Source organism: Bos mutus, chromosome 20 (assembly GCF_027580195.1).
Source record: "Bos mutus isolate GX-2022 chromosome 20, NWIPB_WYAK_1.1, whole genome shotgun sequence".
Taxonomy (NCBI): Eukaryota; Metazoa; Chordata; class Mammalia; order Artiodactyla; family Bovidae; genus Bos; species Bos mutus.
The window spans coordinates 52,701,700-53,278,415 of record NC_091636.1 but is presented as its reverse complement, the minus strand read 5'-3'; positions in this window follow the sequence as shown (position 1 = coordinate 53,278,415).

Sequence of the window (576,716 nt, the reverse complement as noted above, 5' to 3'; positions counted from 1 at the left end):
CATGTTTCATTGCCATTCTCCCAAATCTTCCCACCCTCTCCCTCTCCCACAGAGTCCATAAGACTGTTCTATACATCAGTGTCTCTTTTGCTGTCTCGTACACACGGTTATTGTTACCATCTTTCTAAATTCCATATATAGTATACTGTATTTATGTTTTTCCTTCTGGCTTACTTCACTCTGTATAATAGGCTCCAGTTTCATCCACCTCATTAGAACTGATTCAAATGTATTCTGTTTAATGGCTGAGTAATACTCCATTGTGTATATGTACCACAGCTTTCTTATCCATTCATCTGCTGATGGACATCTAGGTTGCTTCCATGTCTTGGCTATTATAAACAGTGCTGCGATGAACATTGGGGTACACGTGTCTCTTTCCCTTCTGGTTTCCTCAGTGTGTATGCCCAGCAGTGGGGTTGCTGGATCATACGGCAGTTCTATTTCCAGTTTTTTAAGGAGTCTCCACACTGTTCTCCATAGTGGCTGTACTAGTTTGCATTCCCACCAACAGTGTAAGAGGGTTCCCTTTTCTCCACACCCTCTCCAGCATTTATTATTTGTAGACTTTTGGATCGCAGCCATTCTGACTGGTGTGAAATGGTACCTCATAGTGGTTTTGATTTGCATTTCTCTGATAATGAGTGATGTTGAGCATCTTTTCATGTGTTTGTTAGCCATCTGTATGTCTTTTTTTGAGAAATGTCTATTTAGTTCTTTGGCCCATTTTTTGATTGGGTCGTTTATTTTTCTGGAGTTGAGCTGTAGGAGTTGCTTGTATATTTTTGAGATTAGTTGTTTGTCGGTTGCTTCATTTGCTATTATTTTCTCCATTCTGAAGGCTGTCTTTTCACCTTGCTAATAGTCCTTTGATGTGCAGAAGCTTTTAAGGTTAATTAGGTCCCATTTGTTTATTTTTGCTTTTATTTCCAATATTCTGGGAGGTGGGTCATAGAGGATCCTGCTGTGATGTATGTCGGAGAGTGTTTTGCCTATGTTCTCCTCTAGGAGTTTTATAGTTTCTGGTCTTACGTTTAGATCTTTAATCCATTTTGAGTTTATTTTTGTGTATGGTGTTAGAAAGTGGTCCAGTTTCATTCTTTTACAAGTGGTTGACCAGATTTCCCAGCACCACTTGTTAAAGAGATTGTCTTTAATCCATTGTATATTCTTGCCTCCTTTGTCAAGATAAGGTGTCCATATGTTACAAATATGCCTGAAGGCACTACACGATATAATTGTTTATTCAAAACTATTATATTTAAGCAACATCCATTATGTGCCCTAAAAATTGGAAGTAGAAAATGAATCAAATAAAGACCCAGGTCTTTGGTATCTAAAGCCAAGATGGTGGGGTGAGGATAGATAATAACCCAATAACCATGTAATCAATTATTGCCCTACTGCTGCTAAGTCGCTTCAGTGGTGTCGGACTCTGTGCAACCCCATAGACGGCAAGCCTCCAGGCTCCTCTGTCCCTGGGATTCTCCAGGCAAGAATACTGGAGTGAGTTGCCATTTCCTTCTCCAATTATTGTGCTAAAATACTCTAAATTCTAGAAAGAAGGCCTGGGATAAGATATCTATCCAGAAACAGAAATGATTATCTAAACTGATACACAGGTAGCTACTAAGCAAACAGACTAGAAGCAGAGGCAAAGTTTCAGGCTGAAGACAGAGAAACTTCAAATGCCTGCAAGAATAAAGAAACTGAAAGAAGATCATTGTGGCTGCCTCTTGAGAGAGCAAATAGTCAGGGAGGGGTGAGTCAGTTGCGAATAGAAGCTAGAGACCTAAGTGGGTGTCAGCTCCAGATGAGACTCTGAATTCTTATCCCAAAAAAGTGAGACATATGGAAAGGAATTTGGTAGCTGAGTGTCATGATTAGATTTGCATTGTTTAAAAAAAAAAAAAAATCTGTTTTCTTACAGCAAGAAATAGGGAGGGGATTTAGTCCAGATAAAGCAGTATAGTGATTTGAACAAGGCTGCTGATGGTAAATACAGAGAAGGGTTAGTATATTCATTATGGACTAAATGTTTGTGTGCCTCCAAAATTCATCCCTTAAAGCTTTAACTCCAATTGTAATAATATTTGGAAGTGATACTTCAGGATATAAATTGTTTAGATGAGATCAGGAGGATGGGGCCCTCATGATGAGATTAGAGTTGCTATAAGAAGAAGAGACAGACACCAGAGTTTGCTTGGTCTCTTGACTTGTGAGGATACAGTGAGAAGGCAGATGTCTGTAATCCAGGAGGACTCTGATCAGGAACAGAGTCTGTGGCTCTTTGACTGTAGACATCCTAGTCACTGGAGCTTTAAGAAGTAAATATCTATTGTTTAAGCTATTGAATCTATAATGTGTTTTTATGGGAACCTGAGGGGGTCGCTGAGGGTCAGACACAACTGAGCGACTTCACTTTCACTTTTCACTTTCATGCATTGGAGAAGGAAATGGCAACCCACTCCAGTGTTCTTGCCTGGAGAACCCCAGGGACGGGGGCGCCTGGTGGGCTGCTGTCTACGGGGTCACACAGAGTCGGACACGACTGAAGCAACTTAGCAGCAGCAGCAGCAGCAGAGCTAAAATAATAGTCATAGAAGAGGTGAACTGAATATATAGGAAGAGGGAGTGAGTTGTCAAGGTTATTTTTAGATGACATGCTTCTGCAGTAGATACCACAAAGGAAGAAAGTCAAGGAAGAGCCTGTGTTTAGGTTGGTGGGTCTCAGGCAGTAACTATACATTCAGATGGAGAAGAACTCGAGCTGTCTTTGAAGTTTTAAGTCGGTGGGGTCATCTAAGCAGCTAGACTTACAGCCCTGGAAATCAGAGATGGCATCTGGGTTAGAGATACTCTTTGGGAGTCATTGATTCTAGATAAATAAAGGCATGTGTGAAAATACTCAAGAAGGGAACACAAAGTAAGAAAAAAAGAGACCAAGACTGCCTACGTATTAAAGACCATTAATGTTTAAAAGCTTTGTTTTCAAAGGAACAGCTGTAGGGCAAGGGGTGAGTGAGGGTGCTGTGCAGCAACTTCATATCCATTTTTCTTGAAGGAAGAGAGAAACACGTGGGTGTCAGCCTCTGAAAGATGGAGGGATAAGAAAACTGTAGAGTTTGGATTTAGTCAATAGAGGAGGACATGGTCATCTTAAATAGAACCACCATAGTGTAGGAAGGAGGCCAGATATAAACTGGAGTGGGGAAGGGATAGTGTCAAACTCGCAGAATAAATTTAAATGATTTCTGATTTAACCTAACTTAAAGATCATGTTCTGGCTTTTCTATGTCAATGTTCTCCTTCATTCCAGAAATGTTATCCCATTTACAAGTGAGGAAATAAATGCATTATTTTGCTAATAACCAATCTGTGTTATGAATTCACAGGCAGCAGATGTGGTGGAAAGATAAAATCTTTGAGTGGAAGAATGCTGGAAAATGGTATGAAGACTCACTTGTCTGTGCTGAGTCTAAAGAAGCAAAGGCATCGAGGACAGTGTGGTGGGTGAGAGGCTGACTAACAGTGCTCAGGGTAGGAGGACAGACATTTCCGACAATAAGAAGACACTAAGGCACGAGAATTCCTCAGATGGAAGACTGAACCCCGAGCCTGAGGAAGCAAATGGCAGTCAAAGGGTTTTAGAATTTCTTAGAGTGAGAAGCTTTCGAAACATTTGGTCAGGCAAGTGGCAGGAAGAAAACAAGCATTTTAAAGAAAACCAATTTCTTTTGCCCATCACTGTGGAAAGAAGGAACTGAGTGAAATGACAGAAAAGAGGCACAGATTTCTTAAAGGCAAAAATTTATGTACAGAGTACACAAGATACTTCTATATTTTATACTGGAACAGAATCAGGTTTTCATTTTGTTAGTCATTATTACAAGGATATGTAAAAATATGAATAATTGAAATGAAATAGTAAGATTAAAGGGAAGGCTAATGCTTGTCATTCTCCATATGAAAATTCTGATTCTAAAAAGAGGAAAAAATAAAAATGTATCCATTGAAATAATTATCACTCTTATGTTTTTGAGAAAGGATTATGAGAAAGAGAGGGGAAGGCAGGACATAAAAGAGGGAAGAAAGAAAGAAACAAACATTAAACTTGCAACAGAAGAATTAGAAAGACTTACTGAAAATACTAATGACTTTCCAGGATTCTGGATTTTCAGTGTCCTTGACTTTGCCCAGATTCTGGTCATTAAAAGAGATCAAAACACAATAACAAAAAACCAATGACAAAAGAAAACAAATAAACCGAAAAGCCTTCTACCATGTCAGCAACATGGATCTGAAATTACAGAACTGGTGTCAATGGCAGTGAGAAAAGGTATGAGGAAGTTAGGAGTATGAGCCTATAAGATTAGAAAGTGATTCTCAAGAGGTATTTATACATAGATAGATTAAACATGATGTCCATCTAAAAGCAAATGGATGCTGAGCTAAGACAGAGAGGAGTTCAGTTCAGTTCAGTTGCTCAGTCATGTCTGACTCTTTGTGACCCCATGGACTGCAGCAAGCCAGTCCTCCCTATCCATCACCAACTCCTGGAGTTTACTCAAACTCATGTCCATTGAGTCAGTGATGCCATCTAACCACGTCATCCTCTGTCGTCCCCTTCTCCTCCTACCTTCAATCATTCCCAGAATCGGGGTCTTTTCAAATGAGTCAGAGAGGAAACCAGCAATATAAATCTGAAATTCTAGAGAAGCAGCTGACTTAACATGTTCATTACTTTTTCCCATTCCAGTACAAGGAAACTATGCCATCACCTTCGTTGGTGGCTCTTCCTGCTCCTGAATTATATTAGGAGTTTGTAGATTTAGAGTAGGTATGGGGAATGAACTGATTGGGCTGGAGAAGGGATGCTGCTGCTGCTGCTAAGCCGCTTCAGTCGTGTCCGACTCTGTTCGACCCCATAGACGGCAGCCCACCAGGCTCCCCCATCCCTGGGATTCTCCAGGCAAGAACACTGGAGTGGACTGCCATTTCCTTCTCCAATGCATGAAAGTGAAAAGTGAAAGTGAAGTCGCTCAGTCATGTCCGACTCTAGCGACCCCATGGACTGCAGCCCACCAGGCTCCTCCATCCATGGGATTTTCCAGGCAAGAGTAACTGGAGTGGGGTGCCATTGCCTTCTCCAGGAGAAGGGATAGAAAAAAAAAAAAGAAAAACCAAAACAAAACTACCTGCATATGTACTGGAAAAAGTAGGGTAGGAAATGACACAGGGACAATTTAAACTTGTTAAAATATAGTTCTCAAAATACCAAGAACACTTCTATCATATAATAGATTATAAAATTGTGTCAAAATTTAGTAAACTCAAGAATGAGGGAAACAGATGACTAAATCAATTCAAAAGAGATGCAAAATAACATGGAATTGTATAGTTTGAAGGGAAGAAAGGAATACTGTGACACACTTCTAAGGTAAAATATCTGGTCCCAAATCAATTATATAAAGCTCTGTACTCTACCGAGTCATGCCTCATGCTCCCAAGAAAATGCAATTATCCTGATATTGATATGTTTGCTTATTTTCATATTTATATATTTTCATCTATCTAAATATATCTACATGCACAGTACTAAATCTTTTGGCATTTTTTGTGTGATTTGTTGTTGTCAAAAGCAGTTAACAACATAGATAGCTATGTTGTTAGCTATCTCCAGTACGACAGTGGAGAGTATCAGAAACAATAAAAGCAATTTGAATTTTATGCTTATTTGAGCACATAGCAATACAGGATTCCTTAGGGTTCAGGAAACACTTTTTGCCACAAGAAACAACAAATAGCAAGTCAATATTTCATAATAGCTGGAGAGAAACAATGATGCACACAAACACAATCCCATTTTCTGCCAAAAATGAGTACTACAGTAGTTGAAGATGGTCACTTAATTTTTTTCATGGTAATATTGCTGAAATTAGTTTTCTCTATTACAGTTTTAATTGCTCTTTTTTTTCCTATTTGAAGGAACTAATAAAAATCACTTATATGACCTACATAATAGAGTTCCATAAGGAAAGAAGCATCTGTTCCTATTAGGACAGTAAATATCCTCTTAGAAAATTAGTGGTAGAGAAGAGCTTTGATGCTGCTCTAAAACATATTTTCTCTTAAGGAAAAAATAAAAACTGACATTTATTTTTTTACTCAAGTCTGCCTTTGACTTCCTAGTCACTTTAGGGACTCCTTTATTTTCTTTTGAAAATTCCACTGGTCTTTCCCATCATATTTCAGTTATTGCTCTTTTCTCTCCCTCTATATCCCCATCATTAGAATTTTGGAATTAGAATTTTGGGGAGATTGGAACTGATGTCTATTCACTACTATGTATAAACTAGAAGACTAATGAGAACCTACTGTGTAGCACAGAAAACTGGACTCAGTGCTCTGTCATGACCTAAACGTGAAGGAAATCCAAAAAGGAGGGGATATGAGTATATGTACAACTGATTCACTTCTCTGTACAGCGGAAACTAACAAACGCCGTACAGCAACCACGAGGACACGCTCAGTTACTTCAATAGTGTCTGACTGTTCGACTCTAAAGCAACTATGCATGCATGATCAGTTGCTTCAGTCTTGTCCAATTCTGTGTGAGCCTACAGACTGTTGGCAATTTGAGCTCTGGTTCCTCTGCCTTTTCTAAAACCAGCTTGAACATCTGAAGTTCATGGTTCACGTATTGCTGAAGCCTGGCTTGGAGAATTTTGAGCATTACTTTACTAGCGTGTGAGATGAGTACAATTGTGCGGTAGTTTGAGCATTCTTTGGCATTGCCTTTCTTTGGGATTGGAATGAAAACTGACCTTTTCCAGTCCTGTGGCCACTGCTGAGTTTTCCAAATTTGCTGGCATATTGAGTGCAGCACTTTCACAGCATCATCTTTCAGGATTTGGAATAGCTCAACTGGAATTCCATCACCTCCACCAGCTTTGTTTGATTAAGATGATTTTCTTTTTTTTTTTAATTTTATTTTATTTTTAAACTTAACAATATTGTATTAGTTTTGCCAAATATCGAAATGAATCTGCCACAGGTATACCTGTGTTCCCCATCCTGAGCCCTCCTCCTCCTCCCTCCCCATACCCTCCCTCTGGGTGTAGTGATGCTTTCTAAGGCCCATTTGACTTCACATTCCAGGATATCTGGCTTTAGGTGAGTGATCACACCATCATCATTATCTTGGTCATGAAGATCTTTTAGGAAAAGGAGTACATCAATGCTGTATATTGTCACCCTGATTATTTAACTTATATGCAGAGTACATCATGAGAAACGCACGGCTGGAAGAAGCACAAGTTGGAATCAAGATTGGCAGGAGAAATATCAATAACCTCAGATATGTAGATGGTACCACCCTTATGGCAGAAAGTGAAGAGTAACTAAAAAGTCTCTTGATGAAAGTGAAAGAGGAGAGTGAAAAAGTTGGCTTAAAGCTCAACATTCAGAAAACTAAGATTATGGCATCTGGCCCCATCACTTCATGGGAAATAGATGGGGAAACAGTGGAAATAGTGTCAGACTTTATATTTTTGGGCTCCAAAATCACTGCAGATGGTGACTGCAGCCATGAAATTAAGACGCTTACTCCTTTGAAGGAAAGTTATGACCAACCTAGATAGCATATTCAAAAGCAGAGACATTACTTTGCCAACAAAGGTTCGTCTAGTCAAGGCTATGGTTTTTCCAGTAGTCATGTATGGATGTGAGAGTTGGACTGTGAAGAAAGCTGAGCACCAAAGAATTGATGCTTTTGAACTGTGGTGTTGGAGAAGACTCTTGAGCATCCCATGGACTGCAAGGAGATCCAACCAGTCCATTCTAAAGGATAGCAGTCCTGGGTATTCTTTGGAAGGAATGATGCTAAAGCTGAAACTCCAGTACTTTGGCCACCTCATATAAAGAAGTGACTCATTGGAAAAGACTCTGATGCTGGGAGGGATTGGGGGCAGGAAGAGAAGGGGATGACAGAGGATGAGATGGCTGGATGGCATCACCGACTCCATGGACGTGGGTTTGGGTGAACTCCGGTAGTTTGTGATGAACAGGGAGGTCGGGCATGCTGTGATTCATGGTCGCAAAGAGTCAGACACGACTGAGTGATTGAATTGAACTGAACTGTAGCCCACTAGCCTCCTCAGTTCACGGAGTCTCCAGACAGGAATACTGGAGTGGGTTGCCTACCCTTCTCCAGGGGATCTTCCCCACCCAGGGATTGAATCTGCATCTCCTTCATTGCCAGCAGATTCTTTAACCTCTGAGCCCCTGGGGAAGCCCAAAGCAACTATACTCCAATATAAATTAATTAAAAAATAATTTTGAATTTGTTTTTCTACAAAATCTGAGGCCCCAGGCTGCTTCCCTTCTATTTGCACAAGATCCACTTCATTCTTTCCTTTTTAGCAACTAAACTTGACCTATTGAGGAACTGAAATTGCCCAAAATATCGTCCTCCCTTCCTGCCCTTTTTGTTTCCCAAACTTTGTTCCTGGAACTGTCAAATGGCAAATATTGCAGTCTTTTAAATATGTGATACCTTCTGTTAGAATTGAAACAGAACTGAGACTTTTAATCGTTCTTATTAATGGGTCTGATGGTGGTTGTCAATGGTAAAATGAAATTCAAAGTGGAGGTAAAGGGTCTCAGCTTCTGGCCATGAAAAGAGGCTGCTTAAGTTGTGCCAAGGAGAAAAGGGGGATCAGGGCTGATCTATGTAGACTACACACAGTTCAAATTTTAATTTGAAAAAGGTTGACTGTGAGTTCCCAGATTATTTTCCAAATTGTTATAGTCGTGGAATATACAAGGTACTGAATACCAGTGACAGAACTTTACCAATGTAGTATAAACTCTCTCTCAGATGAAGTATCCTCTATTTAACATCTTTAGGAGTGGCATTTAATATCTGATGGGGCACTTCAAATTTTCACTGTTCCCCACTGCAACCCAGGCCATTTCTATTGGGGTGCCACTATTTATAGATATCCCAGATCTGCTTTAAATAACATCCACCCTAATAACATTTGAAAAATTGAACTTATTTTGCATTTCAATTGTTTTAAGACAGTTAACGTGACTATAAGAATCATTTTATCCATATGGGTATATGGTTTATATATGCATAGCCATGTATATACGGCTACGTAAATGTCATTTTCTTTTAACTTTCTTTCATGGATTTTTGTTTTTTCATTGGATATACTTTTAACCAAAGGAGATATTATTTAGCTGTCTGAATCAACACCTAGATTGTAGTTAGGGTTTAATAAGCATCTATTCCCTATTTCATCTATGAACAACATTTTTGTCTTTGGCTTTCATTAAGCTTACAAGTAGTAAAATGTCTTGATTTTACTCCACAAATCACTCTTTCTGTATGTTAATCTTGTGAATTATTTTATAGATGTATCCATGCTTCCCCTGTGGCTTACTTAGCTGATAAAGAATCTGCCTGCAATGTGGGAGACCTGGGTTCGATCCCTGGGTTAGGAAGATTCCCTGGAGAAGGAAAAGGCTACTCACTCCAGTATTCTGGCCTAGAGAATTCCACGGGGTCGCAAAGAGTCAGACACGACTGAGCGACTTCTACTCACTCCATATTTAATCCTTCAAGTTGCTCAGGCTAATGTACTGGAGGGAGGGGGCCTTGAATAATCTCTTTCTCATATCCTCCATTAGCTTCCTAACTATTCTCCTGCTTTCACTGTGTCCAGTCTGGTCTAATCTTCACAGAGCAGCACAGGGATCCCTTTAAATCCTAAATTCTAAAGATCACCCCTTAGCTGAAAACCATCAGAAGCCAAATGTCCTTTACGCTGGCCCACTGGGCACTACAGCATCTGAGTTCCAGTTACTTCACTGATCTTCTGTCTTGCTACAGTCCCCTTATACATCCTGGGACTCAGATCTACGTTCCTTCTCTTAAGCCCCACTTTAGGTCTTCCTCTTTTGGAAATATTTATTTTTGGATAACCACATGAATTATTTCTTCCTCTTGTCCAAACTTTTACTCAGTGCCTATCTTCTTAGTGAACTCCTCTTGCCTCTGGTATTTAATAGTTCAGCCTACAGTTCCAGAGTCACCCCTGGACTAATCTTCTTCCCCCATAATCTTCTTCACATTTCATCCTTGCACTATCACTTTTAAAATAGTGTATGGTATTTTCATTGTTGTTTTCTGTTTCTTCCAGGTAGAAAAGCAGACTCACAGTTCATGAATGTAGGGACCACTGTCCCTGTATATTACTGATGTGACCAACCTCCCTGACATAGTGGCTGAAGCTTAGACAAACAATAGCTGTTTTTTTTTTTTTTTCTAATCCAGATTTCACATTTATTCTTATACAATTTTATTTTGGTTAAGTTCTTGCAGTCATTCAAGTTTGTGTAGGGCATATGATTTTTTGATCTTATCATCCAATATATAAGATAAACCTAGCAATGCTCCTTGTTTAACTTGTATATTTTACATACAGAAATTTGCTGCTAAGAATTCTGTTTCTCACAGCCAAGGCCAAGTATAGCGCTGTGTACCATGCACATGTTAATCAAGATGGCACTGTTTCTATAAACAATTTTTATGAATATTCTATTAAAATAAAATATTTAATGATCAGTGCAATCACAGTCCACATTTCCCTAAAATATCCCTAAATTATTTTGAGACAATCCATCAGCTACATGACTGAACTCAACATGTATTATGTCTGCATTTTAATTTAATTTTACTAGGCCCATGATAACATTTATTTTTTCAGTTTGATACAACTGAATCATAGTAGCATCTAACAATTATCACTGCTTTTATTTTTAAGAGCTCACAAATGCACTGGGCATTAAGGGAAAAAAAAAAACAACTTTTGAAACACAGTGACTAGGATTCACTTTATGTGCTTTAGAAAACAGGGAATCTTATGTCAAATTCTGGGATTTTTTTTTTTTCATTCTTATTTTTTCATCATTATTTGCATGTTTTTCTCATTTCATTTTTCTTTCAGTAAGGATTTAAAAATCATATTGGCACTTTCTTTAAGAACCATGATCCTGAAGATTTAAACTACACTAAGCAAATGAAAGGCTCAGCTCCCTAACTGTGAGCTAGTCACTCAGTCATGTCTGACTCTTTGTGATCCCATGGACTGCAGCCAGGCTCCTCTGCCCATAGAATTATTGATTCAAGAATATAGGAGTGGGTAGCCATTCCCTTCTCCAGGGGATCTTCTTGACCCAGGAATTTAATCCAGGTCTCCTGCACTGCAGGCAGATTCTTTACCATCTGAGTGAGCTAGTCTAGAACAGAAAAGACTTTATCTTAAGACTTTAAAACATTTCTTTTGCATTTCCGTGTGCATGCCTAATGGCAATGAGTGTTGGAAAATGTCTCTGAGTTGCAATTTCTTTTATAAAAGACAGTCATTCAGTTTCTCTCTCATAGGTTAATAAGAGCCAATGGATACAAATGCACATTAATATATATCAGATTAAGGCAAGAATTTAGTATTATAAGTGCTTTCAAGGAAAGGTCTTATATTATTTATAGTCACATTTCCTAATTATCTGAAAATTATACAAGTAGGTAATCTAAAAACATTGGCCTAACTATAACACATCACATAATATGGTCACAATTCCATTTTTATTGTTATATCTTTGTTGCCACTCAACAAATTTGAATGAAGCCTCTATGATGGGCAAGTACTAATAACATTAATCCTTGGGTAGTAGAGAAAGAGAAGTAGATGTGAAAGAAAGACTAGTATGAGAAATTCTTCAGGAGCTTACAATTGTATAGGAAAGTAGGCAGTATCATTATTCTAGCATCATCTTTCAAAAACAGAGAACTTTATATACTAATGAAAATGTGTATATGTCTGAGGGCACACATACATTCTGCCAAAATATGCTGGTGTCACCCTGACTGCCTGATTTTAAAAATTACAACTTCAGAAAATTAATAACTTCCAGTGTGTCAATGATTTGGCTGTTGCTAGTTGATACACTCCTAGATACTATGAATCCACATCTACTCTTAAACATGACTCAGCATTTACTGATTAGATATTATTGCAATCTGTCATCACAGTTAAATACTTCATATATAAGAATTAAGGGTTTAAAACTGTTTTTGTACACAAAAACTTTGAAATAATTCATGTCACAATGATTTCTCTATAAAATAGTAAATATAATTTATCATGACATGCTTAAGTCTTACTCTAATGTATCAAGACTCACAGTCATATATCACACAGATACCAGGACTGGGATGGAAATGATGGAATAGAAGGACTTGGAGCTCACCTCCTCCCACAAATACAGACAGCATATTTGTTTGCTTAGTTGTGCATTAACAACTGCACTATATGCCTCCCCTGAAATATCAACTCCCCCCAAAATGATGGGAAATGAAAAAAAATTATGATTAAATAACTGGGCTGTGAAATTTTAGTTCTTTTTCTTTTTTATAACTACTTCATTGAAATCAGATCATTCCTTTAAAAAGTTTAAAAATACCTCAAAAGTATTATTAGTTAAGTTTCTGTCTGTGTGTTAAGCCAGTTATCCTACTTAAATTTTTGCAAATGTTAAATGGTTTGCTGGAAAATAAGACATTCATTTCTACTTTAACTATATGACTGAAGTTCTGATGCGATATGTGAAGAAAAAAAAAGTGGTATGAATATAAAGATTATTACAAAGTATGATCTTATTACTGATACTCTGGATTATGTTTTCTAACACAGAAATGGAAACAAACAAATGAACAAAGAAGTGAAAGAAGAAATAGGCCTACCAAGGACTAAGCATGTTTAAGTGCTTCTATGGTAATTATCTTCCTTTTTCTAATACATTGAGAGAATTAGCTGTTACTATATTATAAGGGAACAATAAGACTTTTTTGAATGCAGAGTTCCAAAGAATAGCAAGGAGAGATAAGAAAGCCTTCCTCAGTGATCAATGCAAAGAAACAGAGGAAAATAATAGAATGGGAAAGACGAGAGATCTCTCTTCAAGAAAAGTATAGATACCAAGGGAACATTTCATGCAAAGATGGGCACAATAGAGGACAGAAATTGTCTGGACCTAACAGAAGCAGAAGATATTAAGAAGAGGTGGCAAGAACACACAGAAGAACTATACAAAAAAAGATCTTTATAACCCAGATAACCATGATGGCCTGACATCCTGGAATGTGAAGTCAAGTGGGCCTTAGGAAGCATCACTATGAACAAAGCTAATGGAGGTAATGGAATTTAAGGTGAGCTATTTCAAATCCTAAAAGATGAAAGTGCTGCACTCAATATGACAGTAAATTTTGAGAATTCAGCAGTGGCCCCAGGACTGGAAAAGGTCAGTTTTCATTCCAATGCCAAAGAAAGTCAATGCCAAACAATGTTCAAACTAACACACAATTGCAATCATCTCACACGTTAGCAAAGTAATGCTGAAAATTCTCCAAGCCAGGCTTCAATAGTGCATGAACTCTGAACTTCCAGATGTTCAAGCCAGTTTTAGAAATGGCAGAGGAACCAAGGATCAAATTGCCAATATCTGTCGGATCATCAAAAAAGCAAGAGAGTTCCAGAAAAACATCTACTTCTGCTTTATTGACTATGCCAAAGCCTTTGACTGTGTGGATCACCACAAACTGTGGGAAACTCTTCAAGTGATGGGAATACAAGACCACCTTACCTGCCTCCTGAGAAAACTATATTCAGATCAAGAAGCAACAGTTAGAACTGGACATGGAATAACAGACTGGTTCCAAATCGGGAAAGGAATACATCAAGGCTGTATATTGTCACCCTGCTTATGTAACTTATTTGCAGGGTACATCATGAGAAATGCCAGGCTGTATGAAGCAAAAGCTGGAATCGAGATTGCTGGGAGTAATATCAATAACCTCAGATATGCAGATTATGTAACCCTTATGGCAGAAAGCAAAGAAGAACTAAATTAGAGGCTCTTGATGAAAGTGAAAGAGGAAAGTGAAAAAGTTGGCTTAAAATTTAACATTCAGAAAACTAAGACTATGGCATCTGGTCCCATCACTTTATGGCAAATACATGGGGAAACAATGGAAACAATGAGAGACTTTATTTTGGGGGGCTCCAAAATCACTGCAGATGGTGACTGCAGCCATGAAATTAAAAGACACTTGCTTTTTGGAGGAAATGCTATGACCAAACTAGACAGCATATTAAAAAGCAGAGACAGGATGCTGCCAACAGAGGTCCATCTAGTCAAAGCTTTGGTTTTTCCAGAAGTCATGTATAGGTGTGAGATTTGGACTATAAAAAAATCTGAGTGCCAACGAATTGATACTTTTGAAATGTGGTGTTGGAGAAGACTCTTGAGAGTCTCTTGGACTGCAAGGAGATCAAACCAGTCCATCCTAAGGGAAATCAGTCCTGAATGTTCATTGGAAGGACTGATGCTGAAGCTTAAACTCCAATAATTGGACACCTGATGCAGAGAACTGACTCATTGGAAAAGTTCCCCATGCTGGGAAACATTGAAGGCAGGAAGAGAAGGGGATGACAGAGGATGAGATGGTTGGATGGCATCACTGACTCGATGGACATGAATTTGAGAAAGCTTCAGGAGCTGGTGATGTGCAGAGAGGCCTGGCATACTGCAGTCCATGGGGTCGCAAAAAGTCGGACAGGACTGAACGATTGAACTGATATTGATATTTATTTTTATTACATTCTGAGAATAGTTGTTACTATAGTACAAGGAAACAATAAGGCTTAATAGAAAATACTGCATTGGCAGATCACTTTATGATTCTATTGATAATTTCTCCAAACTCATTCTAAAGTAGTTACAGACACAAAATCAGAAAATATTTTCTATACCATGATATCTGCAAGTACCATACTATAATTCTCTGGTTAAATATCTTGCTGTTTTGAAATTTGAAAGTTATGATTCATGATATCCTATTGAAAATCCTATTTTCTCTTTGATCTTCATTACATAATTGAATATCAAGAATTGCAAGCAAACTAATAATTTAATTTAAACCATTTTGAATATTCATAAATAGAAAGAGATGACTATTGAGTACCATGGAACAAGTACAGTTTATATACTGGATATTAAAAAGTATGTTTTGGACTCAGCTGTACAGTGGACTCAGCTATCACTACCACTGCTTCCTGTAAAATCACCGTTCATCCAGGGTGTATTCACAAAAATTTGTCTTTATCAAATAATACATCTTAGACAAGATATATAGCCATATTTTTCTCATCTCTGAAATTACATGGAAGAGAACAGTGCAAACACATACACACACAATCATAAGGGGATTTAGTGCAAGACTAACATATCATTTCCAAAGAAGGGGGAAGAAAAGATAAATCACTTCAAAATAATGCTTTGATAATTGGTTAGTCATCTAGTAAAGAATAAGGTTACTACCTCAAGCACGATACAAAAATAAATTCTGTAGAGATCAAAAAATTTTGTTGTTGTTGTATAGTCTCTTAAGTCATGTCCAACTCTTGTGACTCCATGGACTGTAACCCATCAGGCTCTTCTGTCAATGGGATTTTCCAGGCAAGAATACTGGAATGGGTTGCATATCCTTCTCCAGAGGATCCTTCCAACCCAGGGATTGAACCCATGTCTGTCTCCTGCATTGGCATGTGGATTCTTTACCATGGAGCCAACAGTCCAAACAAAAATTTACACATATATAGAAAGTGCACTTGACAAAACAACAGGAGGAATTTTTGTAGCTCAAAGTCAGAAATAACATAATAAATATAAACTCAAAAATATGAATGAAAATGCTGATAAATCCAAGTATATAAAAAATAAATATGCATAAAAGCAACAACAAAATAAAGTGAAAGAAAAAACACAAACCAGAGAAACATTTGCAGCTCATCTCATGGAGAAAATGTTAATTATCTTAAAACATATAAAATTCCTGGAAAAGTAAGGAAAAATTCAAAACTCAATGTAAAATTACACAAAGAATACAAAGATTTCACCACAAAATACATGCACAATCTTATGAAAAGGCATGGAACCTCAGTCATCATTAGAATAATTCAAAATTAAAATTACAGGAGATTTTACTTATTAAACTGTCAAATAAATTTTTAAAACTATGTTTGTAATAAAGTAGGAACTCCAGGAGACAGTGAAGGACAGGGAAGCCTAGCATACTGCAATCCATTGGATCTTGAAGAGTCAGACATCAATGAGCTACTGAACAACAAAATATGAAGAGAAAAATTCTCAGATAAAAATTTCTCAGTTTTACATGGAACACTGCTCAGTGTTGTGTACTAGCCTGGATGGGAGTGGGGTTTTGGGGAGAATGCTGCTGCTGCTGCTGCTGCTAAGTCGCTTCAGTCGTGTCCGACTCTGTGCGACCCCACAGACGGCAGCCCACCAGGCTCCACCGTCCCTGGGATTCTCCAGGCAAGAACACTGGAGTGGGCTGCCATTTCTTTCTCCATTTGGGGAGAATAGATACATGTATTTGTATGGCTGAGTCTCTTCACTGTTCACCTAAAACTACTACAACATTGTTAATCAGCTTTACCTCAATACAAAATCATTTTTGGTGTTAAAAAAATTAAAATAGATAAAAGAAATTCCTCAGTCTTAATTTTTAACAGGAGAAATATCATCAGATAAGGTCCATACAATGAAAAATTCTTTAGAACCTTTAATAATTTTTAGAAGTATAAAAAGATCCTAAAACCTTAACATTTAAAAACTACTGGCTAGAGTAAAGGAAGGCCCATCGCATTTATCTCTGGAGCTTGTTAAGGACAAAGATAACATCAATGATTGGTCATTTTTAGGAGTGTGTAGGTAGAAGGGGTGGATGATGGTGAGTATTGCTGAAATAACTTTTATAAATGAACTATTTTTCTCTCAGTGAATTGTCACTAGTCTCACTTTGCAAGGAGAGTGTGTCTTTTTTTTTTTCCCCAGAATAATTAATCTCATTTGTCTAATATAAAACTGCCAACAGAAATAGCTCAACAGGGGAGTATAAACAAAAACATTTCTTGTTCGTTCATTTTTCATGTGTATTCTGCCTTAGCTCGGTCAACTGAAGCACTATTAATACTTCTCTCCATCAAGTTGTGATATGGTTAAATGAGCTTGAAATTACTACAAAATGGTGCTTTTAAAAATGATCGAAATGTTCACAAATGCTAAATTTAAAAGCACCAAGCTTTTTTTCAGTTAGAGAATTTTGTGGCTATTACTGGAGATCAAGCCTGTCATAAGAATCAAATGCTATCAAGCAGCTTAGTATTATATCTTTGATCCTGGCAGATCTATGTTTTTGACATAAAAATCAAGCCAAACCTCCTCCCTTTGTCTGTTCACAAGATCCTTGTTGACTTGTGATGAAAAAAAAAAAGCAAAATCACTGAGATGCTGTGTACTACTTTGGTGAATTTACTTTTCATCTTACTTCTATACCTGGGAATTGTTCTTTCATCCCAGAGAAATCTGCTTAAACTCTTCAAACTCCCTGTGTTTAATTTTACTAGCCTTTGAAATATTTGTTTTGCTATTATTCTTCTAAAGAATACATGAATAATTATTATGGAATCAAAATTTTGAGCAAAAAAAAGTGTTATACATCTTTTTCTTTGTATCATTAAAAATATCCAAGATGCTCCTGCATTGTGAGATGGTTTTAGAAGAATAAAAAATCAATTTACCCCAAATTAATTATAAATTGTTATATTCTGAGCCATTGGTAAGCTGTTGCTGATTAGTCACTAAGCCATGTCCAACTCTTTGAGACCCCATGGACTGTAACCCACTTGTCTCCTCTGTCCATGGGATTTCCCAGGCAAGAATACTGGAGTGGGTTGCCACTTCCTCTTCCAGGGGATCTTTCCAACCCACAGATTGTACCTGCATTTCTGGTGTCTCTGATATCTCTTGCACTGGAAGGTGGATTCTTTACTACTGAGCCATCTTGGTAACTCTATTGGTAATCTATCCTTTTTCACTTTTTATTTAGATGAGTGGCAGTTTTAATATGAGTTCTGTTGCAGTTCTTCACTAGAAAAGTACTCTTCATTTGGCTCTGGATAGACTGTGGTTGCTTTGACTAATAGGGTACAGTGGAAGTTATATGCAAGTCTAGTTCTGAGAAGCCTAAGATACTTCCTCTCTGCTCTTTGAGTCCTGTGATGTTTTATAAATCCTTAGACTGCCACGTTGTAAGGAAGCCCAAGGCATATGACAAAGTACAAGCATTACAACTGACCCAAGGCCCAAATGAAACCAGCCTATGAATCTAGACTCTGGATTCTAATGAAAATCTAAGACTACAATTATGAAAAAGCTGGATCATCTTTGCTCCCTACCCTTTATCATGTATCTCCAACTTAGCTCAAAGAACTGAACTGGATAGTATATAAACTGACAATGCAGTTATTTGTAAAGTCCTAAATATTATGCACAAAACTCTTTAAAAATCTGAAACCACACTTAAAAGATGTCCTATTCTATCACAATGTATTCTTCTTAAAAGGACAGCTTGGGAAAGCTTCTGATTTAGACTGCTGAAATTTTGATAAGTGCCTAAAGCTATTGTTCACCTCTGGTGGAAACCCAGCTGAAGATCAAGTGCCACAGCAGCCCCGAGTCATACACAGGAACCGTAAGAGTTATGTTTCGTGCTGAACAAGCAAGAAGAGTGTGTTTTAAATGAAACTCTAAAATGATTATTTTCTTGGGGCCATTGCCATAGTGGTTTTACATTTTATTGTATGGAATGTAACTTTCATACACTGAGTGAAGCTATGAATACAATGCATTTTCAATCATGAATTTATATCATTTATTAACAGTAAGCATTAACAGTAAGCTGATTTCCCTTGTGTCTCAGATGGTAAAGAATTTGTATTTTGGGAGACCTGGGTTTGCTACCAAGGTGGGGAAGATCCCTTGGAGAAGGGAATGGCAACCCACTCCAGTATTCTTGCCTGAAAATTTTCATGGACAGAGGAGCCTGGTGGGCTATAATCCATGGGGTCATAAAGATTTGGACAAGACTGAGTGACTAACACTTTCACTTTCATTCAGAGTAAAAAATATCTTTAGTTGATGAAACTCCAATACTTTGGCCACCTCATGTGAAGAATTGACTCATTGGAAAAGACTCTGATGCTGGGAGGGATTGGGGGCAGGAGGAGAAGGGGACGACAGAGGATGAGATGGCTGGATGGCATCACCGACTTAATGGACATGAGTTTGGGTGAACTCCGGGAGTTGGTGATGGACAGGGAGGCCTGGCGTGCTGCGATTCATGGGGTCGCAAAGAGTTGGACACGACTGAGCTACTGAACTGAACTGAACTGAAACCATTACAGGAGAGGTAAGTTCCTAAGGTATGCTCTTTGACACTGGATTCTTTTTCCTAAATCACCAATCCGGCATATATTCTTTCCGTTCTCCCCCTACTCAGGTTTACTCTCTGTTTTCAAAATATCCCCTGGCATTGTTTACTTCCCCACCCCAACATTCTTAAAGTGAGAGCACTTTAAATTCTATCGACTGCTGCTGCTGCTACTAAGTCGCTTCAGTCGTGTCCGACTCTGTGCGACCCCATAGACGGCAACCCACCAGGCCCCTCTGTCCCTGGGATTGAACAGGCAAGAATACTGGAGTGGGTTGCCATTTCCTTCTCCATTATTGACTGCTATGAATCATCTAATACAAGGTTAAAATCCAGCTAAATATAGGAAACAAGCAACATAGATGATAGCAGCTGGGTGAGCATAAGAGAACAGAGGAGGTGACTGAAGAGAACTGAGGAGCTCTTACAGAACCTAAGAAGCTAAAAGCAAGCGGATCCAACACTCCTCACAGGGAATGCATCTCGAAAACTTGCCATATGCTCTACTTGGCTCTCTCTATTCAAAATGTATTCTGCCAAAACTTGGAGAAGCTCTAAGGACGCAGTAAATCTTTGCTCTTCATTTCATCTGAAAGATAGCTTAAATAATTTTTAAAACTACCATAAAAATACAATGTCAAAATATATTTTATACTAAGTTAGACTGAGGGCAACCATTAATTCACTGTAAATTAATTCCAAGTAAACTGACTTTTGTGCTGGCCTCAGAATAAAGCTGCTTCAACCATTCCCATTTAATTGAAAAGAATCCTGAGTTTGCTAAGTATGATCTTAAAACTTTGATGACAGGTTTGGTAATTACAATTAGCCATGTTTGGTAATCACAATTTTCTCAGTTTTGCAAAAATAGAATAAAGCAAAGTAAAAGGATACTTTGGAGCCTGAAGTTAATATAAGATAAACATTTTTGTTCATAAACTCTAGTTTTTAACTTTCTTATCAATCGTTTCATTTTTCTAATTGAATGACTATACAGATTACAGGTAATAAAACTGACTCTCAAGTATGATTTCATTGCTTTCATTTATTTTCTCTACAATGAATCTACAAAAGACTTGGTATAGCGTAAGGTTTGCCTTTGCTACCAAAATGAAAATAAGTAATTCAATTTCAAAATTTTATTTCTTTTCTTAATACTTTTGTTTGTGTGTTTTTCTTCTGGGGAAGAGATGTCTAGGGATTTCAAATTTTCATGGCTAGGAATAAAATTAATTCTTTTAAAATGATATAAAAGTAAATTTTGTTTTCAAATAGAAAACATATGCGTAAGTAAGGCCATATTTAAATAAAGGAAGCCAATGGCTAGACTATAATCTGATTAACCTAAAAACTGTTTCATTCATTAAAGAAAAACAAATATTAAATAGATTGCTACAGGATTATTTTAGTCAATTGGCATATTATTGGTCTTGAGAGTGCTCAAAATTTTAGCTTGGCATTTTATATTGAGTACTTATTGTGTAATGGCTTATTTACAGTATATAATAATAGCAATGATTACTAGTGATTATTGAGTGCTAACCATGTAATCAATAACTGAAGAGCTTAAGATTTCACACTGCTTGTAGGCTAAATCAGGGACTTCCCAGGTGACTCAGTGGTAAAGAATCCACCTGCCAATGCAGGAGACACAGGAGATTCGGGTTTAATCCCTGGGGATGGAAAATCCCCTGGAGAAGGAAATGGCAACCCACTCCAGTATTCTTGCCTGGGAAATCCCAGGGACAAAAGAGTCTGGAAAGCTACAGTTCATGGGGTAACAAAAGAGTCAGATAAGACTTTGCCACTAAATAAAAACAAAGCTAAATTAACCTACTTAAGAGTTTTTATAAAGGGTGGCATATGACATGGAATTCCTAACTCAGATGCAAGGCATTATTACTCAGCAGATGGCATCAGCTTCATGTTCACATTAGCTCTTACCCCACAGATGCCATGGGACCATGTATTTGCTGCACATACATACATATACTAAGGGACCTCAGGTTTAGAAAACCCCAGTCTTTTAAAGATTCTAGTTCCTAGGAGCGGAGAAGGCAATGGCACCCCACTCCAGTACTTTTGCCTGGAGAATCCCATGGACGGAGGAGACTGGTGGGCTGCAGTCCATGGGTCGCTAGAGTCAGACACGACTGAGAGACTTCACTTTCACTTTTCACTTTCACGCATTGGAGAAGGAAAGGCAACCCACTCCAGTGTTCTTGCCTGGACAATGAAAGGGACGGGGAAGCCTGGTGGGCTGCTGTCTATGGGGTCGCACAGAGTCGGACATGACTGAATCGACTTAGCAGCAGCCACAGCAGTTCCTAGGAGACACTGTCAGTCTTTCCCCAGGATGGAGATATCATCTTTATTATACTGCTCAGGAAATAAATCTCTTATTTGAAGAGAGATTCGGTTCTCTCTATTTTATCTCTGGTCTGTGTTTTTTATGTCGATGTCAAAGCTTTCTTGCTCAGAAGATGTAGAGAAACCCAGGAGACTCAAAGAAAATTATTTCCCCAAGTATGTTCAAGGTTGCATGCAAAACAGTTGACATGTGATAACTCAGTTCATCCCCACAAAACTGTATAACAGTTTTGACTCTTGTCCTCACTTTACCGAAAAGATTAAGTAACTTGCCCAAATCAAAAGGCTTGGTAGAGTTCAAGTTCAAGATGGGAAGTCTCTCCAGATATTAAACTCTTAACTTATATTGACTCTTTAAATACATAAATGCAGCCAATACCTTAGGAATAAAGTATTGCTTTTCACATTAAAGATACATGATTCTAAAACACAATATGAAAATGGATATAAGAAAAATTACTGACACATATTATTTTAGTAAAATCATATGTTGATGAATACCACAGCAGGATAGCTGTTTTCTAATGAAGGACAGCAATTTTGTCAAGACTGGGTGTAAAAAAGTTTTTTTCAAGGGAAAAATTACAAGTCTGATATGGGTGAAGAAATGCTTAAGACATTTATCCCTAGAATACTGAATAATTTATATGATATACACATTTTTCTATTGAGCATGTAAATATATTGTAAGCCTCTGCCCTGTCTCTGACATAGGAAACATCATGCCTTTTCTAAATTCTGCTTTATTGTGAATCTGAGCCTTTGAATAGAGAATTTGGCCACCAAGCCTATAAGACATTTCATGTCTATTAAATCGATTCTATTTTATTGTGTTTGTTTTGAGATGAAACTATTTATTTACACAACTTTCTTTTTGCTCATGCAGAGCTCCTAAGGACACAGCACAACAGGCTCTATGTTGCATGATTTATTTCCATGGAGAAGCTCAAGCAATACTCAAACACTGTGAGGAGGACAAAAGCTTGTCCAGATTACTTGTAAAGAACCCCTGTGGCTTTCAGTGGCTGCAGTCCAAAGACACTTAGACTGAATTAAATTGTGCCCAAACATTTACAACAGATATTACTGAAACTGGATTTTACTAAATACGCTGCACACCAAGAGTTTTTCGTTTGAGCTTTTTTATTTGTTTTGCTTTTTTTTTCAGCACTAGAAATTATTGATATAAATGAATTAATGTTGGTAAATACTTAGAGCCTGGCCTGCTGCAGTCCGTGGGGTCACAAAGAGTTGGACACAACTGAGCAACTGAACAACAACAAATACTTAGAGCAGAGCCTGGCACAGAAAGCTTTATGTAAAAACGATATGAGTTTGTCAAACATAATGAAAGACGGGCATCCTAGACATGGTCAAGGCTATTTCCTTTTGCATTTGGTTTAGAAATTGCCAAACACTGTATAAATTTCACATGGAAAAAATGAACTTTTTTCCTAAATGTTCTGTAGAACATGGAATGGAGTGAGCCCAGATACATGTTACTTGCATGCAAGTGATAGAATAGTTTTTAAGGAAGAAATGAATAATGGCTAAGCATAGCAAAAGAGCAAAACACTGGGAAGAGATGCAGCACTGGGCCTGGGAAGATAAGAGCCTGAAGCTGGTGTTGCAGTGAATCATCTATCAGCTGAACAGAAACCTTCCACTCAGGATCTGTTAATAAACTTACTGACTATTCACTGAGCTGCCAGGCTCTGCAGAGCTCTTCCATGAGTTCCCTGTTTAATCCTCACCACTGCCTTGTGGGTGGCACTAATGATTAAAAAAAAAAAAAACCTGCCTGCCAATGCAGGGGACGTAAGAGATGTAGGTTTGATCCCTGGGTAGGGAAGATCCCCTGGAGAATGGCATTGCAACTCATTCCAGTATTTTTGCCTGGAGAATCTCATAGACAGAGGAGCCTGGCAGGCTACAGTCCATAAAGTCACACAAAGTCAGACGTGACTGAAGCAACTTAGCATGCACACACTGCCCTGTGGATGGGAATGACTCTCCCAACTGTTTAGCAGAAGATATGTAGTCACTGGCAATTTCAGAAACTGTGTTGAAAGAGAGCCCAGCACTTGTCTTCTATTGCTTTTCAGATTTCAGTCTCACATACACCAGGAGTCCATCCTTAATGATATAGTAGAAGTGAGTATCCATAACATTCCTTGGAATGTCATTCAGCATTCTAAAGATGTTTTCTAACTCTTTATAATCAGTGGGAGTGCCTAGGCTGGCTAAGGTCACACACATTCATATTTTCTATGATCCATGGAAAAGAAAAAAAAAAAAAAACCTTTTCTGTCTTGTGACAAACACTCTCATAAGTTACCAATTTGTCTTATCAGTACTTGACAACTCAAAATACAGGTCTATGAATCAAGTTATTTACACATTTAGCTTAGTTTGGCATCAGACACAGCTCTCAATAGCACCTAAATGCTCCACGCTACATATGATCAGAGGAAGCTCCGATATACATAGACACAATAGGTGTCAAGAAAGATGACTCACACAACTGGCTCATATATTTTCTGTGGAAATGGGAACAAATGATATGAAAGGAGATAAAGTGTTAATTGTTCAGCTGTATCCAACTCTTTGCAAACCCCATGGACTGTAGCCTTCCCCAGGCAAGAATACTGGAGTAGGTTGCTATTTCATTTTCTAAAGAAAGGACATATATTTGTATAAAAGGGATCCTTGAGCATCTGTAACAAGAGGTACTGAGAGTGGAGATGAATATTTAGTTGACACCAGCCTAAAGTAGAAAGGAAGCATTACGAATGCCATTTGGCATTTTTGGGCATTCACAATTTGCTTCCCTGAACATTTTTTAATTTTGGCACATATATGTTAGCTCTCCACAAGTACACATAGGTTACTCTGTTGCAGGGAATCTATTTTTCTATCACAACTCCACTAGGGTAGGTATGTATGAGTTGCTTGCCTTTGTGTATGTGCTCAGTTGCTCAGTCATGTCCAGCTTTTTGTGACTGTAGCCCAACAGGCTCCTCTGTCCATGGGATTCTCCAGGCAAGAATCCTGGGGTGGATTGCTATTTCCTCCTGCAGGGGATCTTCCTGACCCAGGGACTGAGCCTGCATCTCTGGTGTTTCCTGCATTGGCAGGTGGACTCTTTACCACTGAGCCACCTGGGAATCCCTACAAGTTGCTTACAAAATGAATGAATGGATGAATCCATTAATTAACCTGTTCTCTTCAGATTCTCAAACTTGGAAATTGGGAATCATTTGCATGGTATATAAATGTATGATTTGCAAAGACTTTTAAATAAAGAAAGGTCCTGATATATCTGAGCTTTACATGCTGATGTGTTAATGTCACAACCTTGCAGCTGAGTTTTGTAGCCTAAGCTCTACCTCTTATTTTCATTCTTCTTATAAATCTGGAATCAGCCAAACTTATTTGTATAGGTTGAATTTTCATATTACCTCCATACATGAATGCACACTGTAGAACCAGAGTGACAACACAGGAGTAAAAGAAAAGGCAAAAAGAACAGAGAGTAGGGGATACTCAAGACTAAAAACAACAACTGCCCCCCTCCTCCAATCTGTGGAAATGTGAAAACGATAGAGAAGACCTCCTTACATTTTCTGCAGTAATATTTCCAGTACTATCAGTCAGTTCAGTTCAGTTCAGTCGCTCAGTCATGTCCGACCCTTTGAGACCCCATGAATCGCAGCATGCCAGGCCTCCCTGCCCATCACCAACTCCTGGAGTTCACTCAGACTCATGTCCATCAAGTCGGTGATGCCATCCAGCCATCTCATCCTCTGTCATCCCCTTCTTCTCCTTCCCCCAATCCCTCCCAGCATCAGAGTCTTTTCCAATGAGTCAACTCTTCGCATGAGGTGGCCAAAGTATTGGAGTTTCAGCTTTAGCATCGGTCCTTCCAAAGAACACCCAGGTCTATAGTCGTAATCAACTAAGGAAGAACTATGACCATTTGAGGGACTCCATAAATCTCCTGGGGATGTTTGTGTTTGAGAAGAGAAATAAAAGGGTAAGGTAGTAGGTGCAAATAGTTTGGAGCAGCTTGATATCAAGAGGTTTAGAGGATTGGCCATGGGAAGAAACCTCGTGGAAACCAATCATGAGTCTACCACAAAACTCCTAAAACAGGCCTTGCTTCTATCATGTCAAGATCCATCATATAGTTAAAGCCCCAGCCATCATTTTTTTTTAAGTTAAACAACTCAAAAACAAAAACCAACAAAAAATCCAGACCTAAGGGGTTTCTCTCGGAGAAGGCAATGGCAACCCATTCCAGTACTCTTTCTTGGCAAATCCCATGGACAGAGGAGCCTGGTAGGCTGCAGTCCATGGGGTCGCGAAGAGTCAGACACGACTGAGCGACTTCATTTTCACTTTTCACTTTCATGCATTGGAGAAGGAAATGGCAACCCACTCCAGTGTTCTTGCCTGGAGAATCCCAGGGAGGGGGAGCCTGGTGGGCTGCTGTCTATGGGGTCACACAGAGTCGGACATGACTGAAGCGACTTAGCAGCAGCATTATTAAACTATTCTCTAGTTTAATAACATAAACAATTCAAAACACATAAAATAGACAAATATATCTGAAAAAAAAAAAGCTAAGAATGAAAACCATATCTGAGGAGGAAAGACATATGATTAAGGCTGTTCATGTACTACATCTCAACAGATTCTGCATGCGCAAAAACTGAAATGTTAAGTAGACAAATATTATTAGACATAGCCTGGCAACAAACTCAGTTGGGGTATGGCATTTAGATAAATTACATTGCTAACATTGTTACATTTAAGAATGATTTTACAATATCATAATTCTTCACATAATGATTCCTGTTAGTTCAAATACAAGATTCTTCAATGATAATTTTATGTCTTCTCAATCTAATCTCAGTTGTGATTTCAGCTGTCAAAATAACGTCAACTTTAGTTAAAATGCTAACACACATCTACAGTCAAGTTTTATTCTCCCAGTTTTACAGGTCTGGAATGGAAGAGGAAGAAAAAACACTCCTTTCTGATGTCTCTCTTGATTCTTAACATTTTAAGGAAGACTAGTTTTTAGACCTCTTTAATTTTTTATCATCTGGGAAAAAGATCTTATGTATTCTCTTGACTTTAAGGAACAAACATATACTATTACTTCACATTTTTTTTAATCTCAAGTGTAGATCTATCCTTAAATGTTCAATTTCCAACATGTCATTTTCTATAGGTATATAAAGTAATATCTTTGACTTTGATCTTCCTCACCTCACTTCCCAAGCCTGCTAATCTCACTTTCTTCTCTATCTAACTAAGTAGTGGATTTTAAACATGTAATTCCAATTATTTCCATGAGAGCAGGGACTATTTCCCTTACTGTTAAACTCTAATCCATAGGATGTGTATGTGTGTGTGTGTGTGTGTGTGTGTGTGTGTGTGTGTGCTTAGTCACAGTGGTGTCTGACTCTTTGCAACCCCATGGACAATAGCCTGTCAGGAAAGTAGCCCGCCCGTCCTATCCATTCCTGTCCATGAAAATTTTTAGGCAAGAATACTGGAGCAGGTTGCCATTTCCTAATCCAGTGGATCTCCCTACCCAGGGATCAAATTAGTGTCTTTTGCATCTCCTGCATTGGCAGGAAGATTCTTTACCAGTGCACCACCTGAAAAGCATTGATTTTAAAAGAATGTGCTAAAAGGATGAACAAATAAAACAATGAATTTAAAAAAGAATGAATGAGTGATTTTAGGGATATCATTTAGATTATAAAGAGTTCAGTGTGTTGGACTATTTTTCCATCCTTTGTGGTGGTACAATAAGTCTGAGTTTATGTACAAACTTTAGAATGCACTTCAGATTTCTTGACTTAAACATCCCTCTTCCAAGGATGAGTTTTAACCCAGTGAGTGCCTTTTCCACTTTTCCTAAATGTTTCTATATATTTTTTGCACTAGCCTTCACTTTCTAACAGGTATTGGAAAATCATTTGCAAACAGATAGCTCCCTAAAGAATCTTTGCTAACAGTGAAGCTGGAAACATGCCAGAGGAAATGGTTAAGCATTTTTTAACTGCCTGTTTTTACTTCCACTTCATAATAACTGAAAACGGACTTTTGCATGCACCGAGAATACACACTGGAGAGACGCTGATTAGAGAAAATGTGACTGTGGATTTGATGTATGGATACAGAGGAATCATAGGCGCCCCCTCAACAGCATTTGGTAGCCACACACAGGATGCTTTTATTTACATAGGCACTGATTTTTTTCTCTAAAAAACAAATGCTTAGACCATGGAGACCATGAATTTTATTTTACTTAAGTATTTTTAACTTTGCACAGAATAATGTTAGGATGAAAAAGCTTCAGCCCCTTTAAAGTGGGTAAGTTTAGATCTTTCCTATTATATGTTATCCCAAGAAAAAGGTTTTTTCTTAAAATAATCCCAAATAAGAAGTGGGGAGGGCTTTCCAGGTGGTGTTTGTGATAAAGAACGTGCCTGCTAACACAGGAAATATAAAAGATGCAGATTTTATCCTTGGGACAGAAAGATCCCCTGGAAGAGGGCATGGCAACCCACTCCTGTCTTCTTGCTTGGACAATTCCATGGACATCTCATGTACAGAGGAGCCTGGCGAGCTACAGTCCATGAAGTTGCAGAGTCGGACACAACTGAAGGGACTTAGCACAAACACACGCAAGGAGTGGGGAAGAAAACAACAGGATCTATATTTTCATCATGAACTTACAGCATGTTTTCCCATGCATAAAGAACTTTGAAGACATAGGTAATGTGTTTTCTGGGCCTCTGAGTAGGTCTTTATCTGTAAACATCACTTGAAGTGGAGAAGCAGAAATGATGTCGTTATGCTAGGGAGTGTCCTTTTTCTATTCTTTGCCTCCAGTAGGGAACACCCTTCAGAAAAACTTTAAAAGCTCTCATAGTTCATTGGCAGAGAGGTGTTGCTGTTTAGCTCCTAAGTCATGTCTGACTCTCTTTGTAACCCCATGAACTGTAGCCCACCAGACTTCTCTGTCCATGGGATTTTCCAGGCAAGAATATTGAAGTGGGTTGCCATTTTCTCTTCCAGGGTATCTTCCCGACCCAGGGATTGAACCTGGGTCTCCTGCATTGAAGGTGGATTCTTTCCCACTGAGCCACCTGCGGAGCCCTATGTTTTCTATGCTGCCAAGTCATTTCAGTCGTGTCCGACTCTGTGCGACCCCATAGACGGCAGCCCACCAGGCTCCCCCATCCCTGCAATTCTCTAGGCAAGAACACTGGAGTGGGTTGCCATTTCCTTCTCCAATGCATGAAAGTGAAAAGTGAAAGTGAAGTCGCTCAGTCATGTCCGACTCTTAGCGACCCCATGGACTGCATCCTACCAGGCCCATGGGATTTTCCAGGCAAGAGTTAGGCTATTTAGAGAGTATATTCAACTAAGTAAAGGAAAGAATATTAATCTATCTGCTATTCCTAAACACTGAGCTAGATTTTAAGGAAAGTCAAGAACTCTCTTTATGGATGTCTTCTCTGGGCTTGTCTCTGTTGATGACTTTTTCCCCTTCTGATTGGTTTCATTTGATTGTTTAATCATGTCTGTTACCATTGCTATTCTAAATGGTATAATTGGGAGAGTTATTATTTTCCACTTTCTATAGATCACATATATCTTACATAATCACTGTGATGGAAACTCATATTTAGATGATCAATATGTACTTAGTGTGATACTACATAGTATGTCAAACCTATGACACTTTCAACTCTAGTTATGTTATTTTAGGTAACTCCCCCAAATTGCTTTTGTTCTCCATGTCAGGCAGTTCATTCAAGTTTTGCTTTAAATTTGTTTTGAGTCATTTGTTGCCTTGCTAGTTTTAAACATCTCCCCTTAGGCATAAAAACAGCAACAGATTCTTTTCCTTTTTTTTTTTTTTTAGCTTTGTTTTTCAACAAGAAATTCCAGCCAAGTGAAAGTTAAAGGGCATTTCTTTTATTTTTTAAAGGAATGAATTATATATGAGGTTTGTTTCTCTGGCTAAAAATTTGTACAAAATGTTGAAGAAAGCAATTGGGAAAATTCATACAGAAACTCTTTTAGCCTAAACTGCTGTATGAATTTTGTTTTTTAACACTATATCCCCTTATCTAAAAGTGTGGAAGTAATACAAAAACATGATTAATAAAAACATGCTCTACACTCCTGTTAAAAAATTGTCAAATAGCTACTTTAATATTTTCAGTATGATGAAGTTAATCAGTACTACACATATGCCACATATTGGATATTGCTCATTGGATATTTTATTAAGAAAAAATGGGGCTCTGGAATAATATAGATCTTTGCATTCTGGGTAAAATTGTGGGATTCTTAATGGAGTCCTTGAAATTATAAATGAAATGGCACTTAAACCACTTTTAATGCACTCCCTATTGAAATCTCCACATATATATGTTGAGTTTACTTGGCATGTAAAAGCAAAATTCCTTTCATGTTAAAAGATTTAAAAATAAAACACAGAAGCTATCAAATATGTCATCTATAACATGTTACCAATGAATACAGACATAATAATAATTGTATACCGAGACTGTGATTATTGTGATTTACCTTCAAATATACGTTTCAGAGGGTAGTACTCTAGGTATCAATAACACCATGTATGCCATTTTCAAGTAATTAAATAAACTGGAGTGGATAGCCCATCACTTCTCCAGTGGTTCTTCCCGACCCAGGAATTGAACCAGGGTCTCTTGTATTGCAGGCAGATTCTTTACCAGCTGAGCTACCAGGGAAGCCCAAAATATATTGGTATTTTACTATAAAGTGATAATTCTTTGAAAACTAAAATATCAAAATATTTTTTGGATTACTTGGTTAGTTTAAAACATCTTAGAACTTTAGAAGACCAAGGTTCTAAATGTCCACAGTTAGACTGCTGAGGAACAGAAATTTGAAGAATTAAGTGTTAGGAAGAGTCTTCTGTAATAATATAATTATAGTTACAGAAAAAGGTTAGTTCTGGACACTTATTGCTCATTTCCTTGGTTACACAGTAGTTTTCACTCTGTTTTATAATTTCCCTTGAGCACTTCCAAAGTACGAAGAACTGGCATTCTTAAAAAGAAATTAGCATGGAAGTGTGAAGGGGGCAGTGAAGTTATGATTTATCTACAAGTTTGATGTGCGTGAGGAACGATGGCTGAATGGAGTTAAACTGAATACTAATAAAAGAAAGAGAGAGTCTGAATAATGTAAGGGGCTTCCCAGGTTGGGAAGAATTTGCCTATCAATGCAGGAGACACAAAAGACATGGGTTCAGTCCCTGGGTCGGGAAGATGGCAACCCATTGCAGTAAGAAATGGAAACCCTGGAAAATTTCTTGCCTGGAAAATTTCATGGACAGAGGGGCCTGGAGTCCAATATAGGCAATATATAAATGCATATTAGAATACTGCTTTTTAATTATTTTGGTTGCAAATATGATTCTATATAGCAAGATAATATGTATAAACATAAAATCATATGTGCATGCACACTGACTGACACACACACACACTGACTGACACGCACATACTCCAGAACACATGCCCATCAAACTTCAAGGAAAATATAACCAAATCATACCTATCTTAGGGCACACTGCTTATTCAATTTTATTTTTTTTTTAAAGAGGAGTTAGAGAAATAAGACTATTTGAGATGTTATGGTTCTGAAGAACAAGAAAGTTCCAGCAGCTTTCTACATTTAAACACTGGATACTAGACCTTAATTTGGTTAGTCACTGTTTAAAAATAATTTAATGTATAGAGCATATACCATGAAGCACTGAAACACAGGTAACGTGGAACACCATGGAACACTATGACAAAAGGAAGAAAGATGTCTGAGGGACTGCCGACCAAGTAATGCTCAGTTACAGAGAACTTACTCTGTTGCCATGGTTTACTTTTATTTAGGTCGGTTGGACTGTATCCTTTCTGACTGAGAAATCAAATCTAGCTTAATAATTATTAGTAACATTATTACATCCACTATCTTAGATTAAATGTTTAATAAAAATGCCAAATTCCACTAGCTACATGCATTATCACACAATGTACTCTATGTCATAAAATATACATAATTTTATAATTCCATTTTAAGATTTAAAAATTAAATAAAAATTAGTGAAATAAACTGCAAAAATTATTTAAAAATTATGAATATTCCCTTCTACTATTCTTGTAGAATATATTTTTAAGATACCATTTTCAATACTTTAGAAAACTGAATTTTCATATAATACTTTTTTCTGAAATCATTCTCAGGGCATGGAGTGTATATCTAGGTGTCCTTAGATGGTATTGATCAAAATTTTCACTAAAAAATAAATAATCTTGTCTATTATATGCCTTTTAAATTTATAAAGATACTCTATATAAGAACATATTCTCATACAAAATTCACCAATAGATAGAAAAGATGAATTTGATTTTAATGTACTTAAATGCATTTTGAGCATGCCTTCTTTATACATTTTTAAAAAGTCAGAATTAGAATTAAAATGGGACAGCTTCTTGCTGTATATCAAGAAAGTAAATTTGTAAAGTTATTAATATTATTTTCAGGTAAAAACAAGTTCACTTAATAACTAATAATGGCAAAACCAATACAATATTGTAAAGTTAAAAATAAAAAAATAAAAAAAGAAAAGAAAACTGGAAAAAAATCATATTTTTTTGCAATGAAAATCAAAATATTTGCTAGTAAAATTTATTTGAAAAAAGTTTTTGAACAAGAATCCAAAAGTTAATTTTTCCTCTTCCCTGCTTTAGATCTACTAGCAGTAGATATCATAGCTTTAAATATGATCCATGAAATAAACATCACTCATGAAATTTAATAAAAATATTAACTTTCTTAAAATTATAAGTAACCAATAACCACTCTGTTTATTATATTTTTGTATTTAATTTGGATAGATACATCTATTTTCTTAGTTTATAACCCAGAATAACTTAGCTTCAAATCTGCCTTTACCACTGCATCAGTGATGAAAGAGTATCTAATTTTTAAAAAATTATTACTAAGCATACTGAAGTGGAGGCTTAATTTTTCATAGAATCCCCCCCAATTATATTTGTAACTATATATGCATTAATTATAAAATAAAGTAATGAGGCTAGAAAAGCACTCTGTCTTTTAAAAAGAGACTGGAACTAACATATTTTCTTTCCATCCCTGGGAAAGAATACTAATTTATATACTGAAAAGCAAAGCTGTAAAATTCAAATTATGGAATGGTATACTATTAATGATCACTTTGGTTAAATTTAGGACTATGGGAAAAAAAAAAAAAACTCACAATCTCAAACTTTCCATTAATTTGTGAACCAGAAATACTCCTATCCAGATAAAGAGGAATTTTAATAACATGAACTACTTATATTGCATTTTTCTATGATATAAAAATATATTGATTTACATCTAGTAATTTCTTCTTCTATTTATATTATATACTCCTGTTGTAGTGGCAAAAAGAATAGCTCCCAGATTTTTTACAAGTTTTGAGTGACTATGCAACAAATGCCAAAAAGTTTTTGACAGCTCCATTGTCATTTATTAAGCTGGCAATTTTCAAAATTTATTAATATGGAGGCTAGTAATCTTTGCTTTAACTTTATATAAAATAATTTTTAAAAGGATATTATTATAAATAGCTCTTGAGGATGAAAGCTCTCATTCATATGATATCCAATCAAATTAAACATGAAGCAAATATAGTAAGTGATAGTAATATGTGGTGGTGGTGGTGGTTTACTCGCTAAGTCATGTCCGACGCCTTGACCCCACCAACTATAGCTGGACAGGCTCCTCTGTCCATCGAATTCTCCAGGCAAGAATACTGGAGTGGGTTGCCATTTCCTTCTCCAGATTATATATATATATATATATATATATATATATAAGTAGTATAAAATATAGTAGCTAGTAGTGAAGACCTACAAATCTTCTAACACCAAAAAAAGAAAAAAAAGTTGTCCTTTTCTTCATAGGGGACTGGAATGCAAAAATAGGAAGTCAAGAGACATCTGGAGAAACAGGCAAGCATGACCTTTGAGTACAAAGTGAAGCAGGGCAAAGGCTAGCAGAATTTTGCAAGAGAACACACTGGTCATAGCAAACACCCTCTTCCAACAACACAAGAGGAGACTCTACACATGGCCATCACCAGATGATCAATACCAAAATCAGATTGATTATATTCTTTCCAGCCAAAAATGGAGAAGCTCTAATGAGTCCGCACAAACAAGACCAGGGGCTTACTGTGGCTCAGATGATGAACTCCTTATTGAAAAATTCAGACTTAAATTGAAGAACATAGGAAAAACAACTAGGCCATTCAAGTATGACCTAAATCAAATTCCTTATGATTATACGGTGGCGGAAGTGACAAATATATTCAAGGAATTAGATCTGATAGACACGGTGCCTGAACAACTATGGACACAGGTTCATAACATTGTATAGAAGGCAGTGATCAAAACCATCCCCAAGAAAAAGAAATGCAAAAAGGCAAAATAGTTGTCTGAGTTGTCTCTTTACAAATAGCAGATAAAAGAAGGGAAAGGCAAAGAGAAAAGGAAAAGTGAAGTCACTCAGTCGTGTCCAACTCTTTGCGACCCTATGGACTGTAGCCCACCAGGCTCCTCCATCCATGGGATTGTCCAGGCAACAGTACTGGAGTGGCTTGCCATTTCCTTCTCCAGGGATCTTCCTGACCCAGGGATCAAACCCAGGTCTCCTTCATTGTGGGCAGATGCCTTACCATCTGAGCCACCAGGGAAGCCCCAGAAAAGGAAAGATATACCCATCTGAATGCAGAGTTCCAGAAAATAGCAAGATGAGATAAGAAAGGCTTTTTAAGTGAACATTGCAAAGAAACAGAGAGGAAAAAATATAATGGGAAAAACTATAGAGATATCTTAAAGAAAATTAAAGATACCAAGAGAACATTTCATGGAAAGATGGGTTCAATAAAGGACTAAAACCGTATGGTCATAACAGAAACAGAAGATACTAAGAAGAGGTGGCAAGAATACAAAGAAGAACCATACAAAAATATTTTAGTGACACAGGAAATGACAATGACCAACCTAGACATCATATTAAATATGCTACATATGACCAAGCTAGACAACATATTAAAAAATCAGAGATATTACTTTGCCAACAAACATCTGTTTAGCCAAAGCTACGGTTTTTCCAGTAGTCATGTATGGACGTGAGAGTTGGACTATAAAGAAAGCTGAGTGCCAAAAAATTCATATTTTTGAATTGTAGTGTTAGAGAAGACTCTTGAGAGTCCCTTGGACTGCAAGGAGATCAAACCAGTCCATCCTAAAGGAAATCAGTCCGGAATATTCATTGGAAGGACTGATGCTGAAGCTGAAACTCCAATACTTTGGCCATCTGATGTGAAGAATTCACTCATTAGAAAAGATTCTGATGATGGGAAAGATTGAAGGCCGGAGGAGAAGGGGACGACAGAGGATGAGATGATTAGATGGTATCTCTGAGTCAATGGACATGAGTTTGAGTAAGTTCCGGGAGTTGGTGATGGACAGGGAAGTCTGACGTGCTGCAGTCCATGGGGTCGCAAAGAGTCAGACATGACTGAGCGACTGAACTGAACCGAAACACAATGGTGTTATCACTTATCTAGAGTCAGACATCCTGGAGTGAGAAGCCTCCTGGAGTGAGAAGTCAACTGAGCCTTAGGAAACATCACTACAAACAAAGCTAGTGAATTCCAGCTGAGCTAATACAAATCCTAAAAGATGATGCTGTGAAAGTGCTGTACTCAATATGCCAGCAAAATTGGAAACCTCAGCAGTGGCCACAGGACTGGAAAAAGTCAGTTTAATTTCAATACCAAAGAAGGGCAATGCCAAAGAATGCTCAAACTACTGTACAATTGCACTCATTTCACACACTAATAAAGTAATGCTCAAAATCCAGCAAGTCAGGCTTTAACAGTATGTGAAGTGAAAACATCCAGATGTTCAAGCTGGTTTTAGAAAAGGCAGAGGACTCAGAGATCAAACTGCCAACATCTGCTGGATCATAGACAAAGCAAGAGTATTCCAGAAAAAGCATGTATTTCTTCTTTATTGACTATGCTAAAGCCTTTGACCATGTGGATCACACTAAACTGAAAATTCTTAAAGATATGGGAATGCCAGACCACCTTACCTGCCTCCTGAGAAACTTGTACGCAGGTCAAGAAGCAACACTTAGAATCAGACATGGAACAACGGACTGGTTCCAAATTGGGAAAGGAGTATAGCAAGGCTATAGATTGTCACCCTGCTTATTTAACTTATATGCAGAGTACATCATGCAAAATGCCAGGGTTGGGTAAAGCATAAGTTGAAATCAAGACTGTGGAGAGAAGTATAGGAGCTTCAGATATGCAGATGACACTACCCTTATGGCAGAAATCGAAGAGCAACTAAACAGCCTCTTGATGATGGTGAAAGAGGAGACTGAAAAAGCTGGTTTAAAGTTTAGCAACCATAAAATGAATACTATGGTATCTGGTCTGATCACTTCATGGCAGATATATGGGGAAAAAAAGGAAATAGCAACATAATTTATTTTTCGGGGTTTCAAAATCACTCCAGAAGTGATAGAAGCCATGAAATTAAAAGACACAGGCTCCTTAGAAGAAGAGCAATGACAAATCTAGAGAGTGCATAAAAAAACTGAGACACTACTTTGTCTACAAACATGTGTATAGTCAAAGTTATTGATGTGAGATCTGGACAATAAAAACACTGAGTACCAAAGATGTGATGCCTTCAAACTATGGTGCTATAGAAGACTATTGAAAGTACCTTGGATAGCAAGGAGATCAAACCAGTCAATCCTAAAGGAAATCAAACTCTGAATATTCAATGGAAGAACTGATGCTGAAGCTGATGCTCTAATACTTTGGCCACCGTATGCAAAGAGCTGACTTGTTAGAAATGGCCCTGATGCTGGGAAAGATTGAAGGTGGAGGATAAGGGGATGACAGAGGACGAGATGGCTGGATGGCAGCCATGAAATTAAAAGATATTTGCTCCTTGGAAGAAAAGCTATGGCCAATCTAGGGAGCGTATTAAAAAGCAGAGACATTACTTTGTCAACAGAGTTCCATCTCATCAAAGCTATGCTTTTTCCAATAGTCATGTATGGATGTGAGAGACTATAAGGAAAACCGAGCACCAAAGAATTGATGCTTTTGAACTGTGGTGTTGGAGAAGACTCTTGAGAGTCCCTTGGAGTAGAAAGAAATCCAACCAGTCAATCCTAAAGGAAATCAGTCCTGAATATTTACTGGAAAGACTGATGCTGAAGCAGAAACTCCAATACTTTGGCCACCTGATGCAAAGAACTGAATCATTGGAAAAGACCCTGATGCTGGGAAAGATTGAAAGCAGAAGGGGAAGCGGATGAGAGAGGGTGAGATGGTTGGATGGCATCACCAACTCAATGGACATGAGTTTGGGCAAGCTCTGGGAGTTGGTGATGGATATGGAAGCCTGGCCTGCTGTCCATGGGGTCACAAAGAGTTGGACACAACTGAGCGATTGACCTGACCTGAACTGAACTGAACCTGACTAAAGATGTTATCAGATCAGATCAGTCCCTCAGTCGTGTCCGACTCTTTGCGACCCCATGAATCACAGCACACCAGGCCTCCCTGTCCATCACCAACTCCTGGAGTTCACTGAGACTCACGTCCATCGAGTCAGTGATGCCATCCAGCCATCTCATCCTCTGTCGTCCCCTGCTCCGCCTGCCCCCAATCCCTCCCGGCATCAGGGTCTTTTCCAATGAGTCAACTCTTCTCATGAGGTGGCCAAAGTACTGGAGTTTCAGCTTTAGCATCATTCCTTCCAAAGAAATCCCAGGGCTGATCTCCTTCAGAATGGGCTGGTTGGATCTCCTTGCAGTCCAAGGGACTCTCAAGAGTCTTCTCCAACACCACAGTTCAAAAGCATCAATTCTTCAGCACTCAGCCTTCTTCACAGTCCAACTCTTACATCCATACATGACCACAGGAAAAACCATAGCCTTGACTAGACAAACCTTTGTTGGCAAAGTAATGTCTCTGCTTTTGAATATGCTATCTAGGTTGGTCATAACTTTCCTTCCAAGGAGTAAACGTCTTTTAATTTCATGGCTGCAGTCACCATCTGCAGGGATTTTGGAGCCCAGAAAAATAAAGTCTGACGCTGTTTCCGCTGTTTCCACTGTTTCCCCATCTATTTCCCATGAAGTGGTGGGACCAGATGCCATGATCTTCGTTTTCTGAATGTTGAGCTTTAAGCCAACTTTTTCACTCTCCACTTTCACTTTCATCAAGAGGCTTTTGAGTTCCTCTTCACTTTCTGCCATAAGGGTGATGTCATCTGCATATCTGAAGTTATTGATATTTCTCCCAGCAATCTTGATTCCAGTTTGTGTTTCTTCCAGTCCAGTATTTCTCATGATGTACTCTGCATATAAGTTAAATAAACAGGGTGACAATATACAGCCTTGATGAACTCCTTTTCCTATTTGGAACCAGTCTGTTGTTCCACGTCCAGTTCTAACTGTTCCTTCCTGACCTGCATACAAATTTCTCAAGATGCAGATCAGGTGGTCTGGTATTCCCATCTCTTTCAGAATTTCCCACAGTTTATTGTGATCCACACAGTCAAAGGCTTTGGCATAGTCAATAAAGCAGAAATATATGTTTTTCTGGAACTCTCTTGCTTTTTTTATGATCCACAGGATGTTGGCAATTTGACCTCTGGTTCCTCTGCCTTTTCTAAATCCAGCTTGAACATCAGGAAGTTCACGGTTCACGTATTGCTGAAGCCTGGCTTGGAGAATTTCGAGCATTAATTTACTAGCGTGTGAGATGAGTGCAATTGTGCCGTAGTTTGAGCATTCTTTGGCATTGCCTTTCTTTGGGATTGGAATGAAAACTGACCTTTTCCAGTCCTGTGGCCACTGCTGAGTTTTCCAAATTTGCTGGCATATTGAGTGCAGCACTTTCACAGCATCATCTTTCAGGATTTGGAATAGCTCAACTGGAATTCCATCACCTCCACTAGCTTTGTTCGTAGTGATGCTTTCTAAGGCCCACTTGACTTCACATTCCAGGATGTCTGGCTCTAGGTCAGTGATCACACCATTGTGATTATCTGGGTCGTGAAGATTTTTTTGTACAGTTCTTCTGTGTACTCTTGCCTTCTCCTCTTAATATCTTCTGCTTCTGTTAGGTCCATACCATTTCTGTCCTTTATTGAGCTCATCTTTGCATGAAATGTTCCTTTGGTATCTCTGATTTTCTTGAAGAGATCCCTACTCTTTCCCATTCTGTTCTTTTCCTCTATTTCTTTGCATTGATCACTGAAGAAGGCTTTCTTATCTCTTCTTGCTATTCTTTGGAACTCTGCATTCAGATGTTTATATCTTTCCTTTTCTCCTTTGCTTTTCACTTCTCTTCTTTTCACAGCTATTTGTAAGGCATCCCCAGACAGCCATTTTGCTTTTTGCATTTCTTTTCCATGGGAATGGTCTTGATCCCTGTCTCCTGTACAATGTCACGAACCTCATTCCATAGCTCATCAGGCACTCTGTCTATCAGATCTAGGTGCTTAAATCTATTTCTCACTTCCACTGTATAATCATAAGGGATTTTATTTAGGTCATACCTGAATGGTCTAGTGGTTTTCCCTACTTTCTTCAATTTAAGTCTGAATTTGGCAATAAGGAGTTCATGGTCTGAGCCACAGTCAGCTCCTGGTCTTGTTTTTGTTGACTGTATAGAGCTTCTCCATCTTCGGCTGCAAAGAATATAATCAATCTGATTTCGGTGTTGACCATCTGGTGATGTCCATGTATAGAGTCTTCTCTTGTGTTGTTGGAAGAGGGTGTTTGTTATGACCATTGAATTTTCTTGGCAAAACTCTATTAGTCTTTGCCCTGCTTCATTCCATATTCCAAGGCTAAATTTGCCTGTTACTCCAAATGTTTCTTGACTTCCTACATTTGCATTCCAGTCCCCTATAATGAAAAGGACATCGTTTTTGGATGTTAGTTCTAAAAGGTCTTGTACTTCTTCATAGAACCGTTCAACTTCAGCTTCTTCAGCATTACTGGTTGGGGCATTACTTGGATTACTGTGATATTGAATGGTTTGCCTTGGAAACAAACAGAGATCATTCTGTAATTTTTGAGATTGCATCCAAGTACTGCATTTCGGACTCTTTTGTTGACCATGATGGCCACTCCATTTCTTCTGAGGGATTCCTGACCGCAGTAGTAGATATAATGGTCATCTGAGTTAAATTTACCCATTCCAGTCCATTTCAGTTTGCTGATTCCTAGAATGTCGACATTCACTCTTGCCATCTCTTGTTTGACCACTTCCAATTTGCCTTGATTCATGGACCTGACATTCCATGTTCCTATGCAGTATTGCTCTTTACAGCATCGGACCTTGCTTATATCACCAGTCATATCCCCAGCTGGGTATTGTTTTTGCTTTAGCTCCATCCCTTCATTCTTTCTGGAGTTATTTCTCCACTGATCTCCAGTAGCATATTGGGCACCTACTGACCTGGGGAGTTTCTCTTTCAGTATCCTATCATTTTGCCTTTTCATACTGTTCATGGGGTTCTCAAGGCAAGAATACTGAAGTGGTTTGCCATTCCCTTCTCCAGTGGACCACATTCTGTCAAATCTCTCCACCATGACCCACCCGTCTTGGGTTAGGTCATCAGATATTGCCCCCATTCCAATCTCTGCACATCAACAAGACCACTATTTTATGTGCCTGTCAAATTGTCTCACAACTCTTTTCATGGAAGGACTTATTCACTATTTGGCTTGCATAGCTCTATACAAGTGGCTCAGTCATAAAGAACCCATCTGCCAATGCAGGAATTACAGATTTGATCTCTGACTTCAGAAGATCCCCTGGAGAAGGAAATGGCAACCCACTCCAGTATTCTTGACTGGGAAATCCCATGGACAGAGGAGACTGGTGGGCCAAAGTCCATGGAGTCGCAAAAGATTCAGACACGACTTAGTGACTGAACATGAGATCTGTATAAACCAATTTCTATATACAACTCCAAATTGCTCTTATTATTTGTACCACATTCATGAAGTTTTTTTGTTTGCTTTTTAATTTCCTCAAAATGAGCAAGACTCTTATTGAAATGCACACTTACTGGCCTATGACTCTAGAAAAGCCTTTCTCTTGTTTCTTCCCAGTCTGCCTGGTGTCCCAGACTGTCTCAGAGAGGTATTCTCCTACTCCAGTACTTAGACTGAGACCTCTCCTCCAGCACCTTTTCCTTAAGAACCCGTTTATTTTCATCATAACATTTACCAACAACAAATAATCTAGAACTATTTTCTATTGCTTGCTTATCTTTCTACAAGTAGAATTCAAGATCCAGAATGTAGGGGCTATTTTTTTTTTAATTGTCTGATCACTTTTATATTTATTTTCACATATCTAATGCTTAGTGTGGGATCATTATATTAATTATATTCTCAGTATATTATTCCCATAATAAAAGGGTATAAAAGTGAAATTTAAAGTGAGTAAAAATAAATGACCCAATCAAAAAATGGGCCAAAGAACTAAATAGACATTTCTCCAAAGAAGACATACAGATGGCTAACAAACACATGAAAAGATGCTCAACATCACTCATTATCAGAGAAATGCAAATCAAAACCACTATGAGGTACCATTTCACACCAGTAGAATGGCTGTGATCCAAAAGTCTACAAATAATAAGTGCTGGAGAGGGTGTGGAGAAAAGGGAACCCTCTTACACTGTTGGTGGGAATGCAAACTAGTACAGCCACTATGGAGAACAGTGTGGAGATTCCTTAAAAACTGGAAATAGAACTGCCTTATGATCCAGCAATCCCACTGCTGGGCATACACACTGAGGAAACCAGAAGGGAAAGAGACACGTACCCCCAATGTTCATCGCAGCACTGTTTATAATAGCCAGGACATGGAAGCAACCTAGATGTCCATCAGCAGATGAATGGATAAGAAAGCTGTGGTACATATACACAATGGAGTATTACACAGCCATTAAAAAGAATACATTTGAATCAGTTCTAATGAGGTGGATGAAACTGGAGCCTATTATACAGAGTGAAGTAAGCCAGAAGGAAAAACATAAATACAGTATACTAAGGCATATATATGGAATTTAGAAAGATGGTAACAATAACCTGGTGTACGAGACAGCAAAAGAGACACTGATGTATAGAACAGTCTTATGGACTCTGTGGGAGAGGGAGAGGGTGGGAAGATTTGGGAGAGTGACATTGAAACATGTAGAATATCATGTAAGAAACGAGTTGCCAGTCCAGGTTCGATCTGCGCGATACTGGATGCTTGGGGCTGGTGCACTGGGACGACCCAGAGGGATGGTGTGGGAGGGAGGAGGGAGGAGGGTTCAGGATGGGGAACACATGTATGCCTGTGGCGGATTCATTTTGATATTTGGCAAAACTAATACAATTATGTAAAGTTTAAAAATAAAATAAAATTTAAAAAAAATAAATAAATAAAGTGAGTAAAAAATTTGACTAAGGCCATACAATAAGCATTTGGTTGAGACAGGATTAAACACAGATGGTCTCACTTCATGGCTCTTGGTCTGAACATCAACTCTGGACTGTCCCTTAATTATGTTGAAGAACTCCCTCAGCCATCCTGGCTAACTCCTCTGTCTTTCAAGTGAGGAATGAGGGTGAGTCATTGGTGTACTTGCCTAAGAATGTGTATCCAGCTTGCTGAGAAACTGCGAGTGATATGAATGACATGTCTCCCCAGTCATGCTTATTCATACCCTGTGCTGTTTCACTTCAGCCTGAACCCCTGGAGCTCCATGCCGACCTAGACATGGCAGTTGTGTTTAGGTCCAAGGCATGAGGTCATGACGAGGGAAGTGGATTTCAAATGAGAAGACTTAGAAGTCAGTTAAAGAATGGTTCAGCATTAAGAATTAGGGCAGGGATCAAGACTGTAGGACTTCCCTGGTGGCTCAGAGGGTAAAGCATCTGCCCACAATGTAGGAGACCCAGGTTCAAACCCTGGGTTGGGAATATCTCCTGGAGAAGGAAATGGCAACCCACTCCAGTATTCTTGCCTGGAAAATCCCATGGAGGGAGGAGCCTGATAGACTATACAGTCCAGGAGGTCACAAAGAGTTGGACACGACTGAGCGACTTCACTTTCACTTTTCACTGTTAATATTCGTTCAATGGTCAGAGCTCCCATGCGCCTACAGTAGTGAAATATCAGAGGGAAACACAGCTTTTTTTTGGAAGAAGAATTTGCAGAATTCAGTGAGGCCCTTTCCTCTGAATTGAGTCAAACGTGATTCTCCTTCAAGGGATTCTCATCCTTACCTGAAGTAAACTAAATCAGCCTCAAACTGCTTAAAACCTTGGCCCTTGGAAATAAGTACAATCTACTTCAGCCACTGAATCACTGACAGCCAAGAAAAACAATGCTGCCATTGAGAAGTGACCTTTGGGTCCTGGATTTATAAAGTATCTTTCTTTATTTTATGAGCTACTTTTCGATAAAGTACTCAAATTTACTACAGAAGACACATCCATTCTAAAGATCTCTAGAGGGTGACTTTGATCCTTGACTTCTGGCTTTCAATCTACCATTTTACTAATATTTTCCTGAAGCAAGTCAAATCATAAGTTGAAACCTTCCAAATGGATTCCACAAGGCTGAGAGTTATCTGCCTTTTTTTGGCCTTCTTTTTGCCTCCTTTGACCTGCCCTCCTTGAAGCCTGCTGGACACAGATTTAGGAATAACACTTTGGTTTGATATTAGGTCAAAAGCCAGGGCAAAGTTTGAGCGGAAAATAGATGTCAAGGCAGAAGGATGGGGCAAAGCACAATTGCACAGACAGGATCAAAGGAAAGCCTTGACCCTTAGGCAGCAGTAAAGGCAGAAGTTGGACCAGAAATTCTTGCTACTGATGGGGATTAATTACTAGCTCCCACCAAATTCAGGATTTGAAGATGGGACTGTGAGATCCATATCACTGATGGTAACAGTGGCTTCTGACACAATCTCTGCCAGGCGACACTATGCCTCTACAGGCTTATTTTTGGATAACTACAAGCTTATGGTAAGGAGTGCCAGACAACTGATGTTTCAAATTACAGAGTTAGAGAAACTCTTGAGAGTCCTTTGGACTGCAAGAAGATCAAATCTTTAATCCTAAAGGAAATAAATCCTGAATATTCATTGGAAGGACTGATGCTAAAGCTGAAGCTCCAATACTTTGACCACCTGATAAAAAGAGCAGACTTACTGGTAAAGATGGTAAGGCTGGGAAAGATTGAAGGCAGGAGAAGGGAGGTGACAGAGGATGAGATGATTGGATGGCATTACCCCCTCAATGGACATGAGTTTGAGCAAACTCCCAAGAGATAGTGAAGGATAGGGAAGCCTGGTGTGCTGCAGTCCATGGAGATGCAAAAGACTTCAACTTCACTTAGTGACTGAACAAAACAACAAGGGTAAGGAGATGCTTTTACAAACAATAATGATACCACAATAATTTATACAGTATGTTTACATCATCTCAGGTCATCTTTATCCTCACAAGTCCATGAAGTACACAGGGCAAGAATGATTGTAGATCTCATTTTTCACTTATGGAATGTAAGAGTAGGGGAGGTGAAAAGATTTGGCGTGCATATTTGGTTGCTAAACGGTAAAGTTCAGGTTCAAAATGTTGTGTCTTGAATCCCAATGGCATTTTCATTCCACTATACCATATCAATCTAAGTAATTCAGTTCTCCAAGTGAACTGAAAGGAAATGGAAAGCTAAATGTAATATTTCAAGGAGATATAGAACAGATCCAAACATATGAATCCAGAGATAGAGCTCAGATTGTAAATAACCAGTCTTGTCAAGATATGAAGCCATTCCAAACTCTAAACTGAGATATGACTTAAATGTCATATTTGAATAACAGTCCTGTGATCCATCATCTGTCATAAGTTTTAAGATCCAATTTTATAGAAAATGAAAACAAACAGATTAATCCTTTTTTTCATGCCAACATACAAAAACTATGTAATATCCTATGATTCTTGGAGAATCAGGACCTAAAGTTTCCAGTGAATATATTTTAAAACATTTTCGTTTATTGGTGCCTGACACTTCAGAGCATTACAGAGCTATATCTGTAATTAAATATTAATATGAAAATAATATCAAAACAAATATTTAAACCTTTATCTTAAATAAAAATATCTAATGCCATGCTATTTGTAGAAATCTTACTACTTGTTAACTTATAAAAAATAAATTCTTCAAGAAATTAAATACAGGCACTTTTTCCTAATAGCTATTCTGTATTTCTGAGAAGCAGTGGTTGCATGCATTTATTCTGACTTCAAACACTCCAACTACCACTAGGTTGTCATCAAATTTGGTTAACTAATTCTATCAGTAAAATAGAACAAAATAACATTCATTTATAATTTAAAGGTCTGAGTTGAAGTGGGGATGAAAAGACCTCTTGACATCTTTTCCTTTTCTCCTTTTCTATTTTAACATATTTCTTACACTCATGAGATGATTGTTCTGTTCTCACACTAAATCTAATAAGTAATGAAATTTCCAATATCACATTTGTTATCAAGTCTTTATTTATTTATTTTCCTGAAAGCCTAGCTGTGTCATATGTTGGTTAATGTAATGATATTTGGCTAGAAATCAAAATATCCAAAGTCCACTCATTCAAAATTAAAATTGGGAGGGGGATAACAAAATCTATACTTAATAAAATATACAACTCAGAAAAATCTGAGTCACTAAAGTCTGCATATAATTTAATAATAGTAATAGACATCATTTCTAATACTAAGATTTTGCTTTTACTGATGGCTGCTTAGTATGACTGGTTTAGCATACAGAAATATATGAATCTCAATCTCTTTCAATATTGTATAGATCTGGAAAAACATTATACTTTATGATTGTATAGTACTGTGTTTGTATAGTTCATCTTTCTGTCTTCTTCACATTTCTCTCAATATCTTTGTTAAAAATTAAATATGTATTGAAAATTAGAATATCTTTGTTGTTAAGTCTAATGGATAGTTGTATGTTAAGCTGGTGAGTTTGCTAATTCATATACAAACATGGTATACCTGTTTCTTCAATAAATATGATATATGCCAGGTCAGAAGATACATATTAACTTTTCCTGAGTACATTTTAAATTCAACTAAATAGTCAGGAATTATTCCAAAAGATAAATACAAAAGGACTCTGATGGCTAGAAAGACAAATGTGCTTGACTAGTGACTTTAAAAGTCAAGGAGTAACTAGTCATAGTGAGCTGTCTGAGTATTCTTTTTTCTACCATTAATCCAGGCTTGGGCACTAGCTGCTGCTGCTGCTGCTGCTGCTGCTAAGTCGCTTCAGTCGTGTCCGATTCTGTGAGACCCCATAGATGGCACTAGAGAGGCCTACAACTTGGAACCAACAGCAACAAATCCAGGAGTCTACCTCTCTGATCAAATGGCCAGGAAGGAAAAGCCCAATGAAAATCAAGGAGGGCAAACTCAGTCCCTTTCCACATCCTAGGCAGTGGAGCCCATCCTATCACAGTGACAGTAAGAGCCTGGTATCTTTGGGTCTCCATCTAGAGGTTGAAGGTGACCCAGGCTCAGCATCTGCTAGCCTTCTACCAGTGAAAGAGAGTGTGGTGACTTCTCCCTACACTCTGCTACCTGCAGCAGGTAGGGTAGGGCTACACCCTGTTCATGCTCCTGCCTGCATTATCACAATCGATCTAGAGATCTAGCAGCACCAGATAAATAAACAAATAATAAAATATTACAAGGGGCTTAAAAATTAAACTAGAACCATTACTTTGACCATAAAGAAGGCCAGAGCATACATTTTAAGCCTGAAAGAGAGACCGCTAAAATATTAGATTTAAATAGGATGGAGTTTCCTAACATAACATTCAAAATATCCAACATAAAATGCAATCTCTCACATCATCCCAAGCAAAAAAATAAAGATTTGATGAGAAAAGACAATCAATTAACACTAGTACTGAGGTGAATCAGATCTTAAAATTAATGACAAGAATTTTAAAGCAGCAGTCATAAAAATGTTTCAACAATCATTTCTGAATTCTCTTGAAATAAATGAAAGGGGAAAAAATCTCAGCAAATAACTAACCAGTGGAAAAAAAGCATCAAGTGGCAAAAAAACTGAAAAACATAAACTCATAAAACTGAAATACATACTATCACCACCACCACCATTCTAGATGGACTGAAAAGTAGACCTAAATAAAAAATTGCAAAGTCGCCTAAAAACACACACTGAGCACTCTTGGTTCCCCTTACTCCACTATTTTCCCATAGGCCTTATCACATTCTAATATATTATAGAATTTACTTAATCATCTGGTTTATTGTCTTTCTCTCTTAATAGAATGTAATCCTCGACTGATTTTTTCACTGACACAATCCTAGTGTCTGTAACTCAGCCTAGAACACAGATGAAGCTCAATAAATATTTGTTGAATTATTTGATGAATAAATAAATATCACAAAAAATAGTAGAGTCAAAATCACAAAAGATAGAATTGGTGAATTTTAGAACAGGTCAAAAGAATTTAATTAACATAGAGAAAGCAGCCTAAACAAAGTTAATAGAGTTCCAAGAATCTGTGGGACGATATGAAAAGATCTAATATCCATGGCATTGCAGTGGCCAAAGAGAGGAAGAAGACTGTAGGACTGAAAAATTGCTTGAATAAATAACACTGAAAACTCTCAAAATATGTAATACATAAACTTATAGATTCAAGAATCTTAGGATAAACTCACATAAGATAAATTAAAAAAAAAAATCTATACAAAGACATCAGGATCAACCAAACAAGAACTAAGAACAAGAAAGAAGGATCTTAAAAGCAATTAGAGAAAAGTGACCTCTACCTATACAAAATACCAATATGAATGACAACAGTTATCTGAAAATCATAAGGGTTTGAAGAAAGTGGCATAACATATTTTAACTGCAAAAAAGAAAGAAATGTCAACCGTGAATTCAATATTCAATGAAACTGTCCTTTCAGAGCAAAAGAGAAAGAAACCTTCTCAGGAAGGTAAACTAAGAATTTCACAAACCACATATCTCACAAAGGATTTGTGTATAAAATATCTAAAGAACTCTCAAGTTGCAAGGGTAAACAAAACAAAGCAAAATCTATCCAATTAGAAAATGGGCAACAGAAACAAACAGACTTCTCACTGAGGAAGATACATGTAAAAAATATAAGCACTTAAATTACACCCAATATCATTAGCCATTAAGGAAAGGTAAATTAAAACCACAATACAATATCACAAAACACCTCTTAGAATGACTAAGAAAAACAGGCTGACCAGGATGTGGAGAACCTTGATCCCTCAATCATTGCTAATGTTAACATAAAGTGGTACAGTCACTCATGAAAACAGGTTTACTGTTCATGAAAACATTTACCATACAAAGCAGCAATTTCACTCATGAGCAGTAATCCCTGAGTAATGAACATCTTTGTTCATGCAAAAATCTATACACAAATATTCATAGCAATGATTCATAATAATAAAAAAAGGGAAAATAACTCAAATGTCCTTTGATCCATGAACAGTTAAACAAACTGAGTTATCCATACCATGGAATACAACTCAGCAACAAAAGGTGATGAAATATTGACAAATGCAAACATTTGGAAAGACAATGCAGATACATAGCATTCTTGAAATAAAGCCATTCAGTCAGTGGTGTTGGAGAAGAAAACATATCATTGGTTGTCATATATATGAGTTTGTATTTGCAGAGTGGCTAAAACTGTAGCACTAGAGAGCCTGGATAATTGGACAGTTTTGCATCTTGACTGTTGACTGATTGATAACATTGCACAGATACACAAGCAGACACAGCATACACACACATGCAAGTGAATGCATGTATCACTGCTGACTCTGAATCTACTTTGTGGATTGTACAAATGTAAATTTCTTGATGTATTCTATTTATGCAAGCTGTTAAATTTGAGGGAGAACTGTGAAGAATCTATGGGACCTCCCTGTACTTTTTCAACTTTCTCTGAATCTAAAATTATTTCTAAATAAAGGTGTAAAGAAAATGTAGTGCCTGTGCCAAAAGTTTGCTCAAGAACTCAAGCAAGTTCAAGAAAGCAAGCAGACTATGGAATGTTTAATCCGAGTTAAAGTAGTCAACACTGCCCTTCTACATAGTACTAATTCCGAAGCAATGCATCCATGTAAGCTTTCCATCTTTACATATGATTGAATGACTGACCTACATTGTAAGCATAAGTAGGTTATGTTTAACAAATAAAAGCAAGCATAGTTACAAATGCATAATCAAAGATGACATTGGCCATAATTGTCAAATTACATTTTCTCAAGATGTCTCTCCCCTAAGCATTAAAACACACACACACACACACACACACTGTCTGTTCTTAACAACTCCCCAAAATCTCTGCCTCAGAGTGAGTTTTCCTTAGTTTGTCCTTAGATCTGAGTCTTGTATTTAGAAAAAAGAAAAGTTTTGAGGCATATGTATTATCTTCCCTTTCAAGGCTCCATAACAGAAACCCAAATAAGTATTTGACAGATGAGAGTTTATAGCCACATCCACACTTTCTGACAAAATCTCTAACACAGAGGCATATATATGTGATGTCTCAGTCCTACTTAAAGTCCTTAACAATACATAAGCTAGACCTGCACCTTCATAGCTTAATAACAGCTCAATCTTGTCTTGGAAATCATGTGTAAGTTTTGGAGTTAGACAATAATAATATTCCCCCCAAATTCCAAAACAGAATATAAGCAAGTGAGTCAAAGTATCTTTTTTCTTTAAGAATTTAGGTTGGAAATAAAATATTTAAAAACTGGCACACTATTCCTTTGTAAATGGGATTACTTTAATTTTATTGGGAAATAGAAAAAAATTATTATAAGTTTTTGGCTAAACCAGAATACATCAACTTTGCTTAATGGACAAAATAATGGGCAAAATATGGTCACATATTAATCAGTTTTAGGCTACCAACTGACGCCAGCTATGAAAGAAAAAAAAAAACAGATTTACAATAATTTTGAAAAATAATATCAAGATAATTCTATTTCCTGATGTGTATAAACTACAATTGTGACCAGAACTGTTCTCCTTGCTAATGGTAATTATTATCTTAAATCTAAGTTATCAGATATCCCATACAAAGTAATATCAAGAAATAATTTAGTGTTTTCAATCATAAAATTAAGAACTCTACCACAAATAGCTACCAAAAATAACAAATATTTTATATTTAATGCATTCTTTTACACTGCATATAAATATTAATAAATGGAAAGCAAATATTACTTTTATCATAAGGCTCAAAACAATTATCAAAAGTTTTCCAGCCCACAGACAAATATTTCTAAACCAACACTTCTCCACTAAAATCGTATCACCATTCACTAAATAAAATGAGCAAGATACATTTTCTTTGCTTGGCTTAGGTTATTTATTGCTTTGCTTCAGTGACAGTGATTGGTTATTTTAAGAATGAATCCGTTTAACTCATGCTCCTGTGCACCCAGTATATTTGATTAGATCTGGGGTGGATAGGTTTCTATTTCAGCATCTGCTTCTTTCAATTGGCTGTGGCAGCCTTGAGTACAATTTTGAGAAGAAATGTGAGGCTCAATGGGAAAGATTCAAGATATCTTCCAAGAGTGTGAGACTGTGTGTGTGCCAAGTGTCATGGCACAACAGCTAAGTATTTTTCTCTTTGGGTGAGACACGTAAATGCTATAAATATAAATGAGGATGAAAGTGTGTGTATCTTTTCCATAGTAAACCTCATCTTACTTAAAAGTAAAAGGCATAAAAACTGGAGCAAGTGCTTCTTTTAAAAACTTGCTGCAGAAGCTCCAGTCTTTGAATTTTCTCTAGTATTTATTGATGTTTTCTCTTTAAAAATACATATTACTAATTGACAACACATTTGAAATTAAGCACCTTAATTTTAATATTATTCTCAAGAATTAAAAAAAAAATGTTGGGAAGTTTAATATAGAGCTTGTTTTGTTTGCCTTGAACAACACAGGGTTGAATTATGCTGTGCAGGTCCTGTCATACGCAAATTCTTTTCAATAGTAAACACTACAGTACTGCAGGCATCACTGTTGGTTGAATCCTTGGAAGCAGACTGTGGTTATCCGCTATAAAGTTATACCGGAATTCTCCACTTCAAAGGGCTGAGCACATCTAACTCCAACTTTGTTCAAGATTCAACTGTAAAGGTAATTGGGGATTTGATAACATCAAACTGAGTTTATAATGTTACTATATCTTACACTGTGTTGAACTCTGAATTAATACATGATTCTCTCCTAGAAGTGCTAACATTACTGCATTGTAAGGACATTTTGATACTGCATAAGTGTTTATATATCTGCATTTTAGGATACTCATTGTTTTTCAATTATGTAGTGGGGGTGGGGACGGTGAGAGGCAAAGTTCCAGCTGTTTGTTGTTTTCCTACTTTGCTTTCTCACCATTCCGAAGTATCCAGATGGTTATAAATATTTAGGAATCTGAGGCATTTCAAAGTCATGAAATCTGTTACATTCTAAATACAAAAGAAACTCACTAATTCTCAGCTTGCAAATTTTAAAATCAAGAACCACAGAAGCAATATACACACACATATATGGTCATTTAGTTACTAAGTTGTGTCCAACTCTTGTGACCCCATGAGCTGTAGCCTGTCAGGCTCCACTGTCCATGGGATTTTCCAGGCAAGAATACTGGAGTGGGTTGCCATTTCCTTCTCCAGGGACCTTCCCAACCCATGGACTGAACCCACATCTACTATACATAATCTGTAACTACCTACCTATAATGACAGAAGCAATATATATACCTATGCCTATATCAATATCTATCTGAAAAAAACTTTTCTTATTGTCCTATATGATCATCTTGATGATTCAGTTTCAAACTGCAACAGAGGCTGAAATGTAGCATAGTAACTATACCTCCGAGATTAGCCTTCCAAGACTTCTGTTTTACTGAATCCTTTTGTGTATCCACCACCCTGCTAAGAATCTGAAGACAAATCACATACAAGATGCACAAACACACATCATCCCAATACATTATATGGCTCTCTCCATAATACTCTTCATTCATTATAGTACATGCAATCTCTTTGGTTTATTTCATAGAATCAGTTCAGTTCAGTTCAGTCGCTCAGTCGTGTCCAACTCTTTGAGACCCCATGAATTGCAGCACGCCAGGCCTCCCTGTCCATTACCAACTCCCAGAGTTCACTCAAACTCATGTCCATCGAGTCGGTGGTGCCATCTAGCCATCTCATCCTCTGTCGTCCCCTTTTCCTCCTGCCCCCAATCCCTCCCAGCATCAGTCTTTTCCAATGAGTCATTCATAGAATAGGCAAATGTTAATGTAAGTACCTCAAAACAAAAAGCATTTCACTGAAACAATTTGTGAAGTTGTATTTTACAGCTTGTAGTACACTTCATTTTTAAGCTGTCAGCACTTTTGCAATATATAAAACTGACCAGCACACTGCAAAGTTAGCAATTTCATGTTATATTCACAGCCCATTAATAGATTTAGCTACAAGGGAGAAATGTTGTGGGGCGGGGGCAAGGGGGTGTTCTGACATAGAGAAATGAAGATCTGTCACAACAGTGAAATTTAATTATAAGGTTGTTCAGTTGCTTGAAATTACAAGCTGCAAGACAGAAAATACATCTATACACATTTCACCATCTAAATTGAGTCACAAATACTTATTTTTCCATTTTCACTTATCTGACAAGGAAATAATATTGGTGAACACATATTTACCTAGGTTTAAAGAAAGCAATTACTTGGGTAACATTTCTAAAGAGTCATCCTCTATGAAAGTCTTTGATCTAAGCTGCTGTACTCATAAGATCTGTTGTTGGTTTCCGTGTCAGAAAGGTATACACAGTACTCACAGATTACTTTAAAATAACATAGAATCTCAGCTGTTTTTAATAATTCTAATTTCCTACAATACTTATGATTAAACACATTCAAGAATGCCTTATAGCTTATTCAGAGAGTATAGTTAAATTTAACAAAAATACAGGAAGTATATTCACAAAATATTGTGTATACTAAGATCTGAGAATAAATGGGTTTAAAACCCAAGTAAGGAAAGACTCATTAATTAATTAACTAATTAATCAGAGTATTATTTGTAATCTTGCTATTACATTATTTTGTTTAAAAAAATGGATAGTAGCAATTCTAGAATTTCCCTGGTTTTTTAATTAAGCTTCTAAATTTTTATCATAGTTCATTGATAGGCCTTGTTAGTAGGCAGAAAATTTCAACTTAAAAAGGCAAAATGATAACAGCTTAAAAACAATTACAGACAGCACCATGACTAATGAATACTGCACAGTTTTCTTTGTCAGAAAAATGAATCCACTTTGCTGTTCATCCTTAGCCTTGACATAGTGATATATAGCTTGTTTCCTGAAGTAGATTTAATGGTGTAGATTATTTTGCAGACTTGAAAATAGCATGGAAAATCAGTATATTGCTTCATGTCATACTGACATGGCTTTATGTCTTGCCACCAAAGCAGAATTGGAGCATTAGAGTATAGTCAAAATATGGAAATGCTTGACTCTTTGATTTTTGTCTCTATGGTAAGTGCAGTTGGGTAGGGTGTGAGGGGGGGTAAATGGAAAACAATCAATATAATTACTGGAGTTCTAATTATTCTTAGGAAAAGGAAAATCTTTTAAACAAAACAAGCTGAAGACGGTTTTAAAAGTAAAAAAATATTGAAATCATAGCTGTCACTTTAAAGCCTCTTTTTTTAGGAGAGGATAATCAATGAATTCATAGAATTTGACTCTACCACATCCTTGTATTCATTTCAGGCTCTACTACATTATCTGCACTTAGTAAACAGACTAAATATACCACCTAAAACTAGCATTTGAATCATTTGTGATTCTGAATGGATGTATATATATGAATGATATATATTGTTTTTCAAATAACTATCAATCATTATTTACTACACTGGTTATTTCTTAATATAATAAATTTTAGAAAAATAAGAGGTGAAAAGGCTGGAAACAGAAATAAACTGATTTGTTTTTGTTTGTTTAGTTCCATGGGTATATGTATTAGTGCTATGAAGAGAGCAGCAATTAAGATTAAAGTCCTAAAAATGTGTATCTAATATGAAAACTGAGAGAAAAGCGAGACATTTTGATCCATAATTGGGAGATGAAAGTTTATAACAGGATACAATAGAATTATGTTACATTGGGCTGTCATATTTAGCAGACAGCCCAGCACAACCATAGATAAAATTCTAGAGGTTTATACTGAATACATCCTTAATTTATAAACATGTTGGAACAACACAAAATAAGTTTGATGAATGAAACACCGCACTCAGAGCTGGTGCACTGGGACAACCCTGTGGGATGGGATGGGGGTGGTTCAGGATGGGGGACACATGTATACCCATGGCTGATTCATGTCAATGTATGGCAAAAACCACTACAATATTGTAATTAGCCTCCAATTAAAATAAATATGTTAATTAAAAAATAAAGAAAAAATATAGCAGAAAGAAGACACTAAGATGGTCAATCTGAATAGATTTCTAGAAATCAAATAGAACATATTTTAAATTCATATATATTTTTTCAATTAAAAAAAATTTTAAAACACACACACATTTGAAAATTGTATCAACTAAAACAAGAAGCATCTATTAGGAAAAGTAGTAATCTCCGTAAAAGGAACTTTGAAAATTAAAGGTATTACTGTAATATGCAGACAAGTGAAGTTTAGAGGGATAGTGAGCAAAATGGCTCCTTATGCCATGATAGTGTCAAGATGGCAAGAAATGGGGGTATCAAAACTGACTGGAACATCATGGAAAGAAGCAACAGAAGACCAAAATGCAAAACAAAATGCCTATTCAATAATTGTAATGATTCTAACAATCTCATTGTTGGGTGAAACTGGTTAGATAGTTTAAATTTTATTCACCTCTGTACTAAGAATTAATTTTAATCTGTGCTTGTGTTGATTTTATATCTATTTTAAAAATTCTAAGAGGATGGGTAAAAACGTAAGTCTTGCTCTTAAATTTAAATATGATAGCGTGGCCAGGTGAGCCTGAATACAAGAGAAGTGGCAACACATATTTTATTATGTATAATAAAATTTACCAGTTACTAAAGAACTTAACAGAAATATAGATGGTAGGAACAAAGTTGAAAAATTAGAGTAGAATAAGAGAAAATTTAAGAATTAACAGAAAAAACAACAAGACGCAAATGTCTAAAAATCCCTGAGGAGTAGCTGTATTGCAAGTAGTGCACGGTCCTGGATCTGTTCATCTAGTAAATAAATTTGCTGACCAGGATCAGTTCACTTTAGTCACTCAGTCATGTCCGACTCTCTGTGACTCCAAGGACCGCAGCACACCAGGCCTCCCTGTCCATTACCCAGTCCCAGAGTTTACTCAAACTCATGTCCACTGAGTTGGTGATGCCATCCAACCATCTCATCCTCTGTCATCCCCTTCTTCTTCTGCCTTCAGCCTTTCCCAGCATCAGGGTCTTTTCCAGTGAGTTAGCTATTCACATCAGGTGGCCAAAGTGTTGGAGTTTCAGCTTCAGCATCAGTCCTCTCAATGAATATTCAGGACTGATTTCCTTTAGGATTGACTGGTTTTATCTCCTTGCAGTCCAAGGGAATCTCAAGAGTCTTCTCCAACACCACAAGGTGCTGAACTTTTTTTATGGTCCAACTCTCACATCCATACATGACTACTGGAAAAATCATAGCTATGATTATACAGACCTTTGTCAGTAAAGTGATGTCTCTGTTTTTTAATATGCTGTCTAGGTTTCTCACAGCTTTTCTTCCAAGTAACAAGCATCTTTTAATTTCATGGTTGCAGTCACCATCCACAGTGATTCTGGAGCCCAAGAAAATAAAGTCTGTCACTATTTCCATTGTTTCCCCATCTATTTGCCATGAAGTGATGGGACTGGAGGCCATAATCTTAGTTTTTGAATGTTGGGTTTTAAGCCAACTTTTTCACTCTCCTCTTTTACTTTCATCAAGAGGCTCTTCAGATCCTCTTTGCTTTCTGCCATAAGGTTGGTATCATTTGCATATCTGAGGTTATTGATATTTCTTCCTGAAATCTTGATTCCAGCTTGTGCTTCATCCAGTCTGGCATTTGGCATGATGTACTCTGAATATAACTTAAATAAAAAAGGTGACAATATACAGCCTTGAAGAACTCCTTTCCCAGTTTGGAACTAGTCCATTGTTCCATGTCCAGTTCTAACTGTTGCTTCTAAACTTCCATACAGATTTCTCAGGAGGCAGGTAAAGTAGTCTCGTATTCCCATCTCTTTAAGAATTTTCCGCAGTTTGTTGTGGTCCACAGAGTAAAAGGCTTGAGAGTAGTCAATGAAGCAGAAATAGATGTTTTTTCCTGGAACTCTTTTGCTTTCTTGATAATCCAACAGATGTTGGCAATTTGATCTCTGATTCCTCTGCCTTTTCCAAATACCGCTTGAACATCTGAAAGTTCTCGGTTCATGTACTGTTGAAGCCTATCTTAGAGAATTTTGAGCATTACTTCTCCAGTGTGTGATATGAGTGCAATTGTGAGGCACTATGAACATTCTTTGGCATTGCCTTTCTTTGGTATTGGAATGAAAACTGATCTTTTCTAGTCCTATGGCCACTGCTGAGTTTTCCAAATTTGCTGGCATAACATTCTCCAAACAACAATATGCCAGTGGTAAAGATATATTTTTCACTACAAGTGGTAAAGATATACATTTCACTACAATAACATATGAAGCTTCAGATACCAAAGCATGGATATTCTTATTAATTTTTCTCAAAATATCAAATTCTGAACACATTAAGGGGCATTTTTACAATTAAAAACTGCGTACTCAAGCAGCATGCTATACCAGTTGAAAAATGGTTATATAATATCTTTACTTACATTACTGAGGTATACTTGTAAGGAAAAATAAGCTTTTATAAACTAGGTTTTATTTAAACTGAGAGAAAAGTATCAAAAGATATTCTTGGAAATATAGATTTCTTTCTTCAGCTGAAAGATAATCGTATGTGAGATTTAGATACCAAACTGAAATGAACCTTAGCTAACTCTTTCCATACTTACTAATACTCAGAAGGTAAAGAATCTGCCTGCAGCGAAAGAGCTGCTACTGCTGCTAAGTCACTTCAGTCGTGTCCGACTTTGTGCATCCCCATAGACGGCAGCCTAGCAGGCTCCCTGTCCCTGGGATTCTCCAGGCAAGAACACTGGAGTGGGTTGCCATTTCCTTCTCCAATGCATGAAAGTGAAAAGTGAAAGTGAAGTCGCTCAGTTGTGTCTGACTCTTAGCAACCCCATGGACTGCAGCCTAACAGGTCCCTCCATCCATGGGATTTTCCAGGCAAGAGTACTGGAGTGGGGTGCCATTGCCTTCTCCAGCAGTAAAAGAGAGGGGGGTTCAATTCCTGGGTCAAGAAGATCCCCTGGAGAAGGGAATGGCAATCCACTCCAGTATTCTTGCCTTGGAAGTCCACAGACAGAGGATTCTGGCAGGACTGTAGTCTGCTAGACTGTAAGCCTCCCTGTAAATTTCTGCACAGGATCTCCAGTAAAAGTGTCCTGCAATATTTAGTGATGGTTTATATTCAGTATTGATTGGATTTCAAGTTATGGATACTAAGAAATCATTTGGTATTAAATTATTCTCCCTTTGAACTCCTTATCAAATAGTTAACAATGTGTTTAACAAGTATTTTATAGTAGGAATAAGGAATAATTATTGTGCAAATATTTAGTGTTTAGTATAAAATATGGCATATTTTATACTTCCTTTTAGTAGAATATTTATGATTATAAGGAAGAAATATATATATATAATTTCTTTTTTTCTTCTGTGTAACCAATATATTAAAAAACTTTCAACAGTAGCTTCAACATAACAGAAAGACCAGATGCAGATATTGTTGAGTTAATCAAACAACCGCAAATTATTCAGTAGTACAAGAGGAAGTCAGGGAAGTCAGGATGCCTAGCAGAATGGTTAGTGATATTCCTCAGGACACTATTGCAAATGACCTGACAAAGTGATGCCACATGCATACTGTTTTAGAAATTTAAACAATCTTCATAAAATGCAGCAAGAAAACATAGTATAATATAGAACATCACCCATAATTTTATGTTTAACTTGTTATTCTCAGTCTCCCCAAACCTACACAAGCTAATTCAAATAAACTCCATTAAGAGTTGAGACTACCAGTGCCTTTTTTTTTTTTTTTTATTGGAGCATAATTGTGTTACAATGTTGTGTTGGTTTCTGCTGTAAAACAAAGTGAATCAGCTATGCATATACACATATCCTCTCCCTCTTGAGCCTCCCTCCAGTTCCCCACATCCCACCCCCTAGGTCATCAAAGAGCACCAAACTCAGCTCCCTGTAGTATAACAGCTTCCCACTAATTACCTATAATATTTTACACATGGTAGTGTCTACATGTTAACCCTGCTGCTGCTGCTGCTGCTAGGTCGCTTCAGTCGTGTCCAACTCTGTGGGACCCCATGGACTGCAGACTACCAGGCTTCTCCGTCCATGGGATTCTCCAGGCAAGAACACTGGAGTGGGTTGCCATTTCCTTCTCCAATGCATGAAAGTGGAAAGTGAAAGTGAAATCGCTCAGTCATGTCCGACTCTTAGTGACCCCATGGACTGCAGCCTACCAGGCTCCTCCATCCATGGGATTTTCCAGGCAAGAGTACTGGAGTGGGGTGCCATTGCCTTCTCCGCATGTTAGCCCTACTCACTTAATTTGTCCCACTCTCCCCTCCTCTGCTGTGTTCACATGTCCATTCTCTACATCTGTGTCTCTATTCCTGCCCTGGAAATAAGTTTTTGTGTACCATTTTTATTGATTCCATATATATGTTAATGGGGATTCCTAGGATCATCCTAACAGGCTCTCAATATGTTATATGCACTATTTTCATTTCTTCTACATGTTTGTCATTTTTTAATGTATTTATTCAGCTTACAAGTTCCTGGCATGTGTCAGCCATTAAGGACACAAGGGTAGCATTAAAGACCTAATCCCTAGCCTCAGGGAACTTTCAGTCTCTCTTTGAAACTTCTTGATGAAAGTTAGTAGAGCCCTTGTATTTCATTTGCAGTGCAATAGAGACCAATGCTGACAAGATATTGGGAAGTTTTTCCATATATGTTCCATATTTGGAAGTGAACCATTTTTGTCATTAAACATCATAGAGCTTCCTAACTTTAACAAATATGATAAATATTGACATAGATTTGAGAATATTGTGCAGCTTTATCCTTAGATTGTTCATGGGTATTAATTCTTCTCAGAGATTTTCACGCTTCAACTCTTCTTGTTTTGAGTTGTCATACATAATTCATTTAAGAATTTCAAGGGCAGAAAACTGTGCACTAACAATACCTTAGCAAAATCTCAAGGAATAAAGGTGGATAAAAATCTGACTTATTTGTAAAGTACATTTTACATGTATATATAGTTAACTGTACTACCCCTTTTAATTAGGTCTATTTCTACCCTAATAAGTATCTGGAATATTCTGGGTAAAAATAAAATCTGTTCCTCAGTTTGGCAAAATGTTGAGAAGTCTCTTTCTGTGTTTCTCATGCTGCAGAAATCAAGTATATTTAACTCTTTTCATGGACCATTTTAAGGAGATATCAGCACTAAAGAATCTGAATTTAACTTGATGAAGATGGAAAAGAGACTCATTGAAAATTATTTTTGTACTTTCCTAGTGATTCAGACCTCTGGGAATATATATTTGTGAAACACACCAATATATGAAATACACACATGAAACAAATACAAAATATGTGAACCATGGTATTCTATGTGAAACATGTATATACAAAAATACTTTAATGTTGGTAATTAATTTTTCTGAAACTGGACCCTTGATGTGAAGAGCTGACTCATTAAAAAGACCTGATACTGGGAAAGATTGAAGGCAAAAGGAGAAGGGGTGGCAGAGGATGAGAAGGTTAGTTAGCATCACAGACTCAATTAACATGAGTTTGAGCAAACTCCAGGAGATAGTGAAGGACAGGGGAGCCTGGAGTGCTACAGCCCATGGTGTCATAAAGAGTCAAATATGACTTAGTGACTGAACAACAACACTTTATCTGTTAAAAACACTTTCTTTATATGTGTTTATTTATATATATGTGTGTGTATATATATATATATGGCTCGATAAAGGACAGAAATGGTATGGACCTAACAGAAGCAGAAGATATTAAGAAGAGATGGCAAGAATACACAGAAGAACTGTACAAAAAAATCTTCACGACCCAGCTAATCACGATGATGTAATCACTGACCTAGAGCCAGACATCCTGGAATGTGAAGTCAAGTGGGCCTTAGAAAGCATCACTATGAACAAAGCTAGTGGACGTGATAGAATTCCAGTTGAGCTGTTCCAAATCCTGAAAGATGATGCTGTGAAAGTGCTGCACTCAATAAGCCAGCAAATTTGGAAAACTCAGCAGTGGCCACAGGACTAGAAAAGGTCAGTTTTCATTCCAATCCCAGAGAAAGGCAATGCCAAAGAATGCTCAAACTACCGCACAATTGCACTCATCTCACACGCTAGTAAAGTAATGCTCAAAATTCTCCAAGCCAGGCTTCAGCAATATGTGAACTGTGAACTGCCTGATGTTCAAGATGGTTTTAGAAAAGGCAGGGGAAACACAGATCAAATTGCCAACATCCGTTGGATCATGGAAAAAGCAAGAGAGTTCCAGAAAAGCATCATTTCTGCTTTATTGACTATGCCAAAGCCTTTGACTATGTGGATCACAATAAACTCTGGAAAATTCTGAAAGAGATGGGAATACCAGACAACCTGATCTGCCTCTTGAGAAATTTGTATGCACGTCAGGAAGCAACAGTTAGAACTCGACATGGAACAACAGGCTGGTTCCAAATAGGAAAAGGAATTCGTCATGGCTGTATATTGTCACCCTGTTTATTTAACTTATGTGCAGAGTACACCATGAGAAACGCTGGACTGGAAGAAACACAAGCTGGAATCAAGATTGCCGGGAGAAATATCAATAACCTCAGATATGCAGATGACACCTCCCTTATGGCAGAAAGTGAAGAGGAACTCAAAAGCCTCTTGATGAAAGTGAAAGTGGAGAGTGAAAAAGTTGGCTTAAAGCTCAACATTCAGAAAACTAAGATCATGGCATCTGGCCCCATCACTTCATGGGAAATAGATGGGGAAACAGTGTCAGACTTTATCTTTATGGGCTCCAAAATCACTACAGATGGTGACTGCAGCCTTGAAATTAAAAGACGCTTACTCCTTAGAAGGAAAGTTATGACCAACCTAGATAGCATATTCAAAAGCAGAGACATTACTTTGCCAACAAAGGTTCGTCTAGTTAAGGCTATGGTTTTTCCTGTGGTCATGTATGGACGTAGAGTTGGACTGTGAGGAAGGCTGAGCGCCAAAGAATTGATACTTTTGAACTGTGGTGTTGGAGAAGACTCGTGAGAGTCCCTTGGACTGCAAGGAGATCCAACCAGTCCATTCTGAAGATCAGCCCTGGGATTTCTTTGGAAGGAATGATGCTAAAGCTGAAACTCCAGTACTTTGGCCACCTCATGTGAAGAGTTGACTCATTGGAAAAGACCCTGATGCTGGGAGGGATTGGGGGCAGGAAGAGAACGGGACGACAGAGGATGAGATGGCTGGATGGCATCACTGACTCGATCGACGTGAGTCTGGGTGAACTCCGGGAGTTGGTGATGGACAGGGAGGCCTCGTGTGCTGCAGTTCATGGGGTCGCAAAGAGTTGGACACGAGTGAGTGACTGATCTGATCTGATCTGATCATGGCTTATTTAAAATCTTGACATAACTTTGCATACCCTTTTAAAAGTTTTAAATGAAGATGTCCTTTGTAGCCAGCTAAGAATTATATGTTCTTATTTAGATATAATGGGTTGTTTTAGTTATCTTTTTTTTTTAATTTGGATATCAAAGATTGGCTATACACAAAAATAGTTAACAAAACATCAATAATCCAGTATTTGATTTTTAGATAAAATCATACCTGTAATGTATTTAAGAGGTGACATCCGTATTACCTTATGCATTTGAAAATGACTATTTGTTTTTTCTTTTCTTCCATCATCTTATATAGTAAAGTGAAAGTTGCTCAGTCGTGGGATTCTTTGCGACCCCATGGACTATACAGTCCATGGAATTCTCCAGACCAGAATACTGGAGTGGGTAGCCTTTCCCTTCTCCAGGGGATCTTCCCAACCCAGGGATCCAACCCGGGTCTCCTGAATTGCAGGCTGATTCTTTACCAGCCTAGCCACAAGGGATGTCCTCTATTGTATAGAAGACTACTTATTTCCAGAGTTAAATGATATGATTTATCTGAGAAAATATAATCTTTGCTTTTATTAAGGAGATATTTTGTATTATAATGTGATCTGTGGCTAACTGAAACTGAAAAAATATTTATCAATGATTATGAGGCTTAAGCTTGTCCTTGATTAATCCATTTTAAGATAAAGGATAGTAGACATATTTTTGGTGGTAGTTTAATTACTAAATCACGTCTGACTCTTGTGGCGCTTTGCACTATAGCCTGGCAGGCTTCTCTGCCCATGGAATTTCTAAGTCAAGAATATTGCCCTGGGTTGCCATTTCCTTTTCCAGGGAATCTTCCTGACCCAGGGATTGAACCCTCAATTCCTGCATTATAGGTGGATTTTTTTTTACCACTGAGGCAGCAAGATAGCCATAGTAGATATATAAGTCTTCATAAAAATCTTTTATAAATAAGTCTTGTTCTGCTTTTCCTGGGCTCACAACTAAACTATTTTTGTCAGCTTTCTTTGCATTTAGAAATGGCCATATGATAATTTGCCAGCCCACTGCATTTTCTGTTTGGGAATATTTAATACTGTTTCTTTTCTGCTGGCTGGATAAAGACATCCAAGATGAATGAAGTCTTATGTTGACTGTGACAGAGCTTCAGGTAAGCTGAATCTCTAAATGACCAGACTAGAACAGATACTTCACCTGCTGCTGCTGCTGCTGCTAAGTCGCTTCAGTCGTGTCCGACTCTGTGCGACCCCAGAGATGACAGCCCACCAGGCTCCCCCGTCCCTGGGATTCTCCAGGCAAGAACACTGGAGTGGGTTGCCGTTCCCTTCTCCAGATACTTCACCGAGTGACCTGGAATTATGTGGAGCTATTGAATAAAGACCCTAGGTATTTACCCTGTGACTCATGACCTATCACGGGTAAGCTTCAAAGCTGGACTGTAAGCTATCTGAGGTGAGGGTTTAGGTCTTTCCAGTCTTACTCACATGCTCTTACTGCCAGACACATACCATAAACTTGAGTGGCACCAAGAAATACTGACTGAATGAATAAAAAAGAACTATGGAGGGAGGTTCATAACACTGTACAGGCAGTGGTGACCAAAACCATCCCAAAGGAAAAAAAAAATGCAACAAGGCAAAATGGTTGTCTGACGAGGCCTTACAAGTAGCTGAGAAAAGAGGAGAAGTGAAAGGCAAAGGAGAAAAGGAAAGATATACTCAACTGAATGCAGAGTTCCAAAGAATAGCAAGGAGAGATAACAAAGCCTTCTTAAATGACCAGTGCAAAGAAACAGAGGAAAACAATATAATTACAAAGACTAGAGAACTCTTCTAGAAAATTAGAGGTATCAAGGGAACATTTCATGCAAGGATGGACACAAAAAAGGACAGAAACAGTGAGGACCTAACAGAAGCAGAAGAGATTAAGAAGAGATGGCAATAATATACAGAAGAACTATATAAAAAAAGATCTTAATGACTCAGATAACCATGATGGTGTGGTCACTCAAGTAGAGCCAGATATCCTGCAGTGTGAAGTTAGGTGGCCTTGGGAAGTATTATTACGAACAAAGCTAGGATGAAATTCAGACCGAGCTATTTCAAATCCAAAAAGATGATGCTGTCAAAGTGCTGCATTCAAAATGCTAGCAAATTTGGAAAACTCAACAGTGGCACAGGACTGGACTGGACTGGATTTTCCGGGACTGGAAAATGTCAGTCTTCATTCCAGTCTCAAAGAAGGGTAATGCCAAAGAATACTCAAAATACTACACAATTGAGCCCATTTCACATACTAGCAAGGTAATGCTCAAAAGCCTTCAAGCCAGGCTTCAACAATACATGAACCAAGAACTTACAGATATTCAAGATGGATTTAGAAAAGGCAGAGAAACCAGAGATCAAATTGCTACCCTTCATGGGATCATATGTTTAACAAGATAATTCCAGGAATACATCTACTTCCCACTTCATTGACTACACTAAAGCCTTTGACTGTGTGGATCATGACAAACTGTGGAAAATTCTTAAAATGACAGGAATACCAAACCACATTATCTGCCTCCTGAGAAGTCTGTTTGCAAGTTTAGAAGCAACATTTAGAACTGGACATGGAAAAACGGATTAGTTCAAAATGGGAAAGGAGTATGTCAAGACTGTTTATTGTCACCCTGCTTATTTAATTTCTATGCGGAGTACATCATGCAAAATGCCAGGCTGAATAAATCACAGGCAGGAATCAAGATTTCCAGGAGAAATATCAACAATCCCAGATATGAAGATGACACTACCATAATGGCAAAAGGGATGAAAAACTAAAGAGCTTATTGGTGAAGGTGAAAGAGGAGAGGGGAAAAGCTGGCTTAAAACCCAGCTTTCAGAAAACTAAGAGTATGGCATCCAGTTCCATCACTTAATGACATTGATGGGGGGAAAATAGAAACAGAGATTTTATTTTCTTGGTCTCCAAAATCACTGTGGATGGTGACTGCAGCCAAGAAATTAAAAGGCAATTGTTCCTTGGAAGAAAAGTTGTAGCAAAGCTAGCCAGTATATTAAAAAGCAGACATCACTTTGCCGACAAAGGTCCATCTAGTCAAAACTATGGTTTTTCCAGTAATCATGTATGAATGTGAGAATGGACTATAAAGAAGGCTGAGCACCAAAGAATCGATGCTTTCAAATTGTGGTGCTGGAGAAATTCTTGAGTCCCTTGGACAGCAAGGAGACCAAATCAGTCAACCCTAAAGGAAATTAGTCCTGAATATTCATTGGAAGGACTGATCCTGAAGCTAAAACTCCAACACTGTGGCTACCTGATTGTGAAAAGCTGAATCACTGGAAAAAAACCTAATTCTGGGAAAGGTTGAGGGCAGAAGGAGAAGGGGGCAACAAAGAAGGAGATGGTTGGATGGAGTCATTGATTGAATGCATCTGAGTTTGCCCAAACTCCAGAAGATAGTGAAGGACAGAGAATGCTGTCCATGGAGTCACAATGAGTCAGACACGACTGAGTGACTGAACAACAACAAATTATACTCTATTTAAAATTTGCAAATATTAATTTCCCCATGTATTTTTCTGTTTGTAATGTAAGAAACCTACTTTTGAATGTGATGAAACATTTTATCTAACATTTATTTAAACAATGTGAAATAAATGTAGATTATTTTAATTGTTTAGTTATTGTAATTACATGTGCCTTAAACATATTTTCCATATTTAGGGCAGTTTCTTGGAGATGGATTTCTAGAAGTGGAGAGGATGAATAAAGAATATATGCACTGAATCACTTTTATCACATTTTGTGAAACTGCCTTCTAAATGGTTAAAACCAACAGAAAGTGCCATCATAAGAGCGTGGCCACTTCAACATATGGGTCTTCCCTGGTAAGAACCTCAGATGGTAAGAACCTGCCTGCCATGAGAAGACCAGGTTTGATTCTTTGGTTGGGAAGATCCCCTCAGAAAGGGAATGGCCATCCACTCAAGTATTCTTGCCTGGAGAATTCCATGGACAGAGGAGCCTGGAGAGCTACAGTCAATGGGATCACACAGAGTCAAACGTGACTGAGCAACTAACACACACACTTTAAGACAATGCAACTAGAGCTGGATTTTGTTTCAAATTTAAACTTGGAGAAATGATATCTCATCTTGGTATAATTTTATACCATCAATTATATGCAAGAATAGAATTCATAGTGGTTACATTCTTTGCAATTATATTCTGTTTTACTTGTTTCCTACTGTCTTTTTGATTCATTTAATATTTCTACACATTATTTATATAATAAAGTCATTTTATAATAATGATTATAGATTATGAGGTTTTCCATTTTTTTAATGATAGCATAATAAAATCGTTGGCCCTTCATTAAGACTGTAGTAAATATTTTATTAGTCTCATGTATTAATCCCTTTGAGAGTTGTTTATAGTTTTTCAAACACAACCAATCTTTTTACTCAGCAACATTTTTCTCTAAAAATTTTGTTTAATTTCCCTCCCATGGTATTATAAATATTCCATTATAATTCCATTCAGTGTTCTATGATCTATCCTTTTTGTAATTAATTCCCAGTATATTATTATTTTGTTTGAAGAGGTAAGATTTTGATTTCTCCAATACTGTCATAATTCTAGGATATACACTTTAACTTTGAATGTGAAGTCTCCTTTATTGTATGATAAATGCTATATGTGAGATTATTTATTTACATTATTTACTTATGAAATATTCTGTTACCTTTATCTGGGCTTCCCTGGTGGCTCAGAGGTTAAAGCGTCTGCCTGCAATGTGGGAGACCTGGGTTTAATCCCTGGGTTGGGAAGATTCCCTGGAGAAGGAAATGGCAACCCACTCCAGTATTCTTGCCTGGAGAATCCCATGGACAGAGGAGCCTGGTGGGCTACAGTCCACGGGCTTGCAAAGAGTCAGACATGACTGAGCGACTTCACTTCACTTTATCTGTCTCTGTGTCTTACACATAAGCATCAGATTCTAGTTTTTAAAGATGGAAATATATTTTCAAGTCACATTTGCTATTTATAAACATTTCATAAATTAATTTGAAAAGAGCATATCATATAAACCCACTTGATAATATGTATTTAATGGATAAATTAATTATACATAATTAGTAAATAGTAAATCTAGAAAATGGTAAATGCATAAGTTACAAAAAGCAAACAAAATTCATACAATTCATTTTTAAAGATATTTGATAAATATATTCTGGTGGTATCAAACTCTATGTCAAATCTTATTACTGTATATTTTCCAAGAACATCTTAAGGAGATTCCATGTAATCTGTAAGTCTCAGAGAAACACTATTTAAAGTATCCATCATACATGATCCATTCAAAATGAAATGACTTCTCCTAAATTTACCAAGGAAAGACATTCTTGAGCTTTTTATCCTCTTCCTTTTATGATTCACTATAATCACAAAGGAACACATTGTATTTCCTTGGATATTAGATTTTTACCATTTATTTTTTAAGCTTAAATTTGACCCAGATTACTGCTATTAAGAGCTATGAAAAGAGAAAAAGAACAGAGACAGCAAAAATAAGCCTTAAAAAGCACAGTTCATGTGGACAGATCAATCCCTTCATTCTTGTTCATTCACTTAGATCACATAATTCTTTGCATAAAACCATGAGTTTATGTTCATTTATGAAATTTTTAACAAACCAGTTTGTTTCTTGCACTTCTACAACATATTTTCATATGTTATTCTATGCATTTTAAAAAATAGGAGAGTAAAAATCATTAAGTGGTTTTTACTTTAATCTAATCTTTCACTTTAAGGTATAAAAGAAAGACACTGCTTGTATGAAAGACAAAGGCAGAAAGTTCCCAGAATTTTTAAGTGATTATGAAGTCTATTTTTGACTAACATTTTTTAGAGCTGTATTACAGAATATCAAAAGAGAACATATCAAGAATATTTCCATATGTTGTTTTAGAAAATGTATTCAGCCAGTTCAGTAGTTAATGACAGCACAGAATTATTTAGTCATGCAGACAAGTTGAAATTAACTTGAAAAAAATTTGTTAAGTATAATCTAGAACTATATAGATGCTTTTGAACAGTGGTGTTGGAGAAGACTCTTGAGAGTCCCTTGGACTGCAAGGAGATCCACCCAGTCCATTCTAAAGGAGATCAGTCATGGGTGGTCATTGGAGGGACTGATGCAAAAGCTGAAACTTCAATACTTTGGCCAACTCATGCGAAGAGTTGACTCATTGGAAAAGACTCTGATGCTGAGAGGGATTGGGCAGGAGGAGAAGGGGACGACAGAGGATGAGATGGCTGGATGGCATCACTGACTCGATGGACGTGAGTCTCAGTGAACTCCGGGGGTTGGTGATGGACAGGGAGGCCTGGTGTGCTGCGATTCACGGGGTCGAAAAGAGTCGGACACGACTGAGTGACTGAACTGAACTGAACTGCAGAACTATATATTTAAATCCTAAAAAATGTTGATGTGTTTTGGGTAATTTCATTATAGGAATTAAGCCAGGGAAATAACTAGAAATGCAAAAAAAAGATGAACAAAAATGACCAAAGCAATTTTGTCAATAGCAATAAACTAAAGATCCAGATGTAGTAGCTTGGATAAATGCATTTTCATACATCTCTGCAATAGACAAATACATTTAATTACATTATTTTGAAATATTTAAGGCTATTTAGAACATCGAATGATGTGTTATTTGGTGCCAAAGTACTTAAAACACATGTCAATGTGCAATATGGAACATAATAAAGTCATTTTACTTATATGTTCTTTGAAGAATACTTACATTGTTCATAGAAATTATCTTTGAGTGGTGGGCTCATAGTGCATTTTCTACACTTACCTTAAAAAATAAAATTATATTACTTTACATAAAGTTAAATATAAGTGAATAAGGTAAGCATACTTTAATGCTATATTCTATAAAAATTGAAACTTCAATCCTTTGAAAATTTACAAAAAATAACAAGTCCTATTTCAATATACGTGCTGCTGCTGCTAAGTCGCTTCAGTCGTGTCTGACTCTGTGCGACCCCATAGACAGAAGCCCACCAAGCTCCCCCGTCCCTGGGATTCTCCAGGCAAGAACACTGGAGTGGGTTGCCATTTCCTCCTCCAATGCATGAAAGTGAAAAGTGAAAGGGAAGTCGCTCAGTCATGTCCGACATTTAGTGACCCCATGGACTACAGCCTACCAGACTCCTCCATCCATGGGATTTTCCAAGCAAGAGTACTGGAGTTGGGTGCCATTGCCTTCTCCGTCAATATACATGAACAAGTGTAAAAATATCTATGTATCTTTGTGGGCATATATGGTGGGCTGACACAATGGATTTTCTCCACAATTCTGACAAGCAAGAGAAACTGTTAAACAATTAGATCTCAAGTAAACAACCTAACCTCCAGGAACTAGAAAAAGAAGAACAAATTAAGCCTAACATTAGCAAAGGGAAGGAAGTAATAAAGATCGGAGTAGAAATAAATACAAGAGATCAGATAATAATAATAGAAAGGATCAGTAGAATTAATTGGTTTTCAAAAAGATAAATTGACAAATTTTAACTAGACTAAGGGAAAAAAATAGAAGTTTCAAAGAAGTAAAGTTAGAAATTCAACAACAGACATTACAGCTGACTCTATAGACATATACAGGATCATAAGCAATTACTATGAACCATCGTATATCAACGAATGGGACAAAGTAGAAGTGTTCAAATTTCCAGAAGCAAAATCTTTTAAGACTGAATCTGGAAGAAATTCTGAACCAACCAATAAGGAGTAAAGAGAGTCAGTAATGAAAACCTTCCAATACAGAAACAAAAACAACCCCCCCAGGACCAGCTTTACTGGCTAATTGAACTTGCCATGTACACAACTTTTTTAGATTGTTTGTGGTTTTAGTATATATTTCAAATCTTATAGCAAATTCTCCTAATACAGATGAACACAATAAAAATAATTTTAATGAGACTAAAATAAACAGCACTATATACAGTAGCAGGTACTTCTCTTGTGGTTCAGATGGTAAAGAGACCGCCTGCAATGTGGGAGACCTGGGTTCAATCCCTGGGTTGGGAAGATCCCCTGGAGAAGGGAAAGGCTACCCTCTCCAGTATTCTGGCCTAGAGATTTCCATGGACTGTGTAGCCCATGACTCTCAAAGAGTCAGACACAACTGCGTGACTTTCACTTTCACTTTCATATAGCAGCGAAGGGCCTACTGAAGTTGAATCCCTGAGCTAGAATTATAGGATTGACTTTTTAGATCATTTTTACTAAGCAGATTGGTTAGTCTGTATAGGTTAGCTATAGAGGTTATCACCAATTGCACTGTTCCATAGGCTGTATTTCCCCATGTGGTTAAGTTTACAGAGAGGAAGGAAAAGAGTAAATGGCTAGAAAAAGGGAAAGGGACTACACAGCTGTGGGGAAGAGAACATTACTAGATAAAACAGAATTTCCAAATGACTTGTCTCTTCATGTCAATTAAGAGCAATATTCACCTCTGTGACATTTACACGATAAAGAAGGTGTGAGCACAGTACATGGAATACAGGGCTTTGTTTCCTTTTTGTACAATGACAGCTGCTAAGTAGCTTCAGTCATGTCCAACTCTGTGCGACCCCAGAGACGGCAGCCCACCAGGCTCCCCCATCCTTGGGATTCTCCAAGCAAGAACACTGGAGTGGGTTGCCATTTCCTTCTCCAATGCATGAAAGTGAAAAAGTGAAAGTGAAGTCGATCAGTCATGTCTGACTCTTAGCGACCCCACGACTGCAGCCTACCAGGCTCATCCACCCATGGGATTTTCCAGGCAAGAGTACTGGAGTGGGTTGCCATTGCCTTCTCCTACAATGACAGCAACCAATAGTAAATACTGAACAGATGGTATGTGGCTATCATAAAAAAAAGCAATGCGTTTTCAGGAAGGAAAATAATTTTATTTTGTGACTTTGAACTACTACATGTTCTTTGACTTATATGTGAAAGGAACGACAATAGAAATATCACTTTAGAAACTGGGTACTTTGGAAACTGGAGGTGACTGGTCATTAAAACATTATATACATATTTCTGGGCAGTTTTTCTGTTCAGATTATTTAATTTATTTGTGCTGTTGTTTAGTCATTAAGTCATTCCGACTCTGGCACCCCGTGGACTCTACCCCACCAGGCTCCTCTGTCCATTGGATTCCCCAGGTAAAAGTACTGGAGTGGGTTGCCATTTCCTTCTTCCAGTGATCTTCCTGACACTGGCAGGCAGACTGCTTCCTACTGGGCCACCACTTTATTTATGATGAGACATAAGTAATACATCAGATAATGCTCTTGCTCAGAGAAAAACATATGTCGTATATAAATATTAGTTGCTCTTATAATCTTTAATTGTTAAAAATATGGTAACTTGGGAGAAAATAAGGCTCCTCTGTCCATGAGGTTCTCCAGGCAAGAATACTGAAGTGGGTTGCCATGCCCTGATCCAGGAGATCTTTCCAACCCAGGGATCAAACTCACATCTCTTATGTCTCCTACATTGCAGGTGGATTCTTTACCCACTGAGCCACCTGGGAAGCTCTATAGACATATAACCAATAATTTAAAAAAAATGTAGACAATGCATTTAATTAGTAGCTCTGATAAGCTACATTAAAGTAGTTTCAACATATTCTCACATTTTTGAAAGAGTTGGTTTTAAAATAAAGGATATTAGAATACACCTAAAAACAAAAAAGTATAATTATATTGAGTATGCTTCAGCCCTAAATGTCAAAATGAAATTGGATTTACTAATTCCAAACCAACCAATAAAAATGTATATCATCCACATAACATATTCAAGAACAAACCAGGGAGACATGCAGGAAAAATGCATAATGTGATGTTTGCCCCCAGGCAGTTCATAGAATACTTGGTTGTAAAAGAAAAATACAATAGGTATGAAAATATAACGATAAAAGAAAAGGAGAATAAATGCTACAAAAGCTATTGTAAACCAAACAGGAGAGATTAAGAATATTAATCAGTAATAGTGAAATTTAAAAAATGGTTTTATCAAGATACATTAATGATAAAAATAATAAATTTGAAACAGATCAGAAAAGGAATATTCAACTATTATTTCAGATTTCTCACTTTACAAGAATCATGGGGTGGCCAATGTTATGCACAGAAAAATTGAATGGTTACATTGTTGGAATAGAAATGATGAAGACCCACTTTTCACTGAGCGCCTTCTCTATACTTAACACTGTGCTCTGTGCAAGAACATTTTAATCCTTTCAGCTAGTATTGTATATATTTTATACATAGAAAATTAAATAATGTGCCTGTGGTGATACAAATATTAAGGTAATCAAGCTTCAAAATAATGTCTGCCTAATTCTAAATCGCATACTTTTTATATTACATTGGTCTCAGAAAAATTTTTAAAAAAGGAAGAGCACATATTATTTATATTTAAGTTGCTGCTAAGCTGCTAAGTTGCTTCAGTTGTGTCTGACTCTGTGCGACCCCATAGACGGAAGCCCACCAGGCTCCCCCTTCCTTGGGATTCTCCAGGCAAGAACACTGGAGTGGGTTGCCATTTCATTCTCCAATGCGTGAAAGTGAAAAGTGAAAGTGAAGTCGCTCAGTCGTGTCCGACTCCTAGCGACCCCACGACTGCAGCCTACCAGGCTCCTCCGTCCATGGGATTTTCCAGGCAAAAGTACTGGAGTAGGGTGTCATTGCCTTCTCTGATATTTAAGTTATAAAGATATATATTTAAGTTATTAAGATATAAAAATGATAAAGATATTTAAGTTATAAAGATGGGCTTCCCTGATAGTTCATTTGGTAAAGAATCTGCCTGCAACGCAAGACGCCGGTTCAATTCCTGGGCCGGGAAGATACGTGGGGAAGGGATAGGCTTCCCACTCCAGTATTCTTATGCCTCCCTTGTGGCTCAGCTAATAAAGAATCCGCCTGCAATGCAGGAGACCTAGGTTTGATCCCTAGGTTGGGAAGATTCCCTGGAGAAGGCAAAGGCTTTTCACTCCAGTATTCTGGCACTTGGACACAACTGAGTGACTTTCAGTCTAAAGATAAATCAAAACTCTTGGACCACAAAAGAGGCATCCTAGTTTATAAATTAATTCCCTGTAGACTATTCTAAGTCTTTAAAAGTCTAAGTGTGTTAGATACCTAATTAGTTTGAGAGAAAGGCCCAGATCATCTGGGGGAGAAAGTCTGTTCATTGCTGGATGTAAAAGATCAGATCAAAGGTTAAAGGACAGAGTTAGATACATGGAGACATAAAATTACATGAGTGATACCCATGAAAGTTGATGAGCTGAACAAGAGACTGAGAAGACAGAAGCAAATGGTCAGTAAAAGAGCACTGGGGCACCTGAGATCCTACAGATTCAAACTGACAAGAGTTAAAGGGACTCAAAATGAGGTAGACAGGAAAAAGCAAATCAATGAACAAATAATATCGTAAACTATAAATAAGTAACAAAACCTCACAAAAGTGAAAAAGTATTTCCCTACAAATTAGTAATGTTACTATAGTCCAACAGACTTTATACTTAGAATGAATTAATAATAAATATGCATTAGAAACTGCCGTTAAATTTACCAGTAAGATAGGATGTTCTTCTGTCCCAAGATATGCTTTTCCATAAGCAGTTTCATTTAATATCATAAGTGAGAAGAAAATCCAAATTTTAAAATATAATCAAGTAAATTGGCATATAGTACAGGAAATCCTCTAATATTATTTCAAGTTTTAAATAAGTAATATACTATTTTGCCATTTAAAATGTTATGTAATTTTGTGGATAAAATGAAGCCAGCCATAAAAGAGTTAAGTGAATGAAAATTAAAACACTAAGCTCACGAGGCTCATGGGAATACACTTCATAATAAAATTTTATGAGATTCTTAGCAAGGAAAATAGTTTTTAATATTTATTCGCACTTAAAAATTTGTTTACACTGGAAATATATATTAGCATGTTAAAAATATTGTTTGCATGGCCATATAAGATCAATTTGATAATTTAAAGTAGAATGAATATAGCCCGATTAGAGTTTCCAGTGATGATAACTTGATACATACACATAAAAGAGACAACTTTTATACTGAAGAGTTAGATACACTAAACATGGATTTTTAGTGATTCTATTTTATAAGAAAATGAAACTGTTTATTAAGTTTTTACAGTGATCCCATATTCATTACTAACTGCTAGAACATAAGTCTTCCCTATTTTAACATGACAATTTTAAGATAACTCATCAAATTGAAACAAAGCATGTTTACTAATTAGATGAGTTTATCAGACAAAAATAAAATATTTGGCATTCAGCATGTATAACACAACAAATATGGAAAGTGCTTATTCATAAGTAAATACCTTACAAACACATGTTTCCTACTATAGGTACTAAACCAGTATTTCACAAGAATGGTTTGTAGTTTTTCATTTATTCCACGGCTGCTGTATAGGGATTAATTATACACATTACTCATAATCAGGGAAAGAAAAAAAGAAAAACAGTATCTGGTTGGAAGCAGAGTTTAAATATAGTCTCAGAACTTCCTTCATAAGAAAGGATGGAAAGACTACTTGGTTGTGCCCAATATTCCAGAAGTATTACAAAAGAAAATTTTAAAGGTGAAAAGAAATGCAAATATGTGCCTTTTGCATCCAAACTACCATGTTTTGGTGGTAAATAACTATCCCTATACTCATTAATAAGGGATGATACAAAAAAAGTGTTATTTATTCCTCTTGTGTCCCTATGGTGGCATTATCTACAGACAGCATTTCAAGACTGATTCATGTTTTAAAGATGATGAACAAAATGAATGAGATTGCTTATTTTTAGCATGGTCTTTGTTCTTATAATTTATACATTAGCCTCACAAGTTGCAAAGCATAATTTGTTTTTCTAGCATCCTAAATATATAGCATACTGTATTTATACTTCACCTACTTGGAAAATTGTCAAGAAAATGTTCATAGATTATCAAAATGTCCAAATCTATAAATTCAGAAAGCTTTTCTGTTTTCTATCATTAAAGGTCTGCATCTAATGCTTAGAAATTATTTTCAAATATTTAGGAAAATAAAGATGGTTAGTTATCAATAAACAAATATAGCAAGTGAAACAACTGATGAATTCACTTGTAGGGCACAAATGTTAAATGCATTATTCTTTTGCCTGTACTGTAGTTTTAAGTATTAAAAATATAGCTTGAGGTAAAACACAATGAGAATTCCCTATGTGTATGCCAGCATGTCTAAAATTAACAAGGCTAACAGTAACATTAATAAATATCATAGAATGATGCAGATGTATAAATTAGTACAACCACTTTGGAAAAGTATTTGGCTGTATTCATTAGTGGTAAACATATGCATATCCTAAAACACAGCATTCTCTATCCTGTATATACCCAATAATAGGGCACACACATGGTCTCCATAAGTCAAATATGGGAATATTCATTGCTCTTTGTTAATAGTTAATCATTGGAAACAGTCTAAATGTCCTTGAATGGTAGAATGGATAATATGATCAATGCATACAATGGAATAATCTACAGCCAAAACTTAGTAAACTATTGATTCACTCAAAAAAACGTATGTTTTTTCACAAAAGTAATGTTGAGAAAAAGCTGGTTTAAAACTCAACATTCAAAAATTAAGATCATGGCATCCGGTCCCATCACTTCAAGGCAAATAGATGGGAAAAAAAGGAAACAGTGTCAGGCTTTATTTTCTTGTGCTACAAAATCACTGCAGAAGGTGACTGCATCCATGAAATTAAAATATACTTACTCCTTGTAAGCAAAGCTATGACCAACCTAGACACTGTATTAAAAAGTAGAGACATTACTTTGCTGAAAAAGGTCCGTATAGTCAAACCTATGGTTTTTCCAGTAGTCTTGTATGGATATGAGAGTTTGACTATAAAGAAAACTGAGTACTGAAGAATTGATGTTTTAAACTGTGGTGTTGGAGAAGACTCTTGAGAGTCCCTTAGACTGCAAGGAGATCAATCCTAAAGGAAATCAGACCTGAATATTCATTGACAGGACTGATGCTGAAGCTGAAGCTCCAGTACTTTGGCCACCTGATGCAAAAAAAAATGGACTCATTGGAAAAGACTCTGATGCTGGGAAAGTTTGAAGGCAAGAGGAGAAGGGAACAACAGAGAATGAAATGGTTGGATGGCATCACCAACTCGATGGATATGAGTTTGAGCTGGCTCTGGGAGTTGGTGATGGACAGGGAAGCCAGTCGTGCTGCAGTCCATGGGGTCACAAAGAGTCGGACATGACTGAGCGAGGAACTACATTGAATGTTGAGAAGTCAAACACAATGGAATAGTACTGTGGATTTTACTTATAGAATCATGAATAGAACACATTTTTTTAATGTTAGATATATTATTATCATATCTATTTATAGAATCATAACTAGATAAAATAGACAAATTTAATCTATATTATAAGAAGTCATAAAAAATGAGGCTACATCTGTGAATGAGGAAGGACCATGACAGTACACTAGGCTGGCTTCTGGAATGTACATAATATTCTGTTTTATTTTTTTGGTAATAAATGAAGTCAACTTTATCTTTTAGACTAAATTATACTGACTCAATTTATTCTGTTTTATATAGGTAGTAGTTACCTGGATATGTTCGATTATAGCTAGCTATCTGTACATCAATTATAGTTAGTTATCTGTACACTTGGAGAAGGGCTTGGCAATCCACTCCAGTATTCATGCCTGGAGAATTCCATGGACAGAGGAGCCTGGTGGGCTACATTTCATGGGGTTGCAAAGAGTTGGACATGACTGAGTGACAAACACACAGACATCTGTACACTTATTGCTTGTATAATATTACCTCTATATGTTACATCTCAATTAATTTTCAAGCCATTTATTTTTTATAAGTCTAACTTGTTTCAATTTTAGTCTATGAATATATGTATCTTACATTTTCTTGGATATATTCTGGGCTATATGCCAGGCAATATTTTAAACACTGGGAATGCAAAGGTGAATGAGCAGAAAATTCTGTCACTAAAGTAGGGTTTACAGTCCAGTTGGAGGTGAGAAAAAAAGACAAACTCATAATATTATCATTGAGGAGCATGAGAAAATAGGCTGGCAGGACAGAGAGCTACTTTAGGGACGAGAGCATTGCTTTTAATAGGATGAGATTAAGCATGACAGATAAAGAGGGAGTGGTAAAAAAATATGAGGGAAGGACATTTCAGACAAAAGGAATAACAATACATTCAAAGGTCCTGAAGAAGGCTCAGCAGAGAAGGAAATGGCAACCCACTTCAGTATTCTTTCCTGGAGAATCCCCATGGACAGAAGAGCTTGGCAGGCTACAGTTCATGGGGTCAGAAAGAGTCAGACACGACTAAAGCGACTGAGCACACACGCATGAAGAAGGTTCCGAATACTTGAGGAGGGAAACACATGAAAGAGTAGCTTGGATGTAGAGGTGGGATCAAGCAGGAGAGGCTGGATGAGATCACATAGGATTGTAGAGACCATGGCAAAAGCTTAGTCTTTTATTATACTTAAAATTGGGATTCACTGAAAGATTTTGAAAACAAAGAATGACATCTACAGATTAATATTTCTAAGAAGTTCCTGCCAGTTGGTATCTAATTAATGATTTGAGAAGGACATTTGCTGATGCCAGCAGACCAGAGGAAACCACTCCAGATGAGATCAAGTTGATTTGAACTAGTGTGGTGGCAGCAGAGATGAAAGTAGCACACGCATTTTAAACCTGTTTTAGGAGAAGAAACCATAGAACTTGGTAGTGATGTGAAGGGCAGGGATGAGGAAAGTGGAATGGAGCTCTGTCAGTTCTGATTTGTGGAAATGGTGGTATCATTTGCTGAGATGACTGGAGTAGTTACATCTGAGCAGAGTGCAGGGTCCTGGGATGTTTTTTGAAAGATGAGAGTCACATGCATGGGAAGACCCATTAGGAAGGGGTCATTTGATGGTGCAGCCAATTAAGGGGAGAAGTTGGGAGGGTTTGGGAAAGGAATCCTGAGAGCAAGGTGTGGGTAATAGCAGGGCTTTTTCCAGTATTATAATTTCAGCAGAGTAAAGTGACTGGAATATAGATACCATTTAGTGTACAGATTTGGTGGGAGAGACTTGAGATAAAAACTGTCCCACAGATTTCAGAAATTCTAGAAGTACAATGTTAGGCAAGACCATCAGCTAAGATTAAGGGTCAAGGGGGTATTGAGGCTGGTTGGTAAAGAGGCCTGACAGATGGAAGGGGACACTCCACTCTGATTCAGTGGCTGCAAAGGCTGCTCTGTTGGGCAAGTTTGTGAAGTTGTGTAACATCAGATTACTCTTATATGAAACAAAGTTAAAAATATCTGCTCAATCTCCAGAGCTTTCAGAGAAGATTTCCAGTTAACACAACTATGCACATATAAATAAATTATGAATGGTAAATTATATAATTGAAATACATCAATAATTAAAATCTGAGCTCAAAGTATACATTAGATAATTTCTCTGAAATGCCATTTTATCTATGAAAATTATATTAAATTTGTTCTTTTTGGTCACTGAGATGTATGTACCAAAATATACTCTTATGGTCTGTTATTTTTCTGATTCACTTATCTTATAATTTATTAATTACAGAAAATGTACTAGTATTGCTGCTGCTGCTTAGTCACTGAGCTGTGTCTGGCTCTTTGCAGCTTAATGGACTTGTAGCCCATGAGGCTCCTCTGTCCATGGAATTTTCCAGGCAAGAATACTGAAATGGGTTGCCATTTCCTACTCCAGGGGATCTTCCTGACCCAGGGATAGAACCCACATCTCTTGTGTCTCCTGCACTGGCAGACGGATTCTTTACCACTAGGACTACCTGGGAAGCCTGTCTTGGTATTAGATGAAAACTTAATATGCAGAAAAGCAAACTGTGGATTTTCCAGGAGAATTTGGACTCTGATAAACATCTGAAGGTCAGGCTCTGAGTTGAGTATTTAGATAGAGCAGAGAAATCAATAACAACTAAACACAATCTGATTTGAAGCAATTGTTATTGTAAATATCATGTGTCCAGGAAAGTAAAGTTTCTTCAAAGAATGTTTTGTTGTGAATGGAGACATTAGCACGTATTAGCTAAGAATAAACTATTCTTGTAGAGTTTATTGATTTGAACAATCTAGTCTTTTCATTGAGTTAATGTGTTGCCTTTTCACTTTAAAAGGTTGGCATTTCTTTCGGTAAAAGAATGGATATATGGATGCCAACAGAGTATCCTAGTTTACTTCTTTCTGAAAGCCAGGATTTTACCCTCAGAAGAGTCAACACTTCCAGGATACTAATACCAGAATTGTGTTAAAATGTGCTTAGTCACTCAGTCATGTCCGACTCTTTGTGAACCCATGGACTGTAGCCCACCAGGCTCCTCTGTCTGTGGCTATTCTCCAGGAAAGAATACTGGAGTGGGTTACCTTGCTCTCCTCCAGGGGATCTTCTCAACCCAGGGATTGAATCCACGTCTCCTGCGTTGCAGGAGATTCTTTACCATCTGAACCACCAGTGTGTTAAAAATACTTTCTGCATACACCTGAAATCCTCCTTACATTGGTCTGGAAATGGAGTGAGATGCTTTCTCAGAGAAACCAGCTATTCCTAACTGTGACATATCTCCATAGTCACACATGAGCCTCCTTTGAAGTCAGTGAGAGCATTTCATCTGAAAGGGTGACTCATGCTTCAGCAATTTCAAACCAGGGATATTCATGTACTATGGATTCTTGCCATTTTATAATTCTTCCCTTTTATTACCAAGAAAGTACTAAATGGCTCAAAGTAATTTTTTCTTAATGCAACTTGCACAAATCCTGTTTTAAAAAATGGTTTTAAGTTTTATGTATTCTATAAATCAAGGGAAAATGGTCTTGAGATATCACAGACAAGGCAAAAGGTAAAATATCACAGTTATGTAATTACAGGAAGAATAATTAAGAAAAAATAACTCATTTTTTATAATAATATATATATATATATATATATATATATATACATACATACATACATACATATAGGATTGGCCAGAAAGTTCATTTGGGTTTTTTCACTTGGGTTTTCTTTCAAATGAATGTTTTTGCCAACCTAATATTATTCTATTATTCTGCATATAAACATTTATATAATTTCTACATTCTAAAATATGTTGTTCCATCAATTTATAGTACATTGTGAACACAGTAGTCCTGCAATAGTCATGACCTTTAAACTACCTTGAATAACCAGCTCAGGTGATAACTGTTGTGAAATGAAATAGAGATGCTGCTTCCTGGGCTCGAGTCCTAAAATTCTAACCAAGTAAAACCTAACTCTCAGCATTTAGGCTGTGCTATTTTTTTTTTTTTTTCCAGTTGACACTGCCATCAGAAACATTTCAGGAAAGGAGTGTAGAATAAGTCTATAGTACTGGAGAATTTCAAAAAATGCTATAGTATTCAGATATATTCTTTAATGGTCACATAAGGTGACCTGGCGGAGAAGGCAATGGCACCCCACTCCAGTACTCTTGCCTGGAAAATCCCATAGATGGAGGAGCCTGGAAGGCTGAAGTCCATGGGGTCCCTGAGGGTCGGACATGACTGAGCGACTTCACTTTCACTTTTCACTTTCATGCATTGGAGAAGGAAATGGCAACCCACTCCAGTGTTCTTGCCTGGAGAATCCCAGGGACAGGGGAGCCTGCTGGGCTGCCATCTATGGGGTCACACAGAGTAGGACACGACTGAAGTGACTTAGCAGCAGCAGCAGCAGCAGCAAGATGACCTGGAGAAAGAGGTGAATGAGAATTGTAGGGGACCTGAGGAGTGAATGGTAGAGTCAGGCATTGCAGAGGGAAGAAGTAGGGTGTTTGAAGTGAAGTGTTAGTTGCTCAATCATGTCCGACTATTTGTCACCCCATGGACTGTAGCCTACCAGGCTCCTCTGTCCATGGGATTCTCCAGGCAAGAATACTGGAGTGGGTTGCCATTTCCTTCTCCAGGGGATCTTCCTGACTCAGGGACTGAACCCAGGTCTCCCGCATTGGAGGCAGGTTCCTTACTATTTGAGCCACCTGTGAATCCCTAGTAGAATGTTTAGAAATATAATAACATTAATAGTTGAAAATAGGAAAACAGAAGAAGGAGCTTCTGTGGTCTGAATTGTGTGCCCCAAAAACTCTTATGTTGAAGCCCAAACCCTTAACAAAAAAGTATTTAGAGATGGGGCCTTTGGAAGGTAATTCTGTTTAAATGAGCTCATGAGAGTGAGGACTTCATGATGGGAGTAGTGACCTTGTAAGAAGAGACACCAGAGAGCTCACATGCTAGCTTGTACCTGCTCTATTCCTTTCTCTCCCTCCCTCCTTCCCTAGAAAAGTGAGGACACATCAAGAAAGTGGCAATCTGTAAGTCAGGAAGAGTAAACCAAGCATTCAGCAAGGAGTTGAATGGGCTAACACCCTGATTTTGGACTCCCTAGCCTCTAAAACTGAAAGAAACAAATTTCTATTGCTTAAGACACACAGTCCATGAATTTTGTTATGACTGCCTGAGTTAATTAATATAGGAACAAATACAAATTAGAAGGAACAAGACTGAAGATTGACAAGAGATGCAATGGGGCAGGAAATAAGAAGCAGAGCTGAAACAAACACTAAAGACAAGGGAGAATCAGATTGTTGGATTGATTTGTAGAGATTGTAATGATCTAAGGGTTAGTCGCTCAGCCACGTCTGACTGTTTGTGACCACATGGACTGCAACCCACCAGGCTCCTCTGTCCACAGGGATTCTCCAGGCAAAAATACTGGTGTGGGTTGCCATTTCCTCCACTAGCGGATCTTCCCAGCCCAGGGATCATACCTGGGTCTCCTGCTTTTCAGGTAGATTCTTTATCTTTTAGCCACTGGGGAAGCCCCTTTAATGATCTACTATCAAGTAAAAAGGTATTGTACATATGTCAATGTGTATGTCTTATAGGTGTATAGAGGAATTATAGATGCATAGAGAATTATAATTTTTTGATACATCAGCTGAGTAGAGATTGAAAAAAGCAACATGGTAGTCATAAATCTTGGTCACTTCATTGGTTACGTGGAGTACCCACCACTTAAGGAACTAAAAGAATGAATATAATGAATCAGAGAAACAAAAGACACAAAAGGAAATGTCACCTGATTATGTGACAGGGCTAGACATGTAACTCAGAGTAGCTCCTTCCTCTGGGTGCCTTTGGGAGCAGATCAGGGAACTGGGATCCAGAATTTGGAAGCTCAGAAGGACAATTTTTATTCCATGCCTCCAACATCACCAACTGCCCAGATTAGGGGAGGCTTGGCGTGCAATATGGGGCTTCCTTCCTAGCTCGGTTGGTAAAGAATCTGGCTGCAATACAGGAGACCCTGGTTCAATTCCTAGGTGGGGAATATATGCTGGAGAAGAGATAAGCTACCCACTCCAGTATTCTTGGGCTTCCCTGATGGCTCAACTGGTAAAGAATCCACCTGCAATGTGGGAGTTAAGGTTCTCCCCCTGCCCTGGTGTGGCTCCTGAGCCCCGTCATACTGCTGCTATTAGAACCACATGTTAAAAGAGGGCTTCTGTAAACTGATGTGAGCAAATGATATCCATGGACATTTTAAAGACTGAAATAAGATTGTAATCCACCAAATATTATCAGGTGATTTGCTTTACTTCATTTATTTTCTATATATTTGAAATTTGTTCAACAGTATTCTATGAACATTTACATAAATGTTATGCTTTAAACATAAGAAAGAGCCATTCAAATTGGGAAGATACTTTTTCCCTATATAACAGTTCTGAAAAGGGTAAGCAACATCCACTTACTTAAAAAGTAGATCAGAAGACCACAGGTTTCTTTTTTTTTTTTTTTCATTTTAAATCCATCCTTGTTAATTGTACCATGTTGTATCTTTTACCTTCTAAGCTATAGATTGTTCTACCTTAATTAACTTTGCCTTTTTTAAATTGCTAAACAGTTTAGTAAATATTTCCCATACTGCAAAAGTAAAAATGGGAGACGGTCATTTATCTTGCTGTAGAGTCTACATTTTACTCTATTTGTACATTTTTGTACAAAAAACATATAGTTTTTGCACTGGGTGCTAGGTAATACTTTTAAAACCATATCTGGACACAGGAATGCAAAGTCCAGTAATCTCATATTAACAGAAGCACAACATACTTACTGGGGAAAAGAAAGTATATACTTAGTTGGATACATTATTTTCTTGCAAGAGGGTTCAGGATAGGGAACACATGTATACCTGTGGCGGATTCATTTCAATATTTGGCAAAACTAATACAATATTTTAAAGTTTAAAAATAAAATAAAATTTAAAAAATAAATAAATAAAGAATTTTCACTCTTAAATTTTGTTTTAAGAAACATACTTCACGTTCAATTTCATGATCATTTAATTAGTTTAATATTGAACAGTATACTAATCTCAAATTAATAGTTATCAATATTACATATTCAGTAATATTATATATCTTTATTCTCTAAAAAATTTGCATGATGGGTCATTTACAAAAGGCGCAACTTAATATCCCTTCTAAGGTTAGCTGTATTAATTTCCTACTGGTTCTATAACAAATTAGCACCAACTTATTGGCTTCTAACAAGAAAGTTACTATCTTACAGTTCTATAGGTCAGAAGTCTGATAAAGGTCGGGTCAGGAGTCTGAAATGAGCCACAACCAAGCTAAAACTAAGGTTTCAATGTGGCTGCATTCCTCTCCAGAGGCTGTAAAGGAGAATCCTTGTGTTTTCCAGTCTCTAGACAATTCCCAAATCACTCTGTACTTGGTCTTCCTTCTCCTTGTTCCAACGAGCAATATCAGATTGATTCCTTTTCACATGTTGTCATTCTGACCTCCTGTCTGCCTACTTCTTTCTCTTTCACATTCTTTTAGGATGACATTGGGCCTACCTGATCATGATAAACCAAGATTATCTCCTTATTTCAGCACAGTTTAATTTAATTGTCCATCCTAATTTCATCTGTATGCCTCACCCTCCTTTGACATGTCATAACATACACACAGATTCCAGGAATTAGGACCTTCACTTTTGGGGACCATTTTTCTATCATCACATTAGCCTTCAGTGTAGTCACGTACAGCCCTTACACATCATTTAAACTGTTTCATGCATTGTTGCAACTTCTCTTATAAAACTGTTGCAGAAGTTATTGTTGTTCAGTCACCAAGTCCTGTCTGGCTCTTTGCGACCCCATGACTGCAGCACCCCAGACTTCCCTGTCCCTTACCACCTTCCAGAGATTGCTCAAGTCCATGTCCACTGAATCTGTGATGCCATCCAACCATCTCATCTTCTGTCATCCTCTTCTCCTACTGCCTTCAGTCTTTCCCAGCATCAGGGTCTTTTCCAATCAATCAGCTGTTTGCATTAGGTGGCCAGAGTATTGGACCTTCAGCTTCAGCATCAGCTCTTCCAAAGAGTATTCAGGGTTTCAGAAGCTACCTCACTTAATTTAGCTGAGATCATAAACATTCTAAGTGGAACTTGGTTGATAAAGTGCTAGTTAATCTAAACAAATGATCAGTTTGATTAAGAAACAGAATGTGATCCTAAAGTTATGAAGTTGTGTTTGTGTGTGTTTGTTGGAATAGCTATGTGAAAGAATGCTTTAATTGGCGTCATCATCATTGATATAATCACTAATATAGTCATCTTGCATTTTTGCTTAAAGATCAGTTTCACAACATTATAGTCACCTCATACCTGCAGCTGAAACCAAAGATTTATACCTTAGCTCTTAATATATTTCTCCCACACTTCAAAAGCTGGACATATATTACTAGTAAGATGGCAAAGTAAAAACACAGTTTCTTAATTGGAATATCAGCCACAGGAAACCCTTCATATCTATTCTTTTGTATCTCAATTTAGAATAATTTGAGTTTTCAAGAAGTAACATTTCTAGTTATCATTAGGTGAGATACATTTTATGTTGCAAATTTATCAGGTCCTGAAAGAATGCAACTCTAATATCAAAATTAAGTAAAGTGAAAGTTGCTCAGTTATGTCCGACTCTTTGCGACCCCATGGATGACACAGTCCATGGAATTCCCCAGGCCAGAATACTGGAGTAAGTAGGTGTTCCCTTCTCCAGGGGAACTTCCCAACCCAGGGATTAACCTAGGTCTCCCACATTGCAGGCGGACTCTTTACCAGCTAAGCCACAGGGAAGCCCAAAATTAAGTAAGGCTAATGAAAATATTAGAAGGACTATATTGATGAATAAAATCCACAGATAATTAAACCAATAAATTTGTGTCAATATTTGCTTTTGTGACACCAAGAAACTTTCTCCAGTTGTTTCTAACATCAGGTTCACATTGAACCTAAAATGACGCCTATAAATAGATAACTGAAAAAAGCAAACTGCTATAATTAATAAGGACTTTCAAAGAAAAACATTTTGTTTTCATTAAGGAAATGAATTCTTTATTTCTAAAATAAAACTATCCAAATGAAAAAGTTAGATTTGTGCCTATATGTGCCTGGAAGTTTATATTTCAATAATTTAAAATGTTTTCCAAAACAGTCTCTTCCTTGAAGTACATCTTCTGGATTTCAAGACCCTTTACACATGGGACTCTCTTCCTTCATCTCCAGCTACTGGTCCTCAAATACTTGTGCTGGGTTTTCTTCATTTCTCCAACCTATCGGTGTGGGGCTGCTCCACCTCCTGGTCTGTGTTTTTCATCTTTTCATCCACCTTTAGTCTCTCCACTTTAAACGCTGTCAGTGGACTCACAACTCTTGGTTTCCTACCTGAGGAGATAGATCTTCTCTGAACTCCACACCAGTGTATTCAACTGACTCCAGGACATATCCACTTGTGCATTTCAACCTAAAAATGTATAAAACTCAGCTCTTCCTATCTGCTGTCTGCCCTCCTTCCTCCACACAAATCTGTTCCGCCCATTCTTTTCCTTCTTAAGAGACAACTCCAGCCTCCTTATAGCTCAGGATATAGCAAATCAAATTTATCCTCACTGTCCACCTCCACATCTTATATAATATCAAGTCCCATCAGTTTCAATTTCAAGGTAAATCTGGAATCCAACCTCTCCTCTCCTCTTGACCTCTACTGTTACCACTCTGCTGCAAGTCATCATCTTCTCTCTTGCAATGACTGAAATAGCCCCACAACTGCCCTACTTCTATCATGCTCCCCTGTAGCCTGACTCCAATACAGCAGCATGTCTTCCTGAAATGCAGCTGATGAGTAACCTTAATCCCACCCTCACTTTTAATCCTTATTTGCCAAACAATGTAATAAACTCATCAGATCATGTTACTTTTCTGATCAGTGATATTTAATGCCAGCCAAATCTCCCAGGAAAAACCCGAGGAACTTATACCAACCCATATGATTTATGTAGAAATTCTGGTTTCCCATCTCTCTGACCAGTATCTCCTCCTCTGCTCCATTTCTGTGACTTCCCTTCTGTTATGCTGGCCTTCTTGCCATTCTGTCAATGGGTCAGGCAGGTTCCTGTCCCAGGACTTCTGTTTTTTGCTTCTCACCCTCTCTGGAATATTGTTTGTTCATATCCATATGAGAGTTGGACCATAAAAAAAGCTGAGGTCCAAAAAATTGATGCTTTCAGAATTGTACTACTGGAGAAGACTCTTGAGAGTCCCTTATCAAACCAGTCAATCCTAAAGGAAGTCAACCCTGAATTGGAAGGACTGAGGCTGAAGCTGAAGCTCCAATCCTTTGACCACCTGATGCAAAGAGCTGACTCACTGGAAAAGATCCTGATGCTGGGAAAGATTGAGGGCAGGAATTGAAGGGGGTGACAGAAGATGAGATGGTTGGATGGCATCACTGACTCAATGAACACAAGTTTGAGCAAACTGTGGGAGACAGTGAAGGACAGGGAAGCCTGGTGTGCTGCAGTCCTTGGGGTCGCAAAGAGTCAGACATGACGCAGTGACTAAACAATGATTACTTCTTCCAAGGCTTTATTCAAAGTCACCTTCTCAGTAAGGAAGGGATTCTTAGCCATTACAGCTAAAATATCAAACAACCACTCACTCATCTCTTCAAAAATTTCATTCCTCATTCCACTTCCCTCTTTCCCCTTAACAATAATCATGTTCCAGAAGTAATATAAAATATAAGTTCCCTTGTTTACCATCTCTCTTCTCAAATAGAATATAATCTCCACAAATAAATTTAATATAGTAAAAATGGAATTGAATTTGAGCTGTTTTTGTTTTTTGGTTTTTTTTTTTGCTTTAAAGATATGATAAACCTTTAAAATACAGTATTCCAGTCATCAGAATTGAAAATCCCTATTAAACAGACATTCAGAAATGGTTTAATTTTCAATCAGTACCACAAAGCTTTCTCAACTATGGTTAAGTTAAATTGTTTCACTCAGCCAATAAAAACAGATTCTACAAAAAAAAAAACAACACAACTGCATGTAACCAAAATAGCTTTTGTTTATATTTCCATGGTTTGTTCAAATTATATTGTGCATTGCAGCTGGAAGGCACTAATTACATATAATTTTTAAAATATAGATAATATAAACAATACAGAAAAGTCCAAGGGATATACATTACTGTCTTAATACAGCATCCAACTAAATGGATTTTTTTGAAATCCCTTTAAAAATCAGGATGCACATAAAATTTTGTATCTAGTTTAATATTACGTGGGTTTCCATAAACAAATCATTATTTAGATGTATTCACATTCTTAAATTACTTTTAACCTCTTGACGGATTTTTTCATTTGGGGATAGTTTGGTTCATTTGGTTCATTTGCTTCCAGAAGGTGCATGCAAGAGAATCTGCATTTTCCTTTTACTGTCAAAGGATTGCAAATTGTTTTCAAGACCGTTGTATAATCTTCACTTACACTAGGAATAACTATAAATAAGAATTTTTATCATGTGCTTGCCAGCACTGGGTTCAAAAATTTTTGTAATATGATGATTCAATAGGTTAAAATGGCATCCTGTCTTCTTTTAAATCCCATGGATAACTGTGAGTTTAATCTTCATGTACTAATTTGTTTCCACCGTGTCTGACTCTTTGTGACCCTGTGGACCATAACCTGCTAGGCTCCTCTGTCCATGGGATTTTCAGGCATGAATACTTAAGTGGGTTGCCATTTCCTGCTCTGGAGGATCTTTCTGACCCAGGAATTGAATCTGCATCTCTTCCATCTCCTACATTTACCACTAGTACCATCTAGATATTTTTATTTAAAATACTGTTGGCATCAGGTAGACTGAAATAATTAGATCAAGTGAAATTTCCAGTCACCTGGGATTGTACATAATCACATACAAGTCATATATTAATCCTAAAGGCCAAAATATGACAATAAATATCTATCTGAAGATACTTATGATCAGCTATACATAAAATGAATGGGAATCACAGTTGAATTCCTCTTTTCAGGGGAGGCATTTGCAAAGCCCAAATTCATTTTAATAGCAATTCATCTATCATATTCCATGCAGTACAAATAAAATATTAAATAATACAGTCCTGGGGAGCTCAGATAAGTGAAATATTTTCTTTTTCAAACATTTCAGTGAAGTACTTTTAGGGATCAAGTTTTGTTCATTTTATTCTCAGATTACAAACAAGTTTCTTAAATTGATGTAGTCTAGCAGTGTAGAAGTTTATATATCAGAATATTTTCTGATATCTATAGAAGCGACACCTGGGCGTGTGACAGTACAAAAGGCCAAATGTTCCTCTTCTATTAATTCCTGCTCCAACATTTCCCCGCTGTCCACTTAATTCCCCTGAAATCTGTTCTTAGAAGATGTACTGAACATAAAAGTCAAAAACTCACTAACAGCAGGATAGCAATACCAAGTTATTTAATTTGTGTTGGCTCTCTCTTTATTCTTCTCTTAAAAATAGTTATGAACTCATTGCTGAAATGAATGATACTGCATCTATGCCATAATATGCAATAGTTACAATGAATAAAAATCAATATGGCAGGAATATCAACCAGTCTGAAATTCTCCCAACCTAATAGACAAGAAAGCTGTCCACCCATGTGTATGCCTAACATTGAACTAGATTTAAACATGAGGTCTGTACACAATGGTACTCTTGTTAAATACTTATGAATTCTCTATATACTCACATGCAAGAGACAGGCTATAAAATTAGTTGGGTATTACATAAACTGTGTTTATTGTATCTAAACATATATTTTTGTACATATGCTTATACGAGTGTCTGCATCTCTATACAACTACCCTCAACTTTAAATCTGTATTAATTTCTTAATTACATATAGACATTATGTTAATCTATTCATTTAAAAATCACTTAAAATATATTTCAAACTGGTAATAACAGTATCATTGAAGAGTGGATTTCAAGGTGTATTCTATGTTTTTATATTTCTGTATTTTTAAACAAATTATAAATGTGGATTATTTAGGGAAGCCAGAAGTGCTTGTCTGACTCTTTGAGAACCCATGGTCTGTAGCCCACCAGGGTTCTTTGTCCATGGAATTCTCCAGGCAAGATTACTAGAGTAGGTTGCCATTCCTTTCTCCAGGAGTTCTTCCCCACCCATGGAACAAACCCAGTCTCCTGCACTGTAAGCAGATTCTTTACCATGTGAGCCACCAGGGAAGCCCTATATGTAAGAGAGGAAATTGAGGTTTATCCATAATATAAGTCACATATTTCAAAATGGAGATGTTCTATTTCATCCATGAAAAAAAAATTCTAAGAGCTAATACCACCATTTTGTACAGATGATTTTAACTACTCTGGAATAGCTGGAAGATTTAGTGTGCTGAGTCAGTGCTCAACAAATAACATCACAGAAGAAATTGAAAGGATGATAATTTACCAACATTGATGCACACCTTCATAAATTACAACCCATTTTGATACTTTGTATTATTTAGTTTCCATGCCTATTCATATCCCCTTTTGCAGATGAGGAAAAATGGCCTCTATGCAGGGGACATGTGACATGAGTAATCCATGCCAGGATCTAATCTTTGCCATGTCTTCAGATCATCATGCCTGGTACTTCTTTCCATCATGTTAAATGTATACCACCACCAGTGAAGAACTATGTTCTTCAAACCAAAATGCTTTCCTTTTACTTCCAGATCTTTGAGCATTATAAACTAACTCGAAGCACATGGACTTACTAGGGTAAAAACCCCCTCCTGACAGCCCAGCATACAGGTATTCAAAATACTCATCTAAAAGAAGCGAATTTTAATGAAATGTGTCTTTAAACTCAATATCTACTTCCTTTTCTCAGCTTTTATTTCTTCCTATTCCCACAAATGTTAGCATATGACAGAGAATACAACCTAGATACTCAGTTCACAGAAAATAGATAATAATACTGATAAGCTCTTCCACAGTTTTCTGTTAGGGACCCAACAAAACACCTACAAGCTGAAATCCGTTCAGAGCAAGAGAAGGATCATTGTAGAACACATAAACTGAACTATACATGGACAATTCCAATGCAAGAGGAGTGCAGTTTTGCCCCCTACTCCAGGGCAACTTCTTGAGATATTTTTGGTTGCCACAGTTTGGGGGTGCTGCTACTGGCAAACAATCTGGGGGTGCTGCTACTGGCATCTAGTGGCTAGAAAACAGAGATACTACTAGGCCCTCTACAATACACAAGAAAACTCTTCCATATTAAAATTGCATAGGCTCAAATATCAATAGCACCAGGGTTAAGAAGCTCTCATAGACATGTGTAATACAACTACAAGAAAGGCACATAATTAAGCAAACCAAGGAGTCAAAAGTCCTCTACTTATTTTTTTTTTTTTAAGAGAAAGGACACTTTACACATGCTCTATTTTAAATCTCTCAATTTCTTTCTCTCACTTTTTACTCAACTACACTGCATCAGATACATGCACTTGAGATTAGTAAATTTTTCCAGGTCAGTAAGTTCAATGTGCTCTCCTAGTTCTGCTGAAGTGTACATGCATGTTTAGATTCTAAAGGACAGTTGTATCAGGTTGCAAAATAGGTATACTTCAGTCTTCTAATCATCAAGTCAAATACAGGACAAGTGGGGCACACAAACTTGTGAACACGTGGCTTATATTTTACAAACCATAAAATGAACAAAAGCATAAGAATGATGTTTGTAAAAGCCAAATGAACAGTATTTTATATTTACTATATATAACACCCGTCACATAAAGAATTTATAAACTTGAACCAAGTGATTCATTCATTCTCATGCTTCCAATTTATCCATCCAAACAAATAGCACATCAGAAGGAATAATAATTTTCAATATGTTTTATGTATAGATTTTGATCAAGCACTGGTGGCTATCAATCATGCTTACAGTTGTTGTAGCTAATTACTTTTAACATTCCCTGAATAGAGTTTCCTGTTAGCTACTTTTACTCTACAATTATATTCCCTTTGCTACTGGGTTATCTTTAAGTGGGCATTTTTGTTGCATCTAAAATAGCAAATCCTCATTTTTCTACCTCCCATCATTGTCAACAAAGAAAATCAAACTTGGCCATTGGTATCATTTTATGTTTTCCTCCCCTTTAATTTAGCTACCTCTGTGAAAAAGCATCATCACTATGTTTTATGGCATATTCCTCTAACAAGGTCCATTAAATGAATGCCTTATTAACTGAAGAAATGGGTTGAGCTGTACTAGGTTAATTTATCTTCAGGAAGTCTGAAATTTAACCTATAACAGAAGGCTTGAAAGAAACCAGTGATGATTGGTTCCTGAAACAGAGCATTAGACTATAGAACTAATTCTCTTCCAACATCACATCCTGCCTCTCTCCTCTCAACAAGGTACATACAAGATCTAGTCTGGACCTCTAACTCTTGATTCAGAATTATGTATTTTCTCTGATAAATCCACTGAAACAGAGGCAGACAATTACTGCATAAGGAAAGCCCCCTGCTTTGAAAAATCTGTGGGTGATCCCAGAGTGGAAAATAAAGGTTCCAAAACACAGTCAGAGCCTGTAGGATTTTTTTTTTTTTGGCTGCATAATAAAATCTTTCTGTGATCTGTCTCTCTCAGCTCGAAGCAGTGATGCCATCACCTGAGCAAACCAAAAACCAGAATAATTTTAGCTAAGATTTTCACTTTAGTATTTCTACATTTTTAGCAGGGAAATAGCAAGGAGATGTACTCTTGATTAATCTGAAGTTCTTTAAATACAGCAGGCATGGATATAAGGAAATACTTTAATAATTAGCCAATACAATTTTATCTTTCACCTGTTACATGACTGATTTTCCTAGTTCCACATCTGCACGCACCACACACACACACACTCACATGCAAACGTGCATAGGGCATAATTTTACCTGGTTTTTAAGACATGAACGTTAACACGAAATAATTGTTATTTCCAAACTCAAACAAGTCAGGTTCAGGAAGTTAAGAAATGAATCAGAGTTAACAAACAAAAGGGCATGTACTAAATAAAGTGTTTTGCTGAGCACAGGAGCCTACCTAATTCCTTTTCATGCATCATTTATAGTGCCCTTTAAAAGAAAAAAGTTTCATCTTAAGCTTTAATAAGCATTTATGGAAGCATTTCATGGCGGGGGGGCGGGACGCGAGGGGGGAAAATAAAAGAGAGAAAAGAGAAAATGAGCTTTGCCCTGCTGCAGCTTCAGTGCTTAGATACTGTGTAATTTTAGAGGATACTGGAAAGGCAATAATTAAGAAGCACTATGGAAATTTCAATTTCAACGTCCCTGTTTCCGTTCTGACAACGCTTTCCCTCACTTTTACAGACAGCCATAAATGACAGCTTATTCTAATATCATCACGATTCAAATGAGCCCTGCGGAGTATCCTTCCAACTTCTTCAGGGGCAAGACTGATAACAGCACATCATCCACAGATAAACATAAACACAGACCCAGCTGGGTTATCACGCTCACATCCCATAGATAGGCTTTATGGCAACGCTCCTGGTTAAGGGGCAAAAAAAAAATTGTTTTTTTCAAATGTATACTAGCGCTAAGGCTCAGGAAGCATCATCTCCAACTTTCCCATTCGCGGCAGATCCTGTGAAAGCAACCCGGAGAGGAAGATTTCACCAAATATTGTATGGACTCAGCCCCACTGCACAAAAATCTTAATGTCACTCCATGGTAAAGTGTCATTCACGGAAGCCTTACCTTGGCTGACTTTGCCCTAAGTGGTGGAAAGGAACTTAATTTACGAGCATCATAGAGGGGACTTTGCCGGTGCTCGCGCTCGCCGCGCTGGTCCTCGGAGAGCCCCGGGCTGGCTCCGCGCTCCTGCGAGCCAGGCTCCGCGGCTCCGCGGCTGCAGCTTCCGAGCGCGCCTCTGATTGGCTGGCACAGCCTGTCCGCCTGATGCTCGGCTTCCCAGTCTCTCCTCCTTCCTCTCCTCCCAGGCTCTCGCGACCGCTGCCTTTCCCTCTGCCTCTTTTTTTATTTTTTTCCCTCCCATCGTGCATACTTTGGGGGCTGCAGAAATTCCACAGCACACAGATCGGACACCCTACAGCCCCCTCGTAGCAAGGTCGTGCGGAAAGCAGCGCATTCATGAAATAGTTTATATATATATATATATATATATTTTTTTTTTTTTTTTTTTTTTTTTTTTAAATATCCTGGACCGGCGGCATCAGCTTCAGTTCCACTGCTCTTGAAAAATGACGGCCAGGACTCCGTGACAGTTTAGACCCTCAGTTCTCCGCGGGGGAGGGGAAGTGCGGGACCAGAAGGGGTTTGACTGTCAGATGGAGTGGGAGTAGACATTGGGAGGGAACGAGAGGAAAAGCGGGCAGGGCAGGCACGGACGTGGCAGGCTGGTAATAAATTCTCCTATTTCCGTGCAAAGTCGTCACAGCTTGCTAAACATTCAACTGCTGGCTCATTCATCGGTGATCCCTAGTCCGGTGGTAGCCGTGAAATTGAGCTTGAGTGATGCCCTTTAACGCCTTACCCCAAACTACCCAAGGCGTGGAGGGTTTATATGAGTGAGAGCTTTCCCTTGGAGGTCAGCAGTATATTTGTGAAGACGAATAGGAACCGCAATCCCTTTCCTACTCTCCTTGCTTGTACCAGGAAACACACACACACACACACACACACACACACACACACACACACAACTTCTCACCTCCCATTACTCCAGAATAAATGTAAATGGTTTGTAATGTACATAGCTTTTGATAACAAGGATTTCAGGCCTGATGGGAAATGATTTCAGCCCTTTCTTCCAACACAAAGTCACCCACACTCACTCATTAAGAACATCAAGCAGCCCCATTTAAAGCCGTGTAGTAAATAAGTGTAGGAGTTTATCTAAATGGAGGGATCATTTGGCAGATACATTCATTCAGAATTACACAAGACCCTCAGTCATTCCAGCCACAAAGAGAACAGCATTACTTGCTCTGGTTAGCTGATACTATAAACGCTCCCAAGCCAGATATGTGTTAGAGGGAACAGGCCCTCTACAGGCCTGAAAACGTGGATTCAAATTCTGTCTCAGACTGTTAGGTATGTCAGAATCTGTCTAAGCTGTTTCAATTCTCTGAGACTACAGCACTTTCTCTTTAAAATCTGGAGAAAAATGCTCACTTTAGAGGATCTCTGCAAAGATTAAGTAAAATCTGTGCAATTTTATTTTATTATTTATTTATTACATTTTGGCACCCCTATGCAGCATGTGGGATCTTAGTTCCCAGACCAGGAATGGAACCTGAGCCCCCTGCAGTGGAGACACAGAGTCCAAACCATCGGACCACTAGGGAAGTCAGAAAATGTGTGCAATTTGAAGAGAGGATGTTTTGAATCAACTAGTGTTATATTTGACTACCTTTATTTGGCTTGACTGATGTGGAATGTGGAGGGATTTAATTTGTTTTGGGGCTTGGGTACAATTAAACAAACCAACAGAAACCATGAAAGCAGCACTTGGATTGGATTATCTCTAATTGTGAAAAAATTGCACATTTAAGTGCATTGTTGAGCCTAAGGAAGATGTTAGGAGTCAATTAGAATTTGAAAAACTCCAAAAATCTAAACTCTCAGGGAAAAGTTGTAGGGAAACAATAGCATCAGAAATAATGAGCCAAAGTTGTATTATGTTTTGTATATTCTCTCTCATGCAGTTTCTGATTTAAATGAGATTTCCCTGGCATAGACATAAAATTGTATTCATTTGTGGTTATTGAAAAGGATCCACTTCAAATCTTCCTGTGTTGATGAAGGCCGGGGAGGACAAAGAAAGGAATAGTTATGAAAGATAAAGAGGATAGAAAGATGAACTTTTGGTCTGTGTGGGGTCATGTAGTTTAATTTAAAAATTCCATGTGACATTCTCTAGGGAAGCCTAACTCTTTTATTTGGCTGCATCTGTGCTTGGTCATATCCAACTCTTTACAACCCCATGGACTGTAGCTCGCCAGGCTCCTCTGTCCATGTGATTTTTCAGACAAGAATACTGGAGCAGGTTGCAATTTCTTCCTCCAGGAGATCTTCCTGACCCAGAGATTGAACCTGTATTTCCTGAAGCTTCTACATTGAAGATTTTTTATCATTGAGCCATCTGGGAAGCCTTTAGCTACCTTCAGTTGAATACAATAGAATGTTTATCAGTTTGCTACAAAAGCTTTTCCTAAGACACCAGCACTGAGCATCCTAGGGACACACTTGAAACTGATGTGTTTTTGTTAGCCTTCCTTGGTGGTTTTCCCTGGATAAGATCATAAGGAACACATTGAGTGAGCAGTCATAATGGAAGCCAACAGGTACTTGGTCCTGAATGGGAAGACATGGAGAAGGATCTGTGAGCTTCACCAAAAAATACAAAATATTTCCAGGAAAAGAACCCATTCCCCGAGGGAGGATTTATATCCATGAGACAGCACTCAGATTAAAGGCTTCAGTCAGACTCTCCACAAACCCAATGATGAAACGTACAAGGGATTGAAATGGCTTCTGAAGTTTGCTATTTTGAATCCGCACTGACTTTCTCTAGCCCTAGAAAAGCCAGGCCATCAGCCACTTAGTGCGTCTCTTCTGTTTTCAGGTTAAAAAGCAGAAAGTACATGAACTTGTGTGGAACATGCTGCTTGGGGAAAGCCAGGTGGTAGGCAGGTGCTTATTTCCTCCTTATGTCAAAGATAACTTCAAGAAATTGGACAATGCATCAGTCAGCAGAATTTATTACAGAGTTAATCTCTGAAACCGAAAGCATGGACGTTTCTGATCCCGCGTCCCCACTTATGTTACCTTGGGAGAGTTATAAGAATCACTTTCGCTAGTGACAGGGAAGCATCTAACATGAGATTGATGCTAGTCAGACTAGAGAAACTCAAAAGATAAAATTGTAATGCTAAACTGTGGTGGTTCTCAGAGAGTCAGACTCAGGAAACTGTCTCCTTAGATGCCATATCATGTTTAGTTTTACCCTGGAAATTCAGGAGGCTGTGCGAAGTTTTCAAACATAAATAAAGAAGGAATGTAAATGAAATGCATAAATATCCCTTGCTATAATTCAGTGCTTAGGACAATTAACTACACAAACATGGTGCTATAATTGAATTTTAATTGAAATGATTATTGAAATTACAATAATAACGAGAAAGTGATCAGATTTCTGTGTAAAGAAAAACAGCTGGTAAAACATGAAGCAATACAGGATTTCCTTTGCAGCTATTTATTTTATGTGCTTAGGTGACTAATAGTGCATTACATATTTTTTTAAAGAATAAAGAAAATTTACATTGATAAAAAATAGTACCTCTACGAATATACTTTAAGATGACCTAATAAAGTTAACCTTTATTCATTCAGATTATAAATTGCAAAGCACTGGGGAAATACTGATGCAAAAAAATTAAAAAGAGATCAACAATATTTCAAAGTTAACTATATGTGTAATTAATTTTAAAAAAGTAGTGCCTTCCTTACTCAAAATAATATTTAAATTAATAAAAACACCTTTTTAAAGTTTTCTTCAGTGCATGTAACTATCAAAATAATGAACGTGATTTGATCCCATGCTGCTGCTGCTGCTAAGTCCCTTCAGTCCTGTCTGACTCTGTGCGACCCCATGACAGCAGCCCATCAGGCTTCCCCGTCCCTGGGATTCTCCAGGCAAGGACACTGGAGTGGGTTGCCATTTCCTTCTCCGATGCATGAGAGTGAAAAGTGAAAGTGAAGTCATTCAGTCATGTCTCACTCTTAGCGACCCCATGGACCACAGCCTACCAAGCTCCTCCGTCCATGGGATTTTCCAAGCAAGAGTACTGGAGTGGGGTGCCATTGCCTTCTCCAATTTGATCTCATGGGCAGTGTTAAAACCCTTATGAAAAAAAGTAACTACTTCAAGCTAGGGTCCACTAGTTAGTATATTTTCACTTATCTTTGAACCCAGTGTCCTTATTCTATCTCTTATATAGCTACAAGTATCTATTTTATGGAACTCAGACGTACATACTATAGAAACTAAGGTGTTTTACTTTTCCCTTTGTCAGTTTTTAACACTGATTTGATCTCATGGGCAGTGTTAAAAACTGACAAAGGGAAAAGTAAAACACCTTACTTTCTATAGTATGTACGTCTGAGTTCCATAAAATAGATACTTGTTGCTATATAAGTGATAGAATAAGGACACTGGGTTCAAAGATAAGTGAAAATATATTAACTAGTGGACCCTAGCTTGAAGTAGTTACTTTTTTTCATAAGGGTCACACAAAGAATATGCCAGGATTTTTTAAAATAGCTGAAATAATGTCAGTAAACTTGGATAATTCGGTAAAAATAAAATAGTGCAGTAAGACAAGAGATAAGAAAATATTTTCCCAACTTGCAAAAGCAGATTGAACATGGAGTCTCCAAATTAGAAATTACTGAACCAATGTGAAACCTGGCCAAGTTATCAGGTTACTTATTAAAGAGATGAATGGACTAGTAAGGCAAGAAAACAGTTAGGTCACCTGAGTCTGTATCACATTCACATAAAAGTCATTTCAAAATAACCTACTGCTTTCTATGACAGACATGTTAGGCAGGAACTCGGGGAAAGCCACATGACATGGTCTGTCTATATGTCATCATCATCTCTCACGATTTCGTTAAAGCCCACATGGAGAATTTAGTTGTGGTTATCATTCAGTTGCTATGTCATTTCTGACTCTTTGTGACCACATGGACTGCAGCACACTAGGCTTCCCTGTCCTTCACAATCTCCTGGAGCTTGCTCAAACTCATGTCCATTGAGTTGGTGATGCCATTCAACCATCTCATCCTCTGTCACCCTTTTCTCCCCCTGCCCTCAATCTTGCCTAGCATCAGGATCTTGTCCAATGAATCAGCTCTTCACATCAGGTAGACAAAGTATTGGAGCTTCAGCATCAGTCCTTCCAATGAATATTCAGAATGATTTCCTTTAGGATTGACTGGTTGGATCTCCTTGCTGTCCAAGGGGCTCTCAAGAATCTTCTCCAGCACAGTTCGAAAGTATTGATTCTTCAGTGTTCAGCCTTCTTTATGGTCCACTCTCACATCCACACATGACTACTGGAAAAACCATAGCTTTGACTATATGGACCTCTGTCAGCAAAGCAATGTCTCCTCTTCAATATGCTGTCTAGCTTTGTCATAGATTTTCTTCCAAAGAGAAAGTGTCATTTAATTTCATAGCTTCAGTCACCATCCACAGTGTTTTTGGAGTCCAAGAAAATAAAATCTCTCACTGCTTCCATATTTTCCCCATGTACATGAAGAATTTTAATACAATTATTTAGTGTAGCAACAGGCTAGGCCTCATTCTCACACATTTAGAAATGTGTGAGAGGAAAGTATCTGGTAGTAAGCTCAGAACTCTACCTGTAAACAGGATAGTGGCTTTTATCAATGGTCTGAACACTGTCATCAGCCATAGAAATTTTATACCTGAAGCTAGTGCATTTGGATCAAGAATTGGTCTTGAAAAACTTAAATGCTATCTCAAATCTAACAAAGAAGAAATACAAATATGGATCCAGATGTAGGGGTCTCTTAAAAATATGGTCGTGGAGACAATTCTTTGACTTGTGAGTAAGACTTCAGATATTTCTACTGGTGATAATTTCAGTAGAAATCAACTGCATGATATGGTCATCAAAAATGTAAACAGGCATCCTTAGAGAAAGCAAAGCCTCTATATGAGGGTGGTAAGGATCTTAACTGTAAAATATTGAGAATGTACCTGGAATTTTGCATTTTAAGAAAGCTTGGCTAACTGGAATACTTTTAAGTTGTCCTTATTTTGTGAGCTGTATCATGATACATTGATTTAGTTGACAGAACCACTATATCTACTCTCTCTCCCTCAGCCCTAGGATAGCGTTCATTTCTTTCTTTCCCTGCTTCCCTGGTGGCTCAGATAGTAAAAAATCTGCCTGCAATGTGGGAGACCCAGGTTCAATCCCTGGGTCAGGAAGACCTCCTGGAGAAGGAAATGACAACCCACTCCAATATTCTTGTTTGGAGAATTCAATGAACTGAGGAGTCTGGCAGGCTACAGTCCATGGGGTCACAAAAAGTCAGACTCTACTGAGACAGTAACACTTTCACCTTGCCCCTACTTTATCCATCCTCTAGGGGTTGGAACAAAGGTCACCTTTTCTGCATAAGCACTTAGCTACAACAGGTGTGACAAGACTCTACATTTTTTGAGGGCATAAAATATGTTTCAAAGTTTGTCAATATTGCATTTAACAAATTGTGTTACAGTTAGAGGTAACATGGCATAGTTGTTAAGAACACAGAAAAGCGAAAGTGAAAGTCGCTCAGTAGAGTTCGACTCTTTGCGACCCCATGGACTATACAGTCCATGGAATTCTCCAGACCAGAATACTGGAGTGGTAGCCTTTCCCTTCTCCAAGGGATCTTCCCAACCCAGGGACTGAACCAAGGTCTTCTGCATTGCTGCTGCTGCTGCTGCTAAGTCGCTTCATTGCCTCTGACTCTGTGTGACCCCATAGACGGGAGCCCACCAGGCTCCGCTGTCCCTGGGATTCTTCAGGCAGGAACACTGGAGTGGGTTGCCATTTCCTTCTCCAATGCATGAAAGTGAAAAGTGAAAGTGAAGTCGCTCAGCCGTGTCTGACTCTTTGCGACCACATGGACTGCAGCCTACCAGGCTCCTCCGCACATGGGGTTTTCCAGGCAAGAGTACTGGAGTGGGTTGCCATTGCCTTCTCTGCTCCTGCATTGCAGGCAGATTCTTTACCAGCTGACCCACTAGGGAAGCCCAAGAACACTAGAGTAGATAGCCTATCCCTTGTCCAGAGGATCTTCCTGACCCAGGAATTGAACCAGGGTCTCCTGCATTGCAGATGGATTCTTTCCCAACTGAGCTACCATCTGGAACCAAACTTGGGAAGCTATACAGTTATATATGCTTAGTTTCTTCTTCAATAAAAATCACATAGTTACCTATCTTTTACGCTTCAGAAGATATATTATATAAGTTATATAATGTAACATAAGATTTGCTGGTAGCTCAGTGGAAAACAACCTGCCTGCCAATGCAGGAAACATGGGTTCCATCCCTGAATCCAGAAGATCTTCTGGAAGAGGAAATAACAACCCACTCTAGTATTCTTGTCTGAAAAATCCCCAGAGACAGAGGAACCTGGTGGGCTACAGTCCATGGGGTCACAAAGATTTGGACACAACTCAGTGACTGAGCACACATGTACACATGTGTATAATGTTATATAACACTATATTATATATATATATATATAATGTACTTAAAACTGGGCACATACTAACATATATAAACTTGCTTCCTTTATCACTATGTGTTTGCATATCTGTTTGCTAATTGAATGCTAGCTAGGAATGACCATCTGGTACATCGTATATGCAAATGCAGCTTGATGTAATTGAAGTAAGTCTATATTGGAGATAGGAGACCTAGGATTAAGCCAACTATCTACAACTCATAGTAAATATACAGTTGCTTAACTAGCTTGTTTTACTCTCTCAACATGCTACCTGACTTGTAATTTTGGAGACCACCCTTATTTACATGGAACTTTTGCAATTCTTAAAGAGTTTTACCAATTAAAAAAAAAAAAAAAAGGTCTAGCACAGTCCCTGGCATATAAAAGGCTTTGAATAAAGGTTAGTTGAACCCCAGATATAAATGCTCAAATGTGTTCATTAAATACATTGTATTTGATTTCTATACTTAATTCTGTAGCAGAAAAAGGCAAATCACAAATAAGCTCTACCTAAGAATTTTTTCTTCAGATAAAATAGCTTTCATGAAGAGTACTGGGGACGACATTCACTCACTTGGTTCAACCTCCAATATGTATCTATATTTACCTCTCTCCTGTTATAGAATGGAAACTGACATTTCAGTGACCTGAATTATTGTATGATTCTTAACTATAAAGGAAATGTTATATTCCACACAGCATATACTGTTTACAATGCCAGAAAAGGGACACACACTTAAAAAACATTCTATAATCTCAATTTATAAAAACAAGAGTTATTTAAAGTTCAGTTAATTAGAACTTATCATTAACCAATCTCTGATCTTTTCAGAAGTGTATTTAATTTGCTAATGTACATTTGTGACCATCTCAGACATAACAGTGGTATATGCTCTTTTTTTTTATTCAAGTATAGTTGATTTATATCATGTTAGTTTCAGGGGTCGGAGAAGGCAATGGCAAGCCACTCCAGTACTCTTGCCTAGAAAATCCCATGGATGGAGGAGCCTGGTAGGCTGCAGTCCATGGGGTCGCTACCAGTCGGACGCGACTGAGCGACTTCACTTTCACTTTTCACTTTCACACAATGGAGAAGGCAATGGCAACCCACTCCAGTGCTCTTGCCTGGAGAATCCCAGGGACGGCAGAGCCCGGTGGGCTGCCGTCTATGGGGTCGCACAGAATCAGACACGACTGAAGCGACTTAGCAGCAGTAGCAGCAGCAGTTTCAGGGGTTCAGTAAAGTAATTTAGTTCGGCTACCTCTTAAACTTACTATTATCAATGTTTTCCCTAAGAACACCTCATGAGACACTTCGAAAATTGAATCATATATCTTATCTTTTAAATTTTAATATTCCAGAATTTTCTAATTAAAAGGACTTATTAAATATTTTCAATAAAATGCCAGTGTTATTTACAAAGCATAACCTTCTTTCGGTCATTGAAGATTGATGCTGTTTCCAAGTTTGCAATATTACAAATTATGCTTCTATGAATGCTTCTTTCCTTGGGTCTCTGACTAAGGCAACTGAATAGACATCTGCACGTAGAACTACTAAGCACATTTTGTGAATATTTCTTAAAACACATGATAATGTTATTGCTCCCAAGAACCATTAAGAAGAGTAAAAGATTAATTGGTTCCTCACTACTCTTGAGCAAGAATATCTCTTTTTCAATTTGCTTACTCAGTGGCTTAAATTATGTCATTGTTTTAATTTCTATTTGTGTGATTACTAGAATATTTATTGACTGCTTCTTTATATTCTTCTCATAACTTTCTGACCATATCTATTCTCCTAGTATGTTATTGCTAATTGAGAATATAATGGACTTAAGTTGTTTTAATGATTGGAAGACATTCAGAAAATTGAGTTCAATATGAGTTTCTATACTTCTCACATTTAGCCAAAAAAAGTCTGTGTGTACATACTTATGGACTTCTCAGATGAATCAGTGGTAAAGAATCCAGCTGCCAAAGTAGGAGACATGGATTCAATCCCTTGAACAAGGAAATGGCAACCCAAGCCAGTGTTCTTGCATGGAAAATCCCATGGACAGAGGAGTCTGGTGGGCTACAATTGTGTGGGGTTGCGAGAGCCAGATGTGACTTAGTGGGTAGACTACCACCATCATGTCTATGAACGTTAAGTGCTTGTGTGACTGGCCTGATACCATACAGAACACATTGCGTGGGGCTGCAAGAGTCAGACATGACTTAGTCAGTGAGCACACATGCATGTATGTGTTTATAAATTTATATATTTAAAACTTTGTGTTTATATATAAATAAAATAGATGTATACATACACACATATGTATATTTTTGTTGCTGTTATTTAGTCCCTAAATTCATTCGACAGTTTGTGATCCCATAGGCTCTAGCCTGCTGGGCTCCTTTGTCCATGGGATTTTCAGGCAAGAATACTGGAGTGGTTTGTCATTTCCTTTTTGAAGAAATCTTCCTGACCCAGGGATCAAACCTATATCTCCTGCACTGGCAGGGGGATTCTTTATCACTGAGCCACCTGGGAAGCCCACGTATGCATATACACAAATGCAAATATATAAATGTTCATGTGTGCATGAAGAGATTCATTCAGAAAATACATACAGAGTATCATATAGCAAGTACTGATGTAAGTTCCACTGACAGATTATAAAGAAGTAAGGCAGATTTTCTGGCTTTAGGGAAAAAAAAAAAAAAAAGAAATCATTAAACTGCAATGCAACATCATAGATCCTATAAGCTATGTATGTATGGACAACATTTTTCACATATTAAGAAATTGGTAAATTATTTTCATAACCTCTTTGGAATGAGGTTAGAGAATAGAATTGATAACATGTACACACACACACACACACACAGCTGTCCTAATAGAATCCTGATATTAGCTTTGATGTTTGTCCTCACATCATGACCAGCTGCACAATTTGAGGAAGGGTGAAGAATGAACATATCGGGATTTGTTAGAAAATATGGGGATTTGTTAAACATTAAGATTTTCAAGATGGCCATGACAACATTTAGCCAAACATGGGGCCAATCTGAATGTGGAAGCGTGTGGGATTATAGCACCTGTATGTTCATGAAGCAGCCTGCCTCATCACTACCATCAATCCAATAGATCAAGTTCAATTCATCTTACTTTATTAATAATTCACAAACCATTCACTGAACCCTATCTCAAGTTCTTCCTTTTTAAAACCTGCCATATTCCACCATCATCCCTTGCCTACACTTTTGTTATTTACACAGAAGGATGATTGTCAGTCACCATGAGTTCTGAATTTCCATGCTAGATGATGGCTTTTGCAATTTAACTGTCAAAGTAGAGAGATCAAAGCAAGTGCTCACTGTTAGGAAGGAGCTGGTCTGGCAGGGACTCTTGCCCACACTTTCGAAGACTTAATAGATAACCAAAATATACTGGCTGAATATGAGGTGGTTGATTATACCTCTGCATGCTGACTTGCAAGATGATAAAGCTTTTGGACATTTATAGCTATAATCCATAAAGATATAGTGAATGTCTTTAATTTGGTAGAAGAATGGAAAAGAGAAAGGTACATGTAATTTATTTAGAGAAATAATTAACTATACCATAATGGAGCTCAGACGGTAAAGAATCTGCCTTCAATGCAGGACACCCAGGTTCAATCCTGGGGTGGGAAAATTCCTGGAGAAGGAAATGGCAACCCACTCCAGTATCTTGCATAGAGAATTCCATAGACAGAGGAGCCTGACAAGCTACAGTCTATGGGGTCCCAAAGAGTAGGACAGGACTGAGCAACTAACATTTTCACTTTCACTTTCACTTTCACTAATGGAGCTAGGAATGAATCAGAGTTTTCAAGCTTAGTCCTGAAGAAAAAATGATGCTGTTATTAGTACGAAGAAGAAAGAAAACAGTACCTGGGTAGCAAATTATATAGACTCAGATTGAAATGATGCTGATGTTGAGGTCTTAGCTAGACACCATGAAGAGTTATACAAGAGTCACTAGACATCATCAAACTGCAGTTTGGGAAATAGCTTTAAGCGAGAGATATAATTTTTGAATCTTCTTCAGACAGTATCACTAATGATAAAAGTTGTTGCAGCCCCTAAAAGACAAGAGAAAAGTTTCTGCAGGACCAATGATAAATACATACTAGGTGGTGAGAGAAGTAGAGAGAAAAGGAGAAAGAAGGAAGGGATTGGAAAAGAGAGAAAAGAGAGATTGTATTTAAAAGGAGGCTGAAGAGATGATTAGAAAACACCAGTAAATCATAACATGATGATTTAAAAAATCACTCTTAAATAAACAACTTATCCTTGTACCTAAAGGAACTAGAAAAAGAAGAAAAAGCAAAATCTCAAATTAGTACAAAGAAACAAATCACAAAGATCAAAACAGAATTAAACAAAATTTTATATTGATGATTGATGGACAACATTTCTCGCACAATGTACAGAAGCTGGCAATGTAAAAATTGGAAACTCAAAGGTAATGTGGTCACTATGAAAAAAATGTCCAATTAAAAATAGACCAATATAACTCAGGAGAGATTTGCATAGTCCACAGCTTGCAAAACTGGATTTTTTTTTACTTTATTTTAATGTTTGAGAAGCTTGCTCTTCATTTGGAAATGTCTGATTAGTTATACTTTACCATTTCTTTGCTTATTCAGAGTTGTTTATAAAAGAATTTCCAAGTAGGATGCATGTATAATTAATCATAAAGTTAGAGAGTGTATTGAAAGCAATACATTGAAATGTGAATTCTATCATCTTCTCTTACCCTGAAGTGTAGGTGTATATGTGTTTGACTGCACAATAGTAAAGGAGGCTGATATACAATAAAGTTTTTCTATACTGCTACTTTGAGAGAAAACTTAGATTTTCTATCACAGAAAGTCTGATTATGTTTATATGTTTATAATATTTATAGAGGCCATCAACTCCATAAAGAACAGAACAAGCTAGAAGGAGAAAAGCGTCTCTGAAGTATTGACTACAAAATGGTGTCCTAAAGAAATTTCATGTAAGAGAAGTCTCTCAGTCATGTCCGACTCTTTGGATCTACATGGACTATTGCCTTCCAGACTCCTCCGTCCATGGAATTTTCCTGGTGAGCGTACTGGAGTGGGTTGCCATTTCCTTCTCCAGAGCATCTTCCCAACCCAGGAATCGATTCCTGGTCTCCTGCACTGCAGACAGACTCTACCATCTAAGACACCGTGGAAGCCTAATTTCGTATGGCCAGTGTTAATTCGGGACTCTAGGAAGACTGGTTAGATCAAAAGGGATTTCATTTTCCTGAATCTCAGTGTGCCTTATTATTCTTCTCAATTTCTACTGCAAATCAATGTTGTGTGATATGCTGAAACAATTTCTGTATAGGTCTCTTGTGCTGTGTAAGTCCAGTGTCTTGGTTACCATAGGTTGTGAGAATCACAGGACAGACTAAAGACAGCACTGAAAATCCAAGCTTTAAGTTCATTGCTTTACTCAGTGTTTGGCCCTTAAGGTAGCCACATCAAACTGTAAGTACTATTTTTATCAGAATATTGCATTCCTACTACAACATAAATATACACCACAAGTCATTGCCAGAAAGGAACTGTCATTGTGTTCCCTTGCCTATCTAAAGATTTCTTAAGCTGCTAATACTCAATAGTTGGCAGGTTTACACATATTGTCAATAAACACATGTTCTGCCCATCATTGCTAGCTAGGCATTGACATTGATGGTTTTCTTACCACATTCTTTAAATCAGGATGTCTCCTTTCTAAAGTACCCTAAATCTTTCTAGAGCATTTTGACTATGCTTAGAATTTTACTTTGCACATAAAAGAAACCCAATGATAGAAGTTTTGTATTGAAATATTGACCTCATTTAATGAACTATTTATGAATATCCCCTAGAACCTTATTGAATATATTGCACTGTAGTTGTTCTTGCTGCTGCTGCTGTTAAGTCCCTTCAGTCGTGTCCGAATCTGTGCGACCCCATAGATGGCAGCCCACCAAGCTCCCCCATCTCTGGGATTCTCCAGGCAAGAACACTGGATTGGGTTGCCATTTCCTTCTCCAATGCATGAAAGTGAAAAGCCAAAGTGAAGTCGTTAGTGTAAAATATTTATGCAATTCTTTTTTTTTTTCAAAAAAGCATAATTTTCTTGAAAACAAATGCTTAGATTTTAGATAGAGACCAACAGGTCAAATTCTGGCATTACCTATTATTTAGTGTGTTGACATTGATAAGCACTCGTTCTCAGCATATCTTTTGATGGTAAAATAGCTCATTTCTGGAGGAGAAATTGTGGTGAATACATATGTTGAAGGAGATAATTTGTGTAATTCACCTATTACAGTATCTGATAACATAGTATATACTCAATTAGCTATAAAATTAGACACAACCTTTCAGTCACTATTATCATTCTACCAAAGTCTATGCATATAAATGTCATCTTCCTAAACATTACTAAGTTAAAAGTAACTGCAACAGGAAGAAAAAAGTTACAAAAGAAAAACAGGGTATGATCTGGGGTGATAGCAATAGGGTTCACTTGTTGACATCTTGTGCTATTGAGATGCCCTGTATCTTTGAAAAGTGAAAGACAAGACTAAAGAAGGGATCTGCTGCCATCCACAATCTGTTCGGAGAAGATATAGATTTTCTCTATTTCAAATTTCCAGAGGACAAAAATCGGAGCCTGGAGATAAAGGGGATTGGTTTGCCAATCACAGAACCTGTAGAGCACAACAGTGAGTATGTGAAACAGACAAAAAGTCAGAAAAGGAACTCAAGCAAAAAGAAGCAATTCACTTATTGGGTGTGTTTCCTGCAAAGTTATTGCTACTTACATTGAAATTGATTATTGTGAACTTAATTATTTTAGGACATAATCTGTGTTGCTTCTGCCTAATTATGACTGAGTCATTTTGTCCAAAAATAAGTTTTAACAACTATACATCAGGAGGTAGAAAGAAAGATGAATGCACATTAACACCTCTGTAAAGGATTCAAATTTTTAATGTTTAAGAAGTGAAAAGGTGCCTTACGACTGCAAAAGTCATGTAAATCTGCAAACTTTTATGGAAATTACAACATATGTAAACATCAGTTAGTGGCCTTCCTTGTGTGTCTGTGTGAATGGAGGGTTGTGAGGTAGAAGAAGAAAATAAGAATTTTATAGCTTTAATCTGTTGGAGAAATATCAGACTGCTTTATAGATTATTCTGACTTTAAAACACAAATCTCAAGTGGATAAGTGACTTTACAACTACAGTAACTGTACTGTATTTCCAAACTGTTTCTTTAAAATATTCTATGATGACCATTTCTAAACATTTTATCTTTTCTTTCAGTTCAGTTCAGTTCAGTCACTCATTTGTGTCTGACTCTTTGCGAACCCATGAATTGCAGCACACCAGGTCTCCCTGTCCATCACCAAACTGGGAGTTTACACAAACTTATGTCCATTGAGTTGGTAATGCCATCCAACCATCTCATCCTCTGTCGTCCCCTTCTCCTCCTGCCCTCAATCTTTCCCAACATCAGGGTCTTTTCAAATGAGTCAGCTCTATGCATCAGGTGGCCAAAATATTGGAGTTTCAGCTTCAACATCAGTCCTTCCAGAAACACCCAGGAATGATTTCCTTTAGGAAGGACTGGTTGGATCTTCCTGCAGTCCAGGGGACTCTCAAGAGTCTTCTCCAACACCACAGTTCAAAAGCATCAATTCTTCAGCACTCAGCTTTCTTTTTAGTTCAACTCTCACATCCATACATGACTACTGGAAAAACCATAGTCTTGACTAGACGGACCTTTGTGGGCAAAGTAATGTCTCTGCTTTTTAATATGCTATCTAGCTTCGTCATAACTTTCCTTCCAAGGAGTAAGCATCTTTTAATTTCATGGCTGCAATCACCATCAGCAGTGATTTTGGAGCCCAAATAAATAAATTCTGACACTGTTTCCACTGTTTTCCCATCTATTTGCTATGAAGTGATGGGACCGGAGGCCATGATCTTAGTTTTGTGAATGTTGAGCTTTAAGCCAACTTTTTCACTCTCCTGTTTCACTATCATCAAGAGGCTCTTTAGTTCTTCTTCACTTTCTGCCATAAGAGTGATGTCATCTACATATCTGAGGTTACTGATATTTCCCCTGGCAATCTTGATTCCAGCTTGTGTTTCATCGAGCCCAGCATTTCTCATGATGTACTCTCCAGACAAGTTAAATAAGCAGGATGACAATATACAGCCTTGACATACTCCTTTTCCTATTTGGAACCAGTCTGTTTTTCCATGTCCAGTTCTAACTGTTGCTTCCTGACCTGCATTCAGGTTTCTCAAGAGGCAGATCCGGTGGTCTGGTATTCCCATCTCTTTCAGAATTTTCCACAGTTTATTGTGGTCCACACATTCAAAAGCTTTGGCATAGTTAATAAGGCAGAAATAGATGTTTTTCTCGAACTCTTCCTTTTTCCATGATCCAGCAGATGTTGGCAACTTAATCCCTGGTTCCTCTGCCTTTCTAAAACCAGCTTGAACATCTGGAAGTTCATGGTTCACATATTGCTTAAGCCTGGCTTGGAGAATTTTGAGCATTATTTTACTAGCATGTGAGATGAGTACAGTTGTGTGGTAGTTTGAGCATTCTTTGGCATTGCCTTTCTTTGGGGTTGAAATGAAAACTGACTTTATCCAGTCCTGTTGACACTGCTGATAAGGCCAATGTTTCAAATTTGCTAACATATTGAGTGCAGCACTTTAACAGCATCATCTTTCAGGATTTGAAATAGCTCAACTGGAATTGCATCACCTCCACTAGCTTTGTTCGTAGTGAAAATTCCTAAGGCCCACTTGACTTCACATTCCAGGATGTCTGGCTCTAGGTGAGTGACCACACCCACACATTATCTGGGTCATGAAGATCTTTTTTTTTTATAGTTCTTCTATGTATTCTTGCCACCTCTTCTTAATGTCTTCTGCTTCTGTTAGGTCCATACCATTTCTGTCCTTTATCGAGCCCATCTTTGCATGAAATGTTCCCTTGGTATCTCTAATGTTCTTGAAGAGATCTCTAGTCTTTCCTATTCTATTGTTTTCCTCTATTTCTTTGCATTGATCACTGAGGAAGGCATTCTTATCTCTCCTTGCTATTCTTTGAAACTCTGTATTCAAATGGGTATATCTTTCCTTTTCTCCTTTGCTTTTCACTTCTCTTCTTTTCACAGCTATTTGTAAGGCCTCCCCAGACAGCCATTTTGCTTTTTTGTCTTTCTTTTTCTTGAGGATGGTCTTGATCTCTGTCTCCTGTACAATGTCACAAACCTCTGTCCATAGTTCATCAGGTACTCTGTCTAACATATCTAGTTTCTTAAATCTATTTCTCACTTCCACTGAATAATCATAACCAATTTGATTTAGGTCATACCTGAATGGTCTAGTGGTTTTCCCTACTTTCTTCGATTTAAGTCTGAATTTGGCAATAAGGAGTTCATGATCTGAGCCACAGTCAGCTCACAGTCTTGTTTTTGCTGACTGTATAGAGCTTCTCCATCTTCCGCTGCAAAGAATATACTCAATCTGATTTCGGTGTTGACCATCTGGTGATGTCCATGTGTAGAGTCTTCTCTAGTGTTGTTGGAAGAGAGTGTTTGCTATGACCAGTGCATTCTCTTGGCAAAACTCTATTAGCCTTTACCCTTCTTCATTCTGTATTCCAAGGCCAAATTTGGCTATTACTCCAGGTATTTCTTGACTTCCCACTTTTGCATTCCAGTCTCCTATAATGAATAGGACATCTTTTTTTGGGTGTTAGTTCTAGAAGGTCTTGTAGGTCTTCATACAATCATTCAACTTCAGCTTCTTCACAGTTACTAGTCAGGGCCTAGACTTGGATTATCATGAAATTAAATGGTTTGCCTTGGAAACAAATAGAGATCATTCTGTCGTTTTTGAGATCGCATCCAAGTACTGAATTTTGGACTCTTTCACTGACAATGATGGCTACTTGATTTCTTCTAAGGGATTCTTGCCCACAGCAGTAGATATAATGGTCATCTGAGTTAAATTCACCCTTTCTAGTCCATCTTAGTTCGCTGATTCCTAGAATGTATATTAACTCTTGCCATCTCCTGTTTGACTACTTCCAATTTGCCTTGATTGATGGACCTAACATTCCTGGTTCCTATGCAATATTGCTCTTTATAGCATTGGACCTTGCTTCTATCACCAGTCACATCCACAACTGGGTGTTATTTTTGCTTTGGCTCCATCCCTTCATTCTTTCTGGAGTTATTTCTCCACTGATCTCCAGTAGCATATTGGACACCTACCGACCTGGGGAGTTCATCTTTCAGTGTCCTATCAATTCAGTATCCTATCATACTGTTCATGGGGTTCTTAAGGCAATAATACTAGAGTGGATTGCCATTCCCTTTTCCATCCACTAGAGAAGGTAATGGCAATCCACTTTAGTACTCATAAAACTAAGTTACTGATGAAAGAAACTGAAGACCAAACAAACAGATGGAAAGGTATACCATGCTCATCGATTAGAAGAATATTATTAAAATGACCATACAAGAAAGGCAATCTATAGATCCAATTCAATCTCTATCAAAATACCAGAGGCATTTTTTATGGGACTAGAGCAAATAGTTTTAAAATGTTTATGGAAACACAAAAGTCCCTGAATAATCAGAACAATCTTGAGATAGAAGAACAGACCTAGAGGTTTCATGCACTCTGATTTCAAACTATATAATACAAACTAGAGTAGTCAAAACGGTATGATACTGGCACAGAAACAGACACACAGATCAGTGGAACACTACAGACAACCCAGATATGAATCAACCACTTGTGGTCAGACCTGTGTGCATGCTCAGTTGTGTCTGCTCTTTGCAACACCATGGATTGTAACCTGATAGCAGGCCCTTCTGTCCAAGGGATTCACCAAGAAAGAATACTGGAGTAGTTACCATTTTCTTCTTCAGGGGATCTTCTTAACCCAGGAATTGAACGTGTGTCTCTTATCTCCTGCATTGGCAAGGAGATTCTTTATCAACTGTGAGCTATGATCAAAGAGACAAGAATATACAATGGAGAGAAAAGACAGCCTCTTTAATAAATGATTCTTTTGTGTGTAGCTATTCAGTTTTCCTGATACCAAACTGGACTATTCTCTTGCTGCAAACACAAAAATAAATTCAAAATGGATTAAAGACTTAAGTGTGCTGCTGCTGCTGCTGCTAAGTCGCTTCAGTCGTGTCCGACTCTGTGTGACCCCATAGATGGAAGCCTACCAGGCTCCCCCGTCCCTGAGATTCTCCAGGCAAGAACACTGGAGTGGGTTGCCATTTCCTTCTCCAATGCATGAAAGTGAAAAGAGAAAGTGAAGTCACTCAGTCGTGTCCGACTCTTAGCGACCCCATGGACTGCAGCCTACCAGGCTCCTCTGTCCGTGGGATTTTCCAGGCAAGAGTACTGGACTGGGGTGCCATTGCCTTCTCCGAAAGACTTAAGTGTAATACCTGAAATTTAAAAACTTCTTAGAAGAAAGCAGGCAATATACTCTTTGACATTGGTCTTAGCATTTTTTTTTTTTTGGATATATCTACTCAGGCAAGGAAAGTGAAGTGAAAGTTGCTCAGTTGTGTCCAACTCTTTGTGACCCATGGGCCATACAGTCCAAGGAATTCTCCAGGCCAGAATACTGGAGTGGGTAGCCTTTCCCTTCTCCAGGGTATCTTCCCAACCCAGGGATCAAACCCAAGTCTTCCACATAGCAGGAAGTTTCTTTACCAGTTGAGCCACAAACCAAATCCAAAATAAATCAATGGCACCACATCAAACTAAAAAAAGGTTCTGGGCAATGAAGGAAACTATCAACAGAACAAAAAAGCCAGCTACTTAATGGAAAATATTTACAAATAATAGACCTGATAAGGGATTAATATCCAAAATACACAAAGAACTCATACAACTTAACATCAAAAAAACCATTAACAAATGAGCAGAGGACCTGAATAGACATTTTTTTTTTCAAAGAAGATATTCAGATGGCTAACAGGCATGTGATAAAATGTTCAGTATCACTAACCACCAGAGAAATGCAAATTAATCACAATGAGATTTACCTCATGCTTGTCAGAGTGGCTACAAAAGAGAAAATAAATAAGTGTTAGTGAGGATGTGGAGAAAAGGAAACACTCATGCACTGTTGAAGGGAATGTAACTCGTTAAGCCACTGTGGAAAACAGTATGAATGTTCCTCACAAAATTAAAAATAGACTACCATACAAATTCAGCAATTCCACTCATAGATATTTTTCCAAAGAAACAAAGACACTAATTAGGAAAGACACAGGCACCCCTATATTCATTTCAATGTTATTTGTATATAATACCCAAGATATGAAGGAAACCTAGTTGGCTATTAATAAATGAACAAATAAGATGTGATACCCACCCCCCACCAACACAACTAAATAGTAATCAACCATAAAACAAGCATGAAATCTTGCCACTTGTGATAACATGGATCGACTTGTTATTATGCTAAATGAAATAAGTCAGGCAGAGAAAGACAAATACTGCATGATTTCACTTATATGTGGGATCTAAAATCTGAAGCAAATAATCAAACAAGAGACATATTTTTACATACAGAGACTAAACAAGTAGCTGCCAGAATGGAGAGGGGTGGGAGAACTAGAGAAATGAATGAGGGAGATTAAGAGGTACAAACTTCCAAGTGCAAAACAGATGAATCACAGGGATGAAATGTATAGCATGCGGAATGTAGTCAAAACATTTTCAATATCTTTGTATGGTGACAGTTGGTAAATAGGCTTATCATAGTAATCATTTTGAAAGTTATGGAAATATTGAACCACTCTCTTGTGTACCAGGGACTAATAGTGTTATAGGTCAATTATACTTCAAAACAAACCAACCCACAAAAAACAGGTTAGATTTGTAGTTACTAGACATGGAGGTGGGGGACGACGGAATTGGATGAAGGAAGGTATTCAAGAGGTATAAAGTTTCAGTTATAATATAAGTAAATATAGGGATGATCTATGGCATAAATATAATACTGTTGCATGTTATATAGGAAAGTCAAGAGAGCAAATCCTAAGAGTTCTCATGACAAAGAAAAATATACTTCTTACAGTTCTTTAATTTTTTAGCTATATGAGATGATGGATATTCAGTAACCCACTGTCGTAATCATTGCAAGATGTGTGTCAGAAAATCATTGTCATACAACTTCAGCTCATGCAGTGCCATATGTCAATTATATCTCAATAAAACTGGAAGAAAAATTCTAACTGAAAACAGTGTTTAAAAATGGACAGGAAAATTTCTGGTGAAATTTCAAAATTCCAAACTAAAGAGAAAATTCTAAAGATTTCCAGATTGAAAAAGACAATAAGGTGGATTATCTATTACTGACTGAAAATATGACTGAAATTAGATTCTTCACCAGAAACAAATATCAGCAGCCAGAAGAGCCTATTTGAAACATGTTTGAATCTAGCATTCCATAACTGGCCATATTATCACAGATAATGACAAGATAAATATATTTGAATGTGAAAAAGCGAAAAAATTTTATCCACACCTGTATATTTTAAGATCATACTATAAATAATGAAAAAAAAAAGAATGACAAATTAATAAATACACAAAAGGAAGACACTGACCGAGAAATCAAGAAATACTGGTTACAGAGTAGATGCAAAGTAAACATTTAGTTGAGCTTTCACAATTTTAAGACTAAACTTGGGACTCCCTATATCACTTACATGAGATTCCTCAAGGTAGGTACCTAGCCATCTGAATATTTAATAAGCTTCCTTAAGTGTATTCAGGCTTCCCTAGTAGCTCAGCTGGTAAAGAATCTGCCTGCCGTCTAGGAGACCCCAGTTCGATTCCTGGGTTGGGAAGATCCCCTGGAGAAGGGGTTAGGCTACCCACTCCAGTATTCTTAGACTTCCCTGGTGGGTCAGCTGGTAAAGAATCCACCTGCAACGTGGGAGACCTGTGTTCAATCCCTGGGGGAAGATCCCTGGGTTGGGAAGATCCCCAGGTTAGGAAGATCCCCTGGAGAAGGGAATGGCTACCCACTCCGTGGACTGTATAGACCATGGGCTGCAAAGAGTCAGTCACAACTGAGCGACTTTCACTCACTTATTAGTTTATCATGATTAGACAAATTTCAGAAATTACTATTAGACTTTGACACTTGGAAGATGGTTCTTTGAGAAACAGTTTCAAAGATACAGGATTTCACAAATGGACTGAAATTGTTTTGTCCTTCTAATAAAATACACAAAGCATAGAAAAACTGGATGCTAAATCAATGTATATCCAAGTAACTTATACATAAAAATAGTAATATGACTAACAAAATTGGAGAGGCAAGATGAAAGGTGGATTCATGTGTGAATTCTTTACAAAGAGCAAGACATAAACAGATACAATCTAGATTTGGGAAATCGAGGAAATTTAATTTTTTTAAGATATAAAGCACTGACTAGCTTTATCTAAAGGAAGAAATAGGTGGTTTAAGTGTGTTAAGTCCCTTATCTCTTAGCAGTGGGGAGAGGACAGGTAAATGTTTTCAGTTGTGAATATAAAATATATAATGATATCTGTTTACTAGAAAAATTAAAAATAGGGAAGTCTCTGGGGAGTGGGACTTGGAGGAAGAGCTTTTCATCCTAAACATTTTGAGCTATTAGAATTTTTTAACCATGAAAATATCTATAATTTCCCTACTAACAGCAACTAAAATATCCATTAAAATAACATTGGAAGCAAAAAGAGTTAATACATTGATGAAATATGCATTTACTTTTAATTTCTCTTCTCCTACTTCACTGTTTCTATATATTCCTCAATTAGGACATAGTATTTTATAATTGAAAAATAATTTTTAAAATTTTCTTTTTAATCATTACCATGACTTTAAAACCATAGAGTTGTTTTAGACATACTCCAAGAACACAGTACTTCGCTGCTGTATGCATGATAAATCTGTTGCATTAATGAATAATTTCATGAACACTGTACATTTAAGTACAAACATAAAATAAAATGCATTAAACAATTTTCTTTCAAAATTTCAACAAAAATATTTCATAGCTTAAAGTCAACTAAGAACAAAGCACGCCACATTTATAAAAATAAATTTAAAATTATTTAAAAGGATATAAAATATACACTTTTGATGAAAAATTAAATATGTCAATTCTCAGTTAAACACTTTGAAAACTTTATACAACTGCAACCAAATTTTGAATGGAATTTTTTTAAATCTACAGATGATATCAGTTTCATTTTGATTGATTCACTGGAGGTACCAAGACAGTTTTGAAAAATATGTCATATTGACCTATAAACAAATACATTTTGAGTGTAAATTTTAAATATAGTTTATATATAGGTAAATGATTCAATGCAGCCAAAGCAATGTGAGAAATATATACAAGATATAGAAATTAACTATATAGCCAGGTGCCATTGAAAGTTAGGAAGTCATAAGGGTCATTCAATTAATTAAAAGGGTCAGTTGTCTAACCACTTGGGAAAAACAAAAATCCTGATTCTCATCTGATATATATCAACAACTATTTCTAGGAGTAAATACTTAAAATCAGAGTGCTGATTTAGATTTCTTTTCATGAGAATACAGTATATCAGTACTAAACTGATCTGTGCATGACAAATTTGTTGAATAAATATATGATTCTATAAAAAATTGAACATATTAAAATGCTGATAAAAATACCTCTAAATATCCACAAAACTTTTGAATGTGGGAGGAATTTTTAAACATGACTCAAGATTGAGAAACAATAAAGTACGTGTTCATAGATGAAAAGAAATACTAAAGTGAATAGATCAGAATAAGCAAGCCAAAAAATGTCAGGAGCTGAGATCAAAGATGCTTATTGAATATTTGGATTGAAGTACCTAAGTGGAAATAGTGGTGTGTTTGTAGATTATTAGTCTACAAACTAAGGCTTATAAGACAAGTTAAGACTTTCACATACTTTTGCATGGTGTGTAGACTAATATTTATTTAAAGTTTTTAAATGGTTAAGAAAAATCAAATAAAGAATATTTAGTGAAATGAGACTATATAAAATTCAAATATCAGCATTGATAAATAAAGATATATTGAAACACAGACATGGCCATTTGATTACAGTCTTTGGCTGCTTTCCTCTTAGAATAGAATAGAGCAGTTTTGACAGAGACCATATGGCCCAGAAAGCTGAAAATATTTACTATCTGGCCCATTTCAAAAATAAATTTGGCTTATCCCTAATGTAGATATGTCTTCTGTGGGTTTTGCAGTCCATACCACGTTCCATCAACTTGATAAGCAAAATTTGACTAATTTGAGTATCTAAATAGTACTTTAAACTTTATATGAATTTTGGGTATACATCTTCTGTGATGAAAACACCAGTTTGCTTTGAGAACTGTGCAATATACAAGCATAACTATATTTGCTTATTAGAAAAATATGTACATGTAGAAAACCAGTGTACATGCCTTTGAGATACATAACCACATTTGCCACTTTGGAGGTTACACTGAATTTCAGAGAACAAGCTTTATTTTCCATTTTAATTAAGCTAAACATTTAATTACATTTCCAGTATTCTGTCAGCAGAACCAAATCTATAAATGTAGAGTGAAAAATTATGAGAGCTGGTCTTTAATACCCCATCACAAACAGAGCATGTTATGGGCAATCTGTTCTTTGAGGCTACATAACAACCATGCTTCCCATGAATGTTTATTTCACTAAAGCATTCAACTACAGTTTGGAACTTTTCATTTTTAGCCAATATCAGTTAAAATGAAAAATCTTGAAAGTATATCATGTTTATAATAATATCTTACCTCTCATGGTTTTAATTTTCAGCACAAGATAATTCAATAAGTAAATGGATAGGACTTATCAAATATAAAGTCTGCTGCCAAGCAAATAATGCTCTGCTCAATTTCATAGCAATAAAATTATATAAACATTTAAAATTTTTACTGTATTTTCAGTAGTCAATATGTCTAGAGCAATTTGCTAGGTGCTATGGAAAATAAATGATATCTACCTACAATTTACTTATAATAATACATTAAATGAAGACTTGAAAGTGTAAAAAATGAAATAAAAAACTCACATCCAATGAGAGACATTATTATAGAGAAGTAAATGTCATAGAATATTTTTCTGTTATAAGCTATCCTGGAGGACTACACTTCAGTATATTATATGGATTCCAGAATTTCTCCCTTCATTTGCATACAAAGAAATCTGATTCTGTAATCAACCAAGAACAAGTCAATTTCTCAAGACCAACCTGCCATTAACCAAGTTCACAAGACTGATGTGTGAAATGAGATGGGTTCATCTATAAACAGAACTATCACTGCTTAAGACCCAAATAGCAAGTCCTTACATGAATGTATCATCTCTCTTTTGAGAAATGAAAAAGTCAAATTATAATGTAATGATGGCTTTGTGAGACCAGAAGAAGGAAAAGAAATTAATAATATCACTCAAATACTTCAGATCAGATCAGATCAGTTGCTCAGTTGTGTCTGACTCTTTGCGACCCCATGAATCGCAGCACGCCAGGCCTCCCTGTCCATCACCAACCCCCGGAGTTCACTGAGACTCACGTCCATCGAGTCAGTGATGTCATCCAGCCATCTCATCCTCTGTCGTCCCCTTCTCCTCTTGCCCCCAATCCTTCCCAGCATCAGAGTCTTTTCCAATGAGTCAACTCTTCGCATGAGGTGGCCAAAGAACTGGAGTTTCAGCTTTAGCATCATTCCTTCCAAAGAAATCCCAGGGCTGAGCTCCTTCAGAATGGACTGGTTGGATCTCCTTGCAGTCCAAGGGACACTCAAGAGTCTTCTCCAACACCACAGTTCAAAAGCATCAATTCTTCAGTGCTCAGCCTTCTTCACAGTCCAACTCTCAATGGCATCCAATTAGATAAATTGATCTTTATTCAAAATATGGCAACACCTGGCCAGACCTCTTTATGAATGGATAATGCTGATATTTGCTCCTTATTCTTTGTTTCTGTGGCTTTTAATAGCCCATTTTCAAAGTTGTGTTATTTATTTTTTTTAATTTAATGAATTTATTATGGTTATATTTACATTTTTTTGGGCTGAGAACTGTTCTGTCCTCTTCTTGGGTGATGTGTCACAGAACCCTTAGATGCTTACATAAATGTAAGTTATATAACATACTTACATAAATAATCGAACAGATTGTATCCTCCATTTAACCACATAGGTTGGAAACATATACACACCAAAAAGAGTATTATAGACCTAAACAATAATCACCTTATACTCTAAATCTGGCCTTCTCCCTGTATGCTCCTGTTTTAATGGAAGATACCATTATTGATCTAGTCACACATTTCAAGGATTCAGGAACCACCTTTTATTTCTTCCTCATCTCACCCCCTTCCTGGCTTCCCTAATAGCTCAGTTGGTAAAGAATCCGCCTGCAATGGAGGAGACTGTGGTTCAATTTCTGGGTTGGGAAAATCAGCTGGAGAAGGGATAGGCTATACACTCCAGTATTCTTGTGCTTCCCTTGTGGCTCACGTGGTAAAGAATCCACCCAAAGTATGGGAGACCTGGGTTCGATACCTGGGTTGGGAAGATCCCCTGGAGAAGGGAAAGGCTACCCATTCCAGTATTCTGGCCTGGAGAATTCCATGGACTGTATAATCCATGGGGTCACAAAGAGTCGGACACAACTGGCCGACTTTTATTTTCACTTTTTTTCACCTCCTCCAAACATCAAGTGTATCCTCATACACTAGCATTTTTCCTCACAGATATCATTTCTATTGCATTCACTGCCTTCCATTTCAACAGAGATCTTTTTTGTCCTGTTTACCATTATCTCTCCTCTAAATTACAGAAATGGCTTTTTAACTGGCTTCTGTATACTGACTGTTATCCCCTTCAAACCATGCTGCTGCTGCTGCTGCTAAGTCGTTTCACTCGTGTCGGACTCTGTGTGACCCCATAGACAGCAGCCCACCAGGCTCCCCCGTCCCTGGGATTCTCCAGGCAAGAACACTGGAGTGGGTTGCCATTTCCTTCTCCAATGCATGAAAGTGAAAAGTGAAAGTGAAGTCACTCAGTCGTGTCTGACTCTTAGCGACCCCATGGACTGTAGCCCGCCAGGCTCCTCCGTCCATGGGATTTTCCAGGCAAGAGTACTGGAGTGGGGTGCCATTGCCTTCTCTGCTTCAAACCATGAGTTATTTTCAAATATAAGCCTGATACTTTTTTTCACCTCATTAACAATGAAGAGGAAAGTCCTTATCTTGACATTTAAGATAAAGTACCATTATTTAGTTATTATTTAAGAATCAAAAATGTGCTTAGGACAGTGAAAGTAAATATTTATAATTGTTTCATAAACATTAAAATCTGTCTCAGTGATATACCTTCAGAAAAGAGGATCTGTCCATCTAGTCAAAGATGTTTTTTCCAGTAGTCATGTATGATGTGAGAGTTGGACTATGAAGAAAGCTGAGAGCTAAAGAATTGATGCTTTTGAACTGTGGTGTTGGAGAAGGCTCTTGAGAAGCCCTTGGACTGCAAGGAGATCCAACCAGTCCATCTTAAAGGAGATCAGTCCTGGGTGTTCATTGGAAGGACTGATGTTGAAGCTGAAACTCCAATACTTTGACCACCTGATGAGAAGAACTGATTCCCTGGAAAAGACCCTGATGTTGGGAAAGATTGAGAGCAGGAGGAGAAGGGGACGACAGAGGATGAGATGGGTGGATGGCATCACCGACTCCATGGACATGAGCTGTGCAAGCTTCGGGAGTTGGTGATAGACAGGGAAGCCTGGTGTGCTGCAATCCGTGGGGTCACAAAGAGTCGGAGATGCTGAACGACTGTATTGAACTGATAACTACCCTGATGAAGTGAAAAAGTGAAACGTGAAAGTGTTAATTACTCAGTCATATCCGACTCTTTGCAACCCCCATAGAACTGTACCCTGCGGGCTCCTCAGTCCATGGAATTCTCCAGGCAAGTGTAACACCATGGCTAGCCATTCCCTTCTCCAAGGGATCTTTCAGACCCAGGGTTCAAACCTGGCTCTCCTGCATTGCAGGTAGATTCTTTACCACCTGAGCCACCAGGGAAGCCCTTAGTACTAAATAATGGAATCCAAAAATACTTCGAAGAAAACTTGACATAGGAAGTATTAGGAAAATATTGTTATGAAAAGCAGTAGGAGAGGATATTCTAGTCTAAGCAGGGAAACATATCAAAACTACAGTTAGCATAGGTAAATGTTTTGTTTCAACTAGGAGGGATCAAAATTGGGCATGACAACAGAAGAGTCACATTTGTAAGGTTCTTATCCTAATCATTTTCATGGTTGTCAGCAAAGCACTCCTCCTTGAAGCTAATTATTTTTGTTGCTTTGTAATGACATAACAAAATCCCTCTGTAGTGTCGATTTAGATCTCAGAATAATGGGCAAAGTAAAAAGAATTTACTTCATTCTTTTACTTGGAGGACACACCAAGAGGCTTCCCAGGGAAATTAAAATCAATTCTAAACTTCTAATTTGTGTCTTCTCCTGTAAGAGCATCTATTAACAACTCTCAGAGTAGCATTAAAGTAGATAAAAATACTTGAGTAAATACTTAATTAAAACAATGTCACAGTGACAACTAACTATTTCTGGTAGTTGTAAGAAATATCCTACAGTCCTAAAAACATACATTAAGTGCCATATTAAGTACTGTATTTCTTGTCTATGTCACTGAAGCTACACTCCAAGAGAAAAATATCTGTAATTCCTGTGAAGTTTAAGAGTGTTTGAACACTTAACTGAAATTTCAATGTTTCCAGCACCATCCATATTTGTAGAAAAAATTATTTGAAAAGGATTTTTACTGTTATTCATATTCCTTTTATCTAAGAAGATAAGGCTTGCCTTTTCTAAACAGATACAATGCAGATAAGAATTCATTCTGAATTACTTAGAAGTCTGGAGGTACCCCCTGTCAAATAAAACATTGATGTCTTAAAAAACAATCTGGAGATAATGCAAATTTAAAATTAAGTCATTAGAACTGCTATTTAAAAACACTAACCATGAGACTTAAAAAACATCAATTCTGATTTCAGATTGATTATATTCTTCATAGCCGAAGATGGAGAAGCTCTATACAGTCAGCAAAAACAAGAATGGGAGCTGTCTCTGGCTCAGATCATGAACTCTTTGCTGCCAAATTCAGATGTAAATTGAAGAAAGTAGGGGAAACCACTAGACCGTTCAGGTATGACCTAAATCAAATCCTTTATGATTATACAGTGGAAGAGACAAATAGATTCAACTGGTTAGATCTGATGGACAGAGTGCCTAAAGAAGGGACAGAGGTTTGTAAAACCATACAGGAGGAGTAGATCAAAACTATCCCCGAGAAAAAGAAATGCACAAAGGCAAATTGGCTGTGTGAGGAGGCCTTATAAATAGCTGAGAAAAAAAGAGAAGCGAAAGGCAAAGGAGAAAAGAAAGGCTATATCCATCTGAATGCAGAGTTCCAAAGAATAGCAAGAAGAGATAAGAAAGCCTTCCTCAGTGATCAGTGCAAAGAAATAGAGGAAAAGAATAGAATGAGAAAGATTAGAGACTTCTTCATGAAAATTAGAGATACCAAGGGGACGTTTCATGCAAAGATGGTCACAATAAAGGATAGGAATAATACGGACCTAACAGAAGGAAAAGATATTAAGAAGAGGTGGCAAGAATACACAGAAGAAATATACAAAAAAGATCTTCATGATGCAGGTAAACATGATGGTGTGATCACTCGCCTAGAGCCAGATGTCTTGGAGTAGAGTTAAGTGGGCCTTAGGAAGCATACTATGAACAAAGCTAATGGAGGTGATGAAATTCCAGCTGAGCTATTTAAAATCCTAAAAGATGATGCTGTGAAAGTGTTCTACTCAATATGCCAGCAAATTTGGAAAATTCAGCAGTGGCCACAGGACTGGAAAATGTCAGTTTTCATTCCAATCCAAAAGAAAGGCAATGCCAAATAATATTCAAACTACCTCACAATTGCATTCATCTCACATGTTAGCAAAGTAATGCTCAAAATTCTCTAAGTGAGGCTTCAACAATAGGTGAACCAAGAACTTCCAGATGTTCAAGCTGGGTTTAGAAAAGGCAGAGGAACCAGAGATCAAAGGCCCACATCCCGTGGATCATACAAAACGCAAGAACATTCCAGAAAAGCATCTACTTCTGCTTTTGACTACACTAAATCCTGTGACTTTGTGGATCACAACAAACTGTGGAAAATTCTTAAAGAGACCACTGACCTGCCTCCCGAGAAACCTGTATACAGGCCAAGCAGCAACAGTTAGAATGGGACATGGGACAACAGGCTGGTTACAAATTGGGAAAGGAGTACGTCAAGGCTATATATTGTCACCCTGATTATTTAACTTATATGCAGAGTACATCACGCTAAATGCCAGGCTGGATGAAACAAGCTGGAATAAAGATTACCAGGAGAAATATCAATAACCTCAGATACGCAGATGGAAACATTCTGATGGCACAAAGCAAAGAGGAACTAAAGATCCTCTTCGTGAAAGTGAAAGAAGAGAGTGAAAAAGCTGGCTTAAATCTCAACATTCCTAAAACAATGATTAGGGCATCTGGTCTTACCACTTCACGGTAAATAGATGGGGAAACAATGGAAACAGTGACAGACTTTATTTTCTTGGGCTCCAAATTCACTGCAGATGGTGACTGCAGCCATGAAATTAAAAGATGTTTACTCCTTGGAAGAAAATGAGAAACCTAGACAGCATGTTTAAAAGCAGAAACAGGATTTTGTCAATATAAGTCTGTATAGTCAATGCTATGGTTTTTCCAGTAGTCATGTATGGATGTGATAATTGGACCATAAAAAATTTGAGAGCAGAAGAATTGATACTTTTGAACTGTGGTGTTGGAGAAGACTCTTGAGAGTCTCTTGGACTGTAAGGATATCCAACCAATCCATCTTACAGAAATTAGTCCTGAATATTCATTGGAAGGACTGATGCTGAAGCTGAACCTCCAATACTTTGGTCACCTGAAGCAAAGAACTGACTCATTGGAAAAGACCCTGATGCTTGGAAAGATTGAAGGCAGGAGAAGGGGAAAACAGAGGATGAAATGTTTGAATGGCATCACCAACTCAATGGACATGAGTCTGAGCAAGCCCCAGAAGTTGATGATGGACATGGAAGCCTGGCATGCTGCACTCCACAGGGTCCCAAGGAGTCGGACATGACCAAACAACTGAACTGAACTGATCAAAGATCTACTATCAGTCAGTTGTACCTTCTTCTGTTTATGCTGTGTGATATGTGTGTGTGTGTATGTGTGTGTGTGTGTGTTTGGAAGTGCTTTATAAGGAGATGACACATTATTTTGGGGCAACAAAATCAACAACAACAAAAAACTGAAAAATCACCATTGATCATCCTACTGTCTGAAGAATGTTGACATAATATTAGTTGTTTTGTTTCCATTCTTCAAAATGACCGTTAATTCTCAATGCTGTTGATACTGTTCCCATAAAGATTGTTTATGAAGTGAATGTTTTATATAATTAGAAAATAATAGTCATTTGGAACTGCTTCTGTAGTATTCAGTTTTTTATTTTATATCACTTATCTGAATGAGTTGAATCTGAGCAAACTCCAGGAGACCGTAAATGACAGGGAAATCTGGTGTGCTACAGTCCATGGAGTAGCAAAGTCAGATATGACTTAGCGATTGACCAACAGCAATCTGAATGAAAGGGCTAAAATGCCAAATAGCTTTTGAGAATTTCTAAAAATTTTCTATGCCCATAACATTTTATAATGACGCTCAAATGTATTAATATTTACTACTACTGTCATTTTTATAAATAGATATTAAAATGGAAAACTTTAATAACTTGTCAAATTTCATATGCTGATCTTAACTTATGAGCATGTATATTATATATTGTATATTATATATTATGAATTTACTTGTAAATTGTGAAATTATAATACTGTTACTATTTCAAAAGCAATCTATGTGGGTGCAGCTCAAATGCAGTAGAATAAGTCACTGGAATCCCTGGTTCAATATGGGGAATGCTCTTCCTATTCCTGTATCTCATTGGGCTCCTTTCTTAAACGAGGTCACAGTGTTTCACTGATTTGTAGGGATTCACTACAGTGTTTCTGTAGTTCTAAAGACAACTTATATTAATGAGTTGGCAGTTATGACCCTGGTAAGTTATGTATTGAAGCTTAATAATAGGGCTTAACATATTAAATTGATGACCAACAAATTTAGAATGTCTTTAGATTCTTTTTTGTCCAGACATTAGGGATAAGAACAATTATTTGTAATGCTTTTTGGTATCTGATTCTCTATCTTTATATATTTGTATTAGAATGTTTAATATCATGATGTGTTTATAGGTGCCATCCATATCAATAATAGTTAAGACTTCTAGTCATCATTTCCTTAAATTACACAGATCTTACACAATTACCCAGATCTTACAAATAAGCCTCAGAGTACAAAAGAGATACTTAAAATTTACACCTATCAAAGTATTTTTACATACCAAATCTTAAGGGAACCAAAAATTCCTTTTGTAACTTCCTTATTATAACCATATTTTGAGACTAAAATTAGACTGTCACTTTGTTTTATGCAGCCGAGTATATTTTTGATGTGCTTTCCTCAAATGCTGTTAACAGTAAGGAAAGTTGTTTATGGTGTGATCCAAAACATTTTTAGATTATTTATTTAACTCAACAGTCACCCTGCTGCTTCATGTACCATTTTAGAGAATGTATTGCACTCTGGATGTACAAAAATACCAATGGCAGAATATTCACAAAATGTTTTCTGATACTTTGAGAGAACTGGATGTTCTCTAAATATTCCACAGAGGCAGAACCCTACCGCACTTTCAAATTAATGAGGTCAGTCAAGTCCAGTTGTGAATATTCAATTGCATTTCAACATATTCACAAGGGAAGGCTCTCTGCAAACTCTTGCCTATAATTTTAGGATGGAAAGAAGGAAAACCCATAGTCTCTGCATCTATACCATCTATGGTGTATTGGAGAAGAGAGAGAAACAGATGGTGGAGGTTTAATACTGGCAACGTGGTAAGTATTGCTATGATGGGGATAAAGTCAAGATGAGAACTCTCCAGGAAATGGCATCAAATCCAGTCTGAGAGGAATGAGAAAATCATCCCAGAGAAGATACACTATGCTGACACATGAAGGGTGGATGAGAGATGATTATGTAACAAGGGCATGAGACAGCCAGTCTTCCAAAGCAAACAACTCAGTCTAAGTTTTCACTCCTGTAATAAGAAAGTAAAGATACAAATATTTGTTTGTGTAGTTTAAAAGTCAAAGACTAAGCATAAGAAAGGTTTAGCTGTCTTCTTATGGAGTCATTTTTCTCTAACACTAGACAAGATTAAAAATGTTATGGATGTGGCTATGGAGAAGTAGTGGTGTGAATCCAGGCAGCTGGAGTCTCAGTCTGAGTAAGCACCATTTAGAAAGAGCACCAGTGTGCCAGGTAGAGGCATGTAAGCATCTTATTATTTGCTTTCTAGCCAACTAAAGAAGTATTTGATGACTGTAAACTATTCAACTATTGATCTTTCTGTCTGGAAATAAACTTGTCTGAGTTCTGATGTCTCCTTTTCATGTAGAGATTATTCCTCAATGACCCAGGAGGTATACATATTCTTCTAATGTAAAGGGAGGAATTCTAGACTTTTATAGAATTGGAGATAAGATGAAAAGAAGGAATGTGTTCTGTACGAAGAGCATCAACAAGAATAAGCACAGACTCATGTAAACTGGGGACAGTAGAAGAATGAACCAGAGCTTTTGATGGAACTTCTAAGAATGTCTCAGAATGATAGACTTGCACTTCGTGTTGGTTACAAACTCTGGTTCAGAGATGGAGATAATGCATATTTAGCCATGACATAATAGATGGTTTACCTGGATCAAGGTTCCTAGATATCCCAAACTGATAAAAGGGTGATTCAAGATTTATTCTGTGCTCTGAACTAGACAAACGAGCAAGAAACAGAACAGGCATATCTCGCAGAAGACAGAGTAATTGGGCATACACCATGGTACAAAGAACATATACTAAGCATCGAGAGCATACAAGAAGGACATCTCAGAGTAGTGAGAGAGCGTATGAGTCAAAACAGAAGCCTGGTCAACAACTGAGGTTCTAGATATAGGACAAGATAGAAAGGTTGATATTGTGCCTACATGTGTGGCAAAGAAAAATGAGGATTTAGAGTTAAATTAGGGTACTACTTCTTTGAATATCTCCAGTATTCATTGGAGATAATGAGTTTTCATTTCAACAACAGAATGATAGTTTTACTAATCAATATGTAGGTCTTTTGCCTATTTGGTGTGGTGAAAAGACAAGAGAGCAAAGGAGTTGGTAAAACTGAATGAAATTATAAGTGAATGAGGTCTTTACTCCATAAGGAGAGAGCACAGATAAGAAGGGAAGCTATTAAATAAGGGAAGATGGAAATGTGGAGGCAAAAACTGGTAGAAGTATAAAGAGAAGATACTGAACTCTCCCTGTTTAACTGAGGTTTTCTGAAAACAGATTCTTTACTTCAAATAAAACTCAACACTACTTATATTTACAGTCACTCAGAATGCTGGTTTAAGACATTAAAAGATGTAGAGACATATTTCCATTGTCCCATTTTAAGTGAACCTAGCTAGTACTGTACCCTGCCTTTGTTTCAGAAAGTATGTGTTAGTGTTATCTTTGACTTTTTGTAAATCTCTAGTCAGGGATACAGTCTGCATTAACTGATAAGCTCTACTGGTTTCTTGAATACAAATTTCCCTCTAAAGACCAGGGCCCAGTGGCTAGTAGTTTGTATGTAGTTTCCAGTTCATATTAGAATTGCCTACTGGAAAGTGAAAGTGAAAATGAAGAGTGAGTGAGAGTGTTAGATACTCAGTCATGTCCAACTCATTTGCTAACCCATGGACTGTACCCCTCCAGGCTCCTCTGTCCATGGGATTTCCTAGGCAAGAATAACTGGAGTGGGTTGCCATTTCCTACTCCAGGGGATCGTCCCAACCCAGGGATTGAACCTGGGCCTCCTGCATTGCAGGCAGATTCTTTATCATCTGAGCCACCAGGGAAACCCAATTGCAACACAGAAGACAGTAATTAATAGCTTATATGTATTATAAATCTAGGGCTTCCCTGGTGGCTCAGTGGATAAAGAATCCACCTGCAATGCAAGAGGCCCAGATTCAATCCCTGGGTTGGGAAGATCCCCTGGAGTAGGAAATGGCAACCCACTCCAGTATTCTGGCCTGGAAAATTCCACGGACAGGATAGTCCTTGGAGTTGCAGAGTCGGACACAACTGTGCAGCTTTCACTTTCATCACACTTTCATTTTAATCATAAATATAAATTTTAATAATAATGCCCTTTATTTGGTATTCTCTTTCCCACTGTCCTTTTTTCAGTTAAATGGTATTATCATACAAGACTGTCCAGATTATCAATAATTTTCAAAATTCTTTGGGGAAAGAACTTACAGATTTTTTAAAATTAAATTTTAAATAAAGATCCTTACAATATCAAATAATATTTGTGTGCTCAATGTCATTATTTTTGAAGGATTAAGTATGTACTGAAAAACTCTCAAATATTTTAGGATGCTTTTCCCTTAGAAAGTTAGCTCTTGTTAAACAAGAGGTATATTTTTCCTTAAATTCATGTATTTATATTCCCAGCTTGCTAAATTCTCTATTCTATTCAATTCAATAAAAACAGTTAATTTTGCTATTTTTGGATTGATATGCTGTTCCCTTTATTTTTTCCATTGAGACAAATGCTATTTTTATGCATAATATTAGACTAATGTCTCAATAAACCATTTGCAAAATTATTGAAAGATGAAATTTCTTTAGTGGAAAGAAAAAAATGTCACAAAAAACCTAAAATTGGGAAAATCTGCACAATATAAAGATTAAAATGTCCATTACATTTAGCAATAATTAGTAAACTTTCCATATCTTTTATAGTTTTGAGTCATTAGATTATCTTAAAATCATCTGAAAACTGTAGAGAGAGAACTAGGTGTCACATCAGTGGCTAGCAATTGGTGCAACATTTTGAAAGAACCAGTACTTTCCATATAAAAAGACTGGCAAAGAAACCACAGCTAAGAAATGCAGTTTGGAAAAAAGTGAATAAGCAAAAACAAAGTATAATTTCTTGAGTCTTAAAGCAAGAATTGGGCATCTCTCAGTAGACCTTATAATGTAAGTAAGAAAAATAAAGCAGAATAGGATATCAAGTACTGGAGAAGGAAATGGCAACCCACTCCAGTATCCTTGCCTGGAAAATCCCATGGACAGAAGAGCCTGAGAGGCCATAGTCCTTGGGATCACAAAGAGTCGGACACAACTGAGCGACTAACACACAAAACAGGATATCAGTGGATAGAAACTTTTAAATACACTGTTAAGGATTATCACTTTCCTTAGTGAACTGGAACTGGGCTCCATATGTTATCCTTTAGGGTTAGTTATATAAAAGGATATCTAGTAAATACAGGTACAGGTCTTCAGTCCCTATATCAGTTCAATGTCCTCAAGAAGATCTTGACTACAAGGACTCATTCTAAGTCAAGAGAGAGAGAAAAAGATTTAGGGGGTGAAGAGAGAGAAAAAGAGAAAGTCTTAACTAACAAGTAATGCTTATGTGTGTTTACTGTGTCAGAATATTACTAAACATTTAGAAAATTTAACATCTGATTTTCATAACAACAAGGTAAGGAAGAAACTATTATTATCCTTTGTTGTGGCTTCAACTGAGGCATTGGGTAACTGAGTAACTTACCAGTGTCGCACTGGTAAGATGTGATCCTTAGTACCCAATGAAGGCATTCTAGCCCCAAGTCTATTCACAGAAACGCTTATCCTTTTGGGTCCATGTCAAAATGACACAGGTAGAAATTCAAGGATATTTATAAGTGAAGTAAGCCCCAATATCCAACTGAAATAGACACAGAGCTTTTAGACTCCATGGCATGACTTTTTAAAATAAAACTCTGCTGTCTGAAGTAGAATAAATAGGCAAAGCATTTGCCACTTGGAGAATTTATCCTTACTGAACCTTGCTTTTGAGTAGGATGATACAGAATATAAGTATATAAAATAAAATAAAACATTTTGCCTTATAATCAATTTTTAATATTTGGGTATGAGGGTTCTTAAGAAAATAAAAAGGGATATTAATAATACATACTTTTTTTATAGAGTAGGTTTCCTAAAGCAATACTATAACATAATAGATACAATTAATAAAACACTGAATGTGAGAAGAACCAAGAGTTTTCTTTCAGAAAATGAAAATGAAGAACTAGAACATTCAGATCATGCAGAAACAAAGTTTCAGCATCTTAGAGAGAAGATCATTAAGTGAGTCATCTAAGGATAAGGCATCGGTAATGAACTTGAAGAGGTGAACAATGCCTTGGCATTTTCATGGTATTCAGCACCAAGAAAATATCACTAAACAAGGAATGAGTATTGTACTGATTATATCGAGACAATAAAATAAGAATGATAATGCCATTTGAAGCACAAAGCACAGTAAAATTAAAGAATGTTTGCTTAAAAATGACATAGAGGGATGACTCCTAAATGAATGGAGTTTATATACTTTTTAACTGATGACATATGGTAATGTATAATAGAGTAGTTATAATACCATCTCTATAAACACTTTAATTGGATGAGAATATTGCGGAGTGACATCAACTATCACTCATGGGCATTTGAAAACTCTTTTTTTTTTTTTTAGTAAGTAGCTGATAAACATTTGCCTGATAAAAATAGTGTAGTTAAGGGGATTTTATCCCCAGAAAACAACTCTTTTAGGGATATTACAAGGCAATTGATTTTTTGATACATTACATAAAGGGCAACTCTATTTTGCAAAGGAGTAACCACCAGGTGTCTATTATTTTATTTTTATTATTTATGTCTTCCTCTATTACTCACCTGTAATCTGTGCTTCTCTGAAAATCCTCTATTTTAATAACTTAAACACCACAAAGCATGCTGAATATTGACTACTCCCTTGAGTTCATATTTACAAAGGACTTGTTTCTCTGTTGCTACAATACATGTTTTCCATGTGCTAGTTTTAGTAGAATGATTTTATGATAATAACAAAGTAGTAGATAAGTCTGGGAGATAATTTGCCAGCATAAGGATTATGAAATTCATCAAATTTATAAAATCTGATAAAACTGATTTTGTTTCTACTCCAGTGTTTAGATAAATTATATTACCATCTGTTCTTGAGGAGACTCTCTGATGCACATTTTTAAAAGTATTTAATCAAGGTTTTAAATAAATATACAAGATCTGACAATAAGAATAGGACAGAAGCAAAAGATATTTCTTTTCCACATATTTTAAATAGATCCCCTTTAACCTTTACTGTAAAGGGTCCATTAGCTAACTCACCCATTCTAAATTTTTCACTTAAATTGATTTTATCATATGGAACTAACTGTTGGAAGAAATTTTTTAAAGGATTTTTAAAAATTGTTTTAAAAAACAATTGTTTTAAAAAACAAATTTTAATTGTTCATTTGAAAAGAAATTTTAATTGTTCATTTGAAAAGAGTTATAACAATTTATAACCCCATGAACAGTATGAAAAGGCAAAATGATAGGATACTGAAAGAGGAACTCCCCAGGTCAGTAGGTGCCCAATATGCCACTGGAGATCAGTGGAGAAACAATTCCAGAAAGAATGAAGGGATGGAGCCAAAGCAAAAACAATACCCAGTTGTAGATGTGACTGGTGATAGAAGCAAGGTCCGATGCTGTAAAGAGCAATATTGCATAGGAACCTGGACTGTCAGGTCCATGAATCAAGGCAAATTGGAAGTGGTCAAAAAGGAGATGGCAAGAGTGAATGTAGACATTCTAGGAATCAGCGAACTAAAATGGACTGGAATCGGTGAATTTAACTCAGATGACAATTATATCTACTACTGTGGGCAAGAATCCCTCAGAAGAAATGGAGTAGCCATCATGGTCAACAAGAGATTCTAAAATTCAGTATTTGGATGCAATCTCAAAAATGACAGAATGATCTCTGTTCGTTTCCAAGGCAAACTATTCAATATCACAGTAATCCAAGCCTATGCCCCAACCAGTAACACTGAAGAAGGTGAAGTTGAATGGTTCTATGAAGACCTAAAGACCTTTTAGAACTAACACCCAAAAAAAGATATCTTTTTCATTATAAGGGACTGGAATGCAAAAGTAGGAGTCAAGAAACACTTGGAGTAACAGGCAAATATGCAATGAAGCAGGACAAAGGCTAATAGAGTTTTGCCAAGAGAATGCACTGATCATAGCAAACACCCTCTTCCAACAACACAAGAGAAGACTCTACACATGGACATCACCAGATGGTAAACATCGAAATCAGATTGATTATATTTTTTGCAGCCAAAGATGCAGAACTTCTACACAGTCAGCAAAAACAAGACCGGGAGCTGACTGTGGCTCAGATCATGAACATCTTATTGCCAAATTCAGACTTAAATCGAAGAAAGTAGGGAAAACCACTACACCATTCAGGTATGACCTAAATCAAATCCCTTATGATTATACAGTGGAAGTGAAAAATAGATTTAAGGGCCTAGATCTGATAGAGTACCTTATGCACTTTGGACGGAGGTTCATGACATTGTACAGGAGAAAGGGATCAAGACCATTCCCATGGAAAAGAAATGCAAAAAAGCAAAATGGCTGTCTGAGGAGGCCTTACAAATAGCTGTGAAAAGAAGAGAACAGAAAACCAAAGGAGAAAAGAAAAGTATAAGCATCTGAATGCAGAGTTCCAAAGAATAGCAAGGAGATATAAGAAAGTCTTCTTCAGGGATCAATGCAAAGGAATAGAGGAAAACAACAGAATGGGAAAGACTAGAGATCTCTTCAAGAAAATTAAAGATACCAAGAGAATATTTCATCCAAAGATGGGCTTGATAAAGGACAGAAATGGTATGGACCCAACAGAAGCAGAAGACATTAAGAAGAGGTGGCAAGAATACACAGAAGAACTGTACAAAAAAGATCTTCATGACCCAGATAATCACAACGGTGTGATCACTGACCTAGAACCAGACATCCTGGAATGTGAAGTCAAGTGGGCTTTAGAAAGCATCACTACAAACAAAGCTAGTGGATGTGATGGAATTCCAGTTGACCTATTTCAAATCCTGAAAGATGATGCTGTGAAAGTGCTGTACTCATTAGGCCAGAAAATTTGGAAAACTCAGCAGTGGCCACAGGACTGGAAAAGGTCAGTTTTCATTCCAATCTCAAAGAAAGGCAATGCCAAAGAATGTTCAAATTACCACACAATTGCACTCATCTCTCATGCTAGCAAAGTAATGCTCAAAATTCTCCAAGCCAGGCTTCAGCAATACGTGAACCATGAACTTCCAGATGTTCCAGCTGGTTTTAGAAAAGGCAGAGGAACAAGAGATCAAATTGCCAACATCCGCTGGATCAAAAAAGCAAGAGAATTCCAGAAAAACATCTATTAATGCTTTATTGAGTATGCCAAAGCCTTTGACTGTGTGGATCATAATAAACTGTGGAAAATTCTGAAAGAGATGGGAATACCAGACCACCTGATCTGCCTCTTGAGAAACCTATATGCAGGTCAGGAAGCAACAGTTAGAACTGGACATGGAACAACAGACTGGTTCCAAATAGGAAAAGGAGTTCGTGTATATTGTCACCCTGATTATTTAACTTCTATGCAGAGTACTTTATGAGAAACACTGGGCTGGAAGAAGGACAAGCTGGAATCAAGATTGCTGGGAGAAATATCAATAACCTCAGATATGCAGATGACACCACGCTTATGGCAGAAAGGGAAGAGGAACTAAAAAGCCTCTTGATGAAAGCTTAAGAGGAGAGTGAAAAAGTTGGCTTAAAGCTCAACATTCAGAAAACTAAGATCATGGCATCTGGTCCCATCACTTCATGGCAAATAGATGGCGAAACAGTGGAAACAATGGCTGACTTTATTTTTCTGGGCTCCAAAATCGCTGCAGATGGTGATTGCAGCCATGAATTAAAAGACGTTTACTCCTTGGAAGGAAAGTTATGACCAACCTAGATAGCATATTCAAAAACAGAGACATTACTTTGCCACCAAAGTCCGTCCAGTCAAGGCTATTGTTTTTCTAGTGGTCATGTATGGATGTGAGAGTTGGACTGTGAAGAAAGTTGAGCACTGAAAAACTGATGCTTTTGAACTGTGGTGTTGGAGAAGACTCTTGAGAGTCCCTTGGACTGCAAGGAGATCCAACCAGTCCATTCTAAAGGAGATCAGCCCTGGGTGGGCATTGGAGGGACTGATGCTAAAGCTGAAACTCCAATACTTTGGCCACCTCATGTGCAGAGTTGAATCATTGGAAAAGACCCTGATGCTGGGAGGGATTGGGGGCAGGAAGAGAAGGGGATGACAGTGGATGAGATGGCTGGATGGAATCACTGACTCTATGGACATGAGTTTGAGTAAACTCCTGGAGTTGGTGATGTACAGGGAGGCCTGGCGTGCTGTGATTCATGGGGTTGCAAAGAGTTGGACATGACTGAGAGACTGAACTGAACTGAACTGAACTGATAACAGTTTAAACGAAACCTGAAAGAAAAAGGTTAAAAGATAAAAATTAAGAATTTAAAAAAAGAGCTCCAAAGATTTATACCAGGGATAATTTAATATATTTTATGTAGTTTGTAATATAAGAGAACTTTATGCAAGACTAATTTGAAATTAGAAAGGAAAAAATTACCATACATATGTAATTGGCTGCATTTTCCAATGGTCTGTATTTCTACTCAGGTATTGAAAATTGCTACCTTTTAACAACTTTCATAGAGTTTTCAACGTAGGAATGTTCGTAGAGAGTAAATTTATAGCAGATAGCTAAAGGATCATTTTCAACCTCTGTGGAAATAACCACATTTTCTTCCACAGAATCTATCATTAATATCTGTTATACATTATTCCCTATTTTTTAACTTTAAAACACACCCCTCCTAACAAAGTACATTTTGCCCAAATATCTGCTCCCACTTGGAATTACTTTTTTTATAAATGACATCATTCTAATCAAACATCTTCTTTTACTTCCTTTCTCCACTTTCAGTTAATCTGTAAGTCATACCTCTACTTCAAAGATGTCTCTCTAATCATGGTCTAACACCCACAGCCCTCGGCTCATCGCATCTCAACTGTGAGTAACTCTACGCACCATATAGTTTCTCTATCAATCTAATTTAATTGTTTATGTTGTTCCTTGGCCAAATTTCTTAGTTAGAGAAATATAAATCCATTATAACTAATTAAAGAAGAAAGGGACTTATTACACAGATGACACCACCATTATGGCAGAAAGTGAAGAACTAAGGAGCCTCTTGATGAAAGTAGAAGAGGAAAGTTTTTCAAAAGCTCATTTAAAACTCACCACTCAAAAAGCTAAGATCATGGCATCTGGTCCCATCACTTCATGGCAAATAGATAGGGAAACAATGGAAACAGTGACAGACTTTTTTTGGGGGGGCTTCAAAATCACTGCAGATGGTGACTGCAGCCATGACATTAAAAGACTTGTTCCTTGGAAGAAAAGTTATGACCACCCTAGACAGCATATTAAAAAGCAGTGACAATTACTTGGCTTACAAAGGTCCATCTAGTCAAAGCTGTGGTTTCTCCAGTAGTCATGTATGGATATGAGAGTTGGACCATAAAGAAAGCTGAGAGCCAAAGAATTGATGCTTTTGAACTGTGGTGTTGGAGAAGACTCTTGAGAGCCCCTTGGACAGCAAGGAGATTCAACCAGTCAATCCTAAAGGAAAACAGTCCCGAATATTTATTGGAAGGACTGATGTTGAAGCTGAAGCTCCAATACTTTGGCCATCTGATGTGAAGAACTGATTCATGGGAAAAGACCCTGATGCTGAAAAGATTGAAGTCAGGAGGAGAAAGGGCCGACAGAGGATGAGATGGTTGGATGGCATCACTGACTTGATGGACATGAGTTTGGGCAAGCTCCAGGAGTTGGTGATGGACAGGGAAGTCTGGTGTGTTATAGTCCATGAGGTCGCCAAGAGTAGGACATGACTGAGTGACTGAAATGAACTGAACTGAAGCTGTACATATAATTCAAAGAATCTTTAATGGGACTAAAAACAAGAGACTGTGCTGAGCTTCCATTCTCAAAATTGTCACAGAATTGGGCTGTCAAATGAGTAACTTTAACATGAGTATGACAGTAACCACTCCAGAATGATACTGTCCCTCATCTGAGACAACCACACACTTTGTTTTTCTCCCAATTTGTCACAACCTCCCATTAGTTCACTGATTAGAAAGTTTAATGTTCCAACTGGAACTCATAATGGAATCTGGAAAATGCAGTTTTTAGTTTTCCAATCATGATAAACCATACAAGGTGGGGACCCAGGTTTAAATGTTAAACAAATGAATTTACAACCTCCATCACATGTTGCAAACAAAATTATACTTATAAAAGCCTAATTTTATCATGAAATGACCATTCTGCCAAAATATTTTGATTAACCTATATCCAAAGGTTAAAATTCAAATGCATTACTATTTCTTTCCATACTCATTTATGTGCTCAAAAACTTGCTTTAGAGCCCAATTTTGCTTAGTCTTCTTCTAGGCCCTTATTCTAAGAAATACAATAGGGATCCTTGCTCTTAAAGAATTTAAGTCATACGTAGGGTGCTAGATAAAATATATAATAAGAAAAGTGAGCTAGGATGCTGTAATAGTGTTGAGTAAAATGTCCTATGAAACCTGAAAAAACTAAGGTGAGCTTAAAAAGGGAGAGGTGAGGAAACTGTTCACAAAGCAAGTTTTGAAACATAAAAATGAATTTTTTTCTGGTGGTCATGTGACCAGGGTTTAGACAAAGGAAGAGAAAATTTTATAGACTTTGTATAATGGAATATGAATATGGAGTATGCAAGAAAATGAAAAAGTTAGAGAATGTAAGTTTTCAGGAATAATTAAAATTTTTGTTCTCTATGTTGACATGATGAGGCAATAAGCAGATGAAAAGAAAAACAAAAAAAACCTCTCATTTGCCCTAATAAAGGGTTTGTGTCCTATAAGTGACTGAAGACTTCCCAGGTAGTGCTAGTGATGAAGAATCTGCTTGCCAGTGCAGGAGAAGGAAGGGACATGGGTTCGATCCCTGGGTGGGGAAGATCCCCTGGAGTAGGAAATGGCAACCCATTCATATATTCTTGCCTGAAAAATTCTATGGGCAGAGGAGCCTGGTGCACTACCATCCATGGGGTCACAAAGAGTCGGGCAGGACTGAGCAACTGAGAATGTGATTGAGAGCCTCTGAGGGAGTCTGAAACATAGTGGTGAATTTAAGGTTTTTCCTGTTGGTATGATGGGCATTAGAATGAAAAAGGACTTCCCTGATGGCTCAGATGGTTAAGAATCTGCCTGCAGTGTGAGAGATCCAGGTTCAGTCCCTTGGTCAGGAAGATCTCCTGGAGAAGAGAATGGCAAGCCACTCCAGTATTCTTATCTGGGAAATTCCATGGACAGAGGAGTCTGGTAGGCTATAGTCCATGGGTTCACAAAGATTTGGCCAGGACTGAGCGATTAACACTTTCATTTTTCTTTTAGGCTGAAAAATGGTAAGGCTAAACCATGAAGAACACTTAGAAGCAATTATTCTAGGGTCGGATTCAAATTCAGACAGTGACATTGAGCATTAATAGGAGACAGTGCTTTGTAAGCTAATGAGGATATATTAACATCATGACTCAGCTTGATTGTCTTTAATATTGTGGTTTATTCACTAATAATTTCCTCTATCCCCCAAGTGATTCTGAACCCGTCAGCTTTTCTTGGGCCACATTTATTGTTTCACACCTTTGTACATTCTTCTTCTCTCTGCTCAGTTTTCTATCTAAAATGATCCACCTCAAAAGGGCTTTGCTTGTGAAAATCTCCCTTCACACACTGAGTGTGTGATGGAAATTCCTTCTTTCCTGAATGGAGAATTCTGCCTTCTGTCCTAAATAAAAGTACAGATTTTATTATACTGTGTTAGTTTGTGGTCTATATTCCCACATGGCTATGTCAAAGAGATATAGACTGCGTCTTAACTTGTGGAATGTCATAGATTTGAAAAATGCAGAGAATTCATATAAATTAAGGTAAGGTGTATACATTTTCCTATGATACAAAGGGAAGCCTAAGAAAAACACCCAGATAATTGACAGTCTGAAAATGTTTCCAACTTCTCCATTCTTTTTTTATACTTAATTGGTCTTGTTTCCATTTAGAGGCTATGGATAGAAACACATAAAATAGATTCATGAATTTTCAAACTAGTGGGTGCAAAAATGACCACAGTTTAATCATCTGGTTAACTAGCAAGGCAAACAGCATTTATTTTAGTCCTTGGCCAAACCTGACCAGTTTACATTTCTTAATCTGATTTTTCTTTGTGGCTCAGATGGCAAAGAGTTCACTTGCAATGCAGGGGACCCAAGTTCGATCTCTGGATCAGGAAGATCCCCTGGAGGAGGAAATGGCCAACCACTCCAGCATTCTTGCCTAAAAAATCCCATGGACAGAGGAGTCTGGCGGGCTACAGTCCATGGAGCTGCAAAGAGTCAGGCTCCACTGAGCAACTAACACTTTCACTTTTCAACAAAACAGTGTCTAGTGAAGGCCCAGGTCATTTTTAACTACTGTAATTCCTTCTTAATTAGTTTCCTTGTCCTAGGCCCCATTTTCTTTTAATCAGTTCAGCCATTCCCCATTGTTAGTAGCAGTTCAAAATTATAACATCTAAGCTTGTTTTCTAAGGTAGGCACTCAGCAAATTCTTTCATACCACAACTTTCATCACATGCTGTGTTTCTTCCATTGCCATCCATTTGTTACTTGGTCCCTTTTCCAAAGTAATAAATTGTGCTAGGAAATATGTCTTAATAAATATCCACCAATTATCCGAAACAAACCTTATTTTTGAATCATTTCCTTCATAAAAGGAAGTCAAAGAATATTCTAAAAATGCTGGGGTTTATATTCTTACACACAAATTAAGTATACTTGTGCACCATTCGTTCTTAAGTTATTTAATATTTTTGGTTCATGGTGGTAACCTAGGGTTGTTATAAGAAAAATATTATATGAACATGGTGCCTCCCTGTAATAGGAGAATACTGATAATCTTGTATGAAAATATGTGAAGGAAGAATTTGTGATCTGGCAGATCTGATCTTTGGTGAAATCCTAATTTTACAAATTAGGTTTCTCTGTGACCACTGACAAACTACTAACAGCCTAAGCTTTAGTTTTCTCAAATCTGAAGAAAAATTGATAGTATCTTTCTTATAGAATTTCTGAGTGGTTTAGAAATAAATTAACTAAGCCTAGAAACTGTTGTCTGCGAACATTTATTGAACATAAAGCCTAAGCAATAATATACAATATTTAAAACTGTATGTACATAAGTATAGTGGTCCTAGCTTTCAATGAGGCAGCAATATATAAATGTCTGTGTTTTGTAGCTTGGGACTCTTCTTATATTTATGTAAAAAACAAACACATGTTTAAACACTTAAATGTTTAAAAAGTAAAAGCCAGGTCGACATTGAAAATAAAAAGAAAGTTCTAGCTAAAAAAAAAAAAAAATTAGCTGTACGTAATAGAAATTGGTCCTAAACATAAGAATCAACAAAACAAAATTTTCTCTACGGAAAATAATGCTAATTATCACCAGTTGTGTTTATAAATGAATGCATGCTAAGCCACGTCAGTCGTGTTCCGTTCTTTGAGACCCAATGAACTGTAGCCTGCCAGATTTCTCTATCCATGGGATTCTCCAGGCAAGAATACTGGAGTGGGTAGTCATTCCCTACTCCAGGGAATCTTCCCCACCCAGGGATCGAGTGTGCATCTCTTCCTTCTGTTGCACTGGCACGTGGGTCCTTTACCACTAGTGCCACCTTGGAAGCCTTATAAATGAAGATTCCCTTGTAGCTTAGATAGTAAACCATCTGCCTGCAATGTGGGAGACCTGGGCCAGATCCCTCGGTTAGGAAGATCTCCTGGAGGAGGGCATGACAACCCACTCCACTATTCTTGCCTGGAGAATCCCCATGGACAGAGGAGCCTAGCAGGCTCCAGTCCATGGGGCCGCAAACAGTAGGACACAACCGAGCAACTAAGCACCCACATATATTTTTATGTATGTTTAAATAATACGTTTAAGTATGAAAATAACTTCCTAATGTTCACTTGGTAGATTTTTGGATTAATATGTAATATAGAATGAGAAACAAATGTGATTAAACTACACTATTACACATACACATGTAATCTGGTAACTTGAATACATCTTGATGAAGGGTTGAATGTTTCAAGTACATTTAATGAAAAAGAAATGTTTAATGAAAAATAAAGATCAGTGGGAAATTTAGCATTTATTGAGAAATTTTACATGTCACATCTGGTGCTGGATGACTTGGATGACTTCACCTATATTATAATTGATTGGCTCTAGTGAAGCAGATACCAATTCCTCTAGTTTATACAGGAGGATGGAAGCTCTGTAAAATGAAGAAAGTTATTTCTGGCAATGTGGCATAGTTGTGGTGAAACAGATTTGACCTTGGCTGCTGGACTCCATTACATAACTCAATTTCCCTGTCATGTGGGAATTCGACTTAACTTTTATAACTTACAATGTCACTTTTAATTTTCATGTTATTGTCTTGAAAGAAAACTCAGTGGACCATCCTGACTTAAGATAGGGTTGCTAAGCATCAAGAAATATGTAAATTATATAATTAAACTTGCTTTCTCCTTTTGGGGACAGCTGGATTAATAATGGTGTACTCTTATTTTGTCAAATATTTGTATAACTAATAGACATCTATTTCAAATGTTAACAATTACTAGTTAACATTGCTTGGTCTACCTAGAAGTATTTTGAGATGCTGTAATAAACAAACAATTTTTAAAACCTTAATTTATTTTATACAAGTCATATGTGTGTGTGTGTGTGTGTGTGTGTGTGTTAGTGGCTCATTGTGTCCAACTCTTTGTGACTCCATGGACTGTAGCCTGTCAGTCTCCTCAGTCCATGAAATTCTCCAGGCAAGAATACTGGAGTGGGTTGCCAAGCCCTTCTCCAGGGGATCTTCCCAATTCAGGGATTGAACCTGGGTCTCCTGCATTGCAGGTAGATTCTTTACCATCTGAGCCATCAGGGAATCCCATATATATATATATATATATATATATATATATATATATATATATATACACACACACACACACACACACACACACATATATATTTACTAAGCCTAGTGAAAACTTAATACCAATAAATTGCTGCTGCTGCTGTTAAGTCACTTCAGTTGTGTCCGACTCTGTGGGACCCCATAGATGGCAACCCACAAGGCCCCCCTGTCCCTGGGATTCTCTAGGCAAAAACACTGGAGTGGGTTGCCATTTCCTTCTTCAATGCATGAAAGTGAAAAGTGAAAGTGAAGTCACTCAGTCATGTCTGACTCTTAGTGACCTCATGGACTGCAGCCTACCAGGCTCCTCCATCCATGGGATTTTCCAGGCAAGAGTACTGGAGTGGCTTGCCATTGCCTTCTCCACCAATAAATTAAGAGGGTAATATACATGTCTTTTATTTCTGGGGAATAATCCTTCAACTCTGTTATTAGAAGACCATTTAGCTTTTCCAGAAACATTACATAGACAATAGAATATTTAAATTAATAGAGGTAACCTAGAAATTCCATGCACCCTTTCCACTATTTTATAATTTGAGTTAATCGAATATATATGTATGTAACTCAGAAAGTAGTTTTACTATTAACTTCATATATCTACAACTTTGACTAATTTAAAATGATCTTAAATATTTATATTTAAAGAATCTGAATGGTCAGTTCAATGTCCAGTCAAGAATAACAATAGTTCTACAGCTGAGAGTGAGTTGTAAACTTCTAAACAAGAGATCTTTTTGGTGTTTCAATAATGGAATAAATGTATCAGTTTAAATTTAAGTGAAGAAGCTCTTATTTTCCTGTAACATTCTTTTCAAAAAATCATATTTTGGATCCAAATAATAGTCATTTGTTTCATTCACATATGACACTAATTTGTATGGTTTGTGGATTATATCTTGAAATCCCAAACCTCTCACCAATAACTTTTCAACACCTCAAGCATCACTAATAGTGTAGATTTGTCTGAAGGGGAAAAAAAATGCTGTATAAACAATAGGTTGTATCAGTTTATATTGGTACCCTTCATGGGAGGTGATTATTGCTAAGAGAACCTTAGTGGTGAGGGGCAGATAAATGTGTACAGAAGTGCCTACCTTTAAAAGAAGCAGGATCAGAAATGTTATCCTATGTCTACGTAGATAACTGTACATTTTTTATAATGCCACTAATTAATCTCATTCCTTTGTAACATTCTCATTAGATCATATAAGATGCTTGGCCATCCTACCAGAAGTGTTCCTATATCTAAGGTCTTGCTTTTTCATTTATGTTCAAATTTCAAAGATTACAGCAAAATGATTGAAGTTTTGCTTTGATGCTTACTTAAAACAAGAAGGTTCCACATGTGTATGAGATTTTCAGTGCTAATTATTTGTTGAAAAATGATTAATGACTAACTTTTAAAATTACTTTTCTCTGAAACAGAATATGAATTTTATAGTTTATTTTCTGGAGAGTTCAAGAAGAATAGGTTTTCTAAGTGTATCATTTCCAAACCATGAAAGAATATGACTGTTAGTTTCTATTGCTAGGTAACAAGGAACCACAACTTAGGGCTATAAAACAACACAGTTATGTAGATAAAGAATCACATTTGTGGCCTGATAGTTCTCTACTGAAAGCATCACAAGACTGAAATCAAGGTGTCTGATGGTATGAGTTCACATATGGAACCCCTGGGGGAAAATTGCTCCCAAGTTCATTCTGGTTGTATCAGAATTTAGTTCTGTGCAGTTAGAGAATTGAAATCTCTTTTTCCTCGATGCCGGTCAGCTGGGAGCTATTTTGCCTTCCTAGAAGCTGCCTACACCTTCTGCCACATGCCCCTCTCCATCTTCAGGACAGTAACAGCACACTGAATCCTTCTCTTGCTTCAAATCTATGACTTTGTCTTCTGTTCCCGGCTCAAAAAAGTCTTTATTTTAAAGGGCTTATGTAATTCGGTCAGGTCCACCTGCATTATCTCCCCACCTTAAGGTCAGCCACGTTTCATAACATAACCAGATCACAGGAGCAAAATCCATCATCTTCATAGTCCCATGTATTACACTGCACCAAGTGCAACAAAGGGATGGAAATGCTACTTCTGAGAATGAGTCATAGAGCTTATCAACTTCCACAGCTTCTTTAAAATGAGGCTTTATAATGATGTCATTTTAAAGATAAATCACTAGTGTGAGTCATTCATAAAATATATCAGTTTTGAAACTCTTTAAAAATTCCAACATAGAGTAACATGGAAATTTACAATACCCTATGTAAAATAGATACCTAATGGGAATTTGCTGTTTGACTCAGGGAACGAAAACAGGGGCTCTGTGACAATCTAGAAGGGTGGGATGGGGAGGGAGATGGGAGGGAGTTTCGAGAGGGAGGGGATATGAGTGTACCTATGGCTGATTCATGTTGATGTTTGACAGAAAATAACAAAATTCTGTAAAGCAATTATCCTTTAATTGAAAGATAAGTAAATTTTTAAAATTCCAAATGGAGATGATCATGATGATGATGATGATGTGTGTGTGTGTGTTCCACCTATATCTTTACGTGAATTTTTAATCATTGTGCAAAGAGGTACATAATTTTGGGACTTCCTGATAGTCCAGTGGTTAAAATTCCACATTTCCACTGCACGGATCTCAAGTTTGATCCCTGGGTGAGGAACTAAGATACAGCATGCTATGGGGTGTAGTCAAAAAAATTGAATATAAAAAATAAATTAAAAAACTTAAAAAGCAGGACATAATGTTAAAAATAAAATAAACACCAAAATAAAAAGTGCACATTTGTTCTGTCTTCTTAACACTTTTTAATACATTTCTAACTGAATGCTTCAATGAAATAAAAACAAAGAATGAATAACATTTTTTATTTTTTCCACTCTGATAGATTTTTTTTGGTAAGAATATATGTGGTCCTATAAATATATAAAGATATGTTTTTAAAAACAATTTTTTTTAATTTTTGCTTTTTTATTTAAGATCTCTATTTATCATCTGACTTTACAAGCCATTACATAATAGGGACCGTGACAAAGCTCTGGGTGAAAGACTTTTCCAGTCTAACAGGAGGTGCCAGACAATGACTGGCAATTAAAGAATTCCTCTGTTGGGTAGAAATGACTAGGCTCCTGTCTCACATCCATACTCTGCCATTGGTTAAGGGCCAACCAAGGAGGGTATGATAGTTCAAAAAATGAAGCACACCATTTAGTTTATAATAATAGCCAACAAAGGTCCGTCTAGTCAAGGCTATGGTTTTTCCTATGGCCATGTATGGACGTGAGAGTTGGACTGTGAAGAAGGCTGAGCACCGAAGAATTGATGCTTTTGAACTGTGGTGTTGGAGAAGACTCTTGAGTGTCCCTTGGACTGCAAGGAGATCCAACCAGTCCATTCTGAAGGAGATCAGACCTGGGATTTTTTTGGAAGGAATGATGCTAAAGCTGAAACTCCAGTACTTTGGCCACCTCATGCGAAGAGTTGACTCATTGGAAAAGACTCTGATGCTGGGAGGGATTGGGGGCAGGAGGAGAAGGGGACGACAGAGGATGAGATGGCTGGATGGCATCACTGACTCGATGGACGTGAGTCTGAGTGAACTCCGGGAGTTGGTGATGGACAGGGAGGCCTGGCGCGCTGCGATTCATGGGGTCGCAAAGAGTCGGACATGATTGAGTGACTGAATTGAACTGAACTGAATAGCTGGAGACTGTCAGCTAAATCCACTCCATAGCAAGCCTTCTGAGAGGTAGGCGATCTCAGTATGTGTCACACTCAGAGAACAAAAGTCTAACTTCCATGTACTGTGTTTACCCTAAGGCTATCTTCATAAAAGCTTTTGGACAAGAATGTAATGAGATCTGTGAAAACAGAAGCATGATCATAAGATACATACATTTGATTGCCATAGAGTTTTTTTTGTATCCCCAATAAATATTTTCTTTAGGATCAAGAGAAAATCAATACTTTAGTAAATTAAAAGAGAAGCTGGTATATTAAGCCATGTTACATTGTGAGGAAGGTGGAAAGAAGTCCTGGATCAATAGGAAAAAAGAAAAGTTGACTTACATTGTATTAATACAAACTTGTACTTAATGGATATCAGTTAAGGCTACAAGGAATACAGATGTACCGTGATGTTACTGGTCAATAGAAGAGATGGAGATAGTTTTTCATATCCCAATGAAAGCTGAATAATATTAGGGACTAGGAAATGGACTCTATTAAGTGTTCAAGACAACCTGAACACTGAATCAGCTTACAGCTACATAGACACTTAGAAAAGTAGTTATAAGAAGGTTGTATAAAAATTGTGAAATGACAAGGCTAATGTAATATAATCATGTTCTCTCTGTCAGAAGAAATATTGCTAGCAGTGTGAAGAATTATTTGAATGGAAAATTTCACACCTGACATTGGGAACCTCTATCTCCTTAATACAGTGGACATGAGTGCCTATGTATATTTCCTTTAATTACTCTAAGAGTCACAGAAGCCCACGAGAATAAAGAAGGGGCCTCAACTAAATCATCATTGTTACCTGTGTTTGAACTGCCTGAGTTTGCTCAAAGAATATTTATAGATTAAATAGTTCTGGAATTTGTAAGCTGCTCTGACCTTTATTCATTCTGGTTTACGTTGGACTTAATTTTATCTATAAAATAAAGTTCACTACAGTTGAATTACTAGGAAGACAATGACCAGAAAGATTACTTACTTATAACAAGAAGAAAAGAAGGATTTGGAAAACTAACGGTTTAAAATGCTTGTGTATTAACAAGCTTTAGAAGAGACTCTTTCATCACAGATCTCTAGGTATGGTGTCAGGCATAACAGATTGGCAAATCTAAAGTGGCAGGTAACAAAGAAGTAAGAATTCCCCAGTGATCTCATGCAATTTCTGAGAGCACTAGGGAGTTGGCTAACGACCTCACTTACACCTCATAAACTGAGACCTCAGTTTCACCCCTGCTGATCCCTTTGCTCTTGTTTCTATTTTCTTTAATTAGAAAGTCAAGTAGTGACACTGACTGTAGAGGAAATCCAAGATACTGATGCATAAACACCTCTGCTTTTTAAAACCAAAACAAAACAATGAAAAACCCTAGAGCAACAAGTCTCTTTAACCTGTATTTGATATTTGTAGAGAAATAAGATTAGGGTAATTATTTAAGGCAGAAAATATTTCATATTCCACTATTCACAACTATCTTTGCACAGAAGCAAGTGACACTGAAGGATGAGTTAGGGAAGTATATTTTTAGATACCATAGAAGAGAGATGGAGTGAATTCACTTTCCACCAAAAAATTAGACAGGTAGGGCTCATCTGCTGCTGCTGCTGCTGCTGCTACTAAGTCGCTTCAGTCGTGTCTGACTCTGTGCAACCCCATAGATGGCAGCCCACCAGGCTCCCCCATCCCTGGGATTCTCCAGGCAAGAACACTGGAGTGGGTTGCCATTTCCTTCTCCAATGCATGAAAGTGAAAAGTGAAAGTGAAGCCGCTCAGTCGTGTCTGACTCTTAGCGACCCCATGGACTGCAGACCACCAGGCTCCTCTGTCCATGGGATTTTCCAGGCAAGAGTACACTGCCAAGTGAATAGAGTGATCAACATCTGTGGGAAGGCAAGATGATGTGTGGGGAGGGTGGGTGGATGTTATTGAGAGTCGGAAAGAAAGACAGGGCAAGGCCAACCCATCAATCCACATAATGGAAGCCATTTCCCTGAGTGCTAAACTGGGAATATGAGCCCCTCCTCTCCCACCATCATTTTTTTTTTTTTCTTTAAAGAAAATCCTTACTTTTGGATCTTTAAGGAAAGGAAATGTGAATGTAGTACTTAAGGAAACCTAGTAAGTCAAATGGCTTTAGACATATACATAAAAACAAAAGTCAGGAAAGAAGAACTCAATGAATGATTTGGACAAGAGGTTCTATTGTCTTTTTCAGAAAGAATGGACAACATAGGTTTTGCAGAGGAGGTAGGGACAATACTAGCCCTAAAGAGAGGATAGAGAATTCTAACAAGCAGAGAACAAGGGAATAGTGAGTGTGATGAACAGAATAATGACCTTTCCTAAATGTTGGGCTTCACTGGTGGCTCAGACAGTAAAGAATCTGCCTGTCATATGGGAGACCCGAGTTCTATCCCAGGGTTGGGAAGATCCCCTGGAAAAGGGAATGGCAACCCACTCCAGTATTCTTGCCTGGAGAAATCCATGGACAGAGGAGCCTGGCAGGCTACAGTCCATGGGGTCGCAAGGAGTCGGACATGACTGAGAGACGAACACTTTCACTTTACCTTTATTTTCAAAACATCCATATCCTAATCTTCTAGTTAACAAATCTGTTTATGTTGAGTGTTACATTTGCTTACATATGTAAATACCCACTTCTACCCCAATCCAGCCATGTGCAAATAGTACATATAAACTCTCCAAACTTTGGTTTCTTATCAACAAGTTCCCAAGTCAGTATTTGAACCTAGGTGTGTGTGACTTCCAATCTGATCACTTTGCTGTCTTATTACCTTTATTGAATGTGCCATTTGCTGTACTGTCAATAAATATTTAAATGATCTGGTTTGTTCCACACTATACATTTACAGCTATACATAGTTCATTTTAGGTCAGAGACTAAAACTGCACCCTCTGAGGGAATTAGATTATTAAATTTGACAATCTACTTTGAAATACAAGACTTCAGTGATGTTCTTTTCTCAGAAAAATGGTTTCTTTCATTTCACCAGAATCTTAAAAGACTTCCATCTTTCAAAAGATTTTTTTTTAAAATTATATAACACCTTTATCTTATGCATAGAAGAGAAATGCATTACTTTATCTGGGTCATATAACACATTAGTGGTAAATCTGTAAAAGAGTCAGAGTTTCCTAAATCATTCTTTGGTTGTCTCTTCATTTTGTGGTATCAGTATGCTGCGATGTATTAAATAAATTTAGATGTCTAGAAAGTACCAAGGTTGAGAGGTTGGAAGGAAAAAGAGCACAAATGACATTTTCTCTTGATATTTTCCTTGCACAAGGTCTTGGAGAACAAACCTGTCACCTTTACTCAGCTCCAAAGCAGCCTTCATTTTACATTCAATGTGTGTTCAGTAACAAATTCAGAAAGAGGAAGCGATTAATGATATTTCTGTTAGTGACACAACTCTGCATCCGTCTCTTTCTGAAAAAGTGTTTCCGCTTCTACAAAGTTGATGGTTGAGGTTAAGCTAGGCAATCTCTAAAACTTTGTTATCTGAAATATCTTTGTATTGTGGACCACAGCTCTCAGAAAATATTGAAAAATTTGAAGAACAGGTGCATTTCTGATCAACCAAACTCAGACATAACCACTGGGTCTAGCTCTACCAAAATATCCAGCCCATTGCAAAATAGATTTGGGAGACTCAAATGAGATGGCAAGAATGGCTCCCCAGGAAGAAAGCCAACTGTCTGAAATCTATACTATCAGTATCTCTCTCTTTGGAATGAAATGACTTCAACACTTTGATTTTAGCATTGTTTATTCATAATGTTGCTATAGTGTTCTTTTATTTTTTCTATCCAATTTGAAGAGTTAAATCCCTTATTTTAGAAAGATGGAATATCAAAAGTCACAAAAAATGTTTTTTTGCAATATGACAATTTCTACTGGCAATCAGATACTTTATATTTTGCCACGTTTATGAGTATTTCAGTTCACATACAGACTAATCTATCACATTACTATTAATAATGCTTGTGCAACTGAAGTGTTGTCATGTAGGTTGTCCTTGGCTTGTAGACACGACTTTCTGTGAAGGTACATCTAAAATATTGACTTTGGAATTCTGAGCTCTTCATAATGATTAGGTGTCATTCTAATGAAAATATAAACATCAGTGCAGCATAAAATTTTATGTATATTCATTTTAAAACCCTTTGATCCTAGAATGGCACTACATAAAGGAAAAGATTCCTCATACAAGAACAACACAATTCTCAGAAATTATATGAAATTGAAAAGGATTTTCAGTAAAACAGATGGCTGCAGAATCAGCTGTGTGAATACCATTTCTGAAGTGTGTTAGACACATATGTGGATGGGAATGTGGAGTGTGTAGAGGGAAGAATTGTGACTGCAAATGAAAATAAGAAATTGGTGGAATTTGGGATTTTCTACCATGAGATTAAAACATGAGAGTCAGAGATTTATTTACTTTCAAGTACCTTCCTAACCATAAAATGAAGGGGAGACTTTACTCCTTTAAAAAAAACTTTTAAAATAGACTATAACACCATTCCTTTAACTGTTTATCTGAAAGCATTGTGTTGTCCAGATAATTTTGGAGTCCTGGTTTGTGATGGCTAAATTTATGATTCAATTTGACCTAGTCAAGGTGCCCTGAAAATGACTTAAATGTTATTTCTGGATGCATCAGTGTGGATGTTCTGCCAGATCCTCCTTGAGCTGTATTACTGACTTTTTTCTGCCTTCTGACTTGACTGGAACTAGACCATCAGCTCCCCTGGATCTGGACTTCTCTGACTCCATAATCATGTGAACCATTACATCTAATAATGAACCTCTTTATATAACATATCATATATATAACACATATGTATATCTGTATGTGTGTGTATGAAAATGTTAGTTGCTCAATCATGACTGACTCTTTGTGATCTCAGGGACTGTAGCCTACCAGGCTCCTTTGTCCATGAAATTCTGCAAGCAAGAATATTCGAGTGGGTTGCCATTTTCTTCTCCAGGAGATATTCCCAAACCAGGGATTGAACTCATGTCTCTTGCATTTCCTTCATTGGCAGGCAGATTCTTGACTACTAGCACCACCTGGGAAGCCCAAATATATGTATATATAAATATACACATACACATCCATTGTTTATTTATCTTTTGGAAACACCTAATACATGGTTTAACAAGTATTCTTCCTCCTTTTAGGGATTTTGTAGTAAATTTAGGAAATCAAACAAGCCACATAAGGTTGATTTGAATGGCCAATGAATGTAAGTACAATACTTGCATCATGTGGAAACCTTAAAATCTGTCACATGGTTGTGCATAACTTTTTTTTTTTTTTTTCCTATGTAAGTCATTGAACAAGCATATAGAAAGAGCTCCTGATCTGGTGGAATTTTCAGGGATGGTCAAGACTAAAAGCCCCCTACCAACTCACCTTAGGCACAAGGTTAGTCAGACATAAACTTGTGCAGTGTTAGCCCAGTAAATTTGGGAGGATTTAATGCCAGGTGGTGCTAGTGGTAAAGAATCAGCCTGCCAATACAGGAGATATAAGAGATATGGGTTTGATCCCTAGGTCCAAAGATACTCTGAAGTAGGAAATGGCAACACACTCCAGTATGCTTGCCTGGAGAATCCCATGGACAGAGGAGGTTGGTGGGCTATGGTCCACAGGGTCACAAAGATTTGGACATGACTGAAGCAACTTAGCACACACAAGAACTGCATAGAGTAGCCTATGTAGACTGCTACTTTCCTAGCATGCTTGAGTCATCTATTATATGCTGACTTTTATTTATTTTTAATAATAACCATTCAGGCATTGCATTGTTCAGAGCTTTGCAGATATTTGAACATAATTTTTATAAAGCAAATAAATCTCAGAAATGTTAAAACTTACTGAGGGCACCAAACTCAGGTTTGTCTTAAGCCTTAATTTGCCCTAATAAGTACTGTGTTATTTTTGCTCTTTCTTTTGGTTTCATTTTCGAACAGGACTGAATTCTGTGGTTGAGGATCTTTTTAAAATTTTTTGTGGTTATAGTTATTTTTGTTGAGGTTTGAGATGTGAAGAGTATTTAGTAACTTGACCCTCAAGACAGTGTATTAGAAAGTCACTAAGGCTTTGGCAAAGTCATTCATAAAATCACTATGAATATAGTAGAAAGATGTGGGCTAAGAAAGTGCAGAAAGCTAAATGCACAACGGTTTACAAAGTGTGTGCCCAAAAGTTGCTAGTCTACAACTTTCTACCTGGTGAAGTACATGATCTTTAGTGTCAAACACCCTGGGGCTGGGAAAAATGATCATCTCTCTGTATATCCACCTCTTGGTTTGCACAGCGGGAAACTGTAACTAACATGTCTATTGGTTGTGAGGATTAAATAAGATAATGTAGGGCAACTATTCAGCCCCACAGACAATACACCTTCAATAAATTATGAAATTATAGCCTAGAAAGAAGAAGAGGAGGAAAAAGGTGGAAGAGTGGGAGGAACCAAAGCTCTGTCACTGGAACTGCCTTTTTCAAAGATCTTAAATGACTAGACAGGACCCTCAAGGTGAGTCACATTATTTTGAGATGATTCCCAAATATGCACACATGTAATTTTTTTTAACAACATTTCTCTACATATTCAACTTAATAAGGATCAAAAGGAGGCATGGCTCAGAAAAACAAAAAGAAAGCATAACAAAACCAAGTGAAAACAATAACTAAATATAGCATGCTGAAAGCATTGAAAAGCCCAGAGGCAGGGAAACAAAGGCACTGATATTGGGCTTCTGATAGCACAAGTAAAATACTGCTGTATTTGAAAGGAGCTTTGAATCATAAAGCAAGTGGGCATGTAGCATTTTGGAATTTGTCATGAAGAAGGAACTAGAGATGTTTAATTTCAAAACATATTGAGAAAAGCTTCGAATTGAGCATGAATGTGGTTTTTCAAAGCATAAAAGAGATCCTGAAGAAAAGATTTTATTTCTAGCTCCAATGAACAAAAACATTTAGAAAAGTTGTTTATTGTTCATTCAAAGGGAAGATTTCTTAAATGTTGTTGTTCAGTCACTAAGTCATGTCCAACTCTTTGTGACCCCATGGACTGCAGCACGTCAGGCTTCTCTGTCCTTCACAAGCTTCTTGAGTCTGCTCAAACTCATGTGCACTGAGTCAGTGATACTATCCAACTATCTCATTATCTGTTGTCCCCTTCTCCTCCTACCCTCAATCTCGCCCAGCATCAGGGTCTTTTCTAGTGAGTCAGCTCTTCACATCAAGTGGCCAAATTAGAGTTATCTAAATGGAACCCCATGAAATACTTATTGTGAAATAGGTGGCCTCATGTCATGATAAATTACTTGTCAAGGTCAGGGTTAGCAGTTGCTCTTCTGCCCAAAAAGAGATTAGTGTCCACTGGAACACTGGGCAAGTTGATCTCTAAGGATCTTTTAAGCTATGAAATCACAAGAACAGCTATCTCTGTTCAACATTACTCATAAACTCAAGTATTAACAAAACATTATGATCTTGTGTTCTATATTCGTTCTCATTTGATTTATAAAAAAGACAATATTATCTTTTAAAACAAAGGAAAAGTGAGGTGTAGAGAATCACCAGCTATGAAATGTGGAAGTTGGTATAACACCCAAGCAACTGTATTCTAAAATTTGCGTTTTCCAGTTCATTTTCTTCTAAATTGTAAATAGTATATAAAACGTTCAGTGTTTCATCAGAAACACTGAAAGTTTTCTAGCATGGTAATGCAGTGTTACATCATATTGTTGAGTCATTATCACATGACACACCATTGGGACATAATACATATCTCTGATTCAGTGTGCCTTAGTTATTAGTATTGTATTGCCACTCTTTCTATCTTTAGGAAACCCAAGTATGAGAATTTGAGTTACTAATCTGACCTGTGAAGAAAGCTCAATGCTGAAGAATTGATGCTTTTGAACTGTGGTGTTGGAGAAGACTCTTGAGAGTCCCTTGGACTGCAGGGAGATCCAACCAGTCCATTCTGAAGGAGATCACTCTTGGGTGTTCTTTGGAAACAATGATGCTAAAGCTGAAACTCCAGTACTTTGGCCACTTCATTCGAAGAGTTGACTCATTGGAAAAGACTCTGATGCTGGGAAGGATTGGGGGCAGGAGGAAAAGGGGACAACAGAGGATGAGATGGCTGGATGACATCACCGCCTTGATGGACGTTGAGTCTGAGTGAACTCCGGGAGTTGGTGATGGACAGGGAGGCCTGGCTGTGCTGCAATTCATGGGACTGCAAAGAGTCGGACGCGACTGAGCGACTGAACTGAACTGAACTGAACTGAATCTGACCTAGGGTTTAGGAGACTTTGTTTTCAGCATCAGTAGTTATGTCTCAAAGATTGCTAGCATCTCATATTACATTCCTTTCCTGTAATTACTCAAAATTACTCAAAAATATAATTTGCCTTAAGCAATGACTAAGGCACTTCCCTTGTGGCTCAGTGGTAAAGAATCTGCCTGCAATGCAGGAGATGTGGGTTTGATCCCTGGGTTGGGATGATTCCCTGGAGGATGAAATTACAGTCCACTCCAGTAATCTTGCCTGGAGAATCCCATGGACAGAGGAACCTAGTGGGCTACAGTCCGTAGGGTCCCAAAGTGAAAGTCACTCAGTCGTGTCTGACTCTTTGTGACCAGTTGGACTATATAGTCCATGGAATTCTCCAGGCCAGAATACTGTAGTGGAGAGCCTTTCCCTTCTGCAGGGGATCTTCCCAACCCAGGTCTCCCAGCATTGTAGGCAGATTCTTTACCAGCTGAGCCACAAGGGTCCCAAAGAGTCAGACATGACTGAAGCGACTGAGAACACATGCATGCACAAGGACCAAATACTTTAGGACGTGATTTTCTTCCACTTTTCTGAGAAAGAAAAATGTACTGAATCCTCTTGGCTTATGTGATGAAAACAATGCAGATAATGTTCCTATGGAAAGGTGGAAAATGAGAACGTGAAAGTGAGGGCTCCAGTGATGATGATATTGGCACTTTGGTACTGTCTAAATGCACCGTTAAAAATTTGAAAGAACTCATTATTTTGTTTTAAACAGCAAATCTTTCTTCACTGCTAGCATAATGCTGTCATATCCTTTCTGATGAGTCAGCAGTTCCACGCCAGCGCATTAAATGGCATTTTGCTGATGAAAGAGGCAGAGTAATAATTCTGTTCAACAAACCTATGTAAGCAGTATAATGCTTGGGAACAGATCATTTGTATTATTTAGAACTAAGGATTATAAAACTTATAATCTGCCCTTGCTATTAAAACAGCAGAAAATATACTATGCATTTTAGAAATACAAATACTTAGAAATATCCAGAGTACACAGTTCTGGAGGTCTCATCTGCATTTATATATGAGTGAAGCTGTGAACCAGGTTAGCCAGGGTTCAAGACACTTGAGCATACCTCACACTTCCCTGATCCAAGGCTAAGTTAGGCTCCCTCCGGCCATGATTTTTTTTTTTTTTTTTAGTTTTGCTTAATGATCCTGATGCTTGGAAAGATTGAGGGCAGGAAGAGAAGGGGATGACAGAGAATGAGATGGTTGGATGACATCACCAACTTAATGGACATCGTTTTGGGCGGACTCTGGGAGTTGGTGATGGACAGGGAGGCCTGGCGTGCTGCGGTTCATGGGGTCGCAAAGAGTCCGACATGACTGAGCAACTGAACTGAACTGAATGATCCAGCATGAGGAGCATCCTCTTACTAAATGAAAATGAATGAAAATAAATGAAAATGAAATGAATAATAAGTGAAACTTGGGGTCAAACTGAAATAAACGGATTTTCCACAAAACTCTTATTTTAACATATATTTTGTTTATGTAGCAGACTGAACATCTTTGGATGGCATCAGTTGTGACTTTTGTATTTAGAACTTCAGAGGTCATGAAAGAGTTTTCAGTAACAATTTTATATAAATAATGAATGAAACAACAAATCAAGGGAAAAATCTCCCGTGATTTAGATTTCTTATTTGTGCAGCAATCTTGGAAAATGGCATACTTCAAACCAGATAAACCCAATGACTTTTTGAGAAAGGAAAATTTTGGAATCAGGAGACATTTCTTTTTTCTTTCAAGTAAACAAAACATTACATGGCAATTTATTGAATAGCATGAAACAATGGCTAATAAAATATTTAATTTTCTGGAAGAATAACACATCAGACAAGATGTGATTTGAGAGTTGATCTCCTTTCAGCAAACCTTCATTCCTTCTGAACTTTTATTGCCTTTGTAAATAGGGTGTTTATTCATTTAGGGTCTGGTTTCTCAACCCCAGCACTATTAACATTTTGGATTGAATAATCATTTGATGTAGGAGGCTGCAACTGCATTCTGGGATGTCTAGCAGCACCTCTGGCCTTTAGTCACTGGATTCCAGCAGCCCTTCAGTCATGACAAGCAATGATGACTGCAGACTTTACCAAATGTCCCTGGGGTGGCAGGAGGCTGGTGAGGGTGTGTGTGTGTGTGTGTTTGCATAATTCTCCCTAGTTGATAACCACTTATTTAAGGCTACATTCCTACAAGAGCTGAGACCTCCCTTTTTCTTCTTTCCCAATTACCTTTTCCCCATTCCTTGGGTCTCCACTTTACTTGGACTCATTTCTCTACCTTTATGGAGACTTAAAAACAAAATCTCTTTATAGGAATTACACAAAGGCTCCTCTTCCCCCTGCTTCCTCAGCCCCACAGTAGGACATAGAGCTTGGAGGTGGGAGGGAGGCAATGGAGGGGAGGATGGAGACGAGAGTTCCACATTACTCGCCTAGTGGACATTTGCTCTTTGGAAGAAAAGCTATGGCAAACCTTGACAGCGTATTAAAAAACAGAGACATTGCTTTGCTGACAAAGATCCATAGAGTCAAAGTTTTGGTTTTTTCCAGTAGTCATGTATGCATGGGAAGGTTGGACCATAAAGAAGGCTGAGCACTGAAGAACTGACACTTGAATTGACACTTTTGAACTATGGTGCTGGAAAAGACTCTTCAGAGTCCTTTGGATAGCAAGGAGATCAAATGAGTCATTTCTAAAGGAAATCAACCCTGAATTTTCTTTAAAAGAACTGATGCTGAAGCCGAAGGTCCAATACTTTGGCAACCTGATATGAAGAGCTGACTCCCTGGAAAAGACCCTGTTGCTGGGAAAGACTGAGGACAGGAGGAGATGTGGGCAACAGAGGATGAGATGGTTGGATGGCATCATCGACTCAATGGACAAGTGTTTGAGCAAACTCTGGGAGATAGTGAAGGAGAGGGAATGCTGGTGTGCTGCAGTCCATAGGGTCGCAAAGAGTCGGAAACAACTAAGACTGAACAGCAACAACTGTTTTCTAATATTGTAACAGGGCATTTGTAACTGAACTATGTAGAACACAGACATTAATGTCTCCATGGTAACAACAAAATAATCAGTGAGTTCCTAGGCCCATGGTTTCCCTTCTCCAGAAGATCTTTCTAACCCAGGGATCCAACCCAGGTCTCTTGCACTGCAGGTGGATTCTTTACCAGCTGAGCCATCAGGGAAGCCCAAGAATACTGGAGTGGATAGCCTATCCCTTATCCAGCAGATCTTCCTGACCCAGGAATCCAACCAGAGTCTCCTGCATTGCAGGTGGGTTCTTTGGCAGCTGAGTTACCAGGGAAGCCTCTTCAAAAGTCTATTTATCAATAAACAAGTTGAGACCTCTGAATAGCAATCTCTTCAATTCTGAGACCCAGTAATTAGAATTCACTTAGCACCATTTTAAATGAGGAGGTAAAACAGAAAGAGAGCTGATTTTCCTTCCCCTGATGCAGTTTCAATTAAAAAAAAAAAAAGTATATCAAAATGGCTTACCTTTGATACCCATACCATTAATTCAACTCCCTGAAACTTATATTTATAGAAGGTCTCTATAATCAGTTCATGTTTATTCTCCACACATGAAAACATACAATCCATGACTGTCACCACATTCAGAGAAATGTTAGTTACCAAGTGAAGGATGTGACATATAGATTCCCTGTTCATATTAGTATTAGTTTAAAAGTATTAATACACATTCATTGATTGCATACTTTCACAGTGACTTATATTTTAAAGAGATGCTTTTTGTAGCTCAGGAGTCTGTCTCTTTGCTCTTTCTAAAAAACAGTAACACATTACGGGACTTCCCCGGTGGCTCAGATGGAAAAGAATCTGCCTGCAATTTAGAAGACTCAGATTCAGTCTCTAGATGAAGAAGACCCCCAAGAGAAGGGAATGGCAACCCACTACAGTATTCTTGCCTGGACAATCCCATGGACAGAGAAGCCTGCTGGACTACAGTCCATGGGATTACAAAGAGTCATACATGACTCAGCAACTAATATACACACACATGCACACAGAACACATTAAGTGCCCAGTAGATGTAAGTCAATATACCAGATATTGCAGTAATCACTCAGATGATCAAGACATGAATTTATGCCAGTAGGAATTTTTGAAATTTGTAGGAGGATTGCTAATATAACTATTGGAATAAAATAGGTTGGTTTGAGAACATTCTTTATTAAGTTATGCCCTGTTAATTATAATAGAAATGGATTGGTATGTACATCTTTTTCACCTCCTATAGACATTTTAGTGTGACTGGCCTAATTATATGCTATTCATCCATGTATTTAGTTCTCATATGCTAATTAGGCAAAAACAGACTTGAGAAGATTAGTTTAAACAGGGAGAAATGAAGCATTTAAGCATTACATGCATTTGTTAACCCTTTCCAAAAAGCCCTCACTGAATCATCCTATGGCAACTTTGCTTGAAAATCCTCATGACTCAAGTAGGGGAAAATATTAGATGGGGGTTACATCTTCATCCCTGTAATTCAACACTATATAATATCTTTACTGTTCTCTATAATTCTGACAGAATGTGAAATAGGATTAAATATTTTATCTGAGATGCTCAGAAATTAGCTTAAGTCACCAAATTCTGGCACTTTGTTAATATTAAAAGAATTAATTTGCTTAGACATATTTTCTAATGAGAAATCAGGTGGTATAAAAGAGATTGCCTATTGTCTCCCTATAGCTACTGTCTATTTTTTAAACTTTTTGCTGAATACATGGCTCCTAGGAATATAGATTATAGTTATTATACTCGTTCAAAGCTAGGGACAGTGAAAATTCCTGGGCAACTATTTTGCAGTGTGAGTAGTATGTGGTGTATGTGGCAGGTGTCCTTAAAGAGAAGGTATGGTTTAGGTCAGTTCAGTCGCTCAGTCGTGTCTGACTCTTTGCAACCCGAAGGACTGTAGCAGGTCAGGCCTCCCTATCCATCACCAACTCCCGGGGTTTATTCAAACTCATGTCTATTGAGTCTGTGATGTCATCCAACCATCTCATCCTCTGTCATCCCCTTCTCCTCCCACCTTCAATCTTTCACAGCATCAGGGTCTTTTCCAATGAGTCAATTCTTCGCATCAGGTGGCCAAATTATTGGAATTTCAGCTTCAGCATCAGTCCTTCCAAGGAATATTCAGGACTGATTTCCTTTACGACGGACTGGTTGGATCTCCTTGCAGTCCAAGGGACTCTCAAGAGTCTTCTCCAACACCACAGTTCAAAAACATCAATTCTTCAGTGCTCAGCTTTCTTTATAGTTCAAATGCCACATCCATACATGACCACTGGAAAAACCATTGCTTTGACTTAGACGAAACTTTGTGGGCAAAGTAATATCTCTGCTTTTTAATAAGCTGTCTAGGTTAGTCATAACTTTCCCTCTAAGGAGTAAGTGTATTTTAATTTCATGGCTACAGTCACCATTTGTAGTGATTTTGGAGCCCCCAAAAATAAAGTCAGCCATTGTTTCCACTGTTTCCCCATCTATTTTCCAAGAAGTGATGGGGCCAGATGCCATGATCTTAGTTTTCTGAATGCTGAATTTTAAGCCAACTTTTTCACTCTTTCACTTTCATCAAGAGGCTCTGTAGATCTTTTCTTTCTGCCATAAGGGTGATGTCATCTGAGGTTATTGATATTTCTCCCGGCAATCTTGATTCCAGTTTGTGCTTCATCCAGCCTAGAATTTCTCATGATATTCTCTGCATATAAGTTAAATAACCAGGATGACAATATACAGCCTTGATGTACTCCTTTCCCAATTTGGAATGATCTGTTGTAGCATGTTCAGTTCTAACTGTTACCTCCTGACCTGCATACAGATTTCTCAAGAGGCAGGTCAGGTGGTCTGGTATTCCCATCTCTTTTAGAATTTTCTGCAGTTTGTTGTAATCCACACAGTCAAAGACTTTGGCATAGTCAATAAAACAGAAATGGATTTTTTTTTCTGGTACTCTCTTGCTTTTTTGATGAACCAATGGATGTTGGCAACTTGATCTCTGTCCTTCTGCCTTCCTCAATCCAGCTGTATATCTGGAAGTTCACAGTTCATGTACTGTTGAAGCCTGGCATGGAGAGTTTTGAACATTACTTTACTTGTATGAGATGAGTACAGTTTTGTGGTAGTTTGAGCATTCTTTGCCATTGCCTTTCTTTGGGATTGGAATGAAAACTGACCTTTTCAGTCCTGTAACCACTGCTGAATTTACCAGATTTGCTGGCATACTGAGGGCAGCACTTTCACAGCATCATTTTTTTTTTTTTTAGGATTTGAAATAGCTCAACAGGAATTCCATCACCTCCACTAGCTTTGTTCATAGTGATGCTCCCTAAGATCCACTTGATTTCACATTCTAGGATGTCTGGCTCTAGGTAAGTGATCATACCATTGTGATTATCTGGGTCATGAAGATTTTTTTTTATAGTTCTTCTGTGTATTCTTCTTAATCTCTTCTGCTTCTGTTAGGTCCATACAATTTCTGTCCTTTATTGTGCCCATCTTTGCATGAAATGTTCCCTTGATATCTCTATTTCTTGAAGAGATCGCTAATCTTTCCCATTATATATTGTTTCCCTCTATTTCTGTGCACTGATCCCTGAGGAAGGCTTTCTTATTTCTCTTTGATATTTAGAACTGTGCATTCAAATGGGTATATCGCTCCTTTTCTCCTTTGCCTTTAGCTTCTCTTCTTTTCACAGCTATTTGTAAGGCCTCCTCAGACAACCATTTTGCTTTTTTGTATTTCTTTCTCTTGGGGATGGTCTTAATTCCTGTCTCCTGTACAGTGTTATGAACCTCTGTCCATAGTTCTTCAGGCACTCTGTCTATCAGATCTAATTCCTTGAATCTATTTGTCAGTTCCACTGTATAATCGCAAGGGATTTGATTTGGGTCATACCTGAATAGTCTAGTGGTTTTCCCTACTTTCTTCAATTTAAGTCTGAATTTGGCAATAAAGAGTTCACGATCTGAGCCACAGTCAGGTCCTGGTCTTGTTTTTGCTGACTCGTAGAGCTTTTCCATTTTGGCTGCAAAAAATATAATCAATCTGATTTCTGTACTGACCATCTGGTGATGTCTATGTGTAGAGTCTTCTCTTGTGTTGTTGGAAGAGGGTGTTTGCTATGACCACTGTGTTCTCTCGGCAAAATGCTTTTAGCCTTTGCCCTGCTTCTTTCTGTTCCCCAATACCAAATGTGCCTCTTACTCCAGGTAATTCTTGGCTTCCTACTTTTGGATTCCAGTCCCCCATAATGAAAAGGACATATTTTGGGAGGTGTTAGTTCTAGAAGGTATAGTAGGTCTTCATAGAACCATTCAACTTCAGCTTCTTCAGCATACCTGGTCGGGGCATAGACTTGAATTATTTTAATATTGAATGGTTTGACTTGGAAATGAGCAGAGATCATTTCGTCATTTCTGAGATTGCATCCAAGTACTGCATTTTGGACTCTTTTGTTGACTATCATGGCTGCTCCATTTCTTCTAAGGGATTCTTGCCCACAATAGTATATATAATGGTCATCTGAATTAAATTTACCCATTTCAGTCCATTTTAGTTCACTGATTCCTAAAATGTAGACATTCACTCTTGCAATCTTCTGTTTGCCCACTTCCAATTTGCCTTGATTCATGGACCTAACATTCCAGGTTCCTATGCAATACTGCTCTTTGCAGCATTGGACTTTGCTTCTGTCACCAGTCACAACTACTACTGGGTGTTGTTTTTGCTTTGGCTCCTTCTCTTATTCTTTCTGGCGTTATTTCTCCATTGATCTCCAGTAGCATATTGGGCACCTACCAACCTGTGGAGTTCATCTTTCAGTGTCCAATTTTTTTTTTTTTGGCCTTTTCATTCTGTTTATGGGGTTCTCAAAGCAAGAATACTGAAGTGGTTTGCCATTCCCTTCTTCAGTGGACCACATTTTTTCAGAACTCTCCACCATGACTTGTCTGTCTTGGGTGTGATATCTCTCCCTCAATCTTTCTTAGATGCCTGTCACAACCAACCACACTGTTGGTCTATACCTTTAAATTTCTAAGCCCAAGAGTAAAGGTTGCAGGTAAGGAATAGGAACCTGGTCGAGGACTCCTTGCAGCACCATACCAGCTTGGGACTGATTAACTTTAGTTAATCAGTGCTTTTTTTTTTTTTTTTGGTGAGATTTTATGTGTTCCTTCAAGTTATGTGCTGTGCTTAGTGACTCAGTTGTGTCAAACTCTTTGTGACCCCATGGACTGTAGGCCTGCCAGGTTCCGCTGTCCATGAGCATTCTCCAGAGAAGAAAACTAGAGTAGGTTGCCATGCCCTCTTCCAGGGTATCTTCCCAGCCCAGGGATTGAACCCAATTCTCCCACATTGCAGGTGGAATCTTTACCAGCTGAGCCACTATATGTAATCATAAAAAATGTAGGAAGTTCAGTCATGAAAGAAGTAGAAATATGAGAAACAATCACATCAAATTATAAGAATTCTCTTTGGTTTAAAGTTACAAGTTTTCCTCTGAAGTGGGGAACATGCACATGTCACGGTGCAAGGGTTTTTGTTGTTCAGTTGATCAGCTGCATCTGATTCTTTGCAACCCCAAGGACTGTAGCATCCATGCCAGGCTTCTCTGTCCATCACTATCTCCCAGAGTTTGTTCAAACTCATGTCTACTGAGACAATGATGCCATCCAACCATCTCATCCTCTGTCACCTCCTTCTCCTCCTGCCTTCAGTCTTTCCCAATATCTGGGTCTTTTCCAATGAGCTGGCTCTTCACATCAGGCAGCCAAAGTACTGGAGCTTCAGCTTAATGCCACCTGTATACCTGTGCTCATTGACCTGAGTGATTGGTCTGAAAATGCTGAGATAATACCTATGAGTACAACAGACTGCTAAAGCCTAAATGTTTACTAATGCTAAATGTTAGCTGTGGAATTTATGTTTAGTCAAGTCTGTTCTAATACCCTGCAATCCTTTAACACAGATAAAATAATCTTCATTCTATAGATAAAGCAAAGGGTAAAGTTTTGAGTTAGCTGCCAAATAATGAGACAATAAAGTAAAGTGACTGTTGCTCAGTGGTATGACTTTTTCATAGTCTGTGGAAATCTCCAGAACAGAATACTGGAGTGGGTAACCTTTCCCTTCTCCAGAGGATCTTCCCAACCCAGGGATCAAACCCAGGTCTCCCACATTGCAGGTGGATTTTTTACCAGCTGAACCACAAGGAAAACTCAATGAGACAATGTGAGTACCTTAAATTCACTGAATACTCATGAAATTTCCTTCTCTAATAGCCACCACTAATGTTCGTGATATCATTAATATTTGTACCATTTACCCATGTTGTGATCACTTCAGAGTGGAAAATATTATGATCCACATTTTTTGAGAAGAGGAAACTATTCCTTAGAAAAGGTAAATTGGTGGGCTAGTTTCATAGATGCAGCTAAATATGGAGCTAGAATTCAAGGCATATAACATGATTTCACACAATACTGGAGAAGGAAATGGCAACACACTCCAGTAGTCTTGCCTGGAGAATTCCAGGGACGGAGGAGCCTGGTGGGCTGCCATGTATGGGGTTGCACAGAGTTGGACATGACTGCAGTGACGTAGCAGCAGCACACAATATTATCTTGATCCCTTCCAGATCTACTTTCCTTCTCCTCCCTCCCTTTACTTCTCATCCTATCCTCACAAATTCAGGAGGAGATATCGATGGATTAGTCTACTCTAGATAGTTTCTCTCCTCTATTTTTACAACATACTCCAGATATTATCTGTTTTACTAAAAACAAGATAATTTTAATATTCACTCACTCTCTTATTACACATTTTCTTCAATCTTTTTCATTCTTTCATAGTGTGCAGTTGTTACCCAAGACCCTTTTGGGGTGGACTGTCCAGATTTCCTCTATCAGAATTGCCCCATCTCCTACTATAAATATCTTTAACATCAGACTTCAATATTGTGTGTGTTAGTCACTCAGTCGTGTCCAACTCTTTGCAATCCCATGGACTGAGGCTCACCAGGCTCCTCTATCCATGTAATTCTCCAGACAAGAATACTGGAGTGTGTTGTGATTCTTTTCTCCAGGGAATCATCCCAACCTAGGGATCAAACCTGGGTCTCCCCCATGGCAGTCAGATTCTTTACCATCTGAGCCACCAGGGAAGCCCCCAGTATTGCTCTATCATTGTCATAATTAGCAGCTGGTTAACTCAGGTCATGGTAATAAGACTTTCTGGACATTTTAAGAAGGACTTTAATAAAACACTTCGCTGAAGCTCAAAGAAGTTAAATGCACCTGCTAACAATTTAAGTCACCGTGCCTAATTATTGATGGAGCAATCATTTTTGGTTATTGGGATTTTCAGAGCCCTTCAAGTCATGCCACATCAGTGTCTGTCCATGTGCCACCTACAGGACTCACCAGACATGAAAAAATAAAACAGCAAATACTTCATAGGGCAGACCAAATCTGATTTTATGATTTTTTGAAATTCCAATTCAAATATGTAACAGCAATGATGATAAGACTGTGTTTTAGGTCAAGGGATAGTTGTTTTGCCCAAGACATAGCCACTGAATATTTAAAAGGAGTTAATATCATGCAAAAATGGGAAACAACATTTATGACTGCAGATTATTTGATATCTAGATTTCACTGTACTTATGTTCATCAAGATGATTAATTTATTTTCCATTAGGCACTTCTTAATTTATCTGTACTAATCATAACAATAGTTCCTGCTAATAAATAACATTTTAAAAAGGGACATTAAATTCCTTCCTGTCTAAACCAACCTAAAGGTATTATAAGTTTTAATGTCATGTCATACTTAGATCCAGCATCTTCCTCGAAACTAAAAATATTTTGCAGCGTTTGCAAAATTATTGAACATTCCTTCTGTGTAACCCGCATGCTCTAAGCAATTCAATTCTCCCTTTCTCTAGTTTATCTCTAGAAGGAATCACAAAAATGACTCTTTTTAAGTTAATTTAACAGATAATTAGTCAGATAGCATCTAATGCCAGAGAATCAAATTTACAGTGTTTAGGAGAGGAATAAAACTAATATATAAACACAAATACATAATATGAAAAAATATATATAATCATATGCTCTGAAGAATCACAAAATTCTGTAGAAATCATGAAGAAAATAAAGAAAGGCTGAGTAAATATTGAGAGCTAGCTGAGGGTGATGCTTTTTAGATAATTTTGTAAATATCACCTCACCTAAGTAGAATACATTTAAACAGAGCCATGTAAAAAGAAAAGAAGTCAGTATGTAGGAAAAAACAATTAAGCCAGACCACCACAAAGGATGGAGAAGGAAATGGCAACCCACTCCAGTACTCTTGCCTCGAAAATTCAATGGATGGAGAAGCCTGGTAGGCTACAGTCCATGAAGTCACAAATAGTCGGACATGACTGAGTGACTTCACTTTCTTTCTTTCTATAGTTCCTTTTGGAGGAGGAAATGGCAACCCACTCCAGTGTTCTTTCCTGGAGAATCCCATGGACAGAGGGGCCTTGTGCACTACAGTCTATGGAGTTACACAGAGTTGGACATGACTAAGCAACTAACACACACACACACACACACACACACACACCCCAAAAGGAAAATGTAAAACCCTGAGGCAGAACCACCCTTAATATCTTTATGGAAAATCAAAGAGGCCAGAGTGGCTGGAGGAGGAATGCTGACCAGGAGGTTAAAAGATATAGTGTAGGTTCTAGGCCATTGTAGTTAAGAACACTGGCTTTGATTATGTGCACAATGAAAAGGAATTTGACAGTGCTGAACAAAGGAGGGGTAAGATTTTATTTAAATTTTTAAAAGGATCACTATGGCAACTGTGTGGAAACTAGACTATTGAGGGCAGAGGGTAGATAGGTTGGGATGCTATTTTAAAAGCCCAGGTTAGGCATTATGGTGACTAGAATTTAAAGGAAACCTGTAGCAATATCAAACAGTAGCAATATTAAAAATATTTTGAAGATAAAGCCCATGGAATTTGTTAATAGATTAATGTGATAGTTGAAAGAACAGAAACTCATGATGACATAGATTTAGTAACCAGAAAAGCAGTTTTCTCTACCAGAATTGTCCCACCCTCTGCTATAAACATTGTTAACATCAACATTGCATTATAAACATATTGCGTTTACTGAGATGAAAACCACAGAAGATGTCTATTGGGCATGAATGGGGAAAATAATTAAGTTTGGATATATTAATTTTGACCTCTCAGTGGAGATATCTAAGATCACTGGTGCATTTGAGTCCATAGTTGAGGGGGTGGAGTGGGTCAGACAGAAAGATCAGCAAGTATTTGGAAATCAAACACTGATAAAACTGACACATATCAAAGGGGATATGTGATGGAGACTGAGAGAAAAAAAAAAAAAAAGTCAAGGATGAGGAATCAACAAGTATGCCAAAGGTTGTTAAATGTCAAAGACGGTGATGATGAAGAATTGATTATTGTGTTTCACAGTGCTTTTCTAGAGCAATTTTGCTAGAATTCTTGTAAAGAAATCTGATTGGTATTTGTTCAAAAAGACTAGGAAAAGATAGATCACAGGGAGGAAAAATTATTTCAAAGAATACTGCAGTGAGGAACAGTAGAAGAAAAAATTTGAACAGGATATATAAAGAACAAACGTTTTAAAAAGGTAAGTATGACCACATATTTATACATTAAGGAGAATAATCTCCTAGAAAAGCAAATCAAAGAGGAAGAGATCAAAGTAAGAAGGGCTTAGAATCAGAAAACATTGTGTTCAACAAATGAAACAAACAAAAAGTGGCAGAGGGATATATGCAAATACATGTATGTTGATACATATTGTAATAAAAATGATCTGGTGAACATCCACAATCCTTAAGGGAAAACAATTCACCAGAAATATGTGTTTTGCATAGGAAAGACTACATAGCTAATAAATACAAGGAAATTTGTTACTTGAACTCTAAAGCACTTTAGTACTCTTTTCATTATTAAATACAAGAATAGAAAATTCTAATTGAAAGACAGTTAGGGAATCCTTGAAAGATGAGAGAAATATTATGCTTTTAAATTGCACAGTTAACTGGAACACATGTCGGAAACAAAGGTTTGCAGTCTTATTAACCCAAATTCAGTGTAATTTAAAATAGAACTGTAGCACTCAAGTGAGCAAATGTTTGCTTTCAGAGAGTCTATTGTTATAGTTTGAAAAGTGCAATCTCTTCAAACTGATTCTGAGTCTGTTCTTAATACAGAAAAGCAATTAGGAAGTAAAGTATTAGCAAGTATCACTCAGTAAATAAATATTTACTGTCAACTTTACAGATGTGAAAAATCCCTTTTCCACATATAGTTCTAATTGAATTTAAACAGCTTCTTAAGTATTCTATTAAATCTCTGATACTCTTTGAACAACTGCAATGGTACATTATATTTTTTAAGCTTTAAAAATCATTAAATGCAATTCAGGACATTCATTACCTAAAACTAAAAATATTTAGTAAGGCTTTGTTCCAAGGTCTCTTTCAGCATTAAGACATTTCAGTGTATAATTTACAAAATATTTTTCAACACTGTGGACAGTCAAAACTTGAACACTAGTAATTTTGCTTTTCCTGCTATTAAAAAGAATTCCATATATTTTTAATGTTTTATAGTCATTGTTGAGAAATTTTCATCTGAAGACTTTTTTTTTACTTAACCTTTTTCTAAAAAATAATTCCTGAAATAACTGGATGTAATATAAACAAATAATAAAATATAAATTCATCTTCTTTTTAGCATCTGAAATTGTGCTTTATTTTTAGTACCTTAGTTGCTGAAGAAAGAACCAGTCAAATGAATGCTTTCTTTACTGATGCCCTCAAAGTGCTTACATATGATTTAGTATATCATAAATCCAGTCTCAGGAACACAGCCCTATTAAGTACCTAGGTTTTGAGGGAAAATGTGGTTTGATGACAGAAAATACACATTATCTTCTTTAAGTAATAATAGTATTCAATATAAATGTTAAGTTCCCATTATGTAGCTACTATTTTTACTAGATCATTGTAAGTTTATCAAATTTACATTCCAATATAAGCTAAAAGCAGAGGTATTATTACCCACTTTTCAGATTTGGAATCTGAGTCTGAGAGTTTAAGTAGATTATCAAGAACTTCCAGGAAGTAATTAAATGACTAAGCTAGGATGTAAGTTTTAACTGGCTCTTTTTAGAGATCCACCTGGTTACTAATAGGTGATTAGTAGATAAGGGACATCTAGAATCACAAATTTCCAGTTCTTATTGTTTGTCTAGTATATACAACTTAAATAAATCTTCTGATTTATCATCTTATATGGAATACTTAGCAGTTCCCCCAAAAAGTTTGTTTGGGTTTTCCCATAAGATTTAATGGATAAAACCAAATGAACTTTTTGGTCAACCCAATAAATAACAGCATGCTTATATATTTATTTTTCTAAATATAGTCAGTAAGTTGTATATATTTAGTTTTTTCTTTCACCAGGTCCTTTTAAATACAAGATGGACATCAACAGAAAAAAATCTCAAAGTTGATTTTAAAATAAAACATTACCTGCAATATCTGCACTCTTAAAGCAAGGTATTTATATTACTTTAAAGACAATACACATCAGATAGTTTATTTACTAATGAAGTGTGAAGTTCTCAAAGCATTTTTGAAATCGGTATTATTTCGCTGTAGCTACCTTATAAGCTGATAATCATTAAGCACATTATTCACTAAATGGCAAATACGGTACTGTGACAGGAAATAAAATGATACATGTAGATAAAAAAGCAGTCACAACATAAGAGTGGAGAGAAGGATTCCTAAGAGCATGTTGGAATTAAGAGTATCCTAGAGCTAACGACCATTAGTTGCCCCCGGGTCTCGAATAAGACAATAAGGAAATAGGACCCTCTTAGAACCACCAAAAGCTTTACAAAAAAACAAATGATTCAAACCAGAGAAATGCTAAACACAGCAAGTTTTAGAATAAGTGATGGATGCTAAAAGTAACACCGTATTGCCTGTTGATCTAAGAAGGATCTCCTTTGAGAAGACATGTTATAATCATACTAATGGATCTCAGTGGATGTTAAACAATCACCTGTAAACCATGGCTGAAACTTAATTCAAGAAAGAAGGGACATGTTATCACCCTTGACATTGTGATAGGAAAGCTCTGGTTTGCCAGTTTACTAAAAGCAAGCAGGAAAGAGAACAAAGCTGGACAGAAAGCCAGGAGGCCTGACATGCTCAGACTACAGGACATCAAGAGAAAAGTACTTCTGAGAATAAGAAAAATAAATTTCATTTCATTAAAATTGTGGTTGAAAGTATAACAGGAAACACCAGAAAAATAAAGACAATGAGTAAAACTGAAATGGAGGAAAAGTGAGTGTGGCATGGGAGTCAAATCCTCCCCTATCAAAACAGGAAGTGGATAAATAGTAAGTTGATCAATCAAAAATAGAAGCATATTACTGAATATTTACAGACATGAAGGTTACTAATCCTCAACCCTCAAAATATAGAACATTTTGTTCTCTCATAGAAGTTTTGTCTCTGGGTAAATTGGGGCTTAGATATTTTTCCATATAAGGGCTACTATTGTATTTTGTCTTTGACATGTATTATTTTGATTTCTTAAAATCTTAAATGGTTATTTTGTTGCCTAGCGCTCTTTGGTGTCATCATGCTGAAGCCAGACAGCTGTGATAGTCACGGCCACTATCACTTGAAGAACACAGATGCCACACACGTACACGCACGCGCGCACACACACACACACACACACAGGCAGATTATTAGTGGCAGTTTCTCCCAACTGTACCCATGCCCTGGGTTTCTGAGCAGACTGCTGTAATCATCCTCTTTTAGGAGAGGATAAGAGATTAGTGGTTTACAACTGTTTTAGTTCACATTTTAGTTTTGAAAAGTAAATGGGTATCTTTAGGGGTTTAAATGAATCGTTAAACACACATTTATGTATTTTATGAACTAAATACCTTCTAATCCAAAATATTTCTTAATTCTGACAGAGAATTACATATTTTGCACAGATGTAAAATAATTTGAGCAGCTTCAGATTATTATATTTTTCTCCTAAGGTCAATAAAAAGGTTAATACTTAGCCATAGTCAGCTCAAGTCCACTATAATGACAGTCCCCTAGTAACCAAAATAACACAAAATAATTACAGATCCTAGCCAAGACAGTCTTATTTTTAACCTATGAATGTCAAGACATAAACTGGCTTTTAGCTCTTTGGAAACCATGCCTTTACTTTTCTGTTTTTGGTAGAAGAATCACTAGAAAGGCTTTTGCTCTCTAGAGATCACTGACTTGCAATTTATAGTGATCTATATAATTCTTGGGTAGCTCACCTGGTAAAAAAAATTGCTGCAATGGGGGGTACCTGGGTTTGAGCCCTAGTTTGGGATGATCCCCTGGAAGAGGGTATGGCAACCCACTCCAGTATTCTTGCCTAGAAAATCTCAATTGATGGAAGAGCCTGATGGGCTCCAGTCCACAGGGTCGCAATGAGTCGGACACAACCGACTAAGTACACAGATAATTTTAAAAGATCTTGGGCCAAAAAAAGGTAAAAGAGTTTTGTAACAAAAATGTACTGGGACTTTACCATACTTGATCATCTAGAAAAGATACGATATGATCAAAATATGTTACATGTCTAATTGTGGCAAGTGTTTTTGCATTTCATCAAAGGACAATAAAAACCCTTTTCTAAAACAATAGTAAATAAAATTGCTTTTCCTATTCAGGGGTTTAAGGCATAACTAAGTCTTTTAATAACAAGGGTTGTATGGTATGCTGAAACTTCCAGATCTATAATATCTACGCATTCTTACTAATTTTTCTACAATCATGTTAAAGAATATACTGGTATGTGGATGTTCTTCAGTGTACTGTGATGACATCAGAGTCTGTTTATGTGATATTTCTTTTAAATATATTTCTGCCACTGTAATATTTTCAAAGATTTTTCTAGATGATTATATACTTCTTGAGTTATGACTGTACATTTCACTCAAGCGCAGGGGGGAAGCATAAGTCAACAGGCTGGAGAGAGAGTTCAGATATTGGTTGGCATCTCATGGCTTCAAATCAGCTCTAATTTTAGACTTTTGTTAAGGGAGCCATTAACAGTAGAAAGATGTCTGTCCACTGTACACATAAATACTAGTTCCCCAGGTCAAGATGGATTAAATTGGTAGGTAACTGTCCAATAGGTCACACACAAGTTTCTGAAAGGTTGAGAGAGACAGCTAAACAGGTTTGCATTTGGAACAGTGACTAAAGTCTGTTTTCAAGTCATAGACTCAATCTATGGCTTGAAAAGTGAAGGTATATTTGACTGACTTGACTCTATAATACTAGAAAAGCAGTATCTCAAGATGGCAGTGCAAAATGAGACACAAAGTGTCCATCTGGGGGCTAAATAATGTTACTTCTACAATTCAGTCTCAACTTGAGCCCTACACTGTAGGTTTCAATGCTGGGGGGATTCAGATTTCAAAGGACAAGAATATAAGTAGAAATTGGTTTGAGTGCAGCCAAGAGCCATCTTCTAGTTCCATATGTGGTAAACCTCATTTATGTTAGATAAAAGATGCTTAAATAACAACAATAGCACTCTGGTTACCTGCACTCATATATTAGGGGATATACTTGTTTCTTTAATTCTAGAGCCTTCATAAAATTCATTCTTCAGGTGATTAGGAAGGGGTTGCTGCTGCTGCTGCTGCTGCTAAGTTGCTTCAGTCGTGTCTGACTCTGTGCGACCCCATAGATGGCAGCCTACCAGGCTCTCCCATCCCTGGGATTCTCCAGGCAAGAACACTGGAGTGGGTTGCCATTTCCTTCTCCAAGGAAGGTGTTATTAATATTCAAATCCTAGAAAAAGCTATCGAGATCTCATAAAGTTAATATCTCTTGCCTGATGATTCAGATGATAAATCAATAGTGTCTCTTATTAAACATGTTACTTAGATATAATATTTACAAAGGAGAGAGAAGGGAAAAAAAAGTCTTCCATTATCTACAAGAAATTCTAGGTTTGAATACCCTTAAAGAACAGGATGGAGAACAGAATGATTTTTAAGATAAACGTTAACTAAGATACAGCACTGTGTTGGGGGAGAAGAAGCTATGTATATATAATTAATGAAAAGATTTAACAATAACACGTGACATTTCATCTACAAGAAGAATGGATTATATAGAGCTTCTAAACCTCAACATCCAGAGAAGGCAATGGCACCCCACTCCAGTACTCTTGCCTGGAAAATCCCATGGACGGAGGAGCCTGGTAGGCTGCAGTCCGTGGGGTCGCTAAGAGTCGGACACGACTGAGTGACTTTACTTTCACTTTTCACTTTCATGCATTGGAGAAGGAAATGGCAACCCACTCCAGTGTTCTTGCCTGGAGAATCCCAGGGATGGGGGAGCCTGGTGGGCTGCCGTCTATGAGGTCGAACAGAGTCGGACACGACTGAAGTGACTTAGAGTACAGTTACAGTAAACCTCAACATCACAGTCTCCCATTAAGTCTCTAAGAAAAAACTGGGGGAAAAGCATAAGGTGATTTGGCCAATCAGAAAAGGATTCAAGCCTATTTGATTATTCTCAAACTGCTATTTTAGTTTCTGAAACATTTTTAAATTGGGAAAAATTATGTCTTTCTCATCGATCATTCCTCGCGCTTCTTTTCAGTTTCCTTCCTCTCTCACACTTTTTTTTTTTTCATAATTTCTTGGTGAGTTGATTCAACCTGGTAGTTGAAATAGCATCTACATGGTAATCAGCCCATCACCATCCTCTCTTCCCCCAAACATCCTCCCTTGTCCCAGTCTCCTGATCTCAGTTGAGGCAAATGGCATCTTTACAGTTGATCAGATTGCATATCTTGGAGTCATCTATGGTAACGTTTTCTTTTTCCATCTCACTAACACCAAAAGGAATCTCATTAGCTGTACTTCAAAATATACACAGAATCTGATAACTTCTTATTATCTCCAAAGGTACAGATATAGTCTAAACCACCATCAACTCTTACCAGCTATTACTATTCTGACAGGTCTTTTTGTTTCTACCCTTCACATTCATCTCCTCTCTTTCATTTCATTCTCAATGCTTACAGCAAAAGTGATGCTATTAGAAAAAGTTAAACCTTTTCAATACATACTCAAAATCCTGGATCATTTCAGTCTTAGTTTTGTCCCTTCTGTATGAAAGGGACATGTCATGTCATTCAACTCTTTATCTCTTTATTCAAACATCACCTACTGTGCCATCCACATTTAAATTCAGGAAAAAAAAAAATCTCCCAACTATCTGGATTCTTGTTACCCAAATCTATCTTTTATAACACTTATCATATTCCAATACACGGTTTGCATTCTATGTTCTGGCATCCAAATACCCTTGCATAATTAATTCTCCTAACTCTTTCTTTAAAAGATAAATTTATTTATTTTAATTGGAGGCTAATTACTTTACAATATTGTATTGGTTTGGCCATACATCAACATTAATCTGCCTTGGGTGTACACATATTCCCCATTCTGAATCCCCCTCCCACCTCCCTCCCTATACCATCCCTCTGGGTCATCCCAGTGCACCAGCCCCAAGCATCCTGAATCATGCATCGAACCTGGACTGGTGATTTGTTTCACATACGATATCATACATGTTTCAGTGCTATTCTCCCAAATCATCTCACCCTCAACCTCTTCCACAGAGTCCAAAAGACTGTTTCTATACATCTGTGTCTTTTGCTGTCTCGCATACAGGGTTATCGTTACCATCTTTCTAAATTCCATATATATACATTAGTATACTGTATTGGTGTTTTTCTTTCTGGCTTACTTCACTCTGTATAATAGGCTCCAGTTTCATCCACCTCATTAGAACTGATTCAAATGTATTCTTTTTTATGGCTGAGTAATACTCCATTGTGTATATGCACCACAATTTTCTTATCCATTCATCTGCTGATGGACATCTAGGTTGTTTCCATGTCCTGGCTATTATAAACAGTGTTGCGATGAACATTGGGGTACACGTGTATCTTTCAATTCTGGTTTCTTTGGTGTGTATGCCCAGAAGTGGGATTTCTGGGTCGTATGGCCATTCTATTTCCAGTTTTTAAAGGAATCTCCACAGTGTTCTCCATAGTGGCTGTACTAGTTTGCATTCCTGCCAACAGTGTAAGAGGGTTCCCTTTTCTCCACATCCTCTCCAGAATTTATTGCCTGTAGACTTTTGGATAACAGCCATTCTGACTGGAGTGAAATGGTACCTAATTGTGGTTATGATTTGCATTTCTCTGATAATGAGTGATGTTGAGCATCTTTTCATGTGTTTGTTAGCCATCTTTATGTCTTCTTTGGAGAAATGTCTGTTTAGTTCTTTGGCCCATTTTTTGATTGGGTCATTTATTTCTCTGGAATTGAGCTGCAGGTGTTGCTTGTATATTTTTGAGATTAGTTATTTGTCAGTTGCTTCATTTGCTATTATTTTCTCCCATTCTGAAGGCTGTCTTTTCACCTTGCTTATAATTTCCTTTGTTGTGCAGAAGCTTATAAGTTTAATTAGGTCCCATTTGTTTATTTTTGCTTTTATTTCCAATATTTTGGGAGGTGGGTCATAGAGGATCCTGCTGTGATCTATGTCAGAGAGTGTTTTGCCTATTTTCTCCTCTAGGAGTTTTATTGTTTCTGGCCTTACATTTAGATCTTTAATCCATTTTGAGTTTATTTTTGTGTATGGTGTTAGATAGTGTTCTAGTTTCATTGTTTTACAAGTGGTTGACCAGTTTTCCCAGCACCACTTGTTAAAGAGATTGTCTTTTCTCCATTGTATATTCTTGCCTCCTTTGTCAAAGACAAGGTGTCCATAGGTGCATGGATTTATCTCTGGGCTTTCTATTTTGTTCCATTGATCTATATTTCTGTCTTTGTGCCAGTACCATACTGTCTTGATGACTGTGGCTTTGTAGTAGAGCCTGAAGTCAGGCAGGTTGATTCCTCTGTTTTTTGTATTTCCATACAAATCGTGAAATTATTTGTTCTAGCTCTGTGAAAAATATTGTTGCTAGCTTGATAGGGATTGCATTGAATCTACAGATTGCTTTGGGTAGTATACTCATTTTTACTATATTGATTCTTTTGATACATGAACACAGTATATTGCTCCATCTATTAGTGCTCTCTTTGATTCCTTTCACCAGTGTTTTATAGTTTTCTATATATAGGTCTTTTGTTTCTTTAGGTAGATATATTCCTAAGTATTTTATTCTTTTTGTTGCAATGGTGAATGGAATTGTTTCCTTAATTTCTCTTTCTATTCTTCAATATCCACAAATCAATCAATGTAATACACCACATTAACAAACTGAAAAATAAAAGCCATATGATTATCTCAACAGATTCAGAGAAAGCCTTTGACAAAATTCAACATCCATTTATGATACAAACTCTCCAGAAAGCAGTAATAGAAGGAACATACGTCAACATAATAAAGCTATATATGACAAACCCACATCAAACTTTATCCTCAATGGTGAAAAATTGAAAGCATTTCCCCTAAAGTCAGGAACAAGACAAGGGTGCCCACTTTCACCACTACTATTCAACATAGTTTTGGAAGTTTTGGCCACAGCAATCAGAGCAGAAAAGAAATAAAAGGAATCCAAATTGGAAAAGAAGAAGTAAAACTCTCACTGTTTGCAGATGACATAATCCTCTACATAGAAAACCCTAAAGACTCCACCAGAAAATTTCTAGAGCTAATCAATGAATACAGTAAAGTTGCAGGATAGAAAATCAACACACAGAAATCCCTTGCATTCCTTCTTCTAACTCTTGAAGCTTGCACTGTCAATAGTGCTCTAATGACTTCCTCTTCAGGAACTGTCTCTAGCTAAAGAAAATAGTCTTGCCCAAGATCATTATTTCTCCCAGGAGGCAACCCACATTCCAAGGTTGGTTATGAATAGAGGGAGATAATAAAAGCTTTGACACTTCCCTCAATGTTAATTCCATACTGCAATTCAACTACTCCTCTGTCCAATCCTACCCCTTCCTTCCTGCACAGGTGTTGATCCCAAGGGAACAACTAAATAAATTTTCTACAGATGATTTTTTTTTATATTAGGGCCTATTTACCAGAGAACTGAAACTAACATATTTACTATATAATTCATGTGTCTAATATGCTTAATGTTTATGCATTGTGTGTGCATGCAGGCTAGGTTGTTTCAATTGTATCCAACATTTTGGGACCCTATAAACTGTTGCCCACCAGGCTCCTCTATACATGGGATTCTCCAGGCAAGAATATAGAGGGGGTTGCTATGCCTTACTCCAGGGGATCTTCCTGACCCAGAGATTGAAGCTGCATCTCTTATATCTACTGCATTGGAAGGTGGTTCTTTACCACTAGCACCACCTGAGAGCCCTGTTTATGCATCATCCTCCCCAAAAAATATGCTCCCTAAGGGCAACATGTTACACTCCCAAATATCAGAGAAAATAGTAAGTAGATGCTCAATCAACAGCTATCAATATGAGTTTAATGAAAGTGCTCAAAATATGAGCTGATTTGAAGAGTGAACAAATCTGCCACAAGGATGAAAGGATACAATTGTTCAAAACAGAATGGCTTGTATATAGCATTTACTGAATATTCACGTCTTTTTGCAATCTCATTTGTTTGTGTTCAAAATATAATGATCAGTAGTATGGGCAGGCAGGTCTCAAACTTGATTATTTGGGTGCAAGGATACTTCATTTCCTTGTAAAGAACTTTTGCATTAGGAGTGTGTATATTTACATGTTAGAGTCTCTTTGCCACTTGAAGATATTTTTCTTCTACTTTATATCTCTCCTTTCTCATATAGATCTTGCTGCCCTCAGCTTCTTTACCCACTAACTCAGGTACATTCACAGCTTGACTGGTTCATTTCCTTTATGATCTACCTCTGTACACATGCATGTGCATCCGCTGCTTCAGTCGTGCCGGACTCTTTGCAACTCTATGAACTGTAGCCTGCCAAGCTCCTCTGTCCATGTGATTCTCCAGGCAAGAATACTGGAGTGGGTTGCCAAACCCTCCTCCAGGGGATCTTCCCAACCCAGGGATTGAATCTGCATCTCTTATGTCTCCTGCATTGGCTGGTGGGTTCTTTACCACTAGTGCCACCTGACAAAGGGCACACATTCATACTTTCAGATATAGAATTCACTATAACCAGATCATCTCCTAATTTCTCAATTACTTAGACTTTTTGAGAAAAAAGAGGAGAGTGAAAAAGTTGGCTTAAAGCTCAACATTCAGAAAATGAAGATCATGGCATCTGGTGCCATCACTTCGTGGCAAATAGATGGGGAAACAGTGGAAACAGTGTCAGAATTTATCTTTTTGGGCTCCAAAATCACTGCAGATGGTGATTGCAGCCATGAAATTAAAAGACGCTTACTCCTTGGAAGGAAAGTTATGACCAACCAAGATAGCATATTCAAAAGCAGAGACATTAATTTGCCAACAAAGGTCTGTCTAGTCAAGGCTATGGTTTTTCCAGTAGTCATGTATGGATGTGAGAGTTGGACTGTGAAGAAAGCTGAGTGTTGAAGAATTGATGCTTTTGAACTGTGGTGTTGGAGAAGACTCTTGAGAGTCCCTTGGACTGCAAGGAGATCCAACCAGTCCATTCTCAAGGAGATCAGTCCTGGGATTTCTTTGGAAGGAATGATGCTAAAGCTGAAACTCCAATACTTTGGCCACCTCATGCGAAGATTTGACTCATTGGAAAAGACTCTGATGCTGGGAGAGATTGGGGACAGGAGGAAAAGGGAATGACAGAGAATGAGATGGCTGGATGTCATCACTGACTCGATGGACGTGAGTCTGAGTGAACTCCGGGTGTTGGTGATGGACAGGGAGGCCTGGTGTGCTGCAGTTCATGGGGTTGCAAAGAGTCGGACAAGACTGAGCGACTGAACTGAACTGAATATTCATTCCTAGCTTTTTTTTATATTTTATCAAGCATTTTATGGATTGATTGCTTTGAGTCAGGTGCTTAACTGAATCCAATCAACTGAAGTCAGATGGGGCAAGGTCAGTTTAAAACTTGACTACCTAAGGCTATTTATGAGGTCAGAGCTTTGAAAAATGGAGGGTCCCTACAAAGAGACAGCAAGTATAGCAGTTAGGCAAGTAAAATGTATAATAACACCTTTGTTTCAAAAGACTCTCCAGTGCAACAGCATCATCTATATTCTTTGAAATACAACTAACACAGGAAATATTCTGCTTTACTTTAGTTTATTTTTCCCTGTAACTTAACAAAACTGTGATTTTATTTGACATAGTCAACTACTCTACAATGAATGAGGGAATAATCATTTTAGGCACATGTAAGACCCATTTTTGACTCATCAATGAGAAATATAAAATCCCTCTTGGGATCAGTTCAAAGTTATTGGCAGGTAAACTCAAACACAAAACATTCTTCACTTATAAAATATCCTCATGTTCAAGTTTGGCAGCCACATAGACTAAGTTTAAATTCTCAAATGCTGAATTCCAAAAACATCTATTATTTTAGTCGGTTTTTTTATTGTGGAGTCAGCTTATATGAGTGTCAGCCAAATAGAGTGCACGTCTAGAAAAGATCTTTTTTTTTTTTTTTTGTCAATAGGCCAGTGAGATGAGTTCTGCAGAGATGCTTGGAAACTTTCCATAGCAAGAAAGTATATGTTATATTTTAGTCTAAGTATTTGTAATATGCACCCGTGCTCAAAGATTCAAGCTAAATGTACACTTATAAAATAAGTAAATAAAATAACCCAATGCATGACTTTCAGAAAGCACATTGTTTTTTAAGCTAATGCTCTTTCAGAGATGTAGTTCTTATGACTGAAGGAAATGAAGCGAGTGAACTTAGAGAATAATGTAGAGCATCCCTTATTGAGATAACATTTTAGATTCTTGTTTTGTTTAAAGAATCAGTTAGTATTGAATTGACATTTAGACTTTTATTTTTATCACCTGACCTGATATATAGAAGGTTCTTTATAATAATGACAGGAATGTTTAAGTGCCTACTTCTGAGATCCTTATAAGCAAGATCCCTGTTGTCTGGAAGAAAGGAACAGTTTCATTTTATTACTAAATTTACATTCCAACAGCTTCCTATATGGTCTAAATTCACAAATGTGCAATTTCACATACAAGAATGGGTGAGGTGTTTCTTAAAAAATAAATATTCTTTGGTCTTGATATAAGTTTTCACTTTATTATTGATGGTTTTGTTTTGATCCCCATTCACTTTGTCTGAAGCAAATGTAGTAACAGATTCTAAGCACATACAAGTATTCTATAGTCCTCTTTTGAAGGAAGTGAAGAAAAGAGAATTCTCCACCCAGAACTTCTGAGACAGATCAGGAACATAAAGGGAGTAACTGAGTTCCATATTCTCAAACAATAAGGCAGTGGATACCACTGGCTTCCTTGTTTCCTTGCATAGACCAAAGATGTCATCATGACAACCCCTGACTAAACTGTCAACTTCTTGAGAACAAAGACTCAACTTGTCTTGTTAATTTCTGCATCCCCAACTTTTAGCATAGTGCTCAGACAATAAAAACAAAAGAAACACTGGTTGAACATGTGGATTAAATTATAATTTACAGCTGTATCCTTTATCAATTCCTATTATGAACATTGGGCCCACATAGAACATCAAGAATTTAAAAGATTTATCATGATCTCTGGAAAGATCCTAAAATTTTTTCTTCTGTATACTTTTTGCATTGTTTATTAGGAATAATTCATGTAAACATTCTATAATTTAGACATATTTCTTTGTCCAAACTATTAATTCATGTAAGAATCAATATATACTCTCTTTATAAGCTTAGTAATTTACTCACTCACTGAGAATTCATCTAATGAATATCTTTACTAAATTAACACAACTTTTGTTTATAAGCTCTGAGCCAGATATTGTTCTGAGGCACTGAGGTTCAGTTCAGTTCAGTCGCTCAGTCATGTCCAACTCTTTGTGACCCCATGAATCGCAGTACCCCACGCCTCCCTGTCCATCATCAATTTCTGGAGTTTACTCAAACTCATGTGCATTGAGTCAGTGATGCCATCCAGCCATCTCAACCTCTGTCGTCCCCTTCTCCTGCCTTCAATCTCTCCCAGCATCAGGGACTTTTCCAATGGGTCAGTTCTTCACATCAGGTGGCCAAAGTACTGGAGTTTCAGCTTTAGCATCAGTCCTTCCAATGAATATTCAGGACTAATTTCCTTGAAAATGGACTGGTTGGATCTCCTTGCAGTCCAAGGGACTCTCAAGAGTCTTCTCCAACACCACAGTTCAAAAGCATCAATTCTTCAGCACTCAGCTTTCTTCACAGTCCAACTCTCACATCCATACATGACTACTGGAAAAACCATAGCCTTGACTAGATGGACCTTTGTTGGCAAAGTAATGTCTCTGCTTTTGAATATGCTATCTTGGTTGGTCATAACTTTCCTTCCAAGGAGTAAGCGTCTTTTAATTTCATGGCTGCAATCACCATCTGCCTTGATATAACATTATTCATATTAACTGTAATGCTTTTAAAAATTATAAAATTTGCATGAATGAAATATGAACTCAGTATAGCAAGTAATGCATTATTTAGCAAAATGCATTAGTTTTGAAGCAAAAAAGAAGGGATGTTACTTTAAAAATGAAATTATCCTTTTTAAAATAAGGTAAAAAATACTTTGGCTGTCTACTTAAACTTATATCATTTAATAGGGAGTTATATTCTACTCGGTGTTCATTTCTGTATAAATGAAAATAATTCAAATATTATTTGCATAATGTTTAAAAATATTAAAAATAGTTCTAAAATAAAATACTACAAAGCCTAGGGATATAATGTATTTGGATCAGTTTGAATTTGATAATAATTTTCTCATTAAATGAAATTAAATATTTTGTGGATGAGAACATCCTGTGAAGATTTACATGTATATCTCCCTCAATACCATGCCTTAGACAGCACTGAAGTAGTCCTATAATGAATTGCTAAAGTCAAATAACTTTAGCAAAATTAACATAATATCAAAAGTCTGATGAAAATATACAAATAGAACCCAAAGCCCGAGCACAAAAATACATAAAGGAAACATTTATAGAACTGAAGGGAGAAATAGAAAATACAACAATAGTAGGAGACTTCAGTGCTTCACTTTAAATAATGGATATATCATCCAAATAGAAATTCAATAATAAAATATGGAACTGACACATTTAAACAGATAGACTTTATGAATATTTACAGAACATTCCAACCAATAGCAGCAGAATACACATTCTTCACAAGAACCCATGGAACATTAATCAGGGAAGATCATATGTTAGGTTGCAAAGCAAGTCTTAGCAAATTTAAGAGAAGGAAATCACATCAAGCATCTTTTCCAATCACAACGGTATGAAATTAGAAATGAATCACAGGGAGAAAATGGAAATATCACACACTCATGGAGATTAAACAACATGCTATTGAGCAACCAATTTTTTTTTAATAAAAATAGACAAACTTTTAACTAGGGTAACCAAGAAAAAAAAGAAGTTTCAAGTAATCAAAAATACAAATGAAAGAAGAGAACTTGATACCATATAAATACAAAGAATGAATCAAAAGATACTACTATGAAAAATCATATAGTAGCAAACTGGACAACCTTGAAGAAACTGATAAATTTTTAGAAACATACAACCTACCAAGACTGAGTCATAAAAAACTGAAAATCTAAACACATACATTACTAGTAAGAGTACTGAATCAGTTATCAAAAAAAAAAAAAAGTATTTTATAGGCAAATGAACAAAACACCTGGGTCCAGATGGCTTCATTGGTGAATTCTAACACACATTTAAAGAAAAATTAATACCAACACTTCTGAAATTCTTCCAAAAAATAGAAGAGTCAAGAACTCTTCCAAAATCATTTTATAAAGCCAGTACTACCCTAAAACCAAAACTAGTCAAGGGCACTAAAAAGAAAATAAAATTACAGGCCAATATGTCTGATGAACATAGGCACAAAAATCCTCAACAAAATATTAGCAATCCAAATTCAACAGTACATTAAAAGGATTATGCATCATGATCAAGTGGAATTTACTTCAAGGATGCAAGGCTGTTTCAACATCTGCAAGATTAATTTGATATACCATGCTAACAGAATGAAAGATAAATTCATATGATCACCATATGCAGAAAAAACATTTGACAAAATTCAATATAATTTTGTGATAAAAAAAATCTCTCAACCAATTGAATAAACATAGAATGTACCTCAGCATAATAAAGGTGATGTATAATTATCTCACAGCATATATTTGAATGTTCTTACCACAAGTAAGAAATGCGATGGATGGCTATGATTCAGGTGTTAGATAAATCTCTGGGGCAATCATTTGTCATACATTCCTTGATCAAATCAACACTTTGCACAATTAAACTTACATAATGTTATGTCAATATATTTCAATAAAGCTAGAAAACAGTAAATACTGATAATATGAAAATAATTTTTACAAATAAAATATTAATTTAAAAAACAATGTAACTACCTTTAACTAAGAATCATAAAATGTGTATTGATATTGACAAAAGCATCAGAGCAATAATTCTACCATTGACAGATAGTGGTGTTGACTGCATGTTTATCTTCATTTTAGATTTATGAGTAATGATATTTAAAGACAGGTTTTCTTAAGTGAACTTATGCAAAAAATTAGATGTACACTCAAGAAAATACTTGGAAATAAATTTGCCAAGCATTACCATTCTAGTAAGAATGAAGAGATTACTTTCTCTTGTGTTGATAAGAAAGAAAAGTGCATACAATGGAGTATTACTCAGCCATTAAAAAGAATACATTTGAATCAGTTCTAATGAGGTGGATGAAACTGGAGCCTATTATACAAAGTGAAGTAAGCCAGAAGGAAAAACACCAATACAGTATACTAACACATATATATGGAATTTAGAAAGATGGTAACAATAACCCTGTGTACGAGACAGCAAAAGAGACACTGATGTATAGAACAGTCTTATGGACTCTGTGGGAGAGGGAGAGGGTGGGAAGATTTGGGAGAATGGCATTGAAACATGTAAAATATCATGTATGAAACGAGATGCCAGTCCAGGTTCGATGCACGATACTGGATGCTTGGGGCTGGTGCACTAGGACGACCCAGAGCGATGGTGTGGGGAGGGAGGAGGGAGGAGGGTTCAGGATGGGGAACACATGTATACCTGTGGTGGATTCATTTTGATATTTGGCAAAACTAATACAATTATGTAAAGTTTAAAAATAAAATTAAAAAAAAAAAGAAAAGTGCAGTCACTCAGTCGTGTCTGACTCTTTACGACCCCGTGGACTGTAGCCCACCAGGATCCTCTGTTCATGGGATTTTCCAGGCAAGAATAGTGGAGTAGGTAGTCATTTTTTTCTCCAGGGGATCTTCCTGACCCAGGGATAGAACCTGGGTCTCCCACAATGCAGGCAGACTCTTTACCGTCTGAGCTACCAGGGAAGCCTGTATTAATAAATTTGTTAAAAAGAATATGTAGCAAATTTGGCCTTATATTTGAGGCCAAAAATGAGAATATTAGCAAAATATATAACCACAGAATTAAAATTCTGAAGTGACTTATCCACATTCATCTTATAAAAAATGGTAAATTAACTATAGTGTTGCTTTAGTAAGTACTCATCTGACTGCTAAACAAAATCTTCCCTTAAAAACCAGTGCACCACTTATTCTTTGCTTTTATAGTGTGGTGCGAACAACAGAAAATTCTACATCTGAGAGATCATTTCATGATTTAGATCTTTATGTGGTCTGGAAACTGGGAGAGTTATCAGCATTTTCATGGTACTCGATGCATGCCAAGCACTGTTCTGAATCCACTGTTGTCCTTCATTCACTAAGTTGTGTTCAATTGTGACCCCATAGACTGCAGCATTCCAGGCTTCCCTGTCCCTCACTATCACCCAGAGTTTGCTCAAGATCATGTCCATGGAATCAGTGATACTATACAACCATTTTATCCTCTGCCACCCTCTTCTCTTTATATCGTCAATCTTTCCCAGAATTAGAGTCTTTTTCAATGAATTGGCTATTCGCATCAGGTTCAATTTTATCACAGTTTTACCATCTTTGAGCTTCCGTGTTAGCTCAGAGGGTAAAGAATCTGCCTCTGAGGCAGGAGACCTGGTTCAATCCCTGAGTCAGGAAGATACCTTAGAGAAGGAAATGACAACTTCCCTCCAGTATTCTTGCCTGGGAAATTCCTGGTGGAGCCTGGTGGCCTACAGTCCATGGGATCACAAAGAGCGGGACATAACTGAGCCATTTTTCAGTTTTCAGTCTCCCAGTTTCACCATAATTTTACAGTGATGAAGATGCTGTTATTTCCCCTATAAATTTGAGAATTCTGAGGCCCAGAGGGACTAAGTAGATTCCCTAAAGTCATATAGGTTTCCCTGGTGGCTCAGATGGTAAACAGCCTGCCTACAGTACGGGAGATTTGGGTTTGATCCCTGGGTCGGGAAGATCCTCTGGAGAAATAAATGGAACCCACTCAAGTATTTTTGCCTGGAAAATCCCATGGACGGAGGAGCCTGGCAGGCTATGGTTCACGGGGTCGCAAAGAGTCAGATATGACTGAGTAACTTCATTGTGCCTCATACAGCATGGAAGACATGGAGCTAGCACTTGAACCCAGAAATGAGGTTTAGGGCTGATCCTCTTAATTACTACCCCACACCAATACAGCAGCTGCCTTACAGACATCAATGAGATGGCAGAGTATTATTAACCTTTGATGTCAGTATGAGGTGTTAGTTATGAAGCTATTTTATTATATGCAATTATCAACATATGAGAAGATGTCTCTACCATCCTGTTTTTAAGCTAAGGGGAGATAACTGATTTGTTCCTAGATTTAATGAAGTGAGTCTTAACTGGCATGGAAACGACTGTCAAAAGGAATTGTTTTCCTATTTGTATTCCTTAAAAACACTTATTACAAAAAGAAATATCTTACACATCGAGACATTCAAAATCATTGAAATATGTTGAAATCAGACAGAATACTGAGATCAAATCCTTTAAACTATAAAATAACAGCTAAGCACATTTTGTGGAAGATAATGCACAACTGATCAAAGCTATTGTTCATTTAAATCTTATAAATTTATGTATATGTAATATAATTCACACCTTTAATCTAAATTTTCAAAAATTATATTTTGGCCCCTTTGTCAACAGTTACTTGAACTATCAGTTTTTATGAGAATTTTTCCTTTATGGATTTTTCCTAAGATATCTTGAGTCAATTTATAAATATTATAGGTCAATTTTTTCATAAAATATTTATTGAATTACATCAAAAGGAAGTATTACTCTGAGTACCATGATATTAAACAAAATCCCTGCCCAACAAACACCAAAAAGAAAAAGAAACTGGAAGCCACAATATTTACCATTTTTATGTTTTTAAATTTTAGAATAACTTAAGTACTTGTCTTACTAATGATAATGAACTTTTTATGGTTTGCATATCAGAAATTAGCTGTGATACTGGCAGACTGTGAGCAGGCCTTCATGGAGTAGGAACAAATTCTTTGCAGTATCTCCATTTACTTATTATGTTAAGTTATAGAAAACCCAAAGAACCACACTCCAAATGTGAAACATAAAGAAGAAATATTTTTGACTGAGCAAGAGTTAGTCACTCAGTTGTGTCTGGCTCTTTGCAACCCCATGGACTGTAGCCTGCCAGGCCACAGTGGGTATTGACAAATACCGCATTTTGCTGGTGAGCAATCTAACCTCAAATTTTAACAACTTGTCTAATATTTTATTTAGCTGAAAAATCATCCTGGTCATTGCTTTAGATAACTTTCCAATAATGCAAATGCGTTCATTATTTGTGACTCCCAGACGCTGTTTTGGTGTCACCCTCTGGTTGTTGTCCTTGTGCAGTCACTCAGTCTTGTCCTGCTCTGTTGTTGTTCGGTGGCTCAGTTGTGTCCCACTCTTTGTGACACCATGGACTGCAGCAAACCAGGTTTCCCTGTCCTTCACTATCTCCCAGAGTTTGCTCAAAGTCATGTCCATTGAATTGGTGATAACATCCAACCATCTTATCCTCCATCATCCCCTTCTGCTGCCTTCATTTTTCCCAGCATCAGTATCTTTTCCAATCAGTCAGTTATTTGCCTCAGGTGGCCAAAGTATTGAAGCTTAGCATAAGTCTCTCCAACGAATACTCAGGGTTGATTTCCTTTAGGATTGACTGGTTTGATCTCCTTGCAGTTCAAGGGGCTCTCAAGAGTCTTCTCTAGCACCACAGTTCAAAAGTATCAATTTTTCAGCACTCAGCCTTCCTTATGGTCCAATTCTCACATCCATACATGACTACTGGAAAAACCATAGCTTTGACTATTCAGACATTTGTTGCAAAGTGATATCTCTGCTTTTTAATATGCTCTCCAGGTTTGTCATATCTTTTCTTCCAAGGATCAAGCATCTTTTAATTTCATGGTTGCAGTCACTGTCTGCAGTGATCTGGAGCCAAAGAAAATAAATTCTATGCCCAAGCACTAATGTTGAAGAAGATGAACTTGAATGAATCTATGAAGAGCTACAAGACCCTCCAGAAAACACCGAGAAAAGATGTCCTTTTCATGACAGGGGACTAGAATGCAAAAGTAGGAAGTCAAGTGATACCTGGAGCAACAGGCAAGTTTGGCCTTCAAGTAGAAAATGAATCATGGCAAAAGGTAACAGAGTTATGTCAAGAGAATGCACTGGATATAGAAAACATCCTCTTTCAACAACCCGAGAGACCATTCAATAAATGGACATCAACAGGTGGCCAGTACTAAAATCAGACTGATTATATTCATTGCAGCCAAAGATGGAGAAGCTCCATACAGTTAGCAAAAACAAGACTGGGAGCCGACTGTGGCTCAAATCATGAACTCCTTATGATTCAAAATTCAGACTTAAATTGAAGAAAGTAGGGGAAACCACTAGGCCATTCAGGTATGACCTAAATCAAATCTCTTGTGATTATGTAGTGAAGGTGACAAATAGATTCAAGGGATTAGATTTGATAGACGCAGTGCCTGAAGAACTATGGATGGAAGTTTGTAACATAATACAGGAGGTGGTGATCAAAACCACCCCCCAGAAAAAGAAATGTGAAAAGGCAAAATGGTTGTCTGAGGAGGAATTTACAAATAGCTGAGAAAAGAAGAGAAATGAAAGGCAAAGGAGAAAAAGAAAGATATACACCCATCTGAATGCAGAGTTCCAAAGGATAGCAAAAAGAGACAAGAAAACCTTCTTAAGTAAACAGTGCAAAAAAATAGAAGCAATATAATGGCAAAGACTAGATATTTCTTTAAGCAAATTAGAGATAACAATGAACTATTTCATGCAAAGACAGGCCACCCTCTAGATAAGACACTAAATTTCCCTCTCTCTAGTAGACCTAGACATTCTGCCTCCTAAATATCTTTAGTTATAAATGTATCATGTTGATGTATGGCAAAACCAATACAATCAGTTCAGTTCAGTCACTCAGTCATGTCCAACTCTTTGCGACCCCATGAATCACAGCACGCTAGGCCTCCCTGTCCATCACCAACTCCCAGAGTTCACTCAGACTCACGTCCATTGAGTCGGTGATGCCATCCAGCCATCTCATCCTCTGCCGTCCCCTTCTCCTCCTGCCCCCAATCCCTCCCAGCATCAGAGTCTTTTCCAATGAGGCAACTCTTTGCATGAGGTGGCCAAAGTACTGGAGTTTCAGCTTCAGCATCATTCCCTCCAAAGAAATCCCAGGACTGATCTCCTTGAGAATGGACTGGTTGGATCTCCTTGCAGTCCAAGGGACTCTCAAGAGTCTTCTCCAACACCACAGTTCAAAAGCATCAATTCTTCGGCGCTCAGCCTTCACAGTCCAACTCTCACATCCATACATGACCACTGGAAAAACCATAGCCTTGACTAGATGGACCTTTGTTGGCAAAGTAATGTCTCTGCTTTTGAATATGCTATCTAGGTTGGTCATAACTTTCCTTCCAAGGAGTAAGCGTCTTTTAATTTCATGGCTGCAATCACCATCTGCAATGATTTTGGAGCCCAAAAAGATAAAGTCTGACACTGTTTCCACTGTTTCCCCATCTATTTGCCATGAAGTGATGGGACCAGATGCCATGATCTTAGTTTTCTGAATGTTGAGCTTTAAGCCAACTTTTTCACTCTTCTCTTTCACTTTCATCAAGAGGCTTTTTAGTTCCTCTTTACTTTCTGCCAATACAATATTGTAAAGTAATTAACCTCCAATTAAAATAAATAAATTTATATTTTAAAAAAATTTTTAAAAAATGTATCACAGAGACTTTTGCCTTGTAAATTCCACAAGCAGTATGAAGCTGACCCTCTTAACACTGAGTAAACGTTGTATGTACATTTGTCTGTCTCCACAAACAGATGCCCTGTTTCCCCTGGGTAGGAATGTTACTTAGCATGAAGTTTTGTGTTAAGCTCACAAATACATGGTAAGGAAAGATTGGCAATGAAGTAAAAGCATATAGTTTTAAACATGCATGTGATTTATTTGAGATAATTCCTATGTCTTCTTATAAAGTATTGTATTGTATACCCTATAAAATAATCTAGAATAACATATTTATTGTTTACCCGTGCATTATCGGCCATCACTTAAAACTTGCTCTACCATTTCAGAAAACACACTGTGCAGAAAGTGGCAGTGACAAATCATCTTTGGACTTCATAAAATAAAAACACCACGCTTGAAAGTCAGCTATTTGATTTAGAATGTAACACAAAGTCTGATGACATTTTTTCCCATTTCATATACAGATAAACTGAAGAGCAAGAGACAAATTGACTTTATCAAGAAAAATTGGCAAATAAAATGGTTCGTCACTGCTATTTATCTTGATTCTTTTGTTTTTTGTTCTTAATCGGGGGCTGTTTTAGCAGCCAAGCTTTTATTTCTTTTGAGAACAGCATGTGTCAACAACCTCAACTTCATTTATTATAATTAAGAAGTAAATTTTATCTTTTCAGTTTCTGTATGATTTTATCTGCATGTTTACAGACATAAATTTGGCGGAGTCTTTTTTTTTTTTAATTATGATTTCTATTGTTTGACTTTTCAGATACCTGTAGGCACAGCACTTAACAGAAGCCCTTGGTTTTTCTGCTGGCCAGAATGCGTACAGGCATGTGGCCTTACAATAGTCAGTTCAGTTCTGATTCTCAGCTTTCAGCATAACTGTAAAATAAAGACATTCTAATGTGTTTGGCTTAATGCATTCACTGAACTACTGTGAGAACCAGTTGGAATAACTTATCTGAAAACATCTTAGAAATTATAAAATCTACAAACCCAAAGTCTTATAAGACATAATAGAATCCCTAACAAATATAATACAGATATTTTCTATTTGTATAACTAGTTTTATAAACTAGTCTAATTGCTATTCATTATCTTTATCACTGAGAGTAACTTTTTCTGCTTAACTGTTGTGTATTTTTTGGTCCTTGTAATTAGATTTTCCTGAGAACCTAGAAATATGGACTCCTGAGATTAGCTGTGAAACCCAGTTTATTCCTCTATATGAATCCAAGTACCTACAACATGATCCTGTCCAAACCACAGTGTCTTGCTTTGACCCTAAACAATATCAAGAAAATGACAATATATTGTCCAGGCTACCTCATAGGTTTATGACTTCTAAGTTTTTGTCAGAATATTGGGAAAACTTATCTTCTTTAATTTTTTAGTTGATTTTACATTTGTTTTTCTACTAAATTTAAACTGTTTAAAAAATGGAATCTTTGCTTGAGTATCTTTACTCATTAAAAAAATAAAATTGATAATATATATAATAAAATTATACTTGGGGATGTATCATTTGTGAGGTCTCTATTTTAGGAGTTGATGTCAAGTAGATACAATTAATTTGGTATAAAAGTTCCAACACAAAAATATTATAATTATAAATAATGTTTTATATAAATGATATGTAATAAATATATAAATTATATAAATATGTGTATAAATAAATAATATAAACTAAAATTTTACTTCCTTAAATATAAGTGCCTTGAACAGTAGTTTAGATATTTATAATTTCATTATATGAAAAAATGAATAATAGAAATTACAATATTTTAATATCTTGAGACCCTAATAGAAAGATATTTAATACCATAAAGTCTATTCTTACAGTGTTTAAAATGAATTATTTATGTTTTCAAAATATATTCAAATAGCTACATGATTCACTGGAGGCAACTTTAAAATGGAGTTGTTTTTACTGACTGCATTTTCAAAGTAGGTTTATGCATTTTATAAAATATGCAAAAATGATGATTAATGCTAGAAAACCAATATCAAAAATCTGGCCAGGACGGATCTTGTAACAAAAACTGTATCAACTGAGGATAAATTCTGAAAGTTTGAAGTACAGTATAAATTGTAATTTGCTTTTTTCCCAAGTCTGTATATATTTTTCTGACTGCCTTGAATAAGAAACACAAAAAGAAATGTTTGAAAATGCAGAGCCTTGGACTCTATGCTTTCTAAGATTCTAACAGAGTTTTGCAATAAGTGCTATTAGACCTGCCCCACCTCCCTCTCTCCTCACATTTCAATGACTACAGGGATACAGTCAATGTATCTCAATGAAATATAAGTTTAAAAGATCTAATTTTGTCTTTTTTTTAAGCAATATACCCAGTGACTAAAACATGATAATATACTCTTCATACTTTACTTAAAAGCAACAGCAGTAAAATGTAAGTAAACAGATGTGACAAATGGGGAAAGAGCTATATTTGAGATGCTCAGTGAAAGTTTTCTGATTTTGCTAGAGGCAGAAAATATGATAGTGTTAACAGACAAATATGAAAAGAAAAAAAATAACCTCTAACACTCTCAAAATAAATTTGCCTTTTAAAGAACAGGTTTTACTAATACTGGCCATCAAAAAATGGGCTTAGTTTACATGTAATTGTGCAAAATTAAGAGTGTTCCTAGTTACAGTGTAATTCAATAGTACTGTGAACATTACTTTTAATTCCTTAAAGAGAAAAGAAGCAATATGATGCCTAACTAAATATCTGAATTTGTAATACATGCTTTCATGCATTTTGGACTTCTCCAATTGTTATTTACTTTTCTTCTATATTTACTTGTGTACTGTATTTTGGAACTAACATTAGAAACAACACATAAAACAAATACCGTATGATTTTACTTCAAGGTGTAATTTAAATGCAAAAATCAAGCTCATAGATAGAGAAACCAGTTTGGTGGCTGCCAGAGGTGGAGAGTGTGGGGTGGGCAAAATAAGTGAAGAGGGTCCAAAGGTACATGCTTCCAGTTATAAAATAAATTATGAGGAAGGAAAGTACAGCATGGTGACTATAGTTAATAACAATATATTGCATACTTGAAAGTTGCCAAGGGGTTAATCTTAAAAATCCTCATCACAGGAAAAACAAACTTTGTAACTATATACCGATGAATTTTAACTAGAGTTTTTGTGGTGATTTTACCAAATGTACAAATATTGAATAATTATGCTATATGTGTGTGTGAGTTAGTTGCTCAGTCATGTCCAACTCTTTGTTATCCCGTGGACTATAGTCTGCCAGGTTCCTCTGTCCATGGATTCTCCATGCAAGAATACTGGAGTGGGTTCCCATTTCCTTCTCCAGGGGATCTTCCCAACACAGGGACTGAACGGGGTCTCTTGCATTGCAAGCAGATTCTTTACCATTTGAGCCAACAGGGAAGCTCTTATTATGCTATGTACCTGAAAATAATGTTGCATGGAAATACACCTCAATAACAAAATCCATAACAAAAAGGAAAATCTCAGTGTCAAAAGCAATTCTGTAACAGTATACACACTGAATAATGCATTATAAACCAATTTATCCAAAGACTTTATTGTAAGAACATGCTAATTCTAAGAGAAATATGCATCCTAATCTTAATTGTAACATTATTTAAAAGCCAAGATTTGGAAACAGGTGTTCATTGCCGGATGGATTGATAAAGGAAGTGTAGTGTATACACACAATGGAATACTATTCAGCTATATAAAGAATATAATGAGGTGGATGAAACTGGAGCCTATTATACAAAGTGAAGTAAGCCAGAAAGGAAAACACCAATGCAGTATACTAACACATATATATGGAATTTAGAAAGATGGTAACAATAACCCTGTATACAGCAAAATAGACACTGATGTATAGAACAGTCTTTTGGACTCTGTGGGAGAGGGAGAGGGTGGGATGGTTTGGGAGAATGGCATTGAAACATGTATAATATCATATCTGAAACGAGTCACCAGTCCAGGTTGGATGCACGATACTGGATGCTTGGGGCTGGTGCACTGGGACGACCCAGAGGGATGGTACGGGGAGGGAAGTGGGAGGAGGGTTCAGGATGGGGAACACGTGTATACCTGTGGCAGATTCATGTTGATATATGGCAAAACCAATACAATATTGTAAAGTTAAAAAATAAAATAAAAAAAAAATAAATTGATCTATCATCAGATTCTCTGAAAGAAAGAAAAAAAAAAAGAATAGAGTCTTGTCCTTTGCAACATCATGAATGGACCTTAAGGGCATTACATTAAGTGAAGTAAGTCAGACAGAGAAAGACAAATGCTATGTGATTTCATTTATATGAGGAAAGTTAAAAACAAAGCAAGAAGATTGATACAGAGAACAGACTGGTGGTTTTCAGAGTGGAGGGGGAGTGTTTTGTGGAATAGAATGGGTAAAAGGGGTCAAAGGTAGAAATTTCCAGTTATAAAACAATTAAGTCATAGGATATAAAGTACAACATGGCAGTATGGTGTCCATGCTAGACAATAATACTGTACTGAATATTTAAAAATTCCTAAGAGTAAACCTTAAAACTTCTCATCACAAGGGAATATAGAAAAAAATTTATGTATGGTGACAGATTTAACGAGAATTATTATTGTGGCCATTTTGCAATAAACATTGAATCATTATGTTGTTTATCTGAAACTAACATATAGTCAATAGTCAATGGTCACTCAGTTGTATCCAACTCTTTGCGACCCCATGTACTATACAGTTCATGGAATTCTGGAATACTGGAGTGGGTAGCCTTCCCTTCTCCAGGGGATCTTCCCAAATCAAGGATCAATCCCAGGTCTCCAGCATTGCATGTGGATTCTTTACCAGCTGAGTCACAATGGAAGCCCAAGGATACTGGAGTGGGTAGCTATCTCTTCTCCAGCGGATCTTCCTGATTCAGGAATCAAACCAGGGACTCCTGCATTGCAGGCAGATCCTTTAATAAGTGAGCTATCAGGGAAGCCCAAAACTAACATAGCATTATATTAAATATACCTTCAACAAATAAAAACAGAAAACCAATACTATGGTGTTACAGATATAATGTATGTGGTAAGGGTATAAAAACATGTCCAGCAACCTCAGGATATTGGTGACTTCTAAGGAGGAAGATTTGGAGAAGGAAATGGCAACCCACTCCAGTACTCTTGCCTGGAAAATCCCATGGACAGAGGAGCCTGGTAGGCTACAGTCTATGGGGTCACAAAGAGTCAGACACGACTGAGCGACTTCACTTTCACAAGGAGGAAGATTAGGAAAATGATGCAACAATGGGCAGAGGAGTAGTTTGGTTTTATATTACTCTCTTTTCCAAGAAAAGATGCCTAAAGGATATCTGGGAAATTGCTAACTTTCTTTTTTTAAGAAGTGATAACTGGTTGTCAGTTACATTCTTTTTTGTATATGCTTACAATATTACAATTAGAAAACTAAAGATTGTCAAAGAACACTAAAATATTTTGTATATCTATTATTAAAGATAAGATAGGGTTGGGGAAATCACTTTGACTTGCTAATCAAGTTGTTGATTACAAAATTATCTCCCAAATCAGCAAATTTTGTATTGAGCACATCATTATAATAATTAAAATACATAGGTCACAAATGGATTATTTTTGTCATTCTAATAACTCATTAGAAATAGTAGTTTATTGATGTAATGGATAGTTTGGTGTTAAAACATAATAAATAAAACAGTTCAGTAAAATTTGATTACTGTAATTAACATCAATGCAAAATGTCTTACCAATATTCCTTTACTCTGAAAATGCTCCTGAACTATAAAATTCATGAGTCTTTTTGTTGTTTAGGTCCTAAGTATAATTTTTGGGACCCCATGGACAGTAACCCACCAGGCTCCTATGTCCATAGGATTTTCCAGGCTAGAATACTGGAGTGGGTTGCCATTTCTTCTCCAGAGGATCTTCCCAACCCAGGGATCCAACCCTCGTCTTCTGCATTGGCAGGTGGATTGCTTAACACTGAGCCACCAGGGAAGCCCTCAAATGAGGCTAATGAGTTAGTAGATAGGCAAAAGGGAATTTTGCTTTTTTATTCCACTCATTGCTGCTTGATTTTGTTTTAAATTTTTACTGCTTCAAGGGGTTATAAACTAGGCATTCTTAAATTAGTCATCATTCAGGCAACGAAAGCTATTTTCATTACTCAAACATGTGAAGCTCGCCACCACCCCAGGAACTTTGCACATGCTATGGTTTCTATTTAAGATGCTTTTTATGAGACTTTTAAATTAGACTGCTCTTTCTAATATATACATGAGGTTTAAGCATTATTTCTCCCTAAAAGGGCCTCTTAGTCTATGCAAAGTTATCTTTTTCCACTGACACACTGTTATTAACTCCCCAGCTTCTATTTTTTGAAATTATGTCTATGTTTATTGCTCCTTGGAAGAAAAGCGATGCCAAACGTAGATAGCATATTAAAAAGCAGAGTCATTACTTTGCCTACAAAGGTCTGTATAGTCAAAGCTGTGGTTTTTCCGGTAGTCATGTATGATTGTCAGAGCGGGCAATAAAAAAGGCTGAGTCCCAAAGTAATGATGCCTTTGAACTTGGTGCTGGAGAGGACTCTTGAGAGTCCCTTGGACAGCCAGGAGATCAAACCAGTCAATGTTAAAGAAAATCCACCCTGAATATTCATTATAAGGACTGAAGCTCCAAGACTTAGGCCACTTGATGGGAAGAGTTAACTCATTGAGAAAGACCCTGATGCTGGGAAAGACTGAAGGCAGGAGGAGAAAGGGATGACTGAGGATGAGATGGTTTTATGGTATCACTGGCTCAGTGGACATGAGTTTAAGCAAGCTCAAGGAGATGGTGAAGGACAGGGAAGCATGGTGTGCAATCCATGCAGTTGCAATGGGACAGACATGACTGTGTGACTGAACAACAACAACAATATATTTTTGTTGCCCCTTTTACCTTCCTCAGTATAAAACAAAAATAAATTTAGAGAAGAAAGTTTCTCTTGTTTACCAATATATTTCAATAATCTAGAATATATATGACATAGAAGCTGCTAAAAAATTGTGTTTTTTTGTTCAATGATATAAATGCTAACCTTAAGCAAGGTACAAACAAAATAGTAAAAGTAGGTGTTTTTGGTTAAGTTGGATAAAGATCATTTTGTTTCTTCTTGAAAATGCTTGGGTACTCCATATCTTTCATGAAAATAACAAAAAAACAGAGCTAGATAAGCTTTGGAGAAGAGAATGAGTGTCGTTTTCATCTGATGAAGCATATATTTTCAACTATTGGTCTGCAATTGGGGTTAATTAAGATGAGGGATAAAAATATTGGAGGCCCTCAAGTACAGAGGTAAGGAATAAATGGCATCACTAGAGGAGAAATGACTAAAAAGAGAAAATGGTTAAGGACAGAATTTTGATGTATATGAGAAAGTTAAGGTCATCAAATAAACTGAGGAACTGAGAGGTAAGTTGACTTTCCAGTGGTCAAAGTGAAAGACTATATTAAGGATGTGGTATTGGTCAGTTTATAGGAAAACCAACAAGGAGCTATTGGATTGGGGAAATAGATGGTCATTGGTGACCATAAAAATTGATTCTGAGTTTCAGCCAGAGTGCTATCAGTGAATATAAAACTGAAACGACTGCTAAGGACACAGGCAAAGAGTCCATAGGATTCTGCTGCTGTGCTGGGCTTAGTTGCCTCTGACTCTTTGCAACTGCAGCCCACCAGGATCCTCTGTCCATGGGGATTCTCCAGGCAAAAATACTGAAGTTGGTAGCCATGCCCTCCTCCAGGGGATCTTCCCAACCTGGGGATCAAACCCAGGTCTCCTGCACTGCAAGTGGATTCTTTACCAGCTGAGCTAACAGGGCAGCCCTTCATAGCATGCTATCTCTAAGTAATTTGATGTAAAGGAGTGTGTGCATGCTCAGTAATTTTTGACTCCCTGTCCATGGAATTTTGCAGGCAATAATACTAGAGTGGGTTGCCATTTCCTAGTTCAGGGGATCTTGCTGACCGAGGGATCAAACCTGCATCACTTGCCTCTCCTGCATTTGCAGGCAGATTCTTTACCAATGCATCAATTGGGAAGCATGCCAGCTGAGCCACAAGGGAAACCCAAGAATACTGGAGTGAGTAGCCTATCCCTTCTCCAGAGGATCTTCCCAACCCAGGAATCAAAGGGGGTGTCCTGCATTGCAGGCAGATTCTTTACCAACCGAGCTCTGAGGGAAGCCCAAGGAGAGAGGGAGAAGTAAATGACTGACTGCACCAAGGTTTTGGTGATGGGTGACTGAGTCCTCATCTCATCAATGGTGGAATAAATTCAAAAGTGTGAATAGGTTGCATAACATAAAACTTTGAACAATTGGAAGATAATTTAATACATTTTCATTTACTTCCACTTAAAACTCTTTAAATTCTATAATTTAGTATCTTAGAAGAGATGGAGCCAGAGTATATAACATATAACAATTATGATCAATAGAAAATAATTCTAATAGTGAATTCTAATTTCTGAAGAAAGATCACTCATCAGCTCATGCAAAGCTATTAAAAAATCTTTATTCCCCATTTTTCTAAAAATTTAGGTGAACAAGTTTAATGGACTCATTCATTATGGTTTGTCTAGAGAATAAAGGTGTAATAATTTATGGAGGCTATGTAAATATATCCAAAATGAAGTTGATATTTGAAGTTAAAATGAAAATTGTTCATCTCAGTCATTTGACTATATCAGATGAAATATGCCCTTTAATAAAGAACGAGGAATTACAGACAAATCAGAATTTCAAATCTGGAAAAAATCTTTAAACTTCATGTAGTTTTCTTTTCCCCTCTGTTGCTATTAAAATAATATAAAAAGTCCTGCTAAGATTTAGCTAAAGATATAACTCCCTATCCTTCCTTATGGTAGTTGAGAACACTTACAATTTCCCAAGTTAGCAAGAGAAATATGTTTGAAAGGACATAGCTAAACAAAAGAAATGAGATAAAATATGTTACTCAGTTCTGATAATTTTTATATAATTCCCCCAAATGGTTGGTTCTAACCCTTTCCCCCTACATTTTTTTTAATCAGCCCATATTTTAGGGCATGTTGATGCAACACTCGGAAATGTAAGCCAGCTACCTGAAGTATTTATTTAGAACCCAGAATTATTAAATCTGAAGCAAGGCCTGTGTGATTCAATTGCTGTTTTTCCTTTGTTAACACATGAAATGCAACAAAGTAAGTTATATCATCTTTTTGCAATACTAATATTAAATTAGATCTGAGAATCTGATAGCTGTTAAATATATAAAGTGCAAGATAATACAATCTGCTTCCTTGTTCCTATTTTCTTCTATTTGGAAAATCAGAGTGTTAAAAACTGAATTTGGAAATTGCCCACCCATGTGCCATACATGTCTTTGAAATCTTTTTTTTTTTTTAATCTCATCTACAGTAACATGCTATCTTTGCAACATACCTCTAAGTATCTGAGATCTGAGTTTCACTCTCTGAGAATGTAGATATATTTCTCCCTGTGCGTGCATATGTGTGCTAAGTCGCTTCAGTCATGTTGGACTCTTTCTGACCTTGTGGACTGTAGCTCACCAGGCTCCTCTGTCCATGGGATTCTCCAGGCAATAGAGTGGGTTGCCATTTCCTCCTCCAGAAGATCTTCCTTACCCAGAAATCAAGCTAGCATCTCTTATATCTCCTGCATCGGCAGGTTCTTTACCACTAGCACCACCTTTGAAGCCCCAGTATATTTCTCCATGTGTGTGTGCTTAGTCGCTCAGTCATGTCCGACTCTTTGCGACCCCATGCCCAACTTAGTCCTCTGTCCATGGGGATTCTCCAGGCAAGAACACTGGAGTAGATTGCCATACCCTTGTTGCGGGTATGGCAACCCTTCTCCAGGGGATCTTCCCAATTGACCAGGGATGAATTGGTTGACCCAATTGGTCAATCAATCAATTGATTGACCCAGGGATCAATCCCAGGTCTCCCACATTTCAGTCAGATTCTTTATCATCTGTGCCACCAGGGAAGCCCATATTTCTCCCTACTATAAGCCAAAGGAAGTCATTTTCTACCTTGGAGGTCTACACCTTAGATAAGAGCATCCTCAGAAAATAAGTCCTAGCTAATAATTCTCCTTATTCAGCTTGTATTTTTAAGCAAAACTAATATAAGATAATTAATTTGGGAAATAACAGTTTCCACAATTCTCACAACTTTTGCTTTTATCACTGTTTCCTTTAGTACTATATCCCATCTTAGATCTTAATGTAAATCTGGGGAACAATGAAGCAACTATAAGATCCTGGAGGAGAACTATAAGATAATTGAAAACTGAGTTGAGACATGGATCTTAGGGAATCACTTGGAAGAAAAAGTAGCCTTCACCACATTAAATGAATTTATCTTCCTATGTTTCTTTTGCCCAATTAAAAGAGGATTACTCTACTCCACAGTGTATTGGGGATTAAAATTGCTTGATACACTCAGTTACTTTGAAGATACTGTGCGAAAAAACCGCATGAAATTTTTTAAAGTAGGGAAGATTAAACATTTGCATTTTGGAAATACTCCTTGAGACTTTAGTGGTGGTGACCACTGAAACAGAGGTTTCAGAAACACCCAGAAAAGGAGAGAAAAATAGTATAATCATAGACAAATGATGCTTTAATACAAATCAATGCTCTTGAATCAAAAGGAAATATCCCCCACAAATTCTACAGTGAAGGTAGAATGCTCAGGTTAAGAGTTCACAATTGTTTTGAAAAGATCTGTGACTCCAGAGCACTCAGTATTTTTAAAAATTCAAACAGGATCATTTCTTGTAATATATGGCAAATTTGAGAAGGTTGCCTATGATTATTACAAATTAATCTAGTGTTTTTGATTGGGATACATATTTCCATGAAATACTGGCAGAAAGGATTTAACATATTTTCATGTATCAGTAGGCAGTTACAGCTGAAAAAACATTAGAGATCATCTAACTTCTTGTTTTACAGATGATAGGTCAGGAAATGATGTTTACATTTTTATTAATATGAGGATGACAGAAATTGAGTCATTAGCTCTTAAGTATATATTTTTTCAATGTTATTCTCCTTATTAAAGCTATTAGGAAAAGTGTACATCAAAAAACTTTGGAGTCATTTACCAACTTTAGAATGCTCAGACGTGTGGTACAATTAGTAAGATTATTATTTGAATTAAGCATTTTTAGATGAAGGTAGATCCAAAGGTCAGTGTTTACCTGTTTATGACCTATGTAGCTCTTCTCCTGTGTGTTCTGACACTAATGAATACATATAATTTCATCTCAGTGCATTTACATTTCCAGAGCACAACTTTCATATGTTCATCTTTTGAAAGGTCAGTTAAATCTTTTATTAAATCTACCCTAGCATCAAAATTACACTCACACTCAACTGAACTGAGGGAATTATTCTTACGTGAAGGCAACATTTTTATATTTTGCTAACTATAAAACAAACTATGGGATCTCACCTAATAGTTCTCATTTGTTTCTCTGAAATATTTTTTCATTCTCTTTTTATTGTGTCTTTCTCTTTTTTCCACCAGGAAGTAGGGACGAAATACACTGTCTTACTATGCATACCAAGAAGTCCTCATTTATTTTGCATGCATTTCCCCTGAGGACAATTCAAAACATTCCCCTTGAAAAGTCACTGTGGTTTGAACTAAACTTTTTTTCTTTTTTTTCCAATAGAGAGAATTTGCTGATGGTGGTGCTGAATCAGTGGACTCCTGCTTAGTAATGGATGTTTGTGTAATTTTCCTTGATAAAATATATGATTGTGAAATGTTCAGAATAAGGGAGAAAAGTCATATACACTAATATAGTCTAGATTATATTAGACACAGTAATACTTGTACCAGAATATCCGTGCTTCTAGTATATAGTATTTGTTGCAAACAGAAAAAATAAAGGACAAGAAAATGAAAGTAACAACAACAAAAAATGAGAAAATAAAAAGAATGAGGAAAAAAATAAAGTGATGATGAGAAAATAAGTGTTAATGAACTTCCTTATCTCATTGCTTTCAGGGGCATCTGTGTGTCTACTGTTGTTTTTGTTCAGCTGTCAAGTTGCATCCAACTGTGTGACTTCATGGGCTGTAGCACACCAGGCCTCCCTATCCCTCACCATCTCCCAAATTTGGCCCATGTGTCCACTGAAATGGTATTTACTCTGAGATTTAGTGGATGCCTGGGTAATCCTATCATTTGTATTGAGAACATATCACCTCATGTAAAATCACTTTCTTATTTAGTTGTGATGCAGTTCTGAAGGATCTATGCTCCAGAATGACCATTGGTTTTGGACTGCATTGGCCTACAGACAATTCAGAAATCAGAAATGGGGTATCACAAACTCTGCCTCAAGTATTAGAATCAGTTTTTGTTTGGGTAAATTATACTAAAATATTCCAATTATGATAATTAGCTGGAAGCTTATCAGGCCCTCTTTCAGGTAATGACTGAGGTAATAGTAGTAATACTAATAATAATAGCAATAATTAACTTTTATATAGAAAAACAATTGGACTTTCCTGGGAGATCAGATGGTGAAGAATCCACCTGCAGTGAAGGAGACTCAGGTATGGTCCCTGGATCCTGGATCTGGGAAATCCTCTAGAGAAGGGAATGGCTACCCACTCGTATTTTTGCCTAAAAAATTCCATGGACTGAGGAGCCTGGCAGGCTACAGCCCATGGGGTCACAAAGAGTTGGACGCAACTGAGCAACTAACACTTACTTTCTCTCATACAGTGGGGACATGAATCCCACACATGGAAGCAGTATCTGTTACTGCAATATCTACATTCTTATATGTGCATAATTATCATATGTTCTATCTCTTGCATTTATATTTGAGTGTACTGACTTTTTTTAATAGCTCAGAATCACACTTATACACAATATAGTTTTTAAGTTGATTGTTGACCCACTATTGACTACTTCTTGAAAACAATGTCTTGTGCATAGATTTGCAAATAATTGCTTTGGGCTTCTGGGACAAAATAGCTAAATAAATGTCTGAATACTCCTTGAAGTAAGTAAGGCAAATAATGAAGTAACATTCCAAATTAACAGATACAAAATAACACATTTGCATTTAAAATATACTTTAAATGACAGGAGAGACCTGCAGAATAAAAATCAATAAAGACTCATACTCTCATTTCTCTTTAGATAACCCATGATGGTAATATCTGTGCTTTCCAAATTTAGTAGAAATATTAAAGTAAAAAGTCAAAGTGTTCTTTCACTTTTATTCTCCAGGAAAGAACACTGAGTAGGTTGCCATTCCCTTCTCAAGGGGACCTTCTCAACCCAAGGATGGAATGTGGGTCTCCCGCATTGCAGGCAGATTCTTTACCATCTGAGCCATGAACCTATAAGAAGAAGAGACTATGTACACTGCCACATGAGAATGTTTAAATAGGTTTTTATGCAGTATGTTTATGTCTATAAGGTTGTCAATTTCTTATTTTATGTACAACTTCTATACAAAGATATTGTGAAGGCTATGATTATTTCAACATTAAAATAGAAGAGCCATACTGGTTATACTTGTAAATTGCTTAGACAATGTATTATTTTGATACATATTAACTATATGAATCACTTTTAGGGAAAGTAAAATACCTATATTTTTTGTCTGTACTTATTTTCATTATTGGCAAAGTGACAGTGACTTTTATTTTAACTTATTTATACTGATCCTGAACCTATGTAGATTTATATCTCCTGGAATGGGGAACGGAATTGGGGGCAGGGGGATAAGCTAAAGAAGTAAATCACTCGTGACAGTCTGCAGAGAGTGCATAACCCCTGACTGTTGAATTCTACAGGTCTCTTCTGATAATGACTAAGCTTTTGTAGGCCAAGCCAAAAAAAAAAACTCACATATGACCAATTTCCCATTAACTCCATGGGCCTCACTGACTAGAAGCGGCATTAAGCCTTGAAAAGTGGCACAACCTTATAATGACAAAGTTCAGACATGAGAGAGGATCCCAAGTATTTTAAGTAAGGATAGAAAACTGAAAACTTAAAGATAAAAAGGAGTTAGAATGTTGTTCAGTTTCTTTCCTCTTCACATAGGAGAAGGCTAAGTGATTTGTACTCAATTCAAGGTGGGACAGTCAAAATATAACCCTGCTCTATTTCTGCATCCAAAAAAATCTGTGATCTTTCTAACAAAATTATTTTTCTGCGTTGATGACAATTAAGGTGAGATCACAAAGGGATTTTTTAAAATTAACTTTTGTCACAGGGCATGTGGGATCTTAGTTCCCCAACCAGGGATTGAACCTGTGCCCCTTGAAGTGGAAGCACAGAGTCCTAACCACTGGACGACCAGGGAAGCCCCTCTCTTTATTTTAAAGATTTAATCTACTATAATGTACCATTTTCAGATACAAATAGTATTTCAAAAAATCTGACACTTCTTTTCCCTTTCTTTGTGGAACACAAGATTGACTTTCTGATTTCATATATATAAAGGTCCGCCTAGTCAAGGCTATGGTTTTTCCAGTGGTCATGTATGGATGTGAGAGTTGGACTGTGAAGAAAGCTGAGCACTGAATAACAGAACTGCTTTTGAACTGTAGTGTTGGAGAAGACTCCTGAGAGTCCCTTGGACTGCAAGGAGGTCCAACCTGTCCATTCTAAAGGAGGTCAGTCCTGGGTGTTCATTGGAAGGACTGATGTTGAAGCTGAAACTCTAATACTTTGGCCACCTCATGAGAAGAGTTGACTCATTGGAAAAGACTCTGATGCTGGGAGGGATTGGGGGGCAGGAGGAGAAGGGGACGACAGAGGATGAGATGGCTGGATGGCATCACCAACTAGATGGATGTGAGTTTAAGTGGAGTCTGGGAGTTGGTGATGGACAGGGAGGCCTAGCGTGCTGCGATTCATGGGGTCGCAAAGAGTTGGACACAACTGAGTGACTGGACTGAACTGAACTGATATATATTTATAAATACATATATTTAAATCTTTCAAGTTTACATTTTTGTCTTCTTTACATACCTTTTGAAGGGCTTCCCCGATGGTTCAGTGATAGAAGAATCCACCTCCCAAGCAGGAGACACAGGTTCAATCCCTGTGGAAGATCTCCTAGAGTAGGAAATGGCAACCCACTATAGTATTCCTGCCTGGAAAATTCCATGGACCAAAGAGCCTGTTGGGCTACAGCGCATGGGGTCACAAAGAGTAAACATGACTGAGCAACTAAACAACAACATTCTTTATTTCAATGATATTAGAGGACCTTGTAAAAGATTGTTCATGTCTTGGAATATATAAACTCAGACCTCAAAATATCTTTAAAAAACAGAAGTAGGAAACTCTTTTACAAAGCACTTCTCGAGTTTAAGGTTTGTTTTACGCTTACATAAACCTTGGCATGTTGTGCTTGTCAGAAAAACTTCATAACCTAACAGTAACCTTTTTCCTTTATGTAGTGCTGTCCAGACAAACTGTCACACTTTCCAATGAACAAGATTGATGACACAGCAAACTGTGAATGCAGAGCTTCAGAGAATATACCCCTCAATGACCTTCAGCCCATTCTAAAACACTTCCTTGGACTAGGACGGCAGTAGTCCCTCAAGGATTTTGAATTACAGGCTGTGAATTGCCAAAGATACAACCCCATACATGATAAACTGGGTCTAAAAACTAAACCTTTTCCTTCAAATATAGTTTATGTGAATATTTGTTTGTGGGAAGAGAGTAGTTAAAAACAAAGAAAGAAAAAATTAAGAATATGGAGAACTTTGCAGTATACAAAAAGTAAAATTTTGCTTACAAAAGCTTTTATTAAATAGAAATGTACCGTAAATTGTGGCATAATGTTAAAGTTTATCACCACACTCACCATAATTTCAGTTATTTTAGAAAATTAATAGACCTCAAATATTTTGCACATTTTATCCAGAAAAATTTCCCCAAACCAAAGCACCACCACTGTGCTTTTCTCTTACTATTGTATAGCACTATTTCTAAACTCTATTATTTTTAAGTGGGATGTTTGCTTCTTTAATATTCTAAAATGGTATGTCCGATAGGTTGAAACTTTATTTTCTGTTATTAAAAATTGATCTATGCTTAGAGTACATATAATATTTTATGTTTTTGTATATATAAGTTTTTTAAATTAAGGGCACAAAATTTAGTCCTCCACTTATTTGTATTTTATCAAGCTTTTCAAGGACTGGAAAGATTCACTTCATCACTTATCACTTCTGCTCAATCAGCATCTCTAGGTCTGTAAGGAAAGTGAGGGATCAAATGATGAAGAAAGTGAAGACCAGAGCTGCCAGACTGGCCTGTATATTTAGAGTTTAGTAGCATCATAATGATGTGATGATGCCTATGTGTAGTCAAGATTCCCACATGTGAAAGGGTTCATCATGGGAAACGACTTTATATATTGAAATAAAAAATAATTAACTAGAAAATATTTAAGTCTGACCTTTTGCAGTGTTTTAGAGCATGTTTATGTGTGTGTGTGTGTGTGTGTGTGTGTGTGTGTGTGCGCGTGTGTGTGTATGTGATGGAGAATGGAATAAGTCGACTTATTAATCACTCAGTTGTGCCCAACTCTTTGCGACCCCATGGATTGTAGCCCACCAGGCTCCTCTGTCCATGGGATTCTCCAGGCAAGAATACTGGAGTCAGTCGCCATTTCCTTCTTCAAGGGATCTTTCTAACCAAGGGATCGAACCCAGGTCTCCTGGATTACAAGCAGACTCTTTACCGTCTGAGACACCAGGGAACTCACGTGTACGCGGATACCTCCAACAAATGGTAAAAAGTGCATGTGCATACACAAACAGGCAAAACAATCACACACAGCCTTAAAACTCTCCCCTTCAACATGGCCTTTATTCCCTTGCTCCATAGAGATAATTAATAATATTTGGCCTTAAGGCCAATTCTTATGTTCTCTTTATTACTTTGAACTTTCTTGCAACAGCAAAGTTGAAAGTGAATTTAAAATTTTTTTTTCATCAAGTAATCAAAGCACCCTGTGATTAACTGTGAAGTAATATAATTTGGTAATAGTGAGAGAATTTCATTTAGATAACTCATAAGAACATGATGCTAGCATAGCTCTGGAGGTTACATAAATCAAGTTGACTGAGTTACATGACTAGGATATTAACATATATTCAAATATTGTGAAGGACCTGGTCAAGGGAACAAGAATACAGTGATCATACCATAATGTCACCTATTTCAGGTTATCAACAGTGTTAAATTCTTTAAAGTGATAAGGAATAAACCATCTTAAAATGGTTACATATGCACTGTGGGCTAAAATGATTAGCATGACAGATACACATATATGTTTTTCAGGGCTAAAAAAGTACTGTGATTGTAGATTTTATGAAAAAGAAAACATAATGAGGAGGAGAAGTAATGAAGGAGGAAAGTGAGGAATGGGTAAAAGAGCTATCAAAAAGAATGAAGTTATTTGCTGTTAAAAAGAGTAATATGCAATAAATAATATCATTCATAATTAATACCTACAGAGGTGAAATCTTCCCTGAATCTGATTAGGTAAATCCAATTTCCTTTTCCCTTTGCTTGGATTCAGCCATGATCACTTCCTTAATATTAAACTGATTACAATGTTTTTAAAGAATTTTCATAGGTCATTCCCTTATGCTAGATTATTAATTTCTTAAGAAGAATTTCCTATTTAAGTTACTCATACCAAACACTGTTTGCTGTAAAACAGGTGGCCAATAAATATTTACTCATTAAGTTATTAATTTTGTCAGAACTCTCTACCATGACCCATCCATCTTTGGTGGCCCTACACGGCATGGCTCATAGTTTAACTGAGTTAGACAAGGCTGTGGTGGGTCATGGTGGAGAGTTCTGATGAAATGTGGTCCACTGCAGACAGAATGTCAAAACACTTTAGTACTCTTGCCTTGAGAACCCCATGGACAGTATGAAAAGACAGATAGTACACAAAAAGATGAACTCCCCATGTTGGTAGGGCCCTACTATGCTACTGGAGATCAGTGGAGAAATAACTCCTGAAAGAATGAAGAGATGGAGCCAAAGCAAAAACAACACCCAATTGTTGACGTGGCTGGTGATGGAAGCAAGGTCTGATGCTGTAAAGAACAATATTACATAGGAACCTGGAATGTTAGATTCATGAATCAAGGCAAATTGGAAGTGGTCAAACAGGAGATGGCAAGAGTGAATGTCAATGTTTTAGGAGTCAGAGAACTAAAATGGACTGGAATGGGTACATTTAACTCAGATGACCACTATATCTACAACTGAGGGCAAGAATCCCTTAGAAGAAAAGGAATAGCCACCATAGACAACAAAAGAGTCCGAAATGCAGTACTTGGACATAATCTCGGAAATGACAGAATGATCTCTGTTCATTTCCAAGGCAAACCATTCAGTATCACGGTAATCCAAGTCTATGACCCAACCAGTAATGCTGAAAACTGAACTTGAATGGTTCTATGAAGACCTACAAGACTTTCTAGAATTAACACCCAAAAAAGATGTCGTTTTCATTATAAGGGACGGGAATACAAAAGTAGGAAGTCAAGAAACACCTGGCTGCTGCTGCTGCTGCTGCTAAGTCGCTTCAGTCGTGTCCGACTCTGTGCGACCCCTCAGATGGCAGCCCACCAGGCTCCCCCGTCCCTGGGATTCTCCAGGCAAGAATACTGGAGTGGGTTGCCATTTCCTTCTCCAATGCATGAAAGTGAAAAGTGAAAGTGAAATCGCTCAGTCGTGTCCAACTCTGAGCCACCCCACAGACTGCAGCCTACCAGGCTCCTCCGTCCATGGGATTTTCCAGGCAAGAGAACTGGAGTGGGGTGCCATTGTATTCTCCAAGAAACACCTGAAGTAACAGGCAAATTTGGCCTTGGAGTACAGAATGAAGCAGGGCAAAGACTAATAGAGTTTTGCCAAGAGAATGCACTGGTCATAGCAAACACGCTCTTCCAACAACACAAGAGAAGACTCTACACATGGACATCACCAGATTGTCAATACCAAAATCAGATTGATTATATTCTTTGAAGCCAAAGATGGAGAAGCCCTATACAGTCAGCAAAAACAAGACTGTGAGCTGACTGTGGCTCAGATCATGAACTCATTGCCAAATTCAGACTTAAATTGAAGAAAATTGGGGAAACGACTAGACCATTCAGGTATGACCTAAATCAAATCTTATATGATTACACAGTGTAAGTGAAAAATAGATTCAAGGGATTAGATCTGATAGACAGAGTGCCTGAAGAATTATGGATGGGGGTTCATGACATTGTACAGGAGACAGGGATCAAGACCATCCCCAAGAAAAAGAAAAGAAAAAGCAAAATGGCTGTCTGAGGAGGCCTTACAAATAGCTGTGAAAACAAGAGAAGAGAAAAGCAAAGGAGAAAAGGAAAGATATAAGCATCTGAATGCAGAGTTCCAAAGAAAAGGAAGGAGAGATAATAAAGCCCTCCTCAGTGATCAATGCAAAGAAATAGAGGAAGACAATAGAATGGGAAAGTCTAGAGATCTCATCAAGAAAATTAGAGATACCAAGGGAACATTTCATGCAACGATGGGCTCAATAAAGGACAGAAATGGTATGGACCTAACAGAAGCAGGAGATGTTCAGAAGAGGAAGAAAGAATACACAGAAAAACTATACTAAAAAGATCTTCATGATCCAGATAACAACAGTGGTATGATCACTCACCTAGAGCCAGACATCCCAGAATGTGAAGTCAAGTGGACCTTAGGAAGTATCACTATGAACAAAACTAGTGGAGGTGATAGAATTCCAGTTGAGCTATTTCAAATCCTAAAAGATGATGCTGTGAAAGTGCTGTAATAAATATGCCAGCAAACTTGGAAAACTCAGCAGTGCCTACAGGACTGGAAAAGATAAGTTTTCATTCCAATCCCAAAGAAAGGCAATGCCAAAGAATGCTCACACTACTGCACAATTGCACTCATCTCACACACTAGCAAATTAATGCTCAAAATTCTCCAAGCCAGGCTTCAGCAATATGTGAACATATTGTGAACACAATTGCACTCATCTCACATGCTAGGAAAGTAATGCTTAAAGCTCTCCAAGCCAGCTTCAGCAATATGTGACCCATGAACTTTCAGATGTTCAAGCTGGATTTAGAAAAGGCAGAGGAACCAGGGATCAAATTGCCAACATCCACTGGATCATAGAAAAAGCAAGAGACTTCCAGAAAAACATCCACTTCTGCTTCACTGACTATGCCAGTGCCTTTGACTGTGTGGATCACAAGAAACTGTGGAAAATTCTTCAAGAAATGGGAATACCAGACCACCTGACCTCTCTCCTGAGAAGTCTGTATGCGGGTCAAGAAGCAATAGTTAGAACTTGAAATGGAACCACAGACTGGTTCCAAATTGGGAAAGAGGTATGTCAAGGCTGTATATTGTGACCCTGCTTATTTAACTTATATGCAGAGTATATCATGAGAAACACTGGGGTGGAAGAAGCACAAACTGGAATCAAGATTGCCAGGAGAAATATCAATAACCTCAGATACACAGATGACATGACCCTTATGGCAGAAAGCAAAGAAGAGCTAAAGAGCCTCTTGATGAAAGTGAAAGAGGAGAGTAAAAAAAAAAAAAAAAAAAAAAAAAAGCTCAACATTCAGAAAACAAAGATCATGGCACCTGGCCCCATCACTTCATGACAAATAGATGGGGAAACAGAGGAAACAGTGGCAGACTTTATTTTGTTGGGCTCCAAAATCACTGTAGATGGTGACTGCAGCCATGAAATTAAAAGACACTTACTCCTTGGAAGAAAAGTTATGACTAAACTAGACAGCATATTTAAAAGCAGAGACGTTACTTTGCCAACAACAGTTTGTCTAGTCAAGGCTATGGTTTTTCCAGTGGTCATGTATGGGTGTGAGAGTTGTTGGACTATAAAGAAAGCTAAGCACCATAGAATTGATGCTTCTGAATTGTGGTATTGAAGAAGACTATTGAGAGTCCCTTGGACTTCAAGGAGATCCAACCAGTCCATCCTAAAGGAAAGCAGTCCTGAATATTCACTGGAAGAACTGATGCTGAAGCTGAAGCTACAATACTCTAGCCACCTAACGCAAACAGCTGATTCATTGGAAAAGACCCTGATGCTGGGAAAGATTGAATGCGCGAAGAGAAGGTGATGGCATAGGATGAGATGGTTGAATGGCATCACCAACATGATGGACATGAGTTTGAGTAGGCTCTGGGTGTTGGTGATGGACAGGGAAGCCTGGTGTGCTGCAGTCCATGGGGTTGCACAGAGTTGGACAAGACTGAGCAACTCTCCTGAACTGATGTCACATAAAACTATCCCAATAGTTTTTTTTTTTTTTTTCATTTTTTAATTCTTGTGTAAAATACAACATGGTACCATGGACCATATTGTATTTTGCACTAGAATATTTGAATTGACTTTGTAGTCTTTCCCGAATCCCCCACTCCTTGTTTTAAACTGTAAGTTAATCAGATAGCTTAATGGCAAAATTGTTCAGTGTAGTTTTAGTTGTTGTTCAGTTGTTCAATCATGTCTGACTCTCTGTGACCCCATGGACTATAGCACCCCAGGGCTTCCCTGTTCTTCACTATTTCCCAGAGTTTGCTCAAATTCATGTCCATTGAGTAGGTGATGCCATCCAACCATCTCATCTTGGAAAATTATGTCATACATTTTCTTCCCAGTTTGTTTTGTATAATAATAGTCGAAATATACCTACATGAATATTTATTGAATTATTTTTCAGTATCAATATGTCAAATGCCCCAAAATAAAGGTACTAAATTTGCAGTTACTGCATTTTATTTTGAACATTTCATAGCAATATTTGGAATGAGTGCTAGTTACATGAAGAAAATAAAATGACAATCCAGAGTTCATGTTAACTTGGTTCTCATTTTTTTAAGTTAAAAATTTTGGCACAAGCTATACAAAGTATCACTTTGCCTAACATATTATTTTATGACAATTTTATTGTTATTATAAAACCTCCCTAGAGCAGAATAGTAGCCAAATACCCTTATTTGGATCAAAGGGACTTGAGTTAACAAAATTTTGCTGCCTGTGAAATACTCTATTTTCTTAAAAAAAGTACTTCAGTTTTACCATGTTACATGTTAATAGTCTCATCGTGACATTGGAGTAGTTAACTGGTGTTTGTTAAGAGATATCATTTTTTCCATTGTTCCTATTACTGTTTTCAGAAGGTGAACTTGATAGTGGCAAAAGTTTTCTATCAGGTGACTAATAGTGTTCTAAAAAATAGAGAAGTATTTGGCTTGTCAACAGGTTAAACATTGTCCTTAGGTACTTTAAAGTGAGTGTGATGATTTGGAAAGGTATCTAAATAAAAAATAGGAATAAAATATCATAAAATAAGGACTGTGATATGGATGGATCTAGAGACTATAATACTAAGACAAAGACAAATATCATATAATATCACATATATAGAATTTGAAAAACTAATGATCTTATTGAGAAAACAGAAATAGACCCACAAATGTAGAAAATAAACTGATGGGTATCAAAGGAGAAAGGGGATGGGGAGGGATATATTAGCAGGATGGATTAACATTTACACATCTCTATGACTGAGCGACTTCACTTTCACTTTTCACTTTGCTGCATTGCAGAAGGAAATGGCAACCCACTCCAGTGTTCTTGCCTGGAGAATCCCAGGGATGGGGGAGCCTGGTGGCTGCCATCTATGGGGTCACACAGAGTCGGACACGACTGAAGTGACTGAGCAGCAGCAGTAGCAGCATGTATGGCAACCCAGTCCAGTACTCTTGCCTAGAAAATTCCATGGATGGAGGAGCATGGTGGACTACAGTCCATGGGGTCACAAAGAGTCGGACATGACTGATGGACTTCACGATGACTTCACAATGTATAAAATAGTTACAAATAAGCACCTACTGCAAGGCATGGGGAACTATATTCAATATTTTATAATAACTTATAAGGGAAAATAATCTGAAAAAGATAACAGCAAAATACATAATGTACACCTGAATCACTCTGCTGTACACCTGAAACTAACACCACATTGTAAATCAATTATTCTTCAATCTTTAAAAAAAGTCTAATGTGAACTATGAAAACGAAGAATGATAATTAAAATAAAAAATGAAATACTAATGTGGAATTAATTTAGACCTTTGGAGAAAATTATACTTATTAAATAACTTGGATAGTCATTACAAAGAATCTTGGTGACTTATTGAAAATAGTAAAAGTGTACACCGTAAGAAAATGTTAGTGTATTGAAATGTGCATATTTGAGATTGTTTAAGGTAAGATTCATGTAGATCAAAAATGAATGCACTGCCCTTTCAAATTCATGAACCTGAGTCATGGAGTCAGTTCTAAAATAGAAAACAGAGATATTCACAATCTTCAACAATTCAGAAATCACAATATAAATACAAAAAGTGAAAGGAAGCTGAATTTTTAAAAGTTAGATTGTAATATGCAAAAGTACTTAAAATAAAAATGTAAATATGACTTTAAAATGATTACAGCTTAGAATACTCTATTTGAGTTCTGTCCTAATTCTGGATTCCCTTGTTGAGTTTATAGTTGCTAATTTACCTGAACAAACTATTACAATCACACGCCCTGTTTAGTAGACTGATCATATATTTTATAGTTAAATATTAATCCCTATTTTGTATTTTGTAAAATGGAGAGAAAGTGATACTTTAAATTAAAACAAACAAATAAAACTTTTCAACAGAAATAACACCCAAATATCCTAATACCTTGGAGACAGTAAGCAAAGGACCCCAGGTTGTGCATAGCCAAATGTGAAAGAAAGAAAAGTGAAAGTGAAGTCTCTCAGTAGTGCCCGACTCTTTGCGACTCCATGGACTGTAGTCCACCAAGCTTTTTCATCCACGGGGTTTTCCAGGCAAGAATTCTGGAGTAGGCTGCCATTTCCTTCTCCAAGCGATCTTCCACACCCAGGGATCGAACTCAGGTCTCCTGCATTGCAGGCAGACGCTTTACCCTCTGAGCCACCAGGGAAGCCAAATGTGAACTTACAATGATTAGAGGAAAATAAATAGTCAAATCAAGAGGCTTTGTTTTTCTGCCTCACTATTCACTACGTAATTTTGGAATCATATGAAAAGGAGGATATTGATTTTTTCTGCTAACCTTCTTGATTGAAATACCGTCAAGGCCTTTCATTTTTAAGATGATTGCTTTGTGTTTGTTTGTTTTAATGCAAGATGCTGCATCACTGTAAAATACCACAGAATGGTTTCAACAAAGGGCACAACCACATATCTGGCAACATTTAGGTAGGCTAAAAACATGACCCACCTGCCCTTGGATTATAGATAATCATGTTAATATGACTTCTCTCAATGCAAAATATGTTTTCCACTATAGGGAAAAAGATAATGCTCCCCTTGAAACTGACATAAAATTCTGTTTCCCACATTGTCTTACAGGTTTTGGAATTTGGATTTTGTTGAACCAGGAAAATAGATCAGAAGGCATTATCCTTGAAGGATAAATATAGAAGAGTCATATATAGCATTTTAGCTAAAATTGTAACATGAAAAATATGGCCTAAAAATAAAATATTTTGAATCTTGAAATGGTCTGCTATTAATATGTCTAAAAATATTTTTAAATATTTGAGGACTTAATAAAATAATACATTTTAACACTGCTATTGGAGATAAACTGTTCTCGCTGATTGCTATTAACAATTTAAATTATCATGGTAATATTTATGGGAGAAGGAAATGGCAACCCACTCCAGTATTCTTGCCTGGAGAATCCTGTGGACAGAGGAGCCTGGAGGGCTGCTGTCCATACAGTCGCACAGAGTCGGACACGACTGAAGCAACTTAGCAGCAGCAGCAGCAGCAGGAAATATTTATGTCTACCTTTCAAGGTCCATCTCACCTATGACCTCCTTTTCCCCGTCAATCACTGGATTTTTCTTTTTTTAAATCTTTAATTCGCTTATCATATTTTGGCAAATAAAGTATAACAATTTTATGGATGTCCCCATGGTATAGTAGTAATCTTTTTTTCTTGTATATCTGTGAGTACAAATAATTGAAGTAGATGAATGCTTATGTCACTGAAATGGAAAGACTGATGAATTTAGCATGTTCACAGAAGTTAAAGTACAGAACAAATCTGATTGACATATAATTCACTGAGCAGAATCCTTAAATAAAGTGCACTACTTACATGTAAAAATATCATGTTACATTTAATTTCTTGATGACTAATTTAAATCTGTACTTTTTATTGTGGTAAAATACATAATATAAAAATGGTTTAAATGGTAAAGTATAAGTGTAGAATTCAATGACACGAAGTATGACACTGTTGTTTAATTATCACCACTATCCATCTCCAGAACTTTATCTTCTTTCCAAACTAAAACTCTGCACCCTTTAAAGAATAATTCCTCATATACCCTTCTTTGTGATCTCTAGTTATTTGAACATGCAAAGTAATATAAGAATATATAATCATTTGGAATACATTGCAGGAAAAATACAATATGGAATTTATTGATTAGGAAGTCACATTGATAACACTGGCATTTTGTTAAATATGTTGCTGATGCTGCTTTGAAATCAGATTTTGTACTTGAAATGCTAAGAATTAAACACTAATGGTCAGCTGTTTTGTATCTAGCTAATTTTCTTATTCAAATTATGTGTGTGTGTGCTCAGTTGTTAAGTCATGTCTGACCCTTTGAGGCCCCATGGACTGTAGACCTTCAGGCTCCTCTGTCCATGGGATTTTCCAGGCAAGAATACTGGAGTGGGTTGCCATTTCTTTCCCTAGGGGATCTTCCCAACTCAGAGATTGAATCCACGTCTCCTTAGTTTCCTGCATTGGCAGGTGGGTTCTTTATCACTAGATAAAACACAGGTGGGTTCTTTATAAAACACACACCTGTGTGTTTTATACCTAGGTAATTTTCTTATTCAAATTATAACAATAATAAAGACTTTTAAAAAATAGAAATATAAAGAAAGAAATATTGAAATTATCAGAGTTCCCTAAGCAGGAATTAAAGAACAGATCAGTGAACCAGCATAGAGTGAGCTGCTTTTTCCTTCAGGGCATTTAACCAATTCTTAGGGTGAATCCAGAGACTGGGAATACTACAGTAGGGATGGAGCTAGGAAAGGCCAGTGAAGTTCTGAAAAGATTTCAGGGCAGGGGAGATTCCCTGAAAACAAACAAAAATTTCCTGGGATAGGGAATTCAGAGGAACAACACTTACAGGAGGCTGATCCCCTAATAGAGGCATTTATTGAAGTCTTCAGCTGTGGAGGATAAAAAACTGAAAAACCACTGAGAGCAGAGTGTTTACAGCAGCAGACTCCCAGTGCCAACATGATCAAACAAGGTCAGAACTTTTCTAGGAGGGAATCTTGTAAGTATTGTTCTCAGTTGAGATTCAGAGGGGAAAAAAAAGCACATAAGTATAATTTGAGTTATTATAAAACCAACAACCCAGTTTGTAATCAGCTCAGTGCCTTGTTGGATTAGAATGGTGTGTCTTCAGCTTACATGTCTATTAGACTTCAGGGAAATAAATCTTCAATAGAAAAAAAAGTATTAGTATTCATGACCTCTAGACTTTTTCAAAATTCGCAAGACTAAGTGAATAAAGAAAAAAATAGGAATAGACCTGCATATAATTCTTGATTTCTAAATTATCAGTGATGGACTTTATTCTACTGTGAATAATATATTCAAAAGTGTTGAAAGGATGTATATATGAAAAGGGAACTACAGTATACATTAAAAAAAAAGCTAAATAAAAATTTTTGAACTAAAAAAAATAAAGTAACCTAAATGTCCACTGACAGATGAATGGATAAAGATGCCATTAATATACACAATGGAACATTACTCAGCTATTAAAAGGAATGAAATTGGGTTATATGTAGAGACATGGATGAAACTACATAGTGTCATATGGAGTGAAGTAAGTCAGAAAGAGAAAAACAAATACTGTATATTACCATATATATGTGGAATCTGGAAAAATGGTACAGATGAAACTATTTGCAAAGCAGAAATAAACACACAGATGTAGAGAACAAATATATGAACACCAAGGGGGGAAATGGAGATGGGATGAATTGAGAGAGTGGGACTGACATGCATACACTGCTGTGCATGGAAGAAAGATAACTAGAGAAGAGCCTGCTGTGTGCAGAGAACTCAACTCAGTACTGTGTGGTGACCTTGATGAGAGGGATTCACTTCACTGTACAGAAGAAACTAGCAAAAAGTGGTAAACAATTTATGCCCCAACAAATAAAAAATAAATTAAGAACTGAGTTGATTATTTAATGATAGGCTGGAAATGATAGAAGAATAGAGAACTGGAAAATAGTTCAATAGGAAATACGCAGGTTGGAAAAATAGTAAACATATTGAAAAGAGTGATTTGAGAAGGAGATCTAATATAAGTTATTGGTATTCAAGAAGCAGGGAAAAAGAATGGAAAAAAAAAGTAAATAAGAGAAAAAGGCCTAAAATTCCCCAAATTGTTAAAAAATATTAAGGAAGGTAAGTACTCAGAAAACCACACCCAGGCCTACCATATATATTTCTTCAAAGGAATAAAAGGCTATGAAAAAGTACTGGAACAACAGATAAAAAATGTCTTTAAATTGTGGAAAGAAAATAACTGCCAACTTATGCTTTCATTCCCAGCTACATTGTTTTTAATTGTGAAATATAGCTGGGAATGAAAGCATAAGTTGGCAGTTACTCTCTTTCTGCAATTTAAAGACATTTTTGATCTGTTGTTCCAGTACTTTTTCATAGTCTTTTATTCCTTTGAAGAAATATATATAATAGGCCTGGGTGTGGTTTTCTGAGTACTTACCTTCCTTAATATCTTTTACAATTTGGGGAACTTTACTTTAGGGCTTTTTCTTTTACTTTTTTTTTTTTTCAATCTCTCTCCCTGCTTCTTGAATACCAATAACTGATATTAGATCTCTTTCTCAAATCACTCTTTTCAATATGTTTCCTATTTTTACTCTTTTTCAACCTGCACATTTCCTATTGAACTATTTTCCAGTTCTCTATTCTTCTATCATTTCCAGTCTGCATTAAATAATCAACTCAGTTCTTAATTTTTTTAAAATTTTATTTGTTGGGGCATAAATTGTTTACCACTTTTTGCTAGTTTCTTCTGTACAGTGAAGTGAATCTCTCCCATACACATATAGATAAATAAATGAATAGGAAAGAAAAATAAATGCATGTGAAAATGTATATAAATTTTAATTTTATAAAAATTAAAATAATATATATATATAAATTTAACATAGTATTAAAAGGCATAGAAATGTTATATAGAAATACATTGTTTTAAGACATCAGCATATTCTTGAGAATGGTATTCACATTAACCCAAAGAAGTCAATTACACATTTGGTATCTCTGAGTTAATTAACAGTGCTAGAAAAAAATAGTTACATTTTATTAAAAAGAATCTATAACTAAAATACTAAAAGAAGAGGCAATATACTTCTAAAGAAGGCAAAAATGAAAGAAAATGTTACATAAAATAATAAAACAAATGGAGAAGGTTCAGTTCGGTTCAGTCGCTCAGTCCTGTCCGACTCTTTGCGACCCCATGAATCGCAACACGCTAGGCCTCCCTGTCCATCACCAACTCCCGGAGTTCACTCAAATTCATGTCCACCAAAGGGTATAATAAAACACATAAATCCAAATAGCAATGATTTATCTTACAGGTGAATGGCACATATCCATTTGTTAAAGACAAAATTTATCAAAATAGATGAAAATAAAAGTCAACTGCACATTGCTTACAAAGTTTGCTTTAAGAAAATGAAAGCTACTGCATAGTATAAACGGTGATTCTTTGTCATTCATATATTTGACACACAGATTCCCAAGTAAATGTGTATTTTCAATAGTATATTTGGTCTTACAAGCATTTTAAAAACTCAAAGACATATCTATATTCCTGAAGGATTCCTCAGTCTTAATTTGTAGAGTTTTATCTACTTCTTGATTACACATGAACTATTTCTCCTAGATTTTCTTGCCACATTTTAAGTTTTGAGTGTAAATCTTCAAACTTCATCTAGATCAAAAGTCAATTTCGCTGTCCAATTGCTGCTGCTGCTGCTAAGTTGCTTCAGTCGTGTCCGACTCTGTGCGACCCCATAGACAGCAGCCCACCAGGCTCCCCCGCCCCTGGGATTCTCCAGGCAAGAACACTGGAGTGGGTTGCCATTTCCTTCTCCAATGCATGAAAGTGAAAAGTGAAAGTGAAGTCGCTCAGTCATGTCCGACTCTTCGCGACCCCATGGAGTGCAGCCTACCAGGCTCCTCCATCCATGGGATTTTTCAGGCAAGAGTACTGGAGTGGGGTGCCATTGTTCAATTGCACACACACACACAAAACAAAAATGGCTGAAAAAAAAGACTTTCAACTTACATACAATTACAATATACATATTGTAATCAATTTGGGGATGTTTTATTTTGTTCCACTGCTTTACTTGTATGTTCTATGTCAATAAAGAACTGCTTAAGATGGATTTGTATTATGCTCCAATGACTAATAAAATAATAATCCTGAGTTACTCTGTAATTTGCCATTTATACCACACAGGCTTTATGGTTTTTTACATACCTATTCTTACATATACTTAAAATTGTTTTATCTGAAGACACAAACTACTGTTGTAATTTTATTGAAAATACATTCAGTTTATATATTAATTTTAGAGAAACAGGCATTTATGATAGTAAGCTTCATATTTTCTGATACTGTACAGTTACTTTTCACTTCTTCTGACCTAGTTTTATCTTTCCATTACACTACACAATTTCTTTATGTAGGTTCTTTATGTAGGTACTAACTTGTTAACTGTAATTCTATTTTATTTCTGCATTAAAGGGAATATTTCCCATTTTCATCTCTAAGGAAAGTTAGAGGAGGTAAAAATGTGATTTTTAACAAAGTTTACTCATTTAATTTTTCTATACTTCCAAAAAGGTTTTATTGGATATGCATGATAAATCATATCTTCTACCAAAATAAATCATTTTATCCCTTATTTTTTAAAATTTTTAAAATTTTATTATTCCAATTAGTAGAACTTCAAAAAATGTGCTACTCAGTGATGAGAACAACAGGTAGCCTTTTATATGGTTTCTTATTTTAACTGTAATGGTTTTAACATTTAAGGCTACTTAGTTAAGAATATAATGTATATTTCTTGCATAAAACAGAGATTCCTGTTATACTCAGCCACAAACACCACATATGACTTAGAAAAATGACCCTTTTAATTCTTAAAATTATTAACCACAGATATTAAGGTGGGCCAATATTATTTTCCTATCTTTCAACTCTAAAATTCTATCATATATCCACTCTCTTTCCAAATTAGAGAATATCCTATGGAATGCCTAGAGTGAGACAATAACTTCAAAGAAAAGGGGAAAATAATTTATATTTTGTGGATAATATTAAATCTCATCAACTATTTAGAGTGAAACATAAAATGCAAATCAACATTTAGACACTTGGAAAGACATTAATATTTTGCTAAAGTTTTCAGTCTTTATCCAGATGTTTGGCAGCACATAAGGAAAACAAAACACTCTGTGAATAAGCATAATTTCAATTACATCAAAATGCCATTTTCCCACTGATTTCCAATTTTCTTTTTAAGAGAGGATATAATCATAGGTTGGGTGATTGTAGAGATTAACAATCCTCGTTTCTAAGAACACACCACTATAGTTCCTTCATTAGGCATTCTGATGCCTATGCTATTGTAACAAAAACGGAATTAAGCAGCAGTGAAATTTTTCCTGTTTTGTTCTTGTTGCTACAGTTATTTTGACATGAACCAAACTAAAGACAATGGTCTACTGAGGACTTATTAACTCTTGAAAAGAGTAATTCTTTTAAAAGTTATTTTGTTTTCTGGAGAAAAAAATACTATCACCCATTTTTAATATTTTTTATTCTCATGTAAATATTATACTTATCCAGCTGGGTGTATCAACAGTTTTACTTTAACAATATTTTTCTAGTATCAGGGCAAATTATGACCCACTGGGTAACATCCAGTTTTAGTCATTAATTTCTAATTAAAGTAATAATTATTATACATCAAATACTGATAAAGTCTTCATAAAAGTATTAAAAGAGGTTACTTTGTATGTATTAGGCAAATTTTTTTTGTTTTCTGACTAAAAATTTTCTCTCTAATTTTGGAATATGTGGAGGAAATATTGGACTCTTCAGATGTACTTCTCAATAAAGAAAAATTTTTTCCAAGAAAAGAGAATCTTAAGTAGGTTTGCAGTTTGGATATAATTTTGAAATTTTGTCTGTTCTTGTAATCCCAAATATTAGTGTAACTTTTTATTTTATAATTTGTTTCCCTGGATAGTATTTCAGTGATTTTACTCAAGTAAGAAACATATATTCAGTTCCAATTACAATAAATTCTGCCATTAAATTCTAAATTCAATTAGGACCACCTGGCTATATCTAGATTTTCCCTCTGATTATTTTGTTATCATATATAAAGAAAAGAAAAAGACTTTGGTAAAAAGAAAAAAGAAAAACAAAAATTTTCTCATGTGTTATGTGATGAGTTTTGCTTAGGTGTTTATGTCAGAAATTATCTCATAGCATCTAAAATTAGTTATAATTGCTGTATATTTGGCCTCCATTTTCTGATCCTCTTTCCCCAGGTCTATTTGCTCTCCAGCTTTCAAAGGTACTTAATATCTTAATGTGCTTCATGACACACCCCCGCTAATACTTGCTTGGAAATGTCATTTACTTATTAATATGAATTTTGTATTATACTTTCATATATTTAGAAATAATTACCTACCTAATTATAATTCTAATTGAGGGGAGTAAATATATATTATAATATGATTATGGCTTTTATATAAATTGAGTTTTTTTTTGCCTGTCACAGTAGAGGTGCATTAAAGACTAAAATTGCAGACTGCTGCAAACACTAGAATTGTTGACCAGATGATTCAGGAAGGATTCACCAGACACTCGTTTTGTGGAATGTGAAAGCTACTCTAATTTAGTAAATTTTTTGCTAGTTTACAAACCTTCCAGAGCACCAACGGATTACAAATTTTAAAAAGGAATGTTTACCAATACATCTGGGGGTCTGCAACAGGGCAACTTGAAGAAGATGTAAGAGATTCAGCTATTTCCATCTGCTATTTCTTTCTTCCTGCTAACATTGCACTAGAGTCCATACAGCATCAAACCAGGAACATCATTAACTGAAACCATGGAAATACAGGTGATACTGACTGTTTCTAAGTGGGGAATTTAACCATAAAACCAAGACTGAGAAGTTTCCACAGTTTGATTGGCCCCTGGTATATAGACTCAGCTGCAAGGCCAGCTCTACTTTACGACACAAATCAGAGTCCTTGGTGGACAGACTATGAGCCAATATGATGGGAGAAGAGCTGATCATCAAAACAGGTGAACTTCCATTTTGTATTGCTAACATTTTATATCAACATCTTAAATGCAGAAAAATAGAAGCTGTTAAAATCAAAAACAAATGGAGACCAGACATGAAAATTCCCTAAGCAAGCTAAAACCAGTTTAGTCATACAAGCAAAGCTAAATTCAGTTTACTTCACAAACCTAATTTGAACAGGGTAATTTCTTGTTCATGCCTCTGGAAATCAAGCAAAATCTAAACTATTGCCAAAATTGATATGAACTAACCATTAACCAATTCCCTATCATTTGAGAAAATTCTAGTATTATAAACAACCATTGAAGAACATGACCTTCCCATGGTATAAACTGCTCTAAAACAATATGAAGTGAAGTGTTAGGTGCTCAGTCGCGTCCAACTCTTTGTGACCCCATGGACAGTAGCCTGCCAGACTCCCCTCTCCATGGGATCTCCAGGAAAGAATACTGAAGTGGGTTTGCCGTTTCCTTCACCAGAAGATCTTGCAGACTCAGGGATCGAACCCAGGTCTCCAGCAATGCAGGTAGATTCTTTACCATTTGAGCCACCTTGGAATCCCTACTTGAACTTTATTGGTTTGAGCACTCCCTGTTTACAAACTGTATTTTTGGTTTGTGTACAATACATAGTACTAATTTCTACTTCAGTAAATCATCGGTTTTACTTGTCCTTTTTGAAATTTTGATACCGTAAATACTGAAACTGTGCAGAAATTTTCTCCAGGTATTATCTGTAGTGTGTGAGAGAGAGACAAAGTTCCTAACTGAGCTGGGCATGAGAAATGTACCTGTGGCAATAACAGAAGATATTGAATCTGTGTTCTGTTCCTCCCTAAACCTTCCATGTGCCATGATTCCCACGTCCATACCTTCTTCCCTAGCTTCTAAAGAAGTTTCTCAGCAAACTCAATGGATGACTTTGGCAAAGATAATGGTGTCACACCCCAACTGGAGATGACAACAAGAAATTCAGTGCCTACCAGGAGTTGGATGAAGATGTGCTGAGCCGAGTGCCGAAGAGCCAGGAATTCCCGCAAGTTAGAAGCTGCGTCAGACTCACGCGAGAACAGGATTGAGATTTCCATAAGCACCTGGGTCTAATGGAGGTTGAGGCTTCCTCTCCAAACCCTCTTTATTCCTTTCACTCACTTTCAGCTTCAGAAGCCAATTTGTGGCTATTCAGAAACTAATGAACCCAAAGGTAGAATGAATAAGAGTAGAAGGAGAAGCCATTGGGAAGGCAGTAAAAATGGGGCCGGGTTTGTGAAAACTTCTTTAAATTAGTTGAAAGAAAGAATTATATTGTAAATCACCTGTGACTAGAAAAATAAGAGACAAAATTAATTAAGCCTCCTTGCAAAGAACGTTTTTGCATAGTAAGTTGTTTGGTCTTCTGTTCTAGATGAAAGAAAAACATAATATCCTGCATGTGCTTAAAACTGTCTCAACCAGACTGTTACAAAGTAATATTTTCAGGCAAATTCCTACCCAAACTGACCTTTCTGGGAATTCAGTGCCTTAGAAAATATCTTTGAACACACCTCATGCCTATTTTGCTGTATCATGTGTCCATTCAGTACAGACAAGAATTCTTTCTAACAGCCCCTGTCAAATTGTCCGCTTTTAAGCAATGTTCTGAAACATGTCTATCCTTTTAGTCATCTCTGTTTTTGAAATAGCTGATTACAGTGCTCTTCAAACTGACAATTTGCTTGAAATGCTTTCAAATATCCTCTTGAAAAAGAAATCAGACTCATATATCATTGGCCAAAAGGATTTATAAAAGCAACCCTTGTGACTGCATTTTGAAAAGATGAGTGATAATACTTTCAACTGAGATATTTTTTGGAAAAATATACAGTTCCTATACTTAGATACAGAATTTTCATGGCTACTGTAGCAACCAAAAGAACTGAGAGAAAGACAACTCAGAAAAATAAATGTTAGGCATAATTAAATATTACCTTAGAAAAGGAATCAAGTTGAGTAAAGCTACTTCAGGTCAGAAGGGGTCCAGTATGCTCTTGGTCAAGTGCAGAGGACAACTATGAATAGCTCCGGAAAGAATGAAGCACTTGGACAAAAAATGTAAATAGCACTCAGTTGAAGATGAAAGTGAAGTCCGATGCTGTAAAGAACAAAATTGCATAGGAACTTGTAATGTTAGGTCTATGAATAGAGGTGAATTGGATGAGGGCAAGCAGGAGATGACACCAGTGAACATCGACATTTTAGAAATCAGTGAACTAAAAGGGATGGGAATGGGCAAATTTAATTCAGACGACCATTACATTTACCGCTGTGGGCAAGAATCCCTTAGAAGAAATGGAGTAGCCCTTACAGTCATCAAAAGAGTCCAAAATGCAGTATTTAGGTGCAAACTTTAAAACGAGAAAATGATCTCTTTATTTCCAGGGCAAGCCATTTAACATCACAGTAATCCAAGTTGATGCCCAACCACTGAGGCTGAAGGAGATGAAGTTGAATGGTTCTATGAAGACATACCACAATTTCTAGAACTAACACCAAAATAAAGATGTCCTTTTCATCATAGGGGTCTGAAATGCAAAAGTAGGAAGACAAAGATACCTGGAGTAATAGGCAAGTTTGGTCTTGGAATACAAAATAAAGTAACATAAAGGCTAACAGAGTTTTGCTAAGAGAACACACTGGTCATAGCAAACACCCTCTTCCAACAGTACAAGAGATGTCTCTACACAGGGGCATCATCATGTGGTTAATACCAAAATCAGATTGATTATATTCTTTTCAGCCAAAGGTAGAAAAGCTCTATACAGTCAGCAAAAACAAAATCAGGAGCTGACCGTGGTTCAGATTATGGACTCCTTATTGCAAAATTCAGACTTAAATTGAAAGAAGTAGGCCATTTTAATTGAAAACTGCTAGACCATTCAGGTATGACCTAAATCAAATCCCTTATGATTATACTGTGGAAGTGACAAATAGATTCAAGGGATTAGATTGGACAGACAGAATGGCTGAAGAACTATGGATGGAGGTTCCTAAGATTGTAAGGAGGCGATGACCAAAACCATCCCAAAGAAAAAAAGATACAAGAAGGCAGAGTGGTTCTCTGAGGAGGCTTTACAAATAGCTGAGAAATGAAGAGATACAAAAGGCAAGGGGAAAAGGGAAAGATATATCCAACTTAATGCAGAGTGCTAGAGAATAGCAAGGAGAGATAAGAATGGCTTCTTAAATGAACAATGCAAAGAAATGCAGGAAAACAGAGAGTGGAAAAGACTAGAGATCCCTTCAAGAAAATTGGGGATATCAAGGGAACATTTCATGCAAGCATGGGCTCAATAAAGGACAGAAAATGTAAGGTCCTAACAGAGGCAGAAGAGATTAATAAGAGATATACCGAACTGTACAAAAAAGGTCTTATTGACTGGGATAAACACAATGATGTGGTTTCTCCCCTAGAACCAGACATCCTGGAGTGTTAAGTGGGTCTTAGGAAGCATTACTATGAACAACTCTTGTGTTGGTGTTGGAATTCCTGCTGAACAATTTAAAATCCTAAAAGGTGTTGCTGTTAAAGTTCTTCACTCAGTGAGCAAATTTGAAAAACTTAGCAGTGGCCACAGGACTGGAAAAGATAAGTTTTCATTCCAATCCCAAAGAAAGGCAATGGTAAAGAACGTTCAAACTACCATACAATGTGCTATTTAGGTTTGTCATAGCTTTTCTTCCAAAGATCAAGCATCTTTTAATTTCATGGATATGGTCACCATCCAGTGATCTTGGACTCCAAGAAAATAATATCTGCTACTATTTCCATTTTTTCCCTATCTATTTGCCATGAAGTGATGGGACCGGATGCCATGATCTTATTTTTTTGAATTTGAGTTTTAAGCCAGCTTTTTCACTCTCCTCTTTCACCTTCATTAAGAAGCTCTTGAGTTCCTCTTTGCTTTATGCCATTAGGGTGGTATCATCTGCATATCTCAGGTTGTTGATATTTCTCCTGGCAATCTTGATTTCAGCTTGTGATTCATCCAGCTCAGCATTTTGCATGATGTACTTTGCATATAAATTAAACAGGCAGAGTAACAATATACAGCTTTGATGTACCCTTTTCCCAATTTTGAACCAGTCTGTAGTTACGTGTTCAGTTCTAATTGTTGCTTCTGGACCTGTATACAGGTTTCTCAGGAGGCAGGTAATGTGGTCTGGTATTCCCATAGCTTTCAAAATTTTCTACTTTTCCACAGTTGTATTCCACACAGTCAAAGGCGTTAAGTGTAGTCAATGATGCAGAAGTAGATGTTTTTCTGGAATTCTCTTGCTTTTTCAGTGATCCAAGGGATGTTGGCACTTTGATCTCTGGTTCCTCCACATTTTCTAAACCCGACGTGTACATCTGAAAGTTCTGGGTCCATGTACTGTTGAAGCCTAGCTTGAAGTATTTTGAGCATTACCTTGCTAGTATGTAAAATGCAATTATATGGTAGTATGAAGATTCTTTGGCATTGCCCTTCTTTGAGATTGAAATGAAATCTGAACTTTTCCAGTCCTGTGACCACTGCTGAGTTTTCTAAATTTGCTGGCATATTGAGTGCAACAGTTTAACGACATCATCTTTTAGGATTTGAAATAGCTCAGCTGGAATCCCAACACCTCTACTAGCTTTGTTCCTAGTAATGTTTCCTAAAGCCCACTTGACTTCACACTCCAGAATGTCTGGCTCTAGGTGAGTCACCACACCACTGTAGCTATCCCAGTCATAAAGACTTTTTTGTAATTTACTTCTGTGTATTTTTGCCACCTCTTCTTAATGTTTTCTTCCAGAGTTAGGTCTTTGTATTTTCTTTTATTGGGCCCGTTTTTGCAAGAAATGTTCCCTTGGTATCTCCAATTTTCTTTTAGAGAGCTCTTGTCTTTCCTATTCTAGTGTTTCTTCTGTTTCTTTGCATTTCTCACCACAAAGAGTTCTTATTTCTCCTTGCTAGTTTTTGGAATTCTGCATTCAGTTGGGTATGTACTTCCCTTTATCCTTTGCTTTTGGCTTCTCTTACTTTCTCAGCTATTTGTATGGCCTCCCCAGACAACCATTTTCCCTTCTTGCATTTCTTTTTATTTAGGATGATTTTTGTCATCACCTCTTGTACAGTGTTATGAGCCTCTGTCCATAGTTATTCAGGAACTCTGTCTATTCATGGCAAATAGAAGGGGAATAAGAGAAAACAGTGGCAGATTTTATTTTCTTGGGCTCCAAAATCACTGCAGACAGTGCAGCCATGAAATTAAAAGATGCCTGCTGCTTAGAAGGAAAAATATGTCATACCTAGACAGAGTATTAAAAAGCAGAGATATCACTTTGGCAACAGGTCCACATTGCCAAATTTATGGTTCCAGTAGTCATGTATGGATGTGAGAATTGGATCATAAAGAGAGCTGAGTGCCAAATAATTGGTGCTTTCAAATTGTGGTCCTAGAGAAGACTCTTGAGAGTCCCTTGGACAGCAAGGAGATGAAACCATCAATCCTAAAGAAAATCAACCCTGAATATTCATTGGAAGGACTAATACTGAAGGTGAATTTGGCCAACTGATATAAAGAGCTGACTCACTGGAAAAGACCCTGATGCTTGGAAAAATTGATGGCATAAGACAAAGGGGCAACAGAGGATGAGATGTTTAGATAGCATCACTGACTCAGTGGATATGGATTTGATCAAACTCCTCCGGGAGATAGTGGAGGGCAGAGGATCCTGGCATGTTGCAGTCCATGAGGTCGCCAACAGTTGAACATGAATTAGCGTCTAAACAATTAAAACAACCTCTGTTTTTCTGCCTGAACTCTCAGTTTGCCATCTTTCTTCTCTCTGTTCTTTGTTTCCAGATAAATATTTATAACCCTGGGGGCAAAATAGAATCTCCTGGCTTACCCTGAAATAGATAACACTCTTTTCTCACTCTCAGACCCTAAGACTCAATTCGGTCTCAGCTGAAACCTCAGGCTTGGCTATTTTTAGATACAATTCATATATGTACATACAGTTAAATCTGTAAGTAACACACACACACACATATATATACATATATATATATATAGTTATTTAATATATGGATTTCCCAGGTGGTACAGTGGTGAATAATCTGCCTACCAATGCCTGAAACACATATTTGATCCCTGAGATGGTAAAATCCTCTGGAGTAGAAGATGACAACTCACTTCAGTTGTGTCAGACACAACTGAATGACTGAACATGCACAGTATATTATATATATTTCCTAACATTTTATATACATATTTATGCTTTGTAAGTTATATGTACCCATTTTACATGAATATACAATGCATAGCCAGCAGGTTTGCTATCCTCATGCCTTAGCCATAATGACCTATATGGAACTTCCATGAAATCCATTTCCAGCATATATTGTTGAAATGAATAATTACACAGGTATACAACAATCACTTTTTTATGATTAGAAAAAGAATAGTAACTGAGACTAGTACTAAAAAACACTGAAGAGAGTGTAAGGGTGCAGCTTAGAAGTGAATATTCTTTGACTATAGTGTGTTAGTTGCTCAGTCATGTCTGACTCTTTGCGACCCCATGGACCATAGCACACCAGGCTCCTCTGTCCAGGCAAGAATACTGGAATGGGCTGCCATTCCCTTCTCTTTCCCACCCAGGGATCGAACCCATGTCTCCTGCATTGCAGGCAAATTATTTACCATCTGAGTCACCAGGGAAGCCTTTGACTCTAAAGAGTTCCTATTGTTAAATTCTCTGGGAGAGACATAATCACTATATTTAAAATAAATATATATTTTTTAAATTTGCAACTCCAGTAGGCACACTAGTAAGAACAACAAAGGTTTAAGTATGAAAAGCACCTAAATTGATAATGGCTTTACTTTTAAAACAATAGACTTAAATGTAGACACTCTCTGCCCAAAAGCAGTGAAGTGCGATGTGTGTTCCCATGGCTAACAGGCTGCCAGTCTTGGCAAATACCTGCTTGCCAGGTAGTTTTCATCCAAACCCTCTCAAGGTGGGCCCACTTGAGTCTGTATACTGCTTTTAAAGGCTAGTATGGATAAAGTTTTGAGTTTCTTTTCTTATCTGTTACTATGATAATTTAGGAAGCAGTTACCTTAGTCTTTTTTGGTTCTGCCTGTTTTTGCAAAACCAGATTGTGTTCTTAAAAGCTTAATTATTCACCTCTTTCTTTGTTCTTTTCCATCTTCAAAGAGGTTTTTGAATGATAAAGAAACTTTTTTTGAATTAAAAAAAAAAAGACTTTTGATTAAGTTGTTTTTATAGACACTCAGAAATACAAAGTTGATAGTCATTTGAAAACTAGACAATTGTATTAGAAGATGAAGAAACGTTTTAGTTTGTTTCAAAAGGGGAGCATAGTTTGCCACACCAAAATATGCTTCTTTGGCACAAGGCTTATTTTAGGTTGATTATTTTAAGAAAGAACAGATCCAGAAGAAGCTCTCAAAATTGAATAGAAGTTAACCTTTTGTAAGAGATATTCAGTCATGAGGAAAATCTTCGCTTATAAGGTTCCCTTCCCCTTCCCCCACCCCTCAAGAACCAGAACAAAAGGATGACTTAACACTAAAGAATCTTATCAATGAAGAAAGCAACTGATTTAAATCTGCATAAAAACCATAGCCTCCTTTATTCTGCTTTGACTGATAACCTCCTAAAACTGCATCCACTCTGCCCACTCTAAGATCTTTCTTGGTATTGAGCTTGTGGTGGTGGTTTAGCCTCTAAGTCACGTCCCACTTTTTGCAACCCCATGTACTGTAGCCTGCCAGCCTCTTCTGTCTGTGAGATATCCCACGTAAGACTACTGGAGTAGATTGTCATTTCCTTCTCCAGGCAATCTTCCTGAACCAGGGATCAAACCCATATCTCCTGCATTGGCAGGTGGATTCTTTACCACTGAGCCACTAAGGAAGCCCCATATTTAAAATAAAAGCTTAGGCAGTTTCAGGGAGGTACTCAGGTTTTCTGTGTCTCCCCTGTGTGTACAGGAGGTATAATGGTTATTAATATCGGTTGGTTTTTCTCCTATTAATATGCTTTTTATTTAGGGACAATATCAGCCAAGATATCTAGAAAGGCAGAGGGAAACATATTTTTTCTACCATATAGTTTTACATATGATTAGATAATGTAGATATTTAGGTTGCAATCACCCTAAGTGAGAAAGAGAGGGAGAGAAAGAACATGACAAACATATATGTTATGCTTCAACTTTTTGACTTTTTCCTTGTGGGATTACCATACAAATGCCTTTGGAAAACAAAAAAGAAAATGATGTATTTTCCATCACTGAGGCTGAGAATTGCCAGACTTTCATCTCCATGCAACCCACACTTGAATTCTTATTTACCAAAGCATATGATACATGTGGATACATGTACATGTGGATACCTATAGATAGAGGTTCTAATCAGAGCTTCTGAGACAAGAGGGAAGGGGACAGGGTACAGTCATTAAAAGAATGATATAGCTATTGAGGATAGGACAAATACTGATTAGAGCTAACTAGGCCCAAGATGGCAGAAGATTTGACTTTCTGTTGACCTTGAGTCTCATTATACACTCACTGTAATATATTAGCAAGCTAAGTGATGAACCCACAGGTGCCATGACAGTTCTGGAGCTGAACACAAAATGAAAACCAAAAAGGGCAGTAGCTGGATTCCTGGAAATCCCCACCTCTTTGCCTAAACAGTTGGGTAACCCTCCTACTTGTTAGACTATGAAATTACCCAGCCCATAAAAACTAACCACTCCCACACCCCCAAGGTCCTCTCACCTTCTGAGAAGGACACATTCTGTCTGTGGAGTGTGAATCTCTCTAAGTCAACTCACTTTACCAAGAATTTATTTTGAATTCCTTCTTGTGCAAAGCCAAGGACCCTCAACTGGCTGGTGGCCCTCCCAGGAACTCACTGGAGACCTGGAACATGACCATTCTCTCTCACCCCATCCTCTAACACTTCCACTTCACAAAGGCTACTAGATGATCACAATGTGTTTGTAGCCATTTAGCTGACATTTTGGTGATTATAGCTCAGGGGCTTCATGGCTCAGATGGTAAAAAAATCAGCTTGAATGCAGGAGATTGAGTTCAGTCTCTGGGTGGGGAAGATCCCCTGGAGAAGGGAATGTCAACTGACTCTAGTATTCTTGCCTGGAGAATTCCATGGGCAGAGGAGCCTGAAAGGCTACCACCCATGGGGTTGCAAAGAGTCAGACACGATTGAGTGATTAACATTTTCACTTTCACTTTGGTAATTATACTGAGGCAGGAGGCAGATGGGCCCCTCAAAGGATAAAGTAATTGGAGATTAATTCCCTATGGACCCAAACTCCAAGATGAGAATAGCTGGACAATTAAGGAAGGAGGCTGGGTTCTACCCAGACCACATATTTTTCATCCTCAAAGTCAGAAGACCTCCTTGACCACACATGTACAGAAAAGCTTGTGGGCCAAAGGGGGATCAATGTCAAGGGATGCTCTACTCAGATGCTTTTTTGGTAAAATCCATCTTGGCTAAGAGAGGCATGCCCACACATGGGAGGATCCTGAGATACCAAATATGGACTCTGAAGCAGGCAAATCAAAATGATTAGCTAAAGGAAACCCAGAAGAAATGTCCATAAAAGAAATGCAAACTGCCAGAGGGTATAACTCAGGGACTCTCCCTCTGTGTCTGCCCATGTACCTAACTACACTTATTGTATTATTTTTCTCTTAATAAATACTTGACTTGCTTCATTACTTTCCATCTTTGTGGAAGCTCTTTTCTGCAAAAGCCAAAGGCCAGGTCCCTTATCACTGACCCCTAGTCTAGTGGGTAGGATCTGGTGCTTTCACTGCCACAACCTGATCTCAGTCTCTGGGTGGGAACCCAAGCCCTGCTCAAGACTTTATAGGCTGAGGCCACTTGAGATCAGTACCATTGTAATTACACTTTTAAAAGGGAAAGTAATGGTCACTCATTTGTATCTGACTCTGAGAACCCATGGCTATAGCCCATCAGGTTTCTCTATCCATGGGATTTTCCAGGCAAGAATACTGGAGTGGGTTGCCATTTCCTTCTCCAGGGGATCTTCCTGACCCAGGGATTGAACCCAGGTCTCCTGCATTGCAGGCGGATTCTTTACTGTCTGAGCCACCAGTGAAACCCACACTTTTGAAAATATTAAATAGTTTTTCAAGGATTCCTTCAATGACCCTTAAGGATTTGGGCTTTGAATTTGAAAAATAAGACCGATTTCCTTTCGCTAATGCTTTTATCAACTTCATAAGCAATAAAGTGGAAGAATAATGAACAAGAACTGACAATCTGGAATATTGAAAATGCATTTATACTTTTGAAACTAAACAGGACCTTGTGGGGCCCTCCCAGGTACAAATATTTCCATGTCCCCATTTCTTTTTTGTAGGAAATGAGATTTATTCAACCGCCTAGAACTGTCCTGAGTAAAAAACGGCAGATCCAAACAGCTGCTAATCAGGAAAGTAAGGGAATGAAGAAACTGTGAAAGTGCTACACCCAATATGCCAGCAACTGTTGAAAACTCAGCAATGGCCACAGGACTGAAAAAGGTCAGTTTTCATTCCAATCCCAAAGAAAGTCAATGCCAAACAATGCTCAAGCTACCACCCTATTGCACTCATCTCACACGCTAGTAAAGTAATGCTCAAGATTCTCCAAGCCAGGCTTCAACAATACATGAACTGTGAACTTCCAGATGTTCAAGCTGGTTTTAGAAAAGGCAGAGGAACCAGAGATCAAATTGCCAACATCCGCTGGATCATTGAAAAAGCAAGAGAGTTCCAGAGAAACATCTATTTCTGCTTTATTGACTATGCCAAAGCCTTTGACTGTGTGGATCACAACAAACTGTGGGGAATTCTTCAAGAGATGGGAATACCAGACCACCTGACTTGCCTCTTGAGAAATCTGTATGTGGATCAGGAAGCAACAGTTAGAACTGGACACTGAACAGATTGGTTCCAAATAGGAAAAGGAGTACGTCAAGGCTGTATATTGTCACCATGCTTATTTAACTTATATGCAGAGTATATCATGTGAAATGCCAGGCCAGATGAAGCACAAACTGGAATCAAGATTGCCGGGAGAAATATCAATAACCTCAGATATGCAGATGACAGCACCCTTATGGCAGAAAGTGAAGAGGAACCAAAAAGCCTCTTGATGAAAATGAAAAAGGAGAGTGAAAAATTGGGCTTAAACCTCAACGATTCAGAAAACTAAGATCATGGCATCTGGTCCCATCACTACATGGGAAATAGGTGGGGAAACAGTGACAGACTTTATTTTTGGGGGCTCCAAAATCACTGAAGATAGTGACTGCAGCCATGAAATTAAATGATACTTAAATTAAAATGAAATTTTAAATAAATTAAATTTCATTAAATTAAATGAAATTAAAAGACTCTTCCTATTTGGAAGGAAAGGTATGACCAACCTAGACCGCATATTCCAAAGCAGAGATATTACTTTGCCAACAAAGGTCTGTCTAGTCAAGGGTATGGTTTTTCCAGTAGTTATGAATGGATGTGAGAGTTGAACTATAAAGAAAGCTGAGCACCAAAGAATTGACACTTTTGAAGTGTGGTGTTGGAGGACTTTTCAGAGTCCCTTGGACTCTAGGACATCCAACCAGTCCATCTTAAAGGAGATCAGTGAACATGAGATTAAAGAACACTTCCAATGCGTGTTCATTGTAAGGACTGATGTTGAACCTGAAACTCCAATACTTTTGACACCTGATGCGAAGAACTGACTCATTGGAAAAGACCCTGATGCTGGGTAATATTGAAGGCAGGAAGAGAAGGGGACAGCAAAGGATGAGATTGTTGGATGGCATCACCAACTCAATGGACATGAGTTTGAGTAAACTCCGGGAGTTGGTAATGAACTGGGAGGCCTGGCATGCTGCAGCTCATGGGATTGCAAAGAGTCGGACATGACTGAGTGACTGAACTGAACTGAGGACAAGATCAATTTCTCTTTACTATCAGAGCAGTAGGGATCATAGTTAATAGAATATCATAATTATTTCTTACTTTAAAGGAAAAGATGATTACTTGGGCTGCATGTACAGTTATTATCTACTACTGAGTTCTTTCTCTGAAAAGCAAAGAATTCAAATGGTGATTAGGGTCACAGAAATCACCTTAATGAAGGCAATATAGTTTACATAAATTTATACTTAAAACTTTAATAGATGGGCAAACTTTATTCCCTTTTATATTTGCTATGATTTTGACCAAACTGTATTTTTGCTTATATTGATATTCATTGACATGGTGGTATATCATCAAACACTGTCATATAATTAGCCAAATCTTGAAGAATTAATACTTCTTTACTTACAAGTTATAACTATAGTACATTAGTAAATACAAAAGTGTAATTGAATACTATTTTTAGCAGCTGTTGGAAAGGAAGAAATTTTCCTCTACTCTACTAAATTCTTCTGGTTGGTCTAAGAGCTAAACTGACTTGAGACAGATTACTAGGAGAAAATCAAAGGCTTAAAAACAGGTATACGTGGGAGAGACCCAGGGAGACTAACGTGTGTATATTAATTGCTCAGTTGTGTCCAACTCTTTGCAACCTCATGAATTCATATGATCTCATGTGGCCATTAGGCTCCTCTGTCAATGGAATTCTCCAGGCAAGAATACTGGATAGTCGGTTGTTCCCTTCCCCAGAGGATCTTTCCATTCCCTTCTCGAGGGGATCTTCCCCACCTAAGGATCAAATCTAGGTCTCCCACATTGCAAGCAGATTCTTTACCACCTGAGCTATCAGGGAAGCCCAGCCAACAGGAAGACTAAGTAACTCATTAAAGTGACTAACTCCCTTACCTTAAGTATAATCTTCAGCTAAATATGATGGAAAGTATAGGGGGATAGGGGTTTAGGACTTCAAAGAGGAGAGAAGCAATTGACACGATGGTAAACAAATAGTTGGTAAACAAATGTTTGCAGAGCCTGCAGAGACACAAACTGGACTCATCTCTATGTCCTGCTGAGTTTTCTTCACCACATTTACAGTCCAGATTCTTTGTAAGGAACTCTGGTGCTTGCTCTATTAAAGGAATATATTCTTCCAGGACGTTCCTGAGAAGGCCAAAGCATCTTCTTGAGCTTCTGAGTCTTGATTGTTTTCAGCTTGAAATAATCGGCATGCCAAAGAGACAGATTAGGGTGGCAAATTTTTCTATTCTACATAGTTAGTATTAAAGACAATAGGAGGATTCTTCATAATGCAAATTATTCGTATTCTCTCTCTCCCAGTACACACATACACATGTATATATCCTTTTTTGTTGGCTGAAATTTTGATGAGGTAAAATTATACCTGTGGGAAAATTTCAAACTGAATTGTGCTGCAGGTATTGCAAATATTATTTTTAGCCCAATTTGAAAATGTGCCCCTTGACTGAGAGTCCAATGTGATTAGAATCTTTCTATTGATTTATTTTTATTAAAATTCTCATGCCAAGAAAGCTGTGCTGGCTTAAAATGAGGCATAATATAGCCATTGGAGACTTGTTTCTTTCTTGTTCTTGGAGAACTTGTTCTTTTGTTCTTGCAGTAAAGGTGAATACACATGTTTCTAATATGCTAATGATATTTTAACAAATTTTTCATTTTAGTAAACAGTAATAGTTTTAAAGATTTTATTTCATTCTGGGAAATACTGAGTTGAGTTCACCATATTGAAGCATTTAGGAGATAAAATGTTGTCATCTGTTTTCAGTGACAAGATGCCACTGTATTCCCATTTATTGAAAGAAAAATTATTATGCATCTTCTCCAATCTGAGACCCTTTTATTTTCAGCCACCAAACTAGCTATTTTTTTTTTTTTCTTAATTGGCTGTGCTATACTGCGTATGGGATCTTAGTTCCCTGACAAGGGATTGAACCCATGCCTCCTGCACTGGAAAACACAGTCTTAACAACTGGATCTCCAGGGAATTCCCTTTCTGCTGACATATTAGTCCTTAGTCTTTTTCTTTTTTTCTTTTTGTTCTCTGTTTAAAAAAAAAATGTGCTTTCAGTTTGCAACTTTACTGAAAGCATTTTGTATTCAAAACATGCAACATTCCTCTCCCCACCTCTGAAACAGAAACAACAAACCACTTCACACTTCAGTCTCTGGCAGAATGACTGCATTCTGATGCCAAGTGTCTGATTTCAGAATTTAGCTGTGATACACAAGGCATGACAATAAAGTAATGAAAATGGCTTTAAGAAATGTAGCTCTAGTAGATCTTGATCAAAGTATTTCAATAAAAGGTATTTCAAAACTGTCATTAGCAATGGCAACCTCATGGATTAGCTAGAAAATAATAAGGTCAATGCAACAGCTTTGTTGCACTGCATTTTGCATTGCACTGCAAAAGTTATTCATGAAACTTTGTTGAAAAAAACAGTATGAGAAATAATAACTTATGCTAAAAAATGGCAATAATCATAACATTAATTTCTAAGGGAATATTTAAGAAGAAGTTAGAGTAGACTTCCCTGATATTTCAGCAGTGAAGAATTCACCTGCAGTGCAGAAGACGTGGGTTCCATCCCTGGGTCAGGGAGATCCCCTGGAGAAGGAAATGACAACCCATGCCAGTACTCTTGCTTGGGAAATTCCATGAACAGAGGAGCCTGGCGGGCTACAGGTCATGGGGTCCCAAATAATCAGACATGATGGACTTGACTTAGCAATTAAACAACAACAGAAGTTAGAGTGGCCAGTCCAGAGAGAAAGTGAGAATACAAAGAAAACACAGGGCAACAGGGAGATAGTAATTGTTCATGGGCTTCAAAAGAAGAACTTTGACATAAAAGAGAAACTTTTAACAAAGAGTATTCTGAAACTCTTCTGTGTTTCGTGATAGAATCTCAGTTCTTTTCCCTAAAAAGGTTTTTGGTTAACATGTACATTGTTATTAATGGCTGTTTAGAATAGCATTGTCTCATTTTGATTTGTTTTAGCTTGATATTGTTGTTTTTAGTCATTCAGAGGCATTTGTGATTTGTACACGTCTCTATGTGGATGGCTCTCAGCTCCAGATGGCCGAGCTATATTCAGCATATTCAATCAATTTATTATTTGAATCATGAAGAATAGAAGTTTCAGTAGCCATTCTGTTGAATAATCTGTTCTTTAAAAATATCCTTGAGTATTTTTTGGAAATAAAAATATCATCCTGATGTATTCTTCCAGCCCAATAATGTAAGAGTCCTGTGGTGGTGTTAATCAATCCTTCCTTCCTCTGCTGTCACCCAAGTCATCTAGCAAAATATAATTTAAAGGACAAAGAGAAACCACTAGGTCATTGTAAAGTCCTTGTTCAATTAGAGGTTTAAATAAAGTCAGAAGAATCTTCTGCTAAAGAAAGATGTATTTTTAATGAAAATACATTCAGGGATCATTTAAATTCAACATAAGAACAAAGATGTGTATTGAACACCAGCTACTAACAGGTGCTGTGATACAGCGGAGAACAAAACAGATCAAACTCTATTCTCATGGACTTTCCCTTCCAATTACAGGAATTGTAAATAATAAACAAATGTGCAAATGAATATCTTATGAGTTGGATGACGTTATGGGTATAAAGTGGCAAGATACTCAGTAAAGACTCACAATGGAGTTAGTGATGGAATTCAGAGAACTAAAAGAAAGGATTAAGGAAGCCATGCAGGTTTGATCCTTGGGTTGGGAAGATCCCCTGGAGGAGAAAACTGCAAAGTACTGAAGTATGGAAATCTCATAGACAGCGGAGCTTGGCAGGCTACAGCCTGAAGTGAAGTGAAGTGAAAGTCACTCAGTCGTCTCCGACTCTTTGCGACCACATGGACTATACAGTTCATGGAATTCTCTAGGCCAGAATACTAGAGTGGGTAGCCTTTCCCTTCTTCAGGGGATCTTCCCAACCCAGGTATCCCACACTGCCAGTGGATACTTTACCGCTGAGCCACAAGGGAAGCTCTGGACTACAGTCTATGTGGTCACAAAGAGTTAGACAAGACTGAGCATGCACACAGGAACTTCAACTCAGTAGAATCAGCACACCAGAAGGGGGAGCTCTCATACTTTGCTGCCATACCTGAGCCTGACAAGAAGGAAGACTCCTCTCTTTCAGGGCAAGGACTCAGTCAATGAAAAGCCATGGACTTTGTTTACTATGGTTCCCCAACTTCCTTTCCCCCCTCTATAAAAGTGCTTTCCTTCTCTTGCCACATGGAGACTGGCATGTGATACATCATGGTGAGAGACCCTGAATTGCAATCCCCTGCTGATCTGGAATAAATCCCTCATTGCTGGAGAAATATCTAGTCAATCTCAAGGCAACATGGATATGTAGAGAATGATCACTGCACACAGAAGTAACAGCAAGAGGTCAGCAAGTTATGAGAATCTGGAGGAACACAAGGGGATGGGATGGAAAGAACAAAGGGAAACTGAAACAAGGTGAGGAGGTGAGGCAGACCATACAGACCAGGGCTTTGGTGCCAGACTCAAGCTTTTACACTTAGTGACCTTCAGGCTAAAGAGAAGAGAAAAATGAATTGGTTTAAGCCTTGGAAGGAGTATTCTGTGTACAACAGCCTGGAGGAGGGCAAGTTAGAATTAGGGGATGAGATAGGAAGGAGTTCTAAGAAGGATCAAGTTGAAAGACGCTAGTGTTTTAAACTAGTTAATAAGATGGTGTATATTTTGATTTCAGAGCCTTATGCATTTACTGATAGATTGGCCAAGAGAGTATGAGAGAAAGAGGTGGCCCAACCATAACACCAAGATTTTCAGTGCCAGTAGGAGGAATAAAAGCATTGCCTCTGATACCAGTGAATTTAAGGTTCATGCTTCATCATGAAAGAATTCATAGATTAAGAGATAGCAAGAAGAGGATTTAGGCAAGAAGAGGATTTATTTAGAGAGAAACACACTCCACAGACAGAGTGAAGACCATCTCATAAGGCAAGAGAGAGAACCCTGAAATATGGCGTGGTTAGTTTTTTCAGGCTGGGTAATTTCATGGGCTAATGAATGAGAGGATTGTTCCAATTATTGTGAGGGATGAGGTGGAGATTTCCAGGAATTGGGCTATTGCCAACTTTTGACATTTTATGGTTGGTCTCAGAACTGCCAAGGCACTAGTGGATGTATCGTTTAGCTTGCTAATATAATACAATGAGTGTAAAAGGAGGCTTAAAGTTCACTGGAAGTTGAATATTCCACCATCTTGAACCTAGTTGGTTCTATCCATATTTTGTCATGCTTATGGCTGGGAGAAGCACAAGCTGGAATCAAGACTGCTGGGAGAAATATCAATAACCTCAGATATGCAGATGATACCACCCTTATGGCAGAAAGTGAAGAGGAATCAAAAAACTCTTGATGAAAATGAAAGAGGAGAGTGAAAAAGTTGGCTTAAAGCTCAACATTCAGAAAACTAAGATCATGGCATTTGGTCCCATCACTTCACGAGAAATAGATGGGGAAACAATGGAAACAGTGTCAGACTTTATTTTGGGGGGCTTCAAAATCACTGCAGATGGTGATTGCAGCCATGAAATTAAAAGACACTTACTCCTTGGAAGGAAAATTATGACCAACCCAGATAGCATATTCAAAAGCAGAGACATTATTTTGCCAACAAAGGTTCATCTAGTCAAGGCTATTTTTCCTGTGGTCATGTATGGATGTGAGAGTTGGATTGTGAAGAAAGCTGAGAGCCAAAGAATTGACACTTTTGAACTGTGGTGTTGGAGAAGACTCTTGAGAGTCCCTTGGACTGCAAGGAGATCCAACCAGTCCATTCTGAAGGAGATCAGCCCTGGGATTTCTTTGGAAGGACTGATGCTAAAGCTGAAACTCCAGTACTTTGGCCACCTCATACGAAGAGTTGACTCATTGGAAAAGACTCTGATGCTGGGAGGGATTGGGGGCAGGAGAAGGGGACAACAAAGATGAGATGGCTGGATGGCATCACTGACTTGATGGACATGAGTTTGAGTAAACTCTGGTAGTTGGTGATGGACAGGGAGGCCTGGCATGCTGCAATTCATGGTTTTGCAAAGAGTTGGACACAACAGAGCGGCTGAACTGAACTGAACTGAATGGCTATATCATTCTTTTAAAGGATGTACCCAGCCCCTTTCCCTCATGTTTCACCATCTGCTGAGGGGAGGCAAGTTTCATGAGGTTAGAGTGGTGTGTTTGTGTGGATATATGTTTGTGTGTGTGTTGTCAACTACAAATTGGCACTTGCCAAGAGCATTGTCAATGACTGAACAACAGGGGCATTTGCCATCTGCCTTTGCAGAGACTGAACCCTGTGCTGCTGCAGCTACTGACCTTCAACACCTGCCGAGCGATTTCAGGGTAGAGTGAGTCACTCTTTGTTTCAGGGAATCTGGTGGGACAGGTCTTTAGATAGATGGGTGTTTTTAGGAACAGATTTTATGATCTCAATCCTTGCATCTTCTCATATCTCGAAAAGCACTAAATCCCTTAATGATGACGTCAGGTGACTAGCAAAAAATCTTTTGTAAAATGAGTGCTTAATGTTATTGAACTTCCCTTTCACCAAAACCTTATATATTGACCTTCCTCCCACTGCCTTTTTGAAGCAGTCTCTCAGAGCATTCTGAGGTTCTGCCTCCTGGGGTGAAGTCCTCATTTTTCTGCAAATAAAAGTAACTCATGACTTTCAAGTTGTGCATTTTTTTAGTCAACAGTGTATAAGGCTATCAATTTACACTTGAGATTCCTATTAGACTTCCTATTAGAGTTACTGGCTGGGATATTACACACGAGTCTAGCTTTGTAGAAAGAATCTGATATTTTATAAACACAGAGAAGTACAAAATTCTATCATAAGTCTCTTTGAGCTCATTAAAAATGTGATAGACAAATTTAGAATCCTGAACCCTGAGACTCTGTAATGTTTACATTTGAGAAAATGAGAAAAGAATTAGCATAAGTGATTAGAGAAGAAATGACTAGTGAAAGAGATGAGTTGTGTCCTGGAAGCAGTGGAAAGTCCAGAAAGATGAAGCAAGGAACTATTATTTTTTTAAGAAAGGTAAAAATAAATTTTTTTTAAGAAAGGTAAAAATAATTAGCTGCCATGGATTTGGCCTAAGAAGACAGTAATAAGTCTTTGCTAGGAGTAGGAAAAAAAAAATTCATGTTAACAGGTGAAATATAATTTTTCATGTGAGAGTAGATTCCAAGTTCATCAAAAACAAAGACATCCCTACTGGGGAAGAAATCAGCAGTCCTCACTGAAAGTAGGGATCCAAGCAGCTTCCAAAGCCCTCTTCTCTCCACCCTTCTCCACCCACAGAAAACTAGGGTCTCACACCCATCTTTAGAACCTGCAGAAATCTACACATATGAAAAGCCCATGGATGTTTGTCAAGGGCCAGATTTGTAGCAGAGAAGGGCCAGGGCTGTGTTGTATTTTGGGAGGAGGGTGGAGTCCTTAGAATAAGAAAGTTGCAGAGTCTGAGAAACAAAAGGAAATGAGACGTGTTGAGTCAGAGTCAAGGAATCATCCATGTGTTATACAATCCATGTGCCTGTGCATGCTTGCTCAGTCATGTCAGACTCTTTGCGACCCCATGGACTGCAGCCCTCCAGGCTCCTGTCCATGGGATTCTCCAGGCATGAATATTGGTGTGAGTTGCCATTTCCTTCTCCAGGGGATCTTCCAGTCTGACCAAGTGATGGAACCCATGTCTCCTGTATTGGCAGGTGGATTCTCTAACACTAAGCCACCTGGGAATCACTACAAATATGTAAATCATGAGGCTTTGTTCTCTTGTCATGCATACTGATGCTTATGTTGGCCCAGGGAAGACAAAAGCCAGGCTGATGAATTAAGTGGTTGCCTCTTATTCAAATCATGGCCAAACACTACTTATTTCCTTATAGATTATGTGAGGGAAGATTAGAAGTGGGTTCCCCAAGCCTGGTAGTCTATGTGGAAAAACCTCCCATTATTCCCATCCGCTCCTAGTCCTAACTCCAGTAAATAATATTCTATTTTCTCTACAAGAGTAAATGATGTTCTACTTCAAAAATTATGGCAGATTTATTTTCATTAATTTGTGGCTACAGTGAGGATATTCAATATTTTTATTTTGCAATCCCTCCAAAACTTTCAGGATATACACTTCACTTTGGTGACCAGACAGGAGTCATCAATACCCACCTCTTCTGCATCACAGTTAACTTTTAATTTTAAAGAGAATTATCAGAATACAACTCAAAAGATGAGAAAGCACTTTAAATTTGCTAATAACAGCACAATTAACCAACTTTATCTATCTAAATTACATTTTCACCTCGTATTCCATGAAATTAATGACTGCCTGAACCTCAGCAGAAAAGTGGCAAAGAAGAAATGATACATTGCGACTTGACAAATAGAAGATAAAGTGATGCTTGCAGTTCAGTGAAGGCTACAGTTGGAAACTGAAATTTAATATAGTGGATGTGTTATTTAGCTATAGAGCTAAAAAAACCATTTTTCAGGAAAATCAGCAGTTTTTCCAGAAGGAAAATTATACCTGTGTATCTATTTATAAAAATAGAAAAATAAAATAAAATGTTTTAACCACTATTAAATTGAACCTGAAAATAAAGCCATTGACACCTACCTAGATTTTAGTAAAATTATATTTCACTTGGAGAAAAACTTGTTTTTAAGTGACTGATTTCTTAGTATGGTACCATTGAAAGGTATTTGATTCAAATTCCTTTCAACTTTATCATTTAATCAAACATGTTTTACATTTAAATGTATGTGCATAATATTTATGCATAACTAACAACTCGTATCCTCATGTGTACCTCTAGAACCTTGAGTTCATAGTTCTTCAAATATACTTGCAAATTAAAGCAAAAAAACATATCCTTATGCTATACATCAAGGAAAAAATAGTTTTCTGATTTGACCTCATTTTAAATAGTCATTTTGCATTGACAAATAAGGCATACCAAGAAAAAGGAAATACGAATAATTTCCCTTCAATTATTTCAGAAAAGCAACTTCACACAAAAGCTGAAGGTAGAAAATACACTTCTTCCTAATGAGATTTTATTAAGATTACTTGTTTATTTGTGCCAGTCAAATCTGACCTTTATAATACCATATTTGTTTAGATCTAGTGGAGATAAATTGAGTGTACTGATTCTAAATTGAAGATCTATTAAGTAATAAGTAGGATGTAGTTTTATAATCACCTTCAGGTTATAAACAACATTTACCACAAGATCAAAACATGTTGACTTAGAAGAAGCAAATGCAAATTAAAATGGAAGAGATTTTAGAAATGCAGTGAATAGAATTATAAGATGTGGTGCTATTAAGAATTTTAAAATATTTCTAATTTCACTTGATTAATTGGTGATTATGCTCTAGAAGACTTATCCAACCAAAATTTTACAGCATTTCATGAAAAACATTAAAAGCATTTTTGGTTTGATAGACAACAATATTTAAGATACAGGTATTTAGAACTTCCCTGGTTGCTTAGATGGTAAAGCATCTGCCTACAATGCGGGAGACCCAGGTTCAATCCCTGGGTTGGAAAGATCCCCTGGAGAAGGAAAATGGCAATCCACTCCAGTATTCTTGCCTGGAAAATCCCATGGATGGAGGAGCCTGGTGGGCTACAGTCCATGGGGTCACAAAGAGTCAGACACGACTGAGGGACTTCACTTTATTTAGATTTCTTGATAGAATAATTGGAACAATCACCAGTTTTTTTTTCTATTGCTTTTGTTTTTTAATTTGCTACTACAAAGTGAAGGAAAATAAATATTTCTCCTCTGATGTCAAGTATGAGATCTCAGGAGGGGTGTGTGTGTGTGTGTGTGTGTGTGTGTGTTGGGTGTATGTTAATATCACTGATGCTAATTCCTTTGTAATACTACTTCATTATTTTATGCAAATAATTCCCAGAATGGATCAACTTATTAAGAATTAGAAAAAAAATAAATGTCATCAATATAGGGTGGTATATCAGCAATTTGAAAATGTACGTCACACTGAAAATGAAGTCATAGAGAACTTTTTCAAGTTTTTTTTTTTTTTTAATTATAAAATAACTTTTGGAAAAATAATGTTCAGAAGCTAAAGCAATTATGTCATGGTATTCCAATTTTTGTTTACGAGATAATTAAAAAAATATAAACAGAAGGATTGACTTCAAATACCGGAGAAAGTCCTGTTAACACTTATTCTTCAAACAACTTTACTTGTATTTATTATAAATTTTAAAGATGAACACTTAAAAAAAAATAAAACTACCATTTCACCATTTAAAGTAGCTACTATGAAATCCTTACTAAAGATGTACCTATTACAATGATATAATTTCAACAATATTTGGAAACAATAATCCCCGTCAAATTCAGGATATAATCCAACATTGTATGTCATTTAAGGCCTTTGTGTATGTCTCTAGACTTATCTTCTAAAATTTTCAAGTAGTATCAGCATATTATCTAAGCTATAGTCTTAAAGTTTAAAAAGAAATGTTAACCCTAAAAAAAATAAAAATAAAAATTTCATCATTGTGTTTGTGTTTCCTCTTGGAAGAAATACACTTTCCTCTATTCCCATTTGAGCAGTGGCTGAGACTGCCTGATGGCTCACCCTTCAGTACTGGAAGCAAATAATTCTATACCATCCCTGGTGGACTTACATAGTCTCTCCATGTGCCACCTTGGACAGTGCTTATATCAGGTTCTGAAGTGCACAGTCTGACAATTATTTGTGTTGTAATAATAATTTTCTTCTTTTTCCTACTAAATATGTAATTTATATTGATCTACTCAACAAATCAATACATGATCAGAAGACAGTTTTGAAATCATCCATAAGACTATTTCTCACATTTATGCTCTATACATGGGGGTCACAATGTCTCAGTTTAACATTGAAGTGATCAGATTCATCCTCCTACACTGGGAAGCATCACTGCATGTGGCCTCTCATTTCTGTCCCTGTAAATTTTCTGGAAGAGTCTATGGAAATGTTAAGCACTGGTTTATATTTTTGGACCAGTCTAATTATTAGGAAGAACTTTCCTTTGCTGGAATCAGTTCACTTTAGCCTCTACTTCTCTCCGAAACAAAAGTTGAGACAAGGTTTTGCATCCTGTTCAAATGGTTGCTTCAACACCTAGGTATCTCTCTACATACATCCAGGCCCTTCGTATACACATCTTATAATAGATGTCCCTACACATTGTTCTTCCAATCAACAACTGAATGTATGATCCTATCATCGATTTACTCGAAATAAATTTGAACCACAGTTTAAGTATGTGAGAATGTGTCTTATCTGTCTTACTTGAATTTGGTCTCTTTCAAGATTAGAGAAATACTGCATCTTTCTCTCTCTCCCTATCTATCCATCCATCCAATATCATCTATATATCTATTTATCTTGAAAGAATCAAGGAATGAATGGGTAGAAAATCAGAGAGAAGAGAAAACATACAGAAATCATAGGGAGCAAAAGAGCATATGCTAACTTTTCTAGGGCCAACAATATTAACAGAAACAAAGGTTAATTTACAGTAAGTCAAAGCATACCTTTTAAGTGCACATTCATTCTTTCATTGAACATTTCTTTCATAACTACTACTAGGCCAGGCATTGGCATAGATGGGGATAAAGCAGAGCAAACACCTAATGTAATACAAAAAGTATGGCTATTGTTCATGGAATTACACATGTGATATGTTGCTAGTGATTTTGAGTATATTTCTTTCATCACTATGGCATGTACTGATAATTCAGTACATTTAGGTTTTCTTGAGTAGGCCATATGTTTCTTTCTGATTATTTCATGTAAGAGACAATAATCTGAATGGTATTAATGAATCCAAAATTGCTCTTGAACAATGGTTAGATTCAGCTTGACTCAATTATAAGCAATTAGACTTTTTATTTATTTATTTTTTTATTGACAAGAGTATATTTTCATTCAACACGTTTGCAATACTGGTTTTCCTTGGATTTCAACACTCCGTATTCAAATGATTATCATTTACTTACTTTATTGATTGCCCTTAGGAATTGCTATTCCACATAACAAATGTGGATATTCTAATAAAATTTGACAAATATTTTGAACTATTGTTGAGTGTACTACCCACCAAATGAATAGGTAGTTGATATGCCATCATAAGATCTGTCTGAAGAGCAGTATTGTGCATTCATGAATGCTAATCCAAATAGACTCCAAATACTCTCACACCATCTCCACCTCCAATTTAGTCAAAAGTGTGAGGTCAATTGGGACTTTCTAACATTTTATCTGTTCAAAGCACACTGTACATGCAGAAAGGGAACATTATTAATTTGTGAGATTTTTTTGTAATATTCTCCTAGGTGTTTCTTCCAAAGCATTTATTTGCAAGAAAATTAACTACAACTTGATTTAATTTGTAAGTTATTTTGAAACCCTCCTCAAGAGTTTCCAAGTCATTGATTCTTTAGGCAGGATTAAATAAAATTAACTCACAGGAATTCTTCACATTTGTTTTATAGCTAAAAAAGTAGAGCTTCATGACCTCAGCTGCTTTTTAATTAAAGCTTGTTTTTGTTGAAAACTCTGCGAGCCCACATGTTTGTTACTATTTGTATTCATACAGTAGATATTAACCACGCTTGTAAGAAAAAGCAAAAATGTTCCTCCTCAAAGAGAAAGATGAGAATGGGAGTGTAAAGCAGGTGCAAGACACAACCAGATGGAAATTATTACCCGTTAGCTTGTAATCAGCATCCTAGAAGAAAAGAGATGAAAAACATGAAAAGCTGCAGTTTTCTCTTCTTGCTATAGGAGGCTAATATTGCACTCCTGCACTTAAATACACATCTCAGCAGGTCTCCAGCTACAGAAGGGAAATTCTGATGATCATACAAAAAAACAGAATCATTGAAAAGTTCATGCTGAATAGGGAGGCTGAATTTCCACTTTCTCCTGTTAGTAAGCTGCTGCAGAATGTTCTGAAATGTGAAATTAGCTTAAAAATAAAATAAAACACTAAAACTGAAGACTCAAAGTGTTTTGTTAAGATCTTACTATCCTGGTATAACCAAGCTGAAAACAGGGGAAGGTCATTACTGTAACTTCACTGTTAGCAGAAAGCTTAGAAACAGCACTGTTTAATCCTCACCCCTCCCACAATGGGGCTTCCCAGGTGCCAATAATGAAAGAGCCCACCTGCCAATACAAGCGATATAAGACATGTGCTTGACACCTGGATCCATAAGATCCCCTGAAGGAGGGCATGGCAACTCATTCCAGTATTCCTGTCTGGAGAATCCCATGGACAGAGGAGCCTGGCGGGCTACAGTCCATAGGGTTGTGAAAAGTCAGTCACTGCTGAGCATGCACACATGTAAGCCTCCCACAATGAAGCATGTAGGAATGGGAATTTTACTAGAAAAACACAAAAGTGGAAGGTGTAAAATCATTTCTTGTATTCTCCCATATCGTATGAGAATTTTCGAATAATTCTGTTCCAAAAATTCCTGGTTTTACAGCCTCAGGGAACACTATCCATAAATATGTGGCTTTGTCACTAGCAAGTATAACACCTACATTTGACTGGTTTAAGCAAAATTGTTAGTTTTGTGCCCTTGAAAGTTAGAGAAATAACTTTGCTTAGCTTGCCTTGCTGTTTCTCTGTAGCTTTTTGTGAAGAATTTGAAGAATATGAGAATTCTATTTATGGAATGATAGAGATTCTTTTATAATGGTCTACAAAATACATTTCATTTACTATGAAATGAAAAGGCCCTGATGCTAGGAAAGACTGAGGGCAGGAGAAGGGGACGGCAGAGGATGAGATGGTTGGATGGCATCACTGACTCAATGAACAAGGTTTTGGGTGGACTCCGGGAGTTGGTGATGGATAGGGAGGACTGGCGTGCTGCGGTTCACGGGCCGCAAAGAGTCAGACATGACTGAGCGACTGAACTGAACTGAACTGATCAAGTATTCAATACAAGAGAAAATAGATTCTTCACCTAAACGTAGAGAAACTCTTAAAATTCCTAAAATCAGGGAATTTTTGAGTTCCACAAGTGTGCTTATTTTATACCAGTAATTTCCCTATGTGGCTGCTTAACATTAATTGCTATTTACTTAATTATCAATTATCATTTAATGCCTCAATTTATAATGAGTTTCGCTACTACTGTTAATAGTTTTCAGAGATTCTGCTGAAGATACTAAGTAATGTAGTGTATAAAGTTGATATCAAATGCAATTTTTGGACCATTTTAAAAGCACATTATGCCTTGTGAGAATATCCACACAATTCTTTAAGCCTATATGAATGAAAGGTACTTATTTCCTATAATATGTCTGAGAACATTTATTTCTATACCATAAAGTATTTATTTGTGGAAATTATTACATATACTACTCTCTAATCATTGTAGAAGAGTTTATTTTCTTTAATATTTTTAAATGATGGGCTACTGAAATTTATATGTAAGAACATACATGTGCTTATATGTTTAAACATAAATTCATTTAGTATTCATATTCATTTTTAAATATTCACAGAATTTCAAATACTTTATTTTTAAAAAATGTGTGGAGCCAATAGCCTTTTGAACTGCCACAAAACAGGTAAGTGTAAGGGATACATATGGGATGAGTGAGAGTTAGTCGCTCAGTCCTGTCCTCTTGCACCCCATGGACGATAGCTTGACAGGCTCCTCTGTCCATGGGATTTTGCAGGCAAGAATACTTTAGTGCATTGCCATTGCTTCTTCCAAGGGATCATCCCAACCAGGGATTGAACCCAGTCTCCTGAATTGCAGGAGAATTCTTTATCTTCTGAGCCACCAGGGAAGCCCATGGGATGCAAGCGTATAAAGAATATGCATACGTAAGGAATACACATGATGTAGTTCAGAGTGAAAGGAGATACTTCCAGGGCCCTGCATCAGTCTGGACAACATGCCTCTCAGAACTTCTGCTGTGAGGAATTTAATTGGCCAACAGTCCCAGCTGCTGCTCTCTGAAATCCAACCTGTGGATGATGCTGAAGGATGTACTTCTTATGGTCTGTGGCCAGCTCACACTTGAGGACTCCAGGGCACTGAGGCTGTTTGTTCCTGAAGGCAACTCTGGTTCCTGATAACTTTGCTGAAACTCAGAATTGAAGAGCTTCCTTCTTTCTCTCTTTCACAGGGTTTTAATCTGTTTTTCAGGAGGAGTGCCACATATCTCTAGCAGTGCATCCTTTATGCTTTAAATTTTCACATAAAATAATAAATAAATTTATTTATATCATTCTGGGTTTTGTTAATTGTGTATTGTTGACTTTAAAAAAATGCACAATGTGAGTGTTTTAAGTTGTTTTATTTGTGGTCAAATGAAGACTTCAGCCTGGGAGACAGCACCTCAAATAGACACTTGCCCTTACAGATATTTCCACTCCCAAATCTCTTGCATGTTTAACTGCATCTTGTTGTCTGCTTCTTAGGGATCTAGACAACACAGATAGGATGGGAAGAACTACCCAAGAGAGAATTGTCGAGGACATATTTTGAGCTCCCATTTAGGCACCAGACTGTGCAGGTTGATGTGCTAAATTCAGATTAGATTATATATTCCCTCAGAGAGTTTACTAACCAGTACTAAAAATCACTTAGAAGAACATAAATTTGTACTCTTAGCTCTAAACTGGCACTTGCCATGGGTACTTGCCATCCACCTCCACAAGGATCAAATCATCAGCTGCTGCAGATGCTGACCTGCAACACTGCTAAAAGGAGTTCAGGGTGGAGAGCTCGTGGAAAAACTGGCAGAACAGGTCTTCAGAAAGATATTTGCAGGAGCCAATTTTATGAGCCCAATTCTGGTATCTCCTCATATCTAGAAAGACACTAAAATCCTTCATGGTGATGACTGCTCCTTGTGACTAGCAGAAAGCTTCTGAGAAAAAAAATATTTCCATGTATGGATGTGAGAGTTGGACTGTGAAGAAGGCTGAGCACCTAAGAATTGATGCTTTTGAACTGTGGTGTTGGAGAAGACTCTTGAGAGTCCCTTGGACTGCAAGGAGATCCAACCAGTCCATTCTAAAGGAGATCAGCCCTGGGATTTCTTTGGAAGGAATGATGCTAAAGCTGAAACTCCAGTTCTTTGGCCACCTCATGCGAAGAGTTGACTCATTGGAAAAGACCCTGATGCTGGGAGGGATTGGGGGCAGGAGGAGAAGGGGACGACAGAGGATGAGATGGCTGGATGGCATCACTGACTCGATGGACATGAGTCTGAGTGAACTCCGGGAGTTGGTGATGGGCAGGGAGGCCTGGCGTGCTGCGATTCATGGGGTCGCAAAGAGTCGGACACGACTGAGCGACTGAACTGAACTGAACTGAACTGATTGTACGTACTCGCCTTTCACCAAAATCACTTATATACTGACTGTCCCCCCAGCCTCTTTGGCACAGTTGCTCAGAGCTATCAGAGGTGCCGTCTCCTGGACTGCAGTCTCATTTTACCCCAAATAAAACTTAACTCACAACTCTCACATTGTTCATTTTTTAAAAGTGGACAATACATAATTAACAACACCTAGAATTATATATATATAGGCTTCCCTAATAGCTCAGCTGGTAAAGAATCCACCTGCAATGCAGGAGACCCTGGTTTGGTTCCTGGGTCAGGAAGACCCACTGGAGAAGGGATAGGCTACCCACTCCAGTATTCTTGGGCTTCCCTTGTGGCTCAGCTGGTAAAGAACCCGCTTTCCTATTTATATATATTATTTGAATAAGTTTATATATATTTATTATTTTATGTGAAAACATAAAACATAAAGAGTGCAGCCTCTCTGAGGGACAAATCAGAGTGTTCTTGGATGAGACCACAGAGAACCTCCAGAAGTGACAGAGGATATTTGAGGAAGAGGAGGAAGAAGAATCCAGTCATGACAAAGAAGAAGAATTTTTATTTCCTGAGAGGGAGCATGTATACTTCTGTTACTTGTCTGACAGGAAATGTGTAAGATAGAGTATCTTATATTGATATAGAAAAGTAGATCAATATCTTTGAGGTGCTTGTTTGTAAGCTAAGAAAAAGAATTGTGCTACAAACAACCACAGCAGGTCTTTCCATCTGAGGAAACCAGATTTAAGTCAAGAAACAGGGGCTTTAACTCAGTTATATCTGAAACAAGCTGTGCAAAACCACCTTGAATAGCAGGCTCCTCGGTGAAAGTTACAATTGCTCTGAGGATTAGAAGAGATCATATTCAGGAAAAAAAAACCCTAAATCCTTGGTCACTTTTAGGGCTCAGATATACCCATACATTTTACTCTTTGCTAAGTTATATCTCTACAAAGATGAAAGCTTCATCTGGTAACAAAAACATTAAAAGTCAAGTTGTGTTTTGGTGAGAGTATGTTAAACTGTGGGCTTCCCTCATGGCTCAGTCGGTGAAGTATCTGCCTGCAATGCAGGGGACCCAGATTCAATCCATGGGTTGGGAAGGTCCCCTGGAGAAGAGAACGGCTACCATTATTCTTGCATGGAGAGTCCCATGGACAAAGGTGTCTGGCGGGCCATAGTCCAGGTGGTTGCAAAGAGTCAGACACAACTGAAGCATCTAAGTGTGTATGCACGCACGCATCTGTGTGCACGCACACACACACACACACGCTAGACTAGACTTTCTGTGGAGGAAGGGGTTTGTGTCAGTTTTGCTTAGTGATGTATCTCAAGGACCTATGAAGGCACTTGCCACGTAGGTGCTTGTGTGTGCTTGCTCAGTAGCTAAGTAGTGTCCTAACTTTGTGACCCCATGGACTGCAGCCCACCAGGCTTCTCTGTCCATGGCTTTCCCAGGCAAGAATACTGGAGTGGGTTGCCATTCCCTTCTCCAGAGGATCTTCCTGATCTAGGGATTGAATCTGAGTCTCCTACATTGGCAGGCAGATTCTTTACCCCTGAGCCACCAGGGAAGCCGCCACATAAGTAGTGTCCAATAAATATGCAGTGAATTATTAGAAAAACAAGGCATTGATCCTAAGGCAGAAGAGTTTGTTTGTTAACTACCTCCTACCTAGCAATATTTGGTACAAGACTTAAGAAAGAGTCACTTTAGGTTTGAAATATTAGAGATGGAATTCTGTTTGTAATGGTAACTGGATAAATGACAGTTGCCTAATGATCATATTTGTGGGCATGTGGAAAATTTCAACACAAAATCTGGGGTTAAAGATTGGATTGACAAGAGGAACATGGTTTGTAACATTTTATATATATTCTATTAAGTGAGTTATCATGAATTTAATGTTAGCAAATATAGCAATAAAGGTTTACACACACACAATAAATAAACAAGAATCCACACCCTCCCCCCTACTCCACCACACACACACACACCCACACACCCCTACAGGCCTATGCCGGACAGTTTTTCATTGATTTGCAGTGAAGAGGGAAATTTCTATTTGGGGAAAACTCTAAGAGTAAATGTAAAAAATGAAGTACTGGCTCAATTATACAACTCTGGATATGTGTGTATCGATACAGCCCTTCTCTTAAAATTGTGTCTACTCTGTCTTAAGTTGTCTTGGTGATTTTCCATTTCTACATTATGTTTTATTTTGAATAAAAACGTTCATATACTCTAATGTATTCATATTATATATAGAATATATGTTTGAGTGGGTTCTGACTGGTTTTTCCGCTATTTGATTCTTACATCTTCATGTTTCATTTAGAGGAGCAAAAACAAAAATAGGTTCTCAAATCTTGCATCTGTCTTATTCTGTAATTACTTACAGAGTGTTTTCATTTAAAGTTTCTATATGGCTCTTTCCTTAGGAAAAAAGATTGCTGCATGAACACACATGCCCTGAGTAGTATTTTTTAAATCTACTAGAAAAAAAATGTTTCTTTCATGGTTCTTGGAGCAGAAACTTCACACTGATCATTGTGCTGAATTCCCCTTCACAAAAACCACTCCAATCAATCACCTTCAATTCCTCTGGTTCCTGAGGACTCTGGCTTTCAACCTCAATACCGTAATCCCTTCTTAGTCACTCCCTTCCTACACTTGCACAATGACAGTGACCCAGGTCAGATCTGACTTTGCCATTTTAACCTAAAATCGATCTCTGGATATTCCAGGTCCTTGGGGGAGGAGAGATTGTCCTCGCCTCCCAGGTATAATCACAATCTCCCAACAGGGAGACCAATGCCAACTCACTCTATTATCCGTAATGGACAACAGAAATGTCCTTCCTTCTCCTTGGAAGACATTTCAGCATCACTCTGTTACTTCAGTAAAAACCTTTTCATTTCTCTCAGTCTCAGCTTCCTTCTTCTGTAATAATGACTCACCCATTCATCTCCCAAAGCTATTGTGAAAATAAAAACTAAAAGTCTTTTTAAGACAGTATACAAAAATATAGTGCTATTATTTTTAAGAAAACCTGGCTAAAATGTTTCTAAACTACAAAGGAATTCTATCAGAAAAGAAATGTACACAGTAGAAGTTTAAAATAGAATTTCTCCAGGGTGTATAAAATACTGTGTAGTAAACCACCCAGATTTGGGCTACCACTGAGCTTATTGTTACCATGCTGCAGTGTTCTGACTTGTCTCCTTGGTATAAATCAATGATTGACCACCACTATTGATGAATATCTTTTACAACACCTCCAGGGGAAATTCATTGTTCATCTACTCTATTTCAGAGATGAGTCAAAATGCTCTAGTTACAGGAACAGCTGAGTTTGTCAGCTTAGCACACTTGCCAACTTATAAGAACAAAATGTGGGCTTGCAAGGAGTGATATTTTAGAAATAGTATTACTAAGTTGTCTTAGTGATTGCTATTACATGTCTCTACTGACTTAAGAAAAGTTAAGATAACATTTTAGATAATAAATGCTAAGATCTAAAAAATAATTTATTTTTTAAAATTGGAGGTTAATTACTTTACAATATTGTAGAGGTTTTTGCCATACATTGATTGACATGAATCAGCCATGGGTGTACATGTGTCCCCCATCCTGAGCCCCCTCCCACATCCCTCCCCGTTTCATCCCTCAGAGTCATCCCAGTACACCAGCCCTGCTAAATGCTAAGACTTATAAAGAGATTTACTGAAAACTGTAGTATTTTCCCCCCAGGGCAGCACACTCAGTGCAAATGTAGTAGACAGTTTTCAGAATGCTGTCCACTTATGACCATTAACCTTTCCATCAGAATTGATTCTCTGTAAGGTAAAAGATCTCATGGTCATGTTTGAAAACAATCATATGTTCATAGTTCATTCAACCATGAGCAGACTCTTTAACCCGTAAACTTCTCTGGTGGTTCAGTGGTAAAGAATTTGCCTGTAATGCAGGAGATGTGGGTTGGATCCCTGGGTTGGAAAGATCCCTGGAGAAGGAAATGGCAACCCACTCCAGTATTCTTTCTTGGTAAATCCCATGGACAGAGAAGTCTAGCAGGCTATATGACATGGAGTTGCAAAGTTGGATACAACTTAGTGACTAAACTGCTACCACCTTTTCTATGAACCTTAAGTGATTATGAGAGTACCCTGATACCATATGGAACACATTCCAGGAGCTAACTGGTGACCAAAGTTTACTCCCTCCATGACTGTGAATCCAAATCACCTGTGTGGTTGATGAAGTGATGTGCTGAGCAGACTCTTGAGAAATGCTAAAAGTATAAGATCCTCTATGTTCACTATCTGAATATCTGTATTTAGAATTCAGCAACATGCCCCATATGTCTTGAAGCACATGTGACTTGAAAAAGAAGTAGCTGCTATTCAGTTTTGCTTCATTGTGGATAAAGAAGTAGAAAAGGTTGGCTCACACATGCACATACTTACACACACTCACACACACACACACACACACTCAGTGAGAGCTAGACTGAGAACTCAAGAGTGAAAGCAAGAGAGGGAGAGAGAATCATACATCAAACAGAAATAAGAAAAAAAAGAGACTGATTCAATGGGCTGAAAAAAATGTTCCCCAAAATATGTCTCTGAAAATGGTGAATTGTTATTCATATTAAAAAAAAAGAGGAGATAATTTTTGCAGATGATTAAGGATTTTGAGATGGAAAGATTATCTCAGATAATACAGATGGGTCCCAAACACAATCACAAGTATCCTTTAAAATGAAGAGACCTGGACTTAGATGTGCACAGAGAAAAAGAAAGATTTGAGTAAGCTGGCCCTGAAGACTGGATTGATACAGCCGCAAGCCAGGGAGTGTCCACAGCCACAAGAAACTGGAAGAGGTAAGGAACACATTCACTGCTAGACAGAGGGAGTCTGATTCTGCCAATACCTTGGTTTCAAACCAATAATAATTTTATATTTCTCACCCTCAAAACTGTGAGAGAACAAATTTCTACTTCTTAAGCCACCCTGTCTTTGGTAAGTTGGTATAGTTGCCACAGTAAACTAATACACCCATTGACTTTAAATTGCTCTTTTCAGTCTCTTTCAGGGGTCTCCCTAATTTCTGCCTTTGGGTTGCATGATCCAAGAATATATAGAACAAAATCACACATTATACTTCCTATCTCAAGTTGTGTTCAGTGACTAACAATTGACAGCATTATAGCAACATACTATATGAAAATTATTCAAGTAAATTAATAGGGAAATTATTATATACAAGAAGTACTGGGTAAGTTTTATATAGGTTAGGACATGTAAGTTTCTTCAGTTAAAGAAATGTGAGTGTACGTGAAATATGCCTTTTATGAGCAGAATCTTGAAAAGACATGATACAGTTGGAGCCTTTTTATTTCTATCTTCCATAAGACCAGCAAAGTTTAATGATAGAAAGATAACTATAATATTTATAATACATCACAGAATATACAATGCTTTGAAGAATTGAAAGGACAAGAAAATTGCATACTAGATAATAGAGTTTGGGGGGATGAATCCTTAAAAGCATAGAAATAGACAATATTTTAGATGGATCTTGAAAAATGGCAATATAGAGAGCTAGTCTTAGTGGTAAGTGTGCTGAAATATGGATTTAGTGAAAATGACATTCTTATCATTGGATGTGTTTGAGAAATGCAATTAATAAATTTTGAGAGAATCCGAGGTATCTATGTGAAAATACTTAGACGTGAACTGTGAAAGTCAGAGCTTTCCAGATAAAATGGAACCAACACTCTGTGTGTATGTTTTTGTGTGTATGTGTGTCGAGAGCAAGAGCGAGAGCAAGTGTGAAAGCTAGAGCAAGAGCGAGAGTGAAAGCTAGAGAGAAAAGAGAGAATTTATTTTAAAGAATTGGCCCATGTAGTTGTGGGGCTGCCAAGTCTGACATCTTCAGGGTAAGATGACAAGATATGCACCCAGAGGGAAATTGATGCTGCAGCTCTAGTTCAAAGGCAGTTTGGAGGCAGGATTCTCTCTTCTTTAGAGGACCTTATTTTTTTTTTTTTTTTTTTTTCTATTAAGGTTTTCAACTGGTTAGAATAGTCTCATCAACATTATGAAATTCAGTGTTTAACTCAAAGTCTAGTGACTTAAATGTTCATTTCATTTAAAATGGGCTTCCCTTATTGCTCAGTTGGTAAAGAATCTGCCTGTAATGTAGGAGAGCTGGGTTTGATTCCTGGGTCCTGAAGATTCCCTGCAGAAGGGAACGCATACCCACTCAATAAATATTCTGGCCTGGAGAATTCCTGGGTCACAAAGAGTCAAACATGACTGAGCAACTTTTACTTTCACTTTTCACATTTCACTTTCCCTGGTGGCTCAGATGGTAAAGAATTTGCCTTCAAGGCAGGGGATCCAGCTTCAATCCCTGGTTTGGAAAGATCCCCTGGAGGAGGGAATGGCTATTCACTCCAGCATGCCAAAGAATGCTCAAACTACCACACAACTGCACTCATCTCACATGCTAGTAAATTAATCCTCAAAATTTTCCAAGCCCAGACTTCAACAGTACATAAACCATGAACTTCCAGATGTTCAAGCTACTTTTAGGAGAGGCAGAGAAACCAGAAATCAAATTGCCAACATCTACTGGATCATCAAAAAAGCAAGAGAGTTCCAGAAAAACATCTATGTCTGCTTTATTGACTATGCCAAAGCCTTTGATTGTGTGGATCACATAAAATGTAGAAAATTCTGAAAGAGATGGGAATACCAGAACACCTGACCTGCTTCTTGAGAAATCTGTATGCATCAGGAAGCAACATTTAGAATTGGTATGGAAAAACTGACTGGTTCCAAATAGGAAAAGAAGTATGTCCAGGCTGTATATTGTCACCCTGCTTATTTAACTTATACCCAGAGCACATCATGAGAAATGCTGGGCTGGATAAAGCACAAGCTGGAATCAAGATTGCCAGGAGAAATATCAATAACCTCAGATATGCAGATGACACCGCCCTTATGGCAAAAAGTGAAGAAGAACTAAAGAGCCTCTTGATGAAAGTGAAAGAGGAGAGTGAAAAAGTTGGTTTAAAGGTCAACATTGAGAAAACTAAGATCATGGCATCCAGTCCCATCACTTCATGGCAAATAGATGGGGAAACAGTGGAAACAGTGGCAGACTTTATTTTGGGGGGCTCCAAAATCACTGCAGATGGTGATTGCAGCCATGAAATTAAAAGATGATTGCTCCTTGGAAGGAAAGTTATGACCAACCTAGAGAACATCTTAAAAAGCAGACACATTACTTTGCCAACAAAGGTCCACCTAGTCAAGGCTATGGTTTTTCCAGTAGTCATGTATGGATGTGAGAGTTGGAGTATAAAGAAAGCTGAGCATTGAAGAACTGATGCTTTTGAACTGTGGTGTTGGAGAATACTCTTGAGAGTCCCTTGGATGGCAAGGAGGTCCAACCAGTTCATCCTAGAGGAAATCAGTCCTGAATATTCATTGAAAGGACTGATGTTGAAATTGAAACTCCAATACTTTGGTCACCTGATGCAAAGAGCTGACTCCCAGATGCTGGGAAAGATTGAAGGCAGGAGGAGAAGGAGATGACAGGGGATCAGATGGTTGGATGGCATCACCAACTCAATGGACATGAGTTTGAGTAAACTCCAGGAGTTGGTGATGGACAGGGAAGCCTGACATGCAGCAGTCCATGGGGTCGCAAAGAGTCAGGCACAACTGAGGGACTGAACTGAATTGAACTGACTGAACTCACTCCAGTATTCTTGCCTGGATAATTCCATGGATGAAAGAGCCTGGTGGGCTTTGGGGTTGCAACTAACTACTGAGCTACTGAGTAATAGCAACTGACTGAGATACTAACCCTTTTAAATTAAAGTTTCATGGTGCAGCTAGACCAACTATCTGGCCACCATGGCCTGGTTGAACTGACCATGAAATTCACCACCACAGGTAGGTGTTGGTGTATTTCCACTTACTTTAATAATTGACAAGCTATTTAACATTTTTTAATGGGCAGACCCAGGATCAGAGATTCAGGAAGAATCATCCATGGGTGAATGTCAATAAGTTTGTAGCACAGAGCCTATATTTAATTAGAAATTTTAATAAAGCCCACTTTCAAACAGCAGTATCTATCAGGTTAATAAAAAAAAGTTTCTTTGCATTTTTCTGAAAGATGATATGGAAAATCCAGAACAAACTTTTTGGCTAACCCCATATTTTTGAGTGTCCTACAGTTAATTTGTGACAGAGTTCATCCTTCCCATCTCTCATGAGATTGCTCTCAGTCATTTCTCTCTCATAGGAAATGGCAGTGCACTACTGGAAGAAGCACAAGCTGGAATCAAGGTTGCAGGGAGAAATGTCACTAACCTCAGACATGCAGATGACACCACGCTTATGGCAGAAAGGGAAGAGGAACTAAAGCCTCTTGATGAAAGTGAAAGTGGAGAGTAGAAAAGTTGGCTTAAAGCTCAACATTCAGAAAACAAAGATCATGGCATCTGGTCCCATCACTTCATGGGAAATACAAGGGGAAACAGTGGAAACAGTGTCAGACTTTATTTTTCTGGGCTCCAAAATCACTGCAGATGGTGACTTCAGCCATGAAATTAAAAGATGCTTACTCCTTGGAAGGAAAGTTATGACCAACCTAGATAGCATATTCAAAAGCAGAGACATTATTTTGCCAACAAAGGTTCGTCTAGTCAAGGCTATGGTTTTTCCTGTGGTCATGTATGGATGTGAGAGTTGGACTGTGAAGAAGGCTGAGCACCGAAGAATTGATGCTTTTGAAGTGTGGTGTTGGATGAGACTCTTGAGAGTCCCTTGGACTGCAAGGAGATCCAACCAGTCCACTCTAAAGGAGATCAGCCCTGGGATTTCTTTGGAAGGACTGATGCTAAAGCTGAAACTCCACTTTGGCCACCTCATGCGAAGAGTTGACTCATTGGAAAAGACTCTGATGCTGGGAGAGATTGGGGGCAGGAGGAGAAGGGGACGACAGAGGATGAGATGGCTGGATGGCATCACTGACTCAATGGACGTGGGTCTGAGTGAACTTCGGGAGTTGGTGATGGACAGGGAGGCCTGGTGTGCTGAGATTCATGGGGTCTCAAAGAGTCGGACATGACTGAGTGACTGAACTGAACTGACAGCATTCTTACCTGGGAGACTCCATGGACAGAGGAGCCTGGTGGGCTACAGTCCACTTGATTGGAAAGAGTGGAACATAACGGAGCAACTGAGTATACACACACATTCTATAATTACCTAATTACTATTAATGCTTTATTCCAGCCATTATTTTTTCTAAGAGTCCAGAATTGTTTTTAATGGAAATAATTGAACTGTTTAAATAAAAGCAGTAACAGTGATGCCCATGACTTGTAACATATGATTGTAAACTCTGTACTGATAATAGCATAATGTCTAGGAAGGTGTAAGTGGGATGCCTATTGTAAGGTTCTTATACAATCAGTAAATAGTGTAATGTCACTTGAAATATACTGTGATAAGTTAAAAATGTATACCAGGATCCTAAAACAACACCAAAGTTATAGAGAGTTACAGCCAAAAGCTATTATTTTTTAAATAAAATAAAAATGAAAAAAAAAAAGTTAGACTCTCATTTATTCCTCTTCTAATGATCTTCCCCTTTTATATGGATCCAGTTTTGTTAGGTATATTATTTCCTTTCTGTCTGGAGAACTTTCAACTTTTCCTGCAATAGCTGGTTTTCTGGCAACATTTTTTTTCCACTTTGTATTTACCTGAGAAAGTATTTTGCATTCACTTTTGAAGGATAATTTCATCACCTATAGAATTTTAAAGCCTTGTGCTTTGCTCTTTTTTTTCTATCTGCCATTAATTTTGGAACGTCCTCACCCATGATTGCTTCACAAATTACGTTTTTTCTTTTACTTCTTTTCTGCCCTTCCAATTACACTAATGCTGCACCTTCTCATACTCTGTCACATTTCTAATACTTTCTCTTATTTTTCTTTTTACATTTCAGTTTGAAGAGTTTCTCCTGATTTATCTTCCGGCTCTGTGATTGCTTGGCCATGCCTAATCAAGTGGTCTTTATTCCTGTTATAATATTTTCAATTTCTAGCATTTTCTTTTGATTTATTCTTAGAATTTCCATTTCTCTGGTTGTATTACTCATATGTTGGTACATTTTTTTCTACTTTTTTCATTACAGCCTTTAACATATCAATCATCACTTATTTTTAAATAATTGGTCTGGAGATTCTAAATTTAGTTTTCTATTTCAACCTGTTTCTGATTGCTATCTATTCAGGTGGTGCTTTTCTTGACTTTTGTCATGCTTTGTAATCTATCATGGAAGTATTTGCTATTTGACTACAGATGCAGGAAGTTTCTGAAGTAGGAAATGGCAACCCACTTCAATATTCTTGCTTGGAAAATTACAGAGATGGAGGAGCCTCGTGGGCTGCAGTCCATGGGGTCATAAGAATCGGACTAAGCACACTACACCACAGCAAGCACTCCTCATCAGAGAGTCTGTGTCTTGCAAGCCCTTCAGTCATAAGCTATATTTATTACTGTCAAGTCACACTGGGTGGTGGTTAGGTGTGGGCAAGATGGAGTGTTTTATAACCCTCCAATTAAATCTCAGTTGTTTATTAAGCCTATTCTCCAGATTGTGTCCTTCATGAGAGTTTCTTCAGTAATTTAAGTTTTTCTCCTGTTGTCTCCAACTTACTTCCCTGACTGCAGAATTTTCCTGTAACTTCTTTATAGGTAGACCTTGGTTGACTATGTTTCTTTTTCCCCCTTGTAAGAGACAGGTAGGTCAGATAGGGCTGGTGTAAGAGAAAATTCCTCAACTCTACAATGATACATTTCTGGTAAAATATTTTTACCTAGAGAGTATGACTTGATTCTAGTGAAAACTCAGAGCATACTTCACAATAATTACTCTTCCACAGAAATTACTCTTCCAGTCATATCCACAAAAGTTTTATTCTCTCACTTTCACCATAAAATTTTGTTGTGTTCCTCAGGATATATATCATGAAAGTGTAGGTTTCCTTAAATCTGGAGCTGCAAGGTGTCTCTCACTCTTCATGCTTGTGCAGATTGAACCTCTACAGTTGGCTCTTGAACAACATAGGTTTGAATTGCCTGGGTCCAATTTTACATGTTTTTTTTTTTTTTTCCCAATACAAATACTTACAGTACTACACAATCCACAGTTGGTTGAATCTGCAGATACAGAACCATGGATATGGAGAGTTAACTGTAAAATATGGTCAGATTTTCCACTGAGCTGGGGGTGGCAATTCCCTAACCCCCTTCCTGTTTAAAGGCCAATTGTCTATTACCATTTAAGTACTCCAAATAGAGCAGCATCTGTGTCAAATAAATAGATCTCAGTGGTGTCTCTCTGGATGTACCTGGTTCTCCAGATATTAGGGTAAAATAGAATTCTGTTACCTCAGCTCTCTAAATGAGTCTGAGAAATGTTACTTATTTTGGATTTGTTAAGCTTTTTTTTTTTTTTTGGTAAATGTGGGACTGATAAATGGTAACTTCTTTCTATGTCACAGTTGAAACTGGGAGTCCTCTTTTGAAATACATTAAATTAAATTTATTAACTGCAGTCCTCACTCTACTTTTCTCCCCATATGATAACATACATTTCTATTTAACTATTTTTTTCCCATCTCTGTCTTTTAAAATCAGTCTCCTTATTGCAAAATAAAATACAAGATACAGAAAACCACACATGAGAAACTGCAAATGTAATAAATTATTATAACTATAAATCCCTTTGCAGTGACCACCTGCCAGAAAATAGAACATTGCCAGTCCCTCCAGAAACCCCTTCTTATGCCCAGTTCAATTTAACTTCTATATAACCTGGGATATGTACCAATTCAGGCTCTACTTTTTTTCACTAATTGACAACCACCTGACACTCACTCAATTTCCACATGCTCATGATCTCTGACTTATGATGGTTTGATTTATAATTTTTCAACTTTATGATGAAAGTGAGACATATTCAGTAGAATCCACACTTTTTGAATTTTGATCTCTTCCTGGATAGCATTTTCTGGCTCTATGTTCTCTCAAGATGCTGGCCAGCGGCAGTGAGCCCCAACTCCCAGTCAGCCTCACAGTCCTGAGTATAAACAGCTAATAAATTTCAACTGTCTATAACCATATGATCATTCTGTTCTTCACTTTCAGTATATTATTCAATAAATTATAGTAAATAATCAACACTCCAATATAAAATAGGTTTTGTGTTAAATGACTTTGCCAACTGTAGGCTAAGGTAAGTGTTCTGAACATGCTTCAGGAAAGCTAGGCTAAGCTGTGATATTCAGAAGTTTAGGAGTACTAAGTACCTTTTTGACTTACCGTATTTTCAAGTTACAATGGGTTTATTGTGTTGAAACTCCACCCTAAGATCTTACTCAATTGTCACAATTCATTTGCGTTTGACTTTTCCAGTGTTTAGAAAATGCTTATCAGACCAGTGGCACTCCCACTCATCTTCTATTTCCTTCTCCACCATGCAGTTCACTCTGAATCCCTAGGAACTAATTCTGAATTGCATGCATTCATAATTGACATATGTGTGCTTCTACTTTAGCACTTATAATTAGTATTATGCCTTTTTATCGGCACCTGTCATCCAACTCAAATTTATTTCTTGAGTACAACATATTGGATTTGGATATATAATATTTTGATACATCAGCTCACTTAAAAATTGACTCAAATGACTTGATGATGTTGATAGGATAGAGTGAGGTAGTGTGAAACCAAAGAAGGAAGAGAAATAAGGAAAATAGTAAAATATCCAAAGTACAGAGCATATATGCTAGCATTTTATTCATGGATATAGAAATGAGGTTGATATTTAAAATATTATATTAAGAAGAATCTATTATTCTTGGTGGTATATAATTTATGTTGTGAGACAGATGGAAGATTGTATATGACTCTAAAGTTGAGCTAGGTAACATTGATGGTAAAAATGAAGTCAGCCTGAAGAATTTTTATGTGGAACTTTGGTTTGTGATAGATGATATATTTGAGGCCACCCAATGACAAAGATACAAGCCAGCCTTTTGAATTATTGGAGCCTGAAGTTCAGAATACAAATTGAGGTTTAGAAAGCAATTGCAGCAAAGAGTTTATTGGGTATAAATTAAATGGGAACATGACATGATGGAAAAGAAAACAATAAAAATAAAACAAACAAAAAAGAGAGAGATCTCTAAAATTTGACAGTGAATGCAAGGGTTAGGATTTAGAGAGAAGGTAAAAATAGTGCCATATTATTAAAGTCAACAAATGGGGATATTATAAGAAAGAATGTTAATAAAAATATTAATTTCAGCAAAATCTTAAAAGTAAATTTTTAAATGTTATGTGGGCCAATAGAAATTTTATATGGAAGACTCATATCACCATAGATAGTTAGAAATCTGTAGAATAAATATATAAAGTGAAAAAAGTCTCTTTCAAGGTTACTTTCTATTAAGATTGACCAAGAGAAAGCAAATAATCTGGAGTCTCAGCATAAGCAGGAAGGGATGCTAAAGAGTGACAGCCAACCACCAGAAGCTAGGAGAGAGGCAGACACCAGTTTCTTCCTCATAGCTCTCAGAAGGAAATGACTTTACTGACACCTTGATCTTGAATTTCTGACCTCTAGCACTGTGAGACTATGCATTTTTGTTGTTTATGCAAACCAATTTGTGGCAGTTTGTTGAGACAGCCCTAGCAAATTAACACAGATTTTAACAGCAAAAGTGGGTTTCAGCTGTTCAAAATACTTAAAAATGTGGATGTAACTTTGGAACTGGATATTAAGTAGAGCCTGAAAAAGCCCTGTGGTGTGTGATCTGAAAGGTCTAGATTGCCTTGAAGAGACTATTGGTAGAAATATGAATGCTAATGGCGATTCTGGTGAGAGAACAGAAAGAAAAGAGGAGAGCTATTGGGAAAGCTTCTATCATCTAAGAAAATACATATATAATCATAAAGAGAAATATGAATGTTAATTCAATATCCTATAATAAACCATAATGAACAATTTTTAAAAAAGTAGATATGAATGGTAAAATTTATTCTGACAGACCTCGGATGGAGATGAGAAACATATTACTGGAAACTAGAGGAAAAAACAAATCTGATATAAAGTGACAGAGGACTTACTTGAATTGCATTTTGTTGGCTAGAAAGTAGACTGGCAGGGGATAACTTGAACATTTAACTGAGATTTCTAAATAAAGTATTGAAGGCCTGGGGGTCTTCTCCTTGCTGGTTATAGTGAAATGTAAGAGGAGAAATATACATTCAAGAAGAAACTCTGTAACAACAAGAAAGTAGCATTTGATGATTTGAAAGATTTCTTTTTATCCAAAGAATGCAAGAGAGTCCAGGATGTAGCAAGATAATCATGTGCTAAGTAGATTAAGTGTGTGAGACATGATCCAATCAATCATCTCAGTAGGATAGAGATAGAATTATATTCAGGAATGATTTATGGAGGATCCTCTGGTAGGGTGTCTTGGAGCTCTGTGAATTGCATGGAAGGCTAACAAGTTTTAGAGAATTTTATAAAAGCAGAAACACTGCAAGCCTGAACTGCCAGAGACAGAGATGGAATGAAGTGAAGGAAGAATGACTTTGAGGAAAGAACCATTGAAAGAAAAATTACCATGAGGATAGAGCCATGGATCTAGAGAGCAGAACTACCTCCTTGGATTTCAGAGGACAGATGGCCATCAAAATCATAGGGAATGGGCCACCAAGCAAGGAGGAAGTTATAGGCGTGGTGGGGCTAAGCCCAGGTCTGTGAGAGCTGAGTTGCCTCCAGTCAGCCCAGAAAGCAGAGCATCATCAAACCAAGGAGGACTATTCCCAAACTTGAAAATCTAATGGAATTTGCCTGGCCAGGTTCTGGACTTGCTTGAGATCTGCCATCCCCTTTTTACCTTCCAATGTCTATCCTTTGGAATGAGAACATCCCTATGCCTGTACCATCACTGTATTTTGGAAACATAACTTGTTATATGGTTTCACAGGTTCACAGATGGATAGCAATTTTGCTTCATGATGAATCATATCCTAAATCTCACTCATACCTGATTCAGTTGATACTTTGAAGAAATTTTAAACTTAAAGTTGACACTAGAATGAGTTAAGATACTTGGGGGTGCTTTGCATGTGAGAAAGACAGAGATGTTGAGAGGCTAGGAGGCAGATAGTTATGGGTTGAATTTTGCCTCTCCCCATAGAGTATGGCTTTATTTAAATATAGATTCTTTACAGAGATAATCCAGATATTAATCCAATGTGACTAATGTTCTTATAAAGGTGGGAATTTGGACACAGATACGCACAAATAGGTAGCACCATGTGAATATGATGACAGAGATTAGTGTGATGATCTACAAGCCAAGGAACACCAAAGAGTGCTTGCAAACCACCAGAGGCTAAAGGAGAGCCATGGAACAGATCCTTCCACACAGCTCTTAAAAGGAACCAGCCCTGTCAACACCTTGATCTTGGATTTCCACCCTCAGAACTGTGCAACAACATACTTCTGTTGTTGAACCCACTCAGTCTACTGGTATTTTGTTACAGTCAAACTAATATAATGTCATACAGAAAATAAAACAAGAAAACCTTACTTTAAGAAGTAAAAAAATACTGAGATATATACACCTTCATTTAATAATTGAATTTAATTTTTAATTTTAGCTTGTTTACATCTAGATAATTATAGGGACTTCCCTTGTAACTCAGTTGGTACAGAATCTGTCTGCAATGCAATAGACTCACGTTCGATCCCTAGGTTGGGAAGATCCCCTGGAGAAGGAAATAGCAATCCAATCCAGTATTCTTGCCTAGAGAATCCCATGGACAGAAGAGCCTAGCAGGCTACAGTCAATGGGGTCACAAGAGTTGGATATGACTTAGCAAGTAAACAACCACCAGATGATTATAAATTCATGAAGGAGTCAAAGGAAATTTTATTAGCATATCTCTTTTTAATAAAAGGCATTTTTGTGTATGAAAATATGAGTGTTTCATAACTAGTGTTAACATTATTGTATTAAACATGTTGTGTATACTCACCTGAAAAAGTATGCTCATTTGTTTATTATCTTTCTCTCTTTGTCTGTACTCAATTGTGTCTGATGTTTTGCAACCCCATGGACTGCAGCACACACGGCTCCTCTGTTCATGAAATTTTCCAGGCAAGAATACTGGAGCAGGTTGCCATTTCCTTCTCCAATCTTGCTAAAGCTACTTTGAATTATAATCTTTTTAGAAAGTTTGTCATCTTGTGTATGTACATATACACATGAAGAAGAGTGCTATGCCTCACAAACACTGATGTTGGAGATTTTTTGGTTTGACTTTATTTTTCTTTATCTTTTTTGTTTTAGTCTCAGTACTAAACATAGTTTTCTCTCAAAACTGCCCTTCCCCCACTTGACTCTTAGCTATAATTATAGCTACTTTTTCCCCAACTTTACTGAGATCGAAGTCACATAAAACATGTAAATTTAAAGTGTACCATGCGTTGATCTAATACATTCATATACTGCAAAATTATTTACCACCATAGTGTTATCTACATCTATTTGCATAACCACCATTTCTTTGTTGGGAAAACAGAACTGACTTTATGCCATCCATAATGTGGTCCCTGGGGGTGAAAGTTATTCTCTCATGTATTGGATTTGATGCAATTTCATTTCATTTTAGCATCCAAAATTCTTTAAGAATTTGTTTGCATCTTAAGTCTGTGGCATTTTCAATATTATACTATATTTAAAATTGAGATACTTCAACCCCTAAAACAATTCTCTGGTTTCATTGTAATGAGAATAAGGAAGCTGTAAGTCCCCTTTTCAATCCCTGTCACAGAATTTCATATGGTTATCTAGACATTGTTTTATTTTATTTCTTATTGCCATACAAAGCCACAGTCACAACTAATGAGCCTGAAATATTGATTTTCTATATTATTATGGAATAGCTCCTATTGCCTACTGACATTCTGTAAAACTGAATATACTTAGAACACATTAAGCTAGTCCTCATCTGTCAAGACCATAAGAAAATGAAATTTTGCAACCTTAGACTCTTTGTCTAAAAGAAAACAAAACTGCATTAATAAATCAAGCAGTAAAATAATAGACTTAGAAATAATAATTCTCCAGTTTATTTTTTATATTTAAGTTTATGGGGAAAGGGGGAAATTATTGGAAAATAAGCACTGTTAAGATACGTTTATTTTGGAAATCATGTAGAACTTGCCAGAGAAAACCTAGTGTACAATATGATATATTTTTTCTCTTTCTGACTTACTTCACTCTGTATGACAGGCTCTGGGTTCATCTACATAACTTCAGCTGACTTGGCATGGATATGACATGTAGAAAAATGGTACTGATTAACCTCTTTACAGGGCAGGGAGTAGAGGTATAGACATAGAGGGTAGACATGTGGATGCGGTGGAGGGGAAGGAGAGGGAGGGATGAATTCAGAGAGTAGCGCTCTCTGCCTCTTCCCTCTGGGCCTCGGTAACAGAAGTAGAAACCTGCTCACTATGGGTGCAGACCGCCTGCTGTCAGCGCGACTTTGGACCGGCCAGCCAGCCACTCTCTCAAACAGCCCACCCGGCCCCTGGCTGGGCTCACAGACATCACACGGAAATGGGACCTGTGCGCTAGCTAGCCTGGGCTTCCAAACCACAAACACTGACTTCCTGTAGCCCTGGAGGCTGGAAATTGTGTCTGACTCTTTGCAGTCCCATGGACTGTAGCCCGCCAGGCTCCTCTGTCCATGGGATTCTCTAGGCAAGAGTACTGGAGTGGGTTGCTGTGCCCTCCTCCAGGGGATCTTCGAAACGTAGGGAATGAACCCACATCTCCGGCATTGGCAGGTTCTTTACCACTGAGCCACCAGGGAAGCCCCAATACATAGACTACCATATATAAAATAGGTAGCAGGAAGCTACTGTATACACAGGGAACTCAGCTCAGTGTTCTGTGATGATGGGGAGAGGGTTGGGGGTGGGGGTGGGAGGGAGGCTTAAGAGCGTAAGGACGTATGTATACATATGGCTGATTCATGATGCTGTACAGCAGAAACTAACTCAACTTTGTAAATCATTTATGTGCCAATAAAAAATAATTTAAAAAAAAAAGCACCAAGAGGGACTTTCTTGGTGATAAAAAAAAAAAAAAAAAAAAACTAGTATAAGCGATCCAACAGAATTTTATCCGACCCTTCATTTACTTTTAATCACTGATACCAGCATGATCAGATGATGACTTGTCACCATCTCTGCTTTCAACCCATTTGTTCATATTAGTCTGTTTCTATGGGGCATTTCATCCTAGTCTGCTTCTCAGAAACCCCTCCCCTCAGGGGCATTGATGACCTCTCTCTTGCCACATCCCATGACCCCTTTTCTATTCTCATTTGGGTCACTTTTTTATTCTAGTATTATGTCTTACGGTTTGGCCACTTAAACCTATCCTTTGTTCTATCTTTTTTGTCCTAGGCTCCTCCATCATTTTTATTTCTAGGTGGTGTTATCTAGGTCTGTATCTTAATTTTTTTTGAGTGAAATGTTTACATTTATATTGAAATATGCACTAAAACAGAATGACTTCTACTAGTCCATGAAACTTGGCCAAAGCAGAATCACAGACTTACATTGGGGAGGTCCAGTCAGCTAGCAGCCATGATCCCCAAGCAGGAATACCAAGGAGAAACCTGGGTGATGTCACCCCCAAGTCCTCCTTTGAAAGGACTCCAACTTCCTTTCCCACATGTACCCACACAGATTTAGGAGCGTATCCATGCTCCTCATTTTCATATATCTTTAGCTTCTTTTTTGCTGCAACAAATATAAAATTGGCAATGCTCATACATCAGAGCACAGACAATATGTCAGGCTTTAGCATACAACTGTAAACAGTGACTAGGTTAAACAAATAACAAAGAAAAAGAAAACTGAACATTACTTTTAAACAACAGAATTTCTCAGAGCAGGTCATGAGCTACTTAAGATTTGTTTTGGAAGGTGAAGGGTGTTGACACAAAATTCAGTTTCAGACACATGTCCAGAAAGACTTGTGGTAGCCAGGGCACTGCTCGTGGTAATGTAGAATGTGTGTGCAGCAAAACAACATGCCCTCAATCACCTCTGTCAGTACACCTTCAGCCTGACACACTCAAGATGGCAGTCACTGTGCTGTCACCCGCTGCCATCTAGGGTGGTGGGAAAGGGTGGGCAAAAGAATGGGAATTTGCTGGGAGACAAACAGAATAACATCTCAGCTGGCTTCCTGCAAAGCTGGCCCCTTAATCAAGAGGACAATTAGGAGATTTTACTTGGACAGTTCATTAAACTCCGTGTGTGTGTGTGTGTATATGAAAACTAAAGAGTAAGCATTAAGTACTGTCACTGCAGCAAACTAGGGTGTGGATTGAAGAAAAACAGATGAACACTTTTTGCCTAAAGCAGTGCAATGAAAGCTGGCAAGAAATGAAAGTGGACTCAATACTGCACATTAGCGATGGGACAGATTCTTTTTTTTTTTTCCTTTCGAAGCCTAGTGTTTCAAATACTATTGCTCGAATACCTCTGGTAAATATAAAATGTAGTAACATCCAAGGTTTATACACAGAAACAAAGGAGCTGAAGGCCAGCCTAAAAAGGGCTCTTTGATTCTTAGTCAAGAGAGAAGCTAAAAGAGCAGGTGCAGGAGTGACCTAAGGGGGTTTGACTGGTAGACCTGTACCATTAAATACCACTGGTAATAGTGAAACTCTGGACCTTTATATCTAGTCCTGACTCCTTATTTGCCTCTGGATCTTTAATGTCTCCATTTGAATCCTCGTTCAGTCTTTCTTTCATGTTCTACTCTTTCCGACCCCATACATATACTGCAGCACGCCAGGCTTCCTTGTCCTTCACCATATCCTGGAGTTTGCTCAAGCTCATGTCTTGAGTCAGTCATGTCATCCAACCATCTCATCCTCTTTCGTCCCCTTCTCCTGCCTTCAATCATTCCCAGCATCAGGGTATTTTCTAAAGAGTTGGCTCTTCACATCAGATTGTCAAAGTAGTCAAGTTTCAGCTTCATCATCAGTCCTTCCAGTGAATACTGAGGACTGATTTCCTTTAGGATTGACTGGTTTGATCTCCTTGTAGTCCAAGGGACTCTCAAACATCTTCTCCAAAACCGCAGTTTGAAAGTGTCTATTCTTTGGTGCTCAGCTTTCTTTATGGTCCAACTCTCACATCTGTGGGCTTCCTTGATAGCTCAATTGGTAAAGAATCTGCCTGCAATGCAGGAGACCTGGTTCAGTTCCTTGGTTGGAAAGATCTGCTGGAGAATTGATATGCTACCCAATCCAGTATTCTTGGACTTCCTTGTGGCTTACCTAGTAAAGAATCCTCCAGTAATGTGGGAGGCCTGGGTTTGATCACATTCATTTTTCTGAATTGCCGGGGTCCAGCCCTGGTGGATCCAGGGAAATTTGAAGGAGAGACGGCATTGGCGAATACACTGGCTTTAATTAGATATTAATTAGAGATATAAAGAGTAATAGAATGAGGATAGCTCAGCAGGAAATTTCAGTGGAGAAAAGAGGCTGAGTAGCTTGGTTTACATGGAAAACCAATAAAACTTCAAGACAAGAAGTTTGCACCACTTACGTAGGCCGCAGGTGTCCTTCCATTCTCCTGAAGGAGAGGAGACACTGAGGCCACCCCAGTTGGATCTTAGAAGCCCAGGCAAAATTAGTAAGCTTGGCAGGCCTCCATGCTCCAGATGGAAACTCAGCCAGAGGTTGAGAAAAAGAATGACATGAGGAGACCAGTACTGAATGTTGAGTCTTAAGCCAACTTTTTCACTCTCTTCTTTCATTTTCATCAAGAAGCTCTTCAGTTCTTTGTTTCTTTCTGCCATAAATGTTGTGTCATCTGAATATCTGAGGTTATTGATATTTCTGCCAGAAATCTTGATTCCAGTTTGTGCTTCATCCAGCCCAGCATTTCACATGATGTATTCTGCATATAAGTTAAATAATCAGGGTGACAATATACAGCCTTGACATACTCCTTTCCCGATTTGGAACCAGTCTGTTGTTTCTTGTCCAGTTCTAACTGTTACTTCTTGACTTGCATACAGATTTCTCAGGAGGCAGGTAAGGTGGTCTGGTATTCCCATCTCTTGAAGAATTTTCCACAGTTTGTTGTGATCTACACAGTTAAAGGCTTTGGCATAGTCAATAAGGCATAAATAGGTGTTTTTCTGGAATTCTTGCTTTTTCAGTGATCCAAAGGATGTTGTCAATTTGATCTCTGGTTCTTTTGCCTTTTCTATATCTAGTTTGTACATATGGAAGTTCTCGGTTCACATACTGTTGAAACCTAGTTTGAAGGATTTTGAGTATTACCTTGCTAACATGTCAAATGAGTGCTATTGTATAGTAATTTGAATATTCTTTGGCTTAAACCTGTGTGAAACAGAAATCCTGGAATGTCCTTCTCTACATAAAGAAGTTCTGTATTTTCTGGATCTCAATTAATGGTGGAAGTATTCACTGTGTTGTTCAGAATGCAAACATAAGATGCATACTTGATTCCACTCTTTCACTTACATATATTTGGTTAACATTATGCATGCAAACCCAATACTCTATATATCAATAAGCCTTCTCCCAGAAAACAAAACCATAGAAGGACCAATAAAACTGAATAAATCAATTATATATATAAAATTGGAGAGGCAGAGAGAAAAATGATTTTAGGTAATTGGCTAAAGCAATTGTGTATATAGCAAGTCTGTTATCATAAGGCAGGCCAATAGCCTGGAATTTCTGTCAGGTTGTTGCAATCTTGAGTGTGAAGGTACTCTGGAGCAGAATTCCTTCTTCTTCCTTTAGTTTTCTTCCTTCCATCTTTTCTCTAAATTTCTTCAAATGATTGGATAAGGTCAACCAGCATTCTGGTGAGTAATCTAATTTACTCAAGGTCTGCTAATTTAGGGCATCCTGTCAACAAATCTCTCCTCCTGAAATAGTCCTCCCTAAGATAGTTCATCTGGCTGACTCATTTTCCACCCGTAGGATTCTGCTTGCATTTTGACAAGTGAAAAGCTTTTTCTGACTTCCTCCTTAAAACTGTAGCCCCCATCTTTGCAATCTAGTCACTCTTCATTCAGTTATCAACCAGAGTTTTATTATACTGTGTTATATTATTTATCTCTTTATCCACTTGTTTATTGTTTTGTATATAAGCTTGGTCTATGAAATCAAAGTCTTCTTCAAATACATTCCTCTCTCCCTCTAAAACTTAAAATGTTTATAGTGTTACTCACTCAGTCATGTTCAACTCTTTGTGAGCCTGTGGACTATAGCCCACCAGGCTCCTTTGTCCATGGAATTCTCTAGGCAAGAATACTGGAGTGGGTAGCCATTCCCTTATCCAGGGGATCTTCTCAACCTAGGGAGTGAACCTGTATCTCCTGAGCTACCAGGGGAGCCCTTAAAAATGTTTCATAAGTGTTTAATAAAATGTTGCTAAATAAATAAATGAATGAATGAATGATGCCTATAACAAAAATAAATATTTTTATTACAGGCAAATACAAATTATCTTATTAACACAATTATTTAGTAAGGCTAAAGCTTAAATGCTGCATATAAAAAGTTTCAGTAAAGGCAGAAATTAAAAGGTAAGTTACTTAAACTTCAGTTAATTATATATGTATTAACTAACAATGCTATATTTAATAATTTATTTCAAGCAAGTTAAAATTCTTCTTTTTAACATAGTATACTCACAAGCAATTATTTTCATCATTTTGAAATGACCCATTTCTCTATATTAGATATTATACATTACTATTTATGAATCTATTACCACTATTCTTCCACTCTTTGAGGAAGGCGGAAAAATAAAAGCTATATTTTATTTATTAATTCATGAATTTATTTCTAAAAGTATCGGCACAGTTTTATAGTGCTTGCTACTAAGAAGCACTCATCATGGGGCTTGTAAAAAAGTTTTAAGTATCTTCAGCTACAGAAAAGTATGACTCCAGAAACATTGCTAAAGGGAAAATTGCTCTGATTTATTTTCAATTTTAAGATTGAAATATAATGATTACATTATACTTACAAGTTCTTATTGTTTGGGTTTAATTTGCATAAATTGTATATTTAATAAGGTTGATTCAAAGAAAGGTACTTAGGGAGTTGGTATTGCAAAGACTACTTCTTTTTGCTTGGAATTTTTAATGTAAGTATACAAACAAATATAAGCTGTGCTTACACTAATGTATTGCAATACATATTAAGAAGAAATAAATTGATTGCAATTTTATACCCTCCAACTCAGCTAGGAGTATCATTAGATTATACTGTTTAGGACAAGATAAATTGATTCATAAAGAAAAAAAGAAAAGGAAAAATAAAACATAAAATGAGAAAATTTTTAAAATCACAAACTCTTTGATCTCTGTAAATAGTTTTCTTCTCAATCTGTATCACAAAAGCCTAAAGTTGGAAACATTCCAGACATACACGTAAATTTATTTTAAATTTAAAGTTTTAATACAGTTTAATAATACATGAATTTCAAAACCATATATTTTGAAAAAAATTGCTTTGGTTTATTTTTATTCTCATCACCCCTTTCTTTATATGACCTTTATCCTGCATTTAGTCCCAGAGCAGAAACTATATTTTGTCATTTCCTCTGTTAAAATAGAGAATATACATTTGTTTTTTGTTGTTGCTGAAAAACTGCTTCACCTCCTATGTAGGACTTGCAAAGGGGTTTTTATGGCTGCTAGGCCAACATACAATTACAATTTTAGGAGTTAAGATAGCTCAGGATATAGCAGCCAAATAAGTAAAAGCACATTTGAATTATTTGAGAGGTGTGTGTGTATATTTGTGTGTGTGTAAGGGCTTTTGGTGGTTGGGTATGCACACACAGAATTTTTTTTAAGACTTTTTAAAATTTACTTTATTGTCTTGCTTAAACAAACTTGATTGTCTAAGTTTTACTAAAAATAATATCATGATTATACAAGAAGTAAAAATATTTTGATTTTTAAATTATAAACAAATCAATTTAAAATATATAAAGATTTATAGTTTCTGAGCCAGGCAGCATCCCTGGGTAAAAAAGTGGGGATAGGTCCTTGTATTTACTGGATTGTACACACACAGATCACACAACTTAAATCACAAACACCATGTCCACTAAACTTAAAGAAATTGAGTTCAGAATTTATCTATTGCACTGTCTCCATTTTGACCAGTCAACACAAAAACTATAACACTGACCCCCAAGCAAAATAGTCTTTACAGAAGTTAGTTAGTTTAGTGACGATGTGCTTTCTTGTTCTGGTCCTCCTTTCCTCTCTAAAAGCCAAACCATTCTGCTTTGTCATCTGGATTCAACTCTGTATTGAAATCAATCAACCAGCTAAACAATCAAATAAACAATCAAGTAAACACACAACCAAGTTCTGTGTATCACTTATGATAAAGTTAGCAGTGGCAGCAAAATTAACTCTCAATCTTCCAATGGCTCTTTTACTATTGATGCTTATTTGCTGTCCATATAACAGTATTGTGCAAATAAGTAGGTAAGTGGGGTAGCCCTCTCATGCAGTTAATTCAAAAACCCAGTCCAAGAAAAGCTATGTCATGTTCAATATATGGATTTCAAGGTCTTCTGCTCCAGCAAGGCCACCAGAATGTGAAAATAGTATGGAGAAGTAAGCATAGGAGATGTTATGCGCTGGGCCTGGAAGGAGAAATATGAATGTCATTCACATCCCATATGCTAGAACTTTGTCTCAATGCAATATTTTATTGCAAAGAAGCTGGCGAATCTAGTCCTTCTTTGGGCAGCCAGTTCTCTTCATTAAATTGACAATGGGGAATATCAATTGATGATCACATTCTCAGAGGGGTCTGACTATTCCTTTGGTCTGACTATTGCTTGACTGAATTCCAACTTATTTCTGAAGACACTCTTTCTCTCTGAGACTCTCTTTGTACCACTGAATCAAGAAGTTAAGTCTTTATCCTCATTGTTTATTGTTGTCTTAACACAATTATCATTCTACAGTCCTTTAAACACCTGTAAAGAACATGGAATGAAGTGAAAGCAATGAAGCAATAAGTGAGGAAATAAACCAGTAAGTGAAAAAAATTAAATCTTTTTTTTGAGAATATTACATTTGACTTTATTATGTTCTTCTTTATCCATTTCCAATCCATGTTTTTTTAAGTGTCCATTTTCTAGCAACTTTGTTTCTTGCTCTCAATTCTGCTCCCCACCAAACTACTTTGATATTATAATGCATGAACCAACCAACACCTTGAGCTACATTTCCTTGACTATCTCAGCTTAAGTATCCTTATCCTTGAACTCAGCAAATTAATCTTGGAGTAGAAATTGTTATTCCTATGAAACTACTGAATCAATCATTTCATTTTCTTTTCATAATCTAGTGTCCTTTAAGTCTCCTTGTCTAAATACTCATAATTTGTTGTTATGAATAATAATAGTAATGATTTTATTTATAATTTTTATTGCCTAATGTTTTCTTGTTTTTCATCATTTGGCAGTTTATTCAAAACTTTAACCTAAATCTATATAAATCCAGTTACTCCCTTTATCTATGATAAAGTTGCCATAAAAAAAATCATGTAATAGGAAAGATTACTATTACTATAAATTTACTAATTTCAACTGTTTCAAATAAATTCTGAAGTTCTCAGCCACTGTCCTAACAATTTCAGATCATCTCCAACCACCTCAATATCCATACCCTTCCTATAATTATCTTATTACTTTAAGCAAACCCTCTCACCTCCTACTTAACAGAGAAAATAGAAAACATCAGGTGTAGATATTCTTTTCTATTTCAAGCATAATCACACATCTGAATTTTTATTTATTCAAGTTTCAATAAAGAAAATTTAATTGCCCATTGTTCACTTCTACAAACACTCTTTACACAATCAATTATCCTTTCTCATATCTTCAAAGAATTGTTTGACACATAATACTGCTCAGCAAAGTCTGAACAGGTTTAAATATTCCTCAGTGCAAATACAACAAGGATTGCAACATAAAAAATAAACCACTGTCATCTTATCTATTCTCCATTCAGCAATAATATCATCTGTCTGTTCACCTTCACAGACAAACTGTTAAACATGTCCACATTGAAATTTCTCAACATGCCCTCATCTCCTGCTCACTCATGAATCTTTTTCAAAGTGATTACTATCATCAATACATGGACGCAGCTTTCCATGGGGCATCTATATTATCCATGTGAATAAAGTCAACAGACTTTTATGTCCCATGATATTTAATTTTTAACTGCCCTGGAAACTGAAGTTATCCTTTTTGAAACACTCCTTATACTCAGCTTGTTTAGCACTATTAACTCTGATGATTTAATGGCTTTCTCTTGTTGACTGTCTCAGAGGAGAGGGGTTAGAAGGGGATGTACATCTATGTTATCTGCTACTGCTACTGCTACTAAGTCACACCAGTCGTGTCTGACTCTGTGTGACCCCATAGATGGCAGTCCACCAGGCTCTGCTGTTCCTGGGATTCTCCAGGCAAGAACACTGGAGTGGGTTGCCATTTCCTTCTCCAATGCATGAAAGTGAAAAGTGAAAGTGAAGTCGCTCAGTCGTGTCTGACTCTTCGTGACTCCATGGACTAAAGCCTATCAGGCTCCTCCTTCCATGAGATTTTCCAGGCAAGAGTACTGGAGTGGGTTGCCATTGCATTCTCCATCTATGTTATCTAGCAGGTGGTATTACTGATACTGCATCCGTTTTTAGTCACTTCTGTTCCAATCTACTGTCTGGAAATGAGAATAAAAAACAGGAAAATTTGTCTATAAGTTTAGTTTCTATTTTAGTCTACATAGATTCCTTTAAGACAGCCTTCATTTCCTTTGCTGAGTACTGGATCTGAAGGACACATTTTTTATGGATATTCATTAATGGCTTATATGGGGGCTTCCCTAGTAGCTCAGTGGTAAAGAATCTGCCTGCCAATGCACGGAATGCAAGAGACACAGGGTGGGAAGATCCCAGGAATAAGAAACTGGGTTGCAGAGTCAGACACCATTGAGCGACTGAGCACACTTTAATGACTTGGGAAAATTGGAATTGAATTATCCTTTCTATTTTAAAAAGTCTATTCTGCAATCTTGACCATGGTGGTATAGTCTGAGCCACCTACATTTTCTTAGTAATTTCTTTGTCATCTGAAAAACTCTGCTCTAACTACTGTAAAACTTGAGGAATGGAGGAAGGAAGAAGAGAGATTATTAAGAGAAAGAAAATGAAGGTTAAAAAGAAGATAAATTAAGTTCCTAAATTGATTCATCCCTGCTGACTCTATTACAATTCAGAGTTGCCCACCCATGGTGTATTAAAGGTGTGAATATGTAATTATAAGGGAAGTTAGTAAAAAAAAAAAAATGATGACTGTATCCTACCTTAGAGTTTTTTATTCAGTGGATTTGGAACAAGGTCTAAGAATAGATATTTTTAACCAGTTCTGTGAGTAATTATCATGACAATGGTTTGGGGACGTTAGTGTGAGAAGAACTAGATTAAAGAAATTATAAAGTTAACCTACAGAAAATATGATGAGAACATTATGATACTGCCTCAATTACTGCAAACTTAGCTTTATGGGAAAAAGAATAGCCTAACCATGTATTTCCAGGAAACTCAAACAGGACTTAATAATTAATCTAGATTATTATAATAAAGTAGGTACATTATAGATTATTATAAGAAAGATATTTCTAAGATAAGAGATTTGAAAAACATAGAAGCTTTTTTTTGAAAACAAAAACAAAAACACAACAAAACATACATTTTGTCACTGTTGCTGTTCAGTCCCTAGGTCCTGTCCAGCTCTTTTGTGACCTCATGAACTGCAGTTCACCAGGTTCCTCTGTCCATGGGATTTCCCAGGCAAGAATACTGGAGTAGGTTTCCATGCCCTCTTCCAGGGGATCTTCTCAACCCATGGATCAAACCTGCATCTCCTGCTTCGCAGGTACATTCTTTACCACTGGGCCACCTGGGAAACCCTGGAGACAGATACTTTTAAACTACAGCAGATTAGGATGGACATGAGAAACATAAGGATGTGATTGTAGTTGACAAGTGTTTGCATTTGGAAGGAGGTGATACGCTTTAACTGGGATGGGGCACAGAAGAAAGATTTAGAGATGTCTGTCATAGTTTTATTTCTTGGTCTAGGTGGTAATTACAGGATAGTGATAGGCATCTTTATGTTTCCAGTATAATAATTCTTTAAGCTTTATATTTGTTTTACATGGTTGTTTGCTGATTAAAGAACAGATATACAAGCTGCTTCAAGTTGCAGTAGAGTGATCCATGATGGAACTCAAAGGATACAGCTACTTCAAATCTAATATCCTGATCATCAAAATACACACTTCTGCAGCTTGACTTCTTTTTCTAAATTGCAATGTACTTTGATATAATCATACTGACCAAAAACATATCTCTAAGAATTGTAATTTGGCCATTCTAGTGAGGATGTGATTGTACCAATTTTGTTTTCTCACACGTAGGTTTTGGTTTTCTGTGACTCCATCCTGCCTTTGAAGTCAACAGGTTCTACCAAAAGGATTTAGATATTTTTTTTATACCTTCACAATTTTTTAATTTAATAACTACTTTATACTTTCAATAATAACTTCTTTACAGAATTTTTTGGTTTTCTGTCATGCACCAACAAGAATCATCTGTAGGTACACCCATGTCTGCTCCCTCCCGGACCTTCCTCCCATACAGTTCAGTTCAGTTCAGTCGCTCAGTTATGTCTGACTCTTTGCGACCCCATGAACCGCAGCATGCCAGGCCTCCCTGTCCATCACCAACTGCCAGAGGCCACCAAAAACATGTCCATCGAGTCGATGATGCCATCCAACCATCTCATCCTCTGTCGTCCCTCTCTCCTCCTGCCCTTAATCTTTCCCAGAATCAGGGTCTTTTCAAATGAATCAGCTCTTTGCATCAGGTGGCCAAAGTATTGGAGTTTCAGCTTCAACATCAGTCCTTCCAATGAACATCCAGGATTGATCTCCTTTAGGATGGATTGATTGGATCTCCTTGCAGTCCAATGGACTCTCAAGAGTCTTCTCCAATAACACAGTTCAAAATCATCAATTCTTCAGCGCTCAGCTTTTTTTATAGTCCAACTCTCACATCCATACATAACTACTGGAAAAACCATAGCCTTGACTAGACTGACCTTTGGGTGTTCTTTGGAAGGAATGATGCTAAAGCTGAAACTCCAGTACTTTGGCCACCTCATGTGAAGAGTTGACTCATTGGAAAAGACTGTGATGCTGAGAGGGATTAGGGGCAGGAGGAAAAGGGAACAACAGAGGATGAGATGGCTGGATGGCATCACCGACTCGATGGATGTGAGTTTAAGTGAACTCCGGGAGATGGTGATCAACAGGGAGGCCTGGCATGCTGCAAGTTCATGGGGTCGCAAAGAGTTGGACACAACTGAGTGACTGAACTGAACTGAATGTCTCTATTTTTGAATATGCTATCTAGGTTGGTCATAACTTTCCTCCCAAGGGGTAAGTGTCTTTTAATTCATAGCTGCAGTCATCATCTGCAGTGATTTTGGAGCCCAGAAAAATAAAGTCAGCCACTGTTTCCATTGTTTCCCCATCTATTTTCCATGAAGTGATGTGACTGATGCCATGATCTTAGTTTTCTGAATGTTGAGCTTTAAGCCAACTTTTTCACTCTCCTCTTTCACTTTTATCAAGAGGCTCATTACAGAACCACAAAATTCTGTAAAGCAATTATCCTTCAATTAAAAAATTTAACAAATAATTTCTTTATACCTTCAATAATCATAAGAATGAAAATTTAACGCTTCAAGTCATTAAGGTCTATAACCATCAAAACAAATTATCTCAGGAGACCCATCACTGGAAATATAGGATATTATATGAGTTGAAAATCAGTGGTTAGAATTTTTTTTATGAATGTCAACAACTGTCAAACTTACAAATCTCCATTCAGTCCAGGAGACATATTCAGACTAGTAATTAAATTGTATTTATTCTTAGAAAGCTATTCAAGAAATGTTCCTGAGCAGGTACAATTAAATAAGGGGTTAGAATCAAATATCTTAGTGCTAAGAACCTTTTTAAGTAAGAAACTATATATTAAATTCAAGAACAGATTCAGTTCAGTTCAATCACTCAGTCGTGTTCAACTCTTTGCAACCCCATGAACTGCAGCTTGCTAGGCCTCCCTGTCCATCACCATCTCCTGGAATTCACTCAAGCTCACGTCCATCAAGTTGGTGAACAGATTAAGATACCATAAATAGATAAATTCCTATAAGACATTCTATCTTTAGTATTGGAATTCCTTAAACTTCTTTATATCTTTATTATATTGCACATCTGTTTACAGAATCTAATATCAGAAATAAAGTAAATTGCATTGATTTCTAGACCACTTTCCTTGTAGACTTAAAGATTAAATTTCTCTCTTATGGCTGTAGAGTGAGTATTGCATTTTCAGCTGGTTAATCCTTATAATCTATTACCTAATCTCATTCCCACAAAAAATAAAAAGCTTGTTAAAAGAAGATAAGAAGCTATCTCCTCACTGAGGGCTAATTCTGAGTCTCTAAAAATAAAATAAAGTCTTACTCTAATGAAATTCTCATGTAAATTAAATTAAATGTAAAAATGCACTTAACACAAGACGGTTCTAAAAAGATTAGTACTGAAATGAGCTCACCACAATGCCCCAGTTAAGTCAGTTGCAGAATGCTGTTTGTGAGGCCAAGATCATATGTAGTTGTAGCTCCCCAAGGGCTAATTAATTTCGCTTAGAGAAAAGTTGTTTCTCTTAACTGACTTCAATAGAAACAATAGATGCACAAATATGAGTCATTTATTGCCAACAAGAGGTGAAATATTTTTGATATATTTGTATAAATAAGTGATTTTAAAAAGTATTTTGGGGTTATAGATATCAAAATGTGATCTGACATATATTGTCATCGTCTGCCTAAAAATCAACTTATATTAAAAAATGCATAAAATTGTATATAATCCATGAACTCTGGGGTTCATTCATAAACTAACTGCTGTTTAAGGTTCAGAGTAATAATACACTGAAAAAATGTATTCAATAGATTAAAAAAAAACAAAAACAAAATAGATCATGCATTCTATTATTCCATTAGTTTATAGTAGTTTTATTATCATGTATAGAGAAGACCACATTAACTCATATCACTTACTAAAATATATATATATACCATGAAAGTTATTGAAGATTTACAAGCCTTCTTGGATATCAATTGAAAAGGTACCCAAGGTGGTGATTTATTCATTTTGATGTATTTAATTCACAATTTCCCCTAGACTTTAACATATGAACAGATTCTAATAAGAAGCTTTCTTTTGAAGTCAGACAGTAGGAAATCAAAACAGTTGTATGAATTCTCTATGAATCATCACAAAGAAAAGCATACTGACCTATCTGTTAATTATCTCATGAGACTATTTAATACAAAATTTAGGACCATTATCATTAACAAACCTGTCTGCAATTTGTTCTCTGTTATCCCACCGTTAACTTGCCTCTGGTCATATAACAAAAACTTCTGTCTGACAATCTACTATTAACTAGAAGTTTTTATTTTTTATTTCACAGTTAATACTTAATTTTCCCAATTAGTAAGCAAGCATGTTAGAAGAGCACCCAAAGTCTATTTCAACTTTCTGGACTTACATGGGCAAGAAATCCAAAATCTGCACTATCTACGCTTCCTGATCTTGTATTGGCTTGTGTCTGGTGTATAGAAAATCCCTTTGCAGCTCAGGCTGTTGGTATCACCCGAAAAATTAACAGGAAGCCTATGAATTACTAGTTTCCAGCTTCTCTTGTATCTAAGTAATTCAAAAGTTGCAGCTCCTCTGGCAGAACAATTTTAGGTAGTCTTTGTGTGTGTCAGTCATTCAGTCATGTCCAACTCTGCAACACCATGGACTGTAGTCCACAAGCCTCTTATGTCCATGGGATTCTTCAGGCAAGAATACTGGGGTACGTTGCCATTTCTTCCTCCAGGGGATTTCCTTTACCATCTGATGCACCAGGAAAAACCCCTGTTTAGAATATTCCTGTATTCCAGCCTAGAGTCTGTGTTTTTCAGCCTTTCTAATATTTGTATAAATACCTAAGTCCCTGCATTAGCTCCATATTTACTAAATTTACCAGTTTGTATTTTATTATGTGCATCAAAGGGGTTCCCAGGTAGCTCAGTGGTAAAGAATCTGCCTACCAAGGCAGGAGGTGCAGGAGATGTGTATTTTATCCCTGGGTCAGGAAGATCCCCTGGAGGAGGACATGGCAACACCACTCCAGTTTTTTTGCCTGGGAAGTCCCATAAACAGAGGAGCCTGGTGGGCTACAAGTCCATGTGCTCACAAAGAGTTGGACTCGACTGAGCAACACACACAACAACACACACACACACACACACACACAGGTGTATCAAACACTGACTGTTACACATGACATAGAAGTAAAAGAAAGAAAGAAAAAAAAAACTAGTGAAAGTGTATTGCAAAATGTTTTCTCCTGGGGCTGCCACAGCAGAATAACATAGACTGGATGGCTTAAAATACTTTTATTTTCTCATAGTTCTGAAAAGAAGTCCAATATTAAGGAATCTGCAGAATTGATGTCTGGTGAGCAACCCTTCCTGGCAGAATGCCACCTATTCTCTATGTCTTAGAATGGTCTTTCCTTTTTGCAGATGTAGACGGAGTGAAGTTTTTTGATGTCTCTTTCTCTTCTTGGTCATAGGAAAAACCCTCCTCCAATAACACAAGAGAATATTCTACACATAGATATCAGGAGATGGTCAATACTGAACTCACATTGATTATATTCTTTGCAGCCCAAAATGGAGAAGTACTATAAAGTCAGCAACAAACAAGATTGGGAGCTGACTGTTGCTCAGAGCATGAACTCCTTATTGCCAAATTCAGACTAAAATTGAAGAAAGTAGGGAAAACCAATAGATCACTCAGTTATGACCTAAATCAGATCCCTTATGATTATACAGTGGAAGTGACAAATAGATTCAAGGGATTAGATCTGATAGACAGAGTGCCTGAAGAACTATGGACAGAAGTTCGTGACATTGTACAGAAGGCAGTGATCAAGATCATCCCTAACAGAAAGAAATGCAAAAAAGCAAAATGCTGTCTGAGGAAGCCTTACAAATAGCCGAGAAAAAAAGAGAAGCTAAAGTCAAAGGAGAAAAGGAAAGATATACCCATTTGAATGCAGACCTCCAAAGAATAGCAAGGAGAGATCAGAAAACCTTCCTCAGTGATCAATGAAGAGAAATAGAGGAAAACAATAGAATGGGAAAGACTAGAGATCTCTTCAAGAAAATTAGAGATACCAAGGGAACATTTCATGCAAAGATGGGCACAATAAGGACAGGAATGGTATGGACATAACAGAAACAGAAGAGATTAACAAGAATACACAGAAGAACAAATCAAAAAATATTCATGACCCAGATAACCACAATGGTGTGATCACTTACCTAGAGTCAGACATCCTGGAATGCGAAATCAAGCGGGCCTAAGGAGAAGGAAATGGCAACCCACTCCAGTGTTCTTGCCTGGAGAATCCCAGGGATGGGGAAGCCTGGGGGGCTGCCGTCTCTGGGGTCGCACAGAGTTGGACACGACCGAAGTGACTTAGCAGCAGCAGCAAGGAAGCATCACTATGAAGCTTATGGAAGTGATGGAATTCCAGTTAAGCTACTTCAAATTCTAAAAGATGATGCTGTGAAAGTGCTGCACTCAATATGCCAGCAAATTTGGAAAACTCAGCAGTGGCTACAGGACTGGAAAAGGTCAGTTTTCATTCCAACCCCAAATAATGGCAAAGCTAAAGAATGTTCAAACTACCACACAATTGTACTCATCTCACAAGCTAGCAAAGTAATTATCAAAATTCCCCAATCCAGACTTCAACAGTATGTGAATCATGAACTTCCAAAGATGTTCAAGCTTGTTTTAGAAAAGGCAGAGGAACCAGAGATCAAATTGCCAGCATCCTTTGAATCAAAGAAAAACCAACAGAATTCCAGAAAATTATCTACTTCTGCTTTACTCATTATGCCAAAGCCTTTGACTGTGTGGATCACAACAAACTGTGGAAAATTGTTAGAGTTGGGAATACCAGGCCACCTTACCTACCTCCTGAGACATCTATATGCAGGTCAAGCACAGTTAGAACAGGACATGGAACAATGGACTGGTTACAAATTGGGAAACAATATGTCAAGGCTGTATATTGTCACCCTGCTTATTTAACTTATATGCAAAGGACATGTGAAATGCCAGGCTAGATGAAGCACAAGCTGGAATTAAGATTGCTGGGAGAAATACCCATAACCTCAGATATGCAGGTGATACCACCCTTATGGAAAAAGGGAAGTACTACAGTCTCTTGATGAGCATGAAAGAGGAGAGCAAAAAAGCTGGCTTAAAACTCAACATTCAAAAAATTAAGATCATGGCATCTGGTCCCATAACTTCATGGGAAATAGATGGGGAAACTATGGAAACAGTAAGAGACTTTATTTTGGAGGCCTCCAAAGTCACAACACAAGAGAAGACTCTATACATGGACATCACCAGATGGTCAACACAGAAATCAGATTGATTATATTCTTTGCAGCCAAAGATGGAGAAGCTCTATACAATCAGCAAAAACAAGACCAGGAGCTGACTGTGGTTCAGACCATGAACTCCTTATTGCCAAATTCAGACTTAAATTGAAGAAAGTAGGGAAAACCACTAGACCATTCAGGTATGACCTAAATCAAATCCCTTATGATTATACAGTGGAAGTGAGAAATAGATTTAAGCACCTAGACCTGATAGATAGAGTGCCTGATGAACTATGGAATGAGGTTCATGACATTGTCCAGGAGACAGGGATCAAGACCATCCCCATGGAAAACAAATGCAAAAGAGAAAAATGGCTATCTGGGGAGGCCTTACAAATGGCTGTGAAAAGAAGAGAAGCGAAAAGCAAAGGAGCAAAGGAAAGATATGAGCATCTGAATGCAGAGTTCCAAAGAATAACAAGAAGAGATAAGAAAGCTTTCTTCAGTGATCAATGCAAAGAAATAGAGGAAAACAACAGAATGGGAAAGACTAGAGATCTCTTCAAGAAAATCAGAGATACCAAAGGCACATTTCATGCAAAGATGGGCTCGATAGAGGACAGAAATGGTATGGACCTAACAGAAGCAGAAGATATTAAGAAGAGATGGCAAGAATACACAGAAGAACTGTACAAAAAAGATCTTCACGACCCAGATAATCACAATGGTGTGATCACTGACCTAGAGCCAGACATCCTGGAATGTGAAGTCAAGTGGGCCTTAGAAAGCATCACTACGAACAAAGCTAGTGGAGGTGATGCAATTCCAGTTGAGCTATTCCAAATCCTGAAACATTATGCTGTGAAAGTGCTGCACTCAATACGCCAACAAATTTGGAAAACTCAGCAGTGGCCACAGGACTGGAAAAGGTCAGTTTTCATTCCAAACCCAAAGAAAGACAATGCCAAAGAATGCTTAAACTACCGCACAACTGCACTCATCTCACATGTTAGTAAAGTAATGCTCAAAATTCTCCAAGCCAGGCTTCAGCAATATGTGAACCGTGAACTTCCTGATGTTCAAGCTGGTTTTAGAAAAGGCAGAGGAACCAGAGATCAAATGTCCAACATCTGCTGGATCATGGAAAAAGCAAGAGAGTTCCAGAAAAACATCTATTTCTGCTTTATTGACTATGCCAAAGCCTTTGACTGTGTGGATCACAATAAACTGTGGAAAATTCTGAAAGAGATGGGAATACCACACCACCTGATCTGCCTCTTGAGAAATTTGTATGCAGGTCAGGAAGCAACAGTTAGAACTGGACATGAAACAACAGACTGGTTCCAAATAGGTAAAGGAGTACGTCAAGGCTGTATATTGTCACCCTGTTTATTTAACTTATACGCAGAGTACATCATGAGAAATGCTGGACTGGAAGAAACACAAGCTGGAATCAAAATTGCTGGGAGAAATATCAATAACCTCAGATATGCAGATGACAGCACCCTTATGGCAGAAAGTGAAGAGGAACTAAAAAGCCTCGTGATGAAGGTGAAAGTGGAGAGTGAAAAAGCTGGCTTAAAGCCCAACATTCAGAAAACTAAGATCATGGCATCCGGTCCCATCACTTCATGGTAAATAGATGGGGAAATAGTGGAAACAGTGTCAGACTTTATCTTTCTGGGCTCCAAAGTCACTGCAGATGGTGATTACAGCCATGAAATTAAAAGATGCTTACTCCTTGGAAGGAAAGTTATGACCAACCTAGATAGCATATTCAAATGAGAGACATTATTTTGCCAACAAAGGTTCATCTAGTCAAGGCTATGATTTTTCTTGTGGTCATGTATCGATGTGAGAGTTGGACTGTGAAGAAGGCTGAGCGCCGAAGAATGGATGCTTTTGAACTGTGGTGTTAGAGAAGATTCTTGAGAGTCCATTGGACTGCAAGATCAAACCAGTCAATACTAAAGGAAATCAGTGCTGAATATTCATTGGAAGGACTGATGCTGAAGCTGAAACTCCAATACTTTGGCCACCTGATGCGAAGAACTTACTCCTTGGAAAAGACCCTGATGTTGGGAAAGATTGAAGGCAGGAGGAAAAGGGGTTGACAGAGGATGAGATGGTTGGACGGCATCACTGACTTGATGGACATGAGTTTGAGCGAGCTCTCAGAGTCAGAGATGGATAGGGAAGCCTGGTGTGCTGCAGTCCACGGGGTCACAAAAAGTTGGACAGGACTGAGTGACTGTATTGTGCTGAATTCTCTTCTTATAAAGGGCTGCAATCCTTTCAGATAGGGTCCCATTCTTATGAAGTCATTTAATTTTATTTACCAGTGGTGATGTAGGTGGTAAAGAATTCGCCTGCCTTGTAGGAGACCCAGGTTTGCTCCCTGGGTTGGGAAGATCCCCTGGAGAAGAGAAAGGCAACAAACTCCAGTACTCTTGCCTAGAGAATCCCATGGACAAAGGAGCCTGGCCAGCTACAGTCCATACAGTCACAAAGAGTCAGACATGACTGAGCGATTAACACACACACACACACACACACACACACACACACACACTAATGTAAAGGTCCTTTCTTCAAATACAGTCACATTGGAGGTAGGGCATTTAACATATGATGTAGGAATATAGTGGGAGGAGGCACAATTGATGTTTGAATATAGGGGGGAGGTGGCACAATTCAGATTATAACTGTTTCCACACTACATGCCATATGATGCTTTAAACATACACACACATAGACACCCCTACACCTTCTAAACATGAAATACATAAAAACAGAGATTATTATCACCGTTTTATTCTCTTCTCGCTCTTCCAAGAATAGACCAGCAAATTTACCATGAATCACAATCACTGTTGTTAGTACTTTTGTTTTTGGAGAGAATTTATTTTCTTTCTATGACTGAATGTTCTACCAGTCATGCCTAGAAGAATGACTCTTATTTAATACATGTTCATAAATATTTGTTTTATTAATTAAGGAACATAGAATGTCAAATTCTTCTCTTCTTATGTAAATTATTTTCTTTCCATATCCTTCAATCACATTCCTACCTTTTACATTTTAATAATCTACCAATATTTTAGCAACAATTGGTGACTTTTTATATAGATGAATATCAAGGCATGACATTCTATTTTCTTATCCAACAACCTGACATTCTGCCCAGAAACTACATCTCATCTTGTTACTCCTTTCCAATTGCTTTTGGAAACAAAACACAAACCTTAGTACCATTTAAGCTATCTGAAAATTTTGTTGAGTCTATCTTGAAAATATATCTCTAATTGATCACAACTAACTACTTTATTTTCACCACCCCATCTAAGCCTCTATAGCTTTCTCCTTTAATAATGCAACAACCCCTAAAAAACTCTCCCTGATTCAACTTTTGTCCTAGTCTAGTTTTTTTTTTGTTTGTTTTTTTCTTTTCCTTAAGAGTGATCCTCTTAGGATTTAGTCAAACCTTTAAAATTTCCCTTTAGTTTCCCTTCTCCCTCATGCTGAATGCCATAGTCCTTATGTTTTCCTAAGCCTTACATGATATGGTCTCATTCACGCTCTAACTTGAGCCTGTTTCACTGCCTTTACTCTCAGCTCATTCCATCCAGTCATCATGGTCTGCCTGCTGTTCTACAAACAACACACAGATATTGCATTTTTCGTTCTACCACTTATTTCTTACCCAAGTATTCCCGCCATTTGCTCTATATAAAGTTCTAAATAAAATGATAACTTTAATCATAATTAATATTCTTCTAGAGTTGTAAAAAATATCTCATGTTTCTATAATAAAAATGATGCAAAGAATAAAGTATTGACATTTCACTTATCTTCCAAAGAAAAGTTTATGTTACACTGACATATATGTATTAATTTTGATTTGGTTTTTTGTTAAAGTTGATATTTCATTTTTCTTTTAAATTACCATAGGGCTTCTCTGGTGGCTCAGATGGTAAAGAGCCTGCCTGCAATGCAGGAGATTCGTGTTGGATCCCTGGGTTGGGAAGATGCCCTGGAGAAGGGAATGGCTACCCACTCCAGTATTTTTGCCTGGCGAATTCCATGTACAGAGGAGCCTGGAGAGCAATAGTCCATGGAATCGTGAAGTCAGACACAACTGAGTGACTAATAGTTTTATTTTATATTTTTTAAAATTCCTACCATAGATGTCATAAAATATGTTAATTTAAATATCACCTCTTAAAAAACCAAATAATAAAATTTAAGTTTAGGGTGGAGTATGTTGGAAAAATGGGCTTCCCTGGTGGCTCAGTCAGTAAAGAATCTGCCTGCAATGTAGGAGACCCAGGTTTGATCCCAGGGTTGGGAAGATCCCTTGGAGAAGGGAATGGCAATCCACTTCAGTATTCTTGCCTGCAGAATTCCATGGACAGTGAAGCTTGCCAGGCTACAGTCCAGGGGGTCGCAAAGATATGGACACAATTGAGAGAGTAAAATTTTCACTTTTTTCACGTGGAAAAATATGAGTATAGAAACTCCAAATGCCAATAAACCTATTCACTAGATAAGCATGTGAATAGACTCTTAACCTTGAAGAATTTAAACATGATTTCCCTGTTATTATCATATCCACTGGGATATGAATGACCTATGAAGAATCTGATGATGAATATCATTTTAATGTCTATTTCTGTTGAGTATAGCTATTTTATATCTCAGATCATTTGCTTTATTAATGCTGAATATGTGATGTGGCTAAAATCAGTTAAATAAAATTCAACATCTTATACAATTATAAAGTACTTTGTCCATATAGGAGTCAATTTCTTTAAGGAGGATTTTGCTGATTTTCCCTTTTTCATTTATATGTGTTAAATGTTGTGTAAGATTGTGTAACTGTTTATAATTATGGTTAATTTGAATATTGTAAAACTTCAGAATTATGCAATGTACAAGAGAAGAGGATTAGAATAGATAGAATGGGGATGTTGATAAAAAGTATCTGTACAGATATTTGGCAGTATCCCTATTAGGAAGGAGACTAGGGCAGAGAAATAATAAAATAGTCCTGATTTTGGTATAAAAGTAACCACTGTAAAAAGAAAATGCGAGTTACTAAATAAGTGAAAATTTTCCCAGTAAAGTCTTTTATGGAAGTAATGCCAAAAATATTTATTTAAATGGCTTTGGAATCTAATCAGTTTTGAAAATCTGCATGCTAATTTGTCTCTATAAATATTGCATTTCAGATTAGCCACATAATTCATTGAACCTTGCAGTAAAACAACACATTACATGAATTTAATTATTATAGCTGATTGTTTCCCTTCCCACTCTTAAAATTGCACAGAGAGTCATTCCCTGACCTAGGGCCTAAGGTTGACTAAGGACTAAATAACAGATGAGCAAAAACTTCTGGTGTTGCAGTTCAAAGCAGATAAACTCATAGGAACATCTTTCATGGAAAATATGCTAAGAATAAATCAATCTTGATGATGTAAACATTTTGATTGTGTTATAGTGACTTGGCACTAGGGCATTTTTTTTTTTTTAATGTTTTTTTTTTTTTAATGTTTTCCCCTTCCCTCTTCACCACTAGTTTACTACTGGTTTTAAATGTGAACACAGATGGCATAAAGTAACCAGTAATATACAAAAAGTTCTGACAAATAAAGACCAGGTCAGGAGGCTAAGGGATACTAAAGAATTGAAAATGTTTCAGGACCAATAAGAGAGGGGGAGGATAGAGTTCAACAGGAATAAATAGATTTTCTACAAAAAAACAAAAACAAAAAACTGTCCTCTGAGAAAGAGTGTCTAGCATAAAAATCTCTACTTATTTAGAAATCAGAGGGAAACATTGTATTAAATAAATTGACCAAGCCAAGGTACTCACTCTAATGTGAAGATCTGTAGATTAGAAAGTGCAATGCAAATCAATAAAAGTAATTATTTTGTACATGTTTCTGGATTTTGCTTAAGTGGGAGCAGTTAACAGTGAAGTGAAGTGAAAGTGAAGTTGCTCAGTTGGGTCTGACTCTTTGCAATTCTGTGGACTGTAGCCTACTAGGCTCCTCCCTCCATGGGATTCTCCAGTCAAGAGTACTGGAGTGGGTTGCCATTTCCTTCTCCAGGGGATCTTCCCGACTCAGGGATCAAACTGAGTCTCCCGCATTGTAGGCAGACAATTTAACTTCTGAGCCACCAGGGAAGCTGCCAGTAATTTTATTATCTATTCTTGTGTTAGAGTCAGAATAACTGTCTCTTCACTAAGTGGTGTTGAAAAACTGGACAGCTACATGTAAAGAATGAAATCAGAACATTTTCTAACACAAAAATAAACTAAAATGGATTCAAGACCTGAATGTAAGACTGGATACTATAAAACTTCTAGAGGAAAATAGGCAGAACACTCTTTAATATACATTGCAGGAATTTTCTCTTGATCCATCTCCTAGATAAATGGAAATAAAAACAAAAATAAACAAATTAGACCTGATCAAACTTAAAAGCTTTTGCACAACAAATTCAGTTCAGTTGCTCAGTCGTGTCCAACTCTTTGCGACCCCATGAATGGGAGCATGCCAGGCCTCTCTGTCCATCACCAACTCCTGGAGTTCACTCAGACTCACGTCCATTGAGTCAGTGATGCCATCCAGCCATCTCATCCTCTGTCATCCCCTTCACCTCCTGCCCCCAATCCCTCCCAGCATCAGAGTCTTTTCCAATGAGTCAGCTTCGCACGAGGTGGCCAAAGTATTGGAGTTTCAGCTTCAGCATCAGTCTTTCCAATGAACACTCAGGACTGATCTCCTTTAGGATAGACTGGTTGGATCTCCTTGCAGTCCAAGGGACTCCCAAGAGTCTTCTCCAATAGCATAGTTCAAAAGCATCAATTCTTCAGCACTCAGCTTTATTCACAGTCCAACTCTCACATCCATACATGACCATTGGAAAAACCATAGCCTTGATTAGATGGACCTTTGTTGGCAAAGTAATGTCTCTGCTTTTGAATATGCTATCTAGGTTGGTCATAACTTTCCTTCCAAGGAGTAAGCGTTTTTTAAATTTCATGGCTGCAATCACCATCTGCAGTGATTTTGGAGCCCCCAAAAATAAAGTCTGACACTGTTTCCATTGTTTCCTGCCGGGAGCCAGTGAGGCATTCCACTCATGACAAAGGTCATGAGGAAGGAGGCTAGGCATACGAAAAGGCGGGATCGAGCCTCAGGAGTCCCCCTGGATATTCTCAAGCATCTACCCCCAAAAAAACCAGAGTCTGCCTACTTTATTGCTTTGTGCTCTCACCTCTGACTTTACTGGGGGCCGTCCTCCACCACCATCTAGCTCTCTCTGACAAAGAGTTAACTTACAGCTCCAATTAATAAAGTTCCTGGGCATTAGGAGTGTTTAAATCTAAACCCCTCAGATAGCTTTCTAACTCGCCTGACAAGTTTCCCGGACTCCTACAGCTATGCATACGATTGTTTACAGTCTCCCAGCCTCGAGAGATAGGGGAAGCTTAAGATATTCAAACAGCTTAGAGCCTCTCAGAGAGTTAGAAACTATCAGAATAAAACTAGTAAAAGATTTCATTGATGAGCCAATGCTTGCTGCCAAGTTTCCACATTCCCTGAATTGTATCCTTGGATGTGTATTAATTAATATAGTTGGTATGTAGAAAAAATAAGTAGTGGCTTTAGTGTTAGCAACTTTAGACCCTTAAGGTAATAAATTCTTTCCTTTGTTGTAAACCCATTATGCCTCTGCCCTATAGGAATGCAATTTTATCTAACACCTTCGGAAGATGGTGCCAAACCTTAAAATAATCACTCTTAGAGAAAATAAGTCTTTGTTGATAAGTCTTTGTCAAGAGTCATAAAATGTTAATAGGCCTTCTGGCCAGAAGATGATGTAAATCACCTAAACCATTTGTATACGATAAATTTGCAGGATAGAAACCCTGGTTTTTGATAAGGATCAATGACTGCTGACTTTGCATCCCCTATTATCCTCTATGTGTAACTTAGGGTATAAAAGCCCCTGTTGAAAATAAAGCTATGGGCCTTGCTCACCAAAGCTTGGTCTCCCCATGTCATTTTTCTCCTTAACTTCCAGCTGAGTCTCCATCTGGAGTACGGAGGTCCTCTGCGACCATTTATTTGCCTGGGCTTCTAAGACCCACTCGAGAAGGTGTCTAAGGTGGGGCACCTTCCGCTATTCGAGAGGGCGCCTGCGGCCTCCGTGGTCAGAGCTAAACTGGTGTCACAGGTTATATTGATTTTCCACGTAAACCAAGCTACTTAGCCTCTTTTCTCCACTGAATTTCCTACTGAGCTATCCTCATTCTATTACTCTTTATATCTTTGATAAATGTGTAAATAGTCGCTGACGCCGTCTCCCCTTAGAATACCCTGGATCAGCCAGGGCTGGACCTCGGCAGTTTCCCCATCTATTTCCCATGAAGTGATGGGACCAGGTGCCATGATCTTCGTTTTTTGAACGTTGAGCTTTAAGCCAACTTTTTCACTCTCCTCTTTCTTTTTCATCAAGAGGCTTTTTAGTTCCTCTTCACTTTCTGCCATATGGGTGGTGTCATCTGCATATCTGAGGTTATTGATATTTTTCCCAGCAATCTTTTCCAGCTTGTGCTTCTTCCAGTCCAGCATTTCTCATGATGTATTCTGCATATAAGTTAAATAAGCAAGGTGACAATATACAGCCGTGATGGACCCCTTTTCCTATTTGGAACCAGTCTGTTGCTCCATGTCCAGTTCTAACTGTTGCTTCCTGACCTGCATATAGGTTTCTCAAGAGGCAGGTCAGGTGGTCTTGTATTTCCATTTCAGAATTCTCCACAGTTTATTGTGATTCACACAGTCAAAGGCTTTGGCATAGTCAATAAAGCAGAAATAGATGTTTTTCTGGAACTCTCTTGCTTTTTCAATGATCCAGTGAAGGTTGTCAATTTGATCTCTGGTTCCTCTGCCTTTTCTAAAACCAGCTTGAACACCTGGAAGTTCATGGTTCACAAAGGAAACCATAAAGAAAACTAAAAGACAACTTACAAGAATTGGTGAATATATTTGCAAATGAAGCTACCAACAAGGGTTAATTTCAAAATATACAAACAGCTTAGACAGCTAAATACCAAGAAAGCAAACAAGCCTTTCAAAAAATGGCGGCAGACCTAAATAGATATTTCTCCAAAGAAGACATACATATGGCTAACAAGAACATGAAAATATGCTCAATATTACTATTAGAGAAATGTTAGTCATAAATGTAGTGATGTGTTACCTCATATCAATCAGAATGACCATCATTAAAATGTCTTCAGGGGATCCTCCCAACCTAGGGTTCAAACTCAGCTCCCTTGAATTGCAGGCAGACTCTTTACTGTCAGAACCACTAGGGAAGCCTCATTAAAAAGCCTACAAATAATAAATGTTGGAGAGGGTGTGCAGAAAATAATACACTCCTACTCTGTTTGTAGGAATGTAAATGCAGCCATTATGGAAAAGAGTGCGGAGGATTCTTCAAAAAACTAAAAACCTACCATATGATCCTGCAATCTAGCACTTGGCATGAAATGAATGTGAAAGTGAAATTAGCTCAGTCATGTCTGACTCTGGGACCCCATGGACTGTAGCCTGACTGCTTTCTCTGTCCATGGAATTCTCCAGGCAATTCTACTGGAGTAGGTAGTCATTCCCTTCTCCAGGGAATCTTCCCAACCTAGACATAGATCCAGAGAGAATTCTAAGTAAAAAAGAGACACGTACTCCAGTTTTCATAGCAGCACTATTTTTAACAGCCAAGACATGGAAGCAATCTAAATGTCCAACAACAGACAGATAAAGAAGTTGTGGTAAATCTATACAATGGATTATCATTCAGCCATAAAAAGAATGAAATAATGCCATTTGTAGCAACATGACTGGATCTAGAGATTATCATATTAAAGTGAAATAAGTCAGACAGAGAAAGACAAATATCATATGATATTGTTTATATGTGGAATCTAAACATATATGAATCAACTTAGAAAATAGAAATAGACTTACAGACATAGAAAAAGAACTTACAGTTACCAAAGGGGATAGTGGGGAGTGGACAAAGAGATAAATTAGCAGTTTCAGATTAACATACACACACTACTATATAGAAAATAGATAAACAACAAGGACCTACTGTATAGCACAAGGAATTATACTCAATATCCTGTAATAACCTATAATGGAAAAGAATGTGAAAATATATATATTGTATTAATTGAATCACTTTGCTGTACACTTGAAACTGATACAATATTGTAAATTAACAACACTGCAATAAAATAAACTAAAAAGGAATCTCACAACCAGAAAAAGTCTAGTCTGACTGAAAAATGCAAAAGACAAAAAAGAAGAGACAAATAACAGGCATAATGAAAAATTAGTATCTTCAGAAGAGCCAGCCTACTTCTAAATGGCATGCAAAAGACAGTGTAATATTACTTTTGGATTGTTAAGGGAAAAACAAACAAACAAACATTATCAGCTTAGAATTATGTACCCACATAAGTTATTTTCAAGAACAGTAGCAAAATAAAGACATTTTCAGACAAAATAAAAGTAATGGAAAGAAGTAGATCTGGGGTGCAAATGGGGTTGGTGAGAAAAATGAAGCAAACGTGTAGGGAAATCAAAATTCATGGAGAAAAGAATATATGGAAACAATAAACTCATGTTTTATCAACATACATGAAAGTAAAAGTCGCTCACCAGGTTCCTCTGTCTGTGGAATTCTCCAGGCAAGAATACTGGAGTGGTTTGCCATTTCCTTCTTCAAGGGATCTTCCCAACCAAGGATTGAATCTAGGTCTCCTGCATTGCAGGCAGACTCTTTACCATCTAACTTATATTTAACAATAAATCTAAAAGTAATATTATGGATAAGTTTAACCTTTCTTTTTCACTTGTTACAAAACCTTTGTGTTGCAATTGTTTAAGGAAACACCTTAATATAGAAAAAAGAACTATTCTCTTCAACTGAAGCATGCTTCTTTACAATTTATACTACAAGGCAAGTTTAAATTCAATAAAAACAAACTGCACCCATTTTATTAACTGATAAATATAACTTTACAATAAAGACTCCTTAGTAAGGGGTTCAAATGTATGTAGGTTAGACACCAGCAAACAAAAAATCTTTAGCTCTGCTAAGATATGAATGACACAATGTTATCATGAGGTCTGTCTCAACGAATGGATTCTAGATATATTTTAAAATCAAATCACTGTCTTGAAATGGAAATAAAATTATTGTATTAGTAAAATATGAGCTAGATAGTTCTAACAGAACTGTTTTATTACTGTTCAGTTACATACAAATAATTGGTTATTTCTACAAAATTATCTGTTCAATTATTAATATTAAGGTCAGAGTATGACAGTTGAATTTTACTGGCTACTACCAATGGTATGACACATTATCTATCTAAGCCTAAGTCTGTAGCTCAGACTAAGTCAAGAAAATTCTAACTAAGCCTGAAAATTGAATCAATCTGAGCAACATGTGGCTAGAGATAGCTTTTTTAGGAAAATAGGAAGACAGTAGATTTGACTGGACATAATAATAAAATTTTCAACTGCTGATTTTTGTACTAGTCTGAAAGATCGTGTCTTTATAAACCTACCAACCTTTTCTTACATAAAATATTCCACATGAACATGGAATTACAACTTGCAAGTACTAGGGAAAATAATCTTATTTGTTTTGTCCCCATCACTTGACAGATATTATTTAATTAAATTTGGTTTATAACTTATGAAAGAAGGTTAAATCATGACCCATATTTTGAAAATGGAATAAAAGCTCAAATGGGAATAATATTAGAATAAAGACTTAAAGACCTTAGATGTAACAAGCAAAGTACTTTATAGCATCACCCAACTTCCACTAACAATTTTTGTTTGTTATGTATTGATGTGTAACAGACTGATGTAAAATTTAGTTGTTATAACAGGGGTTAGAAAACTACAGTCTGAAGGTCAAATTATGTGTATACCTGTTTTGGTACAACAGTGAACTAAAAAGGGTGTTTATATTCTTAAATGGTTATTTGACATATTTTGTGATGTGAAAATTATATAAAATTAGAAGTCCTGTCTCTATTAATAAAGTTTTATTAGGAAACAGCCTTTATTTTTTTAATATTGTCTATGATTGCTTGTGTGTTGCAAGACACAAAAGAGTAGTTAGGACAGAGAGTATGACCCACAAAACCTACAATATTTATTATCTGTCCTTTAGAGAAAGTTTGCCTCATACTGCTTTAAAATCATATTAACTTATTGTATGATTCTGTGTCACTTAGCTGAGGTCATCTACATGGTGGCCCTCAGATAGATGCTTTAATTGGTCCCAGAATATCCACAATGGTCCTAGACTCGACTGGCTCTCATAATCCAGTAGTATTTCCTAAGCCTTTTTGCAGCATGAAGACTGATTCCTAAAGAGGAACATTTCTAGAGAATACACCCAATGTGCAAGTGCTTATCATATAGCACTTGATAATATACACATGCCTGCACATGCTTGCTAATTTCTCTATGAGCAAAAAAGGAAAAATCATCAAGTCCTGAGTGAACATGGGAGATGACTCTACAAAGATTGAATTCTGAGTAGTTCACTGCATCAGTCAAGCGATGTCAGAGTCTCATGTATATTTAACTGCAATTTATTTGTATTTTTATTGTTCTTTCTTGTTCCTTATCAATGGTAAAAATATTGAATGTATATTCAGTTTTTAAAATTAAATTGTGGGCTTGCTTTTTTTTTTTTTTTTGGTCTGATCCAATGTTCTGTTTGGAGAAGTAAATGGCAATCCACTCCAGTATTCTTGCCTGGAAAATTCCATGAACAGAGGAGCTTGGGGAGCTACAGTCCATGGGGTCACAAAGGGTTGGACACGACTGAGTGACTAAACACAATGTTCTGTTGATTGTACCATCTCTCTCATCTTATTTCCTTGTATGTTTTGTGATTTTTAACCAACAGCTCATTCTCCATGGAACTTTACCCATGGAGGGAGTTCTTCTGGGCATGTAGAGTTCCTTCAGGGTGATTTGTGCTTACTTTAGGTTTCTTTTATACTAAACAGATCAACTGAATTCAGAATGTAGGACTGCTAAAACTGGAGCATCATTATTAATTCTCAGGAAAGGTTTTTTTTTTTTTTTTTTTCCACCTAGTTCTTCATTTTTGAAGTAGATATGTTTTCTTGACCTAGCACAGGATGGGGTGAGAGAAAGTGGCCTTGTATTTAGAACACTCTTATACTGAAGTTATAGTCATTTGAATTCACAACTGTATTCAGAAGTTCCACTAAAAGGCTCATCACCTTGAGCCAGTTCCACAAATATATAAAGAAACAGAGCTCAATTTACTGAGGTTTTGTTTTATAATGCCTTCAGGGCAAGAAGCTGGTTCCAATAAAATGCCATTTACCTCTCTTCTTTCTTGCTTTAAATTAGTTTTTGGTCTCAGTATTTCTTGTTTTCTTGCCAGCTCATTGATGCGATCGCAATTTGGTTTTCTCCTTTTGATTTTCTAGTGTTTTAAGTATTTTTTAGCATTAGGATAGTCATGGTGTATAGTCCTACCATATTGTGGAGATAGAGCACAAATTATTTCTTTTAAAAATATTTCCAAACTAAGTTTTATTGGAAAAAATTAAATATATATAATAAAGAAAGAATACATTTCTGTAGATCCTTTACACAGATTCAATCATTATGAAGATATTTTAACACTGATCCATCTATTCACAAGTTTTCTGAGATATATTAAAGATAATCCCTGACTTTATATCTTTTTACCTTATATATTTCTATAAGCATCTTGTAAAGGTATGGAGTTCTGCTGGTACCACTGTAATGCCCTTACCATGACTAATGATACTAAAATTAACTGCTTTGTATCATCTAATATCATTTTCCTTTCCAAATTTCTCCCATTACCTCAAAAATGACTTTTTTATAGCTTATTCAAATCAGAATCAATGTTCACATTTCTATGCAGTATGTCTCTTATGTATGCTTTAATCTAGAACCGTCTCTATTCTTTGCCTTTTTTCCACTTTGTAATATTGAAAAAATACATGAGCTTTTCTACAGAAAATCTTGTATATGTGTCCTTGAATATTTTAAGCAACTTCATTGCAGATTTTGTCTTTCTTCATATCTACTTATAGAGTGTTCACTGTGGACTATGTTTTGCCAATCCAATGGTCATCTCTGGATTTCCACCTTGCTTGACCTCTTAGTAGCAAATGGGCATTTTTGTGGGGAGATTGATTAGTAGTTACTCCAATAGAGAAGGTAGCTCAGCTAATAAAAAATTCACCTGCAATTCAGGAGACCTTGGTTCAATTCCTGGGTCAGGAAGATCTGCTGGAAAAAGGATAGGCTACCCACTCCAGTATTCCTGGACTTCCCTGGTGGCTCAGCTGGTAAGGAATCTGCCTGCAATGCAGGAGACCTGGGTTTGATCCCTGGGATGGGAAGATGCCCTGCAGAAGGGAACGGCTACTCACTCCATTATTCTGGCCTGGAGAATTCCATGGACTGTATGGTCTATGGACGGAGAAGGCAATGGCACCCAACTCCAGTACTTTTGCCTAGAAAATCCCATGGACAGAAGAGCCTGGTAGGCTGCAGTCCATGGGGTCGATAGAGTCGGACACGACTGAACGACTTCACTTTGACTTTTCACTTTCATGCACTGGAGAAGGAAATGGTAACCCACTCCAGTGTTCTTGCGTGGAGAATCCCAGGGACAGGGAAGCCTGGTGGGCTGCCGTCTATGGGGTCACATAGAGTCAGACACGACTGAAGTGACTTGGCAGCAGCATAGTCCATGGGGCACCAAGAATCAGACATGACTGAGCGACTTTCACTTTCACTTTCCAGTAGAGAAAGCTAACACTGAATGAAGAGCACAAGGTGAGTATGAAGGTCAAAAGTTGCAAAGCAGAAAAATATATAAAAAGTGATGACTCAATTTTTCTCAGGTATCATATTTTTGTAACAGACAAATATACAACGTCCCATGAAATAAATTAAAAATGCATGTTTTTTCATAAAAAAAAATCGTTGTGAAAATCAGCTTTTTAAAATATGGCGTTTTGTGTAATTCAAAGATAAAAACTTCTAGTTATAAGATAGATAAGTGTGTACAGATGTAATGTACAGCATAAGTTTTATAATCAACACTGTTTTATGTTATACATATAAGTAGTTAAGAGAGTAAATCCTCAGAGTGCTATATGGGAATTACTGAAAGTTGTTCAGTCATATCTGACTCCTTGCGACCCTGTGAACTATACAGTCCATGGAATTCTCCAGGCCAGAATACTGGAGTGGGTAGCCTTTCCCTTCTACAGGGGATCTTCCCAACCCAGAGATTGAACCCAGGTTCGATTGCAGGAAGATTCTTTACAATCTGAGCCAATTATATGGCTACAAAATTGAAAGAAAAAAAAAATTAAAATCAATTCCTTATCTTAATCTTGAAGAATGTTTCATAAAATAGTAAAAATCTGTAGATTTGTATATCCAAATTTTAAAATATTTTGTTCTTTAACATTTAAATGATTTAAAATGCCTTTAATGTTTCTTAATCCAAAAAGTATTCTTTAATTGCTTCTATAAATATCATATAACAGTAACTTTTACATACAATGAGATGGAACCATAAGTTCTTTAACAATTCTTGAAAAATGATATTCTTTTTGGTGTGTATGTTTTCCATAATTATGGACAAGACACATAAACATAAAAATCTCTTTAAAAATCTCCTTTGTTGATTAATCCTATTTGACCATGTAGGGAAGCAAAATTTGCCACCCTTAAATGTATCTCTTTGGCAAGAGGATTGATTTACATTGATTATTTTTAAGAAATAGAAGTCTCAAGAAGTCTTTCTTCTTACTTCCCACTTAGCTGTCTAAAGAGCTTAGAAGTGAAGTGAGTGAAGTGAAATCGCTCAGTCGTGTCCGACTCTTTGGGGCCTCATGGACTGTAGCCTACCAGGCTCCTCCGTCCATGGGGTTTTCCAGGCAAGAGTACTGGAGTGGGTTGCCATTTCCTTTTCCAGGGAAAGAGCTTAGATAAAAGGCTTATTCCAAGAGTAGAGCTATCACCAGGGACATATGCAAGGAATATTGGCTGAGTATGGTGGGGAAAACCAAGCTGAGCATAGAGGTCAGAGTCCACTCTATCTCATTGTCTCTGCCTGGCCCTGCAAAACTTTGTTTACCAATCATTTGCTTTCATATCTCTGTGTGAAGTGTCTTCCTCCTCTTTGAAGTCTCAAAACCACTACTCTGTGGACCATGAACAATAAAATGGAGTCAGTCACATCAAAAGATCTAAGATGAAGCCAGGAGGCCATTAGGAAAGTGGAACTTACACATGTCTATTCCTAGATGCAATATAGACTTTTGACCTAAGCATCCATGGGCCACTTTTAACTCATTTTCTTTACCCCCTAGAAACCATAGTTTAGCAATCAATCTGTTGCCAACAAGTAACTGAATGCCTGCCAGCACCAATTGCAGTTCTGTAAGACAACCTATGTAAATTATTTTTGTTATCTTTATAAACCTGTCATTCTCTACTGCTTCAGAGCACACTTGAGCTGTTCCTTGATTCAGTACTTTCCAAACTGAAATACCTAAGACCCCAAATACACGATTTTTATTTGCAGACTTTTGCTTTTTTTTAAATGATGAGGTGTCAGAAGTGGGATACAGAATGACCTGTTCCTTCCTCTGGTACCACCATGAATTTAAGAGAGGCACCTACAAGAGTCCATCATGCTCTCTTGTCTCTTTTGATGGTCCTGGAGAGTGGTGGTGAGTCCCTTTAAACTCATTCCTCAAAGCTTGATAGAAGTTTTATATTTATTTGAGTATCCTATGTTGCTACTGACTTCTGTTTTTGGGAGGTTATTTCTCATTTTCTTCTGAGGAGTAATTACTCTTGAAATAATGGAAAGTTCACAAACTAAGGGAAGGCTACAGAGGAGCCTCCTTCTGGAACTTCTGCTGGTTTTATGTATGCAAACTATGTATGGGCTCTCCTTGTGCAAATATGTGTCTCCTTGGACTATGATTATCCAGAATGATTTAAAACTAAATTGTCAGGCTTGGGGATCCTTTGAAAATCTTAATTTAAGTATATCTCCATATTCAATTAACAAAAGAATGTAATGCAAAACAACCCAAATGGTAAGCTTATTTCAATTGGCATTTTGAGCCCTCAAAATGAGTTAGCAATTTCAAAATTGCTTCCCTCCAGGATACTAAATCCAAATTATCTAAGGCTATTTCTTCATTGTATCAGAGACTGACTAAACTTGAAAATATTAGTAAATGTTCTCCTGACATTCACTCTTCTCTAGTTTCTATTCCTGCCATTGTCACCCCTGCCCTGCTCCTCTTAGCCCTTCCCTTGCCTGCCTGTTTCCCTTCCCATCTCTACCCTTCCCTTGCCAAAGGTCCTTTCCTAACTACTATCCAGATGGTTTCAAAGCCCCTCTAGACTCTCCTGCCCTTGCACCCTTTTAAAGAGAAGCCAGGCAAAGGTCCTGTCAGAACCACTAACATTCTTCTTACACCTCTGAACTAAAGCTGAACTCCATACAATTACTAAGGATTTTCCAATTCACAAGGAAGACCCCATTGGTTTTCTACAGGAATTTCTTCTTACAGTTCAGACTTATGAGCCAGGATTTTCTGATCTTTACCAGCTTATTTTCTTGTTAGTCAGGGAAGATCTCACTAAAAATGGATGGCATTAGCAGATTGGAGTATCCCAGTGAAAGATTTTGCCTGTAAGGGACATAGTGCCATGTGTGAAGTCTCTAAATTGGCAAAATGGCCTTATGATAAAATTCCTGTGGCTTTTGCTCAATCTATTGCCTGGGGAAAAAAATCCAAAGTGTGTTCAAAGAATTGATGAATCCATCTTTGATTATTATGATAGATTTGAGAAAGTCTTTAAACAACATTGTGACATAGATAACATTAATAATGAACCTCAGCACTTTATTCTTGCCCTTGTCAAAGGTTTATAGGAAGAACTTAGACAACCTATTTGAAAATTACAACTTAATTGTGCCAATTAAGTTGGCACAATTAATTAACAATTTAATTAACAATAAATTAATTTATTATTTATTTATTATAATATTTATTTATTATTATTTATTATTAATATTATTTATTATTTAACAATTACTTTACAATTAATTGTTAAAATTAATTAACAATTTTGTGAACTATAATGAACTGTTCTTCTGAGTTATTAAAAAAAGATCCAGAAGGAAAGCTGAACAATCTTTCAATGATCAGATTCAAGCAATCCAAATAATGCACTTACAACTACAACAACTTTCTGCTAAATCAAACCCACACAGAACCCAAGATAAATGACAAGCCAAAGGGGCCTGTAATTACTGTAAAAAGTCTGGCCACTGGGAAAGGACTGTTTTAGAGTTAAACAACTACTGGAAAATCAACAGACTAAAAATAAATACCATTCTCACAAGTTCTAATCTGACTGGTTTCAAGAGAGGGGCTGCTTCAAGGACAAAAGGGGAATGTTTCCCATGCTTCTAACTATTTGAGAGAAATTAACTATTGGGAACAAAGTTACTGAGGCCCTAATAGATATAGGGTCACCTTATCAGTTCTTCTTCTTATGACTTCACTGGTGGCTCAGACAGTAAAGCGTCTGTCTACAATGCAGGAGACCTGGGTTCAATCCCTGGGTCGGGAAGATTCCCTGGAAAAGGAAATGGCAACCCACTCCAGTACTCTTGCCTAGAAAATCCCATGGATGGAGGAGCCTGGTGCAGGCTACTGCCATGGGGTCGCAAAGAGTCGGACATGACTGAGCGACTTCACTTCATTATTAGTTCCTAGCCCCGCCAGCCTCTCTGTTCCCCTTCCTCAAATTATCAGAACTGTACAAATTATGGGAGTATCTAACCAAACTATGAATGCTTTTTAAAGTCTTTTCCAGTCCCTTTTTAATTAGAATTTATTCAAAGGCTTCATCTATTCCTACTAGTCCCCTCTGTTCCAGATCTACTATTAGGGAGAAAATTTCTAGAGGTTCATAAAGCCCATATTCCTTTTCCCAAGAGAAGGAAATATTTTATATCTTGAGGGATACCTTGATTCTTACAATTCTCCATGAGATTTATCTATGGCCATTCCAGTTTTCTCAGTCTCCATGGCTGATTTTAATCCTCTTTTACATACCATCCCAGGCTCAATTTGGCCTAAGAACACTACTGGCATCAGCTGCACTCACTGTCTACCACCCATAAGGATTCAGGTTGGCAGAAGAAGGCCTCTGAAAATATTCCCCTTATAATCACTGAATGCAGAGGCCATTCAAGGAGTTAAACTCATAATTGAAGAATACATTAAAAAGACAACTTGACAGCTTTTTAGAACTTACGGGAAACTATAGAAACTGGGCCCCAAATTTTCTTGTCTTGGTCATGCTCTCTTAAAGTTGATCAGACTGAACCTCTTGTTTGAGGTAAAGAAACTCAATAGCTTTTACTCTTATTAAAGATAGGCTTCATGACCCACCAGCCTAATTATAAACTGCTTTTTTTGGTTTTGCCCATGAAAAAGTAAGAAATACCCTCAGGCTACTTACTCAGTGTCACAGGGACCACTGTAGATGAAAAGGATATTACAGCCAATAACTAAACTCGATAGCCAAAGATCTTCCTCCTTGCAAGAGAGTCAATGCAGCCACTGCCAATTAATTACAGCATGTGAACTAAGTTGTAATGGGGTCTACACTGACCATTTTTGTGCCTTATTCTATGGAAGCCATGCTTAATTCTTATCATACTCAGCCTCTTTCTATCAGCAGACTAATCTACAAAATTCTTCTACTGTCTTCCTCTGACATTTCTATGTGCCACTGCAATACCCTGAACTCTGCTTCCCCAACCAATAAAGCCCTCCATGCCTGTTTAATACTGACTAACCAACTCCTAATTCCACAAATTGATTGCAGAACGTGCCTCTTGAAAACACCTGATCTGAGCTGGTTGACTGATGGATCTTATTTGACAAATGAGTCCAGTTACTACCAAACTGTCTATGCTATATTATCTTTAACAAAAATCATTGAGCTTAACACCATGTCAGACGCCCTGATCAATGGCTACACCTCTTTGCACTTACAAAGAACTGCTTTTTAGTAAAAGATAAAACTTCCTATATATATGCACACTGATAGTAGGTGCACTTTTGGTGCTGGTCTTAATTTTGCTATGCTTTCGAAAACACTGAGGGTTTTTTACTTCATCAAGACAAAAAACCAGAAATAGTTCTTATGTGCTAGGATTCTTAGATTTCATGCAAAAGTCTAAATCTTTGGCAATAATGAAAATTCATGGGTACTCAGCAACAGACAATGGATAGAAGAAAGCAAAGGAAATAATTCTGCTGACATTGCTGCTAAAATAGAAGCTCTCTTAAAGTCTAAATTTTTACTAGAATGGCCTTATCTACCCATTAATTCAGCATCTGAGTTAACTACTAAAATATTAGAAGGATGTCAACTTCCTGATTGGGGAGGAAAAAAAACAGAATGGATCAAAATGTTTGTGTGCGTGACCTTAAGAGAAAGCTTTGATTAGGAACAAATGATAGACATATTCTCCCTGATTATTTATAAAAATTTATCCTGCAATATATACATATATTTATTTAAAAAAAATTATCCTGGAATATATACAGTGGCTCACTGGAACACATAAAATGGATTGATGTGGAAAACAATATTATTGGAAATCATCTCCTAAAATGCCTCACAAAGTATATCAAAGTTGTCATATGTCATAAACATAACCCAAGAAAATTTAATCTGTATTTCCATGGGTTATTTCTTATACATTTGGGATCTTTTGAGGCACTGTGATACATACTGAGTATTAGTTTGATGCTGATGAATCATAAAATGGATGATTCATCTGGATGAATTATCTAGGGTTACCCATTTAATAAATTATATGAAAAAAAATAAATTCTATGGATGACTCAATATTCAATATTATCTTGGAGAAATACTAAAAGATTGTTTTTTCTCAAAGTGGCTAAAATCTTTGCTTATAACATTGGTATTGATTCTTGTGATATTAACAACTGTCTGTGTATTCTCTAAGTTGATATGCACTTTATTTCTTGTTGTTGCTCAGCTACTCAGGATAGTAAGTTTATGGCTTCTCAGAGACTTGAATTACTCAACCAGATGCATCCTACAATTCATATCACAAATAAAAAAACTGACTGAATTTACCATTATTTCAGGTAGGGAAGATGCCTAAGTCCTGCTTGCTGAAAACCTCTTCAATGCTTAAATGTGACTGTTTCCTTTTGAAAGTAAAAGAAGTATTAGTCACTCAGTAGTGTCCAACTCTTAGTGACTCCATAGACTGTAGCCTGCCAAACTCCTCCATCCATGGGATTTTTCAGGCAAGAATACTGGAGTGGGTTGCCACTTCCTTCTCCAGGGTATCTTCCTGACCCAGGGATTGAATTCAGGTCTTTGGCATTGCAGGCAGACTCTTTACCATCTGAGCCACCAGGGAAGGCTATTCCCTAATGACTATGACTCTTATTCCCTTTCCCTCCATCATGGAACATGGCATACCAATAACATGTCTTCCTGATGCCAAGGGAATTTTTATAAACAAATTAGCTAATGATTGCTAACATCACAAGACAATTGATTATCAAGTAAAGATATTGATCAAAAGAGGAAAATATGGGCTGTGAACAATAAAATGAAGTCATTTATGTCAAAGGCTCCAACATGGAGCCAGAGGACCTTTAGGAAAGTTGCACTTACACATGCTTATCCTTGGATACAGAATAAAATTTTGTCCCAGGCATCTATAACACATCTAAACCTCATTTTCTTCACTCCCTAGAAACCAAAATTTAGTAACTAATCTGCTGCTGACGAGTAACTGAATGTCTGCTGGTACCAACTGTAGTTCTGTAAAACAATGTATGTAATAGCCCTGGAATGTCTTTGTCTATTGTTTTTATAAAGCCCTTCCATTTTCTACTTCCCTCAGAACACATTTCAGTTGTTACTCAAATCATCGCCTCCCGGATTGGAATTTCTAAGACCCCAAATCAAGTCTTTTCCTTATTTTTCTGTTTGGTTGACAGCCCATGACATATTCTTTGTTAGCTGAAGATGATATTTAAGGTGAGGACTTTGGCCATTTTCCTAAGTAACTCAGTTATCGTGGATCCTATTGTGTGGCGTGTATGTGCCTGCTATGTCACTTCAGATGTGTCTGACTCTTTGTGACCCATGGACTATAGCCCGCCAGGCTCCTCTGACCATGGGATTCTCCAGGCAACAATACTGGAGTGGGCTGCCATACCCTTCTCCAGGAGACCTCCCCAATCCAGAGATCAAGCCCTGTTATCTTATGTTTCCTGCATTGGTGGGAGAGTTATTTACTACTAGCACCACTAGGGAAACACATATTGAGTAGACATGTTATTAAACTTCATTTTTATTTTCTTCTGTTAAATGTCTCATGTCAATTTAATTTTTAGTTAGTCAGAAGAACCTAGAACAATAGAGAAAAATTTCTTCCTTCCTGACCATGATTAGAAAACTATTGCTATATGGAATACATTCTGAGAACACACATTTCCAGTCAGAAATATAGAATAGTGTTTAACGGCGGAAGGCATGATGCATTTCTCTATTGAGTTTATACACAAAAGACATGATCTCTTCTCAAATGGAAAGGAGAGTGCTGTCACAATATACCTTCTCACACTTTAAATTCACAGCATTCAGGATCTTTTTGTGGTTTTGCTTTTGTGGATTGGGATTTTGAATTTTGGGATCTGTGGTATGGGAAGAGGGTAGGAGTTGAGTCCTTTAGAACTAATTTTACTTAAAGACAGGCAAGAAAAAAATTTAAAGGTCTCTGTTCCATCTAAAATTTTGAACGGATGAGTAAATAAATAATAAATGTATCACTAATGAATAAATAAACTAATAAAAGAGAATTGTCTTGATATTACTAAGAACCATATTGGATAAATAGTAGATAATGGTGTTAATCCGGGCATAGCAGGAAAATTATGGGACATCCAAAGTTAGTAGCAGTCAAGCAAGTGTATGTACAAATGACATTACAAAGAGACATGTAGCTGTGTAATAAATGACCTGTCACAACTCCTAGACCCAAGGGAACAAGGTAGACAAAGTCATACAAAGAAGCCTCTTTTGAGTGGAGTTGGATACCTTCATCAAGGGGCACACCTACATGAGGCAGCATCATGGGGTGGTGGGTAGAAACACTCTGACCTAACTCTACAATCTCCCTGGTATTGCCTGCTTGGGCACCAACTCACTTAACACAAGCAAAAGCAGAGAAAATGTGTAGTCCATACAGGTCAGCTTTATGAACCAGGAAGCTGAGTGTAAAAATGTATAGTGTGGGGACTTCCCTGGTGGTCCAGGCTAAGACTTTGCCTTCCAGCGCAGGGGGTTCAAGTGAAATCCTGGTCAGGGAGGTAAGATCCCACATGCCTTATGGTCAAAAACACAAAACATAAAATAGAAGCAATATTTGAATAAATTCAATAAAGACTTTAAAAATTATCCACATTAGAAAAATCTTCCAAAAAATGTGCAGTGTGGATCTGGAGGGGCCAACAGCAAATGCCTAGCCCAAAACATTCAAGTATATTTTGAATGGATGAGTGAATGATGAATAAGACATTTACTGTAGACAGTGTGTTACCAAATACTGTGGAACAATTAATTACTCTTTTCTCAAGGTAAATAAATGCATTAGATGTTCTATTTCTGTAGAGTAAAATATTGTGGCAAATATCTATTACTTAAATTTTTGAATTAAAAATAAAATTTTAAGGTTAACTTTTTAGATAAAATATCTAAAATGCATGATTCACTTAAAAGTAAATTTAAGATATATAAAGATGCATATATTTCTTAAAGAAAACATCTAAGCTATTTGATACTTCTTTTCTATTTTCTATGGCAAGTTTCTACATATGCCATTTGAAGGTAATGATGCTAAAATTGGTTCAGAAAGTAAGCATATGTCATACCAGTGATAATTGTAGGTATAGTTTTAAAGATCAATGAACAATATGAATTCTAAAATTAAAAATCATTGTTATAGTTTACACACATACAAAATTAGTAGTAATGCATTTTTGCTGTTCTGCTGTGTTTGTTTTATCAATATATTGGTCCAACTTGCCAAAGTATAACATACTTAAGTGCTCATGCTCAGTCGCTTTAGTTATGTCCAGCTTTGTTAGCTCATGGACTATAGCTTGGCAGGCTCCTCTGTCCATGGGATTCTCTAAGCAAGAATACTGGGGTGGGTTGCCACACCCTCCTCCAGGGAATCTTTCTGACCCAGGGTTTCAACCTGCATCTCTTGTGTCTCTTGCACTGGCAGGCAGATTCTTTACCACTGGCACTACCTGGGAAGCCCATACTTTAATATGTAGCTAATTATAATAATAATAAGGTTAAAAATAAACCAATTGAGGAAAACTAGGTATACTTATCGGAGAAGGTGATGGCACCCTACTCCAGTACTCTTGCCTGGAAAATCCCATGGATGGAGGAGCCTGGTGGGCTGCAGTCCATGGGGTTGCGAAGAGTTAGACACGACTGAGTGACTGCACTTTCCCTTTTCACTTTCATACATTGGAGAAAGAAATGGCAACCCACTCCAGTGTTCTTGCCTGGAGAATTCCAGGGATGGGGGAGCCAGGTGGGCTGCCATCAATGGGGTCGCACAGAGTCAGACACAACTGAAGCGACTTAGCAGCAGGTATACTTATAAATTAGTGTAAAATGGCAAAATTAACCATTATAATGGAAAATGACATAAAATTTTCAAATCTATATAATAATGCCTTTAGATAATTAGTGTTGTCTCTTTGTGAAAGGCAGGTATAATTGCATAAATTCAGTGTGCATGACCAATCCTCACAGAAGCTATTGTAAGATGCAGATTCTAGTGTGAAGCAACAGACCATATAAAAATAGAGTAATACTACAAAACACATTAGAGAATGGTATTTTAGTCTCCTTTTAAATTATACAGCTATTAAATAAAAAGGAAAGTTATATCATACTTTTCAACTCCTTTCAGTAGAAACAGAAGTTTTTAAAATTTCTGCAAAAAGATTCCCAAATCAAGAAGAGAGCATTAGTTTGAGCAACCTTTTTGGAGTGGATCACAAATTTTCAATAAAGTATAACTGGTTCACAGTAAAGGAAGTAGTTCACAGTAAAGGAAGCACTAATAATAATGTTCTCATGAACTCTCCTGGTGGGTAAATTCCTTCAGCTGTAAAACCAGAGAAGTTTCTTAAGTGCCAATCTAACTTACTCAGAATATTTAGGTTGGTGCAACAGTAATTGTGGTTTTGCACTGATGAAATTTGCTGTTTGATATTGGAATGTATTTTTAAATGAATGTGGTTATATTACACATCATTTTAAAGTACATTTCTTCCTTTATGATTTTTGCTTATGACTTATTACTTGCTGTGTATTCTATACTTAGTTTAGACTTTGGAAATAATGCTAGACAGAAAGCAAATTTGGGTGACTTTCTTATTTGAGTTCAAAATGGGTTGTAAAGTAGCAGACAGAACTTGCAACATTGACGACATATTTGGCCCAGGAACTGCTAATGAACCTATAATGCAGTGGTGGTTCAAGAAGTTTTGCAAAGGAGACAAGAGCCTTGAAGATGAAGAGTGCAGTGCTTAGCCATTGGAAGTTGACAACAACCCACTGAGAGGCTCATCGAAACTGATCCTCTTACAACTACACAAAAAGTTGCCCCAAATTCAACATTGACCAGTCTATTGTCTTAGGACATTTGAAGCAAAATGGAAAGGTGAAAAAGTTCAGTAAATATGTGCCTCATGAGCTGACCAAAAAAAAAAAAAAAAAAAAAAAAAAAAAAAAATCATTGTTTTGAAGCATCATATCTTATTCTATGCAAGAACAATGAACTATTTCTAGATCAGATTGTGATTTGATGAAAAGTGGGTTTTGTACAACAATCGCTGACAACCAGCTCAGTGATTAGCTCGAGTGGAAGCTCTAAAGCATTTCTCAAAGCCAAAGTTGCACCAGAAAAATTTCATGATCACTGTTTGGTGGTCTGCTGCCCATCTGATTCACTGCAGTCTTCTGAATCTTGGTTAAACAATTACATTGGAGAAGTATGCTCAACTGATCAACGAGATGCATCAAAAACTGCAATGCCTGCAGCTGGCATTGGTCAACACAGTGGCCCAACTCTTCTCCACAACAACACCAACTACATGTTGCATGTTGCACAACTAACACTTCAAAAGTTGAACAAATTGAGCTATGAAGTTTAGCTCATCTGCCACATTCCCCTCACCTCTACCAACTGACTGCCACTTCAAGTATCTCAACAATTTTTGCATGAAAATGCTTCCACAATCAGCAGGAGGCAAAAAATGCTTACCAATAATTTGTTGAATCCCAAAGCATGGATGTTTATGCTACGGAAATAAACTTACTTCTCATTGGAAAAAATGTGTTGATTATAATGGCTCCTATTTCGATTAATAAATATATTTTCAGGCCTAGTTATAATGATTTAAAATTCACAATCCAAAACTGCAATTATTTTTTCACCAACCTAATATTTTAAATTGATTTTGCTCCTGATCCTCTTCAAAGCTTATTTGGCCTCATGTACTTTATCCATTCCAAAAGTAATCCTTTCTGTTATGAAGTGTTATCCAAGTCATTTAGATAACAAACACAGTAACATGTTGGTAAAATATCTAATTCCAGATATATTAGCTTTTTAATTAAAGAAGAAAAATATGTAATGAATGAAATCAGAATGGTTAGTATATTTATATTCAGAAGAACTGAAGAGCATATTTATTTAAATTCTGCTGCTTATATCTAATAACCTGATAATCTGAGTATTGAAGAATGATCATTTTAAAAAGTAAATCATTTAGTGTCTTAGTTCAATCAATTTTGATTATATATTTGTGGATCTCTCTTTATAGTCAACTATATCTTGGTCATATTAAGCTATTAGAGAAACATCAGTGCTTAATACATTAATATAACTATAAAAATTATATTTTAATAGCATGTTAACAGTTTGGTGGAAAATATTATCAAGCATGCCTGACTAGATAAAAGAAAGGCTTTGTTGGAAAAAGTAAGAAATATAAAAACACGTATTTCTCCAAAAATTTTGATTTGATTTAGAGTTTCATATTTGTGGAAAACTAGAATGATTAATTGTCTATTACCACCTTGTGACCACTAGATTTATAACATGCTTTTTCAAATTTAGGTCAATTAAGGTATATTAAGAACATTTTTATCGAAAGCAGTGGATAAATATCTCTCCTTAGCTGCTTAAGATTTTCAGTAGTATCACAGAATGCTCCTTTAGCTTTACATGCTGTTCCTTAACCTTCAAATTCTATTATCACTTTTATGCTCTTCTTGTTTGCTTCCTCTTGTGTTTTTCCATTATTCCTTTTAAAAATCAGTTGTGGACTCTACAAATTGCAATATTGAAATGTCTTTGAAATTGTGTTTCAAAAGAGACCTGGGATCCATTTAATTGAAATAACAGAATGTTAAGCATGGTATATGAGACCACAGTGGTTTTCTTGTGAACTCAGTCATCCTGTAAGTTCTGCCTAACAAGCCACTATTTCCTAAGTGAAGTGTTAGGGGTAGGGTAGGGTCGGGTAGGAAGGAAAGCTTGAAAGCAGTAATTTTCAAAAGAAAATATAGATCAGGTGGTCCTGAAATTTTTCTTAAAGAAACTTTTGTTATCTGATGGAAATACTAAACACAACTGCAATTATTCAGAAATTCTTCAATCAACAAATCTGCAAGTTCTTAATAGCAACACTTCATTAGAAGGTGTGAAACTATTGAAATATAAAACCTCCCATTGCTAAGGCTCCCATAGCATGTAAGTGAGTAAGTAACAGGTAGTTATAAATAGTAATTGGACAATCTACACATGGACATCACCAGATGGTAAATGCCAAAATCAGATTGATTATGTTCTTTGCAGCCCAAGATGGAGAAGCTCTATACAGTCAGCAAAAAAAAAAAAAAAAAAAAAAAAAAAAAGCCTGGATCAGAATGTGACTCAGATCATGAGCTCCTTGTTACAAAATTCAAACTTAAATTCAAGAGGCATGGAAAATGACTAGGCCATCCAGGTATGACCTAAATCAAATCCCTTATGATTATACACTGGAAGTGACAAATAGATTCAAGGGATTAGATCTGATAGACAGTGCTGAAGAACTATGGACAGAGGTTCCTAACACTGCACAGGGGGGCAGTGACCAAAGCCATCCTAAAGAAGAGGGCATTCAAGAAGGCAAAATGATTGTCTTAGTAGACCTTACAAATAGCTGAGGAAAAAAAAAGGTAAGTGAAAAGCAAAGAAGAAAAGGAAAGATATATCCAACTGAATGTAGGGTTCCAGAAACTAGTGAGGGGAAATAAAGCCTTCTTAAGTGTACAATGCAAAGGAAGAGAGGAAAACAATAGAATGGGAAAGACTAGAGATCTTTTGAAGAAAACTGGAGATTCCAAAGGAATATTTCATACAAAGGTGGGCACAATAAAGACAGAAATGACAAGGACCTAACAGAAGCAGAAGAGATTAAGAAAAGGTGCCAAGAATACATAGAGGAGCTATATAAAAAAGGGCTTTATGACCCAGATAACCACAATGGTGTGGTCACTTATCTAGAGCCACATATCGTGGAGTATGAAGTTAAGTGGCCATTAGGAAGCATTACTATGAACAAAGTTAGAAGAGGTGATGGAATTTCAGCTTCACTATTTCAAATCCTAAAAGATGATGCTGTTAAAGTACTGCAGTCAATATGGCAGCAAATTTGGAAAACTCAGCAGTAGCCACTGGACTGGAAAAAAAAAAAAAAACAATTTTCATTCCAATCTCAAAAAATGGCAATGGGAAAGAATGATCAAACTATCGTTCAGTTGTATTCATATCATATGCTAGCAAAGTCATGCTCAAAGGCTTTAAATCCAGCCTTGAAAAATACATGAACTGAGAATTGCTAGAGGTACAAGCTTGATTTATAAAAGGCAGAGGAACTAGAGAGTAAATTGCCAACATCTCTTGGATCATAGAAAAAGCAAGAGAATTCCAGAAAAACATCTACTTCTGCTTCACTGATTTGCTAAAACCTTTGACTGTGTGGATTACAAAAAACTGAAAAATTCTGAAAGAGATGGGAATACCAGACCACCTTACCTGCCTCCTGAGAAATCTGTATGCAGGTGAAGAAGCAACAATTAGAACTGGACATGGAACAGTGAACTGGTTTAAAATTGAGAAAGGGGTATATCAAGGCTGTATATTGTTAATTGCTTATTTAACTTCTATTCAGAGTATATCATGCAAAATTCCAGGCTCAATGAATCACTAGCTGGAATTAAGACTGTGGGAGAAATACCAACAACTTAGATATGCAGATGACACAACCTTAACTGCAGAAAGTAGAAAGGGACTAAAGAACCTCTTGATAAAAGAGGGAAGTGAAAATGTTGGCTTAGAACTCAGCACTCAAAAAATGATCATGGGACCTAGTTCCACCACTTCATGGCAAAGAGATGGGGAAACAATGCAAACAGTGGCAGATTTTATTTTCTGGGCTCCAAAAATCACTGTAGACAGTGACTGCTGCTGCTGCTGCTAAGTCGCTTCAGTCGTGTCCAACTCTGTGCGACCCCATAGACAGCAGCCCACCAGGGTCCCCTGTCCCTGGGATTCTCAAGGCAAGGACACTGGAGTGGGTTGCCATTTCCTTCTCCAATGCATGAAAGTGAAAAGTGAAAGTGAAGTGGTTCAGTCGTGTCTGACTCTTAGCGACCCCATGGACTGCAGCCCACCAGGCTCCTCCATCCATGGGATTTTCCAGGCAAGAGTACTGGAGTGGGGTGCCATTGCCTTCTCCGAGACAGTGACTAGAGCCATGAAATTAAAAGACTCTTGCTCTTTAGAGTAAAGCTATGAAAAAAATAAACATGTTAAAAAACAGAGACATCACATTACCAACAAAATCTATATACTCAAAGCTATGGTTTTTCCAGTAGTCATGTACAGATGTGAGAGTTGGGCCATAAAGGAGGCTGAGTGCTGAAGAACTGATGCTTTCTAACTGTCGTGCTGGAGAAGACTCTTGAGAGTCCCCTGGTCAGCAAGGAGATCAAACATGTCAATCCCAACCGAAATCAACGCTGAATGTTCATTGGAAGGATTGATGCTGAAGCTGAAGTTCCAATATTATGGCCACCTGATGCGAAGAGATGACTCATTAGAAAAGTCCCTGATATTGGGAAGATTGAAGGCAGGAGGAGAAAGGAGTGACAGAGGAGAGGGTTGGATGGCATCACTGGCTCAATTGACATGAGTTTCAGCAAACTCTGTGAGATAGTAAAGGACAGGGAAGCATGCTGTGCTGCAGTCCATGGGGTTGCAAAGAGTTGGATACAACTTAGTGACTGAACAACAATACATAATAGTATAATCTATGATAATTGCTCTAAACTAAAAATTATAGGCGTTATTAGTATTACATCAGGGAAACTACAAAATGGATCAAGAAGTTATTTATCAGGTGTACCAGAAGTATGGTTGATCAACATGTATGAATTGATTAAATGAAGTCCTGGAAGAAGCAGTCCAAGCAGAAGATCCTGAGTTGCAAAGGAGGAAGAACAATTTAGAATTAAGGCTTGAAGCTGGTAGGTAGAGAAGAGGAGGTTGAAGATGCCTGATGGGAATACAGACTGTAGGTAAAAAACATCTATATTTATAGCAAGGAAAATTAGGATGCCACAGAAGGATTTCCAGAAAGTGATGTAACCACATTTTCATTTTGAAATATCACTGATCAGGGTGTGTAGATCAAATTAGTTGGATAAAAATGCCTGTAGTTTGAGCAAAAACAATGGACTATTTTGAATAACTAGAATCATAATGCTGGAAACCAGAAAAAGATATTATTTCTTGGTCTCTAATGCTTCAAGAACATAACCAATTAAACACACACACACACACACACACACACACACACACACTTTCTCCACTAAGAGGAATAGGGTTTTACATATATACAGATATATTTTAAGAATATATTCATTCCTTTTGAAAAGTTTGAATTTTAGAAAAATTAGTAATTTGTTTAAGGAGGTTAATTTAGGTCATGGTGGCTAAAATCTTTGAGAACAGAACTAAAATTGAGAATTATCCCTAAGAATATGATTAAATGTACAAAACCATTCCTCACAATGTGAGGAAATCAAATTTATTACATTACAAAGGATAAATCAACTTATAAGAGAAAACCATTTATTTAAAGTAGCAAAGAAAAACTCAGTTTTTTTTTTAAGTTTTTATGTGAAATATTTCAAAATACATGCAAGAAGAGAAAACAGAATCATGAACTACCATGGACCCATCATTCAGCTTCAACAATTTTCAATGCATGAAGATTTTCTTTATCTATATTCTTTATTTCTCATTCTTATACTGGAAAAGGCAATGGCAACCCACTCCAGTACTCTTGACTGGAAAATCCCATGGGTGGAGGAGACTGGTAGGCTTCAGTCCATGAGGTTGCTGAGTCAGACACGACTGAGTGACTTCACTTTCACTTTTCACTTTCATGCATTGGAGAAGGAAATGGCAACCCACTCCAGTGTTCTTGCCTGGAGAATCCCAGGGACGGGGGAGCCTGGTGGGCTGCCGTTGATGGGGTCGCACAGAGTTGGACAAGGCTGACATGACTTAGCAGCAGCAGCAGCAGCATTCTTATACAAGTAAACTTGAGGCAAATGACAACATTATGTTAATTTATGTGGGAAAATATCATATATTTTTAAATTATAAGAATACTCCTTTTTAACTGTAAATAGTATCAGAGGTTTAATCCAAGCTAAGCAATAATTCCTTTATCAAATCTTAATTTCCAGCCATGCTCATTTTATTTCTCTCACTATAATGTAAATATTCCTTTTGCTGTTAGTCTAATATTCTCTTAGCTCATATTGGATTACAGTTAAAAGTGTTTCATATTCTATTTTGGATGCTACCAAAGACTTTTTCATTTTACTTTAAAATCCAGTTATTTTACTAGACTATGTCTTAGTCTTGGGGATTGTTATCCGTCTTTCCGAGGAACTCACAGAGCTCTTTCATTATGCAGTTTCAAGTCTTGTTTACTTATTTTAGGACATTTTCTTGGATTATAATTTTAAGTACTTGTTATATGTGATTTATTTGTTTTTCTCCTTCAGGAAAGACTATATATGCATTTTTTTAATATTCATTTTGAATTCTTAGCTGAGTTTATTCACCTTCATTTTCCTATCTTGCTTTTCTCTAATCACCTCATTTCTGATATTTTGTAGAACTGATTTATAACTTTATGCTGAAACTCTACAACTTCATGTTATAGAACTGTGCAACTTCATGTTATAGAACTCATAACTTCTATCACTTTCTTTGTTTCTTCATTTTGAAATATCATGTTACATTTTTCATTTGTCTTCTGAATATGAATTTCCAACATGCTTTCTTTATTTGTGAGAGGTTCATATCTTTCTTATTCTTTTTTTTTTTCTGTAACTTTTAAAGATCAAAGCCACAATATTATTCAGTGACTTAGTTTTAAGTGAAATATATTTTCATATAATTCAAAGAGAAAGGAGTGAACTAAAATCACTTTTCTACTACTATACAGTAGATTTTCACTACTATAAAGTTCCTTTTCCTTTGTTTTCACCAAGACTGGGGTTTGGCTTTTGGAGGTCTTGGTCATTTTATCTGAACCTTTTCCAATTCTTTGCTCATTATCCTATCCGACTCATTAGGATTCTACTCCCAAGCTTTGATTTGGGAGAATATTTTAGTTCTAGGAGTCCTACTGACAGACTTCTGGTCTACTTGATGACTCTTGACGTCTCTTTGTCCCATTGCACTCATTCAGTATTAGAAGCTTCAAATTCTGCTAACTAACACAACTACTACTTTCAGATAGTCCGTCAGGATCATCCACTGAGTTTTCCAGTGTGCCTATGAAGATGATTTTTAGTTCTGCCTCTCAGGGCCACCTTTCACTTCCTCTTATATAATTTTTGATAGCAATTGTGTCCTGTAGCTATTGGCATTTATCTCAAACCATTTATATTCCGGGGCTCATGAGAATTATTTTTTACCTAGTTTTGCTGTAGGTGTTGTCCTACTTACTGTCCTACTTGATTTGTGCTGTCCTACTTGCTCTTTTTCTTTTTATGAGTGGAATTCTAACAGATTATCAAGATATACCAACTGCCAATGCCATCTTCCCAGAACACCTCATTAAATAGCATTGTAACTTCATTACAATAAACTACAATAATTCATTTAAGTAATAAACTGTATATGAGGTTATTATAGTAAAAAAAATCACACACAAGTCTTTATTATCAGCTCTGAGTCAGATCTTTGTAAAATACATAGATGTCTTCAATTCAATGTAATGTGAATTACTGAGCAACTACAAAATTGCTTTATGTGCAAAAAAATATTGCTTTATGTATGCAAAAATTGCTTTATGTGTTTCAGAGATTAAAGCAAGCACAGATACTCAATCCAGGAGTTTCAAATTCCAATGGAGGAAATGAATATATACATAATTAACTCAAATAAGAATTTAGTTATTGAAGAAGGAAATGGCAACCCACTCCAATACTCTTGCCTGGAAAATTCCATGGACTGAGGAGCCTGGTAGGCTACAGTCCAGGGGTCACAAAGAGTTGGACACGACTGAGCGACATAATAAATATTAGCCAACTATGGTTACTTAAAGACTTTGAAAAGTGGAATGCTATGCAACCAGTACAAAAATACAGATTAAATTTCTTTAGCCTGGAAATAAGTCAGTTTTATGTTTCTAAGGAAAAAAAGAAATGTTTTTTCACAACACTTTGTAAAATATGACCTCATTTCAATAAGAACAAATACGTATTGAAAATATAGATTACTTTTAATCCAAACATTAAATAGTAATGATTGCTAAGTAAAGGGGTTAGAGAAGTATTTATACTTCTAATTATGTTTTGTATTTTTTATATTTGTTTAACATTTTTTGCAATGAACAAGCATTACATTTAAAATAAAAAATAAGCTCTTTCTATTTTTTTTGTTGTTGTTTGGTCTCTGAACTGTGTCTAACTCTTTTGCAACCTCATTAACTGTGGCTCATCACTTTCCTTTGTCCATGGGGTTTCCCAGGCAAGAATACTGGAGTGGGTTGCTATTTCCTTCTCCAGAGGATCTTCTCAACCAAGAGATCAAAGAACCTGCGTCTCCTGCATTGCAGGCAGATTCTTTACCACTGAGCCACCAGGGAAGTCAGGAAACACTGGAAAAGTAGTGAAAAATATTTTTGTGTATCTATCAAAGTAAGATAAATTTGTAACAAAGACAGTATAGACATTGTTCAAGATACTTAAGAATGGAAGGTTGGCCTATGGATACATTTTAATCTTTGTGGAAGAGGAGGAGGAGGAAGAGGAGAAGAAGAAAATAACATGAGTAACCTATTCAAACTCAAGTGATATAACTGCAAACTCATTAATCTGACACTAGCAGTTATGATTGCATGGACCTAACCAGGACACCCCTGCTGCTTCTTGCTATTCCTGAGAAATTTAAATATCAAGATCAGTTTCTTATTTTGGCTGATATTGTTGTTACTTTTCTTTCCAGTTTAGAGTTCATGTCATAGGCTAATCATCAACAAAGGGCCTATGGATCCTATCATTATCGTTTAAAGTGTATCCCTTTCAAACTGGTTTATCAGTGGTGTCAAGGTTGGCTAGGGACACCAGGGCTTACTGCTCCTGCTAAGTCACTTCAGTCGTGTCCGACTCTGCGACCCCATAGACGGCAGCCCACCAGGCTCCCCTGTCCCTGGGATTCTCCAGGCAAGAACACTGGAGTGGGTTGCCATTTCCTTCTCTAATGCATGAAAGTGAAAATTGAAAGTGAAGTCTCTCAGTCATGTCTGACTCTTAGCGACCCCATGGACTGCAGCCCACCAGGCTCCTCTGTCCATGGGATTTTCCAGGCAAGAGTACTGGAGTGGGGTGCCATTGCCAGGGCTTACAGCTAACCTCTGTTTCTCATTCCCAGTGACTATTTCTAGCCAAACGAATGTGAGTAGAAATTGTGTATCATTTTTATCCTGGGACATTTTAACAGAGGATGTGTCTTTATTTCTGTCTGTCTCTATCTCTCAGTCTGCCTCTGTCTTTATTTCTCCATAGACAGTTCAGAACGGTGCATCAAAGTCCTCTATGAACATACAAGAGCCACAGATGATACGTGTAGACCTTAACAAGCATTCCTGGACGACTCTAGGAAGCTAATTCTCCCTGTCAATGTTATCGAATGATGCTGGAACAGAACAACTCTGTGGCCTAGTTTACCTACTAAACAATTAGAAAAATTACCCTAAAGAATATAAGCAATTTTAAAAATCATCTTTCTGGATACTTGGTTGAATTTTATTTAATTAAGAATATTTAGCAGCATAAGATATGAGTCAACTATTGCTTTCTGTTTTTCATGAACCAAGTTAATTCTTTCCTTGATTGGCCTTGATTCTAAAGAGTGGCTAATTTAAAGAAAATGGAAATAATAGGCATGTATTTTCTATTACTCTTTCCTAGATCACATCATTTTTCAAAGTTATTTTTCTTATTCTCCCATATGGTTACAACAAAACTGTGAATCTGCAACTTTTGAATATTTCAGCAAATTCTGTACAAATTTTTTAACTTAATGGAATTAGGTAAAATACTGAGTTAAAAGTACTTGGAAGGCATTTAAATACAGTTAAAGCTTTATAAGATAAATATGGTCCACCTTTCTTCATGTCATTATTTTAATTGTGTGATTAAAATGGTGACTTAAAACTTCTTTATTTGAGAAGGACACTATTTCTGCTAGCTAAAAATATCCTGTCTTAATTTTTGCAAGCAAATTAACTTTTCAGCCAAAGAGGAGCTGGTAAGTTAATTTGCAAAATTTTTGCAGTGTCCCAGAAAAACACCAGTATATATTAAAAACCAACAGAGATGTTATGTTTTCTATGCTACCATAGTAAAACTAATTTCAATGAGTTCATTTAGAATAAGCTTATTTAGGTATTTTATTTTTAAAAATTTTGACTTTCTTATTTTCCATTTCTCATTTTGATAAATAAGCATACTTTGAACTTAAAAAAAATCACATTATGGATAATATTGGACTTGTGACATGAGGTTTTTCTGTTCTATAATTTTATTTGCTTGAAAATATTAAAAATATAATAGTATCATTTCCAGAATTCTGTTACTATTGACACATTTTTTAACAATGGGCAGTATGGAAAGAAATTCAGTGGCCATAGTAATAGGTCAAAGGAAAAATATATATGTCCCATCTGCTGTGACCTAAGCCCTACTATCTCAGAGTCCCAGTAACAGAGTACTGGGAAATAGAGGAGAACCAGAGAAAGCTATTTGTATCTTGGGATTATTATCTAATTCTTTCCTATACACATCCAATTTAGGATAAATTGTTACATTGAAAATATGAACATTCAACATTACTTGTAGACAGAAAACTGTAAATGTCTATACATTCCTGCCTCTCATCACCAGTTATGATGGTCAATTCTATGTTTCAACTTGACTGGCCCTTTGGGTGCCCAGGCAGTGCATCAGATGTTTCTCTGGGTATGTCCCAGAAAGTCTTTTTGTATGAGATTAATTGTAGAATGGGTAGAGAGAGTAAAGCAGATTGTTTTCCCCAAAATGGGGTGTGCATGCTAAGTCACTCAGTCATGTCTGACTTTTTGTGACACCATGGACTTTATAGCCCAACAGGCTCCTCTTCCCATGGGATCATTCAGGCAAGAATACTGGCGTGGTTTGCCATGGCTTCCTCTGGGGTATCTTCTTGACCCTGGGATTGAACCTGCATTTCTTATGTCTCCTGCATTGGTAGGCAGGTTCTTTACCACTAGGGCCATCTGTGATGCCCAATGTGGTAACGTTCATCCAATCGTTTGAAGCCCCAAATATGCTGATACTCCTCCAAGTAGAAGGAAATGACTCTTAGGTGATTGCTGAACTGGGGCATTGCTTTTTTCTTTTTTTTTAAATTGGTTTAATTTATTTTTAGTGTGGTGTTGGAGAAGACTCTTGAGAGTTCCTTGGGCTGCAAGGAGATCAAACCAGTCAATCCTAAAGGAAATCAGTCCTGAACATTAATTGGAAAGACTGATGCTGAAGCTGAAGCTCCAATACTTTGACAACCCATTGCAAAGAACTGACACCTTAGAAAAGACCCTGATGCTGGGAAAGATTAAAGGCAGGAGAAGAAGGGCATGGCAAAGGATGAGATGGCTGGATGGCATCACTGACTTGATGGACATGAGTTTGAGCAAGCTCCAGGAGTTGGTGATGGACAGGGAAACCTGATGCACCACAGTCCATGGGGTCGCAAAGAGTCAGACATCGCTGAGGAACTGAACTGAACTGATTCATTTTTACAGCAATGTTAGGTTTAGACAAACACTTGAGAAGGAAATAGATTTCCTATGTGTTCTTGTCCCCAATATGCATAGTGTCCCATGTCATCAATATTTCCAACCAAATGATACATTGATGAATTTACATTGACACATCATAGTCATTCACAGTATGTTCAGTTCAGTTGCTCAGTCAGGTAATTCATGTTGTATTTCACTCTTCATGTAGTACATTAAATGGGTTTGAACAAATGTATAATGAATGCATCTGTTATCACGCTATCACAGAGTATTTTCATTGCTCTAAACCTTTTATGTGTGTACACATGTACTAAGTCACTTCAGTCATGTCACGCCCTTTAAAACTCTTATATGCCCTACCTACCAAATCATGCCTCCTCCCCACAACTTTTACCATTGTTGGAAACCACTTATCTTTTAATGTCTCTATAGCTTTGCCTTTTCCAGAATGTCATTGCTGAAAATAGACAGCGTGTAACATTCAACCAGTCCAATCCCAGGAGATCAGCTCTGGGATTTCTTTGGAAGGAATGATGCTGAAGCTGAAACTCCAGTACTTTGGCCACCTCATGCGAAGAGTTGACTCACTGGAAAAGACTCTGATGCTGGGAGGGATTGGGGGCAAGAGGAGAAGGGGACGACAGAGGATGAGATGGCTGGGTGGCATCACCAACTCAATGGACGTGAGTCTCAGTGAACTCCGGGAGTTGGTGAGGGACAGGGAGGACTAGTGTGCTGTGATTCATGGTGTTGCAAAGAGTCGGACATGACTGAGCAACTGATCTGATCTGATCTGAACATTTTGGTTGACTTATTTTGCTTAGACATGTTTTTTTAAGGTTTCTGCATGTCTTTTGGGAGAAGGCAATGGCACCCCACTCCAGTGTTCTTGCCTGGAAGATCCCATGGATGGAGGAGCCTGGTGGGCTGCAGTCCATGGGGTCGCTGAGAGTTGGACACGACTGAGTGACTTCACTTTCCCTTTTCACTTTCATGCATTGGAGAAGGAAATGGCAACCCACCCTAGTGTTCTTGCCTGGAGAATCCCAGGGACAGAGGAGCCTGGTAGGAGGCTGTCTATGGGGTCACACAGAGTTGGACACTACTGAGGTGACTTAGCAGCAGTAGCAGCAGCAGCATGTCTTTTAATGATTTGATAGTTCTACTTCAATATTATGTAAGTTATTAATAGCCAGAAATGGTATGGACCTAAAAGAAGCAGAAGATATTAAGAAGATGTGGCAAGAATACACATAAGCACTATACAAAAAAGATCTTCATGACCCAGATAATCACAACGGTGTGATCACTCACACTCACCTAGAGCCAGACATCCTGGAATGTGAAGTCAAGTGGGCCTTAGGAAGCATCCCTAACAACAAAACTAGTGGAGGTGATGGGATTCCAGTTGAGCTATTTCAAATCCTAAAAGATGATATTGTGAAAGTGCTGCACTCAATATGTCAGCAAATTTGGAAAACTCAGCAGTGGCCACAGGACTGGAAAAGGTAAGTTTTCAGGCCAATCCCTAAGAAAATCAATGCCAAAGAATGCTTAAACTACCGCACAATTGGACTCATCTCACATGCTAGTAAAGTAATGCTCAAAATTCTCCAAGCCAGGCTGCAGCAATATGTGAACCATGAACTTTCATATGTTCAATCTGGCTTTAGAAAAGGCAGAGGAAACAAAGATCAAATTGCTAACATACACTGGATCATCAAGAAAGCAAGGGAGTTTCAGAAAACTATCAATTTCTGCTTTAATGACTATGCCAAAGCCTTTGACTGTGTGGATCACAATAAACTGTGAAAAATTCTGAAGGAGATGGGAATACCAGACCACTTGACCTGTCACTTGATAAACCTATAGGCATGTCAGGAAGCAACAGTTGTAACTGGATATGGAACAACAGGTTGTTTCCAAATAGGGAAAGGAGTACCTCAAGGCTGTATATTGTCACCCTGCTTATTTAACTTATATGCAGAGTACATCATGAGAAATGCTGGGCTTGAGGAAGCATGAGCTGGAATCAAGATTGCCAGGAGAGATATCAATAACCTCAGGTATGCAGATGACACCACCCTTGTGGCAGAAAATTAAGAAGAACTAAAGGGCCTCTTGATGGAAGTGAAAAAGGAGAGTGCAAAAGTTGGCTTAAAGCTTAAAGCTCAACATTCAGAAAACTAAGATCATGGTGTCCGGTCCGGCAAATAGATGGGGAAACAGTGGAAACAGTGGGTGACTTTCTTTTCTGGGCTCCAAAATCACTGCAGATGGTGATTTCAGCCATGAAATTAAAAGACGCTTACTCCTTGGAAAGAAAGTTATGACCAATCTAGAGACTGCTAAGTCACTTTGGTCGTGTCCAGCTCTGTGAGACCCCATAGATGGCAACCTACCAGGCTCCCCTACCCCTGGGATTCTCCAGGCAAGATAACTGGAGTGGGTTGCCATTTCCTTCTCCAATGCATGAAAGTGAAAATTGAAAGTGAAGTTGCTCAGTCTTGTCCAACCCTCAGCGACCCTGTGGACTGAAACCTTCTAGGCTCCTCCATCCATGGGATTTTCCAGGCAAGAGTACTGGAGTGGGGTGCCATTGCTTTCTCTGACTAGTGTATTAAAAAGCATAGACATTACTTTGTCCACAAAAGTCTTTCTAGTCAAGGCTATGGTTTTTCCAGTAGTCATGTATGGATGTGAGAGTTGGACTATAAAGAAAGCTGAGTGCTGAAGAATTGATGGTTTTGAACTGTGGTGTTGAAAACTCTTTAGAGTCCCTTGGACTGCAAGGAGATCCAACCGGTCCATTCTAAAGGAAATCAGTCCTGAATACTCATTGGAAGTACTGATGCTGAAGCTGAAACTCCAGTACTTTGGCCACCTGATGTGAAGAGCTGACTCATTTGAAAAGACCCTGATGCTGGGAAAGATTATGGCAGGAAAAGAAGGGGATGACAGAGGATGAGATGGTTGGATGGCATCACTGACTCAATGGACGTGGGTTTGGGTAGTCTCCCGGACAGGGAGGCCTGGAGTGCTGTGGTTCAAAGGGTCATAAATAGTCGGACACAACTGAGCGGCTGAACTGAACTGAACTGAATAGCCTTTTGCCTCTCCAAACAAACTTTACAATCACTTTGCTGCTCTCCACAAAATGGCTTGCTCAAATTTTGAGTAGCATTGCACTGAATTTATTGATCAAGTTGAAAATAACTGACATCTTGACAATATTGAGTACTTCTGCCCATAAACATGTGATATGTCTCCATTTATTCAGTTACTTGATTTTGTGCATCAGAGCTTTGTAGTTTTCTTCATGTAGATATTGTACATATTTTCTTAGATTTACATTTAAGCATATCATTTTGTGGTATGCCAAAGTAAAAATGCTGTGATTTCAATTTCAAATTTCACTCAATCTTTGTTGGTATATAGAACTTTATATATTGACTTTTTATATATTAACTTGACTTCTGTATATTAACTTTGTGCCCTGTGTGAGTGCTAAGTGGCTTCAGTTGCATCCAAGTCTTTGCTAGCATATTGACCGAAGTCCACCAGGCTCCTTTATTCATGGGTTTCCCAGGCAAGAATACTGGAGTGGGTTTCCATTTCCTCCTCTAGGGGATATTCCAAACCCAGTGACCATACCTACATCTCTTATATCTCCTGCATTGATAGGCAGGTTCTTTACCATTAGTGCTATCTGTGAAGCCCTTGTATCCTACTACCTTGCAATAATTTCATGTTAGTTGCAGAAGTTTTTTGTCAACTATTTTGTATCTTCTACATAGACGTTCATGCAATATAAGGATAAAGACAGTTTTATTTCTTCCTTATTAATCTATATATTCTTTTCTGTTATTACATTAACTAGAACTTTCAATAAATGCTGAAAAATAGTGGTGAGAAGAGATACACCTGCCTTTACCTGATTTTAGTAGGAAAAATGAATTTCTCATCAAATGAATGTTAGCTGTAGTGTTTCTGTAGATACTCTTTATCAAGCTGAGATAGTTCCTCTCTATTCCTAGTCATTGAGAGGTTTAGTTATGGTTTACTTAAATACTAATACATGTTTTTCATATATTTATATGACAATGTGATTTTTCTTTTCTAGTCTGCTGATAAGATTAAAAACAATAACTTTCAAATGTTGAACCAGCCTGGGAATACTCCACATGATCATGGTATATAATATTTTTTATACACTGATAAATATGAATTCATATTTTTGACAATCTTTTATGTATGTTGATAAGAGATACAGATCTATAATTTTCTTTCCTGGTAGTATCTTTGTCAGGTTTTGGTATTGGTGTAATGCTGGCTGCTTAGAATGAGTTAAGAAATATCCCTTCTGTTTCTGTCTTCTCAAAGAGATTATAGATAATTGGCATAATTTATTTCTAAATTATTTGATAGAATTCACACTGAACCCATCTTTACCTGGTATTTTCTGTTTTGGAAAGTTGGTATTGATTCCATTAAAAAAAAAAAAAAAAATATAGGTCCATTGTGATTATCTGTTTCTTCTTGTGTGGATATTGTCTTCATCTTGTGTGAATCTTGTGTGAAGTTTCAGATTGTGTCTGTAAATGAATTGGTTCATTTCACCTAGGTTATGAAATGTAACAAGAAATACATTCAAATTTTGTTTGTCAAGTAAGTATTTTTCTCCCTTTACTTTTGAAGGATATTTTGCAGCAAACAGAATTTTGTTTGCTTGCTTGTTTTGTTTTTCTCTCTCAGAACTTAAAAATATTTCAGTCTTCTTTTTTTGCATAGTCTGAAGAGAGATCAAATATAATTCTTATCTTTGATTCTCTATAGACATTTTTCTCTTCCAGGATGTTTTTTTTTCCTTTATCTTTGATTTTCTGTCACGTGAAAATAATGTGCCTAGTTAATAGCTGATGGTGTTTCTCTTGAATGATGCTCTCTGAGCTTCTTGAATGTATGAATTGATGTCTGACACTAATTGAGAAATAATTCTTAGTCATTATTGTTCCAAATATTTCTTCTGTTTTCTTTTCCTTTTGGTTTTCCATTTTGATGTGTTAGAAGGATATGACATCTTTTTCAGTGGTCCCAAGTCCTTGTCATTTCTGTTCCTGGTTTGTATTTACTGGGTTTTTTTTAGTCTTCACTCTTCTTGGTTATTGAAGACTTTATTCTGTTTTAAATTTCACAGATTCTTTCCTTAGCCACATACAATCTACTAATAAGCCTAACAAAGACATCCAACAAAGACATTCTGTGACAGTGTTTTTAATGTAGAATTTATTTTTCGTTCTTTCTTGGGATTTGCATGTCTGTACTTAAATTGCCAATCTGTTGTTGCATATCTTCTACTTTACCCATGAGACATCTTAGAATATTAAGAATACTTTTCTAAGTTCTTTATCTGTTACTCCCAACATCCCAGGTTTGTATGGTTTGGATATTTGCTCTGACTCTTCAAATTGTAGTTTTTTCTTTCTTTTTTTTTTCTTTTCTTTTGGAATATCTTGCAATATTTTCCCCTAATAGCAGGATATGATGTTCCCAGTTAAAAAAAAAAAAAATCATTTGTAAACAGGCGTTTAGCCAAGTGGTGTTGAATGTGAAGAGAAGGGAAAATATTCTATAGTGCTACAATACTGTGAATTTCACAAGTGTTTCTCAGTATTTTTCACCCCACTTGGGGAGAAAGGATGACTGGAGCCAGTAAGAGTTGGATTATTTCCCTTTCCTAGAAAGTTAAGCTCTAATAATACCCCATCAGATTAGCCTCTAGTTAATTTGTTACTCTAACAAGAGGCAGGTCTTGTTAGAAAGTGAAGATTGTTCTGGAATATTACAAAACTGTTAACTTTCTTCTTCTAGATGAACAAGGACATTTTTCTCTAATATTTGCTAAGTGAACCTGTCACTTCTTATGATATTGTGCAGGGCCCTGTATGAGTGGGCTCCTCTGATATTTTTAATTCAGACTTGTCCACATTGAGTCTCCAGCAAATCGTCAGTTATGTTTTATTACTCTGGCACTGATTCCTGTGAGAATTTTCATTTATCAGTCCCTGTCTAGGTAGGCTGTGACTCCATATATTCACTTGTTTATCTCTCCAAACTTGGGATAGTGGTTTACCCTATGTCCTCCCCTTTCTTTTTTTTTAAAATACAATTTAAGTTTAGTTTAATTCAACTGTATTTTTTGGGGGTATTAAAAACATGCAGTGAAAGGCAATGTGAAGAATCAACACCCAGCCTAAAGAATAACTAATAATATTAAATTTGCTTATTTGAGAAATCAAATGTAAGATATAAGTATGAAACACAGGTTGAGACAGTCATTCAAGGGAAAAAAAAAAACAAAAAAGGCTGAGTATGAGGTTCAGTTCAGTTCAGTGGCTCAGTCGTTGTCGTACTTTTTGCAACTCCATGGACTGCAGCACGCCAGGCCTCCCTATCTATCACCAACTCTGGGAGCCTACTCAAATTCATGTCCATCACGTCGGTGATGCCATCCAACCATCTCATCCTCTGTTGTCCCCTTCTCCTCCTGCCTTCAAATCTTTCCCAGCATCAGGGTCTTTTCCAGTGAGTCGGTTCTTCACGTTAGTTGGCCAAAGTATTGGAGTTTCAGCTTCATTTTCAGTCCTTCCAATGAATATTCAGGACTCATTTCCTTTAGGATGGACTGGTTGGATCTCCTTGCAGTCCAAGGGACTCTCAAGAGTCTTCTCCAACACCACAGTTCAAAAGCATCCGTTTTTCGGTGCTCAGCTCTCTTTATAGTCCAGCTCTCACATCCATACATGACTTGAAGGTGAGGCTGAAAGTAGTGGGAGGAACTGAAGTGAGGCTGGAGCTCTGTTGTTTAGTCTCCATCTTAGGGAGCGGGAGGGTGCTGGGCAGGGGCACATTATTAACCAAAGTATCCTCCATCTTTGCATTATTAGTAGCCACAGTGTTAGGCAGAGAGGAAGAAGGTGTAGTATAGTCTGTTACAGACTCCTTCCAGTATCGCGCACCGAACCTGGACTGGCAATTTGTTTCATACATGATATTATACATGTTTCAATGCCATTCTCCCAAGTCTTCCCACCCTCTCCCTCTCCCACAGAGTCCATAAGATTGATCTATACATCAGTGTCTCTTTTGCTGTCTCGTACACAGGGTTATTGTTACCATCTTTCTAAATTCCATATATATTCATTAGTATACTGTATTGGTGTTTTTATTTCTGGCTTACTTCACTCTGTACAATAGGCTCCAGTTTCATCCACCTCATTAGAACTGATTCAAATGTATTCTTTTTAATGGCTGAGTAATACTCCATTGTGTATATGTACCATGTAGAGCCAAGAAGAATTGTTGATTTTCAATCTGTTGTGTAATTTTTTTTTTCTTATTAAAATGAAGTGGAAACTTCCAAGGCCCTTGTGGAACTAGAAACAAGAAGTCTGGTCTTATGTTTTCCTGCATTCAGAGTCAAGATGAAGAACTGGCTCTTCTTTACTCCCAAGTCTGTGGACTTTCAGACTTGTCTTTGGACTTGGACCTTTTGAATTACATCACCTTCCTTTCTTGAGTCTCAAGTTTGCCTGCTGCAAATCTTGGGACTTCTTAGCCTCCATTATTACATGAGCTTACCTCACCCGCCCCCCATGTAAATACATATACACATCAGTTCAGTTCAGTTCAGTTGCTCAGTCGTGTCTGACTCTTTGCAACCCATGGACTGCAGCACTACAGGCTTCCCTGTCCATCACCAACTCCCAGAGCTTGCTCAGACTCATGTCCATTGAGCTGGTGATGGCAGCCAACCATCTCATCCTCTGTCATCTCCTGCTTTCAATCTTTCCCAGCATCAGGGTCTTTCCTAAACAGTCAGTTCTTTGCATTGGGTGACCAAAGTATTGGGTTTTAGCTTCAGTATCTGTCCTTCCAGTGAATATCCAGGACTGATTTCCTTTAGGATGGACTGGTTGGATCTCCTTGCAGTCCAAGGGACTCTCAAGAGTCTTATTGAACACTATAGTTCAGAAGCATCAATTCTTCACATCTATACATGACAACTAGAAAAGCCATAGCTTTGACTATATGGACATTTATCAGGAAAGTATGTCTCAACTTTTTAATATGCTGTCTAGGTTGGTGATAGCTTTTCTTCCAAAGAGCAAGCATCTTTTAATTTCATGGCTGCAGTACCATCTGCAGTGATTTTAGAGCCCAAGAAAATAAAGTCTGTCATCACTGTTTCCATTGCTTCCCCATCTATTTGCCATAAAGTGATGGGACCAGATGCCATGATCTTAGTTTTTTGAATGTTGAGTTTTAAATCAGCTTTTTCACTCTCCTCTTTCACTTTCATCAAGAGGCTCTTTAGTGCCTCTTCACTTTCTGCCATAAGGGTCATGTCATCTGCATAGCTGAGGTTTTTGATATTTCTCCCAACAATCTTGATTCCAGATTGTGCTTCATCCAGCCTGGCATTTCACATGATGTACTCTGCATTAAGTTAAATGCACATGGTGTATTTAACTTAAATACATATATGTTTCATACACATACATACATGGTGATGGTTAAGTCATTAAGTTGTGTCTGACTCTTGTGACCCTCATGGACTGTAGCCTGCTAGGCTCTACTGTCCATGGAATTTCCCAGGTAAGAATACTGGAGTGTGCTGCCATTTCCTTCTCCAGGGGATTTACCTAACCCAGCAATCAAACTTGGGTTTCATACTTTGCGAACAGTAATCTTGCATTGCTGGCAGATTCTTTGCCAACTGAGTCAGTAGGGAAATGACATATATATGGAATTCCCTAATGGCTCGGTCATTAAAGAATCTGCCTGAAATGCAAGAGACTGAGGTTTGATCCCTGGCTCGAGAAGATCCTCTGGAGAAGGAAATGACTATCCACTCCAGTATTTTTGCCTGGAGAATTTCATGGACAGAGGAGCCTGGTGGGCTTCAGTCCTTGGGTCACAAAGTGTTGGTTACAACTGAGTGACTAATATATATATTAGTGTGTTGCACAACTGAGTGACACATATATGTATGTGTGTGTGTGTTTATATACACATATATCCCATTGCTTCTGTTTCTCTGGAAAACCCTGATGAATACACCACTCTTCTTTATTTTATGTTAGCTAATTGAAGATCAATGAAATAGATTCCTTTAAGCTCTACTTAAAAAAAAAAGAAATACCTAGAGCAAGTGTGAGAGGAAGGCTTTCTTCATTAATTAGTGTAAATAGTGTTTTCCTCTCTTTTTTTCTGAAGAAATAAGAGTCCTGCTTTTATCACACATCAGGTGGCAAAACAGAGTGAAAATATATGAGAACAGTGGGAGTGTGCAACAACAATAATAGTACATTCCCCGGCATTGTAGTTTATCATTTTTCAAAGCATTTTCTCATAGATTTGAGTCACACAAAATAACAAGAGGATGGGGAGAATAGATATTTTCATCCTTTACAGATGAGAAAAGTCAAGGCATTACTGAGGAAAGTAAGTGGCAGAACTAAACTTTCAAACTGAGTCTTCTGACAATAAATCAAGTGTTCTTAACAACTGAATGACTCTGCTTGTGGACAGAACTGCATTAATTATATCTTTCAAGAGGGAGTTGACAGTCACTCAAAAGAGAAAGGACAAATAAGACCTAGTGAATTTCTGCTCCAGAAGGCAAGAGAGATGATTTAAACTTAGAGAAACTAATAGCTACATTAAAAAAAAAAAAAAAAAGTCATGGTGAGTTGTAGGTCACTGCAAAAAGACATTTAATGCAGGGAGTTTCAACAAGAATATTAATGAAAAAGTAATATTAACAATAGTTGTAGCAAAAGCCTGCATTTACTGAACACATGCTAAATCTGAAGAATCTTCCAGGAATTTTTGCTAGTTCTAAAAACATTTTGGCAAGAAAAAATGTTATTACCTCATTTTAACAGTTTTTATGGAATAGACTAAGATTAAATAACCTCTTCAAAATATATGACATCAGCAATATGTTATGTTGAAAACCAGGAATATTTCTAAAATGAAAGGAAAACAAACCAGTAAACCTTTCTGAGAAGTTTGAAATTATTAAAAAACTTCACAAAGTATTTAATTTCTTTTTCACTCATTATAAATCTAGTACTAGAGCTTACAAATACAAAAGCAAGAATTAACTACATTATGTGTTACTGTCACAAATTGTCTTAGATTTTGTTGTCCTGAAATCAGCCTTAGACAATGACTCCTGTAAAAGTTAAGAAAAATTGCTAAGAAAACTTGTTAAGCAAAATTGCTATGAGCTTAAAATTGGTCAGGGAGATGGAAAGTGGGATTAGGAAGGCAGGAAAACAAGGAAGTCAAGCAAAGTATCATATAGAGTAGGTGTACTCGATCTTATACAAAAGATTTAGGGGAAAAAAGAAATTAGTCATGTCTTAACATTCTCCAATTGGGAAATATTTATTTTCCTGAACACCTCATTCATTGGCTAAAGGCAAGGGTGGACAGACAGAGGGGACTTTTGTTCTCCTAGACTGGAGACTAAGAAGATGGTGGCAGCCTGAGGGAAGCTCTCTAAAAAATAGGGCAGATGCTGGCTATTGTGTGGGAAAGTCACCAGAAACCAGCTAATGATATACACAAACATTGGAAATTAACTATAGGATGTAGGCAGACCACTGACACAGCAGTTGCTCCAGCCAAATGATTATTCAATAATGCCTTTATATGAAACACATGAATTTATTCATCTCATTCCTCAGCCTCTTCACTTATGCTTCATCTCTCCTCTAATCATGGATCACTGATCACCAAGGACGGTTATTTGAAATGGAGGAGGAAATCTCTTCTGGTATGTTTTAAATTCCACAAGCCTGTGAATCTTCTAAGGTAAATGTAGGTCTTTCAGAAAGTTTCCCCAGACTTCATGGTTTAAACTACAAGAAACTAACAATCTTCACCTGTGCTTGGCTGTTACTTTATTGTCCGCCAAATGAACACCTATGAGTGATTCTTTGACTCTGGGTTTGTTGAGGTAATTTGCTTTAGTCGATGGGCAGATGGGTATTAGCATATTAATGCACAGACTTTCAGAGAAGGCAATGGCACCGGACTCCAGTACTCTTGCCTGGAAAATTCCATGGATGGAGAAGCCTAGAAGGCTGCAGTCCATGGGGTCGCTGAGGGTCGGACATGACTGAGCTATTTCACTTTCACTTTTCACTTTCATGCATTGGAGAAGGAAATGGCAACCCACTCCAGTGTTCTTGCCTGGAGAATCCCAGGGATGGGGGAGCCTGGTGGGCTGCCATCTATGGGATCGCACAGAGTCGGACACGATTGAAGTGACTCAGCAGCAGCAGCACAGACTTTTGACAATAATTTGCATATATTGGGTTTGTCCTCTTAAAACAGTACCTCTTGGTACCTAGCTTCCAGGTTATAACAAATCACAGGATATTTTACTAGAGAGAAAAGGGCCTATTGTGAGGCCTTGGGGGTTAAGACAGTGTTAGAGCAAGAGATCTCAAGGAGGAGAAGCAAAGTGTCTCAGTTGATTTCTCAGCTGAACACAATGATGCAAACGACCTCAGGTTACAACAAGAGGAGTAATTGCCCAGATCTACAGAATCATAAATATAACAACTCTTCTTTTGGCAAGCTACTAAACATGGCTTCACTAGACAGTAATTTTGCTTTTTTGCATTTCTTTTCCATGGGGATGGTCTTGATCTCTGTCTCCTGTACAATGTCACAAACCTCCGTGCATAGATAATCAGGCATTGTATCTATCAGATCTAGTCCCATAAATCTATTTCTCACTTGCACTGTATAATTATAAGGGATTTTATTTAGGTCATACCTGAATGGTCTGATGGATTTCCCTACTTTTTCAATTTAAGCCTGAATTTGGCAATAAGGAGTTCATGAGCTGAGTGACAGTCAGCTCTTGGTATTGTTTTTGCTGACTGTATAGAGCTTCTCCATCTTTGGCTGCAAAGAATATAATCAATCTGATTTCGGTGTTGACCATCTGGTGATGTCCATGTGTAGAGTCTTCTCTTGTGTTGTTGAAAGAAGGTGTTTGCTATGACCAGTGCATTCTCTTGGCAAAACTCTGTTAGCCTTTGCCTTGCTTCATTCCGTATTCCAAGGCCAAATTTGTCTGTTACTCCAGGTGTTTCTTGACTTCCCACTTTTGCATTCCAGTCCCCTATAATGAAAAGGACATCTTTTTTTGGGTATTAGTTCTAAAAGGTCTTGTAGGTCTTCATAGAACCATTCAACTTCAGCTTCTTCAGCATGGAAAAGAAATGCAAAAAAGCAAAATGGCTATCTGGGGAAGCCTTACAAATAGCTGTGAAAAGAAGAGAAGTGAAAAGCAAAGGAGAAAAGAAAAGATATAAGCATCTGAATGCAGAGTTTCAAAGAATAGCAAGGAGAGATAGGAAGGCCTTCCTCAGCAATCAATGCAAAGAAATAGAGGAAAACAACAGAATGGGAAAGACTAGAGATCTCCTCAAGAAAATTAGAGATACCAAGGGAACATTTCATGCAAAGATGGGCTCAATATAGGACAGAAATGGTAGGGACCTAACAGAAGCAGAAGATATTAAGAAGAGGTGGCAAGAATACACAGAAGAATTGTATAAAAAAGAGCTTCATGACCAAGATAATCACGATGGTGTGATCACTCACCTAGAGCCAGACATCTTGAAATATGAAGTCAAGTGGGCCTTAGGAAGCATCACTATGAACAAAGCTAGTGGAGGTGATGAAATTCCAGTTGACCTATTTCAAATCTTGAAAGACGATGCTATGAAAGTGCTGCACTCAATATGCCAGCAAATTTGGAAAGCTCAGCAGTGGCCACAGGACTGGAAAAAAGTTTTCATTCCAATCCCAAAGAAAGGCAATATCAAAGAATGCTAAAACTACCACACAATTGCACTAATCTCACATGCTAGTAAAGTAATGCTCAAAATTCTCCAAGCCAGGCTTCAGCAATACATGAACCGTGAACTTCTAGATGTTCAAGCTGGTTTTCAAAAAGGCAGAGGAACCAGAGATCAAATTGCCAACATCCACTGAATCATCGAAAAAGCAAGAGAGTTTCAGAAAATCATTTATTTCTGCTTTATTGACTATGCCAAAGCCTTTGACTGTGTGGATCACAATAAACTGTGGAAAATTCTGAAAGAGATGGGAATACCAGACCACCTGACCTGCCTCTTGAGAAACCTATATGCAGGTCAGGAAGCAACAGTTAGAACTGACATGGAACAACAGACTGGTTCCAAATAGGAAAAGGAGTCCTTCATGGCTATAGATTGACACCCTGCTTATTTAACTTATATGCAGAGTACATCATGAGAAACACTGGGCTGGATGAAGCACAAGCTGGAATCAAGATTGCCAGGAGAAATATCAGTAACCTCAGATATGCAGATGACACCACCCATATGGCAGAAAGTGAAGAGGAATTAAAAAGCCTCTTGATGAAAGTGAAACAGGAGAGTGAAAAAGTTGGCCTAAAGCTCAGCATTCAGAAAACTAAGATCATGGCATCTAGTCCCATCACTTCATGGGAAATAGATGGGGAAACAGTGGAAACAGTGGCAGACTTTATTTTTTGGGGCTCCAAAATCACTGCAGATGGTGATTGCAGCCATCAAATTAAAAGACGTTTACTCCTTGGAAGGAAAGTTATGACCAACCTAGATAGCATATTCAAAAGCAGAGACATTACTTTGCCAACAAAGGTCCATCTAGTCAAGGCTATGGTTTTTCCAGTGGTCATGTATGGATTCGAGAGTTGGAATGTGAAGAAAGCTGAGCGCCGAAGAATTGATGCTTTTGAACTGTGGTGTTGGAGAAGACTCTTGAGAGTCCCTTGGACTACAAGGAGATCCAACCAGTCCATTCTGAACGAGATCAGCCCTGGGATTTCTTTGGAAGAAATGATGCTAAAGCTGAAACTCCAGCTTTGGAGTTTGGCCACCTCATGCAAAGAGTTGAGTCACTGGAAAAGACTCTGATGCTGGGAGGGATTGTGGGCAGGAGCTTTGGCCACCTCATGCAAAGAGTTGAGTCACTGGAAAAGACTCTGATGCTGGGAGGGATTGTGGGCAGGAGGAAAAGGGGACGACAGAGGATGAGATGGCTGGATGGCATCACAGACTCGATGGATGTGAGTTTGAGTGAACTCCGGGAGTTGGTGATGGACAGGGAGCCCTGGCATGCTGAAATTAAGGGGGTCACAAAAAGTTGGACATGACTGAGCGGGCAAGAGGAGAAGGGGACGACAGAGGATGAGATGGCTGGATGGCATCACTGACTCAATGGACGTGAGTCTGAGTGAACTCTGGGAGTTGGTGATGGACAGGGAGGCCTGGCGCGCTGTGATTCATGGGGTCGCAAAGAATCGGACACAACTGAGTGACTGATTTGATCTGATCTCATCTGAGCAACTGAACTGAACTGAGACATTGGTGTGTTTTGTTATACAGAAATATATCATTAAAATTTTGAAACACAAGCTGGAATCAAGATTGCCAGGAGAAATATAAACAACCCCAAATATGCAATGAAATGATAATCATTCTAACGTCAGAAACAAAGAGGAACTAAAGAGCCTCTTGATGAAGATAAAAGAGCAGAATGAAGAAGATTCTTAAAGCTCAAAACTCAAAAATCTAAGATCTTGGCAACTGGCCCCATGATTTCATGGCAAATAGATGGTAAAAAAAAATGGAAACAGTGACAGGTTTTATTTTCTTGGGCTCCAAAATCACTCCAGATGATGACTGTAGCTATAAATTAAAAGATGCTTATTCCTTTGAAGAAAAGCTGTGACAAAGCAATTGCTGTGTCATGTTAAAAAGCAGAGACATCTTTTTGCCATCAAAGATCTGCATAGTCAAAACTATGGTTTTTCCAGTAGTGCAGGGATGTGAGAGTTGGACCATAAAGAAGGATGAGTGCTGAAGAATTGATGCTTTTGAATTGTGCTGCTGGAGAAGACTCTCGAGAGTCCTTTGAACTGAAAACAGATCAAATCAGTCATTCCTAAAGGAAATCAACTTTGAGTATTCATTGGAAGGAATGATACTGAGGTTGTAGCTCCAATACTTTAGCCATCATATGTGAAGACCCAACTCATTGGAAAAGACCCTGATGCTGAGAAAGATCAAACACCAAAGGAGAAGAGGGCAGTATAGGATAAGATGGCTAGATAGCATCACTGACTTAATGGACATGAACACGAGGAAACTCCGAAAGACAGTGAAGTACAGGGAAGCCTGGTGTACTGTAGTTCATAGGGTCACAAAGAGCTGGACATGACTTAGCAACTGAATAACAACTTTTCCCCTATTGAAGTGAGAACTTCACATGATTCAAACTACCCAGAGGGATGGTATGGGGAGGGAGGAGGGAGGAGGGTTCAGGATGGGGAACACATGTATACCTGTGGTGGATTCATTTCGATATTAGGCAAAACCAATACAATATTGTAAAGTTTAAAAAAAAATTTTAAAAAAAACAACAACAATAATCATATCAATTCCCATAGGCATCTCTACCAGTTATCCAGTCCTACTTTGGCTAACACACCCTGTTATTTTCCTTTCAGTTATTTTGTGCTGTGAGACAGATTTTAATGCCTAATCCCAGAGATGAAGGAATTAAGTCTCAGGGAGGTCAAGTGGCCTGTCGAAGGCAAGGTAGTATTTTGCTGTGTCATAATCTGAATCTACATTTGCCTGAATTCAAAATCTCCCCTTCCCACCCTGCTTCAAATTGTACTTTCACATGAGTCCTTAAACATAATGGAATAAATTGCCATCAGAACTATCAGTTTACAAAAGTAAAGATAATGTGCATGGGTTGCATGCTCTGCAAATTTGTTGTTGAAAATCTTTTATATCTAGGAAGGATTAGAACAAACTAGTGAAAATGATCCTCATTTACTTCCATGAAAAAAATTATTTTCCTCTTGAGGGTTAATAGTGAAACAACAACAACAAAAATTATATCTTTTGGTAATCTGAATAATTTGCATATTTGAGCTACTTCAACTGTAATGAGAAGGAAATAAACATTTAAAACTTTCCCTAGAAAAATGGCACTGTAGCATATTGAAGAATTTAGGCTACAGAGTGAGAGTGTCTGAAGTAAATCCTGGTTACTTTTCTTACTTGCTCTGTGACCCTGAACAAATTATTCAAACTCTCTGGGTCCTCTGTTTCTTCATCTATAAAATGTTGATAGTAATACTATCTACCTCATTATCTTCATTAGTTGTAGGGTCAAAACAATTATATGAAGCACTAAGAATGGTACCTAGCAGAGGGCACACATTCTGTGTTAGTTATTACTATTATTATTAAGTTATTGTCATTATTATCATTAATTTCCTTTTAAAAGTCAAAATAATCTTACATTCATAGATACAAAACCACTCTTAAAAATTTTGTTAGAAGTTTAGTTCCCAAACAGCTATTTCATACAGTAAGTATAACAGATTTGACAGAATAAAGGGCTTTGCCATTTAAAAGGGATAACTTCAATGCTTGTTTAATTTTAATATAATAATAAAAATGATAAATTTTTATGTATATTTTATTTTCTGAGTTCATCCTACTCCTGGGTATAATGGGAAAACATGTTTTTAAATAGAGAAAAAATAACAAAGCCAAAACAAAAAAGTTAAAATAATAACCATGGAAGCAAAAAGACTACAGCTTTTGATTTTGATATTGCACTATCTTCTATCATAAGGAACTGTTTCTTGTCTATGTTTTCACAGGCTCTTGGTTTTTCTTTAATATAATATTTAGAACATTTTACAGAGATTCATTCTCAGGTGGTTTTCTCTGTGACTGATTGTTCTTTGAATCTAGAGACTGCTTATTCAACATCATCTCTTTTGTGCTGAGATGCATGCTTGGCACAAAGTGTCAGTTGAGAAACTATTTGTTGGATGAATGAGCAAATCAACTAAAAGTTGGATGATTCATTACCATTTGACATATAATTATTTTGCTTAATAGTGATTTTATCTAATAGAACTTCCTCAAAATTCACGATATCAATGGCTATTATAAAAGGTCATAAGAAACTGACTTACATGAAAATATATACACTAAATTCTATGTGTTTTCATTCAAGTGACATTTCTTGACAGTCTTTCTTAATTCCTTGGGAGCAAATGATGGCAGTCATCCAGGGCACTGTAATGATGAAATGCTCTCAAAGCTGTTGACTCTGTAATTTAAGGGAATGCTCATCTAGCAACACAAGTCTTCAAAAACCACATAGACATTTTCCCAATTATATGTAAAAGCTTTAATGAAGGCATTTTAATGAACAGTCTTTGAGATACAAGGTAAAAGAAAGAAAGAAACTGTTATGACTTGATCATTAATTTATCATCAGTAGTACTTTGAAAAAAATATTTATTGGAGTATAGTTTACATAATGTGTTAGATTCAGGTGTACAGCAAAGTGAATCAGTTATACATACATATATATATATATATGTGTGGGTATATATATACATTCTTTTATTCCATTCTTTTATTTATGTATTCATTTATTATTTTTAGGGCATCCCTGGTGGCTCAGTGGTAAAGAATCTGCCTGCCAATTCAAGAGATGCAAGAGATGCAGGTTTGATCCCTAGCTCAGGAAGATTCTCCTGGAGGAGGAATTGGTAACCCAGTCCAGTGTTCTTGCCTGGGAAATCCCATGGACAGAGGACCCTGGTGGGCTACAGTTTAGGGGGTTACAAAAAGTTGGACACAGCAGAGCATGAACACACACACTCTTTTTTAGCTTCTATTCCTGTGTAGGCCATTATAGAGTACTGAGCCACAGTATAGTACCCTGTGCTATACAGTAGGTCCTTATCAGTTATCTATTTTATATATAAGTAGTGTGTGTGTGTCAATTCCAATCTTTCAGTTTATCCCTCCCTTCCCCTGACCCCCTGGTAATCATAAATTTATTTTCTCCATCTATAATTCTATTTCTGTTTTGTAGATAAGTTCATTTGTAGCCTTTTTTTTTTTTTTTTAAGATTCCATGTGTTCTTGACCTAAGAAAGCTCCCTTATGTTACCAGTGAAATCAAATATTGGCCTTATTCACTATATATCCTCATAAAATGCAGCTCTGTGCATCTCTCCTACTTTATTCTTTTAGTTTTTTTCAATGATAGAATTTTAAAGTCTCTTCTCTAATGTAAGCTTAAGACATCCAACAGTTTCCTTCTGACTCTGCATTTCAGAGATAATATGTTTCTGTGATAATGAAAATGAGCATCAGTTCCTGTGTTTGGCTTTCTGTAATCCTCTGAGTAACTCACACTTCAGAGTGATTTTATTAGGATCAAATTGAGGTTAAATGCAGAGCAAACATCATGAGAACTTCTTCGCCCTAGTAATTAGTTTGTCTAATGAAGACTATTTCAGTTGTCTCTTGCCCATCATTGAAGGCAGTCAGAAAAATAATTTTTCTTTAGAAATCTCCACATCAGGAAATCAATGTGATGTAAATTAGAAAAAGGGATTCACTGTTGGTTCTAGTGGAGGAGAAATGGCCTCAGGTCAGAAGTTACTCCTCTTAACTAAGTGTGTGAACCTGTCCACCTTAATTAGGCTTTGGACTCGCAGTTGCATTAGGTTAACTCCATTGCCTGAGAGCAAAGAATTAGATCTTAAAAGTGCAAGTTCCCCTCCAAATTCTAATTTGATTCATTTGAATTATATTAATTCTAATTATATTAATGTCATGTAGGGCCACCGAAGACAGATGGGTCATGGTGAAACATTCTGACAAAATGTGGTCTACAAGAGAAGGAAATGGCAAACCTCTTCAGCATTCTTCCCATGAGAACCCCATGAACATTATGAAAGGTTAAAAAAAAAAAAAAGACACTGAAAGATCGGCAGGTACCCGATATGGTACTGGAGAAAAGTGGAGAAATAACTCCAAAAAGAATGAAGAAAATGAGCCAAAGTGAAAACAACACCCAGCTGTGGATGTGACTGGTGATGGAAGTAAAGTCCAATGCTGTAAAGAACAATATTACACAGTAACTTGGAATGTTAGATCCATGAATCAAGATAAATTGGAAGTGGTCACATAAGAGATGGTAAGAGTGAAATTCAACATTTTAGGAATCAGTGAACTAAAACGGACCAGAATGGGCAAATTTAGTTCAGATGACCATTATATCTACTACTGTGGACAAGAGTCCCTTAGAAGAAATGGAGTAGCCCTCGTAGTCAGCAGAGTCTGAAATGCAGTACTTGGATGCAATCTCAAAAATGACAGAATGATCTTTGTCCGTTTCCACGGCAAATCATTCAATATTACAGTAATCCAAGTCTATGCCACAACCACTAATGCCAAAGAAGCTGAAGTTAAATATTTCTATGATAACCTACAAGGCCTTGTAGAACAACACCAAAAAAAGAGATGTCCTCTTCATCACAGCAGACTGGAATCCAAAAGTATGAAGTCAAGAGATATCTGGAGCAACAGGCAAGACTGGCCTTGAGTAACAAAATTAAGCAGGGAAAGGGCTAAAATAATTTTGCCAAGAGGAAGCACTGGTCAGAGAAAACACCTCTTCCAACAAAACAAAAGATGACTCTAGACATGGACATCACCAGATGATCAATACCAAAATCAGATTGATTATATTCTTTGCAGCCAGAGATGGAAAAGCTCTATAGACTCAGCAAAAAACAAGACCGGGAACTGATTGTTGTTCAGATCATGAATTCTTTATTGAAAAATTCACACTTAAATTGATGAAAGTTGGGAATACCACTAGACCATTCAAGTATGACCTAAATCAAATCCCTTACAATTATATAGTGGGAGTGACAAACAGATTTAAGGGATTAGATGTGATAGACGGAGGGCCTAAAGAACTATGGAAAGAGGTTCCTGACATTGCACAGGAGTCATTGATCAAAACCATCCCCAAGGAAAAGAAATGCTAAAAGGCAAAATGATTGTCTAAGGAGGCTTTACAAACAGCTTAGAAAATAAGAGAACTGAAAGGCAACTGCTGCTACTGCTAAGTCGCTTCAGTCATGTCTGACTCTGTGCGACCCCATAGACGGCAGCCCACCAGGCTCCCCCGTCCCTGGGATTCTCCAGGCAAGAACACTGGAGTGGGTTGCTATTTCCTTCTCCAAAGGCAAAGGAGAAAAGGAAAGATATATCCTTCTGAATGCAAAGTTCCAAGGAACAGCAAGGAGAGATAAGAAAGCCTTCCTAAGTGATCAATGCAAACAAATAGAGGAAAACAATGGAATGGGAAAGACTAGCGATCTCTTCAAGAAAATTAGAGATAACAAGGGAACATTTCATGCAAACATGGACTCAATAAAAGACAGAAGTGGTATGGACCTAACAGAAGCAGAAATATTAAGAAGAGGTGGCAAGAATATACAGAAGAACTGAACAAAAAACATCTTCATGACCCAGATGATCACAATGGTGTGATCACTTACCTAGAACCAGACATCCTGGAATGAGAAGTCAAGTGGGCCTTAGGAAGCATCACTACAAAAAAAGGTAGTGGAGGTGATGGAGTTCCAGTTGAGCTATTTCAAATCCTAAAAGATGATGCTATTAAAGTTCTGTACTCAATATGCCAGCAAATTTGGAAAACTCAGCAGTGGCCACGAGACTTGAAAAGGTCAGTTTTCATTACAATCCCAAAGAAAGGCAATGTCAAAGAATGTTCAAACTACCAAACTATTGAACTCATTTCACATGCTAGCAAAGTAATTCTCAAAATTCTCCAAGCAAGCCTTCAATAGTACATGAACCGAGAAGTTCCAAATGTTCAATTTGTATTTAGAAAAGGCAGAGGAATCAGAAATCAAATTGTCAACATCATTGGATTATAGAAAGAGCAAGAGAATTCCAGAAAAACATCTACTTCTTCTTTATTGACTGCACCAAACCCTTTGAATGTGTGGATCATAACAAACTATGGAAAATTCTCCAGAGATGGGAATACCAGACCACCTGACCTGCCTCCTGAGAAATCTGTATGCATGTCAAGAAGCAGTAGTTAGAACTGGACATGGAACAACAGACTGGTTTTAAATTGGGAAAGTAGTACATCACAGCTGTATATAGTCACGCTTCTTCTTTAACTTCTTTGCAGAATCAGATCAGATCAGATCAGTCACTCAGTCATGTCTGACTCTTTGTGACCCCATGAATCGCAGCACACCAGGCCTCCCTGTCCATCACCAACTCCTGGAGTTCACTCAGACTCATGTCCATCAAGTCAGTGATGCCATCCAGCCATCTCATCCTCTGTCATCCCCTTCTCCTCCTGCCCCCAATCCCTCCCAGCATCAGAGTCTTTTCCAATAAGTCAACTCTTCGCATGAGGTGGCCAAAGTACTGGAGTTTCAGCTTTAGCATCATTCTTTCCAAAGAAATCCCAGGGCTGATCTCCTTCAGAATGGACTGGTTGGATCTCCTTGCAGTCCAAGGGACTCTCAAGAGTCTTCTCCAACACCACAGTTCAAAAGCATTAATTCTTCAGCGCTCAGCCTTCTTCACAGTCCAACTCTCACATCCATACATGACCACAGGAAAAATCATAGCCTTGACTAGATGAACCTTTGTTGGCAAAGTAAGGTCTCTGCTTTTGAATATGCTATCTAGGTTGGTCATAACTTTCCTTCCAAGGAGTAAGCGTCTTTTAATTTCATGGCTGCAGTCACCATCTGTAGTGATTTTGGAGCCCAGAAAAATAAAGTCTGACACTATTTCCACTGTTTCCAAATCTATTTCCCATGAAGTGGTGGGACCGGATGCATACATCATGCAAAATGCCATACTGGATGAAGCACAAGCTGGAATCAAGATTGTTGGAAGAAATACAAATAACCTCATATATGCAGATGATACCACTCTCATGGCAGAAAGTAAAGAACTGAAGAGCCTCTGATGAAAGTAAAACAGGAGAGTAAAAAAGTTGGCTTAAAACTCAACATTCAAAAAACTAAGATCATGGCATCCAGTTCCATCACTTCAAGGAAAATAGATGGGGAAACAATGAAAACAATGACAATTTTTTTTCCCCTTGGGTTCCAAATTCACTGTAGATAGTGACAGCAGCCATGAAGTTAAAAGATGCTTGTTCTTTGGAAGAAAAGCTATGATGAAAGAAAAGAAAAGAAGAAAGGATAAAAGAAAGAATGAAAAGAAGATAGAAAGAAAGAAAGTGAAGTCACTCAGTCATGTCTGATTCTTTGCGACCCCATTGGCCTACCAGGCTGCTCCCCCTTGGAATTTTCCAGGCAAGAATACTATAGTGGGTTGCCATTTCTTTCTCCAGGGGAGCTTCCCAACCCAGGGATTGAACCCAGGTCTCCTGCACTGCAGGCAGATGCTTTACCATCTGAGGCACCAGGGAAGCCCTTGAAATATAGACAGCATATCAAAAAGCAGAGACATTACATTGCCAACAAAGGTCCATCTGGTCAAAACTATGGCTCTTCCAGTAGTCATGTATGGATATGAGAGTTGGACCATAAAGAATGCTGAGCACCAAAGAATTAGTGCTTTTGAACTGTGTTGAAGAAGACACTTGAGAGTCCCTTGGACTGCAAGGAGATTAAACCAGTCCATCCTAAAAGAAATCAATCCTGACTATTCTTTGGAAGGACTGATGCTCAAGCTGAAGCTCCAATACTTTGACTTCTGATGTGAAGAACTGACTCTTGGAAAAGACCCTGATGATGGGAAAGATTGAAGGCAGAAGGAGAATGGGATGACAGAAGATGCGATAGTTGGATGGCATCATTGACTTAATGAACATGAGTTTGAGCAAGTTCTGTGAATTGGTGATGGACAGGGAAGCCTGGCGTGCTGTAGTCCATGGGGTCGCAAAGAGTTGAACACAACTGAGTGACTGAACTGGACTGAACTGAATATCAGTGGGGTTAGTTAAAATAAGAACTACTTATAGTTGACTAAATCACTGGTAGATTCATTATTTCTCTCTCAACTTGATTTCTCAAAAAATACTCAATAATTTTCAATGCAAAGCAATTCTACTCACCAATTTCTTGGGCTTTAAACCTTGGAGTTATCCTTAACTCCCTTTATCTCCCACCCCATATGCAGTTCAATAGCAAATTCTGTTAACTCTGTTCTTAAAATACGTATTCAGTCAGAGTGTGTCTTATAACCTTCATTGTCAACTTCCTCCTCCTAAAGCCATCCTTTTGACATCTAATCCTATTATAGCATCTTAATTGATCAGTTTACACCTATTCATGCCTCTCCCAGTACATTCTCAGGGTAGCAATCACAATGATACTTTGGAAGATAAATTATATTATGCTACTCCTCTGCTCAATAAACTCCATTGCCTTCCCTTGTTACACAAAAACACTGTGTATCTTGGCATCCTTTAGCTCTGTGACCATCTCAGAATACTGTCTCATGTTCACTTCAGCTACACCAGACCCTTTACTGGTCCTCAGAAGACCTTCACTCTGGCAGTTGCTTCTATTGATATCTTGAATGCTCAGGTTTTCCCTCCTTAAGGTCTCTGCTCAAATATTACTGAATCTGACTAGATGCCTCTTACCATTTCATGTAAAGCAGAACAATGCTCACTATTCTTTTTTACTGTACACTGCTTTATTATTTTTTATTGTATATACCACCTTTTGTATTACATAAACATACAAACACATTTTTTTTTGTTTTCTATCACAAACTCCCCCAAAGTGTTGGTATATATGTGTACAAATTTTGTGCATTATACTTTGTAGTGATAACTTTTCTAGTCAATAATGTAATTATATTTGGCCAAATAATATCCATAATTTCTAGTGTAGTAATAATTTAGGAAACTCAAGTTTGAAGTCACACAGAGCCAATGTGGCTCAGAAGACTGAAACAACTCTAATTCAGCCAACAAGACTCAAATTCAGACAGCAAATCAATGATAGAGGATTATTCACTTATTAGCAATTTCTTTATTCCACTGATCACCCCCAATTCTTTATATTATATAATTAGCCCTACTCCAGAACTACATTGTCCATAGCCATACTGGTGCCATACTTGACATCTTCAATTCCTTAAACATTTTTTCATCATCATTATCTTCATCCTCATCACTCTCATCATCATAATTTTCAAAACGAACCACTCACTGTATCAGGAACTATACTAAGTACTTCATATACTTCTATAAGAAGGAAATTATCTTTCCTTTTCTGCTGCCTCAGAATTTAAATAGCTTGTTTTAAACTAGGCAGATGGTAAATAGTAGAAGTAATAATATCAATCTAGCTCTTACTGACATATATACAATGTTTTCTTCAGAAGTTTCCATTCACTCATTGTCTTGCTTATAGGTCTGAACCAAGGACAGAATCAATTTACAACCTAGGCTACTGATGACATTTTATTTCCCTGCTTTTCTTATTTTGGCAAAAAAAAAAAAAAAAGCCTGAAGACTTCTTTCCTTTCTATGTTAAACACATACTCATAGCTTGGAAAAGCCATTTTTTTATTTTTTAAAGTGATACTTGGCAATTTACTTATTTAGTGCCTTATTAAGCTTGTTGTAGTACATATATATTCAATGGAAAAGCTAGTTTCTTGAAGTGAGTTCTTGGTCACCTTCTTGCCACTTCCTTTGGATCATTGCTGAACTTGACTTTTTCCTCTACATTTTCAGTTGCTTGCTTATTACTGCTGTTTTCTTAACGTCTGAGGATGGTCAGTCCCCTGGTTAAATATTTCACTGTTGGCATTTTTTATTCATCCAGTTGTAAGAAGTTCCCATCTATTCCACTTACATAGCTTTAGAAGAATATCATAAAAATAATTTCTTAATTTTCCAGTCATATGACCTACTTTTGACTGTCATTTTACTACTCTTGATCATTGGAGGTTAATAATCACTCTCCTCTTCTTGAAGTATACTTCTGAACTTTTCTTAATGCAATCACCTTCTAATTTACCTGATATTTAATAATACCTTTTCCTTTTACACCAGAAGTATACATGTAGGGGACTATGTGTCCTTCTATTCATTATCTACATGACCTACACAGACATTCATTCTCATGACTTTTAAAATCCTGTATAATGAAGACTTTCCAATGATAATAATAGTTACCCCTCCTGTGGAATTTAATATGAGGGATAGACTACTATTATTCTTATGTTACCATGAGAAAATAGGAATAGCCAGGGTGCATGACTGACAAATGATCAAAAAGCTAGTGAGAATTGGAGCCAAGGAGGGTTATAGGCAAAATAAAACAGAAACATGCAAAAACTCTCTGCTTCTAAGCACAATTTATGCCATAATTCAGTTCAGTTCAGTTCAGTCACTCAGTCGTGTCTGATTCTTTACAACCGCATGAATTGCAGCATGCCCAGTGTCTCTGTCCATCACCAACTCCCAGATTTCACTCAAACTCACATCCATCGAATCAGTGATGCCATGCAGCCATCTCATCCTCTGTCGTCCCCTTCTCCTCCTGCGCCCAATCCCTTCCCAGAATCAGTCTTTTCCAATGAGTCAACTCTTCTCATGAGGTGGGCAAAATACTGGAGTTTCAGCTTTAGCATCATTCCTTTCAAAGAACACTCAGGACTGATCTCCTTCAGAATGGACTGGTTGGATCTCCTTGCAGTCCAAGGGACTATCAAGAATCTTCTCCAACACCACACTTCAAAAGCATCAATTCTTCGGTGCTCAGCTTTCTTCCCAGTCCAACTCTCACATCCATACATGACTACTAGAAAAACCATAGCCTTGACTAGATGGACCTTTGTTGGCAAAGTAATGTCTCTGCTTTTGAATATTGTATCTAGGTTGGTCATAACTTTCCTTTCAAGGAGTAAGCGTCTTTTAATTTCATGGCTGCAGTCACCATCTGCAGTGATTTTGGAGCCCCCCAAAATAAAGTCTGGCACTGTTTCCACTGTTTACCCATCTATTTCCCATGAAGTGATGGGACCAGATGCCATGATCTTAGTTTTCTGAATGTTGAACTTTAAGCCAACTTTTTTCACTCTCCTCTTTCAGGGCCATAATTAGTTTCCTTTAAATTAGCCATTCCAAGACTGAGCTTCTCATATTACCTTAGCACATGTCTTTTACCTGAAATGCCAAATTCAGTTATTAACTGTGCCATTTATTTTATATGTTGTCTTTTGATTCTCCATATACTGTTCTGTACATACTTCTATGTTCTATATACGTTCTCTCTATATTCATCTCTCTATGTACTGCTCTCTCTACACTTTTCTTGGTTGTTGGTGCTGGGTCTTACACTCCTTAACCCTATGACTTCTTTTTAGGTTTGGCCAAATGGAAGCCATAGAGGATGTGTGGAATGTGGCAGGTAGGGAGAAGAATCTTTATCTTTTAGGTTCTCTGTTGGCATCACTTCAACAGCAGCAAAGAGTAGACTAGCCCCTAGCTTCTTTAAACACTCTATGCATTAGATTTGCCGAGTAAGCCAGACAGAGATAGACAAATATCATATAATATCATTTATGACTAGAATCTTTAAAAAGATACAAAAATGAACCTATCTGCAAAGAAAATAGACCCACGGACATAGAAAATAAACTATGGTTACCAAAGGAGAAAGGTGGGAGATGGATAAATGGGGAGGTTAGGATTAACATATATAAAGTAAATAACCGAAAAGGACCTACTCTGTAGCACAGGGAACTATATTCAATATTTTGTAATAACTGATAAGGGAAAATAATTTGAAACAGAATATATGTATATATGTATATGCATATGTATGTATGTATATATATACATATATATATATTACACATATATATTATTGTATTGTATATAATAAATATCATATATATACACACACACATATACAAACACATATAACTAAGTCACTTTGCTATACACCTGTAACCAACACAACACTGTAAATCAACCATAATTCCAAAATAAAATTTTCTTTTGTTTGTTTTGTGCTGGGTCCCTTCCTAGGGGGCTACAGAGGATGACATGGCTGGCTGGCATCACAGACTCAATGGACATGAGTTTGAGTGAACTCCAGGAGATAGTGAAGGAGAGGGAATCCTCGAATGCTGCAGTCCATGGGGTTTCAAAGAGTCAGACACGAATTAGTGACTGATCAAAAACCTTCCTAGGGGTCTCCTTTGAAGTCCAAGAGTATGGAGCGCTGAGATCTGCCCTAAAAGAATGAACAACAGCCCTATAGGACCTGTTCTTAAAATCCTAGGTTCTGATTAGTCTTCAGACTTTGAGATTAAAGATAATTCTTACAGTAATTGCTCAGTTACTTCAGTGTATTTTTTACTTTTGCAGCCTACCCACTTCTATGTAACCAGTGGTATTTCTTAATTTCTCTTGCCTTGAAATGTTTCTGTTTTCCAGTCTGAACCCTGACTGATCCCCTAACAGTGGACACAGCCTCAGCATCGACCTGCATTCCTGCTGCCCTCCTCACGATACCCTCCAAATCCCATCAACTGTAACTGGCTAGGACCTCTTCAATCTGTCCAGTCCCCTAACTTTTGCAGTTGCTGCATTAGTTCTCACCATTTCTAATCAAACTTCTAGGGTGTATCCATCTTCTATCTGGAGATTTCCACAGGACTATCTCTGTATCACTCAAGAATATGCTTCATACTTGTTTCCATATTGCTAAAGGAAAATAAAAATATGTGACAATGTCATCATAACTACCACTGACTCCTACTGAGCTCTGAACAGCATAGATTAAAATCTTAATAGGGAAAGTCAGGTCTTTCATCACCAGCTGTATCTAGTATCTTTTCCTCCTGCTAGATGCCTATATGCTATAACCATGCTAGCACTCCTTCTGAAATTCTCTCCTATTTTTGGCAAGCATATATACTAATCCTTTGAGATATAGCAGAAATGTTCCACCAGGAGAATAAGTTTCAGGATTCTCTACACTTCCACTGCACCATATGTCTACCTTTGTACTCATTCCTTTAGATTTTCAACCCATATTTCACCAGTGTTCATGATAAAGAGAGTTTACATGTTGTTCCATTTTTATAAATCTGAAACTTCACAGAACATTTTAAATGCAAAAATGTGTTCTTTGAGTTAATGAGTTTTAGCAATAATGTTATTAATTAATTGAATAAAAATGAGAACAAAAATATGAATTGCTACTTGGGCTTCCCTGGTAGTTCAGATGATGAAGAATCTACTTGCAATGCAGGAAACCTGGGTTCAATCCCTGGATTGGGAAGATCCCCTGGAGGAGGAAATGGCAACCCATTCCAATATTCTTGCCTGGAGAATCCCATGGACAGAGGAGCCTGGTGGGCTACAGTCCATGTGCTCACACAGAGTTGGACATGACTGAAGCAACTTAGCACAGCATATTACATTTTGATTTATATACACTGAAGTTCGTTCTACTTCTGTTAAACACTTCCTCAAATATGAGTAATCACTGATGCCTGGAAAATGTCAAAATGGTATCTTATCCAGAACCTTCCATTAAGTAACACTTCCTCACTTTCAGTGGTATTTTTAGCCACATTACCTATAAGCCTCTGCACTAATAAAATAATGTTTTGTGCTCATGGGTTATATTTCTCTCATCTTTATGTCTTTTCAGACTGTTATCTCTGTTTTGAATTTAATTATGGGTTGTGATAACCAGCAGTTCAAATGACCGCAATGACACTATAAGAATGGAATATCATAAGTAAATAAAATTTACAAAAATAGGCATAGCAGCATACATATTCATAGGTGCAAACCTGAAATTGCTGTTGGATCAGTTGGCAAAAGAGACAGAGACTCTTAACATTAGCTATATGAGCACAGCATAGAGTCATGAATATCTGTGGACTGAGGGTAAGAAAGAGGGAGTAAGTAAGAACTATAAATGGAATGTATCACTTATTATATCTGGTTAGATTTTCCATTTATACTTTATTTATAATTTTCATAAACTTTGAGGCAAAGTTCAACAACAATAAAAGAGTGGTTTGCCTCTTGCCCATCTAGATGAAAGGCAAATTTTCCGTAACACTTAGCACTTCCCTGAATGTTACCATTGATACAGGAATCTGGGTTGCCAGGAGGGACTTTTAACCCTCCCTCATCACTCTTACCTGGATCTGTTTTCCTGAGACCAAAAGGCAATTTCAGATTTGCATTTCATCACCATAACTGCAAGCCTGATTTAATTTTTCCCTCTAGGTTTATTCTCTAGTTAAAATTATCAGATTCGGTTTCAACATTTTATTTTCATCAGGCTGCTTTCAAAGTCTGTAGTTGTTCTGATTAATACACTAAAAAGTTGTGATTTTTAAAATCCTTTATTAAATGGAAATATAGAGATCTAACACTATAACTTCTAAAATTCTAAAATATGTAATATGCAGAAGCCTACAGGTGCCTACATCTGAATTAGCAGCCAGTTTTACATGAATCTGATCATTAGTATATCCTGAAAACTATATTTTATGAACAGCACAGCACTCAGGGAACCAGAAAATTCAATTACTTGAAAGTATTTATTGCTTATCATATTATAAAAAATAAAATTTAGTATTTTAAGCATGCAAATGTATGCACTATCAGAAAGAATTTAATATTATCCATATTTTATTTATTTTATCCCTATGATGTCTGTATCTGCCTAATCTGGATACTATTTTCCTTCTTTTCAATTACAAATTCCATTGTAGAGTAACTGATCACTAACATTTTATTAACTATTTTATTAACTATAAAGATTTCAGAAAATTATTCATGAGGTTACAGATTGAAAGCCCTGGGATCAGAATGTACTAAATGGAATCAGTGCAAGCAACATAATTATTTAAATTATTAATGATGGCCAGATTCCTTGACTGTATCAACAGACTCCTTGGAATAGCTATGGCTAATTATACTGAAATATTTGAGTATATTTTAGTCAACGAATAAATATGTTAAATTTGAATTTGCTTTTCCTCCAAAAATTTAAGAATGACAAAAGATTATATACTTTAAAATTCTAGTGGACTTCCTATATATATATATGAACTTCCCTGGTAGCTCAGGTGGTAGAGTCTGTCTGCAATACAGGACACCTGGGTTCGATCCCTGGGTCAGGAAGATCCCCTGGAGAAGGAAATGGCAACCCACTCCAGTATTCTTACCTGGAGAATCCCATGGACAGAGAAGCCTGGCAGGCTGCAGTCTATGGAGTTGCAAAGAGTCAGACATGATTGAAGATGCTTAGCATGCACACATACACACACATTTTTTTTCTAACTAATAATTTGACAACTTAAATAGGATATATTAGGATATATTTAACTCAAGGAGTTCATAGTGCAGGTTAACTATCCTAAGATAGTTTTGTTTTTTTTTTCTGAAAAAAAATTTTTTTAATTAATTTATTTTTTATTTATTTTAATTGGAGACTAATTACTTTACAATATTGTAGTGGTTTTTTGCCATACATTGACATGAATCAGCCATGGGTGTACATGTGTTCCCCATCCTGACACTCCCTCCCACCTCCCTCCCCATCCCATCCCTCAGGGTCATCCCAGTGCACCAGCTGTGAGCACCCTGTGTCAGGCACCAAACCTGGACTGGCGATCTATTTCACATATGAAAATATACATGTTTCATCCCACCCTCCCCTTCTCCCACAGAGTCCAAATGTCTATTCTTTACATCTGTGTCTCTTTTGCTTTGCTGTCTCATATATAGGGTCACCATTACCATCTTTCTAAATTCCATATATATGCGTTAATATACTGTATTGGTGTTTTTCTTTCTGACTTACTTCCTTCTATATAATAGGCTCCAGTTACATTCACCTCATTAGAACTGATTCAAATGCCTTATTTTAAATAGCTGCATAATATTACATTCTGTATATATGCCACAGCTTTCTTATCCATTCATCTGTTGATGGGCATCTAGGTTGCTTCCATGTCCTGGCTATTGTAAACAGTGCTGTGGTGAACATTGGGGTACACGTGTCTCTTTCAGTTTTGGTTTCCTCAGTGTGTATGCCCACCAGTGGGATTGCAGGGTCATATGGCAGTTCTATTTCCAGGTTTTTAAGGAATCTCCACAATGTTCTCTATAGAGGCTGTACTAGTTTGCATTCTCACGAACAATGTAAGAGTTGTCCACACCCTCTCCAGCATTTATTATTTGTAGACTTTTTGATAGCAGCCATTCTGACCGGCATGAGATGGTACCTCACTGTGGTTTTGATTTGCATTTCTCTGATAATGAGTGATGTTGAGCATCTTTTCATGTTAGCCATCTGTATGTCTTCTTTGGAGAAATGTCTGTTTAGTTCTTTGGCCCATTTTTTTATTGTGTTGCTTATTTTTCTGGAATTGAGCTGCAGGAGTTGCTTGTATATTTTTGAGATTAATTCTTTGCCAGTTGCTTTATTTGCTATTATTTTCTACCATTCCGAAGGCTGTCTTTTCACCTTGCCTAAGATAGTTAATTTATAATTCATCATGAGGCCTTGTAAATATTGACTAACTCTTCCTTAGCCATTTCAAGGGAGATTTACAGATTCCTGAAACTGAAAAATATAGATTTTAAACTTCCGATAACTGAACACAAGTAAAAACAGGCTGAAACCAGATGATTAGGAATATGTTGAAATGATATATAATATACGTTTGACCATTATAGGCTAGCATGAAAATTTAGTTTCCTTCCTGAAAAATATGGACATCTGTTCATCTTCTAAGTCAATGAGTAACAGATGACTGTACATCTGTTTGCATATAAAGTGAGAGACTGATGAGCAGGGTGTTGTTTCTAGGGTTTGTTTTGGTTTGTTTTCATTATAATATTCCTTACTGACATTCAGCCCAACATTATGTTGATAGATCCCAGAATATATTTTCATAATTGGTTATAGTTACAGTGCTCACTAATTTTCCAGACAATATTCTAAATTCTTTACATAGTTTCTCTAATAATCATAAAGAAATATTAGACAGAAATTCTCCTTAATCCTATTTTACAAATAAATGACAGAGGTACAGAGGTATAGAGATACCATACAACATCACACTGCTTATATGTGGGGAATTCCAGAAATTAAATACAGGTAATCTTATACTGAATGATTTGCCTTGGACACAAAGTGAGATAATTCTGTCCTTTTAGCACCCAAGTACTGCATTTCAGACTTTTTTGTTGACTGTGAGGGTTAATCCATTTCTTCCAAGGAATTCTTCTACATAGTAGTAGATAAAATGGTCATCCGAATTAAATTCACCCACTCCTGTCCATTTTGGTTCACTGATTCCTAAAATGTTGATGTTCACGCTTGCCATCTCCTGCTTCAGTCAGTTCAGTCGCTCTGCTGCTGCTGCTGCTAAGTCACTTCAGTCGTGTCCGACTCTATATGACCCCATAGATGGCAGCCCACCAGGCTCCCCTGTCCCTGGTATTCTTCAGGCAAGAACACTGGAGTGGGTTGCCATTTCCTTGTCCAATGCATGAAAGTGAAAAGTGAAAGTGAAGTTGCTCAGTCGCGTCTGACTCTTAGCGACCCCATGGACTGCAGCCTACCAGGCTCCTTGGTCCATGGGATTGTCTAGGCAAGAGTACTGGAGTGGGGTGTCATTGCCTTCTCTGTTCAGTTGCTCAGTCATGTCTAATTCTTTGTGACCCCATGGACTGTAGCATACCAGGCTTCCGTGTTCATCACCAACTCCTGGAGCCTGCTCAAACTAATGTCCATTGAGTCAGTGATGCTATCCAACAAACTTACCCTCTGTTGTCCCCTTCTCCTCCTGCCTTCAATCTCCAGCATCAGGGCCTTTTCCAGTGAAACAGTTCTCTGCATGAAGTGGCCAAAGGACTGGAACTTCAGCTTCAGCATCAGTCCTTCCAGTGAATATTCAGGACTGATTTCCTTTAGGATGGACTGGTTGGATCTCCTTGCACCCAAGGGACTTTCAAGACTGTTCTCCAACACCACAGTTCAAAAGCATCAATTCTGCAAGGCTCAGCTTTCTTTATGGTCCAACTCTCACATCCATAAATGGCCATGTCCAATTTACCTTGATCCAAGGACCTAATATCCCAGATTCCTATGCAATATTGTTCTTTATAGCATCAGACTTCACTTTTACCACAAGACACATCCACAACTAAGCATTGCTTCCACTTTGACCCAGCCTGTTCATTTTTCTATAGCTATCTCTCCACTCTTCCTTAGTAGCATATTGGACCTGTGGATCTGGGAGGCTCATCTTCTGGTGTCATATCTTTTTGCCTTTTCATACTGTCCATGGGGTTCTCGAGGCAAGAATACTAAATCTCTGTCCTCAGAAGTTGTACTGCTCTACCTCTCAATGAATATTAAATTTGTAGTCCTGGTAAAATTAAATCAATTGTTTTAACCTGGAGAAAAATAATTTCAACTGAACTTAGAGGTTTGCACATGCGGTAATAGAAATTTAGCAATAAATATGAATTAATTGTTTTTCTTTTTACATAATTCATATAAATAGAATTTGAAGATAATATCGCTGTAAGACTATTTCCAGTTGGATAATATACTGAGCACTTGATCAGAATGTAAATATAGGTAGTTTGAATCCCATATTTTTTTCACAAAGCATAGTTACTTGTTTACTCAATTCACAGGTACCGCGTGGCAAAATTCCTCTGAAATGCAACACTTTTATAGTCATCTGAAATGTCGCCACATGAATTAAATAAAGTCATAGAAGAACTCTGCATCACCATTGTTTTGGGTGTTCTAGTTGAGTAGGGTTGTTCTGGGGGAAGCATGGCTTAATCTCAGGAAATGAAATTGATAAAGCACAAGCTCCACTGCCTCCGTCTTCACTTCTCTTGCATTGTATAGTCTTTTTATGTCTATAATTTGTAGCTAGTGGATAAAATTTCCTAGATAATAAGTTAAATTACCATCAAGGGAAATAATTATCTTTCTAAATATAAAATGACAGATTTTCCAGTGGTGCAATTTTTAAGGGTTATACAAGTCTTCGATCTTCCCAAATACCCTTGACATGTAAATTAACAGGCTCATAAATTTAGAGTTGGAGGAAGCAGAAAGTTACTTTGCACAAATACCACTCACAGTGGCAATGATCACGATTCTGTCCTAGGGCATCTATCCAATCTTGATATTTGCTATTGCTGAGTCCTGAAATGTTGGCATGATATTTCATTCTGGCAACCATTAAAGCCAGAAAGCTGTATCATGGTTTAGAGAGCAAAATGTATTACATGTAGGATAAATGTACAAAGATAATATCTAAATGCAAGACTAGAAAAGCAGCATCAGATTTCTAGAACCAAATAACTTATTTATAAGTTTTAAAGGAACAAATACTTTCTTTTTGTAAACATGCTGCCAAACATTTCATTAAATCAGAAATTTTCTTTAGACATGCAGGCTTTCTTGAATGTACGTGTGTAAACACATCACCTGTTGTCTCGTTTTCAGTTAATGATAAGAATCAAAGAGAGAGAATCTATCCTTTGAAAATATCAGATTTTGAGGCATAGTAGATTGAACATCTAGCTTCAGCTCAGCAATCAGATATAATTGCTGGCTCTTTGGCTTACCAAATATGAATTGCAGAAAGAATATGTGGCTTGAATACAGGTATCAGTGACAGGATTGTGAAATTTCCTAGGACTCTGCTCACATAGCAAAAAGATATTGTAATACTCTCTTTATGTGACATGTCATGTAATATTCAATATCTTAGGAAATACTGTAATTGAAAGTTGTTTGTAAACTTTCTATCCAGATGCAGTTGATTATTATTGTGATACTTTCTATCAAAAAGATATCATCATATCTCTTTGCATGTGTGCATGCTGCATCACTTCAGTTGTGTTCAACTCTTTGTGACTCCATGAACTGTAGTCCACCAGGGTCCTCTGTCCATGGGATTCTCCAGGCAAGAATAATGGAGCGGGTTGTCATTTCCTCCTCCAAAAAGCAATCATATGTCTTTACAAAGGCTTTATTAAACTATCTCATGATTTAAAGTGGAGTGTATTTACTATTATTGTTTGTCTCTATCCTAATGGTATTAGCTTAATATTAGCTTTTCAGGGCTGCTGTAATAGAATACTGCAAGCTAATGATAAAACAGAAATGTATTGTCTCACAGTTCTTGAGGCTAGAAGTCTTCAGTCAAGGTGGCAATAGAGCCATACACCATCTGAAGCCTGAGGGTGAGACTCCTTCCTCACCTCATCTTGCTTCTGAGATTCTCTAGCATTCTTGGTTCTTCTTGGTTTGTAGACACATTACCCAGACCCTACCTCCCTTGACACATGACCATCTTCTCTTGTGTGTCTCTGTCTTTACATGATGTCTTTCTCTTCTTTTAAGGGCACCACTCACATTGGATTAGGGCTTATTCTACTGACCTCAGAGTTCCAAAGTGGCTCAGTAGTAAAGATTTTGCCTGCAATTCAGGGGACACAGGAGATGTGGGTTCGATCCCTAGGTCAGGAAGATCCCCTGGAGTAGGAACTGGCAACCCACTCCAGTAATCTTGCCTGAAAAATTCCATGGACAGAGAGGCCTGGCAGGCCATAGTCCACGGGGTTGCAAAGAGCAGGATACAACTGAGCACACGTGTGCATGCACTAATGACCTCATCTCATTTTGATCATATCTGCAAAGATCCTATGTTTATTTATTTATATACTGGTTTATTTTGACCAAACTGTGCAGCGTGTAGGATCTTAGTTCTCTGATCAGGGATCAAACCCTTGCTCCCTGCACTGAGAGCATGAAGCTTTAAACACTCGACTGCCAGAAGAAGTCTTCCTACTTTTACACAAGTTCACAGTCACAATTTTGGGCATTCAGATCAGATCAGTCGCTCAGTCATGTCTGACTCTTTGCGACCCATGAATTGCAGCACGCCAGGCCTCCCTGTCCATCACCAACTCCTGGAGTTCACTCAAACTCTCGTCCATCAAGTTGGTGATGCCATTAAGACTTCAATATACTATTCTTTCCGGTGGATATCATTCAATGTTTTTAACATTAGTGAATTCAAAAGAGGTAAGCATATGCATATAGGGTACTACATATATAGTGTAGAAGTTTACAGGGTTTTTTCAGTATTCTATACATACAGAAGACAACACATATCCTTTGATGCACAAAATGTAAAATAGCTGCATATAACAATAAATTTAAACAAGTATTATAGGATAAAAATATATATTAATGAAAATTCATTAATGAATGCACTATATAAAATACTGTATATTAATGAACTTTTTTCTGTTATAAAGCAAATAATAGAATGGGTTAAGCAAGTAAGAGATCAGGTAGAACTTGACATTAGATTTGTACTAATTTGACTAAGAAAGACTACACATCATGAAACAGGAAAAGTTAAGAGAATAAAATAATCAGAGTGCTTCAGGGAAAATCAAGGTGCTGACTCACAGGAAGTTATTTAAAAATAAACAAAAGTCTACAAATAATAAATGCTGGAGAGGCTGTGGAGAAAAGGGAACCCTCTTACACTGTTGGTGGGAATGCAAACTAGTACAGCCACTATGGAGAACAGTGTGGAGATTGCTTAAAAAGCTGGAAATAGAACTGCCTTATGATCCAGCAATCCCACTGCTGGGCATACACACTGAGGAAACCAGAAGGGAAAGAGACACGTGTACCCCAATGTTCATCGCAGCACTGTTTATAATAGCCAGGACATGGAAGCAACCTAGATGTCCATCAGCAGATGGATGGATAAGAAAGCTGTGGTACATATACACAATGGAGTATTACTCAGCCATTAAAAAGAATACATTTGAATCAGTTCTAATGAGGTGGATGAAACTGGAGCCTATTATACAGAGTGAAGTAAGCCAGAAGGAAAAACACCAATACAGTATACTAACGCATATATATGGAATTTAGAAAGATGGTAACGATAACCCTGTATACGAGACAGCAAAAGAGACACTGACGTATAGAACAGTCTTATGGACTCTGTGGGAGAGGGAGAGGTGGGAAGATTTGGGAGAATGGCATTGAAACATGTAAAATATCATGTATGAAACGAGATGCCAGTCCAGGTTCAATGCACGATACTGGATGCTTGGGGCTGGTGCACTGGGACGACCCAGAGGGATGGTGTGGGGGAGGGAGGAGGAAGGGGGTTCAGGATGGGGAACACATGTATACCCGTGGTGGATTCATTTTGATGTTTGGCAGAACTAATACAATTATGTAAAGTTTGAGAATAGAATAAAATTAATTAAAAAAAATAAAAAATAAAAAAAATAAAAATAAACATTGGAAATACATTCAGGTAAGTTAGAGTCAAGCCAATAAAATGGGGTAAAATTTTGAACTTGATTTCAGAAGCACTTGGAGTCATTATAGAAACTTCTAGAGGACTATAGCGTGAAATAAAATTTCAGGGACAGAACATGAAATAAATCCAACAATCTACTAGTCTTAGGAGATTTAGACATTGCTTTAATGAAAAGAACTATTAGGTTTTGGGCCTAGGGCAACTGTGAAAAAAATTACTGAAATATCAATATAGCCATGAGCCCAAATAGTATAGAAACCTCTAGTTTATTAATTAATGAATGTATTTGCACTTTTTGATCTGAAGCTGTATATAATTTTATACACTCAAATATTTCCATTGTCTTCAATTAGATCATTCTTGTTGTTGTAGTTCAACAACCACTTTTGTTGTTGTTGCTCTGGCATAAAACCAGTTAAACTCTTTTGATTTTTTTCTGATGTTTTTATGGCAAAGACTAGGGACATTTTGCCCAAATGCAGTAATCTCTACTTTTCCTTTAACAATTATTAGTCTCCTATTTTCAGGTCTTTTTGACATTTTGCTAAGATAAATTTTAATATTACTGTTGTTACTTTTATAGTTTAAATTTTTTTCATTAGCTCTCAATTTTCTAGTTTAATATACACACAGTCATTCATCAGTAGCCTTAGTGGGGATTCCAGGGCCTCCTGCAGATACTACAATCTGAGGATGCTCAAGGAACTTGTATAAAATGGTGCAGTGTTTGCATATAATATATACAAATCATTTGCATGATATACTGTAAATATTGTGCTTTATGTGTGCATGCTCAGTTGCGTTTGACTCTTTGTGACTCCATGAACTATATGCTGCCAGGCTTTATGTGTGAAATTTTCCAGGCAAGATACTGGAATGGTTTGTCATTTTCTCCTCCAAGGGATCGTCCCAACTCAGGGATCGATTCTGCATCTCTTGCAAATCATGCATTGGCAGGCAGATTCTTTACCACTGTACCACCTGGCAAGCCCTAAATACTTTATACTTTAAATTATCTCTAGGTTACTTAAAATAGTTAATAAAATATAAATGTTATGTAAATAGTTATAAACACAGTATAATTGCCATATAAATTGTTACTGGCATGTGGCAAATTTGGTTTGCTTCTTAAAAATTCTGGGATTTTATTTTTAATATTTTTGATCTGTGGTTGGTTGGATTTGCAGACACAGAACCCACCACATAGAGGGTTAACTATATTACATACAGCTATTTGTTTTCTTTTTTTAAACTTACAATATTGTATTGGTTTTGCCATATATCAAAATGAATCTGCCACAGGTATACATGTGTTCCCCATCCTGAACCCTCCTCCATCCTCCCTCCCCATACCATCCCTCTGGGTCATCCCAGAATGGCATTGAAACATGTATAATATCATATATGAAACGAGTTGCCAGTCCAGGTTCGATGTACGATACATACAGTTATTGAATCCATTTGATTCCTGGGTCAACTCTAACATACATGCTTATTTTAGTAAATGAAAGCAAATATGATAAATAGATGATGAATGATCTAGAAGTGCATCTTCACAATATATTTTAGGGATGAAATATACATAAAATCTTTAAAAATTGCTGTTGACTCCAAAATCAATGACAGTCTGTCTAAATCAGTTTGCATAAATAAAAGTAAGAAGCTGAGGATAAATAATCAGAACTCAGGATAAATTTCAACTATGATTCCTTTTGTATTTTGACATATTGAAATATGTCCCTATTACTTCCCTTCTTTCCATTAGTAATGTATCTTTCCAAATGTAGCTTCTTAAATGATTATCCATAACATTTTAAACTAGTTTCTTTTTGAACTTCCCGTCTTTCCCAACAAATACTGCCAGTGCTTGCCTATGGAGACCTTCCTCTCCTGCCATCAGAGAAATCAATAATTGCAGAATTATCAACAGTAATTAAAAAAGATGCCAAAAGAACAACAGGTACCAATAGTCTTGCCCCAACATACCTAGTAGCATCTTTTCCACACTTCTCCTGTATATGGAGCTCAAACTAAAATCAAGTTGAAATATTTATTCTTCTCAGTGCACGCCAACTTTAGTTCAGTTGAATTAATACTTTCATTTACAATGTTCTCGATTTCTGGAATGCCCCTCTGATATTCACCAGTGCTCTGTCCTTCCCCAGATCCCTTGACTTCAGAAGGACCAGCTCTGGCCTTAAGCCAGGGCAGAGAGGATGAGAGGTCCATGAAGCTCAGGAGATGTGTTCAATAGGGTTCGATACCACACATCTAGACCATATAGATGCTAACAGGACAACAGAAAGGATAGACTCTCAAGGTCAGTTGAATTTGCTGAAGAGAAGATTAGTGAACTCTTGGTTTAAACAGAAATTCTAATTACACAGTACAAGATGAAATTACTAAATAACAAATACCCTTACAACATCCACATGAACTTTAATCCTTACAATATCTCTGGGGTATAGGTTTGATGATGATACTCATTGTATGTAAGAAAATGGAAACACAAAATTTTACAAAACTTGCCTAAGCTACACATGGATTTTTATCCAGGAAGTATGATTCCCTAGTAAAAAACTCCTAAGTAATGGGATCACTAGAAATAAAACTTAGCAAACTAGAAACATAGATCTCTGTGTCCTCATTTGGCAGCAGTATAAAGTAGCAGGACAAATGTATGGAAAATAAACAAGTTTATAAAAAAGGAAAGAGTACAAAATATTACACTTTCTAAAACTGAGATTTAACCTACATATTTTGGTTTCCAAGAATTATGGAGAATTTTTTTTTTCAACAACGTGCCTGCCAACTAAATAATTAGGAGAATGATTCGAGAAACAAATGATTTGAATTCCATGTTTATTCCTTGAATGGAGGAACTTGAAAGTAACTAGAATTTACAATTTTCTGACACCTCTTTCAGTCCTTTGATTTCCTTATAGCCATTTATTACCGTGTTTAATTTTTTTAATATCACAACTAGATGTACTATACAAATTAAGTGAAATATCACATAAAGCTTCCCACATTTGCCAAAATAGCACTTATATTAATAGTATTTCCCCGAGAATTATTCTGCCTACCTAAGTCGTTGCTGTTTGTTGTTTTAGTTGCTAAGTCATGTCTGACTCTTTTGTGACTCCATGGACTGTAGCCCTCCAGGTTCCTCCTTTGATGGCCATTGAATGAAAGCTATATATTACATAATGTAAGAAATCTTTCTTGTGATTTCTGGATGGGAAAATTATGGAGTTAACCAAACTTGGAAAATCCCATGGACGGAGGAGCCTGTTAGGCTGCAATCCATGGGGTCGCTAAGAGTCAGACACAACTAAGCGACTTCACTTTCACTTTTCACTTTCATGCATTGGAGAAGGAAATGGCAGCCCACTCCAGTGTTCTTGCCTGGAGAATCCCAGGGACAAGGGAGCCTGGTGGGCTGCCATCTATGGGGTCGCACAGAGTTGGACACGACTGAAGTGACTTAGCATAGCATAGCATAACCAAACTTTTGTTTGAAAGATAAAATTTTTTTTACAGAGAAGGATTTTCTTCTCCTTTATATTAAGCTTTTATAAAACAGTGCACCTTTTCTGTATCTGCTCCTTTTTTTTTATTTTTGAAATTGCAGAATCTCCACTGTCACAGAAGATAAATTGAGGTGTCTTTTAACCAAGCCCTTCTGACTTTCAGATTCTCTAAAATCTAGTTCTGATTGTGAATATATAAAATTACTTTGGCAGATAGTTGCCTCACTCTTATTTTAAGAAATATAGGTCAAGTATTTAATCATCAAACAACCACAGGTATTTAAGAGGCTCATATTTTTCAAGATAATAGAAAAGCCTAGGGTTATTTTGTAATGGAGCAGGTTATATTACTCCTAGTGCAAGGAACTGTGAGTGCTATTTTGTTCAGAACATTTGAATTCCTGATGGGAGGGGACCCTTATATCTGAATAGTTATATTATTTTTATATTTTGGGGTTTCAACTCAAATTTATAACCTAAATGAATTGTTAATAGTTATATAAGTTTGTTCTACTAAGCTCAGATTTTAGTTAGGCTGAATTCTGGATTCCTTTTTCCCTTTTTATTTCAAGATTTTATTTATTACAAAATCAATATGTGCTGGATAAGCCATCATTAATATTGATTTGCTATTTTCTGCTACATATATTCTATTCACATGTCGTTTGGTTAAAACTTTGCTGACATAATGAAATGCATTATTTTTAATTAAAAAACAAAAAGTGTTTCTCTTTTTATTGGTTTGAAGAATGCTTCAAATTATGATATAAAAGCTTGCCAAAAATTTCCCATTGTCATTTTATTTTTTCTAATTTGCAAGAGTTTGTTTCAAAATTATTTTAAAGCATTGACTGAGAAACTCACAAATGTTTTTGAATATTCTGTTGTGTCACAAACATTCACTCTAATTTGCGACCCATGGATTGTAGCTCCCAGGCTTTTCTGTCCATAAGATTCTCTAGGTAAGAATACTGGAGTGGGTAGCTATTTCCTTCTCCAGGGGATCTTACTGACCCAGGGATCGAACCCTGGTTTTCTGTATTGCAGGCAGATTCTTTACCATCTAAGCTACAAGTGAAGCCCAATATATAAACTTACATGCATCTATGTCCTTGCTCTGACTGTGTTCCCTCCTTCTCTCCTCCTTGCTCCCTGCCTTCAGCCCCACAATGTCCTTAATAGTCAATTAACATGGAAAGTAAAGAATACTCCAGTATTCTTGCCTGGGAAATCCCATGGACAGTAAAGGCTTTGGGAACTTCCCTTATGGTCCAGTGGCTAAGACTCTGGTCCTGATACAGAGGGCTCAGGTTCCATCCCTGGTCAGGAACTGGAGCCCACATGCAGCAACTAAAATTTCACAGGCGGCAAGATTGGGATTGGCACAGCCTAAAGAAATAAATATTTAAAAAAGAAAATTAAAGCCTTTGTAAGAAGTCCTCTGTATGCTCAGAAGAAATCATTTTCTATTGCAGTAGCACAATATTTTCTATTTTCTCATCTCCTTCAGGTCCTTGTTCAAATGTCATCTCATTGGTGAAATATTCCCTGTAGGTACTATTATAACATGTAGCCTTTCACGGTGGCTCAGTCAGTAAAAGAATCCACCTGCAATGCAGGATACTGCCTGTAATGCTGGAGACATGGGTTTGATTCCTGGATTAGGAAGATCCCCTCCTTGGAGAAGGAAATGGCAACCCACTCCAGTATTCTTGCCTGGGAAATCCCATGGACAGAGGAGCCTGGTGGGCTACAGTTATTGGGGTCACAAGAGTCAGACACAACTTAGTGACTAAACCACCACCATCACCACCACTATGATTGTACATACCCTATAATTCACTGTCTACCCCCTTACTTTATGTACGTTTTCCTTTACAACTTTTCTCACCTCATCTGACATATGGTTATCCACAACTATAAAGCAGTCTCCACTAAAGAAAAACACTGACTTTGTTCTGTTCCGCGTTGTATTCCCACATCTAGGAAAAATGTCTGGAACATGGTAGACAATAAATATTTGATAACTAAATAGATATATATGTTATAAACCTATGTCGATCACAGAAGATTTCTGTGTCAGGAAAATAGTAAGTAAAAGAGATGATTTAGATACTATCAGCAATAGCTTGTTAATATCACCACTGTGACCACCACCACTACCATACTCTACCCAAAGACACACACAGACACACATTGTGTGCTGAGCTGTAGACACTCATAGTTTCACTGTAGTACCTAAGAGTGGAGTACACAAGATGTTTGGTAGGGCTTGGCATGGGTTTTCCATAAAGAGTGATGAGCAGATAGAAACTTGGGGTTAAGTGCTTACTCCTCTCATGGAGAATTACAGAAGCAGTAGGGTTTCATTGGGGTTGCCTGTGATGTCAAGGGCAGAGAAGCAATGGTACAGGACAACAAGCATATGGTGAATAAAGAAGGAGCGAAGTTTCTATGAGCAAAATGGATGCCTCCTGAAGATGGCATGGCCTGAGCCCCGCTGAAAGGTATTTGCTCACTAGGGCAAGAGTGTTTGTGAAATGGAAATTAGGTGTGAAATGGAAAGTTTTACATTAGAGTGGAGGGGACTTGGACAGATCTGAAAGTGAGTTGCCATTACCATAGAGAAATATTCTAACTGTAAATAAATGGAAGACCATGGGATCTCTCCATGGTCCTACGGAGGGAAGGTCAGTGATATGACAGGACACACTTGTGAGGAAGTGATAGGAGAAAAAAATAAAGGCATCGAGATCTTCTGGATTTGAACAAGTGCAATAAATTCTTGTTTATGCATGTTGCATATCTTAAATCAAGTATCATTTGAGTCTGAAATTTCTTTTAAAAAAGGCAAGACAGCAAATGTCAAGGAAAAGTGCAAGAGCCACTTACACATATACACAAACACACTGGCCTTTGGAAAGCAACAATCTGATACTTGAAAGAATATCTTTAGACTTATTCAAACCATTAAAAGAACTGTTTTTTTTTTTATTATTATTATTATTTTTTTTTACTTTACAATATTGTATTTGTTTTTCCATACATCAACATGCATCCACCACGGGTGTACACGTGTTCCCCATCCTGAACCCCCGTCCCACCTCCCTCTCCATACCATCCCTCTGGGTCATCCCAATGGCATTAAAACATGTATAATATCATATAGGAAATGAATCGCCAATCCAGGTTCGATGCAGGATAAAAGAACTATTTTAAGTGAAAGTGTGTAAAGCAGCAATTGGAATTATCTGTCACTGGCATGAATAAGAATCAAATTATATTTTACAATCAAAGCTTCAGCTGCATAGTAATCTTGACTGATTATTATAATTAAAAGTAAATGAACAATATGTTAATTTCACAAATACAGTGTTTGTTAAAATGAATCACTTTTATATTGATGTGACTGATGTCATAGATACATTGCAACTAGAACATTTCTTCCTTGGTATGTTTGATGGAAGACTTTTCAACAGTGAAGCAATTATTTTAAGTAAAATTCTGTTTAAAAGCAGAAAAAAATAGAGCTCTAAAATAGATCTTCTACTATAACTTCTTTCAAAACATTAGATTTTTTCTTATTATTTACATTATACTCTTAGAAAACTAAGAAATAAATATCAGACATATAACTATTTATAGCTCCTTAAATAACTATAACAAATCATAAGTTGTTATAAGTGGGAGAATTATTTACTACCATAATCTAAAAATATATTAAGCTACTGAATATATATAAATTATTATGGTGGTGTCAGTAGAGGAGATATATTTTATATGAGTTTTATTGAACTATAGTTACAGAGTTGGTTAAACTTTTTTTTAACTGTATTAAGAATACCTGTTGAGATGTATTCAGTAAGTTTAATTAATAGACACTTACATCCTTACCTATATTTAATTTTTTCACCTATTTTATAATTTTTTTAGTAGATTCTACTCTTACAGATGGTAATGAAACACTAGAAACATTACATAATTTATACTAAGTTAGATGCTAGTCCTAAGGCAGTTGTTTCAATAAGAAATCAACATAGTATATCTCTGTATTTTTATTTTTTAAACCACTCATTTAATTTTCATATTTAATGCACAGAAAGTTAAATTTGCCAAGTATATATGCATGTTTAATATTTATTTTTGATACTAAATTAATTTAAAAATTGTATCTCTAAAACATCTAATATGTAAAGGTACTGTCACATATGCTTTGGATAATACAAAATTATTGATTCATTCTGAAATGATTCCTCAATAAACTTATAATGTTAGTGGAGAGACAAGTTATCCATGTACCAAATTTAAAAATACAATATAAATAATGCAAATATTTGAAGTTCCAAAAGTAAGGTAATTAGTGAATGATATTCTCTTTGCGAATACACTTTATGAAGAAATAGTACAAATACTTCCAGTATAGTAAAACAGTGTTTTGTTTTGTTTTTTCAATTTGATACCTCCTTGGAAGATGTACCTTCTTGAAATGCCTCTCCTCCCTGGAAGTGCTTCTGGTTCCCATTATTTACTAACTTGTTAAATTGCTTATGGGCTTCCCTGGTGACTCCAATGGTAAAAAAAAGAAAAATTGTCTGCAATGTGGGAGACCGGGGTTCGATCCCTGGATTAGGCAGATCCCCTGGAGAAGGGAACAACTACCCACTCCAATATTCTTGCTTGGAGAATCTCATGGACAGAGGAATCTGGCAGGCTACCAGCCCACAGGGTTATACTGTCTCTCTTCTGAATATTCAAACTTCCTCATCACTAGCAATTTGATGGTTTCTCTGGAGCATGAGACTCTCCATGTCAAAAAATAAACACATAAAATAAATATTTTCTTCCTTTTGCACCATCTCTAGCCACCACCATCTATCTCATCTTATCACCTCAAAGAGTATTTTACTTTTATATATGTAACGCCACGTTTACTGTCTAACTACTCTGACTCCTGCCCTCAGAACCCACTGAAACTGTTCCATATAAATTTACTACCTACTTTGTCAGCCTGGCACTTTAACACTTACTTGATGTCTCTATCTTCTCTCCCATCCTGATCACTCTCTTTAATTTTCTCTGATGCACCCACTCTCAGTCATTCTCCTGATTTTAACTGCACTATATCCATCACACTTCTCCATACACACATAAACACAGTTTCTTCACTAATCACTAAGAGCATGAAACTATTCTATTTAACTCACCAGCCAAACATAAGCCATTGGCAAGGTCTTGCCCACTCCAATACATCCCAGGCAACTGTTCTTGCACTCATTTATTTTCTAATTTCTAATCTCTTGACCCAATTCCTTTCTCCATACATACCAGATCCTCCCATTTTCACCTTTTTCATCCAATTCAAATCTCATAACTGGTGAGATCCAAGCCCACTTTTAGCAATATAATCAACATATATGTCCTTCCTCTCCCTTTCCTGACCCTCAATGTTGCAATATTCTATATACATGTCTTCTACATCTAAGCCTATAGAAAGATATTAATAATTTATAGTTATAGATAATTTATAAAAACCACCCAGACTCATAGAGGATCCGTTTGCAGTTATGTTTTCTCATAACACCTTGGATCTCAAAACTGTGCTGAAATCATCTCTTCCCCTAGAAAGCTTTCCGACCAATACTCTCAGGATATATGTCAGCATTCTTTTACTTTCCACAATGTCTTAATCCACCTTGTGCTCATACATGACCAGCATGTGACTAAGCTCTTATCTCATTAAGACAATAAAAGTCATGGTACAAAAATCAATCCTCACTCTACTCATAAAAATTCATATCTATCTAATCTTTGTTTCCTCCACCCAATATTCTGTTTATAATTGGTTATTCTACTAGATTACAAGCCATTTTTATTCACATCTCAGAAATCTAAAAACTTTTTTTTTCTATAAGTTCAATTTCTACTCTACTAGCCAATGGCACCCCACTCCAGTACTCTTGCCTGGAAAATCCCAAGGACGGAGGAGCCTGGTAGGCTGCAGTCCATGGGCTTGCTAAGAGTCGGACACGACTGAGCGACTTCACTTTCACTTTTCACTTTCATGCATTGGAGAAGGAAATGGCAACCCACTCCAGTGTTCTTGCCTGGAGAATCCCAGGGACGGGGAGCCTGGTGGGCTGCCGTCTATGGGGTCACACAGAGTCGGACACGACTAAAGCGACTTAGCAGCAGCAGCAGCAGCAGCCTCTTACTCTTAGTATTTCAACATATTCAGATCTCTCTCCTCAAAAGTAGCAAAGCAAATACAGAATATTCTGATCCTATTTTCCTCTGCAATTTTTCTTTTCTTGGCCACAGACATCATTCTTTGCATTTCATCCCCAACTTATTCCTCAGCTCATTGTAAGCTAACTAAATTCCCTTACAGTTCAGTTGGCATTTCTTTTCTAAGACCATCAAACTGATTTCTTTATGGTAAAGGCAGTGTGTATCAAGACATGCTGTGGCTTTCTGCAATGTTTGATGGTAGTGGCCTAATTTTCTTATTGGAACGATTCTGAATTTGGCTCAATATCAAAATGTGTGTTTTGTTTCATTTTCCTTCTACCTTTTGGTCACTTCTTGTTGACCTCTTAAATTAATCTTTTCACAAACCCTATCTCCTGTTATTATGATGTCATATCACCTCTCTCCTCAACCCAGACCATTTCTTTTGACTAGGAAATTTTTTTTTTTTCAGGTAGAAGAAAAGTAGCCAGTGGTGACTCACTAGTAACTCACTAGCTGTGTAGTTACAGTTTTTCATGTAAGACATTTACTTATTTAAGGAAGCTTTGCTTTTGTACAGTCTCTAAGTTGTGCCCAACGCTTTACAACCCCATGAACAGCAGCATGCCAGGCTTCCCTGTCCTTCACTATCTCCTGCTCAATAGGTCAGTTCATTTTTATGTAAGTTTCTAAACTAGCCTGATAAATTGATAGTTGATCGATATTCTTTTTATTCGCAAATGTAGAGGTCTTTTTAATTATTATTTTTTTTTGTCATATGAGAATGTCAATGGAATGGGAGTATGGTAAAGAATAAACCTGGGACATATTAACAAGGCTACTAAGACACTGACATTTTATTTATAAGCATATAAAATCGAATTGTTAATTAAAAAGTTAGACCAGAATTTAGAATCACATGTGGTTCTAAATCACATTTGTCTTGTGGACCTCACATAACATCATCTAGGCAATTTATTCTTCTGTCTTATTGAATATTCTCAATAACCATCAAACCCCAAAACCCTAACCAAAGATACATGCTGATTATGAATGGCACATTAAAAAGATCTGCTTCCCAAACTCTATATAAGACCAGGGGTTATTTCAGCTATAAAACAAGGCTTGGAAGTCACTAATATTTGCTCTATTTAGTTACTTTTCAGTACCATTAAAAAAAGATCTGTATTTTGGTCAAATATTTTTTAAGTATGATTCTCTATCAAACACAATAATTATTTTTATATTTCTGTAACTCTTGTTTCTTATTAATGATACACAAAACTGACTTACTAAGTTACAATTACACCATTTTCATTTTTAATTTAGTAACAGTTTTTGTTTTTTCTTATTTTCTTTCCAACTGTTTTCTCTTTGGACAAGCTTTTTCCTCTCTTAATTATGTATATTTTTGTATGGTTGTATTTCTGGGCAAGAGGCCCAGTTGGTATAAATTTTGTATTTTCCTCACATAGTATCCCACATTCTGTTTTGAGAGAAGCATTATAAATTAATAATATGATTAGAGTGTTACTCTCATTATTTATTTTCTATAGAATTTAGCACATTAAGGTATATTATTTGCAGTACTCAGCCATGAAGAAGGCCACAGCTTGGTTAGTTTCCATGCGTTGCAGTTATTAGCATCTATTTTTTTCTTTTGTATATTAGTCATACCCTAATATCTTTTATTTATTTATTTTTTTAAATTAATTTTATTTTATTTTTAAACTTTACATAATTGTATTAGTTTTGCCAAATATCAAAATGAATCCACCACAGGTATACATGTGTTCCCCATCCTGAACCCTCCTCCCTCCTCCCTCCCCATACCATCCCTCTGGGTCGTCCCAGTGCACTAGCCCCAAGCATCCAGTATCGTGCATTGAACCTGGACTGCATCTCGTTTCATACATGATATTTTACATGTTTCAATGCCATTCTTCCAAATCTTCCCACCCTCTCCCTCTCCCACAAAGTCCATAAGACTGTTCTATACGTGTTGGTGGGAATGCAAACTAGTACAGCCACTATGGAGAACAGTGTGGAGATTCCTTAAAAAACTGGAAATAGAACTGCCTTATGATCCAGCAATCCCACTGCTGGGCATACACACTGAGGAAACCAGAAGGGAAAGAGATACGTGTACCCCAATGTTCATCGCAGCACTGTTTATAATAGCCAGGACATGGAAGCAACCTAGATGCCCATCAGCAGATGAATGGATAAGAAAGCTGTGGTACATATACACAATGGAGTATTACTCAGCCATTAAAAAGAATACATTTGAATCAGTTCTAATGAGGTGGAGGAAACTGGAGCCTATTATACAGAGTGAAGTAAGCCAGAAGGAAAAACACCAATACAGTATACTAACGCATATATATGGAATTTAGAAAGATGGTAACGATAACCCTGTATACGAGACAGCAAAAGAGACACTGACGTATAGAACAGTCCTAATATCTTTTAGGAATATGAAATAGAACTTGTAAGTTTTTTTTCCCCCTAAATTTACCATGAATGATAGTTCTTAATGATCCAGGTTGCATAATGTTCTCTTCATTAGAAATAGTACTTTATATTTATTTATATTCTAATAATTATATGTGTATAATAGAAAGTTCTTTGTGGATCAGTGTGGGACACAGATATATCAAATTACACTAGGAATCAGGGCACCTAAGACACAATTCTGCATCATTTACTAAGGTTTTGAAAGACTCACAGAAATGGAATTGATGACTCTAGGCTATAAGATATTGGTAACAAATTAAAATACCTTCTCAAAATCAAATATCCCCTATTCTTTTAACATTCAATTCAAAAGTGATTTTATATATATACTTCTGGGATGAGGAAAGCTGAAATTCCTAATATAGGAATTTATTATTGTCTAAACCATCTGGTTGGTAACAAAAATATACTAGGTTACTGAGACTTATGACCATCTATCTTATTAAACCCAGTAATGTACTTAGTTATTAGTTTCCCTAGGGACTTAGATCGCAAAAAATCTGCCTATAATGCAGGAGGCTCGGGTTCAAACCCAGGGTTGGGAAGATCCCCTAGAGAAGGAAATGGCAACTCATTTCAATATTCTTGCCTGGAGAATTCCAGGAACAGAAGACCTGAGGGAGTTACAAAGAGTAGGACATGGCTGAGGGACTAACACTAATGTATCTAGTTATTACTAGATCTTTCTTGATATGCTCACATGTCATATATATGCCTTCACTTCCTATATGTATGGATTATTAATATTATTTGTGAAATTATGTTTTAACTATGTTCTACTTGATTTTTCAGGTTTATTCAACTTAATAAAGTGAATTTGATCATTTCATATGGTCTGGGAATTAGTTGCCTTATTTTCTATTACACATAGTTTACCTGGAATCTAACAAAGCAAAGGCTATCAAAATTCACCTCATTTCTCTTAACAAGTAGAGGATAAAATAGTCAGTATTAGCAGTCAAAAGCTTTCTTGAGACATTATCCTGATTAGACAAATGTGATAAAAGCATACTCAGAGAAGGAAAGAGAGGTGGAAAAAATATGGTTGTTAAAACACTGTCACTTATGTGAAATGATGATTCAATGTACAGAGCAAGAGATCTGTGTATCAACAAGTGATTTAGGTATATGTTCAGGTGGGATACTGGAATTGGTGGTCATGATCATGAATTCCGTTCATCTATGGTCACTGTAGTGATGTGTTGAAAACTCTTTTATGTACAAAATCTCACCTATACACAAAAATTTAAAACCATAATTATGTAGCAACTGATGAATTTTAAAATGGAAAAACATAAAAATATAAAAATTGAACTTTAGCTGGGTTGGTCACTCCTAGGGGTAACTGAGTGCTCAAACTTCAGTGATAATTGATAAAGGGCAAAAAAGTCCATTCATATTACTTTAGAAATCACTTGACAATCCCATCAGTTTACAAATTTTGATATAAGGCCTAGAGACATTAGGTAGTCTGCAAAGATTAAAATTCTGCATTATAGCAGAAAGAGTTGTTCTGATTTCCAGATAATGCTGATTGACAATAAATAAAAAATATTTAGCTTATTTGTTTATTTCAAGTTAAGACAATAAAATATTTTTCAATATCTCAATTTAATGTCTATAAATATATTACAAAAATTAAAATGGTAATCATAGCAGTGACTTTTTAAGCACCATCAATAGATTGCCTTATGACCCAGCAATCCCACTGCTGGGCATACACACTGAGGAAACCAGAATTGAAAGAGACATGTGTACCCCAGTGTTCATCGCAGCACTGTTTATAATAGCCAGGACATGGAAGCAACCTAGATGTCCGTCGGCAGATGAATGGATAAGAAAGCTGTGGTACATATGCACAATGGAGTATTACGCAGCCATTAAAAAGAATACATTTGAATCAGTTCTAATGAGGTGGAGGAAACTGGAGCCTATTATACAGAGTGAAGTAACCCAGAAAGAAAAACACCAATACAGTATACTAACGAATATATATGGAATTTAGAAAGATGATAATGATAACCCTGTATGTGAGACAGCAAAAGAGACACAGATGTATAGAATAGTCTTTTGGACTCTGTGGGAGAGGGAGAGGGTGGGATAATTTGGGAGAATGGCATTGAAACATGTATAATATCATATATGAAACGAATCGCCAGTCCAGGTTCGATGCATGATACTGGATGCTTAGGGCTGGTGCACTGGGATGACCCAGAGGGATGGTACGGGAAGGAGGAGGGAGGGGGTTCAGGATGGGGAACACGTGTATACCTGTGGCCGATGTATGGCAAAACCAATACAATATTGTAAAGTAATTAACCTCCAATTAAAATAAATAAATTTATATTAAAATATGAATGGGTGCTAGAATATAAAGGGAAAAATAAAAATATACTAGCTTTATAACAGTAAACATTTAAACTCTTCTTACAGTTTGTTTTGCCAAATATAAAAACAAAAACTTTTCTGTCCTTAAGACTCAATAGCCAAACAAACAAAACGATTCTAAAATGATTTAATTAAAATACATGAAAGAGTGTTTCATCTCTCATATATTTTTTTAATAATAAAGAAAGCTGTATTGGTGCCCTTTGCATGCATACTGGGACTTGGAGAAAAAGGCAATTTGAGGATTAAATTTGATGGTTTTTCTTACTGTCATAAATGATCTATATGTTTCATTACTTTATGAACTTAAATCCTCAGGCCATGGGTTCTTGAACAGAGTTTAAGTCAAATCTACATATTTGAAATAAATATAACTATGTTACAAGTGCACCTATGATACATTGAAAAATAAAGAAACAAAATCAGTATCTCATTAACTTTAAATTATAGTTATTTGGTTTTGTCAAGATACCATTAAAGTTACATTCTGTTAGTTTAGAATATGCACCCCAAATTATTTTGAGATTGTTTATGCTTTGAGTAATTTCAGCAGTTCTGGGCACATTGCTATTTAACCATCACAAGTCCCTTTTTCTTTTTCCCTTTTGATATGTCATCTTGCTAAATAGGATATACTGTTGACCCTTGAAAATATAGGGGTTAGGGTGCTAACCCTCCACACAGTCAAAAATATGCTTATATTTTTATATCCCAGCTTTTTGAATGCACAATTTTACATCTGCAGATTCGATCACCTGCCTGTGGATTACTTAGTACTGCAGCACTTCATTATGGGAAAAAAAAAATCTGCATGTTAGTATTGCTTAATCAAACTGGCAAAGAACATCTACAAAAGGTGAACAATCATCATACTTAATGCAGAAAGAAAAATGTTTTCCTTTTACCCTAAGATAAGGAAACACACAGGGATATCCTCATCAATTCCTTCATTACTGTACAGGAGGTTCTTGTTAAGGAATTGAAGTGAGAAGAAGAAAAAAGGGCAAGCAAATTGGAAAGGAAGAAGTATAAGGTATTTCTTCATAGATAAAATGTTCATCTATATAGGAAATCTGATTGAAACTATGAAAAGTGAATATACTTAGTTCAGTAAGATTGCAAGTTATAAAAGCAGATACAAAGAAAATCAGGTTGTCTGTATACTATCAACAAAGAATCAGAAATTTAAATTAAAACATATTATCAGTTATGACAAGCAAAAATTTATGAAGCACTTAAGGTAAGCTGACAAAATATATGAAATATCTGCATAACAAAACTATGAAACAAAGACAAGGATAACTAAAGTGGACCAAAATAAAATGAAAGAAATATTCTGTTCATGGGTCAGAAGATGTGATACTATCAAGATGTTTATTCTCCACAAATTCATTTATAGAATTAACATCATTCCAACTGAAATCCAAGTAAAGTTTTTCATTGAAACTGACGAACTAAAATTAAAATCCACATAGAAATGAGAAAGAACAACTAGAGCGGCCAATCAACAACAGCAACGGGGCCAAGAAATTAATAGAAAAAGGCTAATCCTGCAAGACGACTGAGCACACATGCACATAGCCCTGGCAACAATGATATTAGGAAAAAAAAATTGGGTCTACACCTTGTACCATATACCAAAATCAAAGTGGATCACAGACCTAAACAGAAGAAATACCCTAAACCATTTAGAATAAAACGTAAGGTAAAAAGTTTGTGATCTTGGATAACATAAAGATGTATAAGATGTGACATCAAAATTATATAATCTATATCCATACCTACCTATTTGTCAAATTATCTATATGAAATATATGATAAAAAAATAAAAAGACAAATGACAAAAGATTAATTACTTATAAATCATTTTTCTTGTAAATAATTTATACTCAGAATATGTATACAAATCTCAAACTCGATAAGTGAGTGAGTGAGTGAAGTCGCTCAGTCGTATCCGACTCTTCGCGACCCCATGGACTGTAGCCTACCGGGCTCCTCCCTCCATGGGATTCTCCAGGCAAGAGTACTGGAGTGGGTTGCCATTTCCTTCTCCAGGGGATCTTTCTGATCCAGGGATCAAACCCAGGTCAAACTCGATAAGGGAACAGGTTAACAAAGTTGGGAAAACATTTAAACAAAAATTTCACCAAGAAAATATATGGAAGCAAATAAGCACCTGAAAATATGCTCAACAACATTAGTCCTAAGAGAAATCAAAAGTAAAACCACTAACTATTCTTTAACTTCTATTAAAGTAGCTAAAACCAAAAGATCAATCATACCAGGTGTAGACAAGGATGAACCTGAATTCTCAGATACTAATGGTGAGAATGTAAAATTGTACAATCACTTTGCAAGACTAAATATATATCTACCATATAATGTAGCCTTTACAACCCTTTTCATTCACTCAAGAAAATAAAATATAATTCTATATGAAGACTCTATATGATGTTCCTATCCACTTCATTTTTCTTAGCTAAAATCTGGAGACAAATCAAATACCTCTCAAAAGATGAATGGTAAAATAAAACCAGGGTATATCCATACATGGAATACTACTTGGCAATAAAAAAGATTAGACTGTTGGTAAATGCTTCTATATGGGTAAATGTAAAGATAAAGATTCTTAATGAAAGAAGTTAGACAAAAACAGAACATGTTATGTCATTCTGTTTACAAAAATTCTAAATTATACAAAGTAATCTATAATACAGTGCCAGATAAAGAGGTGGAAAGGCAAAGATGATTATAAAAAGGGGATTACCAAATGGACAGAGGAACTTTTCCAGATACTAGTAACGTCAACTGCCTTATGTTGATAATTTCACAGTATGCATTTATTTCTAATCATATCAAATTTTATAGTCTAAGCAGATGTTGCTTTTAATGTCAATTATACCTCAACAATGTAGTTAAAATCATTTATAAGTAAGAATATGAAGATATTTAAAAATCTTCCAAATATATCTTCACATCATCCTTGCTTATGTTTATTTTTTGATGGTTTGATGTTCATTTTTTTATTAAATTTATTTATTTTAATTGAAGGTTAATTACTTTACTATTGTATTGGTATGTTTAAAGTCTCCTTAGGTCTGGGTCTTAATATCTGGATACAATGATGTACACATGTTATTAGTTGAACATGTGTTAAGGAAAAAATAGAAAATATGGACTTCTTGAAAGGAGAATTTACTGTGTTAATTAGTCTTAAATAAAGTGGAAATATATATATATATATTAGAGAAAACATTATTCAAATATTTTAAATATATATTTGAATATGAAAAGGAAAATATACAACACTACCATGATTGCTAATAGCAAAGAAAAAAAAATTGTAGTATCCAAGTATGGCTTCGATTTGTTAGATTTTTAAGACAATGAAGTTAACAAGGCAGTTAGCTTAAAATGTAAAATTACTTAGTTGCCAATGAGAGAAATGTCTCAACATGATTTTGTATTCAAATTAAGTGTAAGAATCAATTGAGTCGGTATATACGAAAATTCTTTACATGATGAAAATAGTAGACAAATTAATTTTCTGTATTACTTAGAAGAATGCTTCATGCATAGGTGTTTACAAATGGTTATTGACTAGATTTGATACGTTACTAACTTTATAAATGACTCTTAAGTTTTCTATACCGTTCTTCTATTTTAACCAATAGCTTGAACAGCTGCTAAATAGGTAGCAATCTTTGAATTTATTTTACAAGTTCAGAGGCAATTTACAGTGTGGTAAGTTCTAAAGCAAAACACTAATAATAGTCTATAATTATACTGTTTTCTACTTGAATCCATTTAAACATCTGTAAACCTATGTTAAATCCATGCTGTCTTCTCGGAGGCTCTTCCCTGTGAGGGCTGAGGATATGGAATCTATTAAGGGCTCAGTTAACTACTTTGTGATTTCCAAATGCTTATTGCTATTTCATGCTGCTTGTTTACAATAGAAAGATCTATTACATACTACTTTAAGAATAGGAAACTATTTTGCAAAAGTTTAATGACATAGAAAAACACAAAGTTGAGAGAGAGAGGAATTAAAGAAAGGTTTATACAGTTATCAGTGAGATTAGGAATCATTATGGTTTTCTTCTTTTTACCTTTTATGTTTCTTCCTTTTATGTAAAATAGATAAATAAATAACAATCAAATTAGAAGACTTTCTGAATATTTTATTTATACTTCTTTTGAAAATCTGTAAACAAGCTTATTACATATGCACTCTACCTTTGGGTAATGAAAGAGAAAGTGTTTGTTGCTCAGTCATATCCAACTCTTTGCAACCCCATGGGCTGTAGCCTGACTGGCTCCTCTGTGCATGGGATTCTCCAGGCAAAAATTCTGGAGTGAGTAGCCATTCCCTTCTCTAGAGTATCTTCCCAACCCAGGGATCAAACCCTGGTCTTCTACAGTACAGACTCTTTACCATTTGAGCCCCGAATGATAACAAAAAAACGTCAAATAGAGATATCTTTATTGAGATATTTATATGTGTCAGGGATTGCCTTATTAGCTACTCCTAACAACCTTTGTTGTTTTCTCATTTGTTTTTGTAGATGATAAACATTTAGGTGTAATTTTCTGTATCTTAATATCTCATAAGTGCCAGAACTGAGATTTGTCCCCAGGTCTCAGGTTTCTCTGAGCCCAGATTCCACATTTAAGCATATATATCATTGCATTATGTCAGTCCTAAAAGTTGAGTTCCTGACCATGGTGTGTGTGTGATGTGTGTTTTTCTTGCTGGCTGAGAGAGAGTTTAGGAATAAAGATGTACAGGTGCTTTGATGGCAAAAATGAGATACTATCTCCATACAAATAATAACTCCTAACTCCTCAGTGACATATTTACATATTTTAAAAATATACAAATCATGCTTATTTAGAGGCACTGTTTAAACTCTCAATAAATAATTGTCATCTAAATCTGATATCTGAAAGATTAGTTAAGAAGATTGAGGAAGTTGAGGAAATGAAAGTTACAGATTTAGTCAAGGATATGGGCTTCCCAGGTGGCATTTGTGGTAAAGAACCCACCAGCCAATGCAGGAGACACGGGATTGATCCATGGGTGGGGGAGAGCCCTTGGAGGAGGACATGGCAGCCCATTTCAATATTTTTTCCTGGAGAATCCCACAGACAGAGGAACCTGGCATACTACAGTCCATGGGGTCTGTCCGACAAAGAGTCGGACAAGAGTGAGTGACTAAACACAGCTTAGCATGCATGCACATACATAGGATAGGTTTCATATACCAGAACTTTGTCTCAGTGCAATCCCTAACTTCAAGTTGCCTAATAAATTTAGTTCCTATTTGTACCAATTCACAATAAAGCTATACAAAGGAATATTGGAGGACAATTACATTGTATACATGATCCAGATGTAACAATTATGAACGTTTTGGCATTTATGTTTTGTCTACATATTTTGATGAACTCTTTTATCACAAATCCCAAATATAAAAGAAAGTCCTTCTAGATAGTATGAAGCTTTAAAAAATACATTTTCTTACAGAATGAAAAGAATGATAGCATTATTATAATTAATAAAATGCTGTCATTCTGTGCCATCTAACACCCTGTCTAGATAGAAATATTTATGTCTCCAACTATATTTCTACATTTTGTTATTTTAAACAGAATTCTGAGTCCAAAAGCTGAACTTGATTGAGATATTCTTTTTAAGAAACTACCATTTAATCTTAATATATAAATAAATCAGAACTCTAAATGAAATAAATATATCATTACAGTAAACTCAATCATCATGCTTGTCACTGTAACCTGAACCAATGAAACTATACCAGAGAAGCCTCAATTCAAGAATTGTGTCTTTGGAACCACAAACCCACTCCCACTTCTAATTATTAAATAACGATCCTAAGGCCCAGAAAGAGTACATTAATTACTCAAGATCATACAGCTAACAGAGGTCAAAAACAAGAGCTGTCAGTAAAGCTTGGACCTCTGGACTCTCAGCTAAAGAATTTTGTGTTATTTAATTGAAAATGTATGGTAAATGGCTGAAATATTGAGTATTATACAGTATTTAGGAATTTTACTCAATATAAATATCTCAAAAAAGTCATCTTTAACATATGATTGAAAAAAGCAAGTAAATATAATTTACCATAAATGACAAGCAACATCCTTCCCAGGAGTTGCTAGTCATAAAGAACCTGTTTGCCAAAGCAGGAGTTATAAGAGAAGCTGGTTGCTGATTTGATCCCTGGGTTGGGAATATCTCCTGGGGAGGGCATGGCAACCCAGTCCAGTATTCTCACCTGGAGAATCCCCTGGACAGAGGTACCTGGCAGGCTATAGTCCATAGGATCCCAAAGAGTCCGACACAACTAAAGCGACCTCACATGCATACAAGCAACATACAATCGAATAACAACCTCTCTTGATGAGTGCTGAATCTTGCGTTTCAAATTCTACTTTGCATGATCTAAACTAATATTTTCAGAATCAGACTGTCAGACCAAGCCATGATACATAAAACGAAAGTGAATGTTAATCACTCAGTCCTGTCTGACTCTTTGGGAACCTGTGAACTGCAGCCTGCCAGGCTCCTTTGTCCATGGAATTCTCCAGGCAAGAAAACTGGAGTGGATTGCCATGTCCTCCTCCAGGGGATATTCCCCACCCAGGGACTGAATCCCCCTGACTCCTGCATTGCAAATAAAGCCATTCTTTACCATCTGAGCCACCAGGGGTGCCTGAATGATACATAGGTGTGCACCAGATATTTTTCTGTTCAAAAAACTATCTCTGATATGGTTATGGGTATGATTATGAGTTCTGCTAGGTGACCTTTAGACATCATCTGCATTCAGTATCCCAAGACCCTGAGGCCCATATTGGACTAGCTTCATCATTTTAATAGTGGAAAATAACAGTGAAAACATATTCAAAAAATTGACCGCTTCCACAATGATAAAGATTTCCATTTTTAACAAGTTTTTAAATTTAAGAAATTGATTTAAGCACAAGGAAAGGATAGAATTTCTTATTTTAAAGAGGGTAAAATGAAAATAATAAAGTTTACTTATGATGAAGAGGTACAAATGTCATATTTCTTGACACATTATGATTTTTAAAACTTCTGAAATTAAGGAAATTAATTGAATTTCTTTGAATTGTCATGATTTTACATAATTTACTATGTTTTTATTAAATAAAACTTGTTATTTATAATTTCCTCTTCTCTGCATCCAACTTTTAAAATCAATGGGATAAATGAAAAACCAAGATAATTTCCCCAATCAAGGCCGGGAAAAAAAAAAAAAAAAGTCTAACTGTGCTAAGCATCAGTTTGACATGGAGCTGTAAAACTTAAAAATCTTCTGTTTTGTCTTGATATCATAGCAGGTGATTTACTGGTGCCCAAAAGTTACATTAAATCAGAATAAATGGCCATTTGTTAGTAGATGTGTCTTCAGTTCTCTACAATGGCTTTTCTTGTCCTTGCAACATAGGCTTAATAAATAAAACCTGCACTCACACTAAAATCAGTCCAAACTTCATTTTACCTTCTTACAAAAACAATCTGGATACACCATTTCTGTGATAATGTTGAAATAGTTGACATTATGTTGCAGTATATTCTAGTTTAAAACAAGTGCTGTTATATCAAAAGAGATTCTAAAACATTTTTATATCCCCATAAATATGCCTGGATTTGAATCTCAAAACAAATGTGACCAAAAGCAATTTATTTCTCTGAGATAAAACAGAAATCACAACGATGGGAAGTTAAAAAGAACAGATGTCAAAAAAGCCTGTTGTGATATAAGAGAAAATTCTAAAATTATAGCCAGAAAACCTAAGTGTGACTACCCACTTGATTTAGATTGAGTACTAAGTTTTACTCTGAAGAAATGGGGGTATTAATACCTACCTCATCAGATTATGAAAAACACTCAGCCATATAATAATCTACATTGCAGCCCTCTCCCTGGTACCTGATACTGTAATTATACAAAATTACTCAGGGATTAAATAACATGATTTAAGATGGGTCACAGACCCCTGTTTAAACACACCACACCACACATTAAAAACACTTTAGACATAAAACACAATAAAAACCTATAGAGTCCGTTGTAGAACAGAAATCCTTGACATTGGAGTCATTCCCTGGCTCTGAGTTTTAACTGAAGTATGGTATCAAATTTCAGAAGGGACTAATCACTATTTTTGATTCACAGGCAAGATCCTAAGAAAAAAGGGCACTATAAAATCTAGATGTTGTAATAGTTGTTTTAAGGAATGATGGAGTGGCTGACAGTGACCTAGAGAATGACCATCAACATTTGAGAAAGAGCAGCAGTATATGAAATTTTGTAAAATATACATAGATTTGTAAAAGTAGTACTAAATACAAAATGTGGTAGAGCCAAATTGCAGTTGCTCACTACATGACTTGGTCATGAGTTAATTTTATAGAATATCAAATTAAACACATTGCAATTAAATGAGAAGATGTGTACAGAGGTTATATTATTATCCTTTTTTTGTTGTAGATTTACCTCATAAAAATTCTTTCTCAGGTTTTGCAAACTGTATTCAGGTGACTATGCATTATTTGTGTGCACCAATTATTGCATACTGTAATTAGGAAACCACTTATAAATGCAGCTGTGTTTTCTAACTGATCCATACTTCAGTACAATTTTTTTCTATCCCTTTGTTTTTTTTTTTTAATTTACTTAAAACCCTTTATTGTTATAGATCTATTGAGAATTTGATGAAAGGTATGCAAACTAGGCAAAAAGAAACAAAAATTTGCACATGTTGTGAAGGGATTTGAAATAGGGGTTCTAGTACTTTACTTAAAGGAAAGCAGGAAGTGAAAACATAAATCCACAGTTGGAAAGAAACCAATAATTCTACATACCAGTGAGCCTCAAGCATGGTACATATCTCACTGAATATAACTGTATACATTCCTGATGGTTAAAAACAAAGGATTGGTGCCAGAAGGACCCACAATCAATCTAGGTTTAGTGTCCTCCTCAATAAAATGGAGACAACTGCATTTGCTAAGTAATAAATTCGGTTGTGTATCCAAACCACTTAGTAAATGGCTTGGACTGGGCATCTAATAATTTACACACATAAAGTTGAAGTATCCAGTATTGGGGAATTTTTCTTTTTTTTAATTAAGGAAATGTTATATGATAGGTTAACCAGCTACCATACATTCAGCTATTCTTGTGCTCAGCTTAGCACCTCCCAAGTCCTTCTAGTTTTCTCCTCTTCCTCTCATCTACCAGAGTAATGTCAATCACAATTCATTTCTTCTCAGTTAATGCCTTTAAAACTATCCAGCCTAAGAACTGGCTAATCTAATAAACTAGTTCATGCTAATGAACCTAGTCAAGATGTTCCTCCATCATCTCTCACCAAACCTCTGTTCTCTGATACTTTGTGTATTTTAGAAGCCATGCTCCATTAAACCAGCTCTTCACCATTTGTCCCTTGCTGCTGCTGCTAAGTCGCTTCAGTCATGTCCAACTCTGCAACCCCATAGACGGAAGCCAACGAGGCTCCCACGTCCCTGGGATTCTCCAGGCAAGACCACTGGAGTGGGTTGCCATTTCCTTCTCCAATGCAAGAAAGTGAAAAGTGAAAGTGAAGACGCTCAGTCATGTCCGACTCTTAGCAGCCCCATGGACTGCAGCCAACCAGGCTTCACTATCCATGGGATTCCCCAGGCAAGAGTACTGGAGTGGGTTGCCATTGCCTTCTAGATTTACACTATTATAATCATTGATCATATATTGAAGTATACATTTGATCAACTGCTTCAAGTCTAGTCATCATTTCAATTGAAGGCTCAGTCATAAACTTGGTAATACAAGAAATAATAATCTTGTGAAACAAGCAAAAGACAAATGGTATAGTTAATACCATTAGTGGAATTAAAAGTAAATATTTTAGCCATGAACCTCCCACACCAGTGTTTTTATAAAGATTGTCAAGATAAGGGAATGGGTCACTTAGAGCAGAAATCTGATTTTTCATGTGGTTCAAATGTGTTACATTAAAGGATTTATCAGGTACAAAAGTACAGCATTCAGTTTGGATTATAGCACAGATATCTCCCTGAGATGCTGTAAGATGTCAAGGGTCTTGCAGTTGTGTAGCACTGCCTTTCTCATCATAGAGATCTCAGAATTCAATAGGCTAATAGCCCGGTTACTATCATTTAAAGCTTATGAAAGTCGTCAAGGCTTAGATATGGTCAATTATATCCTCCAACCCCATTGAAGGCATACACACACTAATATTTACTAATCTATCATATACCAAGTAATGTGCTTTACCAAGAGGGGAGGGAATTTAAATCAAAGATGAAAGGTAGAATGTAAATGCAAGTAAGTTATGGATACACTTCTCAATACAGTTAGTTAACTATTGTGAAGATAGACTTGGTAAGACAGAATTGGCATTCTGTGAGAGATGAAGCAAAGACATTCTGGGGGAAAAGGAAAGTTTTAGTAGTTTAAGACTTGGCTTTTAGCCATTATTACTTAATAATAGTAAAGATTGGTAGATAATAGCAAAAGGGAAAATTGAATTAAAATGAAAAGTGATACAGTATTTAGAAACAAGGAAATGTTTGAGAATAATTGCAGTTAAAGAAGACAGTATACTTCAAAAGATTCATTCATTTTTTTCAAATATGTAATAATTCACTCAGAAACAAAGCAATGATGATTATATGATGATTATTTTGTTATCTCCCAAGAAAATATAATTCTTTATTTATATACACAACATGCTTTTTCTCTGATTAATGTAAATTGTGTGATCACTGAATTAAACAATATTTCATAGAAGGCTTTTTTATTTTTCTTATGAAGTTGAAGATTTGGTGAGATTTAAATAGTGAAGAGATGGATTTAATGCCTCCTGGTTGAAGGATATTTCTTCAGTGAGATGTGTCAAGTAGATGACATTATTGAGTAAGTGGAAAGGTATAAATGTTTGACTTTAAGCAACATGGATAATGCTGTTCATCAACAAATGTGAAAGAACCTCGAGAGTACATAATAATATTCTTCTTATGAACTGTCAGGTTGCTTCCATCCTCCAGAGGATAGACAGTGCTCATAAATCTGCCATGCCTACATGACAAGAGAAAAACATTCAACCTAGAGAAATAAGCACACATTCTCCTTGCTAAGTCACTTCAGTCGTGTCCGACTCTGTGCGACCCCATAGATGGCAGCCCACCAGGCTCCCCCATCCCTGGGATTCTCCAGGCAAGAACACTGGAGTGGGTTGCCATTTCCTTCTCCAATGCATGAAAGTGAAAAGTGAAAGGGAAGTCACTCAGTCGTGTCCAACTCTTAGCGACCCCATGAACTGCAGCCCACCAGGCTCCTCTGTCCATGGGATTTTCCAGGCAAGAGTGCTGGAGTGGGGTGCCATTGTCTTCTCTGTTCTCCTTGCCATGGACTCTAATATTCAACCAAATGGCAGCACCAGCAATGAAAATGTTGAGAGCCCCTTTTCTCTTTAGTAGGGTAATCCCTAATTTTCACAATTACCTCCACACACCCTAATGACTGCAACTATAAACCAGAGTTTTTACCAGTTTAACCAAATCCAGACAAGCACCAATCCCAGGAAACATTCTGTAGATAGAGGCCCACTGAGGATTGTCTGGCGTCATTTGACTGTAAGTTTTACTCCTCTGTACTTAAACGTGTGAGCAAACTTTGAACTCAATATAATTACTTTTTACATTACATTCTTTTATACTTTTAAAATAACTGTCTAAAGTCCTATAAAATCATGCCATTTCTATTTTATCCACAGTTCTCCTCTCAAGGATTGTAGTAATCATACCTATATCACAGCAAAGCTTTAAGGAGTAAATAAGTTTATAAACACCAATCAATGGGAGCATTTAATACTAGCAATTTGTAAGATGTAGTCATATAAATGACTATAAAAGTTTACTATCTATTGTGTGTTTATATCAGAGTTATGCAATTTATTTGGTTTCTCTATGTAATTATGTAAGGAATACTTATAAGAAAGTACATGAAAACAAATAAACAGAAAAATCTGAAACTATAATTAAGTATAACAAACATTATATAAACTGTATGAAGTAATATTTGTAGAAATTTATAGAATAGGACTACGTAGTACTCACATTTTTGAGATGATAAAAGCAATGAATAAATATTAAGTAACTTAAGTAAAGATGTATTATGCAATTTTTGTAAAAGATAAAAATAATCTATTGAAAATGACATCAGATAAGCTTCAAGTGTCAATATGTATAAATTATATACTCATACGAACTTCATTTAAATATAGAAAATTTTATTATTCAACAGTCTGTCAAAGTTGAAATATTTTTTTTTAAATTATGGAACAGCTATCAACTATTTTATAACATAGAAATGGAGTTTTTGGTTCTATTCCATTAAACATTCAACAGGTTTATTTTTAATTCTATTGGTTTTGAATTTGATTGATTTGTCTATTAGAGACAATTTAATCACAAATTAAAAGTGAACATGTGCCTTTATGAAAATTGCCTTTCTAAGAAAAATTTGAGGAAAGATTTCTGGTGATATTACAGAAGAGGATTGAGGTATTAATAATCTTCTGAAATGCAAGCCCTTTATGTAGGACACTGTTGGTTGTAAACTGGAGATTTTCTTTTTAAAGATGTAGATTGAGAGTAAAATTGCAAACATACTAATCAATTTAATGGCAAAAACTTCCTTGCTCAAGGATATTTATCTTACACCTGTCTTAATTTATTAAATACTGTATTGTCTTTATAGTTACATCCTCAAATATCATTAATGTATTTTACAATGGAGTTGAAGATGACTTTCAAGAGTCAAAGTTTAAGTGAGATTTCACATAAAATCAACATAAATATATGGTTAAACTTCAATTCACAAACAGTATAAAATCATTTTTAGCTTTTTTTATTTTCTCCTTTTTAAATAAGCTGCATTAATTTTGAATTTAACAGACACACTTATAGTTAAATTTATACTTAAATTCACTTATAAACAGTATCATACTATCTGTTTATTTTCCATATACCTCTGTATAAATATGACCTAAAGCCATGGAAACTTGGGCTAACATTAAAAATCTAATTAAGCTTTACCTTATAAGACAATAAAATATGTGATGCCATGCTTGTTCTAATATAACCCTTTCTGAATATATGCCATGAATCTTAGTTCTCACAGGCAGAACAAATGATTCAGTGTAAATATAATTCTGTTTCAATTACCTACAATCTTAAGGATGACACTGTAAAATATAAATATAATAAATAACATAATAAATTATACACTAGTGTTTCAATTTTCAAAGTTATTTATGTTACATTTAAATCCTACAGAATGAAAATGGATATAAATTTTCACATACACAAACCTACATTATTTTTTTGTAACAATGAAATATACTCATGATGATAGGTAAAGTCTTGTTTATTTGTTAGAAAGTAATTTATTTATTATTAAGATGATTAAGCTATTATATGTTTGGCACAGAAAGTTTCATAACACAAATTTTTATTTTTCTTTTACTCCTATGTGTTTCTGAATCCCACAAAGCATTTTCAGACAAAACTGGTCTCCAAAGCAAATACATTTTGAACCTATATGATTAAAAAAAAAAAAAAAACTCATTCTTGATAGGGTTTTCTGACATGGTCAAATTCACAGTGTCCCAAGTGGAGGACTCAGGACAGATACGGGTGGTAGGGATGAGGCAGGGAGATCAACACTTGAAAACTATTACCGCATATCTTTTTTTTTTTTTTTTAATTGAATGGAATACAATGGTTTAGAGTTTGTTTGTTTTTACATTTAAAAGAGTACCACCAAACATCCATACATAGAGGTGTCTTTCTAAAATAATGAGAAGCACATTATATAAAACAACAGAATTCAACTTTGAAAATGTTGGTCGCTTTGATATGCTGGCATTTTTCATTATTTTTGTTGCTACAAATGAGCAGGATTTAATAAGATATTTGCATACTTACCATAAAAGCCAGCCAATTATATAGAATATTTACAGCAAAGTATATTTTACAGAAAATAAATGAAAACAGAACTTCTGATCTCATGGCTTATATCCTTATATTTCATCTTCTCACAAGAAATTCAGGTATTCAAGATATTTCTTATAATGCAAGTCAGTTTTATATCAGATCTCATTAGTTACCAAAATAATAGAGAGTATACTATTATTTTTATCTACTACTTACTAAATTTTCAGTATCTATACCTATTATATGTATTATTTAAATATAAGCATCATTGTTTTAACAAACCTGATCTATAGAACAGATTTACACAGATAAATTATGATTAATAGCCAGGAACAGTTATACCTCTAGAGTCAAATGTTGAAAGACATTATAAAACACAAATAAATTCAGTGCTCATTAGGAAAGAGATCTACATCTAGCAACAAGTTCAAATGATTAATAAAAATGCATAATCTGATTTATTGATGTATTCCAAGCCCACACATACATAAAAGTACATTTTAGAAATAGTTTTTTTTATATTTAAATATAGTAATATACCATTAATTGAGTTATCTGAATGTTAAGTTTTTATCTATTTTGCATTATCAGTCTCTTCCTTGAGCTTTCTCTTAAAACTATTTTTAGAAATACTTATGAAAGTCAGTCTAATATCAAGGTACCTTTGCTGGTTCTATAACATTTGAAAAATGTGCCATAAGAATGAGTTCAAATTTTATTAGAGAAAATAATGGTATATTTTTAGAGAGTGAATTTTAAAACACAAAAGAAATTGTTCTGTCAAACCTCTAAATATCTAAGAATATAAAATCTTTAAGAGAAACAATTTTTATATTTCTATAACTTTTTAATATAACAGATATTACATGGAAAATTTTACCTTGCAATTCACTTTATGAATGTTTGATGATATATTTTCTTATGTGTGTCTGTGATTGGGTCCTGAAGAGAAAAAAAGAAAAAAATACATGAAGAACTTTTTAATCTTTATATCATAAAAAGCTATACATAACCATGGACTGTTGCCTACAAGTCTCCTCTATCCATATAATTCCCCAGGCAAGAATACTCGAGTGGGTTGCCATTTCCATTTACATTTCCAGGGCATCATCACCACCCAGCAATCAAACTCAGGTCTCCTGCCTTCCAGGTGTATCCTTTACCATCTGAGCCACCAGGGAAGCCCATAGAAAGGAACAGTTCATTACAAATTTCTTCATATCACTCAAGAATCCAACTCATGAGGACATAATGGAGGATGAGGAGCAAATACAGCAGTTTTTGAAGAGGCAAAATATTGAGAGAAATTGAACTACCAGATTTTTGTTTTTTTAGATCATAGCCTTCTGAAATAGAGACTCTAGTGGAATATCAGTCTCTTATGAGATTTGAACAATTTTAGTTACATTCTCTGAACCACTGTTACTTCAGTTGATTAAGATATATATGCTCTTCATAGAGGTTCAAATAATAACTTAGGGTTATAATCTATTTGAAGACCTTAGCTTTGTTCTCAATGTATAGTCAATATTAAAATATAAAGTATTAGTAGAGATTTCAAGTAATAAAATAATACTTATAAGAATAGTAATTAATAATAATATGCATCATAAATTCAATATTGTACTTTGAAACCATAGATTATGGAAAATATATCAGAATATAAATGCAAGAAATACTAAAATTTACCTAAAATATATGTAAAACAAGGCAGTTTTATAAATCAATATGAAGTATATTATTCCATAATTGGGACTGATGTTTGAGTAAATTAAGAATATTTTTCATATTTTATTATGTATACAACATAATTTCAATTGTATTGAAGTGCTTACATTGAAAAGAGAATATTAAAAGGAGAAAAATAAAAGGAAACATGTGTGATCTCAGAGGGTAATAAAGGTTTTTCAGAACTTAAAAGTAAATGGCATAAGACTTATTCTTATTCTTACTAAAATTATCTTAGCAAGACTTTAGGTGAAGATGTAATTTGCTATGAACTCTTTTTCCTAAAACTTATAGATCTTTCATGCAATAATGATTTACTGCATACCTGATATGTACCAAACCTTATTATTCGTGCTAAGGATACAGCAATGACCAAAAGAGACAAAACAACCACCCTCATGATGCTTACATTGTGGGGAGTGAGAGACAAAAGTATATACTTAAATAAGTTTGTATGTATTGAATGTAAAATCATTGTTTAATAATTGATAAAATGATTTTATCAAGTGCCATAAAAAATAGGCAAGAAGTGTTAAGAATTACTGGTCCTCATCCAGGGAGAAACGACATGAGAGATGATATTGGCATCCAGTAGAAAATTTGAAACTGCATAAAAATATTTGGTAATTTACTATCAGTGTGGAAATGATGATGTACACATATATTATAAACTCCATAAAATGAAAGACTGAGCCCTTTAAAGTCAGAGGAATGAGGAGGAGCCACAGTTAAAACAGGAAATAGTAGGAAGATGTCCTGGGAGCACAGTTAAGAAAAAGAGATTTGAAGTAGTTTGGAGATCTTGATTACATACCTGTCTGAGCGTTCAGTACAGTTTAGTTCAGTTGCTCAGTCGTGTCTGATTCTTTGCAACCCCATGAACTGCAGCACACCAGGCCTCCCTGTCCATCACCAACTCCCAGAGTCCACCGAAACCCATGTCTATTGAGTTGGTGATTCCATCCAACCATCTCATTCTCTGTAGTCCCCTTCTCCTCCTGTCCTCAAACTTTCCCAGCATTAGGGTCTTTTCCAATGAGTCAGCTCTTCACATCTGGAGGCCAAAGTATTGGAGTTTCAGCTTCAACATCAGTCCTTCCAATGAACACCCAGGACTGATCTCCTTTAGGATGGACTAGTTGGATCTCCTTGCAGTCCAAGGACTCTCAAGAGTCTTCTCCAACACTACACAGTTCAAAAGCATCAATTCTTCGGCGCTCAACTTTCTTCACAGTCCAACTCTCACATCCATACATGACCACTGGAAAAACCATAGCCTTGACTAGATGGACCTTTGTTGGCAAAGCAATGTCTCTGCTTTTAAATATGCTGTCTAGGTTGGTCATAACTTTCCTTCCAAGGAGTAAATGTCTTAATTCATGGCTGCAATCATCATCTGCAGTGATTTTGGAGCCCAGAAAAATAAAGTCAGCCACTGTTTCCACTGTTTCCCTATCTATTTGCCATGAAGTGATGGGACTGATGCCATGATCTTAGTTTTCTGAATGCTGAGCCTTAAGCTAACTTTTTCACTCTCCTCTTTCACTGTGATCAAGAGGCACTTTAGTTCTTAACTTTCTGCCATAAGGGTGGTGTCATCTGCATATCTGAGGTTATTGATATTTCTCCCAGCAATCTTGATTTCAGCTTGGGCTTCCTCCAGCCCAGCGTTTCAAATGATGTACTCTGCATACAAGTTAAATAAGCAGGATGACAATATACAGCCTTGACATACTCCCTTTCCTATTTGGAACCAGTCTGTTGTTCCATGTCCAGTTCTAACTGTTGCTTCCTGACCTGCATACAGGTTTCTCAAGAGGCAGGTCAGGTGGTCTGGTATGCCCATTTCTTTCAGAATTTTCCACAGTTTATTGTAATCCACACAGTCAAAGGCTTTGGCATAGTCAATAAAGCAGAAATAGATGCTTTTCTGAAACTCTCTTGCTTTTTCCATGATCCAGTGGATGTTGGCAATTTGATCTCTGGTTCCTCTGCCTTTTATAAAACCAGCTTGAACATCTGGAAGTCCACGGTTCATGTATTGTTGAAGCCTGCTTGGAGAATTTTAAGCATCACTTTACTAGCATGTGAGATGAGTGCAATTGTGCAGTAGTTTGAGCATTCTTTGGCATTGCCTTTCTTTGGGATTGGAATGAAAACTGACCTTTTCCAGTCCTGTGACCACTGCTGAGTTTTCCAAATTTGCTGGCATATTGAGTGCAGCACTTTCTCAGCATTGTCTTTCAGGATTTGAAATAGCTCAACTGGAATTCCATCACCTCCACTAGCTTTGTTCATAGTGATGCTTCCTAAGGCCCACTTGACTTCACATTCCAGGGTGTCTGGCTCTAGGTGTGTGATCACACCATCATGCTTATCTGGGTTGTGAAGATCTTTTTTGTAGAGTTCTTCTGTGTATTCTTGCCATCTCTTCTTAATATCTTCTGCTTCTGTTAGGTCCCTACCATTTATGTCCTTTATTGTGCCCATCATTTCATGAAATGTTCCCTGGGTATTTCTAGTTTTCTTGAAGAGATCTCTAGTCTTTCCCATTCTATTGTCCCATTCTATTGTCTGTGCATGCTGGGTGCTAATTTGCGTCAGTTGTTTCCAACTTTTTGTGACCCATGGGCTGTAGCCCACCAGGTTCCTCTGTCCATGGGATCTTCTAGGCAAGACTACTGGAGCAGGTTGCCATGCCCTTCTGTAGGATATCTTCCCAACCCAGAAGTTGAACCCATGTCTCTTACATGTCCTGCATTGGCAGGCGGGTTCTTTACCACTGAGCCATCTAGGAAGGCCATCTACCTGTCTAACTATTATATATATATTGAAAGAAAAATATCTCAGAGTCCTTTAGAACACATACTATTCAGAAGTTTCAGGCTCCCAACATGTATATTCTCATATTCCTAATTCAGAACTCTTACCTCTTCAATATGGCCTTTCTTAAAATAAGAGTTTAAATCCAATGTGACTGGTTTATAAGTTTGAGCTGAGGAATTAGTGTTGATACAGGGTTCACATGCCTTATTACTAGGAATTCAAGTCATTCACTTGAATGTTCTATGAGAGGGACACTCAAATGTGAGCACATAGAGACTCACTTATGTGTAGCATACATTTTCTGCAAAGGTTATCATAGCCCTGGTGTTAATGAGACCAATAGTATACACTGGTCATTTCATCTCTGCCTCATTGCTAGAAATATGATGCTTTCTTCCATTTCTATGGCATAATGCATGGCATGGACTCTAATTGTGACACAGTCCTCTAGAACTTCCCTGATGGCTCAGACAGTAAAGAATCTGCCTGCAATGCAGGAAACCTGGATTCAACCCCTGGGTTGGGAAGATCTCCTGGAATAGGAAATAGCAACCCACTTTCGTGAGCTTGCCTGGACAATCACATAGACAGAGGAGCTGGGTAGTCCATGTGGTCACAAAAGGTGAGACATGACTGTGAGACTGACTTAACTGTTTAAAATCTGACAAAGGAAAATTAGTTTGTAATTATCCTTAGCTTAGTGAAAACTGCTCAGTCAACCAGGAGATGTCACTAATGAATAATAACTCCATCTACTGTGTTGCAAACATTTATTCAAATTTATGGGAATGATTCAGCCAAATACTTTCTGTAAAGGATTTATAATATTGTCCCCATACTAGGAAACATATATTTCACTTTTCTTTTAAATCACATCTTTCTTGCCTTTACAGCAATTTCTATGTGCCTAATATTTTAAAATGTAATAATTATTTTAGAGACAATTTCAACAAGTACTAATTTGCACTTCTGAGCTCTTAAAGTAATGAAAAATACACTTCTAACTAGAGAAGTAATATTTTAGGAAGTATATTTAGTCACTTCAAAATGTATTCTCAGTTACTGTATAGGTCACTGTTTCAAGCTTTTCATATGATATTGTATTCCACTTGATTTCAAACCTCTTTCAAAATTATTGGCTTCTATATTCACAGAAACTAAAGTCTTTCCAGGTAGTCTAAAAATAACAAAAAAGAGACATGATAGAATAAATACAATAATACTACAGCCCTTTGATTTAATTTTATTTTATTAAGACATTATTGTGTTAGAGCAGTTTAAGGTTCACAGCAAAATTGAAGGGACATCCAGAGATTTCCATGTACCCTTTGCCCTCACATATGCATGGTCTCTCTCATTATCACCATCCCCAACATAATGGTGTATTTAGTACAATTTACAAACCTAGACTGACACATCATAATTAACCCAAAGTCCATAGTTTACATATGGTTCACTCTTGGAATTGTACATTATATGGGCTTAGAGAAATGTATTATGATATTTATCATTAGGTATCATGCAGAATATTTTGGGGCCTCCCTGGTGTCTCAGTGGTAAAGACTCCACCTATAATGCACAAAACCCAGGTTCAACTCCTGGGTCAGGAAGATCCCCTGGAGAAGGAAACGGCAACCCACTTTAGCATTTGTGCCTGGAGAATCCCATGGATAGAGGAACGTGGCGGGCTACAGTCCATAGGATCACAAAGAGTCTGACACGACTAAAGCAACTTAGCACACATATGCAGTACTTTTACTGCCCTTAAAATCCTGTGTTCTGTTCACTTTCCCATTCCCTTTGTCAATTCCTGGCAAACATTTAACTTTTTCTAGTTTTCATAGTTTTGTCTTTTTCAGAATGTCGTGGAGTTGAAATCATACAGTAGATAGCCTTTTTAGATTGCCTTATTATGACTCAGCTGGTAGAGAATCCACCAGTAATGCAGGAGATTTGGGTTCTATCCCTGGGTTGGGAAGATCACCTGGAGAAGGGAAAGGCTACCCACTGCAGTATTCTGGCCTGGAGAATTCCATGGACTGTAGTCCATGGGGTTTCAAAGAGTCTATGACTGAGATACTTTCACTGATGATGATACACATATATTCAAGGTTTCTTCATATCTTTCCAGGGCTTTAAAACTCATTTTTTTGTGCTGAGTAATAATCCATTGTCAGGATGTACCACAGTTTATTTATTCACTTATCCACTGAAGGACATCTTGGTTGCCTCCAAGTTTTGGTAATTATGAATAAAACTGCTAACAATACCAATGTGTAGGCTTTTGTGTGGATATGTTTTCCACTCTTTGAAGTAAATACCCAAGACCATGATTTTGGATTGCATAGTAAAAATATATTTAGTTTTGTAAGAAGAGCTTCCCTGGTAGCTCAGCTGGTAAAGAATCCATCTACAATGCAGGAGACCCCAGTTTGATTCCTGGATTGGGAAGATCCACTGGAGAAGGGACAGGAAACCCACTTCAGTATTCTCACATCCATACTAATGTGAGAGTTGAACCATAAAGAAGGCTGACAGCCAACGAATTGATGCTTTTGCACTGTGGTGCTGGGGATGACTTTGATAGTTCGTTGAGCAAGGAGATCAAACTAGTCAATCCTAAAGCAAATCAACCATGAATATTTATAGAAAGGACTGATGCTGAAGCTGAAGCTCCAATACTTTTGCCATCTGATGTGAAGAGCTGACTCATTGGAAAAGACCCTGATGCTAGGAAAGACTGCGGGCAGGAAGAGAAGTGTGTGACAGAGGAAGAGATGGTTGGATGGCCTAAGGGACACAATGGATATAAGTTTGAGCACACTCTGGGAGACAATGAAGGACAGGGAAGCCTGGCATGCTGCCGTCCATGGGGTCACAGAGTCTGACATGACTGAGGGACTGAACAACAATAAAAACAACAGTCCATATATATATATATATATATATATATATATATATTTAGCAGGTCTATGTCTTGTTTCTGTTCTTTTCTATTGATTTACTCATCTGTCCTTTCGCCAGTATTTCACTGTCTTGATTACTTGAAATGTATAGTAACTCTTGAAGTCATTTAGTCTCAGTTCTCCAGTTTTGTTCTTCTCCTTGAATCAGTGTTGATTATTGTGGTTCTTGGACAATTCTTTGTAACATTTAGACCCGTTTTGTTGATAGCCACCAAATAAGTTGTTGGGGCTTTTTTAAGGGATTGCCTTGAATCTCTAGATCAAGTTTTGAGAAGAATTGAAATCTTGACAATATTGTTTTTCTAACCATAACTATGGAATCTCTCCATACATTTAGTTCTTTGATTTTGTTCATCAGAGTTCTTTAGTTTTCCTCATTTAGATCATGTATTGATACATGTTTGATTGGTTTGTTCCTAAGTATTTCATTTTTTGTATGTTTATGTAAATGCTATTACATAGTTAATTTCAAATTCCACTTGATCATTGATAGTATATGGAAAAGCAACTGACTTTTGTGTATTAAACTTGTATTACGCAACCTTTCTATAATCACTTATTTAGAAGTTTTTTGTTCAGTTATTTTGGATTTTCTGTGAGTAATCAAGTCATTTACAAACAAAGACAATTTTATTTCTTCCTTCTAAATCCCCTTACATTTATATTTCCTTTTCTTTTTTATTGCATTACCTAAAGCTTTCAGTAGATTTTTTAAATTGGAGGATAATTGCTTTACAATGTTGTGTTGGTTTCTACCACCTAAAAATGTGAATCATTCATATGCACTCAGTAGATTTTTAAAAGGAGTGGGAACATCCTTGATTTATACCTGAGCTCAGTAGGAAAGTTTCCAGTTTCTCATAATTAAGTGTGATGATAGAATGATTTGACTGTGCTTTTTAAGAACCATGCCAACCTAAAGACAAATTCAAGTATTATATTGCCTTTTTTTTTTTTAAGAATCTAAATCTATCAGTAAGAATCCCATAAGAATACAATGTATTAAAAGATCTCTGTTAAAGTATGCTTCTCTCCCAAGGTCATGTTCTCCTCCCAGGAAAGCTCATATTCAACAATGGATTCTCTTGAGATATAAGGACATGTTTTTCTTATTCTGAGTGGAGAAATCACTAAAGGGTCACCATCATCAAACTCTCACAAAATCTGTTGGGACCACTTTTACAATTACCTTGGAACTTAACTTCTGCTGCTGCTTATTTCCATTTGCTTCCTTCTCTCTCTTTACACATATTTTCATGCAAATATCACCAGCCAATTAAGCTCCTGTACAATAATCTCCACCTTCTAGTCTTTCTCACAGGTAAGTCAACCTGAAATATAATCCATAACTCTGCAATTTACTGCACATATGGTGGGAAGGCAATAGGTTCTGAAGATCATTTGCTTAAAAATCCAGTTACGCACGCACTAGCCTGTTTTGGTAAACTCTGATTCTTTAAACTAGAGGCTACCTTGAATGGACCTAAAATAACATATTTCATTAGGGCTTGGGGAATTATGAACATGAGCAGAACTATATAACACTAGATTATATTTTGATGTCAATCAATTTGGAGATATTCACAAGAATAATTTTAAATTAAGGTAAATATTTACCTATAGATATATTCATTAAAGAATCACTTTGATAAAGAGAAAATTTAAAACAATTAAAATATTCAAAAGTAAACTAGAGTTGCATGTGTCCAATGAAATTATATCTGAAGATTTTAAGGGCATGAGTAAATACTCACGGCATAATACTGCAAAGTCACTTCAGTCTTGTCTGACTCTTTGGGACCTCATGAGCACACTGGGATCCTCTGTCCATGGGAGTATACAGGCAAGAATCCTTGAGTGGGTTGCCATTTTTCCTACAGAGGATCTTCCCAACCCAGGGATCGAACCGACATCTCAAGTCTACTGCTTTGGCAGGCAGGTTCTTTACCACTAATGCCACCTGGGAAGCCCTCATGGCATAATAGTAAACAGGTACATATGGATATGGCATAGTTGACGCTTATAAATATGTAATATTTAGAGAAGGAGGAAATAATTCCCAAAATATCACAGGAAAATGGATGAAACATCACAGAAAAAGTCAATGAGAGATAACATTGGATTGACAAAATGATTCTTGAACACCTGACAAAGTGATTTGTCTTTATTCTAAGAATAGGGTACTAGGTTAGGTTAGAGTGTTCTTGCAAAATATCCTTTTCACCATTTATTATCAGGATTAAAATATGCTTCTTAATGCTTAATCACATATAAGAATAATCTATGGAACTTTTATAAATTGTATGTCTGGCTTTGCTCAAAAATTTCACTTCAGGATTAAAAGATATTAATGCATTGAATGATTAGAGATTTATAAATAGTAGTGGAAAAGTAGCAAATGGGATGTATATGAAGAAAGAATTAGCAGAAAGAGGTATAAAAACCCATTATTATATGTATCCTTATCATTGTAAATGTAAGAATAAACAATTATCTTAATTGGGGTGATAGCAATTAAAATAATGAGGAAAGAAATGAAAACATTTTGTTAACAAAGGGTCTCTATGATTTGGTACTTAATTATACAAAGGGGAGCCTAGAAATTGAAAAGCTGTGGTAATTCACCACACACACAAAAAAAGTTAAGTGGGGCATGCCAGTTTGTGTGTGGGTGTGTGTGTGTGTGTGCACACACGTGCAGAGGGGGAGAGAGAGAGATTAAGACTTGCAGGGGATTTCAAGATATAAATATCTCAATGTAGGCATATAAAGAGGAGTAGAACATTTATAGAAGTAGATATTGGTGTAAATATAGAAGTAAATCAAAATAATAATACAGCCACAGAAATGGATGAAAATCTGGGATAGAACAGAAGTTACCATTGTTTCTTCAGTGAAATTTCATTTTAAAAAGAGAATCAGAGAATGAAATAAGCACGTTTATCTCCAGGAAAAAACAAAACAACTGAGGGTTAATGTAAATAGGCAAGCTGCTACCACTGATTTTGGTTTATAAGACCCTGTTCTTTCTTAAAGCACTACAATTATAAACTTTAAAAATAACATAGTTCTATTCATACTATTTAATTCATGTATCCATTCAAATATTTATGACTAAATTATATCAGATCAGGCACAGCAATATGGCCTGGATATACAGGGAAGAGACTATAGTATGCACCCTTGAGAAGATCATAGCATAAAATTGATAAAACAGAAAAGCAAAATTCAATGAACCCAATGTTAAGGAAAGCTTTGCAGAGCCTGTTCCATTAGAAGAGCAACTTTTCAGATGGGTCACTGGGTGACAGGTTTTCATAACAAGAAAACACATACACAAAAGAATTAATTTTCCACCAGAGTTTTCTTAAATGAAGGAAGAAAAGAAGTGAAATTATACTTCTCACCAATTATTCACTCATTTAATTTCTTGTCTTTGCATACCATATTGGTTTCAGCAATATTCCAATAACTGAATACAAATATAGACTGGATAAGTCTACATTGTGAAAAGTTGTAGCTATTTGTAATGTTCAGTTCAGTTCAGTTCAGTCACTCATCCGTGTCCAACTCTTTGCGACCCCATGAATGGGAGCACGCCAGGCCTCTCTGTCCATCACCAACTCCTGGAGTTCACTCAGACTCACGTCCATCGAGTCAGTGATGCCATCCAGCCATCTCATCCTCTGTCGTCCCCTTCTCCTCCTGCCCCCAATCCCTCCCAGCATCAGGGTCTTTTCCCATGAGTCAATTCTTTGCATGAGGTGGCCAAAGGATTGGAGCTTCAGCCTCAGCATCAGTCCTTCCAATGAACACCCAGGACTGATCTCCTTTAGGATGGACTGGTTGGATCTCCTCCCAGTCCAAAGGACTCTCAAGAGTCTTCTCCCACACCACAGTTCAAAAGCATCAATTCTTCAGTGCTCAGCTTTCTTTATAGTCGAACTCTTACATCCATACATGACCACTGGAAAAACCATAGCCTTGACTAGATGGACCTTTGTTGGCATAGTAATGTCTGTGGTTTTTAATATGCTATCTAGGTTGGTCATAACTTTCCTTCCAAGGAGTAAGCATCTTTTAATTTCATGGCTGCAATCACCATCTGCAGTGATTTTGGAGCCCAGAAAAATAATGTCTGACACTGTTTCCCCATCTATTTCCCATGAAGTCATGGGACTAGATGCCATGATCTTAGTTTTCTGAATGTTGAGCTTTAAGCCAACCTTTTCACTCTCCACTTTCATTTTCATCAAGAGGCTTTTTAGTTCCTCTTCACTTTCTGCCATATGGGTGCTGTCATCTGCATATCTGAGGTTATTGATATTTCTCTTGGCAGTCTTGATTCCAGCTTGTGCTTCTTCCAGTCCAGTGTTTCTCATGATGTACTCTGCATAGAAGTTAAATAAGCAGGGTGACAATATACAGCCTTGACATATTCCTTTTCCTATTTTTAACCAATCTGTTGTTCCATGTCCAGTTCTAACTGTTGCTTCCTGACCTGCATACAGATTTCTCAAAAGGCAGGTCAAGTGGTTTGGTATTTCCATCTCTTTCAGAATTTTCCACAGTTTATTGTGATCCACACAATCAAAGGCTTTGGCATAGTCAATAAAACAAAAATAGATGTTTTTCTGGAACTCTCTTGCTTTTTCGATGATCCAGCGGATGTTGGCAATTTCATCTCTAGTTCCTCTGCCTTTTTTTAAACCAGCTTGAATATCTGGAAGTTCACGGTTCATGTATTGCTGAAGCCTGGCTTGGAGAATTTTGAGCATTACTTTACTAGCGTGTGAGATGAGTGCAATTGCATGGTAGTGTGATTATTCCTTGGCATTGCCTTTCTTTGGGAGTGGAATGAAGACTCCATATAAACTTGGAGACTTTAATGCTCTGTTTAAATTCTAAAGATTAACTCAAACGTTATATTGAGTTTTTAATAATTGATTAAGTAATTAACAAACAAATTAACTGTGGAATAAACAGTGATTGTAACAACTTTTTTGAATACACTATCCAGTTCCTATGATGTACATGTTTGTGATTACCATTATCACTATCATGCTTATGCCCAATATAATAACTACTTAATAGAAACAGAGTTATAAAACATCTGAATAGCCATGGAACAATTTTTGGCTGGTTTGAGGTCCAATAATCTCAGAGAAAGTTGGCATTAGTCGTCGACGTGAACTCCAGGTATTTTGACACTAAGATTCACACCATTTTAGCTAGTGAAACCTTAAGCCAAGAACCATAGAAACCAGACTCCTGATCCTTGAAAATTTTCATATAATTTGCTATGTAGCAGAGAAATGCATAAACATTTTGGTATTTTGAATTGAGGTGTTAGTACAACAACAACAAAAACAATTTAAAATTTACATGTAGCAACTTCTTGAAATCAAGAAGTTGGTGAAGAGTTTGAAATCTGTATTTGGAAGATCCTACCCGGGAGGATCAGAAGGAAGTGAGGAACACGTTACTGAAAACTAGACAAGGGAAAACTTGTGCTATACAGTGATAGAAGTCTAATAAAACTGTGCCCTGCAGCTTCCCAGTTGGTGCTAGATATAAAGAATTTGCCTGCCAATCCAGGAGATGGAAGATATTGCTAGTTTATGGTGAATGTTGTCAGATTCCTGATCTCTGAAGAAGAAGATTTAGCTTCAGGATCAGGGACCAGGCTTGATCACTCAAGAGCTTTTGTGTAGCAGACTTTTATTAAAGTACAAAAGGGGAGAAGAAAGCTTCTGACATAGACATCAGGTGGGGGATGAAGCCTGTCCCTACTCATTAGTCTTATCAAGCCTTATATACTTTTACCAGACCTACTCCCACAAAATACATCTTAAACTACCCCATTAGAACTAAAAATAGAAAGGTTTTACCAGGCTCACTCCCACAACATACTTCTTAAGATAACAAGATTAGTCAGAATGTTCTTGTTAAGGAGAAATGTGTCCTTGAGCAAGATACATTGGTATATTGACTAAGACAAAGCAACCTAAAAAAAGAATGTTGTCCTTTGCTCCTCCTTGAGAGCCCCAGACAACCTTTCTCCTCCTCAAGGGTCCCAAACTCCTAATCAACCTACCTAAGAATTAACTTTCTCAAGATGTAGGTTCAATCCCTGGGTTGGGAAGATCCCCTGGAGGAGGGCATGACAACCCACTCTAGTACTCTTGCCTGGAGAATCCCATCCAGAGGAATCTGGCATAGGGTTGCAAAGAGTCTGACAGTACTGAAGCAATGCAAGGAGATCCAACCAGTCCATTCTGAAGGAGATCAGCCCTGGGATTTCTTTGGAAGGAATGATGCTAAAGCTGAAACTCCAGTACTTTGGCCACCTCATGCAAAGGGTTGACTCATTGGAAAAGACTGATGCTGGGTGGGATTGGGGGCAGGAGGAGAAGGGGATGACAGAGGATGAGATGGCTGGATGGCATCACTGACTCGATGGACGTGTGTCTCAGTGAACTCTGGGAGTTGGTGATGGACAGGGAGGCCTGGCGTGCTGCGATTCATGGAGTCGCAAAGAGTTGGACACAACTGAGCAACTGAACTGAACTGAACTGATGCATGTCCTGCAGCTATGTGGGAATTAGAATTTATAAATGATGGACTTGGACTTCTAGCTAAATGCCAGAAGTGCTGCCTAGATTCTTTTTGCAGATTATAGTAAAATGCAAAAGGAGAGAGATAAATATAGGGAAGAATTGCTAAACAAAAAAGTAGAATTGGATGATTTTAAAGTTACTGGCATATCCAATGGCAAAAGATGTTAGAAGTTATAAAAGGAAAAAGTGGATTTAGTCACACTAAGTGACTTTCAAGAGGTTAAAGATTTGCCTACAGATCACTGACTCAATGGACATGAATTTGAGCAAACTTCAGGAGATGGTGAAGGACAGGGAAGCATGGTGTGCTGCAGTTCATGGGGCTGCAAAGAGTTGGACACGACTGAGGGACTGAACAAAAATGACAACACAGATTTTTCTCAACTAGAAACCCAAGGGGGTAGAGCCAAGATCACAAAGATTTCTTCTAGGTTTTTTACTCAATGAAAAAGAACCCATTTCAGAATGGTTATAGACTGATTACTCATGCTTACTTTCCATTTTTATAAATCACAATGATTTTTAACTGTTTTTCTGTGCCTAATCTGCCATTGTTAGTCAGGAATGTTGTGAGCTGATAACTTCTCCCTTTGGATTTCCTAGACCACACATGGAGAAGAATTTGCCCCAGAAGCTTTACTTCATAGATTACATCCAAGCCTATTATCCACACCTGGACCTGATTTAGATTTTGAATTCTGAATTGTAATAGACTAAAACCTTAAAAACCCTGAGAGAGGGTGAATATAATTTGCATTTCAGACAGTCTTAAATAATTGAGGGTCAGAGGGTGGCAGTTTCCCACCTACAGGAGCATTGACTCTGTGTAATCATCTCCACTTTAGTGTGGGCCAGAGTTAAGAATGTGATAGCATGGTCAGTCCATGATTAGATTATGTTATATAAAACTCCACACAGCAGGCTGATTTTTCTGCCTCTCTTGCAGTAATAAAGTTGCCATATTTGATTAGGACTTGAAAACTACCTCCAGAATCTGAGAGGGACACCTGCCTACAGCCAGCAAGAAGATAAGGATTTCATTTCTAGAATTGCATGGAACCAAATTTTTCCAACAAAGCATGAACTCAGATTCTCCTGAGCCTCAGATGGGCTTGAAGTCCCTGTCAACTCATTGTTCATCCCAGTGAGAGTCATACAACCCAGGCCTGGATCCCTGATTCACAGAAACTATGAAATAACAAATAGACGTTTGAACCTAAATTTGTGATAATTTGCTCATGGCAACAGAAAACTTATGAAACGACCCTCAATGTAACACTAAGAATCAGTGAATTTTAAATTCAACTTTATGATTTAAAAAGTTAAATGTAAATGCATTTATTTTAGCCACTCCATAAGATGTTTTCCTTCAGTATTATATTTTTGTGAATGTTAATAATTATCAGTAGAATATTAATTTTTTCAGTTATTTTAAGATGTGTTTATATGTTCAAAATATGAAAAAAATAGAAAAAAATGAACTGAGCAGATGAAATGCTTTTATAATCTATATACATTGATCATTATAATTCATCACTTTCCAGCTTGGAAATGTAGAAATTGACTCTATTTCATAGAAAAATAATTATATACTGTGAGGTTTGGCTTTATACTTTTAATATAATGATAAAATAGACATTTTGACGGAATCACAATGGAAAGGCATCAACAGTAAACTGCTCTACATAATATAATTAAAAGTGCAATGAATAAATAATTCTTTGCTCCTTGATACAAAGTGCTGCTCGTTCATTAGTGGAAGGGTCATTTGTAAACCAATTTTTGTTATTACACTAAAACAACATTGTTGTTAAATCGTGATAAAGGGGGAACCGTAAATTGGGAAAGAATTTTAATAGTATTATCTTCATTAGCTAATGATATGTGCTAATTACTTTTTTAAATGATAATGATTTAGTAGCCTTGGCATAAAGGGCTCACAGAGCAGTAACTAGGAAAGTCCCCTTCAATGTGTTTTTACAATGTTGAAAGAGACATAATGACTGAGAGTGATAATTATACTATCTATAATATTATTCATTAAAAATGCCTATCTGTATTATGCCTGATTTTATGTTGTTTGTCATATGATATATTTGCCCTAGCAGGAGATGTGTTGTTTCAAAATTATTTTAACAGTAATTCAATGCTATATTTACTGTTTCACTATGTTGGCAGTGTTATTGATGGTAAAAAAAAAAAAAATCATAAATAAAATTGCCTGTTTCTTAGCATAAATCAAGGAAGTGTTTCTCTAATGTACTGCTGCTGCTGCTGCTAAGTCACTTCAGTCTTGTCCGACTCTGTGCGACCCCAGAGATGGCAGCCCACCAGGCTCCCCTGTCCCTGGGATTCTCCAGGCAAGAAAACTGGAGTGAGTTGCTATTTCCTTCTCCAATGCATGAAAGTGAAAAGTGAAAGTGAAGTCGCTCAGTCGTGTCCAACTCCTAGCGACCCCATGGACTGCAGCCTACCAGGCTCCTCCGTCCATGGGATTTTCCAGGCAAGAGTACTGGAGTGGGGTACCATTGCCTTCTCTGCCTAAATTACTAAGAATTATTATAATCTTCAAGTCTTCAACACTGTACACTTGCAAGAAAAAAAGACTGAGAAATTACTGAACAAGCAGTTTACAGAGGTGAAAAAAACTACTGCATAAAAATATAATACATGATAATTCTCATTAGTAAATAGCTCAACTCGACACTCAATACAAAAACCAGTGATATCAAAAGTTAGAAAAAATGTAGATAATGGTCTAATTATGTGTTACTAATGGATGGGAAAATTTCTACTTATACCTTGAGGGGAAAAATTATTTTTAATATTAAAAAATTTACTCTTAACATTTACTAAGAGTGACTTATATAAGTCTGCTAAGACAGGCAAAATCAACCTTATATCTGTAACACAGAATATATTAACAACAGAAAGATAGAATGTGGCAGCCATACAATGTCATACTAGAGCATGTAATAATTGATTGAAATGCAGCTACTTACATCAACTTTAATGATCTCAGGGGAAAAAGTCAGTAAAGAAAATATACACTGATTTACTTGTACAAATTTTAGAAACAAAAATCATGGATTTCATATGCAATTTTGTAAACTTCTAGAGAAAACAAAGGAATTACTGACATAATGTTCAGCTAACTGATTATTCAAGGGAAGAGGGAGGGTAATGAGATCAGAGAGGCCACTGGAAATTCAGCTGGTCAGTAGATAAAAGAATTGTCATTTTACTATTGTCTTTCAATCCCATATGCTTGTTAAAAGTATTAATTTGTAGATATTAAATATATTTTTTAAAAGTCAAAAAAGAAAGTGAATGAATTATCTGTCTCATTATGGATATATATATGTGGTGCATGAATAATATCTTAAAATGGTAGGTATCATACACTGGTGGTTCTCTTGCTATGGGTGGAAGAGGCCATAGAAATAACAACAAGGTACAACCATGGAGCGCAGTGGTCCACTGTTCATCACCAGAATCTCATGTTCTTTCCTTATCAGAGAACATGATACTTATTCTATTTGGAAGAAAAGCACATCCAGAAGCTTTTCTTTTCTTCTTTCTTTTAAAAACAGATCTTCTATAATTTACAAATGTAAAATTCCATCCACTACTAAACAGGAATGAACTAATGTTTGCAAATTGGGTCACTCAAAGTGGATGGCATAAGTACACAAAATCAGTCCACAATGTTCCCCAGAGACGTTTCCTCCAGTTCTCAAAACCTACTATAATTCCAAAATATTTCAGTCAAACTGACTCTCTCTTTTCAGTGAGAGATAAGGTAATTGAGATACTGAATTATAAAGCTTAGAAAAATAGGAAAACTTTTATGCCATTATGTGGAAAAATACATTAGTAGTATCCACAAAAGTCACTTTTTCATCCAATTTTCTGTTCTTGTGTGTCTAAGAGAAGGGCATGGAAAGGCAATATGAGTATAAGCCACTAAATTTCTATTCTTATATCACTCCCCTTAAGCAAGTCACATTATTATTATTATTATTTGATTATTCAGTGAGAGTCAGTTCAGTTCAGTCATTCAGTCGTGTCCCACCCTTTGCGACCTATGAATTGCAGCATACCAGGCCTCCCTGTCCTTCACCAGCTCCTGGAGTTCACCCAAACTCATGTGCATCAAGTCAGTGATGCCATCCAGCCATCTAATCCTCTGTCGGCCCTTTCTCCTTCTTCCCCCAATCTCTCCCAGCATCAGGGTCTTTTCCAATGAGTCACCTCTTCGCATGAGGTGGCCAAAGTAGAGTTTCAGCTATAGCATCAGTCCTTCCAATGAACACCCAGGACTGATCTCCTTTAGAATGGACTGGTTGGATCTCCTTGCAGTCCAAGGAACTCTCAAGAGTCTTCTCCAACACCACAGTTCAAAAGCATCAATTCTTTGGCACTCAAATTTCTTCACAGTCCAACTCTCACATCCATACATGACCACTGGAAAAACCATAGCCTTGACTAGATGGACCTTTGTTGGCGAAGTAATGTCTGCTTTTGAATATGCTATCTAGGTTGGTCATAACTTTCCTTCCAAGGAGTAAGCATCTTTTAATTTCATGGCTGCAATCACCATCTACAGTGATTTTGGAGTAAAAAAAAAAGTCTGATACTGTTTCCACTGTTTTCCCATCTACTTCCCATGAAGTGATGGGACCAGATGCCATGATCTTCGTTTTCTGAATGCTGAGCTTTAAGCCAACTTTTTCACTCTCCTCTTTCACTGTCATCAAGAGGCTCTTTAGTTCTTCACTTTCTGCCATAAGGGTGGTGTCATCTGCATGTCTGAGGTTATTGATATTTCTTCCAGCAATCTTGATTCCAGCTTGTGCTTCCTCCAGCCCAGTGTTTGTCATGAGGTACTCTGCATATAAGTTAAATAAGCAGGGTGACAATATATAGCCTTGACATACTCCTTTTCCTATTTGGAACCAGTCTGTTGTTCCATGTCCAGTTCTAACTGTTGCTTCCTGACCTGCATACAGGTTTCTCAAGAGGCAGGTCAGGTGGACTGGTATTCCCATGTCTTTCAGAATTTTCCACAGTTTATTATGATCCACACAGTCAAAAGCTTTGGCCTAGTCAATAAAGCAGAAAAGATGTTTTTCTGGAACTCTCTTGCATTACTGATGATCCAGCGGATGTTGGCAATTTGATCTCTGGTTCCTCTGCCTTTTCTAAATCCAGCTTGAACATCTGGAAGTTCATGGTTCATGTATTGCTGAAGCCTGGCTTGGAGAATTTTAAGCATTACTTTACTAGCATGTGAGATGAGTGCAATTGTGCAGTCATTTGAGCATTCTTTGGCATTGCCTTTCTTTGTGATTGGAATGAAAACTGACCTTTTCCAGTCCTGTGGTCACTGCTGAGTTTTCCAAATTTGCTGGCATATTGAGTGCAGCACTTTCACAGCATCGTCTTTCAGTATTTAAAATAGCTCAACTGGAATTCCATCACCTCCACTACCTTTGTTTGTAGTGATGCTTTCTAAGGCCTACTTGACTTCACATTCCAGGATGTTTGGCTCTAGGTGAGTGATCATACCATCATGATTATCTGGGTTGTGAACATCTTTTTTGTACAGTTCTTCCGTGTATACTTGCCACCTCTTCTTAATATCTTCTGCTTCTGTTTAGGTCCATACCATTTCTGTTCTTTATTGAGCCCATCTTTGCATGAAATATTTCCTTGGTATCTCTAATTTTCTTGAAGAGATCTCTAGTCTTTCCCATTCTGTTGTTTTCCTCTATTTCTTTGCATTGGTCACTGAGGAAGTCTTTCTTATCTCTTCTTGCTATTCTTTGGAACTCTGTATTCAGATACTTATATCTTTCCTTTTCTCCTTTGCTTCTCTTCTTTTCACAGCTATTTGTAAGGTCTTCCCAGACAGCCCTTTTGCTTTTTTGCAGTTCTTTTCCATGGGGATGGTCTTGATCCCTGTCTCCTGTACAATGTCATGAACCTCCATCCATAGTACATCAGGCACTCTATCTATCAGATCTAGTCCCTTAAATCTATTTCTCACTTCTGCTGTATAATCATAAGGGATTTGATTTAGGTCATACCTGAATGGTCTAGTGGTTTTCCCCCCTTTCTTCAATTTAAGTCTGAATTTGGCAATAAGGAGTTCATGATCTGAGCCACAGTCAGCTCCTGGTCTTGTTTTTGCTGACTTGTATAGAGCTTCTCCATCTTTTACTGCAAAGAATATAATCAATCTGATTTTGGTGTTGACCATCTGGTGATGTCCATGTGTAGAGTCTTCCTTGTATTGTTGGAAGAGGGTGTTTGCTATGACCAGTACGGGCGCAGGAGGGCTGAGAGGAGTTTCTCCACATTCAAGGTCAGGAGAGGTGCCATGAGGAGATACCCCTCGTCCAAGTTAAGGAGCAACGTCTGTGCTTTGCTGGAGCGGCCGTGAAGAGATACCCCACATCCAATGTAAGAGAAACTCAAGTAAGACGGTAGGTGTTGTGAGAGGGCATCAGAGGGCAGGCACACTGAAACCATACTCACAGAAAACTAGTCAATCTAATCACACTAGGACCACAGCCTTGTTTAACTCAATGAAACTAAGCCATGCCGTGTGGGGCCACCCAAGATGGAAGGGTCATGGTGGAGAGGTCTGACAGACTGTGGTCCACTGGAGAAGGGAATGGCAAACCACTTCAGTATTCTTGCCTTAAGAACCCCATGAACAGTATGAAAAGGCAAAATGATAGGATACTGAAAGAGGAACTCCCCAGGTCAGTAGGTGCCCAATATGCTACTGGAGATCAGTGGAGAAATAACTCCAGAAAGAATGAAGGGATGGAGCCAAAGAAAAACAATACCCAGTTGTGGATGCGACTGGTGATAGAAGCAAGGTCCGATGCTGTAAAGAGCAATATTGTATAGGAACCTGGAATGTTATGTCCATGAATCAAGGCAGATTGGAAGTGGTCAAACAGGAGATGCCAAGAGTGAACATCAACATTCTAGGAATCAGCGAACTAAGATGGACTGGAATGGGTGAATTTAATTCAGATGACCATTATATCTACTACTGTGGGCAGGAATCCCTTAGAAGAAATGGGGTGGCCATCATGGTAAAGAAAAGAGTTCGAAATGCAGTACTTGGATGCAGTCTCAAAAATGACAGAATGATCTGTTCGTTTCCAAGGAAAACCATTCAATATCACAGTAATCCAAATCTATGCCCCAACCAGTAACGCTGAAGAAGCTGAAGTTGAACGGTTCTATGAAGACCTACAAGACCTTTTAGAACTAACACCCAAAAAAGATGTTCCTTTCATTACAGGGGACTGGAATGCAAAAGTAGGAAGTCAAGAAACGCCTAGAGTAACAGGCAAGTTTGGCCTTCGAGTATGGATTGAAGCAGGGCAAAGGCTAACAGAGTTTTGCCAAAAGAACATACTGGTCATAGCAAACACCCTCAATGAGAGTAGAACCTTCTAAATGAAAACTCTATTTCTGTTGTTTAGTCGCCAAGTTGTGTCCAACTATTTGCAACCCCATCGACTGAAAACAGGGAAAAAAACAACCTCAAAGAAGAGTCATGTATTTGTTTTCTTGTTTGATTAACTAAGATAAATGATCTTTACAATCAAAAATTTTAATTATCTAGAAAACTCTTCCAAAAAAAAAATTATTTTTAAAGAGCTACCCCTTATTCCCTCAGTCATTCTCTTATTCTTTGTTATTTTGTAAATGCACCCATTGAATTTGACATTTAACCTCTGTTTTTCTAAAATGTAACTAATATTTTTTTCTGAATATTTTTCATGCTTCACCTGAGATCAAAAAACTATCCTTCAGCTTGGCTATATGCTGGAGAAGGGGACTTTTTAATTGTCATCAGATATGAGCTCTTTCATCATTTACTACTTCCTGTGAGAAAAATCATGGTTTTCTTAATTTTTATTACCTAACTATAAAAATACAAATATATAACTGTAGGTAGAATTAATTGTATATTAAGCCTACTGATTCAGAAGTAAATCATAAAAACATATTTCTAAATATTTTTGTTTTTTTAAATATAAATTTATTTATTTTAATTGGAGGTTAGTTACTTTAAAATATTGCATTGGTTTTGCCATACATCAGCATGAATCTGCCCCAGGTATACACATGTTCCCCATCCTGAACCCCCTCCCTCCTCCCTCCCTGTACCATCCCTCTGCGTCGTCTCAGTGCATCAGCACCAAGCATCAAGTATCATGCACCGAACCTGGACTGGCGATTTGTTTCATATATGATATTATACATGTTTCAATGCCGTTTTCCCAAATCACCCCACCCTCGCCCTCTCCCACAGAGTCCAAAAGACTGTTCTATACATCTGTGTCTCTTTTGCTGTCTCACATACAGGGTTATTATTTAAAAAGTAATTAATACCAATGAAAAAAACTCAAAAAGAAATCAATTAAATAATGCTTTATAACATTATTATTATTTTAGTTAATACAATGTGATAGTCTTTCTGGACATGTTTAAAAGACTTAATGCTAATTACAGACATGATAATCCTCAGGTTCAAATGCTATAATCAAACCACTGATATTCAATGAAATACTGAAATTTGACAATGAGAATGCTAATAATTATGACCTATTCACTAGCTTGTATATTAAATCCTCTAGAAGTCTTTAATCAAAAAAGCTTTTAAAATTATCTCAAGGAATAAAATTTCAAAATACTACTGTAATTATTCCATATCACTTCAGAAAATAATCTTTTTGTGAATGATTGCCCTTAAAGTGAAATACAAATAGGAGTTAAATGTGAAAAAAAAATAATTTAATGGTGAATCTCTCAATGTAATATCAAAATTTTCAGTTCCTTTATTTTGGTAATTCTAGAATTAACTAGATGGGCCTCTCTCAGATCACATAAACCTAGCAATTGGTAATATACTTATTTTAATCATTATACACCACATCAAATAAAGAGACAAAAAATGACAGCCAATGCTACTATAGAGAGATCTTGTTAGCTATCTAAAATTTTCAGAATAATTGAATTCATGATTTGGTAATTATTCTAAAAAAAAACACAGAATAGCATTTTTTATATTTTTAAATTTCAAAATATTTGACATTATAAATGGGAGACTTTACAGTAATACCCATGAAGCTTCTTTATCAGGCAGGGAGATATTTGTATGCTCTGCAGGCATGGAAGCTGAGATATTCATCAGGCAGAGCTTAAATTCTCCATTTCACTAGTTGACAAATCTATTGGGATGTCTAGTTCTCCCAAGAATGATTTGCTGGCGATAAGAATAAAGATATGAAGAAAAGAAGATTGATATCAGGATATATTTAGAAAGTGTTAAAAGAGAAGCCTGTGTAACCTGAAGATAGGATCTATCTAAACAAGCGCAGTTCAATCTAAGACAAATGTTACACTGCCCGAAATTTACCTAAGCAAAGACAGCATCTGTTATTTCTGTTGGATGGTATTTAACATGCAACTTTGAAAGTAAATTTATTTTGTATTGACTTTTTAAGGTTTATGCCATTTTTCCCCCTAGCCATGTTCCCTATTACAGCTGATATTTATGAAAACAGGAAACATTTTCTTTTTTAGTTTGTTTTTGGTGATGTGTAGAAAAGAGAGTTCTTCATTAATAGCACTACATTTCTAAAAGTCAAGAGAAATAAGTCCAAGAAAAAGATAAGAAACTCTTTTTCTCTCTGACTGCTGATCACATGTTTCCCTGTGTGAGAAGAAAAATCAAGCACCCTAGAAAAGCTCTCTCTTTGAGAATAGATATGCAGTTTTGTGCTGTGCTTAGTCTCTCAGTCATGTCTGACTCTCTGCAATCCCATGGACTGTAGTGTGCTAGGCTCCTCTGTCAATGGGGATTCTCCAGGCAAAAATACTGGAGTGGGTTGCCATGCTCTCTTCCAGAAGATCTTCCCAATCCAGAGATAGAACCCAGAGCTCCTGCACTGCAGGCAGATTCTTTACCACCTGAGCCACCAGGGAAGCCCTTGCAGTTTTGTAATTACCCCAAATATGCTATTTCTTTTTGACAAAAGAAAGAGGAGGAATAAAAATACCAGTTTATTTGAGAATGCCTAGGGAAATAAGGTATAGAATGGTCATAATAGATTACAGGAAGTAAAGAATATGAAGTTAATCTGTGGCTGGAGTGGGTATCAAAATTAAAAAAATCATCCAACATATGGAAAATTGAGCTTTTTTTCTAAAATGCTTATGCCTTAGAATTACTAAAAATAAAACAAAAAATATTGAAATAAATTATATTATTTTCTCTTTGTACAATGATCAGATAACATGAGTGACTGCCAAAGTACATAGATTCCTTCTTGAACACCACTGATACTGGAAACAAAAGCAGATAGAATGTTTCATGCAGGAGAATAACAATATAATATTTGCAGTATAAAAATTTCCCTGGTAACAAATCGAGATTGAACGAATAGAAACGAAGACAGGAAAATTAGTTGGACTATGGCCATAACATAGGAACAATATATTTATATGTGATTTAAGTCTCTTTCTTTTTATCTTTCTTTTTTGTTTCCTTTGCCGCATGGAAAGTGGAACTTCCCCTATCTGGGATTGAATCCATGCCCCCTGCCTTCAAAGCACAGATTCTTAACTGCTGGCCCACTGGGGCAGTCCTATATATGGTTTCAGTGAACATCAGTTCAGTTCAGTTGTTCAGTCGCGTTCGACTCTTTGCAACCCCATGAATCGAGCATGCCAGGCCTCCCTGTCCATCACCAACTCCCGGAGTTCACTCAGACTCACATCCATCAAGTCAGTGATGCCATCCAGCCATAACATAGTGGAATGAAAAAGGAGAAGATATGTGTAAGCCATATTTAGAGGTATAATATAAAAGAATAAATAGATTCATAGAAGGAAGTATAAGCTATAAGACTTGTTCCTGTCCTTCAGATTTTTATCTTACACAGGGAACTTTAGTAATAAGAATTATGGCAGAAAATGAGACATTCAACTGGGAGTAGGAAGGAAGCCATGAGATATATATATATATGAGATACCAGTCTGCAGTGTTCCATGTAGTCAAAGCTATGGTTTTTACAGTAGTCGTGTATGGATGTGAGAGTTGGACTATAAGAAGACTGAATGCTGAAAAATTGATGCTTTCAAACTGTGGTGCTATAGAAGACTCTTGAGTGTCCCTTGGACAGCAATGAGATCAAGTCAGTCAATCCTAAAGGAAATCAGCCCTTAACTATTCATTGGAAGAACTGATAATGAAGCTGAAGCTCCAATACTTTGGCCACCTGATGCGAAGAGCCAACTCATTGGAAAAGATCCTGATGCTGGGAAAGATTGAAGGCAGGTGCAGAAGGGGGAGGTAGAGGATGAGATGGTTGGATGGCATCACTGACTCAATGGACATGAGTTTGAGCAAACTCTGGGAGACAGTGAAGGATAGGGAAGTCTGGTATACTACAAGTCCATGGAATCACAAAGAATTGGACACGACTGAGTGACTGAACAACCACCACCACAACAAAGGCCATTCTGATGATTTCTTAGATGGAAGTGAGGACCATGTTATTGGACCAGGGAGAAAAAGGCATCCTTATAAAGTGGTAAAGCTGAATTGTATTCTTGGCTGTATTGTATTCACTTCCTAGTGTTCTGAGGAAGATTAATCTTGTGAGTGATGAAATTGGATACTTTGCTGAGGTTATGGCTTGGCTGCTCTTGAAAACTTACAGTGAAATTTGGGAAAGGAGCAATGACAGATTGTTAAGATGAGCAGAACTTTACAGTTTGCACATATAGCCTATCCATTCTGCCAAAAATGAGAAAGCATGTGAAGGAGAGAACACTAAGTGTGTGACCACGTGATCATTTGATAAAGAAATTGGTTTGGATGTGAAGTCTGCATTTAATCATCCACTTCATCAAGAAAACAGTAAGTCTGAACTGAAGGGGAAAGAGACAGGCAGGAAGATGTTAGATCTGAGATTTTGCAGGATGGAACCATGGAGATATTTGGCTGTGAACGTGGGCTCTTCTACAAGAAAAGGGAAGAAAGACCTAAAGGTGAAACAGAGTTCATCAGGACTTCATCCTCTGCACAGCAAAACAAAACAAAATCAACAAAATGAAAACCTATGGAATGTGAGACGCTACCTGCAAATCATATATCTAAAAAGAATTAATATCCAAAATATAAAAAGAACTCATACAACTCAATAGAATAAACAGACAAAAACCCAAACACACCTGATTAAAAAATAGGCAGAGGAAATGAATAGATACTAAAGAAAAAACGAACAAGAAAAATGGCCAACACATAGGTGAAGAGGTGCTCACCCTCAGGCAATGCAAATAAAATGCAAATCACAGTTAGAATGTTAGAATGAGTGTCATTAAACAGGAAAGAAAAGATAAGTGTCGGGGAAGATGTGAGAAAGGGGGAAGAAGGGATCTGTGTGGCTCCCTTTTAAATTTGTGCAGTCTCTATAGAAAGCAGTATGGAGGTTTCTCAAAAAATTAAAATACAACTTCTAAATCCAGCCTTTTCATAGGCTGGATGAAGCACAAGCTGGAATCAAGATTGCTGGGAGAAATATAAATAACCTCAGATACGCAGATGACACTACCCTTATGGCAGAAAGTGAAGAAGAACTAAAGAGCCTCTTGATGAAAGTGAAAGAGGAGAGTGAAAAAGTTGACTTAAACCTCAACAGTCAGAAAACTAAGATTATGGCATCCAGTCCCATCACTTCATGGGAAATAGATGGGGAAACAGTGGAAACAGTGGCTGATTATTTTTCTGCAGATGGTGATTGCAGTTATGAAACTAAAAGATGCTTATTCCTTGGAAGGAAAGTTATGACCAACGTAGATAGCATACTAAAAAGCAGAGACATTACTTTGTCCACAAAGGTCCATCTAGTCAAGGCTATGGTTTTTCCAGTAGTCATGTATGAATGTGAGAGTTGCACTATAAAGAAAGCTGAGCACCGAAAAATTGATGCTTTTGAACTGTGGTGTTAGAGAAGACTCTTGAGAGTCCCTTGGACTGCAAGGAGATCCAACCAGTCCATCCTAAAGGAGATCAGTCCTGGGTGTTCAATGGAAGGACTGAGGTTGAAGCTGAAACTCCAATACTTTGGCCACCTGATGTGAAGAGCTGACTCATTTGAAAAGACCCTGATGCTGGGAAAGATTGGGGGCAGGAGGAGAAGGGACGACAGAGGATGAGATGGCTGGATGTCATCACCGACTCAATGGACATGAGTTTGGGTGAACTGTGGGAGTTGATGATGGACGGGGAGGCCTGAAGTGCTGCAGTTCATGGGTTTGCAAAGAGTCGGACATGACTGAGCGACTGAACTGAACTGAACTGATCTGAACTATATCTAGCAATTTCACTGTTGGGTATATATCCAAAGGAAATGAAAGCAGGATGTGGAAGAAACAGCTGCATCCCAAGTTCAGTGCAGCATTACTCACAATAGCCAAGAGATGGAAACAACCTAAATGTCCATCAAGGCACGAATGGATAAAGAAGTTTTACATCTATACACTATGGAAGAGTATATGACCATGAGAAGGAAGGAAATCCTGCCATTAGTGACAACATGGTTAAAGTTTGAGGACACTATGTTAAATGAAGTAAGTCAGAAAGAGAAAGGAAAACACTGTAGAATTTTATGTAGAATTTTGAAAAGCTGAACCCACAGAAACAGAGAGTAGAAAAGTGGTTACAAGGAGGTAAGCGTAGGATGAAATGGGGAGATGCTGTTCCAAGTTACAAGCTTTCAGTTGTAAGATAAATTCTGAGGATCTAATATACAGCATGGTCATTATAGTTAATAACATGTTATTATGTACTTTAAAGTTGCCAAGAGAATACATTCAATGTTCCCAGCACACAAACAACATTGGTAATTGTATGACCTGATACAAGTGTTAGTGAAACTTGTGGTGGACATCATCTTGCACATTTTAATATACAAATATATCAAATCAACATGTTATATACCCTAACTTAATGTTATATATCAATTATATCTCAATAATGGAGAAGGAAATGGCAACCGATTCCAGTATTCTTGCCTGGAAAATCCCATGGATGGAGGAGCCTGGTGGGCTACAGTCCATGGAGTTGCAAAGGTTGGATACTACTGAACGACTAACACATACATACACATATCTCAATAAAGGAGGAGGAGACATCACCTGGATTTCAACAGGCCAAACAACTCATTATCTAGGGCCTTGGGGACCTCACCTTTGCCCAGTAGAGCTGTGGAGGTTTGGCAACCTCCACATGGATTTCTAAGCATAGAGGGACTGGGAGCTCTAGTCATGCAACCCAGGCATGTGGGCTGCTGGTAATAGGGCTGACCAAGGCCAGTTCAGTGGAGAGAGGTTCTGCTAGACACAGTTGTCTACACCTTGACCCCACTCCAGACCAGTAGATCAACTGGTGTGTGATTCTACCCCAGAAAAGCTGCAGACATGAACTCCAAACTTTAACATTGTCCCTTTCTTCTTTCCCATGTCTCCCTTTTGGAATGGGGGTTTTATGCCCTTCACTCCATTGTATTCTGTAGGTTTTGTTTGAAAGTCAATAAAACTTGTTTGCTGTCACAGTTTTGCTGCTGGAAAGCAATTTGCCCTCCTTGAATCACCTTACTGATTTCTAATTTAAATGATATTTAGATGACTTTGGACCTAAACTAGAGTTTAATGTTAGATGGGGCTTTGAGAGCTATTGGGCTGGAACAAATGTATTTTGCATAAGAGAAAACATGAATATGAGGGACAGAATGATGTGATTTGAATGTCTGTGTCCCTCCCAAATTCCTATGTTGAAAACCTAATCCTCAAGGTGAAGGTGTTAGGAGGTGGAGACTTTGAAAAGTCATCATGTCAGGGGCAGAGCCCAGAATGAGATTAGTGTCTTATTAAAAGAGACCCCAGGGGGATTCTTTGCCCTTTCTGCCCTCTGAGGAGATAAGGAGAAGTCTGTGACCTGGAAGAGAAAAATGCAACCTTGATGGAGCCCTGATCTTGGATTTCCTGCTTTTAGAACTATGAGAAATGTGATTTGTATTGCTTATTAGTTACCCAGTTTGTGATATTTGTTATACAGAAGCCTAAAAGGACTAAGACAATGACACCTTTTCTTTGTTTGCTTGTTTCCAATAGGAAGGTGGTGATTAGTGGGAAGGCTTTAACATAGTATCTAGAGACTATAATGATTTTTTCCTTTCCTTTATATTTTCTAGATGAGAGAAAAGTATTTCAATGTATGGAGAGGGAATTGGGAGGGAGGTTCAAAAGGGGGGGATATATGTATCCCTATGGCCAATTCATGTTGATGCATGACAGAAACAATCACAGTATTATAAATTAATTATCCATCAATTAAAATTTTAAAAAAAGAGTCAGTGTACAACAGTGGAATGAAAATTCAGAAGAAAGATAAAATCAATAAGGCAGCAATGTCCTTTTGCTGGGAATAGAATCAAATTGAAGAGTATGATAATAATACAAAGCACGTAATATTCCTTTATAGAAAAGATAAAACTGAAGCTAAAATGTGAAGTAATAATTCTAATTAAGGCAACATTCTAGCAAATAACCCTAGGTTGATCTGATTTCAAAGTCCACTCATTTTTTCCATGGCATCTTTCTATCTCAGCATGTTATGTATATCACTTAAAACGCAAATGGGTATATAGGAAGTAAACAACAATCAAAGTAAGTAAAATAATTTTGTCGATGTAAAAGCTTCAAGGATTTCCAAGAAATTATAAATGGCTGCTATTATGCTCTGCCATAAACATGTTTGTTCATAGTACCTGATATCAATTTTTTTTTCAATGTGATAGTTAAATTCTATGAAAATAAAATACAGTAAATGTACCTGGACAAACATTAAGAATACAACTAATGCATATATTTATTTGGATTCAAGCAATTTACTACATATTGATAACCACTTCGGACTGTGCAAAGTACATTTTATTGAGGAAAGCAACAATTGGGATAGAAAGTAATCAGTGCCTCTATTGCTATATTGGCAACTGTTCTCTACTCATAGGCAAGACTTGTTAATTATAAGCTATTAAGATAGATACCACCACTTGATGTCTCATTTATGAATAAATGAAAATACTACCGTTTACTTATGAGCCCCTTGTATTACAAGATACTGTCTATAAAGATGAATGCAATTTGACCTTCCAGATTCAGAGCCATATGGTTCTTGTTATTTTATTATACTTGTTTTATGACATCATTCTGATGTTAAAATAGCACAAAGGGTTTGCATAATCTACGATTAAGGTAACATGGGGAGATGAAGTGGATGTGATTTAAGAAGCCATATGATTAATAGGAAACATAGTATATTAAAGATCAGATTACTGAGTGAATGTACCAGGTGTTACTATTATACTTTCAATTAATGGATGCAATGAGATAATGAAGAACCACCACTGACTAGTCACTGATATTTCAAGTTTGATGTGACATTTAGCTTTTTACATATAATTTCTGAATTATCAAATCTTGGCCAAAAATTAAAATGTTAAAATATTACAGTATAAGTCAAACAAAATTCTTATTTCATATTTGTTACATATACCTTTGTTTGCATTTGTTGGCTTACCCATTTGTGGTGTCTGGTGTTAATCATGAGTGCTGTAAGTAAATTGGTGACTACCATGATAGGCACCCAAACATGAAAATATTGCTTACATCAAAGCTATGCCAGGATGTGACAAACATACCTTGGAGATATTGTGGGTTCCCTTCCAGACTATCACAATAAAACAAAGGTGATAATAAAGCAAGTCATACATATAATTTTGTTTCCCAGTTCATATGAAAGTTATGCTTACACTATACTGTTGTCTATTAAGCATGTAATGAATTTATGACTTAAAAAAACAAAACAAAACAATGTGCACAGGTTAACTAAAAAATATTGCCAAAAAATGCTAACTATCATCTGAGCTGTCAGCAAGTCCTGGTAATAACATCAAAGATCCCTGATTGCAAATTATATAGCCAATATAATAACAATGAAAATCTCTGAAATAGTGTGAGAATTATCAAAATGTAACACAGAAATACAAAGTGAACAAATGCTATTGAAAAATAGCACTGATGGATTTGCTCAGGACAGGATTGCCACAAGCCTTCACTTTATATAAAAAAAAAAAAAAAAAAAGAGTATCTGCAAAGTATAATAAAGCAAAGTACAATAAAATGAGGTGCCTGTACATATAAACTAGATTAAGTTAAGCATCTGCAGAGGTCAGCTATTATTGATTGAACTGTGTCTTCCAAAAAGATACATTGAAGTCATAAGTCCCAGTGCCTGTGAATGTAATTTTATTTGAAAATAGGATCTATGCATATGTAAACGAGTTAACAGGACGTTGTTGGGTTGGACAATAATCCAGTATTATTGGTGTCTTTAAAAGAAGAGGGGGACACAGACAGAGACATGCATGGTCAACACCACACGCCAGTGGACTCACAGGTTTTCAGTGATACACCTATAAGCCAAGGAATACCAAGGATTGCTAGCAACACCAAAAGTTGAGAGGAAGAGCATGAAACTGATTCTTACCCAAACCTTTGAGAGAGAATGGTCTTCCTGACAACTTGACATCCTGACAATCCTAGCTTCCAAAACTGAGAAAATCAATTTTTTTTTTTAAGTCACTTAGCTTATGGGATTTTATTATAGCAGAGCTAGGAAATTGGTACATCTGTCTCTGGATATAGGACACTCCATGTCCATTTGGTATAAAAGTAAGAAAAGTAAATATTAATAACCCAACATGGTAAAAGACTGAATGCCTTCTCATTAAAATCACTAATAAGATGTGAATTCTGCATTTACTGCTTTTAATCAGCATTAAACTACAGGCACTGGCTAGTACAATAAGAAAAATAAACAAAGGCATCCATATTATTAGAAAGGAGTAAGTATTAAATAGAACTGTCTTTATTTGCAAATGACATGACTTTCTATGTATGAAAAAATAGAGTGCTACAGAAACTAATAAGCAAGTTTAGAAAGTCTACAGGACATAAGACCAACATACAAAAATATTTTATATCTGTATACATACAAGCTGCCAAAATTAAAATTTTAAATTTTAAAAACATAATACTATTAACCATAAGCATCATAAACAAAATACTTAGGGAAAATATGACACAGAAAGAAAAGATACAAGAGAAATTACAATTCCAAACATATGAAGATATATACTATGTTTATGTGTAAGAAGATTCATTATTTGCATGATATCAACTTTCTCAAATTGATCCACAGATTTAACTCTGATTAAATCTCCAGTAGGATTTTTTTTTTTTATAAATTAACAGAATTATTCTAAAATGTATATGGAAATGCAAAGGACTAAAAGTGGTGAACAACTTAAAAAAATACTTGGAATATGAACATTCTCTGTTTCAAATGTTATTATAAAGCTACAGTAATCAAAACAATATGGTATTAGGTGGAAAAGCCAAATAGCTCTCCAAAATGGGGTAGACTCCAGAATAGACCCATATATATAAGGAGAATGGATTTTCAACAAAGGTAAAAGGCTATTCTGTGGAAAAAAACTAGTCTTTTCAACAATTTGTGCTGAAATATTTGAATATTCATATTAAAACATAGAATATTGATCCATCCTTGTACCATAGTAGGGCTTCCCTGATAGCTTAGTTGGTAAAGAATTTGCCTGCAATGCAGGAGACCCTGCTTTGATTCCTGGGTTAGGAAAACCTGCTGCTACCCACTCCAGTATTCTTGGGTTTCCCTTGTGGCTCAGCTGGTAAAGAATCTGCCTGCAATGCAGGTATACCTGGGTTCAATACCTGGGTTGGGAATATCTCCTGGAGAATGGAAAGGCTACCCACTCCAGTATTCTGGCCTGGAGAATTCCATGGACTCATGGGGTCACAATGAGTCAGACATGACTGAGTAACTTTCACTTTCACTTTTCATTTGCACCATATTAAAAAATCAACTCGAAATGCACTACACATCTAAAGGTAAAAGCTAGGAGTATAACATTTCTAGTACAAAACTTAGTAGAAAACTTCTCTGACCCTTGGGTAACATATGAATGTATACAGGTATCTTAGATCCCGAACTAAAAGAAAAAGCCCTAAAAGAATAAATCAATAATTTGGGCTTCATGACATTAAAAACTTCTCAGGACTTCCCTGGTGGTCGAGTGGTTAAGATTCTGCGCTTCCATTGCAGGGGGCATGGGTTCTATCCTTGGTTAGGTAACTAAGATGCCACATGCCATATAGCACAGCCAAAAACTAAAGGTGTTTCTAAATATAAAATCTTCCTTTCCAAAGATCTTCTTAAGATAATAGAATAATAAGCCATAGATTTGGAGAAAATATTTGAATTTGAAAAACCTACAAAATGGACTTGTACTCAAATACATTAAGACTCATATAAATAAGGAAGAAAAAAAAAAACACACAATATACAGCCTTACAAAAATTGCCACAAGATAGACCTATTGTAATAGTAGATATACAGATAGCATAAAACACACTCAAATATAAGCAGTATCAAACAACTTTAAGGAAAAGCAAATTAACATCATGATTAATTATAACCCCATACTATCAGAATGACTAAAATTAAAAAGTCATATCCTGGCATGTATTTGGTGAGGATGTGGAGAAACAAGATATCTCATATATTGCTGCTGAGAAGTAAAATGGTAAAAACATTCTGGAAAACATTTTTATTGTTCCTTAAGCAGTCAGTGAACATACTTCTACAATGTGATTCAGATATTCCAGGCATTCTAGGCATTAATCCAAGATAAATGAAAGCATATGTCTACTTAGAGACTTGTAAACAAATGTTTATAGAAATTTATCTGTAATAGCCAAAAACCAGAAGAAAAAAAAAAAAAACACATCAAATAAACAAATGTTCCCAAACAGATAACTGAATACACAAACTGTATTATATCTATCCGTACAATAGAACGGGCTTCCCAGGTGGCGCTAGTGGTAAAGAACTTGCCTGCCAATACTGGAGACATAAGAGTTGCAGATTCGATCCCTGGGTCAGGAAGATCCCCTGGAGAAGGAAATGGCAACCCACTCCAGTATCCTTGCCCGAAGAATCCACATGGATGGAGGAGCCTGGCAGGCTACAGTCCATGGGGTCACAAAGAGTCGGACACAACTGAAGCGACTTAGCACATCCGTACAATAGAATACAGTTTAGCACTCAAACAAACAGCATGGATGAATCACAGAATAATTATGCTAAGTGAAATACACTGGATCCCCACCTCCACCTAACAAACAAACCTTTGTTACATTCAATTTATATAAAATATTAAAAGTCATGAAATGTATAGTAACAGAAATCTGGCCAGTGTTTGCCTGGATCAGAATGGAGTTATAACAAAGAGGCTTATAGACATCTTTTCATATTCATTATCTATATTCTGATAATGATTTCATGGATGTGTACTAGTGTCTAGAAATTATCAAATTGTAAACTAAGTATTCGTAGCTTGTAGTATGTTGAGTACATTTCAATAAAACTATTATTAATAAACAAGAAAAAACATGCTTTTGCTAGATCAGTAAATGGATATTTTAATAAATGCAAAAGCTAAATATGAACTTCAGTACAAGGACACTATTCTGGCATTTGGGGATGTTATCACATGTCCTGGGGGAAAAAATGTCTGGAAATTCTTCATTAAACAATGATGACAACAGTAAAACTATGTTAATGCTATCTAAAGAAAACTGGGTTTACTAATAAGTAATCTACCAGGTAGTAGAGGACAGGGAAGCCTGACGTGCTGTAGTCCATGGGGTCTGAAAGAGTCAGACACGGCACTACTTCAACAACAGTCCACAGTATGGGGGCTAAACAAAAGAAAAACTTTAAAGATGTTTTTTAGGTCAGCATTTCCACAGTCCTCCTGAGGAGAAATGATGCTCGGACCTGGGAATATATATTCTATTTGACAGTGATCGGAGACAAGTACTCTTTATGGTATTTTCCACTAAGATTAATTCAATTACTTCTCTTGCTTTGAGTCCATTAAGAGTCATTAAGATTATAACTTGGGTTTATTATAATGGATTTTATGAGACCGACAACATGCTCGTTAATCAACATGTATATCATGGTCCTTTCATGATATTTTTTTCCCACTAAAATCAGAAGGGCGAAATTTGAGTTAGATGAACATCCTTCTTGTCAGTGATGTCAGTCATTCCTGTAAGACCAACTGAGGTATGATCTATACAAAAACTTAAATTTTGACCTGATGAACAATACTCAGTATCAGACTACAAACAGACTTGACCTCATGGACTAATGACTATCTCTGAGACTCTGCTGATTTCACCAGGGATTTCTCTTTTATAACTAACATTTTTAACTAACATTTTTATGACTTCAATTATCAGAGTCTAATTGTTATACGATCTCATTGTGCAATGTAAGGACTAGAAGTCAAACTGCATCTGAGGTCTGTGCCACAGCTATACTGTGCAAAGTTAATTCTCAAGTGTAGCACACGGATTTTAATGCTGTACCTCAGTTCATCTTTATGGGCTACTTCAAAACCTCTTTCAAGGAAAAAACAAGCATAAATATTGGTCTATTTTATTATTTAAGAGAGCCAATTCATCATAGAAGTTATTTTTTTAGACAGCAGTATTTCTGCATTTTGCCTAGTTATATTATAGTCATCTTTCCTCAAAAAAGAGCCCTGTATGCATTAATTTGGATTTTTCCTAGTAGCACAGCACAAATATTAATAAAATAGTTTGTAGACTCTACTGTAATCAATGTGTACCGTCTTAATGATAACCTAGAACTTCAATTATATGCTTTGTCTTTAGAACTGAATTCTCTGAAGACTAAATTTGGTTATTAAAATGAAAAAACAATGTATCTTGTCATTCAGTTCTCCAGTTGAATCAGCACACCTAACAGTATTGTTTTAAAATAATATTCTATGAAATTATATCAGTGTATTTAGTAACTTCCCCTTGCATATTTGTGTTTACTATTTTGACATATACTTACTTTTCATTACCCAGGACATACCACACATTGTATTAAATGTTAGCAGTAAAGACATTAATTACTACCTTTGTACTGAGGGAGCTCAAAGTCCAAAGAAAGAACCAGGCATGTAAGCAAGAAATTATATGCAAAATCTATAGCCCTGTAACCAAAATATAAATATCATATTTGGGGTGGTCGCTCTAAAATATCATTGTTCACTTTGTCTCTATTGTCAGTAAAACAAATATTTTCTAAATTAAAATCTTGATATTAATGAAAACAATTTTAATATTTAATTAGGTAGCAGTAGTAACAGTTTTTGATAAACTATATGTATTGTGTAGTTGCCATTTATAATAGAGGCTAAATACCAATAACAATGTTTATATTTACGTTAAAGGAGAAATAATAGTTTTCACTGTGAGAAAAAAGTACAACGCATTAGTAATTTAAATTACCATAATGTATATTTCATTTGCAAAAAGAATGAGGAGTAAATGAGAAAAATTGCTACATGAAAATAAACCTTGCTATTTGGGTGTATTTCTTTGTGTAAGAACAATTCATGCTTTTTCTTCATGATTGTTTGTTGAGAAAATAGTTCAAATCTTGCTGTGCATTAACCTTTTTATAATGTTCCCTGTATTAATGTAATTGTCCAGATCTATAGCACTTTCATCTAAACAGTGACAGCTGTGGGAGTTTGGTGTATTGAAGTGACTCAGCAGACCAGGTTGCACAACATTTCTTTATTTCTTGCCTTCATCTCTGGTGACCAAGTTCATGGTGAGGCTCACTGAAATTTAAGGGGATCTTGTATATTCCCCAAACATACATGACAGGGTCTGTGCAGTGAGGACGCTGATTGGATAAGACAAAAATCATTCACCTGCATCACAGCATCTCTCAAAAGTTGCAAACTGCATTAATTCTTCCATAGCTCCTACAGCCTAGACAGTAGTTATTTTTTAGATTTTTAAAATTAAATGAGCAAAATGCCATTCTGTTATTTCATTGCTAATATAGGCCATGTTTTCACACAAAGATCCTTTTGAGAAAATTTCCTAAGGTTTATTGTGCATGAACTGTGGTTCTGTGCCTAAGTGGATTGATATCTGTATTAGGCAAAATAATGCAACTAGAGGTGTAATTTTTTTTAATTTGTAGAAAATTTCACCAACTTGACTCTGAAATAATACTTTAAAAGAAGTTTATCTTACTTTTTCTGTAATCTCTTATAACCAAATCAGAATTGATCACAGTCTCTGAGTCACACACTTTAGAATGTTAGACATATAGAAAGATCCAAAGAATATTTATTCAAATCTAATTTCAAGGAGAAAATTGTGCCTCATTCTTCAGAGGTGCCTCTGATTCTCATATTTGATTACTTTTCTGTTTATCATAAGTTTTGATAATAGTCTAAAACTTTTCTGCTTTTATTAGAGAACTAAATATTTTCTCTATTTAAGTATTGCAAATATCCTAAACATATACAAATATCAAACATTCACAGCCTCAGAATTTTGCTGATGTTTACAATGTTTAGATAATTGGCTTTTCAGCTCAAATAGCATGCCATTTACACACACACATACTCACATACAGACACATACACACGTTTTGAATTATTATGAGCAGTTCATCCCTGAAACAATATTCTCTAAATCTGATTGGAAATAATAGCTGCTTTGATAGCTTGAATAAATTTTTCTTAACACTATAGAACAAGGAACATTCACATGAAACAAATCAGCATTATGACTTCTCTGCATCACATTTAAAATGTAATATCATATATCATGCATTTCTCATGCCACAAAATAATAGAAGAAAAATGACATTGATGAAACTGACCTGAACAACATTTGTTTTCAGAAATGAATACTTGTGTGAGCAGTTGAAGCCCTGGTTGCAGTTTGTGCATTTGATGTATAAAGCGTTGCATAAGCAAGAAAGCATTTCACAAGGTCAGAACTGAAACACATCTGAACCTGCTGTTAACATTCAGCAAAATATACTGCAGATATTCTGGAATCATTTTTTTTTCCTGCCACTGTGGATCAGATGCCATGCAACCTATATAGAAAAATGATGGCATAAATTCCATTTCTATAAGAATAGACTTTGCAATGTAAAAAGAATGGACTGCTACCAATTCATATGCAGATCTCACTGCATTGCATCTTCTCAGTTGACTGAAATCTTTAACTCTAGCAGAAATCATTTATAAAAAGGTAAGCATGTCTGTGAAAGTGAATGCACAAGTTAAAAATATGGTGAAGAAGATCTGGTGTCAAACTGTTTTATAAAAGACAAGTATTTTCCTTCTAAATTAAGGGGGAAAAAAAAAACATGACCCAGTGATAGAAATTAATGAGCACTAGGCCATTTTTTTTCCCCTCCTGATTAGATCTTTTGTTATTCTTCTGCTAAATGTAGCATAACCCCACTCTAATTTCATGGCACATAATTAGTATATTGTAACATCAAAATAATTTGGCGTTCAAGAAAAAGAGACCTAAGCAAATAAAAACAAGCAGTAGTAATAGGGGAAACATCTAATTTTATATTGATAAATCCTTTGTTGTGATAGTGAATTTTACACACACACACACACACACACACTCCTGCATATATGCAGATAACATATTTCCTTATATTAAAAAATGAATAATATGCCCTCTCTCTCTTGACATATTATTCATTTTTTAAGTGTAAATGGATATGCTATCTGCATATATGCAGGTGTGTGTGTGTGTATGTATAAAACTTACTGTCACAATAAAGGCTTTATCAAGATAAAATTAAATGTTTCCTCTATTACTCCAATTAAATACATTAACAAATGAGTAATATGGATTGTATTTCAGGGACATAAAAATTAAAAGAAAAAACTTCATATTTTAAAATAACTGTAATTTTAAAACAACTATAATTTATTTTTACAAAATACATTTCAAAAGAAAAAATTTACACATTTCTTAATTTTAATTTTCCAGAAATTAAGCAACTTTTATCACATTTAATTAGATTTTTTAAAATCATGATGTCACTTTTAGCAATATCATATGAATTATATTGTCATTATACATCTATCATGTCAAATTTTCTCCATATTCTATTTGATTAGTGGCATCAGATCATGTCCTCAATTAACTGACTTCTTTCCTATTCATAAAACCCATTTGTGCCTAATCTGTCTTCTGCACTAAAGCTATCTTTTAGAATTCAGTATCTGTATAGTAACTCATTTAAGAGTCACAAAAATCCTTATTTCCATCTTACAAATGATGATTATGAGATAAGCTCATTAGGAGAGGTTAACTTGCTTCCTCAGTGATGTACAGTGAGCAGGAACTATTGAGCTAAACTTGAGTTAGAGGAACCTGGCTCTAAAAGCTCTGTCCTTCACAACTGTAAATATTATCACTAAAGATGTCAGTATTAGCATGACCTGCGCCCACTTTGATCTACATAAATGACCATAAGCACCCATTATGTCTGATGAACGCCCCCTAATTTGTAGGTGACAATCTACAAATTTGTACCAAATTTGTGTGTTGTGTGCTAGTTGCTCGGTTGTGTCTTGACTCTTTGTGACCCCATGGACTCTAGCCCACTAGGCTCCTCTGTCCATGGGATTCTCCAGGCAAGAATACTGAAGTGGGTTGCCGTTCTCTTCTCCTGGGGATCTTCCTGATTCAGGTTTGAACCGGGGTCTCTCACATTGGACACAGTACCAAATTTAGGACCATAGGATCTATGGATAGGACCTATGGTCCTAATCATAGGATCATAGTCAACATCTTTGTCTCTATGAATCTTAGCATTCTCACTTGTGAAATGGGCATAAAACCATCTAATTTGTTAAACCTTCTAGTTTGTACTGACATCAAATGAGACCTAGAGGCAAATATACTTTTACATATACTTTAAAATTTTCTCAAATGTACTAGTAGTAGTAGAACCAAAGAAAACTCTGCAGACTAGATACACATTAACCTACAGATTCAATCAAGACTCCAATATAAGCAGGGAAAAGGCAGTGTACTTAAATGGAAAAGGAAAAGGGAAGCCTGTAGAAAGGCATACATAGAGTGCTGTGTCTATTTTCATATTCTCATCACCTAACCCTGTTAGTATTATCACCACTTTACCCACAAGACAATTGGAAGAAACAAATCCAATTTTGAAAATTTAAAGGTGATAAACAGTAACAATTTCACAAAGGGACTTCAGATGTCTTGCCTGACTGTTCTCCAAAGGAAGTGAAGTGAAGTCGCTCAGTCGTGTCCGACTCTTTGCGACCCCATGGACTGGGACATACTAGGCTTCTCAGTCGATGGGATTTTCTAGGCAAGAGTACTGGAGTGGGTTGCCATTTCCTTCTCCAGGGGATCTTCCTGACCCAGCGATCGAACCTGGGTCTCCGGCATTGTAGGCAGCAAAGGCAGGGGAAAATAACTTTTTTCTCTCCTCTCAACTATCAGCATATTCTACATCAGTGGTTTTCAGAAACATTCTGTTGAAGCAGAAATACCTCTGAGCATGTGATGATGTTGTGAAACCTATCTTGACCTCCTGAATCTAAACCTTTGGGTATGAGTACAGATAACTACATTAACAAACTCTTTAGGTCCGTGGTCCCCAATCCTTTTTGGCACCAGGGACTGGTTTCACGGAAGACAATTTTCCCATGGAGGGATTGGGGAAGAATGGTTTTCAGATGATTCAAGTACATTTATTGTGCACTTTATTTCTATTACCATTATTATATCAGCTCCACCTCAGATCATTAGGCATTAGATCCTAGAGGTTGGGCATCCTTTTCTGCTGCTGCTGCTGCTAAGTTGCTTCAGTCATGTCCGACTCTGTGAGACCCCAGAGACGGCAGCCCACCAGGCTCCCCCGTCCCTGGGATTCTCTAGGCAAGAACACTGGGGTGGGTTGCCATTTCTAGGAGATTCCTATACACACAAATGTTTGAAAATGATTGCTCAGACCCAAAACCAAAGAAACCATGCTTTTCATGTCTCAGAATAAGCAGTGCATCAGCAGTGATTATGTGGTTCTACAGCTGGATGTGTGTGTGAAGATCCAAAGTGGGTGAGAGCAGAGATGGCCACATTGATTCAACAAGTATTCAGAGGCTTGGTCTAGACTTGCACCTGAACTAAGGGCTGAGGTCGCAAAAGTGAATGAAGTATTAGCCTTACTTTTGCATGTGAAAGTGAAAGGCACTCAGTCATGTCCAACTCTTTGTGACCCCATGGACTACACAGTCCATGGAATTCTCTAGGCCAGAATACTGGAGTGGGTAGCCTTTCCCCTTCTCCAGGGGATCTTCCCAACCCAGGGTTCGAATCCAGGTCTCCCACATTGCAGGTGGATTCTTTACCAGGTGAGCCACAAGGGAATCCCTACCTTTACACAACTCAAGTAATTTACTGTAAATCATGCCAGTTTCCAAATCAAGATAACTCATCACACCTGGAGGGATTACAATAAATCCCAAGAAGGTGATATGTGGGCATCCTTTGACAAGCATGTCAGCTTTAGGAGATAATCTACTGAACAATGTTTGACAGGAAAGGCAACTCAAGCAGAGGTAACATGTTCAATGCCATGGCACCATGACGAAGTTTACCTAATTTGGAAAACTACCAGTAATAGCCAAAACTATCTATAACCAAAACTGAAAAAGCATATGCAAGAGTTGAGAGAGAGGAACTGAAAGCTTGGACTCAGTTCAGAAGACCACTATGTGGTTTGTCATCCTATGAAACTGGATTTGATTCAATGAGGCTTATGAGTGACACTGAGAAATTTCAAGAAGGGTGGCAATGTTTTGAGATTCTGGTTTCAGGAGCAGAATGTGGGATGAATTAGAGAGCAAGACTTGAATGCAGAGGATCCATTTAAGACAATATTGAAACAGACAAGGGGGATGAAAACACAATCTTAAACTATGAGAGTAGTGGTAAGAATTTAAAATATATGGTTTCCAGAGACATTTAATCATGCCACAAATATACTGGATTATCATTTCAGTTCACTCTTTGTATCCAGCTCTTTGTGACACCATGGGCTGTAGCTTTCCAGGCTCTTCTGTCCACAGAATTCTCCAGGGCAGAATACTGGAGTGGGTAGTCATTCCCTTCTCCAGCGGATCTTCCCAACCCAGGGATCGAACCCAGGTCTCCCATATTGCAGACTCTTTTTCATCTGAGACACCAGGATGCCCAAAATTTATAATAGAGAGAAGATATATTCTTGAGAAGAAATGTATTTAGTTTGGAGCATGCCAAGTTTCACACTGCTTGGGAATTAGTAAATTCAGGAATTTTTATTTCAGAGGAAAATTCTGGGTAAGAAATATTAATTTGAGAGCCATAGCAAATATTGGGCTGGCCAAAAGTTTTTTCCAGCTTCTTCCATAAGATCTTATGGAAAAAGTCAAAAAAACTTTTGGGCCAACCCAGAAGATAATAGCTGATCACATAGGAATTGATGAGAATTCTCAAAAATTGAGAGAAATCAGCCATCAGAAAAAAAAGCTGAGACAGACAAGGGAAAGAGAAAATGAAGGAAGAGAATGAAAACACATGAGGAATTGTCAAAACCAATACAGTATTGTAAAGTAATTACCCTCTAATTAAAGTAAATAAATTTAAATTAATTAAAAAAAAGTAGTGATGGGTAATTAAATATAGAAAGAGCATGTAAAGTTTTTTAAAAGATACAAACCAAAAACTGTCTTCCCTTTGACAACAGATCACTGAAGAATCAGCCAAACTTTTAGTTCATAGAAAGCTGAATAAATATTTCAAAAGGTTGAGGAATAAAAGGAAAATGTGCGGCTATATAGAAAGGCGTAATTTAGAAAGTGCATTTGACTTGTATTTGATTTGTTTTATACTTATTTCTTGTGTGGGAATGGCTTTTAATGTCTAGTTTTTAAAATGTGGAAGGTTTTTAAACAGGTTTGTTGCACGCTAAAAAGAGCTAGCAGAAAGAAAAAAAAAAAAGTGTTTAGTTTCCAGAAAGAGAAAATAATTAAAGATATAAGGCAAGCCATCAAAGCATCACGTTTTGATTTTTCATGACAAGTAGGTCCCCAAAGCAAAACAGTCCAAAGCAATTTGTCAAGGTACTCATAGATCCCAAGCTGCTTTTATTTTATTTATTTTACCATAGGGCAAATTCTTATGTTCCGAATATCTCCTCTGGCCCTACTGGCTTTTCTAGTCATATTGCTTACTCTGATTCCCCTCAATGATTTGACCTCCACTCTCCAGTAATTTGTTTCATAGCCTCCTCTCTGTCATTGTCAGGTCATCATATCCAATTTTCAGAATGTTTCAATTCAGTAACTCTCCGAAGACTTTAAATACTCTCTTCAGCTAAAGTAGACTGAGTCCAGTACTGAACTTTCTGCGAAGGTCAAAACTAGGATACCAATAGTGATATAGAAATTATATTAGAAGGTGAATGGAGACACAAGGGTTTGGCAGAAAATGAGAGGATTCTTGTTTGCTTCGGTTTACATCAATTACTTGTGAAAATGAGGGATAAGAATGAACATGGACAGTCTAAGAGGCAGTGATTTCCCACTTATCAGTTTCCAAGTCTGTGAAACCATGTTGGGGGTAAATATAATTGGAATTGAGAAGTGGAAGATGCGGAAAGAGAAATAAAGGAAAGACACAGCTCCACTCAAAGATGGAGAGAATGATCACCAAGTACATATGCTGCCTTACTAATGTTATGGTGGGACTAGCTCCAATTTTATTTGCCATTGATTTGAAAGGGCTTCACATTGTGTTTGTAGATGTTGAAGAAGCCAATGGCAGTTATATTAGCTTCCAAAGGCTGCCACGACAGAGAGCCACAAACTGGGTGGCTTCCAACAATCATTTTATTGTCTCAGAGTTCTTTAGCCCCTAAATCTGAGATCAAAGTGTCAGAGGGCCATGCTTTCTCAGAAGGCTCTGGGGAAGAATATACTGCATGCCTTTCTCTCAGTCCCTGGTGTTGCTGGCAACCCTTGGAATCATTGCCTTGTAAAAGCCCCACTCTACCTCCATTATCACAAGACACTTTCCCTGTATTCCCTTCAAATCATCTTCCTCTCTGTATGTCTGTCATATTGGATGAAGGCCCACTCTTTAATAATTCTGTCTACAAAGACCCCATTTTCAAATAACGTTCACAGGTACCAGGGGTTAGGACTTCAACATATCTTCTCAGGGTATACCACTCAATCTTTGGCAGCTGAAATGACTGAGCCAGAGCTGTGCAGGGTGCTGGCAGGGAGGCTGTAGAAAAAGGTTGAAAACAAAGATAATGGCTGCAGAATATCCAAAGACACCTATCGATGGGGGTAATAAGAAAGGGATGTGTGCTGAGGGAAGAAAAAGGACACTAATAGGATGTTCATACATAAGAGAAAAAAAGATTTCACAACAGAGAATGAGAGGTGCTTGCTTTAAACCTCAGAATAATTATGCTTCCTCTGGGATATTGGTAAGTTTCAGTTTCCATGGAAAAACCATAATTTTCATATATTACTCAATAAGGGGTTCAGTTCAGTTCAGTCGCTCAGTCATGTCCGACTCTTTGCAACCCCATGAAAGCAGCATGCCAGGCCTCCCTGTCCATCACCAACTCCCGGAGTTCACTCAGACTCACGTCCATCGAGTCAGTGATGTCATCCAGCCATCTCACCCTCTGTCGTCCCCTTCTCCTCCTGCCCCCAATCCCTCCCAGCATCAGAGTCTTTTCCAATGAGTCAACTCTTCACATGAGGTGGCCAAAGTCCTGGCGTTTCAGCTTTAGCATCATTCCTTCCAAAGAAATCCCAGGGCTGATCTCCTTCAGAATGGACTGGTTGGATCTCCTTGCAGTCCAAGGGACTCTCAAGAGTCTTCTCCAACACCACAGTTCAAAAGCATCAATTCTTCAGTGCTCAGCTTTCTTCACAGTCCAACTCTCACATCTATACATGACCACTAGAAAAACCATAGCCTTGACTAGACAGATGGTAGATAGTAAAAAATAAAATTTAAAATACAAATGTCTGATTAATCAATTTTAGAAAGAATTGGAGATATGTGAGTAAATGAATAAAATGGTAGTAAACAATTGCTTTTTAGCATGACTAAAGCTTTTGAATAATTAATTGATATGTCACTTCTTTTGATGGATTTTATATTATGCACATATGATATAAAATCTGAAGCTAATATATAAAACCACAGGACTATCAAAATCTAAAATAATTGTAAACAGGATAGAAATGACTCTGGGTTGCTTTATGGTGTCTTAAGATTACAAGAAACTGGAACATTCTTAAAGAGATGGGAATGCCTCGTGAGAAATCTGCATGCAGGTGAAGAAGCAACAGTTAGAACCCGACATGGGACAATGGAATGGTTCCAAATAGGGAAAGGAGTACTTCACGGCTGCATATCGTAACCCTTATATGCAACTTAGGTGTAGAGTACACCACGTGAAATGCCGAGCTGGATGAAGCACAAGCTGGAATCATGATTGCCAGGAGAAATATCAATAACCTCAGATATGCAAATGACACCAAAGTGAAGAGGAACTAAAGAGCCTCTTGATGAAAGTGAAAGAGGAGAGTGAAAAAGTTGGCTTAAAACTTAACATTCAGAAAACTAAGATCATGGCATCTGGCCCCATCACTTCATGGCAAATAGATGGGAAACAATGGAAACAGTGACAGACTTTATTTTCTTGGGCTCCAAAATCACTGCAGATAGTGACTGCAGCCATGAAAATAAAAGATGCTTGCTCCTTGGAAGAAAAGCTTTGACAAACCTATACGCTGTGTTAAAAAGCAGAGACTACTTTGCCAAAAAGATCCATCTAGTTAAAGCTATGGTTTTTCCAGTAGTCATATATGGGGGTGAGAGCTGGCCCATAAAGAGAGCTGAGCACCGAAGAATTGATGCTTTTGAACTGTAGTGTTGGAGAAGACTCTTGAGAGTCCCTTGGACTGCAAGGAGATCAAACCAGTCAATCCTAAAGGAAATTAGTCCTAAATATTCATTGGAAGGACTGATGCTGAGGTTGAAACTGCAATACTTTGGCCACCTGATGCAAAGAACTGACTCATTAGAAAAGATCCTCATATTGGGAAAGACTGAAGGCAGGAGGATAAGGGAACGACAGAGGATGAGATGGTTGGATGGCATCACTGACTCAATGGATATGAGTTTTAGCATACTCCAGGAGTTGGTGATGGACAGGGAAGACTGGCATGCTGTAGTCTATGGGGTCACAAATAGTCAGACACAACTGAGCGAAGGAACTAAACTGAACTGAACTGAAGATAGACTCAACTTCATTAATGTAAATAGTTATATAATGGACACTTTTGAATCTTCTCTACTTTCCTCTAATTAACAGGCATCTAGTAGGCCCTCAATAAACACTTCTTTAGTGAATGTGCATTAATTGTTAAATAATAGTATAGACAGTTTATACACATTTTGAGTCTCAGCAAATATCCATTGCTTTAGAGTCTAATATTTATCACCTGTCATATTTTGCATCTGTAAGTTCTGGCTTGAGCAGTAGACAATTAAGAAGCACTTTAAGACCAGTATTGATCCTCTTATCTACCCCAAATGGCTGTTTGTCTAATAAATATGCAATTTTATAATCAACCTCCCACAAAATTTATCAAACATTTTTCCAATTTCCGTGGCACAATATTAAGCCTCAAAGGTGAATTAATGTATCCTGTTAGCCCAAAACAGGAAAGCAATACAATCTATAAACTAAGCAATTTGTACTACAAAATACACACTGTTTGCTTTTCAGTGTGGTTTGTAGGTTTTGATTTGGTTTCCCCTCAAATGAGAGATAAGAGGGGCTGCTAAGGGATAGCCTTTATGCCTTACAACTAAATGTAGTGGTAAACATTTATGTGTAATAAAAATATAACAGTAACGAGATTAGTGATCCCAGTAAAATATACATTATATTATTTAGTTTAAAGTAGTAATGCTGTTCAAATTATGTTGCATCTAACTTCATTTTATTTTTCCTGCTTTTGTTTTCTGATTCTCTTAACCTTAACTTGATTTAAAATTGTCTCCTATAAGTATAATCTCCGACTCAGTGGTTAAAGAATCCACCTGCCAATGCAGGAAACTGGTTTTGATTCCTGGGTCGAGAAGATCCTCTGGAGAAGGAAATGACAACCCACTCCAGTGTCTTGCCTATGAAATCCCATGAACAGAGGAGCCTGGTGAGCTACAGTTTTGAGTATCACAAAAAGTCAGACAAGACAGCACCTACATGCACGCACTACATATATACTTATATTTTGTAAGCTTATCCACAGCCTTTTGAAGAGTATGGCTAAAAATTAAAGAAAAAAGTCAAAGTACATTAGATAAAATATAGCTAATTCATTCCCTTTAACTCTCAATTGATAGATAATTACATAAATTTTTTAAAGAAAAGCCTTATAGGAAGTATCTACTAAGCATGGTAACAAAGGTCGTCACTTAACTCTAGCAATAAGCAATGTGTGACATATTCAAATTGAATTTTGAATTCCATGTGTGTGTGGTTGGGGGGGATAATTTGGTTATTTTTTGTCAGCAAAAAGATAATTCAAAAAAATTCAAAAAGAGAAAAGAGAAATCTAATATATTAGATTGTCCACTAAATAAAGCTGTCAAATTTCTCCACCGTGAGGATTATTAACAAATGGCACATGCATACTTTCAAATGTACTTTGGGCATTACTTGTATAATTATCTTAGAACAATAAGAACATCATCAATAAAAAAACAAGATGTTTTATAATTTTATACTATTGTGTATCAGTTTGTTTATCAAATTCTAGTACCATAGATTTTTAGATCTCTGTGAGGGAATTATAATATCAGTTTATATAATTGTGATGGGAATAAACAGAAAAGATTTTGTTGGAAGGAAGCCAGAGGACCCATAACAGACAACGAATAAACGGAAAATAATTTTAAAACAGTTTATTGGAAGATTACCAATTACATAAGGATTATAGGGTAGAGTAAACTTTGGAAAATCTCCAAACATATATATATATATACACACACACAATGAATTATACTTTACATTTATAATCAAATTTGACAGAACCATATCAATCTGCTGAAAAATTCACAGTACTCCCACTAAAACATTGTATCAAAGATTATAATGCTACAAAATTACTATAAAATCAAATCTGCTTCTATGACCTAAATCTACTTCATTATAATATGCTATAAGTAAATTAATGTATAATATTTGTGATACATTATTCATTAAGGTTTTGTGACATCTTAAATTCACTTAAATTTTTGTATGCATTTTACATATACTGAACCCAATATATGATTCCAGAAAACATGGCATTCTCTCTTAGTTTGAAAAAACAATAACCTCACTTTGCTATTTAGATCTCCACCATTTTGCTTAGAGTAAGATAAATGAATGAAGAAACTTCAGATTATCGACACAGTCTCATAAATCTATGAAAATACAGATTTTTATTATGCAAATAAGAATTTAATATTTGTTATAAACATGTGTTTTATATTTATGTCAAGAAGGCAATGGCAACCCACTACAGCACTCTTGCCTGGAAAATCCCATGGACGGAGGAACTTGGTAGGCTACAGTCCTTGGGGTCGTGAAGAGTCGGTCATGACTGAGCGACTTCACTTTCACTTTTCACTTTCATGCATTGGAGAAGGAATGGCAACCCACTCCAGTACTCTTGCCTGGAGAATCCCAGGGACAGAGGATCCTGGTGGGCTGCCATCTACGGGGTTGCACAGAGTCGGACACGACTGAAGTGACTTAGCAGAATATACACACACACACATACCCATTTGGATCTATTCTATCTACCTATTCTATTTATCTGTCTCTATGAGGAGGAATTTATTGCAGTTTTTTTTTTTTTTAACAGAATAGGCTTATATGTATTTAAAATATGTAATACATGTTTGGAGAAGAAAATGGCAACCCACTCCAGTATTCTTGCCTGGAGAATCCCATGGACAGAGGAGCCTGGTAGGCCATGGTCCATGGGTTCCCAGAGAGTCAGATATGACTGATGGGACTAAGCACAGCAATACACTTTGGATAATAACTTATTTTAAAAGAAGTAAATGAAGAAAACAGGGTAAAGTAAAAAAGCAGTAGTGTGAATTTAAATACTTCAAAATGTTAATACACAAAATATATAATGACCTCTCTCATTTTGATAAAATGAAGTTTTAAGCATTTTTGCAAATTGTCACATATAATCATGACAACTTCCCTCCAGAGCTATGCTCACTCACCAAGCTAATGCACAGAAAGTCTGAGCCACTAGCTAAGTTCAAACTTATGATAGGTGGCAGAGGCTGCTTTGAAATTCAACAAGGCTGACTCCAAAGCATGAGCTCAATTAGGACAGAGGACTTCCAACATTGTCCTAGAGGATGACCATGACTTGGGCTTTGGTTTTTATCACAAAAATAACGAAATCCATCTGATGTGTCACAGCATTCACAATCCAAAAACACGTCAGTTACACAGAAGAAACACCAAGAGCATAAAACTATTACCCTGTGAGTCTTCATAAATTGGATGCTGGATAATATAAGATAAAGATTCTCACTAGCATCGTCACAGTGAATGGAATTAGTGTCCAATCACTTTTTCTTACAACAGTTTTCAGTGTCAGCAATGACAGCACAATTCTAAGACAAGGATCACTTGGTTGTTGTTGTTTTTGTTGCTGGGTGGTGTGATTCAAATAAATACCTCTCTGGAGCACTTGCTGAAGTCATGAGTAATTTACAGGATGAAGTATAGAATAAAACAGTTCCCTTCAGACTATCCTCTCAATTAAGGATCGGAAACCGATTGTGCAGCATTAAGGTTGAGATCAGTCTCCTTGATAATAACTATAATATTTTCATTCTGATAAGTAACTAGAAGTCACCTATCTTTCTAAATTACTGTAGCCTCTATCATTGTATAGTCATCTGAGCTAGCCAGCTTTAGAATTCTCGTATTTTCTTAGGAAAATGGAACAGAAGGGAACTTGCCTGGCTTGACTCTGCAGAGAGGTATACTGTGGGCAAGCCAGGACCCTGCTTTAAGAAGTTTCTGGTTATGAGATAAAGAGGTGTGCTCATAACTCAGTCCCATAACGGGGAAAGAAAACAAAATCTTTCTCCCATAAGATCTCTCAGGTAGCTGAAAAAGAAACCTATAGACAATTCATAGAAAAGTATTGTTTTTTTAAACTCATACCATCTTCAATAACTAAAAGCCATATATTCAGTCATGCAACTGATCATACTACAAAGAATGACAAAAGAAAATCCAAGAGATTGACTGCTATCAAAAAGAGTTCTAGAGGAGTCTAGAAGATCGATGGTCTAAAGAAACTGAAAATCCTTAGTTTGGGTAGGCTGTCTACTCGACGCATGTTGCCTCATTCTGCATAATTAATTTATCAAGGATAACATGCGTGTGTGCTAAGTTACTTTAGTTGTGTCCAACTGTAATCCAATGGACCATAGTCCCCGGGCTCCTCTGTTGATGGAATTCTCCAGGTAAGAATATTGGAGTGGTTTGCCATGCCCTCCTGCAAGGGATCTTCCCAATCCAGGGATTAAACTTTTATCTCTTTTATCTCCTGCATTGGCAGGTGCGTTCTTTACCACTAGCACCACCTAAAGGCATTCAACTTCAAATTTAAAAGTCAGAACAGGGAGTACCTGCCCATGTTCTTGATCCTCAAATTAGCATTAAGGTCTAAGATCTGGAAAATTCTAAAATGAGAAAAAAAAAATCATTCAGTCAACATATGTTGAGTGTTTACTTCATGCCAGGCACTGTTCCAAAGATACAGAACAAGATATCTCACCTTATATTCTGGCAAGGAAGGCAAATAGTAATATTCAATGATAAGTAAATTATGAAGTATGATATACATGATGAATATACATGCACAAAAGAGAAACAGAACTTTTCAGTGAAGATGCAATGCGAGGTATGATGGATACTGAAGGAACAGAGGAAGAAAGCATGTTGGATAAGGGGAGAGCATTTCGGGGAAGAGAACAACTTGCACAAGGATGTCTAGACAGAGACATCTTGGATTTCCAAAAAAAGTGTGACTGGAGCAGAGGAGCGATGTAGACAGAGAGCAGTAGGAAATGAAGTCAGAAACATAAGGAGTGAGAGGTGGGGGAAGGCGATGTAGAGATTGTGAAACATGCAAGGGATTTTTTTTTCTTTTAGTCTGAAATGGGAAAACTTTGGCTGTATTTGAATAGGGCTCCAAAATGGTCTGAGTGAGATTTAAATGAAATATCATGATATCTATCAACATTCTGGGGGAGGGGGTGGGCAATGGAAGAAGAATGAGGTCCATTAGGAGGGTAACAGTACTGGGTCTAATCAAAAATACTAAGGTAAATGCCATAGACTGCTGGATACTCATAGGAAAATTAAGCACTCATAAGAAAAGCACACTCACACATGTGATTGTATGTACACATACACATGCACACACACACAGAGTAGTTGCTCCAGGCAAAACCTCTTAGGATAGAGAGATTGTAGTGACAGGATGATTTGCATGACAGTGATGTCCTATTCCATGTAACTTGTAAAGGGAATTGACTGTTAACATACTGAAAGAGGGAAGAAAGAGAAAAGAGCATATGGAATCTTGCTTTAGTCAGATGGATGGCCCTCCTTCCCTTCATTTTGGCCTCTCCATCTTATACAAACCTGGGTCAGAATACTAATTATCTAAATAGTCAAGAAAGACATATGTCCTAGTCCCTGTGGTTTGTTGCCAAGCAAAATAGAACCTGAGAATCATCAAAAAATTAAATTGGCGTTATGATATTCATATGCTCAGTTGTGCCTAAATCTTTGCGACCCCATGGACTGTAGCTCACCAGGCTCCTCTGTCCATGGGATTCCCAGGCAAGAATAATGCAATAGGTTGCCATTTCCTTCTACAGGAGATCTTCCTGAGCCAGGGATCTCCCGTGTCTCCTACATTGCAGGCATTTTTTTTTTTTAAACCGCTGAGCCACTAGGAAAGTGTAAAGTATACATGTATAATTTATTATTGCAAAACACACATGAATTGGGGAGCATGTTAAATCTCTTGCTGATTACGTGAGACTCAGTGCAAGGAAGAAGCTCTGGAGACAGCTTCTTGGAGCCTTGGTTCCTGAAAGTCTATCCAGACAAATATTAATTCTGGCTTCAGTTTTTTCTGGTCCATAGGGATCAAGAAATAAAGGAAAACATTTAGGATATGCTTCAATGTAAGGAATTCTCTTCAAATCTGTAACTGTGACTATTTCTGTTAAGGTGATCAAATGCTTAGAATTATAAATTAATGATCATATTCAATGTTTTTTTTTTTTTTTTCATGCTTAACTAATCCTCTAGCAAAATAATTGTTGGTGATATCATTATTATTATGATTAGAAGTAGTAACAGAATTAGCAGTAGTGGTTGTACTAGTATTGCTAAGAATGTTCTATTGAAATTATTTGGCTTATAGAATCTCAAAGGCTAGGGACTTTTGATACACAGGCATCTTTTTAATTCTGTTTTCCTAACCTACCATCCTACCCCACACTCTTGGCTTTTGATACTCTGCTGATATGATTTGCCTCATCTAATTGCTATATATGTTAGAGACCATGCACTTTAACTCAACACTAAATTAATTTGTGACTTGACTGGTTTGAAATGTCAGGTAGCAGCATTATTCCAGTAAATCAAATATGATGTCTGTTGTGAGAAATATCTGATTGAAGAGGCAGTTAAACCATGTGTCTGTTGGATTGTCTATAAATAGAAGATTCTGTAGGGCCATACCTACAAGAACTAAGGGAATGTTTCTGACAGAGGGGGTAAAGAATAACAAACCTCTTCTGCATAATGTGTTTATTTTCCTGTGTATGTAAAGAATAAAGCTCAATATTAGATGTATTTCTGTCTATATTTCAAAGGAGTTAATTAGATATGTTATAATCAAAGTTGTTGAAAAACTCCAACATGAGAATTATTTGAGGATCAGCATAATTTAAAACTCAGGCTTTCTTTACTTTTATTTTCTATCCAAACAACAGTGCAAAGTTTATAAGAGAGATCAAGAATAGAGGTGGCAGAGGATCCCTGGAATCTCCCTTTGTTATTCATGGAAAAACATGAAGATTCATCCATGTTGCAAGGTCTAAGTAGCCTCAGTGTTGAGAGGAATCTGGAACTATGAACTTGCTGTGTTTAGAGTGTGATGATCTAGGAGGAGCTATGCAAGGACCAAGTAGACAGTTTAAGAAAATAATATTTTTTTTTATGACACAGTTACTTCCAAGTTCTACTTACTGGCTTGAGACTATTTAAGATTTCAGACCACGAGGCAAGGCTGCAGGCACTAAACATGTAGATGTTTTGTTCCAGAAGTAGGAGCCCCTTGGCTTTGACCTCGCATTCTTTTCAGAATCCTCATCTGAGAACTGGGATAAGCTGCTCAAGAGCACAAGCAAAACACCATATTTCTAAACTGACATCAACTATGTTAACTGCTCTAAAAGGTCCAAGTCCAGTCAAGGCAAAGGAGACAGTTATTTAAAAGGACATAAAATATGACTTCCAATTCCATTTTAGTAATAAACTAAGATTATCATATTCCCATATATCTTGGGCTCCAAAGCCAATGTGGACAGTGACTGCAGCCATAAAAATAAAGATGTTTGCTTCTTGGAAGAATAGCTATGACAAGTCTAGATGGCATACTAAAAAACAGAGTCATCATTTTGCTGACAAAGGTCTGTCTACTCAAAGCTATGGTTTTTTTCAGTAGTCATGTAAGGATATGGGAGTTGGACCATAAAGAAGGCTGAGCACCGAAAAATTGATGATTTTGAAATGTGGTGCTGAAGACTCTTGAGAGTCCCTTGGACAGCAAGGAACTCCAACCAGTCCATCCTAAAGGAAATCAGTCCTGAATATTCATTGAAGGACTGATGCTGAAGCTGAAGCTCCAGTACTTTGGCTACCTGATGTGAAGAGAAGACTCATTGGAAAAGACACTGATGCTGGCTAAGATTGAGGGCAGGAGAAGAAGGTAATGGCAAAGGATAAGATGGTTAGATGGCGCTATTGACTCAATGGACATAAGTTTGAGCAAACTCTGGGACATAGTGAAGGACAGGAAGGCCTAGGGTACTGCAGTCCATGGGGTCACAAAGAGTCGGACACGACTGAGACTGAACAACAGCAAAATAAATATATTCCAGATTTTATAAATAACAATTGTTAAACTGCATTGCAAATAGAACTTACAGTTGATCAGCCTGAATTATCTAGTTTATATATGAAAGTTTGACATTTATAGATCTTGCTCCTAATGGTCATCTTACTTCACTCCTTGACACTACTTTAAAAATCTAAGCATATTTTGACATTCTCCATCCCTTTGGGAATCAGTTGACTTTTTAAAAAGACCATATGGAACAGTAGGGATACATAAAAGCAAAATTCAGAAAAAATATATTTTTTTAAAAAAAAGTTCAGAAGTTCAATCTCCAAGAGATACATTTTTTACATAACCACATACAAATATAGAACATAAAGTTTAATAATGTTTGTTAGAACATTAGAACAAATATAGAACATAAAGTTTAATAATCTTACATAGGTAAGATTTGTTAATTTAAGGAAGATTCCTTATTGTCGGTCTGTAACTTGCATGGTGCTGGGAATAAAAGGATGAGTGAAAAACAAGGTCATTATGATCACTGACCATGCAGCCTAGTTGCAGCATAGTCATCCAACTAAATAGATATTTACCAACTCTGACATGTTATGAGTAAGATACAGGATGTGTTAAGAATAAGGAACATGGAGCCCAATTCTAGGTTTGGGGGTCAGGGATGAATTCCTGAAAACCCACATTAAATTATATAATATAATGAATCCTAAGGGAGGAAGTGCTTGGCAATATAAAAGAATCAAAGAGAAGGAAGCCAGTGTGGCTGGAGGGCAAGTTCAAGGAGCATATGCATGACATGAAGTCTTTTATCCTAAGCATAATGGAAAATACATTGAGGAGATTCTGGTAGGGCTGTGATATGAATGGATTTATGTTTTAAAATAATATTTGGGCTTGAGGGTTGAAAATAGACCTCAGGTCACAGAGTGTAGGAGATATGTTAGCCTGATAATACCTTGATCTCAGATAATTTATCAGTGAGACACATCCAATATATAATATGAATTTTGCAGATTTTCTCTCACATCAAAGAAAACAAAACCCTAACAGGTGTTACAAATTCAAGTTAGACCAGCAATAGAAAAATAATCTAATTCACAAATATTAAAAAGAATAGCAGTAAGGCCGTAAAAGATTCAAGTTAACCACATGTATGTGAAAGTGAAGTCACTCAGTCGTGTCCAAATCTTTGCGGCCCCATAGACTGTAGCCTACCAGGCTTCTCCATCCATCGGATTTTCCAGGCAAGGGTACTGGAGTGGGTTGCCATTTCCACCACATGTATAGTGTTTCATTTATATGTGTTGCCTACTGATGAGAGTAAAATGGGGAAATGGAAGTCAGAAAGAAAAATAAACAATATTTATAATCCCCTGATATTTGTTTATTTTCTCTTTAAGCAACAAATATCCCAAGCTATAATTAAGAGAGAGGATACTGTGTGATCATTATTCTAAAACTTTCTCAAATACTCACAAAATAATCTTCGATGAGTATAGAGAGCAGTCTGCACTGATACAGTCTAACATTATCTTACCTGCATTTTTTCACAATGATCAGTTTCAGTTCTACATGAACCTTAAACATGCACATTTTTACATTTATATAAGTATTAATGAAAATTCATATGTAATTAATTTGGAAGTTAGAATAATTTTTGTATTGCCTTTAGGTAAACTGAGTGTTTTTTAGAAAAAAGTACACATTAGGATGAAAAGACTTTTTTTCCCCAAAGCAGTATACATTATATATGCCTAGAGTTGTTTATTTGCCTCTTTGAAGACTGCTGCTTTTGTTGACTGCATTTCAAACTATATTTCATAGCAAACTATTTACAGAGTTTAAATCTGCTAAATTTGTGTTGCTGGAAAGTCAAAGTGAAGATTTCATTTCTATTTCTCAAGTATTTTTGTAGGTGGAAATGAAAATGGGGAGGGAGACTGGTGCACTGATTTAATAAACTTTACAAACACCAAGAATAACTAACAAATGAGGAAGGAAAGTGCTTCAATAAACAAACATTATAAAGCAGTACAGAATTTGCAAAAAAAGTTAGTTTTTCCTATATTTCCAAATCTTAAAGGTCTGCAAGTTGGCAGTACTAAATGACTTTCCTTTGAACAGTGAGAGTGCTAGTGTACCTCAGCCATAAGAATCCACAATCAACTGTTCACGGATACAGAAAATCCCTTGTTATACTTTTTCTATAATCTTGCATATTGTTGTATATAAAACTCAGTGATCACGGCAATCACACAGAGTCCTTAAATCACATGTGATGTTGCTTTCACACATAGAGACAACAAAATTAGGTATTTGCTTTATTGACATTAGATAGAGGGTTTAGTCTAATCTAAAATGTTAAGCTAAATGCCATCGACTGCTGGATACTCATAAGATTAAACCTACATGCACACATGCTTGCATATGCATGTGTATGTACATACACACACAACACACACACAATAATTGCTGCAGGAAAAACCTCTTAGGGTAGAGAGGTTGTAGTGACAGGTTGATTTACTTGCTGGTGATGTCCTAGCTCATGTAACTTGCAAGAGGAATTGGCTTGCTAACATGTTGAAAGAGGAAAGAAACAGAAAAGAATATATGGGGTCTTGTTTTAGGCAAACAGATGCCCCTCCTTCCCTTCATTTTGGCCTCTCCATCTTATGCAAGCCTAGGTCAGAATATTATTATCTAAATAGGCAGGAAAGACGTATGTCCTAGTTCCCGTGGTTTGTTCCCAACCAAAATAGAACCTGCAAATCATCCAAAAATTAAATTGAGGCCGTGATGTGTGTTTGCCCAGTTGTTCAGTCATGTCTGAATCTTTGCAACCTGATAGACAGTTGCCTACCAGGCTCCTCTATCCATGGGATTTCCCAGGCAAGAACACTGGAATATGTCATTTCCTACTCCAGGAGATCTTCCTGACCCAGAGATTGAACCCATATCTGTTGTGTCTCCTGCATTGGCAGGCAGATTCCTTACCACAAACACCACCTGGGAAATCCCTGTGTTATGGTATTGACAATAACCAAAAATAATAATTTTTAAAATATTAAGAAAAAGTACATAAAATAACAACTCACACCTGACTTGATAATTTAGTTGTGAAGATTCATCCTTGAAAGATTTTTTTTTTTCCTTATTGGACTATAACTGAAGGCAATGAAGCTGCTCCCCAAACTGAAGAAGAAAAACATTAACTAAACTACGCATATGTGATATGTGACAAGACTTAAGCACAGCAGAAATGCCTCCAGTTATTTCTTGATAGAAATTTTACTGAAATAACATGTGGGAAAACATACACTGAAAAGCCATAGCTCAGTAGCAAGGTAACGAAGCAGGATCTTATGGATCTTTCCCAGAACAAGACACATCCTTCCATGTCCTCTGCCTGCCTTTTGTCTGCAGAAGAACTTTAAAGAATAAATTGAATCAGAGAAGTGAGAAGACGTAGGAAAAAGGGAAAATAGTCAAGCAAGACTAAGTAATGATAGTTCAGCTGTTAAACAAAGTCAAGGACTTTAATTCCTCCTCAAGGGCTATAGATAATATTCTGAGCCATATTCTTTGAAATATTTTAACAGACACTGAAACCCCACCAGGTGGAAGAAGTTAACTGTTTACTGACCACAAGCAACTAGACTCCAGGATAGTTATAACCAGAGTGTGATGATATTGACTCCCAGTTACCTCACCACCAACCACTCAGAAGAATGTCCAAGAGCTTATCACACAGATAGTAATCTGCCTATGTCATTCTGTCTTTAAAGAAAAAAAAAAAAAAAAAAAACCTTGAAAGTCTTCAGAAAGTTTGGGTCTTTTAAGCACTAGCTACTTAGACTCCTTGCTTGGCACCATGAGATAAATGCTGCAGTTCTGTTCACAATGATCTGATGTCAATACATTGGCTTTACTGCACATACCCAAGCTCACTTTGGTAATAGCAATAGTGTTGAATTAGGTGTTTGGTGTTTGCTTTATTACTATTAATTCAGCTTGCATCCTCTTATATAACCATTGTAATTTCAGCAAATTACAAGTCCCATATTCTTGGTAACTTTTGCTGCAGTTTCAAAAAAATGAAATTATTTTTAAAATTGCACTGAACTCTACTATTGCTATCTAATTATTTACCCTCTATTATACATAAAAGAAGGCAATGGCAACCCACTCCAGTACTCTTGCCTGCAAAATCCCATGGATGGAGGAGCCTGGTAGGCTGCAGTCCATGGGGTCTCGAAGAGCCGGACAGGACTAAGCGCCTTTGCTTTCACTTTTCACTTTCATGCATTGGGGGAGGAAATGGTAACCCACTCCAGTATTTTTACCTGGAGAATCCCAGGAACAGAGGAGCCTGGTGGGTTGCCGTCTATGGGGTTGCACAAAGTCAGACACGACTGAAGTGATTTAGCACTAGCAGCATACATAAACATACATTATCTGTAGTTATTTCTTTTTATTCCTCTGTATCTTCTAACGCGATATCAGTCCAGTTCAGTCACTCAGTTATGTCCAACTCTTTGCAACCCTGTGGACTGCAGCACGCCCGGCTTCCCTATCCATTACCAACTCCTGAAGCTTGTTCACATTCATATCTATCGAGTTTGTGATGCCATCCAACCATCTCATTCTCTGTTGTCCACTTCTCCTCCTGCCTTCAATCTTTCCCAGCATCAGGGTCTTTTCGAATGAGTCAGTTCTTTGCATCAGGTGGCCGAAGCATTGGAGTTTCAGCTTCAGAAACAATCCTTCCAATGATCCTGAGAGCTCAGTTGGTAAGGAATCTGCCTGTGATGCAGGAGACCCTAGTTCAATTCGTGGGTCAGGAAAATCTGCTGGAGAAGGGATAGGCCACCCATGCCAGTATTCTTGGGCTTTCCTTGTGGTTCAGATGGTCAAGAATCTGCCAGCGATGCGGGAGACCTAGGTTTAATCCCTGGGTTGGGAAGGTAACCTGGAGAAGGGAAAGGCAACCCACTCCAGTAATCTGGCCAGTAGAATTCCATAAACGATACAGTTCATGGGGTCACAAAGAGTCAGACACAACAGAGTAACTTTACTTTTTAGGTTATCAGTCCTTCCAATGAATGGTCAGCACTGATTTCCTTTAGGATAGACTTGTTGGATCTCCTTGTAGTCCAAGGGACTCTGAAGAATCTTATTGAACACCATAGTTCAAAAGCATCAATTCTTCAGCACTCAGCTTTCTTTATAGTCCAACTCTAACATCCATACATGACTACTGGAAAAACCATAGCTATGACTAGATGGACATTTGTCAGCAAAGTAATGTCTCTGCTTTTTCATATGCTGTCTAGGTTAGTCATAGCTTTTCTTCCAAGGAGCAAGTGTCTTTTAATTTCATGGCTACACTTACCATCTGCAGTGATTTTGGAGCCCAAGAAAATAAAGTCACTCACTTTGTCCATTGTTTCCCCATCTATTTGCCATGAAGTGATGGGACTGGATGCCATGATCTTAGTTTTCTGAATCTTGAGCTTTGAGCCAACTTTTTCACTCTCCTCTTTCACTTTTATCAAGAGGTCCTTTAGTTCTTCTTCACTTTCTGCCATAAGGGTGGTATCATCTGCATATTTGAGGTTATTGGTATTTCTCCCAGCAGTCTTGATTCCAGCTTGTGCTTCACCCAGCCTGGCATTTCGCATGATATACTCTGTATATAAGTTAAATAAGTAGGGTGACAATAGACAACCTTGATGTACTCCTTTCCCAATTTGGAACCAGTCTGTTGTTCTATGTCCAGTTCTAACTGTTGTTTATTGACCTGCATGCAGATAAGTTAAGTTGGTCTGGTATTCCCATCTCTTGAAGAATTTTCAACAGCTTGTTGTGATCCACACTGTCAAAGGCTTTGCAATAGTCAATAAAGCAGATGTAAATGTTTTCCTGGAATTCTCTTGCTTTTTTTTGATGATCCAAGGGATATTGGCTATTTGATCTCTGGTTCCTCTGCCTTTTCTAAATCCAACTTGAACTTCTGGAAGTTCACGGTTTATGTACTGTTGAAGCCTGGCTTGGAGAATTTTGAGCATTACTTTGCTATGGGGTGAGATGAGTGCAATTGTGTGGTGGTTTGAACATTCTTTGGCATTGCCTTTCTTTGGGATTGGAATGAAAACTGACCTTTTCCAGTCTTGTGGCCACTGCAGAGTTTTTCAAATTTGCTGGCATATTGATTGCAGCACTTTCACAGCATCATCTTTTAGCATTTGAAATAGCTCAACTGGAATTTCATCACCTCCACTAGCTTTGTTTGTAGTGAGGCCCACTTGACTTCACATTGCAGGATGTCTGGCTCTAGGTGAGTGATCACACCATCGTGGTTATCTGAGTCATGAAGATTTTTTCTGTATAGTTCTTCTGTGTATTGTTGCTATCACTTCTTTATACCTTCTGCTTCTGTTAGGTCCATACCACTTCTGTCCTTTATTATGCCCATCTTTGCATGAAATGTTCCCTTGGTATTTCTAATTTTCTTGAAGAGATCTCCATTCTTTCCCATTCTATTGTTTTCCTCTATTTCTTTGCACTGATCACAGAAGACGGTTTTCTTATCTCTCCTAGCTATTCTTTGGAACTCTGAATTCAAATGGTTATATCTTTCCATTCCTTCTTTGCTTTTAGCTTCTCTTCTTTTCACAGCTATTTGTAAGGCCTCCTCAAACAGCCATTTTGCTTTTTTGCATTTTTTTTGGGGGGGGATGGTCTTGATCACTGCCTCCTTTACAATGTCATGAACCTCCACCCATAGTTCTTCAGGCACTTCATCTATCAGATCTAATACCTTGAAGCTATTTGTCACTTCCACTGTATAGTTGTAAGGGATTTGATTTAGGTCATACCTGAATGGTCTGGTGGTTTTCCCTACTTTATTCAATTTATGTCTGAATTTGACAATAAGAATTTCATGATCTAAACCACAGTTGGCTGCTGGTCTTGTTTTGCTTACTGTATAGAGCGTCTCCATCTTTGGTTGCAAAGAATACAAACAATCTGATTTTGGTATTGACCATCTCGTGATGTCCATGTTTAGAGTCTTCTCTTGTGTTGTTGGAAGAGGGTGTTTGCTATGACCTGTGGGTTCTCTTGGCTAAACTCTGTTATCCTTTGCCCTTCTTTGTTTTGTACTCCAAGGCCAAGTTTGCCTGTTACTCCATGTATCTCTTGACTTCCTATTTTTGCACTCCTATAATGAATAGGACATCTTTTTTTGGTGTTAGGTCTAGAAGGTCTTGTAGGTTTATTAACCTTTAACTAACTTTGCTAACACGATATAGTAAAGGAATATGGGCTCTGAAACCAAGGAATCTGGGCATGAATTGTGATGCTGTCTCTTAATTGCTCTGCAAACTGAAGACGGTTTCTAATTTTTCAATGAACTGAATAAAGAAATGCATGATAAACATTGAATGTACTATTACAAAGTTTAATTCAGTTTCTCTCTTCTCTTCTGCTAATTATGTTTAGGGTCTTCTTTTCTAAAAATGAATCAGGTCCAAAATCTCAACTTTTTCTTACTGTCCACTCCATTCAATCATTTAAAACTTATGCCCTTTCATATTTAAACACTACAAGCACACAAACTGTACTTGTTTCCATGCCCCATTCACTAGTATATAATTATTATTATATTATTACTGGTATATAATCCAGATTGTATTTCTCTGCTTCATTTGGGGAAAAAAATGCCTAGCAACCAACAGTAGAATATATATCATTGATTAAAAGTAGGCCAGGATTCTGCAGACAGAATGCCTGGTTCAAATCCTGTCTTTGGTATTTACTGGTTATGCAACTTTTCACTTGCTTGGTTTTGTTTAACCTCATTCATTGTGCCTTTATCTGTCAGAGGAATTTTAAAATGAGATGAGTTAATATGCATTGATCTCTTAAAAGAGATTCTGGCCTAGAGTAAGTGCAGATTGCAAGTTAACTATAATTATAATTGTACCAATTCCAATAATGTTGTCTCCTTTGTCCAACTTCACTTTCAGTATTTGAAACTACTTGCCACTTCTTGAAACTCTTCTTTTTATTTACAACACACTTGAATGCAGTACCTATTTTCTACCCTATTCTTTACCCTGTTCTGTTTGTTAAGTATTCTTCTTTCACATTCCCTCAGCACCAATTACTAACACTCTGTCCTCACCCTTTTGGTCACCTCTCTGGATTCTCATGTTCCTGTAATTTCCCATTCTATAGCTTCATCTAGAAATTATATTCATGATAAGCAAATTTTCAATCCAGTCACTTTTTAATCTTCCAATTCATATATTAATAACAATATGAATCCATACTCCCTTAGTTCCTTTAGAAGAGTTGCTAAATTTATCAGACCTCGAGCTCAATATTTTATATATCCCTCTCCCTAGAAAATTAGAAAATACTTTTGCTTCCTTCAAGGCCTCTCACTCATCTCACCATACACACCTAGGAAGTATTTCAAATTCTCTCTTTTCTGAACAAATGGCAGGCCCACCCTTCCCCATCCTTTGCATAAGGCCATGTATGTAGTGTCATCCCTTGAACTTTGAGGGGATATGACATGTTATATTTAATTGTCAGCATTCTCTTTCCCTCTGTTACAACAGCTGTCAACTTGCAAGGTGATGGCTGCTCTATTAGCTTGGGTAATAGCTGGACACAGGAATTAAAGCTCTCAGTTAACACACTGGACTAGTGATGAGCAAGATATACACATTTATTATCATCAGCCATTGAGATTTTGAGTCTGTCTGATTCTCCAGCATAACCTAGCTTATTACAATGACCTTAAGTTGACTTCCTTTCTTTCCTTTCTGATGATTAACTTCTGTAATTAAGTTGTCAAGATGCTACAATATTTTTTTCTTTTTAATTCATTTAACTTACAAATAAAAGAAAATAAAAGATAAAAAAAGTCACATAGATTGGCATTTGATTCTGCATTTTTACTGCTTATTTGATTCTTGGCATCTGGATGAAGAAATAACTATTCGTTCACTTGTTCACTTAGTAGCCATCCAGAACTTGCTGAATTTTAGCTCCAGCCTTAACTTTCCCAAGGCTATCACACATACACAAGTCATATAACCATCGCTCAAAAATGTCCAGGTCTCCTTAAGTCTGCCATGTTGAAGCCAAAATCCCCTGTATATCTGTTAATCCTATAATAAGTAATATCAAGCCACAATTTCTATTACAGTTTTAAAGATGGTTTAGATGAACTGGAAACAAACAAACAAACATATTCTCATTTTTCAAATATTCTCATTCTGTTCCCCAAATCTGAGAGTGATTCACCATGTTTCTAAATTTGAGCTATCCTTCATATCATTTCAACTTTCTTCTTTTTAATAAATTCTTCTTTATTTCTTTAATGTAAAACTGTGATCTCACCAATTATAGATTCTTATTAATAGTAAACAGTAATAATTTTGTATTGATAAATGATAAAGTCTTACTTAACTTCAATGTCATGATAAAAGCTTTCAACTTAAGTGCTTAACATGTAGGTTATACAAGTAATAATACATTGAGCAAATACAGAGGAATTTTGATTGAGTTTGAAAAAAAAATATTTTCTATTAACTTTGTTAATTCATATATATCTCATTTAACCCAGACATGCTGCCTTTTTTACTGAGCAAAAGAGTTTTATTCTACATGAGATGGTTCTCATCTGCAACCTCTACTTTTATTAACTCCACTATCCTTAAACACTAATGCCAGAAATACAAAAGGAATCCATTTCCTATAATTTGATTCATTCAGCTTTGATTAATCTCAAGTAAATTTTACATTAATTTCTTTTCTGGAATTAATACATTTTAGTTTATATTTTTCCTCAACTACATATCTGGTATCCCTCAGTCAGTCAGTCAGTGCAGTTGCTCAGTCGTGTTTGACTCTTTGCGACACGAATCAGAAGAGACTCTTAATACAATTCTTGTATCCCTAAATTGTAATAGAAATAGAGCCAATAAAGTGCATCCATAGATCTTGAACATAAAATTACTGAAGATTAAACTTGTACAGTGCTACTGACTTGAAATACAAGAAATTGCAGGGTTTCTGTCCTAGACCTGCTGCTAAGAATATATATGGCTATAGGTTCTCTATGTCTTACTTTACCTAAATAATATAGGTCACACCTTATAAACTTGCTAGCAAAGTTCCTATTGTAGATCCGAATCCTCTATTAACTCTAATTTTTGTTTTGTTTAAATGCAATTGCTTCATTCACTATATCTTTTCTTCTTCCTTCATGCAACTTGAAAGGAACAACTGATGAAGAAAATTTCAAAATATTCTGGTCACTTAACAACACTTTAATTGAAAGTGAATTAAAAGCTGGCTAGTTTGTGATATCTATGTATATGAACCTGTTATTGATAAACAGTCTGTGGCATTCTTCTTTGTAGGAATTACCAATATTGATCTCCTTATTTTCTGAGTACATACAAACTTGTTTCCTTAGAGCTTAGCTTATAGGATAGATAGGAACATTAGGAAATAATATGATAACCAATTTTTTTTTAACATTCATAAACCATGATATGGTTCAGTTATGTCCAACTCTTTGCAACCCCATGGACTGCAGCCCATCAGGTTCCTCTGTCCATGGGGTTTCCCAGGCAAGAATAATGGAGTGGGTAGCCATTTCCTTCTGCAGGGGATCTTCCCAATGCAGGGATCAAATCCAGGGTCCTGCACTCCAGGAAGATTCTTTACTGTCTGAGCAAGTCTAAAGCCAGTCCAAAGCCAGTCCAGGGAAGCTGGACTGTTCTTATCAACAGTGTGAACTTGGCAAGACTCACAAACTCTCCAGGGATTCAGTTTTGTTTTCTATAGTTTTGTTATTTGTTTGTTTGGTCTTGCTGTTGGCATGTGGGATCTTACCCATGCCCCGTGAAAGAGAAGCTCAGAATCTGAAACATTAGACTTCCAGAGAAGTCCCAATTTTGTTTTCAATAAAATGAGGAGGTTGAATTAGACATATTCAAATTGAATAGAGTTCTGATATACTGGGAGAGTCCTTTTTCTTTTTGAAAATTATTAATGTCCTTAGTTTATGCTGTTATTTTTATTTGATTGGAAATTTGTAAACTTCTACAAATGACATTATTGAGGTAGAGAAGTGATTAAAAAAGCTAAAAAATGGTGTTGTTAAGAAACAGCTGAAAATAGCAATATGAGTTTGTTTGCTTATTTTAATCACATGACAGCTTATGACATTGTGGTTGTAAATAAGTATTGTAATAACAGTATTTGGATTATTCCACACTGGCTAGTGTTAGCATCTTATAAAAAACTAAATTGTGTATTATTTAATACATAATTACTTTAATCTAGTGAAAAGTGTAGTGGCAATCTGAAGCAGTTCTTCCTCTGAATAGAAGCTGTCAAGTTTATTAAATTCGAACTAATTGAAAATTCTTTGGCTTTGTAATGAGATAAGGCACTAATTAGAGCCTTCCATTTAACTTAGAAATTTTGACCTTGGAGAAGAGAGGAGAGAAGAGAAAGAGATGATAGAAAAGAAATATGAGAGCAAACAGGGGCAAAGACAGAGACAGAGAAAGAGAGAGAGAGAGGCACCAACAGCATTTCATTAATTTATAATTTTTTTTAGCATTTTATTTTGATTATTTATTAATGCTTTGCCTTGAAGAGAACATTTAAACAAATCTTCAGTTCAGTTCAGTTGCTCAGTAGTGTCCGACTCTGCGACCCCATGAATCACAGCACTCCAGGCCTCCCTGTCCATCACCAACTCCCGGAGTTCACTCAAACTCACGTCCATCAAGTCAGTGATGTCATCCAACAATCTCATCCTCTGTCGTCCTCTTCTCCTCCTGCCCCCAATCCCTCCCAGCCTCAGAGTCTTTTCCAATGAGTCAACTCTTCCCATGAGGTGGCCAAAGTACTGGCGTTTCAGCTTTAGCATCATTCCTTCCAAAGAAATTCCAGGGCTGATCTCCTTCAGAATGGACTGGTTGGATCTCCTTGCAGTCCAAGGGACTCTCAAGAGTCTTCTCCAACACCACAGTTCAAAATCTTAGAATGTTCTATATTTCCTGCTGTATATTTTGTACACTGATTTTTTTCCTATTAAATATTTTAATGAACCCTTTTATGAATGGTAAAGGGTTTTTATAAAAAAAAAGAATATCCTACAGAAGATCTCAGAATGCAGTCACACATGTCATAAAGAATCACAGCAATGTTTAGGCAGCAAAATTAATCATATGTCAAACGAGTTGCTAGTCCAAGTTCGATGCATGATACAGGATGCTTGGGGCTGGTGCACTGGGATGACCCAGAGGGATGGTATGGGGGGGTGGGAGGGGAGTTCAGGATGGGGAACATGTGTACACCAGTGGCGGATTCATGTTGATGTATGGCAAAACCAATACAATATTGTAAAGTAATTAGCCTCCGACTAAAATAAATAAATTTATATTAAAAAAAAAAGAAAAAACAGTATGTAATGCAATAAAGTATTTACCTAATATTTTTTCTGGTATATACTAACGCAAATCAGTTAAACATTTTTGTTTTTGCTTTTAGAATTTCATCCTCTTTTTCTGAGAACCAAGCAATAATACAGTAAATGTCCAGGCACATCTTTAAATTTCAGCAAAATCAGAATAGAATAAATTCTAAGTTAAGAGCATGTCCTTGCTTACAGCTGTGTAAAGAAGTATGTATTTAAATACAATTTCATATTCCTTGACTTGAAAATACAATTGAGATTCCAAAATAAAGATACCCCATTTGTATTTTTATATTGGAGGGTGAATCACTTCATTGTTTATTTCATAAAGACATGTTATCTTCCCATGTTGTGGCTTTTAAAAGGATACAATTTAAGAGCATACTTTCAGTATTTAAATGCCAAGTGTATTTTTACTGATATAACTATCTACAAGTGCAAAATGAACAATGAACTTAAGCTTAATATATGCTTTCAAGCATATTTGAAATGACTTCTTGGGTGAAAGCACATTTTATTTACAATGAAATTACTATATAGTCAGAGAGATCATGTGGCATATTCTGAATTGTGTAGTTGATAAGTGAAAATTGCAAGTGAAAGTAGCTCAGTCATGTCCTACTCTTTGTGACCCGATGACTATACAGTCCGTGGAATTCTCCAGGACAGAATACTGGAGTGGGTAACCTTTCCCTTCTCCAGGGGATCTTTCCAACCCATGAATCCCGCATTGCACATGGATTCTTTACTAGCTGAGCCACAGGGGAAGCCCAAGAATACTGGAGCAGATTTTCCTTACCCAGTAATTGAACCAGGATCTCCGGTATTGCAGGCAGATTCTTTACCAACTGAGCTCTATGGGTAGCTGATAATCACACAGTTATTCACAAGTTTAGACATCTTCCTATAAGGATGATGGGAATGGCAGCAAGTCTCCAATGTAGAATTTCTAAATGTTTTGAGGATTTCTAGCCCTATGCAACATTCTACTTAACAATAAAACAAAATTATGTCTACATTAAAATAGTTTTGGCAAATGCTACATTGTATATTCTCTGCTTGGACCTTAAAATGCAAAGTGGCTTATTAAAGGCCCTGAAAGAATTGTAGTCGTGGAAATTATTTAGTTTTTAACCTACAACTTTAACAACTTTATTGACCACGGAGGTGCTATTATTGTAGTTATTGTTTTGTCTATTAGCAACTGGTGGAACAGTCATGGACCACTGGGAAATTCAATCTAACTGAGTGAGAAAATGGAAATTTTCGGCTTACCAAGCACAAGAGGGTAAGAGGAGAAAGAGACCTTGTAGGGTCTTTATTTTTTATTATTGTTTTTCCTTCTTTATTATACTAGAATAAGAGTTTATTTACAATCTCCCCCAAAAAATCACTGCCACTTCTTCATTCAAGTATGAGTAAAAAACAAAGAAGCAAACAAATAACAACAACAACAACAACAAACATTGTTCACAGGTTCCAGGCAAGAATATAAAGCAGTGAAATTCATCTAAAATGCTCTTCCACCATCAGGCTTTCTGTCTATTTTCTCCTCTTCACATACAGCCTTGGGACCCTTGGAAAACTATTGTGTTTTAAGCCTCTTTGCTTGGAAGACCACTGTGCATTCTAGAGCCCTCTGTACCTGTTTAAGACTTGCTGTTTTTTCACCTCCTAATGATTCTGGTTCCCAGGTAGCTCAATGATAAAGAATCCGCCTGCCAATGCAGGAAACTCAGATTTGATTCCTCGGTCAGGAGGATCCCCTGCAAGAGGAAATGGCTACCCACTCCAGTATTCTTGCCTGGAGAATACCATGGACAGTGGAGCCTGGCGGGCTACAGTCCATGGGGTCATAAAGAGTTGGACATGCCTGAGCAACTGAGCATGCACAAGGTAAGATAATGATTCTGCTATGTTTTTCTAATTTTTAGCTAACTACTTCATTCTGTATTAAGACACACAGTACTCACTATACCATTATTCTGCTAGAGCTGCTTTTGTTTTTTAAAAGTCTTTATTAAATTTGTTATAGTTATTTCTTTTTTTAATTAAACTTTTATATTACATTGGAGTATAGCCAATTAACAATATTGTGATAGTTTTGAGTGGACAGCAAAGGGACTCAGCCATACATATACCTGTATCCTGTGCTGTGCTAGTCTCCCAGTTATTCTGACTCTTGCAACCCCATGGACTGTATCCCATCAGGCTCCTCCATCCCTGGGGATTCTTCAGGCAAGAATACTGGAGTGGGTTGCCATGCCCTCCTGGACGGGATTTTCCCGACCCAGGGATACATGTATCCATTCTTCCCCAAACTCCCCTCCCATCCAGGCTGCCACATAGTATTGAGCAGAACTCCATATGCTAGTAGGTCCTTGCTGGTTATCCATTTTAAATATAGCAGTGTGTACCTGTCTATCCTAAACTCCCTAACTATCCCTTCCCTCTATCCTTCCTCCCTAACAACCATAAATTCATTCTCTAATTCTGTGAGTCTGTTTCAGTTTTGTAAATAAGTTCCTGTGCATCCTGTCTTTTTAGATTCCTCATATAAGGGTTGTCATATGATGCTTCAACTTCTGTGTCTGATTTACTTCACTCAGTATTACAATCTCTAGGCTTTAATTATTTCTTTCTTATGAGAAGTAGTACTCTTTTTGTCATTTTGGAGATTGAACCGTGATGTTGGAGAAGCCTCTTGAGAGTCCCTTGAACTACAAGGAGATCAAACCAGTCCATCCTAAAGGAAATCAGGCCTGAATAGTCATTGGAAGGACTGATGTTGAAGCTGAAACTCCAATACTTTGGCCACCTGATGTGAAGAACTGACTCACTGAAAAAGACTTTGATGCTGGGCAAGATTGAAGGAAGGAGGAGAAGGGGACCACAGAGAATGAGATGGTTGGATGGCATCACTGACTCAATGGACATGAGTTTGAGTAAACTCTGGCAGTTGGTGATGGACAGGGAAGCCTGGCATGCTGCAGTCCATGGGGTTGCAGAGTCAGACATGACTGAGTGACTGAACTGAATAGCAGTACAGGATCTATGATCAAGTTAAAATTCAAAGTACAATTATTTCCAAATATACCTGTGTCCTCCCCTGCCCATTTTTTGTTGATTCAGTGTCAAATCCATGTTTATTTCACCAGGCACTCTCCACACCCAGACTCAATATGAATGTTGGCTTCTCCATAAACTTTCCTGCATTCATTACTTCACTTCCAGGGGACATCTACATTTGTTATAATTTTGTCTATTTTTGCGTTTCTCTGTGAATAAATGAAAGCTACTGTACTGTTTGCTTCAGACATATTTGCATTTTTAGGGACTTGACTTTCTAAAGATAGAATAACTTAATTTTAATGGTAAACTTTGTTATAGACATCAAAGAGGAATAGGCATAAAAATCTGAGGTCTGTGTGACTGCTTAGCATTTTTCAGATGCCCACACAAATTTAACTATACACATGACTTTCTGAAAAGTGGTCTACAAAATTGTATACTCACTTTTGCGATTAGAAACTTTGTATAGTGCCGGACAAAATCATTATACAGAAGCAAAGTTAGAGACCAAAGATTGTGGGTACAGTGAATGTATGCATGGCTCTCTGGTTAGATTCTCTAATCACTTCTCTCACTCTACATTCTGATTATATGCTTTAATTAACCTTTATAAGGACATGACAAACCTGGAATTTTAATATCTGTCTATATGATTGCTATATTCTAATTCTTACAACACTTACCAGTAGTTCCCTGCAATATATGGAGACAGCACCTCTTTGTTGCTGTGAACTGTGCTGTATTAACATTGCCTCCTTTTTCATTGTTATTCCATAGCATCATTGCACTGACTTTGCTCTTGCATGAAAATCTCAATGTGCTTGTTGGTCGTCGGTGTTGATGAAGAAAGACATATTTAAGAATCATAAAATCAACCATCAGACTGACTTTAAAATTCTTTAGTCTTCTTTTACCCACAGGCACTTCTTCTAGACTAGATATGAGCAACTGAGCTCATATCTAATAAAAATAAAAAATCCCCAAATAACATCACTTTTGTGTTCTTACACAGAAAGTACTATGCAATACTTTTCTGAGATGAGTCAAAAAGAAACGACTCTGTAGAAATGTAACAGAGACAGACTACATAGTCAGAAATCTAAGCATGCAACGTAAAACTCTTTCCTTAATGGAATCTAATTCACTTTTCGGAGTCTCCTGACTTCTTGTTAGACGGCCAAGAGGCCGGCGAGCCTAATCCTGTCTCTCAGAGGGCGCTTACTGGGTCTCTGTTGCACATACCTCTCAGCTTTGATCCAGTGATGCTCACCTTTTCCTGCCTCTCTTCAGCAGTTTCCACCCCAGGCAGCGCTAGTGACCAGTTCTCTGCAGGGTCATGGAGGAGATCTCCTTGTCCCCTAATAAGAGTCTCAGATCAGTTTGAGGTGATGCATAAGCGGCCAGCTTACTCTCAACCCATGAATCTCAGTGATTCTCACTACATCCCAGAAGTCCAGACTTGTATTTTCCTTTTTTCACATTGTTTCCTTTATCCCCTTGGCTGTCTCTTTCTCTGGAAATGTGAGGCATATTCTCTAGGATCTATAGCTCAGCCTACTCAGCAAGAGGGCTTTAATTATTTACGCTGAGAATCACATTCTAATGGTAAAGCAAGAGTTTCCCCAGAGCCTTCTCCAACACTGAGTGAGTAAAGGAGGTACAGCCTTCTGAAACACAGTTCTCTAAACTTCCTTCTTCAGCCTCAAAAGGTCTTTGATCTCTGGCCTGTTATCTACATTCTTTCCAACTCTTCATAAAATGAGTGTGTCTGACACTTGGGATTTGATGTCTTTGTCCTCAGCTGTAAGCTACCTGCCCCTTGTGTGTGTGTGTGTGTGTGTGTGTTTTCTGTGTCTGTGTCTGTGTCTGTGTGTGTGCACACGCTCAGTTGTGTTCAACTCCTTGTGACACTATGAACTGTAGCCTGCCAGGCTCCTCTGTCCATGGGATTGTCTAGGCAAGAATACTGGAGTATGTTGCAATTTCCTTCTCCAGGGTACCTTCCCAGCCCAGGGATCAAACCTGCATCTCTTGAATGTTTCCTACATTGGCAGATGGATTCTTTTATCATTAGAACCACCTGGGTAACCCACTCAACCCTTTTTAGCTTGGGACAAATGACAAGAAAAGCCAAGCAAAAACTCTGGAAGAAAGAAAACCTCCCTTTAGATCCTCAGATCAAAATTTCATCTCATTTGAATAAAATGGCCTTGATTGTTATATGAACGTGCAATCCTCTCTCCTGTGATGTGTGATTAGTAACATTTGCCGTGAGAAATATCAATAACCTCAGATATGCAGATGACACCATCCTTATGGAAGAAAATGAAGAGGAACTAAAAAGTCTCTTGATGAAAGTGAAAGAGGAGAGCGAAAAAGTTGGCTTAAAGCTCAACATTCAGAAAACTAAGATCATGGCATCTGGTCCCATCACTTCATGGGAAATAGATGGGAAAACATAGAAAACAGTGTCAGACTTCATTTTTGGGGGCTCCAAAATCACTGCAGATGGTGACTGCAGCCATGAAATTAAAAGACGCTTACTCCTTGGAAGGAAAGTTATGACCAAACTAGATAGCATATTCAAAAGCAGAGATATTACTTCGCCAACAAAGGTCCATCTAGTCAAGGCTATGGTTTTTCCTGTGGTCATGTATGGATGTGAGAGTTGGACTGTGAAGAAGGCTAAGCACTGAAGAATTGATGCTTTTGAACTGTGGTGTTGGAGAAGACTCTTGAGAGTCCCTTGGACTGCAAGGAGATTCAACCAGTCCATCCTAAAGGATACCAGTTCCGGGTATTCATTGGAAGGACTGATGCTGAGGCTGAAACTCCAATACTTTGGCCACCTGATGCAGACAGTTGACTCATTGGAAAAGACCCTGATGCTGGGAGGGATTGGGGGCAGGAGCGGAAGGGGACAACAGAGGATGAGATGGCTGGATGGCATCACTGACTCGATGGACCTGAGTTTGGGTGAACTCCGGGAGTTGGTGATGGACAGGGAGACCTGGCATGCTGTGGTTCATGGGGTCACAAAGAGATGACACGACTGAGCCACTGAACTGAACGGAACTAAACTTCTCAAGTATCCTTTGTTTCAAGTCTATGCTGTTCCTCTCTGCTCCTCCCCATCTCCCTTTCTTTTCTTTTTCTCTCCTCTCCTCTCATTAATTTTTCTTTCCTTTCCATCTTTTGCTTTGGATGTTTTATTGAGAGAATCATACCTATGGGCTCCAGCACATCTTGAGGAAGCAAAGACAATATAGATGACTGAACTCAAAACTGTTAATGGTGACTTATTAAAGAACAAATTATTATTGACTTATAATCAAGAAACACAATTCTTAACCTTCTTTCCCATTGGCTCAAAATGGCTAAAAAAAAAAAAAAAAAAATCCTTGTTTCCACAAATTTACCCAAAGTCTATTCTTTCACACATCTGTTGTCAAGACTTACTTGAAGTATATACCTCCAAATTTATTTTATTCCAGCCTAAAGATGCTGTGAATAATGAGGAATTCTCTGTGGTTATAGGTTTTAACTGTGAAGAAGCAAGTTCCCATGGCAGAACACAATTTTATGCAGGAAAACAGGGCGTGACTGGAATGTGAAGCCCATTTTCCTACTGCAAACATAGAAGAATTTGGGGATACGATGGTGTATTTTACACCACTAAATAGAAACCATTAATTTCAGCTGATTCACATGAACAGACTAAATGTCTACAAAACACTAAATTTTTCATAATGATATTAATTAGAGTTATAATTGTGGGTTGTTATAACTATTGGAATCCACAATAGAAGAGAAAAAACTAAAACTGAAGTTGCCAATGATCCCAGAAAATAGATATAAATACAATCTATACCATCATACATAATTTAACATGAAAAAAATCCATGCTTTGTTGAACAAATATGAGGGGAGACTTGGCTTTTACTTTGCGAAACACCCTTAAGTCTTTTAAAATCAATTAATCAGTTAATTTGTGGCTGTGCTGAGTCTCTGTTGCTCTGCGTGGGCTCTCTCCAGCTTGGTGAGCGGGGATCACTCTGTAGTTGCACAGGCTTCTCACTGCCGTGGCTTCTCTTGTTGTGGAACATAGGCTCTAGAGGGCAGGTTTGTGTAGTTGTGGGCACAGGCTTACCTGTCCCACAGCATGTGGGATCTTTCTGGATCAGGGATCGAATCAGTGTCCCCTGCATTAGCAGGTGGGGTCTTAACCACTGAAACACCAGAGAAACACATCCTTAAGTGTTGAGGCTTTAATTTCTTCCTCCTCGGTAGATATATTAACACAGCATCACAGTCAGAATCCAATTGCCTCTATGAAGTGCTGCTGCTGCTGCTGCTGCTAAGTCGCTTTAGTCCTGTCTGACTCTGTGTGACCCCACAGACGGCAGCCCATTAGGTCCTCTGTCCCTGGGATTCTCCAGGCAAGAACACTGGAGTGGGTTGCCATTTCCTTCTCCAATGCATGAAAGTAAAAAGTGAAAGTGAAGTCGCTCAGTCGTGTCCGACTCTTAGCGACCCCATGGACTGCAGCCTACCAGGCTCCTCCGCCCATGGATTTTCCAGGCAAGAGTACTGGAGTGGGGTGCCATTGCCTTTTCGGTATGAAGTGCTAAGCCTGCACAAATATGCTCTAGTACCTTTCAACTCTTTTAAACAAGAAACTGTTGTAAAATTATTACAAGATTTTGTTATTATAAATTACTAATTAGAAATGCTGGAACTGAGACCAAGGCAGAAAATAACTCTTCAAAGAAGGCAATAAATTGACAAAAAGAAGTTTGACAGAGCAATTCTAACTGCTCTGTTTCGGTTTTCGTAGGGATACTTTGAAACCACAGTCTTTACAAAGAAGTGTTATGCTGACTACTGAAAGTAAATAGAATAATCAAAACACTTTGCAAGACATTTGCTGATGACTGATTCATTTTGTAACACTGCCTGCCAAAACATGAAAGTAAACCTTTGTTTTAATTAATATAGAATCTAGGTAGAATATTCTTTGGTGCAAGAGGAGTCTAGTATTAATGGAATAGGTCAAAAAGAAAAGTAAGCTGAAATGATATGACAGGTGATTTTTGTCATACAGTCTGGATTCCATCTCAGATGTGAACAAGTACTTAGAAGTAATTCATGTAGTGAATGAAAGGATCAGGCGCTTAAAAAACAAGCCAATCATGGAGAAAATTAATGTATTTTAAGACGAGCTACAATCACTGAGATAACATATGTTAAATCCTTAAATTTCACTGGAATAGAACTTAGCTGTATAACCTGTGGTGCATTATACTAATATTAGATAGGCCCCTGGACTATAGACCTAAAACTCATGTGAAATGATGCTATTTGTGAGTGCAATTTTAAGACTGATTTTTTTCTTTAGTCCTTAACTTGGGTGCTTCATTTATAATTCATGTGAATGGCATAGCATTTGGCTTTAACAGACAATATTATACATTTTTAAAAGCAATTCCATTCTGTTTCCTGAGAATATACTTGGCATTAAATGGTGTACAAGCTGTTTTTCTCCCAAGAAGTGTTTTGCTTGTTTCATGTGCTTGAAATTCAGTAGAGTACACAGATAGTAAGAGAATTTTTTCCAACTCAGTTTAAAGAAAATATCATAGCTAACTGAATGCATTCTCACACTTTGGCTTTTTAATATAAATTACATCCAATGAGAAATCCTTTTCTCAAAATCCAGCAGATAATGTAGCAATAGATTTAGTTCTTTTGCATTTGTGTATTTATCTCCATTTTTTTCTCTAAATTATATAATAAGCAACTGCTGTTCTAAACATTTTTTGCTATAATTATTTGCAAGCACTGGAAACTCTACACAAAATGTATAACACATATCTAAGAACTCATTTTTCTTTCATGAGATACACAATCCTAGAACTCAGTATCTTAATTTACTTGAACATTTATTATAGAGTGTTTTATGGGAATGCTTATATGGCTAAGCTTATGGAAAGTAAGTCAATTAAAGCCCTTAGAGCAACATGCTAATGCAGTGGCCTACTTCAGGTATCTGCATCTTGCTGGGACTAACATTCTATAGCTAAAAGTCAGCATGCTGTAAAATGAACTTGCTACTCTCCAAATATGTTATATTAATTTAAAAGAAGAAATCAAATCCTCAAAGTTTAAGAGAGTGGATTGGTTCAAATCTGAGTTGAATTTGTGAATTTTACAACTTCAGGAAAAATGAAAGTTTATCGCTAAGTCATTTTTGACTCTTTTGGGACCCCATGGACTGTAGCCCACCAGGCTCCTCTGTCCATGGGATTTGTCAGGCAAGAATACTGGAGTGAACTGCCATTTCCTTCTCCAGGGGATCTTCCTTACCCAAGGATCAAACTGGCATCTCCTACGTTGCAGGTGGAGTCTTTACCACTGGGCCACCTGGGGAGCAAGCCCTTTGGTAAAGATATGTCATATTAAATAAATTTTAGAGCTATCAAAAACTAATAATATCAGCTATTTCCTCTAATCTCTGGATCATGTTTATTCTTACAAAAATAACTGTTTTAATAACTACTCACCTCCCCTCTCCCCCAAAAGACAGGAGCTAATAGCTAGAAATTATTCTTAAGAGCTTTAGTGAGGATTGCAAATGCACTGAGCCTTGAATAATGCACACCGGAAGGATAGTGAATTGCAGAGGTTTCTGTAGCAGGTACAGCATGACTTAACAAAGGCACACAAATTGCAGATCACTATTGATCTGTTTCTTTTGAAGTCATATTGAATTTTAGGTAGTCCCAATATCTGCAACTTTCAACTTATGAAAGTTTCTGTTTGATCAAAATACTTGTGGCCAAAATATACAGAAAACTTAAAATGGAACAAGTGGTACTGAATTAAACAGATACTATTGGAAATATTCTGAAAAATAAACTATGGGGAAAAATGCTCACAAAGAATAAGCCTTGAATTTTTGTCTGCCTATATTTTGATATTTTCAGACAAGTACTTAGTGATGTCTCATGAAGCTAACATATACATATTTCATATAGCATACGTCACTGAAGTTAGAGGAGATTCTAGATATTGTAATGCCATTCTATCTACTAAGAGCATATCATTCCTCATAAATAGAAAACTTGCAACTAAAATCCAGGTACCAGTAATAAACATTAGCTTGCTGCTGCTAAGTTGCTTCAATTGTGTCCAACTCTGTGCAACCCCATAGACGGCCTCCCACCAAGCTCCCCCGTCCCTGGGATTCTCCAGGCAAGAATACTGGAGTGGGTTGCCGTTTCCTTCTCCAATGCACGAAACTAAAAAGTGAAAGTGAAGTCACTCAGTTTTGTCTGACTCTTAGAGACCCCATGGACTGTAGCCCACCAGGCTCCTCCATCCATGAGATTTTCCAGGCAAGAGTACTTGAGTGGGGTGCCATTGCCTTCTCCGAAACATTAGCTTAGTAACTCCAAATGAGAGTTTACTACCTCTATAAAAATAACATTATATATGGTTTAAATGGTTGTTTGTATTAATTATCAGAGTTTTGCAGCAGAGCTTTGTTGCAAAAGTAACCATCTTGGGTAGGGCAGTTATTAATAAATAATCAAAAGAAATTTTTTTGAGGATTCTCACTGTGTTTTAGTAGACTTGGACAATACATTTACAAATGAAAATTTAGTTTTTTTTTTTTTTTTATTTTACAGGTTTCTTCATAGTTTGTCTCATGAGATAGTACTGACATATCATAAAGCTCATGTTCTAAGAAATACACTTTAGGAAGTTCAGGCCCAGTCACAGGAAAGTTTGGGCTAAGGCTAGGATTTAAGAGTGGTGACACAGAAAAGATTAAGGATCAAATGTATTTTTTCTTTAAATTTGTCAAATCTGGGAAATCCAAGCATAGCCAAAATGAAAACCTGGATGTCTAGAATTTGAATAATCCTCTGGTTTGTCTTTTTTATGTAGATAAAAATTGAATATATGCTGATCTACCTTTGTTGCTATTTTCTTTTTTCTTTCTTCTTTCCTTTTTCCCTCTTTTCCTATATCTTTCATTCTTTCTTCGCAAAATTTAATTGAAGATTGCATAGAAAAAATAAAAAGAGATTTCACTTCTCGTCAAAGTTCTGACAGTAATTTTATCTCTGAGTGACCTTTGTCAAGCCTTTCACCTCTTTGCACCTATGGAAGGCATGAAATTGATTTTTTGAGAGGCCGATCATAAACCCCCAGAGAAGGCAATGGCACCCCACTCCAGTACTCTTTCCTGGAAAATCCCATGGATGGAGGAGCCTGGTAGGCTGTAGTCCATGGGGTCACTGAGAGTCGGACACGACTGGGTGACTTCACTTTCACTTTTCAGTTTCATGCATTGGAGAAGGAAATGGCAACCCACTCCAGTGTTCTTGCCTGAAGAATCCCAGGGATGGGGGAGCCTGGTGGGAGGCCATCTATGGGGTCTCACAGAGTCGGACACAACTGAAGCGACTTAGCAGCAGCATCGGTAGCATCATAAACCCCTGCTGGCTCAGATGGTATAGAGTTCACCTGCAATGTAGGAGACCTGGGTTCGATCCCTGAGTTGGGAAGATCCTTGGGAGGAGGGCATGGAAACTCACTCCAGTTTTCTTGCCTAGAGAATCCCCATGGCCAGAGGAGCCTGGCGTGCTATAGTCTGTGGGGTTGCAAAGAGTTGGACACAACTGAACAACCAAGCACAGCACAGCACATCACAGACTCAACATTCTGTAACACGTAACATGGATGTTTTTCTCCTTCACCTTGCAGCCTGGTTATTATGAAAAGCACTAACCTTGACACTGACATTTCATCAGAGGTGCTTAGTGGATAGGCAAGTAGGGTTGTGGATAAATAAGCAGGATTGTCCATGAATGATATCAGAAGCGCTTTCTTTGTCCATGTGATGGATGAGACCAGGGTTGGGGTGGGAGGTCAGGGTTGGGGTGGGAGGTCAGGGCTGGGGGTCTCCTTTCCCCCTGCTAGAGAAGGTATAGCTGAGTCTAGTTGTAAGACTCTGACTTCCCCAAGTCTTAAGGTCTAAGCACTGGATATTCTTAGTAGCACATTTAAAGATGTGATATCTTAGTTCAGGTTATTTGGTGTTCAAATGCATGTTGTTTTGTCTTGCTTCTTTCAAGCACTCTCTCAAGTTTGCCCCATAAGAATAAAAATGAGAGAAGTCACTGTGCTGGAGGACAAGCCTGCAGAGTGTCCAGCCTCATGATGTTTTCAGTCATCCTGTAGGTCAAGTACTTGAATGCACAGGGTCTAGAAGATAAGCGCCCTTGCCTCCTGGGAGCCCTTCTTTCCAGAAGTTCTAGTCTGTGATTATGAATTTTGCCTTGTTTCAGTTAAGCCCTTTAAGTGGCATTTTTATTATCTGAGCTTATGTCTAAATGTGCTTACTTGATTTCTATCCAACACATTTGATCACAATTATTCCTAGAACTATACAATTTTTAAGTTAGAATATTTAACTTGGACTCTTTCTGAAAGATTATATACTTCTTAAGATTTGGTCCTAACATTAATAAGATTTGAAATGACAGGACATTTGATATTTTTTACTTCCCCAATTAATGCAACATCTTTCCATATTTCTCTACCCTTCAATGCTCCAACTATATCATCTACTTCGTCTTTTCACCATCCTTAAATAGGTTTATTGACTTTTTTACTCCTTTCAGACTAAGTCTTTGGTGATAAGAATAGACATTTAAAATAACTTATAGTGAAAGGTCATTCCTGGCAAAAACTTAAGTCTTTGCTTCCCTTTGAACATGGGGCCTATTATCTAAGAAAAACAAGCTACCACCAAATTTGATCATATCTCTACATACTGGGTAGCAGAATTGATCTCAAGATACAATTATAAGAATACTGTTGTATGGATACTTATATGGGATCAAAATACTATATCTTTTCCATTTGTAAAGGTAATCATTGTCTTGTTGATATTACAAGCAATTTCATTTCTTCAACTGAGATGAGGCAAGTGAGATTAAAAAAATCAAATGCATTCAATATTTTAAGTTTTTATAGCCATTGACTGCACTGGTATGATTGCATTGGTCTTAAAAACTAGTATGTGTTACACTGTTATTCAACAGCGTACACCTTGACCATAGAAATTTCCATCTCTACCTGGATTATCCTTTAGACAAGCAAGATCTTCTCTGGAGGAATCACTTTATAATTAAAGATACAATTTTAAACTCACGGACATAAATAGTATAACAAAATTAAAAATGGGAGTTTCAATAGAGACTGATTGCTATCTATTGGTGATAGGAGTTGAGTATGTATTTAAGGAGACAGAATTACAATTGATCTCAAATGAAAGGAGGTATGGTTGAGTGAAAATGGGTTGAAAGGTTAGGAGGGAGTTGGGTAATCCTGTCATAAGGAACAATTCAATTGATAGAATTGCAATTAGTGATAAGCAATAATGACAAATAAATTTTAAAGATGGAAGCTTAGGGTTAGATTTTGGAATACCTTGAATACCAGAAGGGGAAATGAATGGGGAAAATGAGCGGAAGTCTTCAAACATCTTTGGGCTGGAGAGTGACATCAAATCCACAGCATTTCAAAAGTATTAATCTGTCTTCCCAGGTGGCGTTAGTGGTAAAGAATCCACCTGCCAGTGCAGGAGACATAAGAGATGCGGGTTTAATCCCCAGGTCAGGAAGATCTCCTGGAGGAAGGCATGGCAACCCACTCTACTATTCTTGCCTGAAAAATCCCATGGACAAAATAGTCTGGTGGGCTACAGTCCATGAAGTCACAAAGAGTCAGACAGGACTGAAGTGACTTAGCACGTAAGCAGTCTGTCTTTAATGCTTGAGATGAACAAGATAGAGCAATGATGAGTAGCAGAGAGAGCATGGAGAGGTTGTTTTAATAACTCAGACTAGAAGGATTGAAGAGCAATGTCAGTCAGTGAGTATAGGAAGGTGACATGGGATCCAGAAAAGTGACAAAGGTAGATGCAAAAGAAACTAACAACTAATTGTTGATGGGATAAAGGAAGGTAGTAATTGAGATTATAGAACTTGATCTAATAATTATATTAAACCTATCAATGAAAGAAACTCCACCAATTCCCCTGAACACACACATCTACCACCATCGTCACAGCCTCACACAAATGGCTCCTCCTATATCTCAATAAAGGGTGACCCCATTCTTCCATCTTTTCAGACCTTAAAGCCTTGCAGATGTTCTAGGCTCCTCTCTTTCTCTCTTGCCAGTGTTAAACTATCAGGATATACTGTCATCTCTTTCCTAAAAACACATCGAAAAATGGTGTCACTGCCATTTGGTCAACAGCATAATCCCTTCTCACTTGACCATGGGGTGATAGCTTCCTAACTGTTCTTGATTCCTTTCTGTTCCTCCTTGGCTTCTTGATCTTAACAATAGGCAGAAAGAACCTCACTCAGACTTTCCATGGCTTTGAATCATACCACAGAGAGGGTCAAAGTCCAGATCTTACAAAGCCCCCACATGGCACATGACTGAGTGACTTCACTTTCACTTTTCACTTTCATGCAATGGAGAAGGAAATGGCAACCCATTCCAGTGTTCTTGCCTGGATAATCTCAGGGACGGGGGATCCTGGTGGGCTGCCGTCTATGGGGTCGCACAGAGTTGGACACGACTGACATGACTTAGCAGCAGCGGCAGCAGGCACACACTGCTTCATGTTTCTGTATTTCTCTCTAGCTCGTTACAGTTCTGGTTTTACTGTTCAGATGAGACAAGTACCCTATTATCTCAGAACATTTGTACTTGCTGTTTCATTTGCCAGTTATAATTTACCCCCAGATATTCAGAATTATGACACTTATTTCAGACTTTCCTTAAGGTCATTTTCCCAGTGAGGACTTCCTGATCATCTTATTAGAAATTGAAAACTTCCACAACTTCATTGCTCCCTAAGCCTCATAGCCACTCTATTTGTCTTTATTTCCCTATTATTCTCCAATATATGCATGTTAAAATTTATTTATTTAATTATTTTTCTGAGTTTTACCACCAGAGTGGATTTTATTGCTATATTTTTAACACCTATAAGAGTCTCCAAAAATACAATAGGATATCAATAAATATTTGATCAGAAAACAAATGAGAAGTAAAGTATATAATCAAGAAATTGAATAAAATACTGAAGAAAAACATTAAGGCAGACTTTCAAGACAAGATATCAATAGCATTCCCATTTGTATTTTATACCATGAAAGAATATTCTTTAATATTCTGCTTTCATTTACATTTAACAAATCCCAGTCTTAGAAATGAGAAAGCTGAGGTACACTGCTTACAAGATCTCTATTGAGGATGCATTATAGAAGGAAAAATCAAATAAAATATTAAAATAATAGTGAAGATAATGAATATACTTATGCATTGCAAACTATTTCTTTGAAAAAAAATGAATTGCTGTTAAACCACATATACACACACACACACATGCACGCACACACATACACAAAGAACTGCTTTTTCATCTATTCTAGATCTACTATTAAATGAGTGACTGAGCAAACTATGAAATCCTTTTCCAACATCTCCCTTTCCTCTAAAGTATGTTTGGATGTAAAATGAGATCACATAGCATGAAAGAACAATTTATTAACTAAAAAAAGATGTCTCAGATCAGATCAGATCAGTCGCTCAGTCGCGTCTGATTCTTTGCCACCTCATGAATCGCAGCACGCCAGGCCTCCCTGTCCATCACCAACTCCCGGAGTTCACTGAGACTCACGTCCATTGAGTCAGTGATGCCATCCAGATGTCTATTAATCACTTAATTCAAATGTTCTAAGACAAATATGTCAGCAAATCTTGGCCTTGGACACAATTACAATGTGAGACAAAATACTGACGCAAAAAGTAGGCTGACAGGAAGACATAAGAATAAAATCATCAAACCAATTAATGAAAGATCAGTGAAGTCTTAATGCCTGTGGGAAGCAAGGCAAAGCAATTTGTTTCCTTATCAGTTTCTGTTGGCTTTTAGGAGTGAGACCACTTGGCAGTACACACATGTGGGGAGATGATTTGTTCCTGTGACAAAGACAGGAAAAAAAATCTGATGTGAAATGATCCCAAGAAACAAACTGAACAGGTGATCAGAAGTAGTAAAAGCAGTTTGTACCAGACTCTGAAGACAGCTTTTAAAAAGTAAGAATATAAAATGAAAAACAAGACAATGCAAAGTGCATGGATTCATTAAAGGAAGAGACAGAAGAGATGAGACAAGTCTAGCCTCCAGACTCGAGCATTTTTTCAGGAACATTACATCTGACATAGTTTCACAAGCCCCCTTTTCTCTGGCAGCAGACAGAATGACCAAGTTCTTTCTGGCCCTTCATCCTCAGAAAAAAACAAAAGAAAAACTCATCTTTTACACACACCCTAAAGCTTTTACTTCCTCTGATACAAGGTCTGAAGAGCATACATATTTTTCCTTAGATGCGCAGAATTATTTTTCAGAATGTTAGATTCTGTTTTGCAGATTTGTACTACTATTTTATAGGAAAACATTACTCAGTGAACTATCATGTAATTATCAAAAACAAAAAGCACTTAAATGTTGAACTTTACATTTATCTATGCTATGATTTCATACACTGTACCATAAATAAGGGAATAGAAGTAAGGTTTCTGTGGTGTCATAGGAGCAAAAAATAACTTCTCAAGGTCATTTGGCATTTCTTTTACTCCTATATTATCACTGAAATTTTAAACATCTACACAAATCAGGGCTACTTTGGAGATAGGTTCTTTGGGTTTGTGTGTGTGTGTGTTTACATACTATTTGGCTTTTTCCAAGACAAAAGGTCACATTTTATTGTATGGTGCTTCAAATTCAAATACAATATATACATTCCTGATAAATACGTAGAACTCGCTGAATATTCTGGCATCTCTGACTTTTGCCTCTGATCTTTATAATGCACAGGTTTATTTTTTTAATTAAGAACAATAGATAAAAAATTTGTTTCATCTTATTAATGAAAGCAAGTGTTTGATCCACCAGGCATTAGAGTTCAAATGCTCAGATAAAAGATAAAATGGTAGATTACTGAAGAGAAGCTCTTGGGATATGTACTCAGAATAAGAAAAGACATTAAAATATGTAATATCAGTATATCAAGCATCAGGAGTACACAAAGATTACAAGATATAATGATTTAGCTGCTTATCTATAAATGGAATGGATATTATTCTTTCATATGCAACGCTTTATCGCAGAAGTCCAATTTTCAAAAGATATGTCTGAATACATCATCTCAAAGCTAGGAAGAGATCATTGCTGTTGTTTAGTCACTAAGTCATGTCTGATTCTTTGTGACCCCATGGACTGTAGCCTGCCAGGCTCCTCTGTCTATGGGATTTCCCAAACAAGAATACTGGAGTGGGTTGCCATTTCCTTCTCCAAGGAATAAATTATATTGGATAATTATTAACACAGAACAAACAGAGGGACATAGTTTCAACTCCATTTATGATCTCTTGAGAGGCAATGAGTTAGAGACAGTATAATAAATAGGTTGAAATCAGTATGTAAAATTATGTTTTCATATTTTCACATAGAGCACCATGCACCACAGTTTTCATGGTTTTAAAGAAAGTGTCACAGGTGACCAAAGCCTCTCAAGAAAGGCCAACATATACTTTCAGTACAGCTCATCCAGCCCTGCAGAAGAAATAGTGAAGTCCTGCTATAGAGAAAACTGGAGCTCTCATATATTTTATATTTGGATATACATTTTTCAAATTATAAGACAAAAATTCATTAACGGGTCTCTTTGCTTGCTGATATCCTCCAATGTTGATTCATATGTTAGAAAACAATTTCTTTTTTAGTTAAAATATTCATCCCATTACAGTACCTCTTACTGGCTACACATTAAAGCCAACAGCCAGCTTCTCGTGTTGGTATACATGATGAAAAACAAAGAAAACACTAGAACAAAATAAGAGTCAGTGATTTTTTAATATATACATTTTGTGATATGTTTTATTTAATTTAATCCAGAGAAAGCAAAGTCCCAGAGATTTTTGTCTGTAACAATATTGTTTCCAGACAAAACATCAATTTCCCTATGTAAAATATATAGTCTATATTCTGATCATCAAGGCTAGCATAATATTACCTACAATTTCAGTTCAAAGAGGCATTGTGAAGGTATGGCATTGTTGCATTTGTTTGCTTGCTTTTAGTCAGTAAGTCATGTCTGACTCTTTGCAATCCCATGGACGGTAGCCTGCCAGGCCCCTTGTCCATGGGATTTTCCCTGGCAAGAATACTGGAGTGTGTTGCCATTTCCTCCTCCAGGGGATTTTCCCAACCCAGGGATCAAATTTGCATCTCCTGCATTGGCAGGTGGATTCTCCTGCACCATCTGAATATCTCTATTTTGTTAAAGTATCAACCCTGGCTTGCCAATATATAATTCAATTGTGGATTAAATGTCTTGTGCAGATGTCATATCATGGGTATTCTCTGTGCTTGATGAGTTGGCACTGCCAAATTTCATGATTTTCATGGGCTTAGTTGTGTAGAGATCACTTTAAGAATCTTTGTGATTATTCTTGATTCATGGGAAATTCTGACAAGAATAAGATAGAAGGAAGTAGTTCAGAATTTTGATGAAAGAAAAAGGAGAAAGGGAAGAATGAATAGTTTAAAACCTTTTAACTTGAGCCATATAGAATATTATTTGGCTTAGAGGTGCTCTTTCTTTTCAAATTTTTACCTCCTCTATAATAAAAGAAAATAAAGGAACAGGAAGGAAACTTAAACTATTCCAACGGACTTCTAAATCTTTTTATTTTGGAAAAGAAATAAAGAGTTTTCGGGCTCATTTGCATTGAATCGTTACTCAAATGTCAAGTTCTCAATGAGTCGTGCCCTGACTGTTCTATCTAAAATGCAACTCACAGGGCAAACTTTTTTTGACCAGCTCTTTATTTTCTGACTTTTTTTTTTTTTTTTAATTGGGACATAAGTATTGTACAATGTGAGTCAGCCATGTATATACATATAACCCCTCCCTCTCAAGCCGCCCTCCCACACCCCCATTCCATCCTCTAGGTCATCACAGAGCACCTAGCTGAGCTCCCTGTGTTATACAGCTGCTTCCCATTAGCTAGCTATTTTACACATGGAAGTATGGGCTTCCCTGACAGCTCAGTTAGTAAAGAATCGCCTGCAATGCAGGAGACCCTGGTTTGATTCCTGGGTTAAGAAGATCCCCTGGAGAAGGCATAGGCAACCACTCCAGTATTCTTGGGCTTCCCTTGTGGCTCAGCTGGTAAAGAATCTGCCTGCAAGGCGGCAAAGAGTCGGACACGACTGAGCGACTTTACTTCAACTTTCACTTTCCATATATTTATCAATGCAACTTTCTCCATCCGTCCTCCCTTTTTCCCCCACCCCTCATGTCTACAAATCTATTCTCTATGTCTGTGCCTCCACTCCTGCCCTGCAAATAAGATCATCAGTACTATTTTTCTAGATTCCATATATATGCGTTAATATACAATATTTGTTTTTGTCTTTCTGACTTACTTCCCCCATACAGAGTTAAGGCTTTAGGTTCATCCACCTCACTTCAATTGATCAATTTTATTCCTTCTTATGGCTGAGTAACATTCCATTGTCTATGTGTACCGCAACTTATTTTTATTTTTTTATTATTATTATATTTTTTTACTTTACAATATTGTATTGGTTTTGCCATACATCAACATGCATCCGCCATGGGTGTACATGTGTTCCCCATTCTGAACCCCGTTCCCTCCTCCCTCCCCATACCATCCCTCTATGTTCTGACATTTATCCCCTTTAAACCTACTATGTGAATGCTTTAAATTATTATGTATATGTGCTGTTTTTGTGTTGTATATTTTCTGTCTCCTTTGACTAGAACATGAACCCTGTGAAGACAGAGATCTTGTTTTTTATGTTAACTTATGCATTGAGTGTTTAGAACTATGCCTAGGTAACAACAACAACCCAGAAGGCAATGGCACCCCACTACAGTACTCTTGCCTGGAAAATCCCATGGATGGAGGAGCCTGGTAGGCTGTAGTCCATGGGGTTGCTAAGAGTCGGACACGACTGAGCGACTTCCCTTTCACTTTTCACTTTCATTCATTGGAGAAGGAAATGGCAACCCACTCCAGTGTTCTTGCCTGGAGAATCTCAAGGATGGGGGAGCCTGGTGGGCTTCCATCTCTGGGGTCACACAGAGTCGGACACGACTGAAGCGACTTAGCAGCAGCAGCAGCAGCAACAACAACAACAACATAGGTTGTTGTTACTGTTTACTCGCTAAGTTGTGTCTAACTCTTTGCAATTCCATGGGCTGTTGCCTGCCAGGCTTCTTGATCTATGGAATTTCTCAGGTAAGAACCCACTGAAGTGGGTTGCCATTTCCTTCTCCAGATGATCCTTCCAACCCAGGGATAGAATTCACATCTCCTGCACTGGCAGGTAGACGTTTATCACTGAGCAATGTATCCTAGCACGTAAGACATGTTCAAGGAACAAGTGCTTAAAGAGTTATTAAAAGCACATAAAATGCTTTCCCAGCAAATATTTTATTTTCAGTATTGGCCATACCTGCTGTTTATTTAAGTGTTAAAGTAATGTATCCCTTATGACAAGAAGTGAAGAGGAACTGAAGCGCCTCTGATGAAATTGAAAGAGGAGACTGAAAAAGCTGGCTTAAAATTCAACATTCAAAACACAAAGATCATGATATTCCGTCCCATAACCTACTTTCCCATGGCAAGTAGTTCGGGAAACAATAGAAATGGTGACAGTCTTTATTTTCTTAGGCTCCAAAATCACTGCAGATGGTGATTGCAGCTGTGAAATTAAAAGACACTTCCTCCTTGGAAGAAAAGCTATGACCAACCTAGAGAGCATATTAAAAAGTAGAGATGTCACTTTGCTGACAAAGGTCCATATAGTGAAATCTATGGTTTTTCCAGTAATTATGTACAGACGTGAGAATTGAACCATAAAGAAGGCTGAGCGCCAAAGAATTAATGCTTTCAAACTGTGGTGTTGGAGCAGACTCTCAGGAGTCCCTTGTACAGCAAGGAGATCAAAACCAGTCAATCCTAAAGGAAGTCAGTCCTTAATATTCATTGGAAGGACTGATGCTGTAGCTGAAGCTACAATACTTTGGCCATCTGATGCAATAAATGAACTCATTGGAAAAGACCCTGATGCTGGGAAAGATTGAAGGCAGGAGGAGAAGGAGATGACAGAGCATGAGACGGTTGGATGGCATCACCGACTTGAGGGACATGAGTTTGAGAAAGCTCTGGGAGTAAGTGATGGACAGAAAAGCCTAGCGTGCTGCAGTCCATGGGGTCACTCTTTGCAACAGACATGACTGAACAACTGAACTGATGGACTGAAAGCGATGTTAGAAAGACAGATCCTTCACTTACAAGCTTTCTGAACTTTTCTTAATGCTGTCTGTATAACAGATCCAAAATCTGGCTTTCTGGAAAGGTAATTTCTGCTTGAAGTTCTCATAAAGATGGAAGCACAGACCATCTGAATAAGGCAGAAAATACGTTTGTTTGTTTCAGCACACCTAATTATTTCTTCATATATTTTGTTGTGTTTTTTTTTTTAATTTTTTTTAATTTTTTGCTGTGGGTTTGTCATATATAGCTTTAATTATGTTGAGGTATGTTCCTTCTATTCCTGCTTTCTGGAGAGTTTTTATCATAAATGGGTGTTGAATTTTGTCAAAGGCTTTCTCTGCATCTATTGAGATAATCATATGGTTTTTGTTTTTCAATTTGTTAATGTGGTGTATTACATTGATTGATTTGCGGATATTGAAGAATCCGTGCATCCCTGGGATAAAGCCCACTTGGTCATGGTGTATGATCTTTTTAATGTGTTGTTGGATTCTGATTGCTAGAATTTTGTTTAGTATTTTTGCATCTATGTTCATCAGTGATATTGGCCTGTAGTTTTCTTTTTTTTTGTGGGATCTTTGTCAGGTTTTGGTATTAGGGTGATGGTGGCCTCATAGAATGAGTTTGGAAGTTTACCTTCCTCTGCAATTTTCTGGAAGAGTTTGAGCAGGATAGGTGTTAGCTCTTCTCTAAATTTTTGGTAGAATTCAGCTGTGAAGCCGTCTGGACCTGGGCTTCTGTTTGCTGGAAGATTTTTGATTACAGTTTCAATTTCCGTGCTTGTGATGGGTCTGTTAAGGTTTTCTATTTCTTCCTGGTCGAGTTTTGGAAAGTTGTACTTTTCTAAGAATTTGTCCATTTCTTCCTCGTTGTCCATTTTATTGTTATATAATTGTTGATAATAGTCTCTTATAATCCTTTGTATTTCTGTGTTGTCTGTTGTGATCTCTCCGTTTTTGTTTCTAATTTTATTGATTTGATTTTTCTCCCTTTGTTTCTTGATGAGTCTGGCTAATGGTTTATCAATTTTATTTATCCTTTCAAAGAACCAGCTTTTGGCTTTGTTGATTTTTGCTATGGTCTCTTTTGTTTCTTTTGCATTTATTTCTGCTCTAATTTTTAAGATTTCTTTCCTTCTACTAACCCTGGGGTTCTTCATTTCTTCCTTTTCTAGTTGCTTTAGGTGTAGAGTTAGGTTATTTATTTGACTTTTTTCTTGTTTCTTGAGGTGTGCCTGTATTGCTATGAACTTTCCCCTTAGGACTGCTTTTACTGTGTCCCACAGGTTTTGGGTTCAGTATTATAAAATGTATGAAGTCTCTGTTGACTGGTTGATATCGCTATGCAATAGCGCACATATTTTTGACCAGCTGCTATATGAAAATGAAATTTTACAAATGATAGATAAAACTTAGTAGTGGGAGCATATAATGGTAATGATATGAAAGCCCATTGTGAAAAAGTAGAATTCATTGACTGTGTCCTGTAATCAAGTTATATGTCTACTGGACAGCTATTAGTGAGATAAAATCTATAGTTTTTGTTGTCATTTCATTTATTTGGAATATAGTTGATTTACAATGTTGTGCTACTTTCTGGGATACAGTAAAGTGATTCAGTTATACATGTATATCTATATTTATACCTATTCTTTTTCAGATTCTTTCCCTTATATATTATTCCAAAATATCACATATAGTTCACTGTGCTATATAGTAGGTCCTCGTTGGTTACCCATTTTGTATACAGTAGTATGTATATATTAATCCAAAATTCCTAATTTATTCATCTCCTCTCTTTCCCCATCGGTAACCAGAAGCTTTTTATTTTTTTTTCCTATGTCTTGGGTCTATTACTGTTTTGAATATAAATTAATTTGTATGATTTTGTAAGATTCCACATGTAAACAATATAATATATTTGTCTTTGTATGACTTACTTGATCTAGTATAATAATCTCCAGGTCCATTCATGGTGCTGCAAATCGTCTTATTTCATTCTTTTTGATAGGCTGAGTAATATTCCTGTGTGTGTGTGTCTGTGTGTGTACATGGACATGCATGCTACATTTTCATTATCCATTTATCTGTTGATGGACACTTATGTTGCTTCCGTGTCTTGGCCACTCTAAACAGTTCTGTGATGAATAATGGGGAGCATGTATCTTTTTGAATTACATTTTCTGGTATCATTTTGCTATGATTTTTCAAAATTTTTATGCTGCCTTGGAAATTATGGAGTTCAGATGTTCCATTGAGGCAAACTTTCCTAAAGGGCTAAACTGTCAGTGAGAGAGGAAGCAATGACAGTTGCTCACCTTTTTCATAAAGACCAAGCACTTCAGCTTAAGGAAACTGAAAAGTGAAAGTGTAGTCACTCAGTCATGTCCAACTCTTTGTGACCCCATGGACTCTAGCTTGCCAGGCTGTCCTATCCATGGGATTTCCAAGGTAGAATACTAGAGTGTATTGTCATTGCTTTCCCCAGGGGGTCTTTCCAACCCAGGGATCAAACCCGGGTCTCCTGCATTGCAAGCCGATTTGTTGTCATTTTAGCCACAAGAGAATTAAAGGGCGGCTCTAAATTAAGCATATAAAGTAGCCACATCCTTATTCAGCAACATGGAAGAAGCGATTTTTGGATACTTATCACATGACTGCTGATATCTTCAAAAACAGACATGGAAAATTTTCCCTAATTTTTACAATAATAGTATCATTTCCCCTGTAGCACAGATGGGCAAGTAGAAACTTAGAGAATGAGAGTTTTGACAAGATCCAGATAAGGAATACAACATTTATAGAGGATTTAGCTCCACATGGATGTAACTACAATACTCACGCCCTTTCCATAGTATCCTACTGTATTCACTTACCAAAAATATTCAATAAACATCCATATCTATCATTCATAGAAGTGGTTAAATACACATAATTATTTTAATATTAACACTTTATGTATAGAATCTAATGTCCTCTGTTGATGCTAATGATGCTGTTTATTTTTTTATTGTTCAGACATCTTTATTGCTAAATATCTTCTTATATAATAAGCTGGAATTTATAAAATTGGATAACACAAAACAAAACAACATCTGTCATGTATACTAATAGAAAGAAACTTTTTAACAAAGATGCCACACTTTTTGTCCTAAATATATTACAAAGGATAATGAAAAGATAGTTTTTTGTGTTGAATCATTTTTTGGTTCTAATTATTGAAATTAGAAATTATCTAATTACATACAAGTCATGAGATTTATTCTGCTCTTGTGGTGTCTACTAGAATACTTTCCTCTGTTCCTCACTCATGAGTAAGTTATAACAGTATCTGCATTGCTTCTCCATCCAGCAATTCAAGGTTGATTTTCCTCATTTCCTTTTGGCAGCTCTCCTCAAAGTGCCCAAGTGTGTGTATTCAAGATTCCAGTTTGCAAACAAGTGCTTGTCAGCAGAATGATGCGTTTCAGAGACTGCTTTTCAGGAAGACAGACATCTAACCTTATCATATTTTAGGTTATTAACAGGGTGCTAGTCATCATTTCTGTGCTTTAATTAAATACATTAATAAATCACGTAAACTCCAAATTCATAAAAGAGGCTATCATCCCCTAGAACAACTTCAATAAGGAAATAACAATAGATATTCCACATAATTTTAAATCCTATTTGATTTGGCTTCCTAATTCATCCTCATCATACATATTGCCTTTTATTAGAACGTTCTCTTCTGACTCACTTGGAATTCAGGTGGTTGGTCAGAAATTCCTTCTGATGTTTTTCCTCAACCTTCAGGATCTTGGCAACAAAGTCTTTCTGGAATGGCTTATCATACAGCAATCAGCCATCACCACCTTAGCAAGGGTGATTCATTTCCATGACTATTTCCCAGCTCTTGAAAGCTGTAATTTGTCTTTTTTGGCACTGGATTAGCTGCACCTACAGAATTCCAGCATCCGTTCATTCTTTCTCCCACAGCAATGAAAAATAGAAACGAAAGTAGACAGGCTTCCTTATACTCTGGCCGCTTATAGAGTCCTCTGCCCACCATGATTAGCATTCTTGTGTTCTTAGAGTTCTTTAAAGTTCCTTGGTCAATTTGCTTTACTGCAAATTCTTTTTTTTTTTTTTTTTTAATGGAGACATGTGTTTAGCTTCCTGCATCCATCAGCTATAAGGTTAAATTCTTATTTAAAAGAAAGTATAACTACATTATTGGCATCAGAAGTTAAAGCAGCCTATCTACATTGAAAGAGAAAGTTTTTGAGAAAGTTTTAAACCCTTGATAAAGAACAAAACAATATAAATAATACATTAAAAATAAGCATTTAAAGGTAACATAAAAGTGGTTAGTGACACTTTGTTGTCTAATTACAGGAAAAGCATTTCTTTGAAATTTTGCATTAACTGATTTAAATTGAGGGGATTCTTATATGTCTCTGTTAAATTTATCCACACTTGTACATTACATAATACACACTGTGAGTACACTTTGATCATATATCATCATATATTTACTCTCTCACTTGACTCCTGAGCTTTCTAATTTATCCTTCAATGAAGAATTAACCAGGGGCTTCTCAGTGGTAAAGAACCTGCCTGCCAGTGCAGGAGACATAAGAAACACAAATTTGGTCCCTGGGTCCAGAAAATCCCCTGGAGGTAAAAATGGCAACCCGCTCCAGTATTCTGGCCTGGAGAATCCCATGGTGACCAGAGGAGTCTGGCAGGCTACCGTCCATGGGGTTGTGTAACTGAACAACTGAGAGCACGAAGGATCACACATCTGCCTAGAAACAGAGCAGTGGTATCCAGATTGGAAGGACAAACGTGGGGGTGGCGCAAGTATTCAATATTTTGGCTGACATGACACTACATCTATTGTCTATCAATCTCCTACATACATGACCGGCGGCCTCAGATGCTGCCTTCCAGTTAAGAGGCAGAATATGTTTGCATGGATGTGATAATTTTCACAGCTGCTGCTAGGCAATGACTGAACATGACAAATGTACTAACATAGGGACCATATCTGGGAAATGGCATTCACTCCAGGACTTCCTGATACCTCTACTAGAATTTCTTTAAAACCATGCTTCACTTTCTTTCTTTCTTCTGTTATTTAAGGGGTGAGACCTTCATCATCATGAAAAGGCTTTCCCAGACCTCCGATTCCATTCCTTCTTCCCCAAGTAAATGTCCCGCACAGCACATTTGGACCATCTAAACTAATGAAGGGTTTCCCTGGTGGCAAGAATCCACCTGCAATGCAGGAGACCCAAGTTTGATTCCTGGATCAGGGCAATCCCCTGGAGAAGGGAATCGAAACACACTCCAGTATTCTTGCCTGGAAAATCCCATGGATAGAGGAGTCTGATAGGCTATGTTCAATGGGGTCCCAAAGACTTGGGCACGACTGAGCAACTAACACAGTAGACTGATGAAAGTGACAGATTTTGTGGTTGCGTTAATGTGGCACTTCATTTAAGGCTGAGAAACTGTCATAAATCTGTGTCAGAAACCCACACCTAGCAACTCCAATGACTATCCTCCATGAAAACAACGACCAGTCCTTGACCATTTCATTTTTGTTCTCTTGCTTTTCCAAACCTGATGTATTTTTTTTGAAATGTTACACTCATCTGCAGGCAATATTTCACATGTGAATTCAGCATAGCCTGTGGCTGAATGAGAGGTTATTTTCTCTTTCATTTACAATACCTCACTTAAAAGGTATGATTTGACCATGCAAATCTTACACTTGTTTGCCTTGACATTTAATTATTTTGTAAGAACTCTTAGTCTGCACTGACATAAAAGACTGGAAAGTGTGTATTGCTCATTAACTTTGATTAGGATTACTTTAGCTATGTGGAGAGTAATTCTACTTCACAAGGCATTTTCTTGGTTGTTAAACAGTATTTTAAGATAAGGGAAAATTATTTTTATGTATCTGCAGCTAAATTTTTATGCATCCGGAGTTTTACCTATATATGTGTGGATATTCAGCAAGTTTATTATTTATGTACAACTCATGGCCAATATTGGAGGAGGAAATGGCAATGCATTCCAGTATTCTTGCCTGGGAAATCCCATGATCAGAGGAGACTAGAAGGCTACAGTTCATGGGGTCACAAGAGTTAAATATGACTTAGTGACTAAATCACCCCAAACCATGGCCAATATATCTTTAATTATAAGGTCATAAACACATAACATTTTTATGGAAGCACAAGATAAAAGGAAATGGTAGCCAAATGACATTTTCCATTTTTCACAGTCCAAAGAACAAAATTTAAGTAATACTACAAGTTATTTTGAGTCATCTTCCCCATGTTTTCCTTCAATATGCATTTGAGATTTATTTTGGAGCGAGTGTATTTAATTCCAGGTTTCCCTCATAGCTCAGTTGGTAAAGAATCTGCCTGTAATGCAGGAGACCCAGGTTCAAATCCTGGGTCAGGAAGATCCCCTGGAGAAGAAAATATCAACCCATCCCAGTATTCTTGCCTGGAGAATTCAATGGACAGAGGCAGTCCATGGGGTCACAAGGGTCGGACATGACTTAGCCACTAAAGAGAGAGAGAGTATTTAATTCCTTATTTCTTTTTAAAATAATTTTAATGATTTAGTTAGAAAATAATTATGTTGATAGCCATCTTAAATCAATAAGGACATATTTTGCAAATAAATATATTTGCTTTTTAGGATAGGAAATTACCTCCATATCTATTTTGCTAGTCAATGTATAATGCATATCTATACTATCTGTTGTTGGTTGCTCAGTCATGCCTGGCTCTTTGCAACCCCATGGACTTTAGCCCACCATGCTCCTCCGTCCGTTGGATTTCCTAGAAAAGATTACTGGAATGGGTTGCCAATTCCTTCTCCAGGTGATCTTCCTGACCCAAGGATCAAATCCATGGTTCCTGCATTAGTAGGCAGATTCTTTATTGCTGAATCACCAGGGTCAGTATCTGTATTGTCTAATACTCCTATAACTGGCATGCTTTGCTTATTTAACAAAATCATAAAGATTTTTATAACAATGGCATCTTATGTTGAGGCACTCTAGTAAAACAATTTAGAGATTAGCATTTCACTTTCACATGGATTATAAAGCAGTTGGAAGCGTTACTTTTATAGCAATCTTGCCTTTTGAGAGTACGTGCTGTTTTACACTGCTGCTGCTAAGTCACTTCAGTCGTGTCCGACTCTGTGCGACCCCATAGACTGCAGCCCACTAGGCTCCTCTGTCCCTGAGATTCTCCAGGCAAGAATACTGGAGTGGGTTGCCATTTCCGTCTCCAATGCATGAAAGTGAAAAGTGAAAGTGAAGTCGCTCAGTCGTGCCCGACTCTTAGCGACCCCATGGACTGCAGCCTACCAGGCTCCTCCATCCATGGGATTTTCCAGGCAAGAGGACTGGAGTGGGTTGCCATTGCTTTCTCCTAGAAACATCTAAAAGAGATCTTTCTCTTAGTATTTAATTTCTTTGTAAACTTTATTTAATTTCTTTGTAAAACTTAATTTTCTTGCTCTGTCAATTGCTAAATTATGTGATAAGAACACCAGTGTCTAAGTGTACTAACTACCTTTGTGAATCAGACTCAGTCTCAGCACTTTTTATTATATACCCAATAAACTTCAACTATGGATCCATACTAGCTCATTTTAGTAAACACCAGAAATTGTCCAACAGTTTTCTTGAAAGATTTCCTAGGTACATATTTTAAAAATATAATACAATTTTTTAAGGACCATAATACTGAGTCTCTCAACAAAATTTATTCTTATCATACATTTTCATCAACAGTCATCCATGGGTAAAATGACCCAGTGAATTATTAATTTTCACTATCATGTAAAGGTCAAATGTACATAATTATTCACACATTATTCATATTAACTTTCAGCTTTGAGTGAATATTGTGAGACTATTAAGAAAATCAGTAAACATCCTTTTAAAAAATCAGACCTATATGTTATGTTACCATATCATTCACAAACAATAGTTCAATATAGTGCAGTCAACACAAAGTTTTGAATTAATGGCATTTAAGTTATTGTAATCATAATGAGCAATGAGATAAACAACAGAGTAAGACTGGGCAATTAAATGCATAAATCCAAAGCTACCTATTCTTCCTCCAGATTAAAAAGATAATAGAGATTAGTGACTAAATTGCATCTCTAAAAATAAATTCAAGGTTAATTCTAGTTCTATGGGGATTAAAAGCAGGGCAACCTGTTCAAGCTGGCACAGTTTTTCTGAACATGGTTGAAGACTTATACCTGGGAATCCTGCCCTAAGTAAGCACATTTGATATGTGAACCTGGACTCTTGGCCTTGGCACTTTCTGCTCATCTGTTAAGTTGGCATCCTTCCTGCTTACAATTGGGTTGGAATTCTGTCTGAGAGCTTAGGTGCCAAATGGCAAGATTTTTAAATAAGACAGTGCATACAATGCCTCCTGCTCTGGGTGGAATATCCCTTATGGCTGAATCTAAGCAATAGCATAAAAGCCCTGGTTTTATCCTTCATCACAACCGTTAGGCATGTGTTCAAGATGACACATTTAGCAGATTAAATATGTTAACATCATATTTCTATCTGTCAGGCAAGACTGCCATTTTTAGAAATGACTGCATTGAAAGTTACATGACTAGTATTTCTATTGCCATTATTATTATTTTATAGTTTATATATCTAAAGTTTCTATATATACCGGCAAAAAAATTTTTTTTAATAAGGAAATATTGCAAGGATATCATTTTCCCTCCCACCCACAAGAATGTTAAATCTAAGATACACATTCAAAGACAGAATGCTTTTAAATTATAATATTTAATTGCAAATGAATTTATTTTAATGCATTAGCACACAGTAAAATACTAAGAAACTTTAAGATTGACATATAGATAGAATATGTATTCAAAAAACACCAAAAGTTAGTAATAATTGGAGAGAGTGGAAAAATTACCTAAATTTTTAGTTCTGCAATTCTCTTCAACAGTGTAAGTTAGATTTTAAAGTGTTCATTCATTTGTTCATTCTTTCATATAATGGATATGTCTAAGTCACTGACGTTACCATTTTCAAAAGAAGGACTTCAGTATAAAACTAAAGGATTCACTCCACAAGTGTTTTGTGCTAGCGTAACAGAAAACATTAATTTGTATGTCATCAGATTCAGAATTTAAAAAAACAAGTATATTAATTACTAAATGGTAACTTACAAGAAAGAAGTCATTTTAAATCAAAAGAAGATGGTTTGCATTAAATGTGAGATGGTCAAATTTAATGTCCTCAACTGGACTGCAGGTATCCTTGCTTTTCAAGTTTGCTTTGTGCCACTTCACTTTTACAAAATGAAGACCTCATTAGTACCTGTTTCAGATAGCCAAAATAAATCAACAGGATTTCCACTTTTATGGAAAAAAAGGTGAAAATTGAAAAATCGATTCACTGTATTTTCAGATTGAGGAAATGTTCATAGAAACACTCTGCTTTCAAATAGCAGGTGAAACCTGTATTTCCATAACTATTTGGTAAGATATTAAGCTAACTGTTCATAGATTTAATATATGCTCTTATTGGAACCTTGAGAATTATAAGTAAGGATACTGAGGGTGTTTGTCTTAATTGTTGTTGCTCAGTTGCTAAGTTCTGTCCAACTCTTTATGACCCCATAACCTGCAGCATGCCAGGCTTCTCTGTCCTTCACTATCTCCTGGAGTTTGCTCAAACACATGTCCATTGAGTCAGTGGTGACACCAATCAACTCATCCTCTGTTGGTCCCTTTTCCTCCTGCCCTTAATTGTTCCCAGCATCAGGGTCTTTTCCAGCGAGTTGGCTCTGCATCAGGTAAGCGAAAGTTTATCTCTCTAGGTATATGAATTAATCTGGAAATTTTTTTCTTTCATGTACTGAGAATAGGTAACTATATCACCTTGATTTATGTTAACTTCATAAAGCTTGTTGGAAAGGCAAATACATTGAAAACAATGACCTAACTGGGTATATTTTGGTTTTTAATACTGAATCTATATTGTCTCGCTCATTATCAAGTCTATCAGCATATTGTTTTCTTGCATCTAACCAAGCCTTGACAAATTATTTTAAAGTGCATTGTTGTAGATTATTTACCTTGTGAACAAACTAGTTTAAATGTGAAAAAATTAAAACACAGCTTCTACTATACGCTCAATGAATATTACTAGAATAAATAAACTAGAAGAAGAATAAACACTAGCAAATCACTTAGTACACAGAAATACAGCTTCAAGACAACTTTAATTGACTGCAAATCAATGATATGAGGGAAATAAATCACTGTTTAAATGCATGCCAAAGCCACGTGTGCATATTTGATAATATAATAAATGAGAAAAATATACCCAGGTGTTCCTTTCACAAAGTAAATTTTCAAATAATGTCATGGAACATAACTGTTACACAAAAAAACATAAACATTTACATTAACATGAATGTTCTTGTTTGGTCTACAGACACAACTTACTTTTGAGAGCTATATATATAGCTCATAATATTCAATCTACTTATAGCAAAACAAAAGCATAATCAAACAAACAGAACACATAGTATAATGAAGCACAATTTCTCATGTTAATTGGGTTTGGAAACAATAAGAAAGAGCTTTTAGATGAGAAATAGTAAGAGGAAAGAGTAACCAAAGATAATATACATATAGCACCAGGGAAACATCTGAACTAAATACTCAGCTACAAAATTATCCTCCTTTCCATTCCTCTTACTCAAGCTTATCCAAATAGCAAATTTTAATTGTTTCCTTTTCCTGTCCCTATGATAATATGTGGCATCAAACTGTATGAGAAAGTTACACACTGAAGATGAATCCTTTTTTTTTTTCAACTTCAATTAAGAGGATGGATACACCATTGGCAAGGAGTAAAGAAGGGGTGTATGTATTGGGAGAAAAGAGTGACTTTCTTCGCAGGCATATTGAATTTGAAGTGTCTGTGAGACAGTCAATAAAAAAATGCCTGGTAAGAAATTAGAAATATAGATCTGAGGACAAAAATAGCTTTGAAGATACTTCCCCTGGTACCAGCCTCTGCCTTCTCCAGTGGTCCCCCTGCCTCCCAGCATCTGTACCTGACTTCTGGGTACAGACAGGTGCAAACTAGGTGTCTCTGCCTAAAAGGTCCTCCTTCCAAACTCGAGCTAATTTAAAACAGATCCTTCTTCAGCCTTGTCAGAAATAAGTTTCCCTTTCTCAATTTCTGAAGCACTGGTTACATTACCCTGTCCATCACTCTGTGTGGCCATCATTTGTAACACAATAGGGAGCAGGATTGAGTTACTGCTCTGTGGCAAGTATTGTATCAGGAACTTGAAAAATAATCTCTAATAACATCCTCAATTAGGCATTCCCGTTTCTTTTTTGCAGGTAAGGACACTAAGATTCCGATAATATTATCTAACTTCACAAAGGTGATACAACTCATAGTTGATGGTACTGAGGGCAGGACTCAGTTTTCCCAATGCCTTTCAAGATTCTATTTTCTTGTTCTATTCTCCCCAAATAAAGAGGTTGGGTCCATTGGAGTCAGGGGATATTTATTTATTGATTTATCACAGGCATACCTCATTTCATTGTGTTTTGTTTCATTTCACAGATTTTGCAGTTTTTACAAATTGAACTTCTGTGGCAAGCTTGTGTCCAGAAAGTTAATGGGCACCATTTTTCCAATAGGACTTATTTATCTCCTGTCTTTGTATCACATTTTGGTAATTTTTGCTGTATTTCAAACATTTTCTTTTCTTTTTTGTTGGTTTGTTATGGTGATCCATGATAGGTGATCTTTGATGTTATTGCTGTAATTGTTTTAGGGCAGCCATGAAAGATGGCAAATTTAATCCATTAATGGTGTGTCCTGGCAACTCTACAAACTGGCATCTTCCTCACTCTCTCCTTCTCCTCAGGCCCTCCTAACCCTTCAGACACAACAATATTGAAATGAGGCCAATTAATAACCCTGCAATGGCTTTTGAGAATTCAAGAAAGGAAGAATTGCATGGTTCTCACTGTAAATCAAAAGCTAGAAATAAGCTTAGTGAGGAAAGTATATAGAAAGACAAGCCAGGCCCAAAGCTAGGCCTCTTAATGCCAAGCAGTCAAGTTATGAATGCAAAGGAAAAATTCTTGGAGGAAATTAACAGTGTTACTCCAGGGAACACATAAATGATAAGAAAACTGAAAGTCAATTGAAAATCTTCAAGAAAGAATTCATCATTCTAGATGCCATTAATGACACTGTGATTCATGGAAAGAGGTCAGAACACCAACATTAACAGAACTTTTAAAGAACCACACCTATTGCTGAGATGGAAATAATTTTACTGGTCTGGATAGCAGATCAAATAAGCCACAACATTCCTTCCAGCCAATGCCTAACTCAGAGAAAGGCTTTAGCTCTCTAATTCTATGAAGGCTGACAGCGGAAACTGCAAAGGAAAAGTCTGAAACTGGCAGGGGTTGGTTCATGAGGTTTAAGAAAAGAAGTCATTTTTTTTTTTTTTTAAAGAAAATGCAAGATGAAGCCACAAATGCTGATGTAGAAGCTGAACCTAAATTGTTAAGATTATCTAGCTAAGATAATTAATGAACATGGATGGTTACACTAAACAACAGATTTTATTTTTTTTTATTTTATTTTTTAACTTTATAATATTGTATTGGTTTTGCCATATATCAACATGAATCTGCCACAGGTATACACGTGTTCCCCATCCTGAACACTCCTCCCTCCTCCCTCCCTGTACCACCCCTCTGAGTCGTCCCAGTGCACCAGCCCCAAGCATCCAGTATCATTCATCGAACCTGGACTGGTGACTCATTTCACATATGATATTATTCATGTTTCAATGCCGTTCTCCCAAATTATCCCACCCTCTCTGTCTCCCACAGAGTCCATAAGACTGTTCTATACATCAGTATCTCTTTTGCTGTCTTGTATACAGGGTTATTGTTACCATCTTTCTAAATTCCATATATATGCATTTTTTTTGTCCTATGTTGATCATCAGCTTTATTTAACCATTTAAGTCCAAGTTTTCTGTTACTTGGTTTTTTTTTTTTTTATTTAATTTTATTTTTTAACTTTACAATATTGTATTTGTTCTGCCATACATCAAAATGAATCCACCACAGATATACATGTGTTCCCCATCCTGAACCCTCCTCCCTCCTCCCTCCCCATACCATCCCTCTGGGTCGTCCCAGTGCACCAGCCCCATGGAAGCAACCTAGATGTCCATCAGCAGATGAATGGATAAATTCCATATATATGCATTTTTAAATGTAGACAAAACAGCATTCTATTGGAAGAAAATGTCATCTAGGACTTTAATAGCTAGAGAGGAGAAGTCAGTACTTGTTTTCTAAGCTTCCAAGAATAGGCTGACTCCCTTTTTTAGGTGTCATTGTTGCTGGAGACTTTAAGTAGAAACCTGTTCTCATGTACCATTCATTCCAAAAACCCTAGGGCCTTTAAGAATTATGCTAAATCTACTCCACTTGTGTTCTATACACGAAACAACAATGCTTGAATGACAGCACATTGACCTATAATGTGGTTTACTGATTATTTTAAACCCACTGTTGCGACCTATTGCTCAGAAAAAAGGATCTCTTTCAAAGTATTACAGCCCATTGGCAGTGCGTTTGGGTGCTCAAGAGCTCTGATGGAGATGTGCAGTGAGATCGTTGCTTTCATACCTGCTGTGTGCTCAGTTGTGTCCAACTCTTTGTGACCTCATTGACTGTAGCCCACCAGGCTCCTCTGTCCATGGGGATTCTCAAGGCAAGAATACTGGAGTGGGTTGCCATGCCCTTCTCCAGGGACCTTCCCAACCCAGGGATCCAACACAGGTCTCCTGTATTGCAGGCAAATTCTTTACTGTCTGAGTCACCAAGCAAGCCCAAGAATACTGGAGTGGGTAGCCTATCCTTTCGCCAAGGGATCATTCCAACCCAGGAGTCAGACTGGGGTCTCCTGCATTGCAGGCAGATTCTTTACCAGCTGAGCTACCAGGGAAGCCCCCACATCTGCTAACTCATATCTATTCTGAAACCCATTGATCAAGGAGCAATTTTGACTTTCAAGACTTACTTTTTAAGAAATACATTTTGCAAGATTATAGCTGCCATAGAAATGGACTTCTTTGATGGATCTCAGAAGTCAATTGAAAACTTTCCAGAAAGAATTCATCACTCTAGATGCCATTAATATCACTTGTGAGTCATGTGGAGAAGTCAAAATATCAAAATTAACAGGGCTTTTAAAGATTGGATGCCTTTGAGGGATTCAAGACTTCAATGGAGAAATTCCAGATGTGCTGGAAATAGTAAGATAACTAGAATCAGAAGTGAAGCCTGAAGATGAGACTGAACTGCTGCGATCTCTGATAAAATCTAATGGATGAGGAGATGCTTCTCATGAATGAGCAAATAAAGTGGTTTCTAAAGATGTAATCTAGTACTGGGAAGATTCTACAACAGTCATTGAAATGACAGCAAAAGACATAAAATATTACATTAACTCAGTTGATAAAGCCGTGACAGTTAAGAGAACTGACCCCAACTTTAAAAGAAGTTCTACCATGGGTAAAATGTCATCAAACAGCATTGTATGCTCCAGAGAAATCTACTGCGAAAGGAAGAATCAATTAAGAGCATTTTTCTTCTAAAAAAAAATAGAATTGAAGGTCTGGACATCAGCACACATGCTTCAATTCTCAATCTAATGTCTCACAAATACTGAGTATTGGACAATGATTGTGAATAGACATTCTATATACGTATCTATAAAATATGCATACCCATCTTTATTTATATAGATCTTATTTCCATAGTGATTCATATTTCTCATAGTATATATTATATAACTATTAGCAATAGGAATTTGATAACAGTTTTAACAATATTAATGCACAAATAGAATGGCATTAGAGGGAAGCACTGTTATGTGAAATCTGAACATTAATGTTTGACAAAAATAAATTTATATATGTACTACAGCTTTCTTATTCATTCATCTGTCAATAGGTTGCTTCCATTTCCTGGCTATTGTGATACACTGTAGTGCTACAATGAACATTGGGGTGCATGTGCCTTTTCGAATTATGGTTTTCTCAGGGTATATGCCCAGGAGTCAGATTTCTGGGTCATATGGTAGTTCTATTTTTAGTTTTCTTATGGTATTTAGACAATGGTATAGGTAAACCTATCTTCAGGGCAGGGATAGAGACTCAGAGGTAGAGAACAGACATGTAGACATGTAAACATGAGGGGTGGGACGAGGGGGGGCCAGGATGTACAGGGAGATTAGGATTGACATATATACACTGCTGCTGCTGCTAAGTCGCTTCAGTCATGTCTGACTCTGTGCAACCCCATAGACGGCAGCCCACCAGGCTCCCCCGTCCCTGGGATTCTCCAGGCAAGAACACTGGAGTGGGTTGCCATTTCCTTCTCCAATGCATGAAAGTGAAAAGTGAAAGTGAAGTCACTCAGTTGTGTCTGACTCTTTGAGACCCCAGGGACTGCAGCCTACCAGGCTCTTCTGTCCATGGGATTTTCCAGGCAAGAGTACTGGAGTGGGGTGCCATTGCCTTCTCCATATATACACTACTATGTGCAAAATAGATAGTGAGTGAGAAGTTGCTGTATAGAAAAGGGAGCTCAGTTAGTTGCTCTGTGGTGACCTGGAAAGGTGAGATGGGGCAGCAGTGGAAGGGAGGTCCAAAAGGGAGGAGATATATGTATACATAAAGCTGAATCAGATTTCCCAGATGGCTCTAGTGGTAAAGAACCAACCTGCCAAAGCAGGAGACATCAGAGATGCTGGTTCAATCCCTGGGTCAGAAAGATCCCCTGGAGGAGAACGTGACAACCCAGTCCAGTATTCTTGTCTGGAGAATCCCAGGGACATAGGGCCCTGGCAGGCTACAGTCCACAATTTAGGTGCTCAGTTGTGTCTGACTCTTGTGACCCTATGGGGTGCAGCCCACTAGGCTCCTCTGTCCCTGGGATTCTCCAGACAAGAATACTGGAGTGGGTTGCCCTTTCCTTCTCCAATAGGGTTGCATAGAGTCAGATACAACAGAGCGACTTAGCATGCACACATAGCTGATTCACTTAATTATACTGAAGAAATTAAGGCAACATTGTTCTTTGTTTGTTTTGTATTTTATTTCAACATACCCAACAAAAAAATAACAATTCCAGAAGATAGTGAAGGGCAGGGTAGCCAGGTATGCAATAGTCCAAAGGGCCACAAGGAGTCAGCAGGACTTGGTGACTGAACAGCAACCAATAAAAAAGGAAGAAAAAATCAGTAGCTATTAAATGATAAAAGGATACCTTTGAATATTTTCTGCAGATGAACTAGCAAATATCTGAACTAACATAGTTAATTTTGGTTATTGCTTAGGGTAACAATACCTGATTTCCTATGGTAAGTTCTATAAAATCCAACATTATCAACATGCTTCTATATATTTAGATATGCCATTTTCCTAATTCTAAACAAAAAAACCCTACCAGATCATTGATATATGCTTAGCTGTCAAAATTAGTGTCCCATGATTCTCATTTACTTTATCATCAAATAAGTAAACATAAATGAAATTAGGACTTAGAAATTAGGTCAAAATTAATTCCTTTCCCCAGCTTATAAAATTCTAAACACTTCAGTATTGTTTTCTAAAACATCCAGACAACAAATCATGCAGATATCTTTGAATTCTGCCTTGATCCCTAGCAACAATTTTGGCAATCTTCAAGCTTTTTAAATTTCATTTTCTTTTATATTTATCTCTATTTCTGAAAATATATTCTGTATTTCTTTCTTCTCATTTGTACTTGTGATTCCCTAATGCTAGGCATCATTTTGCTTCTCCTCTAGGTCATTTTTCTCAATAGGAATTGAGTTGCTCTTTGTTGACTGGGTTCTAAGTTGTTCAGACATTAAGTCATGTCTGAATCTTTGTGATCCCATAGATTGTAGCACATCAGGCTTCCCTTTCCTTCACGAACTCCTGGAGTTTGCTCAAACTCATGTCCACTGATTCAGTGATACCATACAACCATCTCATCTTGTCATCTCCTTCTCCTCCTGCCTTCAATATTTCCCAGCATCAGGGTCTTTTATAATGAATCAGATCTTCCCATCAGGTGGCCAAAGTATTGGAGCTTCAGCTTCAGCATCAGTCCTTCCAGTGAATATTCAGGACTGATTTCCTTTAGAATTGACTGGTTTGATCTCCCTGCTATCCAAGGAACTCTCAAGAGTCTTCTCCAACACCATAGTTCAAAAGCATCAATTCTTTGGCATTCAGTCTTCTTTATGGTCCAATTCTCACATCCATACATGACTACTGGAAAAACAATAGATTTGACTATACAGACATTTGTCAGCAAAGGGATAACTCTGATTTTTAATAATACTCTGTATACATTTGTCATAGCTTTTATTCCAAGGAGAAGGATCTTTTGATTTCATGGTTGCAGGCACCACAGTGACTTTGGAGCCCCCCAAAATAAAATCTGCCTCTGTTTACGTTTCTCCCCATCTATTTGCCATGAAGTGATGGAACTGGATGCCATGACCTTAGTTTTTTGAATGTTGAGTTTTAAGCCAGCAAGTTACAAAGATGCCCTCTGAACAATTTTTCTCTATTTTCCTTTTTCTGTAATTTATTAGCCTTACATAAATTCACTGGGATACTCAATTCAAAATTCCAACCAAAGCAGCTTCTTTGATCATGATGATCAGAGGAAATGTAACTAATATACACAACAACCTACTTGATTACTCCAACTGAAATGTTATAGTTCCCCCAAATTGGCCTCATCCAAAACTAAATGCATGATCTTCCAGACACATATCTCCTTTATTTCCAGTGCTCTCTATCTCACTTCATCAAAAAGGAAACCAAGAACAGTGGTTGATATATCTGTCTTGCTTACTTGCCACAAGCAAGCACTCAATCACCAAGTCTCGCTGATTCCAATTCCATAAGTATCTCTTGAATTTGTCCACTTGTTTCCTGTTCCATAGACATGTCCTTGTCTAAGTCATATTCACCATTATAACTGCATTCTAACTAGTCTTCTCATGGTCATCAGAGCTCCTAAAAAATTCACTGTCCATAAAACATATTCACTCGTGCCTTGACAAGCAGCACTAGAGAGTTTCAATCAACAGGGCATAATTTGAAATCAAACTTTGCTACCCACATGTCTTATAATCTTTAGCTAATGACTTACTGGGCTTCCTGGGTAACTAAGCTGGTAAAGAATCGGCCTGCAATGCAGGAGACTCCAGTTCAATTCCTGAGTCCGGAAATTCCCCTGGAGAAGGAATAGGATACCCACTTCAGTATTCTTGGGCTTTCCCGGTGTCTCAGACAGTAAAGAATCCACCTGCAATGTGGGAGACCTGGGTTTGATCGCTGAGTTGGGAAGATCCCCTGGAGGAGGGCATGGCAACCCACTGGAATGTTCTTGACTGGAAAACTCCTATGGACAGAAAAGCAGGAGCTGGAGACCGGCCAGCTACAGTCCATCAGGTCACAAAGAGTTGGACACGACTGAACGACTAAACACATGCACAGTGACTTTACATCTTTTCATCTCTAACAGTGGGATAATAATAATTACTCTTTCACAGGATTGTTTTGAAGAATGCTTCCCAATTCATACTAAGTGCTCAGTAAATATCAGCTAACACTTCTATTGCATCCATGTGTTTTAATTGAATGCCTACTGTGTAGAAGTATTGGACTAGTACCTGGAGCTGAACAAGCATTGCAGAATGGTTCTTTCATGCTCAAGAATGATTTGGGGCCCCTGGGAACTGCAGGACACTTACAGCCAGGCTGTAGATACTGATTCTCCTAGAAGGCCACCCTCATTATAATGTTTAGACTAGACAATGCATGCCCATAGGCTTTTCTTAAAAATTACTTTCTGTCATCCTGAGGTGTGTATGGTCTGTATCACCAGGGTGATGCTCGGCTCTTATAACCAGTTTTCAGAATTCTTGTGGTGTTAATGGTTATCCTGACAGCTCTCACAAGCCACACAGAATGGGCTGCTCATACAGGAGGTACCAAGCTGTCCTTTGAGTGAGAGAAGTATACTGGGTGATATTGGCATTTGTTTGTTCAAGATTGATCTTGTCTGGTCAGCCTCCCAGAAAAAGGACTTGGCTTATATTGAAGTCCTGGGCAAAACTGGCAGTGGCCCTGGATTTAACACTATTAATCTTCACCGCATCAAAGCATTCCAGGTCCTGTAACACCAGAGAGAGGCTCAGCTTCTCCCCATTATGCACACTGACAAAGCAAATGTGGTCACTAACTTGTCAGTTCACATAACTTCACCCACAAGGACTGGTCCCTTCCTTCCTGATACCAAAGGAAGTGTGGGTGTTAAACCCAACCACTAATACTGGGCTGCAAGTTAGAGACAGAGCCAAGCTTTCAATGTGCCATATTGCTTTTGTGTCACAACCCTGATCATACCAAGAAGAGCTCTATACTGTGCTGTGCTTAGTTGCTCACACGTGTCCGGCTCTTTGTAACCCCATGGACTATAGTCCAGGCTAGTCTGTCCACAGGGATTCTCCAGGCAAGAATACTGGAATGGGTTTCCATGCCCTCCTCCAGGGGGTCTTCCCAACCCAGGGATCAAACCCAGGTCTCCTGCATTGCAGACTGATTCTTTACTGTCTGAGCTACCAGGGAAGACCAAGAATACTGGAGTGGGTAGCCTAATCTTTCTCCAGTAGATTTTCCTGACCCGGAATTGAGCCAGGGTCTCCTGCATAGTACGTGGATTCTTTACCAGCTGAGCTACCAGGGAAGTCCCCCAAAGAGCTCTACACTTCCCTAATCGTGCAGCATTAACAGGCCTACAACTCAAGAGCCAGCCACTACTTCAGACTCTGAAACAACTGTCCTAGATCTCTGAGCATTGCTCTGGAGTGAGCCATGGAGCCCACACACCTAGAGCAGTTGCCCTAAGCTCCTCTGTAAATGTCTCTCTAGCAGACATCAGGTGAGACCTGTTTCCTATTGCCCTTGCTTGCACAACAGGCAAAAAATGTACTTCAGATTCTGTTTTTCAGTAGCAAATTCACTCTGTACAGTTTATAGAATGATATTCACCCTCACACATTCCCTTTTTACATACAAGTAACTCCAGTACTCTTGAATATTTAAGTTGTTTATGTTTCTATGAAAAAAATCTGTAAAAGAAATGCAAAGTAAAGCAAAATCAAGAAAATATTATTATTTTTTAACATCCTTAATTATAGTCTTGCTAAAAATTAGCAAGTTACTAGAAAGGTTATGTATACTCATGCATATTCTTATATCTTTAGGATCACTGATTTAGGATTAGTCTTTATGTGGTTGTACTTCAATTACATCCTTGCTTTGCTTCCACAAAGACACAGACTATCCCCTTACATAGGAGAGTGTTCTCTACTCTAATGGCACATTAGAATCAATTGGTGAGCTTTAAAAAGCACGGATGACTACACCCTACTTTCAGAGATTCTGATTTAATTGGTCTAGGGTAGGACTAGGGCAATGGTACTTACTGTGTTGTTCCTTAGATGATTCTGTGGTGCAACAAGGGGGTGAGAACTGCTGACACAGTGTTTAGGACTTTGGGGATGTAACATGTGAACACACAATAAGAATTTCGTATTATAGAGAATACTGGAAGTTTCTGTAGCCTTATATATTATGGGTATGATATAGCCAGAAGAGGATGTGCAGAAACTTCACTATTATAACAAGAAAAATAATTTCATGCCCTCGAGACAAAACAGAATAGTGACTTACAGTGGAACCGCATTTTAAATAATTGGCTGGAGGCAGGAAGGGATAAAATGGGACATTGGGATTCATATATAAACACTATATAAGAGAGATTACAAATAAGAACCTACTGTATAACACAGGGAACTCTACCCAATACTCTATAATTGCCACATGGGGAAAGAATCTTAAAAAAAAAAACAGTGAATATATGTATACGTATAACTGACTAACTTTGCTGTTTACTTGAAACTAACATAACATTATAAATCAATTATACGCCAATAAAATTTTTAAACAACTGGCTGGAGACTATATCATTAATTATGGCCACCTTAATTTCTGTGAAATATTATTCATGGAAAACCAGTTCTTAAGATCAAGGGATATCATTAGTACCCAAGGCAGAGAAAATAAATATTTATCTAAATCTAAAAGCCAGAGGAAATTGACACAAGGCTATGCTGCTGCTGCTGCTAAGTCACTTCAGTCGTGTCTGACTCTGTGGGACCCCAGAGATGGCAGCCCACCAGGCTTCACCGTCCCTGGGATTCTCCAGGCAAGAACACTGGAGTAGGTTGCCATTTCCTTCTCCAATGCATGAAAGTGAAAAGTGAAAGTGAAGTCGCTCAGTCGTGCCCGATTGCCAGCGACCCCATGGACTGCAGCCCACCAGGATCCTCTGTCCATGGGATTTTCCAGGCAAGAGTACTGGAGTGGGGTGCCATTGCCCTCTCCAGACACAAGGCTATACTACCCAACAAAAGCATAAGTAGACAGAAAAAGCTTTCTAGCCTGTTTTAGATAATATCATTGACAGGGAAATGTTTCAGATCTGAATTTTTTGAGGAGAGTGAATTTATTTTAATGTGACAGTTCTACTTTTAAATTGAAGTAAAAAATGCACCTCTTTATGCCATGATCATTTGGCTATGGAGAGGCAGTGCTAAAACTTGATAAATTTTAGCTTTCAGATCTGAGCATCTAACTTTGGCACAAAAAGCAGAATGTGAGCATGAAGTCCTGGCATTAGAACAACAAAGCCGCAATTCTAGTGCCAACAGCAAGTGCACATTTCAAGCCCTATCCTGGGAGCTGGCACATGATTTCAGAAATTCATTGCCCTCCATCTGTGTATTGTTCAGCTCCCTGGTCAAGCAAGAGGTAGAGCTTCAATGACACAAATGATGTCCTGTGTTCTCTTATAATTTATTACTCTGAATTTTCAGAACAAAGGTCATATTCAGTACAGACCTATAGGAGTTTGCTTTCTTTTACTTTCCCTTTTTCTCATTATACTTGGCTTTTTCTTTTATCTTGGGACTCGGCTTTCACTAGAGTTGGAAATAAATCTTTTTTTTTTTTTTCCTACTTATTCTCAGCTTGCCCTTGACTGCTATGGAAACCAAAAAAGGGCTATAGAAATCCTGGAAAATTGATTTTTCCCCCCCCTTGGATGAGGCTGGAATAGCCACTGAAGGTCTTTTAAACCCTAATGTAGGCTTAAATGGTTGACAAAGGGAAATGTAGCCTCTATTGTATTGAATCTAAATGATTTTGGCCATTATACACAAGGAAGAAACTGAAATTTGTCTCTCAATGTCAGTATAATTATCTTAGTATAATTGCAACCAGCAAAAAGAAAGAAAGAAAAATTAGAAAGACATGAGATGTTATCTCAATAGAAAAGAAAGGGACTAGTCACTTGACTTTTATGCTAAATTTGTGCTCACTTTTCAGAAAATTCCAGCTTTCAAAGTCAGGCACCAACTTCTTCATTTGCTTCACTTACTGTGAAATGTGATGTTAATAAGTCATCTTTTGTGATGGTTCATATCACAAGTGTGTTCCTATTCCTTGTTGAACAGGAGTTGAGTGTGGAAGAATTATTGACAGACATGGGTAATCAAAGAAAACGTTTATTTCTCTTTTGAAAGTATCTTCCCTGGCTTTCCACTTTGCCTGTCTGTGCCACAAATGAGTTACCAAAAGCTTCTGGTACTGTCTGCTTATCTGGTTGTTAATAAATCTTGTGGTCATCTGATTTGTAAATCACTTGATGTGAGAAGCAAGAAATAAGCACATAGAGCAATTCATGAAAAAATAATTATTCTTTTTATTGCATTTTATTTCTAAGATACAGAGGATTCAGAGTCCCTCAGTAATTAATGCTTTAAAAAAATTCATGGATAAAAGTGTTACATCTAGGCAAATTAGTGAATCATCATCACCATTGTACTTCAAAAACATGATTCTAATGGATTTGTGTCTATTAACACATTTATTCTTTTGTAAATTCTGTGTCATTGTTACTGTTATCATTTTAGAGCTTAGGGAATTGAAGTCTAGATAATTGACTCCACTTGTAGGTAGAACAGCTGGGATTTATGTCTAGCATTTTGGGATTATCACCCACAGTCTTACTTCTCTGAGTATGAAGTAGTGATGGTGAAATAATAGAAATCACTCATTCTCTGATGCAGAAAATACCTACATTACTAGAGAATATGCTAAGTGTTGAATGCAAAGTTTTGTAAAGTCACACATGAAGTTTTGTGCAGTAAACCATTGTTACACTAAATAGATAAGAATAACATAACTATATTCTGAGAAGATCACACTGTCAATTTTGTGGGGAAAATTTCATGAGGGCTGTGAGTAGAAATATCTAAGAACTGGAAGACCACGTGATCAGTCTATGCAGCAGACCCTGCTGATGTAGATGAAGGTGGAGGAAGTGGTGATCAGAGGGGGTTTGTACTTTGGAGAGTGGAGGCAAGGAAACCTTCTGAGAAGTACAAAGGTGGTGGAAGGAGGACAAGCCTTGGTGAGGAAAACAGAATCAATAATAATGACTGGGGAAATTTCCTTGGTGGTCAGTGGCTTAGAACCTGCCTTCCAAAGCAGAGGTCTTGAATTTGATCCCTGGCCTACATGATGCAGAAAACTAAGCCAGTTTGCCACAACTAGGGAAGCCTGAGTGCTGCAATGAAGATCTAGCACAGTCTAAATAATAATAATAATGACTGAGACCTTGCTTGAACAATTGTGAATAACTCCTGGTGTAAATGATGGTGGTAGATTATGGATTAGCAATTCTCTTTGGCACCAGATCGATATGTTAGAGACATCTTTCTAAGTAGAGATGTGAATTAGACATCTGTTAAGTGAACAAGGACACCTGGAAAAAGGTAACTCCCAGATACATATTTGCTGATCTCCAGGATATGGAAGAATGGCAGGCAAGCTCTGCATTTGGCAAGATGGAAAATGACAAATGTGTTTTAATAAGTGATAGTGAAGCAGCCTGATCAGAGTGGCACAATTTATGACACAGATCAAATGCATGGAGGATATGACAGTTCTTTCTACAAATGTGCTTGTAATGGGGAACAAAGAAAAATATGACTAGGAAATGTGGTTGTTATAAGATGGATGCTCACAAGCCAATGAAAAGAAGATTCAGTAGATTGTGAGAAAGTCTTAGGAAACAGAAGACTCGGAAAGAGAGGAAACTTGGAGAACAAGAGTGGTGATGGGATTAAGAGGACTAAGTTCACATATGGCATTTGACAGGAGAAAGGATTTCTCCTCCAGGGTAAGAAAAGAACAACAGGGCAAGAGGTGCTTATGTGTACTGAAGCCTTGGTGACAAAAATATGAGAGTGGCTTCTATTTCTTCAATAGCTAGTATTTAATATCCAACATTCAGTGAGCCCTGCCATATGCCAGGTGTGTTTTAAAGCACTTTGCATGGGACTTAAATGAGGCATTAAATGAGGAAAGTGATATTGATAATAGTGAGGAAACAGGCATGGAGAAGATAATTTTTGTGAGATCGCAGGACTGAATGCCAGCTGAAAGTGTCTAACTTTAGTCAATGCTCTTACTCATTAGGCTAAATAACCTCTTGAAATAAAGCTCTTAACCTCCTGAAACAAAGTGGGGAGAGCAAAGATTTGGATTTTGTAAGATATATTAAGAGATTTAAGAATAAATGAATTGTTTTTTTAAATGAAATGATCATGTGTATAAAAAATCTGACCTTCTTGAAAAGAGCAGTAATTTCAATTGAAAGCAGTTAACAATTAACTTTAGACATATGGGTTTGATCCCTGGGTCTGGAAGATCCCCTGGAGAAGGGAATGGCAATTTTTTCTTACCTCTAAACTCCATGGGGTTGCAAAGAGTTGGACAGTACTGAGCAACTGAGCAAACACACAACAATTAACTTAGCTGTGGGAGATTACACACATATACAAATACACATGTATATACATCTATTCTTTCCACATGGAGATACCATTTGCAAGCATAATAAAAAAAAAAAGAAGTAGATTCCCATCAATTTTATGATACATACTGAGAAACTATATAGGCTTTTCTTATACTTCTCTATATTTCTCAAATTTTAGTATTATCTGACAGTGTTTAGAAAAGAAACTCATTTTGATTTTGTTCATTTTTGTCCTTGTTGCCCCCTGGGGTAATTTGTCTGAAATTAAATCTGGACTCTATCACCTAGATATTTCCATATCTAAGAGAGTTTAGGCAAGATAATTTATATTTTAAGCTTCTTTCCTCAAAGTGGGAGAATAAGAGAACTTCATCACTGGGCCACTGTGAGAATTAAACAGCAGATATTAAAGACAGGTATAAATGCCTGTATTCTTGTTGATCATGTTGTTATAATTAGACTATTTTTCTTTCTGCATTCATTTTTATCATTCTTTAATCTATCTTTCTAAAATCAATCAAAGTGATATTTTAGAAATTCACGTGGACTGTATCTCTCCTGTACTCAAGATAATTTAGTGGTTACCTATTGCTGTCAAGATAGAATCTAAAATACATATTATTTGTCAGACCCTATGTATAGTCCAGGCTTACCTCGCAGGCCCTAACTCTGTCCTCTCATTTAATGTGGCATCTTTCTTTAACTCCTTAGATGTGCCATGCTCCTTTGCACCCTAAGGACTTTTCATGTGCTGTCCCACAGTTTGAATGGTCTATAAATCTCTGGACCCATCTGTCACTTATCACTATACAAAAACTTTTAATACTATCTTTGTATACTTTATATCTGGCTTGATTTTATCTTCTCAGATTAAACACCATTCACATAAACAACCATTCTTCTGCATGCAGAGTAGATTATATTTCACCTGGTCTATGAATTTTAAGATTATATAACTTAATTTTCAGCACTTTTCACATTTGTAGTCAAGGAACTAAATGTATACTTGATTGTCCAATCTCAGTCTCCCTAGGCAAAAAATAAATAAATAAAAAATTGCAGACTCCATCAGAACAAACATTGTCTTATGTGGCTGTTCTTTGCATGAAGTGTGGGTATTTGATAAATTTCTCATAAATGAATGAATGAATAATTATGGACACTCAGGGCTAGTCTACTCAATATCTGATTGAATGTTTCATTGGTAGTATTACTGAAGCTCTGTCTTATCTATTTAAAAGCATTTAAGTATCCCTAAATACAATCAACCCTAAAGGAAATCAACCTTGAACATTCATTGGAATGATTGATGCTGAAGCTGAAGCTCCAATAGTTTGGCCACCTGATGCAAAAAATCAACTCATTGGAAAAGACCCTGATGCTGGGAAAGATTAAAGGTGGGAGGAGAAAGGGACGACAGAGGATGAGATGGTTGGATGGCATCACCGATTCGATGGACATGAATTTGAGCAAACTCCTGGAGATACTGAAGGACAGGGATGCCTGGCATGGTGCAGTTCATGGAGTTGCAAAGAGTTAGACACAACTTAGTGGCTGAACAACAACAACAAACCCTAAATATACAGACCAAAAAAGCATTTTGAGCTCTAAGTAAAAGTTTTACAGAAATCTTTTTAAACAAGACAAGCTATACATGAATATCTAATTTCTGAACTCTAGTCCAGTCTAGTTCAGTCGCTCAGTCATCTCCGACTCTTTGTGACCCCATGAAGCACAGCATGCCAGGCTTCCCTGTCCATCACCAACTCCCAGAGTCCACCAAAACCCATGTCCATTGAGTTGGTGATGCCATCCAACCAGCTCATCCTCTGTCATCCCCTTCTCCTTCTACCCCCAATCCCTCCCAGCATCAGGGTCTTTTCCAGTGAGTTAGCTCTTCACATCAGGTGGCCAAAGTATTGGAGTTTCAGCTTCAACATCAGTCCTTCCAATGAACACCCAGGACTGATGTCCTTTAGGATGGACTGGTTGGATCTCCTTGAAGTCCAAGGGACTCTCAAGAGTCTTCTCCAATACCACAGTTCAAAAGCATCAATTTTTGGCACTCAGCTCTCTTTATAGTCCAACTCTCACATCCATACATGACCACTGGAAAAACCATAGCCTTGCCTAGATGGACCTCGTTGGCAAAGTAATTTCTCTTCTTTTTAAAAGTGCTGTTTAGGCTGGTCATAACCTTCCTTCCAAGGAGTAAGCATCTTTTAATTTCATAACTGCAATCACCATCTGCAGTGATTTTGGAGCCCCCAAAAATAAAGTCTGACACTGTTTCCACTGTTTCCCCATCTATTTCCCAGGAAGTATAGGACCAGATGCCATGATCTTCGTTTTCTGAATGTTGAGCTTTAAGCCAACTTTTTCACTCTCCTCTTTCACTTTCATCGAGAGGCTCTTTAGTTCTTCTTCACTTTCTGCCATAAGGGTTGTGTCATCTGCATATCTGAGGTTATTGATATTTCTCCTGGGCAATCTTGATTCTACCTTGTGCTTCCTCCAGCCCAGAATTTCTCATGATGTACTCTGCATAGAAGTTAAATAATCAGGGTGACAATATACAGCCTTGACGTACTCCTTTTCCTATTTGGAGCCAGTCTGTTGTTCCATGTCTAGTTCTAACTGTTGCTTCCTGACCTGCATACAGGTTTCTCAAGAGGCAGATCAAGTGGTCTGGTATGCCCATCAGTTTCAGAGTTTTCCACAGTTTATTGTGATCCACTCAGTAAAGGCTTTGGCCTAGTCAATAAAGCAGAAATAGATATTTTTATGGAACTCTATTGCTCTTTCCATGATCCAGCGGATGTTGGCAATTCAATATCTAGTTCTTCTGCCTTTTCTAAAACCAGCTTGAACATCTGGAAGTTTACGGTTTACATATTGTTGAAGCCTGGCTTGGAGAATTTTAAGCATTACTTTGCTAGTGTGTGAGATGAGTGCAATTGTGTGGTAGTTTGAGCATTCTTTGGTATTGCCTTTCTTTGGGGCTGGAACTCTAGTAGTTTAACCATATATGTCAAACAACATAACAAATACAGAACAGAACCTATGGATGATATTAACCTAGTCTCTGCCTAGCATAGTCAGTGATCACACACTGTGTCCCATGTGGTGTGCTAAATGCCCTCATGCTCAAGGATGCTGGGGCCCAGAAAGGCACATTTTCTCTGTCACTCTACTGGTAAATAACAAGGAATGAATTAAAATCGAGATCTATCTGATTTACACGCTATGCCCCATACATTGCCCCCCTGGCCGAATCACTGCCTCAACTCAGGCTCAACATGGTGCACTAAATATGCCAGCAAATTTGGAAAACTCAGCAGTGGCCACAGGACTGTAAAAGGTCAATTTTCATTTCAATTCCAAAGAAAGGAATGCCAAAGACTGTACAAACTACTGCACAATTGCACTCATCTCACACGCTAGCAAAAGAATGCTTGAAACAACAGTACATGAACTGAGAACTTCCAGATGTTCAAGCTGGATTTAGAAAAGGCAGAGGAACCAGAGATCAAACTGCCAGAAGCCACTGGATCATAGAAAAAGCAAGAGACTTACAGAGAATCAACTACTTCTGCTTCACAGATTATGCTAAAACCTTTGACTGTGTGGATCACACAAACTGTGGAGAATTCTTCAAGAGATGGGAATACCAGACCACCTTACCTGCCTCCTGAGAAACCTGTATGCAGGTTAAGAAGCAACAGTTAGAACCGGACATGGAACAACAGACTGGTTCCAAATTGGGGAAGGCGTATGTCAAGGCTGTATATAACTTATATGCAAAGCACATCATGAGAAAAGCTGGGCTGGAAGAAGCACAATCTGGAATCAAAATTGCTGGGAGAAATATCAATAACCTCAGATATGCAGATAACACCACCCTTATGGCAGAAAGCAAAGAGGAACTAAAGAATCTCTTGATGAAAGTGAAAGAGGAGAGTGAGAAAACTGGCTTAAAACTCAACCTTCAAAAAACTAAGATCATGGCATCCAGTTCCAGCACTTCATGACAACTATATGGAGAAACAATGAAAACAGTGACAGACTTTATTTTCTTGAGATCCAAAATCACTGCAGATGTTGACTGGTGCCATGACATTAAAAGACGCTTGATCCTTGGAAGAAAAGCTATGACCAACCTAGACAGCATATTAAAAAGCAGAGACATTACTTTTCTGACAAAGATCCATCTAGTAAACCCTATTTTTTTTTTCAGTAGTCACGTGTGTGCCAGAGTTGGACCATAAAGAAAGGTGAGTGCTGAAGGACTGATGCTTTTGAACTGTGGTGTTGGAGAAGACTCTTGAGAGTCTCCTAGGGCTGCAAGGAGATCTAACCAGTCAACCCTAAAGGAAATCAGTCCTGAATAGTCACTGAAAGGACTTATGCTGATGCTGAAGCTCCAATACTTCGTCCACCTGATGTGAAGTACTGACTCATTGGAAAAGACACTGATGCTGGGAAAGATTGAAGGTGAAAGGAGAAGGAGACGACAGAGGATGAGATGGTTGGATGGCATCACCAACTCGATGGACATGAGTTTAAGCAAGCACTGGGAGTTGGTGATGGACAGGGAAGCCTGATATGCTGCAGTCCATGGGATTGCAAAAAGTTAGACACAACTAAGAGATTGAACTGAAAATAACATAAACCAGGCTTTTCAGAAACAAAAACCACTAATCAAGATGATGTTGAACTGAACAAATCAATCTCCATGGAAAGAGGGAACCAGATAAAATATTGCCTACCTTCTGAATATTCATTCATTAATAATATTAATAATAGTCACAATAATAATAACAATGCCATGCATGCATGCTAAGTAACTTCAGTCTTTCTGACTTTTTGCAACCCTATGGACCTTGGCCTGCCATGCTCTTCTGTCCATGGGATTCCCAGGCAAGAATACTGGAGTGGGATGCCATGCTCTCCTCCAGGATATCTTCCAGACCCAGGATGGAAGCTGTGTCTCCTGGGACTCCTGCATTGGAGGCAGATTCTTTACCATTGACCCACTGGAGAAGCCCAGTAACAATGTCAATTAACATAAAAATGCATCCAAAGCAAAAAGTGATGATAATGTGTTAATCTGAGATAAGAATCAAACTCATTTTATACATAGATGCTTTTATTTCATTAAATGACCTAAAATGGAGTGAATTCAGTAAGCAACATTAACTCTGCCATACACTTCTTAAACTCAGAATAATTTAGAATTGCTTTTTTAGTATTAGCATGGAACACTAAACAGGAGCAATGTGACTAGTGTGACTGGGGAACTGAATTTTTTATTTTGCTTAATTAAATTAATTCAAATGTAAGTGACTACATGAGGCCAGTGGCTACCATATTGAACAATGAAGGTCAAATGTCTCATTAATTGTACATAGATAGCATTCACATCTCTACCCTCTTTGTTAACTTTTTTTGTTTTGGGGTGTACCTAATTTGATTTACATTCAGTTTAACTAAAATAAGGACAATAAAAATTAACTATCTTTCTGTGATTTCCTAAAGTAGTATACATATTGTGTCTTTTAAATGTTAGTTCACAACATTGTTGGTGTCATTGTGCTTAAAATGTCAACCATGTAGTAAAAGATAAAAAGTCTGACTCTTTCTAAAGTGGTCAATTCCTTCTTTAGAATAAAATGATTTTTCCCTACAAGAAAGAAGCAACTATCTCTCATGTTTCAACACTTTTCAATGTTTGTCTGCTCACAGAATTTTGACAGAATACAAAAAAAAAAAAAACCTGCAGAATTAAATACTAAATATTTATCTCCATCACTCATGATAATTCATGTACATGGACCTACAAATTATTTCCTTTTGCTCAACTATTTGTCCAAAATAAAACATAAGTATAAATCTGATTTCAAGAAAAATTGTGAGGATATATTTCTTAGGTATTTTAATTTCAAGAGATCACTCATGGTTAATTCTTTAATTAGTATAGACAAATCTCCTTTATATGAATTATAAGTTGCCAAAGTTGACTGATTACTTTGATGCTTGAAATTTTGTTACTGACATCTGAAAATATGAGAATATTAAGTCAATGCCATCATCAAAACATTTGATAAACATAGGAAGATAATAGTTACTACATATTGAATAAACTTGGAAATGTATTTGACACTAAAGATTAGCTGAGGCATCAAGCAGTGAGTACAAAATAGGTCAAGCTTGAGTTGCTGCTGCTGCTGCTAAGTCACTTCAGTCGTGTTCGACTCTGTGCGACCCCATAGACGGCAGCCCACCAGGCTCCCCCGTCCCTGGGATTCTCCAGGCAAGAACACTGGAGTGGGTTGCCATTTCCTTCTCCAATGTATGAAAGTGAAAAGTGAAAGTGAAGTCGCTCAGTCGTGTCCGACTCTAGTGACCCCATGGACTGCAGCCTACCAGGCTCCTCGGTCCATGGGATTTTCCAGGCAAGAGTACTGGAGTGGGTTGCCATTGCCTTCTCCACCAGCTTGAGTTACCACAGCAAAAGTCACAGTGTAAATAATCCTGTATCATTTCCATATTTTCTAATATCAGTTCAGTTCAGTTCAGTCGTTCAGTCTTATCTGACTCTTTGCAACCCCATGGACTACAGCTCGCCAGGCCTCCCTGTCCATCACCAACTCCTGGAGTTTACTCAAACTCATGTCCATTGAGTCGGTGATGCCATCCAACCATCTCATCCTCTGTCGTCTCCTTCTCCTCTCACCCTTAATCTTTCCCAGCATCAGTGTCTTTTCAAATGAGTCAGCTCTTTGCATCAGGTGGCCAAATATTGGAGTTATAAGTATTGGATTTATAAGTGTTGGAGCCCAAGTATTTTCTAATATAGAGGTAGATAAAACTAAAATTAAAATTGAAAAAGAAGGATTCAGACTTTGTAAATTTTTTCTGAATATTTCTAATGAAAAACATAGTTATTGATAAGAATGTGATGACTCAGAGGAATCACAAGTTACCATCTTCCAATATATTAACTTCTCAATTATGAATTTACTTCTTTAAACTTATTTTTAGGTTGGCACCTGCTATTCCTTATGCCTTAAGACACTGATATTGTGATAACTTTTGTCTGAGATCACAGATTTTTTTTTTGTCCTCTTGCAGAAATTCAAGGCACTTCTCAGTGAAACTGTTAACAGGTAAACATCCTTTCCTTGAGAGCACAGTCTCCAAGGAGAAGGGTGGAGGCAGTCCTGTGAGGTCCAAGCTCAGTTCTAGGTAGAGATGTTATGCTATTTAACATATATTACCTTCTTTATCTTTTGTCAAAGCAATCTCGTCAGTTTTACAACATTATATGAATTTTATAAATGATAAAAAATATTTACAATATTCACTTAACTTTTGCAAAGCTGTTAAAAATACTAGCAATTAAATCCAAATGTGTAATTCCAAAAACTCTTCAACATTAATTATACCAAAACCCATATGCTATAGAGTTTGATACCAAAGTCCCCACTGCAGTTGAACTGAACTCAAATCCTATAATAATCATGGAGAATTAGACTTTATCATGCATCTGGGGTAGGTACCACTCTACTCTCAGTACCTGGCTGTCTTATTGAGCCTGAGGCTGGCTGAGTAAAAATTCAACAATTAAGGGGTTAAGGTAGTACATGAACAATCAAAAGAAAAGTTGTCTCAACTTAATTATTTTACAGCGTCCAGAAATGTCAATCTTAGAATATTCTAGGAAAGACTATGAATACTCAACTTGGCTGAGCGTCAACCATATTCACTTACACAAATGGGTATGTTGGTACATGCCATATTCCACATTTTTTAACATTAGATAAAAATTGGTTATTTTTAAATACTGTTAACTCCAGGGGATCCCTACTGATTTAGTTTAAACAACTCAGTGTTAACTTACTGATTAAAACTAGAGAATTGCAAAATATAAATCATCCCTCAAATGTAGAAGGAGAGAAACAGTGAGTTTTCTGATACTATATAGCTTTTTAAAAAATACTTATCATGTATGCTTTTCTCTTTAATACTGCTAGATCCCATAGCCATAGATATTCATTACTGTCTTACAGAAAATATGTTAGAGGTCCATATTGAGGCAATTTTAAGTAGAATCATCCTTAGTAGTATAAATGTCAACTTTAGTTTCTGCTGAGCAGCTGTTATATCATCAATATTAAAAATATGTATATGATCACCACAGAATATTATGAACACATCATAAAGGCTATACTATCATTCTCTTATTTAAGATAATGCTATACATATAGCACTTAGACACTAAAATACACACAAACCCCAACAATATACTTATGACAAATATGAGTAAATACATTCAGTTTTTATTTAATTCAATATATTAATGACATGATAAATGACATAAATAAAGATATATTTGGAGAACTTATTTTAAGGTATCCTTAAAATTATTTATATGTCTGCATGTAGGATCTAAAGAACTGATTCAGTATATAGCCACTGAAAATTAGAGAATAAAAATGTAAAATGTGAATTATTGATAGCATTTGCAAATGACAAATATGAAAAAATCAACACTAAATTATTTCTATTGACTAATTAGTATGAGAAAGGTAGAGAGAAAAAGAGGGAGGGAAACAGTGAGCCCTAGGTGATGACCCCAATCACTGAAGCAAAATTGGCCTCTTGGATGGATACTGAGAAAACCAGGGTAACATGATGGTGAAATTGCAATATGTTCCAATATCTGAATTCCATAAAGTATCTCAAGTGTTCTATTGTTTCTTTCTTTGAAAGATGGACTGTGCCTTCTAATGATTGATGGCTAAAGACACAAAGTGAATATCTTTGCAAAATGAGGGAAGAAATAACACAAAGGAAATAGCTAAATCTAAAATGCAGCATCTCTTAAAAATATATTTGTCAATTTAATAGTATTTGGATGGATGGTTTTAATTGTGGTAGAAATTAATCTCTGAACTCATCTTTGCAACAGACATAAGTTCCAGGGTTTTGAATTAAGATGAATCTGGGTTCAAATTCATCTCTAAAAATCTAAAGTTATGAGAGTTTGAGCAGTTATTTAAACATTCTCAACTTCATTTTTCCTCCTTTATAATAAAAATGCACATCTCACTGGGTTGTTTAATAAATAATATACTTACTTAAAAACAATTCTTATGGTTGCTGTGAAGATTAAAAATACTTATGCAAATATTATTTGCTCATTTTCTGGTACACAGTAAAATCTTAATGCATGTCAATTCATGTTCTTAATTAAGAGTATTTACCACTTAATTTTATTTAATATTAGTAGTCTTTTTTTAGCCAGACAGAGCATGATAACAACCTTGGAGAAACTGTAATAGATTAATTATACATACACAATACATAGTCACTAATTATTTGAGAGGTTAAGGCATTTTATATATATATATATATATATATATATATATATATAATATATATATATATATATATATATATATCCTCTGTCTTTTGTCTGTATGATATCATTTGTAGTTTTCCTCCCAACTTCTGAGTGTGACACAAATCCATCAACTTTCTAAGACAACAGTAATAAATTATTTCTAACAAAACTCAAAATGAAATAAAAAGACATAGTATTTTAGCTCAAAAAGGCACAAGGATTATTCAGGTTGTCATGTAAATAATTGACTCTGCACAGCTATTCTACACTAGCCAAGATAAATTGTCTATATTTGCTTGCCCAATATACCTGTTAGGAGCTGCATCATATCCTTCCAAAATTCACATGTTGAAACTCTAATCATCACTAGTACCTAAGTGACTGCTTAGATATAGGGTAATTTTAAAGAGGTAATTTTGCAGTGCGGTCATGAGAATGGATCCTAATCCAATCTGACTGGCGTCCTTATAAGAAGAGAAAATTTAGACACACAAAGAGACACCAGGGATACACATATACAGAGGAAAGAGCATTTGAGCCTAGTGAGAGGATGATTATCTACAAGCCAAAGAAAGTGGCCTCAGGAGAAACCAAACCTATGGACACTTTGATTTTGTATTTCCACCCTACAGAAATATGAGAAAATAAATTTATGCTGTCTAAGCTACCCAGTCTATGGTGTTTTCTTATGACACAACCCATTCTAAGAGCACCAACAGATCAGAAGAATAAAAAGGTGGAACCTGGTGGGCCTGAATGAGGGACATGTTGATAGAGAGCTGGGATTGGAGAGTCTAAGGATGGAAATGTCATTAAATCAACCAATTTAAATTGTCCTCCTCCTGCTGCATGGTGCCCACAATTCTCTTCTGTCTGTTATACCTTTCCCATGTTATCAATCATCTTCCAACATACTATACATTTATTTTCAACTTGATTATCTACCCACTCTGAACAACAGGGAGGGTCTGGATTCTAGTTTGCTTTCTTGTCTAATTTCTTTTTCAATTATATGCATTCAGCCCCTAGAAAAGTGCCTGGCATTTAACAGAAGATAAAAATAATGATAACAGTGAATAAATGAGTGAGTCCATAGAGAACAAACAACTACATGGATGCCTGTAAAAGTAAAAAAAAAAAAAAAAAAAAATTGGAATGAGTTGGAGAATTTGGAAGAGACCCCTTCCATTCTGCTAAAGTAGAATTAATATTGACTATAACACAAAGTGAATTGTTCTGAAGTAAAAAAATTCTGCCAAATCTTTCTACTGATTAGTTAGCAGAAAGAAATTTTACCTTAACTCTTTCTGATGTTCAGGACTTATAGGGGAGTTTGTCTCAGAATAATTAAAAAGAGGATACAAAACATAGAAAATGAAATCAATATTATATCCACTGAAACTTTTTGCATGTTAATTTTGAAAACTTCTGAATATTGAAAATGTAAGCAATGCTAAAATGAAATACTTATTGTGCATGCTCACTCATTTCCAAAATGTAATCCAGTTAAGAACACAAAAAAATAGCAAACACAAAATCAAGAGAGCCTGACCAAAGTAATTAGCCCATTACTGGAGAGTACAGCACTGTTTGTAAGACATGTAAAATTTCAGAGATTGTCACTGAAGTGAGACGGTATGTTCAGTGTCATCAGAGAAGTGAGAGTTAAGGTATTTCTTTACACCAGCAAAGATGAAGAGGTACTGGGACAGCCAGGGTAGAACAGACATGGGTTATATAGAGCAAGTGGATTGAAGGACTTTTTTAATTGGAGAGGAGAGGTATAAAATGCTGGATAATAACTAGCCAGTTCATGAAGATACTGGCTTTCACAGTAAAGAGTAGGAAAAATTGTAGACTTTCATTTAAGGAATGCCAATTATGGCAAACCATGAAAACAAGTTTCATATGATAGTACTGTATGATCAACAGGAAGAGTTGGTATAGGAGAAAGAATGTGAGGATATAAATCATCCTCACTTATGGGAGGAACAGAGCTTAAGGGGTGAGACCAATAACAAAGAGTGAGAGGCAATAAGAGCAACATCAAAGTCCAGAAATTAAATATCATCAAGATCTAGATATAAACAACTTCCAAAAGCACTGTGGTTTCAATCTGTCTTTTGCAAATCAAAGTCAAATCATGTGTGCATGACTTTATTGTGGACTGTATAATAACTAAAATCTGGACTGTCCTTTTCCCCAACTATAATCAACATACCATTTCTTTTCACTTCCTGTTCTACAAGTCATTCAGTTCCAACCCCAGGATTCTATACTGATCACTTAATCTGCCATTTAAACAGGGACACTTTTATGAATAATTATATTGGGCCAGCATTTATACCAATATAAAATTGGTCAGATCAGATCAGATCAGTCGCTCAGTTGTGTCCGACTTTGCGACCCCATGAATCGCAGCACGCCAGGCCTCCCTGTCCATCACCAACTCCCGGAATTTACTGAGACTCATGTCCAACGAGTCAGTGATGCCATCCAGCCATCTCATCCTCTGTCCTCCCCTTCTCCTCTTGCCCCCAATCCCTCCCAGCATCAGAGTCTTTTCCAATGAGTCAACTCTTTGCATGAGGTGGCCAAAGTACTGGAGTTTCAGCTTTAGCATCAATCCTTCCAAAGAAATCCCAGGGCTGATCTCCTTCAGAATGGACTGGTTGGATCTTCTTGCAGTCCAAGGGACTCTCAAGAGTCTTCTCCAACACCACAGTTCAAAAGCATCAATTCTTCGGCGCTCAGCCTTCTTCACAGTCCAACTCTCACATCCATACATGACCACAGGAAAAACCATAGCCTTGACTAGATGAACCTTTGTTGGCAAAGTAATGTCTCTGCTTTTGAATATGCTATCTAGGTTAGTCATAACTTTCCTTCCAAGGAGTAAGCATCTTTTAATTTCATGGCTGCAGTCACCATCTGTAGTGATTTTGGAGCCCAGAAAAATAAAGTCTGACACTGTTTCCACTGTTTCCCCACCTATTTCCCATGAAGTGATGGGACCGGATGCCATGATCTTACTTTTCTGAATGTTGAGTTTTAAGCCAACATTTTCACTCTCCACTTTCACTTTCATCAAGAGGCTTTTTAGCTCCTCTTTAATTTCTGCCATAAGGGTGGTGTCATCTGCATATCTGAGGTTATTGATGTTTCTCCCGGCAATCTTGATTCCAGCTTGTGTTTCTTCCAGTCCAGCATTTCTCATGATGTACTCTGCATATAAGTTAAATAAACAGGGTGACAATATACAGCCTTGACATACTCCTTTTCCTATTTGGAAACCAGTCTATTGTTCCATGTCCAGTTCTAACTGTTGCTTCCTGACCTACATACAAATTTCTCAAGAAGCAGATCAGGTGGTCTGGTATTTCCATCTCTTTCAGAATTTTCCACAGTTTATTGTGATCCACACAGTCAAAGGCTTTGGCATAGTCAATAAAGCAGAAATAGATGCTTTTCTGGAACTCTCTTGCTTTTTCCATGATCCAGCGGATGTTAGCAATTTGATCTCTGGTTCCTCTGCCTTTTCTAAAACCAGCTTGAAAATTGGTAATAGCTTGCAAAGTAGGAGGTGTATTTGTGCAGCATCTCATTCCAAACATGAGATATTAATTTTCCTTGCTCTAAAAATCCCTATTATATACACAGATATCACTGCAGACAGAGAAGGCAATGGCAACCCACTCCAGTTCTCTTGCCTGGAAAATCCCTTGGATAGAGGGGGCTGGTGGGCTGCAGTCCATGGGGTCCCTAGGAGTCGGACACGACTGAGCGACTTCACTTTCACTTTTTACTTTCAAGCATTGGAGAAGGAAATGGCAACCCACTCCAGTGTTCTTGCCTGGAGAATCCCAGGGACAGGGGTGCCTGGTGGGCTGCCGTCTATGGGGTCGCATGGAGTCAGACACGACTGAAGCAACTTAGCAGCAGCAGCAGTAACCTCACCTCAGATGGTGATTGCAGCCATGAAATCAAAAGACACTTACTCCTTGGAAGGAAAGTTATGACCAACCTAGATAGCATATTAAAAAGCAGAGATATTACTTTGCCAACAAAGGTTCATCTAATCAAGGCTATGGGTTTTCCAGTGGTTATGTACAGATGTGAGAGTTGGACTATAAAGAAAGCTGAACGCTGAAGAATTGATGCTTTTGAACTGTGGTGTTGGAGAAGACTCTTGAGAGTCCCTTGGATGGCAAGGAGATCCAACCAGTCCTTTCTAAAGGAGATCAGTCCTAGGTGTTCATTGGAAGGACTGATGCTGTGGCTGAAACTCCAGTACTTTGGCCACCTCATGTGAAGAGTTGACTCATTGGAAAAGACCCTGATGCTGGGAGGGATTGGAGGCAGGAGGAGAAGGGGAGGACAGAGGATGAGATGGCTGGATGGCATCACTGACTCGATGGATGTGAGTCTGGGTGAATTCCAGGAGTTGATAATGGACAGGGAGGCCTAGCTTGCTGCAATTCATGGGGTTGCAAAGAGTCAGACACGACTGAGTGACTGAACTGAACTGAACTAATAGCTAATTTAATAAGATTTCCTTTTAATTAGCCATTCTCTGTATTGTAGCCAATGTATAAAGTGGGCTTGAGTTTCAATATTGATTTGTAATAGGAATTATTTCACACCTGTGATACTGGTATGTTTGGAAGTTCTGCATTAGCACTATTGAGTTCATTTAGAGGAAAAAATATTCAAACCCAAAATGTGTCTGAACAGCAGCCATTTAAGCAAGTAATTTAAAAATTAAAGCTTAGCACATAATTTGTAACTGCCTATGTATTGTGGAAACACTCTGATTGTTCCTCAAAAATAAATTTTTCCAGGAATGTTTTCAGAGCTTTCAAAGGTGGACAGAATTCCTACTTCATTTGGAAATTGCTAAAGAAATACTCTGGAACTATTGAAATGTAGATTATCTATTCGTTTGTGTTTTGTTTTGTCTCAGTATACCAGATGTCTTTAGTATCTGCATGAATGGAGAACCTTTTTTAGTTGATCAACTGACATACAATGTTTTGCTTAATTTACTAATGTATTGAAATGCACTTTTGGATATATTTTTAATTTGCTGTTGTGCTGAAATGCTCCTTTGGATCTTTCTTTTCCCCCCATAGAGATCAGTGAAGAGTGTCAAGTCACTGAAAGTGGTTGGTAAGCCACATCATTACAGAACATAATTTGTAATAACAGAAATATACTTGCAAGCATAGTAAATGATATGAAAATGTTTACTGTGAAGAAAGTGTAAAAATTTTTAACAATTAGACAGAAATAAGAAGAATAATGTCATTATCAACAAGATTATTACAGAGATCAATAAATACATGACACTGTCAAAATCTGGCAAGACTGGTCCATGAGATAACAGACCAAACATTTAAATGAAATGCAAATGAAAATTTAAATACTATTATCTGGGGGAGAAATAATTTCATTTAAAATGTTGAACAATCTAGTGCTTTTGCTTTAATTTCAAAAATATATTTAAAGTTTTAAAAACTTATTATGAGGAAAACTGTCAAAGTTACATATATTTTTATATTACCTGTTTGACTATACTAAATGATGTGCTTTACTGTATGTAAATGTAATATTTATTCTTTTAAGGACTTTTTTTGGATTACATCTAATCAAGAAATCCCCAAAACACCACACGTCATGTATCATATTGTTTTGACATTCATAAAATAGCAAAATTCTACAGATCAGTCTGTTATGGGCAAATGTAACAGAGGGAACAAAGCTGAGATTCTTGTGAAAAAGCTACCAGACTATTCTTGGTTGTCTGAATAATCCTGAGCTAAGAGTTCTGAGCTTCGGTATCCAATTCTCTCTCCCCAAAGACTGAGGTCAAATATTTTTAAAACCTTCATAACAAGCACTGTGTCAGCATGAGGGTCCCAGAGTTTCTTTAGGCTAAACTGGCAGGCTTTTTAGAATCCTGATGCTAACTAGGATCTTGGGCTTTGCAGAATGAGCAACAAAATGATTTGTGTTTCTGCTTTCTCTGCTAATACAGATGAGGAAATTCTATGGCTCAACAGATTTTACCAACTTTTGGCTTGCTGTCAACCACCTGATCAAACTTGTGATAGCTAAAAGATCAAGAATGGGATATTTTACATAAGTGGAAAAAAGAATCCTTTTAATTTTATCCCTCTCACTTTCTCTCTGATGTCTGTGTCTATGTGTGTAACTGTTTGCCATAGTATAAAATAAAAGTATTATGGAAACTTTGTAAAATTATAATTGTAATTAAAGCTATGCAGCAGACACTGGAACTAGATGCATATCCCTGTACATTCAATTTGTTCAATGATATTTTTTCAGGGTGGAAGTTGAACTCTGCTTTTAATTTTAAAATAATGCATTCCTTTCATTGAAAAATATAGAAAAAACTAGAGAAAATTAAAATCTCACTTAATTCCATAGTTATTTTTATACATAATTTTAAAATAATTTTGCATGTAAATGTGTGTATCTGAATCTATTACATTCCTTTAATGAGAAGAGAACATCATTTGTGCCATTTTCCTGGATTTCTCTTGCTCCTCATTCATTCATCTCCAAGTTAGGAGATGTGACTTGATTTGACAGTTAAATTGGAATTTTAGAAATGCTGAAAGTGTAGCTTGATCTATACTTCACTCTTCCTTCTTGAAACTGGCCAGTGGGATGTGAGTAGATTTTGATTCCTATCAGTCATGCTGTCAGTTTAGGGGTAAAAAAAATTGTTCCCAATTGAGAGATTTTGGATAGTCTCCTTGAAATTGGCAAGTCTCCCGAAACTGGAGACTCAATATTAGCAAATCAGCTTGGCTACAGAAATTAGTCGCATGCTGCAATTTCACTTTTATCAGAGATAAACAGAATACTTTCATCTCAGTTCTGCCTCACATGTATCTTGTAACTGATTTACAATCAGACGAGGAGTGAGAAGCAATGCTTTTAAGCTACGAAAGCTATTTGATGAAGTTACTCATAAATCCACACCCAACTCTCTTCACAGATGAGAAAACTGAGGAACCGTGAACTAAAATAATGTGTTCAAGGAATGAGTATGAGAAGCCTGTATATTGTCTCCATGTTTATCTGACTTATATGCAGAGTGCATTATGTGAAATGCCAGGTTGGATGAAGTTCAAACTAGAATCAATAGAGTCTGGAGAAATATAAACAACCCCAGATATTCAGCTGATACCATTCAAAACTCAGCATTTACAAAACTAAGATCATCTGGTCCCCTCACTTCATGGCAAATAAAAAAGTGAAAGCAATGACATGTTGTATTTTCTTGGACTCCAAAATCACTGAGGATGGTGAATCCAGTCATAAAATTAAAAGACACTTGCTATTTGGAAGGAAAGCTGTGACAAACCTAGATAGCATTTTAAAACACAGAGTCATCATTTTGCCAACAAATGTCTGTATAGTCAAAGCTATGGTTTGTCCAGTGATCATGTACAGATGTGAGAGTTAGACCATAAAGAAGGCTGAGCACTGAAGAATTGATGCTTTCAAATTTTGGTGCTGGAGAAGGCTCTTGAGAGTTCCTTGGACTCCAGGGAAATCCAAACCATTCAATGCTTTTTTTTTTTTTTAACATTTAATTTTATTTTATTTTATTTTTAAACTTTATATAATTGTATTAGTTTTGCCAAATATCAAAATGAATCCGCCACAGATATACATGTGTTTCCCATCCTGAACCCTCCTCCCTCATTGAAACATGCAAAATATCATGTAACAAACCATTCAATTCTAAAGGAAATCAACTGTGAATACTTATTGGAAGGGCTGATGCTGAAGCTGAAGCTCCAATAATTTGGCCATATGATGCTAAAAGCCAAATCACTGGAAAAGTCCATGATGCTGGGAAAGATTGAGGGTAGGAGGAGAAGGGGTGTGACAGAGGATGAGATGGTTGGATAGCATCACCCGACTCAACAGGTATGAGTTTGAGCAAACTCTGGGAGATAATGAAGGACAGGGAAGTCTGTCATACTGTAGTCCATGGGGTCGCAAAGAGTCAGACACAACTTAGCTACTGAACAACAACAACAAAAAGTATGCATAGATCATAAGTGAGAGAACTAAGATTCTATTTTTTTGGATATAACTTATTCCATATAATCAATCTCCTATGTATGATATCCAACTGGTTTTCAATCATTAGTTTTATAAAATAGTATTATATAATACGGGGCTTCCCTTATAGCTCAATTGATAAAGAATCAGCCTGCAATGCAGGAGAGCTGGATTTTATCCCTTGGTTTGGAAGATCCCCTAGACAAAGAAATGGCAACCCACTCCAGTATTCTTGCCTGGAGAATCCCATGGACAGGAAACCTGTCCATGGGATAGCAAGAGTCGGACATAACTTAGCAACTAAACCAGCACATTATATAATATGCAAGGTGAAGACATTTACATCTTCCTGATTTTCACTTTGAATTTTTTTATTTTTTTAATATAAATTTATTTATTTTAATTGGAGGTTAATTACTTTACAATATTGTATTGGTTTTGCCATACATCAACATGAATCCACCACAGGTATACATGTGTTCCCCATCCCGAACCTCCCTCCCTCCTCCGTCCCCCTACCATCCCTCTGGGTCATCCCAGTGCACCAGCCCCAAGCAAACAGTATCATGCATAGAACTTGGACTGGCGATTTGGTAATTTTAAACATTATTTAAACTACGACTTTACCAGCATTTGTTTTTTATTTATAGAGAAAATAAGAATTCTAATTTGCATATTTTACAGGACATCCTTACCACAGTGATTCTTCATTAAAAAAAAATTGTAATAAACTTACTCAAACATTACATACTGGTATATGAGATCAGCATCTCTTTAGTATCAGTGATGTGCTTACATTGAATTCTCCAATCAAGAAGTTGGCCAACTTTTTCTGTAAAGGATGAGAGTATAAAACATTTTGGCTGTGAGGCACTGTCTTAGTTTCAGCCATGGTCATAATGATTGGTTATGTGAGGACCAGGCACACTGGGAAGAGTTTATCAGCCCTACCAGGATCCTGTATATGATTCTGTCTCACGTACGATCAAGAGACGCTCAGATTACAAAATCTAAACTGTGATGTAGTAGTAAGAAACATAAGCTTTGGAACCAGAGTGTCTTCCTTCATGTCATGGTTTTATCTTGCATGTGTGTGTGCCTGTTATCGCTTCAGTCATGTCTGATTCTTTGCAACCCCAGGGCCAGTAACCTGCCAGGCTCCTCTGTCCATGAGATTCTTCAGGCAAGGTACTGGAGTGGGTTGTCACGCCCTCCTCCAGGGGATCTTCCGGACCCTGGAATCAAACTTGTGTTTCTTATTTCTCCTGCATTGGGAGGAAGGTTCTTTACCAATAGTGCCACCTGGGGAGCCCTAGATATGGAAATACTAAAAGTTTCTACATCAAAGAATTGTAGTGAGGATAAAAAAGCATCAACATATATGAAATAATTTGAAAAATTCAGACATATAAATGGGCTTTGTAAATGTGTGTGTGTGTGCATGTGTGTGTGTGTGTGTGCTCGTGCATGCTCGTGCTCAGTTGCTTCAATCATGTCCAACTCTTTGCCATCCTATGCCTATGGACTGTAGCCTGCCAGGCTCCTCTGTCCAAGGGATTCTCTAGGCAAGAATACTGGAGTGGATTGCCACATACTCCTCGAGAGGATCCTTCCAACCCAGGGACTGACCCTGTGTCTCCTGCATCTCATGCATTGCAAGCAGATTCTTGACCACTGAGCAACCGGGTAAGCTCCTTACTCTACTTTTCATTCTTCAGTTCAGTTCAGTCACTCAGTTGTGTCCGACTCTTTATGACCCCATGAATCACGGCATGCTAGGCCTCCCTGTCCATCACCAACTCTGGAAGTTCACTCAAACTCATATCCATCGAGTCCGTGATGCCATCCAGCCATCTCATCCTCTGTCGTCCCCTTCTCCTCCTGCCACCAATCACTCACAGCATCAGGGTCTTTTCTAATGAGTCAACTCTTTGCATGAGATGGCCAAAGTATTGGAGTTACAGCCTCAGCATCATTCCTTCCGAAGAAATCCCAGGACTGATCTCCTTTAGGATGGACTGGTTGGATCTCCTTGCAGTCTTTCACTCTCAAAAGTCTTCTCCAACACCACAGTTCAAAAGCATCAATTCTTTGGTGCTCAGATTTCTTCACAGTCCAACTCTCACATCCATACATGACCATTGGAAAAACCATAACCTTGACTTGACGGACCTTTGTTGGCAAAGTAATGTCTCTGTTTTTCAATATGCTATCTAGGTTAGTCATAACTTTCCTTCCAAGGACTAAGCATCTTTTAATTTCATGGCTGCAATCACCATCTGCAGTGATTTTGGAGCCCAGAAAAATGAAGTCTAACACTGTTTCCACTGTTTCCCTATTTATTTCCCATCAAGTGATAGGACCAGATGACATGATCTTAGTTTTCTGAATGTTGAGCTTTCAGCCAACTTTTTCACTATCCTCTTTTACTTTCATCAAGAGGCTTTTTAATTCCCCTTCACTTTCTGCCATAAGGGTGGTGTCATCTGCATATGTGAGGTTATTGATGTTTCTCCTGGCAATCTTGATTCCAGTTTGTGCTTTTTCTAGCCCAGCATTTCTCATGATGTACTCTGCATATAAGTTAAATAAGCAGGGTGACAATATACAGCCTTGATGTACTCCTTTTCCTATTTGGAACCAGTCTGTTGTTCCATGTCAAGTTCTAACTATTGCTTCCTGACGTGCAGATAGGTTTCTCAAGAGGCAGGTCTGGTGGTCTGGTATTCCCATCTCTTTCAGAATTTCCAACAGTTTATTGTGATCCACACAGTCAAAGGCTTTGGCACAGCCAATAAAGCAGAAATAGATGTTTTTCTGGAACTCTCTTGCTTTTTCCATGATCCAGCGGATGTTGGCAATTTGATTTCTGGTTCCTCTGCCTTTTCTAAAACCAGCTTGAACATCAGGAATTTCATGGATCACCAATTGCTGAAGCCTGGCTTGGAGAATTTTTAATATTTCTTTACTAGTTTGTGAGATGAGTGCAATTGTGCAGTAGTTTGAGCATTGTTTGGCATTGCCTTTCTTTGGGATTGGAATGAAAACTGACCTTTCCCAGTCCTGTGGCCACTGCTGAGTTTTCCAAATTTGCTGGCATATTGAATGCAGCACTTTCACAGCATCATCTTTCAGGATTTGGAATAGCTCAACTGGAATTTTATCACCTCCACTAGCTTTGTTCGTAGTGATGCTTTCTAAGGCCCACTTGACTTCATATTCCAGGATGTCTGGCTCTAGGTCAGTGATCACACCATCATGATTATCTGGGTCATGAAGATCTTTTTTCTACAGTTCTTCTGTGTATTCTTGCCACCTCTTCTTAATATCTTCTGCTTCTGGTAGGTCCATACCATTTCTGTCCTTTATCGAGCCCATCTTTGCAAGAAATGTGCCCTTGGTATCTCTAATTTTCTTGAAGAGATCTCTAGTCTTTCCCATTCTGTTGTTTTCCTCTATTTTTTGCATTGATTGATGAGGAAGGCTTTCTTATCTCTTCTTGCTATTCTTTGGAACTCTGCATTCAGATACTTATATCTTTCCTTTTCTCCTTTGCTTTTTGCTTCTCTTCTTTTCATAGCTATTTGTAAGGCCTCTTCCGACAGGCATTTTGCTTTTTTGCATTTCTTTTCCATGGGGTCTTGATCCCTGTTTCCCCTACAATGTCACAAACCTCCGTCCATAGTTCATCAGATCTAGTCCTTTAAATCTATTTCTCACTTCCACTGTATAATCATAAGAGATTTGATAATATCAAAGATAATGACCTGTTGAATTTCTCCTATCAAAGTTCATAGATTTAATCTCTTTATATTAATTCACAGATCTTGGCATTACTTTAAATTTGGTTTATGCTATAGGACAACAAGCTCTTTCAAATCCATCATTGATAATAATTTCCCAGGAAATCCAGGAATTCTATTAACTTCCCTCCCCTTATTCACCCTAGGAATAAACTGGAATTTATAAACTTTCTATCACTGAGCCATGTTTTGTAGCTAATCTCCGTTGCAAGTGAAGTGGCTTCATTTATAATGACTATCTTCTCAAAGCTCTGCAATGATGCTGAACAACATCAATTTTCAGGGACAGAGAGTAACAAAATCGATTATTTATATCATAGTAATGAATAGTAAAATATCCCATATATTTAGGCTCCAAACAAACTGCCACTCTTATATAAAATCTAAACTAACTCTAATCAATCCATTTATTTTTCAAAATCACAGTGACAAAATTTATTGCAGAGTTATATAACGATTGTATTTGCCAAAACATTTTCTTAACTATAACTGTCTCCCTCTTTAATGCAGATCATAATAAATGTAGAAAGCACTATTATTAACAACATTCAGAGGCACATATTTGATGTCATTAAGTCTTAAATTAGTTTCCTATGTTATTGTTGTTCAGTCACCCAGTCATGTCCAACTTTTTGCAACCACAATGACTACAGCATGCCAGGGTGCCTTGTCCTTCACCATGTCCCGGAGTTTGCCCAAATTCATGTTCATTACATCAGTGATGCCATCCAGCCATCTCATCCTCTCATGGCCTTTCCACTTTCTGCCCTCAATCTTTTCCAGCATCAGGGACTTTTCCAATGAGTCATCTATCTGTTCATATCAGATGACCAAAAATACTGAAGCTTCAGCATCAGTCCTTCCAGTGAATATTCAGGGTTGATCTCCCTTAAGATTGACTGGTTTGATCTCCTTGCTGTCCAAGAGACTTTCAGGAGTCTTCTCTAGCACCACAGTTGGAAGGCATCAATTCTTTGGTATTTTGCCTTCTTTATGGTCCAGCTCTCAGAATGGTACGTGACCACTATGAAGACCATAGCCTTGACTATATGGACCTTTGTTGGCAGAGTGGTGCTTTTCAACACACTATCTAGGTTTGTCACAGTTTTCCTGCCAAAAAGCAATCATCTTTTGATTTCATGGCTGCAGTCACCATCCACAGTGGTTTTGGAGCCCAAGTAAAGGAAATCTGTCAGTATTCTACCTTTTCCCCTTCCATTTGTCATGCAGTAATGGGGCTGTATGCCATGATCTGTTTTTCCTTTTTTTAATATTTAGTCTTAAGCCAGATCCTTCACTCTCCTCCTTCACCCTCATCAAGAGGCTCTTTAGTTCCTATTTGCTTTCTGCCATTAGAGTGGTATCATCCACATATCTGAGGTTACTGATGTTTCTCCCACCAATCATTTTTTTAAATTTATTTTTTAATTGAAGGATAATTGCTTTATAGAATATATGTATACCCATGGCTGATTCATGTTGAGATTTGACAGAAAACAACAAAATTTTGCCAAAATATTTTTACAGAAAAAAATAACCTCCTGCAAGTAGAAAAAACACCATGATATTCAGAAATAATGATTATATTCATTGTCTTCTTTTGTACACTTCCCTCAATATAACACAGTCATGGTAAGAGTTTATTTATTTATTAAATAAATAGTTGTTGATTGACAGATTAAGCAAGTTGGAAAAATAAAAAAGAATTAAAGAGGAAAAAAGAAAATATCCTTATGACTTTTCAGAACAGGTAACTAGCATTTTAACAATGTTAAACAGAAAGTATTTTATAAGAAAAGTAATATTAATTTTTACATTGAAATGATATTTTATGATTTCACAGTATAGTTTGTCTATGTCCCTTAACTACCAAAACCTTTCGTTTTCTATATTTTTTTATTTGTGTGGGTACTCAGTTTATATATGAAAGTGAAAGCCATTCAGTCATGTCCAACTCTTTCTGACTCCCATGGACTAACACTCCATGGAATTCTCCAGGCCAGAATACTGGAGTGGGTACCCTTTCCCTTCTACAGGGGATCTTCGCAACCCAGGGATCAAACTCAGGTCTCCCAATTGCAGGCACATTCGTTACCAGCTGAGCCACAAGGGAAGCCCAAGAATATGGGGATGGGTAGCCAATTCCTTCTCCAGTGGATCTTTCCGACCCAGGAATCAAACTGGGGTTTCCTACTTTGCAGGTGGATTATTTACCAACTGAACTATCAGGGATACAGTTCATGTATTTTATATTCTATATGTAAAATTTCCTCAAAACTGATTATTCTTGTGTATAAATAGACAATGAATATTACTTCCCTGTTTTTATAGATGAGGATGCTGAAATTCAAAGAAAGAAAGTAACATATCCAAGAAGAAAAGGTTTTTTAGGTGATGAAGGGAGGATTTGAACATAGAATTTTTTTCTAATGAACTTGCTTTCAACTGTTAACACTAATTTATTCTTAGAGAAAAATACAGTGATAGCTTAAATTATTTCAAAAAGAAAAAAAAAATGACGACACGTTTACTTATACGTGAGTAAAAACAAATAACTCTGAGTGTGACCCAGCGAATCTATTCAATTTTGGTGCAGAACTTAATTGCATTCTGATTACTTTTGATACCACATTTCATTTGCCACAAAAGTTCTTGCAATATTTTGGAAGAGATTTAATATAGCAGAAACATAAACCCACCATTTGAGGTATTATTCTCCAACAAATCACCTGTAGAGGTAAGACATTCAATATTTCTATCAAAAAAAGTCAAGAGTTATATTCATGTAGTCATGACATTGAACATCTTATGCACATATTCATAACAGATTTAATGGGCATATGAGATAATAAGGAGGTCTTAGAAATAACTGTGAAAAGAAGAGAAACAAAAAGCAAAGGAGAAAAGAAAAGATATACCCATTTGAATGCAGAGTTTCAAAGAATAGCAGGGAGAGATAAGAAAGCCTTCCTCAGTGATCATGCAAAGAAACAGAGGAAAACAATAGACTGGGAAAGACTAGAGATCTCTTTAAGAAAATTAGAGATACCAAGGGAACTACTGCTGCTGCTAACTCGCTTCAGTCGTGTCCAGCTCTGTGCAACCCCATGGATTGCAACTTACCAGGCTCCTCCATCCATGGCATTTTCCAGGCAAGAGTACTAGAGTGGGTTGTCATTGCCTTCTCCACCAAGGGAACATTTCATGCAAAAATGGGCTCAATAAAGGGAAAAAATGGTATGGATCTAACAGAAGCAAAAGATATTAAGAAGAGGTGGCAAGAATACACAGAACTATACGAAAAAGTTCTTCACGATTCAGATACCCATGATGGTACGATCACTCAATAAAGCCAGACATCCTGGAATGTGAAGTCAAGTGGGCCTCAGGAAGCTATACTAGGAACAAGGCTAGTGGAGGTGATGGATTTCCAGTTGAGCTGTTTCAAATCCTAAAAGATGATGCTGTGAAAGCACTGCACAAAATATGCCAGCAAATTTGGATAACTCAGCAGTGGCCACAGGACTAAAAATGTCAGTTTTCATTCCAAGCCCGAAGAAAAGCAATGCCAAAGAATGCTCAGATTACCACACAATTGCACTCATCTCACAACTAGGAAAGTAATGCTCAAAATTATCCAAGCCAGTTTTCCCAGCACCACTTGTTAAATAGACTGTCTTTAATCCATTGTATATTCTTGCATTCTTTGTCAAAGATAAGGTGTGCATATGTGTGTGGATTAATCTCCGGGCTTTCTATTTTGTTCCATTGATCTATATTTCTGTCTTTGTGCCAGTATCATACTGTCTTGATGACTGTGGCTTTGTAGTAGAGCCTGAAGTCAGGCAGGTTGATTCCTCCAGCTCCATTCTTTTCTCTCAAGATAGCTTTGGCTATTCGAGGTTTTTTGTATTTCCATACAAATTGTGAAATTATTTGTTCTAGCTCTGTGAAGAATATCGTTGGTAGCTTGATAGGGATTGCATTGAATCTATAAATTGCTTTGGGTAGTATACTCATTTTCACTATGTTGATTCTTCCAATCCATGAACATGGTATATTTCTCCATCTATTAGTGTCCTCTTTGATTTCTTTCACCAGTGTTTTATAGCTTTCTATATATAGGTCTTTAGTTTCTTTAGGTAGATATATTCCTAAGTATTTTATAATTTTCGTTGCAATTGTGAATGGAATTGTTTCCTTAATTTCTCTTTCTGTTTTCTCATTATTAGTATATAGGAATGCAAGGGATTTCTGTGTGTTGATTTTATATCCTGCAACTTTACTATAATCATTGATTAGTTCTAGTAATTTTCTGGTGGAGTCTTTAGGGTTTTCTATGTAGAGGATCATGTCATCTGCAAACAGTGAGAGTTTTACTTCTTCTTTTCCAATTTGGATTCATTTTATTTTTCTGCTCTGATTGCTGTGGCCAAAACTTCCAAAACTATGTTGAATAGTAATGGTGAAAGTGGGCACCCTTGTCTTGTTCCTGACTTCAGAGGAAATGCTTTCAATTTTTCAATATTGAGGATAATGTTTGCTGTGGGTTTGTCATATATAGCTTTTATTATGTTGAGGTATGTTCCTTTTATTCCTGCTTTCTGGAGAGTTTTTATCATAAATGGATGTTGAATTTTGTCAAACGCTTTCTCTGCATCTATTGAGATAACCTTATGGTTTTTATTTTTCAATTTGTTAATGTGGTGTATTACACTGATTGATTTGCGGATATTGAAGAATCCTTGCATCCCTGGGATAAAGCCCACTTGGTCATGGTGTATGATCTTTTTAATGTGTTCTTGGATTCTGGGAAAACTTGTCAAACACTTGTAAAAGAATGAAATTAGACCACTTTCTAACACCATACACAAAAATAAACTCAAAATGGATTAAAGATCTAAACATAAGACCAGAAACTATAAAACTCCTAGAGGAGAACATAGGGAAAACACTCTCTGACATACATCACAGCAGGCTCCTCTACGACCCACTTCCCAGAATATTGGAAATAAAAGCAAAAATAAACAAATGGGACCTAATTAAACTTAAAAGCTTCTGCACAACAAAGGAAACTATAAGCAAGATGAAAAGACAGCCTTCAGAATGGGAGAAAATAATAGCAAATGAAGCAACTGACAAACAACTAATATCAAAAATATACAAGCAATGCCTACAGCTCAATTCCAGAAAAATAAATGACCCAATCAAAAAATGGGCCAAAGAACTAAATAGACATTTCTCCAAAGAAGACATACAGATGGCTAACAAACACACGAGAAGATGCTCAACATCACTCATTATCAAAGAAATGCAAATCAAAACCACTATGAGGTAGCATTTCACACCAGTCAGAATGGCTGCGATCCAAAAGTCTACAAGCAATAAATTCTGGAGAGGGTGTGGAGAAAAGGGAACCCTCTTACACTGTTGGTGGGAATGCAAAGTAGTACAGCCACTATGGAGAATAGTGTGGAGATTCCTTAAAAAACTGGAAATAGAACTGCCTTATGATCCAGCAATCCCACTGCTGGGCATACACACTGAGGAAACCAGAAGGGAAAGAGACACGTGTACCCCAATGTTCATCGCAGCACTGTTTATAATAGACAGGACATGGAAGCAACCTAGATGTCCATCAGCAGATGAATGGATAAGAAAGCTGTGGTACATATACACAATGGAGTACTACTCAGCCATTAAAAAGAATACATTTGAGTCAGTTCTAATGAGGTGGATGAAACTGGAGCCTATTATACAGAGTGAAGTAAGCCAGAAAGAAAAACACCAATACAGTATACTAACGCATATATATGGAATTTAGAAAGATGGTAACGATAACCCTGTATGTGAGACAGCAAAAGAGACACAGATGTATAGAATAGTCTTTTGGACTCTGTGGGAGAGAGAGAGGGTGGGATGATTTGGGAGAATGGCATTGAAATATGTATAATATCATATATGAAATGAGTCACCAGTCCAGATTCGATGCACGATACTGGATGCTTGGGGCTGGTGCACTGGGATGACTCTGAGGGATGGTATGGGGAGGAGGGAGGGAGGAGGGAGGAGCGTTCAGGTTGGGGAACATATGTATGCCTGTGGTGGATTCATTTCGATATATGGCAGAACCAATACAATATTGTAAAGTTTAAAAATAAAATAAAATTAAAAAGAGATGGACTTTTAATCATAAAAAAAAAAAAAATTCTCCAAGCCAGCTTCAACAGTACGTGAACCATGAACTGCATTTAGAATGCAGCATTTAAGCTGCATTTAGAAAAGGCAGAGGAACTGGATATCTAATTTCCATCATCCACTGGATCATCAAATTAACAAGATAATTCAAGAAAAATATATCTATTTCTGCTTTATTGACTACACCTATGTCTGTGTGGATCACAACAAACTGGAAAATTCTGAAAGAGATTGGATTACCAGAACACCTGACTTGCCTCTTGAGAAATCTGTATGCAAGTCAGAAAGCAACACTTAGAACTGGACATGGAAAAATAGACTGATTCCAAATAGGGAAAGGAGTATGTCAAGGCTGTATATTGTCACCATGCTTAATTAACTTATATGCAGAGTACATCCTGAGAAATGCTGGGCTAGAAGAAGCACAAGCTGGAATCAAGATTACCAGGAGAAACATCAATAACCTCAGATATGTAACCAGTCCATTCTAAAGGAGATCAGTCCTGGGTGTTCTTTGGAAGGACTGATGATAAAGCTGAAACTCCAACCCTTAGGCCACCTCATGCGAAGAGTTGACTCATTGGAAAAGACCCTGATGCTGGGAGGGATTGGGGCCAGGAGGAGAGGGGGATGACAGAGGATTAGATGGCTGGATGGCATCTCCGACTCGATGGAAGTGAGTTTGAGTGAACTCCGGGAGTTGGTGATGGACAGGGAGGCCTGGCGTGCTGCGATTCATGGGGTCGCAAAGAGTCAGACACGACTGAGCGACTAAACTGAACTGAACTGAACTGCTATAAACCAGGTAAACTTAATTAATAATATATTTTATTTGAACAATTATACCCAAATCATTATCATGTTAGAATACAGTCAATAAAAATTGTTAATGAGATAATTTGCATTTTGTTTTTCATATGAAGGTATCAAAAAGCATGTACATTTAAAATTTATAACATTTTTCTAAATGAAAAATGTTATAAATTTTAAATGTACATTTAGAATGCTAAATTTTTAATAGACAGAAATATAAGATACTATTTATAAAAATGAGTGAAATAATGTGAATGAAATAATGTAATTTCTGCTACATGAAGGAACCTAGAAATTATCATACTATGTGAAGTAAGTTAGGAATATAAGGACAAATGCCATCTGATATCACTTATACTTGGAATCTAAAATATAACCTATCTGAACAAACCTATCAGACATAGAGAAGAGACTTGTGGTTGCCAAGGAGGGGTCATTGGGGGATGTTTGGATTGGGAGTTTGAGATTAGCAGAGCAAACTATTATATACAGGCTCGATGAACAACAAGGTCCTACCTACCACATAACACAGGGAATTATATTCAATTTCCTGTGATAAATCATAAGGGAAAAAAACATGAAAATGAATGTGTGTGCATGTGTGTATCACTTTGCTATACACAAGAAACTAACACAATATTGGAAATTAACTATACTTCAATTTTTAAAAAAAGTAAAAATTAGTGGAAGAAAAAGGAGAATGTAGTCCTTGAAAAACAGTTGTGTTTAACAGAAAAAAAAGTATTACTTCAGTTTATATATGAAAATTTAAATTAATTTAAATGAAATAGAGTTAAAAACTCATTTTCTCTGTTTCAATAGCCATATTTTAAGTGTTCAATAGATACAAGTGGGTACCAGACTATGTGCTATCACAGTGGAAAGTATAGTCCTAAACCAGGTAGGAGATCAGAAAATGTGAGCCTATTTCTTGAGTAATGTCTTGTTTTTAAATGAAATACAGCAATGAATTTAATATTTCTATATTTATGAAGTGTAAAGTCTTCTACAACATTTATCTCTAAAATGTGTTAATGTTTTCCAGAATGATAAATCCATAAAGATATATAATTACCATTTTTGAAGTAACTAGTTTGATTAGCTCTGAAAGAAATTAGTTTAAATTTCATTAATACAGTATCATTCAGAAATTCAGTCTGTAAAACAGTCACGTTCAGTGAACAAGAGAGCATAATTTTAATACTGCTATGTGACAGAAGCAGAGAACAGAACCAAGAGCCTTGCTCTGTATAACAAGAAGATTAGTAGATTCTCAGAAGGGAAAAGCATGGCAGTAAGCATAAAAAGCAATTAAACAGATCACACAAAACACTGATCACAGAATTCTTATTAAACCAAAATAATACAGTCATCTGATATGAACTCTGCACTTGAAGGGAAAACAAATATAAAGATCAAGGAAAAAGAAAACTAAGAATAAAATAAACAAATATTAACATACATTTGTTTGCCAATCTATTTTTGCTTTTCTGAATTCAATATACCTTATTGTCAAAGGACACAAAATTGATGATAAAATATGAAACTAAGGACACATGAAGATAAAAAGTACTTAGGAGAAAGAAGTTACAGATGGTATTACAAGACAAAAGGAATAAATTACTGGAGGAAGTAATGGAATAGTTGACATAAGCCCAAGTTTGAATGAATAAAAAATGTGAAAGAATATATACAGATATACCACTTTCAGGAAATCAAATTGCATGGGGTAACGAAAAACTCTGTGGTTCACAGCCTTCATACAGCCATTGAAAATTCACTCTATCTCTCTCTATCTTAATTTCACCTTCTGTAAAATGGGGTTAATTGTAGGTTAGAATATTAGGAATAGAAATAATATAGCACTAGTAATCCAGAGCCATTCAATAAAGAGTAGGTTTGTTCAATAATAAAAATTGATACCAATAATTGGGCTTTGACTACACATCCTTAATTATGCACTTATTGTGTTCTTATGTCCTGTCAAATAACTCATGAGACTGAAATTATATATGTAGGACATCTTAAATATCTCTGAGGGAAAGCAAAATTACTTATGTTGTAGAGGAGGGGTTCACACATAGGTCATCTAGAAACTCTTCTCTGAAATGTTTTAACTTAGTCAAAAATCATGCTCATGCATCAGGTGAAATCTTTGTATGGTTTAAAAATTAAACCTTTGTAGCCATACGTTAGGCTACCCAGGTGGCTCAGTGGTAAAGAATTCACCTGCTAATGCATGACAGGCAGGAGACGAGGGCTTTATCTCTGTGTCAGGAAGATCCCCTGGAGAAGGAAATGGCAATCCATTCCAGTATTCCTGCTGCAAAATTCCATGGACAGGGAGACTGGTGGGCTACAGTTCATGGGGTTGCAGAGTTGGACACAACTAAGCAACTGAGCACACACACAGCCATAGCCAAAAATTAAGTTATCTTATAAAACTTGCATTGTAATAACTGGTTACAGTGGAAGGTTGTTGGTGACTATTTTTGAGAACATAAAAAAGTTCACTCATTAACATATTTGTGTAGGTCACTATAGGTAACCCATACCAGTGTGTTATTTATAAGGTCAATTCTATATTTCAGTTCAGTCACTCAGTTGTGTCCAACTCTTTGTGACCACATGGACTGCAGCATGCCAGGCTTCCAATACTGACTCCTGGAATTCAATATTGTCCAATACTGACTCCTGGAATTCAATAAAACTCATATCCACTGAGTCAGTGATGCCATTCAAGCATCCCATCCTCTGTCGTCCCCTTCTCCTCCCGCTTTCAATCTTTCCCAACATCAGGGTCTTTTAATATGATTCAGGTCTTCCCATCAGGTGGCCAAAATATTGGAGTTTGATCTTCAGCATCAGTCCTTCCAGTGAATATTCAGGACTGATTACCTTTAGGATGGACTGGTTGGATCTTCTTGCAGTCCAAGGGACTCTCAAGAGTCTTCTCCAATACCACAGTTCAAAAGCATCAGTTCTTCAGTGCTCAGGTTTCTTTATAGTCCAACTCTCACATCCATACATGACCACTGGAAAAACCATAGCTTTGACCAGATGGACTTTTGCTGGCAAAGTAATCTCTCTGCCTTTTAAAATGCTGTTTAAGTTGGTCATAACTTTTCATTCAAGATGCAAGCATCTCTTAATTTCAAGGCTGCAGTCAAAATCTGCAGATTTTGGAGCACCAAAAAATTAAATAAGACACTGTTTCCACTGTTTCCCCATCTATTTGCCATAAAGTGATGGGACCAGATGCCACGATCTTACTTTTCTGAATGTTGAGTTTTAAACCAATTTTTTCACTCTCCTGGTTCACCTTCATCAAGAGATTCTTTATTTTTTCACTTTCTGCCATAAGGGGTGTCATCTGCACATCTGAGGTACATATTTATACTGCATATTGATATTTATCCCAGGAATCTTGAGGCTTTTTAGTTCCTCTTCACTTTCTGCCATAAGGGTGGCGTCATCTGCATATCTGTGGTTATTGATATTTCTCCCGGCAATCTTGATTCCAGCTTGCGCTTCTTCCAGTCCAGCGTTTCTCATGATGTACTCTTCATATAAGTTAAATAAGCAGGGTGACAATATACAGCCTTGACATACTCCTTTCCTTACATGGAACCAGTCTGTTGTTCCATGTCCAGTCCTAACTTCTGTTTCTTCCTGACCTGTGTACAGATTTCTCAAGAGGCAGGTCAAGTGGTCAGGTATTCCCATCACTTTCAGAATTTTCCACAGTTTGTTGTGATCCACATAGTCAAAGGCTTTGGCACAGTCAATAAAGCAGAAGAAGGTATTTTTCTAGAACTCTCTTACTTTTTCAATGATCCAATGGATGTTGGCAATTTGATCTCTGGTTTCTCTGCCTTTTGTAAATCCAGCTTGAACATCTGGAAGTTCACAGGTAAAGTACTTTTGAAGCCTGGCTTGGAGAATTTTGAGTATTACTTTCCTAGCCTATGAGATGAGTGCAACAGGGTAGTAGTTAGAACATTCTTTGGCATTGCCTTTCTTTGCAATTGGAATGAAAACTGACCTTTTCCAGTCCTGTGACCACTGCTGAGTTTTCCAAATTTGCTGGCATATTGAGTGCAGCACTTTCACAGCATCATCTTTCAGGATTTGAAATGGTTCAACTGGAATTCTATAACCTCCACTAGCTTTGTTCATAGTGATGCTTCCCAAGGCCCCCTAGACTTTGCCCTCCATGATGTCTGGCTCTTTTTTGTATAGATCTTCTGTGTATTCTTGCCACCTCTTCTTAATATCTTCTGCTTCTATTCAGTCCATACCATTTCTATCCTTTCTTGTGTTCATCTTTCTATGAAAATTTCCCTTGGTGTATCTAATTTTTTTGAAGAGATCTCTAGTCTTTCCCATTCTGTTGTTTTCCTATATTTCTTTGACTTGATTACTGAAGTAGGCTTTCTTATCTCTCCTTGCTATTCTTAGGAACTCTGCATTCAAATAGGTATATCTTTCCTTTTATCCTTTGCCTTTCACTTCTGTTCTTTTCACAGATATTTGTAAGGCCTCACAGACAACCATTTTGCCTTATTGCATTTCTTTTTGGAGGGATGGTCTTGATCCTTGCCTCCTGAACCATTTCAGCAATTTCTGTCCACAATTCTTCGAGCACTCTATCAGATCTAATACCTTGAATCTATTTCTCACTTCCACTGTATAATCATAAGGGATTTGATTTAGGTCATATGTTCATTCTAAAGGAGATCAGTCCTGGGTGTCCTTTGGAAGGAATGATGCTAAAGCTGAAACTCCAGTACTTTGGCCACCTCATGCAAAGAGTTGACTCGTTGGAAAAGACTCTGATACTGGGAGGGATTGGGGGTAGGAGGAGAAGGGGATGACAGAGGATGAGATGGCTGGATGGCATCACCAACTCAATGTATGTGAGTTTGGGTGAACTCCGGGAGTTGGTGATGGACAGGGAGGCCTGGCGTGCTGCAGTTCATGGGGTCACAAAGAGTCGAACACGACTGAGCAACTGAACTGAACTGAACTGAATGGTCTAGTGGTTTTCCCCATTTTCTTCAATTTAAGTCTGAACTTGGCAATAAGGAATTCATGATCTGAGCTACAGTCAGTTCCCAGTCTTGTTTTTGCTGACTCTATAGATCTTCTCCATCTTTGGCTGCAAAGACTATAATCAATCTGATTTTGGTATTGATCATCTGGTGATGTTCATGTGTAGAGTCTTCTCTTGTATTGTTGGAGGAGGGTATTTGGTATGACATGTGCATTCTCTTTGCATAACTCTATTAGCCTTTGTCCTGCTTCAATCTGTACTCCAAGCCAAATTTGCCTGTTACTTCAGGGTATTTCTTGACTTCCTACTTTTGCATTCCAGTCCCCTCTTATGAAAAGGACATTTACTTAGGGTGTTAGTTCTAGAAGACCTTGTCGGTCTTCATAGAACCGTTCAGGTTCAGCTTCTTCAGCATTCTGGTCGGGGCATAGTTTGCATTACTGTGATATTGTATGGCTTACCTTGGAAAGGAACAGAGATCATTCTGTTGTTTTTGAGATTGCATCCAAGTATTTCATTTTGGACTCTTTTGTTGACTATGATGGCTACTCCACTTCTTCTAAGGGATTATTGCCCACAATAGTAGGAAATAGACTCTTGGAGGGCATAAACAGAATATTGTGTGCACCAGAACCCAGGAGAAAGGAGCAGTGACCCCACAAGAGACTGAAGCAGATTTGCCCATGAATGTCCAAAAGTCTCCGGTGGAGGCGTGGGTTGGTGATGGCCTGCTGCAGGGTTTGGGGCACTGAGTGTAGCAGTGTCTTTGTGGGACTTTTTGAAGGAGTTCACCATTATCTTCATTACCTCCACCTAGTTTGGCCTCAGGTAAATAACAGGTAGGGAACACAGTTCCACCCATCAACAGAAAATTGGGTTAAAGATTTACTGATCATGGCCCCACCCATCAGAACAAGACCAAGTTTCCCCCTCAGTCAGTCTCTCCAATCAGGAAGCTTCCATAAGCCTCTTATCCTTCTGCATCAGAGGGCAGCAGACTGAAAACCAGAATCACAGAAAACTAACCAATCTGATCAAATGGACCACTGTCTTGGCTTACTCAGTGAAACCATGAGCCATGCCATATAGGGCCACCCAAGATGGACGGGTCATGGTGGAGAGTTCTGACAAAACATGGTCCACTGGAGAAAGGAATGGCAAACCACTTCAGTATTCTTGTGTTGAGAACTTCATGGACAGTATGAAAAGGCAAAAAGATAGGACACTAAAAGATGAACTCCCCAGGTCAGTAGGTGCCCAGTACGCTACTGGAGATCAGTGGAGAAATAACTCCAGAAAGAATGAAGACACCAAGGCAAAGCAAAAACAACACCCAGTTGTGGATTTGACTGGTGATAGAAGTAAAGTCTGATACTATAAAAAGCAATATTGCATAGGAACCTGACATGTTAGGTCCGTGAATCAAGGCAAATTGGAAGTGGTCAAACAGGAGATGGCAAGAGTAAACATTGACATTTTAGGAATCAGCAAACTAAAATGGACTGGATGGGTGAATTTAACTCAGATGACTCAGATGACTATATATAGTAACATCAATTTTGTTAAAGAGATGTATTACGTTTGGTTATGTTTCTTGTAAATGTAAACAGCACATTTTTTCTATACAGATCATTCATAATGGAATTATTTGTATTCATAATAGAACTTTTGAATTGCAGTGGCTCATACTAGAAAACACAGTTGATAAAAATAGAGATTTTACTGAGGATAGTCAACAAGGCTAATTTTTATTTATTAGGTTTTAAAGACAGAAACTAATATAAAACTACAGTTACTCAACTTGTTTACTCTAAGTTTCTATCAATTTCCAACTTTTTGAATTTGGCATCAGTGATGTACTACATTTGAACAAGTAGTGGCAGAGTTAGAGCTACTGAAAAAAAGTAGATATAAAGTTTATTAGAGTAGAGAAAGCCAAAGAATGGAAGCTGATTATTTCACCATTTTACATGAGCATTTGAATTTCACTCATTTTTTCATTCAACTTACTTAGCAATAATTTTTCAGACAAACCTGATAGTCACTGTGATGGATTTGCTGCATTGCACTGCAGACGGTGACTGCAGCAATGAAATTAAGAGGCTTGCTCCCTGGAAGAAAAGCTATGGCAAGTCTAAACAGCATATTTAAAAGCCCAGCCATCTCTCCGCTGACAAATGTCCATCTGGTCAAAGCTATGATTTTCCAGTAGTCATGTATGGTTGTGAAAGTTGGACCATAAGGAAAGCTGAGCACTGAATAATTGATGTTTTTGAACTACGGTGTTAGAGTAAACTCTTGAGAGCCCCTTGGATGCAAGTAGATAAAACCAGTCAATCCTAAAGGAAATCAATCCTGAATATTCATTGGAAGGACTGATGCTGAAGCTGAAGCTCCAATACTCTGGCCACCTGATGCAAAATGACGACTCAATGGCAAAGACTCTGATGCTGGAAAAGATTGTAGGCAGGAAGAAAAAGGGGATGATAGAGTATGAGATACCTGGTTGGCATCCCAGACTCAATGGACATGAGTTTGAGCAAACTCTGGGAGATAGTGAAGGATGGTGAAGCCTGGCATGCTGCAGTCCATGGGGTCACAAAGAGTCAGACGGGACTGAAGCAACTGAGTACACACACACACATGCACATTGTAATTACAACATTCAGTACTGAATTATTGTTACATAATATTTCAAAAACAGCATCAAATTAATAAATAACTTATATTCATGGATTACCTAGTTCATGATATGAAACTGTATATCCTTTTATATTTGAAATCAATGTTCCATTTATTAGTAAAGCAAGTAATTTAAACTTGTGAAGTCTGGACAAGGGCATAGCAAAGTAACAAATGCTTGGCAACTGTGAGCATTTTCTTCAGTTACTTAACATTCACTTAGAGTTTTCTGCCATGTGATTTACACCGCAGCAATTCCAATGAAATATGCCTTCTTTATCTATTCCTAAGGGAAAAGGTCATTTATTTGATTTTCTAAATCTCACCCAATATCTTCAAAATGGTTCCTGGGGGATTTCACAAATTAAAATTTTAGCATATGCATACTTCACAATGCCACACAATGACATAGCATAAGAAAAGAGGAATGGAGTCAAAATTTAATTTCAAAGAGCTGAAATACCCAAAATGTAGTAAAAATAATTAGAACAAGAAATGATGTAGAAAAACCATCATCTAGCTGGAACAGTTTTAATACTACCTCTCTTTGCATGTTTTATGTATTTGTATCACTGTTTTTATTTCCTGAAGCAATACTAATTGCTACTGATGATACACTAAATTTTGTTGAAAAGACTGATGAGATAAAATTTCAACATGCTCTAAATACACACATACACACCCACACTTATACCCTGTGTATAGGGACCTGAAATTCAATTTACTTTTCATTGATAATTGGAGACTTTGTCTAATGAAACTGCTATTATGGACCTGCTTTTAAAATTCCCTGTCAACATAGATAATTGTTTTATATTTTATGGCTTGTGAAATAAAATACCTATCATTTACAAGGTTTCTCCCATCCATTCATGGTATTAACATGCTTATAATATAGTCTTATATTATTGAAGACATATAAAAAAGACAAATAATAAATTTGAAGGAGAGTCATTTTATAAATTAAAAAACACTTTATCAAAGAATAATGAAATATTAGTTCATATAATGAAGAAACAGTCCACTAACAAAATAAATAAATCCTCAGAGAATCCAAAGAAATTAATGATCATAAATTCTAGAACAAGAATCATGGAGATTGGGTCACCCATTTACTGAAGCTGTCACAAATAACATTGAAATTTCTTTTTAAATTGATCATTCTGTCAAATATTTTCCTGAAAACTGCTAAAAAAATCAACAGGGAATAATAATTTAATAGATAAGTTAAAAAGTCAAGCAGAAACACTGAAAAAATACAACTGGTTACTAAAATCCAATAGGAACTATCAAGAATTGGATGAAGTTAAAAAGGAAGCACTATTATGGATTAAAGTGAAGTCGCTCAGTCGTGTCCGACTCTTTGCGACCCCATGGACTGTAGCCTATCAGGTTCCTCCATCCATGGGATTTTCCAGGCAAGAGTGCAGGAGTGGATTGCCATTTCCTTCTCCAGGGGATCTTCCCAACCCAGGAATTGAACCCAGGTCTCCCGCATTGCACGCAGACGCTTTACCATCTGAGCCACCAGGGAAGCAAGCTTCATACAAATACTGAACTGTCTTAGGAAGGGTTAATCCTGAATATCATGTCAGTATTTATGAGAAAGAGATGGACTTGATCTTCTTGAAGTGAATAGTGACATCTGTAAGAATATGTCATCGTCATTTTGATCAAAGATTTGCAAACAAAAGAGAAAATAATGAAAAAAAATTGCATGTATTGAAATATTGAGAAGTCACTCACACTGATACATAGTTTAACTTAAATTTTACTAAACAAAGCTGCCTGTTTTATGGCCTTTCTGACATGCATCATTCATCTGCTTTGGTCATTGAGAAAGGGAACAATTTGAAAGTCAAGAAGTTATAACTATGGTTCAGACATATGGTAATCAATCTGAGAGATCTGAATGGGAAAATATCAAATTTGAAAGGATTTAATCTATGTTATATGTATAAATAGAATAAAATTAAATATTCACAGAATTTGGTAGTATATTTAGTCACTAAATTATATACAAGGAAAAAGGCCTTTGCAAATGAAAATGCATTCTTAAAATGCACAGATAACGGCAGATCATATGGTGCATTAATATTCATCTGTCAAAACTAACATGAAAAAGTCTACTCATTTGAGTCTACTTAGAAAGTAGTTCGATCACAAAGCTCAAGAATGAGAAAACTTAAAGACAATTTAGAGGTATGCCCTGATATATAAATACATAATTCCATAATTCTAGGGTAACGATGGGCTTCCCTAGTGGCTCAAATGGTAAAGAATCTGCCAGCAATGCAAGAGACCTGGGTTATATCCCTGGATCTGGAAGATACCCTGGAGAAGTGAATGGCTATCTACTCTAGTATTCTTGCCTGGAGAATTCCATGGATGGAGGAGAATGGCAGGCTACATCCATGGGGTCACAAAGAGTCAGACATGACTGAGTGACTAACACAGGGTTACAAAGAGATTTAGGTTACTCATTATAAAGGAGGAGGACACAAAATATACTAATATTTTTTTCAATAATATAGACATTATAGGAAAAACAAAATTATACCTGGGAAAAGCACTACAGAAGGGAAGGGTAACACTCAATTTTATTTGTTAGCTTCCAGGCAACACCTTAAATGAATTACTCAGAACTGTGTGGAAAATAAACTATTTGATTTTTAATATTCAAAGTATAAATTTATAAACATCTAGAGTAAAAGTAGAGAGCAGTATTGAAGAGTCATTGTTTACAGAGATTTTCCTTCCACGTTGTGACTTGCTGATAGTTTGTGAGGAATAATACATATTTCATAATTTAGCTGTTTTGTTTACTCAATGTATATACTATAAATATAATAGGAGGGATATAAACTTAAAATTTTCTTGCCAACAACACATTATTTCCCAGATATTTATTTCTCTAGAAGTATTTATTAACTCTTCTTTACTCATTATTAATAGAAAATCTTTGGAAGAATATAAGTTCAGTTCAGCAAATATAGGATATATGACCCACAGAACTATACATATATTTATGCTATTAACACAGATATATGATTCCCAACAGTCCATTTCCATCATTTAAAACCTGAATTAGCTAGAATGTATTCCAGAACTAAATAAGGGATATGAGAACTCATTTTGGTCTTCAGGTCTGAAAACAGAGGGAAGTACTCTTTTAATAAACAAATTTAAGAACCTGCATCTTATTTGTTTTATGAAAAAAAAAAAAACTCTGGTCAAAAAAAGATGAATATAGAACCAAGAGCAGTAAGAACCGCTTCATTTATGTCCCAAAGTCACATAGGATTCAGGGGCACTGTTGTGTCACCAGCCATGATATATTCCTACAGATGAGAGAGAAGAGGCCAACTGTACTCTAATGATCCAAGGACAATGCAGGGGTATGCAACTTAAAGACAGTTACCAAAGTGCTACCTCTCAAAGACAGTTACCAATGCTCTACCTCTCCTGGATAATAATAATTATAGACTAAAAGTAACCACAGATGTCTTTTAGTAGCTCTGAGGACATGCCAGACTCTCTTCTAAACAATTTTCATGTGTGAACTCGTTCAATCTGATCAACAAATTTATGGGGAGGATTATCTTCTTAGGAGTATATTATAGAATGAGAGACACAGGGATTAAGAATTTTCCACAGATGATGTAGCTTCTGTCTGGGCTCAACCAAGAGTTTGAATTAGCCCCTGTGTTATGTCCTCTTTCCCTATGTAACTCCTTCTGGGGAGACTATTAAACATACACATGTGTGCATATCCACACAAACGTGGAGAGCTACATTTTCCGTTAGATGCATTGAGATGGCATTTCATTTTTTATAGAGAAATTCTGAGTAAAACATTTAGGTGAGTTTTTACTTAGTGTTATTATTATTTAGCCTATGGAAACACAATAAATATCTTCAGAACAAATGAAGAGATCAATGATATAATATATATTATTAATTATATATAATATTTTTATAATTATATATAATATATAATTATTATTATGTATAATATATAATATATATAATATGTAATATTAATATAATTGTCTGTAGTATAATTAATAAGAACTAATTGGAAATGGCAACTCATTCTAGTACTCTTGCCTGGAGAATCCCATGGAGGGAGAAGCCTGGTAGGCTACAGTCCATGGGGTCGCAAAGAGTTGGACATGAATGAGTGACTTCACTTTCACTTTCAATTGTAAAATTACTTAAACTTAACTGTGTGTATGTGTATATACAAGTAAGTCAAGGCTGTATATTGTCACCTTGCTTATATAACTTATATTCAGGTTACATCATGCAAAATGCCAGACTGGATGAAGGACAAGGTGGAATCACGATTTTCTGGAGAAATATCTAACCTCAGATATGCAGCTGAAACCACCCTTATAGCAGAAAGCAAAGAGGAACTAAAGAGCCTCTTGATGAAAGTGAAAGAGGAGAGTGAAAAAGCTGGCTGAAAACTAAACATTCATAAAACAAAGATCATGGTAAACAGTCCCAGCACTTCATGACAACTAGACGGGGAAACAATGGAAACAATGACAGACTATTTTCTTGGGCTCCAAAATCACTGCAGATGGTGACTGCAGCCATGAATGTAAAAGATGCTTGCTCCGTGGAAGAAAAACTATGACCAACCTAGACAGGATATTAGAAAGCAGAGAAATTACTTTGCCCACAAAGACTATAATTTGCCATATAGTCTAGGCTATGGGTTTTCCAGTAATCATGTATGGATGTGAGAGTTAGACCATAAAGAAAGCTGAGCACCAAAGATTTGATGCTTTTGAACTGTGGTGTTGGAGAAGACTCTTGAGAGCCCCTGAACTGCAAGGAGATCAAACCAGTCAATCCTAAGGGAAATCAATCCTGGATATTAATTAGAAGGACTTGATGCTAAAGCTGAAGCTCCAATACACTGGCCTCCTGATGTGAAGAGCTAACTCACTAGAAAAGGCCCTGATGCTGGCAAAGGTCAAAGGCAAAAGGAGAAGAGGGCAGCAGAAGATGAGATGGTCGGATGACATTGCTGACTCAATGGACATGAGTTTGAGCAAGCTCTAGGAGATGGTGAAGGACAGGGAAACCTGGCGTGCTGCAGTCCATGGGGTTTCAAAGAGTCAGACACAACTGAGTGACTGAACAATGACAAAAATCATACTTATATCTACATGGCCTATCCACTTCCATGATTCTTATTTTAAATTCATAATTTTAACCATGTTCATTGTTTTTATTTATATATTGATTTTCAGAGAAGGAAATAGTAACTCACTCCAGTACTCTTGCCTGGAGAATTACAAGGACAGAGAACCGTGGGGGGCATGCTGCAGTCCATGGGGTTGCAGAGTCTGACACAACTAAGCAACTAACACACACACACATATTGATTTTTTTCAGAAAAAAATTGTAAAATTACCATTTTTAAAAGAGATAATTAAATAAGAATTTTTATGTTTAATATACAGCTTCAGTTCAGTTCAGTTCAGTAGCTCAGTCATGTCCGACTCTCTGCGACCCCATGAATTGCAGCACGCCAGGCCTCCCTGTCCATCACCAGCTCCCAGAGTTCACTCAAACTCACGTCCATCGAGTCGGTGATGCCATCCAGCCATCCCATCCTCTGTCGTCCCCTTCTCCTCCTGCCCCCAATCCCTCCCAGCATCAGAGTCTTTTCCAATGAGTCAACTCTTTGCATGAGGTGGCCAAAGTACTGGAGTTTCAGCTTTAGCATCATTCCTTCCACCTAAAAGCAGCAATTACTTGCTCTATTCAATTAGTTTTCTGTTATTTTGTAGCAACCAGTATAATACTGAATTTTAACCAAGACAGACTACCCCAACCTGGAAATACAATGGCAGTAATTTGTTTAATTAACCCTAGAACAGTTGACAGTGGTAGTACAATCAGTGACTGTCTTGTGACTCCTCTGAAGATGTGTTTAGACAGGCCTGGTTGTCAATACACCAAACCTGCTGCCCACCAAACTCCCCATGATCAGTACCATCTGAAAACTGTTTTTTATACACTTTTGGTACATGCTTTTTTAAAGGCTAAATCCAACTACTAGCAATGACAAGAGTTTAGGATATTTCCTGTATGAAATATCTATAGTTAGTTCAAAAATAAACAATAACTCAACTAGTGGAAAAATCAATGTACTTCATCTTTATGCTTTTTTTTTTTAATATATTTGATAACTAGATGCTAAAGTAGTAAAAAGAAGACAGCTTACGCTTTTGCTTACTCCCTCAGGACCCTTTATTGTAAAAACAAAGACTTTTGTTTTTTGTATTTTGTCCCATTCTTAGTCATAACGTAAAATCAAAATTACTTTAAATCTTTTTCCTTATGCAATTTAAAAAGCCTACAAGAAACTCTTGAATCTTTTCATACCTTGTAAAAATCTTAGACAATTTCATTGTCTCCTTCCAATTTAAGTTATTTGGCATTTTATCTAACAGTAGTCACCTAAAAGTTGCCTTTCTTTCCCTATAAATTTTTTAAACCCTAATATTTACCTTATTGATATTTTCCTAGCAATTCATGTTTGTGCATATGTGAATGTTCTTAATGAGGCATGATTTCTCTTTCTTTATAGATGTTTTTGCCAGTAAGTACCAGAAAATCCATCAAATCTACCTTCTAAAAGAGTGATTTTCCCCCCTACATAACAAAGAACCCAGGGCTAGCTTGCACTGTTTCATATTAATATATTATCAAGGAGTCAGACCCTTTTCAGTGATGTGCTGTAGCCACCTCAGGGTCTTCACTTTTGATTTATGCACTATCTGATGGGAACACTGTAGATAAAGCTTCATGCACCATAACCATCATGGAAGAGGAGTAGCTGAAAGGGTCTCTCACTTCCACTATCTGACAAGAGCTATTTTTCCAGAAGCCTCTGAGAGATTACTCATTGATCTGGATATGATCATATATCCACTTTTAAATGCAATGGGGGCAGAGAAAGCAATCCCTTGACTTTGTATTTTGTGGACTAAAGGTGAAAGGAAGCATGAGGAAAAGGAGATTGAGATATGACTTCCAGATGTCAGCACTATCACCTACAGTAAGATCCTTCTCATAAGAATTGTTTTATTTAGGACTAAGTGCTGAAAAAGACTTCCTAGAAGGCTCAGGGGTAAAAGATCTGCATCCCCCTGGAGAAGGAAATGCTCAATCCACTCCAGTATTCTTGCTTGGGAAATCCCATGGAGAAAGGAGCCTGGTGGGCTGCTGTCTAAAGGGTTGCAAAAGAGTGGGACTCAGCTAAGTGACCAAACAAGTGCTAAAATAAGCATGGACTACAGAGCACTCCTAGATAGTAAACACATTTTTGTAAAAGAATATCCTGAGATTTATATCTTTTACTAAACTATTTTAAAAGTATTTTTAAAATGTTAAATTTTGAAAAGGGACTAAGAAATATTTTTGGATATTCTAATTGAAAAAAATTTCATAATCTTATGTTACCACAAGAGATCCCCACAGATAAGTATATTGGTTCAAAATAAAAATAAGATGTCAATGTGTTTTATTAAATCAAACTGAAACTCAAATATGAAAATAATCTGAAATAATGAAATAAGGTGAATACAACAAAATACTGTAGATGCATAAATAATTTATATATGTTATATATTATCATACATAAACATATATATTCATAATTTATCAAACACACTGAAAGTATTGTATCAGCATTATTTCAAGTCATTTGTTTTATATCTAGCCCCATATAATTAAAAAAAGTATTTTATCTGTTTTGTATGATTAAAAATGATCACGCTCTCTTTTTGTGGACATGTTCAGCAAAAGACATTCTTGTAGTAGTGTATATCACTCAACTAGTTTTCCTATAAAGGAAAATCTAATTTTCAAATGTATATGGTATTAAAATATGAAAATAAATGTAATACACTATTTTTTTGGACAAGAAAAATTTGTTTCAAATTTATTTATAATATAAATTTCAATTATAGTAACACTGATTTGTTTAAATCCCCATAAGTAAATTTATGTCATAACTAAGGAGGAAATGAACATAGGTTAGTATGCCCAAATATTTGACACAAATGCCTCAATCTCTCTAGTAATAAAAATGTATGTAACATGTTTTGTGCCAGTTCAGTTCAGTTCAGTCGCTCAGTTGTGTCCGACTCTTTGCGACCTCATGAACCGCAGCACGCCAGGCCTCCCTGTCCATCACCAACTCCCAGAGTTCACCCAAACCCACGTCCATTGAGTCAGTGATGCCATCCAACCATCTCATCCTCTGTTATCCCCTTCTCCTCCTGCCCTCAATCTTTCCCAGCATCAGGGTCTTTTCAAATGAGTCAGCTCTTTGCATCAGGTGGCCAAAGTATTGGAGTTTCAGCTTCAACATCAGTCCTTCCAATGAACACCCAGGACTGATCTCCTTTAGGATGGATTGGTTGGATCTCCTTGCAGTCCAAGAGACTCTCACGAGTCTTCTCCAACACCGTAATTCAAAAGCATCAATTTTTTGGCATTCAGCTTTGTTTGTAGTCCAACTGTCATATCCATACATGACTACTGGAAAAACCATAGCCTTGACTAGACAGACCTTTGTTGACAAAGTAATGTCTCTGCTTTTTATTATGCTGTCTAGATTAATCATAACTTTCCTTCCAAGGAGTAAGCATCTTTTAATTTTATTACATGTTTTGTGTAGTATGTAATAACATAATTATTTCAAATAAAATATGCTTTTAAAAATATGTTTAAAATATGCTTTCAAAGTTCTTTTTATAGACTCTTTAATAATAGTCATCCTTACAGCCAGCTATAATTTTATACATATTTAAGTGACACATGGGCGAATGTATACAAATTAATAATGTAAGATAAATGTGAGTTCTTCTATAAAATAATTTTTAAGTTACACATAAACTTTATCTTTGCAACCAAATAATATGGAACTTTAGCTGAAGCCGGTGTTCAGCTGACATGAGAAAAAACATTGTACCTTTTTCTTTATACTCACCTTGTGTGTGTTAGTTACTCAGTTGTGTCTTACTCTGTGACCCCATGGACTATAGCTCACCAGGTTCCTCTGTCTATGGGATTCTGCAGGCAAGGACACTGGAGTGGGTAGACATTCCCTTCTGCAGGAGATGTTCTGGACCCACATATCAAACCCAGGTCTCCCATACTGTGGGCAGATTCTTTTTCATTTGAGCCACCAGGGAAGTACATGCTCACTCTAAAATAAGTAAAGGATGAGAAATCTATACTCTATTTTAATGAAAATAGGAGATATTCAAAACTCTAATTACAACATATAATTCTTGAGTGTCCACAGTCAATAACATGTAAGATCTGAGAGAGATGGTGAAATAAAAAGAAATGTAACCAAACGGAGGAAAATCAACCTTAAGTTCCCTTAGAGGCAGATGTTGACAGAAGCCATCAGTATTTACCTAGAACCTTTAGGAAGCTGAAAAATCAGGCACCCTCTGCAGCAGAAATCAGGAGGCTTGTGGGAAGGGTATATATGCCTAAAACAAGGTGTTTGGCTTGAGAGATAACATTATGAAATGATTAGCTGCTACCCTTCCCTTTTCCTGTCTCTGAAAGAGGTCAAAGATATCTGGAAGAATGAAAATTGAATGAGACAAACTTTGGACTTGGAAACATTAAGCACAGATAAAGGGAGCGGTGATATTCTAAATGAAAATGGAGACTGAATGGACATCTATATAATGAATAATAGAACACTAGCCCCTTTCCCCAGTTTGGCTCTGGAAGTCCTTTTAAGCAGACTTATGGCCATTGAAAGATCCTTTAATATAAAAACTAAAAACCTGTGAAGAGGCCACAGATAGTGAAAATTGAAGGTATCCAAGAAAAAGCCCAGCTGGCCACCTGGTTACCCTACAGGGCATGCTGAGTCACGTCAGTCGTGTCCGACTCTGTGTGACCCCAGAGATGGCAGCCACTAGTTTCCCCCATCCCTGGGATTCTCTAGGCAAGAACACTGGAGTGGGTTGCCATTGCCTTCTCCAATGCATGAAAGTGAAAAGTGAAAGTGAAGTCGCTCAGTCGTGTTCGACCCTCAGCGACCCCATGGACTGCAGCCTACCAGGTTCCTCCGTTCATGGGATTTTCCAGGCAAGAGTACTGGAGTGGGGTGCCATGGCATATCATCAATTTAACATCCATACTTGAAAGTGAAAGTGAACCTTGCTTAGTTGTGCCAGACTCTGCAACCCGATGGACTAAACAGTCCATGGAATTCTCCAGGCCAGAATACTGGAGTGGGTAGCCTTTTCCTTCTTCAAGGGATCTTTACCAAGCCAGGGATCGAACCCAGGTACCCCACATTGCAGGCAAATTTTTTACCAGTTGAGCCACAAGGGAAGCCCAAGAATACTGGAGTGGATAGCCTATCCCTTCTCCAGCAGATCTTCCCAACCGATGAATCAAACCAGCGTCTTCTGTATTGCAGGCAGATTCTTTACCAGTTGAGCTATCAGAGAAGCCCTAAATGTATTTATAGACCTATAGTCCATGGAATTCTCCAAGTTAGAATACTGGAGTGGGTAGCCTTTCCTTTCTCCAGGGGATCTTCCCAACCCAGGGATCAAAGCCAGGTCTCCTGCATTGCAGGTGGATTCTTTACCAACTGAGCCACTTCCTTACTCCTAATACTATCCATATACATCCTTGTACACACACATATATACAACATAGAGTTTATAATAATAATTTTATGATGTCTTGATGAAATCAAAATATTCATCACCAGACATTTTTGTAAAATTTTCATCATAAAAAGCAATAACCAAAGTAAACACATATTACACTAAGAAACAATTGCAATAATACTGAGAATAAAAGAATCAAAAAATTATAAATACTACACTCAAAGATATACGCAAAGCTATCACATCCATAGAATAAAAATTGTAAGGTATAGAAAATGCAGAACCAAAAGTTGTTCAAAATTTTAAAATAATAATAGAAATATAAAAATCAGCAAATATTTTGTAAGTTGACATTAAGATCTTCAGAAATTATATAAACAATTGAGTATTATAATCAGTTCAGTTTAGTTCAGTTGCTCAGTCCTGTCTGACTCTTTGTGACCCCATGCCACGCTTTCCTGTCCATCACCGACAGCCAAAGCTTGCTAAAACTCTTGTCCATAGAGTCAGTGATGCCATCAAACCATCTCATCCTCTGTCATCCCCTTCTCCTCCTGCCCTAATCTTTCCAAACATCAGGGTCTTTTCAAATGAGTCAGCTTTTTGCATCAGGTGGCCAAAGTATTGGAGTTTCAGCTTCAGCATTAGTTTAGTTCAGTTCAGTTCAGTCGCTCAGTCATGTTTGACTCTTTGCAACCCCATGGACTGCAGCTTCCAGTAAATATTCAGGACTAACTTCCTTATGGATTGACTGGTTGGATCTCCTTGCAGTGATTCTCAAGCGTCTTCTCCAACACCACAGTTCAAAACCATTAATTCTTTGGCACTCAGCTTTCTTTATGGTCCAACTCTCGCATCCATACATGACTACTAGAAAAACAATAGCTTTGACTAGACAGACCTTTGTTGGCAAAGTACTGTCTCAGCTTTATAATATGCTATCTAGGTTGGTCATAACTTTGCTTCCAAGTAGTAAGTGTCTTTTAATTTCATAGCTGCAGTCACCATCTGCAGTGATTTTGGAGCCCAACAAAATAAAGTCCACCACTGTTTCCATTGTATCATAATAGGCAAGAATTTTTAAAGATCAACCCAGGAGGGATGAAAAGAGGACCTACTAATGAGAACTTCATTCATTAAAGAATAATATTCTGAGAGGCAATGCTGAGATCAGAGACATTAATTCTCAACCAGAAAATCTGGACTAGGAAGTAATATGCTTTTCCACCAGCCACTATCATGTAACTATGAAAGAGCAGATATTTCAGAGCTAGCAAGGGTTTTCAAATAATGTCTTTGTTCTTTTTCTACGAGAAATATTGTAAATTCTGCTCCCTCAAAATTAGGAAGTATATCAAAATGGAGGAAAATATGAGTTTCAAATATAAGAAAGAAGCAGAGGAAATGCTCAACAAATAAGAACAGAGGACTAGAACATATAGTGGGCAGCTTCATCTGTCCGTCTGGCCTTGAATGGAAGAGGAAGTGAAAGCATGGGAAAAGTTGTTGTGTGAAATACAGACTTGTAAACTGGACAATCCGGTCCATCTGACAAATTCCATTGCCTAGAAAATTCAATTGACATGTCCCTTAGTAACTAGAGAATAAAGCAGGCTTAGCCTTAGGATTAAAAAAAAAAAAAAAAAACAGATTAAGACCAAAATATAAATCAAATATTAACTCTAAGAAAAATAAAATGAAATTAGAATATCTACAAACAAAAATGATAGAGTATACTATAATTTCAACAGTAGAAAAAAACTTGTATAATCATCTATGCTAAAATCTTGAATACTGATTTAACAAAAAATGTATAGGGAGCATACAGGAGCCAGAGATATACATATTAAGATAGTGAATATCTCTACTTTATGCAAGCAGTTGATAAGGAAAATTTATGTCAATAGACAGATCTAATAAATCAATATATAGAATAAATAATTAAAAGAATTTTAAAATAGTTCCTTTTGGTGAGAAGCAATCTGAAGATGGAATATAAAACTTATTTTTTCTAATTCATAAGTCTTAGATGTTACATAGTACACAATATATTACTATAGTACATTGATAAAAGGAAAAAAAAAAAGATGCAGTCCCTTATATTCAGCTTGAAATTTAGCTGTATTTACAAATATTTTGAATTATGGTATTTTACACTGTAAAGAAATGACTAGTTTATTTTTATATTTGTTTTTAAATAGTTTGATGAAACAGATGGTTTTAGGCTGCTATTTACGAGCATCCTACTCCAAATAACACATTTTGTTGTGGATAGACTTTATGCCAAATAAATGAAAACCTGAATTGGATACAAACATAATTATAATAATTCTTTTTTTTTGTATTGACTTTTGAAAAACATACCATGTGCTACCCAATAATTTTAATCAAGTATTAGACAATACATCATGGTGGTGATGAGCTTTGTTTGCTCTGGACTCAGACCATGGTTTCTGCTCTCTATGTGGCCTTGGTCAAGTTTCCATGGCCTCTTTGTGCTTCTTGTCTCCCATATTTAATAACACAAAACTAATAGACCAGAATCATAATGTTTGTGGGAATTAGATAATTCACAGTAATGAATAAGAACTGCACTTGGCAGTAGTAAAAGCTTTATAATTATTATCCAAGTTACCATTATCAGGATAAGGTGTTTTATGAGTGTAGTGAAGAAAGAGAAAATCTGAAAAATCATTAGACATTTTACCCTTTTAACTTTCTTTTGATAGCTTTCCATTCCATCTTTATTTTATTCTCTCATTGATTCACCAGTTCAGTTCAGTTCAGTTGCTCAGTTGTGTCCGACTCTTTGCAACCCCATGAATCACAGCACGCCAGGCCTCCCCGTCCATCACCAACTCCCGGAGTTCACTCAGACTCACGTCCATCGAGTCAGTGATGCCATCCAGCCATCTCATCCTCTGTCATCCCCTTCTCCTCCTGCCCCCAATCCCTCCCAGCATCAGAGTCTTTTCCAATGAGTCAACTCTTCGCATGAGGTGGCCAAAGTACTGGAGTTTCAGCTTTAGCATCATTCCTTCCAAAGAACACCCAGGGCTGATCTCTTTTAGAATGGACTGGTTGGATCTCCTTGCAGTCCAAGGGACTCTCAAGAGTCTTCTCCAACACCACAGTTCAAAAGCATCAATTCTTTGGCACTCAGCTTTCTTCACAGTCCAACTCTCACATCCATACATGACCACAGAAAAACCACAGCCTTGACTAGACGGACCTTTGTTGGCAACGTAATGTCTCTGCTTTTCAATATGCTATCTAGGTTGGTCATAACTTTTCTTCCAAGGAGTAAGCGCCTTTTAATTTCATGGCTGCAGTCACCATCTGCAGTGATTTTGGAGCCCCCAAAAATAAAGTCTGACACTGTTTCCACTGTTTCCCCATCTATTTTCCATGAAGTGATGGGACCAGATGCCATGATCTTCGTTTTCTGAATGTTGAGTTTTAAGCCAATTTTTTCACTCTCCTCTTTCACCTTCATCAAGAGGCTTTTTAAGTATGTGTTAATCTTATTTTTATTAACAAAATCAAATAGCTTTAAAGAAAAACAAGAGTTTTCTTGCATTTTCAACTTTTAATCAACTGCATCACAATGTACTAATGATCCATGTACATACACTCACACTTATGAATAAGACTCACAGTAACTTAAACATAAAACTAAAATCACCCCAACTGTAGGTCATGCCAAAGGATTAATTTCTGGAAATATACCAACTGTTGTCTATACAGCTCTCTAACTTCCAGAGTACATTATGCAAATGCTGGGCTGGATGAATCACAAACTGGAATCAAGATTCCCAGGAAAAATAAAAAAATGAGATATGCAGATGATAACATTCATGGCAGAAAGTGAAGAGGAATTAAAGAGCCTCTTGTTGAGGGTGAAAGAGGAGAGTGAACAGTTGGCTTAAAACTCAGCATTCAAAAAACTAAGATCATGGCATATGCTCCCATCACTTTTTAGTAAACAGATAGGAAAACAGTGGAAGCAGTCACACATTTTATTTTATTGGGCTTCAAAATCACTGTAGATTGTGGCTGCAGTCATGAAATTAAAAGGTGCTTGCTCTTTGGAAGTAAAGCTATCACAAACCTAGACAGCATGTTAAAAAGCACAGACATCGCTTTACCAACAAATGTCCATACAGCCAAGCTATGGTTTTTCCAATAGTCATGTAGGAATGTGACAGTTGGACCAAAAAGAAGTCTGAAGCACTGAAGAATTGATGCTTTCAAACTGTGGTGCTGGAGAAGACTCTTGAGAACCCCTCAGACTGCAAGGAGATCAAATCAGTCAATCCTAAAGGAAATAAATCCTAAATATTTATTGGAAGGACTGATGCTAAAGCTGAAGCTCCAATACTTTGTCCATTTGATGTGAAGAGCTGACTCATTAGAAAAAACTCTGATGCTAGGAAAGACTGAAGGCAAAAGGCAGAGAATGAGATGGTTGGACAGCATCACTGACTCAGTAGACATGAATTTGGCCGAACTCTGGGAGACAGTGGAGGACAGGGAAGCCCAGTGTGCTACAGTCCAAGGGACTGTAAAGAGTTACACACAACTTAGCTGTTGAACAACTTCTGATATCATCCTCATCATTTCTGTTTTACAGCAATATATAGAATCCTTATTGTAACATCTTCAAACAAAAACTAAAATAAATATCAATATATTTTTAATGGTATGGATTCCCCAACTCTATTGAATGATAAGATGGAAACATCTTTTCAGAGCTTCTAATAGTATGGGTTCTTATGAAAAGTCACCTAAGTCTATGTTCTCATTGAGTTATTCCATTCTTTTAAGCCTCTTCTTTCTTATTCAGACAACAGAGATTATCATCATATATTCTACATCAACAAATTGGTAAAGCAATTAAATGAGATAGTGTTTAAAATTCTTAAATTACAGCTCAGAAAAGACAAATTAGTTATTAACTATAGATTAAACTATACCAAAACTACAGCAATGAAAACACTTGGTAGGTTTTTAACTATTCTCATGTAATATCCAAGCTTATATTTAACCAGGAAAAGAAGTTAAATGTCAGTACAAATGTTTACAAATACTAACCAGAAATTAAAATGAATTTGTTATATTTATACTGAATTCAGCAGAATTACATCAGGATTTAAACAACTACACAGTAGAGAAAAATATCCTAGATAGTATCCAGATTCCTCATATTACATAATCTCTGTAGACAGCCAGGGCAAACAGAATAAAATTAGTATATCATCTTGCAAAACATATTTTACTTTAAGAGATATTAAGGAAATGCAGAGGAATGTATTGTTTTATGAAAGCATATACTGGGTTTGATTTAGGTCGAACCTGAATGGTTAGTGGTTTTCCCTACTTTCTTCAGTTTAAGTCTGAATTTGGCAATAAGGAGTGCATGATTTGAGCCACACTCAGCTCCCAGTCTTGATTTTGCTGACTGTATACAGCTTCTCCATCTTTGGCTGCAAAGAATACAACCAGTCTGATTTTGGTATTGACCATTTGTGATGTCCATGTGTAGAGTCTTCTCTTGTGTTGTTGGAAGAGTGTGTTTGATATGACCAGTGTGTTCTCTTGGCAAAACTCAATTAGACTTTGCTCTGCTTCATTCTGTACTCCAAGGCCAATTTGACTGTTACTCCAGGTGTTTCTTGACTTCCTACTTTTGCATTCCAGTCCCCCCTGATGAAAAGGATATATTTTTTGGGTGTTAGTTCTAAAAGGTCTTGTAGGTTTTCATAGAACTGTTCAACTTCAGCTTCTTAAGTATTACTGGTCGAGGAATAGACTTGGATTACTGTGATATTGAACGGTTTGCCTTGGAAACGAACAGAAATCATTTTGTCATTTTCGAGATTGCATCCAAGTACTGCATTTTTGGACTCTTTTGTTGACTATGATGGCTACTCCACTTCTTCTAATGGATTCTTGCCCACAGTAGTAGATATAATGGTCATCTGAGTTAAATTCACTCATTTCAGTCCCTTATAGTTTGCTGATGCCTAAAATGTCGATGTTCCTTCTTGCCATCTCCTGTTTGACCACTTCCAGTTTGCCTTGATTCATGGACCTAATATTCCAGGTTCCTATGCAATGTTGCTCTTTGGAGCATCGGCCCTTGCTTCCATCACCAGTCATATCCACAACTTGGTATTGTTTTTGCTTTGGCTCCATCTCTTCATTCGTTCTGGAGTTATTTCTCCACTGATATCCAATAGCATATTGGGCACCTACTCACCTGGGGAGTTCATCTTTCAGTGTCTTATCTTTGTGCCTTTTCATACTGTTCATGGGGTTCTCAAGGCAAGAATACTGAAGTGGTTTGCCATTCCCTTCTCCAGTGAACACATTTTGTCAGAACTCTCCACAATGACCCGTCCATCTTCGGTGGCCCTACACAGCATGGCTCATGGTTTTATTGAGTAAGACGAGGCTGTGATCCATGTGATTAGATTGGTTAGTTTTCTGTGATTGTGGTTTCAGTCTGTCTGCCCTCTGATGCCCTCTCTCAGTGCCTACCATATTACTGGGATTTCTCTGACCTTGGACATGTGGTTTCTCCTCTTGGCTGCTCGCTGCTCCAGCACCATGCAGCCACTGTTCACCACAATCCCTTACAATTATACAGTAGAAGTTAGAAATAGATTTAAGGGACTAGATCTGATAGACAGAGTGCCTGATGAACTATGGACAGAGGTTGGTGACACTGTACAGGAGACAGGGATCAATTCCATCCCTAAGAAAAAGAAATGCAAAAAGGGAAAAGGTTTTCTGAGGAGGCATTACAATAGTTGTGAAAAGAAGAGAAGTGAAAAGCAAAGAAGAAAAGGAAAGATATATCCATGTGAATACACAGTTCTAAAGAATAGTGACGTGAGATAAGAAAGCCTTCCTCATTGATCAGAGCAAAGAAATAGAAGAAAACAAGAGAATGGGAGGTGGGCCTAAGATGGCAGAGGAATAGGATGGGGAGACCACTTTCTTCCCCACAAATTCATCAAAAGAACATTTAAACGCTGAGTAAATTCCACAAAACAACTTCTGAATGCTGGCAGAGGACATCAGGCATCCAGAAAAGAAGCCCATTGTCTTTGAAAGGAGGAGAAAAAAATATAAAAGACAAAAAGAGAAACAAAAGAGGTAAGGAAGGAGCTCTGTCCCAGGAAGGGAGTCTTAAAAAGAGAGAAGTTTCCAAACACCAGGAAACACTCTCACTGCCAAGTCTGTGGTGAGCCTTGGAACCACAGAGGGCAACATAACTGGGAGGGAAAATAAATAAATAATTAAAACCCACAGATTATGCGCCCAACGGTAACTCCCCCAGCAGAGAAGCAGCGCAGACGCCTGCATCTGCCACTACCAAGCGGGGGCTGGGCAGGGAGGCGAAGGCTGTATTGCTTAGAGTAAGGACCAGGCCTAAATGCCCTGAGGGCAATCTGAGGGAACTAACTTGGGATAGCAAACCAGACTATGGGATAGCTACCACGTCAAAAGCCCTAACCTAAGACACCATCAGGCCTGCTCACAGAACAAAGGACCAAGCAGAGCTAGCAGATGGCTGCAGACCATCCACCTCCGGTGACAGACAGCCAGAGCCAGAAGGGGGCAAACGCAGCCCCAGAGAGGCCTTATCTACCAAACTGCAAGCAGGCTTAGTTGCTAACTAAGACTTCTTGAGATTCTGGTCTGTCAATATCTACCTGAGAAAGTGCGCCAGTTGTACACCCAGAAAATCAAGTGGCAGGGATTGGGGAGGCGTAAGTCACAGTGACCATGCTCGCCAAACACCTGATCACTTGAGCTGCTCCGATCTGGGAAGGGCACAAAACGCAGGCCCAACCGAGTCTGTGCCTTTGAGGACTACCCCAGTGCTTGAACCTGAGCAGCTTAGACCTGGTAAGAGCATACAACCCAGGGCCCACCTCAGACAGTTCCCCACAGAGCAACCTAGAGCCTAAGCAGTGTGGGCCGGGAAAGCACTCACCATAAGCGGGGGCAAACCCAGTGTGGCCAAACACTGCGAGCACACACCACTGTTATTTGTTTGCATGGTCCATCCCTCCCTACTGTATGACTGAACAAGAGAGCCTAAAAAAGTGTCCACCACTGCCCCCTTGTGTCAGGGCGGAAATTAGACACTGAAGGGACCAGCAAACAGACGAAGCTAAAACAGAGGGAAACTGCCTTGAAGTGACAGGTGTAATAGATTAAAACCCTATAGTCAGTACCAACTACATAGGAAGGGCCCTATAGATCTTGAGAAATATAAGCTGGATCAACGAACTATCCAAAGATGAATTGACCCCACACTGCCTACAACAACACCAGAGAAAGTCCTAGATATATTTTTACTGTTTTTACTATCATTCTTTATTTTTTTAATTTTTTTAATTTTAAGTCCTCTATTACTCCTTTAATTTTTCATTTTTGTAACCTACTATTACTTGCAAAAAAAGAGACCCTATTTTTTAAACCAAATTTCATATATATATATATATTTTTTTTAATAATTTTTGTGACTTTTTTTCTTTTCTTTAATACTGTATTTTTGAAATCCAAACTCTACTCTAAATTTTTAGTCCTTGCTTTTTGGTATTTGTTATCAATTTTGTACCATTAAGAACCCAATCTTCAGTATCCATTTTCACTTGGGAGCAAGATTACTGGCTTGACTGCTCTCTCCCCCTTTGGACTCTCCTTTTTCTCCATGAAGTCTCCTCTATTTCCTCCCTTCCCCTTCTTTTCTCTACCCAACTCTGTAAATCTCTTTGTGTGTTCCAGACGGTGGAAAACACTTTGAACTGATTACTGGCTGGATCTGTCTCTCTCCTTTTGATTCCCCCCTTTATTCTCCTGGCCACCTCTGTCTCCTTCCTCCCTCTTCTCTTCTCTGTATAACTCCGTGGACATCTCTGAGCAGTCCAGACTATGGAGTGCACAAAAGGAAGTGATTACTGGCTAGCTTGCTCTCTCCTCTTTAGATTCCACCTCATCTTATTTGGGTCACCTCTATCTCCCTCCTCCCTCTTCTATTCTCCATGTAACTCTGTGAACCTCTCTGGGTGTCCCTCACTGTGGAGAAACTTTTCATCTTTAACCTAGATGTTTTATCAATGATGCTGTATAGATGGAGAAGTCTTGAGGCTACTGTAAAAATAAGACTGAAAACCAGAAGCAGGAGGCTTAAGTCCAAATCCTAAGAACACCAGAGAACTCCTGACTCCAGGGAACATTAATCAACAGGAGCTCATCAAATACCTCCATACCTACACTGAAACCAAGCACCACCCAAGGGCCAACAAGTTCCAGAGTAAGACATACCATGCAAATTCTCTAGCAACACAGGAACACAGCCCTGACCTTCAATATACAGGCTGCCCAAAGTCACTCCAAACCCACTGATATATCATAACTCATTACTGGACACTTCATTGTATTCCAGAGTGAAGAAATCCAGCTCCACCCACCAGAACACCAACACAAGCTTCCCTAACCTGGAAACCTTGACAAGCCACCTGTACAACCCCACCCACAGCGAGGAAACGCCACAATAAAGAGAACTCCACAAACTGTCAGAATACAGAAAGGCCACCCAAAACACAGCAATATAAACAAGATGAAGAGACAGAGGAATACCCAGCAGGTAAAGAACAGGATAAATGCCCACCAAACCAAACAAAAGAGGAAGAGATAGGGAATCTACCTGATAAAGAATTCCAAATAATGATAGTGAAAATGATCCAAAATCTTGAAAACAAAATGGAATCACAGACAAATAGCCTAGAGACAAGGATTGAGAAGATGCAAGAAAGGTTTAACAAGGACTTAGAAGAAATAAAAAAAGTCAATATATAATGAATAATGCAATAAATGAGATCAAAATGCTTTGGAGGGAACAAATAGTAGAATAAGGGAGTCAGAAGATAGGATTAGTGAGGTAGAAGATAGAATGGCAGAACTAAATGAATCAGAGACAAAAAAAAAAACAAATTAAAAGAATGAGGACAATCTAAGAGACCTCCAGGACAATGTTAAATCCCCAACATTCAAATCAGAGGAGTCCCAGAAGTAAACTTCCCTAAAATGGGGAAGGAAATAATCACCCAAGTCCAAGAAACCCAGAGAGTCTCAAACAGGATAAACCCAAGACAAAACACCCCAACACATATATTAATCAAATTAATAAAGATCAAACATAAAGAACAAATATTAAAAGCAGCAAGGGAAAAACAACAAATAACACACAAGGGGATTCCCATAAGGATAACAGCTATTCTTTCAATAGAGACCTTTCAGGCCAGGAGGGAATGGCAGGACATACTTAAAGTGATGAAGGGAAATAACCTACAGCCCAGATTACTGTACCCAGTAAGGATCTCATTCAAATATGAAGGAGAAATCAAAAGCTTTACAGACAAGCAAAAGCTGAGAGCATTCAGCACCACCAAACCAGCTATCCAACAAATGCTAAAGGATATTTTCTAGACAGGAAACACAAAAAGGGTGTATAAACTCAAACTCAAAATAATAAAGTAAATGGCAATGGGATCATACTTATCAATAATCACCTTAAACATAAATGGGTTGAATGCCCCAACCAAAAGACAAAGACTGGCTGAATGGATACAAAAACAGGACCCCTATATATGTTGTCTACAAGAGACCCACCTCAAAACAAGGGACACATACAGACTGAAAGTGAAGGGCTGGAAAAAGATATTCCACACAAATAGAGACCAAAAGAAAGCAGGAGTAATAATACTCATATCAGATAAAATAGATTTTAAAACAAAGGCTGTGGAAAGAGACAAAGAAGGTCACTACATAATGATCAAAGGATCAACCCAAGAAGAAGATATAACAATTATAAATGTATATGCACACAACACAGGAGCACCACGATATATAAGACAAATGATAATAAGTATGAAAGGGGAAATTAACAAAAACACAATAATAGTGGGAGATTTTAATACCCTAATCACACCTATGGATAGATCAATTAAACAGAAAATTAACAAGGAAACACAAACTTTAAATGATACAATAGACTGCTGCTGCTGCTAAGTCACTTCAGTCATGTCCGACTCTGTGTGACCCCAGAGATAGCAGCCCACCAGGCTCCCCCGTCCCTGGGATTCTCCAGGCAAGAACACTGTAGTGGGATGCCATTTCCTTCTCCAGTGCAGGAAAGTGAAAAATGAAAGTGAAGTCGCTCAGTCCTGTCCGACTGTTCCTGATCCCATGGACTGCAGCCTACCAAGCTCCTCCGTCCATGGGATTTTCCAGGCAAGAGTACTGGAGTGGGGTGCCATTGCCTTCTCCGACAATAGAATAGTTAGACCTAATTGATATCTATAGGACATTTCACCCCAAAACAATGAATTTCATTTTTTTCCTCAAACACATATGGAACCTTCTCCAGGATAAATCATATACGGGGCCATAAATCTAGCCTTGGTAAATTAAAAAAAATAATAATAAATAAAATCATTCCTAACATCTTTTCTGACCACAATGCAGTAAGATTAGATCTCAATTACAGGAGAAAAACTATTAAAAATTCCAACATATGGAGGCTGAACAACACGCTGCTGAATAACCAACAAATCACAGAAGAAATCAAAAAAAAAAAAAAAAAAAATATGCATAGAAACTAATGAAAATGAAAACACAACAACCCAAAACCTGTGGGACACTGTAAAAGCAGTGCTAAGGGGAAGGTTCACAGCAATAGAGGCATACCTCAAGAAACAAGAAAAAAGTCAAATACATAACCTAACAGTATACCTAAAGGAACTAGAAAAGGAAGAAAGGAAGAACACCAGGGTTAGTAAAAGAAAAGAAATCTTAAAAAATTAGGGCAGAAATAAATGCAAAGGAAACAGACTACAGCAAAAATCAACAAAGCCAAAAGCTGGTTCTTTGAGAGGATCATCAAGGAAAAAAAGGAGAAAAATCAAATCAATAAAATTAGAAATGAAAGTGGAGAGATCATGACAGACAAGACAGAAATACAAAGGATCATAAGATACTACTAATAGCAATTATATGCCAATAAAATGGACAACTTGGAAGAAATGGAATTTTCTTAGAAAAGTACCACTTTCCAAAACTGAACCAGGAAGAAATAAAAAATCTTAACAGACCCATCACAAGCACAGAAATGGAAATTGTAATCAGAAATATTCCAGCAAACAAAAGCCCAGGTCCAGATGGCTTCACAACTGAATTCTACCAAAAGTTTAGAGAAGAACTAACATCTATCCTACTCAAACTCTTCCAGAAAATTGTAGAGGAAGGTGAATTTCCAAACTCATTCTATGAGGCCACCATCACCCTAATACCAAAACCTGATAAAGATGCCACAAAAAAAGAAAACTACAGGCCAATATCACTGATGAATATAGATGGAAAAATCCTTAACAAAACTCTAGCAATCAGAATTCAACAACACATTAAAATGATCATACACCATGACAAAGTGGGCTTTATCTCAGGGATGCAAGGATTCTTCAATATGCGCAAATCAATCAATATAATACACGACATTCAATTCAGTTCAGTTCAGTTCAGTCACTCAATCGTGTCTGACACTTTGCAGCCCCATGAATCGCAGCACACCAGGCCTCCCTGTCCATCACTATCTCCCAGAATTCACTCAAACTCATGTCCATCAAGTCGGTGAAGCCATCCAGCCATCTCATCCTCTGTTGTCCCCTCTTCCTCCTGCACCCAATCCCTCCCAGCATCAGAGTCTTTTCCAATGAGTCAACTCTTCACATGAGGTGGCCAAAGTACTGGAGTTTCAGCTTTAGCATCATTCTTTCCAAAGAACACCCAGGGCTGATCTCCTTTAGAATGGACTGGTTGGATCTCCTTGCCGTCCAAGGAACTCTCAAGAGTCTTCTCCAACACCACAGTTCAAAAGCATCAATTCTTCAGCACTCAGCTTTCTTCACAGTCCAACTCTCACATCCATACATGACCACTGGAAAAACCATAGCCTTGACTAGACGGACATTTGTTGGCAAAGTAATGTCTCTGCTTTTGAATATGCTATCTAGGTTGGTCATAACTTTTCTTCCAAGGAGCAAGTGTCTTTTAATTTCATGGCTGCAGATACCATCTGCAGTGATTTTGGAGCCCCCAAAAATAAAGTCTGCCACTGTTTCCACTGTTTCCCCATCTATTTGCCATGAAGTTATGGGACTGGATGCCATGATCTTAGTTTTCTGAATTTTGAGTTTTAAGCCAACCTTTTCACTCTCCTCTTTCACTTTCATCAAGAGGCGTTTTATTTATTTATTTATTTTTTTGTAATTTTAATTTTATTTTATTTTTAAACTTTACATAATTGTATTAGTTTTGCCAAATATCAAAATGAATCCATCACAGGTATTTTAGTTCCTCTTCACTTTCTGCCATAAGGGTGGTGTCATCTGCATATCTGAGGTTATTGACATTTCTCCTGGCAATCTGGATTCCACCTTGTGCTTCCTCCAGCCCAGCGTTTCTCATGATGTATTCTGCATATAAGTTAAATAAGCACGGTGACAATATACAGCCTTGACATACTCCTTCTACTATTTGGAACCAGTCTGTTGTTCCAAGTCTAGTTCTAACTGTTGCTTCCTGACCTGCATATAGGTTTCCAAGAGGCAGGTCAGGTGGTCTGATATTCCCATCTCCTGAAGAATTTTCCACAGTTTATTGTGATACACACAGTCAAAGGCTTTGGCATAGTCAATAAGGCAGAAATAGATGTTTCTCTGGCACTCTCTTGCTTCTTCCATCATCCATCGGATGTTGGCAATTTGATCTCTGGTTCCTCCTCCTTTTCTAAAACCAGCTTGAACATCTGGAAGTTCACAGTTCACATATTGCTGAAGCCTGGCTTGGAGAATTTTGAGTATTACTTCACTAGCATGTGAGATGAGTGCAATTGTGTGGTAGTTTGACCATTCTTTGACATTGTCTTTCTTTGGGATTAGAATGAAAATTGACCTTTTCCAGTCCTGTGGCCACTGCTGAGATTTCCAAATTTGTTGGCATATTGAGTGCAGCACTTTCACAGCATCATCTTTCAGGATTTGAAATAGCTCCACTGGAATTACATCACCTCCACTAGCTTTGTTCATAGTGATGCTCTCTAAGGTCCACTTGACTTCACATTCCAGGATATCTGGCTCTAGGTGAGTGATCATACCATCATGATTATCTTGTTCATGAAGATCTTTTTTGTACAGTTTTTTTTTTTTTTTTGTACAATTCTTCTGTGTATTCTTGCCACCTCTTCTTAATATCTTCTGCTTCTTTTAGTTCCATACCATTTCTGTCCTTTATCGAGCCCATCTTTGCATGAAATGTTCCTTTGGTATCTGTAATTTTCTTGAAGAGATTTCTAGTCTTCCACATTGTGTTGTTTGCCTCTATTTCTTTGCATTGATCATTGAGGAAGGCTTTCTTATCTCTTCTTGTTTTTCTTTGGAACTCTGCATTCAGATGTTTATATCTTTCCTTTTCTCCTTTGCTTTTCACTTCTCTTCTTTTCACAGCTATTTGTAAGGCCTCCCCGGACAGCTTTTTTGCTTTTTGCATTTCTTTTCCATGGGGATGGTCTTGATTCCTGTCTCCTGTACAATGCCATGCACCTCAGTCCATAGTTCATCAGGCACTCTATCTGTCAGATCTAGTCCCCTAAATCTATTTCTCACTTCCACTGTACAATCATAAGGGATTTTATTTAGGTCATACCTGAATGGTCTACTGGTTTTCCCTACTTTCTTCAATTTAAGTCTGAATATGGCAATAAGGTGCTCATGATCTGAGCCACAGTCATCTCCCGGTCTTGTTAACAAATTGAAAAATAAAAGCCATATGATTATCTCAATAAATGCAGAGAAAGCCTTTGACAAAATTCAACACCCATTTATGATAAAAATTCTCCAGAAAGCAGGAGTAGAAGTAACATACCTCAACATAATAAAAGATATATATGACAAACCCACAGTAAACATTATCCTCAATGGTGAAAAATTGAAAGTATTTCCCCTAAAGTCAGGAACAAGACAAGCGTGCCCACTTTCACCACTACTATTCAATATAGGTTTGGGCACAGAAATCAGAGCAGAAAAGGAAATAAAAGGAGTCCAAATTAGAAAAGAAGAAGTAAAACTGTCACTGTTTGCAGATGACATAATCCTCTACATAGAAAACCCTAAAGACTCCACCAGAAAATTACTAAAGCTAATCAATAAATATAGTAAAGTTGCAGGATATAAAATCAACACACAGAAGTCCCTTGCATTCCTATGCACCAATAATGAGAAAGTAGAAATTAAGGAAACAATTCCATTCACCATTGCAACAAAAAGAATAAAATACTTAGGAATGTATCTACCTAAAGAAACTAAAGACCTATATATAGAAAACTATAAAACACTGATGAAAGAAATCAAAGAGGACACTAATAGATGGAGAAATATACCATGTTCATGAATCAGAAGAATCAGTATAGTAAAAATGAGTATACTATCCAAAGCAATCTATAGATTCAATGCAATCCCTATCAAACTACCAACAGTATTTTTCACAGAACTAGAACAAATAATTTCACAATTTGTATGGAAATACAAAAAACCTCGAATAGCCAAAGCAATCTTGAGAAAGAAGAATGGAGCTGGAGGAATCAACCTGCCTGTCTTCAGGCTCTACTACAAAGCCAGTCATCAAGACAGTATGGTACTTGCACAAAGACAGAAATATAGATCAATGGAACAAAATAGAAATCCCAGAGATAAATCCATGTACCTATGGACACCTTATCTTTCACAAAGGAGGCAAGAATATACAATGGAGAAAAGACAATCTCTTTAACAAGTGGTGCTGGGAAACTGGTCAACCACTTGTAAAATAATGAAACTAGAACACTTTCTAACACCATACACAAAAATAAACTCAAAATGGATTAAAGATCTAAAAGCAAGACTAGAAATTATAAATCTCCTAGAGGAGAATATAGGCAAAACACTCTCCGACATAAATCACAGCAGGATCCTCTATGATCCACCTCCAAGAATATTGGAAATAAAAGCAAAAATAAACAAATGGGACCTAATTAAAATTAAAGGCTTTTGCACAACAAAGGAGACTCTAATCAAGGTGAAAAGACAGCCTTCAGAATGGGAGAAAATAATAGCAAATGAAGCAACTGACAAAGAATTAATCTCAAAAATATACAGCAACTCCTGCAGCTCAATTCCAGAAAAATAAACAGCCAAATCAAAAAATGGGCCAAAGAACTAAACAGACATTTCTCCAAAGAAGACATGCAGATGGCTAGCAAACACATGAAAAGATGCTCAACATCACTCAATATCAGAGAAATGCAAATCAAAACCACAATGAGGTGCCATTTCATGCCAGTCAGAAGGGCTGCTGTCCAAAAGCCTACAAGCAATAAATGCAGGACAGGGTGTGGAGAAAAAGGAACCCTCTTACACTGTTGATGGGAATGCAAACTAGTACAGCCACTATGGAGAACAGTGTGGAGATTCCTTTAAAAACTGGAAATAGAACTGCCATAAGACCCAGCAATCCCACTGCTGAGGATACAAACTGAGGAAACCAGAATTGAAAGAGACACGTGTACCCCAGTGTTCATTGCAGCACTGTTTATAATAGCCAGGACATGGAAGCAACCTAGATGTCCATCAGCAGATGAATGGATAAGCAAGCTGTGGTACATATACACAATGAAGTATTACTTAGCCATTATAAAGAATACATTTGAATCATTTCTAATGAGGTGGATGAAACTGGAGCCTATTATACAGAGTGAAGTAAGCCAGAAGAAAAACACCAATATAGGATCAGTTCAGTTCAGTTCAGTAACTCAGTCGTGTCCGACTCTTTGCACCCCCATAAACTGCAGCACGCCAGGCCTCCCTGTCCATCACCCAATACAGTATACTAACACATATATATGGAATTTAGAAAGATGGTAACAATAACCCTGTATGTGAGACAGCAAAAGAGACACAGATGTATAGAACAGTCTTTTGGACTCTGTGGGAGAGGGAGAGGGTGGGATGATTTGGGAGAATGGCATTGAAATATGTATAATATCATATATGAAATGAATCACCAGTCCAGGTTCGATGCAGGATACAGGATGCTCGGGGCTAGTGCACTGGGATGAACAAGAAGTATGGTATGAGGAGGGAGGTGGGAGTGGGTTTCAGGATGGGAACACGTATACACCCATGGCAGCTTCATGTTGATGTATGGCAAAACCAATACAATATTGTAAAGTAATTAGCCTCCAATTAAAATAAATAAATTTATATTAAAAAACAAACAAACAATAGAATGGGAAAGACTAGAGATCTCTTCAAGAAAATTAGAGATACCATGGGAACATTTCATGAAGAGATGTGCTCAATAAAGGACAGAAATGGTATGGAGCTAACAGAAGCAGAAGATATTAAGAAGAGGTGGCAAGAATTCACAGAAGAACTGCACACAAAAGATCTTCACGACCCAGATAATCACAATGGTGTGATCACTCCCCTAGAGCCAGATACCTGAAATGTGAAGTCAAGTGGGTCTTAGGAATCATCACTATGAACAAAGCTAACAGAGGTGATGGAATTGTAGTGGAACTATTTCAAATACTAAAAGATGATACTGTGAAAGTGTTGCAGTCAATATGCTATCATATTTGGTAAACTCAGCAATGGCCACAGGACTGGAAAAGGTGAGTTTTCATTCCAATCCCAAAGAAAGGCAATGCCAAGAATGATAAAACTACTGCACAATTGTAATCATTTCATACACTAGTAAAGTAATGCTCAAAATTATCCAAGCAAGGGTTCAACAGTACTTGAATCATGAACTTCCACATGTTCAAGCTGGTTTTAGAAAAGGCAGAGGAACCAGAGATCAAATTGCCAACATTGACTGGATTTTAAAAAAAGAAAAGTTCAAGAAAAAACATCTATTTCTGCTTTATTGACTATGCCAAAGTCTTTGACTGTGTGGATCACAAAAAAACTGTGGAAAATTTTGAAAGAGATGGGAATACCAGACCACCTGACCTGATTCCTGATAAATCTGTATGCAGGTCAGAAAGCAACAGTTAGAATTGGACATGGAACACAGACTGGTTCCAAATAGGAAAAGGAGTCCATCAAGGCTGTATATAGTCACCCTGCTTATTTAACTTATATACAGAGTACATCATGAGAAACGCTGGGCTGGATGAAGTACAAGCTGGAATCAAGACTTCCAGCAGAAATATCAATAACCTCAGAAATGTGGATTACACCACCCTTATGGCAGAAAGTGAAGAAGAACTAAAGAGCCTCTTGATGAATGTGAAAGAGGAGAGTGAAAAATTTGGCTTAAAGCTCAACATTCAGAAAACTAATATCATGGCATCTGGTCCCATAACTTCATTGAAAATAGATGGGGAAAAAGTAGAAACAGTGGCAGACTTTATTTTGGGGGGCTCTAAAATCACTGCAGATTGTGACTGCAGCCATGATATTAAAAGACACTTGCTCCTTGGATGGAAAGTTATGGCCAACCTAGATAACATATTAAAGAGCAGAGACATTACTTTGTCAACAAAGGTCTGTCTAGTCAAGGCTATGGTTTTTCCTATAGTCATGTATGGATGTGAGAGTTGGACTATAAAGAAAGCTGAGCACCAAAAAATTGATGCTTATGAACTCTCATGTTGGAGAATACTTTTAAGAGTCCCTTGGACAGCAAGGAGATCCAACCAGTCCATCCTAAATGAAATCAGACCTGGGTATTCATTGGAAGGACTGATGTTGAAGCTGAAACTCCAATACTTTGGCCACCTGATGTGAAGAGCTGACTCATTTGAAAAGACCCTGACACTGGCAAAGATTGAAGGTGGGAGGAGAAGGGATGACAAAGGATGAGATGGTTGGATGTCATCAGTGACTCAGTGGACATTTTGTGTAAACTCCAGGAATTGGTGATGGACAGGGAGGCCTGGCATGCTCCGGTCCATGGGGTCGCAAAGAGTCAGACACACCTCAGTGACTGAACTGAACTGAACTGAACTGATTTCTGGGCTTCCTCAATGCCTCCGCTGGTTAAGAATCCACCTGTAATGCGGAAGACCTGGGTTCAATCCCTGGGTTCAGAGGATCCCCTGGAGAAGGGAAAGATTACCCAATCCAGTATTCTTGCCTGGAGAATTCCCTCAACTATGTAGTCCATGGGGTCGCAAAGAGTGGACACACCTGAGTGACTTTCACTTCACATATCATACATTATATTAAATGTAGAGTTGAAGAAAATTTCCAAATATGAATGATTGGTAAGACTTTCTATCTTCACCTGAGTCTTACTACAGTCAGTCTGTGATGACTGATACTTGGTAGTTTTTTTAAAGAATGGATATGAGTGGTTGGTAAAATTGGTTACACATTAGAAATAGAATGACATCATTTAATTTCCAGCTTTGCCAATTTTCTCCACAGGAGGATTTCTATTTTATTTTTTCTACTGTGTTCTATGCAGAAGTGAGAAAAATTGTGTCCTTTTCTTAAGTAAGCACATGCTGAGAATGGGACAAAATTTGAACCTAGTTCTTTTGGGTTGCTACTGCAAATGCAACTGATAATAGAAAAGAAACTGATTTCAAAAATTGAGTATAAAAATTAAATCATCAAAGTTGATCTATGGATCCTACCAAGAAGCCATAGAAGTGGCTTTGAGGGAAGATGCCAGATTATATGAGCCATCATCTATGTTTAGAAGGGATTCCCCATTCTTTAGCGGTAAAAATCCACCTGTCATCGCAGGAGATGCCAATGCCAGAGATGTAGGTTGGATCCCTGGGTTGGAAAGATCCCCTGGATGAGGAAATGGCAGCCCATTCCAGTATTCTTGCCTGGAAAATCCCATGAACAGGGGAGGCTGACAGGCTACAGTCCAAGAGGGCTCAAAGAGTTGAACAAAACTGAGCAACTGAATGCAGGCACACACACACACATCCAGGCTTAGAGGATGTTTCAAATAAGTTTATGGGAGCCAGTTTCTAGAAACAACTTCAAGTAAATCATATAAAGAAATGTCATCATCATAATAATCTTATATAATTTATTATGCACTTATATTCTGATGCATATTATCATCCTGCCTTGTTTGGGCAAATTTATAAATATGATGCTAATAATATAACATAAAGCATTCTAAAAATTAATACTTATACTTAATTTTAGGCAGTGGTAACTGCCTAAATGATCCCATAAATAATGCACTAAGGGATTATTAAGGAACTAAAGATTAATTCTGACTAACTTCACATGAACAGTATTCAGAAAAGAAAATTATTATGAGGCTTGAAGTAGTCATGAATTTCAACATGGAATTGTGATGGGGAAAGATATCTTGAGCAAGAATAATGCTTTAATCAGAAAAAAAATACAGGTCATCTGTCAGGAAGAGTGAATAGCCTGCCAACTAAAAAATATTGCTGGCTATGTGATTCCACAAGAATGAAGTCACTGACCCTGTAGTCACTGACTTTCAACACCACCTGAAAGGAGTCTAGGGTGGAGATCAGGAATGAGGCTATCCATGTTCTGGAAAAAAACTGGCAGAATTGGCCTCCAGATAGATATTTTTAGGAGAAGATATGATGAACCCAATTTCTTACAATATCTCATACCTAGAAAGCACTAAAATCACTAATAGAGACGTCTGTTCTTCATGACTAGCAGCGACCTTCTACTGAGATGTGGACTTGATTAGCTATACCCCTTTCACCGAAATCACATATATACTGATGCCCCATCTCTACGGAACGGTTACTCAGAGCTATGTGAAAGGCTGTTTCCTGGGCTATAGCCCTCAGTAAGCTCCAAATAAAAACAGCTCTCACACTGTGCTTTTTTTTTTTCAGTTGACTAGTTCTATGTTAACTTGTATAACATCTAAATTATGTTGATAGGTAGTCTATGGAAACAAAACTAACATATTTTATCTCTAGCAGAATACAAAGGATCTAAAATGAGTACTGCCATTTTTTTTTTTTTTTTTGGTAATAAAGCTAATAATTTCACATTTTAATTGTGGCACAAAAAAAATGTATCTTGGTGAAAAAGGGTAGTTTTAGTACATTTGTTCAGTCATCATGGGGATTGGATCGATCAATTCTAGGAATTTGTCAGTTGACATTATTCCTGACATGAATTTCTTTTTGTGGACAGAAAATACAGAGAAAATTTGGGAAAGATTATTACTAAAACACCTGGTTACCAGGAGCCTGAGATTTTTTTGATTCTGCATTTATTTTAATTTTCATACAATAATTCTTCAAGAAATCATCTTTAATATCATAGCATATCACTTGGCAAAACTATTTCTCAGTTCCATGTATTTTTCTCTTCCATTTTCTTTTGATCTTCTCAAAATGTGTGTTATGTAAAAATGTACTAGAATCAAAACTTCAAAAATTGTTCACTTTTCTTCTATATGATGTAATGTTCATCTTTGAACATCTACTGATACATAGTGACAAACATATATATTACTAAGGAACAATTTTCTTGTATAACATCTATCTTGCATCTATCTATTCCTTTATGAATATTAAACAGGTCTTCTAGTATTCTTTATATTTTTCTTTGTTTTAAACTTCCTCAAGAAAGACCCATTTAACTTAAAAATCATGAAACTTTGATCACATTCCATCACAAATGGCCAGATAACACAAATTCTGTTAAAAGCTATGTAAGTTTTAATAACATTGTAAAATCCTTTTTTTTTTTTTTTTTTTTTATCTCCATTTTAAGAAAATAACCAACATACAGCATTTCTTGTAAATTTGAATATTCTTATGAAATTATCTCCCTTCCTTCCATGTTTGCCCAAAGCAAAATGTCTTGTTCATCATTAGACTACAACATCATAATATGATTTAATATGGTTTTAATTAGTAATTCCAAGACCCAGAACTTTGCAAATTAGCTCTTTGTTAGGTCCATCCTGTTGTTTTTCTTTCATACTTATCGTCACTGTTCCATTATATTTGGGAAGTATATGAATAATTTTTGTTAATTTTTAAGAAATGCTTAGTAATGGGTATAGAAGGAAATGACACAAATCTATTCCAATTTTCAACCAATCCTACTCTTTTAAGAATAAAAATATCTGTGTGCAATAGCACAATATTTAATATTTCTTTAGAGGTGCAAATTCATTCACTGAAAGTTGCCATTTTTCTAATTAGAAAACCGTGAAATTGTTTTTTACCCAATTTTCTGTATCACATAAGCAAAATGGACCACAGATAAAATATATTATTCAATACTTCTTTTGCTGCCTTAGTTTTGCATTTTTCCTCAGATGTGGCAGAGAAAAAAATCAAGGAAGGTAATAAGAAAGAATTTCCTTGAAAACTGCAAGCATTAGTAATTTTCCCACCATCTAGATGGTAACAAGCAATCCTGCAAAGGGAGCTACATGGTTTTACTTAGTGGAAATAGAATCTTCTATCATTTCTCAAGGGAGAAGCTTATAAAATATTGATGTTCTGGAGGGGAGTGTAAAATAACACAAATACTCTTCCATGGCTTTGCTGATTGCTCTGCTTCCTTTCTCTGAAAGTGTTCTCATCCGATCTTTCTCCTCCAGGGAGACTTGATATTCTCCTTTGCAGTCTCTGACTCATTCCAGTTTTCATTCAAAATTCCTATAGAAGCCTGCCTTTCTGCAAGGCAGAAAAACCATGTTTTTGCTTTCCAGCACCTCTCCTACCCAGGGGCCTCAACTTAAGGAGAAGGTGATCAAACACATTGCTTGACTGGCTTAGTCGCTAAGTTGTGTCCAATTCTTTCATCGAATGGACAATAGCCTGCCAGGCTCCTCTGTCCACGGGATTCTCTAGGCAAGAATACTAGAGTGGGTTGCCATTTCCTTCTCCATCAAGTACGTTACCACACTCTTTAAATTACTATTAAAAAAAATAAAAATTGGAGCAGAAAAAGAGGAAATACCAGTGGGTTATACATAGTATGAACCCACTGTGTATTCCTGTTTTCACAGGTTGTAAGACAAGGACTCATTTCCTGAATCATTCATTTGGTATCTTTAATTCCACAACAGAGATGTCTAATATAGATGTATATGCATGCTCAGCTGTGTCAAACTCTTTGGGACCCCATGGACTTTAGCCTGCCAGAGTCTTCTGTCCATGTGATTTCCTAGGCAAGAATACTGGAGCAGGTTGCCATTTTCTACTCCAAGGGACCTTTCTGACCCAGGGAATGAACTTGTGTCTCTTGCAACTCCTGCATTAAGCAGGTGGATTCTTTATCACTATCACCCATCACCTGGGAAACTCTAATATAAATGATGAACTAATAATTATCATCATCTAGGTCTAAGCTGAATGACATTCAGTGTGCTGTTATGTTTGCCCTTTTCCTTCATTGGTTTTAAAATGTCTTTTGAATTTCATAACTACAAGGTGAAAACAAAAGGACATGCCGTTTTTATGCTTTTATACCAGTGTGTTGTGCTGCAGAAAGACTGAGCTTCTCGAGACTGCATTTTGCATCAACTTTAACATAATGGGGTATTGTTGCCATAACTGTGATATTTATCCAAACAAAGAAAAGGAAATGGTATCATTAGGTAACCCTGATGAGTGTCATTATATAACAAATGTTTTACTCTAATTTTAAATGAAAGCTAATATGTGAAACGCTGTGCCCATACAAGTATCTATTGATTCAATGAAGTCATTTAGTAATACAGCTCATTCCAAAGGAAACCTTAATTTACTAATATTTTACATGATTTTTTTCTTATAAAAAACTCAATATTTGTGCCATTTGTTTCTCACATGATTTTATTGAAGTCAATTACTTCAAGTATTCAGAATCCCTATGTGGAGGGGAAAAATTAACTAGGGAGACAGAAAGCTGCAAGACTTTTTTAAAAAGTCTGCGTGTTTTAGTAAACAAAGGCTACACAAATGTATGCAATATGTCAGCTGTAAAATCAAAAGATCACTGTTTTGAAAGCTTATGGTTTTGCTGAACACTAAACTAACATTACTTTTGTACTATGGGGAAAAAAGCAGAATTCATTCCCTTGTATGTTACAGAACACTCAGTTTATTAGGCACTTCTTTGGCAGCTGTATCATTAAACACACTATAGAAATTTTTTATAGCACAGTTTTTATAGCATGAGGTGTGCAACACTGACATTAATAGATGGGTAAACAAACTGATGGGCCTTCCCAATGGCTCAGCAGGTAAAGAAGTCTGCCTGCAATGCAGGAGACATGAGTTTGATTCCTGGGTTGGAAAGATCCCCTGGAGGAGGAAATGGAAACCTACTCCAGTACTCTTGCCTGAAAAAATTCATGAACAGAGGAGCCTAGAGGCTACAGTCCAGAAGGTCACAAAGAGTTGAACACCACTGAGTGACAGAGCAACTGAGCACACAAACTGACATTCACAGGGCTTGAATAGATAAATCGTGATCATACAACTCTGGGGTCTTTGATTCTAGATTCTAACCACAGCTGCCATCTCTGAAAACTGGTTTCTAACCAAAAGTGCATCACATTAAGACCATGAGGCTGAGGACTTATTGCCAACCTGTCTTGACAAGTGTCACCCTTTATCTATTCTATGACCTTGTGCAGTTGATTACCACTGATACAGACACTGCTTTGCCAACAAAGGTCCATAGAGTCAAGGCAATGGCTTTTCCAGTAGTCATGTATGGATGTGAGAGTTGGACTATAAAGGAAGCTGAGAACCGAAGAACTGATGCTTTTGAACTGTACTGTTGGAGAAGACTCGTGAGAATCCATTGGACAGCAAGGAGATCCAACCAGTCCATCCTACAGGAGATCAGTCCTGAGTGTTCATTGGAAGGACTGATGTTGAAGCTGAAACTCCAATGCTTTGGCCACCTGATGTTAAGAGCTGACTCATTTGAGAAGACCCTGATGCTGGGAAAGACTGAGGGCAGGAGGAGAAGAGGATGATAGAGGATGAGATGGTTGGATGGCATCACGGACTCAATGGACATGAGTCTGAGTAAACTCCGGGAGTTGGTGATGGACAGGGAGGCCTGTGGTCATGAAGAGTCAGACATGACTGAGCAACTGAATGGAACTGAACTGATACACTGTGGGATTCTCAGGTGTAAACATATCAGTCTGTCACCCTATGTAATTCAAATCACACACCTATGAAGAAAGCAAGACACTACTTAATTCTTAATATAAGTGAAATGAAAAATACTTGTTTCATTTTGTTTTTATCATTCAGGGTGTTATAAACCAAAGCCAAATAGACAGGGAGCCAGAAGTGAATATAAAACTGACAAATAGAATCAACACCCAAAATATAAATGGAGACCCTCCAGAGAATAAACTCTACTAAGGCAGTGACATTGAGTAATTTTTTGTCTCTTTGTTTCTAACTATTTAATATAATTTTTTATATTTTATATTTTATAACAATTCAGTGCTTTCATTGAAAAGAAGTATAGTAAGTCTCTATATTTATAAATAATATATGGAGAAACACTAAATGCTTTAATACTGTGTTTTTAAATGTGATAAATATATGTATCTATTTTTCTTGATATGTTCATAGTAATGAATGGAACTTGTTTTTAGGATTTCTTTGTATGTTTAGTATTTACTCATTTCTCTTTGTGGAGAAGGCAATGGCACCCTCCTCCAGTACTCTTGCCTGGAAAATCCCATGGACGGAGGAGCCTGGAAGGCTGCAGTCCATGGGGTTGCTGAGGGTCAGACACGACTGAGGGACTTCACTTTCACTTTCATACATTGGAAAAGGAAATGGCAACCCAGTCCAGTGTTCTTGCCTGGAGAATCCCAGGGATGGGGGAGCCTGGTGGGCTGCAATCTATGGGGTCGCACAGAGTTGGACACAACTGAAGTGACTTAGCAGCAGCAGCAGCATTTCTCTTTGAGAATGAAATTTACTTTCTAATAATTCTTATTGAATAATGTTTGGTACAATTTAGTGAGGAAAGGATACCTACATGATAGTATCCCACACAGCAAGGATTGTGCTAGAAACTTTCAATAATTTAATCTTATTTTCTAACTTATGAAGTAAGGAAATTTCTCCCATAAGAAAAACAGATGCTTCTACAGGCTAAACAAATTGGTCTCAAACTAATAGACATTAAATGATAGAGGCTAACTAGAAGATCATTCTTTCAGATCATTTGCCTGGAATAACAGGTAAATTTGGCCTTGGAGTACAGAATGAAGCAGGGCAAAGGCTAATAGAGTTCTGCCAAGAGAACGCACTGGTCATAGCAAACATCCTCTTCCAACAACACAAGAGAAGACTCTACACATGGATATCACTAGATGGTCAACAGCAAAATCAGATTGATTATATTCTTTACAGCCAAAGAGATAGAAGCTCTATCCAGTCAGCAAAAACTAGACCAGGAGCTGATTGTGGCTCAGATCACGGACTCCTTATTGCCAAATTCAGACTTAAATTGAAGAAAGTAGGGAAAACCACTAGACCATTCAGGTATGACCTAAATCAAATCCCTTATGATAATACAGTGGAAGTGTAAAATGGATTTAAGGGACTAGATCTGATAGACAGAGTGCCTAATGAACTATGGTTAGAGAATAGTGACATTGTACATGAGACAGGAATCAAGACCATCCCCAAGAAAAATAAATGCAAAAGGCAAAATGGCTGTTTGAGGAGGTCTTACAAATAGCTGTGAAGAAAAGAGAAGTGAAAAGCAAAGGAGAAAAGGAAAGATATACCCATTTGAATGCAGAGTTCCAAAGAATAGCAAGAAGAGACAAGAAAGACAATAGGCAGGAAAGACTAGAGATCTCTTCAATATTTAGAGATACCAAGGGAATATTTCATGCAAAGATGGGCTCAATAAAGGACAGAAACGGTAGGGACCTAATAGAAGCAGAAGAAAAGAGGAGGTGGCAAGAATACACAGAAGAACTGTACAAAAGGGAGCTTCATGACCTGGATAAGCATGATGGTGTGATCCCTCACCTAGAGCCAGACATCCTGGAATGTGAATTCAAGTGGGCTTTAGGAAGCATCACTACAAACAAAGCTAGTGGAGGTGATGGAATTGCAGTTGACCTATTTCAAATCCTGAAAGACAATGCTGTGAAAGTACTGCACTCAATATGCCAGCAAATTTGGAGAACTCAGCAGTGGCCACAGAACTGGAAAAGGCCAGTTTTCATTCCAATCCCAAAGAAAGCCAATGCCAAAGAATGTACAAACTACTACACAATTGCATTCATCTCACATGCTAGCAATGTAAAGCTCAAAATTCTCCAAGCCAGGCTTCAGCAAATATGTGAACTGTGAACTTCCAGATGTTCAGTCTGGTTTTAGAAAAGGCAGAGGAACCACAGATCAAATTGCCAACATCTGCTGAATCATCAAAAAAGCAAGAGACTTCGAGCAAAAAAACATCTATTTCTGCTTTATTGACTATGCCAAAGCCTTTGACTGTGTGCATCACAATAAACTGTGGAAATTTTTGAAAGAGATAGGAATACCAGACTACCTGATCTGCCTCTTGAGAAACCTGTATGCAGGTTAGGAAGCAGCAGTTAGAACTGGACATGGAACAACAGACTGGTTCCAAATAGGAAAAGGAGTACATTAAGGCTGTATATTGTCACCCTGCTTATTTAACTTATATGCAGAGTACATCATGAGAAATGCTGGGCTGGATGAAGCACAAGCTGTAATCAAGATTTCTGGGAGAAATAACAATAACCTCAGATGTGCAGATGACACCACCCTTATGGCAGAAAAATGAAGAACTAAAGAGCCTCTTGATGAAAGTGAAAGTGGAGAGTGAAGAAGTTGACTTAAAGCTCAACATTCAGAAAACTAAGATCATGGCATCCGGTCCCATTACTTCATGGCAAATAGATGGGGAAACAGTAGAAACATTGTCTGACTTTAT